The sequence below is a fragment of the Watersipora subatra genome, chromosome 4, assembly GCF_963576615.1.
Source record: "Watersipora subatra chromosome 4, tzWatSuba1.1, whole genome shotgun sequence".
NCBI classification, from domain to species: domain Eukaryota; kingdom Metazoa; phylum Bryozoa; class Gymnolaemata; order Cheilostomatida; family Watersiporidae; genus Watersipora; species Watersipora subatra.
Window position 1 is genome coordinate 59,884,631 of NC_088711.1, and position 576,716 is coordinate 60,461,346.

The 576,716-nt window shown below is 36.6% G+C and overlaps 20 protein-coding genes and 2 long non-coding RNA genes across 33 annotated transcripts; 11 read left to right on the forward strand and 11 right to left on the reverse strand.

Annotated features, from left to right (window-relative positions):
* Positions 1-47,808: 47,808 nt before the first annotated feature.
* Positions 47,809-48,102, reverse strand: LOC137394418 (octapeptide-repeat protein T2-like). Its single transcript, XM_068081134.1, has one exon. It carries the CDS (start codon positions 48,100-48,102, stop codon positions 47,809-47,811), a length of 294 nt encoding a protein of 97 aa, XP_067937235.1.
* A 1,164-nt stretch (positions 48,103-49,266) lies between these two features.
* LOC137392779 (uncharacterized) lies at positions 49,267-57,217 on the forward strand. Of its 2 annotated transcripts, none has more exons than XM_068079102.1 (7): positions 49,267-49,339; positions 52,664-52,875; positions 53,555-53,679; positions 53,864-54,037; positions 55,498-55,644; positions 55,887-55,934; positions 56,488-57,217. In XM_068079102.1, the coding sequence occupies exons 2-7, from the start codon at positions 52,708-52,710 to the stop codon at positions 56,525-56,527; spliced, it is 702 nt and encodes a 233-aa protein (XP_067935203.1). In that variant the 5' UTR covers positions 49,267-49,339; positions 52,664-52,707; the 3' UTR covers positions 56,528-57,217. The 2 variants fall into 2 exon arrangements, with proteins under 2 accessions (XP_067935203.1, XP_067935204.1); XM_068079103.1 differs by lacking the exon at positions 49,267-49,339 and adding an exon at positions 51,458-51,477.
* A 35,862-nt stretch (positions 57,218-93,079) lies between these two features.
* LOC137394419 (micronuclear linker histone polyprotein-like) lies at positions 93,080-99,303 on the reverse strand. Its single transcript, XM_068081136.1, has 3 exons — positions 99,114-99,303; positions 94,010-95,281; positions 93,080-93,225 (listed from the first exon to the last, which is right to left on the reverse strand). The coding sequence occupies exons 1-3, from the start codon at positions 99,301-99,303 to the stop codon at positions 93,080-93,082; spliced, it is 1,608 nt and encodes a 535-aa protein (XP_067937237.1).
* Positions 99,304-101,651: 2,348 nt separating this feature from the next.
* On the reverse strand, positions 101,652-107,910 carry LOC137394420 (uncharacterized). Its single transcript, XM_068081137.1, has 4 exons — positions 107,851-107,910; positions 106,280-106,502; positions 105,488-105,695; positions 101,652-101,952 (listed from the first exon to the last, which is right to left on the reverse strand). Exons 1-4 carry the CDS (start codon positions 107,908-107,910, stop codon positions 101,652-101,654), a joined length of 792 nt encoding a protein of 263 aa, XP_067937238.1.
* A 1,147-nt stretch (positions 107,911-109,057) lies between these two features.
* LOC137393535 (uncharacterized) lies at positions 109,058-128,507 on the reverse strand. 6 transcript variants are annotated; one of them, XM_068080125.1, is made up of 10 exons: positions 128,255-128,507; positions 126,139-126,264; positions 123,400-124,296; positions 119,862-119,995; positions 117,015-117,132; positions 116,473-116,543; positions 113,845-113,920; positions 111,692-111,754; positions 110,773-110,842; positions 109,058-109,495 (listed from the first exon to the last, which is right to left on the reverse strand). In XM_068080125.1, the coding sequence occupies exons 1-10, from the start codon at positions 128,366-128,368 to the stop codon at positions 109,413-109,415; spliced, it is 1,752 nt and encodes a 583-aa protein (XP_067936226.1). In that variant the 5' UTR covers positions 128,369-128,507; the 3' UTR covers positions 109,058-109,412. The 6 variants fall into 6 exon arrangements, with proteins under 6 accessions (XP_067936226.1, XP_067936223.1, XP_067936225.1 ...); XM_068080122.1 differs by lacking the exon at positions 110,773-110,842 and adding an exon at positions 111,125-111,194; XM_068080124.1 differs by lacking the exon at positions 113,845-113,920 and adding an exon at positions 114,059-114,134.
* A 19,099-nt stretch (positions 128,508-147,606) lies between these two features.
* Positions 147,607-172,845, forward strand: LOC137394421 (lamin-B2.L-like). Its single transcript, XM_068081138.1, has 21 exons — positions 147,607-147,635; positions 151,708-151,825; positions 153,262-153,538; positions 153,879-154,027; positions 154,654-154,814; positions 155,179-155,376; positions 156,314-156,425; positions 157,253-157,426; positions 158,143-158,268; positions 158,543-158,633; positions 159,317-159,446; positions 159,937-160,109; positions 160,771-160,914; positions 162,587-162,764; positions 163,175-163,250; positions 164,848-165,078; positions 165,973-166,109; positions 166,646-166,815; positions 167,755-167,873; positions 170,627-170,640; positions 172,050-172,845. Exons 1-21 carry the CDS (start codon positions 147,607-147,609, stop codon positions 172,087-172,089), a joined length of 2,847 nt encoding a protein of 948 aa, XP_067937239.1. The 3' UTR covers positions 172,090-172,845.
* A 300-nt stretch (positions 172,846-173,145) lies between these two features.
* On the reverse strand, positions 173,146-181,653 carry LOC137394725 (uncharacterized). The gene is made up of 5 exons (XM_068081488.1): positions 181,399-181,653; positions 180,804-180,889; positions 179,273-179,465; positions 176,646-176,819; positions 173,146-173,789 (listed from the first exon to the last, which is right to left on the reverse strand). Exons 1-5 carry the CDS (start codon positions 181,583-181,585, stop codon positions 173,638-173,640), a joined length of 792 nt encoding a protein of 263 aa, XP_067937589.1. The 5' UTR covers positions 181,586-181,653; the 3' UTR covers positions 173,146-173,637.
* Positions 181,654-187,786: 6,133 nt separating this feature from the next.
* LOC137394833 (uncharacterized) lies at positions 187,787-199,993 on the reverse strand. Of its 2 annotated transcripts, XR_010978383.1 has the most exons (5): positions 199,902-199,973; positions 193,728-193,821; positions 190,918-191,079; positions 190,489-190,589; positions 187,787-188,259 (listed from the first exon to the last, which is right to left on the reverse strand). It is a non-coding gene; the product is annotated as an uncharacterized lncRNA (long non-coding RNA). The 2 variants fall into 2 exon arrangements; XR_010978384.1 differs by lacking the exon at positions 193,728-193,821 and having other exon boundaries at positions 199,902-199,993.
* A 739-nt stretch (positions 199,994-200,732) lies between these two features.
* LOC137395016 (histone H1E-like) lies at positions 200,733-201,677 on the forward strand. Its single transcript, XM_068081800.1, has one exon. It carries the CDS (start codon positions 200,756-200,758, stop codon positions 201,347-201,349), a length of 594 nt encoding a protein of 197 aa, XP_067937901.1. The 5' UTR covers positions 200,733-200,755; the 3' UTR covers positions 201,350-201,677.
* A 116-nt stretch (positions 201,678-201,793) lies between these two features.
* Positions 201,794-229,014, reverse strand: LOC137395015 (uncharacterized). The gene is made up of 14 exons (XM_068081799.1): positions 228,915-229,014; positions 228,733-228,772; positions 228,270-228,416; positions 225,840-225,916; positions 221,112-221,223; positions 218,177-218,296; positions 214,712-214,820; positions 214,089-214,216; positions 212,921-213,202; positions 211,792-211,940; positions 205,356-205,532; positions 204,880-204,976; positions 203,957-204,093; positions 201,794-202,121 (listed from the first exon to the last, which is right to left on the reverse strand). Exons 2-14 carry the CDS (start codon positions 228,740-228,742, stop codon positions 201,954-201,956), a joined length of 1,713 nt encoding a protein of 570 aa, XP_067937900.1. The 5' UTR covers positions 228,743-228,772; positions 228,915-229,014; the 3' UTR covers positions 201,794-201,953.
* A 133-nt stretch (positions 229,015-229,147) lies between these two features.
* Positions 229,148-265,843, forward strand: LOC137393105 (uncharacterized). 3 transcript variants are annotated; one of them, XM_068079523.1, is made up of 24 exons: positions 229,148-229,166; positions 232,640-232,748; positions 235,443-235,559; positions 237,141-237,264; positions 240,368-240,469; positions 242,558-243,186; positions 243,368-243,403; positions 243,895-243,948; positions 244,376-244,480; positions 244,696-244,755; positions 245,055-245,082; positions 245,637-245,767; positions 246,721-246,828; positions 247,758-247,958; positions 253,888-253,977; positions 254,264-254,365; positions 254,804-254,965; positions 257,733-257,826; positions 259,742-259,918; positions 260,734-260,840; positions 261,577-261,816; positions 262,606-262,771; positions 264,149-264,205; positions 265,600-265,843. In XM_068079523.1, the coding sequence occupies exons 2-23, from the start codon at positions 232,653-232,655 to the stop codon at positions 264,184-264,186; spliced, it is 2,967 nt and encodes a 988-aa protein (XP_067935624.1). In that variant the 5' UTR covers positions 229,148-229,166; positions 232,640-232,652; the 3' UTR covers positions 264,187-264,205; positions 265,600-265,843. The 3 variants fall into 3 exon arrangements, with proteins under 3 accessions (XP_067935624.1, XP_067935623.1, XP_067935625.1); XM_068079522.1 differs by lacking the exon at positions 229,148-229,166 and adding an exon at positions 232,397-232,479; XM_068079524.1 differs by lacking the exon at positions 229,148-229,166 and adding an exon at positions 232,397-232,479 and having other exon boundaries at positions 243,895-243,939.
* Positions 265,844-266,079: 236 nt separating this feature from the next.
* Positions 266,080-278,651, forward strand: LOC137393106 (uncharacterized). Its single transcript, XR_010978273.1, has 4 exons — positions 266,080-266,720; positions 268,757-268,907; positions 273,880-274,041; positions 278,289-278,651. It is a non-coding gene; the product is annotated as an uncharacterized lncRNA (long non-coding RNA).
* A 2,027-nt stretch (positions 278,652-280,678) lies between these two features.
* LOC137394422 (streptococcal hemagglutinin-like) lies at positions 280,679-287,450 on the reverse strand. Its single transcript, XM_068081139.1, has 5 exons — positions 287,252-287,450; positions 284,444-286,509; positions 283,098-283,188; positions 282,431-282,599; positions 280,679-282,083 (listed from the first exon to the last, which is right to left on the reverse strand). Exons 1-5 carry the CDS (start codon positions 287,448-287,450, stop codon positions 280,679-280,681), a joined length of 3,930 nt encoding a protein of 1,309 aa, XP_067937240.1.
* A 461-nt stretch (positions 287,451-287,911) lies between these two features.
* LOC137393091 (protein disulfide-isomerase 2-like) lies at positions 287,912-302,096 on the reverse strand. 2 transcript variants are annotated; one of them, XM_068079498.1, is made up of 11 exons: positions 301,885-302,096; positions 301,054-301,251; positions 298,848-298,978; positions 298,507-298,749; positions 298,093-298,218; positions 297,626-297,736; positions 296,566-296,776; positions 293,266-293,444; positions 293,073-293,165; positions 291,874-291,897; positions 287,912-288,635 (listed from the first exon to the last, which is right to left on the reverse strand). In XM_068079498.1, the coding sequence occupies exons 1-11, from the start codon at positions 302,021-302,023 to the stop codon at positions 288,597-288,599; spliced, it is 1,494 nt and encodes a 497-aa protein (XP_067935599.1). In that variant the 5' UTR covers positions 302,024-302,096; the 3' UTR covers positions 287,912-288,596. The 2 variants fall into 2 exon arrangements, with proteins under 2 accessions (XP_067935599.1, XP_067935600.1); XM_068079499.1 differs by lacking the exon at positions 291,874-291,897 and having other exon boundaries at positions 301,885-302,095.
* Positions 302,097-304,925: 2,829 nt separating this feature from the next.
* On the reverse strand, positions 304,926-305,237 carry LOC137394423 (histone H4). Its single transcript, XM_068081140.1, has one exon. The coding sequence runs from the start codon at positions 305,235-305,237 to the stop codon at positions 304,926-304,928; it is 312 nt and encodes a 103-aa protein (XP_067937241.1).
* Positions 305,238-305,529: 292 nt separating this feature from the next.
* LOC137394424 (histone H3) lies at positions 305,530-305,940 on the forward strand. Its single transcript, XM_068081141.1, has one exon. The coding sequence runs from the start codon at positions 305,530-305,532 to the stop codon at positions 305,938-305,940; it is 411 nt and encodes a 136-aa protein (XP_067937242.1).
* A 702-nt stretch (positions 305,941-306,642) lies between these two features.
* On the reverse strand, positions 306,643-307,011 carry LOC137394425 (histone H2B, gonadal). Its single transcript, XM_068081143.1, has one exon. The coding sequence runs from the start codon at positions 307,009-307,011 to the stop codon at positions 306,643-306,645; it is 369 nt and encodes a 122-aa protein (XP_067937244.1).
* A 263-nt stretch (positions 307,012-307,274) lies between these two features.
* Positions 307,275-307,943, forward strand: LOC137392901 (histone H2A-like). Its single transcript, XM_068079260.1, has one exon. It carries the CDS (start codon positions 307,297-307,299, stop codon positions 307,669-307,671), a length of 375 nt encoding a protein of 124 aa, XP_067935361.1. The 5' UTR covers positions 307,275-307,296; the 3' UTR covers positions 307,672-307,943.
* A 5,476-nt stretch (positions 307,944-313,419) lies between these two features.
* Positions 313,420-370,213, forward strand: LOC137393379 (uncharacterized). Of its 2 annotated transcripts, none has more exons than XM_068079909.1 (22): positions 313,420-313,465; positions 315,996-316,103; positions 316,418-316,546; positions 317,004-317,144; positions 321,686-321,856; positions 325,674-325,754; positions 327,121-327,389; positions 330,251-330,476; positions 332,322-332,529; positions 336,463-336,546; positions 338,384-338,552; positions 339,349-339,412; positions 341,724-341,829; positions 344,664-344,770; positions 349,112-349,218; positions 353,426-353,574; positions 356,739-357,632; positions 359,083-359,122; positions 362,090-362,215; positions 365,071-365,364; positions 367,210-367,410; positions 369,730-370,213. In XM_068079909.1, the coding sequence occupies exons 3-22, from the start codon at positions 316,467-316,469 to the stop codon at positions 369,948-369,950; spliced, it is 3,738 nt and encodes a 1,245-aa protein (XP_067936010.1). In that variant the 5' UTR covers positions 313,420-313,465; positions 315,996-316,103; positions 316,418-316,466; the 3' UTR covers positions 369,951-370,213. The 2 variants fall into 2 exon arrangements, with proteins under 2 accessions (XP_067936010.1, XP_067936011.1); XM_068079910.1 differs by lacking the exon at positions 313,420-313,465 and adding an exon at positions 313,851-313,951.
* A 530-nt stretch (positions 370,214-370,743) lies between these two features.
* Positions 370,744-392,594, forward strand: LOC137392984 (cyclin-dependent kinase-like 4). The gene is made up of 11 exons (XM_068079362.1): positions 370,744-370,858; positions 375,901-376,087; positions 378,834-379,028; positions 381,019-381,149; positions 382,187-382,347; positions 384,979-385,118; positions 385,322-385,567; positions 389,336-389,520; positions 390,906-391,150; positions 391,601-391,674; positions 391,940-392,594. Exons 2-11 carry the CDS (start codon positions 375,920-375,922, stop codon positions 391,973-391,975), a joined length of 1,581 nt encoding a protein of 526 aa, XP_067935463.1. The 5' UTR covers positions 370,744-370,858; positions 375,901-375,919; the 3' UTR covers positions 391,976-392,594.
* Positions 392,595-516,062: 123,468 nt separating this feature from the next.
* On the forward strand, positions 516,063-517,901 carry LOC137394426 (uncharacterized). The gene has a single exon (XM_068081144.1). It carries the CDS (start codon positions 516,063-516,065, stop codon positions 517,899-517,901), a length of 1,839 nt encoding a protein of 612 aa, XP_067937245.1.
* A 28,094-nt stretch (positions 517,902-545,995) lies between these two features.
* Positions 545,996-547,861, forward strand: LOC137394427 (general transcription factor II-I repeat domain-containing protein 2A-like). Its single transcript, XM_068081145.1, has one exon. It carries the CDS (start codon positions 545,996-545,998, stop codon positions 547,859-547,861), a length of 1,866 nt encoding a protein of 621 aa, XP_067937246.1.
* Positions 547,862-576,716: the final 28,855 nt, after the last annotated feature.

Consider the following 576,716-nt stretch of genomic DNA (forward strand, 5'->3'; position numbering starts at 1 on the left):
ATAAATATGGAGACCAGACAGTGGATGAATATTCAAGAAGTGGGCGGCAGATGCTTTTAAAAGAAAGGGTTTTTGTTTTGGGTGAGCAACTTCTGAGGGACCTCATGAGCATGCATAGTGCGGATAAAGATTTGGTTATAGTCTTTTCTATGTGAAGGTTAAAGTCGAGTTTATTGTCTATAGTGACTCGGAGGTATTTAAAGTGATTGACATAAGTTAGTTGTTGGCCTTTTATGAGATATTTGTGAGAAAAGGGGCTTTTATGAAACCTAAAAAAAGAAGTTGTCTCACATTTTTGCGATGTTAAATTCCATCTGCCATTTATCGGCCCAGTCTATGAGCAAGTCAAGATCTACTTGAAGATTTGCACAGTCGCTGGCTGACTCAATCTGGGAATATAAGAGAGCATCATCAGCAAAAACTCTGAGTCTAGAGGTCTTGATAGCCACTGGCATATCATTTATAAAAATCAAAAATAGGAGGGGGCCTAAGGCAGATCCCTGGGGCACACCAGAGAAAACTGGACATGGTTTGGAATATGTTTCATTTATAAAAATGGTCTGTGTGCGATCCTTCAACCAATCCTCGATCCAGGCGATAATTGTTCTGTCTAGATTAGCTTGGGTAAGTTTGAATAGAAGTTTGCTGTGGGACACTTTGTCAAAGGCCTTTGAAAATCAAGGATAATGGCTTCAGTTTGGATTCCAGTATCAAATGATTCAATGAGTTCATGAGTTGTGAGGATTAGCTGACTTTCGCAGCTTTTCCTTGAATGAAAACCATGTTGGCAGTCATGGTTTTGTTCAAGTGGAGATATAATTATTTGGAAATGGACAACTCCCATCAAAAGTTTTTATTTTGTTTTATTGTTATTATTTATTCTGTCAATAAATAGTTTTTGTAATTTTAAATGAGTTTAAAAAATCAAGCCTACTTAGTTTAATGTGTATTTAGTTGTTTTTTGTAAATAAAAATAATAATTTAATAAATGTTTAATTAATAATAATATTTTTCTGTTTTGTAAATAGTTTGTAGCATTTTTGCTAGAATCATTTGGTAAGAAACTAATTAGTTCAGACCTAAAGTTCTCAAATTTACTGGTCCTTGTTTCTTGGCAATTTTTTTATACCGTTAAAAGGAATATTATCCCGCATTATCATCTTGAACTTAGTTTTTGGCGTCAAAACTTCTACTAATATAAAACATTCATTTAGTCACTCTGTGTTTTAAACTGGACTTGTATGTTGCTTGCAGCTATTTTGAGCTGTCCTGCAGCGTAAATGTTTTATTTTAAGGACGTTTATGTTATAGCGATTTTCGCAATACGAACGATAAACCTAATATGTTCCAAGGTATTGTCAAACTCACCCTTTTCACCCTTCAAAGAGAAAAGACTAAACCTAAGTTTTAATGATTGCACATTAAACGTGGTATTAACTTTTGGTATACAGAACTTTTCCATCTTCCTCACATCTTTCATCTGGTTTGGGGTTTTTGATTACGGTAAGTTCACATAAGTTGAGGGAAACGCAAAACTTCGAGATGAAATTAAATTAATAATTTTAGTTTTTTTTGGGCCAGTAAAGTTAATGCTGCAGAAAAAAAAGATACATGATATACAAAAATGATATATGTCTAAAGTATAGTAGAACAGAAATACACTTTCAATCATAAGAGCAGTTTCTGTCTGTCCATCAGTTTTTAGCAAGCAGGGTTAGAGGTCAGGATAAATAATTGATTATTTCAACAAGGTGGTAAGTGCTGTGAATCGTGGCATGCTTGACTGCTCTGCTGATTGTATGAGGTGGAATCACTTGTAGTACACTTTTTCCCCCAACAACCACCTGTGGCTGCACAGGGGCAGGTGGACCCAGCTTCTACTATAGTAAAGACTAAAATCTCAGTAGATCTGATTATATAGATTCCTTTTCTTTTTGCATTGGCCTCATCTATTAAAACTAATTACAATATATAGTTTTTTATTTAATATATTTTATATTTGATGAAATATTAATATATTTTGTATATTATAAAATATAATAACCTTTGTTATCTTTCAAGATAATAAAAGTTTCTTTGTCTTTTGGCATTAGCCTCATATAAAAAGACAGTAAAATCAATAGAGCTACCTAAACCTCCAAAACCAGAGTTGTCTGCTAACATTTAATAGTTACTGTTAATTTACTATTATTTTATTCAACTAGAAATTCCACTGTCATACAGTCCACGACCAAAATAATAATGGAAAAAAGAAAGGGTACTGTTGGTTGTTGAAAAAGTAGTTCTCAGCAGGAATTGACAGAGTATAATGTAAATGAGACTTGTTTGAGATGATATAAAATAAATTAGAGGGAGCACGACTTTAAAAAGGCGCAACAGAAATGTAACAGAAATAAATATTACTAAAATAAATAATTAACTATCTCAAACTTATGTTTTACAATAATAAAATAAATATTAATTCAAGCTGTAGACCTAAACTACTGTACGTAATTTAAATAACAACAGCAATAATGAAATATGTTTATTATATCTCTTATTATACTGAAATGCAATATTAAAAGTAAGTGGCAAGCTGCCGTGTAAAATACAATTTGAAAGTTGGTTGTTGGTTAAAATAAATATTAATTCAAGCTGTAGACCTAAACTACTGTAAGTAACTAAACTAACAACAGCAATAATGAAATATGTTTATTATATCTCTGAAATGCATTATTAAAAGTAAAATATATTGTAATATACAGTTTGAAAGTTGGTTGTGTTGAATGTAGAACGGCTTTGACAACGATATGTAACAGAAATAAATATTAATAAAATAAATATTTAACTATCTCAAACTTATGTTTTACCATATTAAAATATCAATTCAAGCAGTAGACCTAACCTACTGTACGTAATTTAACTAACAACAGCAATAATGAAATATGTTTATTAAATCTCTTATTATATTGAAATGCAATATTAAAAGTAAAATGGCAAGCTGCCGTGTAATACACAATTTGAAAGTTGGTTGTTGGGTAAAATAAATATTAATTCAAGCTGTAGACCTAAACTACTGTACGTAATTTAACTAACAACAGCAATAATGAAATATGTTTATTATTGCTCTGAAATGCAATATTACAAGTAAAATATATTGTAATATACAGTTTGAAAGTTGGTTGTGTTGAATGCAGAACAGTTTTAACAACGATATGTAACAGAAATAAATATTAATAGAATAAATATTCAACTATCTCAAACTTATGTTTTACAATAATAAAATAAATATTATTTCAAGCTGTAGGCGTCACCTACAATAAAGAAATATGTTTATTATATCTCTGAAATGCAATATTAAAAGTTAAACGACAAACTGATGTGTAATATACAGTTTGAAAGTTGGTTATGTTGTGATGAATGTAGAATGGTTTTGACAGCGATATGTAACGGAGAGCAACCATTGGAATTTATGCGCCAGGAAGTTTTATGCAAACTGGAGTGAAATAAAAAAATATTCTTGTGCCTCTTGTCATAAAAGGGCGTTGTAGTAACGTCCTACCTTGTGGATAAGATGTAAAGAAATCTGGCTGATGTTCTAGATAATTTGAAAAACCTTCGGCAATTGGACAAAAACGTAGGCTGATAAACTGTGTACTACATTTTCGTACCTGTAAATCGGTCTACGCCTCAAACAGTACACAGTAAACGGTTCTACTATCTGTCGCACGGTTTTATTGGCGTTTCGTAGGTCGGTCGAAACTATTAATAAACCAAGCTGTTCAAGCGTTTTGTGGTGATTTGTGGCAAGACTTTATCGTTCTATTCTCTGTCGCTCGGAGTTTCAATTTCCGGTCTTAACTTTTATTAAACGGAGCTTTTCAAGCGTTTTGTGACGATTTTCGTCCTGATAAATCTGTCTATTTATGTATAATCCAATCAGATGGGTTAGTTTTAGGAATTCTCGGTAACCTTTCAAAGGCTTGGTAACATATTTAAATAGGTTTATATGCATTTTGTATCATTATTATACTCAAACGACTTTACTGAAAAATAGTTAAATTTGTTGATAGGATTTCGTTGCAAGGGTTTGGTGACAGCCGTTATCGGATAATTTTTCGGGAGTTGTGTGCACATGTGCATTTATATCACTAGAAATTCCACTGTCATACAGCCCACGACCAAAGAGATGGCCAGAGATATTGGCAAAAAAATAAAGGGTACTGATGGTTGAGAAATGCAATATTAGCAATCAAATGGCTCTGCAGTGCAATAGGATAACTGCAATGGTAGCTGTAATGTACTGGGTGTGGGTGTTATTATATACAACAATAAGCAATAACGAATGGAAAAGATGTTTATATTTTCCCCCTGCAATAGGAGAAATGCAATATTGGCCAATATTAGAAGTAAAATGCACTGATATTCTTAGAATAATCAATTTTATTAATATAGTAATAATAGAAAACCAATACACAATTTTGTTTACATTTCAAAACGTCATAGGTAGCAATATCGAGAAGTTGTGGTATTTATATAGGTTTTTAGAAAATTTATTTAAAAAGTGTTTGGTCATGACAAACAACAACAATGAAAGAAAAATATTACACGTTTATATCTCTCCCTTGCAATCGGAGAAATGCAATGTTGGCCAATATTATAAGTAAAATGCACTGATATTATTAAAATAACCAATATTGTTAATATAGTAATACAGCAATAATAGAAAACCAATGAGCGTTCACGCGTCTCGAAGATTTCTGCAAACTGCAGCAAAATAAAAGCTGTTATAAAAGTGTTATAAAGCTGTAGGCCTAATTTACTGTAATGTATGTAATTCAACAACAATAAAGAAATATGTTTATTATAACTCTGAAATGCAAAATTAGAAGTAAAATGGCAAGCTACTGTGTACTATACACAGTTTGAAAGTTGGTTGCGTTGAATGTAGAATGGTTTTGATAAGCGATATTTAACAGAAAGCGTGTAGGAGCATCCACGCGTATAAAACTGTAGCAAAATAAGAAATGTTCTTGTCATGAAGGGGCGTTGTAGTTCGGCCCTAGCTTGTACATAGGTTGTGAAGAATTTCGGCTAACGTTTTAAATAATGAAACCTTCGGTGATTGGACAAAAAACATAGGCTGATAAACGGTGTACCACAATTTCGTACATGTAAATCGGTCTACGCCTCAAACGGTCTACGTTTATTACAAAAACCTTCGAATAAATTCGATTACAAGTAAACAGCACCATAGACTGGTGAAATGAGCACAGTTTTCTCGTGAAATACGCACTACTAAATAGTTCTGCAATCGGTCGCACGGCTTTATTGGCGTTTCAATTTTTGGTCTTAACTTTTATTAAACCGAGCTTTTCAAGCTTTTTGTGGCAATTTTCGTTCAAATTAATCTGTCTATTTGTGTATAATCCGATCAGATGGGTAAGTTTTAAGATATTATCGTAGGTTTACAAAGACTTGGTAACATATTTAAATAGGTTTAAATGTGTTTTGTATCGTTATTATACTTTAACGACTTTAAATTCCGATGCTTAAATTTTTTGATGAAATTTCTTGACGAGGGTTCGTCTCATTGTTGATGAATAATTTTCGTAAGATGTGTGCACATGCATTTATCATAAAAACTCCCACACCTCCGCTCGTGTGGTCGTGAGACTAGAAATTCCACTGTCATACAGCCCACGACCAAAGTGATATTGAAAAAAAGAAAGGGTACTGATGGTTGAGAAATGCAATATTAGCAGTCAAATAGGATAACTGCAATGGTAGCTGTAATGTGCTGGGTGTTATTACATACAGCAAATAGCAATAATGAAAGGAAAAGATTATACGTTTATCTCTTCTCCTGCAAAAAAAAGAAATGCAATATTGGCCAATATTAGAAGTAAAATGCACTGATATTATTAGAATAACCAATATTATTTATATAGTAATAATATAAAACCAATGCACAATTTTGTTTACATTTCAAAACGGCATAGCTAACAATATCACGAAGTTGCGATATTTATATAGATTTTCAGAAAATCTGTACTACGTCGTCATTGTCCTGTAGTCATCCAAACTTATAATTAATTATTGCAATAATCTCATTAGAACCGTTAGAAAGAATATCATCGTCATGCCTTTACTTACACTGCGTTAGATTTTTAGAAAGTCTGTCCTATGTAGTCATTGTTCTGTAGTCATCCAAACTTATAATTAATTATTGTAATAATCTCATAAGAAACGTTAAAAATATCATCGTCATTTGCTTTACTTATACTGCGTTGGACATCAGTTAGAATGGGTAAGTATTCAAATGTGTCGGCAAATGAAAATGAAAAAATTGAAATCGGCAAAAATGAAACGATTTCTGTACTCCTATGTTAATTGCCAAAACCTTCGGCAGTTCGACAATGCTATAGACTGGTGAAAAGTGCACGTTATTTTTTCGTGAACTGCGCAAGACTTCATCGTTCTATTATCTGTCCCTCGGCGTTTCAATTTTCGATCTTAACTTTTATTAAATCAAGCTTTTCAAGTGTTTTGTGGCGATTTTCGTTGAAATTAATCTGTTTATTTGTGTATAATCCGATCAGATGGGTAAGTTTTAAGATATTATCGAAGGTTTACAAAGACTTGGTAACATATTTAAATAGGTTTACATGTGTTTTGTAACGTTATTATACTTTAACGACTTTACATAACGATGCTTAAATTTGTTGATGAAATTTCTTGACGAGGGTTCGTCTCATTGTTGATGAATAATTTTCGTAAGTTGTGTGCACATGCATTTATTATAAAAACTCCCCCACTTCGCTCCGCTCGTTTGGTCGTGGGATAATTCTCCCAATCAATCGTTTCACTTTTGTTTGGTCGTGGGAATACTAACTAACAAATACATTGTATTTCTAACAAGATGTGAATATAGTAAAAGGTAATATAATGAATATACTGTGGTCTGCACAACAGTAGTGTCCTACCAAACATAATTTTTGTTTCTGCATGTATTTGGTGTATGTTTTGTTTCCCAAGGTTGATACTCCCCCTAAAAGGCCCATTAGGCCCTGCTTAAAATCATGTTTTAGTAGTTTTTTTCAGACCATGCTAGAACGATCAGATCTTAGTTTAGCTAGAACTAGCTGCATTACCCGTGTTCGGGAACAGATTTACATAAAGCAATAGTTTTATTGAGAGTTGTCCTTCATACTGTAAAACAACTCCAAATATGCAATCTACTGAAATCTTTGTACTGATTAGACTTGTCAGTGAATTTGCTAATAATAAAATTTACTAAGTGTTGCTGAATAATTTCTTTCAATGATTGGCCTTATTAGGTGTTCCCTCAAATACATAGGGGAGAAATATGCTATAGGCCTAGTGGACATTATTTTTATAGCTTCTGAATCATATTGGATGTTTAGCGGAGCATGCAACCCGGGTGCCCGTAGGGAACTCCCAGTGTTTAGGGAGTGTATCTAATATTGACCAACCAGGTGATTGGGGGTACAATGTCTGAGTGTGGACCTACCCAAGTGGGTGTTTCTTCCAGAGTATTAACCCTCGGGCTTTTTTATGCCACTTTTTCATAAATATATATTTATAGCACAGCAGACATTCATTCAACGTAAATAATTTGTTCTAGGAATATTTACATTGCAAGGATTTTACGTTATATGATTAGCAAAATACATGTAAATTGCCTAATCTTTTTCAAGATCTTTCCAAATTCACCACTTTGGCCACGCAAAAATAAAAAACTGGACTTAACTCTTCTTATATACCTTGTCATATGTTCCTAATCAATCTTACAGGTTTTTAGATCATGGTTGCAGTAAATTTTACAATAAGGTGATGGGGACATCTTTAGATCGATTTGCTCTGTTTGTTTATAAACAATCAATTTTATTTTGTGAAGTAAAACTAATAACAAATATTTTATACATATCCTATGCAATAAAGCCAAATAACAAAATAGTTTTACTTTAAAAACCGGTACTACCTGTTCTTTGTCTATCTGTATCCAGGGGTCAAGTTTTTATGTAATATTGTTAAATATACACGCACATGTTATCCGCAATTCATGTTATATGAGGTATATGCTATAAGAACGTCTACTTTATTTTGTAGATTATTGCTAAACCCCTTATAAATTTGCAGCTTTTTAGCATATTATTTGATAGCAGTAACTTTGTGGCGGCAAATTGATCTAACAACGAATCCATGCTTGTAACCCCTTTTCTATTGCAAATAAAAAGCTAGTCTTGGCTGCAAACTGTATTTATGCAAACGAGTTTTATGTAAAATTGTTAAATATACATGTAAATGTTAAAACAAATGTCTTCAGAATTTGAATTAAAAAAATGAAAGATAAAAATTTTCAAAACAGGATGCAAGCTATAGTATAATCACAGGTTAATTGCAAGCTCTAGAGATCAACCGATAGAGATATCACAACACCCTACCTAACTGTGCTGGCTCCTTTGACTATTGTAACAATATTTATTTTATTATTATTATTTTACTTTATTTATATTAATAATAGAAAGGAAGTGAAGCTAATTCAGCTAGCAATAGAAAAACCATTATAATTGGTTTCACATGAGAGTCAAATACTCTCTCTTTTTTCCTGTAGCCTTCTCTCAACCTAAAAGAAACCTGGCTAGTTAAGGGTGACCACTCTACAGTCTACTACCCCTACAAATTCTAGAACCATCTAGATTGTCTAGAACCTCCTAGATAACAGGACCAGCAGTCCAACTGAACATGACTAACTTTACTGGCTCTATATTTGGAATTATTTCCTTTACAAAGTGTAGTTGCCTGTAATGATAGGTTGCATGGGGTGGTGCTGGGTATGGGTATTTTTTGGCCAACAGGCTTAGACTCGTCTAATTTTCGTTCGGGTTTTTTGAGTATCAGGTAGCTAGTAGTGCTGGGCACAAGTATTTTTGTCTACGGGTTTTTCTGGTATCGAGTTTGTTGATACAGAATTTATGCCTACTGCTTACCGTAATAGTTTTTCGGCTAGATGGGACAACTCCATACAAATAATATATCATTTTTAATGGACACAAGCTATGAGCAAAAACTTGTAAAATATCCATGTAGCTAAAATGTGTGCTGTTTAATATATGCGGGTGCACTTTACTTTCAGGCTAATTTTGTTCTATATACTTAATTTGCAATTATTAGTGAAAAAAATAATTGTTTTATTTTATAACTACAAAGATTCTGATGGTATACGGCAAAACTTCAAACAGGCAATGGAGGGTAAGAATGTCCTAAAAACTACACTACTTTACACCATATTCAGTTGGGCAATTGACATTGACGAAATTATAATACCTGCACAGACACGATTGCAAAGTATTGAACTCAAAAAATTTTTACTATGTAAGATTAATGAAAAGTTAATTTATAGACAAAGCATGTGTTATGATTTTACTAACATTTTAAAAAAACATAAACCCCATAAAATTCTCAGCTATGGGATTCGTTTGACAGAGATGCCAGGTTTGTGGATAAAAAACATAGTTGATTAACTTTGGCAGGCTTTAGGCTATTTCGTCTGACTGTGATAATGTTCCCAGCGGTTGAAAACAGCCTTTCACTAGCTACACTCGAAGCTTGAATGCACAAATATTTCTTAGCAAGCTTTGCGAGACAAGGAAGTTTCATGCTGGCTCCACCAAGTCAAAGGGTCAGAGTCTTTTTCAGCCAATGTCGGTAGACTTGTATATAATGAAACTTATTTGCTAAGCTGGTCACCGCTGGCAGTAGTGATAGCCGGCGGATTAGTGAGAGCATTAAGATACACTCCCCAACTTTTGCGTTTTGCTGAAGAAGTACAGCTGGTGGTGGCAGACTCTAGTGTGATTGTTTCTCGTACATCTGGAGCCAGCTGTTTACAATCACGAAGCATAATATCTGTCACACTCTCATTGCGGGTAGCTTTGAATCTAAAATTTCCAAAAGAAACCTTCGCAACATGTTATATTACAATGCTGTGTTTTCTACTAATGATTGAGGTATCAGTGAAAAATGTTATTTTCATCCTGTAGAGTATTATACAGCATTGTTTCAAAAGCTTCGTACCTGCAGTTTAGCCTATGCTATGTATCTTGTAGCTATGTCACACTAAAATGCCAGTAGAAATTGTTCACATTGGATCTAAAAAGCTACATTTTGAAAGCAGCTGTCAATAATCAGCATTTTGCTGATGGTGCTTGTTGATGTACTCTAAGATGGAGGACTTGATCTGTCGGGTCAAGGCAACGTCACTCTCTTCCGGCACTAGAAGTTTATTAAACAGTATGACCGTCGGTTGAGCAAGTGATATTGTGACTGCGTCTTCACCTATAAGTAAAGCATTTAGCAGATGACTATCACAGTATGGCCTCAATATGGCTAACCTAAAAGACCACTTACTAATATATCTCCAATAACAGTATAGGGGAAAGAGTAAGCATAGTCATACCCTTTCCAACTCCACATCACTAAAAAGTTTCAATTTAATTTTTCTTGAAAGAATGGTTAAATGTTACTTTTGGCCACAAAATTTTGTTGTTTAAACATCTAATTTTTAATAAAAGGCCCTCCAAATTGTATAATGGCAGAGTATATGTTTAATTTACATTTGGTCATATGCATTATAATAATTTTTAAAACACATTTATAGTAGGTGCTTAAGATTGTAATGGCAATATTCATATTAACAGTACATGTTTACAAAACCCACCTGATAACATGTCAATAAAAGGCGCCTCATGTTCTAAAGCACTTCTAAGCCAAATCCTCTCCTGTTGGTATTAACTGGGTGTGCCTTTTATCGGCTGAACGCACTTCCCTCACAGCACACTGTTGCTCAAGAAAACGATTGATCATTACGAACTTTGAGCCCCATCTCGTAGGGCTTTCGTATAGCAAATGGTGTTTTGGCAGATGGAGTTCTCCTTGAGCCGCCTCTAGAAGACAACTCTTCTTATGCGAGTGAGCAAAGTGTGTCGCTACCTTTTGACAGCTTGAAATGGCTTTATCTACCTGAGGACTCATGTATTCGGGGCATCTAACGTTTGCGTTTTCGTGGAGTCATCCTCTCGCGAAAATAAGCTATCATATCGAACCAACGGAAATGCGAAATCAAATAGCTTTGTTCATTGGTATTCACAATAAAATCGTCATATTAGAAATGCAGGTAACCTTTGTGTGTGGTTGGGCTCATTGGGCAATTTCTGCTAAACTCGTTATAGCTAATACGCCAACTGAGCAGCGTGGCAAAGCAAATTAAGATAATAAGTTTTTTTGGAGATAACAAGTTCTTTTGGAAAAGCAGGCCTGTATTCTGTGATTGCAAATTGGGGCGGCTAATGTTAGGCAACTAGTTATGAGCATCTGGGGGTCGGGAGGAGTGGTATCAGCCCCCTAAACAGGTTTCTTTTGTGTAGGGCCTCAACCGGGCATATCACGTAAAGTTTTAAAAGATTTTATCAGAAAGTATAAACATTTGTTCTATTATTTGAGATTTGTTTGTTTTAAATGATATTGTAAGATCTCAGCAAAGAAGACCACCACAGTTGACCTGAATATGTCAGCCTTATTTGACATCTGTTATCTCATTACCCTAGGACACTTATGTATTCGCGGCATTTAAATTTCGCATTTTCGCGGCGACATCCTCTCGCGAAAATTTCATGAGCGAAACTAAACTATCATAACAAATGAGCGAAAACGCGAAATTGAATGGATTTGTTCATTGATATTCACAATAAAATCGTCATATTAGAAATGCAGGCAAGTTTCGTGTGTGGTTGGCTCATTGGGCATTTTTTGCTAAACTCATTATAGCTAATACACCGACTGAGCTGCATGGCAAAACAAATTAAGATAATAAGTTTTTTTGGAAAAGCCTAGAAAAATTAGGAAGATGATGATATTAGTTTAGTCATTGAATTTGTAACTGATGAGGATGACAGTCTGGTAGGGAAAGTCATAAAATTGAATAATAATTATTGTGGTGATGAATTTTATTACCAACCAAAAGCAATAACAACCCGGAGCCATGGCCACCGCGTGCTATAAATACTTGAATTCTAATATCGGTACCACATAGGTCACTGCGTCAGGGACCTTGACGTCATTGATAGTCCAGGAAACAAATAGCAGCAAGCGAACCAATTGCATTATTGATCTCGCCTGCACATTTTTACCTGCGGTTCACAAATAAAAACTACCGTACTTTTCGGACTATTAGCCGCTACTTTTTTCTGATGATTTGAGCCATGCAGCTAATCTGTGGCTTTTTCTTTCACCGTTAGGGCGCACTAACGGGAATCTCCAATTAGTGCGCTTCTAGCGGTGAAAGAAAATACAAAACAATGCCTCACGGTACTGTCCGTTAGGCACTAAGTTTAAAAGCGTAGGATAATACGAAACTGTGCCGTTCTGCACTGTTCCGTTTTAAACGGCAAAGTTGCTGCCACGTTAAAAAGCACAGCCCTTAGTTCTGCGGCCTATTCAAAAGTGCAGCTTATGTATTGTTTTATTATCGTTTATTGGAAAATAAAGCAGATGCAGCTTATATAGAGGTGCGTTTTATAGTTCGAAAAGTACGATAGTCTCAAATTGAAAATTATTTTGTACCAGTGAACTGGACCTGAGGAATCTAATGATGTTTGTTCCACTGCATTTATTTTTACATCACTATATTTTTGCACTCATCAGAGCTGCGAAATTAAGTTGCAGCAAAATATTACTCTGTATGCTACTCACGAAACTAAATACTAGCGAAATATAAGTGTCCTAGGGTATAATAACATCGCTGTAACATTCCAAGAACTACACTCATTTACACAAACTATGCATTGTTTACTGTTTTATTTATACTGACAGTCATTGCTGACACTAATTACGATGAACAATGTCTAAAGCCAAATATCTCATCCTGTCTCTGCCTTCAATCTTTATTCTTGATACATTTCATCATACTTAATGATATATTCTCCTGTGAACTTTGGTCGTGCCATCTGTGTCTAAAAACATACAATGTATATTTTGTCTAATGTTGTGCGTCACATATACATAGTTGTGTTTGGCAATGTTTATACTTTAACGTCAATCATGCTGTCACAGTTTTTGTATAAAAGAAACATTTTAGCTTTATATCAGCAGTTATTTTACAAGTGGTTGCTATGTACACACTGTATCTGACTCAAATATAATATCTCGCTTAATTCTTAGAGTGAATGCCTTGTTTCACGCCGAACCCATAAGTGTGAGGACAGCACCTCCTCACAATATGACTGCCAGGATGTTTTCAGATTAAAATAGGCTAAACTTGACCGCAGTTGAAAAGCTCAGGAAAAAAGACATCTTTTTTTCTTTTGAGCGTTTCAACAAAGATCACTTTTGCCGATTTCATTTTAAATTCATCCGAAGGTTTTTACGCTTTCGTTGGGCCATTGCCAAACGGATGTTTGGTAAAACCTGACATTTTGCAAACCTTTATAAAAGTCATTAACAAAAATATTTTGCTGATCATGATAATAATGATGCCCAAGAACTATCAAAAGTTAACGTTTATCTCTATGGCTTGGAATAAAGTGATATTCTACAGCGATAAAAACCGTTTCCGTAGCCATTGGGTAAATAACTGCTCGAGTTAATAATGTTGAGGTCGAGTTATCTAAAGCAGTTTATCATTGCGTGGGAACGGACCAAACAAATTCGTTGGTTCAAGTTAACCAAGTGTTCGTGATAAAATTTAACATTTTATCCGAAGACGAGTTCTCCGAGTTTGACTATACTTAGCCACCAAAAATTCCTAAAAAGTTGGGGCGGCTCGGCCGGCCGGCCAGCCGCCCCAGGGAATATTGGCCTGTAGAAAAGCTAAGACAAATGAGGAAGATGATGATGATATTAGTTTAGTCACTGAATTTGTAACTGATGAGGATGAGAGTCTGGTAAAGAAATTGAATAATAATTATGTAGCGATGAATTTTATTACCAACCAAAAACAATAACAACCTTTAGCCATGGCCACCGCGTGCTATAAATACTTGAGGTCTAATATTGGTGCCACATCAGTCACGGCGGCAAGGACCTAGACATCATTGATAATCCAAGAAACAAATATCAGCGAGCGATCAAGTTGCATTGTCGATCTCGCTCACACATTTTAGTCAGAGAGCGGGACAACCCTATCTGTCATAAAAATAATTTTTATTACTTTTCTCAACTTATGCAATATGATGCGTGCAAAAGATTTTCCAATATTTATGTATTGCCTGTTTGAGCGTTGCACTCTGTAATGTCGTTAGTTATATACTTTCTTGTTTAAATTACATACTCATCAAATGGCGGAGGCGTAATAAACAAGTCGATCACTATTGTCATTGTGACAAGGAATTTCACAGACTGTGATTGGGTAATTGAAATAAAACGTCATAGTCCGCCAGAAAGCTTAGTAATAGCGGCCCAAACTAGTAGCATGAGCTGCGTGCACTGCGTGCCTGAGCTACTAACCTCAGTTATTTAGTAGTTTTATCACCTCAACAAATAAAACGGTAACTGAACGTGTTGACCATTATAAGTTCAACCATTCGGAACCATTTACAACTATTGCTAGGTAAGCAGAACTAATTATTTTCATGATTAAACCGAAGACCTCGTTCATTCACCACGATAGCCATTATTTCATTGTCATTGAATATCAAGAACGATGTCCATATTAATATGATGATTCAATCACTATTGACTGATAATGAATTCTAAGCAACTAACAGATGTCATCACGGACCAGATTTTACATGTGATGGGGTTAAATATTCCATTGTATCTTGTTGTTTTGTTCGTGTGCATTTGATGATCCGGTCTCATTCGATGCTACATCTCCCTTATTATATAAAGGCACCAACAAAGTGTGAGCATAAAACAAAATGATAATATAAAGCGTATCTATTGATCTACTGAGTACCTGGTATAATAAAATGACTAATACAATAGTAAACCTACATCTATAAGTTGAAACGGTTTATCGGTTTACGGGTTCGAGTACTCCGACGAGAAGTTGTCATAACCTGTGGTCTGAGCAAGCTACATAAGCGCGGTCTACTCTCTGTAGGTTCAGGAGTATTAGATATGTGATTGTCAAGGATTCTGATTGTCAAGTAGAGGTATAACAGCGCGTCGGTTACGGCGAACTTCACTAGAGTCAGTGAGCACTTGAACAGAATTGTCAGAAAGTGTCTGGGTTACAATACCGGTTTGATCTAGATCACGTACGTATACGTTGTCAGATGGTACGACTTCTGGTAACTTGCAGGCGTTATGACGTTGGTCGTAGTTAGTCTTCATATTCTGTTTGTACGTGTGCTCTCGATCCGAGATGATATTGTAGTCGGGTACAGTCGGCGTTAGAGAAGACGGATCAACAGGCAAGTCTGTTCTAAGTCTTCTATTCCTCAGCAGTTCGGCGGGTGAGTATCCATTCTGTATGGGTGTGCTACGATACGCTAGTAGAGCTTGGTACGGGTCAGCAGATTTGTTAAGCAGGTTCTTGACAGTGCGTACAGAGCGCTCAGCAGCTCCATTGCTTTGTGGGTAATGTGGGGAGCTAGTCACACTTTGTTAGGAGTAATCTTTGGCGAATTCCTTAAATTCTTGACTAGAATATTGTGTCCCGTTGTCAGATACAACTATTTCGAGCGTGCCATGTCAAGCAAATATAGATTTGAGAGATGTTATGACAGATCTGCTGTTTAGGTCGGCTAGTTTGCTAATCTCTACATATCTCGAGAAGTAATCTGTGACAAGGATGTAGTTAGTTCGCTGCCAGTAGAATAAGTCTGTCGCTACACGTTGCCAAGGTCTGTTGGGCAGTGTACTGGGCTTCAACGGTTCACGGTACTACAACTGGTTTTTCTGGCAAGTTGCGCATGTCATTACCATTTCTGATACTTCAACTGAGATTCCAGGCCACCACACTGAGTGGCGGGCGCATTATCTACATTTCTGAATACCTAAATGTCCATTGTGTAAACGTGACAGTATATCGTGACATTCTGAGAGTGACTATACGCTTACCATGTAATAGTAAACCGTCAGTTAATGTTAAATCAGACTGGGTGCACCAGTATGGTTTCAAGTCGGTTTCTACATTGGAGAGCTACGACGGCCAAGCGTGATGTGTGTATTTGATAACTAATTGAAGTGTGGTATCCTCAAACTGTTTGCGTTTGAGTTCAACTAACTTTGGCTCAGGTAATGGTAAATAGTTAATGTCTGAAAAAGCACCGATTTCCACATTATTGGCCAACTCGATATCGTCCTGGCTCGGCTTGCCAGACGGTTGTTGTGAAAGTAGGTTGGCGATGCGACTGGTTTTACCAGGTATGTGTGACACAGTGAACGAGTATTTCATGGTTCGTAGTCTCTGGCGTTGGAAACGTATTGTCAGATCATTCACAGCCTTAGAGTTGAAGATTGGAACTAAAAGTTTGTGGTCAGTTTCTATTCTGACATCAGGGTGTCCCAGAATATACATTTCAAACTTTGTGCACGCTCAAGCTTTTCCTAATGCCTCTTTTTCGATTGGAGACCAATTCTTCTCAGTGTCAGTCAGCGATCGAGACTTGCATGCTACTAAGCAACGAGTGTTGTCCTTCTGAATCTGAAACATCACTTCTCCTAGTCCATCAGTTTAGCTAGGATAATCATATGTTAATTTAGCTAAAATGATCAGATGTCAGTATAACTAAGATGATCAGATCTCAGTTTAGCTAGGATGATCAGATGTTAGTATAGGTAGAATGATAAGATGTCAGTTTAGCTAAAATGTTCAGATGTCAGTTTAGCTAAAATTATCAGATGTCAATATAGCTAGAATGTTCAGATGTCAGTTTAGCTAGCATGATAAGATGTCAGGTTAGCTAGGATGATCGGAGTCAATTAAACTAGAATGATCAGATGCCAGGTTAGCTATAATGATGAGATTTCCGTTTAGCTGGAATGATCAGATGTCAGTTTAGCTAGAGTAATCAGATGTCAGTTTGGCTAAGATGATCAGATGTCAGTGTAGCTAGCATGATCAGATGTCAGTTTAGCTAGGAAGATCAGATGTCAGTTTAGCTAGCATGGTCAGATGTCAGCATAGCTAGGGTGATCAGATGTCAGTTTAGCTATCATGATCAGATGTCAGTTTAGCTAGGATGATCAGATGTCAGTTTAGCTAGAATGATAAGATGCCAGTTAAATTAGGATGATCAGATGTCAGATTAGATAAAATGATCAGATGTCAGTTTAGCTAGAAGGATCAGATGTCCGTTTAGCTAAGAAGATTAAATGTCAGTTTATCTAGATTGATCAGATGTCAGTTTAGCTAGCATGATCAGATGGCAGTTTGGCTAAAATGATCAGATGTCAGTTTAGCTAAGATGATCAGACGTCAGTTTAGCTAAGATGATCAGATCTCAGATTAGCTAGAATGATCAGATTTCAGGATAGCTAGGATGATCAGATGTCAGTTTAGCTAGGATGATCATATGTCGGTATAACTAAGAGGATCATATGTCAGTTTAGCTATGATGGTCAGATGTCAGTTTAGTTAGAATGATCAGATGTCAGTTTAAGTAGAATGATCAAATGTCAGTTTAGCTTGAATGATCAGATGTCAGCTTAGCTAGGATGATCAGATGTAAGTTTAGCTAAGATGATCAGAAGTCAGTATATTTAAGATGATCAGATATCAGTTAAACTAGTATGATCAGATGTCAGTTTAGCCAAAATGATCAGATGTCAGTTTAGCTAAGATGATCCGATGTCAGTTTAGCTAAAATGATCAGATGTCAGTATAGCTAGGATGATCAGATGTCAGTTTAGCAAGGATGATCAGATGTCAGTTTAGCTAGGATGATCACATGTCAGTAAAGCTAGGATGATCATATGTCAGTTTAGCTAGGATGATCATATGTCAGTTTAGCTAAGATTATCAGATATCAGTTAGCTTGGATGATCAGATGTCAGTATAGCTAGAATGATCAGATGTCAGTTAAGCTAGGATGATCAGAAGTCAGTATAGCTAAGATGATCAGATGTTAGTTAAGCTACGATGATCAGAAGTCAGTATAGCTAAGATGATCAGATGTCAGTTAAGCTAGGATGATCAGATGTCAGTTTAGCTAGCATATTCAGTTGGCAGCTTAACTAGCATGATCAGATGTTAGTATAGCTAGGATGATCAGACATCACATTAGCTAAAATGATCAGATGTCAGTTTAGCTAGAATGATCAGATCTCAGTTTAGCTAGGATGATCAGATGGCGGTTTAGCTAGCATGATAAGATGTAAGGTTAGCTAGGATGATCGGAGTCAGTTAAGCTAGGATGATCAGATGTCAGTTTAGCGGAAATGATCAGATGTCAGCTTAGCTAGAATGATCAAATGTCAGTTTAGCTAGCATGATCAGTTGTCAGTTTAGCTAAGATGATCAGATGTCAGTATAGCTAGGAAGATCATATGTCAGTTTAGCTAAGATAATCAGATGTCACTTTAGCTAGCATGATCAGATGTCAGTGTAGCTAGGATGATCAGATGTCAGTTTAGCTAGAATGATCAAATGTCAGTTTAGCTAGCATGGTCAGTTGTCAGTTTAGCTAAGATGATCAGATGTCAGTATAGCTAGGAAGATCATATGTCAGTTTAGCTAAGATAATCAGATGTCACTTTAGCTAGCATGATCAGATGTCAGTGTAGCTAGGATGATCAGATGTCAGTTTAGCTAGAATTATCAAATGTCAGTTTAGCTAGGATGATCAGACGTCACATTAGCTAAGATGATCAGATGTCAGTTTAGCTAGGATGATCAGATGTCAGTTTAGCTAGAATGATCAGATGTCAGTTTAGCTAGGATGATCAGATGTCAGTTTAGCTAGGATGATCAGATGTCAGTTTAGCTAGGATGATCAGATGTCAGTTCAAATAGCATGATCATATGTAAGGTTAGCTAGGATGATCGTAGTCAGTTAAACTAGGATGATCAGATGTCAGTTTAGCAGAAATGATCAGATGTCAGTTTAGCTAAAATGATCAAATGTCAGTTTAGCTAGCATGATCAGATGTCAGTTTAGCTAGGATGATCAGATGGGAGTATAGCTAGGATGATCAGATGTCAGTTTAGCTAGGATGATCAGATGTCAGTATAGCTAGGATGATCAGATGTCAGCGTAGCTAGGATGATCAGATGTCAGTTTAGCTAGGATGATCAAATGTCAGTTTTGCTTGAATGATCAGATGCCAGCTTAGCTAGGATGATCAGATATCAGTTTAGCTACAATGATCAGAAGTCATTATAGCTAAGATGATCAGATGTCAGTTAAACTAGTATGAACAGCTGTCAGTTTAGCTAAGATGATCAGAAATCAGTTTAGCTAGAATGATCAGATGTCAGTATTGCTAGAATGATCAGATATCAGTTTAGCTTGGATGACCAGATGTCAGTTTAGCTAGCAAGATCAGATCTCAGTTTAACTAGGATTATCAAATGTCAGTTTAGCTAACTAGCATGATCAGATGTCAGTTTAGCTAGGATGCTCAGATGTCAGTATAGCTAGGATGATCAGGTGTCAGATTAGCTAGCATGATCAGTTGGCAGTTTAGCTAGGATGATCAGATGTCAGTATAGCTAGGATGATCGGAGTCAGTTAAACTAGGATGATCAGATGTCAGTTTAGTTAAAATGCTCAGATTTCACTTTAGCTAAAATGATCAGATGTCAGTTTGGTTAAGATGATCAGATGTCAGTATAACTAGGATGATCAGATGTCAGTTTAGCTAGAGTGATCAGTTGTCAGTTTACGTAGAATGATCAAATGTCAGTTTAGCTAAAATGAACATATGTCAGTTTAGCTAAGATGATCAGAAATCAGTTTATCTAGAATAATCAGATGTCAGTATAGTTAGAATGATCAGATGTCAGTTTAGCTGGGATGATAAGATGTCAGTTTAGCTAGGATGATCAGATGTCAGTACAGCTAGGATGATCAGATGTCAGTTTAGCTAGGATGATCAGATGTCAGTTTAGCTAGGATGATCAGATATCAGTATAGCAAGGATGATCGGAGTCAGTTAAACTAGGATGATCAGATATCAGTTTAGCGAAAATGATCAGATGTCAGTTTAGCTAGAATAATCAAATGTCAGCTTAGCTAGCATGATCAGATGTCGGTTTAGCTAAAGTGATCAGATGTCAGTATAGCTAGGATGATCAGATATCAGTTATCTCTGTGATCCTTGATATCAAGAAGGTGCAGAGTCTAATATAATGTATCTCTGTGATAATTGATATCAAGAAAGTGCAGAGTCTAATATCATGTATTTTTGTTATAATGATATCAAGAAGGTGCAGAGTCTAATTACATGCATCTCTGTAAAAATTGATATCAAGAAGGTGCAGGGTCTAATGTCATGTATCTCCGTGATAATTGATATTAAAAAGTGCAGAGTCTAATATCATGTATCTCTGTGATAATTGATATCATTAAGGTGCAGAGTCTAATATCATGTATCTCTGTGGTAATTGATATCATTAAGGTGCAGAGTCTAATATCATGTATCTCTGTGATAATTGATATCAAGAAGGTGCAGAGTCTAATATCATGTATCTCTGTAATCATTGATATCAAAAAAGTGCAGAGTCTAATATCAAGTATCTCTGTGATAATTGATATCAAGAAGGTCAAGAGTCTGATATTATGTATTTCTTTGATAAATGATATCAAGTAGGTGCAGAGTCTAATATCATGTAACTCCGTGATAATTGATATCAAGAAGGATCAAAGTCTAATATCATGTATTTCTGTGATAATTGACATCAAGAAGGTGCAGAATCTAAAATCATGTGTCTTTGTGATAATTGTTATCAACAAGGTGCAGAGGCTAACATCATGCATCTCTGTGATAATTGATATCAAGGCGGTCAAGAGTCTAATATCATGTATTTCTTTGATAAATGATATCAAGTAGGAGCAGAGTCTAATATCATGTTTCTCTGTGGTAATTGTTATCGAGAAAGTGCAGAGTCTAATATCATGTATCTCTGTGATAATTGATATCAAGAAGGTGCAGAATCTAACATCATGTATTTCTGTTATAATTGTTATCACGAAGGTGCAGAGTCTAATATCACGTATCTCGTCCAAATTAATCTGTATATTTGTGTATAATCCGATCAGATGGGTTAGTTTTAGGAATTTGCGGTAACCTTTCTAAGGATTGGTAACATATTTAAATAGGTTTATATGCGTTTTGTGTCATTATTATACTTAAACAACTTAACTGAAAAATAGTTAAATTTGTTGATAAGATTTCGTTGCAAGGATTTGGTGACAGCCGTTAACAGATAGTTTTTCGGGAGTTGTGTGCACATATGCATTTATCATAAATCTCCCAATTGATTGCTTCACTCTTGTTTGGTCGTGAGAAAATGCACTGATATTATTAGAATAACCAATATTATTATTATAGTAATAATAGCAAACCAAAGCACAATTTTGTTTACATTTCAAAACCTCATAGCTAACAATATCACGAAGTTGTGATATTTCTATAGATTTTTAGAAAAGCTGTACTACGTAGTCATTGTTCTGTAGTCATCCAAACTTATAATTAATTATTGTAATAATCTCATAAGAACCGTTAAAAATATCATCCTCATTTCTTTTACTTATACTGCGTTGGACATCAGTTAGAATACGAAAGTACTCAAATGTGTCAGCAAATGAAATTGAAAATGAAAAAATTGAAATCGGCAAGAATGAAACGATTTCTGTACTCCTATGTTAATTGCCAAAACCTTCGGCAATTCGACAATGCTATAGACTGGTGAAAAGTGCACGTGTTTTTCGTAAAATGCGCAAGACTTTATCGTTCTATTCTCTGTCGGTCGGCGTTTCAGTTTCCCGTCTTAACTTTTATTAAACCAAGCTTTTCAAGCGTTTTGTGGCGATTTTTGTCCAAATTAATCTGTATATTTGTGTATAATCCGATCAGATGGGTTAAATTTAGGAATTTGCGGTAACCTTTCTAAGGATTGGTAACATATTTAAATAGGTTTATATGCGTTTTGTGTCATTATTATACTTAAACAACTTTACTGAAAAATAGTTAAATTTGTTGATAGGATTTCGTTGCAAGGGTTTGTCTCTGTGATAATTGATATCAAGAAGGTGCAGAGTCTAATATCATGTTTTTCGGTGTTAATTGTTATCGAGAAAGTGCAGAGTCTAATATCATGTATCTCTGTTATAATCGAGATCAAGAAGGTGCAGAGTCTAATTACATGCATCTTTGTGATAATTGATATCAAGAAGGTGCAGAGTCTAATATCATGTATCTCTGTGATAATTGATATCAACAAGGTGCAGAGTCTAATGTCATGTTTTTCTGTGATAATTGATATCATGAAGTGCAGAGTCTAATATCAGGTATCTCTGTGATAATTGATATCAAGAAGGCGCAGAGTCTAATATAATGTATCTTTGTGATAATTGATATCAAGAGACTGCAGAGTCTAATATCACGTATCTCTGCTAAAACCGATATAAACAAGGTGCAGAGTTTAATATGATTGATATCAACAAGGTGCAGAGTCTAATATCATGTATCTCTGCGATAATTGATATCAAGAAGCTGCAGAATCTAATATCATGTATCTCTTCGAAAAGTTATATAAACAAGGTGCAGAGTCTAAAATCATGTATCTTTGTGATAATTGATATCAACAAGGTGCTGAGCCTGACACCATGCATCTCTGTAATAATTGATATCAAGAAGGTCAAGGAAAAATTGTCTTTTTTGCTCGGGAATTGTGGTAGAAATAATACTCATTATGCAAGGTTCATAAAAACTAGTAAATCCACGACTATGAATTTTTACTTTTTAACTGGTTATAGTCATCACTTAATTACTATAGTTTCTACATCCCTACATACAATTTCTTCACTGTACGATGCCAACCCTGGAACAGATTCAAATCGTATCCTGAGCTTGCACTGTAAATATTTGTGCTACCAATAACTTTAAAGCTCATAGCAACAGTAGTAACTCTACTATATGTTGTGATTGTGCCTATAGGTGTAGGATATATTAAATATATTTGATTGGTAATATAGTTACCAGTTTTTAGAAAGTGTAATGACAATCTGACAATCAGGTAGTTTGTCTCCTATGACAAGCCACTTTAGCGTGATTGAAATTCTTCAGGTAATTTCACTGGACATAATACCTGATCAAATGATTTGCCTTTTTAATAATACAAACATGACAGATTATACTAAAGGTCGTATAAAATATAGAAAAAACTAAATTAATCAGCAGGACCTTTTGCCACTTGTCACTTGAAAGGTGCACTTGCTGATAACAGATTTGTAGTGACCAGTATGCTATAAGTCTTTCATTTTCTTAGTTTGTTTGAGTTGTGCTTGAGTTCAACAGGTATATCAGTTTAAGTTATGAAATCGAAAGGAAATTATTATATTATCATTTGAAAACTAAAGTGTCAATATAAAAGATAGTTTGACTTTAAATTTAAATTTTGAGAAACTTTACAAAATGTGACCAGCATGAGAAAGCACTTGATGTTGCAACTTGATACAAAATAGCAAAAACTCCTTAACTTCTGCCCTCATGTACTTGTAGTATGATAGACTTTGTAGCTAAAGAGCACAGCAACAGACTCGCTATAAATTACCAGTTTCCATATTTTGTTCAGACTATCATGTTGTTTACTGTTTATTGAAAGCAATTTTCCCTTCTCACTAATAAAGAGTTACTTTCAGCAAAGTAGCAACCAGTGTATTATAACTGAACCTGAGGTTATTTTTTGATTGAATTTGTATCCAATGATGCCTTGATTACAAGTATAACTAGCACAATTGTGGTACTCACTTGAATGTGGTATTAATACATGAACACAAAGTGTATTGTGGTACTGACATCACAATACACAGCTGATTGGGATATTTACTTCTTTTTTATTTAACTTATAATATGTAGGAAGTCTTAACTACATATGCGTGTAGAGGTTCAAAGGTTTACAGTTGAATAGTTAGTTTAAATAGAAATTCACAAATTGGCTAATTTTATTTTTAGAACTTTCATCTTCTAAATTAAAACCGCCGACTACAACTAGGCTCCACCAATTTAGTAAAGTAAGTAAAGTGTAAATACTAGCAGGTAAGTAAATAGATCAGAATAATAAGTACAATTTGAATTTACTAGACTAATGTCACTAAATGATAAAATGGAGATTATCCTTTTAGATTCACTTACATGGTCTATTTTTAGGTTGGCATCTTCATCTGTTTTTAAAATTTACTGCAGTTGCACTTTACTGTAAGAAAGTTTGAAAAGAAAATATCTGTAGCACTTTAGATTTGTCTTCTCTATTACTAGTTAAATAACACAACACAATATCAATGAGAGATGAAACGCAATAGACTAGATGGTCACCTGAAAAAATAAGTCTATGAAATGTTAGACAACACATTAATTATGACTCTTGCATCTAGTAGAATACACCAGTAACTATGTGAATGCCTGAAGTTGTACGGGTAATAAAAAAGTTTTTGCTCAGCAAATGACTCTTTAACCAACATATGCAACATTTACTTTTCTAACTTTAAATAAAGGTATTCTGCTTATGTCTGTGTACTGTGTTTATTTCTGTGTACTGTGTTTATTTCTGTGTACCATGCTTATTTCTGTGTACTGTGTTTATTTCTGTGTACTGTGTTTATTTCTGGGTACTGTGTATATTTCTGTGTACCATGCTTATTTCTGTGTACTGTGTTTATTTCTGTGTACCATGGTTATTTCTGTGTACCATGTTTATTTCTGTGTACCATGCTTATCCCTGTGTACTGTGTATATTTCTGTGTACCATGCTTATTTCTGTGTACTGTGTTTATTTCTGTGTACCATGCTTATTTCTGTGTACTGTGTTTATTTCTGTGTACTGTGTTTATTTCTGGGTACTGTGTATATTTCTGTGTACCATGCTTATTTCTGTGTACTAAGTTTATTTCTGTGTACCACGCTTATTTCTGTGTACTGTGTTTATTTCTGTGTACCACGCTTATTTCTGTATACTGTGTTTATTTCTGTGTACCATGGTTATTTCTGTGTATTGTGTTTATTTCTGTGTACCATGCTTATTCCTGTGTACTGTGTTTATTTCTGTGTACCATGCTTATTTCTGTGTACTGCGTTTATTTCTGTGTACCATGCTTATTTCTGTGTGCTGTGTTTATTTCTGTAAACACAGTACACAGTATTCATATCGTACCGGCTGCAGTGACTGCTACAGCTCTATATTGATTGCAATAGTCTGGTTGGCCATGGTAGTTTAAGCATTTTGCATCACATTTGAGCACACATTTTCTTCTGGGGTGACTTTACGCTTATTTGTGAAGCCATTAAAGATTAGCAGGTGTAACTGCAGGTGTGTCACCATCATGATTTTATCGTTAGGCAGTGTAGCCATTCGGTGTAAGAGTTAGCCTGCTTCTCTGCAAAGCTGGAGGTTTTGAGTACAAATCTAGTTTGAAGTAGGTTTTTCACTCTTGTAACTCTATCACTATAACTAAACACCCGAGTCACAGACAGATGACAGACAAGCACTATGATTTATATTTATATTGAATGAGTATGTGACATTTGTAATAGCATCATGGTAACTCTTATGTGTAACTCAATTAGTTCATTGCATTCATTGAATTAATGCAGCCATTAATGAACAAACCAAAATACAATAGCTACTAGCATTGTCATAAACATAGGCAATGCGTTATTAGTGCTTTTGTTTGGTATCATTTTTAGTGAACACTTTATAGAAACATTGTAAATAAAGCAAAAGAGATTTTATGGCTAAAAATACTTACAAATCTATTTTCTCATGTACTTAAATATAATAGCCAGCATTTTGCCATTAGGCTAACCATATGATTTTGCACTTTCAACTTGCAGTGATAACACACCATTTTAGATATATGTATATTGTCATTCTAGTATTGCTTGATTAAATGTGTTGTTAAAATCCGTGCCATTTTATTGTAAACAAGAATATGTTCTGAGCTGCTTATGGTTCATAAAAAGGCTGATATGTCTATAACAAAATGTTGTGATTCTGTTAGATGCTTTCACAACAGCCCAACATTATAAATAAACAGTAGAACATATCACATTATTTTCCTTCCATGCAAATAGTAAAATAACTTCCATAAGTAAAACTTTATTTTTAAGTAAAAACTCTTTTAAACATGTCAACGAAAACATTAGGCACATATGATAAGTATTTTAGCAGACCTTTTTTAAATTCTTTTATATTTAGTGCTGACAGCTAAAGAGGCAAGCCATGTGTTGGACCATTTCTGTGCCTGACAATCCAAATCAACATGTTTATGAATTATGATACAAACAGGGCTGGGGCTACTTGTAAAGTAAGTGGATTTCGCACTGCATTTCCACTTCCACTAGTGTAATGCATAGTGGAATGCATGTATGTTTGGCTAGTGGATAGTGTGAAATAGTGAAGTGCAAAGTTATATGAAAAGTGCATAGTGCAAAATAGTGATGAGCAAAATTACATAAAAAGTGAATAGCACAAAATAGTGAAATGCAAGTGGATTAACTTCAACCATAAAGTGCAAAGTATAAAGTGCAAGTGGATTTCATGCTTGGAAAAAGCGCAAAGTGTAAAATGCAAGTGTATGATTTTGTCCTAATCGTGGATAGTGCAAAGTGCAGGTGCACAAAGCTCCACCTAAAAGTGCATAGTGCAAGTGCGTAGTGCAAAACCATTGCTAGCAGTGCATTTTAGTGCAGTGCGTCCAAGATTTGCTAGTGGCCCCAGCCCTGGATACAAAACCCATGTGAGCATCTTGGCTTTAGTATCTAAAAGCTTCATAGCACAAGATCAATGGTCGCCTTTGTCAAGTTCCGTGTTGTGAGACACATCAGCAGTACAAAAATGAAAAGAAGTGTACTTTAAATAAATTAAGAAAGAAAATAAAACCAACTGTAAAGGTTTTCAAATTTTGTCAATCAACTGTAACTTTAAAACTTCATATCATGAGACAAAGGTTTTGTGTAGGACAACTAAATTAAAGATTTAAAGATAAACAAAACAACTGTAAAGGTTTTTAAACAACTGTAAGTTTAAAATTTCATAACTTGAAAGAAGTGTTTCCTAGAAATAAATTAGAGGGGAAAATAAAAATTTAAAGGCGTTTAAATGTAAAATCATTAACAAGTACTGGCTAAATATAGTCTATTTTACTACTATTACAATCAACAATCATTTGGTATACAGTTATGATTTCGGTTCGTTTCAGTGTTGGCATTCAAAAATATCGTAGGCTATAGACCTACATAGAGTGGTATAGACCTACATAGAGTGGTATAGACCTACATAGAGTGGTATAGACCTACATAGAGTGGTATAGACCTACATAGAGTGGTATAGAAACTCATAGTCATTATTCAATTATTCATCATTATTCAATAATGATGAATAATAATAATAATATTATTCTAATTAATCATCATTATTAAAAACTAAAAAAGCATCATCATTATAAAATCATTATCTTTACTAAAATACTATGTTAATCTTAGTAACTATAGGTACCTACAATGACTTTAGTGCCTTTTGTGTTCATGTTCTGAATGATAATATAACATTACAGTGTACTACGTGAAGAGTTCGTACCTTCAAGACAGACATGTAACATAAACACTGAATCTAACTTAAAATGAATTTAGTTTACTAAACAAATAATTGAAGAAAGTTTTAGCATAAATTTTATTAATCTGTTTGCGAATGGTTTTTATTAAAATGGATACTGGATATACTGAAAAACGGATACGGATAAATCGTTATGGCAAGTTCAGCAACGTATATCTTTTAATAACATACATTATATGATCACTACACAAGTTGCCAAGATTTAGGTTCGAGATAAATTATTACCATGGGGCGGAACAAATTTGCCCTAACGAAAAAAAGACGAAAAAGCAAGTGTTCAGTATACTAAGGTACCAAAATATTTCTTAACAGCGGCATCATAACGCGTGGGCACAGTGCTAAAATAATTATCGTGTTATAGGATACGTTATAGTGTATAGGAGAACATATAACATCTGTATGGCTGGTATGGCTCAGTGGTAGAGTGTCCGGATAAAAAATTTGTCGATACGAATTTGTTGAATTCATTGTGAGTTCAAATCCATTAGAATACAGAATTTCAATATCAAGATTTTAATAACTAATGGAATGCAGACATGCGACACACGACTTACTTTTAGAACTATATAGAAGTAGTTCTTTGTTAAGCTGTAGTCAACAGGGCATAGATTTATCATCGTACAAAAAGCTAATAGGATAATTTCAACTTTGATTCAAAATAGATAAAAGCAAGTAATTGTTCTTTTTACAAACTACATCAACTTTATTGAATGAGAAATCAAGAACTAGGTACAAACTACTTAATCGACTGACTGGTGTAAGAAAACAAAAAGAACTTCACCTCTAGAATGCTTTCATATATAAAAAGAAATGCATGCGATTTTTTTCTGTGCAGTTGTGTTATGATATTCAACAAAGAAGTTTCTAATGTGGTTTGCAATCGCATTATCATGAAATCATCAAACTATATGTTTGGGTATTAGACTTTGTTAAAGTTATTTCTTTCATCCAAAACCATATCTACTTACCTTATTGATAATTGACTTATTACTGATTATTGATTATGGATCTATAACTATACACGTTTGTAAGTTTCAAGAAATACCTTCCAGCAAGTGTCTCTAGTGTATGTTCTAATAAATTGGCAGAACACTATGGCGCAGTAAAGTGAGTAGTGATTAAGTGAATAAAGTCGGTAGTGTTTGTTCATGGTAATTGCTATACTCTCCTTGCCTGGTATCAAAGTAAACTCATAAAATAATCTTGCTCTGCCATAGATAAGAGTAATTTACTGGCTTTATCAAGGAATAAAAATATTTAGATTCACTAAGGTGGATAAGGGTTGCTCATAGCAACTATTATAGATCATTTATATAGCATTAGCTGTTTTGCTTATTTAACTACCTGTTCTTGTTGTCAATTCATTTACAGTCTAACATAATCTCACTCAGTCATAGCAAAAGGTAGGCTACAGGGTTTCATGTATAGAATAAACCTATGAAAGTGTTGAATCTCTTACTAATTAGAACTCATCAAATAAAGCATGTATAGTAGTACTAACTACTGATTAATAATGTCTTGTATCATACAGGCTTTTATTAGAGGGTGTTTTATTAGAGAAATAGCGTTAGACAGTGTACTAGTCTCTGTCATCTACCCTTTGCGTTGTTGGATAAAATTGAGATGCAATGTCGGGGTACCAACTCAATAACAAAGTCAAATATTTATAAGGCAAATCAGTTAGTATAGTCTAGTATCTTTTTTTTTATTTTATTTACAGCGGTCAAAGTGGTTAAAAGCGAATTAGACCGTTAGACAAAAAACTAGAAAAATCAAAAAAATGTAAACCTCAAACTAATCTTTTCACTATTTTGGGGAATTCACTCTGGTTTCAATGCCAGCTAGTTACTATCACTTCATTGTGTGGATTTAGAATATTGCATTTTGTTTTAATGGTCACATATCAATGACTCACTTTTTAGGATTAGCCACTCCTCTCAGTTCTATTTTGCTTGTACCACTAACCCCCCTCAAATTCATTTAACACTTTAGCCTAGTATTAAGTTAAGCCTCTGGCAGATACTGCACCAGGAAGAGCAGAGGTCTGTCTTTTTTTCTCCTTTTGAAATGCATAATTGCTCTAAAATTTTAATGCTTATATCTCTCTTTTCTAGCTTCCTCACTCTTCTTAGCATACTCATTAAATGAGGGTCATTCATTTCTTGTAGTGTCTGCACTTTGTTGGGTAGTTCAACACAAGAGTTCATACAAGAAAGTCGTCTCTGTGGCCTGTACATTTATATTTATGCACTTATCGAAATGAGCCGTTGGAATTGTCTGCTTTCCATTTTAATCAACCCTGTTAATAGAGTAGTCAATTACATTACAAGGAAAATCTAGGAATACAGGAAGTAATCATGTAACTGAGTTGTTCCAGAATTATTTGAACAAAAAACCATTTAGCCTGGAGCTATAGCACCCAGAATACAGGCCATATAAATAATATGGCCTGTATTCAGTATTGTATGAGTTATAAATAATAACTCACATGAATAATATGAAGTAGCATCTTTTTGTTTACCTAATTTTGCCGACCTGGTTTGAAATTAAAATGAGCTTTTTCCAAGCTCAATGTCATAAGCAAATGGATTGCTGGCCAGTTTATTAAAAACTTTTGTAGGTCTTTTCACAAATGACCAGTGAAATCAGAAATCATGTGAGGTGTTATATATTAAGTACCTACATATTTCATTGCCGAACAGAGCACATTCTTACAAAATGTAAGTGTTTTCAATGACATAATTTGACTGCCATCATAGCAATGACTTATAACAACATGTATTAGTTGTAGAAAGAACTACTAGCTTGAAAGATTTGTAGAAATACCTAATACCAATCTATTCCAGAACATACATATTTCATGTGGCTATAATTTTGCAGCTTTAGTATCATTGAAGAAAAACATGTGCTACATAAAGATTTTCAATTATGGAGTGATATGCATAAAATTTATAATGCATTATAATAAAATACAAATAAAAACATGCCGATACTGTAGCTAAATTGAGGAAACAAAGCCTATAGTATAGCTAAAGTAAGGAAACAAGGCCCATCTGTAGCTAAGGTAAGGAAACAAAGCATATACTGTAACTAAAGTGAGGGAACAAGGCCTATTATAATGTAGCTAAAGTAAGGAAGCAAGGCATATACTGTAGCTAAAGTGAGGGAACAAGGCCTAGACTGTAGCTAAAATGAGGGAACAAGACCTATTCTGCAGCTAAAGTGAGGGAACAGCTTCTTGTTGCCCCTATGTAGGCATGTTATGTGATGATACAATAATGTCAGATTCATATTTGAGTAGAGTAGATGGGTTGAAATACTTTTGCTAAAATTATGTCTTGACGCACATGGTTGTGCAGTTGTTTATATTGGAGCCAAATAAGACTAATTGCTTCCATTGATTGATTGAGTTTGTGCACCCAAGTTTTCACCTTGTCCTGTACTTCGGAACTCGTTGTTTGGCTTTAGCTAGTTCAGAACGCTTGACTATGGTTAAAACTGTTTGCCGATTTTGTGAGTTTGAAAAAGTTTAATGCAGCCGAGGCTTGCTTTGATTACTTGCAATGGTTGTCGATTGATTTACCAGAGAGTGACATGCGTCTGGAGGTCTGTTCAAGTTTGCATTACTTTCCCTCTGATATAAATCTCCATGACTGGCCCAATAGTCTATCGAAGCCATGCGTGAATGTTGTAAATGTTGGAAGTAGTGTTCATTTTCGTTTTGTCTATTAATTTGTCTCATCCAAAGCATGCTAGTACTTTCTGTATTACAAGCACTTTGTAATCTTGAAGTCGCACCGCTATAAATACCGGTTTGTTTACATACCTATATCACTATGAAAGTGTTTACCGCTTTGAGTAGTGGTTCTAATCCTATTTACAAACGTATAAATTTTACACCTAACGCTGGTTTACATGTGTCTGTTCATAACCCAAAGCTCATAAATCACACATTTGAAAAACCTGAAATTAAATACTTTACAAAAATGTATTACAAAGCAGGTGTCTATTAAAGTATTACTAAAATAAGTATTACTGCAGGAATTCATACTACAATAGAGATACTTAAAAAGTTATTCTGTTCATACTGCTCAAATACTTAGTTTCTTAAACAAAATATTTGAATTGAATTTTCACATCTTTTTAAAACATAAACAATAAACCATGAACATATCTAATAAAACAATAGAAAGATGGAAACACTGCTGACTGATGTAACTAATTCTCACCTGATGACTCCACAGTTTTAATAAACTTATAATCGGTAAATTAATAGTTTGTGTATTTTATGTTTTCTAATGAGCTTGTAACTGCTATATGATGCAATACAAAACACTAGGTTGCATGTGTTTCTGGCAGATATAATTTGTCAATTCATCTAAAATTTTGGAGTTATCTATACTTTGCATGAACAGCTAATAAAACTGTTCATTAGAAATAGCTGCACAAAAAGTATTCCAAATCAAATGTTAAGATGTTAATCACAATACTATTATGATATAATATTTTTTAGTTACTTCCAGTGTTTAAGAGATGCATCTGTTGACTGCTTTCTTTAAACACTGTGATTAGTGTTTTACAACCCTTTCTTATTGCGTACCACCAGTCACGTTTGTGTAATATTGCATACCATGTGGTTTCAAAATAATTTATTTTGTTCATTTTTCACTATACTATAACATTAATAGATAAACAAACAAATACAATTTAATGTGACAAATGCAACTGATTCTTCTACACAGGCTGGTCTATCCTTGACACAAACTTAATCACAGTGAATCGCTGATCATGTCCAGGCTCTGTTAGACAATTCTAGCATTTGGATGTGGTTGCCATTAAGACTGTGAACCCTGGTATTCATTTTCATGCAAAGAAAAAATCCAGTAGCTCAAAAATAGATTTTAAGGCTAGTGCAAGGTTAATGAAATCCATGATCAAACACAATTCTATGAGGTACTCTTTACACATTTGGAGTTGTTGCCATATGGTTACATGGAAGCAGATTGCAATAGAATAAACTCCGCCGACTGATAGCTTTATGTACCAATTATAAAGTCACCACAGTTTAGGAACCGCCACTATAAATTCTTAAAAAAATTAAGTTGTGTTTTATATAATCTATTATACAATTAATAATTAATTTTATCATAATTCTATGATAAATAAGCATGCTGCTTATTTATAATAAAACAAAACAAATTAAAATACGCAAGTTAATTATCAGACTCAAGTGCCAGATGCAAAAAGGAAATGTGGGGTAGACAAGTACAGTAGGATAGTACACATGTTTATCAGATGTGATCATTTTCCCAACAATAGCATAAATTAGCATGACAACAAAATCAATGCCGAGTTAGTTAACTCGGATGAAGGTGGTGATTATCATGCGGTGATATAGACATGCTCACAACAGACACATGGACCTCCTATATTAAACTATACAATAAAACTTGGTAGTATATTGTGATGTAGATGAACAAATAAATACCATTACACTCGTAAACGTATCCTACAGTTGTAGTAATGTTTTTGTTAACTATGTCAACACTATTTTTAAACAGTTTGACATAAGATAAAGTGGTTGTAAGTTATTTAAGTCATTTTAATAGTATAAATATGAGAGCTGCAGTATATTTACTGTAGTTATATGGTGTGTAGATGCTACTTTTTTATCCTGGACACAATATTATTAAAACATATTTCTTGGGTTAGAATATTTGCTTGATTACACAACTTGAAAGAGCTTGCCAATTTAAAAGTTATCTTTTCTTTTAGTAAAGTGAGACAACTCTGTTTATTGGTCATTAGCAACAATATCTTCTGTAATTACTAAGTTCGTAGTGAAAACTGCCAATAGCTAACTTATCAAGTAAAAGTCTGCTTTACAGAGGTTGTTCTCAAATGATTAACATTTAATTATTTACAGGCTGTGAGTGTGCTCAGATTTAATCATAGAGAAAACAGCTTCTAACTGTTATGCTTGTATAGCGAATACATAGCAGTATGAGGTTTACCTTTTGTTTAATTTTATTTGTCAACAGAGTGAGAATCTTTATGAGGAAGATAAAATGTTCTACCAGTATATATATAGAAATGCCATCTATCATTGGGTGATGTTGTATCAGAGCTTTCCATGTGACTAATAAACACGGTTAAATGTGAACTTACCGCATAACTTTTTGCATAATGAATATTTTTATATATGTTTTACTGTTTACTGTAAGAAAATATCGTTGTGTATTACAAAGATACAAGAAGTTTCATAGAAATATTTTCACCTTTATACAAACTGGTAGAAAGATCTAGAACATAAGAAAATACAAAATAAACTATTCATATTATTAGACACTTGCTATTAACTAGGTTAGAAAGTTGAAATATTTCAGCTCCTGAATATGAGTTCATTACATTTTGACAGTAGATAGAATGTAATATTACTTAATAACCGCTGATCCTTATTGGTGGGTACGTAAGCTCATCTTTTTCCTTATCAGCCACTCTGAAGTTAGGTGATTAAACCTCCGTTGTAGGTAAATAAAATAAATATATCAGTATATGAGCACTTATTTACCTGCTTGTCACAGTTATTGGATACTTTTTCTACTTTATGTTTAACATTCCGAGTACTAAAGTTATCAAATATTAGAAGGTTTAACAAACACTTCTGTCATATTAAAAATCTTATTTTGTAGTAAGAATGTTAATACTGTCCGTGCCACAATAAAAGAGAAATATCCCTGCTGTTGAAGTAATGCACATTCAAGTTAATTTATTTTTATGCAAATCAAAGTCTTTCATTACAAAAGAGCAATGACTATTGTTACAATTTTTGCAGAATTAAAAAAGATGAAAAGCAGTGTTCGTTTTGCTTACAATGTCTTTGGTATCATTTGGTGTGCTTACCAACACCTCCCATTTTTAGACTGATTACAGTGCCTAAGGCTAAGTATAACAAAAAAACAGGCAATTTTGCAATAACAAGTGTTCTTGCTGCAACTAGATTCTACTTTTCCTGGTCACAATCGTCAGGGTTTTTCATTACTTATAACAAAATAACAAAATTTCTATCATTTTTACATTTTTTATTAGGTATAGACTATTTAGGCAACTCTAATCAAATATTAATTAAAAACCAGAAAATCAACTCAAATCAATTATTGATTGGGACAGGAAAATCAATTATAATCAAATACTGATTGAAAAAAAGAATTTAGTGTATCAGTTTAACCTATGAGAGCAAAAGGAAAATATTATATTGTTAGTTTAAAACCTGAAGAGTATTTCAGAAAGGGTCAATATAATAAAAATTAGTCTGGCTCTAAGTTTAAGTCTTGTAAACTTAAAAAGATGCTCAGCATGAGCAAGCATTTGATATTACAAATTGGCACAAAATAGCAAAAAATCTTCAACTTCTGCCCTCATGTGCTTGTACCATGATAAACTTTGTAGCTAAAGAGCATAGTAAAAAGCTGGCTATAAATTACTAGTTTATATTATTTGTTCAGACTAGCTGATTGTGTTTACTGTTTATTGAAAGCAGTTTCACTTCTCACTAACAAGGAGATATTTTAAGCAAAGCAGCAACCACTGTATGGTAATGATATACTCATTTGAATGGGTTATTGATACACAAACACAATGCCTATTGCAGTACTGATACATTTACCTATCAGTACTGTTGCTCAGACTATCATTGTGTTTACTGCTTATTAAAAATGGTTTCACTTCAGACTAGCATTGTGTTTATTGGTTATTGAAAGTAGTTTCACTTCTCACTAACAAGGAGTTACTTTCAGCAAAGTAGCAACTAGGGTATGTTAACTGAATCGGTACACGCCATCAAGTGGTTATGTTTTGATTAACATTATATCCAGTATACCTTGATGACAATTATAGCAAGCAAGTTTGTGGTACTCACTTGAATGTGGTATTGATACACAAGCACAATGTGGATTGTGGTATTGGTACTACAATACACAGTTGATTGCGGTATTTACTTGCTTTTCTATAACATTTTTAATATTAAAGAAGTGTTAAAATAGCTAGATTTACTTTACAATGCACTCTATTCCTTAAAACAATATCATAATATATATGAATGTAGAGCTTGAAAGGTTTACCGTTGAATAATTAGTTTAAAGGGAAATTTATGCATCAACTAATTTTGTTTTTACAACTCTCATCGTGTCTTCTCAGAATGAAACCACCGACAACAACTAGGGTCTACAAGTTTAGTAAAGTAAGTTCAGTGTGCATGTATATACTAGCAGGTAAGTTAATAGAACAGTATAATGAGGTCAATTAGAATTTATTAGGCTAATGACACTATTTGATAAAATTAAACTTTCTTTTAAGATTTTCATACCTGGTACATTCTCAAGTTGGCATTTTCATCTGTTTTGAAAATATACTGCACGCACTTGCACGTTCTGCAAGAAAGTTCTAATATTTATAAATATACCTGTAGCACTGTGGATTTATCTTCTCTACTACTAATTAATACAACAGTATGAATGAAGGATGATGTGTATTAGACTAAATGGTCACCGGACAAAATAAGTCTGTGAAATTTTGGGTACGCATTAGTTATGATTCTTAAATATCATGATGTAGACCAGTAATTACATGGAGAGGTGGTACCTGCCATATAGTGTCACAGCTCTGTGTTAACTCATATTTGTAAAACAAACTGTATGCTCAATTAATGCAGGAATTAACGAGCAAGCAAAATATAGTAGCTACTAGTTTTGTCATAAACATAGGCAATGCCTTATTAGTGTTTTTATTTGGTAGCATTTTTCGTAAACAATATATAAAAACATTATGACTAAAGCAAAGCAAATTTCATTGCTAAAAAGCTATTGGAAAGCTCATTTTTTATGTTTAAACATAGAAAATCAACATTTCGCAATAAGACTAGTCACATGACCTTGAATTTTTAACTTTCAGTAATAACACACCCTTTCATATATCTGTATTTAATGGTTTCAGTATTACATAATTAAATTTGTTGTTAACAGTCGTCATTGTATTGTAATCAGGAATATCTCTTGAGCTGTTTCTGGTTTTAAAAAGGTTTTTGGGGTAGGCAGGTATGTCTATAATAAAACATCATTGTTCTGTTACGATACTTTTCAAGAAACACTGAACTTGGTCGCAACATTTTTCTTGAGCTTCCCACTAAAAAGACTTTGGATCAGCTTTCTACAGCTGATATGAATATGTCTACAGCTGATATGAAAATGTTCACAGCTGATATGAATATGTTTACAGCTGATATGATTATGTCTGCAGCTGATATGATTATGTACTGTATACAGCTTATATGAATATTTCTACAGCTGTTATGAATATGTCTATAGCTGATATGATTATGTCTACAGCTGATATGATTATGTCTACAGCTGATATGATTATGTCTACAGCTGATATGAATATGTCAACTAAAGCAACTATATAAGTTCTGTGACTGAACTTTTGGATAAGGAGAAAAGGTGAAGATAGACTAGGTAGGATAGAGGGGATCTTCTTAGGCTTGACTTCTGTCAACTACTAGTAACTGATGCTAACAAACTGATGAATATTACACTGTTTACTCATACCTTGGTAGCTGACTGAAACTTCTAGCTCTATATGTTATAACTTACTGGGCAAAATAAATCAGTGAGGTATTCATTTATTAGTTAGTAGTTAACTTGCTGAGGATGATAGTTTAGTATCTGTTTTCTGTTAAATAATGGACAAGACCACACCGTTGCTAAACATTCTGAAATCATTTCTAGTACTACTATAGGTCATGTTCAAACTCACGTTATAGTATAGTAGGAAATTGAATATTGGTCATCCTACACAAAATAATCATCCCGCAGCTCCTGCCACAGTACCTCCAGAAATTCCTGGTGCAAGCTTGGCTGAAGTGTGGGGTTCTGAGCATAGCAATGAGTAAATATCATGTTGGTGATATGTTCTTGTCCTGTTATTATCAGAGTCTGAATAGCCTTAGTCTAATCAAATGCATGAGCACTTTTGCTATGCGTTATAAAAATGTTTTTGCTATTCTGGCATGTATTTTAATTAAACCTTGAACATGGAGTCTGAAACATGTTTTGGTCCCAGTCAGAATCAGATCACAAATTCAAGTGGGCAGAAGGCCCAAAAGCTCTTATTATTACCTTCAGGGTACCGCAACCTCCAGAGCATGACAATGGGGACAACCAGCAACAGCAGTAAGTATATATAGTTGTAGTCAATTAATCAGCATCAGCATCTAGAAGTATTTTAAAGGTTTGTAAACTTTGATCCAAAAGATTTTGTTGTAACATAAATATTTCTGAAACTTCACATGCATGTTCAGCAAACATTTTAATTTTGACAGAAGGCTTATAAAGAAACTTACCATGGGTTTACCATCAAGTACTTTGACTTTAGATGAAATCAAAGTCTTAAAATATGGTCATAATCTGTTAGAATTTATTAAACTACAAAGTCTGACGAGTTTCAATTAAAGCTTCATTATTTTAAGACATTAATTATAGTAATGTAGTGATTTTGTGGATAAATAAAAAATGTTGGCTTGGTAAGACTGAAAGTTTTTTACATGTAGATGGTATGACATATTGTAAATCTCTAATAAACATAATAAATATTCATTTGACAAATAGTAAAACTCTTGAAGCAGTTTTGCCTTATTTTATCTGATAGTCTTTTGAGTAAATCTTGAAAGTATGCGTGACCTGTATATATGTGAGTTTGCTGACAATTTTAAAATATGCTTGTGTTTACCACTTGTTATGCACAACAACTATTAGGTATGTATTTACTTATTAGCTTAACATTCAAGTACGATTGATCATGTTAACAGTTCATAGGGCTATTAGAGTGTTAGACTCTAAAACACTGACTTAGTTTATGTTTGTGCTATTACTCTGTCGATTATTTGTTTTTACATGATTCTATGTTCATCTTGTTTGACCTTAACTTGATATGATTGTATTGAGTCATTCTGGTAATTTTGAAATTCTTTCAGAGAGGAAAAACTCTGTCCAAGTCGGTGCACAATACTTTAAATAAAGACAACTAAATCACTAATTTCAAGAATGATTAGAGACTGAGAGAGTATAGAAGACAGCAGAGAACATACAAATTTGATACATAGGCGTTAAGAGTTCTGGAGTGTTGACGAAAACGATTTGGCTGTCAGAATTTGTTTTATGTATTAGTTATTATTGTCATGTATTCTTTCTTCACTTTCTGTTAACACTTTACGAAAATATTTTCCATTAAATCTTTATTTCTCTGTATCTTCCAGTTTTTTGAGTCTAACTAACCAGATAACTAGGGCTTGAATGTTAATATTAATTGGTCACTTAAGGTGGTTATACGGTAGTTTTCTCTTTCTTTGTTAGTATTCAGCAATTCTTACCTGATGATTCTACAGTTTTGACAAACTTGTAATCTGTAGATTCTTCTTTTTTGGTATCTTATGATTTTCAATAAGTATTTAGCCACTATATAATGTAATGCATAGCACTCAATAACATGTTTCACTGGAAAATGTAATTTACACTGAACCTTTTCTGTTTACATAGATATTTGGAGTTATCTACACATAGCATGTATAAAAAGTAAAACAAACTAGGTATATTTATTCATTATTAATTATTGCAAAATAAAAAATTTTAGTCACATGTTGATGTGTATGCCATGAAAGCAAGATAATATAAAAGTTAATTGTTGTATTATATATTCAATATTTAAGAAATACATGTACATTTGTAGACTGCTTGATCAGTGTTCAACTTTTTCTTATTATGTAACACCAGTCTGTTTTATGTAATATCGCATATTAGCCGGATCTAAAAAAGCCATTTTGTTCAACAGCTGGTATTTTTATACCATAAAAATGAATAAACACAATTTAATGCAATAGATGCAACTGCTTTCTCTACAAAAGCTGGTCTATTCTTCACACAAATTTAATCACAGTGCATCTCAGATCATGTGCAGGCTCTATTACACAATGGTGGCTTTTGCATGCAATGATCATACAGGCTGATAACTTTCGCTTGCCTTTCTTTTCTAAAGGAAAAATTTAGTAGTTGACAAACTGATTTTACTCTAGAATTAGGTAAGTGAAATTCATGATCAGCCACCATCCATGGAAGGGCATTTCTTACAAAGCTAAAGTTGTTGTCACATGGTCACATGAAAGCACTTTGTAATAGAACGCTTCGCCAACTGATTTTTTGCATAATTATTTTTGTGTGATATATAAGTTCAATATAATATATTTTTGTATAAAAATTCTTTTTAATATAATACACTCTGCTGACTAATATTTATGTGTACCAATTTTAAAATTACCACAGTTTGAAAACCCCTACTGTAGATGCACAAAAAATAGAGTTGTAGAAAACTGCTCACAAAACTGCTAACACATGATTTCATTTTGTGTAGAAATACAGTTCAAATTGCTATATGATGACTCGCAATAAATCACTTGTATATCCCTTTTTTTGAAACAATATACCAGGTTCTGCTTGCCTCAGTCTCAGTACTAGTTTAAGTTAGTTGTACTGTTAGGGTTACAATTTCTCAGATTTTGCATTTCCAGATTGAATGGGTTTGAGAACACAATCAACTCTACGCTGCCAAACCTGGGTTGGTCGGCAGAGTTTTTGAAACTTGATGACTGGTGTCAGCAGGTTTACTCGTGATTTACTAATAATTCATGTTAGTTATACGGTTAACATTGCAAGTCTTCAGATTTTGCATGTCTACACTCTAATGGGTTTGAGAACACAACACACTCTACGCTGCTATACCCACTCTATGCTGCTATACCTGTGTAGGTAGGCAGAGCTTGTCAACTGCTGACTGGCTCATTGTTGATATCAACTAAAGTGCAACAGCACAAAATGTCTCACTCAGCCTGGTGATGAGTTCTGGATCTTTCAGACTTTTGGTATTTCTGTGATGGCTAGTGTACCACCGGTAAACCAAACATAGTTGTCATCTACCTTTGCATCAGTATTGAGAAAACTTTAACACTCTTTGTTAAACATCTGTGCAGCTATCAGGAGTACACCATTCTTAGATAATAACCATGCTCAGAATCATGCCCTCTCTAAAGAAACAGAACATAACTCTAACTATATAGAGAAGCGGTTTTCTTCAGTTTTAGTGTGATTTTTCTGGTTTCCACAATGAAGTAAATCCATCATTTTTGTAGCTTTATAAATTAATAGACTTACAGAAAAATACAGGTTGTGATTAAATTTGCAATCAGTATTTGCATTATTATAAATCAAAGAGCTTTTAATATTCAATTGTGGTAGCAATACTTGCAGCGCAATACTACAATTAAGCGTGTGTTTTAGGATTGCACACAGCCCAGCAATGAGAAAACTTGTGGACTGTGAACCCAACTGTAATGTAATACTTCTTTGATCTGAATAAGCCATAATAAATGCAAATGATTTTGCAATTTGTCTAAACTTGACAACAATAAACTTCATTTAGAGATTGTACTAAAACACTAATTGAGAAAGTTTATCTGTGCAGCACTTACACAATTTTTCCTTCTATCATTAATAACCAGCAGAATGTGTACAAAACTTAATGTGTGACAGTGAGAACTCTTATTGGTCAACTATAGAGATGTGGCTTTCCAAGGTTCTATATGAGGATTGCATAAATGATCTAAAAAATTGTCATCAATTTTTAGCTCTGGAGTTGTTGTAGAAGCAATACTTATTATTTGCGGTTCACAAAAACTAGCAAATGTAAGTCTATGACTTTTTAATTTTTAACTGCTTGTAGTCATCAGTATTTTTGTAAGAGAGGGTGAAACTTTCATGAATAAATGAGAGGGTGAAACTCTCATGAATAAATGAGAGGGTGCAACTCTCATGAATAAATGAGAGGGTGCAACTCTCATGAATAAATGAGAGGGTGCAACTCTCATGAATAAATGAGCGGGTGAAACTCTCATGAATGAATGAGCGGGTGAAACTCTCATAAATGAATGAGCGGGGGTGAAACTCTCATGAATGAATGAGCGGGTGAAACTCTCATGAATAAATGAGAGGGTGCAACTCTCATGAATAAATGAGAGGGTGCAACTCTCATGAATAAATGAGAGGGTGCAACTCTAATGAATAAATGAGAGGCTGAAACTCTCATGAATAAATGAGAGGGTGAAACTCTCATGAATAAATGAGAGGGTGCAACTCTCATGAATAAATGAGAGGGTGAAACTCTCATGAATAAATGAGAGGGTGCAACTCTCATGAATAAATGAGAGGGTGCAACTCTCATGAATAAATGAGAGGGTGAAACTCTCATGAATAAATGAGAGGGTGCAACTCTCATGAATAAATGAGAGGGTGAAACTCTCATGAATAAATGAGAGGATGCAACACTGATGGATGAAAGAGAGTTATAAAATGAAGTAAATATTTATGGTAACATTAACTTTAAAGTTCATGGTAACAGTAGTAACTCTATTATAGTTATGTTGTGGTTGTACCCAAAGACGTAGGAGATATTGAAGATATTGTATTTACAATAGAGTTAATAGCTCTTAAAAAGTGTAATTACAAGCTGCTCATTAAGCTAGTTTGTCTCTTACGGAAAGGCACTTTAGTATGATGGAAAATCTTCAGGTGATTTCATTTGACATTGTACTTGATCAAGTGATCTGCCTTGTTGAAAAGGTTTGACAAGGAATATAATAATAATGATAAAATAAATTTTAAAATATTTTTGGTTTTGCTTTAATTTTAAAACAAAATTCTCAGATTGAGCTAAATTTTATAGTTATTTGTGTTGTTTTTCTAAAAATGTTATTTTAATATTATAGAACACGACAACCATAGTAGTAGTAGTAGTAGTAGTAGTAGTAGTAGTAGTAGTAGTAGTAGTAGTAGTAGTAGTAGTAGTAGTAGCAGTAGCAGTAGCAGTAGCAGTAGCAGTAGCAGTAGCAGTAGCAGTAGTAGTAGTAGTAGAAGTGGTAGTAGTAGTAGTAGTAGTAGCAGTAGTAGTAGTAGTAGTAGTAGTAGTAGTAGTAGTAGTAGTAGTAGTAGTGGTAGTATAGTGGTTGTAGCATTGATAGTAGTAGTAGTAGCCTTAGTAGCAGTAGCAATAAACTAGCAAATAAACTCGACATGTTGCATTCTTGCAACATGTCGAGTTTATTGCTAGTTTTCCAGCTGTAGTGTTCAGATGGATAGTGTTCAGAGGCGTTTTAATTCCCTGACTTAGTTGTCAGCTAATATCAGTGAATGTCATTAGCTTAGGAATTATGCTTTGCTGCCATAAGGTCAGAGACTTGTCAGACAGCATACACATGTAAGAGTGTTTTCGGTTATGCAAACAAACACATAGTCAGCAGGCAGTTTGTTTCTAAAAGCAGCTAGTCTATTGGCAGCACAAAAGTTAATGAGGCTTTAAATTCTTTTAGCATTTTATTTCCTCTATAATATTATATAATAATTCGTTATTTATCATAACCACTATGACTAGTAGGTTTATTAATGCGTTTAACTATTTACGGAAAAGAGAGTGAGTCTGGAGGGTATTGCACTATACTATAAAAGGAGCTGGGTGACGTGTCAGCTTCTCAGCTAGACTTCTCTCCATATAAAACCAAGTGGGGAATAAAGACTTCAACAGTTGATTATTTTGTATATACATCAGTTACAACTAAGCAATAATTTTCTCTTTCACTTATTTTGGACAAATAAACTATAGTTTGCTAAAGTGAACAAAGTATCAGTACAACAGTGAAATATACCTCAAGATATAAAACTATAAATAAAATATTTTATTCACCTGTTTCTTGCCAGCCTACCTTAAAACTCAAAGGGTTCATTTATACCATCACAATTTGCTTTAAAATTCTTAAAAAAGTCAAATCTTCTTTGTATGAATCTTTTTTTGCTTCCGAGCCTCAATAAAACTAGTTTACTAGCATGCCGTCAGGAATGTTGTATGTTTGCAAGAGAAAACGACGATTTCGAGAGAGAAACAAATCTGAAAGTTCATCATGTAGCTACTATCCAATGAAGCACATTTCATAAGCTTTCTAGTCAATCACAAATGTTTCCATGCCTTCAGCATGGTTCGATGTATTGAAAACAGATGTTTTTTATTCAGTTAGTCAAATTTCATGTCTAGAATACATAATAGTGAATGCAGGGTTCACTCATTTACAAACAGATCATAGAAAAGACACACTGAAAACTTTGTTAAAAGTTTTTTACATATAGTCAACTAGTTACACTAAAAATTTAAGTATTGTACACCCGCTTTAGGTGATCAAATACCTATATAGTTATTGATCAGATCTATACAACCTTAGCCTGGTGTACAATGAAGATGAAATACTGATGCTGTATGCTCACATTAAGACATATAAAGGAGATGAGAAATCATGTACAAAGGCTAGAGAGTGAAGTGATGAGATGAGAAAGAAGCTTTTTACAGCAAGTAAGCACTACCAAGGTTCTTTTGCATAGTTTATAGTCTACTGTGTAACTGCTACAATCTACATTCATAGACCTAGAGATGATGGTAAACCTTTAAATAATATGAGGCAAGACATTGAGTTGATCAAAAACTTGTGCGTAGAAAGAGCGTTAGATTAAAAACTAGTTTTTAAGTTTAAAAAAGGTGATTACTTACAGCAATTAACTAAAAACTATTCATAACTTCAGTTAATAAAACTATAAAAAAGCACATTTTGAAGTGAGTGTAAGACAAAGTAAAGACATACATTTAACATACTTAAACACACACCTGTGTTTAAGTGTGTTAGATACAATCATGTAGATATCTAGCACAATTTTCAATACTACCGATTCTCTTCTTTATCAACTAGGAAGCTGCCATTATATTATTTTTGTCCCTAAACTTTGTTTTTTTATTTTGTGGTACGTTTATTTTAAACATTTTACGTTTTACAAAACTTTTAGAAAAAAAAACTAATCATATAGATTTTTAACTAAAAGGCGTGTTGTTTTTATGTAAAAATATAAAACTATTATGGACATGATTCATCAAGTTGAAGTTTCTTCTTGTAGAGGTCGATCAAAGCCACCCATCAATCAAAAAATGACAAGTTGTTTTGAGTTTTGGTGACAGCTGGCATTGTGTTGTGTATTAAATATAGATATTTACATCTGTGGTAGAATCTGTAAATGTAATCATTGTAGAGCAGATACTTATTGTTCATGCAGATGAATTTGAAGAGACAAAATTTATTCAACTATTCCCTAAACATTCATAATCTTTTTATCAGAACTGTTTAATATTTTATTAACCTGTTTCCGTGTTTTTCTTTACAATTATTTTACATTCACTCAAGAATATGATGGGTTTAGTAAAAGTGTTAATTAATAGCTCTTCAGCCTCATCACCAGTAGACTCTCTGTTTACATAACCTAAAATCTCATAATAAAAGTATACAACCATTCAATTTGCCATCGTTTTTAATTTACATTATAGTAGATTTAACATTTGAGGAAACTCTTTTTAAAGTTATACAAAGGTTTTCTGAACTCTGTTCATCATGTCAAACTTATTTGTATTTTAGGTTAAGGTAACTCCAACAACGTTCTGTTGTCAGACTTGTCTACTATAATATGAATAGAAAATAGTTTTGGAAACTTGCAATACAAGACAATAGTGTTTGGTTAGTATAGGGCTAGTGTGTGATAGTTACGCTTTCGACTAAGTGTTGTGAAGGTAGACAACTCCAACTACTTACTGAAGCTTGATATTACCATTTTCTTCACAGTTCCTTGAACCTGGTCAACTTTCATTTATAGCCTCTAATGTGAGCTAACCATCATTATGTTAGAATGAGTTTGGTATTTTCCAACTATTTACTAGCTATTATTTAGTTACTACTAACTATACATCCAACTAGTTATTACTAACAATTGTTCATGTAGTAATATTCTCAGTAAAAACTACGTAGAATCATAGTTTTTCCTAGTCTGTATATGTAAATGTAAAAGCAAAAACTTGCCAAAAGGTTAGTTTGGCAATCTTGCACATTTGACTTGCAGTTAATGCAATAATTTTTAAAAATTTGTTTGTTTGTTTCAGTATTGCATGATGTGTTGTTAACATCTATGTTTTTTTGTTGTAAACAAGAATACCTCTTGGGCTGCTTATGGTTTAAAAAAAAACTTGTTTTTTGTCATTGACTGATGTAGACAGTAACCCATTTAACTTCAGCTCCATCTGATAAAAATATAAAATTAATCCAACACTTCATTTTTCCTTCTAAAAACTTTAAATCAGCAGAAATAAAAATGCGAAAATTTTATACATTATTGTTATAAAATTTGAAAATTCAACAAAGAAAGCTAGCAAGCATTTCATATAGTGTTTGTGAGTTTTGAGCACTCCAAATCCGGGCTTTTTAATATTTTCATCTTCTAACAATGTTCAGTTGTTCTAAAAAACTTAATTAATGATAGACCGAAAGACAGTTCCTCTGGCTTAGCACGTCTTAAAATTAAAATAAAATATATGAGAATTGACCTGTTTCCCTTCAGTTAAGCAAAGTAGTCCAGTAGAGCAAATTATTTTTATTATCTCAGTAAAAAACACGCAATTGGTTTATTTTGTTAATTCAGAAACTCCTTTTGACCCGAAGCAGGAGCAGATAATTCTTTAATTATGTAGTTAAACATTCATGACTTAAAAATGATAAAATAGGTGACAGGTTAAAGTCAGAACATTGAAGGTGATTCACTGTAAACCCTGGTAGGTGTAGTCAACTCTCACTCTGAATCGCTCGTATTCAACAGCATTGTTAACTATTTCCTTTCTTTCAGTTCAATTTTGGGAGGTTAAAAATCACAAATTATGTTAATTGAAAACCTGGAATTTGGTTCAAAAGTAAACAGGGCAAACACCCAAAAAAAATACAACAGCAAAATAGACTGTGATGAAAGCAACAGGTGCATTAAAGTTAATCGCAAGCCGTTCAAAATTGGTGATACCTAAAAGCCATACAGCCTTTCGTTGCCATACAGCCGTTTAGTGGTTCAAAGGTTCAAATATATAATGTTCATCCGCCATCAAAGCCTTAACTACTCATGCTACTTAGTGAAACAGGTACATTCTATCAGCTGCTTTTATACAAACCTGGTTTAGTTACGAGTTCTTTAACTCTCAATAAAACAGACAAATTATCTGTTCTACTTTTACCACAAAGTACAAAAATATCTTCAACTATAATAAGTATAAATTTTATTAACAGTGAAAAACATTTGGCTATAAATAGAAGTTTTGCAAAGTTTTAAAAAGGCTGTTAAAAGGCTAAATTAATTATACTTTGAAAGTGATGATTATCATTTTACAATCATAGACTATTTGATTCATGTAAAAATCAGCAATTTTCTTGCTTAAATCTGATTACTGTAGAATAACTTTTGCTTTTAAAATTGATAAGGGTTATGTTACATGATTCAATCTACTCATGTTTCTTATAATGATAAAGAAAAACAGACAGCAAGCCCAAAAAAAAAGTTCTAATCTTATTTACAGAACATCTTCCAATAATTATTTATAAAGCTGTAAAAAGGCTGTTTTTTGGCAATCGAGATTCTTATGAGAAAAATTACTTAATGTAAAGTTTCTCTCTATTCATTATGTTCACCATATAATTGGATTAGAATAGTAGTATTTTCATATGTAAGTTCTTATTTTATGACATTTCACGTTTCATGACATTTAAGACTTGTGTTCTCATGACACTGGTTTGTGTCTTCCATCTTCTGAATCTTCATCAAATACCTCCAGAATGACCTTTTGATGATAGAGACAGGTTTCATGATGAACAGTGAGTAAGTGTAAAAATAATAAAACACCATTGACTCTCTCCACTCTCTCTCCCTCTTTCCCTCTCCCTCTCTCCTTCTCTCTCTTTCTCTCTCCCTCTCTCCCCCTCTCCCTCTCTTCCTCTCCCACTCTCCCTCTCTCCCTCTCTCCTCTTTCCCTCTCCTTCTCTACTTCTCTCCTTCTCCCTCTCTCCCTCTCTCCCTCTCTCTTTCCCTCTCTCCCTCTCTCCCTTTCTCTCTCTTTCTTCCTCTTGCTTCCTCTTGCTCCCTCTCTCTCTCCTCACTTTTTTTCTCTCCCTCTCTTTCCCTTTCCTCCTTTCTCCCTCCCTCCCTCTCTCTCCCTTTTTGTTCTTTCTCTCCATATTTATCTCTGTCTCTTTCCGTCTTTCTCTCCATCTTTCTGTTTTTCTTGTTTTGCTTTGGTCTTTTTCCATTTCTTTCTGCCTCTGTGTGCCCTTTCATGGCCTTTTCTGTTTCCCTGCCTTTCTGCTTGTCTGCTTTTCTGTTTTCTGATTCTCTGACGCTCCTTTGTCATTTGTTTCTGATCACTTGCTATTATGATACACTGCAACACTTGAGTAAGTATTTACCTATCAGGCTAACATTCAAGTAGTATTGATCATGTTAGCAGTTTATAGGATCATTAGAGTGTTAGACATTAAAACACTGACCTAATTTATGTTTGTGTTATTACTTTGTCTATTCCTTGTCTTTACGTAAATATATGTTCATCATGTTTGACCTTAACTTGATATTATTGTATTGAGTCATTCTGGTAATCTTGAAATTCTTTCAGAGACGAAAGAAATGTTTATGCAAGTATACAATACTATAAAATGTGACAATAAAGTCACTAATTTCAAAAATCATTACAGAGGCCGAGAAGTATGGAAAATAGCAGAGAGTATACGAGTTTGGTGCATAGAGCTTAAGACTTCTGAAATGTTGATGAAGGTAACTTTGCTATCAGGATTTTTTTCCATCTATTTGTTGTTATTATTGCCATGCATGCTTTTTTATTTGCTGTGAAGAATTTTGCAAAACAAACTCTCATGCAATCCTTTACTAATTTTTGCTTTCTTTATTTTAGCAATTTAAATTTTTTACACAGATTATTCGTTAGTTTATACAAATAACTTGACTAATGACAACATTTAGTAAATTTCTCTACCTCCCAGTTTCTCAACTAGAAATAAACAGATAATTAACTAAAAAGCATATATATATTGCTGATTGGTAATTTGAGGTAGTTATATGGTATTTTTATATTTATTTACTATTTCTGTAATTATGTATTATTTAGTCAGGTATTCATAGAGCTATTTTACTTATTAGAGCTGTTCATAGAGTTACTTCTAGAAGGCTATTATGTTTCACCAACTTTACCAACAACAACTGAGTTCACCAAGACAATATCTTCTAAGTTACTTGAAGTTTAAGTGAAACCACTTACAAAAGCGCTATTAAGAATGCTTTATATTTGCTAATGCAGTACAGCTGTCAAGGGAACACAATTCTAAAAATTCAGCATGTAGCTACCATCCAATGAGACACATTTCATAAGCGTTTTAGCCAATCACATAAGTTCCAAAATCGATAGCTTTCATTGCTAGACTACATTGTAATGCTTAAGTGGAAACAGAGCTCAGTCATCTACAAACTGGTCATAGTAAAGTGACACTGGAAACTGGAAACATTGGTAAGAAACTAATACATATAGTCAACTAGTTGCAATACAGCTGTAAATACTAGTGCTGTACACCCGGTTTTAGGTAATCAAATATGTAGTTATTGATCAGCTCTGTACCACCTTAGTCTGTTATACACTGAAGATGAAATACTGATGCTGCATACTCATATTCAGACATATAAAGAAAATGAAGAGTCATGTACTGAGGCTATAGAGTAGAGTGATGAGATGAGGAAGAAGCTTTTTACAGTTAATAAGCATTACCAAGGTCGTTTTGACTAATCTCACGACCAAACGAGCGGAGCGAGGTTTGAGAGTTTTTATGATAAATGCATGTGCACACAACTTACGAAAATTATTCATCAACAATGAGACGAACCCTTGTCTCGAAATTTCATCAACAAATTTAACCATCGTTTTGTAAAGTCGTTAAAGTATAATAACGATACAAAACACAAACAAACCTATTTAAATATGTTACCAAGTCTTTGTAAACCATTGTTATTATCTTAAAACTTACCCATCTGATCGGATTAAACACAAATAGACAGATTTATTTGAACGAAAATTGCCACAAAACGCTTGAAAATCTCGGTTTAATAAAAGTTAAGACCGAAAATTGAAACGCCAATAAAGCCGTGCGACAGATAGTAGAACTATTTAGCAGTGCGCATTTTACGAGAAAACCGTGCTCATTTCACCAGTCTATGGCATTGTTTACTTGTAATTCAATTTATTTGAAGGTTTCTGTAATAAACATAGACCGTTTGAGGCGTAGACCGATTTACAGGTACGAAATTGCGGTACACAGTTTATTAGCCTATGTTTTTGTCCAATCACCGAAGGTTTCATTATTTAAAACGTTAGCCGAAATTTTTTACAACTTATGTACAAACTAGGGCCGAACTACAATGCCCCTTCATGACAAAAACATTTTTTATTTTGCTGCAGTTTGCATAAAACTTTCAGACTCGTGAATGCTCATACTTGCTTTCTGCGAGTATACTTTCTTCGCATACTTGCTTTCAGACTGCTATCAAACCCATTCTACATTCAACGCAACCAACTTTCAAACTGTGTATAGTACACAGTAGCGTGCCATTTTACTTCTAATTTTGCATTTTAGAGTTATGATAAATATTATTTCTTATTGTTGTCGAACTACATACATTACAGTAGATTAGGCCTACAGCCTTATAACACTTTAATAACAGCTTTTATTTTGCTGCAGTTTGAAGAAATCTTCCAGACGCGTGAACGCTCATTGGTTTTCTATTATTACTGTATTACTATATTAACAATATTGGTTATTCTAATAATATCAGTGCATTTTACTTCTAATATTGGCCAATATTGCATTTCTCCTATTGCAGGGGAGAGATATAAACATATAATCTTTTCCTTTCATTATTGCTGTTTTTCATGACCAAACACTTTAAATAAATTTTCTAAAAATCTTTATAAATATCACAACTTCTCAATATTGTTAGCTATGACGTTTTGAAATGTAAACAAAATTGTACATTGGTTTTCTAGTATTACTATATTAATAATATTGATTATTCTAATAATATCAGTGCATTTTACTTATAATATTGGCCAATATTGCATTTTTCCTATTGCAGGGGGAAAAATATAAACATATAATCTTTTCCTTTCATTAATGCTGTTTGTTGTATATAATAACACTCAGACCCAGTACATTACAGCTACCATTGCAGTTATCCTGTCGCGCTGCATTGCCATTTGACTGCTAATATTGCATTTCTCAACCATCAGTACCCTTTCTTTTTTTCCAATATCACTTTGGTCGTGGGCTGTATGACAGTGGAATTTCTAGTTTATATTATAGGCCCACTGTGTAACTGCAACAGTTAAACAGTTACCATCTGCACCTATAAACTTAGAGATGGTCGCAAACTCTCATATAATGTGAGACATGGGAGTTGTATAATTCACAGACTTGTGTATGAAAAGAGCCGGGAATAAAAAGCTACAGAGTATAATTTAAAAGAATCACTTAGCTACAGCAATTACTCAAAAACTATTCATAACTTTAGATATGAAAACTCCAAAAGGCAAAGCCAGATGAAATGAGTGAAAGATGTAAAGACATACATTTAGTTACACTTAAACATACATCACAGGTATAGGGTATTTATCACAGTTTTTAGTACCACTCTCTGCTTTAACAACTAGGAAGCTGCTATTGTGTTATGTTTATCTATAAACTTTGTCTTGCATCTTGTGATACGTTCATTTTAAAAATTTAAAGTTTTACAAAAACTTTAGTCGAAGAAACTAATCATTTTTAAACTAAGATTTTTAACTAAAAGGCGTGTTGTTTTTATGCAAAAATATAAAACTATTACGGACATGATTCATCAAGTTGAAGTTTTTTCTTGTAAAGGTCGATCAAATCCATCCATCAATCAAAAAATGACAAGTTGTTTTGACTTTTGGTGGAAGCTGGCACTGTGTTTTATATTAATTATAGATATTTATATGTGTTGGTAGAATCTGTAAATGTAATTATTGTAGAGCAGACATTTATTGTTCATGCTGATGAATTTGATGGGACCAAAATTTTCAGCTATTCGCTAACCAGTCAGACTCTTCTTATCAAGTATATAATATTTTTTTAACCTGTTTCCAAGTTTTTGTTTACTTTCATTTTACACTCAGACAAGAAATGGTGAAGTTAGTGCAAGTGTTAATAGTTAATCCTTCAAACTCATTGGCAGTAGACTTTCTGTTTACATGACCTATAAACTGATAATAAAGTTATACAATCATTCAAGTTACCATGGTTTTAAGTTAACATTATAGTAGATTTTACATTGGGAGAAGCTCTTTTTAAGGTTATACGATCCTTTTATCAACTTTTTTTATTACGTCGAACACATTTGTTTTTAGGAAAAAGTAACTCCAATAATATTTTATTGCTTAGCTACAGTCTATCAAACAGTTGGCAGATCTTTCTAATATTTATTTAAAAGCAGACAGATTTGATAAAACACTTTCATCAAACTAAAAAAACTAGCATTTAATTTATCTTGCTCGTGTAGCAACTCATTTTGCTATAAAGCATTAATTACTTTTAGAAGCAGGTGAAGATAACTCTCTAATTGTGTATTTAAACATTCATGACCTAGAACTGGTAGTAGTAAGTGACAACTCAAAGTCAGAACATCAAATGTCTTTCACAAAAAATAATAGTAGGTGTAGATAACTCTCATTATGATCTATTTTCGTTCTGCATTATAGTTAACTAGTTCTTCGATTTTAGAAAATTCAAAACTATATCAGTTAAAAGCGAAAGTTTTGGTTTAGAAGCTAACATGCGAATGCCAGAAAAATAAAACGGAAACAGAAAAATGGGCGCCAGCATCAGCACCTATAAAGATAATAACAAGGATGATAGGGAAAGAGCTCCAAGCATTCCAAGCTATGTAAACTCTTATATACTTCCCTGTGAGAATGATGAAGATGTTGAGGAGATGCATTTCGGTGAAAGCGGAAGTCATCGAAATTTTTATGATGAGGTATCTCTTGGCTATATAAACCAGTTTACATTGTATGAATATTCTAAATATATCAGCTACTCTTATACAAACCTGTATATATTAGACTGAAGTCCTCCAAATCTCAGTAAAACAGACAAACTATATAGTCTACTTTTACCTTAAATACAAAAAACTAGCTTCAACTATTATCAGTATTAATTTCATTATCACTTAAAGTATTTTCTCTATAAATATAACTTTCACAGCAAGTCTAACAAAAGGTGACTAAAAAGCTAAGTTAACTTACTTCAAGGTTACAATTATTGTATTAAAATCATAAACTCTAATTTATATTTTAAAAATCTGTTTTTTTAGAAATCTGAAAGTTTGCGTTTCATGGTTAAATCAACTCATATTTTTTTATGATCAACAGACATCAATTTATTAAGGACCTTCTAATATTAATAACAGAACATCTACAACAGACTATTTATGAAGCCATAAAAAGGCAGTTATTTGATTTTTAATATTTTTATGCGTAAAAGGCAATTTAGGAATGTATAATAAATTCTCCATTTATTATACATTCTGTAGTAATAGAATAAAATATTAATACTTGTATGTATGCTGACATTCTCATTTCCTGACAAATAAAAGTTGTGTTTTCATAACACTTTGTTTTGCATTTAGTGTTTTCTGAATCGATTATATTTTTCAGCTGTATTGCAATGTATCTCCACCTTCTACTAAAAGCAGGAATTCAAATATACGTGCACCTGCACCACCTCATCACATACCTCCAATACGGCCTTCTGATGATGAAGACAGTTCTCTGGGAGAGCCGTAAGTCAGTGTGGAGACTAAAAAATTAAAAACTACATTCTAGAAAACAATTGTACAATTTGAGTTTTTTGTTTTATTGTTGTATTGATAGCTTGTTTATTTGATACTGGTGTACTCAGTTTGCTTTATTATCGTTTATTGATGAACTCTTTAAAAGTTTTAAAGTATATTCATATATTCACAGAGACTATTATGAATACTTTGAAGTGGTACAATCAAACTCAACAGTGCCTAGTAATGATCAGGAGAGATATAAAGCTGATGCTGCTATTGCTCCATTTGTGTCATCCACCACCTTCCTACCAACCCACCATAATAATGATGATGATATAGATGAGCCTCAGGTTCAGCAGGGAGCGTAAGATCATTTTATAACTAAATAAATATACAGTTTTTCAAAAATTAGCTTTTTCTCTCAAATACTTAATCAATTTATTTCTTATACATTAGATTGGTAAACTTGAAGTTTATTCAGTTTGCTACCATCTGCTGTTAAAACAACAAGCAGTCAGCACTGTTATATGAATCTGTTTAGTATTTCAAATTTCCTAACACTTTCTTTCAATATTTCTACTAAAATCTTCAGTAGTGAAAGTGACTTTAGTAACCCTCTATGCGATTAATGTCAGATATATTTGTTTTACTTATACCCTTGTACAATTCAACATCTGCGTCACAATTACGTGTTTTTATTTAATTTTTTGACCATTGTCTTTAAAAGATGCTCCTTTTAGAGATAATACAAAGGTACTTTTCAACCAAAGTTTTATCTTAGCAACATTGTATTTGAGTTTCCAGCTAAAACATTTTTGAATCAACTTTCTGCAGCTGATATGAATATGTCGACAGCTGATATGAATATGTCTACAGCCGATATGAATATGTCCACAACTGATATGAATATGTCTACAGCTAATATGAATAAGTCTACAGCTGACATAAATATGTCTACAGCTAATATGAGTATGTCTACAGCTGATATAAATATGTCTATAGCTAATATGAATATGTCTACAACTGATATGAATATGTCTGCAGCTGACATGAGTATGCCTGCAGCTGATATGAATATGTCTACAGCTGATATTAATATGTCTACAGCTGATATGAATATACGTTTACAGCTGATATGAATATTTCCACAACTGATATGGATATTTCTACAGCTGATGTGAATATGCCCGCTAAAGCAAAGATATAAGTTCTGTGGATGAATTTTCGAATAGAGAGAAAAAGTGAAATTAGACTCAGAGGGAGAGAGGAGGTCCTCTTGGACTAGACAGCTGTCTAATATTAGTAACTGTTATTAACAGAGTAATGAGTATTACCCTCATACATTGGTAGCTGACTGAAACATCTAGTTCTATAGTTTATACTCTGCTGAATGATATAAATCAGTGAGATATACATTTAGTAGCTAGTATCTACCTGCTGAGGATAATTTTTACAGATGAGACCAATATGTCAGCTGAAGAAAACATACTCTCTGTGGCAAAATTTTAAAATAAAGAAAGAAAAAGTGAAGTTAGGCTAAGAAGGAAAGAGGAGATCATCTTAGACTAGACAGCTGTCAACTATTAGTATCTGATGATAACAAATTGATGACTATTACACTGTTTACTCATACTTTGGTAGCTGACTGAAACTTCTAGCTCTATATTTTATAATCTGCTGAATGAAATAAACCAGTGAGATATTCATTCATCAGCTTGTAGTTACCTGCTGAGGATGATAGTTTGTCGATCTGCTTGTTTTTAAATGGTCGAACTAGTATCATTGTTACTGAACATTTTGAAAACATTTTTAGCAATATTGTAGGCCTCACTCGAGTCTACCTGATAGCAGTAAGGAATTGAATATTGGTCATCCTACACATAATAACTATCCTGCAGCTCCTGCCATAGTACCTCCAGAAGTGCCTGGTGAGAGAATAGCTGAAGAGCAGGATGTTGAGTATTACAATGTGTAAGTAAATATTTTGTTCTTTTGTTGGGATCTAAATGTCTAAATAAGTATGTAATAAAATGTGTGACCACTTCTCTTCCACATGCAAATATCTTTATTATATTCTGTCATGTATTTATATGAAACTTTAAATATAACTTTAAATATAATAAACACACATTAGACTTTGATTGTTGTTTTTTGAATCAGATCACAAAATAGAATGTTCAAAACATGAAATTTTTTATTATTCTTACTTTCAGGGTACCACAACCCCTCGAGCATGATAATGTAGATAACCTGCAACTACGGTAAGTACAACTTTAGGCACGTACTTTGTTTTTGTTTTATGAGTATGGTAAGTTAGTGCTTCTATTACTGAAAGCAGGCTGCTGCATCAGTATTACAAAAAACTGTAAAGTGCATGTAGATTGTATGACAAATATCTTCCAGAAGCTTTAGGAAGTCTTGCATTATTAACCTTAGGAAGCTTTGCCTTATTGGTGATTAACTAAAAATTTTGAGTAAATCTTAGAGAAGTGCATGTATACATGTACGCGCTTTAAAAACATGTAAGTTTATTAACAACTTTAAAATATGTTTGTGTTCACAACTTTCATACTCAATAGTGCACAACAACTATTAAGTATTAATTTACTTATTAGCTTAACATTCAAGTACTATTGATTATGTTAGCAGTTTATAGGATCATTAGAGTGTTAGACAGTAAAACACTGACCTAGTTTATGTTTGTGTTATTACTTTGTCTATTATTTGTCTTTACATAAATATATGTTCATCTTGTTTGACCTTACAATGATATGATTGTATTGAGTCATTCTGATAATGTTGAAATTCTTTCAGAGAGGAAAAGCTCTGTCCCTGTCGGTGCACAATACAGTAAGTGAAAACAATAAAATCACTAATTGCAATAAAGATTACAAAGACTGAGAGAGTATAGAAGAAAGCAGAGGCATACAAGTTTGGTATATAAAGTTTAACAGTTATGGCGTGTTAGTGAAAGTAACTTTGCTATCAGAACTTGTTACATCTATTTGCAATTACTAGTGTCATGAAATCTTTCTTCATTTGCTGTGAACACTGTGCAAAACAAACACTCATGCAAGCTTTGACTAATCTTAATTTTCTTAAATTTACAGTTCATTTGTAATCAGTTTTAACATTTTAATATCCTTTAGAGTAATTATATGGCACTTTTTCATTTAAGTGTTAATTTTGTGATTATGTATTTTTAGTTAAATATTAATAGAGCTAACAGTTTATTATTAATATTGTCTTGTCTGATATTCATTGATTCATTCATGTTCATAATTTGTCTGCACATGTAGAATTTTGGAGTTATCTACACATAACGTGTATAGCTAACAAAAATGTTCATTATAAAGCTGCACAAAAAGAATTCTAAACCGCATGTTAAAATGTTAATCACAAGATAATAAATTATGGAGGTAGGTAAAATTTTAAGCCTATTTTTAGCACTTTGAAAATGCATCTTCAGGCTATAAAATCAGTGTTCTCAACCTTTTCTTATTGCATACCATCAGTTTCTTTTATGTAATATCAATTATCATCTAATCCCAAAATAACTTATTTTGTTTATTTTACTATTAACATCAATAAATAAACAAATAAATACAATTTAATGTGACAGATGCAACTGTTTCTTCTGCACAGGCTGCTTTATCCTTGACACAAACATAATCACAGCATACCTGAGATCATGTGCAGGCTCTGGGAGAAAACTCTAGCTATTATTAAGTTGTAGCCATTAAAGCTGTGAGCCCTTGTATTCATTATTAAGTGAAAAAAAGTCCTGTAACTGACAAATAGCTTTTAGGGTTAGCATAGTGTTAGTGCAATCAATGACCTGGCAAAAATCTATGAAAAGGTATTTTTTGCATATTTGGAGTTGTTGCCACATGGTCACTTGAAAGCAGAATGCAATAGAATAAACTCTGCCGACTGATATCTTTATTTACCAGTTATAAAGTTACCATAGTTCAGGAACAGCTGCTGTAGATGATCAACAAAATAGAGTTGTATTTTATTATAGTCTATTTAACTTTAAAGGTTGACTTGCAACAGAATTCACATTACAGTTATTTGATATCAAAAGATTTACCATGTCTTACTCTGTTGTGTTGTAGGTGCAAAATATGTGGAAATGTGATTACAAGCTCTTAAAAGCTCAAAAACGAAAAGCCGCCGTAGATTGGAATCTTTTTATTTCTCTGGCGTAGTCATAACAGTTTGGTTATTGTCTTGTCACGTGATGCTCTCACGTGAATTGAAAGGTCAATAAAAAGCTCAATACAAAACTAATCGTAGCATTAGTTTATGACAAAAACTGGGTTTTACCAAAGACCCCATATCAAATATAAATGCTCGCTACTTTACAGCTTTGTTTCGGCATTATCTAATCGTCAGTCGTAATCTGATCATGTGACCCAATACTTCGCAAACAATTTTTGCAGCACTTTTTGATTATCACAGGTGACAAACAGGCTCATCTTGATTATCAGACAATGATATGTACTCATTCGAGGCAAGGTTAAAAAATTAAATGAATTTTTACGGTAAGTTATAAGATATCACTGCTAAAATTGACAGCATTACAATGATGATAAAACAGACGCGTAAGAACAATAGACACGGTTTTAGTGAGTGCGTGAAATATATTTGTGAAAATATTTCGACGAATAAGGTTGCATGAAAGTGTAAACAGAAACCATCTCCTACAAATACGTTACTTTTGAGCTGTTTTGGAAAGAGATTCCAAACTACGGCGGTCTCGTGTGGCTGCGATTAACTGTTCGTTCTTTAACTTTTAAGAGCTTGTAATCACATTTCCACATATTTTGCACCTACAACACAACAGAGTAAGACATGGTAAATCTTTTGATATCAAATAACTGTAATGTGAATTTTGTTGCAAGTCAACCTTTAACAATTAATTTTATTACATTTTTATCATCAACAAGCAAGCTGCTGATTTATAACAAAACAAATTAAAATATTAAAGTTATTTATTGGAGCCAAGTACAAGATACAAAAGGGAAATGTTTTAGTTTTAATCTTATGATAGCGGTATAACAGACAAGAAACAGTAGGAGAGTACACATGTTTATCAGATATGATCGGTTGTCCAACAACAGCATAAATTAGCATGATGACAAAATCCTTACAGAGTTAGTCAACATGGATGATGGTGGTGATTACCATGGGCTAATATTGGTAGTGTTAATAGAGTACACAACAGACATGTATACCTTCTATATTAAACCATACAATGAAACTTGGTAGTATATTGTTAAGTAGATGAGCATATAGATAATGTTACACTGGTACACTTATCTTACAGTTATATTAACTGTTGTTGTTGTTAACTATGTCAGGACTATTTTTAAATAATTTGACATTACATAAAATTATTGTAAGTTGTTTACAATATAAGTATAAGTAATGTAAGTATATTACTAAAACATATTTCGTGAGTTAGAATACGTTCTTGATAACGCAACTCGAAAGAGCTTGCTAATTTAGAAGTTATCTTATTTTTAGTAAGGTAATGCAACTCCGCTTATTTGTCACTAGCAACAATAACATCTGTAGTCACTAAATTGATAGTGATATTTGCCGATAAGAAACTTGTCAAATAAAGGTCTGCCTTACAGAGACTGTTCTAAAATGGTTAATATCTTATGATTTACAGGCTGTGAATGTGTTTGGATTTAATCATAGAGAAAACAGCTTCTAACTATTATGCTTGTATAGTGAATACGTAACATTATGACGTATCATTTTCGTTTAATTTTATTTGTCAACAGAGTGAGAACCTTTATGAAAAAAGACAAAATTATATACCAGTATATACATGGAAATACTACCTATCATTGAGTGATACTGTATCAGAGCATTCTACGCCACTAATAAACATGTTTAATTGTGAACTTACTGCACAACCTTTTATATAACCAATATTTCATATGTTTTAATGTTTACTATAAGAGATCATTTGGTATAACAAAAACTGAAAAGTTTTATACATTAGTTCTCATCTCTTTACAATTAAGTAAAATACCTAAAATGCCAGAAAATACAAAGTAAACTGCGGAATATCACGCACTTGCTATCAACTAGGTTAAAAGGTTGCAAGATTTCAGCTCCTGAGTATGAGTTCTTTACCTTTTGACAGTAGATAAGATTTAATATTACTCAATAACAGCTTATCCTTATTGGTGGGTAAGAAGAGTACTTTTTTGTCCTATTGATTTCTCTAAAGTTAAGTGATTGAAACTGTGCTGCAGGTAAATCCCATAGATATATCAATATGTCAACGCTTATTTACCCGCTGGTCACAGTTTTTGGATACTTTCTCTACTTTAGGCTTAACATGTCCAGTACTAAAGTTCTCAAATATTAGAAGGTTTAACAAACACTTCTGTCATATTAGAAACCTTCCTTTGTACTAAGAATATTAATACTGTCCGTGCCGCAATAAAAGAGAAATCTCTCTGCTGTTGAAGTAACACACATGCAGATTAATTTATATCTCTACAACTCAGAGCCCTTTGTTACAAGAGGGCCAGGACTACAGCTGTCACAAGCTTTGCAGAATTTGAAAAAATGAAAAGCGGTGTCTGTTTTTCTTTCAATGTCTGGGGTAGTTCTTGCAACACCTTAGTTTTATAATATCAGGTGGTGTGCTTATTAATATCTCTTTCTGTAAGACTACTAGGCTAAGGCTAAGTGTAATGAAAAAACATGCAATCTTGTAATAAGAATTGTTCTTAGTGCAATGAGCTTTTACTCTTCCTGCTCACTGCTATCAGAGCTTCTTCATTATTTACATGTATAATAAAATTGCAAAATTTATATCATTTCGGCCTTTTTATCAGGTCACGATTATTTAGGCTATCAACTTGAGTCAAATATTGATTGGAAACAAGAAAATCATTTCTAGTCAAATATAGATTGGGGACAAGAAGATCAGCTCTAATCAAATATTGCTGGAATACCAGAAAATAAATTCTAATCAAATAATGATTGGGGACTAAAAGAAAGTTGTCCTTGATGTATGTTTTTTGCAAAGACAAGAAGACAATGATGATTTGCTAAATGCACAGATGTAACGGTATGAGCAGAGGTTTTGCAAACATTTATAAGAAAATAGCTACAAAGGTTACTATAGGACAACTCATCAAGTGTCAAATTATTTACCCGTAATGAAAAGTACCACCGAAGACGAAGATATGTATTGTGTAACTCCCATGCTCATCTCAAGGGCAGGTGATGGTGATGTACAGTTAGATACAATGATGAACATCTGACAGAGTAATGTCTGACTAATGGAATGGCTTATACCAGCCGTGGCCAAATAGCGGATCTAAATCCGGATTCGGATCTTTGTAGCATTTTTGTGGATCTTCCATGTGGGCTGTCGAAAAAAATTTTGAAACATTTTTTTTTAAAATTTAGTTTGAAAAAAATTGGTGGAAACTTTTCTTAAAATTTTTGTAAATTCATTGTTTTCAGTAGTGAGTTTTGTTAAAAACAATCATAGAAAAGACTCACAAGTACTCATCTTCATGAACATTAAAAGTCTCTGTAAGTAGCAGGAAACCGAATTTTGATAATATTGTGAAATTAAAGCTCACTCATCATTTTTCTCACTGACATCAGACATATTTATTAAAGCACATTCATTCACTGATTTATCGCCAAATTACGTGTAATAATAAAAAAATTTAAATTGTATTTGAAGCCTTTTTTCAAGATGTACATAAACAATTGCATGTTTATGTATGGTGAAAACAATGCACTTCTTCAGCTTGTTGTGGATCTTTAATTTGTCAGATTTGACTGTAACGGATCATTTCCAAAATCATTTGGCCATCCCTGGCTTATACCTTTATCTGACAAAAGGAAAGTGTCATATTATATATGGACGTGGAACTGTAAATGCTTAAAGATGCATGATCAGTATGAAGAGAAATTCACAAACCAGCTTAGTTAAATAAGCTCAAAACTGTCAAAGTTAAATCACTGACTGCTACTAGACCCTTAGAAAGATTAGTCAGTGTATGTATTCTTTACCTTTACTTTTCTCGGCATAAAACTCTCACCGTAAATTATTCTGTTGCTCTCTCTGTTTTAAGTCTGCAAAAGTTTTTTAAATATGTATTGTTGCTCAATTTAAATTTCCTTATTTTCTTTCTTAGCAACTATTGTTTATACTCCAAGATAATATAATAGATATTTACTTTTTGTAATTTTCACTTTAGAAACTTTTGGAATTTTTATAACTTTCACTTCATGTTGGTAGTACGCGTGTCAACTAATAAACATAGATTGGTAAAATAGTAAACTTAATGTTTATATTACAAGTATGTCGTACATTCTATTAGCTTTTCAGCCATCAGTCATTTAAAACTACAATATATACATAAAATGCTTGTAATAAAGTTTTGTATTTTAGTAAGGCAGTGTGATGGTGGAAATGAGTTAGCTGAGAAATGAATTAAACTTGCAGCAATTCCAGGTTTTATTTGCTGCCATAAACAAATAAGATCTGAACACTTACATCTATTGAGTATTTTATTGTCAGCTATAGCAACTAAGAAATAAAAAATTGAAGTGCTTAGAATTCTTTGTTCACTGATTTGTTGTTGTGAGCAATTTCATTGATGTAATTGGTCAGTAGTGTGTTCCCACTAACTGGAAGAGATGGAATTAGCCTAATCTTTCATGAAATCATTATTTTTAAGGATGCTGCATGAAGCATGATATTTTAATTAAGGAGCATTTAAGACTGGCAGGTGCATATGTGCTCAATTATTTTGTAGCATAGTCAAATGGACTAGGAGTGTAGTGGTTAGCTCGTCTGTCTCAAAACTTGAGGTTCTGAGTTCAAATTCAGTGTGAAGCCAATTTATCATTTTCAGATTTTATGGCTATAACTGTACATACAAACAACAGACAACAAACAAACAGACACTGAGATTTATGTAGTTGGACAGCTATTTGTTCAGCAGTAGTTGACATGGCATAAATGAATCATTGTACACTAGACCAATGAAACAAATCCAAATTTGGTTCAGGGTAGGTCAAAAAGCAAGTGATGGTTTCTTTTTGCTAATTACACCAACTCTAAATGAAATATGAAACCACTCTAGTGGCTGTCCGGTTGTCATCAGACTAAGAACATTTCTTCCTCAAATGTTTTCATATCTAAAAAAATATGTTTCATTATGTTTTAGCATTCAAACTTAGGTAGACTGTACCATCTCATCAAAGCTCACATCTACTCACACTGTTGATAACTTCCCTGTTATTATGTCTGATTTTAATTTTTTTTTAATCAACCTTTAGTGGGTGTCTCCAATATACATTGCAACAAATTGACAAAATTCTATAGAGTAGTAATGCATGTATTGCTTGTTATCAAGTAATAAAAAATAGCGTCTGCTCATCGCAACCATTATAGTTCTATTGAGTAGTATTTGCCTCAATTCATTACATAATCTCACTCTACCATAATGGAAGTAATTTACTAAGTTCATCCAGTTATACAAAAAAATTGATGCAATAAGATGGATGTTTGCTCATCGCAACCATTATAGTTCCTTTGTGTAGTATTGGCGTCAATTCATAACATAATCTCACTCTATCATAGCAGAGGTAATTTACTGGGTTCATCCAGTTATACAAAAAGTTAGATATAATAAAGGGGATTTTTTCTCATCGTAACCGTTATAGTTCTTTTGTGTAGTATTGACGTCAATTCATAACATAATCTCACTCCATCATAGCAGAAGTAATTTGCTAAGTTCATACAGTTATACAAAAAATTAGATATAACAAAGTGGATTTTTTATTATAGTTCTTTTGTGTAGTATTGGCGTCAATTCATAACAAAATCTCACTCCATCATAGCAGAAGTAATTTACTAAGTTCATCCAGTTATACAAAAAATTAGATATAATAAAGTGGATTTTTTATTATAGTTCTTTTGTGTAGTATTGGCGTCAATTCATAACATAATCTCACTCTATCATAGCAGAGGTAATTTACTGGGTTCATCCAGTTATACAAAAAGTTAGATATAATAAAGTGGATTTTTTCTCATCGTAACCATTATAGTTCTTTTGTGTAGTATTGACGTCAATTCATGACATAATCTCACTCCATCATAGCAGAAGTAATTTACTAAGTTCATCCAGTTATACAAAAAGTTAGATATAATAAAGTGGATTTTTTCTCATCGTAACCATTATAGTTCTTTTGTGTAGTATTGACGTCAATTCATAACATAATCTCACTCCATCATAGCAGAAGTAATTTACTAAGTTCATCCAGTTATACAAAAAATTAGATATAACAAAGAGGATTTTTTATTATAGTTCTTTTGTGTAGTATTGGCGTCAATTCATAACATAATCTCACTCCATCATAGCAGAAGTAATTCACTAAGTTCATCCAGTTATACAAAAAATTAGATAAAATAAAGTGGATTTTTTTCTCATCGCAACCATTATAGTTCTATTGAGTAGTATTTGCCTCAATTCATTACATAATCTCACTCTACCATAATGGAAGTAATTTACTAAGTTCATCCAGTTATACAAAAAAATTGATGCAATAAGATGGATGTTTGCTCATCGCAACCATTATAGTTCCTTTGTGTAGTATTGGCGTCAATTCATAACATAATCTCACTCTATCATAGCAGAGGTAATTTACTGGGTTCATCCAGTTATACAAAAAGTTAGATATAATAAAGTGGATTTTTTCTCATCGTAACCATTATAGTTCTTTTGTGTAGTATTGACGTCAATTCATGACATAATCTCACTCCATCATAGCAGAAGTAATTTACTAAGTTCATCCAGTTATACAAAAAATTAGATATAATAAAGTGGATTTTTTCTCATCGCAACCATTATAGTTCTTTTGTGTAGTATTGACGTCAATTCATGACATAATCTCACTCCATCATAGCAGAAGTAATTTACTAAGTTCATCCAGTTATACAAAAAATTAGATATAATAAAGTGGATTTTTTCTCATCGCAACCATTATAGTTCTTTTGTGTAGTATTGACGTCAATTCATAACATAATCTCACTCTATTATAGCAAAAGTAACTTACTGGTTTCGTCCAGCTATACAAAAAAATTGATACAATAAGATGAATGTTTGCTCATTGCAACCATTATAGTTCCTTTGTGTAGTATTACTTTATTGCTTATTTAACTACCTGCTCTTGTTGTCAATTCATTTACAGTCAAGCTTACTCTCACTCAGCCACAGGAAAAGGTAGGCTACAGGGTTTCATGTATAGAGCAAACCTATGAAAGTGTTGAATTTCTTACTAATTAGAACTCATCAAATAAAGCTTGTATAGTAGTACTAACTACTGGTTTACATTGTCTTGCATCGTGCAGGCTTTTATTAGAGGATGTTTTATCAGAGAAATATCATTAGACAGTGTAATAGTCTCTGTCATTTACCTATTGTGTTCCATGTCAACCATACCGGATAAAATTGAAACGCAAAGCCTGTGCTCCAACATTGTAACAAAGTACAATATTTAAAAAGCAATATCAATTAGTATAGTCTAGTATCTTTCTTTTTAACATTTTCTTAAATTTGGATATTTTTGGTAATGTATTTTTACTGTTAATCACTGGCAGCTGTTTTCATTGCTAACTTGTTATCATAGAATAAATAATACTCTAATGTGACAATCAAATAAAGTAATGAACACAAGATGTCATTTAGCTATTTTTTGCATTTTCTCTCGAGGTTACAATACCAGCTAGTTGCAAAAACTTTGTATCATTGGTTTAAAACATAGTATTATGTTTTATTTGTGGTATTTAAAACCCTGCGTGTCTCATTTTTGAAAATTAGCCACGGTTCTCAGTTCCGGTTTACTTTAACTGAGAACAGTGGCTCAAACTCATTTAAGACTTTAGTCTAGTACCGTAAGTTAAAAATCTAATAGATGCTACACCAGGGAGCACATTGGATATTGTACCGTTGATTGCTACAGTCCAATGATAGAGTTTTAGCTTATCAAAAAAAGCTATTGATTCTTTAGCATGATCCAATGATTCAATACACATTCAACTGATCATTATAATGTACACATCTAACTGATCGTTATAATGTACACATCTAACTGATCGTTATAATGTATACATCCAGTTGATCATTATAATGTACACATCTAACTGATCGTTATAATGTACACATCTAACCGATCGTTATAATGTACACATCTAACTGATCGTTATAATGTATACATCCAACTGATCGTTATAATGTACACATCTAACTGATCGTTATAATGTATACATCCAACTGATCATTATAATGTACACATCTAACTGATCGTTATAATGTACACATCTAACTGATCGTTATAATGTATACATCTAACTGATCATTATAGTGTATACATCTAACTGATCATTATAATGTATACATCCAACTGATTATTGTAATGTATACATCCAACTGATCATTTTAGTATATACATCTAACTGAGCATTGTAATGTATACATCCAACTGATTATTGTAATGTACACATCTAACTGATCGTTATAATGTACACATCTAACTGATCGTTATAATGTATACATCCAACTGATCGTTATAATGTACACATCTAACTGATCGTTATAATGTATACATCCAACTGATCATTATAATGTACACATCTAACTGATCGTTATAATGTACACATCTAACTGATCGTTATAATGTATACATCTAACTGATCATTATAGTGTATACATCTAACTGATCATTATAATGTATACATCCAACTGATTATTGTAATGTATACATCCAACTGATCATTTTAGTATATACATCTAACTGAGCATTGTAATGTATACATCCAACTGATTATTGTAATGTATACATCTAACTGATCATTTTAATATATACATCCAAGTGATCATTGTAATGTATACATCAAACTGATCATTATAATGTATACATCTAACTGATCATTATAATGTATACATCCAACTGATCATTATAATGTATACATCCAACTGATTATTGTAATGTATACATCTAACTGATCATTTTAATGTATACATCTAACTGAGCATTGTAATGTATACATCCAACTGATTATTTTAATATATACATCCAAGTGATCATTGTAATGTATACATCAAACTGATCATTATAATGTATACATCTAACTGATCATTATAATGTATACATTTAACTGATCATTATAATGTATACATCTAACTGATCATTATAATGTATACATCTAACTGATCATTGTAATGTATACATCTAACTGATCATTGTAATGTATACATCGAACTGATCATTATAATGTATACATCTAACTGATCATTGTAATGTATACATCTAACTGATCATTATAAAGTATACATCTAACTGATCATTGTAATGTATACATCTAACTGATCATTATAATGTATACATCCAACTGATCATTATAATGTATACATCTAACTGATCATTATAATGTATACATCTAACTGATCATTATAATGTATACATCTAACTGATCATTATAATGTATACATTTAACTGATCATTATAATGTATACATCTAACTGATCATTATAATGTATACATCTAACTGATCATTGTAATGTATACATCGAACTGATCATTATAATGTATACATCTAACTGATCATTGTAATGTATACATCTAACTGATCATTATAAAGTATACATCTAACTGATCATTGTAATGTATACATCTAACTGATCATTATAATGTATACATCCAACTGATCATTATAATGTATACATCTAACTGATCATTATAATGTATACATCTAACTGATCATTATAATGTATACATCTAACTGATCATTATAATGTATACATTTAACTGATCATTATAATGTATACATCTAACTGATCATTATAATGTATACATCTAACTGATCATTGTAATGTATACATCTAACTGATCATTATAAAGTATACATCTAACTGATCATTATAATGTATACATCCAACTGATCATTATAATGTATACATCCAACTGATCATTATAATGTATACATCTAACTGTTCATTATAATGTATACATCTAACTGATCATTATAATGTATACATCTAACTGATCATTATAATGTATACATCTAACTGATCATTATAATGTATACATCTAACTGATCATTATAATGTATACATCTAACTGATCATTTTAAGGTATACATCCAACTGATCATTATAATGTATACATCTAACTGATCATTATAATGTATACATCTAACTGATCATTATAATGTATACATCTAACTGATCATTATAATGTATACATCTAACTGATCATTATGATGTATACATCTAACTGATCATTATAATGTATACATCTAACTGATCATTATAATGTATACATCTAACTGACCATTGTAATGTATACATCTAACTGATCATTATAATGTATACATCTAACTGATCATTATAATGTATACATTTAACTGATCATTATAATGTATACATCTAACTGATCATTATAATGTATACATCTAACTGATCATTATGATGTATACATCTAACTGATCATTATAATGTATACATCTAACTGATCATTATAATGTATACATCTAACTGACCATTATAATGTATACATCTAACTGATCATTATAATGTATACATCTAACTGATCATTATGATGTATACATCTAACTGATCATTATAATGTATACATCTAACTGATCATTATAATGTATACATCTAACTGATCATTATAATGTATACATCTAACTGATCATTATAATGTATACATCTAACTGATCATTATGATGTATACATCTAACTGATCATTATAATGTATACATCTAACTGATCATTATAATGTATACATCTAACTGACCATTGTAAGGTATACATCCAACTGATCATTATAGTGTATACATCTAACTGATCATTATAATGTATACATCCAACTGATCATTTTAAGGTATACATCTAACTGATCATCCTCTTTTCTTTATTTCTAAGTGCGCTGCTTGACACAGACCAAGACATTAGTCATCATCACTTATTTGTAAGAAGCTGACAATGCGATTTGTCGAACCTGACAGAGATGATGGTCCCGAATTTCCAGTAGATGTGTCCGAACCAAATCCATCAGAGCCACAAGAGCCTAATAATCCGCCTCCATCACAACCCAATTAAGATAAAAATGATGCCGTTTTACACAGTTACAAACTCATTTAAGTCTTGTGCTACTTTTTCTCGCTTTTTATTTTTTACTAATTGTGCTCATCACTAATATCAGTTCTTTTTTTAATTTACTACTAAATGTCTGGCATTTCATGAGTAGTAAATAATAAAAGGCCTTCAGAGAAAATTTATATTTAATCAACATATGTAACATTTATCATTCTAACTTTTAAATGAAGGTGTTTATTTATTACTGTCTACTGTGTACATACTGTGTACATACTGTGTACATACTGTGTACATACTGTGTACATACTGTGTACATACTGTGTACATACTGTGTACATACTGTGTACATACTGTGTACATACTGTGTACATACTGTGTACATACTGTGTACATACTGTGTACATACTGTGTACATACTGTGTACATACTGTGTACATACTGTGTACATACTGTGTACATACTGTGTACATACTGTGTACATACTGTGTACATACTGTGTACATACTGTGTACATACTGTGTACATACTGTGTACATACTGTGTACATACTGTGTACATACTGTGTACATACTGTGTACATACTGTGTACATACTGTGTACATACTGTGTACATACTGTGTACATACTGTGTACATACTGTGTACATACTGTGTACATACTGTGTACATACTGTGTACATACTGTGTACATACTGTGTACATACTGTGTACATACTGTGTACATACTGTGTACATACTGTGTACATACTGTGTACATACTGTGTACATACTGTGTACATACTGTGTACATACTGTGTACATACTGTGTACATACTGTGTACATACTGTGTACATACTGTGTACATACTGTGTACATACTGTGTACATACTGTGTACATACTGTGTACATACTGTGTACATACTGTGTACATACTGTGTACATACTGTGTACATACTGTGTACATACTGTGTACATACTGTGTACATACTGTGTACATACTGTGTACATACTGTGTACATACTGTGTACATACTGTGTACATACTGTGTACATACTGTGTACATACTGTGTACATACTGTGTACATACTGTGTACATACTGTGTACATACTGTGTACATACTGTGTACATACTGTGTACATACTGTGTACATACTGTGTACATACTGTGTACATACTGTGTACATACTGTGTACATACTGTGTACATACTGTGTACATACTGTGTACATACTGTGTACATACTGTGTACATACTGTGTACATACTGTGTACATACTGTGTACATACTGTGTACATACTGTGTACATACTGTGTACATACTGTGTACATACTGTGTACATACTGTGTACATACTGTGTACATACTGTGTACATACTGTGTACATACTGTGTACATACTGTGTACATACTGTGTACATACTGTGTACATACTGTGTACATACTGTGTACATACTGTGTACATACTGTGTACATACTGTGTACATACTGTGTACATACTGTGTACATACTGTGTACATACTGTGTACATACTGTGTACATACTGTGTACATACTGTGTACATACTGTGTACATACTGTGTACATACTGTGTACATACTGTGTACATACTGTGTACATACTGTGTACATACTGTGTACATACTGTGTACATACTGTGTACATACTGTGTACATACTGTGTACATACTGTGTACATACTGGACCGACTGCAGCACTTACTATACTGTATATAGATCTATACTGGTTGCAATAGTTTTGTTGGCCAAGTGAGTTTAAACATTTTTTTCACGCGTTGGCATGGATATTATAGCTAGCTGCAGTGGGGAGCGTGAAGCCATGAAAGATTTGCATGGGCAATAAGTTTGCAAACAAACCCGCGGACGAGCCGACGAACGGAATAGCGAACAAGTGGACTAGCAGACAAACATTGATATATCTATATACGTGTAGTTTTGTATATAAACTGCAGTATTAGCCTGTTGTCTGTCATCTGTTATTTGTCAGTCCAGTGATTGCTGTAAAGTTATAGCAACCAAAAGTCACCTTTGTACTGAATTTGAACTGACGACATTCAAATCACAAGTTCACTAGCAATTATGTGTAACAACAAGGCCAAGCCGTTTTTATCACACTTACCGCTCACACCATATACGATATATCTTTTTTGCGACTGCCCAGGCTAAATGTGCACTTTTTAATACTGCACATGATACATGGTAATGCTAAATTTTATTGCAAATCATAACCACTAAATCAGGCCTGATTCCCTGGTTGCAAGTTGGGGCTGCAAATGCTAGGCGACTAGTTATGAACACCTTGGAGTTTGGGGGGCGGTGTAAGCCCCCAACGAGGTTTAGGGCAGCGCCCCAAAGCTGTGGACCTTTTAAGCATCAACAACCCCTAAAGTATGCATAAATGCAATTAATTGTAAGTATCAAAATCTACATAAATATATTGTTAATGATTTATGGTAGGCAAAACTTTTTCTTAATTCAACGAACGATATGAAACTCATGACACTACAGATTTCTGTAAGGGACATTGACATAACAAGAGTTATTACTTTTTTATTGCAATAGCTCTTGTTCTGTCAATCTGTCCATGGCAGAAATTTTTCACAACTGATTATGTATCTATTTCAACCTCTTTATACATGTGTAGTATTAGAAGATTATTTAGACGAGCCTGCTCCATCGAGCTCCTCATCGATGTTTTGATCGCTTCAATGCAGAAAAGGATTTCTCCACTCACTGCAGTGGTGGCAGGCAAAACCAATCCGACATTAATGAGCCTCTCCACACCATCGCTAAAGCACTAGTAGGCTCTTCTTAGTACCCTAGGACACTTATATTTCACTAGTATTTAGTTTCGTGAGTAGCATACAGAGTAAAATTTCGCTGCAACTTAGTTTCGCAGCTCTGATGAGTGCGAAAATATAGTGATGTGAAAATAAATGCAGTGGAACAAACATCATTAGATTCCTCAGGTCCAGTTCACTGGTACGAAATATGTTTCAATTTGGGACTACAGTACTTTTCAGACTATAAAACGCACCTCTATATAAGCTGCATCAGCTTTATTTTCCAATAAACGATAATAAAACAATACATAAGCCGCACCTTTGAATAGGCCGCAGAACTAAGGACTATGCTTTTTAACGTGGCAGCAACTTTCCTGTTTAAAACGGAACAGTCGAGAGTGGCACCGTTTCGTATTATCCGACGCTTTTTAACTTAGTGCTTAACGGGACAGTACCGTGAGGCATTGTTTCGTATTTTCTTTCACCGCTAGAAGCGCACTAATTGGAGATTCCCGTTAGTGCGCCCTAGTGGTGAAAGAAAAAGCCACAGATTAGCTGCATGGCTCAAATCATCAGAAAAAAGTAGCGGCTAATAGTCCGAAAAGTACGGTAGTTTTTATTTGTGAACCACAGGTAGAAATGTGTAGGCGATATCAATAATGCAATTTGATAGCTTGCTGCCATTTGTTTCCTGGACTATCAATGACATCAAGGTCCCTGACGCAGTGACCTATGTGGTACCGATATTAGAATTCAAGTATTTATAACACGCGGTGGCCATGGCTCCAGGTTGTTATTGCTTCGGGTTGGTAATAAAATTCATCACCACAATAATTATTATTCAATTTTATGACTTTCCCTATTAGACTGTCATCCTCATCAGTTACAAATTCAATGACTAAACTAATATCATCATCTTCCTAATTTGTCTAGGCTTTTCCAAAAAAACTTATTATCTTAATTTGTTTGGCCATGCTGCTCAGTCGGTGTATTAGCTATAATGAGTTTAGCAAAAATTACCCAATGAGCCAACCACACACGAAACTTGCCTGCATTTCTAATATGACGATTTTATTGTGAATATCAATGAACAAAGCCATTTAATTTCGCGTTTCCGCTTGTTCGTTATGATAGTTTAGTTTCGCTCATGAAATTTTCGCGAGAGTATGCTGCCGCGAAAATGCGAAAGTTAGATGCCGCGAATACATAAGTGTCCTAGGGTAGTTGGAAATTCCAAGTGAATGAGCTTAGACTGCAATTCTTAGTATTCAGCCGCCAAAAATCACTAAAAGGTTGAGACGGTTCAGCAGCCCAGCCGCCGAAAATCACTAAAAAGTTGAGGCCGTTCAGCCGCTTAGCCGCCCCAGGGAATACGAGCCTAAAATACACTAAAGTTATTGTAGGTAATTATGCTTACTACAGTTAGCATATTATTTTGTTACTAATTTTTAATATATATACGTATATAAAACTTTAGAGATTTTACTAGAGGATGTTTGCATTAGATAATCACTATGGGTTTCTATACCACTTTATGTGACATTTTCCCTTTACAATGCCAACACTGAAATGACTTGAAATCATATAATCATACATATAATAATTCTCTTCTCATTGCAATCGTAATAAAACAGACTTTTTTTAGTCATTACTTGCTAATTATTTCACATTTACATTTAAACACCATCAGTGTTGTTTCATCTTTTCTTAATTTGGCGCAGCTGCAGGAAACACCTTTTTCATAAGATAAAATTAAAATGTTGCAATGGTTTGAAAAGGTTCGGAAACCTTGCAGTCGTTTTATGATTTTCTCAAATTGTTTGAACTGTACAAAAACCTTTTTCATGTTATGAAGTTTTAAAGTTAGAATGGTAACTGTTGTTATGTTTGAATAAAAAAACTGTATAGATTTCTTTCTTATTTAGACAATGCCATGCATTTACCTAATAAATTTATATATAGATTAACTTCAAGATAAACTGTTCAATTTTTTCAGCATGTTTGTTGTTAAACCAAGAGTTAGCTGCCAGTTGTAGCGTTAACTAGCTGTTTTTATTTAGCGGTAGGAGATAATGTAGTTGCCGTCGGCTAAACTTGTTCTCCAATGGATTTGAGTAAATAAAGCAAATAAAATAAAAAAATGTGAAAATGTGTAAATGAAAAAAATAAACATAAGAAATAAGATTGTGCGCAAGAATCATTGGAAAAATTGAATCAGGAAAAATTGTGCTATAATCGTGACACATGATGATCTCTCACACAATCATTATCTTCAAGCTTGCTAGCAAGCGTTGTACCGCGCAAAAACTTTTTCGTTACATATACCATACATATTATTATATATATATATATACACTCATAATTTACTATGCACAAATTGCTTGCTGTATAACCAAAATATGTTAGTCATATGCATAACCAAAATATGTTAATCATATATATAACCAGAACATGTTAAGTACCAGCTGTAAAAAATGCCTTTCAGCTGAATTTTTATTCAGTCGGTTAGTCTTTTGGTAATATTTTTAACACTATAAGCAAATTACTTAGTGCACATGATAAGGTTTCTCTGATGGCTTCAATATCAGGGGCTATTTTAATTTACAAGAGATTAACTAACTACTATAGGTATTTGGGTGCTGGATGCAACTTTCAACATGTGAGTCGCAGATATGTCTTCCTTTTGATGCAGCTCACAATTCTGGTTTAATGTGAGCTTTTGGTAATTACTAAGGGTACAGCAAAACCAGATATACAAAGTAAAGATATGGAGCCCTAACAATTATTATAGCAGTCTGCTGGCATTTTCTTTCATAATTGTTTTAAGTATGTTTTGTCAAAAGTAGTCTTTACATCCTCAAAACTTTTAAAGATAATTCATCTTTGCTATGAAAAGAGCTATATTCATCAGTCTGTCTGTTTGAAGCCATCTTAGGCTACAAAGAAAGGTTCCACTGCATAGGATTCAAACTCTGGTGCTTGAATTCCAAGCCCTCGCACACCGCTATTTGCAGCGTTCAACCAATTGTCCTCATCTAAAAATATTTGTGTGCATAGTTATTACACCTGAGGATTTTTCACAGCTCACGGTGCTGAAAACATACTACTAATTTCAATTATTCAATTTCAAATTACTAATTTCAAGAATGCCATTTAAATGTGAACTAAAATATTTTTGTTAACTTACATTTACAAAAATAGGACCAATTGTGTACTCATTGACGACTCAATAAAGTAGAATAGAGCAGATATTTAATGTAACTAAATATCTGATCAAAACATTTAAAATAATGTTTTTCAGACTTTTTGCTTTTTTTTTAGTTTTCATTTTAGGTCTCCTAACATAGATAAGTAAATAGATAGATACAGTATATATAAACATCAAACAGTTTGTTATCAATGGTTAATGCCAATAGTAGTGGGGTTATGGGCCAAACCGGGATTCTCCTAAATGACATTATAGATCACATGATGGATTATGGGCTAAACTGCAAAGTCCCCTAAATGGCTTTATAGACCATATGATGGGTTATAGGCAAAAGGGGACTTTTCTAAATAGCAATATAGAACTCTGATACATTAGAGATCGGACAAGTTCTTATGACCTTTGTGCTCGATGACCTTTGTATTTAATGACCTTTGTAAATTACCTTGGTATTCAATGACCTCTGTACGTGATGACCTTGGTACTCCATTTTATCCCTATTTTGAGGGTATTTAAAAATTAAAATTCATTTTTGATTATTAAAAACATTAAAAAGTTAATAGCAAAATTATAAAATAGGAATTATACAAGTACAAAGGTCATTAGCGACAATTAAGCCAACCCTCGCATACTACTTTAGCCAAATTTGAGATTAGACACAACTTACAAGCATGGATAGCAAGATAACAAGTGTAAGATAACACGGTGCCGAATTTAAAGCAAGCACTGAGCCGATATACAAACTAACTACATGTAAATCAAATCACTCCTTACACCATTGTACACCAGCCAACCCTTAACCAACTAAACATAATTCGTATATAGTCACAATTGGAAATGACAATAATAGCAAAGAATTAAGTTTTTATGCCGAAATACATAGCCAATTAAGGTACACCCAGTGAGAGATTCAAATATACAACGGCTTGCAACTTTGTATTGTGAGCTAATTATTAACTAAAAAATGATAAAGTTACTATCAATATTTGAATTTATATTAAAAATGTTTTTCTATTGTTCAAATTTATACAATTAAGGTGATAGAATTGCAGTTATTTGTTTTGTTGAAATAGCTCACTTTTGAGATAGCCTCTGTCCTGGCTTAGGAATCTCATTTCAATTTTTAAACTTTGTAAGTCACCTATTGCTGCTTGACCATATGCCTTATCTTGATGGCAGCCTTTAGAATCTTTCGGCACTGGGCTTTTACTTTTGCTAGTTGTCTTTGAAACTTGAAGACATCCAGAGAGTTTTCTTATATGGCCTCTTTTTGCAGAAACTCTGCTGTGCCTCGATACATGTCACCCATTGGAGGGGGACTAAACATTACCGCTAACCTTGTTATATTATTGTGTATGAGGAAAATAATAGATTCAGTGTTAGAACAGCTTTGTAGCATTTTATAAGCTGTAGGCTATCAGTTTAATGAGTAACCAATAAGTATTATCTTTTAAAGCTAAAATTTTTAATAAAAGTATTGCTTTCAATGTTCACTATTAGTCTAAACATAACAATGCTTTAAATAACTTGAATACGCAACTCTCTACATCATGTTTTACAAAATGTTACTAAATATATCTTCAGCTATGATCGCTAGTTGTTTTAAAATACATTTATTTTAGGCCAAAAATTTTATTCTGGTTATGACCAAAATGTTTTAACCGAAGATTTTTTTAATTTGAGAAACGCGTATGCTAAGTGATTACGGAATGAGAAACAACTACCTCGGTTGTTATAACTATCGAAAAAAATGGCGGCATCCGTGAAGAGCAGTGTAGTAGTGTGGTGTGTTGAGTTGATTAGTTTAGAGTGTTGTGATTAATATTTTTGTTACACACTCGTAAACCAATTATCTTAGTCACTTCAAATCTTTGGAGTAGAGCCACCCTCAGAATACGATTTTAATTAATTTCAGCGTTGGCATTGAATGAGGAAAAATTGTATGAAGGGGTATAGAAACCATAGTAATTACATAATGCAAACGTTCCCTGGTAAAAGCCATCAAAATTTTCTGTAATACTGCACATATTAAACATTAGTAGCAAGATAGTATGTTAACTTTAGTAACTTAGTTACTTACAGTAACTTTAGTATATTTAGTGTATTTATTGGTTAGGATCTGCAATAAAATGCAACAGTACAATGTGCTATGTGCAGTTACGTACCATAAAGAGTTCTTACCTTCAAGACAGACATACGTATGACATAATTTTTGAATTTGCCTTAAATAAGTTTAACTTGTTAAACACATCCTTAAAGGCAAGTTTTATTATGTATTTTCAACCATTTTATTGAATTTCAACATTTTATCACTAAAATTTTATCACCTATCAGTTTCTGGCTTCGTTTTCACTATAATTGTAGTTGACCTCAGTAAAACCTTTTTCAACCGAATTCGGCAAGAAATCCCGCACGAAGCTACTTTTGTAATGAAATGAATGTTTGTTAAAAATATGGAAAGTTGTCTTATCTCTAACGTTCAAGTAGATCGCAACTCTAACTTTACTACTAAATTTGGCAGAAATTATTATATACCACTTTTCATACGAGGAATGCCGAACTGTGAAAAATCAGTCATCGTATCTCTCAGGTGTTTTGAGAAAGTTTTCTGCAAAGGAATATTGGCATCTGTGTTATTTCAACGTATGTTATGAGCTTAGCAACTGCCAAATTTGAACTTGAGTGAAAATTTTGTTGAATCAGTATGGTGAGATAAGATTCTTATAGCAAGGTGGAAAAATCATGAGGTTCCACTTCATAAGGTGAAAAAATCGTATAACAGGGCAATGGTACCCCGAGGTAATATTTATACACGTGTATATATAAATATATATACAGCTATGTATTTATATCTTTAAATATATAAATATATATTTATATATGTATTATATATATAGTCTATATATATAAATATATATTTAGATTTCATATATAATTTATGAAGTAAATATATACGTTAACTAAAATTGATGTGTATTAAAAGTTTCTGTATAATAAGGATGAACCATAACAATGCAAAACGGACCAAAGACCTTGGGTCATATGTACATATGATAGAGATCAACCCAAAATTATTCATTCGAGTACTCATAATGTGCACTCCTTCTAAATAGAAGAGGGATCTCGTTCTATTGCTAGAACAATTGTAAATTATTTAAATTTGTCTACATACACTAGATTACAACATACATTTGCAATGGTATTTAAATATGATAAACTGAGATATTTTAAAACAAACATTGAGAGTACCTATTCATGCTCTTATTCAGTTTAAATTTGGCAAATCGGGAGCTACTTTTTATGAGCCCACACTGTAGAGGTTGATATTGTATTATTAAATAGGTCGTAGGGTGGCTCTAAAAGTGGAACAACAAACCCTGTTACCAAATTGGATTTTCAAAAAATTGTTTAGTAAGAGTTGAAAACTCGAATCAAATGTGTGCAACGATATCCAGTTTAGTCTGTTTTTATAACGCTATTAATCATTCAAGACAAAAAGACATAACTAAAAAAGGTAGAAACTTTCAAAATACAACAGCTCGTGAAACTTGTAAAGTGATAGGACACTAATGACTTATAAAAACTTGCACAAGTTAGTAAAATATTTTTAACTATTTTAAAATATTTAAACTGAAAGAAGCGTAGAATTGTAGATAATCTCCTCAAGGTCACTTGTTGTATGACACCTCCGAGTAATACTCCTGGAATAGGTGATTTAGGATTATATTTGCTCAAATTTGGTGAACATTATCACGCTGTTATAAATCCCAAAGACATAGAAAAGGTAATGGTACAGATTACTTTTACGCGTTCTGCAACATTTATATGAGCAAAAAAATTGCAATTGTTGCAATTCTAAATGCTCAAGATGCAAAACCGCTCTTCACAATTGTGGAGATAAATGTACGATACGCAACAAGTGATTATGCAATAGATGAGTTCCCAAGTGCGAAGAAGTACCTAATAAAAATATTACACAAAAATCGAATGCTGTGTGGTGTATGCGATGTTTCCTACCTCAAGGTAAATAAGCATAACTGCTTTCCTATCTCAAACTAGATAAGCATAACTGCTTTCATACCTCAAGGTAGATAAGCATAACTGCTTTCCTACCTCAAGGTAGGTAAGCATAACTGCTATATTACAAGGTTTCCGTGTTGTAAAGAAACTGTGTACAACGGTGACCCGTATTTTATTTAAAAAATTTTCTCTGAGAATGTCAGTCATAGACTACAAATGCTTCACCGACAACTACCTAAATCAATATGTACATGTATCTAAACGAAAGCAATTTCGTCATTGTCCATAAACAACGATACTGGTTCTGTAAACATTGATGCAGATGGTACAGTGTATCGAACGTTTTTTTCAACTACGAAATTTGTGATTGGTTGGTTAACATACCCGTTCAAACAACAGCTGTAGCTTTCAACGGAGGAAAATATGATTGCATATTTATCATCAACTACCTTTTATGAAGGGTATTATTCCTGACATTGTTTTAAAAAGTAGCGACATTAAACGACTCCAATATAAAAAGATTACTGTATTAGACAGCTATGCTCACATACCCGTAGCACTGAGAAAATTTACTAGTATATTTGGCATAGAAGAAACCAAACAAGATAGTTTTCTTCTAAAATTTATATCTCAATGCAACAAGGATTGTGTAGGAGGAATATCAAGCAAGTAATGGTTTTATGATGACGCTCCTGAATGTCGGAGTTGAGATGACAGTTTACTAAAAGTGGTATTGTAGTCATTCAAAAGGAAAATATTTGATTATTGTAAAAGTGAAGTAAGAGTGATGTACAAAAAGTGTGAAAAGTTTAAAAAACTATTTTTAAACTTTTTGGTTCAGATCCTTTCGCTTATGTTACCTGTGCCTCACACGGTCAAGCAATATACACTACGCTGTATTTGCCAAAAGTTCTATTCTAATATTGCAAGACAAATTTAATGAAGAGTACAAGTGTTATAAAAAAGAAAAACAATGAATTAAATTCATAGACTACTAAAATGGTGAGAATCACACCCAAATATAAAATACGAATACATGAGTAAATGGTTGTTATGGAAAAAATATATACATGTTTTACGAATGCTTTTGACATGGATGCAAATGATGTTTTGCAACTGGTACCAATAATGTTAACACAAAGTCATTTAATTACTTGTAAGCCTAAGCTCTGAACATTTTCAATGAACTAGGAAAAAGTACAATGTGGTACATATTCGGGAAAATGAGTTTAATAAACTCGCCAAACTAAACCAAGATAAACGAGTTCGATCTATCATTAAATTCTCACCATGCAATGTTTGATGGAAGGACTGAGACATTTACCTCTTATAAAAAAGCTAGAAACCTACATTATTATGACTTTGTCTGCTTGTATCCAATGATAAACAAGCACAATTACATTAGTATACATCAGGTAAATGCAACATGTTAAAAAATCTAACAATTGGTAAGCCCGACTGGTTTGGATTTCCTACTGTTACAGTCACTCCACCGAATGACCAAGAAATATCAATATTGCCAGCTAGAGGTGAAATATTCACATTTGTACTGTGACCAAAAAAGGTACATTGGTATGCAAGGAAATATTGTGCGTGCTAACAAGAGGGTTACAAAGTTTACAAAGTAATGGTAATGATGAAAATATAGTCAGTTTATTTAAAGGTCATTTAGATAATTTTGTGAATATTAAAATTGAAGGAGGTAAGCTATTAAAATCATGGAATGAGAGTACACGTAAATATGTCGATTATATTTTGGAAAAGTCAAAAATCAAAGCTGACCCTGACAAAATAATGCATAATGAAAGTCTAAGATATGTTACCAAGCTGCGTCGGAATTTTCTCTGGGGGAAGATTGGACAAAATTTGAATAGAGATGAGGTATCCTACGTTAATAGCAAATTAGAATATTTAAAGTATTTTGAAAAGATGAAACACAATGAAATACTAACTGAAAAGATAGTATATCTATGACGATTGTGGGAGATGAAAGGCCTACATTTAGGGTGTCCATGTGCGTATCAGCTTATCTAACGGCACATGCTAGGATTAGACTACATTAGCTGATAATGTCTATAAACGTGCAAGGTAAAAAATGTATTATTATGATAGGAATAGTGTCATATTTAGAGCTACTGTAGCTTCTGATTAAGCTCCAAATGAATTATCACCAGGAGAATATATTGAAACATTTTTGTCAGTTGGTGCAAAAGCGTGCGCCTATAAGACCAACACGGGTAATCAGACCATCAAATTAAAATGAATATTCCTGAGAAGCAGATCAGAACTCTATAAAAAGATGATTGCCATAATCAAAGAAGAGTTAAAAGATGTTAGAGTGTCAACTGGAGCTACATTCAGAGTCAGCAGTTTGTTCAAAATACGTACGGAACCAGCAAGCAAAACCATAACAAAAACTTTGAATAAAAGAGTTTTTTTTAAAGATGGTACATCATTGCCATTCGGTTATAAAAATATTAAATAATAAATGGTAATTTTTCTAATGTGTATGTATCTATTAACCTATAAAGAAGTAGCTTTAGGTGAACTCTGTTGGAGAGTTGCGAGTGGATGCCAGTTCATAATAAATAAACCAGCTTTAAAGTCACCTCACTGCTGATATTTTCTGTATATATAAATGACAGAAGCGATAAATAATTCATATTTTAGCCTTGAGGGATCAGCACCATTGAATCCACTCGTTTTTAGAAAAAAATGAAAGCCTTGAGGGATCAGCACCACTGGATTCACTCGTCTTTAGAAAAAATGATAGCGTTACGAAAAGATTTGCAAAATATAGTAAAAAATAGGTCTTTATATAAAAAATACACAGAGGCGATTAACGCTTGTGAAGGCTTGGCAATGATATATAGTGTTATTACTTTAGGAAGTTCCACACATTGTACAGTTTGGGGTTGCACAATGTTTGGTATATTAACGGCTATACCATTAGGCATTTTAAGAGCGGTATGCGCCGGTGGTACCATTTCCGATACAGTATCTAGAGAAAAAATGATCAAAACACTCCGCTATCGCACCGGGATCGAATTTAAGTACTTCGATTGCCAACCAGACATGCCACCATCTGCAGCACTCAGCCACCTTTTTGCATTTGAGAATAGTTGTTCACACAGTTACAACTGATGATCTCTAATGGCCCATCGGGCTGCCAGAGTTATTAGTACAGTAGATTATTGTTTTCAAAAATATCATATCACTGCGCACTAAATATATTCTTGTTCTTTGGCATTTGCAAAAAGAGTCAATTTGATCAATTGGGAACTCGTTTGCTGTGTTTATAAAATAAAATAAAGCTTGGTATTTGATGTAACTAAAGACCTGTTTCAAACATTTAAACCTTTTTGCATAACTTTTTCTCTTTCGTCTTTTTAATTCTGAAACTCCTTAAACATAATCTCTATTTGATCAATCAATAAATTTTATCCAATTCTGAATTTACTAACTGGTTGTCTTATTAGTACTTGAGAGATCATCGGGTGTAATAATTATCTGCATTGATTGGTTTTATTGATTGCAGTGATTGATTGGTACAGGCGTTTGCACATCAGTACATGAGTACATCAGCCCGCAAATCTGAATGGAGTGAGTTTGAATGCTGTGCGATGCAATCTTTTTTCCACAACATCCAACTTTGCTTTTAGACAGACAGACACAGCTCTCACGATAGCGTTAAGACACTATAACCTTAGCTCAAAGAAGTGCATATCATTCTCTGATAAACATGACAAGCCTGTTGGTCACCCGTGATAGTCAAAAAATGCTGCAGAAATTATTTGCGCTGTTTTGCAGGAAGTATGGGTCACATGATCAGATTACGACTAGACGATTAGACCAAGCCCAAAAAGAACTGTAAAGTAGCAAGCATTTATATTTGATACGGGCTTTTCTGTAGAACCCGAAGTGTTTGTGATAAACTAGTGCTACGAGACATTTTATATTGAGCCTTCTATTGGCTTTTCACTTCACATGAGAACATCATGTGTAAAAACAATAACCAAATGGATTGACCATGTCAGAGAAATACACTGATTCCAATCTACAGCAGTTTCATGATGGCGGCGATTAACGGTTCGTTTGTGAGCTTTTAAGAGCTTGTAATCGCATTTCCACATATTTTGCACCTACAACACAGCAGAGTAAGACATGGTGAATCTTTTGATACCAAATAACTGTAATGTGAATTTTGTTGCAAATCAAAATTCGATCAATGCAAATTAAAGTTCTTTAGAGCATCTAGTAGGTAATAAGCTAAGCTTGTAGTGAAAATAGTATTTTGTCTAAGCGCTTCAAGCCTGCATATTGTAACTGGTGTAATAAGTATTACCACAATTGTTCTCTTGTAAATCAATTTAGCCGCTTGCCTTAGTAGATAGAACATATGCCTAAAGACCTGGAGGTTCTGACTTAAGGTTCTGACTGAAGTTTTCTGCAAACTGGAGCAAAATAAAGAAATTTTCTTGTCGTAAAGGGGCATTGTAGTTCAACCCTAGCTTGTAGATAAGATGTAAAGAAATTTGGCTAATGTTCTAGATAATTTAATGAAACCTTTGGTAATTGGACAAAAAAACATAGGCTGATAAACTGTGTACAACATTTTCATACCTGTAAATCAATATTGAAATGTCATAATGTTACGATTTACTGAAGGTAAAACAATCGGTCTACGTTTATTACAGAAACCTTTGTCAATTGGACAATGCCATAGACTGGTGAAATGTGCATGTTTTTCTATTATCTGGTGCACGGCTTTATGAGCGTTTTGTGGGCTAGTTTTAATTTTGATTAAAAAGGCTTGTCAGGTTTTAATGGCGACTTTAGGCCAAATGAATCTTTCTAGTTATGTATCATCCGATCAGATGGGTACGTTTTAGGATATCGTCGAACATTTTTAAAGATTTAGTAATACATTTAAATAGGTGTACAGGTGTTTTGTATCATTATTATACTTAAACGACTACAAAGAAAAATGGTTAAATCTTTTGATGGGATTTCGGTACAAGGGTTCGGGCATGGTTGTTGGTGGATATTTTTCGGGAGTTGTGTGCACATATGCATTTGTCATAAAGCTCTCAAACACACTCGCTTCGCTCGTGTTTGGTCGTGGAAAAAACAAACGCCAAATGAAGTGAGTATAAGATGTTAAGTGAAGACATGTATGTAACTATACTTAAACACACATCACAGGTAGATAGTATCTATCACAACTTCTATTACTACCTATTCTCTTCCTTTAACAACTAGGAAGCTGCTAATATGTTATGTATATATCCATGAACTTTGTCTTTTATTTTGTGATAAACTTTTTGTAAGAATTCCGAGTTTTACAAAAACTTCAGTAGAACGAACTAACCATATAGGTTTTAACTAAAGTATGTTTTGTTTTCATGCAAAAATATAAAACTACTATGAACATGACTCAGTTTTTTGTAGCGGTCAATTAAAACCATCCATCAATCAAAAGTGACAAGTTGTTTTGAGTTTTGGTGACAGCTGGCATCGTGTTGTATATTAATTATAGATATTTATATCTGTGGTAGAATCTGTAAATGTAATCATTGTGGAGCAGATATTTGTGTTCATGCAGATGAATTTGATGGAACAAAACTTTTCAACTTTTTACTAAACAGTCAGACAGTTGTTATCAAAACTATGTAATATTTTATTAACCTGTTTCCATGTTTATATTTACATTTATTTCACATCTACTCAAGGTTATGGTGGAGTTAGTACAAGTGGTAATTAATAGCCTTTCAACCTTATCATCAGTGGAAACTTTATTTGCAAAACCTATAAACTCACAAAAAAGATATACTATCTCACAAGTTACAACAGTTTTCAATTAAAATTCTAGTAGAATTTGGGGAATTTCTTTTTAAGGTCATATGAAACTTTTCTCAACTCCGCTTATCCTGTCAAACTTATTGTTTTTTTTTAGGATAAGGTAACTCCAAAAATATTCTACCCCTTAGCTACAGTCTATCAAACATTTGGCAGATTTTCCTAATATTTATTTAAAAGCAGACAGATTTGATAAAACCCTTTCATCAAACTGGAAAAACTAGCATTTAATTTATCTTGCCCATGTAGCAACTCATTTTGCTATAAAGCATTAATTACTTTTAGAAGCAGGTGAAGATAACTCTTTAATTGTATGTTTAGACACAACTTGATAAGGGTTGCAGTAGGCGACAGGTTAGTATCAGAACATTTAATGTATTTCATTAAAAGTCATGGTAGGTGTAGATAACTCCTACTATGACTGACTTTCATTCAGCAGTATAGTGAACTATTTTTTTTATTTTCAGTTTTTCTTTTTTATGATAAGGCATTCTTTACACAGTCAAAGTTGTTGCCACATGATCACGTGAAAGCAGATTGCAAGAGAATATACTCCACCAATTAAAATCTTTGTGTATCAATTATAAAGTTACCACAGTCTAGGAATCGCTGCTGTAGATGCTCAACAAAATCGAGTTGCATTTTATTATAATCTATTACAATTGATAATTAATTTTGTTACAATTTTATCATAAATAATCTTGCTCCTTAATTATGTTAATACAAAACAAATTAAAATATTAAAATTAATTATCGAGGTTAGTTAACACGCCTGATGATGGTTATTATCATGTGCCGATATTGGTAGTCTTAATCAGTGCACAACAGACATGTATACCTCCTATATTAAACCTTAAAATGGAAATTGGCTGTGCATTGTTATGGATGTGGATGAGCAAATAAATACTATTACACTTATACTACAGTTTTACTAACTGTTGTTGTTAACTATGTCAACACTATTTTTCAATAGTTTGACATTACATAAAGTTATTAAATGTTATTTAAACCATTTTAAAAAGTATAAATATGACAATTGCAGGATATTTATTTGTGTGATGTGCTGATGCAACTTTTATCTTAAACACAATATTATGAAAACATATTTTTTGACGTAGAATATTTTCTTGATGACACAACTTTAAAGATCTTGCTAATTTAAAAGTTATCTTTTCTTTTAGTAAGGCGAAACAACTCTGTTTATTTGTCACTAGCAACAATAACATCTGTAGTTACTAAATTGATAGTAAAAATTGCCAATAACAAACTTATCAAGCAAATTTTGTTTTACAGAGGTTGCTCTCACCTGGTTAACACCTTATGATTTACAGACTGTGAATGTGCTTGAATTTAATCATAGAGTAAAACGGCTTCTAATTATTACGCTTGTATAGGAAGTATGTATAATTATGAAGCCTCATTTTTGTTTAATTTTATTTATCAACAGAGTGAAAACCCTAATGAGAAAAACAAAATGCTATACCAGTATATACAATGTACATATAAATACTGCCTATCATTGATTGATATCAGAGCATTCTATGCCTCTAATAAACATGGTTAATTGTGAACTTACTGCACAACCTTTTATATAACATATATTTCATATGTTTCAATATTTACTATAGAATGAGGTAAATGGGTATTACAAAAAACTGAAAAGTTTTATAAAATAATTCTCACTTCTTTACAATTAGGCCAAAAGACCTGGAATGTTAGAAAACACACAAATAAACTGTATGGATTATCAACTAAATTAATAGGTTGCGAAATTTCAGCTCCTGAATGTGAGTTCTTTACCTTTAGACAGTAGATAATATGTAATATTACTCAATAAAAGCTGATCCTTATTGGTGGGTGAGTAAGCTCATCTTTTTTCCTATTGGCCACTCTAAAGTTAGGTGATTGAAACTGTGTTGTAGATAAATCTCATAGTTATATCAGTATGAGAGCACTTATTTATTTGCTTGTCACAGTTATTAGTTACTTTTTTCCCTTTTGGTTTAACATTCCGAGCACTAAAGTTCTCAAACATTAGAAAGTTCAGCAAACACTTCTGTTATATTAAAAATCTTCCTTTTTATTAAGAATGATAATACTGTCCGTGCCACATCAAAAGAGAAATATTCCTGCTAATGATGTAACACGCATTCAGAGTAATTTATATTTCTACAACTCAGAGCCCTTTGTTACAAGAGCGCCAAAAATACTGTTACAAGTTTTGTAGAATTAAAAAAATGAAAATCATTGTCAGTTTTTTTATGTCTTGTGCAGTTCTTGCAGCAACTTAGTTCTATGATATCAACTGGTGTGTTTATCAATATCTCTTTCTTTGGGACTACTCCCAGTATCTAAGGCATGCATAATAAAAAGCTTGTAATCTTGCATTAAGAAATGTTCTTAGTGCAATTAGCTTTTACCTTTCTTGGTCACTGCCATCAGGAGTTTTTCATTACTTATTATAAAATAACAAAATTTCTCTTATTTCAGTTCTTTTTATTGGGTCAAGATTATTTAGGCTATCAACTCTAGTCAAATATTAATTGAGGACTAAAAGAAAGCTGTCCTTGGTGTATGCCTTTTTTCAAATACACAAGAAGACAGTAATGATTTGCTAAATGCACAGCTGTAACTGTATGAGCAGAGATTTTGTGGAAATTTGTAAGAAAATAGCTCCAAAGGTTACTATGGGACAACTCGACAAGTGTCAAATTATACACACATAATGAAAAGTATCCCTCCTAAGACAGAGTTTTGTATTGTGTAACTCCGGTGCTCATCTCAAAGGTAGGTGATGGTGATGTAGAGTCAGACACAATGATAAACATCTGACAGAGTAAAGTCTGACTAATGGAATGTTTTATAGCTTTAGCTGACAAAAGGAAGGGGTCATATTATACATGGGCGTAGAACTGTAAAGGTTTACAGGTGCATGATCAGTATGAAGAGAAATTCACACATCAGCCAAGTTCATCTTTAGAAACCTCATCACGTTTTCTCAAAACTTTCAAAGCAAAACTAGGCCCATAAAAAGATTAATCATTGTATCGTCTCTTTACTTTTACTTTTCTCGGTATAAAGCTCTCACTGTAAATTATTCTGTTACCCTCTCTGTAAATTCCAAGTCTGCAAGTTTTTTAAACATGTATTGTTGCACAATTTAAATTTTATCACTTTTTATTAGCAAGTATAGTTTATAGTTCAAAATGATATAATAGATTTTTACTTTTTGTAATTGTCACTTTAGGAACTTTTTTGAACTTTCTCTTCATGTTAGTATACGAGTGTAAACTATTGGACATAGACTGGTAAAATAGTAGACTTTATGTTTATATTGCGAGTATGTCGTATATTCTATTAGCTTTTCAGCCATTAGTCATCTATAACTACAGTATATAGATGAAATGCTTGTAATAAAGTTTTGTATTTTAGTAAGGCAGTGTGGTGGTGGAAATGAGTTAGCTGAGAAATGAAGTAAACTTGCAGCAATTCGAGGTTTTATTTGCTGTCAGTAACAAATAAGATCTGATCACTCACATCTATTGAGTATTTTATTGTCAACTCTAGTAACCAGGAGGTAGGAAATAAAAATGCTCAGGGTTCTTTGTTAGCTGGTTGGTTGAGTGGACAATTCTATTATGTAATTGGTCAGTGGTGTGCTCCCACTAATTGGATGTGATAACAATTAGCATGATCTTTCATGAGCTCATTATCTTTAAGCATGCTAGCTGAAGGGTGAAGCATGCTATTTGACTCAATTGGGATTAAAGATTGTAAGGTGTATAAGTATGTGCACAAGTATTTCTTAGTAAACGTAGATGGACATGTTATGGTTTGCTTGCTTGTCTGCAAAACTTAAGGTTTTGAGTTCAAATCCAATGTGAAGTCAGTTTTTTGTTTTTAGATTTTCGTTTTAACTGTGCATACGAACGACAGACAAACAGAGAACAAGCAGCCGCTGAGATTTATATAGACAGACAGTTATCTGTTAAACTGCAGTTGACAGCGCATGAAGTTATTTTTGTGCTACAAACCAACAAGACAAATCTAACCTTAGTTCAAAATAGATCAAAGAGGAAGTGATTGTTTTTTGTTACAACTTACATCAACTTTATAGAATATGAAAACACTTTATTGGCTATCTGGTTGTCATCAAACTAAGAACCTTTCCTCCGAGGCTGTTTTCATATCTAAAGAGATGTGCATGCTTCATTATTTGATGAATTGTAAAAATTTGCCAAAATAGCATAAAATGCTATTTATGCATTTGATAAAATGCTATAGGGTAGTAATGCTTGTATTGCTTGTTATCGAGTAATAAAAAGTAATGTTCACCCATCACAATCATTATAGTTTTTCTTTGTGTAGTGTTGACGTCAATTCATGACATAACCCAACTCTACCATAGCAGAGATAATTTACTGGGTTCATCCAGTTAGACAAAAAATTAGATACAATAAGGTAAATAGTTTTTGTTTCAAGTGACCATTATAGTTCTTTTGTGTAGTGTTGACGTCAATTCATGACATAACCCAACTCTACCATAGCAGAGATAATTTACTGGGTTCATCCAGTTAGACAAAAAATTAGATACAATAAGGTAAATAGTTTTTGTTTCAAGTGACCATTATAGTTCTTTTGTGTAGTGTTGACGTCAATTCATGACATAACCCAACTCTACCATAGCAGAGATAATTTACTGGGTTCATCCAGTTAGACAAAAAATTAGATACAATAAGGTAAATAGTTTTTGTTTCAAGTGACCATTATAGTTTTTTTGTGTAGTGTTGACGTCAATTCATAACATAATCTCTCTCTGAGCGAGTAACAATAATTTGCTTGGTTTAATACCCAGTATATTAAACAGCACAGTTTACCTTATAAAAACATTGCAATACAATAAGGTGGGGTTTGTTTATAGCAACAGTTATAGTTTCTTTGTATTATAGTATTAGCTGTTTGCTTATTTAACGGCCTGCTCTTGTTGTCAATTCATTTACAGTCTAGTATAATCTCACTCAGCCATAGCAAAAGGTAGGCCACAGGGTTTCATGCATAGAGGAAACCTATGGAAGTGTTGAATGTCTTACTAATCAGAACTCATCAAATAAAGCAGGTACGTACTACTAACCACTGATTAACAATGTCTTGCATCATGCATGCTTTTATTAGAGGCTGTTTTATCAGAGGAATAGTGTTAAACAGTGAGCTAGTCTCTGTAATCTACTTATTGTGTTTCATGTCAACCATATTGTATAAATCTGAAATGCATAGGCAGAATACCAGCCTTATAACAAAGTCCAATATTTATAAATCAATGTCAGTAACATGTAGTGCAGTCTAATATTTTTCTATTTAACATCTGCTTTGAGTTTACCTGCAATAATTCTGATACTGTATTTTCTACTGTTAATCACTAGTAGCTGTTCTTATTGTTAACTTGTTGTCATAGAGTAAATAATACTTTATTGTGGCAATCAAATAATGTACTGAACATTGCTAGTTTTGCATTTTATCTCCAGGTTACGATACCAGCTAGTTGCAAGCATTTTGTATCATTGCTTTAAAACATTGTATTATGTTTCATTTGTGATATTTCTAACCCTACATGTTTTATTTTTTATGTTTTGCCGCTGTTCTCAGCTCTAATGTACTTGTACGACCACCCACGCTCAAATTCATTTAGTTTTTTAGCCTGGTAATTTAAATCTTTGACGGATACTGCACTAGGAAAGCATCAAATGATACAATTATAGCCAATCACAAAAGGTCTTGATTCTTTAGCAATTTTTTCATCCCCAAAAATCATTTGAATTTAAACAAATAGAAGATCAGAGGTGTTCACCAATTGCGAAGGAGTTGTCAACTCCACATGGCTAAAATTCGCTTGATATTTAATGCTATGGCAGCACAAGTTAGTAAACAGCATCATGATACTTACCTCAATACACTTTGTAGTAGTGTAATCAGAAAATGATTAGAGCAACTTATTACTGTAATTATCAAATGCTTCATGTGGAGCTTTTACGGTGTACATCCAACTGATCATTATAATGTATACATCTAACTGATCATTATAATGTATACATCTAACTGATCATTATAATGTATACATCTAACTGATCATTATAATGTATACATCTAACTGATCATTATAATGTATACATCCAACTGATCATTATAATGTATACATCTAACTGATCATTATAATGTATACATCCAACTGATCATTGTAATGTATACATCTAACTGATAATTTTAATGTATACATCCAATGATCATTATAATGTATACATCCAACTGATCATTATAATGTACACATTCAACTGATCATTATAATGTATACATCTAACTGATCATTGTAATGTATACATCTAACTGATCATTATAATGTATACATCCAACTGATCATTGTAATGTATACATCTAACTGATAATTTTAATGTATACATCCAATGATCATTATAATGTATACATCCAACTGATCATTATAATGTACACATTCAACTGATCATTATAATGTATACATCTAACTGATCATTGTAATGTATACATCCAACTGAGCATTATGATGTATACATCTAACTGATCATTATACAATACACATCTAACTGATCATTATAATGTATACATCCAACTGATCATTTTAATGTATACATCCAACTGAGCATTATGATGTATACATCTAACTGATCATTATACAATACACATCTAACTGATCATTATAATGTATACATCCAACTGATCATTATACAATACACATCTAACTGATCATTATACAATACACATCTAACTGATCATTATACAATACACATCTAACTGATCATTATACAATACACATCTAACTGATCATTATACAATACACATTTAACTGATCATTATACAATACACATCTAACTGATCATTATCCAATACACATCTAACTGATCATTATACAATACACATCTAACTGATCATTATACAATACACATCTAACTGATCATTATACAATACACATCTAACTGATCGTTATACAATAGACATCTAACTGATCATTATAATGTATACATCTAACTGATCATTATATTGTATACATCTAACTGATCATTATGATGTATACATCTAACTGATCGTTATAATGTCTACATCTAACTGATCATTGTAATGTATACATCCAACTGATCATTATAATGTATACATCCAACTGATCATTATAATGTATACATCCAACTGATCATTTTAATGTATACATCTAACTGAGCATTATAATGTATACATCTAACTGATCATTATAATGTATACATCCAACTTATCATTATAATGTATACATCCAACTGGTCATTATAATGTATACATCCAACTGATCATTTTAATGTATACATCTAACTGATCATTATACAATACACATCTAACTGATCATTATACAATACACATCTAACTGATCATTATACAATAGACATCTAACTGATCATTATACAATACACATCTAACTGATCATTATACAATACACATCTAACTGATCATTATACAATACACATCTAACTGATCATTATACAATACACATCTAACTGATCATTATACAATACACATCTAACTGATCATTATACAATACACATCTAACTGATCATTATACAATACACATCTAACTGATCATTATACAATACACATCTAACTGATCATTATACAATACACATCTAACTGATCATTATACAATACACATCTAACTGATCATTATACAGTACACATCTAACTGATCATTATACAATACACATCTAACTGATCATTATACAATACACATCTAACTGATCATTATGATGTATACATCTAACTGATCATTGTAATGTATACATCTAACTGATCATTATGATGTATACATCTAACTGATCATTATATTGTATACATCTAACTGATCATTATGATGTATACATCTAACTGATCGTTATAATGTCTACATATAACTGATCATTGTAATGTATACATCCAACTGATCATTATAATGTATACATCCAACTGATCATTATAGTGTATACATCTAACTGATCGTTATAATGTATACATCCTCCTGATCATTATAATTTAGACATCCAACTCATCATTGTAATGTATACATCCAACTGATCATTATAATGTATACATCCAACTGATCATTATAATGTATACATCTATCTGATCATTTTGATGTATACATGCAAATGATCATTGTAATGTACACATCAAACCTATCATTATAATGTATACATCCACCTGATCATTATAGTGTATACATCTAACTGATCATTGTAATGTATACATCCTACTGATCATTATAATTTAGACATCTAACTGATCATTGTAATGTATATATCTAACTGATCATTCTCTTATCTTCATTTCTAAGTGTGCTGCTCGACACAGACCAAGACATTAGTCATCATCACTTATTTGTAAGAAGCTGACAATGCGATTTGTCGAACCTGACGATTCTGACGGAGATGGTTTCAATTCTCCAGTAGATGTGCCCGAACCAAATCCATCAGAGCCACAGGAGCCTGATAATCCGCCTCCACAACCTAATTAAGATAAAAATGATGTCGTTTTACACAGTTACAAACTCATTTAAGTCTTGTGCTACTTTTTCTTGCTTTTTATTTTTTACTAATTGCGCTCATCACTAATATCAGTTCTTTTTTTAATATACTACTAAATGTATGGCATTTCATGAGTAGTAAATAATAAAAGGCCTTCAGAGAAAATTTATATTTAATCAACATATGTAACATTTATCATTCTAACTCTTAAATGAAGGTGTTTATTTATTACTGTCTACTGTGTACATACTGGACCGACTGCAGCGCTTACAATACTGTATATAGATCTATACTGATTGCAATAGTTTTGTTGGCCAAGTGAGTTTAAACATTTTTTTCACGCGTTGGCATGGATATTATAGCTAGCTGCAGTGTAAAGCGTGAAGCCATAAATAAACCAATCTTAAACGGGTTTTTGGGCTCAAGGCTTCAGCTGACTGTACATTATAATTACCTTTTCATCAGCTTGGGAGTAAATGTTCACATGGAAGTAAATGTTCACATGGTAGTAAATGTTCAATTTGAACCTTGTATCATTTATTATTTACATCATTGGCTGTAAGATTTCAGTAGTATAACAGTCAGTTTAATCATACCAACACTTATAACTGTTTTAATACACAATTTTAAATACTCTAGTGTTCATGCCTTTGATGCGCAAACAGCAGCAATTTCAGTTCTGAATGTCAATTTGCAGGCAGTGGGACATTTGCAAGACTTGCTACATTTTGGTCATTCCAGAAAAGTTCTCTTATCTGTGGCTGACTTTGTTTTCTCTGGTCGTACGAATCAGAATTAGATTGCTGTGAGTTGGCTAAAGAGAACCGTTGGTTTTTTTTACTGTCACCTGATCCTTTTCGACCTCTTGATGATGATCTTCTGGATCTTCTGCGTTGAGGTTGAGAGCTAGTAGATAACCTATGTGGTTCTTGATATCTGCTTGACCTCCTTGAACTTGTTGATAATGACCTCTGGTGGTTCTTCGGCTGAACATCACTAAATCTTTTTGAAGTCCCACTAAATTTCTTCGAGCTCTGGGAAGGCCGGCGTTGTTGTTTTGGTTTTAAAATGCTGGACCTTTTACTGTTTTCTGAGTAAGTCTGTGGTTCTTGACATTCGTCAAGTGACCTTTGACCTTTTGACAATGACCTTTGTCGCTGCCGGTTCTCACTTGATTTTCTTGAACTTTTTGATTGTGATCTTTGTTGTCTCGGCTTAGAAGCACTAAACCTTTTCCCATTTTCTGAAGACAAGGATTGGGGCTGATGACAATCAACAAGTGTTCTTTGATTTCCTGACAATGATCTTTGTCGCTGTTGGTTCTCACTCAGTTTTCTTGAACCTGTTGAAAGTGATCTTTTCTGCTTTGGCAAAGAAGCACTATATCTTTTTGTATTTTCTGATGGCAACCCCTGTGGCGTATTACAATCACTCGATTTCCTCATTGACACCTTCTGCTGTGGAAAATCACCAGATTTCCTTGAACTTCTAGACATTGATCTTTGACCACTGGGTTTCCTTGAACTTCTAGACATTGATCTTTGACCACTAGGTTTCCTTGAACTTCTAGACATTGATCTTTGACCACTGGGTTTCCTTGAACTTGTTGACATTGATCTCTGGCCACTAGGTTTTCTTGAGCTTATTGACATTGTCCTTTCTTGCGATGGAGCACCACTAAATTTCCTGATAGATCCTGTCTTCTGTGACGGATAGCTCTGAGATGGATGTCTTGTGGATTGTGAGGTAAGGCGTCGTTGGGTTTTTATAGGCGGTATCCAACGCTTTGCAGTTGCTTGAGATGTACTGCACTCACATGCATCTGTGACTGTTTCAGGTTGTTTTTCGGCTTTTGTCAGCCATTTGTTATCATCTGCTAACTTGATGTCAGACCGATACTGTCCATATAGAACTTTGTTAACTGGCTCAGCTTCAATTGGCCATGAGTGAATGTTGGGTAGAATTGAGCTTTTAGTTCTGCTGTTAGCTGTTTTGAACATCTCCTCTTGTAATGTCAAACTCGCTCTTTGAAACTCAGCTGTAATAAAACATTACAATATTAAAAGCCAGAAAATTAACTTTTAACTGTTGTAAAGAATATTGTAACACCTTTTAACTTAGCATTTAGGAGTTGTTCTTTCTTGGAATTTTATTCTGAAATGTCCTTTGTTCAGAAATTTTTTACACATTTATTTAAAAGTATGTAGCCCTTTTACGTTCTGAATGTTGACTTTTTTTATAATAACTAATTACAGAATTTTAGAGCTGTTCTCAATTTTATTCGTAAAACTATTGTGGCGGACGCTAACTAACGGCCACCAACTAATTTTGGTCATTATATTCTCATAATATCCGCATATAATCACGTTTATATATTTTGCATTACTATTTGTATATTTTTCTGTTTTTATTATACGTTTATATTGCTAATAGTTTTTAACGCTTATAATTTGGCCATAACTAAGCCAACGTGTTAGCGATCACATTAATTATCTTTCTTATACGGTTTTCCGTTGGTTTCGTTATACGGTACGGGGGAAATTCATATATATCGAGAGCACTTTTGCTAGGAGAGCAGCGTAGTAGCCGCTACGCCACCAATGGGAATTTCTTCAAATAAAACAAACGAAACCATTCTCACTTCTTTTACATTTTATGCAGCAATTATTGCGATCTAGAGCGCGACTGAGTGAAGGTCAGCATAATCATCTACACTATTTTATTCATTTGCTTTAGTTTACAAAATTGGCTGCTCACTAAAAATTAAATCTAGGTAAACACAAATTTGTAAATTTAAACATTACAACATAAATTTAATGTAGAAAAAATATTGGTTAATACATATAACTGAATATTGGCCAACACAAGAGTATACAAGAGCACACAATTCATAATTTGTGGCTTATTGCTAAGCGCAAATGTTCAACAACTTCACTATGTTTTATATTTTCAAGATTTTAAAATTTTATAATTATCAAAAATATTTATTTCAAAATGTTATTGTTGGAAAACACAAAGAAAAACTAAATTTTGGCTAACCTTAATATTTACATTTTTTTCTTCCTATTTTTTGAATAAACTGTGAAAAGCCAGTCAAGTTGATGTATTCAGAGAAAACTTTCTACTAAATCATCGACTTTAAAAAGAATATCAAATTTTATTTGAGTAATCAGTGATTTAAACATTTCATTCAAAAATTTGTTATACTTCATCGATTAAAATAGACCAAAAAAAAGCTTGAAGTAACCTTAAAAACTCAGCAATAGTTATTAAAAGCTATCACTAGATTGGTTTGGTCGTATATAATATGTATGTAATATTTCATACGTAATTTGTCATATGTATGTCATATGTAATATGTCATATGTAATATGTCATATGTATGTAATATGTCATATGTAAAATGTCATATGTCATATGTATACCATTTTGCTAGTTTTTTAAAGCTTGACAAATTAACCTGTTAGTTCAAAGTTAATTGTGAACGCTTTTGTTTACTTAAATAGCTGATGTTTACGTATTTAGTTTTGTGGCGGGCAAAGTAGAAAGCATTTAAACAAATTCTTGCCAGTTAAAAAGAAGCCAGCCACACTGAAACTGTTTCTCGTTTAAAATAGTGGCAATATATAACTGTTTAATGTTTCTTGGTAACTCTTCTCATAGACAAAACTATTTGTTTCAACATAAATCATTAAATTATGGCAGTTTTAGGAAAAGTAGTTTTCTGATACTTTTACAAATAATAGTTCAAAAAGAGCACCTACATGTACATGTATGCAGCACTCAGATCAACGCTGCTCAATTTGAGTATTTTTAAAAAAGATTTATGCGACTGTCAATTATAAAAACATAAAATGTGTTTTCCATAGAAAGAAGTGATTATTTTTATAAAAGACTACTTGCTAAGCATATTTGACTAGCAGTAAACCCGGCTGTGGATGTTTAAAAGACTGGTTCCCAGGAACCAAATAGAGTTTTAAAACAATAAAATATGTTGGCAACCTGGCAGAAGGCAGGGAGAATAGGTGCATGAAGTTTGTACAAAAACACACAAGAACTGTGGGAAAACTTAACGTTTATACAAAAAACTAGATACACAAGGATAAAGAGTAGTTTATAGTAGGTAGATACAGCAAAGTAAGTTCTGGTATGCTGGATAGCTAATATGAATCTCCACGTATAATAAGATCAGTGTCTGACCGTCTGTCTGTTTGTCTGTCTGTCCATCTGTCTGTTCGTCTGTCTGTTTGTCTGACTGCAACCTCACTAATAGTTTTAGAAAGAAAGATTGCCTTGCAAAGTAATCAATTCCGGACACGTTGACATTTGGGACTTTCGCACCGTACAGCTTCCAAGAATAATTCTTCATATATCGATTCCTCATGACAATATCTCCCAGTGTACAAGACTAACATTCATACTAGTATTTTTAATTTTTATATGATGAGTAGAGAGTCAAACATATGTCTCTAAACTGGCGTCGCTGATGCAGTCAAACTCAGTCTTAATACTTAGTCTTAAGACTTAGTCAAAATCAAACTTTCATGCATTCAACAGAATCACTCTGATTGCTAATCAAAGTTCTTCATATTTCAATTTACCTTATATATTATTAGAATCAAACCTGCGAGCAAAATTTAAAATGTACAACTGTATAGAGTGGTACAAAAAGTTATACAGCTGTACAGGGTGGTACAAAAGGACATACACCTGTATAAAGCGGTACAAGAAGACATGCAACTCCATAGGGTGGTACAAGAGGACGCTCAACTGTATAGGGTGATACAAGATAACATACAACAGTATAGGGTGGTACAAGAAGACATACAAATGTATAGAGTGATACAAAAACATACAACTGTATAGGGTGGTACAAGAGGACACTCAATTGTATAGGGTGGTATAAGAGAACGTAACACTGTATAGAGTGGTACAAGAGAACATACAACTGTATAGGGTGGTACAAGAGGACACTCAATTGTATAGAGTGATACAAGAGAACATACAACTGTATAGGGTGGTACAAGAAAACATACAACTGTATAGGGTGATACAAAAACATACAACTGTATAGGGTGGTACAAGAGGACACTCAATTGTATAGAGTGATACAAGAGAACATACAACTGTATAGGGTGGTACAAGAGGACACTCAATTGTATAAAGTGATACAAGAGAACATACAGCTGTATAGAGTGGTACAAGAGGACACTCAATTGTATAGGGTGGTACAAAAGAACGTACAACTGTATAGGGTGGTACAAGAAGACATACAACTGTATAGAGTGGTACAAGAGAACATACAACTGTATAGGGTGGTACAAGAGGACATATAACTGTATAGAGTGGTACAAGAGAACATACAACTGTATAGGGAGATACAAGAAAACATACAGCTGTATAGAGTGGTACAAGAGGACACTCAATTGTATAGGATGGTACAAGAAGACATACAACTGTATAGAGTGGTACAAGAGAACATACAACTGTATAGGGTGGTACAAGAGGACATATAACTGTATAGAGTGGTACAAGAGAACATACAACTGTATAGGGTGGTACAAGAAGACATACAACTGTATAGGGTGATACAAGAGAACATACAGCTGTATAGAGTGGTACAAGAGGACACTCGATTGTATAGGATGGTACATGCGAGAGATTTTTTAAAGTCGCTTGCATCAGAATTAGTTGTGACCTGACATTTGACCAGACGAAACAAATTGAACTAATGTTTTGTCTTTGTGGCAGACAGCAAACCAGTAAGACGTTTGAATTAAAGTAATTGCTAAATATAAAACTAAACTGATGTCTATGTTTATGGAAAAGCTTGAAAAAGGTCAAAGAGTTTATGGTAAAGTCATCATCACCTCCTCTTTCATTCAAGCGTTTCTTATCAGCTTGCAGGCGTTGAAGTGCCATGTTGTACTGTTCAATGTCTTCATGCTGTGGACCTTTAGCCTTTAAGTGACTGTCAGCATTCTGGCCGCCAAATGATATTCTGGTTGGATACGCTCTGTACCGCTGCGGTGGTCTTTCACCCGAGGCTGAACACCCCATAATTAAACATATGATAGAAATAGTATTCGAAATGTCATAATGAAGTGCCCTTCTGGTACTTATGCATATTCTGATGATGTCATTGATGCTTCAGAAAGAATCCTGATAAACAACTTGTTATGTTAGCATTCATCTAGTAGGTTGAGATATTTTGTTGAGTTTGGTGTCTTTTTGAATCCTTTATTTCTTCCTAATTACTTTTAAATCATCAAGATAGCATTGTGACATTTATCAAAAAGTCATAAATTTATGATAGTGTGTAAGTGTACTCATTTCATTTAACATACTGGCATTGTAAATGCATGTGTTTATTAATAAAAAAATTATTTATTAGCAGCTAGTAAAAGTACCAGCTGCTGCTGAAGTTCATACTTTTACCCTTTAAATTTTTTTTTTTTCAGTGCTGCTGGACTCTCTAAAAAAACTCTCTTTTGAAAAACTATGATATGATTGTTTATGTACTTTAGTTCCTTTACATTGGAAATATATTCAGTTCTGATAGGTCTAATTTTAAAATCTTACAATAGTGGAGTGTAATTTTTTACCCTTGAAAAGGAACAAGCACTTCACAATTGAAATACTGGTATGCTTGATTATTTTACATTGAACGTGTTTTATGCTAAACTCTCTAAAGCATTGTGGACAAACTGCAAAAACAGACAAACAAACTTTGAAATTCTATTGCATTGCAGTGTGAAATCTGCAAAGCAAAAACTTTAAAGCTATTGTAAGCAAATCATTTTTCAATTGTACATGTACAATTGAAAAATGCACCCTGCACACTCGGTAATATTTTAATAGAAAGAGAAGCTTCGTATCAAACAATTTTTTTGCAGTCATTTTATTTTAATAATTGACGACTGTTTCTCTTGTAACCTTGAAATCCCATCAGGTCAATGTTTAGCAGATTGATTGATAAAAGGCAGTATAATCATAAACCATGTCGCAGGTCAATGGAAAATTACCTCTAAGTTTCAGCCATTTGGTTGTGAAAAAGGGTTTCCAAAACTATGGCTTTCCTGCAAAGCTAAGGCTTTTTAGCAAAGCTGATAGTTTTCTAGAAATTTGATGGTTTTTAAAAAGTTTTTGGCTTTTTAGCAAATTTATAGCCTTTCAGCAAAACAATAGTTTTTTTGTAAATCTATGATTTACTAGCAAAGTCACATCTTGCTAGCAAAGCTATGACATTCTCGCAAGGCTACAACTTCCTAACAAAGTTATGGCTGTTTAGAACAGCCAGAATATTTCAGAAAATCTTCAGCTTTTTAGCCAAGTTATAGCTTTATAGAACTGCTGTAGTTTTTAGGAAATATCTGACTCACTAGTTTAATATAGCCTTTTGACCAAGCTATAGCTTTGTTAAAATGCTATATCTAGTAGCCGTTTATACACCATGCTTTTTTATCCATGCAAAAGAAGCAGCCATGGTCTTAGAGCTTCTGACCTCTGACCCCTGAACAACAGCCCTGGTCTCATTGCTCAAAAATAGCCAATAATGGTGACAAGAAGGTCAGTTTACCTAAGTGCCTCTTGCTGCCAAACCTACCCATGCAGAGCGGCCTACAAGCTGATGGGCAATTGCCTAACTCAGGTTTAGTGAGAAATTGCATTAAAACTTCTTGATAATATTCAAATTTTTATTTAAATATTTTTTGTTCATGAACTTTAAATCAAACTTCTCAAGAATAAGTCTTTAAACTTTTATGAATGACCAACTGTGTTCTGTGAGGCTTTTGTAATATTCTGTACAGCTTCCCACCACTAAAAGTAGGGCTTTTATACATGTATAAAATTATTTGTACAATCGTTGGGGCTCTTGTTTCATGTTGTGAATACCGTGCTACTATTTTAATAAACTTATTAAGGAAGTGAACATAAAGTGACCAAGTCTAAGTATTGCTAAAGCATCCGTGCCTAATCGTGAGATTTTATTTTATTTTATGTTGAAATGCTAAATGAGAATTTGGTGGGTTCAACAATTAAATTAGAGCTTTACATGTATATTGAATCAAATACAAGGTAAATAAGTGTAGTTATAATTGTTAAATGCTAAAATAAGTAATAAATAAAATAAATAAATAATGCTATTTTATTAATTATTTGCTCAGAAGTTCTTCGTCTTGAATGTATAAAAGAATAACAAAATATTTTTTTGTTTTTAACCTTATTTTTGAGGCCAAAAATAAGGTTAAAATATAAAATTGAGCAACTAAGGTGGTATAACTAAAGTACTTCATCATCTAAATGGGCTGCAGTTAAACTGCACTATAATTGGGTTTCCAACATTTATTTTTCACAGAAACAAAAACAACTTTTGGCAATTTTTTTTCTGAATATTAAGACATGAGTCATCTCAGGTATTGGTGATACGCTCTCCTCTGTCTTTCTCGCATTTGCTGAAACTGCTGCAGACGTTTCTCACTAGATTGTCCTATTGCTGTTTCTCTTAACCTATCATGCAAATAGTTTGATGTTGCCGTGTTGCTTTTATCGCTTGGCTTCGGAGTTGTGTTCTCATCCAAAGCAAGTTGTGTTATAAATACATTTGGTGAGCTGATTTTGAGTTTCACTGATTTAGCGAGCTGCCGACGTGTTTTGGTCTTTGATGCCAGCAGCTGCTGCATAGACTCTTCCAATCTGCTCACCGGTCTGCAAGTACAATACACGAAAAATGTTATGTAAGTGGAGATAACTCCATGCTTTTAGGTCAAAAACTATTTTATTTTTACACAGCATTCTAATGTTATATACAGAGTGTTTGCTACTCCCTCTGAGTTAAAGATAAAACATTAAAGTCAACCAGGCCAAGTGTAAGTCAGTACATAGTAAATGTACTTTAGGAAATTAAAAGAACGACATCAGAAAAAAAGTTGCCTTCATCTAGACATATTCGATAACAGGTGTCCTGTATACATGTATATGGTGTAAGTTGCAGATTTTCTGTTAACGTTGGTTTCTATTTTGAGAAATTTAACCTTTTTATTCATACATTAGAAGCAGCCTTGACCTAGTGGTTTAGAACATCTGACCTCTGAACAACAATCTCAGGCTCATTTCTCAAAAATAGCCAATGGTGGTGACTAGAAGGCCAGTTCACTTAAGTTGCCTTTGCTGCCAAAGTTACAAATGCAGAGCGGTCTACAAGCTGATAGGCAATTGCTTAACTCGAGTTTAGTGAGAAATTACATTGAACAAAATTTTTTAATTCCTTAACTTGTCAAAGAATTGATTTGAAGTTTTCTGTTTGTAGAGAAAATAGATCTATAACTTTGCAAATGTTGACCACTCAAATACTCATTTGGCTCTTCTAATAAATGCAAGTTTTGTATTGACACGTTGTGCAAAGATTTCATAGAAAACTTGCAACAAATCAAAATGAAACTTTATTTGCACTAGTGTGTTTAAGGTTGTGCATTCTTTCCTAGGCAGTGTTTAATATATATTCATAACTTAGCGAGCTGTGTAACCAGCTGTATTCATAGACATGTTGGTTCAGCTGTATCCAAAGACATGTTGGTTCAACTGTATCCATAGACATGTTGGTTCAACTGTATCCATAGACATGTTGGTTCAACTGTATTCATAGACATTTTTGTTCAACTGTATCCATAGACATGTTGGTTCAACTGTATCCATAGACATGTTGGTTCAACTGTACCCATAGACATGTTGGTTCAACTGTATCTATATATAAGTTGGTTGAACTGTATCTATAGATATGTTGGTTACATGGCAGCTGAAGATTGGAAAGTTTAGTGAAGCTTTTGGGTTCCAAAAAGACAGGAAATTATGTAACTGAGTTTATAGAATTACTTTTGCTTTGGCACCCCATATTGACATCGACAGTTATGACCAGCGTCTAAATGCTCTTAACTCTGAGGAACTAACTGTGTTTTAGACATTTGTTGTTTAAAATACTCAAATCATATCTTTAATTAATCCATTACATTTCTAATTCCCCAAAAAACACTACACCTTATATCAAACACCAGCACCTTGCCAATTAACATTATAAAACAGAGTTGTGAAAAAATACCTTCTTTTCTATAACACCTTTTTAAGGAAAAAGACCTTTTTTTCAATACACATACCGTAATTTACTTTGCTACTTTTTTGTTTTATAGTCTAATTGCTTTAAATCACATTGACCAGAGTAAATAAAGTTAATATTTATTTATCCTAAAAGTTAGATAGTTAAAGAATGTCTAGTATTCAGTACTTGAATTGATTGTCACAATAGAGTATTATTTATTCCATGGTAATTTGTTGAAAGTATTAGAAAATAAGCAGCTAGTAATGTCCTATAATATTTAATTAAGCTTTATCAAAAGAAACAATACCAATAGCTGTAAAATTTAGCTCAATCAGAAAATATGGTTTTAAAATAAATGCGAAAACAAAATGACTTTAAAATATATTTTATATGACCATTGGTATAATCTTCCTCAAATTTCTATTCGCTAGACAGATTGTTTGATTAAGTATGATGTTCAGTGAAATCACCTGAAGAATTTCAACCCTTCTAAAGTGCCTTGTCATAGGGGACAAACTAGCTTGATGAGCAGCTTGTCATTACACTTTCCAAGAGCTGGAAACTTTATTATAAATAAAATATATTCAATATCTCCTACTTCTAGAAGCACAATCACAGTGTATAATAGAGTTACTATTGTTACTATAAACTTTAAAATAACTGTTACCACAAATATTCACTTAATTTTATAACTTTCATCCATTTATGAGAGTTGCACCCTCTCATTCATCATTCATTCATTTATGAGAGTTACACCATCTCATTCATCATTCATCCATTTATGAGAGTTACACCGTCTCATGAATGATCATAATTATCTAAATATATTAACTACCTACTATATCTATAGATAGTAACTACCAGCATATTCACATGGAGTAGTAGATAATACATCATGAATCTCAAGCATGAACGCTGCTAGCAATATCTGGCACAGCTTGTCATCACAGGAAATAGATCTTTTATATGAAGAACATTTGTATTATTAACAAATATTATGTATATTGGTTCTTCTGAAATGTTTTTGTTCATGAGTTTTAAGTACTCCATTCTCTTACTAGCTCAACCAAATGTAATTTCCTTTAGATCTTCAATTGTATAAATGGATATTTTGGTTGCAAAAAGAAAAGATTAAATATTACCTTCTGCTCCACAACAAAAATTGTATTTATGAGCTATTCTCTTTTTGAGAACAAAATAATGGCACAAAAAGTCGTGCTTAAACTTGCAAATAAGATTTTTTTTCAGTTTTCTCAAACTGTGTTATTAGAGCCTGTCATTGTTGAGTTTATTGCAATTACCCTTTGGGCAACATTATATGTCATGTAACAAGTTGATCTGAGGCTAATAGATCAATTGCTAGTCTAATTTGATTATTAGCAAATTGATGTTTCTGTTCAAAAAGTCATAAAAACCATCAAACATATCAGCGTAGAAAACCCCAATGTGCAGGTTTCGTGTATTCATCATAAAGCAGAGCTCAGTAATTACTCTAGACAAGCAGTGTTTTATCGATATACATGTAGGTAGAATGTATACAAGTTCTATTCTGTACTAAACCCGTATTCACCGTTATTAATCGTCATGTGTAATATATTGAAATAGCTTGGTAGAACAATATTTCACAATAAAAATGTACTTAAATGCTGTTAAACTCTCTAACTTGATATCTCAAACACTTGCACCATAGAATAACTAATTGAGAGGTGAATAAGTGACAAAAAGCTAAAATTTAGCGGTTTTATTATCTTTTGTTGCTCTAACTCAACAAATATAGAATATTTTGTATGATGCAATAGAGCATAATAGTAAATGTGTTAATGGGTTTCTAGTTATGTGCCATCACTTATTTGCTGATGTTTAACCGTGAGAAAGCTGTATTTCTGTGTCAAGGCTGTGTTTCAATCAACAACAAATAAATAATTTAACCCAAACATATAAACACTACCAGTGAGCTATGGCGCTCATTCCACAGTGTCCATCTTTGAGTGCCCTCATGTTTGTGTGTGCCCATCTTTGAATGTCCACCCCTGAGGGTACCCACTCTAAAAGGTGTCCACTGCCCTTTTTGAACTCCTTTTGGATTCACTTCCAAAGCTACAGTCTAGGTACATTAGTCTACATAGACATTTTCATTTAGGTAGTTCATACCTGTACAGGGTCCAACCTTTATCCAAATCGCACTGTTCATCTGATGTCAATGGAGGAGAATTTAATATGATGCTCCTAAATTGTTTACTTAAACCTTTAACATCGTAGTTCTGTTCCCATAAATTTCTTTTCCGCTTACTAATCACTTTGAACGCATCAACTTTGGGTAGAGGAGAATATATGGGAAGAGATTGTTTCTGCTTTATATCTAAAACAGTAGACCTTCAGCAAACGTTCTGTCTAAAACCAGACTGCAATGAAAGTTGAAACAATATTAATTTGTATCTTAGGCATATTTTTTCATTAGGCCTACATATACTATATATACAATATATATATATTATATATATTGTATATTGTATATATATTCATATATTACTTTATTGTCAGGTATTAATTCCTGTGTACGTTTAACTACTTTAATATACACTAATTGGCTGACGAGAATTTTTGTAATAAACTCCCTAGTATGTGATCCATAAAGTAAGTTGCTAGGACGTAGCTTTGTCATATTCCAACATCGGAAAGACAACTCTTTAAATATATGGCTTGTAGGTATTAATTACATCTCATTATATCGTACCTACATTGATTGACATATTTTTATTCTATTAAAGCATTAAAAAAACAATTCTTTATATTATCCCAAGAACTAACATTAGAAAGACGACTCCTAAAGATAAAAGCAATGACTGAGGCTTGTTTGCGGAGACTCACATACCGCATACAAACATTTCTATCTAAAGAATTTAATGGTGCAGCTGTAAGATTATTTTGTGTCAGCATTCTTACCTGTCATGTAATGGGGAGTAGTGCTGCCATCTTTGGTAGGATTCCTGAGAGATGCCGGTCGCTCAACAACTATCGTAGGGTTGAAGTTGTAGATGAGACCTTGCTTTTTAAATAACCTTTGTTGGTTGTCAGTTAAAGCAAGGTTTCTCCGTTCGTCAGCTTTAAATCGTTCAACTTGTATTTGTAAATGTCTGTCAGGTAGCTTATTCTCCTCTAGCAGAGTCTACAATCGATTATTAGTATTTCAAGAATTATTATCACTGCAATTAGTGTTCAGTTTATCTCATGATATACAGCTTCTATTTGTGTATAGTTGATGTAAATGTGTGCAATGGAGTTAAGTGAAAAATGGTTTTGTCACAACAGGAAGAAACAATTTCTATAAAGGCTGAAACTACAACTTATATATTCAATGTACAGGGCCATTACCAAATTTCTTGTTGATAACGTGATGTTAAGTCGCACTGATTATATCATAATTGCCAGTCTGTTAACTTATTTGTCAGTTCATGCTTTGAATACAGCAAAAAAATTAGAATGCTCAAGTTAATTTTATGTTTCAAGTACTCACAGCTGGAGAACTTTAGATCAGGCAGAAAGTTGTGAGAACAGAGCAGTCATAGTCAACGACCAAAACTTTGTAGAAGTTAATAAGCTATACAAACATACTTAGTAAGTACTGTAAGTATTACTTACAGTTTCATACCATAATAAATGTGTACACCAACCTGATAACTAGCAATTGGCAATCAGTTGACAAATAGCAATCGGCAATCAGTTGACAAATAGCAATTGGCAATCAGTTGACAACTAGCAATTGGCTAGTGAAAAGGATCAGTTTTCATAACAAGTAATAAATGAGTACACCAGCCTGATAACTAGCAATTGGCTATGATCAGTTGACAACTAGCAATTGGCTAGTGAAAATGATTAGTTTTCATAACAAGTAATAAATGAGTACACTAGCCTGATAATTAGCAATTGGCTACGATCAGTTGACAACTAGCAATTGGCTAGTGAAAATGATCAGTTTTCATAACAAGTAATAAATGAGTACACCAGCCTGATAACTAGCAATTGGCTATAAATGAGTACACCAGCCTGATAACTAGCAATTGGCTATGATCAGTTGACAACTAGCAATTGGCAATGATTGGTTGAAAACTAGCAATTGACAAGTGAAAACGATCAGTTGACAACTATTAACGAGCTATTAACAATAAATGACTAACAAAAACCCAACAGTTATTAAAAAACTAGCTTATGTTTACGTCATGTTAAATAACAGTCTTATTAGGGTCACAGCTCACATGTCAATAGTTTAACAACACAATTCATTAACGCGAAAGTTATTTATGGTTGATGCATAGGCTAGAGAAGGCAGTGATTGAAGTTTGGCCCCTTAAGAGTTTCGAAGCCAGTGATTATAACCAAAGCATATCTACAGAGCGCATATCATAGATTCACAGGCTATTCATAAAACTAAACCACTGCAGTCAGTCAAATGATTTCCAGTTTGTGGATTATATACCAACCTCGTAATCTATTTCACTCAGCTGCGTGTTACTTACCTTTGCTATCTTGCTGTTAAGGACATTTCTAGCAGTGTTCAGTGCATGCTGCCTTTCCATCTTGTGACATCGGCAGCATTGTTCAGAAGTCAATAGCGATATCTGTCTTAGCATAACAATTATAGACACTTATTGATATAGTCTTTTGTTATGAACAATCAAGGTGCTTAGAGTCTTAACTAGTCATAATCCTTGAATAACTCTGTCGCCTTAGTGGGATCAGTTTACCGATTGCACACATAAATGCTGCACCCTGTTTACTTAAGAAACGACATCTATTGTGTCATTTAAGATCTGCTTATTGTGTTTCAGCAAACACTTCAAAACAAATTACTCTTTCAACCGTCCTCGCTCTTGTCAGTGTTTAAATATTGAGAGTTGTCTTCCTACCAAAACTAAGCTATTCATCAGCATGGAGTTGCTCAGTATTAGGAATCATGAGTCCGTGCATATCAAACTATCTTAGCCTGTGGAGTGGCAATAACTGCAGAATTCTGTTCTATCAGTGATGGTTAATATTGTTGCTTTTCATAAGTGAAAATTTTTTAATTGTACATTTGAAAGCTGTCAAAAACCTGGTACTGAATGTTAACAACTTTCAAATAGTGAATTGTAACTAATAATGGTAAACTGGCAACTAGTGATTGGCAGCTAACAATCATCAACAGACAACTGGTAACAAGCAATGATCAACTAGCAACTGATAACTGGCAAGTAGCAATCACTAACAGGTAACTGATAATAAGCAATGATCAACTAGCAACTGATAACTGGCAACTAACAATCACTAATAGACAACTGGTAACTAATACCTGAGAACTGCATTACTCAGATATTTTTGTGGTTATATGAGTGATCGACTGCATATTTCAAAACTTTCAATAATATTTATTAAAAAGTGAAAAGTCATTAGACCACTTTAGATAAATTCAATGCTTACACACTATAACAGTGCGCACATTCATATGAACCTTCCCAACCTCGATTAGGTAGACCCCAAATGGTTATGATCAACTTACTAAACTGGAAGTACGGGGTTATCAGTATGAACCACATCGATTCTATTCTAGCACAGCTTGGGCTGAACTTCAATTCTTACCTAACTTAGCGCATGACTAAAATACAAGCACTTCTAGAAGTGTTTCTGACAACTCTGTGAAAATAAGGCAAATCCGAAATGTTCCACATGAAGATAAAGGCCACCAACTGTTTGTAGGAATAAAAATATATTTGTGTATACAAAATATTTAATAGGTAGTATTATGTAATGCATCATGATAGCACAACAAGGTTCACGCTTACTAGCAGCAAAAAGTCACGTTCAAATCTAACGAGACAGCAAAGGTTTTGTTTGGAAAGGTAAAAGCGACTACTAATCCAAAATTCAACAAAAGCCCAATATCACTGTCTGCAGGTAAAACATACTGACTGGTCTGTGGCTGTTGTTTCGTGTCAAAAATGAAATACCTACAATCAGTGTCTTTCAGGCTACAGGCTGTTAACGAGTGATAACATAGCCTGTAATTCCAAATCTATGGTTGTGGTGAAGGTTGGGGGTACGGTTACATTCCGCTGATGTCTGTAAGGGTAGACTCCAGTTCATCGGACAGGACCTTGTATTTCTCCTTGGCCTGCAGCAGCTCATCTAGAATAAAGCACCTCTGTTAGAGTTGAACTATTTTAATTGGAGCTACTAATTTGCTCTGGAATGACAGCCAACACTTCAACAAGAAGATCCTAAAACTAAAACTAAAATTCTAATACCAAACAGAAATAATCAGGTTTGATTATGCAATCTAAACCTCATTTCTGATATATTATAGACTTTTACAGTTTTATTTCTAATAAATTAATTTTATTCCCATTTCAAACTGAAAGTAATGTAATAAACACCAGAAAGTATCCATATGTCAAACAAAAGTAACTTAATGCCAGAATTACAAACAAAATTTTTAAAAAATCTTTAAAGAAAATTTTGGGTTTATCAAATTATTCATAACAAATTCACTCATCTACCAACCAGAACAACCAATAGTTAGTGGCACACAAAGCAGCGAGGGGTTAATGAGGCCATAAGCAGCAACTTTGCGAGCAATGACACTCATTGAAATGAAATCACAGCAGAAAACCACACCGAGGAAGATAATAATATTAACCGGTATTAACAGTAATGTTAACCGATAACATCCCAGCATGCATGGTAGTTCAAAATGATATGGCCTGAATTTTCTCCTGATCTCAAGCAAGAATGGTGAAACATGTGTAGGCAGGAGTTCGGCTTTAGTGAAACGCAAAAACAACTTAGAGGTTTTTGCCTGATTAGGATAATTGGGAGTTGTGTTACCATCTAATAGCATATTTTCATTCTCAATTGATTGAGACTTTCTTTCAAATTCTTTGGTTTTCAGATCAGCCTGCAGATAAATGTCTAACACGTGTGGCAGCAATTTCTCATGCAATATGAATACTGTCGTAAATTGACTGTACATTGTGAGTAAGAAAGTGCTGAGAATATAATCTCCGTTCAATCTCTCTAAGAGGACAGTGACAACTTTCACAGATTTAGAGAAACAAACAGGTGAGTAGTTGGAAATAGCAATAAAAAGAGGTGTAATCTATCATCTCACCCTTGCGATGCTGGTTATAGAACCATTATAAACTCACCAGATCAATGATGATTAAATATCTTATAAATTAATACTTTTAATATTAGTAATTAGGAGTTCGCTAAAAAATTCTCTACTTTTTTAGATTCAGTGTTCCCATAGCGAACAAGCGAGCTGTTACTTACGAAAGAAGAAAGGCTTAGACAAGACTAACAGAGAAAGATATAGAGCCAAGCAGATAACTATCAACTGCTACTAGTAAACCCAAAGGCGTGCGTGTTACGCTAATAGCTTCAAATCCTAGCAGCAAATTTACCATCCATTTTGTCATTCTCATTTTGCAACTTTTTCACTTCGCCCTCTGCGGTCTGTGCTCTATTTTCTGCCTAATTGAAAGCAGGAGAAATATGCGTGATTGAAGGGCAGGTGGAAATATTACCAGCCACCTGGGAACAGGAGAATCTACGGTGTGGTGTGCGGGTGTATAGCAGTCTCGAGACTACAAGGTTTTAGCACACTCGGCATCAGAAAGGAGAGAAAAAGGGAGTAGAGAAAATTACCACTACGGGGGAAAAAAGAACCAATCAGATGACGCTCATTCTCAGATGGCTTATGCTGCCGTGCGAGTGAGATCGCGCTGCACAGAGCATGGGATCACATCTAATTACCTTCGAGAGATTCATTCTCTTTCTGCATTTTGTTGGTTTGTCGTTCAAATTCAGAAGCCCTGTTTTCAGCCTAAAAGTGTCTAAGAGCATAAGCATGCGGGGGAAATAGTTAGTCATTTGTTTAAAAACCTTATGATTACAGTTAGTTTTATTGAATTGAAATTTTAACTGACCGACTAATTTTCCTATCATTACAATAAAAAATACCATAAATCGATATAGCTAACTTCGTCGTTGCAACTGGAATTGCAATCTCAGTAAGCAAGAGAGGACAACTCCTAGCTATTCATCAAAATGTTTTTCAACATGTTAACTAAAAAAATAAAGTGTGATGAAGTCACTAGTCGAAAGCAAATATTTTATGGTTGTCACCAAAGAATCAGTATGCTCAGATTACAGTAATGCTGCTGACTTACATTTTTCAGACAATTTTTAAGCGCACAGACAAAAGATTCAGTTTTTTGAACTTAATTTTAGTATAGTAATAACTGTGCATCTATTACGATTTTCTTGCAATGGTTTTCCAAGTAATAAAAAAGGTCAAGCAGGAATTAGAGCAATACGTACGTCTTTTAGCCGCTCGTTCAGATCCCGGATTGTCTCTTCATAAGCTTCCTCTCTCTGGGATGCCTGTTAAAATAGATGAATGATGCACGAAGTGGTAATCAATTTACGACCACTTAAATCTTGTTGGTTCTGAGTCATATTACAAACCCACACAGCTTGCACGTCATAGAGATAGACAATTTTCATTTTTAGTTTAGCAGATTTGCTTGAGTGACCAAAAAATTTGTGAATGAAACAGAAAATTTGGCTGATTTTATAGCCTCAGCAAAACTAGCTTACGATGCTATAAGTTGACAAGCACCAAACAATTTTATATTTAAAACACTTTCGCAACTTTTACCAAATGTCGACTTACAAAATACAAGTTGCAACAATGAAAGTGGTTGTGTAATTTGTTTATTTATAACATTTCATAAGTAGAAACCATAGCAACAGTTTTGTTTACTAAAATGTTCTTGGCCAAAATTTAACAGCAAACCAAAAAGAATTGTGTGCAATAATTTTCTCAACACCGTGCGTGACTTGGTTGGCTACAGTTTAAATTTATAAGAAAATGAATATTAAAGATAGCTTGACTACTACAATATGATGCCTTCCTTGGCTCATGCTTGCCATTTCTTAATATTTTAACTTTTCAGTCGTTGTTCACACTGATAAACAAAGATCCTCTTGATGATTTGACCTTCTTGTGGTCAAAAGATTATTCCTCAAAAAATGTTACTTCCCAGTATTTAAATTTTTTATTAAACTCAGTATACCACAACAGATATTTGTCTGTTTCAATAGTCTCCTATCTTATTTCAGACTCTGGATATTATAGAAACCTTATGCCAATTTTGAATAATAGACATTTTAAAAATTCCTGCTGGAGTGCAAAACAGCCCAAATACAGCTACAGAGTATATCTACTTAGAGAGTTGACACGTGATGGACAGGTTACATTTAGGTTCGCCTTAATGTAAATGAATGGTTATGCAAAGAGCAGACAATTTCAAACTGAAGGTCTGATGAGATGGCGAGCGCATGCTGGAAAGACAAAGCTAGGGTACAGGAGTGGGCTGGAATGAAAAGGGCATGCTGGGAATAATAAAAACATGCTCTAATACAGGGTAGACTTCTGTGAGCATTCGTATAACATCAATGTCAATAAGTCAGAACTTCACGTCAAACACAAACTACTGGAATGCGTTGTAGTATTAATTAGGAGATTTTTGCCATAGTTGCTCTCATAAACAACTGCTGCTACAGGCATCATGTTAACGATGCTAAGAATTGCCACAGATACAGGAATTTTTTAAACTACAAAATCACAAAATTAAGCTGTTGATTTACCGAAGTGTGAAACTGGAAGAAAGATGTATGGTTCACGATTAGCTACAACAGCAAAAGCTGTCTTTGTTTTAGTTCAAGGCAGTGTATAATTCTGAAGCAAGTACAACTGATGTCAGGATCCAAAAGTTAATGCATTTTACTAAATGAAAGCAGCACATGCTTTTAAACAAAAACTACGCATCTTATTAAACAGAAGTTATACATATTGATAAACAAAAGTCACACATTATATTAAACAAAACCTGCATTTTATTAAACTAAAACTCCGTATTTTCAAACTAACTTTTTTATTAGTTTGTGATCAATGACCTTTGACCTATTTACACCTTCAGCAAATATTTCAGACAGGGTTTTGAGTGAAATGATGAGTATTGACAAAAAAACACTTCAAAATACAGGAGTATTCTATAGAGAAGGCGGAGCAACCTAACCAAAAGTTTTTAAAAAATCATTCTTCCTTCTGTTGCTATTATACTGACTGGTTTGATATACTGTTAGCGGCCTAAATCATAAGCAGCCAATAGCAAGTTCACAAACACCAAAGCAACCAATAGCGCATCAACATGCACGAGAGCAACCAATAGTAAACCGATGCCCAAATGCAAATAGCAATTCAACCCACAAAGTGAAATTAATCAAGACTACCACAACATCATCTGAAAGCAACTATCCGTAGACTATGGCCCAATTTCGATGAATTTAGATATGCAGTGCCGCTATTAAAATGACAGCTCATCCAAATGACACGCTTGAGCGAATTTCTAGACTACGTCTTACATATAATAATGCACAGAAACCAACGCAAACCAATCTAGGACTACCTCAGATTCAGAAATCTCCAGCGATTTCATGTTATTTCCGACCACTTTTAGCTCTTCCTCTAGTTCGAGTATTTTACTGCAAACGGAGAAACAATTAGAAGCAAACAAAGGACAAGGCAACAAGATTAGCGGTTGGAGGGCTGGTTGGTAGGTTGCGATAGGGAACATTCTAGAAAGGTCATCCGCAGTTGCCGAAGCTCCACTGCATACTTACGGTCGCTTCATTAGCTTCGAGCGACTTTAGACCATTTCCTACAATCTTAAGCTCCTCCTCCAAATCACGAATTTTACTGCAATGAAACGTCTGCGGAGGTAGCATGAAAGTGTATGAAATAGGATGAGTGGGACAGTGTGAAAACAGAAAGTGAGTTCATTTGAAACATAATACAAAATATTCCAATGTTAAATTCAGATGCTCAATGGGGCATATTTGAGTAAGAGAAGATTACTCCCATATTTCAGAGCACTATGGGCTATCAACTTGGTAGGTGGCATGTCGTGTAACTTTTCATAAAACAGTAATCTTTGGCTTGTCACTAGCCCTGATTAGATAATCTCTATGGATAGAAGAAATAATTACTGTCATGTCAACATCCAGATTTCTAGCCCGGTTATAAGTGATAAAAAACACACACGGCATACTAACTACTCACCTTGTTCTCACTTATTTCTAAAGACCTAAGGCTATTCGTAACAACATGCAATTCCTCTTCCAATTCCTTTACTTTGCTGTAACAAAACACACTTGATGAGGAAACATGCAGAATGCAGCATGCACAACGTAAGGATAGAGAAACACATTTTTCACATGCCAAGGGTTGGCTACACAAAGTCGTTTTCTGGCAATTAAAACACAAATAAAAACTATGCTCGCATGTCGCATTGAATGAAAAAAATGGTTGACGTTTCACTGAATACAAGTGCGTTAGCAGATGAAGCGATCGTGAAAGCTATTTCAAACACCAGCTTTTGAGAAGTTTTATAATACAATAGATGAACAACCTTGGTAAGTACCTTTCGGATATTTTTCATAAAATTAAAGGTCATATTTTATGAGAACAGAAGGTGTGAGCGAGTTAAAAGTATCCTGAACAAGGTTGGTACTGACGCCATGTAAGCTGCTTTACAAACAAACACCCTAGGTTTTGCTATGCTGTACACATAAATACCCAGTGTCTTGCGTAGTAAACCCTTATTTATCAGCATGCTAAAATCGCACAAGATATTTCAACCACAACTGATTTCTGTAAAATATTTGTTTTAAAGGCCATGCAGAAGTTTAGCAAAGGGATAGCGATGAGCAACAAAGATGAACTTCTCCGCAATGGGACGCCCCTTGTCGATTAGGGATACACCGCTTGCCGACTAAAGGTACGCAGAGAGGCTATGAAAAGGGAATGGACTGATCTTTACTGCAAGCATTGCATATTTGTAACCCTACACCTCCGGTTTAATAACAGGTTTTATACATACAGATCTACCGGCTTCAAAAATTCCATGACAGGGGTCTGTCCTACTACATCCCCTCTAATGCCTCAAGCTAGAAATAATCACAGCTAATATTGCATGATATCCCCTTATAAGGCAATGACTAAGCAAATATTTGTTCACAACCTCTCCAAAGCCCTGCAAACTCTACTATCCAAACACGGGAGGAGTGAGTTGCGCTGGAATTAGTAACGAAGAACAGGCACTTGCTATTCTCAATAAACTAAGAATAGAGAGACTTTAGAACTTTGTGATTTTAAACAACCAATCATCTGTCTATAGTTTATTCCTGTGATAAACACTTCATAAAACTGAGATGATAACTCATAATCAAAATGAACAGTTAACAAAACACTACAAGTAACCTCTGAAATACGACGCTATTTTCATATATAAAAACTACCTCAGTCCAAGTTTATTTAAAACAGAGATTACCCTAGCCTGATGGCCATATAATACAGAGATTTAACATAGAACAAATCCAGGCAGACTAATTTAATAACTTTGATTAAAGACTGAGTACCCCTCCTCGCACTCTTTAACACGTAAATCCTTCAATCTACCTACTGTCTATTCTATTCATGGTTATTCTGGTATATGAGAATTTAACATTTCCAACTTATTTCCGCAATTGAACAATACAGCGCATGCTTGCAGTAGAACCAAGGCCTTCCCTATTACCCCACAGCCATTGTTACAAGTATTCAAAATCTCTCATGATTTTAAAGATAAACAGATAAGAAAGGCTAAAATGTATTTTCACGGAAAGATTCGCTAAGCCAGGTAGACAGCCCAGTAATGTAGAATCAGTGTGTAGTTAGAAAAATTCCACTGGAAAAATTGATGTGATTATAGACATTGGAAGCTAACAATTTGACAAACTGAAAAAGGTAGACAGTGAAACAACACAAAAGCAGTCTAAAAATAGGGGTGTTCATGCTTACTGCTCCGCTGTGTCAGCCCTTTCCTCACTACGTGTAGCCTCAGCCTCCGATATCACTAGCTTTCTACACGTCTGCAACACGGAGTGTGACAGTAACCCCCAAACAACACAAACAACCAAACAAGGGTCGGGCAGCATTCCAAACTAATAGCATGCGGGCACCGGGTACAAAGGCTATCCGGTATAGCCTCACTTACGATTCGGCAGCTTCTAGTCTAGCCTCAGCTCTTTCGAGGTCAACCTCTGTGATGGCTAGCTTACGAGCAGCCTGTCCAACAAAATAAAGTTTGTGAACTATGTGTTAGCTAAGACGGCAAATATAAGTTGACATCAAAGTACAATACATGATGGTGCTTGTTGATTACATGGGAGAGCTCATGGTAATAGCTACTTCACTGCAATCATTCGCATGCATCACTAACATCTAAGGCAAGTAAGAAACAAACACGAGGAGCAATAAAAGTAAGCAGCGCTGGAGGCAAAGGAGACGCTCTCCGACATTGGACGGAGCTAAGCCGTCAGTTCAACATCTTCTATTTGACAAATCGGCTTTTGTAAACAATGCCATACTACGATTAATTAGGTCGTCTTTCAATATCTACACACATAATCACACGGACAGGAGCTGCTTCGAGCATGCAAAGGTAGCAAACGAAAAATAATAAAGCATTCCAAACTAAAAACAAGTTGCGATTGACAAACAACGGGCTACAGACGAAGTGCATGCCACGCCCAGCACCTCGTCGTATTTCCTGTCAGCGTCCTCTGCTATCCACTTCGCTTCTTTTAGCTCTTCCTCTAGCTGTGATATTCGAGAGTCGTCTGTCATCGATCGGGTTTCTAGTACTTTTCGTCCACTAAAATGAGAGTTGCTTCAACTAGAATACTTATAAAACTATAAGCTCCAGCTGTCAAAAATTGCCACCTCGTAACATTCAGCCCCGGATATGCTACAAACATCTGCCAAAACCCAATCATTTTCGGAAAAAAGTCAGAACATAATAAGACCGCAAAAGCTTTTATACCAATAATGATACTCTCAATTGCAAAGTCAGGGGACTATTATTGTAATTTTGGTAAATTATCGATGAAAACACAAAGAACAGAGCAATATTTTCATAATTTGCTCACAAATCATTCACAAGCTTTACATTTTGTCTGTTACATCGGTGGCAATTTTTGGACGAGCCAAGCAGGCCTTGAGGCCGACAGTCCTACCTCATCAAACTTTCTCTCAGAATCATTGGCACCATCCTGTGAGTCTTTCAACATGTCTTCTAAAACAGTGATCCGCTCTTCGTTCTGGTTGTTAAGGTCTTGTAGCACCTTGCGGCCTCTGCGCCAAAGCAACCGTTATGAGCACACCCAGCATGCATCAGTCTACCAATTACCCAGCATGCACCAGTCTACCGACTACCCAGCATGCATCAGTCTACCGACTACCCAGCATGCATCAGTCTACCGACTACCCAGCATGCATCAGTCTATCGACTACCCAACAAGCACAAATCTACTGATTACCCAGCATGCACCAGTTTATAGACTACCCAGCATGCACCAGTCCACTCACTACAGTGGTATACTGATCACTGACTGCGTATTTATCCAACTATCAAATGCAGCCAACCGGCCATCTAGCATTCACCAGTCAATTCACCAGACTGATAAATTGAGCTGGTTACCAGCATGCAACACTCCGCCAGTTACCCAGCATGCAAGAGTTAGTTATCACCAACACCCAGCATGCACCAGCTCATCAGCTGTTCAATATATGGATGTTAACCTACCAAGTACTTCATTAAACCTAATTACGCCATAGAAATGTCATTAGTTGATTGCTATTCGCTAGGAGTACATAGACATACATGTAGATCACCATCCATACATCTTAAAACATTTGCCTTGTTCAGTAGTAGTCTGGATATGCAGAAAGCACATCAAATCACACTATCAAGGCATGATTATTCACTATTAAATGATAGATTTTATTTCATTTTTGTAAAGCAATTTTCTACTAAAGCTCTAAGTACACAAGCCATATAACTTGATGAATGAGCAAGAAGTTGATGCTAAAAATGGGTCTGTGAAGAGTTGTCATACTCACATGCAACGTTCTTGATAAATATATGGAATGTAATCAAGAAACAATGCCACTAATTAACAGTCAGTACTAGGCAAAATGATATTACCAAAATTAATATTTAGTACTTCAAAAATCTACTAAACAGCAGCTGGCATCCTCCAGAGAATTATTTTTATGATTTAGTTTCACCAGACTATAGTTAGCGTTTCGCACCTTTTTTCAATCATTTACTTGTAATGTAAAATGTATCTCAGACTGCATACACTCATATGACAAGCACTATTTTGTATTCTGTGACACCAAAATATCACATGTTTCAGCGTATGTCAACCATCACATGTTTCAATTTATGAACTTTCTGTCACTTTAACCTTCAATTTCCGATTCGAATTCCTCCGTAATACTCGGAGATTACCAACTTATAAAACACATTTATTTAACACATTTAGTAATTCTTGATTTCTGTCATTTCATTTGTTTTGTCTTTGGAAGGTAACTAAAACATCAGTTTGTTGACCATTACCACTGCCAATATAAAGTTATACAGACGTGTACATCCTTGAACAGGAGTACTAGGTACACATCAAATTCCATTGAGTTGATTTGTTCTAATGATTTTTATTAAGATTCCATTTATAAGCTGAATTTTGTACCTTCAGCCACAAAATTACAGAATAGTAGACAACAGGAATCAGTAAACAATTGTATTTGCTGCTCTTTTGAAAAAAACTGCGCGATGCAGGGATGAAGGTTATGATGCCAAAATCAGACTGTATTTTTATCCCTTTTAATAGTCTGCTAATAGCTCAACTGTGATGTAATAATGCATTAATCAATATGGCTGACTCAAGTCCGTTTCCTATTGCATTGTGGACTTATGTTTAGTACTCAGCACACTTGCACTGCCCGTAGAAGGCACAAGGATGGGTCAAGCAGAAGACCCTTTAAAACAAGTGCTTGAGTCTACACAATGCATCAAGAGGGTTAGTCGGGCAGGAGACAGAAGGCATAGGGATGGTGTAAAAGTTGAATAATATACATTATTATTACGCAGTGTATCGCTAAATAGAGCACCAAGTGAAAAGGAGTACTGTTGCTGCCTTTGGCTAGACAAACAGAGAGGCTCATTGCTTTCGTTATCAATAAAAGACTGCGCCTCAAAGCTAAACACGAGTGGGTCATACAGTTCAACACGATAGTCCAGCATGCAGCCCGGCATGGTATATATTGAGCAAGTTAACATCGGCCTCTGCCATTTACTTTCAAATAAAATAATAATAAATCTTCCAGGTTAAAATAAATATGAGAAGTACCAGTTAAATGGAATGTTTATCTCTACACGAAAATTATTTCTTCTTCCCTTCTGTGAGGGTCTAGTAGAATCGAGTTTCATGACGCAATGCTATGGCCGCTACGCGACGAATTGAACATCCTTAACTTACACGGAAGACAGCGGTGTACATCTCTCATAGCTCCAGAAGAGCCTATTACATGCTGACTTACCGTTCGCTCTCGTCGGCAGCCTGAGAGGCTTCCTCGAGCTTCGAGGACGCCGAGGAGAGACGCTCCTCGGTGTTCTCGAGCTTTTCTTCACAGAGCTGCAGACGCCTGTTTAGGCCTTGGATCTCTTCCTCATACTGAAACAAGAAAAAGGCGGTCGTGGAAGAGAAGTTACAGAGAACCCTGTGAGCTTGAAATAAAGATTTCACCGATCAGACCGTTCAAGTCATGTTTCCTAGTAACCTAATCCTTATATAACTATATTAAACTACAACAAGACTGGAAAGAAAGAAGGCAAGTTGGATTGAATCTAACGCGCTAGCATCTCCAAGACCTTTTTAAAAGTTCGATGGCAGCCAAGCAGACAATCTTAATTTAATTTTCTTTCACTTTACAAATTATTATAGCCATTAACTGGTTCACTTTACAGATTCCATTCTCCTGCTGTATTGGCATCTACACTGCTTCAGTGGTATATTGTAAATTCGGACGAGCCAAATTTGAGATAATTCTTATCATTTTACACTTCGTAAAACTGACTCATGTACATTCTACAACCCTAAGAGTTATGTAAAGACTTCAAGTCATGCGTTATCAGGGGTCATATTAACTCGAACTGAACTGAACAGAAAGCGCTGGAATGTGGCATGGCTGGCATCACTAGTACTATTGGACCACTTTAATACTATTAGACCACTTAGACATTTCAACTCATGCAGCTGTATTTGATTACAGCAATGCTCATTAAAATGAGACGAGTTTGTAAGATGCCTGAACGTGACACCTAGAATGTTTAAATGCATTACGTCGTGAAAACAACATATAGGGATGAAAGGATATTTGTCAAGCTTCAAATTAGCAATTCAAGTTATTTCAATTATGTAGTCAATCAACTTCATGAGTCAGTCTTGTCTATAGAATTGAGCTTCCACTATTCTATAAGACGCCGTCACGATGAATAGTGATAAGAGAGAGGATGGTATGGAGAAAGAGAATACAATAAGATAAATCATATGGCTAGATTACTATCTGAGTAGTGTAGTTGTCTCTCGATGCTTACAGCTTGTTGTACCGCTAACAATTACACATCTCCCAAAGCGTAGCAACATATTTATTATAGCGAAGGTCCCCAAGGGCCACAGTCCTGTTATTATATATTCCTGTTTACTCGCAAAGTTGAAACGCCTTCGTATTGCATATTCCAATCAGTCATACAATGAAATACGCGATATAAATCATAAGTCATTCACTCCCGCAGTATTCTTTTCAAAGGAAGGATGTAGGTCAGCGAATGCTGCCACCATGAGAATCCCTTTTAATCATGTATCAGCAGGCAGCGGCAGCATTTAAACAAACAGTACAAGCAGGAAACATCTGTCTGTGGCAAATGGCAGGCGACTAACATAGAAATCTAACAAATTCAATAGTCGGAGAGAAACTCGAAGGTAAATTACCAGACAGCATACCGTTGTTAATCAATGCATATGCACTAGTTTATCCTGCAGTCGAGTGATATCTTAGACATCTATATAATAATAATAATAATGTATTTCATGCAAAAATATATAGTTTTATGAATTTGATTTGAATCTATTGGATCCAAATGATATAGTAAAGTACAGTATTCCTTACCACAGAATAGATATACAGATATTATCTTCATTTATACCGGTCGAGGCCGTTTAAAGCAATCGGACCATTGGATGAAAACAAAAAATCGCGAAGTAAAGTAAATTATGTGTTTTGCAAGAAAAAGCTCTTTTTGCTTAGCTCTGTTCTATAATGTAAATTAGCAAGGTGTTGGTGCCTAATATAATGTGTAGTGTTTTGTCAGGCACATTTACGATACAATTTGAGTATTTTAAACAGCAAATATCCAATAACACAGTAACATAATAATAATAACATAATAACACGGTCTTCAACATTACGGGTATTTAGATGCTGGTCGTACATAACACCTAATATTATATTTAACAGGATAATAATACAAGAAGTGATTCATATTGTCTAACATTTTAACAAGTATAAAGAATAACGCTACGACTATCCTCAATTTAACAGACACACATTTAGCAGGAAAGCGACTAAACGACACCTGATTTTTCTCGCTGTGCAAAGTCTCACACTCTTTACACTTCTGATCGTACTCATCCTTTTTCGCTTCGAGTTCATCGCGAAGCGACTGCATTTTGGTCTTCAAAGACGTGAGAACAGCCCCTTTACCGTGTCCGTTCATCATGATTGCGGTTTAGCAAGTTTTACAAGCAGAAAGAAAAGAGGATCAGTCGAGCTACTGGTGCTGTTTATGAAACTGTCACCGCGTGTGCTGAGTTAATCATTCTGCTTTCTTTAGGTACTTGCAAATGTCCAGCTACTGTCCAATAAGCTTTCATCAATAATTTTGTCTCTCCAATAGTATTTGATATAATAGCTACGCTCAAACCTTTCAAAGCTTGTGATTAGCTTAAAATGAAACTACATTATTCTCAAAGCTTGATTCGCTAATCCAAAGTGAAAGCTCGTTTGAAGCCCGTTTATTGGCGCATGAAGTACAATCAGTTTAGCCCATTCCTCTTAAACTACCAATAATATGCTGATAGAATGTGCTTCTTATCAAAGCTTAAGCAGAGAGACATAAGCAGACCTTATTAGATGCCTGGTAAACTTGAAAAACTATTAGATGGATTTTACTGCATAACCGAACTTAAAAAATTTAAATTTCAAAAAGTACTGATCCAGCACTGCGCATCTTTAGTATGTCTTATTTTTTTAATTTTAAACTGTCTTGGCAGATTGTGCGAACATTACCAATTCACACTGATGCCAATAACTACATAATTTTTGACTGAAACGGCATTGAATTTTTTTTAAACTTGTATATTTATAAACAAATTTAGTTTTGTTTATAAATATACAAAACAAAAAACAACTACTAACTACAGATTTGTAATATTTCTGAATAATAACGTATAGCCCAAAAATGATACCTTAAGGCTACCAACCTTAGAGACAACAAACTATTCTAAATGTATAGAACAAGCCTATGAAAATAGAGCTGTTTTATTATTGTATAAAATAATCAATACCCTGCTACGGCGGATACGTACTACGAATATAGAAGGGAATATGAATTAAGATAGTCCAATAGAAACCAGCTGTTACAGGCTATATCAGCCTTCATTTACTAGTAGGAGGGTTTACTGACCTTTCACATGCACAGCGGGTAGGGCGGCACTCACACTCCAACAAACCAGATAGAAATCACACCCACTCAGCATTCCTGCATTCGGTCTCATGCGTTATTATTATTATTGCGTTTCAAAAACAAGTTACTTTTATTAGTGTTCAAAATTCAGCCAAAATCTAAAATACTTTTGCGTAGACTGTAAAGTAATGAGGGCTGTGACATGTGAGACAATGCCGTGAAAGAAGCCATGGAATTGTGGCACCTATGAAGTGAGAGAACAGTGGAAGTTGTTTTACCAATGCAGAAAATGCAAAGAGCAGACAACTGCTCGGATAAATAATTGATGCGTACCGTTCTGAGGGAGACCCTGATAATGTTCTGCAGCTCTGTGCTAATTATAGTATATTTTATCATAGTGTTAGAGTTCAGACCGAGGCCAATAGCGAATGCGGCTATACTTAGTCCCGATCGACGTTGGGGCCTCGGTTTATCCGCTTCTTTCTCATCATCGGTTCCATAATCCGAAAATATTGGGTCGTCATTATTGATAAGTTTGTCAAGTTCATCCATATCACCCGATTCTTCCGCAGCTCCCTCAGGTTCTGGCCGAGGTCTCCTCTTTTTGCGTCGTCGCTCCACTGGTTTTGCTATGACCGCGTGTGGCTTCTCTACAAAGCCAGAGTCCGAATATGAACTGCTCATACTGCCAGGAAGACTAGGGGACCTTTCCGCCGATGCCCTATCCGACCTCGGAGACCCTGCTCTCGAAGATTGTCGACCTTTTTCTTGCTTAATGTTATTAAGTCTTTGAGAGAGTTTGTGAACATTGATTTGCGGTCGTTGTTGTTGGCGATGGTTTGTCTGTCGTTGATCTCGATTGCCCTGACTTTTTGGCTTATTCGAATATTCCTTTCGCTTGGAAGATCTACTAGGGCTTTCTCTGTGATACGATTGGCCATCTCTGTAATACGATTGGCTATCCCTGTAATAAGTCTGGCCATCTTTGTGATATGATTGGTTGTCTCGATTATACGACTGGCTATCTCTGTAATATGATTGGCTATCTCTGTAATGTACCGGACTTTCCCTGCGATGTGATGGACTAGTCCTATGCTGTCTGGAATTATTCCATTGGCTAGAGTTTGACCTAGTATTGTCAGTCGTCTGCTTAGATTTGCCTATGACTAGATCGTCATCGTCATCAAGAACTACAATCAACATTTCTTCCTCCTCGTCCGAAGAAGCCGCCTGCAATTCAATACTCAGATGCATTGAGTGGCCAAGGCTGCTGTGCTACACTAGTGGAAATGAGCGACAGAACGTGGAAGAAGAAAGGCATGTTTAAAAAGCCCCAGCTACGAGCGTAAGTTAGCCCAGAACCTTGGCAAGCCTGAGAGAATTTACAGTTTCACATACCTGACTAGAGATAAAGGTTTTAGAGAGAAGGAAAGGTAAAGATTAAGGTTTTAGAGAGAAGGAAAGGTAAAGATGAAAGCAAGAGTGAATAAAAAGAGAACATAAAAAGTGTTATTTTTTAATTTTGTGTCTGAATAAATTGAAAGTTTTGAAAAAGTTGGTTTTTATATTGGCAATCAGAGATTAGCTGAGATGTGGCAATACTATCAGTGCTTCAAAGAGTGGATCACAAGCTACTTGGCCATTAAATAAAACTTTTCATAAAGTGAATAACTGGGAGATATTTCACTAGTAAATGAACTGTTGTAGAACTAAATTACAAAAGAAGATAACTCCTACTGATCTAATGGGGTGATTAAATGGTTTTAAAAGTAGTAGTATATGGCACAGGCTATGGGTGTTGCTAGGCAAAAAGAGCTGTAAAAAGAAGGAAAGAATAAGGAGTTGTTTCAGGAAAACTACACCATGTGCATTGGTGAGATTGAAAATCGCTAACTTTACTACTGTGAACTGAAGATATTTCTCACTTCTATCATAAGTTATTTTTCAGAAGAACTGATAAACTTTGTATAGCAGGTATTTGAATGCTAACCAAAGCTTTTTGTGAAATTCAAAAAAGATTAAAGATGCTCAGAGATGTTGGATTTTTGTCACAAAGGATGAAATTTTTTTGAGTAAGGAGAGATGGGAGTAGCGGCCGAGCAGGCAGATACAAAAGGCAGCCATGAATGAAGCATGCAAGAAGGGGTATCATGGAATAGTGCAATAAAATATATCATTAGTTAGTAGTGAGGGCAAAGCATATTACCGGCTCATATGCAGTAGCCCTCCACCGCAACATTGCAGGGTTCTTCAATATTACATTAGTTAGCCGAAGTGCGTGCTGTACATGAAACAGCTACGCTGCCGGTAGGCATAGCACTTGACTAGCATCAGCTCATTACATGCGGCCTGGCATCCTGTTAGTCAAGAAATGCATGATAATGCAATGAAATAATGCATGCAATCTTATTAGGGCTGCGACAGTCTCAGATCATCATGCACCCAAAGGCTGAGATGTTAAAAAACAAGTTACTTTAGTTAATAGATATATGAAGCTCGTCCCAGCCCTAAAAAGGGGACAAAGGGTTAAGAAATTATCTAATGAATGGGTAAAACAAATCATAAACAGCCAATTACTGTTCAGCCTAGCAGGGAGAATATAAACATCCTTTGACAAAAGAAGATAAGAGAGTGCAGGTAGATTAGCTCACCGCAGGCAATAAAAGAAAGGAACAGGTACTCAGACTAGACATGCAGCACAAGCAAATGGTAGTCCAGTGATTCACATGCTAACAAAAACTTCAAATAGACAACGAACTCCGAGTTATTTCACAATCAGTAATAACAAACCTGTTAATAATTTAGAAAAGGCAGTTGTAAGCAAGGATATGGCACTGCACTAGTACAGTAACTCTTTACAAAGACACAGGTATTACAAACTCTAACTAGATCAGTCCACTAGGTACTGCAACTAATTACACAAGGTCAACCTATTAAAAACCTTTTTCAAGTTATCTGAAAGCGATCATGGCATTGAGGGGCATGCGGTAGGAGTACAAGCCTCTCTTAGACAAAGTCTTAATTCAGCTCATGCAGGTAGAGATGTTGAAAGTAACAACCCAACTTTCCTACCTGGGTCTTGGATTTTTCTGCCTCGTCCAGGGAACTGGTAGCCTCCTGCAGGCCCTCCTGAACCTGGTCAAGGTCTGCCTCCATCTGCATTATTTTTTTCTGCAGGTTGTCCCTTTCCTCTTCCACCTGAATGGTAGATTCAATTTTAAATACCTTCGCTCCAACAATGCTATTTAGCTTGAATTCGTTTTGCAACTTCTATTGCGCCTTCTTTTGAATAAATCTAATTTATGACTGAGCATCACAACAGCCAATTTTGCTAGATAATTGCCTCCTCTTGACAAGATGATAAACAGTGGAATTCTATTATTTATAGAATGGCAAGAGTAGCTGACATAGACTTGCTAGGGCTATTCAGAAAATATACTTCAAAAGGGAGCGAAGATAAAGCTGTAAAACAGCATCATGAAAACTTAATACCACTCATAAGTTTAGCAGTTGTGTTCTCTATCCTTCGCAACACTATAATCTATTTATATGCTGACAAATTTGGCAGCCAGTAATTTGAGTTATAAACATCCAGACTTTTTGTAGCATTCAACATCAGTGGAGTTATCAACTCAATATTGACTAATAGCTACCGCAAGTTTTGACAACTCCTTAGTTATGAATGTTTTAGCATACAAATGCCAGCAAGGACATAGGTTTACCGACTGACCAGTTCTCAATAAGATAATGAAGTGTGCATCAACTTTAGCTAAGGACACGCATAAAACATCTATATTTAAAGATTCCATGTTCAATTTTGATTTAACCCGGTTTATGTTTCAGAACCAGACCGCACAGCACTGGGTATGGCCGTCTCTGGTATACCCTGAACCCCGCACAACCTGAATCTAAAATGCTTTGAATCTAGCAAGCCCTTAATCAACCACGACCTGCACCCAGTACGCCCTAAATCAAGGTTGTTTCCAACCCAGTACTCCCTGAATCAAGGTTGTTTTCAACCCAGTATCCCCTGAATCAAGGTAGTTTTCAACCCAGTACTCCTTAAATCAAGGTTGTTTTCAACCCAGTACGCCCTAACTTTAGTAAATCATGAAACAGTACCACACGGGCTCAATATTGTCCTGAATTTACTCAGATTTGAAAAGGGTACATTCAGAAGGCAAAGTGACCAAAACTCAGCATGCTTGTGACTAGCATCAACCATAAGGCATCAATACTATACAGCTAAACCAGAACTGAACAAGAAATGGCAGAGACTGGCTTAATTATCATAACAAGAAACCCAAGCCATTAGCACCGAAGGACATACATCTATATTGTCAAGATTTGAATTGGACTACAACAAAGTTGCCAGAGCGGCAGTATTGCAGGAATATTACCAGGTCTATCTGGGGCCCAGTCATAACCTGCGCTCCACTCAGAGCTCATTATGACCAACTAATGCAGTTAATTAATTAACACAAAACGCCACAGGAAACGTGTGGTTAGTGAATCACAAGGAAAATGGCAAAAGTAGGCCTAGAATAATATTAGCCCATGAAGCAGAGTGTGATAACTTCACTGGTTATGTATTCAAATCAAGAGTCATCAGTCAATTCATGACTCCATTTATCAATGGAATGTAGCAAAACTTCTGAATAAAGCTGACAAACTCATATTGTATATTTAGCAGCTGACTAATGGAGGACAACTTCTGAATGAAGCTGACAAACTCATACTGTATATTTAGTGGCTGACTAATGGAGGACAACTTCTGAATAAAGCTGACAAACTCATATTGTATATTTAGCGGCTGACTAATGGAGGACAGCTTCTGAATAAAGCTGACAAACTCATATTGTATATTTAGCGGCTGACTAATGGAGGACAACTTCTGAATAAAGCTGACAAACTCATACTGTATATTTAGCGGCTGACTAATGGAGGACAACTTCTGAATAAAGCTGACAAACTCATACTGTATATTTAGCTCAATATCACGAAGGACCTTGACCTAATCATTTCAAAATTTAGTAAAATATGATAATTTGGTTTGTGAAACGGGAGTTTCACCTGCCATTATCTCTAGAACCTTGCAAGCATACTTAATGAAATCAGACATTCCACCTATCTAGGCCTTCTTCTGATATTGAGGGCCAGATCTGCATAAATGAAATAGACATCTCACCTCACTCTTGCCCTCTTCTATGTCTTTGAGGGACTGCTCTAACGCCTCGGCACGCTCCAGGGCCGCATCCTTCTCGCACCTCATGGCCATCATTTTTTTCTTAATGGTGTCCATGGTGTCTGTGTGTAACTGTGGAAGATGAACGGAAAGAGACTTGAGCCAGATATAAACAATAACAAGTCCTTCGAAAGTTGCTCCCCTACGCACCAGGCTGCTTCTCACGCTCACACAGGACAGATAGTTACTGGTCAGCGATAGTTCTAGTCTGCACAAGCAGCAATGCTAGTAAAAGCAGCCAATCACGGCACAGCATAGGCAGCAAGCAGGGGTGGATGTAAGAATGTATTCATTCAAGTTGTTTTGTGATGGATGACCCCCCCCCCTTGTCAGTTTCTCAATGATCAGCGGGTAAGTTTAAGCAGAATCGACTGTACATACCACAATACTTTGTACCCACTTTGTTGGTCTACTGGTCGTGGAAATGTTTTTACACGTTCAGCTCAAACCCATCGGCTATATTACAATAATACATAATAACAGAGAGAGAATTAATTTCAAGAGGATTGGTTGTGAGCAGGCGTCTGTACCAGCCAGGGGTGCTAGATATCGCTACAGATTGTGACAGCCATAACAATAGAGATATAAAGGGACCAAAATGTAAAAACAGAAAACATAAGTATGTGGAAAAAAGATTATTAACAAAAACGTTCGATGAGATATTCTATTTTCTTTCAAAAAAATTTTTAATTATTTAGGTCTGCAACATTAAAAAAATAATTTTTAAGAAGCTAGGCAACGCATAGCTAATAGAAGATAACCTAGCAAAAACCAAGCGCTGGAGTTCAATCAGAAAAAATTCAAGCTTTATTCTCTCTCTATCCACCACTTTCAAAAAATCATATGGACCACAACTGCTGCGATACCAACATACCTGTCAGCATAAGGTAGGGCCTACTAAGGTGATTAGCCTTCCAAAAATGTCAGATGGATGCACCCTAAGATAATACAAGCAGTTCACAGACCAAATACTCATCAGTGTATGACACGTCACATAAACAACTAGAGGACAGTGCCAGCTATCAAAACATACACATTTGACAGAAAGCAAACAGTTGGTCAGAAGGGATGGCTCCTGAAAAGGCCCCAGAAGCGATGAGCAGAAGAGGGATAATTAGCGAAAGCGCACGGGATGCCATTTATGGATTGCATTGCAGGAGCGCTTGCTAAGCATCCAGTGAACTTTAACCTACTCTAACGTACACCGCCGTACGATGCACCCAGAATTTTCAGTGAACCTTCTCTAGAGGCGGAAAGTAACTGCAATTTCTGGCAAGATATTTTAAGCTACGGAGGAATGAAAGTTATGCCAAAATGAGTCAGCAACACTGCTTAGTAAACATTAAGAATGAGTATAGTTGTACAAGTCTAGTAATAGCATTGAAGCGCATTGTGCTAAATGGAGCATGTTTTTACATCCATTTACCACGAGCGATCGACTATAATCACACCCATTGAACTTACCGTCTCAAAGAATGGTCAGACACCACACTATAGCATATTAAAAAAGGGTACGTCAGAGACCAGTGATGATAGATCTATCATCACTGGGTTCTATGTATAGAAACATGCTTCTCTAGTACTTGAAAAAATTTTCTTCTCGCCGATCGAAGGCAAAACATGGCATAGCCTTTAAATTCTTAAAATGTTTCCCGACACTAATATTGGTTTTTGCTGTAGAATTAGGCTAAGTGCTACAACACATCCTTGACACTCAAATCGTTATGCCAATAATCGTTGTATAAGCTGTCAGCACACATCAAACAACATCAGCTAATAAAAATTCGGCACGTAGGCTATGCCCACTCACTCTCATCTGATTATTTTCTTAACAAAACATCACCTCATGGTAATTGTAAATGTCTTAGTAAAATTTAACGTACACCCCATTTTATGCCTCAACTCCGTTTATGAAAAATGACAGTAAAATCTACTTTGAATTTGGCTGATGTTCCTCAGTTAATGCAATCTAATTGCAGATATTAAATTCCACACACATGTAGATTAGCACATATTAGTATTATATTCTATATAATTGGCTAAGACAGTACTTCCACTAATTTTATTTCTTAAGAACCCTAGCAGGATATAATTAGCGTTCAACTGTGAAAAATATGCTGAAATATTAGAGTAATGAAACGTGTTGCGCAGGCTTAATAGGGTGAGAGGGGGAGAAGCTCAGCCAACAGAGAGGCAGTAACTAGGAGACTCATCCATTCATAATAGAAGAGTGGATGGGATGTTCTAAGGTGCTTTAAGATTTCCCATGAATACCCAAAGGAGTAAATGTGACAAAATGTTGAAAAAATATTTGTTGTGAAAGGGTACTATAGAAGTATTCATTTAGTTTTATGTGTATCTATAAACGAGGAGTTGTCCTCTACTTTCTGCTTTCAGTGTCATTTGACCGATATAGCAATCATTCTATTGATTCCCCTGAATGAATCCAATAACACATTTTAGCATACACTGAACTCATGTATTCAAATACAAGCGTTCAGTTGATGTAGCCTAAAAACATAGATGATTATAAGGATCTCACGGCATGTTTCAATGATGCATCGCAAACGTGTGCTTATCCACTGTGAACTCAGCTATGGTGTAAATCCTTGTGTACTTCAATAATCACCAAAACTACTGTAGTTATCTTAAAACAGTGATGGGTATGGGCGGGCAATTCCTCAAAAATCGATTATGATGTCTACTTAGCTTACTGCAAATACGCATTGTGTGCGTTTTTAAAAATATTTTTGCACATAAGATGTCTTTGGCATTGTGGTTAGAGATGTCTGAGCCCAGTATCGAAGAGCCTCTACAACCTGAGACTAATATAAGGATGGATATAATTCTCGGCCCCACTGGCAGCCTTTTTTGGAAATTCAACTCCAGCTTGCCGTTAACGGGTCAGGCATTCGCGAAAACCAGGCCACAACTACTCTCTCGATGTGTGATTAGAATGCGAACACACACGCGCACACGCACACACACACACACCAATCCCAAAGCATCTAAGGCAATTTGTAAGACCTAGATACAATTAAACCAACTTGTTTCCATGCTAGTATTTGATATTTTTTTCATAAAGTTGGTTAGAGGTATGGCTGACAAAAATAAGACATCAACACCTACTTCATTAGTTAATACAATCTTTGACATTCCCGTCGCCTCAGGGACCCAAAGAGATCGAAACATAGCAATTTACATAGAAAGTACATTGAGTATCATACTCATAGATGTAGTATGTACCAATACTAAACACAAAAGGCAAGACAGATAGATTCTCCTGATCCAACCAACCGGTCCTCACTAAAAGCTAACCCATCCAGATACGATTCCAATATTTTGTGGTGCATGGTTGATCTGTTTTGATTACAAAAAAATTCATAAATAATCCCAAACTGTAGTTACAGACGGCCACTCGAGCGGTCAGGTAGGCATATCTTAGCAAGGCATTTATCAGACGCTTGAGGAATAAATAACCTAGTTTGAGATGCTGTAGCAATTAACTCGAGGCAGCAGCATCCCATCATCATTAACAACTCAAACTCAACCACAGCCATATGATATTACTAGCGTATAATAGCTAACAGGCAATATTCTAGTATTTAGCCTACATTGCTCTGTTTGTAGACGAAATGTTAACCGATGAGAACAAAGATAATGTTTAATATTCACTATATGGTCAATCGGAGTGGGATAAACACTTATTGTGATTGCAATTCTAGGGTGAGAATCCTGCTTCTCTGAATCACTATTTCTCATTTGAAGGAAAAGAACTAAATTATATGATAAGAACACAAATTGGTAAAATGAAGGACCTACCTAAGCGCTGTTAAATTGAGTATCTTATAACATTTTGAAATTTTTCACTAGCAAACAATTTAAAGCCAAGCTTTTCAACGTAATTACACCAAAAATATATATATATGGGTTGAATATCGCACTAAAAGACAGTATGTAGTTTATGAGTGAGTCGTACTAAGTTAATTGGTCGGTTTCGGACATCTAATGGGAGTTGTGTATTCATGCTATATAATAATTTAATGTGGAGAAAACTCCAACTTTCTTTAAAAATTGTTCTTAGTTTGATGTTTTGAAACTCAATGACATTCATTTTTAAAAAATACACATTTGTAGCCACACTACCGTCATTTTAAAAAGTCTTATTTACTTTCAAAATGTTTTACCTTGGATAATAATGAAGTAATTAGCTATTAATTCTGTTCTCTCACAACAACTCCACAGTCCACTCGCAGTCACTCTTCTAAGACTATCACTCAAAGATCTTGTTTGTAGTAGGATTCCGTGACAGCTGTGAAGACACTAAAAATAATAAAGCCATTAATTACATACAAAACCAATATTTCATGTTTGCTGATACACTGACAGTGAGACGAGGTAAATCATCATGAAAATTCTATAACCATGAGTATTGTAAGTGACTCATTAATCGCTTAGTTAGTTTAAGTCAATTACTAGCCCACTTTTTGATCCAAAAAAGACTGATGGCTCTACTGATGTACTCTCGTATGCCACAAAGTAAAAAAGGGGATGCAAAGGTTTAAGCAAATCAGCATGCATTGGTTTTTCGAGCATGCAAAAACCCTGTTGAAGAAGTCCGTGACTAGATTGTTTCGAACTAGTATATTGTAAACTCACGTCGTAAGCCCTTATTACTTGACTGATGATTAACCGTATCACTGATTTGGCTCACTAAACAGGTGAACAAAGGCTTTGCAATGAGCCAGTACAAAATAAAAATTCTCTATTGAAATGAAAATGATGTTCCTGCTCTGCCAAACTAAAGCAGGCCATCAGCAAATCTTACTATCCGTCATACAATCAGTAAATTGCTATCAACTTTGAATGTATATTCATTTCTGTAAATTTAGCCTTAGATCATAAGCCATTTGTTCAAGCTATTCATTCGACTTGTGCACCAACCCCTCCCCTTTCCATGTCTGTATAATTGAGCTATGTATCAACGTCTTCTAAACTTGTGTGAGACTGTCAGACTCGTAAAGTTTTACCATAAAAAAAATAACACAAGAATCATTGTCGCTCCAATTGTTCAGACTTGTGTATCTCACATACCGCGAAACTTATCACAAAACTCCACATTCACGGATTAAAAAATAATCAATGCAATAAGCAAAATATTAAATGTCAAGGATGTATTGTAGGGTTCAAATTATAATTCCGTGAGATGAAAACTGACATGACCGCATAGATATTTATAATATGTTCCAGATTGAGATTTGACATCTGCAGTAAGTATATATAACTTTCTATTGTCCTTAGCAATCATCAACAAAATGTTTTTCGTTACAAGCCAAAAGAGAAAAATTAAACTTGAAAAAAGTAATCAGGAATTATTGAGTAGGGGTTTGTTGAAGTGATAAGGTAACATAACTCCATAAACAAATCTTTGATGCACTTTGTTCTAGGAACCGAGTGTGCCATTATTCAGTTGAATCCTTCTAAAGATGAACTTACACAAAATCTTAGTAGATTTTATCATAAAGTATCAGAATTTTTCTATAATTTGCGATTGTTTTTGATGTTTCAAGATTTTGATGTTTGAGGTGATCTGACTGCCGGAATGTTTCAAGATTAAAATCGACAAAATTTGATCGTGGTTAAAACACTCAGAAGTGAAAGTGTGATTAAAACGTATGTACACTAGTTGCAAAGAGACTGACAGTATAGAGACACGTAACATGGAAACTTGAACTCAATAACTGATAGCAACTATCGCAACGATAACAACTAGTGACGTTATTTCGCACGAATTTTCCTTTTAAGCGTGTCAATCGCGATGAAGTTTTGTTAATTTTAATCTTGAAACATCCTGGCAGTCAGATCACCTCAAACATGAAAAACGATAACAAGTGATAGAAAAATACTGATAATTGCTGATAAAATCTCCTAAAGTTTTGTGTGAGTTCATCTTTGAACTGTCAAAAGGAATCTTTGACATTCCGTCGCCTCAGAGACCAATAGTTATAGAAACATAGCAATTTACATACAGAGCACTTCGTGTATCATACTTATAGATGTTCCAATACTAAACACAAGAGCCAATACAGATAGTGATCCAATCCACCGGTCCTCACTAAAAGCTAACCCATCCAGATATTTTGCGTTGCATGGTTGACCTGTAACACTATAGATTGACCCTACAAAATATTACATATGTACAAAAAATTTAAAATCAAATGTAATTTGATTACAAATTTGATTACACATAATTGATCACAGAAAATTTTCGTAATCAATTGATTACAAAAAATTTCTTGAACTGAAATATTTCCAAGCATTTTCAAAATGAATCACTGATGTACCATAATCTCGCAAATCCGCAGTAATAGAAATAGAGCGATTTACATAGATATACTCTATCATGATGCTGTGCGTAGTAGTCATCAAGCTCTACCAGAGGTGAGCAAACACTGTGTTTTTATACTTGTAAGATTAGTCCTGGGTAGAATCCTTTCATGCATGGAAACACACACAGCTAGGTGGATTTAATACATTGAAAAAAATTTCCTAAGAAGTTGATGATTCAAAAAACTGTACCCTAAAAAGGAACCTCCAACGAGTCAAAATGGTAATATTTTACTGAGGTCATTCATATTAGTTAGTGTCAATGAAAATTAATTTAAAATAGTGGCTATTCATAACTGAAACGATAAAAACATGATTCTACAAAAATTTTCAATTTAGACAACTTGAAAATAGAGCCATTTTTATCATAACTCAAAAAACAAAAGGAGGAGGTCAACAACTGTGTAAAATGTGTTCACATCATAAACTTTACTCGGGTTTCAGCAAGGTGACTAATGAAAATTCATCAAATCTTTTACCTAAAATATTTTCTTACAGTTTGGGTACCTGCCGGCAATCACTACTTTGAGAGAGTTGGAAAAGAATAAAGAATACTCTATGCGTAGCGTCAGGTTATTGGTGTACTTAGTGCGAGTTCTTAAAGCTAGCTATTTATACGTAAAATAGACTTATCAAAAAAATTAGCTAAGAAAGAGCTGATGTTAAAAGCCAATTAAGATGAATATGGGATGATTCAAATAGAGATTGCTAATAAGGAATAATATATCCACGTTTGATCGGTGATGTTAAAAGCAGCTAGCCTGATTCGCATATGCCTATTCTCTGCTAGTAGAAAGACAACTCCAAATATTATGTAAATTTATTGAAATGCTACATACAGTACAGTTTTGCATACAGAATGATACAAATTATATTTAACGCATGCAAACCGTTTACACGCAACACTTCCTGCATATGTTAACAATAAAAAATGGACATTTGCCTTGTTGGTAATTTTGTGGTTTGTTTTCATTGATTACCAATCACCAGCAGTAAGTTCGGCAATGCCAGGGATTTCCTTCTTATTTAATCAGATAGCCTGCAGGTGGGTGTTTACCAGACTTGCTATCAGGAATCAGATGGAGTTTGAACAAAATATTTTCGTGATCTGCTAGAAGGCATAGAGCCTATGCATGTAAACTTTGAATGAAATTGGCTCAAAGAAGTGAAAACACTGAGTGTCTACGCAGACTAACACACATATACACACACGTATATACACACACACGCACACATGTGCAATGACCAAGCAGGGTTTATTAATATCGTGGATTAAAATGTTAGAAAAAATGCGAAAATAAATTGTCTACATTTATCAATTTCTGAATGCCATTTTTCATTTTTAAATTTACACATAAAACTAGCACGCATTTAGCATTTAATAAAGAATAACACCCAGTTCAGCATATCAGTACTTTGCTGAGTAACCCTTTTAACTACGACCTAATTGATAGGAAGTTGAACTAAAATATTATTAATGGCAGACCATGGGAGTTCAATGGGACACACATTCCTCAATTATTAAAGCTTTCTTGCTGCTGAAGATACAGAGTTTACTCAAATAATAAAATGTTAATATAGAGATAAACTACAAACAAGCAAAGAGTGGCTAAAACAGCTTGAATATGAATATTTAGATGTTTGAAAAGCAGACGATTCCTCAACATTTCAAAGAGATCTTGTTGTATCTAAATTTGAATGCGAGAGTTCATGCCTAGCTTTTAAATACCACCTACAGTTTAGAAAGTTGATTACACAGCAAATTATAGCTTTAAAGGACCATACTAGAGAGTATTAAATAAATACAGGCAAACTCGGATAACTCAAACTTCGCGGGACCGAGTGAAAGTGTTCAAATTATCAGAGCATTCAAGTTACCAGAGCACTGTCACAAGTGCATGTATTTATCAAGGCTATGAGATAGATTGTCAGTTTCAACTGTTAATACTATTACTTCAACCCGACTAATTTACGATGTAAAAGCCAGATATATTTGTAACGACTAGATTACTAGATCAATAATCGCTAAAAAGAGGTTTGTAATGTTATTTTACCCTAAAGAGCCGTGAAAAGAAGTGTAGGCTAAAAAGTGGACATAGTGAATAAACTCAGTGGTAGAGTAAGTGCTAAAGGTACATGGCATAATTTATTCTAGTTTCAACCAATTATAGTTTAAATTACTTTAATTTATATTTATATTTATTTTTATATTTTATTTTGAGTTTTTAGTATTTTGACATATACAGTCAAACATGGATAACTCGAACTTCACGGGACCGAGCAAAAGTGTTCAAATTATCAGAGCATTCAAGTTACCAGAGCACTGTCACAAGTGCATGTATTTACTTATTTATTAGTAGATACATGTACATATACAAACTATAAATAAATCAAAAGCACATATGGCTTGTTTCAAATTAAATGCTTCTAATGTAAAGTTTAAGAAAATTTCATCAGAAAGTATAGAGATTTTTCCATCACTTGAGATTTGTTTGTTGTTTTAAGTGATGCGACTGCCAAAATGTGTTTGATTAAAATAGGCAAAACATGATCGCTGTTGAAATGCTCAGAAGAAAAGACATCTTTTTCTTTTGAGTGTCTTAACCAAGATCAATTTTGCCAATTTTTCTTTAAGTTTATCCGAAGGTTACCTCACTTTTCCTTGCTTTCGAAGGGCCATCGCTAAGCGAATGTTTGGTAAAATTTGATTTTTTTGCAAACCTTTAGAAAAGTCGTTAACAAAAATATTTTGCCGATGATGGTAATAACGACGACGCCTAAGAACTACTAAAAGTTGAGGTCTATCTCTATGGATCGGAATAAAGTGATATTCTAAAGCAATAACAACCGTCTCGGTAGCCGTTAGGCAAAAACTGTTCGAGTTATCTAAAGCAATTTATCATTGCGTGAGAACTGACCAAACAAATCCGTTCGAGTTAACCATGTGTTGGAGCTATCCGAGGGCGAGTTATCAGAGTTTCACTGCATATGATTATCTTGGTCAAAAATAAATTTCAAATTGGGTGCAGCCACTAGAGCAACAAGGGACACTATTGAAATGAAAGGTTTTTGTACAAAATATTAATTCATAAATCATGTATTTTTGTAATATAATATTTGGTGAAATATGTATCTCCGAATACCACATGATTTGAGTATGCTTATATCTACAGATGTGTGGAAGTACCCAGTGAGATAGCTAGTGGATTTTACTAGATATTTCATGTATGATAGGGTTCATCTCTTCTGAATTCAATGGTTTATCCTTGAACCTTTACCATAATAAATATTTAGAAATAAAATACATTTATCAGATTACGTTGTATCTTAAAGTTTTAGAACAGAGACTATGACAAACACACGAGTAGTTTGCAAATGAACATACAAATAGAAGCTATAACTACAAGATCTATTATATTACAGGGTGTTCTAATCGTTGCGCCATGCCCAAGAGCTGGACATGTCCACCCTATACTGAAGAAACAAGTACTTAAACCCAAGAGGTCATGACCTCATAAGGAAAAGATAGGATAGTAGCCGAGTTCGATTAGTGTCTATGTCTGTGATGGACCAAACAAGGTTGGGAAGTCAGCAAGAATACCTTCGCTGTATATACCAAAATCAGTATGCAAAATAATACTTGAAGCCTTTCAAAACCTCCTTGTAATGAGATAAGACAACGACTAACCAATCAACAAATAGTTATATATGCAAAACTGGGTTCAACTTAGCCTGTCTTGACAAGCTGTTGTTTTTGCGTAGTTGTCTCCCCGTCGAGCGGCGAGCAACAACAGCTTGTCACAAGACGTACTGCACCTGATGCATCAGCTGCACTTATAAGGAGTTGTTCTCCTCCGTCTACGCGGCTCGGCTGCGATGCTATTCCGGTCGCTCCATTGGTAATCGTAACGGATTTCACGCAAAAATTTATGTAGAAAAATTAAGATAAGAACGTTTAACTGGCGACCCCTCTCTGCAGTAAACTTTATTAGAATTTGAGAACTTACGCAACCACAGCGACTAAACATGTCGTTATTTATGCGCTCAGTCAGTTTTATTTCTATTTTTCTATCAGTCAGTTTTATTTGTTCTTATGGATTTTATTTTGAGTTTATTTTATTCTTAAGTTCTACTAAAGTTTATCACAGAAACTGGTCTTTGGTTAAACGTTGCAATCTTGTTTTTTTTCTACATAAATTTTTGCGTGAAATCCGTTATGATTACCAATGGAGCGACCGACATAACATCGCGGCCAAGCCGCGTAGACGGAAGAGAACAACTCCCTATAAGTGCAGCTGATGCATCAGGTGCAGTACGTCTTGTGACAAGCTGTTGTTGCTCGCCGCTCGACGGGGGGACAACTACGCAAAAACAACAGCTTGTCAAGACAGGCTAGGGTCAACTCTCCCCATTAGCAAAGCTATAAATTGCCTTGACTGATGGTTGCTGCAATGCCATTTGTGTTTTTCATAGCTTTAGAGACCCAAAACAACATGTTCTGTTACATTTATGAATTAAAGATTCTTTTATACCTACAGTACAGAATTTTACTTGCTATGAAAAACTCCAATAAATAAAGGTCAAGTATTCCATGTAATTGGAGATTGACAGTGATGCAAATATTTGACTTTAGTTTAGCTGATAATGTAGGCGTTGCAGGCAATCACAAAAACCCCTAAAACCAGTTGAAAGATGAATGGTGAGCCACTGAGCCACGCGGCTGTCTATGGAACTTAACCACACTAAAATAGCAGTCATATGTTATAAACAGAGTTCACTGTACCACAAATATGCACCTTGGAAATAGTAGTTAGCGGACAGGACTCGTGTTAGCGCTTCATTTAACACTCGTGTTCACCTCTCAATCAATAAGCATCTATGAAGATCTATTGTTGGACCCCATTGATTTGCTAACAAAACTTTCACTTAAAGAATAGAGAAAGCATAATATTATTATGCTTTATTATTTATCTTGAGGTGTTGACTGGTGTTTTAAAAAAAGAATCAAGGAGATTGACCAACCAGAAGCTGAAATATAGCCAGCCAAACATAGGTCTACCTAAAAACGAATCGGAGGAAAAACCCCTCGAAAACCCCAAAAGTTGTGACGTATAAAATCGACTTATTGGATATGTGCCGGAGTTGCGCACCCTTACCTCCATTGCGTATACTGATTGTTTTAGGCTGTGAGATGCGAAACGCTTCTCGCGGTAGTAAATAATTTACAGACAAGCTTTGGTTTCTCAAAAAAATCAAGCAAACATTGTGTGGTTAAGGCAACTGCCCACAACCCCCTGCCATGATTTGTCAAAACAGAAGAGGATATTTTGATTATTGTGCCTCAAACTTCAACTCTATATGCACCGAAGATCGTCTGTTGAACAAACGGCGCGTGTATAGCCTATGCCGGTCTATAATTTACAATATCCGCTATTCGCAGTTTGTTTACCAGTCGAATAAGACACGCGGGTGTAAATCTTTGTTCCTTCTTCATCTTTGTACCTACTGCAGCATTTAGTTGATTTTTAGGATTATTGTCACTGTTAATTAAACTGTAAGTTCACTACAGCCATATTTTTGAAAAGAATAACTTGACCGTGCTGCTCTTGTCGTAAGAAAAGAAAACAACTTTTGATTTGATTCTTCTGTCTATGTTATCTATAATTGTTTTTTATGATTAATTAATATAATCATAATGCATATTATACAAAATAATAATATACCTTTGTATAGAATTAACGATGTAATTAATATAATTTGTTGAAAATTCCAAATGATAATCGCGATTGATGATTGATTGAAGAAAATACTATGCAGATACTTATGCTGAAGTTCATATCTTATCATTTAATATATTACTTACTGAACTGATCATAGATGCGTGTAATTATTTCATGCTAAAACTAATCTACATGTCAGAGGGACTGGTTCGGAATTTTTGGAGCAATGATTGTTAGGCCCAATTTGATTAGTCTATTCTTTCTACGATTAAACCAATTAAACCGTCGTGATTGTTATAGGAGCGCGCATTAGTTGGCTTGATTGACCAATGGCACACAAGTCGATTTCATACGTCATATTTTTATGCTAATATGAGGATTACCAAAACACTTATGTTTTTTGGTAGACCTATGTTTGGCTGGCTATATCTCAGCTTCTGGTTGGTCAATCTCCTTGATTCTTTTTTTAAAACACCATTCCACACCTCAAGATAAATAATAAAGCATAATAATATTATGCTTTCTCTATTCTTTAAGTATACAATGTCTGAACATTTTTGTATCACTTGGTAGAGTGAAAATGGGACCTTTTATCATTCGTGTTAACAAATGTCCTTGCTAAGCGCAAAGCTAATCAACGCATTCTATTGGCATGGGCAGTAGATATCAGACGCTTATAATCGATGCAGCACAACTGTCATAAGTACATGTGTTAGTTGCTAAGGAACGATCGACATAAATTAAACTATGAAAACTTTACTTCAACCTAATGTTATAAGAGCTAGATTACATTTAAAAAAAACTTTCTCACTTTTTTAAAACAATGTCGTCAACTTAAGTTCTTCAACAGACCAATTCAATACTCTATATCTTGTGATTATCAATTATAGTGCTGCCCTTTTCCTTTTCCACATTTTTTTAATGGAAAGATGGCTTCTTTAACCTAAAAACTAGGCTAAACACCAACAGATAACTATGATAGAATAACAGGTAACTATCACTATGTTTCCATGATGGAATTACAGGTAACCACAACCACAATACACAGCCTGGTAACAATTCTGAAGGGGTCAATACAGAGACCAACAGCACAGTACATGAATAGTTTCCTTTTAAAACAGAAGCCTTACCAACACAGAAGTGGCAGCAGATAGTCACGCTGCAAGTCAAAGTCAACACCTACTTTTGTGAGTAGGTTTTAATGCTTCACTGCGAATGTGTGTAACAGTACTTCACAGGACAAGTGATGCTCTGTAGGGAGGTTAAAAGGGAACAGAAGGAGGTCAAAAAGAAAGGTCAATCCATCAGAATGCACTAAGAAACAATCATGAAAATCCTGCTCAAGATCACTCGATGTTGTAATTCGCTAATTACTATTCCAGAACCAGTCTTCAGTCTATTCAATTTGTTTGCTGACAACAGATTAAGCTTGCGTAGCCATTGAGCTCTGACTGATTGCGTAAATCTGGCCAAGTTGAATACAAAAAAAGAGTGACACAGGCTCACTATGATCGTCTTACACGCGGTGAACCAAAAACTCAGACTTCACAGAGCCAGTTGGAACAATAAATTTACCAGAAACCTGACTTCAATGCCAATGGAAGACTGGTACAAGATTCATGACTCTTAGAGGCACAATATAATTATAAGCTAACCGTGAAGCTTTTTCCTTAAGTATTACAAAACTTGAAAAGCTACGATGTTAAGTCAGTAGTTTGAGAGCAGAATTGGCATGAACTAATAACATTTAAGCTCTGGGTGCTGATTTTAACTGAAAGAATAAAATTAGACAGTGAGTCAACAAAAGCTTTATCTTAGCTAAAGAAAGATGATCCAATGTTAAACTACCGAATACAGTGTAGTTTTCAAAAAAGCCGATATTTTCTATGCTTTAGCTCTCTTGTTTCGAAAGTGATATTTGTCTTTGAAGGTATTTTGTTAACTCCTTGACTTTGAGGCTACGAATTTATACTTGCAAACAGCTTGGGTTAAAAACTCAAACCAACAAACCTGATATGATTTGTTGAGGTAATAATATATCCCTAGTTTGTGCATCTAGTGTGGCTAAATATGATCAATACTACAAACATTTTAACTGCTCATCAAAACATTGTCAGTAGGCAATTTAGTATCTAAGTTGAAACTAATGACACTGTTAACTAGATTTTATTCGTGTGAAGAAGAGTGTGAGTTATGTTTACCATCGATCATTTTATTCAGCTGCTTGAAATGCAGAAAACACATAATTTAATATGTTATTTAGTAATCTTTCTTACAAATGATTGTTTAGTAATCTTTCTTACAATATGATGTTCAATCTATTGTACAATCCAAAGCAGCATACCATACAAACACAGTCAAACCTCTACTAACCATTGCCGTAACCTTCAAGACTTCCAATATATGAGCTAAAACTGGAGTATATGATTGACTCTATACCCAAGTATAATTCCCAGCATGTTAAGTTCTTAGTTTATCAAACTACGTATAATGTAGCTAAAGGTTGAGAGGTAGGGTTAAACAAAAAAGATAAAAACAGAAATATAAAAAAATGAGTTAAGTTACAGAGAAGTTTTCTAAGGTTATGATGGAGCAGGTTATGCCGTGTTTCAATAACTCCACATATACCTACGCACCGCCACTATACTTTATCATCAATACAAGACTTTTATTTGCCTGTTTTTAACAAAAAATAGAGAAACTAAAAAAACTTTTTTATTATTCAATACTTCATTAATTTAGATTTTCGAATATACATATATAATTGGATATACATGTATTGTATAACACGATGTCTATGTGTGTGGGTATGTAGTGTAAACTGCCAAACGGAAGCAAGGTATTATTTAGAAATCGGCGTGTAGGCTAGAGACCTTTTAGTGAAGGTTTTAGAAATAGTTTTCCAAAACTTCTAAGATATAAAATGCAAAGAATAATCTTTGTTAGCTGCATTTTGAATTTTTATGAATCCGCCTAGTAAGATTTGAAAATCAAATTCTGCTATTTTCAATGTTGCAATATAAGGTAATATATATATGAAATTTAATTCCTTTGTTAAATTTATCAGCTAAATTGCCATTTTTTATGAGCCTTCCTGATGTAATTTTCAGTTGTAACTAACATCTTTGGGTCAATTTGTTAAAAATCTACAAAACCATTTTGTAAAGTAAAAAAACTTATAATATGTGAAAGTGGATAAGATTGGCATGATAATTAAAAACACAATGTCGGACACATAAAATACAAAGAATCATATGCTTTGTTAATTATATTCATTCTATGTAAGGTGCGCTACATATCTATCACCATCTCTACCTGCACACTACCTATTTTATGTATCGCTAAGGCACGTCTGTCTTTGACGTGAAGACAAGCTGACGATAAAAACCTTTATATATTTATTATTACTTTATTAGTTCCATTTCTTAAACATTTATGTTTTTTAGCTTTGTACGTCTGTTTTAATGGAATACAACTCACTTATTAATACAAATATTTACTGTTAAGTTTTTAAGCAAGGAACCAATTAAACAGAATACGGGATATTATACAAATATTTGCTCTAATGTATAACGGTTTCGACATATGAAGCTAATTTTGTAACAGATTAACTTGGTATATATTTGATGCAACACACAACATTTTTTATATGCAAAGCATGTCATACAAAGAATTAAATTCGTATGAAGAAATTTGATTGGACTTAAGCAATTAAAAAATATACTTTCTCTATATGGGTAAAAATTATTCGGGTACCAAGTATTTGCTAAGGGTTTGAAGACTCCAGGTTTTCCTTCATCAAATGGCTCTTGGTTTATATGCCCTCAGTCTGTTTCTGTTACTCCTCTAAATTTGTATTCCATTCTGCTACTAAGGCTATATAAGTAGGCCTATTAATTTTGTGAATATATGTGATATATTTTTGGTTTTTTATTTTTGATAATTATTCCATTTTTGCTATGATATCTGCCGGCCAGTCAAGTATACAAGCTCATGTTCCCTTCGTTTCAATGCGATGCACAAAGTAACGGATTCAGCATTGCTGGGCAGAAATATGATGTAAACTGCATTCTAACTATGCATTTTTAAACAACAAACATATACCTTAACCAATTAATTCCACTTATGCTAAATTTTAGATGTCCTTTAAACAAACATATAAACTACAGAATGTGAAAAATAATCAAGTTATTCTAGAATAATAACTTTTCCTGTGTCACTAATTGGTTAGTGCAAGCTAGATCTAATGCGTTTTGGAATCCGGTAATTTGATCTAATAGCATTGTACTAATTTGCATACACTCATAACATTCAGAGCACTTGAGACCTCATTTGCTGTATTAAACTAGCACCAAATTTTATTCCCTAAATTTGAGTCTAGACTAAAATTAAGTCTTTTAGTTTGTTCTTAGTTTGCATATTGGAGCCCATTAAGTGCACCGTTGCTCGATCACAAAAAAACTTGGCTTACTGACTCGATTACTTTGATTAATAAAGGTATCAACAATCTCGATGTATACATAGTATTTTAATTCATCGTATTGGGTCAGTGCATCATTCATAAAGCCGGCGTATCTGCTTTACTGGTAGTCTTAATATTTTTACATATTTGCCTGTCCACAATGATAACTTTTTTTACACAATGTCCATTCAGGACATCCGTCCTGTGCTTCCTTTGAACATTGTTCCATAGTTCGCACAGTCTTCCAACCAATAGCGGGCCTGAAAGATTAGGCTCGAGCCTAGTACCGTCATCTCGTTTATTAAATATACTCACTCACCATAAAAAACAAAACTTAGATATGCAAGGAAAGTTTAGTTAAGTCGTCCATAAATGCGATACTCACAAAATTTAGGCAACTCGTTCTGTTGGCTTTCGATGTGGAGTTTACATTCAATCTCTTCTCTAGCGAGGTTGGCCGACCTTAGCTTTAGATTTTGGGCTGAGACGCCCCATCGGCAAACGTCAAGCTTTCTAATTTTTGATAACTGAACCATCTATCTCAGGCTAACACCAAATTGGCCGTACGCCTACGCGCTGTTGAGTTTGTCAGATCATATCAATAATTATTACAAAATAATAAAAATTTTAACATACAAAAAAATTTTTAATTAAGTTGTTTTTATTATAAATGATTTACGTAAAAATTTCATTTTTTCAATTTTAATAAAGCGCGACTGCGGATTTTGTTAACTCACCGATACCGTTTTCCTTAGCAACACGAGGATTACACTACAGCAAATACGTGAAGTGGCTGTTTAAAGGTATTGTCTTCCAATCCAATTATGGTGAATAGTTAATTGATTATCTGCAAAACAATTGTTGCATGTGTGAGGTGAGTATATTACACAAAAGCTCTTAATCATCGTTTAGCTCCAAATCTGCGGCATTGTTTTAGTATCCAATAAAAATCACACCTGCTTACCTACTTAAGGATTTTACCTTTTGGCATGTAAGACGAAGCTGTCGCAAGTTATGAAGAGTTGCGAGGTTGTTGGCCTATATTTGCAATATTGTTTATGTTTTTAAGTTCATGTAGTTTTTGGTACAAGCATTGCAATACATTTCATGTGTTCATCTCCAGCTATTTGTTTAAATAGGGAGAGATTGCAACACTTGCCTGCACTCTGATTTTAAAGAGTTCAGAAACACTTGCATGAAAATGTTTTTCAAAAAGCACATATGAGAGTGTATTATTATGTTTAGATTTTTGTAATATGTTTGGAGCTGAAAATCAGTATGCGACCAATCTATTATTGTGAATTTATGTGGGCCAACTCTTAGGACTGCTATGGATTTGATCAGAAAGCTGCTCCAATAAAGATTAGAGGAAATATTGACATATATTAGTAAATATTTGTTTGCAATTTGAGTCAGAACATTTGTTCTCCATAAGTTGTTTTTCATAGAGTGATGAGAGAGTTTATGTTTATCCTTGATTGAGAGAATTCTCTTCAGTTTGGAAATTCACTGATTTCTTATTTTCTCTTTAAGGGTACTGAGTTCAACTTCTGTGAACTCATCAGTTATGCTGTCTTAATTTGATGCTTATTTATCAAATCTGTCGTGTGATTTTAAACTTGCTCAGTTGTATTCTATTTCGGAATCTCAGCGTAGGTTGCAGGTTTTTTTTAATTAATTTGCTTGCAAGAACAATCAGCTCAAACTTTGTTTTTCTCAAATTTGTGTCATTAACAAAATGTGTAAGAAATTTATTGAAAATACTCATATGCCAAGTTACTGCATCTCTTGATCGCAACTCTGCAATGAAGCACTGCATTTGGCATGCAAGGTGGTTTGCTCATTTATTTCAGTTTGAGCGAGCAAACAGCTGGCTGATTAAAATTGAATCCTGGTTTTAGTTGGCCAACTCATGTACAACTCATATGCCAGACTTAGTCAAAACTAGCAGAGATTTTGTGGATGCCCAGGACTTTTTTTTTTCTAATCAGTCAGCCTACAGGTGGGCGTTTAGGAGGCTGGTTCTCAGGAACCAGACAGAGTTTTATAACCAAATAGTTTTAGCAACTTGGTGGAAGGCACGAAGCATTGGCATGAAAAGTTTGAGTGAAATCAGTCCAAAAAATGTAGAAATGCCGAGCGTTTATGCAGACTAACAGACAGACACAAACAATGACAAACTTGGGATTGATTCATATAAGTTTTTATTGCCGGTTATTTTAAGGCTTATGCTATTCATGCAGTACAGGTCATTAAAGTTGCATGAAAGACAATGACAATTACTGTATTGCAAGAAAAACACAACGCTAGGTCAAATTTTATCCTCATCGCACACAAATTTGACTATATTACAATGATTACACGAGATTGAGAAAGAAAGTTTAAGTTTTTTGGTCTACTACCATTACACACAATGTTAGACACCATCCCACATATGTATATGTATGCTATTCTTATAACACGAAAATGAGACTGGCAAGATGTGGCCTTGACCCCTACCATACGATTATAACATATCATTAAAAATTGATCTAAATGAATATATATAAACATCTAGTGTGGCATTTGAAGTTACCTCCTTTTATGTTACAATCTTTTTTGTTCTACGAGCTACTGCATCCATGGAAACATTGATCTTGTCATAGGCAGCTACTGCAGTCGTACCACAACAAAGTAACTCCTTCTGCTAGTTGTGTGTATCATTGTATGTATGAATTCCTTTTAAAATGGATAGTGAGAAAAGCAAGAGTGTCAGGTAATTGAACTTAATAAACTTATCATATTTTAAGATTGATCTGTCTTGAATTCTTATGTCTTGAAGTAGAATCTGTCTCTCACTTCTAATGCACTTTTCTGACTCATCATCAAGGCTCTCACCAGCGTGTTGCTTGTTGAATCTACACGTCTTCATATTCATCGCTAATTAAATGGTTTTTTAAACATTTCATAGTTGTGTAAAGAATTATCTAATGATGCCAACTTTAGTCGAGTATTGCCTGCCTTTGTTAGCAGAGCTGTTTAGATTTGTTGTTGAGAGTTTTTTCAGCTTTGAATAATTATCTTAAATATACCATTGGAGCTAATGAATGCAACATATATATACATGTATAAAAATTTGAGAAAGAATACTATTTAGCAAAAATGGTCCTCTTTATGATAAACATAGGATACTAAATTGGAAGATCATGCCGTGTCAGCAAATTCTAGGGTGTGATTTGTCAGTTTTATGGATTTCAATTGAATTTCAGTTTGTGAAATTCTACAGTTAAAATTGTCAGTTTTCACCAGAGTCTGTGAACTACAATCTGTTGGCTAGGTTGCTCAAGACAGTCCAGAGTGTTATTGCTCTTCCTACTTGCAAGGAATTGTTTACTTATGGTTTTTTTCTGTTGTGGGTTTCCTCTGAAGCCCAAGGCATGTAACAAAAGATGTAAGGCCTTAATTTGATGAGTATCAGCAATTATAATTTGGATTAGCATTTAGGCAGCTTCAGAAATACTCATAATGTTATGGCTATGAATAATTAGATTTCTAATCCAGTTGCATTCTGGGTTTTACAAGATAGAAAACAATAACACATCCATAGAGAGTTGCACCACATATGAAGTTTGTTTCATCTGCTTCCACACGGAGCACCAGGATACGGTGAATTGCCTGGTGTTGTTTATTTTTTGTAACTCAAAGCCAGCCGTGCCCAGCTTGCCTATGTTTTGCGACTCACATTATGAAGCTGCCTGATGTGGCTCTTATGCAGTTTATTGGAATGACAAAGTATAGTTATAATTTTAAAACAACTTTTAAAAGAGAGACGAGTTACCGTACTGTCACCTCAGAATATCAATCTCTTTTATATTCAATTTAAATCAGACAAACTTTTTACGCCCGTTCTTATATCTCAATTTATTCAACCCTCTTATGTTCACCCATTGTGCTGTCCTTCACTGAGCACCTTTGAGGCAGATACCTTTGAGTAAGATGAGTCAAAATTTAAGTGGAAATTAAAAGCTTTTCCGCTTACTCATGTGACGTTGTGAACAGTGTTGCAGCTCGGTCTTCTATTGAAAATATTCGCTTTTAGATTTTACATGTTTCTGTCTGCGTGATTTATCTAAATGTCAATGAAGGCGCCTGTATAAGAAAAGATTGGGGACACTGCTACTTTAAGCAATAATTCCCAAGTAACCTTTTTTGTCCAACACAATTAAAATTAGCATTTATTGAAAAAAATATTTAAAAAAAACTGCACGAGAGAGAGCACAACTCTGTGCTCGTTGAAATACCAGTCGGTTCAACAGCTGCTGACGGAGTTCATGAGTATTTTGAACAGCAACAGTTCTCTTCAGCAAAATTCAACCCATCTGCGGTCGGCTGTGAGCCAATCTTTAAATTCTCTAATCTTTACCCCACAGGGCCCTTTGTTGTAGCGTGCCACACGTTTGTTTGTTTTGGGCAGTAATTAGATGTGTAAGCCTGCTATAGCAGCACTGTACATAAGTGATAAGTAAGAATTGGTAGCTAGCAATTTTGGTTCCTCAGACAGATATTGATTGTTGACAGATTTGCACTCTTATAGTCTTTGTTATAACATTGCTGCCATAGAAACTTGCACCTTATCTATATATTTCTCAAAGTTGGTCGGCGTTGTGTATGTCCAGCTATAACTATTAAAATCTAGGAATAAAGAATCCGTATTGCAGAAGATTTGATCTCAAAATTTCCCATTCACCAGTCCACCACCCTACCAATTTAGCCACACGAGCTTGATAGACTCACCAAGCGATATATGACGCTATATGAGAGCAAATACGCTACGCTTTCGGTCACGACGCAAAGTCATGAAAAGCCGTAGCTCTTATTAGTAACCTTGATCAAATTATCCATTGGCAATGTGCCAGGCTAATAACAAGTGGCAAGCAACTTTCATTACCTTTCATTGTTTATAAGCTGATTTCTAATACCCGGGCAACGCCGGATAGCCCATCTAGATCTATAATATAGGAGACTTCTCACTTGTTGAAACTGATCTCAAGATATTTACTGACAGAATGTTATCAGGCTAAACAGTTTTCTCAAATTTTTTTCATCTGTTCAAGAGATTTAATTTGTGGTGTGTCATCCCTTGTTTTGCAATATTTAACTTCTTTTATTAAAAACTAGTTTGCTGGCAGTTCCGTGTGCAGCGAGATATGATCATCATGTGTAATCATTGTTTGCACAATTACTACAAGAAGCTCCATAGAGGCTCAGTGGTGCAATAGGTACAGCGTTTGGCTGTGAGATTCGGATGCCTTGGGTTCTAATCCTGTGCAGTTCAATATTTTTTAACGCTTTCAGTGTGGCTACAGAGTACAGACAGACATGGCTCTTATTATAGTAAATATTATGTGCTAATTATCAGCGTTAGTTCATCAGTCTGGATAATACAGTAATTAAAGGCCATTCTAATTGTACCAACAATAACTCTAGTAGCATAGTGTACTGTTACTACATTAAGTAGATGTTTATGTACCTGTAGTAGCCTTTGGAGCTTGTGGAGTTGTGTTCTTATGCATCGGCAGCTGTCTTATGAAGGCTGCTATGGGTCTTGATAATCCATTAGTATTTGTTGGTATCAGGTATTAGTATATCAGGTATTAGCTTATCTTTATATATAAAATAAAATCTTTACTATAATAAGAGCCGTGAAGCCTTTGGGAAAATACAAGCGAAAATACTAAAACACTAATAATATACGAAATAAAATATGAAAAGCGAAAATACTATTGGCCAGTTTGACGTTACGCGTTACGTCACACTGACCAATAGAATTTTCGAAAGTGCTGCATAAGTAAGTGCACAATTACTTGGTAGTATGGCAGGGATAACATAGTGTAGTGGTTTAGCATGCCTGTTTGCAGGCCTGGAGGTTCCGAGTTCAAATCCTGTGTTAAGCAGATTTTTCATTTCTAGATTTTAATCGCTATAACTGGACACACGAATTACAGACAGACAAACACTGAGCTTTAGATATACAGACTTTTGAATGTGTTAAGCTGCTAGTTGTCTAGAGTGCAGACCGTCAACCTTACAGATTAGTTTTATACATGGAGTTATGGATTCCATAGAAAGGCACCCAATCAATCCAATATCTACAAGACTTCTTATTTTGCTTGTTTCTCTTATACATTTCAACCTTTTTCTTTTCCCTTTTGCTCTATGACTCTATGTCAATAACTCTATGTACAAGTCATGTGATGCTGTAGAATGTTAGCTACTTTATTAACAACAAAACCAACCAAGGCCCTAAAAAACTCATGAGCATCTAAAACAGCAGCGTTGTGATGTCATCCTTATGTGCTGCATCAGCCCAAATTTCAATTGTTTTAGCAAGAGGGGTCATTTGAACTTCTTAAATCATTTTTAATTAGCGGTACAAAGTTTTATATAGTTTTATATTGAAGGGCCAAAGTTAAAATAGCATTCATCAACATACGGACTGCATGATCTTTTAACGCAAATGAAATCGTGTTCTCTCACCGAATTTACACAAGGACAAAGCTTAGCAATGGTTTAGAAGTTTTCATTCTGCAGGTTTTTAAGTCTTTCAATGATGTCTAACTGTAATACCAGCAGTGATACTTTGTTTGCTCACCTATTCATGCGGCCATTTTGAATTATCATGTTACACCTGGCGACCATATGATTATTATTGATTCCAATGACTTATAAAAATGTTTAAATAATCAATCTCGGTAGGTGTGAGTGAGGTATCGATTAATAATCATCAACTCTAATATTGCTGCTTTCATTGCTAGTTATTTCCATGCTCTTTGCTCTGCTGTCTCCAGATTCTCAGCCAAGCCGAGACGAGCAAGTAAAACTGCTGAAAAAGAGTCTTCGAAGATAAGCTCGTTAGAGGTAGAACATCCTTCTCTGGAATCTGATCACTCTTCATCTTCAGAACAGGTAAAGCTCTCATCTTTATTGATAAAGATTGGACCAAGTTTTTATTGATAAGACAACTTCAATTTTTGTCCACTCAGTTTCTCATATCTATCGAGTGTAATTTATTAATTCTCATAAAACTATCAATATGGCTCATAAATTTTTCTTGCATTGTTGATATAAAAATAATAATACTTTGTGATAGAAAACTAGGAGTGATTCTATCAATGTAGGTGCAGCTCTTCATTTCTTTCGCTTGTCATTACTCAACCATTTGGGGCTTTTAGCCTTATGATTGTGTAATACTTTAGTTCCTACCAAAGTTGGGGCATATGCTGGACGTATCGTTAAAGCTCACAGTGAGCACACACAAACCCTGATCAACTCGTTTCTTCTCAAATGCTTGGCAACATCAAACCGTTACTACATGTAGTTTGTATTAGATGCTCAAGCAGTTAACTCCAAAGTCTTATGTCCAATCTCAACTTTTCGTCTATATATGCTGAGTCCATTTCTGCTCATTTTCCTTTTTGAAAGAACTTTACACAGGTTGAACTTTTGTAACAGTTGTACTCACTATAGTTTACATTCATTGTCATCATCCTTTTTTCTTAAAAATGTGTCCGCCAACTGTCCAAATTCCCAGCAGCATCTTCACTCTCATAGATGTATCCTTACATCCTTACATCTTCATTCTCATAGATGTATCCTCACAACTATTTCATATTCATCATAAATTACAGCTACGCAGGTTCATCCAAACAACCAACCAGAATGTAAGGTTATTAAAAGCAGCTGCCAAACAGCCTACTACATTTTATAAAATGTAGTAGGCTAACTTTGGCAGCACATGTTGTTTTCTGCCCTTTGAGGTCAGCCGTTGTGCTTTTTTATTTACTGAAGTGCGTTTAAAATAGAGAATATGAATGGTTGTTTTTAAAACTAATAGACCTTTGCAGGCATTGAAGGAGCTGTCTCAACTGTAGGACAATACAGGAAGTGAAGAAAATGTCAAATAAAACTCACTTGAAAATGAAATTATTGATAAAAACTTTCAAGCTTTTGATGTTGTCTTACTATTTTTAAGAAATTTGTATATAAACTTTAATATTAATTTAATTTAATTAATAAATTTAATTACTAAATTTTTAAATTAATTTAATAATAATGAAATTTGTATAATTTTTAGTTTATTTAAACTCCTTTTTTATTTAATTTACTTTTTCCCAAGCTCAAATACTTTTTATAAAAAGAATGTAATAGTTGTTGCTTCTCAGTTATTAATTAGGTCATAGAAAAAGTTTTCTTATCATTATTATTATTGCCATCATCACTATTAGTTTAAAAACATTCTTCAAGCTGATTCAACTTCACATTCGTAAGACTACTTTATACATTGCATCATCATTTTACAAGTTCATAGCCTTGTGTTACTTATTGTATGTTCATCTGTTTAGAGATACGGTGAACCTGCCCCCTCTAACCACTTTAGTGCCGCTAGAACACACGAAAGGCTAGAGTCCTCTCCGGATAAGCCTAGTTCTCATGACAAGCACTTTGTCGAGGAATCACCAATCCCTCCGCACACAGGATTGGATAATTACTTCGTGGAAACAATAGTTAACCCCAATGAAAAAGTAAAACCGGTGCCCATCACAGACGAGATACTAAAACAGAGCCCGCCATCCCTTGATCAACTCATTAGACAACTAGAAATTGAGCACTTTGGAAAAGGTTAGCATGAAGTTGTCTTCTCATCACCATTGCTATTAGCAACAACCCAACAACCTTTTAATGGCAATTGAATATTGATTATAGTAGACTGGAACTTTATATAGAGCTGTATATTTTGTTTTAGTTCGATTTGCATAACAAAAAGGAACAAAATAACTGCTTTCACCGCGAGTAATCGTGTGATCATCAAAGAAGGCCTATTAACGTTTGCTGTTTGTCTTTTAAATAGACTCAATCAAGCATGATTTCTTGAAAAATGAATTTGAATTCTTAAATACATTGAGGCAGCAAACCGCTGCTGCCACTAAGCATTGCACCCTTAGTCTGGTTGCTTTGACAGAGCTAAACGAGATGAATATCGATGAAATGTTCTCACCGAGAAGCAATGGAGAGCTCAAGGAGCTCACAGAGAGACTTCACTCATATATAAAAAGGATGAGGGAGCTAAGAACCGGTGCACCTAACCTTGATGTACATAATTTCTTCAAGGTAAGACGCCATCAGTTACTATATAAATGTGAGTTATACTATGTTTCTAATATCATGTATACTGACAGTCAAGTGTGCTGTAAGAGATCGTGTGTAATAGCTATGCGCACAATTATTCTGAAATGCAGTAAAGTCCTGAGGGTGGTGCAGATCATAGCACACTTTACTACTAAACTGAATGTCCAAGTTTGAGTCATGTATGAAGCAATTTTTTTCTAAACCTCTAAGCATGGCTACGAACTGACAGACAGACGCTGTTCTTATCATAGTAAAGATCGTAGTAGTAGGAAAGAGCTTCGATAGCATTTGGATCTTTGCGCTTATCACCAAATATTTTGTTGTAGTTTATGTTGAAAGTTGGAGATAATCATTATTAACGACATACAGTATAACTCCGTCTGTTTTTCAAAATTATCAAAATGTTATTTTCAAATTATTATATTTCTTTATTAAGCAACTTATAGAATAACTTTGGTAAAAATATTTATTTTTTATTGACTTCAGATGTTTTTGTAAAAAAATATATTAAAAAGTTCAACACCGGTATATATGAGCAACTTCAGAGTTTTCAGCCTAGCTCCTGGGTCCGTCAACTGGTTCCAATAAGATATTCATTTGTATTGTAGTCTGTCGACAGCATGGAGCTCGAGATGAAAAACCTTAAAAGTATGTATGAAAGAGAGATGGCCAAGCTGCGACAGCAGCTAGATGACCTTTCTCGACAGAAAGGTCATCTCGAGTTACAGAACAGCAAACTCGAAGCAACCGCCTCTGATCTTCAGATAAGGTTAGTTTTTTAGATGAAATATAAGGTTTAAGTCTATTGTATTGAGTGTTGGATCTCTGCTACCATTGGGAAAAATTCCCTTAAACATATAACATAAACATATAAACAGCTATAAACATTACTCAATCTGTTAACGATCTGCATGCATACAGGTAATAGAGTTATCATACTGGTAATAGAGTTATCATTCAACTAGCTGATTCGCCTCCATTTCTATTTTTGTGTCATTTTACATTATGTTTTAGTAACTTTACTAGGTTGTGTGAATAATTTACTTTTGAAAATGAGAAAATATTTTCTAGTTCATATATTTTCATAAATATCTACAATAGCTGATGGTAGATTTATGTTCTATGTTCACTAGAATCTCTGCCGAGGCGGAGACCACGAGGAGGCTCAATGAGGACATGACGGTACTGCAAAGAACACTCCACCAAAAAGAGCAAGAGTACCAGACGTATGTTCAAAGCTCAATGGAAACCAAAACTTCATCAACCAGCGTTAATGAAACTAACAGGAAATTGGACCACACTTTGAGAGAAAATCTTGACCTGCAGCATAGGTCAGCAGTAATTTTCAACTTTAATCTCTCCTTAACTTTTGAAATCGGGTTCAGTTCAGAGCACTTTTATGTTTTAGCAAAGTTAACAAATAAGTAATACAAAATTTTTTGTGTAAAAAATAATTTCTGATTATATAATTATATGAAACAGTTTTAAGTTTTTGTATGTATTAGTAGTATCTGTCCAAACAGGTTAGACTGTTATGTTTAAGTGAACCAGCCATCTTAGCCATGTCTTTGAAAATAGTCAAAGTAATATACATTTTAACAGGTGCCATTTTATCAAAAATGCTATTTATTGAATTTCATGCCGTATTCGACATGTTATAAGCAAGCCTTTATTCATAACAAATGCAACCAAAACAATGAGTTTTTTTGTTCATTCTAAATGAACTAAATTTTATGGTAAAATAAATATAATTTGGAGGCAGGGTTATTGATTGATAAAGAAACTGTTACAAGCCGTTGCCAGCTCATGTTTCTTGTGTAAACAGGCAGTCAGTGTGTAGCCTAGGAGTGTTACTATTGACATATCAGGCTTATCTCTGTTGACTTTCAATACTGCACCTACCTTCACGAAGCATGCATTGAAACTTTACTAGACTCGCATGGCATCGTGTTGCGTACCCTAATGTAGCGTTTTAGAATCTAAGAGTTGTCTTACATTGACACTAAAAAGATAATAAAAAGCTGATTAGCTTAAATAGTTTATTATATATATATAAATAATATAATTATAATATATATAATATATTTATATATGTTATACATTAAATGTAATATAGAATATTACGTTATAGTATATATGTTTATGTATTGTATATATAATATACAAGCATAATGTATTATAGTAATATAATTATTATAGATTATTATACATGTAATGCTAGCTAATTAGCTAGCTTAATAAGATCTGGAGTTATCCTCTCTTCTGTAGGTATGAGGCTGAGCTGCTTCAGAGAAGGGAAAATGAAGAGAAGGTTCATCAGCTCCAGGAGCAGATAGAGTTTAGTGAAGAGCTGCACAAGCAGGAGCAGCTCAACCTGCAGGTACACTTTATTCTATTGTTTGTATGTTGTCATGGCGATGTGACCTAGTAATTTAATTGCATTTAAAAATGTTCCCAAAATGTGTAAATTTCAGCAGTACAGCTTTTAGATATAAATTCATGCTTATTAAGTTTTACAAAGCAAAAAGCTTGTTTTTTATTGCTAAGTTTTTTCTTCTATACCAACTATAGTCTTATTCTTATAAAAGTTTCACCCTTAGTTGTAATGGTGGGACAAACGCTTCTGAGAGATTTAGAATTGCAAGTGCGACTAGCTACCAACTTGAGATTGTTAGTAATTCCTCTTCAGTATTTTGAATCACACCGTTCTTGGAGCAGGCATAACTTTGTTCCATGTATTTTATTAGTTTCATTTAAGTGATTTGAATTAGATTTTGTGAGATTTTTGGCTGAAATGATAAGCCAATAATAGTAATGGCTGACCTAGTTAAACAATTGCATAGAGAAGAAAATAGTTTGCTGGTTTAGCGAACCTCTGGTTGTTTATCTCGCATTCTTTGAAGTTCTTTGTTGGTTTAAGTTTTCACTGTAAGTGCACTTGATTCAAATTATATTTCACACAGTTGATCCTTTTCCCTTCATAGATTTATCATCATCTCTTGGACTATCATTAGTTTAGACAAGATGGGAAAAAACTCTCTTTGAGATGAGCTGACAACTCCTGCATCATTCTCAAACTTGAATCTGTTTAAATATTTAATATCTTTGTTGCGGGTCTGGCAATGAAGTTGCGTAACTTTTACTACCTTAGGCTATCTTTAATTAAATATTTAAAAAGTATTTGTTCATGAATGCTCATTTACACAGGATCGGCTGGCAGCAGCAAATACTGCTATTCTTAGTCTGGAAGGAAAGGTTCGAGTCTTGCATAGGCCAGATCATGAGGTGCACATCAGTGAGATGTTGGCAAGTGTGAGAGATGCTGCCGAGAGAGAGCTGTACAAGTACAAGCAGGATGCCGAGGCCATGTTCTCTAAGAATGTTAGTAGTAATAACTGTGACATAATTCTCGTAGTTATATAACTTACACATTTAAAGATGAACTTTTTAGTGAATTTTTTCATGAAATTTTAGTAGATTTTATTATAAAGCATTACAATATTTCTATCATTTGTTATTGCCTTTGATGTTGGAAGTGATCTGATTGCCAGGATGTTTCAAAATTAGAATCAACAAAGCTTGATCACAGCAATGATATACAGCCCCAATTTGGGCTGTATATCATTGATCACAGTTGAAAGGCTCCGAAAACAAAATACATGCGAATTGACATCACCGGCTGCTATAGTTGATATTGGCTACTGCGTTCAAGTTGCAGCATTACACATCTCTATTTTTTGTCGCTTTGCAACTACAGGTGTCATAATTGCTCTCTTGTTTGATTTGAACATTTTAACCGCAATCAAGTTTCTTCTATTTTAATCTCAAAACATCCTGGAAGTGGGGTCACCTCAAACATCAAAAACAATTGCACATGGTTGAAAAGCAGCAAAGCACGTTGTATGCTTTTCCATTTAATATGTTAGACATAGTTCTGTTTCTGCTCAAACATCCAAACTACTCCTGAAACTAAAATCTCTAAATCATCAGCCTAGACTAAATCATGAAATCACTCAATCTAATTTACCCAAAATGCTTATTCATGTAAAATTCCTCGCTTGTCTAAAAGGCTTTGACAAGTACTCATATCGCGGCAGGTGACCATATTGAAGTCCCAGATGGACGCCGACAGAAAGGCATTTGAAGCAGTCTCTGATGAAAACAGGAAGTTACTTGGCGTCATTGAAGAGCTTAACACAAAAATAAGAAATCTTCAAGGAGAGGTATTTGGATAGCCTCCGAGCATACCTATTCTGTTAAACGCCTCTGATATGGTCTGGTGTCTTATGAAAGGTTACAGTCAGGCAGTTGTAGACTGATGAGTGTATTTAGTAGAGGGAAGAGTTTACTGTAGCCTGGGCATAGCTCTTTTGGGGAGTGGGAGAGAGCCCCACCCCCTAAGAGAGCCAGGCCCAGGCTAGGTTTACTGGGTCTTACTGTGTCTGTTCATAAAGACAGTTAGTAGGAAAGCTAGTAAAACGATGCCATGTGCTGCAGATCATCCATGTGGAGCATCTGAAGAGGTCAACAGAAGAGAACATAGTGATGGAGAGGGAGCGAGCCACAAGGCACATTCAGGCCATGGAAGGTAGGGTAGCCCTCAGAAAGCCGTAAACCTAGAGTGATAATTTTTATGGATCAACTCCACGATAATGTAAACCGTGGAGTAACACGCAACGATTTAATATTTATAGAGTAGCACACTTAGAGTCATGGCATTGGATTAGTTCAAGACAATGGAAACTATAGAGTTAGTGCCCTTAGATAAATGCCCTTGAAATTATTTTTATTTAGTGGTGAGGTAAAAATAATAACCAAAGATTAGTGCCCAAGGACTAGTTTCAATAGAGTTATTGTGTTTGTAAGAGTATTTTTGAAGCTGGAACAACAGAAAACATAAGTTCTTTATAAGCATATTAGCCTAAGTAGCATTTGTATACCAGCAACATTACACAAGTGAACAAAAGGATAGTATCTATTGTTTAATGGCTAAAGAACAGTGAAAATAATTTTGTAAGAATATTGAAAAATTTGCCAGATTAGTTAGCAAATTTAGTATGTTATTATGTAATCTATTATTACATATTATGTTACAATATATAATAATATATACCTTTGTATCAGTATATTATTTTAATATTTTATTAACCACACTTCGTTCTAGTGCTAACATTCACTGACTCACATAGTTCCAAGTAAGAGTATAATTAGAACGAAAATACCTGTAGGCACCTGCCACTAGTTTTGACACTTGTACGCATGTGTATACAGGAAAGCTGAAAGACTTGCAGGACATGCTGTTTGATAAGATGAAGGAGCTGAATGCAGCCAGAATACAAAACCTTCCACTCAAGACGGAGGTTGAGAGTCTTAGGGCTCTCATAGATGAAGAGGAGAAACGGTTGGTTTCTTCTTAAGAGTTATTCTTCCAATAAACATGTATGGGTAGACAACTCTCGATTTAATGTCCCAATTTTTTGTCTTGTATACATCAAAAAGTTAAATTGTTTAGCGCTTTTACATAACAAATACAGACTTTTTCTCATTATAACTAGTTTTGAAGTAAAAGTTTTTTACAAACACCCATGCAGCAAAAAAGATGCTTACTGCACGGTTTGCAAGGAGTTATCGCATTCTTAGTAATAAATAGTTGTTCATAGTTGTTTATTCTTTTTTCTTACTCAAATTCAGTTCTAGTAACAATATGTTATGCATTTAAAATATCAATGAATATACGTATGAATAAAAATAACTTAATTTATTAGCCAATAATCAATATAACTATATCCGATACTTGGAGTATAAAAGTGTTTTTTTCAATATAAAACAAATGCAAGTACCACAATCAAAAGTATATTTGCAGAAACCTTTTGCAAACATTGTTTTTATAGATTGGCATCAGAAATGAAGTTACCGCCGCTGTCGTATTCTCTCACTCGAGCACCTGAGGCAACTGTCAAATCCAAGGCTACATCACAAGTGGCAACTTCAACAACCGCAGCGAGTCTCATTCACTCCTCCCTCCCACCTCCTGTTGTAAGAGCCAGCACCATGGAACTGCCTGGTTAGTAAAACTTATTGTTATTTTGCGTTTGAGAAAATATGCTTTTCTTAGTTTTTCAATAAACATAGACAAATATTTTTCTACTACTTTGAAGTTATCTTCTCGTGTTTATTTAAGCTTGCACATTTTGTTCTATTGAACTGTGTCGATACTCGCTTCTTGTTTTTAGTCAACTGTTTCAAGATAAATGTCCACAAATACTAGAATTTCAGAAAATTTAGATTTTGTGAATTGTAGAACTGGTATGGCACAGGTTTAATGGAGAGCTAAAGTTTGTGTCTCGCATTGTTACTTCTTGTTAGGCATGGTCTAATAGGCATGGTCTCTTCGTTGCTACAGCTGTTAGCTGTCACGTTTTTAGTCATCAATGTGTGTTATTTATCCGACTTAGAGCTGTAGTATAGAGAAGACAACTTTTACATTTACCAAAGTTTGACAAACGTTTCGTCAGATAGATAGAGATAGAGTATATACAAGATCAAATACAAATGTAATAATATATAATATAATCAAATACAAGATAGAGTATCTTGTATTTGATTTACTGACAAAAAGTCAGCCATAATTAATTGAAAATTTGCAACTGCTGTAAAACAGGAAGAACTTGTGCAATTGTTTTTTTTTGCTCTAAAATTACATGAGATGTTTATATATCCCACAGGTGGTGGCTCTCTCTATACCTCGGGAGCAATTGGAAACTCCTACCAGACTTCTTCTGTTGAGACAGCGCAGGCAACGTCTTTTTCTCAACCTGATCCAACTGCTGCCAAGCCGGTTGGACCTGTTCGCACCAAGTCATCACAAAGTGAGCTACATTATTAATAGTAATTTTAGTGTTTTGCGGCAGCATGATGGGTATAATCATTTATGAGATGCTTAATATGGCTATACAATTGCAATATAATTGTCATGTGATAACATAGTATGACTTTTAAAGAGGCTAAGAACATTGTCTTACAGCCATTATCACCAATGATATATACTTTGCCAATTAACTTTAAATATTCACAACTTTTAAAAGTCATGTGTTATACAATTGGTAAGTGTATTTTATTAAACGGTTTTAAAAGTAAATTTGCTCACTTTATTGCATATTACAAACTAAAAGTTGTCTGCTCTATTAAGCCAAAAAAGAAATTACTATACATAGCGCAATCATCTATTAATGGTAGTACGTAATATGTACAAAACTGAGTTTCACTCAAATATGCTAAAAGAAGACAACTCCTATTAAATGATATACACGAATATGTCTGTAGTTTAATGACACTAAAGGAAATGTTTGAGGAGTTGGATAAGATTCCCTAACACTAAACTATATAGCTAAATCATCTGTCCAGAGCTTTCACATTTAATTGAAATATAAGAATGGAATAGAATAGATTCTGCCAAAAAACAAACATAATGTGACTTGCTATCTACAGGTAGAATAGACGCTGCCAAAGGTAATAGATGTACAAATTAGTCACACAGATTCAGTTGCACCAGCTCCTCGCCTTTACTTCACACTACGTTACATCTTATTGACTCTTAGTTCATTTGCTGCCGCTCCCTTCGCTTATTTTCTTGTTTCATATTCTCAACAGTAATCAATAATCAGTAATTGATTCAGTAATCAATAGCTCTAATAGGAAACAGCTATTTCATTTTTAGCGGTACTCAGTGTTTCTTCTGTGTATGGAAACAGCGAGTCAGTAGTTGCTTGTAGTGCACATTATCTATGATAGAGCAAAGCATAATCAAAGCAGAAATATAAAATGATATAATGGAGAACGTTGTCAAGTTTTGTTAGTTTTTTAAAAGTGTTTTCACGCTGTTTCTGAATATCGAGTTAAAATAATTTTGAAAACTTAGTTGTAATAGATAAACGTTTAGTCAATGTTTGTGTCTAGGTGATTCTGGAATAACCTAAAATTTAACTCCTGCAATGCGGACACGATTATTTGCAAGAAAATTTGTCTGAGGAAATAGCACATTTTAAAGGTTTGTTTTGCCTTTTTGAAAGATATCATTAATAATCCTATTAAAAATCACTGCTATTATTGGCAGTATAAACGCAATCACTGCTATTATTGGTTGTATGAAAATATTTTTTTCTATCTGCTTTTTGGTAAGTTTACTAAATCATGGAATGCTGAAATTAGACTAAGGCGATGTTTGATAATTTACATGAGGTGTTGTTATTATTGAGTAGTAAAGTTATTCATCTTTAATAGAATAGCAATCGAAAAACCTGTTATCATGAACTTCTAGAGCTTTGGAATATTTTTATAATCAAATTCTTTAGTTATGTGTCATAAATCTGTGACCTATTTCTGTAACCAAACTAGTAAAGATAATGCCGATAATTCAGAAACTTGAAAATGACAGTAGTTTTTTATGTATGGACGTTCTCACTAATTATATCTATTAAAGAGTAGACAACTTCATAAATCACAAAATATGAGGACTATAGTTCACTCTCACCCCCTCATCAGGTGGTCAGGAGACTTCCAACGCTGTCACTTCAGTAGTGGAGGAGAAGGTCACTGCAGAGACTGCTGCCACATATGGTCAGAGTTCAAGCAAAGATGCAAAGGTTGATCAAAAGACAGTCTTCTCATCTGGTAACATTGCTACTGTCACTGCACATGACTACAACCACTGCACAAACAGGTGAGATTTTTTTTTATAAATTATAAATCTTCACCTAAGATAATTTTCAAATTTCTGGGGTTAAACCTGTCTGAGGAGTCAGTAGAAATTAGCATTAAAAGCATTTGTTGATAAGCATTATTTTGTATTATATTTATAAGCAAGATACACAAAGAATGACTTGGGTAAAATAAGAACATGAAGTTTTTGATGTTTATTTAATAGAGTAAACAAGTTTATTTAATTATTCATTTAACAAAACTATTCACTTACTCATAGAAGTTTGTTTTCTGGTTGCTTTGGCGTATTAAGCTTTTTAGAAGCTTGTATTTTTGACCAAAATATTTCTTCATATTCTAGGCTATAGATGCATGTATCACTTATTAACATAAACAACCAAAGCCTGTGATTTACCCTAAAAATTGTTGCAGCTCAACTGGTGATATGAGGATACATGAAGTTCATCCAGAGGGAAAAAGCATTACTTTAGTGAACCTTGCTGATCAGGTAACTTGAAGTTGTCTTCTCTCGTTTAGCTGTGAACAAGCCACATCATCATTGCAAATGTCATTGCTACTGGTACCCTAACAGTCTAATTTTAATAGGCCGTGTGAGATTGGCAGGCCTGTCAATAAAGTAAAGGGAATAAGCATATGCACAACTATTCTATAATCCCGAAAGGTGAACAATTAGTGCAGGTGGTAGCATGCTGGTTGTTAAGCTGAGTGTTGCGAGTTCAAATCCTGCATGATGTAATTGTTTTTCATTTTTCATCCATGGCTTTGAACATACAGATGAACACCGCTTTCATTATAATAAAGATTTTTTTTTTTAAACAGTTAAGGATTAAATTGTTTCAATCTCTTAGGGTCAGCAAGATATTTCTCTTTTCATCCATTATTTTTCTATACACACTTCTTTAAACACTCTTGAACTTGTCAGCAAAGCTGATTTATGTCACAACTACTAGTATGGCAAGTTATGTCATGTATTTTGTATTGCTGTACTTCTCCTCAGTCTAAGTACTTTTAAATCTTCTTGTCTTCTTTACTCGACGTTCAGGAATTACCTGGAATAGCTGATAAATGTATTATTTTTTACCCTTTCTTTTCACTAGGAAAACTATTACCATTATTAATAGTAGCAGCATTATTACAGTAGGTCAGTAGCAGTAGAGGTAGTAGTAGTGCTAGTAGTAGTAGTGTTAGTAGTAGTACTAGTAGCAGTAGTGGTAGTAGTAGTGCTAGTAGCAGTAGTGGTAGGGGTAGTAGTAGTGCTAGTAGTAGTAGTGTTAGTAGTAATACTAGTAGCAGTAGTGGTAGTAGTAGTGGTAGTAGTAGTGCTAGTAGCGGTAGTAGTAGTGCTAGTAGCAGTAGTGGTAGTAGTAGTGGTAGTAGAGGTAGTAGTAGTGCTAGTAGTAGTGGTAGTAGTGGTAGTAGTAGTGCTAGTAGTATTGTTAGTAGTAGTGGCGGTAGTGGCGCTGGTAATAATAAGAGTTATGGATGTAGTTGCGGTTGTACTAATACAAGAGTTTTTGAATAACCTCTATACTGTTAAAAGAGATTTTCCATTCAACTCTGAAACCTTTTGAAACCACCTGTGGTGAGTTAACCTAGGTAGCCGGGTGTCAGAATGGTGCTGAAGGATGGATTGTAGACTTCTGGTTGCAAGGTTGGAGGTTCAAATCCCATTCGTGGTCATATCTGATTGTGAAGGTTGGCACTTCACATCTACATCTAACCAGTTAAGGCATTTACATATATACAAATATGTAAGAGATTTATAAAATCAATATGCACACATGCGTAAAAACAAAGCTGTATCATGCAACATATGATACAACAAAACTTTTCGAAGATTGTTGTTTTTATGAAACTATGGCGATCAGAATTCATCTATGTAGTTGTATGTTAGAAATAACTCTATGGTAATATTTACTCTCTTCTCTTATCAGATTTGCTCTGTACCTAAGCAATTTTTCTAACAGCAGTTCTGATATCTTAAGATATGCATATGGTTTAACAAAAGGGTTTGTTCAGAGAAGCTGCATTGAGATTCTCTTTAATCAGGCAATTTATGGACTCTGTATTTTCAATGGTTTCAGGGCCTTGACATTGGAGGCTATACGATTAAACAACAGGTTGGTGGGAACCCAGTGGCGGTGTTTAGATTCCCTCCTAAGACAACTATCGCTTCCAAGTCTTTTGTAACTGTCTTTTCTGGCTGTAATGACACCATCCTCCACCAGCCACCTACTCAGTTTGTCTGGACTGACCAGGAGAAATGGGGCACTGGACCTGAATGTACAACCATTCTGTGCAAAGCTAATGGGCAGGTGACTAGTTTACCGCTTAAGTTATCCTGAAGTGTACAATAAGAGATTTGATAATAAAATTAATTCATCTTATGGCGGTGTAATACATATAGTGAAGGCAAGTAACTCTATATCTGTGTGTCCATACACAGGTAACCACTTCACAAACTTGCAATCAGAAAAAGAAAGCGTTGAATATGAAGGGTTAATGTGTGTGACTGTAGCTCAGGGTAGAAGGAGTTACACAGAAAGGCTGAAATTTGAGGACAGCAATTATGGCGCTGATTTTCAATTTCATCAAACCAATCATGACATCTATACTTTAAGTCTAATAAAAATGGTTGAAAGTTGATCTACAGTATTCACATCTATAGAGGTGACATCTCCTCTCATGGCTCACGTGTCAGATTAGTAAAACCTTGTTTAATTAAACTTTAAATTTAACCAGTTTAATTAAACTGAACTACAAATGATTAGAATTGAAAACCTTTACCTGCATGAGCATCCCGGCAGCCTAGTGTGTTGTGAGAGATCGCCAGTTGTTATAACCATACATACAATTAGTGGTGTTAGTTTTGGTTTACCATGCTGAAAGTCATGAGTTCGAATTTCGTAAGACGAATCTCGACATTTTTTTTTCTAACACCAAATTGTGGCTTTGAACAGACAGACAGTCAGACACAGCTATTATTATAGTAAAGACCACATTCATGTTTTGCTTGTGTCCAATAGCTGAGGTAATTGTGAAGACCGATATAGACTTAACAGTGCATGGGATCAAATCCTCCGTCAGGCTTTTTTTTCGACATTTTTATAAAGCCATATGCCTATTGTCTATTAAAGGCTTTTTATGTGTTGGATATTTAGGCAGCAAGGTATAAATGTAGAACAGCTGCCATGTTTTGTATTCCATAGGCAATAGCGTGGACCACTGCTGCTCACAGATTTGGATCTGGAAAGGAGCGGAGTGGCAGCCCAACCAATTCAGCTGAACTCCCTATTTACACTAAAAATTCAAATGTACAGCCAGCTGATTCTCTTCTTCTTAAGAGGTAACTTTATCTTTTTTTACTTAAAAAGATTATTGTGTATGAATATCTTTTAAACAAGATTTTTTGACAGACTAACTAACTAGAGCTTGCTTTTTTGGCACTTAATTTTCATGAACGAGATAAAAAATAAACGAAATAGCAAACTTATGCAGTCTTAAAGTCAGGCATGTTCAAGTTTGTCAAGTTGTTCAAGTTTGTCAAGTTGTTCAAGTTTGTCATAAGTTTGTCAAGTTGTTCAAGTTTGTCAAGTTTGTCATGGGTGATACGAAAAAGATTAGCAATTACATGTATTTCATTATCAGTAGTTTTTATTATCTAATCAGCAATCACTGCTTCCTGCAAGTAGCATTTTAGGATGAAGGAATAGAGGTTAGCAAAGTTTTTGTCATATATGAATAATTGTAATATTTGACTTATTGATTGTTGAAAGTTTGCTGCTAATTAATATATTAAATATTTTAAAGAGATTCAAAGTATCTCAAACTTTAATTAAATTCCAAAACATTTCAGAATTGAATACATTTTGTATTTTACAGAGAGAAGGAAACTCTTCCATCTCTAGCTGCTCAGAAGCACCCTCATGGCTGCACTCACTGCGATGTGCATCCACAGTTCAATGAACACAGAGTAAAGGATCTTGGCAATGATAACAGCAGCAACCACAGACAGACGAGGAGTCAGACATGCGTCCCTGATAAAGTGCCAGGTGAGTGTAGGTGCTCGGGCTATATGCAGTAGCTTTTGGTAGTCGTTGATGGTTCTGGTCAGTTGATTGGTCACCACTTTTGTGCAAGCTTCAGATATCAATACTGCTATTACTAGAATTTCGGTGAAACTAAAAAATACAGCGACACCCAGCCCATGTTTAAAAAGCAAAACAAAAAAATTTAAAATCTATATTTATGTAGTTGATTAAGTTTTCTCTTCATTTTATAATCGACCTAAGATTAACAAAAAGGATAGCACCACTCTATTTTTAAAATAAGATTTTAGGCATTATATAAATTATAAAATAATATAAAAAATTGTTGTGTGAAAGGTATTATTGTGATTGCTGTTTGTATCTCAGGAAATATATAATGCTGTTCGAAGTGAGTTATTCATTTTGTAGTTGTCTTCTTGATACTGTATTAAGCTATATAAAAATAGGCAAACAACTCCCATTAACTTTTCACATTTTAAAACTGTTCAAGGATGGTGACAAAGGTGTTTTAGTTTTTGACGTTCTAAATTTATACTTGATAAAAACAAATATGGAGTTTGATTTAGTGTAATTAGAGTCTAACTTGAGTGTTATTAGCTGCTTTATGCGTCGTTGAACCTTTATTCAGATAAAGTGACTTGAGCTTATTTGAAATATTGGAGTTGTCTTGTTCGCTATATATGATACTTCGAAAGCATTAGTAGGATAACTCCAATAAACTGCACTAGTTTTAAGAATTGTGTTCAACTGAATTTATCACATTACGTGGAATAGTCTGCTAGTTTAAATTCAAACGATATTTTATTCAAAATATTTTAACTCTCCGAGTAGATGCTTAGTTCCTAAATAATTAATTGATTATTAAATAAAATAAAAGCAGGATGAACTTCTCAAGCATATATATATATGTTATAAATTTCATTTTTATTATATTGGTTTTAGGTCAGCCATATGCTGGAATGGCTGGTCAGAAAATGGGTAACACAACTATGAGACGGTACACACCTCTTAATGGAAAGGCTGGCAACATCAGGAAGAATGGGACCATCACCAACAGAGCGGTAAGTGAATTGAAAACAGATATTTATAGCTGGATTGTACATCAAACTAAAAAATAGATCAACTGCACTTACTGGTGTACTAAAGCTTCTTCAGACTTGTACTTCACTGCCAATTGCTATTATTTTGTTTGAGTTCAAACTTTTGATAATTTTAAGGGTTTATTGACAAGCTGCAATTTTAGTTTATGTTTAAAATGTTTGAACCAAAATAACTGAAAACTTTAGAGTTGTATTAGCAGTTGTATTAGCTCACTAGTCATTTTGGTGCAATAGAATAATAAAGGTTTAAAGCATGTTAGTTACTAATACGATACTCACATATTTTCTGTATTTAGAAAAGTTCTGCTCGAAGTCTTTTCACTCTATCTCCTCTAACTGATGAGAGGGTTAACAAAGAATCGGTAACTTAAATGTTTCCTTATTTGAATGTGATGTTTGTCAAAAATATTAGCTTTTATAAATTGTATAAATATTATCTGTGTAAATATCGTAAAATATTATTTTTAACATTGTCTGTTTATGCTTGTACACATGGCTAGCCCATGTATTACCCTTCACATTATTTGTCCTTGTTCTACGAACCCACAACCTTGCATGGAACCGTCCCATCAATATTCACAATTCCTCCATAACCCCTAGTGTAACAAAGTTACCCCTAATTAACTTATGCATGAGAATGTTGGTTTGTCATAAAACAAATAAAACATATATTATGTATTTAGTATGTTATATATTATCATATATTTATAATACAGTATATGTAGCATTATATACCATATATAATATATATATAATATATTATACATATAAAAATTTATTTAGTATGAAATGTTTTAAATCCTGTTAAAGGTTTACATTATTGTGTATACTAATTAATAACAATAATACCTAACAATCACAAGATTAAAAAAATTTATTTTCATTTAAATCTTGTCAGCCATCTGCTGGTTACCATAAAAGCTTTAGAATTCCTAAATAGTAAAAAGGTGTAATGTTGTAGATAACTTTATGATAATTAAAACAGACTGCCTCCGCAGGCCCCTAAACACTTGGTAAACATCGAATATGGGTTCAGACCATAATAATACTTTTGAAAATTGCCCTATAATGGTTGTACTATAACATTATACTGGGATGTCTTGCAATGAGATATTGTTGATTGTATGGATTTGCTATTATATATAGCGGCTAAAAGTGCGAATAAAGCATTATGTTGTTTATTTATGGACTATACAGCTGTTAGCTGAGGCGTGTTGTATGATTAGATTCATTATAAGTATGTTAATAGTTGTAATAAACTATATAAATATATTTTAACGCACCGTGTAGTTAATATTAGGCTTTTTAGATGTCATAAAATCATTGCATCGTATATCTACTAGTACCCTGACAGTCTGGTGTGTCACAAGAGACCATCAGGAGTGTTAATGAAGTACAGAGAATAAGTATGCGCACAATATTTCTATGTATATAAGTATATGCGCAGAAGCTATAAACACTGTAAAAGGGAATGTTTGGGAAAGTGGTAGTGCGTTAAGTGGTAAAGCAAAATGTCACAAGATCAAATTTTGTATAATGCACACTGTTTCTGCAATATACATCTAATTCATATGAATATAGCTTATTCAAATTAGATGCTAGGATAACTCAATCATAATTGGGTACCTTTTAAACGTCTTTACCATCTGCCTTAGTAACATCTAAACAGGCCAATAGGGCTCTACCATGCTATGGTGCTCTCCAAGTGTGTAGTTTTTTGGCTTGAAATAAACAAGTGGAGATAATACCAATTGAGTGGCTTTTCTAACTGGTTTACATCATATCTTTAGATATTTTTGCAAGCAGCAAACATGACACAGACATTGTTACATCCAATGACTGTAACCAGCATTGTTTCATATTTTCCTTTATTGTATAGAATGTTAATGTAGTATGTGTACTATATGATGTAAAATAATAATTATATTACTTATTAGAAAAACAGTAAGTTAGTATAAAAATAACAAAGATAAATACGTGATGCGCTAATTTCTGGTGTGAACAGGGTAAGATAAGACTTATGGATGTAAGGAATGCGCTACAAGGTCGTGTCACATGACCTTAGCGTGTGACACGACCTTGTAGCAAGGTCGTGTCAACTTCTACAAACGAAACATCTCAAATGCTTTATGAGGGTATAACTGAGAAAATGAAATTATTTTGATATGAAATTAAATGAAATCATTGTTTTTTGGAATAGAATTTTTGCCAATAAAGTAATAAATATATATATAGCACTTTGTAAAACCTTTCTATTCACGTTTATTTAATATACAATACTATATATATAATATTTGTTTGTATGAATAGAAAAAATGTTTTGTTTCTATAAAGATGTGTTTGTATTTTTTATAGAATGATTTTGAACCAAAAGGTGCTTTCGTTGATTATTCAATGTTTCTGTTACAACTAGCTAGCATTCATGGCTGCCGAGCATGTTACTTCCGAGACTTCGGCAGCATTATGGCAGATTATTTTTTTATACCTTGTCACTATAAACCTCTCAAAAATATAATTGATTCTCAGTGTTCTTGTCTACTGCCAAACAGCAAAGTTTAAATAATTAAACAAATTAATTAAATTAAATAATTAAATTAAATGAATTAAATTAATAAACAAATTAATTAATTAAATTAGAATAGAGTTAAAATCTCCGTGAGTTTGTAGCAACAGACTGACTCATAACTCTCTGTATTCTCTCTCTCTCTCTGCAGGATGGTAACATTAGGTTCGGAACCATATCCCCCTTTAACTCTCCGCACCAAAAAGAGTTTGCGAGATCACTTGAATGCAAGAGCACAGCACTGACTACCAGCGTTCACTTTAACTAGGTCACCACTAGACTTGTAAACTAAATTGTGATTTGTCAATTTGGTATGTAGTTTCACTTTACTAGTGTTATGTGATGTGTGCCAACTCTGTAGTCAACAATCTCTGTTGTATAGCCGTGAATTGGTTGGCTTCGATATTGTTTCTGGTTTGGCCGGACACGTCTGCACATCTTTTTTTTTTAAATTCATCGTTTTAATAATGAAAATTAATTAATTGTTTCTTATTGTCCCAAGGATCATGAATGCTAGAAATCTAGGCTAAGCTCCCACATAGGATGGTGGTTAGGGGTAGGCTATAGCTGGATCACAATTAAGGTCTAATTGATCTAAAATCAATAAAAAGTTTTGTCATAGATCGAAAACCTATAAAAAATTCTTTCCCTTGAACAATAATTATCATTATTTGGGTAATATGAAAAAGATTTGTAACCGACAAATATTTTACTCACTTGCAAATTATTTGGTAGTTTTTAAAGTAGTTTTTTGCAACCATTATTGACCTTAGCAACCATTATTTGCCTTAGCAAAGATTATTTGCCGTAGCAATAATCCCCAGAACCAAAAATATGACACTGATAAGATATGATTTGCTTATAGAATTCAGCTTGATTATGTTATGGTTGACAGTGCTGTGTTCTTGCTTACCCTTGCGCATGACGTTATGCACTCTGGATTACCTAATTTGCACAGTTTAGTTAGCCTCAGGTTTACTGATGTATGGTTTGCTTGGTTGTAGCAGTAGATGGTAGTCTTCTAATACGCTAATCTCAGTCTAGAAACATCTTTCATGCATTTTTATTTATCGTAAAAATACAAATATAAAGTTTTACATATATCCCTAATTATAAGTAATTCCAAAGAAATTACCTTTTTGGCAACTTTGGATGAAATATTTTGGAGGCTAGCACATATTTCACCACAAAAATTACTACCTTATTTTGAAGATTACACATTAACTTTCACTTCAATTATATAGAAAATTTGAACTTTCTATGCTTTTAAAGTTTTCCAGTTTCTAATTTAGTGTAACAATTTTTGATTTTTATCTAAATTATTATATAGTAGTATCTCTAAATGCTAATGGGAAGTACAAAAATATCTGCAGCTATAACTGTTTGATTCTATTTGTTCATCTGGTGGAGAAATTTCACAGTGACTACAAATAATAAAGAGCAAAAATAGACCACAGTAAAAAAAGAACATTTTTTAACAAATTGTTTTGATTTTTTCTCAAAAACGAAGTTTTACTGGTCAAAGAATTTAAGTATTAAGTGCTAAATTTGAATGTGTTTTCAATGTTTTACAGGAATTCTGTGCAACCTCGGAGACTCCCAACCCTTTCATGACTCCAAAGAACAGACACAAGTTTGGAGTCGAACAGGTTCAGTCCCAACATCACGTCGATTTCAAACCACCCATGCCTCGACCGCCGTTTTTCTCTTCTTGGTGAACTTCACCATGAATAATCATTGGTCGATACAAATTGATCAGCCAATCAGATTCCACGTGACTCAGCCATACATACCGACTTTATAGTAATTGAACATTCTCTTGCGTAGCGTAGTTTTTGTTTTCATGTTCGCGAGTGTCATACGTTTATACTTCCCTCTGCTCAAGCCTTTCATTCAAATTTTCTTTCTATTCTTCAAAGTGACAAGTTTTTGCTTCGCAGATTCTGTTCTCTCACAGTTAATAGATTTGTGCAGGCATCCTGTTTCCTGTTTGCTATGCAGTGCTGAAGCAAAGAGCTATCTTACTTGATGTGTAATTTTTATATGCAAATACCTTATTTTGTCCCACACTCTGATACTCGGTGTTCAAAGTTAAAGCCCGTTTCTTTAACCTGGTTTTTTTTCAAAGGTGGGACTGATCAACACCACCCGTAAACCATTCAGCGATTTCGCTTTTCTTTGGACACCGAAGATCATTGTGTTTTAGTGTGATTGCCGGCAGGCATATGCATAGTTGCTCAATACTATGGACTTCTTCTAATCTCTATACAGTAGATATGCAACCAGTGTACTCTTTGTCTTCGTTATACCTCTTAGCTGAGGCATGTTTGCACACAATCTATGGCCTTGTCCACTTGTTGGCAAGTGCCTTATAGCTAGTGGCTGTGTGACTATCACTAGCCAGAGAAAATATACAAGCTGATGCAGTCATCATTGTAGTTTTGCTCCAACATGTTGATGTTTATAGCTCTTATGGCACGAATAAAGGCCAATCTCCTGGTTACTTGCTGTCTGGAATATCTTGGAGCAGATCAATGCGCCAATTGTGTAACCGCTAACTGTTATCACACATAAACATGATAACATCTCAAGATTCTTTTCCAACAGCTACAATTCTGTTGAATCTATATCACTAAAGAATGCATCCAGGGAGAAATGACAGACATCTGATAAAGGCAATTCTTAAGTACGTTTATTGCGTAGTGATTATCAGAGTGGTTTGAAAGACATTAGCTGTAGAATGAGAGGAGAATATTGCGCTGTACAGTTGTCATGACTTGAAAAGACAGGCAGGTAGACAACTCATTATGGCAGGTGCTATCAGGTGCCCGAATATTAGTGGGCACATAATATCGAAAAAACAGAATATATAAAAGAAAGTAAGACGCTACTTACAGCCAAAATAAATAATCTGAAATATAAAATTATTTACAAAGCAACTAAATACACATTCCAATAATTTGGCAAGTTTTGTTGCAAGTTTAGGCTAAATGCAATGATAGCCCGCAACAATTCGTTTTACGACTGGTCCCACTATACAAAATAATATTTTTTGCACAAATAAATAGTGACCATTCAGCACCCGGCAGTGAGACTATTCTCATAAGCGTAGCCGCGCCCAATCTTCCTCAAGGAATTCACTTTATGCACCTTTGTCAGTTTTTATTGATTGGTTCGGAGCCGCCGATACAGTTGGTCCCATCTTTCCTCTCTTTCTTCAAAGATATTCGCCATGCGTCTGCAGCAGCCTTCAAACTCCTCAGCTTTGCGGTCCGTCTGCACGCATGAGTTGAAAGAATTGAGCATCTCCTGACCTATAAAACCAGATGGAAACACTTGAACAAAGACTATTCCACTAAATGAAAGAACATTGGCTACAAAGAACAATATCCGTGTAATTGTGGGGATTCTCACATAGGGTTGGTAGTCTATTGTTTCTATACACTGGCCATTTCTAAGCCTTTATAAACTGCAAGGCTTCCAGACATACACTCAGTCTGAATATGATGCTATAAGCGGTGTGCGCAAAGAAGGGGTTAAACTGGCGCAGGCTTGACATATAATTTATCGACAACAGGTTGACGTGTAATTGGACCAATTTGCGTCACTGCTGTCATTTTGGTTAACTATGTTAGCGACAGTTGTATTTTTGAGTTGCAAAATTCCGGATCGTAATAATTTGTTTAAGAAACTAAATTTAGGTAATCATGAGTTGGCCAATGAAATTGCACATTTATTTCTTATGTAGTGGTAATCCATAAGAATTAAATGTGCAATTTAATTGGCCAGCACATGATTACCTAGGAATTAATTTGAAAACAACGAGGTATGCGAGGAAGATCTTATGGCAATTTTTCAAAGGCATCAAGTTTTGTCCTTCATGTGAGAGGTGCTGCCAGATATGCGATTAAACCAGTCAACATTTTGATTCGATACAGGCAGTGACCTAAGTAGATGCTAACAACGTGATCAGCACTGGGTTTCGTTGGCTAAATCCATCAAAAATATAAACACTAGCTTGCTGTTAGAAAATAGCAGGTAGATTTCCCAAAAAATCTTTAATAAAAATAAGAAAGGTCATAGAAAATACTATTGAACACACAGCTAAATATGTCAATACGCACGGAGTGTATCGACACCAAAAGCACCATTAAAGAAAGATGAGCACGGATCATCACAACCTAGCTAAATATCAGGTCTAGAAAGCATTGATCTGTGTAATCACTTCTTCCCATTTAAGATATAACTAGCTGTCATGCATTTAGATTAATGGATTCCAGTAGCTCCCACGATAGAGATCATTATGTCAACTAGCCATATTATAGGCTTATAAATAACAATTTGCATGAAATATAGACAGCGCAAGGGTCTATAATATTGAAGAGCCGAGGTGCTATTTGAAACGATCTAACACCATGCCTTTTTTCATTAAATATGCACACAAGTGCAATTTAAACAATTTAAATTTGGTCCCGAAGATACACAAAAACATGACTTTAATTTTTTTAAAGTAATTTTTGCAAGTACAGTCATACTTCGACTTACGAGCTTAATGCGTTCCGAGACTGAGCTCGTATGTCAATTTACTCGCATGTTGGTGCAATTTATTTATATATAGAACAATTAAATATATATTAATTGGTTTCTATACTCTAAAAAATGCAAATAAAACACTCAAAATAAGATATTGTAACAGAAAAAACATGTTGGTTATTGTCCTAACTTACCACATGCTTTCAAAAAGCAACAAATAAAAAACAATGCAAGGAAATGTGATTAACTAAAATGTAAAATTAAATACATACAGTAGCAGCTAACGCTAGCATTTGCCAAGGAGGGAGATATAAGTGTTATTCTGCATTACAACAGTTGAATTTGATAAATTTGGATTTTATCAAAGTCTTAAAAAACAAACTTAACAGCAAACCTAAAAGCAAACTTTCATTTTTCGTAATTAAAATTTCTTCGGCGTTCATAGTTGGAAGTTTCTCGCTGGTTAGCTAATTTTTCCTTTGTTTTCGCTTTCACGACTAGCCGGTCGTTTTAAGATAAACCTATCTAAGGACGTTTGCCTTTGTCGCTCTTTCAACGTGTTGTGATTAGGACGAACACTGGTGTCGTCACAAAGGGTTAATGCACGACCACTAGCCAACTTGTCCGAAAGTCTATTTTTATAATTTTTACAGATAGCACCGGCCTTTTCACCTTTATTGAAACATCGTTTCAGTTACACTGTCACCGGCCAATTGTTTATCTTTTATCCAATGCCTGAGCAGTCTCCCCATCAGCGGTCGTGAAGATCGCTGCGTAGTTTAGAAACGCATTATGGTTAGTCCTTTTGCAAACTAAATGCCCTGAATATAACCCTTCGGTTTGATAATTGTAAATGTATTTCTGTCATATTGCTGAGCTAGATCAATCACGCATACACATTTTGCATATTTTACAATAATTTTCCGTTTAATATCAATTGTTATCATTTGCTTTTTCTTTCCATTATCTTTCATTTTACTGGCAAACTTTCGGTCTACGCACCGTACTTTTAATTCACATAATTCTGCACTGAAAATTATAAGACAGAAAACACGATACAAAAGTATAACCTGAGTAGTTGAAAAATACAGAGTGATGCTGTTCACATAAAACACCTCCGGCATATTTTGCAACTGACTCACGTGCTCGTATCTCAAACATTGCTCGTATGTTAGTGCTAAAACTTGCTTAAAAGCTGGCTCGTATCTCAAGTTTCTTGTATGTTAGAGCACTCGTAAGTTGAAGTATTACTGTAGTGCACTGAGCTCCACGTGTTTTCAACTCAACATCAACTTTACCAAAGGTTCACACATGAAATCACACTAACTATGAGAATTAAAAGAGGTTAACCTGCTACTTGTTGTCATTATAATAGGGTCTATCAGATCCGTGCAAATTCAGGTCAACGCCTTGTAATTGGTCTATTTGCTACTACGTATGCATCACGCCATACTAATGTTATGAAACAAAATCCGTGAAGACGACTCTCACAATGAAATACTATATATCAAAGAAAGGCTTATGGAAATCTAATTAATTAATCTGCTTGGCATTGTGGGTAGGAAATGGCAGGCTGGTTCAATGGGATTAGATCTATGGAATACTTGTGAAGGATGAACGATGTATATTCAACCAACCCGCTTCCGTCGCTTGACCATCTCTGAAATATGTCCCCGTCAGTCTGCGATTGTGAACTCTGTTGGCATTTCTGAAGAGAACTCTTGTCGCGTAGAAAGAGGCGTCACAGAGGAATCCTTTGTCACCTGCGAGCTGTCCGAGAAGGCAACATGACCAATGACTCCGCGGTATACCTACATTTTGTCACATAAAATAATTAGTCTAATATTCTATAGATATGACCTTGCTGTTCACCCTAATTATGTAGATATGGAGACTGTATTTGCTAGCCAACGACTTAGAGACACTGAGGTGTCATACTGCAGGTAACTTGGCGGTCTTCCAAATTTTAATAGTTCCAATTTTTTGTTTTTTAACAAGGCTGAAATTTTAGACCGTTTTGCAAAAAAGCAATAACATTGTAAAATTTATTTTCATAAATTGTTTATAGCTGGTGGCAGCATATATAAAATATTGTATTCAAATGACTGTACAGTTGCACCTCTACTTACGACTTCAACATATGAAGTTTCCAGTAACAAAAGTAAAATTTGAGCTAACGCGTAACACCCCACTCATAACACGCGTAACACCACACTCGTAACACGCGTAACACCACACTCATAACACTCGTAACACCACACTCGTAACACGCGTAACACCACACTCATAACACGCGTAAAACCACACTCGTAACACGCGTAACACCACACTCATAACACGCGTAACACCACACTCGTAACACGCGTAACACCACACTCGTAACACGCGCAAAACCACACTCGTAACACCACACTCGTAACACGCGTAACACCACACTCATAACACGCGTAACACCACACTCGTAACACGAGTAATTTTAAGCACACGATGTTCAAAGGTTTTTAAAACATTGCAGTTTTACAAGAAGTTAGTTAAAATTAACAATAGACCATAAAAATTTGAAAATAATACTTAATTCATATTTGATTAAGTTACTCAATGTATCTTTTATTATGTATTTTATTATTATCCACAGCTGAACTAGTGCATTGCAAATCTTACATTTCATTTTATATCTCAGAGGATATGAGAATAAAACCTTTTAATCAACCGATTTCATCAATTCAGATTTTTACATCTAATTTGGTTTTTTGTATATTTTTATTATGTGATCATTTTATTTTTCTGTGATTTACCTGAAGTGCTTATAAGTAGGTTTCCAAACTGCAAAACAAATATTACAAAATACGTCGTATTTTGCAGGAATAGGCAAAATAAATAACTGAATGAACTATTTTTATGCAGAAGTTAACTGCATATATGAGCAATACAATTCTTTTTTTTTTAAGTATATAAAATGAAAATCCATACACAAATGGTTAAGCAACCAGCGCCAAAGAAGCTTACGTCTTACAAAAAGTTTAACTTCTTTATTGAGTAAAGCCTTCATCTTTGCTAATACTAAAAGCTTTAGGATGTGTTTAGCGAGTAGCATAGACTAACTTTCAACTCTACAGATTTTTGAAAAATTTCGTTTTCTACTTTGAATTTCCATAAACCAGATGGAGGATTAGGCCGGTTTTCCAGTGTGAGAATTTAGCAAATTTTCTGACATTTGAGAAGACGTTACAAACTAATAAATGTTTAGTAGTTTTCCACAAGCGCTACGAGCTTCGTATGTGCAAAACGAGGTTCTAAGGCTAAAGCAGAAATAATCTAATTTGAAAATGTACTAAAGACAATGCGAGGTTATCTTCAACTAGGTTACTGTTGCTAGGAGGTATTCCCGTGACATAATACCACTGTTAGGATGTAAAACAGATTTGCAAATTTTAAAAACATGTCATAATACAAAATAGTTAACCTTTCTTTTAGAAGGTCAGAAAATCATAAATGGAAAAAACAGTTTTTTTAAGATTTAAAAAAAATTAAATTATAAAGACAGATAAAAAGCATGTAATTAAAGAGGACATTATTTTAGAAAATAAGTTGAACAAAGTGCAATTTGCTTAATATTCCCGGAGAAAATCCTGATTACAATTTCATTTCTGTCTTGTTTGAAGCAAGTGTGTATTGTGCATGATAAGTACCTTGCCGGCAGTAAATATTATTGAGATAAGCTCCGATGATAAAGCAGATTATGATGGGCAGAGGAGTTGCCATCACGCCATCACATTGTTCATTATTCGCATGACTGGCTCAAAAGCCTTTTAAGATGCTTATCATAGTAAATCACTGATGTCCACATCGGGAAGACGGTAATAAAAATGTAATTAACTTTTTAAACTTTCAAAAACATATAAAGTTGAACTATTAAGATAGCCTAAGAATCTTAATTTATGTCCGCATCTATCGGTTAGCCGTGTTTTCATATAATTATTAGCAAAGTTTGCTAAGTTCCCTGTCTTGGTTACCAACTTAAACAATCTTAGTCACCATGTAAAAATATTAAAACAAGAGAAGATATTTTTTCAATAAATCTGGATAAAGCTAGTGTTTGCCATTAAAAATGTACAGCAGTGTTTCGAGTTTTGACGAAACTGCATGCCGGCTTTATTTGCTCCCTTTGGAGGATAAAATGTCTGTAAGCTTCCACAGCGCAAATAATTGCTACAAGCCCTGAATATCTCAGAGATTGAGCAGTTAGAGAAGATAAGCTACACACCTTCTAGTTCGTCTTGAATGGTGCCGAAGTCAACATCTCGTGTCTGCCTTGTTCTGGGAGTTTCCAGGCTCGGTTCGACTTCGTCAGCCAGCACCTCAGCCTCCAACTCCTCTTCACTCTCCCGTGCCGTTGGACGATGGCCTTTGATGTAACTCCTCATCGAGTCTCGTACATCATCGGTGGAATTCCTGGTCTGTTGACATAACATGGCAGTATTAGAGGCTGGAGGATTGTTAATACGTAGACTTCATATTGTTAATGAATGCTACACTTCAAAAATAATAAGATACATGACCAAAATGATAATAACTGAACAATATTGACCAACTAATAGCTAAAGTTACGTTGTTGCTACATAAAAATTCATAAAGTATGAAGATAATATGAAAAATAAAACAATTTCAATTAAAACAGTTAACTTAATGAAAGCATTGTAAGGTGTAGTTATTTGGTGATGTCTTCTATTAAAGTTGTTCTGTTTACTCAGGCAAGATATGAGGAAATTATGAAGTCAAGTTTTAAACTGTTTTGCAGTTCAATTCATCATTTGTCATCTGTGCTAGTCACATGTTCCATGTACAAAGGTTAGACATAAATTATAAAAACCGAGATTTGAAATTTATTGCGAAACTGCTTGACTTGTTCAAGTCTGTAGCAAAAAATGTAAAAAGTCAAATGATGTTTTTCATTAAAAATCTAACTGCACCAGTAAACATAGCTCCTAGCGTCAACAGCCCTTGTGAAAATAGCAACACTGTCATGTGAACACAACTTCTAGAGTTAATCAGTTATGATATTCAGCTTACAAATAAACAATCATGTTTGAGCAAATTTTTTATGAACTTACGTTTTGTTTGGTTTGTTTTTTTTCTAGCGCAGAAGAAACACCAAATACTTAATTATATTTATAAATTATATAAGCACCCAAATAATTTAAAACTATGCAAAAAATCGGAGTAAAATCTTAAATTAAACGTAATAAAGTAGATTAATGGAGTAATATTCAGTGAAACATCATTGTTATCTTATCTTGGAGACAGGTGAACAGATGTGTCATGAAGAGCAATATTTAGGTTCATTGATGGGGCGAGTAATTTGAATTGACAATGTAGTTCAACTTTTTGAACTAGTTACAACCATTTTTAACTTTTACCAATTTTCTATGTTTACAAAGAATTAGAAAACTTACGTTTGAAGAAATATTTGATGTCATGTAGGCCTACTGGAAATGACCTTGCAATGACCTTGCGTGTGAAAAGAAACATTTGCCAAAATTTTATTTTGTAACTTGAAACATTCATATGGTTTGATTGTAATTTTTGTAACTTACACCGGTTTTTTTTGAGAAATGTGATGCAGAGAAGGAGAAGATAACTCTGTTGGTGACACAACAGTTAATTTCTAGCTACAAGTGTAGCTCATTTTATATGCAGTTAAGAAAAAGCAACAAAACTCCTACAAACTTGTAACAGAAGTTAACTTACAGTTATGTAATTATATGTTGTCAGTTCTGAGTGTGTAAGTAACTTACGGGAGTTGTTCCCCTTGATGCGCTGAAGCTGCCATCCGCATTCATTTCAGGAACCTCACCACTGATTGCAATCATTTGCAGGAATTCTGCAATAACATCAGATGCTTGTTATAAGTGCACTACAGCATCCATACAAAGAGCTAGTTGTTAGGTAACATCATCAATAATAAAATGCTTAAAAGTTTATAGAATGATTAACACCATTTTAAAATTTTCTAATTCATTTAGATTTAAGTTTGTTTACTCTTAATATTTGTGCTTAATAGTAAACCTCAATAGAAAATTATAATTTTATATATATTGTCAAACAGCAGTTTCCTAGTAGATGTTGATTTGTTGGCAAATATCCAAAAATATTAGACACCGGGTAAAGTTGATTCGATTTACAAAAATGTATTTATGCAAAACAGAAATTATTTGCAGTTTTGTTTATTACTTTATCTCTAGAGCTGCAAATTTGTTCTAAAATAATCATAATAATATCATATCGTAATGCCTCAGTTTAGTTTAAAAAGGTCTATTGGTGATTACATAGAATTTTATTTGCACTATAAAATGTACCAAAAAATTGCATAGTTAATTATTTTTCACTCACCGTCGAAAAGCCTTGGAGAGCGTCTTCCGTCGTAGCGATGCGAACGTCTGGAGCTGCTTCGTCGAGTTGGTCTGGCATCACTGACTGGTAGATCTTCTTGGCTGGCTGCATCGGATGACTCTGGTATCCAGCTTGCATGCACCGCAGCACATACCATCAGCACGCAGATCATATGTTTAATATGCATGGTTGCCGAGTGTTGTCTTGCAAGGACTTGATCTAAACTGCCGGTGGAAGTTTCTGCTCGTCTGGGAAACTGATTGCTTCACACTGCAAGCAGTCTGTAGTTTTATAGGCAATTAATCAGATATGGCCTGATCTTTCACGTCTCAACAATCATCCGATTGACCAATGGCCTTGCTGGGATCTAGGCCACTCCCCCTAATATGAGCTCACTTTAATCCTCTACACAAATTATTGCTATGAAGTTTGAATTATTGAAAGAACTCCTGCAAGAAGAAATCTGTGACAAATCCTCACCTCCTGATTCGTCAGCTATTGATACCAGCTTTTAGCTGGTATACCTGAGATATCCTACGCTTGCCAGTACTGCATGCCAGAAAGGCAGAAAACTGGAGCTCTTTCACATGTAAATGAAGACATATTTTAAAATATTCTTTTTCATTATCTCTATACAGCATTAGTGTTCCAACTGATCAACTATAATTTTAAAGACCTTTGTCTGAGTCCTAAAAACTATTTGTAATAAATACTGCTTTGGTAGCTTACCAAGAAACTATATGAATTTACATAATATAATTTGTTGCAAAAAATGAACAGAATGTATTTATTTTTTGACAGGCTGGCAACCTTTATTGAGTTTACATAGGGTTGCCATTGCATGACCATCTTTATTTTTTTGCGACTGAAACTCAAAACTACAACTTTAATTAACATTTTGTTGTACATCTACCTGCCGATCTAGAACTGGAGTGAAAACGTGTAGCAGGGCTTTGTGGTCATCTAAAACATCAAATTATACTAGGGCATACCTGGCATAACAGAAAATACCAAGAAATACCTGGCCAGGCTGCCTACAAATATATGCGAAGACTCTCTGGCTTAACAGGTATTATTATTCTATAACACCCTGGAAAACTTGACAATTGTGTTGGCTACCGATACAGTTTTCGTGTTACTACCCCTTCAGAATTTGAAATATATCCCTTCCTTTCCTTGACAAAACATTAGAGCTAATTGCAGTGCTGCACATTTAGACAAACATCTACGAGCTTGTCAAGACAGCCATCTGAGGCATGACAGCGGTTTTCCTTCATTCACCACGCATCGTATTTTCTTCTAGTTGTAACTTAAGCGTGTCAGCATTGAGCAACCGAGAATGCTTGACAGGAATGTCTCAAACAAAGTATTGAATTGCTTATTTTACTAGTCATTGTAGTAGCCATAACAAGAGGGAACGGTGTGACGCGGTCGTTGCTAACTGAACAAGCGCCTGCCTCTTGATGCGTAGAAACAAAAGCCGAGTTACCAAATCAGGTCACACTTAAAATTAATCAAAACTTGAATTACAACATAATTCAAAATCAGACCATATATAATATTGATTGGAGGCGGAAATATGGTGCCACACGGCATTAAAAGCCATGAGACATGCCATTGTAAAAGCATTATTGATTTATAAAAGAGACAGAGGACAATGCGCATTCTGTCTGTATTCGTATCTTCAAAGGAATTACTCGGCCCATATCACTGTTTACAAATAATACAACTAACCAGCCAATAAACCATGGGCTCATTGAATGAACTCATATCCTATATATAATAGAAAGTGTTGTTCTAAAAAATTCTGATTAGTAAATATCTCATGGCATTTCCTACCTTCAAAAAAAGTTCACATCGCTCGGCACCCAAAAGCTTAATTAATTATACATAATAGTTTACATATTTTATTTACTCATTGTCACCTGTTTACTCGTGTCAACTGGCAGGATGTAGCTATTGACTACTCGTGTCAACTGGTAGGACATATCTGTTGACAATTAGTCACTATCTGTGACTGACAACAACTTGGTCTTTCGGAACACTGCCATGGTAAGATGAGATGAAATTGTAATATTCGGCTGCTAGACACCTTCACTGATCATGGCCAAAAATAATCACGGTAGCGCTATGCCAAAGTTCAGAGCACAAATTGAGGAAACTCGAAAAAGAGTTTTTCATTTTGTTCTTTTTAATTTTATCGCTTATTAAAATAATTTTTCTTATAAAGTTTCTAATCATCTCGTTTATTACCTTGACTCAAATAGTTTTTAAGAATGTGTCAGATAAATCTATATGACAGAAGCCATGCAGAACAATTTGTCTTGATCTTCATTGGCACGATGCCCATCCATGGTAATTAGATCTATCAACCTTTTAGCGATCAAGTTTCTGTCATGTAAATTAAACTCATTATAAAAAATATAAATATATCACATTGAAGAGTTGGGCTGCTTCCTCCTCGTACATGTTAAACCAGAACGATGAGTTTTCATAGTAGGTAGCTGCAGGAAATTGAAAGCAGGTCGATAGGTTGAACGCGGTAGGAAACTCAAATTGAAAGCCTAATTCCTAGACTAGACCTAGACGTGTCAGTAGCCTTGACTAGACCTCCTGTCAGTAACATCTATATAAAACGCTGCTTTTTATAACACTGCTTTCCTTCTCAGATGGCACCAGTTAGACTAGCTCTGGCAGCCCTGAAATATAGCTATATAGAATAAGCTTATCAAGCGGACAACATTTATGGCTTGGGCTTTCAATGTATCGGCTGAAAAGTTTTGGAAATCAAGAACACATTTATCTATATTGAAGAGTGCGTTTCGAGCCATTATCTGTGTCAAGGAAGAAAATATTGTTACCGTATAAAAGCGAAAAATTAGTGTTGACAAATCCCAATTACACTTTATTAAAAATAATTCTACATACGATTAATTCTATGACTTACTCTATGGTTTACTTTTATATTTTCTTTATCAATGAATACCTCTGTGATTTGTAGCTGAATTTATAACCTAAAACACCAGGTGAAGTTTTTGACCGATGAGCTTCTTTTGAACTACTGGTGTTCATATACTTACCTATAAGATATTATATGTACTACTTACTATATAAAGTACATTGTTCTATTATATATTACATACTACATTAAAATATTAACAGAAACAAAGCTACACTACATTAACATGCGAGTTTGTTGACACAAAGGTTTCGGCGGAAGGCTTGTAAACCATTCAAAACACGCCCTGTAAAGCAGAAAATATTTTGACAAGTTCTTGAAGGTGAGCAGTCAGAAGTTAGGTTCAGTTCTTAACAAGTCAATCAAACTTATTAAGACTAACAGGAAGGGAGTTCCACTTTTCTATCACATACTATCAGTACTGTAGTAGCATTGACCGAAGACATGAATTACCTTTTGGAAATTATAACCATTTCCTTGTAACTAAGGATTAGCTTTGTGTGAGCAATCCCTAGGATAGGTGACAGGTGTAAGGGGAGGCTGTACCTGGTTTTAAGAGCATTGTTACACAAACGTTGGCTCTATGATATCTCGACTGGATGTATCTGAGTCCAGTGGCAAGGATACCTCTATGACTGGAGACATACTCAGTTGTAGAGAGCGATTTAGAGTTGGATGTCATTACTGACACCACCAGTGGCCTTTTTTGGAAATCAAACCCCAACCTGTTGTTTGCAGTACAGACATTCTCGACCACCAGTCAATTTTTGTAAATGCTTTCTTTGATAAACGTTAAAGGTTTTTAACATGAGCCAAATTTGATTAGTACAAATGATAAAGTGCTAAAAGAGCAAAAATGTAGCTAAAAGTTTGTAAAAACTTTTTTAGCATGTTAACTTCTGTTACCACATTCAAAAAAGTTACAAAAGGCCTATCAAATATGCGTGACAGAACTGTGAATATGTAGAGACTTTTACTTTGTACGACACTCGAATTTACGAAAGTTACAGCTCCGCACTAAATAGTGATGAGTGGTCCTGTTTAATTACCAATATCGAGCAGTCTACAAAGTTGGCTAAGTTTCAAGTTAACCCGTTTAGAGCAGAAAGCTTGTCACTCAATGCCAACATGTCGCTTTATCGCATCATTAAACTGCTAAAATAATATCATCAGTTTCAACGCACTTCCACATTTCTTGTAAAATCATATTTGTGTGTCTTTGCCCAATATTAACTACCTAAGTTATTAGCCCTTGTTAGAGGTCCTTTAGAGAGCCTATACGCCGTAGTTATTAGTCAAGTCTAACTCAACAGTTTTATAAGCCTTTAATTTAACTCCGAGAAGTCTGGCCTGACCATGTTAACCTTTCGCACAGGCTTATAAATTTGAGTGGTAGCCTGTGATCCTTACACTTGTTGCTTTATGTAAGCAATGGTTCTTTATTAATTAATGGCTGTTTTGGATCTAAAGGATAAGGAGACTAAGTAAACCAGGATTAACTCAAGTGTCATAAACATTAGATAATCCTCATCGAGGGCAAGTGTCAGCAAGTGTCTCGAGTGTCACGCCGCATTCATCTCATAATAATCCAAAAGTAATTCACACGCTCTTGTGCATTACTTAAAATATGTAATTTATAAATCCTCTATAAACGAGGTTAGGCAATAGAAATTTCATTAAAATGTAAAGATATAGAAAAGATTTTGCAATAGACTTGCCTAATTTCAAGTAAAAAATGTTATATTATACGTTTTCTGCAAACAAATGAACCATAGTTTAGACCAATAAACAACGCAATTGAAAGTCGCATCAATGTTGAGCTGAACAGCTAATAAGCAGGGAACATCAAACTTTTTTCTTCTGGATCATCTTTTATTTGTAATTTATTAAATTATTTTTTGTTCCGATAAATAGATCTCAAATTTAGCTTCTTTGTTTCTAAATAGCCATGCAGTCATGAACAACAGAAGAGGGTAAATCATTCTTTGAAAAGTTTATACCTATTGGAGTAAATAGCTGGACTTCCTTTATCCCAAACTACTTCCATGTTTAACAGCCTAGCTCAGCTTTAGTATGGTTGATTGCACATCATTGTTCAAAGGAAACAGTCACACCATTCATATTAATATTATCGCTCCATTATTAAATATTCTTCCACTCTCCTGGCATGTACTATGCCTTCTTGCTTTGACAAGCCATCTCGTTGACAACTATACACGAGTCCTATTAGAATTCATTTTATAAAACCACAAACAGTGCGTGCAAGAATGTGAGTAGATAGGAATGAGACCACAGAACCAACGAGTGCTCAGATTTGCATCTAGTACAAAGAACTAGGAGCCAATGAGCTAATCATCTGGTAAGAAATTAGCATAAGCGTTCTCTAGCAATGGTGAGATGGTGTTAATGTTTTTCTAGTTTGAATACCAGTATCAACCGTAGATGATGTTGAGTTGACATAGATGATGTACACATAGATGAGTTGGACAGGGTTTGTGTAGAAAATGGCAAAAGTGGCAATAATGTGAATTGCTGTTCAAATGTTGTGTTTGTCTTACAAGACATTCTTGAGATGCCTTGTAAGACAATTCTATTAATATCCATATGATTTACATGCTGTGTTTATTTTATCTTCATGTAAATGTGACATAGGTACAAAAGCAAATATATGTTATGTATCACATGTTCATCGCAGTCACTGCATACTTAACTTGGGGTATAGCATGAATGCTGCCATCTTAAAACAACCAAGTAAATGCTGTCATATCTGAGGTAAGTAGGGGCTTAATGCCGAGGAGCTAAATGTATCTTTAGATATTTGTCCTTTAAAATACTCAAATTGTATCTCCAATCTGCTTGACCATCCATTGCTTTCCTACTTCCAAGAAAAAATCACTGCACCTTATACAGACAGCAGCACCTTGCCAATTCACATTACAGAACGGCGTTATGCAATAAGAGCATTTTTTTAATACACATAATTTACTTTACTATTTTTGTTGTTGTTTGTCTCATGATATAATTTGCTTTAAACAGCATGGACTGGTGTAAATGAAGTTAGTATCTATCTATATCTGAAGGAGATATGCAGAATGATGTAGCTTGCTGCGCTAATCAGAACACGAGGCATATTAACGTGTAGAAATAACAAGCTAAAATATAGTTTTGTCGGAAACTTAGTCCTTGAAAATTGAGACACGCCACGTGCATTTCTATTGAATGCTGTAAGCAAATAGCTGATACACAGTCCTCACCTGAAGCAACAAGACACCGGCTAGCGATGCCAAGTCAGTCATTTAATAACGAGGCATTAGTTGTGTTACGTAACGATGCTACACAAAAAGTGGCATAAGACTTGTTTGCCTTGGTAAAGCCTAGCCATTATTTAAACAGCTTGACGTCAGATCTCGGCATAAAAAGCTTAGTAAATGTGTAGCTCCAAAGTTTATTGGCAGATAGAGAGCAAATAAATTAACAATAAACTCTGCAAACAACATGATCATGATTGTCTAGAAAAAAGCTGGTGTTTGAGAGATAATTGAGATTAGATAGAAGCTAACCTTTTGGACATTTGACCTTCGGTATTAGAAACCATTAAATACTAAACTAGCAAATAGACAGAAAACAGCAAAAAATACTCTTATAATAAAAACAGCAACAGAGAGAGAGATCCGAGAGCCTTAGCGACTCGACGTAAATAGATGATGGTGCTCATTACGAAGAGGAATACTCAGAAATCAATATAAATAACACACATAATACACTTGAAGAAATAGAAACAGCTAGTCTCCAGAATTGCTAGAAAACCAACAAAGTGAAAAATATAAAATGGAAGGTTCGAAGAAATGAAATTTGGCGACTGTCAATACAGATCATCCTCTAAACATCTGTTGGTTCTTGACCTAAAACAGTATTATTTAACAAAATAAGACAACTCTTGAATGACAAATACATCAACTCTTGCACGAAATGAAGCAATCAACTTCAAGTATCACATGTTGGACTGAAGATCCCACGAGTCAGCTCATATCAGCCTACACAGTCCTGTTTTTTTTATGGTCCTGGCCATCAGCTTAATTAAATGCAGGCACTGATGAAATGACCCATTAACGGCGAAAACATACAAAGAAGAGTTGTAAACGAAAGCTAACCCAAAAACCAGCTGTTATGATCTGTATTAGGCTTTGCTCAATTACCAAAACAGTCAAAAAGTATCAAAGCTAAGGAGATTATTTTAACATCCTATACCTTAGATACTCTTACAATGTAAGCAATCGGTTTCGGGAACGTTTATTTTATAGGAAATCTACGTTATATTTACAGTAAAATACATATAAATTGCCGAATCTATTCCAAGATTTCCCCAAACTCACCACTTTGATCCTTCACAAATATAAAAGACTAGACTTAATTTTTTTAAATTTAATGACTGTACCGTAACTGTAGTATTGGTTTATACACGTATAGACCACTTTTCACCTTTTTCTTATCACAATCACTCGGCTCATGGTCCATTGTGGTAATTTTACAATGAGTTATGGAGAATGCACACCTTTAATGTCAATTTACCTCGAGTTTTTCTTTCGTTCTAGACAGCAAGGTCTATTTTGCAAAAGTAAAACTGATTTATATGGCTAAAATAAAGTAAAACAAAATATAACTTTTACTATAATGAAAGTGATACCAATCTGTTGATCAGTCTATCCGTCGAGGAAGATAAAAGATAATTTTCAACGATACTCCAATTCGTGACATTTGAGTCGGCAAACGAACTATTATTATGAAACTACTATTATTACTAAACAGACTACACAGAATTATTGCACAGCTACTTATTATCAGAGCTTTATCCTGATATTCCGGACGCATCTGATGATTTCTGATGGCGAACTAGACTGCTAAGATACTGGTATATATAATCGAGATAACCCTTTTTTCTCACGCGCGGCAAGAGAGAAAACAATATTTGTAGGCTAACCATGAGATGCGTGTTATTCAAATCGAATTTCAAAACTCGCCTCGACTTTACACATCATGTTATATGACATTTTTTACATAGTATGAAACAAAAACTTTACATCAATTCTTTACTTTATGTGGAATTAACGTTATGGGAGGTATGGTATACCTTACAGTCTACTGTAGATGTAAGAATAGGGGAAGCCGAAAAGAATTCAAAGAAACAGAAGTTCTTGAGGCACAGCAACAATGTTGCTTTTGTTAAAAGTTATAAAAATTTGTTGAAATAATAATTAATAATTAGAACGTCATCGCTGAAACAAGACTACTGCTGCTGTCTCTCTAACAACAATTCCGCTTTCACAACAAGTTAAAAAGCTTATGTACACCATTTAATGAAAGTCAACACGTGTTTGAAGAAAACGAGCCATCATACCCTACTCAAACTATATGAGCAAGCATGTAATCTCTAGTATATATCTCAGTGTTTGTTCTGTCATTCGTGTGTTCAGTTACAGCGATTACAATCTAAAAAAATCGACCTGCACTGGATTTCAACTCATTACCTCTAGGTCTGCAGACAAGCATGCTAAACTTCCACCCCACGTTATCCTTGCCATACTATAGAATAATTGTTCATGTACTTAAGCATCGCTGCAAAAATACTATTGGCTAGGCCAGGTGTTACATGCAAAGTCATAACAGGCAAATTCGTTAAGCGCAACGCCAAGCTGGCTTCACGAAACATGATTCAGCCAACTAAAAACCGAACTGGACAGAGTTCATAACAAATATCAATAAAGCACTTAGCAGAACAAGCAAATTCATAGTAACATATCAATTTAAAAACAATGAAATGCTTTTATTGAACTACATGTATAGCCTTTTTTCTTTTCACAAACATGAGAATAAGAAATATCATAATTTTTATCACATAAACTTGGCCAAAATCAGTAAATATAAAAAATTCCACTATCAAAATAATAATACAGTATAGATGGTCTGTTTCAGTGAAACTGCAAGGCTTAAATATCGTTCAATACATTAAAAAAAATAACAACTCCTTTCATATGTTCCCGTTTTCCATTATTAACCCTCTAGACTAGTGGAAGGATGAAGTAGGAAAAATTCTTCAATTAATTGAAAAAGGCACGCAACAAATAAACACTGACCTTTTTATCATCCTGTCCTTCACATTTTATACCAAACACCACTGACTGCATTGCTGACATGCTATGCCACTGATCCACTCAAACCCAAGTCTTTAAATGCTCTACAAGTAATTAAGAAAATCCAAATAGATTAGTTAAGGCAACATAAAAAAAAGAATAAATCAGAGTAATGATATCAGCAGATGTTGCAGGGCACAGAAGATTTTATAAATTGCATAAAAACTGTTGCTACTTGGTGCCTGCTTGCATCGTTTGTTATGAGCAGACAACTCCCTGTCTTGTTTGCACACATGTGATATAGTGCAAGATTAGCGTAGAAAGGATTATAATAGTAGGAGAGCGTTAAATGCTGCTATGCTGTAGATGTTCTCTATAGTGAATTAGGATACTTCAGATACTATAGAACAATGAAAACAAAGAAAAACTTACACTCATGAAGAGAATGGAAAGGATGACTCCAGGATGCACAACAGGATATCATCATTATTCGCATGACAGATGATTTACACGCTGTATGACACAAATGCTCACAATCTTCTTTTGACCATTCAAAACTCCAACTAAGAACTTCACATTTTCTGCTGCAACTGCCTGTAAAAAGGAGAGACATACCGGTAAACTTTTTGTAGCAACTGCTAAACTAACCAAGCGCTGACATGTTCCAAAGTTCATGTTCAACTTGGAACATATAATGACTTGTATGTTCCAAGTTCCTCAAAATATTGCAGTTTTCTAAGTAAAAGAATAAAGAAACTGGTGACAAATAGCAAAAGTGAAAAATATGAAATGTGTAATGTATGCCAGTTCAAACTTAGTAGACTAAGAATTAGAGTAAGTCGGAAATCATAGACATATTGTACCTGTATCCCTGATTGTGCTATTGCTGAGGCTACACTTCTAAGGGAAAGTAACAATGGAACCTCGTTTAGTGATTATTACTTTATCAGTCCTGACTTTCCCATATAATTAAGAGTTTAACTCTCTATGTAGCCTTACTTAACTCAACAATTTAATGCCGTGTGGCATTATCTGCGGTACTTGCTAAAGACTTATTGTGGAGTTTTGGGTTGTACAACAAATGTCGATATATTCTTATAAGAATACTAGTGCACTTGGCAGTCACTGTGAGAGATTGTAATAAGTACTCAGCGTGTGCATAATTAACTCTTTAGCTACTAAATTAATTTATTAACCATGACATAATTACGTACGTGACATAATTACGTACGTGACATAATTACGTACGTGACATAATTACGTACGTGACATAATTACGTACGTGACATAATTACGTACTCGTAAAACCTAATACAGTGAAACATGGATAACTCGCCCTCGGATATAGCGAACACATGGTTAACTCGAATGGATTTGCCTGGTCCGTTCCCACGCAATGATAAATGGCTTTATATAACTCGACCTCGGCACCGTTAACTCGAACAGTTTTTTGCCGAATTCACAAATGGTTTCCGTTCAATTTATTTCGAAGGAGTTTCCACTAGTCGCGGAGTTGAGAGTACTCTGCTTTCTTAACGGAAGCGTTTTTAGTACGCGTATAGTGTACATATAATTTCCCCCGTACCGTATAATGGAACCGAAAAAGAAATTGTATAAAATGATTAATAGGGTCGCTAAGTTACGGCCAAGCTATAATCGTTGGAAGGTATTAGCGATAAAAATTTAATAAAGATAGACACAGCATGCAAAAAACATATTGCATATTGTAACAGTGATTATATGCGGATACATAAAGATAAAATGTCACAAATAGGCTCGTGGCTTGGCATCCGCTACAACAGACATCCGCTTTACGATGGCATCACGCAAGCAAAGAAAAGCGTAGAAACCTTCTGACAAACTTAAAGTACTCGAGGAAATCGAAGCAGGACAAAAGCTATCAGCATTATCAAAAAGAGAAAATCTTCCAAAAATTACAGTGTCAACATGGATTAAACAAAAAGAAAGAATAAGATCGTTATGTGACCAAAATTCATCAAAGCTAAGAGATCGTTCAACGTCGCACGATGATTTGGATGGTGTATTATTGACTTGGTTTAGACAAGTGCGTAGTGAAGGCGTACCTATCGATGGGCCAATTTTGTTAGAAAAGGCTAATAAGTTTTTAAGGACTATAATAACTGTTTAAAATTTATTTCTACAATAAGTCACTGTTGATCTTTGTCAAAAAATACCTTGTCACAGACTACACTCGATAAGTTTTTTAAATGAAACAACTGATCAGATGTAAAGCATGCTTTTTTGCATTGGTCATAAATGTTTACTTATGTCCAGTTTTAAAAATTATCAGAAAGAATAGATATTTTTCTATTGGGCTGAGATTTGTATGCAGTTTTAGGTGATGTGACTGACAAGACGTTTTAAGATTAAAATTGGCAAAATTGATCTCGAGTAAAACACTCAGAAGAAAAAATGTCTTCTGAGCGTTTTAACCGCGATAAGGTTTTGCCAATTTTAATCTGAAAAAGTTCTGGCAGTCACATCACCTAAAACAATACACAAATCTCAAGTGTATAAAAATATCTATATTTTCTGATAAATACTTTAAAACTCTACATCAGATGCCCTTTAACTTACAACAAACAACCTATACTTTAGTTTTATATATACATGTAGTTTGTATATGTATCTACTGATAAATACATTCACTTGTGGCTGTGCTCTGATAACTTGAACGCTCTGATAACTCAAACACTTTCGCTCGGTCCCGTGAAGTTTGAGTTATCCATGTTTCACTGTATTTGACAGGGGCGTATAAATCATCGTAATTTTTGAACTATACGATCTATAAAATATATTTGAATACCAAATTAATCATGAAATTTTACATTAGCCGATGCTATAGAGGATAACCACAAATGCGTTGCAGAATGAGATTGAAGACTTTTTCGGCCATTTTCGCAAAGACTATGAGCATGTCTGAGTCGAACGATTTATCAATATTATTACAGTTTGCGGCATTATTATTACTGATAAATTATGAATAATAACTTACAGCAGTGCTATTGTTAAATAACAATCACCCAAAGTCCATAGATCTACAATTAGTAACTGTAATGCGTCTAGCATGACTGGGCATTGCTAACAATAAAATGCAATAAAAACAAAAGATTTAGTAAAGCGAAACTAAGCTCAGGATCGGTAGATAATGTAGATAATTATTTCCTTTCGTTTAATTTTGTGGTGTCATGGTTAGAGTACTTTACTGTAAATCGGAGTACCTGAGTTCAAGTGCCGCGCGAGACAATTTTATTCCTAGCGCTCTTGGCATGTCTTTCAACAGACGGCCACTGCTCTTATTATAGTAAAGATTTACTACAAAAATAACGATTTTACAAAGCATATATTACAACAAATAGATATCGGTTTGATCGTATTACAGGTTGTTCTGTGTTTTGAATACACACTGTTAATAATCTGGGAAGTGTAACAGTTATACTATAAGAAATTGTGAAATAGAAACAATTTCAATGATGCAGCAGGTGATGTGCTCCAATGTTTATGCAAGTCACTTAAGAAATGAATGAACAATCCTACCGACACTGCCGAACTACAGCGACAAAAAACAGCCCCTTTTAGATGGCTGTTAGTCATGCAAAATGCCCGCTAAGCAAGAACTAGAAATAAGTGTGATATAAAACTAACGCAATAAGTGGATAAGCATGAAATATTTGTGTACTTGTAACACCAGGTAAAGCCACATTTAAAACCCAACCGAAAAGTTTTTTTTGAATGCATTTTAAAACCTGATTAATAAAAATCCAAACCGAAAATAATGAAATACAACTGGCAACTGTCTTAAGATAATAATTATGATGAAAAAACAAAATTTAGCAACTAAAATAGATAACACGTAATAGCTTTAACAATTGACATAATAAATGAAGTTGATGATATAATTGGAAAAGATTTTTGGCAAAGATATGTTAAGTAATAAGCAAGACGTGATTGCAGCGAAACCTGCTACATCTTTGCTAGCAAATAAATAAACTGTACTTTTATTACCAAGTTACTTCAAAAATTTGAAAAAATATTCAAAGAATTTGAAACACGTGGTGCCAACGTATTTCTTTTGTTGCCAAATTGCAAGTGCCAAATAGGTTTGTAATTGGAGGGGTTGTGAAAGTGACAGACTGACTCCAGCGAGAGGAAATACAAAATATCAAAAATTTGAGAAGCGAGTTGTGCCAACAGTTTTGACCAGCCTTCTCATTTGAGTTAGCGATATAAAAGTGGCTGAGCTGGAGGAAACATTTTATGACAGACAGCAAAACCATGACAAAATGTCTACAATACATAACTCAAAATGATTATAGTTCTTTGCAAAATCACAACTTTCACAAATAATTTTATTCGTTATAAAATATAGCAAATAGATAAATTACCTAACGCAAAAGGCGTGTCAACTTTGTCTTATACAGTCATACTTCAACTTACGAGCTTAATGCGTTCCGAGACTGAGCTCGTATGTCAATTTACTCGCATGTTGGTGCAATTTATTTATGTATAGAACAATTAAATATATATTGATTGGTTTCCATACTCTAAAATAAGCAAATAAAACACTCAAAACAAGATATTGTAACAAAAAGAACATGTTGGTTATTCTCCTTACGTACTACATGCTTTCAAAAAGCAACAAATAAAAAATGATGCAAGGAAATGTGATTAATTAACATGTAAAATTAAATACATACAATAGCAGTTAACACTCGCTTTTGCCAGGGAGGGAGATATAAGTTATCCTTCGTTACAACAGTTGACTTTGATAAATTTGGATTTTATCAAAGTGTTAAAAGACAAACTTAGAAGCAAACCTGAAAGCAAACTTTCATTTTCAACTAAACGTAATTAAAATTTCTTCGGCGTTCATAGTTTGAAGTTTCTTGCTGGTTAGCGAGAAATTTTTCCTTTTTTTCACTTTCACGACTAGCCGGCCGTTTTAAGATAAACCTATTTAAGGATGTTTGCCTTTGTCGCCCTTGCAACATGTTGCGATTAGGACGAACACAAGTGTCGTCACAAATGGTTAATGCACGACCACTAGCCAGCTTGTCCGAAGGTCTATTAAACAGTTTGGATAGATAGCGCCGGCCTTTTCACATAGCATCGTTTCAGTTACGCTGTCACCGGCCAATTGTTTGTCCAATGCCATCAGCGGTCGTGAAGATCGCTGCACCGTTTAGAAACTATGGTTAGTCCTTTTGCGAACTAAATGCCCTGAACATAATCCTTCTGTTTGATAATTATGAATGTATTTCTGTCATATTCCCTAGCTAGCTCAATCACGCATACACATTTCGCATATTTTTCAATATTTTTCCGTTTAATATCAATTGTTATTTGCTTTTTCTTTGTATTATCTTTCATTTTACTGGCAAACTTTCGGTCTACGCACAGTACGTTTAATTCACATAATTCTGCACAAAAAAACACGGTACAACAGTATAACCTGAGCAGTTGAAAAATACAGAGTGATGCTGTTCTCATAAAACACCTCCGGCATACTTGGCAACTGACTCAAGTGCTCGTAACTCAAACATGGCTCGTATGTTAGTGTTAAAACTTGCTTGAAAGCTGGCTCGTATCTCAAGTTTCTCGTACGTTGGAGCACTCGTAAGTTGAAGTATTACTGTAATATAAGTTGTGGACTAAAACTAGGCCATTCCATTTATATTCAGAGTATTCCAGCTTTTTGTAGGATAATAATTCAAAGTTTAATTATGTGCTAGATATATTGTCTGTAGCCAATAATACATATTTAATCTATTTTCAGTTTAGTTCAGTAGACGGGTGTGAAACATTGTTTAAATACGAATCACAAATACATAATAAAACGTGTTTGATCATACATAAAATATTCAAGTCTATGTATTTGCACTTGAAAATATAGATCAAGGGCAAACCAAACCAACAGTATTCAAAAACTAATAGAATCATAAGGTTCTATGTCCAATCGTATTGGAACATAGCCTACGTATCACTATCACCAAAGGTTATCACCATTATCCTAATGATGCTGCTGAAACCACTGCTGCTTACGGTAATTTGCTAGAGTTAGCATGTCAGTCTTGTAAGCTGTTAGCAAATATTATCTGGAAAGTGAAGTTAGGTGTATTAGTATATTTCAGTCAGTCTAAAATCTCGGTGCATTGCATGCTATTCAACGGTGCTGGTTTAAAGCTTTGCCAAGTTGCAGCAATTTTAGCTAGTGTGTTGAACATAGTAAATCGTTGCTTGAAGAGACGTACATATGGTACCACAATAGGTGTCAAAAGCTTATAAGGGCCAGTATCCCAGTTGTTGTTGATATGAAAATTAAGAATTATTTTTTATAAGGATTGATATCATTTTGCCAAATACACTGGGGAAACATTGAATATCGCACAATTTTGATTAGAGAAATTTACATAGTGTGAAAGTGGTCTGTAAATAGATATGATTCAGGGTTGGTACAAAAACCAAATCAAGATTTTTTCGTGAAAAAAATCATGATTTTTCATATTTTTTCATAAGTTTATAAAATCATTGTTTCTTGACAACTAATATTGCTTTGATGTGTGTAATAACTTTGTAAACACTCCTGTCATGAATTACCATGTGTGATGGAGATAATTGACTGCACATGTTGTACAATGTTACAGAAGGACCATTGAATTCAGGACGTATGAGTGAAATATTTATCTAGTGGAACACTTTAGAGGAGTAATTGTGAGGTAGCATTTGTAACTGGTACAGTTTTTTCAGTTACTACTCTGTTTAATAAATGACATCAAACTCTTTACCGCAATCAGCACAAATGCAAACATTGAAGAGTATTTTTCACCTTTGGTTTTGTTCAATCAAAAGAAAAAACCGGCACTAAAAAACTGGCAAATTGATATTTAAATTTTAGATGATGAACCACATTGATAACACTAAGGAAGAATGTGCCAAAATGTTTCATAGTGCATTTTTATGTGCAGCTGCTAGTAGCTCTACTCCACTAACTCACATGTAGTTTGCAAATTATAATTTTATATTGCTGTTGAATTTGAGAAATTCTCAAACTAAAATATGTAAGTCCCTAATACTGCAAAGTGGGTTCACCAACATTCTGATGTGCAATGCAATTCACAGACAATTTACATGAGCAAAATTTCTCCAAAAGATAAAATTTCACAAAAAATCATCAAAATCGGAAAAGATTCATATAAATAAATAAATTAGTTATAAAAAAATAACGATTTTTTAACTCTTCATTAATTTCTTTTTACTAGTCATGCATAATTTCTTTTACAATACATGTAAGCGTATGATGACGTGATGCCTGATGTTGGGTGTATATGTGTGTTGGATTCAAATAAGAGCTGATCAGAGTGAGCCACTATGACACATTATTAAATCCTGTGTCACACATAATAAGTGCTATTCATATTAAATATCATCATAATACAAACAACTATTTTTTTCAACACAGTTGATCCATTTACCCGAGCTATGGATGAACAAGTTTATTTTTTAACAACTTAAACAAAACAAAGAATTATTAAAGAAAGACCATATATAAAACACGTCTATGATACTCAAAATGTCACGTTACAATGCCTTAGTAAAAAACAGTCAGTAATATTTTCACTTTTTTAAAGTCTTTAGTGAAAAGTAGTTTAACAAAGTCAATTGGGATGTGAAATAAAAAAGTGAAATTTCTATAACAGATATGTAACCTTTGCAAGACAAAAAACTGAAGATAAAACAATCTAAAAAAATTAAATGCTTTAAAATTATTGTAGCGTTTGCTATTTTAATGCACACTTCTCAAAACAGAAAATAAATTTCACATTAATTTTTAAAATGCCACAAGCTTTATTTTGAATGATAGCTGACGATTGAATTATGTTCCTGTTTGGTGTTGCAAATTTGGTAGAAACTTCTTATTTTGTATTATTGCATGAAAGAAGATGAACATCACATGATCATGTATATGTAAGTAATTCTACAGCATTAGTTGGCAAACGTCCGAGCTTTGTTATCTACTGCAAACCAAACACCTTGCTTTAGGAAAAATATGAAGCAGCTCAAACCACATTCTAAGACTCTCATATGTCATTTCATCATTGTGATTATTCATATCTGTGGTGGAGTATTTATATCTAGTTTATACAATGTACAAACTTAATATAAATGGCCGTACACATTTATATAGCTTACAAGTTACAGCTTAGCGAAGTACCTATTCTAAATTCTAGGTAATATTGCAGTAGCTGAACTAAAAGCCGTTTACTTTTGGTTAAATTGTAGAGTTTTGTCTTTGTTTGCAATACCTTATAGAATCTAAAATTTAGTGCAGTTGTGAAATGCTTAAAAACGACATAACAGAGAATTTTTACCATAACTACCCAAGCGATCTACTACCAATTTATAGGCGTAATGCAGATATATGGAGTTTTTCAACAATAAACCTTCTAAGTGCTACTCAAAGATAAAATCTATGAGGTTAAATGTTACAGCATACTGATGCACTAGCTAAACACAAAATGATAGCGTACAGATACAAAAGCTAAAATCACCTTAAACAATGGCAGCTAAAACAGTACTGAAGCTGTAACAGAGTTACAGTTAGCCTTTTCTTTTCCAATGATAAACTTTACAAGCAAATCTTGAGTTGACTTAACACCAGTTGCATGCATATTTTGATAATTGCTAATTTTTAAGCAGCTTACTGATGTAGAACTTATCACAAGGAAGTCGTAGCTTAAAGCTCTGCGTGCTTACGACAGGTGTTAAGCTTCAGGAAGAAAACACATTAATAGAAACAACATGTTTTGGAAGCAGTGAATGCACCACCAGGTTAAATTAAAAGCTCCCAGTGTGCATGTGTGTGTAGTAATGCAGCTTAGATAAGCGATAGCTAATTTAACTAATAAATTGTCACACGCTTAGGACAAAAAGGAAAACAAGCACAACATGGACTAAGGCACCAGCTAAAGAAGTGAGGGCAACCGTGTGACAAGCTTTAGACAGCTTCTATTTCACTTTTCAGCAGTAATATCAAATTTCGTTAGCATAAAAACTAAATAAAATGAAGAGAACAAAAGAATACAGTTTCAACGCACAACAACTGACATTAGCTACTAGCGATTATTGTCAATACAAATTGATGAGCACTTTATCCAGGTTTTGCGAAACGGACTATGAGAAATGTTTTAAGCAAAAATTGACGACACAATATAGGAACAAAAACACATATAATATTATTGTACATTATTGCAGTATGATCATTTATCAATTCACATTTACTACATTCGAACGCTATGGAAGGTAAGAAATTATCACGGTAAAATAATCACAAGCATATTACTAGAAAACTGTTGAAATATTTAAGATTCTCAAAGCAAAATCACACACATTCTCACCAGCTTGTTAAAATAAAAAGCCAACTAATCGGCAAAATCAGGATTTTCAGACGTACTCCAGCAAAGCTGCTGAGCTGACAACCATGATATTAAGCTATTGTTATGCCAAAAGTGTCTTGATTGTGCCCTGATTGGCCGAATAATAATATTAATTTTTTTACATTGTAAACTACATAATTACTATAAAACAAAAACTAATACACACTTAAGACCTTAGCTTTACTATATGCAAAACTAGAAAGCCATAAGTTAGCCTAAAGACGAGATATTTGAGTTAAAACATTTTGCCTTCAAAACGCCGGAAATGAAAAATTTGAGAGAAAGACGACTAGCTGGTTTGGTAAGGAAATTTTGAATGTCTCGGAATACATTCGCTAGGCTTTGAGTAAATATAATGATTAAAGCAAAATATTCAAAACATATAATATTTACTAAAACTACAACAAAAACTAAAAAAAAAACCAGAAATATAACTAAAATTAATGTGGAAAGAGTAAATACAAAATTATCAATAACAAAATCTTCTCTTCAATCGCTGTAAAACTAATGAAAATGATCTTATTAAAATTACAAAAATTTGTTTATAGATAGAAAAATATGTTTTGTAAACACAAAAATTTAAATTTAAAATAACCAATACACCAATGTGCAGAATAATGCTATTATGTAAAAGCCATGCACACAAAATATAGCGATCGGCTCCTATGCATGGGCACAATTCGAAGTTTTTATATTTCGTCTCCAAGACGTCCGCTTTCATTATATAAATATAGCGGCACTTTTCAATCGTAATCATTCGCAAAAATAACTCCTCAGCTGTTAGAAGAAAATCTTCTCACTACAACTATATCAAGATGTCTGACGCACCAGCTGCTCCTTCACCAGTAAAGAAGGCTAAGAAGCCATCGAAGCCAAAAACTCCTGCTGCTCATCCACCAGTAGCTGAGATGGTAGTTGCTGCCATCAAAGCTCTGAAAGACCGCAAGGGTTCTTCTCTGCCAGCCATCAAAAAATACATGAGTGCCAACTACAAGGTAGATGTCGCTAAGCTGGCACCATTCATCAAGAAGTTCTTGCGATCTGCCGTTCAGTCTGGAAAGCTTGTTCAGGTCAAAGGCACTGGTGCTAGCGGCTCTTTCAAGCTGAGTGCATCAGCCAAAGCTGAAAAGCCAAAGAAGGCTGCCAAGTCTCCCAAGAAACCAGCTAAAAAGCCAGCTGCCAAGAAGCCTGCTGTCAAAAAGGCTGCAGCAAAGAAGTCTCCTGCTAAGGCTAAGAAGCCAGCAGCCAAGAAAGCAGCAAAAAAGCCAGCAGCTAAAAAACCCGCAGCAGCCAAGAAACCCGCAGCAGCCAAGAAGCCTGCAGCAAAAAAGCCTGCAGCCAAGAAGCCAGCTAAGAAGTCGCCTAAGAAAGCAGCAAAGAAGCCTGCTGCCAAGAAGGCCAAGGCATAAGTGCTTGGTTTTACACCTTGCATTTATCCCACCTCGGCCCTTTTCAGGGCCACCCATTCTATCAAGAGTTGTTCACGGTCATTATTTTTCATCTAGATGTGGACTTCTTCTAAACCGTAGTTATTGTCGTACCACTTTACCATGCAACCTAACTTGTAGATATAATAGTATTTGGAAGTGTGTACTACTTTTGAAGCAGCTCATGCTTTTATCTACCCGACTAATGGTCTGCTTATTAATGATCTTGAACCATTATCTGAGCGAATGCTTATTTGGTGCTAGACACGTAGTGTAAAAATCTTGTCACTAATCCTTCATATAGCTTGTCCAACATAATTGCGAGTCGCCAACTACTTCTTACAAACCGTTGTAAATCGATGATTGGTTCTAATTGAACATGGTTGTTTCAGGTATACAGCTATGCTAAATCACAAGATACTGGCATTCAATGTTGGTGATATTTTATTAGACTATAAACTAGGATGTTTTATATAAAAATAGTGAGGCCTTACAGTTGAATATAATATAGGAGCAGTAGTGTTGTTGGTAACAGGCTAAATCTGTTAATTGGTAACTATTTTTTGCCAAAGTCCAGTATTAGCTCTCAGATATTAGGCATTGAGCGAATAACAGTCTTCATATATGCCGCTGATGCGAGAGCAGCGTAAGGTAGCCATCTCTTTGCAGCATTTGATGTGCCATCAGCATAATCGACAATTCCGCGGATAATTGCGAAACTGTATTTCACATTCCCGATGATCGAGTCCAGTACCTATAAACAGTATTTTATGGTAACAGCTATATGTGAGGTGCATGACTATCTTATACATATGCATTATATATATTGAATATAATAATAAATATGACAATTGTTTGTGTGCATGCTCTGCCTAAATTAAGTCTCCAGGACTCGATAGGGATAGAATAGATCCTCGATAGAATAAATATGGAAGAACCCTATATATTCTTGATCAAAGGCAAGGTTTTAGGGCAACGATTTTTAGATTTGCATGGTAATACTCAGTGAAAAATTCATTCACTTTTTTGTCACCAAATTCTTTTATTATTTCAACATAGTTATTGTGGTTTCATATCACCAAATTTTCAAAAATTCAATAGCTTATGTAAAATGCATTGACTTCTACTTCCATTTCCAAAACCTTTGGTGAATTTTTGGATATTCACCTTTAAATTGAGCTGCAGTCGATACTCCTGCAACGCCAACAATCCTTTCCAAACAATTTACGGTATATGGACTGTACAAACAGTTAAATACATGTAAATTGCCTAATCTGTTCCAAGATCTTCCCAAACTCACCTCTTTGCTCAATCAAAAAGGAAAGAGACAAGACTTCACTCTAATGACTACCATAACTGTGGTACTATTGGTTTATAACAACAATGTTTCTCCTTTTTCTTATTACTTTACTCGTTTTATGGTCGATGATTGTGGTAATTTTTTAATATGTTAGGGGAACCTTCAATGTGGATTTACATCAAGTTTTTCTTTTATTCTAAATAACAAGGTCTAGTTTACACATAGAAAACAATTAAATACGTTTTATAAAGGTTGTTGTTTTATAAATAAATATGTTTTATTTTAAAGTAACAAGGTCTAGTTTACAAATAGAAAACAATTAAATATGTTTTATACAACTAAATTAAAATTGCGCAGTCGTCACATTTCACGTCATATGGCTTTAAAAGTTATATTTTATTTTTATATTAGAATTATTATATGAAATTTAGAATTTTTATACATAGTACGACATAAAAACTTGACGTAAAATATTTTAAATTATGTGAAGTTTATGCTGTAACGAGTCTGCATTTTGAGAAAGTAGCTTTGAAAGAAAGCTCGACCAGCAGAGATGGTTACAGTAGACCGCTCGACCAGCAGAGATGGTTACAGTAGACCGCTCGACCAGTAGAGATGGTGAATATGTAAATGAACAACATAATCACTTAGTTGTTTTATAAATATCTTCCTCCACCCTGGCAGCGAAATTTTTTTTTTAAACAGGTTTACATACGGCAGTAAAATCTTGGGTCCTGATTGGTTTTAATAATTGAGTTTTAGTAATCAAAACCTACATCATTACATTAGTCAAACATCATTACATTAGTCATTACAAAGTCAATAGTTATAAATAGAAAGGAACACAAAATTCTAAATAACGTAGTAAAACTTATGTTTTCATTCAAAAAGTGCTGTTAAAACGTAAGAGGCGCTCACTTAAAACTCATTAATTTAAGCTATTTTGAATAAAATTTTGGAATTTTGTGTTCCTCCCTAATTATAACTATTGACTTTTAATGTAATGATGTAGGTTTTGATTACTAAAACTCAATTACTAAAACCAATCAGAAGCCAAAATTTTACTGCCGTATGTAAACCTGTTTGGGAAAAAAAATTTCGCACCCTGGCAACGCTGAATACCTGCGCTAGTCCGATATATATGAGTCATATATCTAGCTTGGTGTGTTGAAAAAATGCTGACAGACTAAATGTCAATAACATAAAATAACTGCAGCCAGAAGCTTTGTTTCTTGGTTAGTTCCGGCGTGTACATGTTATGAACTCACTAGACCTAGGCTAACGCCTACCTGATCAAACTCTTTGTCAAAAGCCTGTATGCCGTGTTTATATGCAAACTCTTGTCTCGCTGTTGCACCTCGGATAACAGATCTCCCTGAGCCAACAGGGCCAAAGTGTATATTACTATCGGAGTCATTGTGTGCCCCTGCAAAATACATGTATGTGCTCAATCTGAACAGACTCGGGTCGCTAAATTTGTCTGGACTAAAACAGCTCTTTAATAGGACGGTGTGTTGATGGAAAATAAGGTTGGCGTAGAGGTTGGGTGTGAGTGTGAACAAGATGTGTTGAATGTGAAGAATTGTGGTAAGCATGGATGATAAGAGCCTTGTCTGTCCACGCTTGGTGGTTAGAAAATAACGCATTGCATTTAAACTCAGATATCCAGGACCACCTTGAAGCTTCATAGAATAATTGTGCACACAGTTATTACACATGATGATCTCTCACGCCGCACAGGACTTCCAGTTTACTGTTAATTAAGGGTGGGTGAAAAAGAAGGGCTTTTAGAGAAAACAAGTGAACAACTGATGGGACCAAATAGGATAAGAGGAGAGGGTAGATGCGAATGCCAATTAGTTTGCATTAAGGATGTCAATTATGAGATTAAACTGTATATCTAGGACCTGGAACTTGCATTAGAAATACTAATACGCTGAAGCACCTAATACTACATACGTATGTCTCAGTCAACATTGCAATTATTTGCAACAGAATCGGCCAGACATATTGTTAAGTAGACAAAAAAACTAAGGCGATGGTGTGGTAAGATCGCTATAAAGTGGAAACAGAAATCATTTTTGTATGGAAAGAAGACAACAAAATGATGGGTTGTTATGAGTAATTGACGGATGTGATCAAAGTGTAGAGGTACAAAAAGATGGAGCTGTGCCTAAGAAAAAAAGAGGGGTGTAACGTTTATCATAAATACCTTGTGGAGGCTGTGGATGTGCTACTTCCAATACGTTGTCATCTCCAAGGTGCATAAAAAGCTTGTCTGTATCTGGTGGCGGTCGCTCAAAGCTTGCCTAAATCATATATAAATCATATACAAGTATATTGTTGTCAGAGTTACAACTGAAACTGCAAGTAATACGAAAAAGTACATTTCAAGCGGAGCCATGAAAGGAGAGCATTTCCTAGTGTCTCACACGGAGCCATAAAAAATGCTGAGCTATCTCATTCTTTTTGCAAAATTTTTACATAAATTATTTACGTTTAGTTACGTTTATATAAAAATGATGGTTACATTATAGGGGCGTATCCTGTACCGACCAATGTCAACACCATTTGCTCCAGGTATCGGAGCCTTCTCTGGTGGTCTATTGTAACAAAGCAACCGGCAACAATCTACCCAATTATCAGCTAGTGCATGTATATACACAATCAAACTGGCAACGGACTCACCTCTTGCCCCCTGAGCGCTGCCTGGCCCTCATGAATGTACTCTACCCATGGTTTAGCGGCTGGATTAGCGTAGCAGTAGTCACGAATCTCGCCAACCCTTTCTTGAATGCAGGGATCTTTAGGAGCATATGTCTTCAATTGGTAACTGATCTCATGTGTTTTTCGATCCTCGACAAGCTGTAAGATTGAGAGTTACTTTGCCACCTCTTAATGAAATCAATAAAGGACGAGCTTGCAAAAGATGAGCTATTGATAGTTATTTCTGATTAACACTACAATATTTTAGCGGATTCACAATGGGATAAAATAATACCTGTTTGAGAAGATCGCAAATGCTGGAAGTTGTCAGCAATGGTTTAGTTTAGGTTTAACAAATTTATAGCATTTGAAGCAAATTTTAAGACAAAAACCATACTTTTTCTTAGAATGTAAGAAATCTTATAAGTATTTGATGATTAGGAACATTATATCTATATAATCTATTACATATACGTGTATTGTACTGTTATACAATGTTGTATTGTCTATGAACTGCCACACTTTTAATACATAACCCTTTCATTTGCGTCTATGTACAAATTCAGCTATCGGCCGACTTCCAGCCATTTTGCCGATATTACTTCACCACTTCATGATATTTTTTCAATTTGAAACTCCATCTAGAACGTTTGTTTTATCTGTGTAATCACAAAATTCTGAATCGGCTATAATGTCATCAACATAAGTAGTTATTTGTTTTCTAATTCGGACGCCCTTGATCAACTTACACAAAAATGTTCGTTTTTAAGTTGGAAATCCCCAAACAAAGATTAAAATATTAAACTTTAGGCTAATTTTATAGAGAAATCTTAAAACAACACTGTCACCACCATAAAAGTCCTAAAGACCGTTGGTTATGTTATCAACGAATAATAAAATTCAGTTACTAGCAATTGCTGGTGAAGTCGAAAAATGTATCTACGGCGGTCGACCATAGAAAACGTATAAATGAGTCTACTTCAGTGAAAGGGTTGAAAACGTTGGATTTGCCACTATTTGTGATAGTAAACATGTTCATTTCGTTTTGAGTTACTTTTAATTTTTTTCCAGCTACGAGTACTACAGAACTACAGAACTTGCACGGGTACTGCTACTGCGCTTTACCTACTAAATTTCTACATCGAAAAGGTTAGTATTGTTGTATGTTATTGCTATTTACTATGTTATCGCTATTACCGCTATTGCTATTTTAATTATCTGTACAATCACAAAATTCTGAATCGGCTATAATATTAACAACATAAGTAATTGTTTTCTAACTCGGTGGCGTTTTCAAAACTTGCACAAAAAATGGTTGTTTTTAACCACTTCGGGTACAATTGCATAATCCAATTTCGCGTTCAGGTACAATTAAATCATGATGCTCTACAGATTATGACATGGGTCAACAAAATGTCATTTTAACCATAGAAGCACTCACATTTTCACATAGAACACCTATACTTTTTGGAAAACAGAGAAAATACTTTATCTGATCGTATTATTTTTATTTCAAAAATTAAAAATAATAAACGTTGAAAGTAGCATGAAATAGCGGTTTTATTAAAATTCGTGTTCTACGAACACATTTGACTAATAAGGGTAGCATATAAATGTATAAAAGTATATATGATAACAAGCAATTAAATCATTATACTGTGTATAAAATGCAATCTACAGTCTCTTCCATAGCTGTAAACTTATCTTCGTCACCACTCCACTGGAAGCCTGCCATTTCTAGAGGTGGAACGAGACGTCTTGAGTATCGACCTGTCTCGTATCGGTCTCGTCTCGACTTAACTATTGCCAAACTCGAGACAGGAAATAGAACTAAAGCGCCTGCGCACGGTTGTTAAAACATGGCTTCTTGCGGTAGCAACAACTCCATATATTGTAATGGATTGCGGGCAGCTGCCTTTAAAGTTATACCCAGTCCGTTACTACCTGTTGCTATTGATTATGTTGGCCACTGAGTCTAATCATGTAGTCCGGACAACGGCCCTGTTATATTTTAGTTCGGTTCTGTGTCCTTAAAACAGATACCGGGTCGTATCTAATTACTCTTCGGATAATCCAATTTAATAAATTGGACAACTCTTGCGGGTAAAATGTCTGTATTTTATCGTATCGTGTCTAATCACCAACTGCCCTTCATAGAATTCGGGCCTCTTTTACGTATATACTATCAATTACGGGTAAAACTTGCCCGGACACGGAGAAACGAACAAAAGGCCGTGTCGACCATAGTCCGTGTTCGGTTAACAATGACGTTTTGTTAGCTCAATATAAGAATATACATGTGCTTGTATACAGTAGTTAATATAATTTCATGAGTACAATTTAAATATAATTGACATACTACAGTTAATACATAAACAAAATTTAACATTAATGAAACGATAAGAATGAAAGTGTTATCGTGTGTTCTTTTAGTTGCGGTATTTCTTTGTAGAGCGACGGCTATCGGTTTCATTACACATTACATTAAAAAGTAAGAACTATTCAATAGATGGTAAAAATATACCTGTACAAAGCAATATGTTTATAATAATTATGATCAATCAAGCTCAAAATTCTTAGAATATTTAACTTCGGTATTTTAGAGCTGTTTGTGTCACTTTTGTTTACAAAAACTACATGCATATCGCTATTAAAATGTTGTATTTAAATCGTTTACACCAGGTGAAAATTCAATTTAAAAATAGTTTTATTAATTTTATATATACCAAGTAGCTAGTACTTGTGTAGTGAAATCATCACCAAATGCTCATTATTTTACTGTCTCGTGTCTCGAGTCTTGAATTTTTACAAGACAGTGTCTCGAGTCTCGTCTCGAACTTAAAAAACCTGTCTCGTTCCACCTCTAGCCATTTCTATCGCTGAATTGAAGCTTATACGCATTCACTACTAGCTACTACACGTTGTTACTAACTGATCGCGATGTTGAAATTTGAACGCATATTACTCAAAATTCTTTCATTTGGCCATAGCTGTTTGACCAGTCCAATGTCTGCAAACATGTCTGAAGGTCATGCTTAGTTTGGTAGATATAGTGTAACTGTAAGCAGGCTCTAAATATAGATCGATGAGTAATGCAACTACGCAAAGCCTAAAACCGGCTGATGAACTTGAAAGGAATATACTCGAAGCCGCTATAGCGGCGCATGCACCCGAAGTGGTTATGTTGGAAATTCTCAAACAAAGATTTAAAATTAAATTTAGGCTAATTTTATAGAGAAATCTTTGGACAACACTGTCAATACAATAAAAGTCTTAAATATCGTTGGTTATGTTATCAACGAATAATAAAATTCAGTTGCTAGCAATTGCTGGGAAAGTCGCAAAAATGTGTTTACGGCGGTCGACCATAGAAAGCGCATGAATGAGTCTACTTCAGTGAAAGGGTTGAAAACGTTGGATTTGCCACTGTTTGTGATAGTAAACATGTTCATTTCCTTCCGCAGCTGAGTTACTTTTACTTTTTTCCAGCTACGAGTACTACAGCTACTACAGAACTTGCACGGGCCCTCCGAGCGTTGCGATAGGCAACGGTGAGAAGAAAGCGAGCAGTGTATATTACAAAAAAAGCACACCATCTCATTCAATTTTAAAAATGCTTGAAGCAGTGCAATGCCTTCCAAAAAGTCTACTGCCCAAACGCAAGAACAGATTGATTCCCGTAGAGAAAGAGACCGAATTCGCAAAGCAGCAGCTAGACGAGCAGAAGCCGCTGAACAAACGCAGGTACATCGAGAGCAGGCCAGAATAGATGCTGCGGCCACTAGAAGTGCAGAAACTACTGAACCGACCCAGCAGCGACTCAAACGGCTCAGAGCAGCCGCTACAGCGGCTAGACGTGCAGAAACCTCCGAGCAGATGCAGCGGCGACAAGAACATGATGCACTAGCTACAACAGCTGCTCGGTGAGCTGAATTTTGAGAGCAGATGAAATGGCGACAACAGCGATATGCACTAACTGCAGCTGCTGCTACCAGGCGCCGTGTATGGACAGAAAACTTCGCACTTGACTACAGTCCTGCAACACAGTATAGGGCCGAATTAACTCCTCAAACTACACAACGAATCAACTACACAAAACACTTTTCTCATGATACATTACCTATCATGTTTTCTCATGTTACCTATGTAGTTTGAATGTTAGAATGGCAAATGTTGTTATATATGTTAAATACAAATAGATTTTCTGTGCAAAGACTTCTTTATTACCCAGGTACAAGTACAGCTTATAGTGTAAAATGTTGAAAAAATACTTTACCGAAGTCGTTTTCTCGCCTTGGAGCGGATTAAAATTTACATTATTTTATTTGAATGGGAAAAATTGTTTCGGATCTCGAACAACTCGGTTTTCGAACTACCTTCTGGAACTGATTAGGTTTGAGAACTGAGGTTTCGCTATACGTTAGCAAAAGATATAGGTCACTGAAAGTTATGAAATTTTAAATTTACATTGGTTTGAAAACCTTTACAGTTGTTTTATTTTCTCTCTTAATTTATTTCAACTACACAAAACACTTCTTTCATGATATGTAGTTTGAAAGTTAGAATGGCAAATGTTGTTATATGTTAAATACAAATCAAATTTTTGTGCAAAGACTTTTTTACTACCCGGGCAACGCCGGGTAGCACAGCTAAGCTTGGGGCCGTGGCGTCACTCGGAGATGCGTGGGAGACCTTTTTTGTCCCGAGTACAGCGAGAGTCTCCAGGCACGGCTTTCCGGATGAAAGAGTTGGCGAGTGCGAGGCGATGGATTGCAAAGCGATTGAGTGCTAGGCGATTGGTTGCGAGTGCAAGGTGATTGATTGCGAGGCGAGTGGGAGGTGATTGCGAGGCGATTTATTGTGAGGCGATTGATTGCGAAGCGATTGATTGCGAGTGCAAGAACGCGATTGTCAACTGCTCGGCGGTTAAAGACTGGTCAGCCGAGGCGGGGGCTCAGCGGCAGAAGTGCGCGATCGTCAACTGCAAATATAGATGAGGGTGAACAGATGCATGAATCTAGACACATGAATCTAGAATATTTGGGTCGCGGTCACAGAAACCATGGTTAAGTCGCAAATCACGAAGTTGAGTTAGTCGACTTTAAAGTTCCACTAACTGAATTTATAATTTTGGTAAGGATTTTGATAACACATGCTTCTGGACTAATCAAAGAGTGATCTTTCTGAATCTGAAGTCAGTTTAGATAATAAATGTCTTAAAACCTCGGAAAAACCCCTTAAAACCGTTGCTATGCTAAACAGGAAGTACTGATAAATGGCGTCCGAAAAACGTAATCGTTTCTTTTTTGCCGATTTGAGGGATAATTCTGACATTTTGACACTTATAATGAGTACTTTGGTATTCCAACTGATGCCAAAAGCAGTGTAAGTAAAGGGAATGACCATGATATATTCTTAACCATTCATATAAGATTTTTACAATATTTAATTATAAGAATAATTATTCGATTTTATAAGATTTGATTATAAGAAAAATTATTCGAATTTGCAAGATCAAAGTATGAAGTGACCAATGATGTGCAATATGTTACTGCTATTATTATTTTTTAACATTTTGTTGATCATACTACGGTTGTGCTCAATATCGCAGCACTGCCAAGCCGTTTTTAATATCTGCAAAATTAGGTAATACATTTTCTTATAGATATACAGCCATTTCTATGACAACCAGCCAAAATCTGTTTAGATTTTTAAATTCAGCATAATTTTTTTGATACAAATACAGAAATCTAGATAAATATCACAACCTCTTAATATTGGTTGCTATGACGTTTTGAAATGCAAACAAAACTGTGCATCGGTTTTCGTTTCTCAGACTTTAACACCAGTTTTCTCGGAACTAGGTTTTCGCACTGATGGTAAACATGCATTCAGTTTATTGACCATAAAATCTGTTGTAATTAAGCTAGAATGAAATTTTTTTTGCAAAATAATTGTGAGAATTTTCTCCTTCTGTTAATGCAGATAACTCTAAATCTTATAATCCCGACTTAACCATGGTTTCTGTGATCATGACACATTTACTAGATTTTACACGCGTTTAGCTGTAAGACACATTGCAGATTTCCATTGTTCTCCACAACATTGACATGTATATGTGCATGCATTCTCTGATCAGGACAACAATTTTCAGTAGAACGCATATTTAGAGTTGTTTTACCGTATGAAAGACAACTCTCAATAAACCTTATGCTGCACGTGAATCTGTTCATATAGACGGGTAATGCAGCTAGTATGTATATATATATATATATATATATATATATATATATATACGCTAAGATATATATATATATAAGAGCTACGGAAAGATACAAAAAAGAGCTTTGCCGATGTTTCAGCCACAAAACAATCTTTGGTCATACCGAGCATGTATACCAGAGTCTATATTACAAACCTTTTCACAAAAAACGTAGATGTGTCCTTTGTCATTAGGAGTGGACATGACCACATCCCCGAGTCTGACATGCTTGTAGTAGTCTGTATAATGAGGAACACCTCCAGCCCCACCAACCATGAAGACATGTTCAATCTTGTCAAAAGTACCTGTCAATAAATGCCAAATTCACCTTACGCTAAAGGTAATGGTAAAGGACGCCCTTTTGTCATTCCGGCTAATCTCCGATTATGAAGAGCATAATCCATAATTAAAAAGTTTGGTACTGTGGCAGAGATTGCAATGTGCCGAACAAAGAGAAGGCAACAACCGTGCGATGAAAACAATCATGGTACACACATGTAAAAAACTGGAAACGCTTCAAAACCAGGAGAGGGTTACAATGATGTGGTTACAATACTCTGAAGAAAAGATAAATGCCAATTAAATCAGTGCTTTTAAAAATGATGAATTGAGTTTAACAGTGCAAAAAAAAGAACTATTTATTTATATTTTTCAAAGCAATTAAGTTAAAAAAGCATTGCAGTTGCCACAGAAATTTTAGTCTTATAAACATTATATATATATATTAATGCCTAATAAGAGGCTCGACCATAAGAGGCTCGACTATAAGAGGCTCGACTATATCCTCAAAACTGAGGTTAGCTGAAACGCCGAAAAGCTGAGTACTAACAATTCTAAAAGCTCCATAATTCATGTTGAGTCTTTATTACCTTTACTTATCTATCTATTTTTTTAGAAAATTATTTACTTCAGTAGTAAATATATATGTATGTAATTCACTAAATGTATGTCATTTTAATTAATGCAAATAAAATAGACTCCCCTCGAATGTCTCACTATAAATGAAGAAACAAGATTAATGTGATCTGAACTAACTGATACAGAAACAACTGAATATCTAAAATAGAGACAATATTACAAGTGACAGGGCTTTAATCTTTGCTGTTTAACTACGAACAAATTTTAAAACCTTCAAAGTAATACATGTATGGGAAAGCTTTCAAAAAGAACATTTGTGTTTACCAATAGAAAGCTAGCCGAAATAAAGCATTGCCCAATGCACATGCAATATTGCACTGTAAGCAAGTTACAGCTGTAAGCTGATAATTCGACGCAAAACACTCACCGAGCAGCCTCGTCGTGTTGTTACCAGCGGAGATCTGGGCTCCTCGACCCCTTCCGATCTGTGGAAGTTTGGTCGAAACGACCCTATGGTCACCGATATAGCCGAGGGTGTAAACGTGAGCATCGCCTACCGCCTGGAACTTTACATATGTTGTCTTTTCCTCCATCATAGCGTCTACAGCCAGCTTCTCGTAGTAATTGCTCGTGATGACAGCGATGGATGGTTGTTGCTTGTTGGACAGCGTTGGCATCTGCTGTATGACTATAGTTGGCTCCTCCTCAGCTGTTGCATAGTGTAATAAAATAACATCATGAGGGAAAGATAACTCCCAAACTCATGCAACCCTTCTACATGTATAATACCAACATCGTACATAATGTCCGTGAACCTATAAAGGGGCAAGTTTAGTAACAGCCCAATGGGGACTTCAATAAAGAAAATGAAAAAGAGATACCTAAATCATAACCCAACATATGATGGTGTGAAAAATAAACTGGATCTCTTTGTTCATTGAACAAATTTCTTAAACTTATTTGTAACTTGTTACCGTAGTTGCTAGTAGTAAGCAAACAAATTAACTCCCATCAATTACAAAATTTTGTATTATAACAAATTATATACTACTAAATTCAAAATTTTGTCAAGATACAGAATATTTCAGCATATAATGTGTAGAATACGTCCAAACCAAATTAGTCGCAGTTCCTCAAACTCATGTAATAAAAGTGATTGGCTTACATATTATATGGTTTCATGAGCTGATTTCTTGTTTCTAAAGGTAATATGTTGAAACAATATGACTTGAGATATGCAAATAAAATGGATGTAGTGTGATCATATCTGTAGAGATTGTTATCTTCAGCCATTAAAAAATAACATGTTAAGAATTCAGCCTAGATAATTATTCAAAAACATAAATTTACAAATTTGAAATAAGGACAAAATGAGGATTTCGTTAGGCTATAATTTATGCTTGTTGACTAAATACACAAAGAGTAACAATGTTGTAAATGAGAATTTTAGTTTCCCAGCAGAAGGGTCCGGTTTATATCTATCTGCATATCTAGGCTCATTTATCCTGAGATATTGTGTCGTGTAACATGTGTTCTGAGGTTAACAAACGGCAAGTTCATAGCGACCGCTTAACTCTCAGTTTAACCGTACTTACCCGTTGCTTCGTCCATCTGCACCCTCCTCGTCCAACCTCCCCTCTGGTCATCCATACGCTTGACCAGCCCTCTACTAGCGAGCTCCTCAAGGATCTGCTGCACTTCGGCTTCCGTTATTCCCATGATCCTATGCATAAGACATCCTTCTTCTGAACCAGTAAGCAGCCTGATAAATGTCTAAACCCGCCAACTCGTTAATAATTTAATATTTTGTCATAGTTTTCAGCCGATATAACTATTACGACAAAGATCCTCCCAAAATATATCTAGCGTAAAAAGTAATCTATTATACCTCCTAGCTGCTATGGATAAATATGATATCTTCGGAGATTTAGTAAGGCACTTCTAGGATTATTAAGGCACTAGGATTGTATAACTTCACAATACAGCACTAGCCGCACTACAAGATCATACCGAACAAGCTACAACATCCTAGTAAGTAGTCAACGACTTTTATAACCACCTTGATTAATTCTGTATCAAAATCAAAGAATTTTCCGCCAAAATCTTACAACATTACATTAATAACATCCAGTTGATAACATACATATCTGGTTAGTAACATACAAATTTAGTTAGTACCATACACCCTAGCTGGTAAGCGATGAAACTAGCTGCATACTTAGCTAGATCGTCAAGCTCCAATATGTTAGGATAGGCAGATTCTAACAAAAACAACACTTGATCTCTAAGTTTCTCCTCTCTGCTCCTCGAGTCTGTCTCCTGCAAACCTATAAATAAAAGGCTGGCTGCAACAACAACAATATCATAAGAACAGACGCGAAACACGTGGGAATAACTGTTTTTTATGGCTAATCATAATATCAAAACATGCAACCTAAAACAACTCTCGTTACAAAGAAGAGTACTCAACCGATAAGTGATGTAAGAATTGGCTGCTTATTGATACGCCGCTCATAAGGCATTATTGACTTGGTATCTAAAAATTGTGTCAATTAAATTCACAACTTTTGGAAAATTGAACACAAAAATTTCACCAATTTGGAACTGAAAAGAGAGAATAACTAATATTCTTCGGTTTCCTTCAAATTCTAAAAGCTCATGCCATCAAAAACAGGGGACATAAGGCAATCCAACTTTATTGAGACAACAAGAGAAAATATATTTGACCAATCCAAAAGTCCACTGTTTTACGCTTGCATTGGTCAAATTTAGCTCCTAGTTGTTGCATCATCAAATTTTATACAGCCTACACAAAAACAACTGGCATGTCAATTACAGATAATACAAATCTAAAGGTTTTATATATGTTCATCAGAGCCTTCAAAAATTCCAATTTCTAGTTTGTGAAACGGAAAACACAGTATTATGAAACAAGCTGTTAGGAAAGCTGCAGCTACTCTAGAAAGCTTCACCACACTTAGCAGCTATTGGCGACAGCTAATACTGCCCACTACATTCAACAAGCTCACACGTTGCACTCACACACAAACTAAAATCTTGCATACGCTATTAGCATAAAAACGCTTTTGACTATATGAGCCAGTTGTCAACAAATTACATCAACACACTGATATTTATCAGTTACTAAAACTCATGGCAAGGCTAGAGAGAATTTGCTATTATATGCATTATGCACCATGAGCTGAAAGCTCATTCAGATGAGAAAGACAGTAGCAAATAATATTACAATGATGAGAACAAAGCGAACAACGACTGAGGCCGGAATTATACCAATAGATGGCATGCCATCGATCTCATCCTGGGCTATGGACTCCTTCACCTGGTCAACTATATATAGTAAAATACCGCAATGAGAGTTGTGCGCCCATAAGAACTCCATATGATACTGCTAGGAAAGAGGATGTTAATAGAAAATTACAGTTAATAGGGATAATAATAGGGATCAGTTTTGATCTGGCTGTAACAGTTGGTAGCAGGACTGATAATAACACTGGTCAGCCCTTAGTTTGTTTGGTGATACAAAGAAGCTTGGGCTAATTACATGCTTACTCGTTCAGTTTAAACCATAACTGTCACGTACAACTTTTATCATATTTTCTAAGTAAATCAGACACGCTGATTCCGATTTTGTACTCAAAATAAAGATTGATTCACTAACCTTCAAAGTCATTAAGGCTTTTTTAAAGCATTTCAATATCCGTGTCGAAAACAACACAATTGGCATAACAAGCTCCGCCTATAAATATGTGATGAAACCTAGCTTTTTCGGGAACGAAAGTTAGGGATGTTTAGTCCGATTTAGAATAATAGAGATGGGTGTCTTAAAACCTATTTTTATCTAAATCCAGCCTGTAAAATAATCTCAGTCTTTTATGAAAAATATATAAACTATTTAAAATTGCTCGTAGCTTGTTACATGATGCTTAAATAGGCTGAACACCGAGAAAAATGAGCTCAAAAGGCGCGGTTTTATCACAGGCTAGCGTTGTTATCGTGCTGTTTTGAGCTCATTTTTAAATATGCAATGTTAAATAGCTTATCTACCTTTCAGAAAAGACTGAGATTATTTTTAAGGCTAAATTTATGGTAGATAATAATGGATTTTAAAACATCCATCTCTATTATTCTAAATTGGTCTAAACATCCCTAACTTCCATTCCTAAAAAGCCAGGTTATGCCACGTATTTATGGGTGGAGCTTGTTGTGCCGATCGTGTTGCTTTCGAGACCGATATTAAAACGCTGTAAAAAGCCTTCGTTACTCTAAAAGTTAGAAAACCAATCGTTATTTTGAGTACAAAATTGAAATCAATGTGTCTGATTTACCTGGTAACTACGATAAAAGTTGTACGTGACAGTTATGGTTTAACAATATGCAGGTTACATTGAGAAAGCATTGCTCTACTAGTGCTAGGGGCTGAATAGGCCTGCGTGTCCAGCAAGTACAGGACAGATAGCGGCATTAGCAAAAATACATTTTGTATATTACACTGTATCTTTGTATCTATATTCCACCTGTTTTGCCATGTTCAGGTGAAACTATTTGTTAACACCTGTTAACCATCTGTTGCTAAACGGACTCTGATGTAAAATCACAAAATTTCAGGTCGTTTGAAGCAACAGCTCTCTGTAATTGGCTAAAATGTATATGCATATTTGGTTACAACTCGACAAACAACCATTATTTGATCAGTCATTTGATAACACGCAAAAACAATTTTGAGAACATATTTTTATGAACTTTTTTAACAACGAAAACATCTATACATAATTAGGTGAGTGAGTAAAACCATTCCAATACTGTCAACCATATAAATGTTCTAATATGTGTAGATAGAAAACGAAATAAATTTTAACGTTAAAAAGAATTGCCTATCAAAGTTTAAGGCCCCTGACCAATGAATTTATGGCGTTACGAGTTTACATATAAAATAATAGCGCAAAAACTATTAGCTAAATTCAACTTGAAAGATAAAGCACAGTTTAGGCAGATGAAGGATTATCTTATCTTGCATCTCCTTTGATTGTTTCAAACGATATCACTCTTATGACTTGTTTATTAGATCCCATTAAATGCTTCTAGTATATGCATGAATATACCACTGAAATCTTCTGCACATACTACTAGCATAAGGTCTTTACTGCGAAAATATATCATGATTTGTCAAAGCATTCAGGAACTATTACTAGCATTGTGAAAACAATACTTTTTATACATTGTAAAATCACTGGTCTTGACCATGGTTGTTTTTCGAGCCGTAGCCAAATATGTACATTTTCCCAGTTACGTGTATAAGAAAAAACTAATGCTTCAAATGACCTGAAATGTGGTGATTCTATGAAAAAGACTATGCTTTATAACATGGTGTTAACTGTTAACATGGTGTTAACCGTATTTTACCTGAACATGGCCTAACAGTACCTTTAATAACCCAACTTAACAAATACAATCTTGAATATATTTTATCTACACATACAACTTGCAATTGAACTGTTAGACAAGCAACATGACACGAGTGCTGAAAGAGATGCGATCAAAGAATTGAACTGATTTACAAGAGGTTCATAGTGCGGTGAAGAGTTACAGTTTGAGAGGGAAACATGTGTGTCCGTAAATTAACTAGGTCAGTACATTGTACACAAAGCAGCATGCGTGTTCTTACCTTGTATAAGTTGTTCCTGGGTAGAGTCGAGGGGTGTCAGCTCCACATCAATCCTACTCAACAGGGCGAACTTGTCACTTTGTAGTTGCTTCATACAATTCTTTACAAAGTTGAGATAGTCTATAGAAAAGAGAGAATGTTATCAGAGGGTCCTTAAAACAGAGATGATTATTAGATTACAGTAATACCTTGAATTAACCGAGAACCTTGAGAACCGAGCTCGTATATCAAATCAGTCGTATCTGGAATCCATGTTTTTTATACAAAATAAATAAATATCACGCTCCGAAAAACACAAAAATGATATTACTATGAAAAAACGTATTTTTAATTGTTCTCATTCGCCACATATGCTCACGAGTTAACAAATACCTGTGATGGTTATGATCTGCAATAAACTAACATTATCATGCAATGCTATTGGCGGTGTGAAAGATTTGACGCCAGCACATTTGGTCCACTACACTTTTATCACATTGTAACATAAAAACTTTAAACTTTAATTTAAATGCAATCAGTTCACTCTGCACACACTTGAAAATACGTTTAACTCTTACATTAAACTCAATTCTAATTCTGTTTCACTTTAATTTCTTCTTCCGGTTTGACTATTTTTGATTTCACTCTTAGCCGGCCTTTTCAAATCTTTTACAATTCTTTTTGATCAAATGAGAAAGATCAAGCGATGCTGTTTTTGTAAGCGGTCTCTCGCATACTCGGCCACCTAGTGGCTGCATCGGGATCTTTCTTGTAATTCAAATTTGTCGCGTATCTCAAGGCAAAACTTTGCTTGGAGTTTTTCTTGCACTTCGGGGCATTCGTATCTCAAGACATTGCTGTATTAGCTAGTCTGTAAAGAAGAGGAAGTTATCACATAGTCTATAAAGGGATATTGGATAACTTATAGAGAGAGACAATTATTCGATAGTGTATAGAGTCGATTATAGTCTATAAACGGTGAGCGAGCTATCAGATACCCTGAAATAGGCTGGGAAACCTCACCAAGTTTTCTAGGTAAAGGAGAGCCAAGGTGCTTTTTATCAATGGCAAAACAAAGAAGCAGATGATAGGCAGTTGTATAAGACACAAACTCTCCAACTGACAACAGTTGCCATTGACTACCTCACTTTTAGGGCAGGTAACTCATTATGTAAAAAAGAGACATGTCTTCTTGAGCTTATATGATAAGCTACCAGCTACATGTACATGATGTGGCAACTGATGGCCATATGGCAGGCATTCACAGAGCAACCGCAGCATATAACTCAGATTGAACATAACAGATGCTGAAAGCAGGCACTATAGTAAATCAATAACTGGTGCTAAGCAAATAAGACTGGAAATAGCTAGCTCACTGCGCTAGTGTGCAGTTCATGTTGGTTGTGTGCATCTCCACTTTGCATACTTAGGGATTTCGAAGGCTGCATTATTTAGGTGTTACGAGTAGGTGTTCACAGCAAATGAATGCTGATGAGATGCATGCTTACATTTCACATTAGTAAAATTGAAAAACATTTATCATGGCGCTGAGATCAGACATGGAAAATATCTCTAAAAAGTTATTATTCTGACAGCGTTATCTAGGGCGTGTGAAGTGTTCAGTTTTTCTTATATTGGCCAGCTTTTTATGAAAAGTATTGCATATAAAAACGAATGAAAATGAACTTGTTTCATAGGCATTCATGGATCTAGTCTCACTGAAGACACAAAAGCAATACGAATTCCATGAAAGTTTTACTAAATCAAAGTTGAAGCTTAAACCATAACTGTCACGTACAACTTTTATCGTATTTCCTAGGTAAGTCAGACACGCTGATTCCGATTTTGTACTCAAAATAAAGATTAGTCTGCTAACTTTCAGAGTAATGAAGGCTTTTTTACAGCATTTTACTATCGGTCTCGAAAACAACACGAACGGCACAACAAGCTCCTGCCATAAATACGTGACGTAACCTAGCTTTTTAGGAACAGAAGTTACGTAGGGATGTTTAGACCGATTTAGAATAATTGAGATGGGTGTTTTAAAATCCATTAACATCTAAATTCAATCTTAAAAATAATCTCAGTCTTTTCTGAAAGGTAGATGAGCTATTTAACATTGCATATTTAAAAAAGGGTGATAACAACACCAGCTTGCGATAAAATCGCGCTTTTTGAGCTCATTTTTCTTGGCATCCGGCCTATTTAAACATCATAAAACAAGCTACGAGCAATTTTAAATAGTTTATATACCTTTCGTAAAAGACTGCGATTATTTTACAGGCTGGATTTAGATAACAATGGGTTTTAAGACACCCATCTCTATTCTTCTAAATCGGACTAAACATTCCTAACTTCCGTTCCCGAAAACCTAGGTTTCGTCACATATTTATGAGAGGAGCTTGTAATGCCGATTGTGTTGTTTTCGAAACAGATATTAAAACGCTTTAAAAAAGCTTAAACGACTTTGATGGTTAGTGGACCAATCTTTATTTTGAGCACAAAATCGGAATCAGCGTGGCTGATTTACCTAGGAAATACGATAAAAGTTGTACGTGACAGTTATGGTTTAATATATACTAATCCCTGGCGTTATTCAGGAATTGCTGTTTCATCCAAAACTTTAAGGAAAGGGGTAACCAATTATTTAGGCAAGGTTATTCATATACAATGTATGATTAAATGCATTTGAATAGCTATTACATCAACAACGACTTGAATTCACATAAAAAGATCTCTTCTTACCAAAATGCCTTTGCAAATCAAATCAATTTTCATCTCAATCTACCAGAGTAAATGATAAACGCTTGACTTCATAATTTTTTTCATGCCATTATAAGCTTGCATCTATTAATAGTCAAACTTGAATAATAATTTACTTAAGGGATAGAGAAAATGATACATAGTTTTGTGTTATAACAATACACTTTTTAAAGTTCCATAAAAGGTATCTCACCGCGGGGAAACTGGTCTGGCTGAACAAGTTCCCTGAAAAAGTCATAGGAGAGGGAAACTTTGTCAAGATAAGAAGCCCCTTGTTTGAACCAGAACTTCAGCTGTCTGCTCTCCTGCGAAAAAACAGTATGACTTCAAACAATCGACAGACAACATAAGCATGATATGCCGCTAGGGCATCAGCCAGTCGCAAGCTGCACACACGCGCTCTAGATTTTCAACAGATACCTTCTCAAAAAATTGTTTTACTAACAGTGGTGTGGGGCTTTAATAGTTAATACTGGGGAACGCGTTACCTAAATTTTATTCTCTATGATTATGGGCAGGTCTGGATATATCAAGGCTTTGAAAATGTCCAAAGTGTTTGACCAGATGATACATTAGCGCTTTATAAGTAAGTTCTACAGCCTCATCTTGTGCAATAGACTATTTTATATCAAAGTATTTTGGTAGGTACAGTAAATGTACTGAATTTATATAAAGTCTAGTTCTTTATGATCTACTTTTTATAACAACCCACCTTTGAATAATAATATTTCTATACCCAATTACCTTTACATATTTTATGCTTTGCATTAAACATCTCTGATTGCCAATAACATTTCTATAGTTTTTATTTGCAGGCCTGACTTGTTGCACTTAATATTTCTCAAATACAGCACTAGTTGTATTGCTACTAGTTGTATTGTCACTAGCGGTCAATGCAAAAATTTAATTTCAAAAGTGATCATCATTTTATTTGAAATATACCAGAAACCTTTGATTAACTGTTAAACTATTTTACTACTCGCATACATATAGTTCACCAAACATCACAGGCAAATATAATTACTGTGTAGCGATGTTCTTTGTAATGCAGTTGACCCACATACGCATCAAAAGACCTTGTAGCCTCATAAAACTCAGCTGCGTCCTCTCTTTAAAGGCCAACAATGTCAGCATATCCCAGATACCAAATTAGTTTACAATTATTCTCAGTGGCATCAGACCCGCTGTCACTCTCTAAGACTAGGATAAGAAACTCAGCTTATCTAAGAGGACAAATTACATACTCTTGTGTTAATTAAACCATAACTGTCACGAACAACTTTTATTGTATTTTCTAGGTAAATAAGACACGCTGATTCCGATTTTGTACTCAAAATAAAGATTAGTCCAGTAACCTTCAAAGTCATTTAGGCTTTTTTAAAGCGTTTCAATATCCGTTTCGAAAACAACACAATCGGCATTACAAGCTCCGCCCATAAATATGTGACGAAACCTAGCTTTTTCAGAAACGGAAGTTAGGAAAGTTTAGTCCGATTTAGAATAATAGAGATGGGTGTCTTACAACCCATTATTATCTAAATCCAGCCTGTAAAATAATTTCAGTTTTTTATGAAAGGGATATAAACTATTTAAAATTGCTTGCAGCTTGTTACATGACGTTTAAATGGGCTGGACGCCGAGAAAAATGAGCTCAAAAAGCGCGGTTTTATCATGAGCTAGCGTTGTTATCGCGCTTTTTAAATATGCAATGCTAAATAGCTTATCTACCTTTCAGAAAAGACTGATATTATTTTTAAAGCTGAATTTAGATATTAATGGATTTTAAAACACCCATCTCTATTATTCTAAATCGGTCTAAACATCTCTACGTAACTTCTGTTCCTAAAAAGCTAGGTTACGTCAATTATTTATGGGCGGAGCTTGTTATGCCGATCGTGTTGTTTTCGAGACCGATATTAAAACGCTATAAAAAATCCTTTATTACTCTGAAAGTTAGTGGCCTAATCTTTATTTTGATTACAAAATCGGAATCAGCATGTCTGATTTACCTAGTAAATACAATAAAAGTTGTTCGTGGCAGTTATGGTTTAAACTCTCATTGTTTTGACATGCTACTCCTAGAAATGCAAGAGCCAAATGTGATGAATAAAAGTGAAAACTAAAGCTCATATCAGTCATATTAAAGCTACAATATCAAATGCAAACTTGAGATGCAGTTGGTCTGGTTGGCCTTATGGGTATCCAAGGCCAACCTTCACACAACTATGGACAACTAGACTGCACTAATGCCAAAAGCCACCAGTAACATTGAGAGAACAAAGCTACAAACTACTTTCCTCAAGATTACCAAGTAACAGAAATCCCGCTGGCTATTGATAATTGCAAAAGCAAAAAAAACGTGCAAAAAATGTAGTGAATTTGCTAGAACATGGGTTATAATACATATTTTCAGCTATGGCATACAGTTTAACCAGTTCAACAACAACGTGAGGCCAATTGAGGAACCAGAAATTTGTTGTTACTGTTGGTGAACGACCTTGGCGGAAAGCAAAACAGTTTGAACGAGCGGTGAGATATGAAAACGGTTTCCATTAGAAATAAGAAATTGATGACAGCAGAAATAGCTTTGTAGACCTTTCTCACAAGATAACTGTTTCATTAGGTGTTCACACTTGCCGCAGTTCCCACCGTTCCCACTTGCCGCCGTTCCCACTTGCTGCCGTTCCCACTTGCCGCCGTTCCTACTTACCACATCTGATCCGCATTGAAAAATCTAACCAAAATATCACAATGTTTATTTGGCACATTCTACATCAATTGTATCCTTTAAAATCAATGCCGCAACTTTCAGCTCACAATATAGAAAAGCGTGTCAAGAGTTTCCTTGCATTTTGTTATTTTTCCTAGATTATAGCTTATATATTGCACCAGCCTACTACTGCTCCAGATACAACTAAAATTGAATGGCTGTACTGAAACCGTAAGCTAACCAATGTTGAACTGCTTGACAGGTTACTTTTAAGAACACACTTTTAACAAAAGCCGCGAAACAGTATCGCCATTCAATACGAACAGACATTTTGATCACTAATGAAAGACAACCTATCTGCCATCCTACAGATTATAGTTTGCGTGTCCATACAAGCAGAACAAGTGCTGTATGTAGAGCACTAGACATAAGTAGTTGACCAGTCATACTCGGCTCCTCATGCTTGGCTGGTTGTAAAAGGAGTCATAGCTAGTTCTTATCTCCTATTTGGTTAACTTAGAGTAAACAGACTTGAATCACGATGCGGCTAGTAGGTCTATCCAACAGGGCGGTGTCAAATGGTCTCGGCAGAGACAGTTTGACAAGACCGTAAAGATACCCGTATGATAGGATATTCATACCCATGATACCCAAGATACCCGACCTTCCCATGAACACAAATGTACTTTCTTAACGTAAGATTAACTCTGGTTCTGTAATATGTAATTTGGACACCAATAACAATATAAAATATTAAATATTAAAATAGCGAATTAAAAGAGATTAATTTTGTTTTATATATTCTATAAACCGGAATAGTAAAGTTTTTGAAATGCAACCCGAGAACTTGATCTACTGAACAACGTATCATCAATGCGTTGCTTTCTGTTGTCCAGGGCTTTTGAGGAACTTTATTTAAAATGGTCGAATATTCAACCATTTTAAATAAAGTTCCTCAAAAAGATTATCAAGAAAACAATATCAAGTTCCTGTATCGAATATCCCTATCCCGAAAACATTATCAGCATTACATGTGCTTTGTTATTCTTTGGACAGGCATTTCTAAGATATTAGTCATCAATATGAGTCATGGTATATGGTTGTGGCTGAAAAGTCAGCCATTTTTTGTTTCAACTTATTTAAATTTTACAAAAACCGCACATGAACAATGTTTAAATTTTAGCTGCCCAATTGTTTGATTTTCGATATACATCCTTAGAAGAGTCAGCAAGAAACAGACATAGTTTTCAGCACTTCAATGTCGTATCACATAAAGGGCAGAGTGAGAGCTACGTATCTATAATCGATTTTATAATTAAGTTTGAAAAATAATTATTAAGAAATTATCAAGTCGTTAAAATTTTCAATGGCAAACCTTCAATCATCCACATATATAGCTTACAATAAATGTGACTTTTAGACCAACTATACACTACCCATGAATGTCTGTAAAGTTGCACAAGCAACCCAACAGACATAACTGAGACATTTCAGGTTTCACAAATTGTAATGTAATGCATTTCACATCGTGGTATCGTTTGAGCGTGGCCTCATGCCTATTTAGACTTCTATACATAAAAACTTTAATCGTATTTCAATATACAAGAGAGAAGCGTTGCGGTATATCTGCCAAAACATTTATACAGCACGAGAAATATTTATCAGTGTTGAGGCAAGGATGAGCGACAAGAAAACTGATCAATTCTAACAACCAAAGTCTGTGTTTTGAGGAATGTATGGACAACCTCCAAACATTTTAACATTTGTAGAAATAGTATTACATGATAGGAGAAGGAATGGCTCGCCACTAGTGTACGAAGCTCAGTGTAATTCATAACAATGAGACATTGGGTCACCCAAACTTTCGCCATACCTACATATCACTATTCAGTCTAACAGTGTTTCTTCAGTTTGCGTTCACCTAAGTACACTCAAGATACGACTACTATATTTGAAATATGCAGCTGATGAACAGTTCTCAATCTAACTTGAGCCTTTGAATTTGGAATAAGGGATAGACATACTACTTACTAGAACATGGATTAAGATTTAATGATGGTAACACTAACATGAAGGAGCCACAAACTAAACAATCAAGGTAAGATAGATGCTAGATTCCTAAAGACTGACTAAAGAGCTTCAGGGGAAGGGATATATTTTGATTGCTTTAAAATAGTCATGATTAATATATCCTAGAGCTGTGTAACATACGGGCACTTTGTCACCAGTGACGGAGTTGATGAGCCAGCACTTGAACTCTAGCTGAAGTTGGGCCCGTTCCTCCGGCTCTACAAATATCGACTGGCTGTAAATGTCAACGCATGCATAAAATTGATAACACACCAATATGTTCCCTTTTTGTTTAAGTTTTGAGTACAGGAACTATTTTAACCTAATATGGTACAATGTTTTGAGATTTGCCATTTAGTATGAAATTAATAGTTTAACAGTATCTATGTATGCATCATGCGTGTTGTGTGGGCAACCATATCAGATTTTTTGTACATTTCAATTAAAAAAAAACTGTTTTGTGTTTGTGATAAATAGAAACCTTTATTTCAAGAATGCGCGTGGAAGACCACGGAATAAGCTCAAAATAAAACTATAAAAATTAAAGGCCCATGCGTTTTAGTATCGCTCACTCTGAAAATCATCAGGTGTGAGATAAATCTCCATTACATGATTATATTGTTTATCTGATGGGGAATACCTCTTTAAATTGTGGCAGTTTTCAAAACGCCTATTTTATATAGCCATTTTATGAAGCTCTAATATGATGGCAAAGCATGAACTAATTATTGATCCTTGATTAGATCTGATGATGGTTGCTGCGAGGCTAAATTTCTTGCTAAATCGGATCTATAGCTGCGAACAAGTTAGTAAAACTGACAACTGATAAATTTTTTTGATAACACATTTTAGTCGATTACGAAAAACTGAGGCCCGAAATCCAACACCTTTTGATAATACGGGCAGATTGTTTCACCTCATAATGGCTCAATACGACCTGTAAAAACAGTTTTAACTTTCATCTAAATTAAATAAACCTGCTATATTAAGCTATATAAATTAATTCTGAATAGTAATTAGATTTGGTTACAAAAACCTGAACTTAATAACATAAAAATATCAAAAATTCAGGAGCGCAATTTGACAATTTATGTATTCATCATCGTCATTCAATAAACCATAAATATTAATGCAATATATTTGATAGCTGATGTATGATTAAAGTGCTATATATCAGTAACATACAACAAAAAGTGAAACTAATGGGGGTTTACACTAGTTTCCTTAACTCATTCACTACAATAATCCCCTCTCTGGGGCTTACATACAATATAATTAAGACAGAAAGCCCCTCACATGGGCTTCTTACATTGTGTGGCTTGGTTCTCTTTATTGAAGCCACAGGAGAATGGATTCAGATTTTCCATGTTCAAATGTTTATTGGGGAGACTATCTTAGCTTATGTTCATGTAGAACTGACAGTAAATGATATTTATAAGTGATAGATAGCATTTATAATCTTGATTTGAAATATATAAAATGTGCACGATTCCCAACATAGTATGTCCGAGAAAAAGCTCAAAAACTCGCTCATAGAGAGTATAAGAATTTTATGGCATTTGTTCCAGACCTGCTTTGTGTGACCTGACAAAACAAAAAGCTAAAAAGTGCTATACTGTGGCCAGCACAAACCAGACCACTGAACTAGAAGAGGTGCAGCGAAAACGAAAACTTGTAGCGACACCGACCATGATATAGTAAATCTATTCACAGTTTTTACATAAGACTGAAATGACGTGAGACTGTGAAATGACGTGAGACTGTGAAATGGCGGAAGAGAGTTTTTGTGGGTTTTGGCAATGGTATAGGTGAATACAGACATTCTGTATGTGGCTGAGCCTCCCGGATGGAATGCCACCTCTGAACTTCAAACGTATTTAGATAGGTAAATTGTGCTTACATGCAATTGCAAATGGTGACCCAACAAGCGTAGAGCAAAAAGTGAAAGGCCATCTCCAAACCCATTTGTTGAAATCTAAATTTCTTTTTTATTGAACACATATAACAGGCCTATTATAAAGTTCTTGGTTTCAGTACTTAATAATCATGTTTTAGATTAGTAATTAGAGTGTTAGTTATGTATGTTAGTTGTATGCGTTATATAATATGACGATTGTCTAGGTCAAAGTAAACTCGGAATATACTGGTTGATTTTCAAAGTCAAAATTGCAATAGAGACGTTTGTCTTCGCTCAACTTTTGCAAGAGCCAAAGCACTGATTGAAAAATTGGATCACTAAAAATTTTAGTACGTTGGTCAGTTTTATTATTTCATTGTGAAAACTGAACATATAGTAAAAAGGTCATACAAAATTTTGTAAACAATTGTTTTGAATAGCTTGTGTTAATGCTGATTAATTACGTCCAATCTAAAAATTAATTATGTAGTGAATGAGTTAAGCAATCATATATCATTTAATTATATATGGTATATAACTAATTGAAAAGCTATTATGGCTATTATAGTAAACCGTTTCTATTATTTATTGAATTTGTAAATAAGTCAAAAGATGCTAGCGATAAAAGCATACTAATTCGGTGTTTCTTACTATATAATGAACAGAATATTTACCTGGGGTAGCTTTTTGTTCATTGATAATAAGACCACGATTTACTCCTTGACCTTCATGATACACCGGCGCATTTTTAACACTGCTAGCCCTGTCTATTCTCAACACCGTTGTGTTTCCTCGTTTAGATGGAGTGAGAATAACTTTGTCTGCAAAATGTCGATCTCAGTTCAAATATCAAAGCTAAGGATATCATGATACTATTCTGCATCTCACAGAAAGTCAATGTATCCACAGAAATACGTTCAACAGGTTACAATTTGTCTAAGCAAACCGTATTCAAGCATTTTTGGTTAAAAACTGCTGGAGTAAAAGGTACATGAATAAAATAAATTGCATGTAGTTAAAAAATGACAAAAAATATCGTTGAACTCTAAAGTTTAAAAGATGCAAGGTCTTTCAAACACACTCAAGCAGTAAAAACGTCGCAATAAAGTGATAACATCAATATCAACCAGATCTTACCTTGTGACATGGTTGAAGATTAACGGTCAATCCAGTAAACCTACATAAATGAGCAGAACAGAAAGATAAGTGCTATATTTATGTCTAGCATAAATAACAACACTAAAAAATTCTAGAAAAACTACAATAAAAACAAGGATGTTGAACATACAGGCAGTTTCCAATTTACGTTTATGTCTTACTGGTTTAGGTCCTCTCGTACGCTGGAGCGATACGCGAATGGGTAACTGGGACAGGAAGTAGATTGTTCAACCAATCAACTAATTCTAAATTTCAAAATTCCGTAGTTGGCGACCTATAGAAGAAAATAACCGCTACGTTTGGGCTTGCAAGGATCTCAGGTTGAATTATTAGTTTCGGTCTGCTGAATAGACGCCAATGACAAAGTAACGTAAGAAGGACGAGTCTGGGAGAAACTTACGCAGGCATAAAAAGTAAATAATGACATATCGATTAAGATGGTTTTTGCAAGACTATTTCTCTTACGGCATTTCGCAGTGTAATGTCGGAAAAGATAACTAGAGCTTAAAATTTTCCATCATTCTTCGTGTTATACATTTTTACATTTTTGAAAACATAAAAGCGGGTTTATATTATTTTTCTAACAAATTAAACTCGTGGTGCATCGCAGTTTGTACTACTACATTGTAAAACGAGCATTGTCAATGTCCCAAAGCATTGTCATGGGTGGATATAGAGAAATTATGTTAGACGTATCTAATCCGTATCCACACTCAACATAAGTGTTGAATTTACTTTGTTATTTTATTTTGACTATATTCAGTTTGTGCGTTTTTGCTTAGCTTATAAGAACTGAATTGATCATTGGGGGTTCAGGTACTAGTAAAGATGTTGTGCTATTGAAAGCAAAACTGATATGTACCAGTAAAAATGCTTATTTATTCCATAATTAAGACAATTAAAATACAATACACAACTAATAAAATTCTAAGCAATAATATTAATGTCAAAAGCCAATAAAAGTTACATCCTAACTCGAACGATCGTCATGTTTGTTGCTCGGTCTCGTAAGGCTGCGAGTCATGACAATCAAACGAGAGTCATGACAGTCTTAAGATATAGAGGCTCAGCAGTTGAAAATATTGAGATGGAAGAGGTTTAGCTGATGACGGAGAAAAAGTTCTTATAGTTGCAGAGAGTTAGCAATTGAGTGGAATTGTCTCAAGTACTTCTTGGTAATGATTGGGAAATGATGACAAACTCCAATGGTCTTGGTCATGTCTGGTAGAGGTCTGATAAGAAAACGTGGTTTCCATGTTTTTCTGGCATGTCAATTAATGTTTCTTTTCTCATGGATTACTTCCGCGGGAGGTTTCTAAGCTACTTGTAGATGAGTCTATGATGACTGTCTTTATTGCTGGCCCTCTGATGTACTAGGTGTCATGTTCATTGTAACTCTGCGTTCATCTCTGGTGTTTAGGCGTTTCTCCATCATGCTAATTGATTTTGCTAATGCCTCTGTACAACAATATAATAAAAAAAAGAAGTAAAAAAGGATTACCAATAAAGGGTATGAAATCTCCCAGCACGTAAAACATAACAAAATTGTACATCTTTTCACCATGCCAACATTCATAAATGGCTATCTTGAAATTGTGTATCTTTAATGTTTATAATGTAATGCTAAAATATAAAGTAATTATTCTATAATCACAAAACCAGTTATTTAATAGTTGCGCAGTTTCGTTATAAGCACAATAGTATTGCGCTTATAACGAAACTGTAAGCATTATAACGAAATAGTATTGCGCTTATAACGCTTTTTTACACAAATGCAATAGTATATGGATTTGTAACAAATAAAGCTAGGGTATGGCGTGTGATTCAGTGAAAGATCCGGATGTATGGCTATAAAATCCATATTAACATAACTCAACCAGGTTTATAAATATTTGATTACGCTTGACTGAAAAATTCATAAGCTAGCGCTAGCATACCCATATTAGTTTAGGCAATGCCATATTTAGCTCGGAGTCTTTATCATAGGTGATGAAACAAAAAAATTCAGCAGACACAAGAATAAGTTTCGTTTGGGTCTACAACAAACTTTGCTTGGCTTGATATACTTATTAAAACCAGAAGTTGATCGATGAATCTCTAAAAAGACAACCTTGTCTCAGCTCTTCTGTTTGTAACTTGCAATTCAAAGACTGTTGCCTTGCGATTAACTTAGCTTGAAAACTAATCTAAACTTTTGCATCGTACATTTGGTATTTTTCTCATAGTGTCAATGTGTTGTTAGAGTACTAAGCATTTCTGTTGGAACAGTTTTTAGCGAATCTATGCTGTTATTAATGTTCTCACGAATACTCAGGCACACACTGCTAAGTGATGGTTGCTCTATTGTCATCCGACTAGTACATCAGTTCTCAGCTGCAAAGTAGCAGTTACGTGATAATAAGTTAGCAGGCTAATAAATTTTATCAAAACGCAATATTGTGTGTACAACATCTTTTTAGTATTTTTCCATGACAATCTGACAATATTGGCACAATTAAATGAAGAAAATGAGAGTTGGTTATTACTAACTCCCACCAGCTGTCAATATCTTCATCTGCATCGATTTTTATCAGCCTTAGGCTTCATTGTATGTTGGCATAAATTCATTTGGTGCTAGTGAAAAGATTTTAAGGACTTTATCATTAAACGATGGTGCAGGATTTTTGCAGTCATACTTGAGAAAATTTTACTCCCCTATTCACACCCAACGGTTTGTAATATGCCATTCTTGTAGGTCTTGGTTTAACAAATTCAATTTAATGTGAAATTCCTAATAGTCATTATAAACACAGCTCAACATATTGCTGTTGATATGTTAAAATAAACATGTAGTAGGTACTAACATAAAATAGTAGCACATTGTTACAAAGAAAATTTTTGGCTTATCGAAGTTTAACCAAGATCTGCTGTTTGTTAAGTACCTGTGTCAAATCACTATAACTCGGCGCTAAGCTGAGTTTTAATGTTTTTAACCTACGCTTTAAGCCTCAGGTTTTTTGGTTTCGTTCAAACTGTATCTGCTCGTTTTGGGTTTATCTGCTCGTGAGCGGTTTTTCTATTACAAGTTAATCGGCTGTTAAAGATTTTCGTGGTGTAGTAATGTAACAAATGGCATACCTGAATTTTAGTAATCTTTTTGAATTTACGCTTAACACAAAAAGTTTTTCGTTGCTAATTACATCATAATTTGCAACCAAGTTTTTGGGATTTGAACGCAGTAAAAATATTTTGCTTTCCAATGCTAGTAAAAAATTTTCTTAATCTGTTAAACTGATTTTTTAATTTTTTTAGCAGTTTATTACTTGTCTGCACTGGAGTTCTTGTAATGTAGCGTTAACGTTCGCCAAGTAAATGCATACCACTGTAGAGTCCAAAATAAGTTGAGCCTCTGACTCAGGACAGACATTCAATATTATCAATAGTCATCTTAGTCATTTTATCCAACTAATGTAGCTGTCAGGTATAAAGGTTATTTAAGTTTATTTCAATAGATAATACACGAAATTAGTTACCTCTTTTACACTTTGTATTACATTAACAGCTTTCCATTATCATCAATGAAGTGATGCAAAGATGTTTATTTAGGATAGGATTATGTACACATAATTACTAAAGTTACATTTGCATTGTTATTGCGGACATTTTTCAGGCTTGAAAGTGAACCTAGACGAACTCTACTACTTTTTTGAAGTCTTTTAAATATCTGGAGGGTTTGAGTAAGGACTGGTAAGAAAGTCATTCAGGTATCCTGACATGTGCTATTATGTCTATATTATTTTACATTATAGCTATCATCTACATCCATGTTTATAATAAAATAAGTCAATTCAGCCTTTGCCTATCCCAAGCTTGAAATTCTTGCCATGATAGTTATTTCTGTTGGCAGTTGCGGTTAGGCTATGAGTGACTACAATTACTCACAATGGAATACACCAACCCCGTCAGCGGTTGCCCCTGCCATTCCAACCAACAGCACGGCGTATCATGCATACCCAGTGAGTTACCCATTGACTGGTTCCATATACTGTATTGCGATATCCTCTAGATAAACATGTTTTTGTTTTATAGTGTTTCCTATTTGTTAGTATACACTTTATAACCTTCAAAGTGTAGCCACAGTAATACAGGTACCTTCAGATCTGAGCCGCTAAGTTTCGAATTTTTCAGAATGCTCGTCCAAATTTTTTCTTAAAATTCAAGCTAAATTTTAAAACATGAACCTGGCGGTTAGTCCGTGAACAGGAGCTCTTTTGGCTCACAATTTTGGCCCCTCTAATATATTTTTTGATTGATTTGCGATTATTAATGGCCTTTGTTTATTGTGTCGTTGTTGAGCAAGTATTTTAGGCCCCTAAGAAGAGACTGAAGAAATGACTATTAATGATATTCTTAACAATGACATATACGACTATTTATGCCTGTTGCATTTTTGTAATATCTAAAAATCAGACATAGGCAAACCTTACTAGTGTATTCATTTGCCTTGAAGCTAAGAATGCAGTGTTAATTTTTTTTGTAATATTAATAGCTTACAAGACCGTGTTCTTTTAAGTTATCATATGATGTTATAATAATATGTAAGTTATAGTATGTAAGTATAATATGTAAGTTATAATATGTAAGTTATAATATGTAAGTTATAATATGTAAGTTATAATATGTAAGTTATAATATGTAAGTTATAATATGTAAGTTATAATATGTAAGTATAATATGTAAGTTATAATATGTAAGTTATAATATGTAAGCTATAATATGTAAGTTATAATATTTAAGTTATAATATGTAAGCTATAATATGTAAGTTATAATATGTAAGTATAATATGTAAGTTATAATATGTAAGTTATAATATGTAAGTTATAATATGTAAGTTATAATATGTAAGTTATAATATGTAAGCTATAATATGTAAGTTATAATATGTAAGTTATAATATGTAAGTTATAATATGTAAGTATAATATGTAAGTTATAATATGTAAGCTATAATATGTAAGTTATAATATGTAAGTTATAATATGTAAGTTATAATATGTAAGTTATAATATGCAAGTTATAATATGTAAGTTATAATATGTAAGTTATAATATGTAAGCTATAATATGTAAGTTATAATATGTAAGTTATAATATGCAAGTTATAATATGTAAGTTATAATATGTAAGTTATAATATGTAAGTTATAATATGCAAGTTATAATATGAAAAATAAGAAATAATTAATGTATATTTGATTAATAATTCATACGAGTTGTCCTCATTGGACAAATGACAATTTCCCTTGTAATTCCTGGTATCTGTAATCAGCTCCATTCGAGTTGTTTAAAAGGACCCCCAAATCGCTGTTAATATAAGGTGACTTATGAATCTATGTTGAATTTGCAGATATGAACAAGTATAGGATGTTTAAACCTTTTAGTTTTGTGTTACAGTAGCAGTTATTTTAAATGTGCCAAGATTTACCCAATCACAAAATTCTGTAAATATGCAATTGAGACGAACAAAATGTTGGTCAATACGGGACTCACACCCATGATATTCAGGTTATTAGACTAACACTCAGACTAACTGAGCTGATTGGCCAATTTCTGAAGCCTAAGAGTAATTGTGCCTTTGAGAGAATAAAACTTCCTCCGTGTAAAAAAACGTTTAACGTTTAACTTGATGTACCAACCACAATCAAGTTTTGTTCGTTTTAATCTTGAAACATTCGGGCAGTCAGATCACCTCAAACATCAAAAACAATCATAAATGATATAAAAATACAGATACTTTCATATAAAATCTACCAAATTTTGTTCAAGTTCATCTTTAAAGAAATAAACATGGTTGGGTGTGTTTTTTTTGAACTATTGTTTTCACAAATACAGTGAAACTCGGATAACTCGCCCTCGGATAGCTTGAACACATGGTTAACTCGAATGGATTTGTTTGGTCCATTCCCACGCAATGATAAATTGCTTTAGATAACACGACCTTAACTTCGTTAACTCAAACAGTTTTTTGCCCATCGCTACCGAGACGGTTGTTATCGCTTTAGAATATCGCTTTATTCTAAGCCATAGAGATAAACATCAACCTTTAGTAGTTCTTAGGCGTCAATATTACCACTATCGGCAAAATATTTTCGTTAACGACTTTTCTAAAGGTTTGCAAAAAATCAAATTTTACCAAACATCTGCTTTGGGATATCCCTTCGAAAGCAAGGAGAAGCGAGGTAACTTTCGGAGTAAAATTGGCCAAATTGGTTTTGTTAAAACGCTCAAAAAAGTCTTTTTTCTCTGAGCGTTTCAACCGCGATCAAGTTTTGCCTATTTTAATCTGAAAACGTTCTGGCGGTCAGATCACCTAAAACAAACCAACAAATCTCAAGTAGTAAGAAAATATTTATACTTTCTGATAAAAATTGTTAAAACATTACATGAGAGGCCCCTTAACTTGCAACAAGCAATCGATGCTTTTGATTTATATATAGTTTGTATATGTACTGATGAATACATGCACTTGTGAGAGTGCTCTCATAACTTGAATGCTCTGATAACTCGAATACTTTCTCTCGGTCTCGTGAAGTTCGACTTAGCCGAGTTTCACTGTATTTTGTTATATGTATAAAAACAGTTACATTGTTAAAAATCAATAAATTGTATTGAGAATTTGCTCTTCTTTCAAGTTAGTTTCTATTACTGCAGGGTTATGGGTCTGCAGCTTCTGCTGCCGCTACAACAGCTAGTTACGGTGCGTACCAGGCTGACACCGCCGCTGCCTCTACTTATCCATATCAATCTGCTGCTGACACACAATCACAGGTTTGTAGATGAGATATGATGCTGGTACAGAAATGGCATTCCAGACATGTACAAAATATCCATATTTGACCTTGCATCGTATCAAGTGTTTGTACATGACTTGATGAGGTAGATAGCGGTCTAAAGGGGTTTGTTGCACTCGGCTCTATTGCCAATGATTTTACAATGGCAATAATAATAATAATAATAATGTTTACTGCAATCAGAGTCGTGTCAGTCCGAAGTCGCAGGTAAAAGTTGGGAAAAAGATTGCATCATATGGGATTCAAACTCGTGACTTGTATCATGGTAGGCAGACATTAACAACTACGCCACTCAACTGTACACTGGTTACATAGAGTAGTTGTATGTATAGCTATTACACCTGAAGATATATTTAGGCACCCTAGAGTGCCAGGGTACTAGTAGTAATAATACATGCACCTCATTTTCATGTTAGTAGTAAGATTGACCAAGCATGAAGCTTAGATATTGAGGTAATGGATATGGAAATGTTGACTAGTTTATATTTGTTTTTTTGTGTGCAAATATCACGTTTTCTTATTATTTACTGCAATATTTAAAGCATCAAAGCAATAATACTTCAAACCGGAAGTTTCTTATCTTGCTCGTGGGTTCTTGATGAGTTCTAGTTGTGACTTTATTGGTTCGCCGAACAGCAGACCTCTAAACTACCAGTCAAAAACGTAATATCGGTATGCATGGAAATTATGGCTAGTAACTACGAAAACAAACAATTGTTTGCTCTTGTTAACCTTAGTAATGTATTGTGTTACATAAAACAATCATATACCGATAACCTTACAGTAGCAGCGTCATATATTGTATAAACAATCATATACTGCTGACATATCAATCTCTTTGAGATCTCTTACAGTAGTCGTGTCATAAATTGTATAAACAATCATATACCGCTACCTATCAATCTCTTTGGGATATCTTGCAGTAGCGGCGTCATATATTGCTGTAAAAGGCAACTAAAATTAGTATGATAATCATCAGCAATGCATCTCTGGTTGACCAAGTGGATGCAGTCAAATGTGCAGAAGCGAATTGCAGAGATTCTGCACTTTTCTTATGTTACCTAATAATACCTGTTGTGTCATGATAAGAACCTTTCTGTTAGCACGCATTGTGGCCCATCAATAGTTAGTTTTAATGAGTAACGCTAGTTCCATATTACCAATGGTCGTTCCTATGAAACTCTGTTAAACCGTGACAGAATTCCAATTTAATAACAGCCAGTATGAATTAGTGAGGCACATCCAAATTTGTGTTTTCTCAAGAAAATCGCCCAAAAGAATTGCAACTCCAAGTTACCCGCAAGTTACGTCATTATGAAAACAGTTTCAAGCCTAGCCAGTATAGCTAGTATAGCCAGTATAGCTAGTATAGCCAGTATAGTTAGTATAGCTAGTATAGCCAGTATAGCTAGCTAGCTTGATATCCAATCGTTAGCTGGTGTATTACCTGGTTATTAAGGTTCGCTGAATGCTTTTACAACTGTTTGACTGTATGAATCGAGACTATTCTGTGAAGTAAGTATATTCATCTAATGCTATTACTTACATATACTTACAGCCAAGCCAGCCATTGGATTCCAACCTGGCATATTACCAAATTATGAACACTGCTCCCTACGCAGGGAGCAGTGTACCACCAGCAACACCTGTTGCGGCAGTGGGCCCTACAGCACACGGATCCGGTAAGTACTCGGTACATCTTGGTAACTGAATCGTATCTTCTTTGTCAATTGTTATTGACACTTGTGGCATTACCAGTTTATGAATATGTTTTATAGCCCCGTTCGTAACTGGTTACATCCTTCTAGTGAGTTGCTGAATCTGAATAAGAGTCGTTGCGAGAGGTCGTTGCGAGAACTATGAAAAGTCTTTGCAATTCACTAACTCACTGGAAGGATTCTTTTATTTTACTCGTATTAGCTTTAGATTGGCACCTATTTGAATTTAAAAAACCCAAGCTTGACACAGGCAGAAACTTAAAATTTCTCACTTGTTCCTTTTTTTATTTAAAATTATCGCTACAGACATAGAAATGCCTTCTAAGCTTTTTAGGATAGGCAATACACGGGTATATTGCCTACAAGGATAGCCAATACATAGGCATATCGACTTCAAGGATAGGCAATACATGGGTATATCGACTACAAGGATAGCCAATACACAGGCATATCGACTACAAGGATAGGCAATACATGGGATATCGACTACAAGGATAGCCAATATATAAGCATATCGACTAGAAAGATAGGCAATACATGGGCATATTGACTACACGGATAGGCGATACACAGGCATATCGACTACAAGGACAGGCAACACATGGGCATATCGACTACAAGGATAGGCAATACATAGGCATATCGACTACAAGGATAGGCAATACATGGGCATATCGACTACAAAGGTAGGCAATACATGGGCATATCGACTACAAGGATAGGGAATACATAGGCATATCGACTACAAGGATAGGCAATACATAGGCATATCGACTACAAGGATAGGCAATACATAGGCATATCGACTACAAGGATAGGCAATACATAGGCATATCGACTACAAGGATAGGCAATACATGGGCATATCGACTACAAGGATAGGCAATACATAGGCATATCGACTACAAAGAATCACTTGCAGCATTTTTGCACCAAAGAGACTTTAAACAGCACTTCCCTGATTCCTATCAGTATCATGATTTGCTACTAGATTTGTCGTTGCGTCAGCATAGTTTACTGAACAAGTTTCTTAGATAGAGATTGTGACCAGTCCTATCAAAAGTGCATTATATCGACGTTTCTATTAGATAAGAGATTGTGACGAGTCCTACCAAAAGTGCATTATATCGACGGTTCTCTTTGGTAGAGATTGTGACGATTCCTATCACAAGTGCATTTTATCGACGTTTCTATTAGATAGAGATCTTCTTATCAGTCTTATCCTTACCAGTCTTATCAAAAGTGCATTATATCGACGTTTCTATTGACATTTTATTAAGTTTTGAAGGAAGTGAGGTGAAATTTTGTTCAGCTTTGGTTTGTAAATCTTTTGCGAACTCAAAGTGTGTTATCGTTAATATTAAAATGTTTGCCGTTTCCACATTAGAAAGTGAACTATGTTGATTACGTGTTCTGTAGCAGAGAAGCTAGAACAATAACCTTTAACAAATATGGCTGCCGGAATTCAGCTCACTAGCTGATGTTAGATTAGTAATACATACAGCCTGCACACAGCTTCATGATACTTACAAGTACATGTATGCGAGAAGCAACACTTGAGAGTTAATCACTATGTTTCCATGATGCGCAGTACTTCGGAGTTGCGCCCTCTCCGGATCATGGAAACGGCGTCTTTGCACTGAAATCACTGCGCACTGATCAGTGCGAGGCCAGGGCAAATTCGCAGCAAGGCAACGGCATTGCGCGGTGGCTGCGCATAGCTCTCTTGCTGTGGAGGCTGATTCATCGAGGGCCATGAACTAGTACAAAAGTTATCCCGCTATTGTTTTTTTCTATTTTTCCGATCTTCTTTCACTTAAATTTAATTATGATCTTCAACGACGAGGATGATGAGGTGATTACTTTCCTAGACTTTGTTATCGATGCCAACACTTTTTTAAAAATAGGTGGCAAATCCTAAAGTAATGTTTAAATAATATATTACATATTACTTAAAAATACTTAATAAAAATATATTACTTTGTAAAAATTGTGTTAAGGTTTGTAAAACCTTGTGAATGTGTATTGTAAATAAAAGTATAATGACAACAGAAGCATAAAAAGACTGCTTCTGATGTTCGGTATCCATGATCGATTCTATTTCTCCATCAGGCGATTTGATTTATACAATTTCTCTTTTCTGGCTAATTTGCTGAAAACCACTGCGCAGCATGTAAACGTACAATCCCCTCGACTTCGGAGGGGGCTGCATCGCAGTACTGTGCATCATGGAAACATAGTGAATATTATAATAACGTTGGATACTGCAATACTTCCTCTTTTGTGTTAGGCTTTTAATTGACAAATTGTTTTGTTGATCCGGTTCTGTACAGGATGGCTGAATGGTGAGTGAGCTGGTTGCTTAGAACTTCAGATCTGACACTAGCTTTATTTAAAGATGAACTTACGCAAAATTGTACGGGATTTTATCATAAAGTATCAGTATTTTTTTGTTATTTGCGATTGTTTTTAATGTTTGAGGTAATCTGACTGCCAGGATGTTTTAAGATTAAAATCGACAGATTTGATCACTGTTAAAATGCTGAGAAGGCGTCACTAGTTGCTATCATTGATATCGGATATCGCGTTCAAGCTGCAGCTTTATGCATCAGTATAATGTATCTCTTTACAGCTATAAGCGTCATAGTCACACTTTTGCTCGACCTGAAAGTTTTAAGGGCGATCAAGTTTTGTCGATTTTATTGTAACATCTTGGCAGTCAGATCATCAAAAGCTTTAAAAATAATCGCAAATAATAGACAAGTAATGATATTTTCTGATGAAGTCTACTAAAATTTGGTGTAAGGTCATCTTTAATTAAAGGCATGAGTAAGAATGCTACCAATTACTTGACTGACCTAGCTGAAGTTCCAAAGTTATGGTCAATTGTATTTTAAGTTGGCTGTATGCTGTTGTATTACTCTCTAGATCAGTTTTACATATTCGGCATTATCTAGTTATTCATTCTCTAATCTCTAGTCATTAGTTTTTATTTAAATTTGATTTTCTCGTTTATTATTATTTTATTGGGTGTATAGACTACAATATACTACTATATGCCTTACAGCAAGCCCTGTGCAGCCACCAGTATCATATGACACCCAGTACCCTCCATCAGCTATTGGCCAGCAGTCATTTAGCCAGATTCCAGACCCAGTGATTCCAAGGGGTGAGCTACTCAATGACATTAATTGTATTGGTAGCACTCCTTGCTTCTTCACAGACGCATTGGTACAGCCCTCCATTTTAACTGAGTCATACTGTTGCAACTTCTCATTTCACCAAAATCCTTCATCTATATAAATCTCATTGTTTGTGCGTCTGTTATTCTCTACTTTGGTGTGCCCAGCTATAGCTATTAAAATATTGGAATGAAGAATCCATATTGCAAAATCTCCTGTCCGCCAGGCAAACATCTTACCGATTAAGCTACGTGAGATTGATGGATTCATTGGGCAATGTATGTCGCCATGTGGGTAAAAATACGCATACCGCTCTCCGTTATTTATGCTTGCTCTCTTGGCTCTTATTAGTAAGTTAACTAGCTTGTTCAAATTAGCCATTGGCAATGTGCCAGGCCGCTACATTACCTGACACTGTTTTATAATACCCGTGCAATGCCGGACATTCCGCTAGTTGTAGAACTAAAGTAAACTATTTGGTTAAATCAAATGTCATTATGTAGGACAGTTATTAGGCAAGGTCATGGACATCAGCTAACTACAGTCAAACATGGATAACTCGAACTTCACGGGACCAAGCGAAAGTGTTCAAGTTATCAGAGCATTCAAGTTATCAGAGCACTGTCACAAGTCCATGTATTTATTTATTTATTAGAAGATACATGCACATATACAAACTATAATAGAAATCAAAAGCATAAATGGCTTGTTTCAAATTAAATGCTTCTAATGTAAAGTTTAAAACTTTTTTTATCAAAAAGTATAGGAGATTTTTCTATCACTTGAGATTGTTTTGTTGTTTGAGGTGATGTTATTGCCAGGACGTTTTTTAGATTAAAATTGGCAAAACTTGATCGTTGTTGAAATGCTCAGAAGAAAAGACATCTTTTTCTTCTGAGCGTTTTAACCGAGATCAATTTTGCCGATTTTTCTTGAAGTTTATGCGAAGGTCACCTCACTTTTCCATGCTTCCGAAAGGCGATCGCTAAGCGGATGTTTGGTAAAAATCAAAATTCACCAAACCTTCAGAAAAGTCGTTGACAAAAATATTTTGCCGACGGTGGTAATAACGACGCCAATGACTTACGAAAAGTTGAGGTTTACCTCTATGACTTGGAATAAAGTGATTTTCTAAAGCGATAACAACCGTCTCGGTAGCCATTGGGCAAAAAACTGTTCGAGTTAGCAGAGTTGAGGTCGAGTTATCTATAGCAATTTATCATTACGTGGGAACGGACCAAAGAAACCGTTTGAGTTAACCATGTGTTCGAGCTATCCGTGGGCGAGTTATCCATGTTTGACTGTATGTGTGTTTGTTCATACTTGGGTGTGTCCAGCTATAGCTATTAAAATGTTGGAATGAAATATCCGCTTTATGCTGGATTTGATCTCGGAATCTCCCGTTCACCAGGCATATCTCTTACCAATTAAGCTTCGCGACATGCATTAAATTCTAAGGCGATAGGAGCCGTTATGTCGGTTAAAATAGACATAGCATTCTGTGTCACGCATCGTGACTAGAGCTTGCACTCATGGCCCATATTAGTAAGTTTAGCAATACGAATAATAAATAGCCTTCTAAATTTAGTTTTTGGCAATGTGCCAGGCTAATGGCAAGTGGTAGGCAGCAACATTACCTGCCACTGTTTATAAGCTGTTTTTAACCCATCATTATTTGTACTTATTTAGGGAGAGTGTTACAGCTGGATATGTATAGATCCAACATTACTTATAACCATCTAGGGTTGGTGTTACATCTGCCCGTGTATAGATCCAACATTGCTTGTAACTATCTAGGGATGTTGTTACAGCTAGTCGCATCTAACATGAGATAAATGTATTTTATCCTGCACAATGACAGTACGTTTACACGTGCTTTTACATAATTTTCTAATGTATCGTATGTGATGAAGAAAGAATTGTGTGTGAATCTACTCAGGTGGATATCATTTGACATATTACTAATGACTCGACAAGGAAAATATAACATGGTTGTTTTGTGTTTATGCAAAACTATATTTTGGTCAGTATACAAATGGAAAAAATTGAAGCAACTGCAGGATTTTCTCTTGCAGGGCCGTTTGAAGCTGTGCATAGGTCCCAAAGACTATCATCAGAACAACCTTCTAACCCCAAAGTGGGGAGGGGTGGGGGTGGGCGTGGGCGTGGGCGTGGTCCAAGACAGAACCGAGGCCCCCGATCTCGGGACATGGGGCCCCCTGGGGGTATAGGATCGAGAGACTTGGGATCAAGAGATATGCACGTTAGAGATCATGGTTCACGAGGGATGAGGCCGAGAGGAATGGGCCCAAGAGATATTGGTTCAAGAGATATGGGCTCAGAAAGCCTTGGTCCAGGAGGCCCTCGCATTCGTGGACAGACGCCTCGAGCTCTACCTAATTCTCGGCAGTCATTTGGAGCAAGACCTGACTTTCAATCAAGAGGACCCAGGCCACTACTTGGTGATAATGAACCGCCAGATAACTGGAATGGCCCTCATGGCGGCTGGGATGAACCTCGAAAAAATTGGGAAGGCCCTCCAGACCGATGGGAGGCAAGACAGGTCCCACCTGATAGGTTTAATTCTAAGAAGAACCGGGATTCTCTACGAGGAGGCAAACAAGGAGGCGAGCGAGGTAGGCTAAGAGGAAAAGAGAGATTTGCCAAAAATGTTGGAAAACCACCTCCATTGATGGGTCCTGGGGTAAGCATTTCTTCATTTCTTGGAATTCATGTTTAATCCAATAACTACTAGGTAAATCAAAAATAATTCATGTTATAGAGTCCCGTATTCACAGAGCCAAACTGAAAAGTAGCTACTAACACTTGGCGTATAGGCGTTGAATATATCGTTTCACCATGTAAAATATTCTTATTTATTGCAGTTTGATAGAGAAAAAGGTGGTTGGCGAGATCGAAACGTAAGTTTCATGTTTTGATTACTCATGTTTAGTGTAGGGCTCCCGTATGCGGGTAAACTTGACATCCTCTGCTTTAGAACGAATAAACACATTCAAACCTTGGTTTGTGCCCTCCTTCTTCATAGTGATTGGGGTGTGCATTGTGATGCAAGAGTTCATTGTGATGCATGTGTTCATTGTGATGTGTGTGTACATTGTGATGCGTGTGTACATTGTGATGTGTATGTACATTGGGATGTGTGCGTGTGTACATTGTGATGTGTATGTACATTGTGATGTGTGTGTGTGTACGTTGTGATGTGTGTGTACATTGTGATGTGTATGTACATTGTGATGTGTGTATTGTACCTAATGACCATATTCTATAGCATATCATTCTAGTGCTCAGATCATCAAATGTTCAGTGATTACAAACATGTCAGTCATTATTACTCATTGATTACCCATAATACATAAGTATGAGTTTCTTTACCTCTCATACTTTGTTGTAGCGTAAAAGACCGAGAATGGATTCGACTTCAGAGAAGCATGCTAAGGTTAAACGCGTAAGCTTTATATCTTTAGTTTTCATTCACTCTTAAAGTGAACTGAGTTGAGAATGCTAAAGTTATTAGATCTGATATGCTGCCAGTCACGAGCGTCGTGAGAGATCGTCCTGTGTAATAGGTATGCACACAATTATTCTTAGATGTGGAAAGGTGGTCAAGTGGAGCAATGGTAGTGCACATGCCTTCGAATTTAGATATACGAGTTTGGTTACCTTGTGGTGTAACTTTTATCTGAGCACTATGTGTTCTAATAGTATTGGGTATTAATGGAGTCTGTTCGTAGATGTGGTGACATTCACTTTGATAGCGGTGTTGTTCGTGTAAAAGCTGATGGCGAAACCATCATAGAGATTAGTTACTGTTGCTCGCACTGGTCGCTGCTAGATGCGAGGTTCATAACTCCAGTTGTTTGATGTATTCATAGAGGCGTGTAGATGAAGACCTCAATGTGACCATATCGGCGAGAGATGGTGAGGACAAGGAAGGCTTCTACTGCACTGTCTGCAAAGTCACCATCAAGAAGGGCTATGTAAGATATCGTGTACTGTTTTTGTTCACAAGCACTGTACTGTGTTATTCTATAGCATGAGGTAATTCTAGATGCATGGGGTGGGCTTAGCTTAAGTGCTTAGGCTTTGGGATATTGATGTCCAACAAAAAGTATTTCTTTAGTAAGCTTGCTATGTAGTTTTTTCCCAATACTTCCTGCTGTCACAAACACTGTCTACCAATGATATTTTTTAGGAATTTCAACAGCACCTAAGAGGGAGAAGGCACAAGCAGAGGGTCGCTGATCAAAAGGAGGTAAGGCTCTCTTAATTTACTCTGCCTCAATCCTGATTTATATTTGCTATTAGCATTGTCTAGCTTAGAGGCTACAGGGTGTTTTTTTATATGTGGAGGTTCTTGCTTGGTTATTTTCTTCTTAAAGACTTATTCTAGTACAGCCATCGCCAAGTAAAAAAGAACTCGTGTGTGATACATAGAATCAGCTTTTTGCCCAAGATCATGTATGCTACTGCTGGACTGGGATGGCCCAGTGAGTGTCACCTCAGGTTGGACTTCACCTTAACTTATCACCTGCCGTTTCTGCTTGTTTTTAGGGCGGTAAAGCTGATGCAGATGTCTCAGGTAAGAACTAGACAGCAAGACTTGGATTATTAGAGTTGTCAGTCTTGTTGCAGTTTGATCTGTTTTCAGAACAGCTAAGAATAGTTCATTGTCATTTGAAATGCAAGGTAATTACAAATAGAATAGAGACACTATTGCTCATTAATGTTTGGTTTTACGAAATTCTATTTATTTAGCGTTAGCAAAACGGCTTAAGCTCGCAATGAATACTCTCCTCTCTTGGTGAGCAAGGAGTTGTCATCTCTTTGTTAAAATTGAACTTATGACTTTCTTTTATGTATACTATCAGAACCTTTCTAGAGTAGCACCATAAACAACAATGATAGACCAATGATAGACAGCTGAAATGGTATTATGCAAAAGCTATTTCTATTCCTTTATCATATTGTGAACATCAGAAATTGATTAGAATTGCTATTCTTGAGATAGTCACAGCCATGGGAAGCCTGAAAAGTTTTCGTGTGTATGCTAAAATGATCATAACAAAATGGCGCACAGATTCTGCTGTCTCTAGCTAGGCATTAAACAAAAATATTTGTTGGTCACCTTGATAGGCGCACAGGGTGCAATGCCGACTGACCGCAATGTGACATTTGATGCTACACTCACTATGATGCCTATAGATGACCCAGAAGCTATCCGATTCTATTGTGTCATATGCCGACTGGTTCTGCTCGAAGAGATAGTAAGTCATCTATTCATACTTTTGAAACTATCTGTTGCAGGAGACCTGAACACACGAGCACACACGTTTTGATGACGATGTGAAAGATTAAATAACAATATAGTAAATTAATGCAGTATGACATCTTTTACAATGACGATTCGAGAGTATGCTCAGCTTTTTGCATTCGTATTGTCCCTAAAATATACAAGCAGCTTAAACGTGCAAGGCTATTCTCTCGATTGGTGCAAAAAAATACTAATAAGCCAGAGTATTGCAAAAACATGAAACGTTACACACCTAATTTGTTCAATAGAACATCTTTTAAACATGAATAGAAAAAACTCTCTTTATTAACTGTGGACAAAAATGCTTGGCTAATGTTTGTATCCATGGATTTTGTAGTATTTTTCATCATATTTGTGCTCTTGTGTCTGGGCCTTTGCTAGGGTGTTTGACAGCCCTTCTGGTTGCTGTAAGCAAACATAGCGTATAACATTAAGTTTATGGATAAGTGTGAATTTTGTATTCTTTTTGCCTCATGCCGCTTATTGAACAGTTGCTACACTGAAGAGCTCAAGACAATGTCAAACCATGGACGTCCGATGAAGGTGAGCACAAAGAGTGGCATTAGGTAATAGCGATAGAATACTTATGCTGAAGGCCAGCAACAACTAGATGTACTATATTTAGTCATTATACTATCAGTTTAGCATTTTTCCTAGAGGTTTTATTTCCAACTCGATAAAAAACCTTCATTACTTTATTGACAGTATTAAGTAGTAGAAATGGTCTTTCTTTCATTGGAATACCGACTTGATTTTTTCTTTTTGACAATTTATCGAAACTTGTAGTTTTGTAGGATTGAAGATTTCTACTATGTCCATGTCCAGCTGTACGCTTAATTGTTAAGTCCGTTTCGTGCTGTTATGGTAAAACCATTTAGTCCATTCATTTGCCATTGCTGTTCGTAGAACAAGAAGGCCCACGATTGCACCCCGAGTCACCTGAAACGTATCAAGGAGATTGAAGACTTGAAAAAGTCAAAACAGGAGGATGAAGCTGTCTGCGTTAACTGTGTGGTGAGTTCTCCGCGCTTTTGCCTATAAGGTTTTTATAACAATGCTGGTTTTGGAAAAGGTCGTGTTGGTTTGCTAGAAGTTGGTTTGGCTCGTTGTATTTCCGTTAGCTTTTTAGTCAGCGTACGAACAGTACAGTGTTACTCCAACACTCGAGCTTGAAGCGTTCCAGAGTTTGTATATCAATCCTCTAGTATTAAAATATCAAGTCCAGTTTTCCTATATAAAATTACTAACTACAAATTAATCTGTTCCCACCCTCTGAAAAACCGACAGAAAAACGGGATATTATGATGGAAACACGTGTTTTTAATCTAACCACCCACGCTCAAAGTAATAAGTGCCTATCTTGTAGATATTTTCTGCAATAAAATGTAACATTTTTATGTACAGTACTCTATGGAGTTATTGCCTTTGAGAAAGACTGTAGTGGCTAATGGTGGTGAGAGAAATGGCAGCACGTTAAGTATGCTACACTTTTGTAACACTAACATAACATTAAATTCAACTTACATGAACTCAGCTTACTACGCAGAAATAAAAATAAGGTTTAATCTTACTTTGAAAGACTGAGTGATTGCACCCCGAGTCACCTGAAGCGTATCTGCATGTTCTCGTAAGCAGCTTCTTGTATACTTGGCCACTTAACGACCGGGTCAAGAACCATCTCGTATGCTCGTATTTAAAATTTGTCAATCGTGCCTCAAAGCAAAAGTTTGCTGGAACTTTTCCTTCCTCATACTTCAAATTTATTTTATGTTTGGACACTCATATGTCAAAGTATGGCATTAATAGGTTCCATATTCATCCTCACTATCGGTGTACATGCAAGTTACCAACTAACAGATTATTAAATGAAGAAGTTATTCGCTAGTTGTTGTCAACACTTTTCTGACACGAACTCGCTGCTGACGATAAAGTTGTGTCTGCAGGTTGTTTATAAGGAGACAGATGAAGATGATCACAAGGGTAGAGAGTCGCATAAGGAGTCTCTACACTGGCGAATGGCCTCGTGTGAAGTCTGCACTTGCAAGTTTAATGACACGGTTGAGCTTGAGAAACACTTCAACCTGCCGAGACACTTCAAGCAGTCACAGAAACTCATCGCCAATGGCTTGGAGCCTGACCAGATGGTATGTGGGGATGATTCTAAATTATTTGCTCTGCATGAAAACCTGGTTGGTTTTCACGCCGAGTAAATAAGGCTTTTGTTTGCTTGTTTCATAAGCAGTGTTTAGGCTATTGGCTAAGATTATATACAGACCTTCTCATATCGCTACATCTTCCACCGGCACTCGATTTCCTACATGATGATGAATGTCGTTCAAATGCATCAAATATATATTTCTGTTTCTAAGGTCAGTATTGGAACATTTTTATTCAAAATATTTTGATTTGATTAACTTTTATATTTTCAAGTAAATAATAAGTAAGATCAACCAATGTTTACTGTATATCTCAGTGTTTGTGTGCCTAGCTGTAGTTATTAAATACTTCGATTGAAAAGCTTGTATCCTCCAGGATTTGAACTCACGAAGATGGCAACTGCATGTTTGTACACCAGTCATCTGACCACAAGTCTACAAAAGCACTCACACTTTCATAGCTCTTACTACAAACTTTATATCCTTTTCCCAATTTCACACGCTGAATGACGTATTAATTGAGACATTGCGCTTAGGGGTTACGATGCCCCTGTTGTAAAATATTTTTTCGCTCAACTCTATAAAACACGATGCTTTCCATTCTTGCCATACAATATCAACAAAAATCATTCTTGAATTAAAAATTTGGTGATTTTTGTACTTACGATTTTTATTTGATTTTCTCAGTTTGTATTAATTGTATCATTACCAAATCATCTGTTTTGTAGTTTACATACTTGTTATTTATTTCACATCTACATTTATTTGCTTTCTTAATTTATTTCATCTGCTCAAAAGAATTTTTCCAGCTACACTACATTTTTCTTGATTCTGATGATAGCCCATTAATTTATAGGGATTTCTTGGCTCTTACCGTGCGTCCCACAATCATTGAATACGAACAAAATCTGCTTCTTTTCTTTTCTTTGACTCTCTTTTGCATTTATTTTTCTTTTAAAAGTTTTTTTGAAGTTATAATCATCACTTTTTTAATTTGTAATTTTCAAATGTGCCGTTTGAACTTCGAATGTGACTATCACGGCACAATTTCAAAATTCAATTTCCGGTTTTTCCAAAAGGCATTTGCTAGAAATTACAAAACTAAAAACTGCTCACAGGGAAACTCTCGAGTAGGATTTGCCTCTGCATTCTCTCTGTTCAGCCAGACAAAGTACCTTCGTGCCCTTTGCTGATGTGTTTAATCTTGATATCCTATTTTTACGTTTATATCTATATCGAGAAGAACCAGTATCATCGTATTTGATGGATAACTTTTGCTGCAACAGTAACATTTTTATACACAAACTTTTATGTAATAATTCTAATTGTTGTTATTTTTGTTGAACATATTCGCGATTTTTATTTGTTTTCTTAGTTTGTATTAATTGTATCAAATCATTTTCCGTTGTAATCATTGTAGCAAAATGGATTATCTAGCCATTACTTCCTAATTATTTCACATTCAAACAGTTTACAATTCATCGTTTTATTTTTTTCTGGAAATCAATGTTTTCATATAATTGATTTTAACTAAAAACACTTTACTCATGTTATCAAGTTTAAAAGTTAGAATGGTTAATGTGGTATAAACATTAACTAAAAATAAATTCTTTGTGAAAGACTTTTAGTACTCGAGCAGTCATCTAGTTAACTATATAGTTACAACAACAGATTCTTGTTAACAAAGCTTTTTTGTAAAACAGCTTTCTAAAACATGAAAGAGCTTTTTAATTTTTTAGCCTTTTTAAGTTCAATATTGAATTTCCAATAAAAAAAGAGCGCCATAGCGTCCAATTCGAGGCTTTACGGTATTTAAATACAATTTAATTCGTTCCCACCTTCTGAACCCCCAGAGGTTTAGAGGTTGCAAAAATATACAATTAATTTCATATCAGGCATTATAATGCTGGGATTTAGTTTCATATCATATCTAGCAACATTTTATATCATTTATATTATGTCTGGTGCGGCAGGCAGTTTTGCTACAGATATCCATACACTACAGCTAGTTGACATTTATCTGTAGTGGATTGGTTCACCGCAAGACGTTACATACATACAATACATATAGTCGAACCTTGACATGTTAACTCAACTCCATTTTGAGAGTGTCTTTGTATGTAAAAACCATCACATGTCGAAGCAAATATTTTTGTAAGAATACACAGTACTTTAAACAAACTTTATGGTATATATTTTGTTTAATTATATAAACCATTAAAACAAATACATTATATAAAATCTATTTAGAAACTCAATTAGATGTAAGAAACTAAACTAATAAAGTGATAATTGATAAAAAAGTTTTTATGGTCACATCGCCTTTGCTTAAAACAAGCGCATAAAAGTGTAACTTTAGTAACCGGCAGCGTTACTGTAGAAGTGGTGATAGAGATATGGAACTAGTCTAATTTAGCATGCATGGACTTCACAGGTATTTTTGTTTTTTATATTTTAACATTAAAATTTCAACTATTATATCCAGCCTTTCTGCTTCCATTCGGTTGATGTTTCCTTTTTCGCATCACTTCAGTTCTCTTCTTCACGGAAACTATGTAGACCAGTGCTGCCCAACGTCCGGCCCGCGGGCCGGATCCGGCCCATGAAGCCTTAGAATCCGGCCCGTGCGTCAGTCTTTAACTTATTCCTGTTATTAACGCAGAAGCTTACAACTGTTATTTTTCTTCGAAGATGATTGGCTACTAATCAATAGTTTTCAGTTTGAAGAATTCAGTAGCGTTAGGTCAAAAATTAGTGTCTTTGCTGACATTGAAAAATTGATAAAAAGTGAAGTATCACAGCGTGTACGATTGATTGATTCGATCGTCGAATCAAAAGCCTCAGGGCGCTCACCTCAGCTGGTTGAAGAAGGACTGCTGGGAAATTACCATAGATATTTCAATAGAAAACGCTGAACTTTTTACCGCTTATTGAAATATCTATGGTATTTTCCACCGAGGCGCGCACGCCTTATTGACTTTCCGCATCAATAAAACTGGCTTTTGAGGTGATTCAATTTCAAATATACTCCAGCACAACCTTTGATAAGGAAGCCTTCTTATACCGATGAGCAAATTACAGTAGTTTCTTTTTCACAATAAATTTCAAATTTTGTTCATCCATGGCGTCGGCTAGAAAAATCAGAAAAGTAGACAAGGAGAATCGCAGGTTTAACGAAGCATGGACAAATTTGTATTTCTTTGTGGAATCAAATGCAAAATGTCTTTGTCTGATCTGTGGTGAAACAGTCGCAGTTCTAAAAGCTGAAAATGTGAAACGGCATTACACATTAAAGCACGCTTCGACCCATAATCGTTATGAAGGAGATCAACGCAAGGAGAAAGCACTTTTACTTCAAAAGAATTTAGTCTCACAACAGAACATTTTTCGGAAAGTAGATGATGAATCGAAAAAGTACGCCAAAGTGAGTTTCGTCATTGCTGAAAAGATTGCACGCAACATGAAACCTTTTTCGGAAGGAGATTTTGTCAAAGAATGTATCACCTCGGCGATTGAAATTCTGTGCCCAGAGAAAGAGAAAGCTATAAAATGTGTTAGCTTGTCGCGTAATACAATAACCCGAAGGATTGAAGAACTGGCCAAAAATACGAAAATGCAGTTGAACGAACTTTGTAAAAACTTCGAAACTTACAGCATTGCCATCGACGAATCTACTGACATTACTGATACACCACAACTGGCGATTTTCGTGAGAGGTGTTGATTCAACTTTTAATATCACTGAAGAATTACTTGCTCTATGCCCCATGAAAGGAAATTGCACGGGTGCTGCTGTTTTCAAAGAAATCGACACTGCACTCGAAAAGGCGGGACTGACTTATGATCGTCTGGTGGGAATTGCTACCGATGGTGCACCGGCCATGATCGGCAAGGAGCAAGGCTTGCGTGGTTTCATCCAAAGAAAACTGGAATCCCTGAATGTGAGTAAAGACCAAATATTGTGGTACCATTGCATTATACATCAGGAATCACTTTGCTCCAAAATCTTTAAGTTTGATCACGTCATGGATAATGTCGTGAAAGCTGTCAACTTCATTAGGAGTCGTGCATTGAATCATCGACAGTTTCGAAATTTTCTCGATGAGATAAACGCCGAATTTTCTGGCATTCCTTACTTTACCGAGATCAGGTGGCTCAGCCGTGGACGTACTTTGAAACGCTTTTACGATATTCGAGAACATGTGGCAGCATTTCTTGAAGCAAAAGGAAATTTATGCATCAATTTTGATGACGACAAATGGATGAATGATTTTTCTTTTCTGGTGGACATTACAGACAAACTGAATGAGTTGAATGTGCGGTTACAAGGAAAAGAAAAACTCATCCATAATTTGTTTGGGGAGGTGACAGCTTTCCAAAAGAAACTGGATTTGTGGATTGCTCAAATTGCTGACAGCAATTATGCCCACTTTCCTTGCCTTCAGAAACAGTCGCACATTTCAACCATGAACCGGGAATTCTTTGTGAGTGAGTTAAAACGGATGCAGGAAGAATTTGCCAGGAGATTTAAGGATTTCCGTGCTTGTGAAGACCAGCTGAAATTTTTTTCAATGCCTTTTGACGTGGATCCTGCTGATGCCCCCGTTGAGCTTCAAATGGAATTGAATGAATTACAAAGTGATTTTGATGTCAAGAGTCAATTTTTAAATAGGAATCTGATGGACTTCTACAAATACGGTCTGCCTCACACTCAATTTCCAAATCTTACATGCTACGCAAAACGCTTTCTCGTTTTGTTCGGTTCGACATGGATGTGTGAATATCTCTTCAGTCGCATGCAATTAATAAAATCGAACAAAAGAAATTCTTTGAGTGACGCTCACCTCGAAGATGAACTCCGACTGGCCTTAACAAATATTCCGGCAGACATCGAAAAGCTTCTTGATGACTCGAAACAATTTCAAGTTTCTCACTGATATTTTCGTTCATTACCGGTTTACATCTAAAATGAAATTGTTTTATTATTGAAATACAAAGCCATTTGAACAATGTTTTTTTTAATCTTGATAAATTGTTGAATTTATTTTATAGAATTTAAGGCACTAAATCAAAATTTCTAATGATCATTTCGTATTCATGTAATATCTGGAGACTATAATCTTTTGATAGCAATAAAAGTAATAGAAATACATGTAGTATCATATGTAGGACCCCCTATGTTTAAATTGAGTTATGAATTATAATTGTATAAAGGGTAATTTCTATAAATAAAAAATACAATCAATATTTACAGTTCTGAATACTTTTCCAAACCATTTCAAATAGTTCTATTAAAGAATGTAAGACTAGAAATGTGAGTCCGGCCCACTGGCGTCATTTTTTTTTAAATCCGGCCCATGTTCGGAAAAGGTTGGGCAGCACTGATGTAGACTATCTTAAAAACACATCCGAAAATGTATGCTAGTGTTTCGCTATAATTTTTTGCTTCATATCTAAAAAATCATTGCCTTATTCCTCTATAAATTGAGGCTTGACGATGTTGTCTTAGAGGATTTGATGTGAGTACATCCATGGAAACTAGTTTGCTACTTTATGCTTTCTCTATGAAAAGATGATACCGACCGTATGTGCTTATTTTACCCGTAGTCACATCGCTTTTATTAATCAAAACATTAATATATTTCATGGTTTCCTAATTTTGTTGATGAGGAAGGCCTCAAGCTAAAGCTCACACTCCCCCGCTCCTTCCATGTCTTCTGAGGCTGTTTTATAGCTTTTCTAGTCCTATGACTAGTTAATAAAATAGAAATTAATGCCATATCTGTAGGTATCAGTTATAAGCATCATCTATATTCAGTTACTAGCAACTACCATAGTTGCTGTCATATCTATGCATTCCTATTACACTAGAGTTAGCGATGAGTAGTAAATTATTTAGCGTCCTTCTCTTCTTGCAGATAAAGTACTATGAGAATGTGCAGGCAGCGATATCAGAGAAGAGATTGTCTTTTTGTCTTATCTGTACAACAGCATGCGGCAGCGCGGATGTAAGCCCTCAACTTTCATTCGAAGATTTATTTCAGCCAACTGCAATTATAGTTCAACTGCACTCTGCCACTCAAGTTTTACTTGTTCTGTTTGTAGATATTTGTGAACACATGACATCTACCTTGGCTTACAACCCAGTGCTCCCAGTAAAATCCCAGAAAGCTTGATTACTGATTTGATCTGCTTGATCACTCATTTTCTCACCTTTAATGTCCCAATTTCAACCATTTTTTTCATACTCATAGTACTCGTTGTTTTTCCATTATTTTTCTATTATATTCACAGAATATGGAGATCCATAACATCGTGGCTGCCAAATACCATGAGAGGATGAATAAGGAGGCAGCAAAGGCAGGACCTAATCAATTCTACTGCTTTTGTTGCAATGTGAGTTACTTTAGCTAATGCTATTGTACTCGCACAGGATTTATAAAACTGATGTTTTTAAGATTTCGGATGTCATATTTCGGAAATTTTTCGTTTCATGTTGAGTGAAGTATTTTCCAATTTGATATATATTTTTTATTTACATGAGGTTTGATTATATAAACGTGACCAGGTCATATAGTTAATATTTGATGTCGATATGATAATTTTCTTATTTGTCAATTCCGTAAAAATCTGGTTGTTTAGTCTTTAGTAAACAAACCATCAGCAGTGTACCAATCTTGCTATTGTACCATTTTTACTCAGTACCTGTGATTTAACCGCGTTTTAATATTAGTTGTATGAAGATAATTAAAACCATTTAGTGGTTGAAGGATACAGTGAGAAGATAAAATGTTACGTTTACTCTGATATATATTTCTTGACATCTCATTGTAGAGGATAATCGAGGAGGCAGACAGACGAGCGCATGGGAAGAGTATGAAGCATAAAATGGCCAAAGAGGAATGCCGTAGCTGGAATTGTGAAGACTGTGATTTATCATTTGACCAGGAGCGTAAGCTTTACCCCCATCTTCAGTGCCGTGCTCATCAGAAACAGGTATGTGACTACATAGTATAAAGCATCTAAACGCTCCGTAATTGGTCGATGGAGTCCGTTGTCCGATTTTCAGTGTGGAGACAGCTCATTATGACAAGACTTTCTGATTATTCATATTGGAGAAGCTTTTCAACAGTTGCAGTGGCTTGTTTGTAGCGTTACTTCTTCTGTAACTGTTCACTGGTAACTGTAGTTACAGAATTCTTTTTAGGCAGCTATTTTATTTTTAGGCTGATAATTTAACATGAAAACAAATTTTTGTTTACATTTTAATCTTTTATTTTTTAGAAAATCGCTAAAAAGTAAGAGTCTCTGTTATAAATTATGAAATAATGTATTACCATTTCCCCATTATTTTACCTTCTATAGTGACTCGTACTGTCTAACTTACTTATGGTTGCACTACATACTGACTCGTACTGTCTAACTTATTTATGTTTGCACTACATACTGACTCGTACTGTCTAACTTATTTATGGTTGCACTACATACTGACTCGTACTGTTCACTCTAATATAATATGGTTGCACTACATACTGACTCGTACTGTTCACTCTAATATAATATGGTTGCACTACATACTGACTCGTACTGTCTAACTTATTTATGGTTGCACTACATACTGACTCGTACTGTCTAACTTACTTATGGTTGCACTACATACTGACTCGTACTGTCTAACTTACTTATGGTTGCACTACATACTGACTCGTACTGTCTAACTTAATTATGGTTGCACTACATACTGACTCATACTGTTCATTCTAACTTACTTATGGTTGCACTACATACTGACTCGTACTGTCTAACTTATTTATGGTTGCACTACATACTGACTCGTACTGTTCACTCTAACTTATGGTTGCACTACATACTGACTCGTACTGTTCACTCTAATTTACTTATGGTTGCACTACATACTGACTCGTACTGTCTAACTTATTTATGGTTGCACTACATACTGACTCATACTGTCTAACTTATTTATGGTTGCACTACATACTGACTCGTACTGTTCACTCTAATATAATATGGTTGCACTACATACTGACTCATACTGTTCACTCTAATATAATATGGTTGCACTACATACTGACTCGTACTGTTCACTCTAACATAATATGGTTGCACTACATACTGACTCGTACTGTTCACTCTAATATAATATGGTTGCACTACATACTGACTCGTAGGGTACACTCTAACTTACTATGGTTGCACTACATACTGACTCGTACTGTTCACTCTAACTTACTTATGGTTGCACTACATACTGACTCGTACTGTCTAACTTATTTATGGTTGCACTACATACTGACTCGTACTGTCTAACTTATTTATGGTTGCACTACATACTGACTCGTACTGTTCACTCTAATATAATATGGTTGCACTACATACTGACTCGTACTGTTCACTCTAATATAATATGGTTGCACTACATACTGACTCATACTGTTCACTCTAACATAATATGGTTGCACTACATACTGACTCGTACTGTTCACTCTAACTTACCCTAGGACACTTATATTTCGCTAGTATTTAGTTTCGTAAGTAGCGTACAGAGTAAAATTTCACTGCAACTTAATTTCGCAGCTCTGATGAGTGCGAAAATATAGTGATGTGAAAATAAATGCAGTAGAACAAACATAATTAGATCCCTCAGGTTCAGTTCACCCGGCAGGCCTGTATCCACTGGTTGCAAGTTGGGGCGGGTAATGTTAGGCAACTAGTTATGAACACCTGGGGGTGTTGAGGGGGCCGGTGTAAGCCCCCAATAGGTTTTTCTTATGTAGGGCCTCAGCCGGGCCTCTCGTGTGAAGTTTTAAAAAATTTTACTGGAAAGTTTCAACATTTTTCTATTTTTTGAGATTTGTTTTGTTTTAGGTGATGTGACTGACGAGACGTTTTTAAATTAAAATAGGCAAAACTTGACCGCAGTTAAAACGCTCAGAAAAAAGACATCTTTTTCTTTTGAGCGTTTTAACAAAGATCAGTTTTCACGATTTTATTTTAAGTTCATACGGAGGTTTCCACGCTTTCGATGGGACATAGCCAAGCGGGTGTTTGGTAAAACTTGATATTTTGCAAACCTTTATAAAGGTCGTTAACAAGAATATTTTGCCACTGATGATGACAATAATGACGCCTAAGAACTGCTAAAAGTTGATGTTTGTCTCTATGGCTTGGAATAAAGTGATATTCTACAGCAATAAAAACCGCCTCCATAGCCGTTGGGCAAATAACTTTTCTAATAAATGATGTTGAGGTCGAGTTATCTGAAGCAATTTATCATTGCGTGGGAACGGAGCAAACAAATCCGTTCGAGTTAACCTTGTGTTTGAGATGAAATGTTACATTTTATCCGAGGGCGAGTTATTCGAGTTCGACTGTACTTAGCCGTGGAAAGTTCCTAAAAAGTTAGGACGCCTCAGCCGGCTAGCCGCCCCAGGGAATACGGGCCTGGTTCACCGATAAGAAAAAAATTTCAATTTAGGACTAGTTTGTAATCGTGAACCGCAGGTAGAATGATGTGGGTGAGGTCGATAATGCAATTTGATTGCTTGCTGCCATTTGTTTCTTGAACTATCAATGAACAAAGCTATTTAATTTCGCGTTTTCGCTCGTTTGTTATGATAGTTTAGTTTCGCACATGAAATTTTCATGGGAGGATGACTCCGCGACAACGCAAAAGTTAGATGAGGCGAATACATAAGTGTCCTAGGGTACTCTGGTTACAATATATATTGACATGTCGCTGTAGGTGGAGAAGCGCAAGGCTCTTCAGCGGCACTCAGTCAACAAGTTCATCCTTGGATGGAAGGCAAAGCAAGCTGATGCTAATGGCCTTATTCTTGGTACGCACATTCCTCTGGTCAGAGGCCTTTTTATGTTACAGACGTTTCACTTTTTTGCAAAAAGGGGGCGACTCTGCCAGGCCAAAAATGCTTTGAAAGCTTGTCTTTGTTTGTTTGGTCCATCTCCAACTGTAAATGGCAATATTACTGTTTTAGCTTCTTTTACCTTATGAGGGGTTCTTAGCTTCAAAAGGCTCTGGATAAGCCGGTTAGTTGCTGTGAGATCAACTAGTAGGATGTTTTTACATCTAAATTCATGTACGTGGTTGGTGGGTTTTTCTAAAAGACATTAAATACAAGAGATGCAACTGCTTGGTTTTTAGTTTTTAGAAAAGGCTTGCTATCGAAATATGATTTACTAGGATAAGCATTTTGTGTCTCGACAGCTTTCATCTAGTCCGAGTTCTTATGATTCTCTTCAGCAACAGATTGATTCTGTTAATTCTATTGCAGTAAATAGCCTTATTTAATAGAATAACTTTAAGAGCAAATATTGTGTAAGTGTTTTAAATGCACATGTTTTTATTTTGAGACAATTTGAATGAAAATTGTCCACACTTCAAATTGTCCACATCATGAATTATTTTCATTTTTAAAGGTCTGCAAAATATATTTCGAACATTGCTGGTTACACGGGACAGGTGATTTTGTATGCTAATTATTTCACTCGTTCGCTATGCGGATCAACTACAGTCGTAAATCGAAAACTCCCAATGCAACGCTTTGCTGATTCAGAGCTTTTAATGACATAAAAGTATGACTAAGCACTAAATTACCATTAGTTAGTGACACTTAAGACTTATAACCTAAACAAATGTAATTATCATAAAACCTCTATTTGAACTCCACCTCTAATAGAATGCACCTCTAATAGAACACCACTATATTGAAGGGTTTAAAAATACCACACCACCCTCTAATTGAATGCCACCTCTATTTGACCGACATTTTCACATTTTTTGATCTTTATGCACCCATAAGAAAAAGCGATCAGTAAAAAAGTGTCCACAAAATAGTACCAAAATCACTGCACTGCATCAATAACAATGAATTATTTCGTCGCTGTCGGAACTGCCATGGTTTTAGTAACGGTGTACCTGAGAAGATCGATCATCAGAACTACAGTCTGATTAGAAGTCACTAAGGTGTAAATCCGTCCCATTATCTTCAGATTTGTCCATGAACGTGGTTCACTGCCTAAAGACCTCAAAACGTTTCGATAAACGTTGAGAATACTTTTCAGTAACAGCGTACGACGAAATAGCAGCCATTGTTACGGCATATCAAGTCCGTTTTCTAGCTCCAAAGTTTCTCGGCTCTTTCCTCAAAACTGTGAAAGCAACGCCATCGAAATAAGTAATCATCGTATCAGATAAAATGTTTTACTTAATGTAGTTTCTTGTTTGACCCGGTCTGATACTTTGATGCATATGAAAACTCGTACGGCAAACATGCTAAGGCCGACGGCATTAATATCACGATGCCCGAGGGTGAGTGTAAAATATAAGTAACATTAGCATTGCTTCACCCGTAAAAGGGTTAAATTCATTTTCCCAACGCTCTGAGCTTGTCGACAAATAGAGCACCACCATCTATTTGAATGTCACCTTTAATAGAATGCCACTATAGAGGAGAGGTTGAAAAGTACAGCACCATGGCACTCAAATAGAGATTATCCGGTATATAGATTTTACCTTAATTTTTATATTCAACTTAGTAGTGCTGGAAACATCCAAACTGACTCCTGAAGGTAGGAAGGCTGTATTGTGAAAAATTCTTTATCATAAAGTTTGAGGAGTTAGTCTTCGGGTGAAGGTAGAATATGGCACCGACCTCGCATGCGCTTACAATTATTAAGTATCCATATGTATGCTTATATGCCTCGAATTTAAGGCTAAATTGTGATGGATTTTAGCTCAACTGGCTAAGCTGTCGAAAAAGAGTCTGCTCGGTCATGACGTCAAGCAGCAGAAAATAGAAGAGGATGATGAAGCAGATGGAACAAATGTTGACCCATCCAAGGAGAAATCTGATGGTGAAGAGGAGGAACCCGTCACAGAGAAAGAATCTGCGACTGAAAAGGATCTGACAGGTAATGAAAGCGCTTGTCAAATCTTGCCATTCATAAGAATTAAAGGTTTGGTCACAGCATTTTTATCTACAAACTGCCATAAGAAACTACAGTAAAACCTCTAATTGAACCCCACCTCCAATTAACCGCCACTATAGAGGAAGATTTGAAAAGTAGAGCGCCATGGCATTCAATTAGAGGTTTTACTGTGTTTGCTGTTTTTTTAGCTGCACAAGTCTCAGTTTCAGTGTCTGCTTATTAGATTTCCATAATAATCTGAACGAGTGATAGAGTTTGTATTCTTTAATTGTAATGCCCAACATCTATTGCCCTACCTGTCTCCCTCTGTATGGCCCAAGCTGCTGCAAATCCCTTCTAATCGATGACTTTTTCAAAAATGACTGCGTCTGGCACCAATGAAGATCAACTATCAGTCATTCATGTGGTCCCAACATACAACATAATTGTACGGTTTTTGTCGGATGCTTCGTCTGACTGACCGGAAAGAGAATTTAGAGGCAATCCCTACTCGGGATAATACAAAAAACTGTTCACGTGAAAAGTTTTTAGTTTTTACAATTTACAATTTTACAATAGTAGTTTATCTTCCATTGATTTTCAATTGTGCACCATTTAAAAGATCAAAAGGCTTTGTTGTCTTCTTGCAACAATCTTTGTGAGAGAATCCATTTAGCTCGGGTTGTCGAGAATAATAAAAATATGTGACAAGCTATAATTCTGTTTGTGATTTATATCGTGGCAATGACCTCTGGTAAGGTAAGACATATGAGCCGAGTCTTTGTCTCAAATAACTTATTCTCAATTTATTGTTGCAGATATGGAAGTGATACCGATCTCTGGTCACTTCTGCACTGTGTGTAATGTCTTTTATCAATTTGATGCTGGACGAAGGAACATCTGTGTCCATGTTAAAAGGGCGAAGGTTAGAAGGCCTATATTTCCTCATTTTTCTGGCATTATGTTACTCATGTGATAATAATAAAGTTCCCACATTGGCATAAACAATAGGTGCTTGAGTCACCTTGTCCGTTGTAAATAGCGCTGTTCTGAATACCTGATTGCGCATTTGAATGCAGCTTCACTTAAAACCTGGTATGTTGTTATGTATTTCAGTGATCAGACGTACTTTTAATATATCACCTGAGGTCAGGTTTGTTTTACCTTTGAAAACAGATAGCTGTATTTCTGAAGACCAGGAAAGAAAAAGGTGTCAATACAAAACTGACAGTTCTTTTTGTGTTAAGGAGTAAGACTCATACCATTTCATGGCTCCATAGATCGTCATAACTCCTTATCCTTACCTTGTCCTTGGAAGCTTACTTTCCATGTAATATTCACTTATTTCTTAAGGTGATTTGGTTACATGACAAAGTGTAACAAAATGCCTTTATTTCAAAATTTATTTTGAAAATGATTAGCATTACTTCGCTTTTTCTATGCTAATAATTTTCATATGTGCAATTCATTGGCTTCAGAGGGTGATTAAGTTTTAGGATTGTGCGGCAGCTTATCTTGGTAATTGTGGATTGTGTTTACAAGAGAACCAAGAGATCTTGTTTTATGTGGTTTCATTTACTCTCGAAAATGATGCAATACTGTAGTTAGAGATGAGATGATTTGTGGTCCTGAATTATTCGTCTTTACATATACTTGATCAGGGTATCAAAGAGAAGCCACGCAAGACCGCTGTCGCATCTCTTGAGTCTGAAACGGGATCTAGAGAGCAGGCGTCGGGTGAAGACGTGAACTGCGCTGAACAGATCAAAGAAGAGGTGAAGCCTGCATCTGATGGGTCAGATTTGACTGAGCATGGGGAGGCTGAGGAAAGACCAGAAAATGCTGGCACTGAGATGACAGCTGTCGGAGATGCTGACGTAAAGGATGACGGGGCCACTATGGTCAGTGAATGATACTTCAGAAAAGTTGTTAACCGATAGGTTTACTTGACGACATCTAAAATACATTCACAGTGGGGGCCGACCACTGTTGAACTGCTGTTCTCATACCCTGGAGGTGTTTTTGATAAACGTTGCAATTTTAGTGTGTAATGTGCAAAATCATAACATAAAAAGATCGTGTGATTTTTTACACATTAGCCATGGCTTTGGTCCATGGTAAATGAGTCTCTGGGTCTGAGGCACCCACTCACTTCCAACAGCCAAAAATGACCAACCTTTGTGTGTTAGAAAGTCTAAATCCTAGCGGAATGCACCGAGTTATGGCAGAGTAAACTTGGCTAGTGGAGTTTGTACGAGTCGAGGGTGGCCCATGCATCTTTTTGCTACCTACCAGTCAGATGTGTCAAAGTTGGTTGATATTGTACTAAAGTTAAAACAGAGTCAAACAGAGATTTTCAAACATAAGTTTCTAAAAAGAAAGATACAAAGTTAGGTCAGCTCTTTCTGCCCAGTCTCTGTGAGACAATTGTACACACACATTTTTCAATTTGAAACAGACATTCCTTATCTCCCTATTGTGCTGAGGTTCTTCTGTGCATGTTCCTTAATAATATTTCTGGGGATGTCTTGAGGTAACCACTGATGTTTTAATGAATTCTGACACATTTGCTATGATTAGAGATATTAGTATGTATAGCTATTAATAAATGTCAAGGTGATTAAAAGTGTGTGCCTATGACTCAAGCTAGCCTGTGACCTTTTGTATTTTAGTAACATTGATTTTTATAGGAAACGGGAGAGGGGGAGGACACAGGAGTAAGAGAAGAAACTGTGGTTGAAAAACTGGAAACTATTGGCGAGAAAGAAAACAGTGATATTAGTGCCACAGATAAGGGTGATGTTGAGGTACCAGAGGCAGACCAAGCCAAAGCAGCATCCTCTGATGAGAAAACTGGTATGTTTCTAGGAACTTATGGCCATTGTCACTCCTTCTACAAAAGGGCCACGCAGTCAAATCTCGACATCTTAAGTTAATCCATTCTGATATTACCTTCATCTATCAAAACTGTTATATTTTGGATCAATTGCTACTTACCGGTATAAATATCGTGTTTTTTTAACCTTTTCGCAGACAAAGTGGCAAAAACAAAAGTGATGCAGCATAAGCCATGACATACAAAGTAGAACTGTACCTATATAATATGTATATATAATGTAATATATAATATGTGCCTTGTATGTCACAACTGTCTTACATCAGAACAAATGCTCCTATATTATAAAATACATTGTAATTTGTGTAGTTCTGGGAAAAGCCAAAAACAATTATAAATGTTTAAAATAATTACCAATATTTATTAATTAAAATGTAAAGTGCATCATATAATACTATGTAAAAGTAAATGTCAAAACCTAAATTATAGGTAAAAACTTAACTGATAAAAAAATAATTTGTACACCAGAAATAAACAATAACTTTTTATAAAAGCAAATAGATGATGCTTAAAAATAATATTTTCACTGAATAGCTTATTCATCGAATGACTTCATATTAAATGCGCGTAGTTTGGAAATAAAATTGATGATAAAAAATCTTTCTTAAATCCATATTTGATCATTTGAAAAACTCAAGATATTGTATTTACATTGTGAACAGGTTTGACTCAGCGAAAACAGAATACTTAGCACATGCGTTTGTATGACACGCTTTGAATGATAAGGTGTTAAAATTTTACTTTTCATGGAAACAAAGCAAAACTGTATTCAGCGAGATTCCTTGAATTTTATTCTGTTGTTAAATATATATCTTATGAGATTCTTTATATAATATATTGCATTTATATTGTATCATCAATAAAACCAAAAACAGTGTTACTGATTTTTTATTATTTTTCAAAACTTCTATATAACTTCTTGTAACCATTGTTCTTATTTTCGTTAAAATATTAGATGTCTGTGATGTTTAAAACAAGCTTTTGGCTTTTTGAACCAGTTGAAAAGGTAGGCATTTATTGACAATGCCATCTGTTACTCATAAAATAAATATTCAAAATGAATTTGAATATTTAATGATGAATTCTCATCATTTTCTGCTGAAACGTGGAAAAACACGCTGTTTAGAGTAGATTTATTTATTGTCCGTTTTTGCAGATTATGCAACATCAAGTTTTTCACTTGTTTTAAATTTTTTATGTTTTGTTTTATTTTGTTACAGACCCCACAATTCCTTTATTGTTTATTATTGCTCTATGATAACCAGCAAGTTTGCTCCTCTAGTTGAAGGTAAAAGAGTAACGATTAGTGGAACTGATTCTTGTCTCCCATATTGCAGGTGAAGGAGAAGGGGATGAGGAGATGGATAAGAACTAGCATCTATTCAACTTATTCAGTAAGTTAAACATTGTGATATTTTCCGTCTTAGTTCAACACACATGCAGTTAATGATCAATAATCAATAATTGTGCTCCAATATGAACACTGGCATCTTCCTATGCTTTGCTCATTGCTATCATCGATGAATATTTATTCTATGTTAGATATACAGTCGAACCTCAGCGCTTGACCATAATTTATTCTGATTTGGTGGTCAAACACTGGTTTGTTCGCAAACTAAAACCCATTTATCCGTAAGAAACAATGATAAGTATTTTAATCTGTTTTCATCCCTCAGAGAAATATATGAATATATTTAACAATATTATATAAGAGCTCATAGCAATGATTGATGTTTGCTACAGTTTGAATCAGTAACTGGCTTTTACTAGAGTTACGAGTCTCAATCTTTTGCACGACCAGTATAGATAACAACCTTGGTGTTATCAAATGGTATGCTACAAATCTGAAAATTTAAAAGTTGTATAATAATAGGGAATCTATCAAACATCACAAATATAAATAACACAACAAGGTATATTAAAAGACATTGTTTTATAATACATGCATAATCCAAAATAAAAACTTCAAAAAAATTATTTAGCACCTTTTGTTTGGCCTCAGCTCCTAGTTGGGATTTGTTTACGAATTTTGTACATCATACTCCGCTAATGTTTTCAGTCGAACAGACACTTACCAATTGGTCGAGAAGGGCTGTGAATGGGATCGGCTCAACTCGGCTTTATTCTTTTCAAGTGTTCCGCAGCTCGACTCAGCTAACTGGTGAATTTTTTTGGTTGATCACCGAATTGTTTGAGTGTGGAGGCGATCGAGCACCAAAGTTCCACTGTATTCAACGAATTGTGTTTGTAGTGTTTAGGAATAGCAAGAATTAGTTAAAACTCTAGGGAAAGGCCGGGCTTATAAACATTAAATCTAGGTAGCTCTCTTTCTATAAGGTGAAATCTGTTAGCGTGTGTTATCACTTAATACAGCATTATATGATGTATGCTTGTCGCCGGCACTGACCTACAAACGCTGACCTACAAACGCTGACCTACAAACATCACTAGAATAATTTACTCTGCGGTCTAAATATACACAGTTTTTTCCAACTTAACATCTTTGTTCTGTGCAGAGTGCCAGCTTGTAAACCATTAAAATTTTGTAGGACGAGACATGTGATCATGTAGATGATCAAAATCACTTCCAAATGTTGAATACTGCACTAAAATTATGTTTTTACGCAAAACCATTTCTGAATGCCATTGATAGAGAAAAAGGCAATTGCATGAATCGGTACTTGTACTTGTTAAACGTCTTCTGATATCATATTTGTACAAGTTTGCTTTATACCTTAATGTCAATATATTTGACGGTATACTTCAAGTCAAACGTCTTCTGTCTCAGGTCATGCTGGAAGCTAGATGAAGAATGCAAGCAAAGGTCTGAAGCAAACCGTATGGCAGAGGCCATCTATATCCGGTATACAACTCTTGTGCATTCATGTGCTCTATTATGGCATGATGCTCTGCATCAACTCTATTATTTACCTCTCCTTAGAGTAGTTTTCTCTTGTTATCTGGCTATACGCAGAACTTATTTCAGCTTTCTTCATGGTTTAATTAAAATAAAGCTTATACTATGTGTGCTCTATGGATTGGTGAAGTTACACGTTTTGAATCCAAGTTAGATTTCTTGGGTCATGCGCAGCTTACTGAGCATGCCACTCTGGCAGCAGCTGTAGTTGTTATCTTTGACCAACACCGACATGTGGCTGTTGCAAGTGTTGACAATATCAGGCAAGATAGAAGCGTATCTGATATCAGATACTTTCCTTCTGTATATGTTCATTTTAATAGCCGTATAGTCATCTACGGTTTTTATTGATGTAGGACTAACCTACTGTGAACTCTTCAATTGCCTCAGTCTCGTTTACAACGAGGACAGATTGTTATGGCATACTTTGCATGCTCGTGTACTTATTAGCTGGTGTTTGCTCACTTCCTCACACCGGGCCATTGCTAAATCACATCCAAGTTTACCAAACCATCTTATACTGTCATGGCGCGAGGCGGTTCAATCCCGTCTCGCTCTGCGTTGCTATGGAGGACACATTTACTAAAGTCAAGACCATCAAACCCTCACCACTACACTGGTTGGGGCGTCATGATACCACCCGGCTAACTCGCTGGTGGGCTGTTAATCAATCAACAACTAGTAAGCGAAGGCTGCTAGAAGATTGTTTTAAAGCGTCTCAGCCAAGGTAAACCTATCTATCTTACTATTGTATATAGTAGAGGCAAACCAGGGTCCGTGTTTGAATCACACCCCTCTTCATTATTTTATGTCTGCATCTTCTATATATCCACTTACATAGCTGCTCACATAACTGCGTGTAGTTTTGTGTGATGTCACTCTTCCAAATTAGAATGCATGCTGGCAAGGCGTAAATCTGTACTTGCTAATGTTGTAGGATGATGGATCGATACATTTGTGGATGTTTTGCCAGGCGGTTGTTACCACAACTAGTAAGTACCGCTGTTCATTTTATTATTGCATGTAAAGGTTTACCAACTTGGCCATGCATTTGCTAATTAGTGTCAGCTTTCGTATAACACGTGGTGTAGTCATGTCGCTTAGTTATGACAGTTGTAACGGATACTTGCGGTTTTTGGTCGAGTGAGTACCTTTGATTGAGGGAATGTTATAAAAGAGGTATGTGGTTATTTTGTGCCCCAATGCAGCCTTTATATGTTGTGTATTTAACTGGGTAGCAGTGTTTTCTAGCTATAGTGGCTTTCTGGTTGAAATAATTGGCCAATAACCGCGCGCGCGCGGTATCTGGTTACCTACACATGGATGCTTGCACTATTTTTAAACCCAATTACAGTCAAACATGGATAACTCGTCCACGGATAGCTCGAACACATGGTTAATTCGAACGGTTTCTTTGCTCCGTTCCCACGTAATGATAAATTGTTATAGATAACTCGAACTCAACACTGTTAATTCAAACTGTTTTTTTCCCAACGGCTACCGAAGCGGTTGTTATCGCTTTAGAAAATCACTTTATTCAAAGCCATAGAGGTAAACCTCATCTTTTCGTAACTCATAAGCGTTGTTATTACCACCATCGGCAAAATATTTTTGTCAACGACTTTTCTAAAGGTTTGGTCAAATTTGATTTATACTGCTATACGATGAATAGCACGGGCTTGCCGGGTCACGCGCGCAAGGATTTTCGCCACGCACATACAAAACAAAAACAGCATGTTGTTTTGTATGTGCGTGGTGAAAATCCTTGAGTGCGTGACCCGGCTAGCCCGTGACGAATAGTTTTCCGACGTTAATTCCATGTTGAATCAACGTCGGAATGTTGAATGTTTAAAACGTCTTAAAAATTGTTGTAATTAAACGTATACATTGTCTTAGCTAAAAAAACTATTCATCGTTTGACCTAAACACAGAATACGTGTGTACATTCAATAAGTATCCATTCAAAAAGCGTGAGTGATATACAATGTACCGTAAAACCTCGTAAAACTTTTAATTGAACTGCCTCGGAGTGTTGCTCTTAACGAATCCCAGGTAAAGTAAGGTAATCTTTGCATAAACTTCAAGAAAAATCGGCAAAATTGATCGTGGGTAAAACGCTCAAAAGAAAAAGATGTCTTTTCTTTTTGAGCATTTCAACAACGATCAAGTTTTGCCAATGTCAATCTAAAAAACGTCCTGGCAATAACATCACCTCAAACAACAAACCAATCTCAAGTGATAGAAAAATCTCTATACTTTTTGATAAAAACGTTTTAAACTTTACATTAGAAGCATTTAATTTGAAACAAGCCATTTGTGCTTTTGATTTATATTATAGTTTGCATATGTACATGTATCTACTAATAAATAAGTAAATACATGGACTTGTGACAGTGCTCTGATAACTTGAACGCTCTGATAATTCGAACACTTTTGCTCGGTCCCGTGAAGTTCGAGTTATCCATGTTTGACTGTATATTCTAAACCTAATAAGGTCATAATAATTATTTAGCAAATTTGTGTTGTCAAAATGACAAAACAAGAAACCTCATTGGATAGATATTATTTGTGCATCATTTTGCAAAAAATCAGAAGTTAAATAAATTTGAATCAATTTGTTGTATGGGCAATTTGCCACACCAGTAGATACAGAAACCTTCCCAAAATTACCAATAACTATCAACTTGCTCTAAAGAAGTGGCCATAGTTGAACATGCTAGAAGTATGTTGTAAGTACATGCTGTAAGTGGCTACTTCAAGTGCTACTGAGGCAACTTTCCTAAAGTTTTTTATTGACCGTTTATTATTCTCATAGAGGCTGATTGTGACAGTCCTTGCTCCATCAACTGTATTTCATGCATTTACTGAATATCGGCGTGAGGTTTGCTAAAATAAACTATGAAATGTAATCTAGCCTTATTTTTTACTCTCATCTACAACTGTTGATTTATAAATGGATGAGTTATTTTCTTTTAATTTGTTCTGTCAGTATTTTACTTTTCGCTCATCAGTTTTTATTATGTTTTAGATTTGAAGGGCAACTTTCAAAGCTCATTCTTCTTCAATGCATGGCGAGTGAAGTGGAAATCTGAAGTTATTCCCTCCCTAAACACTACTCAACATCTTTATATACTAGATGGCTAGTTAGCATGACACTCTGATTGGATGCGAAATCAATGGTAAGACGGCTGGCACAGGATTAAATGAGTGTTCCATTTCCAAAAACTCTTTATTTTGACGTATTTCTTTCTTACCAGCATATTTGATACATCGGCATCAGTTGTACTGATGAGAATTCTTCTGGTAGCATCTTGTGTGTTGTTGATCAACACATTTAGATATCATGCACCAGTTTGTTTACTCATGACAACTACTCATTCTGTAGGTGAATTGCACAAACATGCTCAAGTATACCGTTTCATGTTTATTCTTGTCAGATTTAGTAAAAAATGAGAAGAAATTGCTTAAAAATTGAGTAAATTTCTTCAATAGAAATATACTGATACTTTCTACATCTACTAATATTCAGTCTAAGTCTATCTTTAATAATGTCGGTGAGTTTAGTACCCTTGGATGACTAGCAGTGTTAGTATGTACCAGGTATTTGGGTACACTAGCAACAAAATTTGGGAGATTGCTGGTGTGTATGTCCATAGAATCTTCATTAGTTTAGCAAGTAATGATTCATAACTATCATGATATACTATCAGAGATATGTTTTTCAATGTATGAGGAAGTTAATAGTAGTAAATACCTGTATTGAGAATAAGTCTGTATGAAACAAATAACAAGTAAACAAAACGAGTACAGACAAAATACTTGGTTACACAGAGAAACACATGAAACACTAATAACATAATATATTAAGAGAAAAAAGCTTGAACTGTTGACCTTCCTCAGTATGTAGCTAGTCTGTCGCGCTTTTTAAATGAGGCTCAGTGCTGTGGCTGCAGCACTTATTATCGAGTCTCTTCTCCATAGTATTATTCTTTTTCAACATTTCCTGAAGAGTTTGAGTTATCCGGTTCGATCTGTCGTGCTCTACTACTAGTTTTTTCAATCGTCGCAGACTCTTCAAGTCGAGTGATTTCATTCGTCTCCTCGATCTTGTTATCTACCTGTTTTATGTCGCTGTTTGAGACTGTTTCAGTAGTAACAGTTTCATCTCCACTGCTGTTAATAATTTCCTGCTCACCTGTTTGTTTGATCAAATTGTTGACTTCATTCTCTTCAGCATTTGGAATATCCTTCTCATCAGCATTACTTGTTTCTTGTATTTCAGTTCTGCTAGTTTTTTCTTCATCTTTATTATTATTTTCAGCTTCATTGGCTTGGTTGACGTCTTCAGCATTGCTAGAGTCTAGCTCAACTTTTGCTAGTTCTGAATCACTTTTGTTTGTAGACTCTAATATCACGCTGCTTTTGACTGTATCTTCTATTGCTGAGTCATCACTCTTTTCATAACTTTCTCTACTGTAAGTGTCACTGACACTATCCATGTTAACAATATACCTGGTATTAGCCCCATTCCCATGGACTTTATCAGATTCATTGTCTTCATTGGCTCGGCTGCCATTACTGAAATCGTCTGTTTTTATTGATACAATTTCGATATTTTCACTGTTCTTCTCTGTCAAGCCATACTCCTTGTCATGAGATTTGCTACCCAAAGCTTCAGTATCACTGGCGTCTTCAGTATTTACAATATACCCCATATTGTCCCCTGTAGCGCTAAGATGTTCGGTTTCACTGTTTTCACTCCCTTGAATGACACTATCAGCACTACTAGCCTCCATTTCCAAAGTTGGGCCTTCAGTATTGCTTTTTTGTTCAGTTTCATCCGCAATACTGATTTCAGGTATCTCCGCCATTGTTGCCATTGGTGCATTAGTTTTATCACTAACAGTTTCAGCATCACTGATTACCTCAACTTTTACAGTATAACCTGTGTTATTTTCAATAGTACCCTTGTTTTCATTTGCACTGGTTTTGCCTGCTTGAGTCATGTCTTCAGCGTTACTGGCTTCCCTCTCAATTGTTGTTTCTAGATCCGTGTCTCTCTTGTCTAGAGATTCTTCGGCTAAAGAGCTTCCATTGATTTCTTCATTTACACACTTATCTTTGTTCATATTAATTTCTGTACTTAATGGTTTAGCATCATGGATTTCATTATTTGCGGAGATGCTCACATGTTCAGTCATTCTGGTGTCTTTGGCTTGGTAAAGGTTGTCTGTAATGTCGCTAGATTTATTTATCTCCATTGTTGCCACATCCGTAGAACTTTCGTCATTGACTTTCTCAACACTTTTTGGCTGTATTTCTATTGCTTTCTCACTTTGGTGTCTATAACCTTTTTCACTCAACATTCGAGCATCGTCGCCTTCATCACTGAGCATTGCGCTTGCAGAAGGAACTTTCCGCTCACTTCTCATGTTGTTAGTTTTAATGATCTCATTACTGGTTGACTCTACAATGTTGCTGCCATTAATTTCTACTGTTGGTGTGTTCACAGTTACTTTCCTGTTGGTATTTATTGGACTTGTCGTAAAGTCATCTTTGTTGCTCATCTCTGTAATGTCTTCAGCGTCGCTAAATTCATCAATTGGCATGGTCTTCTCTTCACCGGTTACATCCTTGCTTGTCAGACTAATATCTTCTGCAACACTGCTTTCGCTAATTTGGTTTATCGCTCTACTATCATTGATCTCTCCACTCTCGATCTCGCTTCGTTGCCCAATGTTGATAACTGGTAGCGAGGCTTTTTTCTGTTCCACTAGATTTTTTTCCTGACTAGATTTAGTATCTATAAAATTCATTTCGACTTCTGCACCGCCTCCTTCAGCTGACCTGAGTACGTCTTTTCTGGCACCCTCTTTGTTGGTTGCACTGCCTTCAGCGATATCTGAAACAGATTCCTCTTGATTTTGATTTAATGCACTGATACCATCACTCATGTCATTTTCACTGACGCTCTCTTCGTCAGTCTTTATGCTTAGGTTTTCAGTTTTGTAAAAATCAGTTTCTTTCTTTCTACCCTCTAAATTTACTTTGTTAGGTAGAGTCTCTCCTATTCTTTGCACAGTTTTTTGAGGAATTGTGTCAGCATTACTGTTGTTGTTAATCGATTCTGCTCTGCTGTTATCGAGGTCTTCGAGTACAACATCTTCGTTGACATTGCTTCTCGAGTTGCCATCTTGCACTAGACTGACATTGACCTTTGGTGCTGGGCTCGCGCTGCGTTGTTCCGCAGGACTCCTGCTGCGTTCGCCTCCTGGACTTCTACTGCGCTTTCTTCTCGGAGTCTCTTCACGATCTGACAATGGACTCCTTGAAGTTGCCCTTGGTACTTTTCCCTTTTCTTCTGGCCCTCTCAAGATCTACAATAGTATGCCCACCTGTTCAAAGCCCTGAGAAACAAGTGGTAATTTTCATTCTAAATGATTGCCCTTTAAATAATCTTGGCCCATTGTGGGTTGTTCGTCAACATTAAAGTGAGTTTCAAGTTTTGCATCATTTTTATGATTTGCAATTCTTATGCAGTGGTGTAGCTAAGATACAATTATAGACAGCTCTTGAATAGGCGGAAGTTTAGATTGCAGAGCTTATACAGTATTTGTGGTTGAGTTTCAATTTGATGAATTTTTAACTTATAAGGTAGTCAATTACCGTGATCGCTAGCGTAAATGTATACAGCCAAATCTCGACTTACTATTACTTCTATATACAATTTTTATGACCTGAAATAAAATCAGCGAAAAAATTGTTTTGATATGAGAAGTAATTTTTAACATACATCCAAGATGTTGTATGACATTACAGTGCTGTGAATAAAAATCGAAAGCTGATAAGAATTAAATGTGCGAATAATTTTTTAATAATAATTTAATTTTCATTTAAATAAAAAAATTGATTTGAGCTTCTATACTTGAGTTGTCTAAGGTGAACATTAGCTAGTCTCTAAGTTGAGTAAGTTCCGCTGTCTATGTCTATCATCATGTCTGCATCGGCCAGCCTACACCTACACATAGACATAAAGTAACATTAGAAATATATGTTTTACTTCATTTTTACTTTTATTATAAATATTTCTATAATAATGTTTTTATTGATTATTATTTCATTAATTCAGTTTTTACATATGATATAGGATATTACATATGGTTTTTATTTCTAGTTTTATATTAATTATATGTGCTTTAATGTTATATGTAATTAAGTGAAGCATTTATCATTATTTCATGCCTTCGGAATAAATTAGTCAAAATACAATGTATTAGCCATCTGAGACGAACATCTGAGCTGATTAACTTTATGTCAAAGTTTGCCTGTATAAGGTATTTTCTCTGAGATAATTTGACAATTTAGAAATTATAGTTATTCCAGCTTCATTTACTTGGGTGAAAATAAAGATTGTCAATCTACCAACTGTATTGCTAGAAGTACACTTGAATTATTAAATAAGTCATTGTTTTGTTTTACTTTTTCTCTCAACATAAAGAGCTGCCTGGGTTGTCAGTTAGCAAACTAATGACAGTCGTTTAATTGGCTGGCTACTGCTGCCAGATGTTTTGGGTATTTACTAGCCAACCTAGTTGATTTCCTGCTCAAACACTCTCAGTTGGCCGTTTAAGTAATTGGGCTTATCCAAGTTTGGATAGTCCTATAAACCAACAATTATAGTGTGATGCGGTGCGCAAATCGGTGCGCAAGGCGATGCGCAAATCAGCGTCCTTCTATGTTAGTATGTAATATGATGTCTCAGATGTGGTAATCATCAAGGATTAGTAGTGGTCATTTGACACGCTACTACCATATGTTAATGTGTAATTCCAACTTGTCAAAAAAATTTGAACTAAAGTTTTTTGGAGTTAATTCATAAGGAATCCAGGGGGTAAACATAAGTTATGAAGTACTAGCACGCTGGCACTTCCATGAGCCGTGGGAGATCATTATATGTAATAACTATGCGCACAATTATTCTCATTTGGAAAGGTGATCAAGTGGTAGAGCGCTTAGCTTTGAATCCCAAAATCTGAGTTGAATTCACATGCCAGGCAATCTTTTCTCCTATTTGCTTTTAACATGGCTTCAGAAAGACACGGCTCTTATTATAGTAAAGATTATATACTACCAGACTAACTGTGATTTCAGATGTTTAGTGTCGATGCATGCTGATGTAAGAGGTAATGGATGAGAGATACATACTGATACAGAGATGTCCCACACTTCATGTAACAGTCTGTTCTTGGTTACTAGAGGTTCATCCATTTTCACCTCGAGGAACGCGCCAGCTTGCACACCGAAGTTGTCCATGTTAGTCGCTAGCATGAATTTCTCATCTGTATTGTCTGTTTGAGTTGTGTTCACTGTCACAGTACTAGATTTTGCCTGTGAATCGAAGATGCTTGTGTGTAAAGATAGATGTAAGGGCTATATTAACGTGAGATTTATTAGCATGTACTACAATGATTGTAATTGGCCATTTTTAGAACATTGTAGCAAAGTGAGCGGGATGTAGCGAAGTTTACCCAGTATGAAGGAAATGTTTTCTAGACAAACAATCTGATCTGAAGTAATTTCACGAATAATAATAAATTTTTATTTCACGCGCACAGGTCTAGGACACTCGTAACTGCTGCTACAGTAGTGTGTAAAATAAACTTGATCCTTTTGTCGTAAAAATAAAATTCTGCTTTACAACTATGTTACTTCACAGTGACTTCATAGTCAATAGCCATAATATATATATATATATTAAATTCATCCTCATTTTGTCATGATTTCAAATATGTAAAGCAACTGTAGATACCACAACCACCACTGTTAGAAATCCATTTTCAGTCAAAAACAGTGACTGGTTGGTGTGGCGCCGGAATAGTAGCGAGTATATTTGTTTCTATTTATAGTGAGAGGGAAGTCTTCTTTATTATTTATTATCATTATTGTTTATTTGTATAACTCTATATGCTATATATATAGCATATAGAGTTATACATCTATATGCTATATATATAGCATATATATCTATATATGCTCTAGTATATTTACTAAGAATGGCTGTCTCTCGATAGCTATGTCACTGTGTCTGTCAATATTGTCAATTAGTGTATCATTATGTAGTAGGTTTATCACTTAATAACCGAGGTTTTTACTTTTTTTGTTACGAATGACTTCATGAAACGCGCTTCCTTAAAGGTGATAATAGACCTTATCCAAGCGTATAGAATTGTTGGCCGTGATCATAGTTTCATGAGTTGATTAGCTATAAACTGGGTGAATTCACTTTAACTCTTTCAAGCCAGGACCTAAGATAACTCAAAAATATGTTTATCTCTCTGATCCTACACTCATGTGAACTCAGGTTCGCAGTTTCGCTTTGTTTTTTCATACTTCCGGTTTACACAAGATTACGAATATTGGTGGCTTTGTGTGCTATAAGATTTCAGTAAAATTCCAAAGTTTCAAGTTGATAGGACTATTGGTTATTGAGCTATAGCAAAAATATCCATATAAACACTTCTATCCTAACGAGAAATGAAAAATGGCTGCCAGCAGAACACTAGTTCTTTTTGCACCTCTGGTTTAAGTACAATTATGAAAGTTTGATCACTTTGTGTGATCATACTTCTGTTTTGAGTATATTTCAAAAGTTCAGGTTGATTAGATTCTTAGTTCTGGAGATATTGCCAAAATACTGAAGGTACTGCTAACAGACTGAGAAATGAAATAATAAATGGCTGCCGTCAAAACATACTGATTGTAATTCTTCATAATGAAGATAAAAGCTAGGCAAATAGGCAAGCTAACTAAAAAGTCCAACTAAAAAGCTTCTCCTCAGCAAGAAGAGCGTTACACTAAACTATTGGCTTTTTTACTCTTTAAAATATACACATTTATCAGGCTCATTTTACACCAACCATTACGTTTTTTTTCGAATACTTCTAAAAACATCCAATCTTTGAAAGAGTGTGAAATTGCGAATTGTGATTTGCTGTATCTTCTTTTTTTTATTGAGGTTTACAAGCTTATCGCCTCAATGAGAAAGTCATTGAATCTATGTCATATTGCTGGTATTGAGGGGGTATCAGTGCTTACCATAGTAGCGTGTTCATACCGATCATGATATCTGGATGTCACAAAACCAGGTATTGGGAGGTCGATAATTTCATGCGCCGAAATGGGATCACATTGCACTATACCCAGAATCCTGCAGGGGTCGAAATCTGCCGTTGTCAGTCGGTGAATGCATTTCATGGAGGACTTCCGACCAAGTGATATGGGCTTGACTTGTGTGTCATTGCGTTCGCTCCCCTACGGTTACAAGAACAATTTCTATGTAGTCGGACAACCAAATGATAACCAGAAAATATATTTTTAATTAAATCATTTTGTATTATATTTTACTGCATTACCTTTACTTCAATATTATTTGGCACACCAAAAACCTTTCCGTGAGTTGCGTGTCGCTGAGAGGTCGAAAGTGCTGTCTTGGCTATAGTTACCACGCTAGAAAATGCTGTCGCTAGCATGAGGTAATCCTCTGTACAGGCCATCGTATCGGCAGCAGAGTGTAGTGGTATAAAATCCATTTTAACTCTTCCTTCTGTAACCGCAAATGGTACATGAACAAGAAGAATTTTTCTAAATGTTTGTACACCGTTATTTTTCAAGGAGGTTAGCAACATTCAAAACAACTTTCTGCTTAAAGATTAACACAAAATTACACAACATTTTTTTGTAGATTCTATCAAAAAGTATTGAAATTTTTTTATCATTTGCGATTGCTTTTGTTGTTTGAGGTGATCTGAAAGCCAGGATGTTTCAAGATTAAAATTAACAAAATGATCGCGGTTAAAACGCCCAGATCAAGCTGCAGACCGCTTATGACATACATCTACAGTTGCTAACGAGGAGCATAACGTTGCAACTTTAACACAATAGCTGATATCGACTATAGCAACCATAGCACCTAGTGATGTCATTCCCCACTTATTTTTTCTAAGCATTTTAACCTTGATCAAGTTTTGTTGATTTTAATCTTGGAACATCCTGGTAGTCAGATGACCTTAAACATCAAAAACCATCGGCCATCGCAAATGATAGAAAAATACTGATACTTTATGAAAAAATCTACTGATATTTTGTAAGTTTATCTTCAAGTCGTTTTAATTAGTCAAATCAGGAGAGTGGCACGCAAACTAGCAGTTTTTGTATGACATTCTAGCGTCTGAATTCAGATTCCATCAGTTTCGACTTGTAAATGTAGTAAAAACGTATTGAAGATTATTTTTGCTTTAGTATCTTAGCTAGCATGTTTCATGTTGCTTATTGTTCACTAGGCGAACTGGAAAAAATATATAATGTACAATTTTAACAATTTATATTTATAATTCATAAAGCAAAAGATATATCATAAAAATTATGACAATTTATTTATAATAATTCATAACGTAAAATATAAATGTACAATTTTTAACAATTTATATTTATAATAATTCATCACGTAAAATATATAATGTACAATTTATAACAATTTGTATTTATAATAATTCATAACATAAAATATATAAGGTACTAATTTGTAAGGCCAAATTTTTAGGACTACGTGGGGTGAAGAGTTGTGTATTAACTGATGTGGGTAGTAACTTCAATCTGAAACCTGCTTCGCGTATTAAAACCATCATATGTTAATCACTGACTCTTTTACGAAGACACTGCTATTCGTTCAATTCATTCATCAACCCAATATCCTGGGATATTTTCCCAATAAATACTGCAGATAATTACAAATAGCAATCAAATAAATGTATTATGGTCATAATTATGTATAAGGTATAATAATAAAAACGTAAACTCACCAAAAACTTTTTTTATCGTTATTTCGTCTCGGAGACAGGTTAAGAGAAAACTTAGTGATGGGAAGGTAGCGATCATGATAGAGATACGTACGGTAACTTACTCTACCTTTCACTCTCTAAAGTGAAAGGTAACTTTCACTTTATATTATACAGTGAAAAACTAACTTTGATTGTATATTTTTCACTTTCCACCTTCAACCAGGTCCTTTTCGCTTATAAAACTGCTACTTTTCTAGAAGTTTGGGAATTAATTCATGCATACCATCAAATGTATACTACAGTTTTTCTTAATATGTTAGAAGATTTTTGTATGTTGGAGACAATCGCAAGTAAAAGGTTTAATTTTATTATTTTAATTTTATTATTTTATTTTACAGTAGGTGGTCTTTAAAGCAGCCCATGATATTATTATCAAAGTTTTTACCTATGAAGTTACAACTGATGTGATTCAAGACAGCATTTGGTATCAAAGTGCCTTTGGTATCAAAGGTTTGTTTTTGTCGAAGCGCAATTAATTTCATTTAATCTCATTTCAAAGTTCTGCTTTGATATTTCACTAATAATCATCCATTCTTTTGCTTTGTTCATCAACCGTTTGACTATTTAAGAGTTTGGCGCGTAATGGACACCCGTATATCTACTAACTTTTAAGTTTTTCTCCGTCATAATCTCTCTTTAGTATATTCAGGTTGTTTTTGGCAGATGCGAGAGTACCGAAGGTATGGATGCCATCTCGAGTTATCAGCGACCTCATGTCTATCTGAATGAGACTCCAAATGGCTGCTCCCTGCCATGGATAGTCATCCTCACAGCTCATGGTGTCTTCCGCAGAAAACAGTTTTACAGAATCTAGATTAACTCCTGCTTCTACAAACGTTAAACGTATAACGTTAGTAGAAGCAGGAGTAATATAGTTAACTTTTTCGAGATTTTTACAGTTTGAACGTTTTTGTTTTTGAGGTTAGTCGGCATAGCTACAGGAGCAACTTCTTTTTGTAGCTGGCTATTAAAAACGAGCTAATGGGTGGCATAAATGCGTAACTGTTTGCATTACAATTATGCAATATTTAATATTTGGAGTTGTGGCATCATTAGCATGTAATAAAACGTTCAAATAAAGAATTGATATTAGCTTATTCTCGTTTGTTTAGGTTGTGTAAAGAGCAAGATAAAACTGCTTAAAACGATGCAAAATGAAACAATGCTAAATACAAGCATAAAAAATCTACTTGTGTTTTGTTTTATTGCTCTTTGTGTTCGTGCATCATGTAAAGTTCTAACAAGGAGCCACTTAACTTTTGTTTCTCAGCATGATTTATAATTGGCCGCGTGAACTCATAAGTAGTCAGCCATTTTTAATAATCTCGTCGAATTCAATTGCAACTAAAAAAAGTGATTTTTACTAGGCACTATCAAATTATTGGTTAACCTTATCACATCTCCTGGAGAGATAAATGTATATAGACCCATGTATACTGGGAAATTATGTTATGTAGAAGCTCTCTACCTATATGTATTATTGTGACGTAATTCAACGTATAAATCTTAAAGTGGTAGAATCAAGTTCCCTATTGTTGTTTTCAATATTAAAGAGAACATAACAACGGAGAAGTCTGCCCATTTAGAACAAAATGATTATGGATACGCTACTAATGTGTTATATTTTTAAGTATTATTTCAATAACAATTGCCATCTTCATTTATGGTGTTTCCACCCACTGTAACTGCCTTATATGTCAGCGCTCACTAGTCTTTGGCCAAATCAAAATTCTTTAGTTGTTAATTAACGAGCACTTTGTTAAGCTTGCTGAAATTTATCTCATGTTGTTATTGCGGTATTCGGAAGCATTTCAAACTGTAGCAAAACTTGTTAGTTATGTATTATTTTGGTAAATAAGCATGTTTAAATACGCCAAAAGAAAGTATTGATATTTTAATTTTTCCTATACAAGCTGACTAGCATTGAGCTTGGGTGATGCCTGGCGTTTCTTTCATTTTCCATGAGATAAACCACAAGTGGTTGTTCAGGAAGCTGGTTCTCAGGAACCAGATGTCTTTTTAAGACCAAAAGTTTTTAACGAACAGGCGGAAGGCATCGAGTATGTGACTGGGAAGTTTGGAAGAAATCAGCCAAAAATATAGAAACGCGTAGGGTTTTCGCAGATGCACAGACACACACACAATAACAAAGTGAGTTTATTAACATAGTTAAGAGCTATTATCGCACAAATGGCAATCAAAAGGAAACAAATCTGAATTTACTTTCACTATAACAATTGTCATTCATTTGAAAAATGGTCAATGTAAAAAACAATCATTAACATTCAGTGATTTTCTACTTTGCCAATGGCTTTTTTGGTTAACTTTCTTGTTTTACACTTTATTTTTGCAAACCTTTTAGTTCAAGTTCTGAGCTTCACGTTCAAGTTCTATTGTTTTTCAAGTTTTGCACTACCAAATCTTTCTACGGATAATCTGTCTACAAATAATCTTTCTACAGATAATCTTTCTACAGATAATCTTTCTACAGATAATCTTTCTACAGATAATATTTCTAGAGATAATCTTTCTACAGATAATCTTTCTACAGATAATCTTTCTGCAGATAATCTTTCTACAGATAAGCTTTCTACAGATAATGTTATAAGAAAAAATATCCATGTATTTACCTTGCAGAATTTGTTCACTTGATTTACATTTCTTGGGAACCTGAAATGTACATAATTTAATATTCACATATTATATACACGTGATAGGCTAATAATATATTTGTAACTTTAAACTTTTAAAGTGGGGAGGAGTCACGCCTAACATTGGCAGACATAAGAAACGAAAACAGACTCAGTTTACTCAACCTTAATGCATAAACTAAAACTAATAGTCTCTGTACTAAAGTGAAACAGGAAATGGCCATAGAGTGACCTGATTATATGCTTCAAGAATAAGTCAAGAAGCATTCTATTACAAAAGGTGAAGGTTTTGTTCTGTTTATTGTCTCTAGTATTGCTTTTTTAATGATATTAGAAGTCTAGTGCAGATGCAAGATTTTTGTGTTCATATCACCTCACCCAGCTTGCCAAAAGAATTATATGCTACTGACAACATACCGGTGCACACGAATCTGCCCCATCTCCCATATGCTGACTCTGTGAGAGGCAGGTACTAGGTGACCTTGACTGGGATTGTAATCCGATGGTTACTCGGTTTCCCATGTTACTAGTAATTTGAACGCTTGCCGTGTATTGATTCATATCTCTTTCAAGCTCCTCATCCATGTCAATACTTGGAGACCGAGTCTGGTCGCAAGCACTATGCTGAGGAGTTTCATCCAGTGAGAGATCCACAGTTACCTTGCTGGGTCTATTTGCTGATCTGGAACAACAGGATCTTGCTTCTTTTTGCACTTCCATGGACTGTCCACTTGCATGCATTTCGTCATTTAGCAGAATCTGTGGGCAAGTCTGTTCATTCTGTGTGATGCTAACATCTACGCTTACAGAGTTTGACTTACTTGATCGATTCATAGCTGAATTTGGAGTAAGAGCCTCATTTCTGATTGAAAAACTGAGACTACACTCTGACAAGTCCAAAGCTGGAGTTCGTGTTTCACATAACCTGTTGTCACCCACATCTCCTTGCTCATCAAATATGCTGATGCTTGGTTGAGGAGTCTGAGCTTGAAACTCTGCTCCAACACTGATTCTGCTGCCATGTGTCTGCGATGGACTCCGTTTAGCATCAAGCAGTCTCGGGTCAATGCTGACTGAGCTGCCCTGCTGCTTCTGAAAATGCTGCAAGCTAACTCGGCTGTCTCCGGTCTGTTGGGGCAAGGCAATGGTTGGGCTTGGGCTGGGGCTTCGGGATTGTCTTTTGGGATTTTTACATGGTTGTTTTAATCTTTGAGAACTGGAGCATTCCTTTGTCATTTTGTGTTGCGATTTGCTAGGTGAAAAACCATCACCAATAGGTGCATTCAGCAATGATTCTGGAATAGGCGAAGAGGCTCTTGTTACAAAATTAGTCACGAGATTTTGTGAAGGAATCACTTGTTCTCGTAGCCCTTGTGATGGTTTGCAGGCCTCTGCTAGTTCACAAGGTCCATCTCCCATTCTCATACTGAGAGAAATGCTTGTTGTGCGTTGGCTTGTATCCGGACATGGACTCGGGCTCCGTTTCCGTAGTTGACTGCTAGATGTGTTTCTTGGACTGGGTGTTGTGCGATTGTCTAAGACATTTTCAGAAAGTTTACGATCGATTTGATAAATTGATGAGCATACTGCTGGACTCGGGGTTTCTGGACATCTCTCAGAATTTTCCAGAGCGCTGTTGGTAAGTTGTAGAGAGTTGGTCTGCTGATCATTGAACGATGCAGTCGAGTTTGGTTCTACAACGGCTATCAGCATTGACTTACTCTTTCCCTTGGTTTTTTCTTGCTCACACGCTTGGTCAGTCAGTGCCCCAGAGATGATGACTGGCGAATCACCCTTCGCTGCGTAACTGAAACAATTTGGGAAGGTTTTTTAAATCAGGCATTGTTTATTCTAAAAAGGATATCGTTTTTGGTGTAGCTTGACTATTTGTGAGAATTATTTGTTGCCAGTCTCAGGTAAACCAGTTGCATGCACTATTATACTATGCATAATGTGCTATTGTATTTTCTGATAGTCAAAATCAGTTCTTACAGTTTGTATTCATGTCTAGTCTATTTTATGAATCTGCTTTAGCAGCTTAGCACAATTCTTTCTCCTCAAACACGGGATACTCATACTCGATATACACATGGCAATGTATTCATTCCATGTCATTTGCTAATGTAAATACCGGCACACGCTGTTTTGCCTCACCTGTCGGTAATTATGGAGACTGCGTGTATACGACCATCCACTTGTTCAGCAACCATGAAAAGACTGGCAAAAAACTGCACATCACTCATACATGCTGGTCCTAGGGACACCATGGCTCCAGCATAGCAACCTCGTCTTCGCATCGCTAGGTCATTGCCTCGCACACACACTAAAACATAGTAAAAATGCTTTCTATATGTGCATGTTGTAACAAATGTATTTCATGCTGACGCAATATGCTAATGCTATATAATGAGACAGCTTGCATTTACCATTTTTCAAATATTGAAATATAATTTCTAAAAGTTATTTGTGTTAATGTTGGTTAAGTTGTTGTATTTGGAGGAGAAAAATAAATGTTTCTATGAGGGATCTCAAGTTTTCTTTAAGGATACAATGTTAAAAAAACGTATCAGTTGTCAAATGTTTGAACAATATTTAAAGAATTTTTTTAGCAGTAAGTCGGTGTTTTATTTTTCTATTATGTAAGTTTTTGGATCTATGGCGAAAAAGATTTGCGTACATTTGTCTGTGATTACACTAGCTAGAGTGTTTTGACATAAATCTACATTACATGTCATACATGTATGTGTGTTCATGGATACACCTATTTAGTAGATAATAAATATAGAACAGTATGATTAACTTCAGCGTGACTAGCACTTACTTGATGTTGCTGACTGCATGTTAAAAGCTTGAAGGAAGTCTGGTGCATTGAGAGGAGAATAAGCTTCTTTAGGTGGTGGTGTTCGGAATAACTGTATGAAGGATCAAGAAGAAAATAAATAGGACTATTGCTAGGGTAATGACAAGTTTGCATCTAATCTATAGAAAAATGAAGGTATTTTGACCTTCACTATCATAAAGGTCAAAATTTAATTTTATTTTCATGTCATAAATTTCAATTTATGAGCTAGTAGATCTATTTCTATTTTAAAGGTTGACTTGCAACAAAATTCACATTACCGTTATTTGATATGAAAAGATTCACCATGTCTTACTCTGTTGTGTTGTAGGTGCAAAATATGTGTAAAAAGGTGATTACAAGCTCTTAAAAGCTCAAAAACAAACAGAAAATCGCAGCCACACGAGACCGCTGTAGTTTGGATTCCCTTTCCAAAATGGCTCAAATGTGATGTAGTTGTGAGAGATGGTTTCTGTTTACACTTTCTTGCAACTTTATTCGTCGAAATATTTTCACAAATATACTTCACGCATTCAATAAAACTATGTCTATTGTTCTTACGCGTCTGTTTTATCGTCATTGTAATGCTGTCACTTTTAGCACTGATATCTTATAACTTACCGTAAAAAATCGTTAAAATTTTTAACCTTAGCTCGAATGAGTACATATCTTTGTCTGATAATCATGACGAGCTTGTTGGTCACTTGTGATAATCGAAAAGTGCTGCAGATATTATTTGCGAAGTATTGGGTCACATGATCAGAGAATGACTTGACGATTGAATAATGCCGAAACAAAACTGTAAAGTAGCGAGCATCTATATTTGATACGGGGTCTTCGGTAAAACCCGAAGTGTTTGTCATAAACTAGTACTACAATAAGTTTTATATTGAGCTTTGTATTGGCCTTTCAATTCACGTGAGAACATACGTGACAAGACGACAACCAAATTTCGTGGCTATGTCATCGAAATAAAGAGATTCCAATCGACAGCCGCTTTTCGTTTTTGAGCTTTCAAGAGCTTGTAATCACATTTCCACATATTTGGCACTTACAACACAACAGAGTAAGACATGGTGAATCTTTTGATACCAAATAACTGTAATGTGAATTTTGTTGCCAGTCAATCATTAAGCTGATACCTTTCTCACAAGAGAAAACCACCTGCTTTGCTGTCTGTGATATAATAGTTTGTTATATAGTAATACTTTGATGGTAATACTTGTTATTTTGAAGCAACGTAATAGTATTTTTAGCAGAAAATCATTTAAGATTGAACTATTATATTTATAAATTATACCAGTTTATTTTGAGTGGGATCCTCTTACCTCCTGTGGGGAAGCCTGATTTGTGTTTGACCGCATAGAGTGAGGCATTATTCGTGAGCTTGCGGCACAATGACCTGTCTTTGATTTGACTGGCTGGACAATTACTCTCGATGTACAGGCTTCTAATTGTGATGGAGAGATCTGCTGATCAATGTTTGACTTGCTGGCTTGAAGTGTTTGTAGATTTGATGCTGAAACTCCAAGCTGTTTTGTTGATGGGCATCGACTCGCATTTGGCTTGCCAGCTTGGAGTATTTGTTGTTTAGAAGCACAAGTTTCAATTTGAGTGTTTGAAATTTGCTGACTCGCTTTCGATTTAATAGGCTGTAACATTTGTTGATTGGATGACATAGCTTCAATTTGTGACGTAGAAAGACATTGGTTCGTATTTGATCGCATAGTTTCAAGAATTTGTTGTTTGGATGCAGAAGATGCAATTTGGGAATTTGACATTCGTTGACTTGTCTTTGATTTAACAGGTTGAAGTATTTGCTGATTGCATGGTGAAGGTTCTACTTGGGTGGCTGACAGACACCGGTTCGCGCTTGATTTTGTTGTTTCCAGCACCTGTTGATTAGATGCAGTAGCAGCGATTTCATTAGTTGAAGTTCGTTGACTTGTTTTTGATTTAGTTGGCTGAAGCATTTGCTGATTGGATGGTGAATATTCTACATCGGTGGCTGATAAACACCGGTTTGTGTTTGAGTTGGTTGTTTCCAACATCTGTTGATTGGATGCGGGAGTAGCGATTTTAGTCGTTGAAATTCGTTGACTTGTTTTTGATTTAGCAGGCTGGATCATTTGCTGATTGGATGGTGATGAGTCTACTTGGGTGGCTGACAAACGCTGGTTCATGTTTGATTTGGTTGTTTTCAGCATGTGTTGATTGGATGCTTTGGTACAAATGTCAGTATTTGAAATTTGTTGACTTGTTTTTGATTTAGTTGGCTGAGGCATTTGCTGATTGGATGGTGAAGGTTCTACTTGGGTGGCTGACAGACACCGGTTTGTGTTTGATTTTATGGTTTTTAACACATGTTGATTAGATGAACTTTTAGTGATTTCAGTAGTTGAAATTCGTTGACTTGTTTTCGATTTAGCAGGATGAATCATTTGCTGATTGGATGGTAAAACCCCTACTTGTGTTGTAGAAAGTTGTTGGTTTATGTCTGACTTTGCGGTGTCAATCTTTTGTTGCTTGGACTGTGAAGTCGTGATTTCAGTGTTTGAAACCTGCTGACTTGATGGTGAAGCTTTTTCCTCTGTAGCAGATAGACATCGGCTTGTATTTGACTTTGTTGCCTCGAGCCCCTGTTGATCTAATACAATTGGTAACGTTTCGGTCAAATCTGCATCCTGCATTTCTGGCAATTCTTCAATGGCTTTAGGCAGGCTTTGTTGAACTTGTATGGATGGTAAACGGGAGGAACGGTGGTCTAAATTTGAACTAATAGATTCTCTCGAGACATTAGAAGCTGATTCAGCATTTTTGGAGCTTTTACAGGGTTGGATTATACTTTTTTCGGCAACTACTGAATGCCGGGGCGAATTTGAAAAACTAAATGTTCTCTGTTTTACATTACTTGAAGAATTACGAGGGGATTTTGGTTGTGCTGCTCTTTGTTTGCCAGAGGCAGAAGAAGCATTTGATTGTTTTTTAAAGGACTGTGATCTATTATCTCTTCGCATACTTTCTTGATTTGGAATGGAATTAGTCCTTTGGGAGGTTGTTGATAGCAGCCTTTGTTGGTGTGGGTTTAATGAAACCGATTGTTTTTTAGATGTTGTTAGACGTCGTTCCGGAGGAATAGCAGGTAGCTTGTTTTCTTGTTCAACTGCATCGCAGGTTGAGAGCCTTACTTCGGCTTTATACTCAGCTTTGTTACACCAATTTGCATCATTGGCTAATCGAATGTCTGAGCGAGGTCGGCCATACATGACCTTGTTGATAGCTTCAGGCTCCACAGGCCATGCGGAAAGGTTGGGTAAAATGGGACTATCGGGTCTAGCAGTTGCCGCCAGGAGGAGCTGTTCGCGAAGAATATTTTTAGCTTGTTGAAACTGTGCTGCAAGTGCAAAATATTTTTGTTACAAACAGCATAATTTAAACACTTCTCTTTGGATTAGAAATAAAAGTAGAAGGCTTAACTGAACAGCTCTGTTGCCATTTGGTTTTAGATTAGGTTCTCAAATGCTATAGAACAAAACAAGAAGTTAGTTTTTTAAATCCTTCTGAAATTTACCTTTTTTCTGTTTCTTGTTAATACAATGTGTTTTGATGCCACAATATTTTAATGAAAAGTTGAAAAAGGTTATTCAAGCATCCGTTTGCATAAAGTAATTCTAAAATAATTTAATGAACACACAATTTGTTGTGAGCTAGTCTACTAAACATATTATCAATGGCGGGCAAACAACCATAATTTTCAGGAATTTTTCAGTGCCTGTACCATTTGTCGTGACACACAAGCAGAGCTGGCCATTATTCTTGACATTACACTTGATATTCCAAAGTCACTAGCAACATTGCAGCTATTACAACCTTTATTTCAACTGCATGCCAGTATGACATTTGGCAAAATGTCAAATGTTGAAAATGGGAAATACAGACTAATATAGCAGATCATATTTAAAGATTTCCCTTATTAATTCTAAAACAGCTGAATGATGCTTTACTCAGCAAAAAAGTAAAGAATGTTCATATAATTGCCAGATATTTATGATCATTTAATACATGTAATTTAGGTACGTCACGATCTACAATAAAAGGCTGAAATCTACACAAGGTCTTTAAATTCTCAAACCTACCTGCTCTCTCACTTGCCCGCCGCTCATCGGCTCGCAGTTTTTGTTCAGCAATAATACTTCTTCTTTTACTATCTTCATAATGTTCTGCGCTGACTTTGAAATAATCGTCGACAGCTTTCTCTGCGTCATAGGATGCTCGTGGTGGGTAAGTGTTCTGTGTGATAGGCCTGTATGGCTCAGCTGATGGTGAACACCCCATGTTTATGTGGGATGCTTAGCACGAGCCAATATTGCCATTAACATGCCAGGATCAGCTCATATTTTGATGATGTCAGCGCTCTAGCAGGATTCATTAGTTTGCTACTGTTGAACCACATTGTCATAGGTGAAGGCTGCTAAGCCTCTGCTGTCAATTTTCATTTATCCATAAAGTTGGAATGGACATGACTCGATTCAACAGCAGGTAATTTAATAGGAGCGAAACTCCAATCATGCTCGAATTATAAAGTAAAATTCTAGATTCCTTCTACTCATGCAAAACTAACTTAGATAGTAAAATTATTTTACCGTACATCTATTTCTCTCCTGCAAGCTCACCTATTTAAGGATTGCCATGCGACATGTATTTTATCCCGCTATAAATGATGCCATGCAAGGGTGGCAAGCCTCTACTAGTTGCGGTCAATTTTTATTTGACTGCAATGTTAGAACCAACATGGCTTGATCTCACAGCAGATTGTATTCTAATAGTAAAGTAATATACAACCATTTTATTATTTGCGACAATAACACTGAAATTCCATTGTAAAATTATAAAGATTTATTCTTTTACTTCATTCAAAGCCAACAATGATAGTAAAATACTTTTACCATAGGCTCTCTTTATCGAATGAGCGCAACGCAATGGCTCTTTTATTCCGATGTACATTGTAAATTGTACATGATGCTGGGTAACGTGCTCACTAGTTTACTAGTTATTGGTAATGTTCAGATTGGCACAATTACAAACAATGTGAATAATCCTAGCTTTAATAATCCTTCCTTAGCCAACAACTGCTGCATGCCAGGAGCTTTACCGTGAATATAAAAGGGCAGTAAATCAAATTGATATATATTTACTTATTATAATGCGCTAACAACAATCTAGTAAACTTGAACAGAACGAATATGAGTTTAGTAAGTAGAGGATCAGCAGCTCATTTCTGAATAGTCAAGTAGATATGTTATATATGGAATGATGGGGGGGGGGCGCATGACAACCAAATGTACAATATTAATAAAATCATGGCAAAGCGACCTGCTCTAAGGTGTACCCTCGTCTACAAAAATGGATGAGGAGTTTGTTCCTCTTCAGAGCAATAAAATATCCACCCAATAAAAACTATTTCCGTCAGGTTCTATGGATTTAAAGTTCGTCATGATCATACTCTGCCTCTTCACCCTCCTGAAAGTACATCAAGAGGCAAATTATAAATATAAAAAAGTCTAGATATATCTCAACAAGTGAGAGAAAACAGCCATATTCTATACCAACTGGACAATTTGTACAGTCAACTCGGTTCCATAGTCACGTTATACAATTTATAAATCTGTTAAGAGCAGAGAACATGCTCTTTACATAGCAGAGGACATAGGAAAACTAGCTTGCCTATCATGGAAAGGTGAAAACAAGATGGTATGTAATGAGACATTGTAGTATGGACATATTCATTGCTAGACAGTCAAAGCAAATTACTCATTAGTTTACATAAACTAAACAATAGGTAATGGTTGGCTGGAGGGAGTGTTTCAATTAATTCACCTCAGATAGAAACTACCTTTTTATAAAATACAATTAACTCCCTGCGTTTTACACTCTATAAGTGCGTACTATAAAATATAGCAATTATTCAGCTGGGCCTGGTTCATATCATGGGCACCATATAAACACCAAACAGAGATCATCAGCTATGACCTTGACCTATAATTCACAGGCCACTCAGTTTTAGACTTGCTAAAGCTACATACATTTACATCGAGCATATGGCATGAACAGTATTGCTCAATATACATAAATTGTAGTTGTAAGACTTGATGGAAACATCTTGTGAATATTCTATATGCATATGATTGAATATTGTGAATATGATCAGCTTAATTGTTTAAGAACTATAAAATCCAGGAAAGACTACATTACTAAACTATATATATGATTTCTTTTAAATTCGCAACATTTCAACTCTGTCTACGCAGAAGCAATTCATTGTTATGAAAGTTCCCATCGGCTACGAGAAATGTGAAAGAGTGACCAACCATATATTTTTACTTGCATTATATGTCAGTTGTACGTTGATTAAAACACATTGTCTATGAGTCACAATTCAGTCTGTTTAATAACACTGGGTACAATCATAATAGTAAACCTACAACTTCACGTTATGATGATTTAATTGTTTGGTGACATTTTTGAAGATAGACGTTTTGAAAATTGCCATCGGTCAATGAGATATAGCCAGTCGTATAAACGATACGACCATTTATCTCAGACCTGACGATTTCCAAAGCGAGTGATACTGGAACTGAAACGCACTGGCCTTTTAATCCTATAATACGCTCATCCCGTAACCTTCTACACACACGAGCAATAATTAAATAGATGTTTGTAATTATCACGAACACCAAACAGTTTCTTATTAAGTTGAAATACACAAATAAGTATTAATAAAAATTTCACATTTTTTACACAATAATAATGTCACGAATAATCGTCTACAAGTAGACAATTCGCGAGATGTTGCCATTCTGACAACTGGTAATTTTTACAAATAATGAAGCTCTAGGTACACTAAGATTTACATCATTGTGCAAACGAGGGACAGAATGGGAAGGATGGAGTGGGAAGTACATATCGTCAACAAATAGTTGACTCTACAAATATTCCATAATTATAATTTACGCAAGAGTCAAGAATCTTGGAGCAAATATAAATTGGTTCAAAGCTATAGCTTTAGACCAACCAGGGGACACAACCCGATTCAAACCCAAGATTCAATAAGAATTGTCTTCCACGCTGGTCAAAAGCTATACTAAGAACCCATTCAAAGATCCTTCAACAAAATCCAATTAACTGATACTGTACTTAGGCAGCACAATACGGGTCACACACTTGTGGAAGGCTGAATGAGGAAGTCGAGTAAAGATTTGATTAATTAAACACAATGGAAGGGACTAATCATGGCTTCTCATAAGAAAACTGACTTTTCTACATAAACTATACACAAACAAATTTTAACAGGAATAAACAATAGGTATTCAATACTAGTTGTTGGCCATGTATCACTGACCTATTGATGGATTCAACTATAAAACACCACAAAGCTGCAGTTTATTTTTACATCCAGTAATTGACTTTTGGCTGAACTGATGAACACGTGGCAGCTAATTTGTTATACTACCTGCCCTCTGCCTCACTTATTGCTGCTCGAAGGCAAGTATGTGGCCAGCCCTTGATTGGAATATATGCACACAACCGATCTAACCTATACACCTCTTCGTTACTTTCAGGGAAAAGTAATTTTCCGTTTTTAAAACAAACTTACGAAACCGGTCATAAACTTTTAAAACTAAAATTAGCCTCATAAAATTACAATGTATTGGATGTTCCGACTTCACATCTAACATCTTTACAGTCTAGTGCGACAGTATGGTGCGACAGTATAGTGCGACAGTATGGTGTGACAGTATGATGTGACAGTATGGTGCAACAGTATGGTGCGACATTGTTTATAGTAATCTATCATTTACACATCTGGGAGGCACAAGGTCATGACATTTTACAACGCCAATGCTTAACTATCCTTATTGAAAGTACTGATTTCACTGTTAATAGATTGCATTTTCCTAATCCATTCATTTTAGAAAAATAAATACATTTGTTTGTAAGATGCTCTGTACAAAATATAATAAAAACAGTTTTGCGTAACATTTGCCACCATTTGGCTAAAAGCAGAAAAAATAATTGTCCAACAATCAGAAATTTAAACTTGATTAACCCTAGCAGCTGCACAAGGGGAAGCTAGTGGTAGAGGATAACACTCAAATTGAAAGTTAATAAAACTACGCTTATTTTTTAGAATTTTGTGCTTTCGTGCTATATGATTATTATAACAATAAAATATACCACAAGAGATCAATGTGGAATTTGTCTCATCAACCTCTTCGCTCTTCGATGAAATGCAAGCCATTTATATTTAACAAGATTCCAATACAACATTAAAGTCTGGCTACTTAACGTGACAAGTAAAAGAATGACGAGTTAACTAAAAGAATCATTTGTGGTGCGTGAAAGTTACAAATAACAAAAGTGTGAAGCGTACACATTGCACCTTTTTGTGCACACAAAGCTTGCATTGTTTGATTTACATGTAAGTGGCTGTAGGTCACTACTGACTTGTTATTGTGTTGTCCAACAGTCTGAACAATACAATTGGTATAACAATATACAGCTGATTGTTTATTTAACATGAGATTGTAAAGTAGTTGATTTTAGAAGCATTTACCCAGGTCAGCCAACAACTGATTAAACCTTTACCTTCTGAATACTATAGTATTATTTTTTAAACCAAACTGACCCAAGTGGTTTCAAATACTTATGCAAAGCACAGCTACCCTTTCCCAATAGTCGCGAAAGCATTGCATTTTACCTCTACTTCCATTAGGCTCTCCTCCTATAGAGAATAAGAGTTTCATAAAAGTACTGCATGGCCTGATGATAAACAGTAATTGGGAAAAATTTCGCACATCAACTTAACCGTTTCACTGCCATACGCGCGTTTATGCGAATTTCTCAGCGATTGCGAACTTGATCTTATTATTCGCTGACAACATAACCAACAATCTTTGGTACTTTCATGGTATTGACAGTATCCATCGTTTTTTTGTGACATCATTTTATCGTTGTCGGCCATCTTTATATACAATTTTATCGTTAAAAACACGAAGCTTTTGCAAAGAACTTTTGAAAACGATGCTTTTGTTTGCAATTTTTTTATTATAGTATCAAAACAACACCAAAAAGTAATATTAAATAAAAGAAACACGATCGTTTTCTACAAATATGGCGGCTTTTTCGTGAACGAGCGCATGTGCAAACGACTTGATGACGTAGAAAAAAAAGATCGATGGTATGAAAATTTCTTTATAAAATTGGCCTAAATTTGCGAAGCAATTTTAAATCTCTGTTTGGGAATTTCCAACTGAAAAACACATTTTTTTTCTGCCGTTCGAACTATTTAGTGCTATTATGGCTTTCGCAAGTACCTCATGAGTTAGAAAACAGAGAATTACTTATGTTGATTACATTATAGCCAATACCGCTGAAAGTGGCAGCAGTGACTTTGATGGTGGTGAAAGTAATAGTTTTGTAAGAAACAATGTAGAGGATCGTTTTAACTTTGTAGTGATCGTAGTTTCACATAGCTTTAACAATGCACAAAGCATAGATAAGTTGAATTTTTGCATAGCAGCATTTGTTAACATGTTGGCAAAATAAAACATAACAAAAATGTGCTAGATTGTTTGAAGTTGAAAAAATTGTATACATATCATGAAGCAGAATCGGCAATTTTCCGTAAAAGTGCTGGCAGTATGTCGATGCTAAATTTGTACATGGATGGCAGTGAAAGGGTTAACATGTTTGGCTCACAAGAACTGCAACAACTGAACAAAGTGGTTTAAAGGTGTTTTTACAGCTGAAGCCTGCCTATCACTCTTCACGAACTAAAAACAGAGGTTTGATCGCCCGAAACTATGACTATTATTAATGTCTAAAGATGCACTGTAAAAATATTTGTGTTAACATTGTCTATAACAGAGCAGTGAAGCTACGACAAGTTATACACACCTCCTCCTCTGTCTCCCCACGACCTATCACGCCACCAGATTCCAAAAACTGTGTAAATCCATCAAGTGTTCGGTCTCCATTGAAATCTATTTCCTAAAAGAGAAACGTTTTGAGTGTATAAACAACCTCCGAGACGCACAAAATGGTCGAAGGACCAGACAACCACTAATATAGAAAAACCGCATGCGCTTACTGGCTCATCCCCAGCTGGGAAATATTTGATAGTTGGAAAACTCTCGATATCCACTTCATCTACTTCATTAGCCGTCGCATCCATCTTGGCTATTATTATATTTTCATGGTTAGCATATTTCTCTCCAAGCTCATTCCAGATGGGCTCAATCTGTTTACAGTGTCCGCACCAAGGAGCATCTGTGAATTGATAGATAAAAACTTATTGAAACTGACAAGCAGAATAGTATAACTACCTACTAAGGATGCAAACAGATACACATATGACAGAAGACACAATGAATGATTTTATTTCTTATTCAGAGATCCAGAACAAATTTTGTTTCAAAAGAACAGCATTAACAGAGCTATGAACTGATATATCAAATATGCCATAAAAATCTTTTCAACAAACTGTCGCAAAAGTGCTTTTCATTGGAGATTTTGTTGCAGTATAGTAAAAACTCAGCAATCTGTGATTTCACATTGGTAAATTAAATCTGTAAAAAAATTTGAAGTTGAAAATTAAAAACATGGTAAAGTACGCCGAGAGTTTAGGCCTAATATAATTGAAGCATTTTGAAACACGCTCTTAGTGTTGTAATTATTTTATTTTAATTCCTTTAATTAACCTGTGACAAATTTCATTAAAAGTTGCAACAAAATTCCCACTAGAGTTATTTGATATCAAAAGATTCACCATGTCTTACTCTGCTGTGCTGTATGTGCAAAATATGTGAAAATGTGATTACGAGCTCTTAAAAGCTAAAAAACGAACAGTTAATCGCAGCCATCACAAAACCGCTGTAGATTGGAATCTCTTTTTAAAATGGCTCAAATGGGACGTAGTTGTACAAGATGGCTTCTGTTTACACTTTCACGCAACCTCATTCGTCGAAATATTTTCACAAATATACTTCACACATTCAATAAAACCATGTCTATTGTTTTTACGCGTCTATTATACCGTCATTGTAATGCTGTCACTTTGAGCACTGATTTCCTATAACCTACCGTGAAAATTTGTTTAATATTTTAACCTTAGCTCGAAGGAGTACATATAATTGTCGGATAAACATGACGAGCCTGTTGGTCACCTGTAATAAACGTGTCACATGATCAGATTACGACTAGACGATTAGACCAAGCCGAAACAAAACTGTAAAGCAGCGAGCATCTATATTTGATACGAGGTCTTCGGTGAAACCAGAAGTGTTTGTCAAAAACTAGTGCTACGAGAAGTTTTATATTGAGCTTTTTATTGGCCTTTCAGTTTACGTGAGGAGATCACGTGACAAAACAATAACCAAATGTTATGACAAGTCAGAGAAATAAACCGATTCCGATCTATGGCGGTTTCGTTATGGCTGCGATCAACTGTTCATTTTTGAGCTTTTAATCACATTTCCACATATTTTGCACCTACAACACAACAGAGTAAGACATGGTGAATCTTTTGATACCAAATAACTGTAATGTGAATTTTGTTGCAAGTCAACCTTTAAACAATTATTTTTATTGTACTAGTTGTTATTACCTATTATATTTTCTGTTACTTGACCTACTGTATTAGTGTGTATTAATTATTATATAACACTCCCAACTTTAAAATACGATTAAAAACATCAGTTAATGTTTTGTTGTGATTATAATTTAGGCGCATATAAAATATATAGAGAATTATATCACAAAATGACATGATGTAAAAGGTTACAATAGAGATTAGGTGATTTTGACTCGTGTTTCATTATCTGAAATCTAATCCTTTGCAAACAAAACGGGTTTACTTTGATTGTGTAGAGACTTGAGTTCTTGGTTATAATTAGGTTGCTGTCCTTAACCCTTTCCGCCCTAATCATGAAATACGCTCATAAAACAGACCAACAAAGCTTTTTTTCATATGTTGTCAGTTCTTACAATCTCCCGCATCAGAAAAATTTGAGCATCATTTTTTTCCGCAGTTCCATTATTATTTTAATAGTATATTCAACAACTTTATCACTTTACTACATTACTTTAAGTAAGTCCCAAGAACAATGCAATTATAAGATTTAGTTACAAATACGAGACTTATAATAAAGGCTGAGCAAGACATCAAATAATAATGATAGTCTCTACTATCTGACCGTGTATGACAGCTGTGATAGAAGTTTTTGCGAGTCAAGTAAACTTTGATAAAGGTTGATTTATATTCAAACAATTAACTGTTTGCTGTTAAAATTGGGCACATTGACAATAATTACTCAATAGCAGCGAAATACAATCGAAATTCGACCAACTATGTTTTACATAATCATCTCGACGTGTAGTTCATGGATCCTCATAATTTTTCAGTATTTATTTTAACAGATGCGCCTGCAACCTAAACTTATACCTTACCAAGTTAGGGTGGTTTTTACGCTTTTAGTGGCTAGTACTTTTTTAACCGCTCAGAAATTCAAAGCAACTATTTTATTTTGCCCATAAAATTTACTTTGATTTGTACATAGCTACATTATTTTAATATAGAAATGTAGCTTGGAATGTCTTCTTGAATAAAAACAGAATTAAAATAACATTAATAGAAAAGGAGATATGGACCATTCATTGAGTACCACTGAGTCAATCACTTAATAACCATCATAATAGTCTATCATTTCAACCTTAATAACTATAGTTACCTACAGTAACTCTAGTATATTTAATGATTATGATCTGCAATAAAATGTAACAATACAATGTATTATGTACATTAAGTACCGTAAGAAGTTCTTACCATCGAGACAGACGTATACAATAAACATTGAACATAACGTACATGAATTTAGCTTACTAAACACGTACTTGAAGCTAAGTTTCAGTATGTATTTTTACTGAACTTCAAATTTTTCATTGGCTAAAATTTTATCACTTATCTGTTTCCAGTTTCACTAACACATAATAATGTATGTCGTAACAATGAATTATGTGGAATGGAGAGAGATCGAGCGGTTGTATCTCTTTCATGTGTTGTGGAAGGATTTTTGGTGAACAGCATAATTGTTATTCTGACTTATTCAGCACACCAACTGCAAAATTTGAAACTCATGAGAAATTTTTGTTGATATCGTATGGAGAAAAAGATTTTGTATGAAAAGAGTGAAAAAACCAGGTGTTCTACATCGTGAAGCAAAAAAATGTACAGCAAGGTCATGATAACCCGATGGCACACCGTATTTAATTGGGCCTGTAAGGGTTAACATACTCTCACTAGCGTGCCAGCCGCCAGCTCTTGCTGCCCTGTCACCAACAGCAAAACAAAACACCTGATACCTCAAATCGCAAAACAATCAAATCCACGTACAGAATTCGACGAAGACATTCTTTGTAGGGTCTAGGGCGACCTTTTGAAAGTTCTTGCCAACGAGCACCTTTACAGGTTTACTATCCCAGTCTTCAGGGATCTCTTCACTCATCAGAAAAGGGTCGAGTTTGTCTTCAAGATAAGCTGTAACAAACTCTCCAATCTTCTCTTCAGACACGTCATCTGTGTCAGGCTTGTACTTGGCCATATCCTGTAGGAAAGTCACAGAGAAGATAATACATATACATGCAACTAATGGTGCATGAAAACAAAGCTCAGTTTTTTTATTTGGTTATTAGAACAGCGCAGCACACAGTTGCTATGTATTTTCTGCCAAAGATAGGCAATAGATACATAATAGATGAATATATGTATCAATGTTAGTGAACTAGATATGGACCATACAGAACAGCTGCTAAGACATGTCACTGAGAACCTGTCATTTAAATACTATAACTAACTATATGAATATAAATACTATAACTTACCACCAGATTTTAAAAAATGCACATCTGCGAGTTTCATAGAAATTCAAAATTTGAGAGAAATTTGGCATGAAGCACCCCAACAACAGTTTGGGAGTTGCCTACTCACACATACTTGGCTATAATTATCAAAATTGCAGCGTTATGCGCAACATGCACCATTGAATTTGCTGGAAAACTACAGGGCAACAATTTGAAACCTCAACTTCGCAGGCTTATAGGCGTTTAGAATTGCTCGATATCTTGGTTAAAACTGTCATGAAAAAACCTAATCTAAAACCACACATGAGCAAAAATACATTGTTTACTTTTGCCATTTCTCTGTATTTCTTCTCGCTAATAAACCAAATGCTATTTATTTCCTTTACAACTAGCAACCAAAAACTTGCAACAAGAACCACCGCTTCAAAATAAACAGCAGTTTCATGACAGCCAGAATCGCATATAACCTTCAGGCATGAAAGCTACGTGTGACAAAGTTAACCGCCTATATCGAAGCGCAAACAGTTGTCAGTTAACAGACTGAGTTGAGTGAGGAGTGAACCAGCACTCGGTGTTAATAGTGACGAACTTACATCATCTAGGTTGATGATTCTGTATGTCGGAGTATCCTCCATTTTCAGTCCAAAAAATTCTAAGATTTTACTATTGTCCTCCACATCAAGGTCAACAAACACGAACATAATCTAGAACAGATGAGAGGCAACAAGCTGCAGAAGCGCTTCAATAAGGATACATGGTGTCAACCATTAAATGACTAACACAGGCCGATGTTACGAGAACTGTCCATGTCCACCTGCCACGCAGAATTTCATAACAAAAGCATGATGAACTATGAAGGGCTCAAATGCAAAACCTTGGATGAAGAAAGTCATGTTTATTATCTACACATTCGCAATTCACTTTAACGGACCATTTAAGATGCAGTGAACACTAATGAATATCAGCAATGAACATATATTAAGGTTGTGACCTGGCAGACAGACTGGTAAAAAAGACGTGAAACGAGAGAGTGAGGTGAAATTGAACAGCCACCACTGACCTTTCCCTTATTAGGGCTAGCTATGTTAGCCATAGCCTTAGCAGTTGCTTCATGGACAGGAGATGATTTTTTCATGAACATCAGCAGGTGAGACTGGACATCCCCTCCAAATATCTGTTCTGCATTCTACAATAGAAAATTGAACAATTGCATAGCGTATACCTAAAACACACCAGCTGCAACTCTTCACCCAGGCAAACGTGTCACTGTTGGTAACCGCACTAAGCTATATACTACAAAAAATTAACCTTTAATAGTCGAATGGTGGTGAGAACATCAGATATTGTGTTAACATCAATCAAAAGCATGCAACCAAAGCAGGAGTGTTGACTAACGACAGAAAAATAGTCAGAACAACTCCTGCATGTATAAATGAGGTCAAATAATCTGACAAAGGTCATCAGCTCAACTCACATCATCATTAAAATAGACCACGAGAGGAAACCTGTGAGCTTCAACGAAGTCCATTACAGAATCAAAAGTGATCTCTTCTTCGAGCTCGGCTTTCCCCTCGTCAAACTGTTTATAGACGACAACCGAGTCCTTGTTTACTTCAGCCGAGTCAAAAAGAGTGCCTTCAGACGTTATAGCAAATTCAACACTGTCCACTGCGGCAGCCACATCTAGATAAGCCTTGGCAGCGGCAGTTGACTGGTCCTACAACAAGAGTAGATATCTCTGCATAGCCCCATGAATGCTAGAGAACTAATTTACTGTAAAAAATCGATAAATATAGCCCAAACTGCGCATCACACCTTAAAAAATCCAACAACAACAACATCAGATTTCTGAAGGTCATCAAGTTGCTCCTGAGTGGTCAGTGTTACAGCGGCAGGGCCCGTCTTTTTCTTCAGCCATGACACAATCTCAGAGGCAGTCCTTCCACCTATGATAAGTACATACACATGTAACTGCTATAAAATATGCAACAAAATATTGCTATACGGGGAAACTACTTCTATATTCCAACAATATCAACTTTACCCCGAATAAAAGAAGTAAAAACACTACAATGGTTGATGACATTTAAATTCAGTGCATAAAACAATGTCTGATCACTAGATATGTTTTATAGTTGTAACAAATGACTCAAGTCAAATCAATTAATTAAATTCCTGATTTCTTTGCATCATATACTGCGAAAAATCGAGTTAATTCGGTGCTTAAACGACAACACAATTCAATCATCAATTCTTTAGCTATATAATTTCAATGAATCAACTCAATTCATTTGCTTGTTGAGCCTTAATGGTCGACCTGCAACAAAATTCACATTACAATTATTGGGTATCAAAAGATTCACCATGTCTTACTCTGTTGTGTTGAAGGTGCCAAATATGTGGAAATGTGATTACAAGCTCTTAAAAGCTCAAAACGAAAAGCCGCTGTAGATTGGAATCTCTTGATTTCAATGACGTAGCCATGAAATTAGGTTATTGTCTTGTGACGTAATGTTCTCACGTGAATTGAAAGGCCAATAAAAAGCTCAATATAAAACTTATCGTAGCACTAGTTTTTGACAAACACTTCGGGCTTTATCGAAGACCCCGTATCAAATATAGATGCTCGCTACTTTACAGATTTGTTTCGGCATTATTCAATCGTCAAGTCGTAATCTGATCATGTGACCTAATACTTCACAAATAATTTTTGCAGCACTTTTTGATTATCACAGGTGACCAACAGGCTCGTCATGATTATCAGACAATGATATGTACTCCTTCAAGCTAAGGTTAAAAAGTTTAACGATTTTTTTACGATAAGTTATAAGATATCAGTGCTAAAAATGACAGCATTACGATGCCGATAAAACAGACGCGTAAGAACAATAGACACGGTTTTATTGAATGCGTGAAGTATATTTGTAAAAATATTTCGACAAATAAGGTTGCATGAAAGTGTAAACAGAAACCATCTACCACAGCTGTGTCACATTTGAGCCGTTTTGGAAAGCGAATCCAAACTACGACGGTCCTGTGTGGCTGCGATTAACTGTTCGTTTTGGAGCTTTCAACAGCTTGTTATTACATTCCCACATATTTTGCACCTACAACGCAACAGAGTAAGACATGGTGAATCTTTTGATACCAAATAACTGTAATGTGAATTTTGTTGCAAGTCAACCTTTAAGGCTTGTTCGAGCAAGGGCGTAAACTCAAGTGCCCATCTCTACTAATCACTGACTGTTTCCCTTCAGCCTCGGTTGCTAGAAACTCTGTCACCATGAGAGGGGTTGTCAAGGTATCAAAAGCATGCATCTAATCAAATGGCGAATACTTAAGTGCACACAAATGGTTTCTCGCATGGTTGCAACCGAACTATTAGATACACGTGTACCATACACATCTCCAGTATTGCTGATGTGGCAGATATCAAGGTACGTTGAGCACAGCCATCAATTTTCATATGATTCCTGGTTACATCAATGAGGTGTGCTTAGCTCATTGGTTGAAATTGTAAATCTATTAGCGCTTCAATTGACAATTTAAGGTAATCCGCAGATATATGGTTGATGCTGAAGAGGTTTAGATGCTTGCACGCACATAAATCACACTGCATTTGCAATTGATGCCAAACACCTTAAATAAGCCAAAACATTGCAAATGCTGAGCCATTAATAAACATAAGCGTGGCATATAAAATAGTTAAATATAGCATTAACTGTCTGTCTGCACACCTCATACAGCTGTTAACCTCATAAAGCTGTTATGAACAAGGAATTTTTGTTCAATTAAATTTGGTGCATTTTTGCACCTTTCATGAACAACCAATGTTTTATTTGTTAGCCTACTTATCAGGTGAATCGCCTTACAGCGAGTTCTCAAATCAGCATAATGCCTCGCTTATTAAAAAACCATTTCGTTTTTTCTCCTGAAATTAATTCTAGTTTATGTGGAGCTTAGAAAAAACTCGAGCTTAGCAAATATAAAAAGCACCGCGACCCTACAAACGAATGCTTACCTTTAAATTCCATTGCTTTCCCATTTCGAAAAAATTTCAATGTAGGATAACCCCTAACTTCATGAGTTTCTCCCAGCTCTGCTTCAACTGTTGCATCTACCTTGGCAAGCTTGATAGGAGGGTCAGATTCAGCCAACTGTTGTGCAGCCTTAGCATATTCTGGCGCCAGTGATTTGCAATGTCCACACCAAGGAGCATCTAGCAAAATTAAGAAGCACTCAGCTTGTTTGTAAAACAACATGTCTATATAGATAAAATGTTGCATACTGACTGGTTGAAATTTTAACAGGTACAAAGGTCAAAAGGCCCACTTGAAAAATTGTCAAAACTATGTTTTAATGCAAATGAGGGTTACAGAAAATATGAAATGAATTTACCACAAGCTTCCTGTGAGCAAAAATTATTCTTGCGTTTTATCATTATCTTCAGGTTACTTAGTCCTTCACATTCTCATGTGAAACATTTCATGTTTCATTTTCCCAGAAACATGAGATTGTTTTGTAATCACTCCAGTAGGAATATCCAGTAGGAAGCCTAATATCAATAGTTTGAATGTTTTAAGCTTGTGTAAAATTTTAGAGATCTAAAATTCCATGAAAATATTCTAACGAAAACCATGAAACAACGCATATCTGTAATTTTCCACCCCTTTAAAAATCAGCCATGGGCGATCCCTCAAACAACGTAACATGTTCTTTATCATTTTATGACATGACGTTATATCAACTCTCCACTGCACAATATAATGAAGTTAATTCATAACTAATAAACATGGTAAAATACCTAATTGAAACAACTAGGATGAAAAGTAACCGTAACCGAATTACTTACAAAACTCTACTAGCAAGAATTCATTTGCATCAACAACCTCTTGAAAATTGTCGGTGGTCAATACCAATACACCTTCTTCTATTTGAACCTCCGCAAAACCAACTGCAAAAATTGCAGTAAAAAATACTAGCAACTTCATTTCACTAAAATAACGTTTTCTCTGATACCGAGAAGGAAAAAAGAAACGTGGCAGAGCGTACCAGTGCCGAAGTACAGCTCCTCTTATAGGGTAATTTTTACGTAGACGGTTTCTCACCGTGAAATGAGGAACCAATCAGAGACCTAAAAATCACAGAAATATCATCAGAGACCGAAATATCCCTCGATCTATAATTTGAAAAAAATAAAAACTATGCTCGCTGTTTCTGACAAACGAGCTCGCTCTAAAACTTAAAACTATGTACATTCATTAACAAAATTTGGGGTTGGTACCCAATAGCTGCGTGTAAACATGTACCAACTCAAGGGATGGGTTGCTGCAGGTGAACAGAAGTATTTATCCTTATATAAAGGTTTGTTTGTATTTCCGTAGCTAATGTTTGATAAAAATGCTATCATTTTTATTGTAGATCATTTTTATCTGGGGATGTAATAAACAGTCTACTAACGTTTCGTAACATGACACAGATTATGACAAGGCTGAGGCCATGAAATGCTCTATATGTGTGTAGGATTAACTGATCAGGAACACTAGATAGAATGGAGAGTGCCATCCTTCTTTTAATGAGAATGATGAGAGATTTGCCAGACAGACACTGAGACACACCAGTTTTGGGGGAGAGGTCACATTCATCAGTAAGTCCTTGCCGAGTCTGTTAACCAATTTCTGTACAACCCAAATGTGGTTTAGTGATTCCATACTTGTTATATATGATAGCTTTATATATAGCCATTGCAGCCATGTCATTAGCATGATGCTGGACTCCATGTGGGTAAACGGAAAAAGAGTTGTTAGTTTATCGAACAAGTTTAACGATAAAATACAATATACATTGTGTAATTAGCACAATGTCTTGCTTAAGTTCCAGCATGCCATGTAGCATTTCTATGCTAGGCAATACCACTACAAATAATTGATCACGGCATACCAGCATGTTTTATCAAGTCTAAAGACTATTTCATTTTGCAGTACTCTTATAGCAAAGTTGGCTATAGTTTTATATAGCCAAGTTTTGTCAAGTAGCTACAAATGAAATCGCAAACTCATGTTTATTCTTTTATATTATTTCAAATGTTTTTTATCGATTCTAAGCACCCATGACTAACAATTTTGATTTTTGTTGCATGACCATCTGTCAGTGAATCTAGCCCCATTACCGGCAGATTCAATATCTGAGGCTAATAAAGTGACATGGATCTGAAAAGAAGGACAGGCTGAAAGAAAGATGGAAAAGTAGAATACTTGCATGGTCTACTAAACAATAGAACCCCGCTGGTTTGTTACGGAAATAAAGTCGGCTTTGGTACTACAGTGAATCTAAGAAAGAAATCTTTTGAAGAATCTTTTCTTTTTAGAAAAGTTTCAAGTTGGTTTTTGTGAAGTTATCTTCACCTAGCAATAAGACTTTGTATCTGTCAGCTTTCACTCTTAATGTTAAATCTCGATGTTAACTGTCCTTAAATTTCACCTTATTTGAGTGCTATAGCATGTTGTTTTTGTTAATTTTTTTACTCTATTGTTCTTGCATGTTTTATTTATATACATACTTGTGCAGACGACTGTGCCGTTATGTAAAATACTCATACATAACGATGGACTGGTGTTTAAAGCCTTTTTGTGAATGCGGGCATTATGTATGCAGCAGGGATATCCATAGCCTGTCTTGACAAACTGTTGTTTTTGCGGAGTTGTTCCCCCGTCATGCAAGCGAGCAACACAACGGCTTGTCACAAGACGTACTGCACCTGATGCATCAGCTGCACTTATAAGGAGTTGTTCTCTTCCGTATATGCGGCTTGCCTGCGATGTTATGGCGGTCGCTCCATTGGTATTCATAACGCGCAAAAATTTTATGTAGAAAAAATAAGATTATAACGTTTAACCATCGACCAGTCTCTGCGGTAAACTTTGGTAGAACTTGAGAACTTAGGCGGCAACAACAGCGACTAAACATGTCGTTATTTGTGCGCTCAGTCAGTTTTATTGCTATTTTTGCATCAGTCAATTTTATTTGTTCTTATAGATTTTATTTTCAATTTATTTTATTCTTAAATGCTAATAACGTTTACAACAGAGACTGGTCTTTGGTCAAACGTTGTAATCGTATTTTCTTCTACATAAATTCCATATGCCAAAATATATGCCAAGCCGCATATACGGAAGAGAACAACTCCCTTTCAGTGCAGCTGATGCATCAGGTGCAGTACGTCTTGTGATAAGCTGTTGTGTTGCTCGCCCGCTCGACGGGAGGACAACTCCGCAAAAGCAACAGTTTGTTAAGACAGGCTAGGATATCCAGAGCTCTTGAGAAGTTAACGGCTAAAGAGATCAACTTCAGTATGGCCTATAGAATAAACAACACGAACTTATAGTACATAGTTAACCATGATGAAAAGGACAAACGACAACATTGCAAAAAATGAATGTACATGTATGTAACGCACGTTAACCCGTTAGTGACCTAGCTTGTTAGCGAGCTAATCGCACGGTAACAGACCAGTTTCATTTGCATGAAACGGGCAATTCTAATAAAATGGTAACCGCGCAAATTCTGCTCAATCGCTATATCAGTGCAACATATACTAGTACTGTCGAGGAACCATGCACAGATCATCAATATTCGTTTACCACGTAGCTCCGGTAAAGCTAACAGCTGTTATTCAATGTTTTGCAGCAAGGCAACACCATGATCATGCTGGCAGTTAGCATTTAGAGCTAGTATGTGATTCGTGCAAGCTTTCCACAATACTTGGCCATCCATTGTTAGACATTTCAACTTTATAAAATTGGTAAAAAACTTTATAAAACTTTATAAATAAACAAGGAACAACTCTTGCTGATATGGTGGCCCTGAAAAGGGCCGTTGAGGGGGAAGTTCGGCTTAACCACCGAAACCATAGAGGGTACGCCCTTGTCTCTTTAGAGCGTACACGACGTCCATAGCAGTGACAGTTTTCCTTTTGGCATGCTCTGTGTAGGTTACAGCATCTCGGATTACGTTTTCAAGAAATACTTTCAGAACACCTCTAGTTTCTTCATAAATGAGGCCAGAAATTCTTTTAACACCACCTCGTCGGGCAAGACGTCGAATAGCTGGTTTGGTTATGCCTTGGATGTTATCACGCAAAACCTTTCTGTGTCTTTTGGCACCACCTTTTCCTAAACCTTTGCCTCCTTTACCTCGTCCAGACATGGTTGCAACGGGTATACTCGCAGTAGTACGATACCGAGCCTGACAGTAAACGCTATGTATATATATGCTCTTAGCAGAAGTATTAGAGCTGTAAATATTTAAGCGGGTGCCATAGACATTACAATAGCGGGCGCTCTAGTGATAATTTTTAATCGCGCATTCAAGCGGCGGTGTCAAAAGCGTTTTAGTTGTGGAAGTGTTGACATACAAATCACTCTGCCAATCACTCTTCGTTATTCAAAACACTTGGTATATAAACATTCTCAATACTCCCGCTTTTCATTCATCAAACATGGCACGTACAAAGCAGACCGCGCGTAAATCCACTGGAGGTAAAGCTCCTAGAAAGCAGTTGGCTACCAAAGCTGCAAGGAAAAGTGCACCTGCAACCGGTGGTGTGAAAAAGCCTCACAGGTATCGACCTGGCACCGTGGCTCTGCGTGAGATCAGGAGGTATCAGAAATCAACCGAGTTGTTGATCCGAAAGCTGCCTTTTCAAAGACTGGTTAGGGAAATTGCGCAAGATTTTAAGACAGATTTAAGGTTCCAAAGTTCTGCTGTGATGGCTTTGCAAGAATCTAGTGAAGCTTACTTGGTCGGACTCTTTGAAGACACCAATTTGTGTGCAATTCATGCCAAGAGAGTGACCATTATGCCCAAAGATATTCAATTGGCAAGGCGCATCAGAGGTGAACGTGCTTAAAATGCCACGCTGACCCCCACCACGGCCCTTTTCAGGGCCACCAACATCTATGAGAGTTGTTCAAACAATCTAGCAGTACTGGCAGTACTTATGTTGCTACAAACCTAGTAAATAAAAGCTCATTCTACTTATCATCTAAGCAACAGTGCAATGCGAGCATACTAAGGTGTATGCCTGATATGTAGCAAACTAAGTTGTAATTCCGTGCCTCTATGACTGATGTCTGCAGACTGATGTTCTGTGTACATGAGATGCTGAAGTACATGTAGTTATTTGTGGATTATTTTGTGGATATCTGATACATTGTGGTATATGGGCAGTATATTATTTATACAAATTAAATAATTTTATAAAATTATATTTATTCAATAATTATACAGACAAGATTCAGGCCCACACGCTTGTCCTGAAGTGTAGTAGTGTAGTTCAATACACTTCAATAGTGTAGCTTTAACCTTGACGAACAGGAGTAGACTATAGTCATTTGTCAGATCTATAAACTTGCAACTAAGCTGCATAAGCTTGGTTGGAGGCAACACATGCACAAAAAATCTAATGCACTCGGGGACACACATCAAACCATTGTATCAGATGACTACAGCAGTCAGCTGTACACAGAGATGAATGTCCTTGCTAAAGTGAACAACTCTTGCTAATGTGGTGGCCCTGAAGAGGGCCGTTTGGGTAGCACAATAGCTTGCTTTACTTAGAGCTAGTGTACTTGGTGACAGCCTTGGTGCCTTCAGACACAGCATGTTTGGCTAATTCTCCAGGAAGTATTAGCCTGACAGCTGTTTGAACTTCACGACTTGTGATTGTAGACCGCTTGTTGTAATGAGCGAGACGAGAAGCTTCAGCTGCAATTCTCTCAAAAACATCATTCACAAAGCTGTTCATGATGCTCATAGCTTTGCTGGAAACACCTGTGTCAGGATGAACTTGTTTCAACACTTTGTATATGTAGATGCCATAGCTCTCCTTCCTTCGTCGCTTGCGCTTTTTGTCGCCTGATCTGGCCGCTTTGGCCTTGCCGGCCTTTTTGGCTCCCTTACTACTAACTTTAGGTGGCATGGTTTAGGATTATAAAGCTGAGATGATTAAACAGCTTTACTACTTTTCTTATTTATACAAGTGAATATGTAAATTAGGTAGTTGTAGTTTGCGCATTTTATTGGACAATTACCAAGCGAGGCCTTTGGAAATTCGTAAGTTGAGCGATTCATAAGTTCATAATTTGTAGTTTTGGCGCAAATCAGCCTATTGGTCAGTTTGAACTACTAAATCTTCGTATATAAAATCTAACCGAGATATTATAAGTCATATTCGCTTGCTCAGTCAATTCAAGTCTATAGCAAAATGTCCGGAAGAGGTAAAGGCGGAAAGTCTAAAGGCAAGAGCAAAACTAGGTCTTCCAGAGCTGGCCTGCAGTTTCCAGTCGGCCGAATTCATAGGCTTCTAAGGAAAGGCAACTACGCTGAGCGAGTTGGAGCTGGTGCCCCAGTATACCTCGCAGCTGTGATGGAATATCTCGCTGCTGAGGTACTGGAATTGGCGGGCAATGCTGCTCGTGATAACAAAAAGACTAGAATTATTCCAAGACATCTCCAGCTTGCTATTCGCAATGATGAAGAGTTAAACAGGTTGATGAGTGGTGTTACCATCGCTCAAGGTGGTGTATTGCCTAACATCCAGGCCGTGCTTCTGCCAAGCAAGACCAAAAAGAGCGCCTAAATCATGGTATTTTGATCCCCCAACGGTCCTTTTGAGGACCACCAACTTGTATGAGAGTTGTTCTTATTTGTATCACCTTGTAGTATTTACGCCTTAGTTTCAGTCTATTGCATTCCCAGTGCTACTGAGCTCTCCAAGCTACTGTTATTAGTGTTCGTGGTGCTATCCTAATAACAAGTTGGGCTAACATTTTATATGACTACATCAGGTTTCGGCTTGCACACAAAACAGTTATACTTTTTCTTCTAATTACAATACAATTTAGAACTTGACTTTTCAGCAATTATTAGCCTAGCTACAAAGCAGTTATATTTATGTTAAATAAATGTTAGAACCTGACTTCAGCTATTATTAGCCCAGCTACAAAACAGTTATATTTCTATTAAATACATATTGGAACCTGACTTTTCAGCAAACATTAGCCTAGCTACAAAACAGTTATATTTCTATTAAATACATGTTAGAACCCAACTTTTTAGCAATTATTAGCCTGGCTACAAAATAGTTATCTTATTTCAACTTCATGGACTTGAACAGCAAGTATTAGCCTGGCTACATAAAAGTTTTATGACTTCATACAAACTAAAGCTTAGAGTTATGAGAAGGTATTATCATTGTATGTAAAAGTTATATATTATTTAGATTTAGATAACATCTCTCAACGAAATATAATATGTACCAAATAGAAAAACCGTTGAAAAAGTTGAATACACCAAGTTGAAAAATTGTATAAAGAAAAAGTACACACTGAGTACAGTGTACATTGGGAAGCATAACAGGAAAACATATCTTTAGTTATGCGTAATGGATTTTTTCATACCATAATTGTCATCTTCTGGAGTCAACTTCTTACACCCTGACTCGTAAGCTTCTAGTACCGCTGGACTCGGTCTAATAAGTTGCTGACTAATGACCTGATAGTCAGAGCTACTCTCTTTAAGATAATATAAAATGGTCTCATTTAACATCTGAATACACCATAACTAGTATGATGTGTTTTATAGCACTTCAGGTACATACTTAATTTTATAATACATAAGCTGAGCATCTAGTGAGACAGCAGAAAATTCCACAGGGTTTTCTGTAAGCTCCTTGCCATTCCAGTTGGTAGCTTCATGATCTTCAGTTGTTGTGAAAACACTTCACTGCTCCTTCTCCGGAGGATTCTTCCTTGGCTATTACACAAATAAATAGAAAACGTTACAGACTACTTCACAAAGTTTTGATCTAGTTAACCCTTTGCTTACGAAATCCGTAAAAGCCCGAAATACGAGCATTGTCTCAGCATACGGATCCCGAAATAATTCGGCCTTCGATAGACCTTTTTTAAAATATATTATTTATTAAAAAGCAGCATTAAAATTTAAAATTAGTAATTTGATCAATTTCCGTTGGCTTTGTAATACTGTTTTGAGGCTATAAATAATCCCTAATACGCATGTGCAAGCAATACACTTTGCAAAGATGTGATCTTTTATGGAAATCTATTCATCATGAATGCACGCGGTTGTTCAGGCTCTGCTAAAAAAGTTTGTTTAGAGGAAGACAACGACTGGTTTGGAAGTGAAGAAGAGGATATCAGGTCGGAAGAATGTGGGGAAGACCATGAAAGTGAAAAATAAGATCAACAGGGTGAATTGCGAAAGTGAGGATGACACGGCTGGCGATGAAACCGGGAGCATTTATGGTTTTCAAAGAGCCGACTTGAAACCAAAAGAATTACATTTTGCTGACAGCTTGGCAGGAGTAAGTTCGAATTTTTAAACAGGTAAGTATTTTTAAACAGGTAAGTATTTTTAATATTTAAAGCTTTTTATAACATCGGCCATTATAAATGTTATATTTAACGAAACGAATAAATATGGCCTCCAAAAACATTGCGATGCTTCGGAGCCTGTTGATGGTAAAGATATTTGGCGAGTTATTGGTTTAGTTTTGCATATAAGTATTCTCAAAAAGCCTACTCTGTTGTCTCGCTGGTCCACAATCCTTTATTATCTACGCTGATTTTTAATAAAATTGAAAATAGAAAGAAAAATAGAAGCAAGTTTGCTTTCTACTGTGCATTTTGCTGACAATTTTGAACAGCCTGCTAGCAATAAATTTTTCGAGTTATAAGATGTTTTTGCCACGATATGCGACCGGTTATATTCTGTTTTGCTGCTTGGTAAATTCATATCTATAGATGAAAGCTTGCTGGCTTGGAAAGGACGACTTGGACAACCAGTTTCTTTGCAAACTCTAGCAAACATATGACACCGTGCAGATGCTTATCATGAACCATTTTCACAGAGTTAGTGCTTCCAAAAAATGTATTTGTTATCGATGTTTTATGATAGAAAGGTGGCAACTTTGACACATCACGATTTTGATAGAAATATTCAGACGAATAAATTTGCAGAGACAATTTGCAGGGAATAAATGGCTGCATGTTGGGAAATTTCTAAGCTTTCAAATGCATATTCATTTATAGCTCTATTACAATTTGCATGTAAGTTATAGTGAAGTTTAGGCGACATTGTCAGGCCTCCATTTTTTGCTGGTCTTTCGGGTCATGCACTGAGAATTCTGAGTGGCGCTCCCGCAATGCATTAGAGCTCATAACTCCACTTTCAATGCTCTTTGACAACCAATTTCTTTTGCAAATTGTTGAGAACCTATGAATCCGTGCAAGTATTATTTATACAACATTGTCAATTACCTTTATCAATTAGGAAAATACAATTGAAAATGGCGTATAAAAAAAAATTAATAGCTTCAACAAATTGAGACTTTTGCTGGAAAGCATTTGCAAGCTATCTGCATAGAAAAAATATCAGCTTGTAGAGAAATTTCTCAGCTTTCCTGTGCATATTAATTTATGTAACTACCAGAATTGTGATTAAGTTACTGCAGTTTTTATGCAGTCATGTCGAAAGCTCAAATCGCCCTAGTAATTGCCTCCGTACGCTGGTATTTTCCCGGCCGTAAGCGCGCCATAGGCAAAGGGTTAAGAACATACATTAGATATATATAAAGCAGGTAATGTCTGTAGATACCAACACTATACCATTTAAAGATACACTGTATCGGAATAGTATTCTCATGCTCTAGATTGGTGAACACAGTAAAATAATTTTTATGTATTAACATGATACAAATATAAAACTTGTTAGTCTGTATGTGGCTTACATATTCAACCTACCTGCTTCAATAGAGAGCTTGATATCCGCCAATGCTCGACCATCTTCCTAACATAAATAAAGACAACTGGTTAAAAACGAAATTCAATGCAAAAATGTTAAAAATTTGTTAGTTCAGGTTGAGAAAATTAAACCAAATAAGTGAGGAAGTATCTTAACATATATTTACATACAAGACATACAGATGTGCTAAATCTGCTAGGAATAGTTATTGCTTCACATACCTTTATACTTGCCAATAATTCTTCATGGTATGTGGAAGGATTTAAAGACATATCACCATCTTTTCTATTTTCTAGTTCAAATGATTTAACATATCGTTGCACATGCTGAAAATAATAATAACAATATAAAAATAGAGATTCTTAGAATTATTCTTTAATAAGTTTATGACAAAACAATGTGCCGAATATCTAGATGGTTCAAGATTATTGCATAACCCCCTACAAGGAATCACACTAATTTTGCTGAAAAAACATTGTGGTTAACAGTGAAAATTGACAGAATAGGACTAGGTTCCCTAGTAATAGTTAATGTGTAGATAAATAATCCAACCAGACGTTTCCTACTGATAATTGTTGAAGTCTTGAGACCTCTACGAATGAGAGTGTCACTCACCTTGATAACATACAGTCCACAGCTTACACAATCTTTCTGTTGCATAGCCGCCATCTCACTATCTGTCACAGCATAATAAGCAAACCTCTCATCAACAGAAACAAGCTTCCTGAAAATATTGTTGCTAACAGTGAGTTTTTGGATTAAACCATTTATGCTAGAATGCAAAAGCAATAACTTGCTTTTTGTAAGATTTACCGACAAGCCAAGTGAAGTATTTCATGCTCACCTTTTTTCAATGGTCTGTTATCCTTTGTAAGAAAGAGAGTCCATTAAATGAATTTTCCTAAGTTTCCTATCTACCAGCTGCAAACAGAGTACCATATACAAATACAACTTGTATATAAAGCTATGCAAGCTAATGCAAGTTGCATGTTATAGATGCACGCAGAGCACGTATACCCATGCCTACAAAACAGTTATCTTATTCAAGTTACACGCTATATAAAAGATGTGCTGTTTTAAATTTTTAAAACAATTATAATAACTATGCACAGCCATGCAACACTAATTGTTCTCAAAATTAATATCTTGACATAGTATTTTAGTATAAAAGTGCAGCATAAGAATACTGACCATTAGGGAGTAGTGACTTCGCTCAGAAAAATGTCTTGGTACTATAAAAGTGTCAGCAGGCTGGTCTAACGCCTTAGTGAGACTATCATGGATTAGTAGAGCATGAAACTGAAAATATACATTTGATAAAGATAAAAAAAGTTAACAAATAATACAATATGGCAAGATCTTTTTTGTTTCGTTAAAACAAATCATCAACAAAGAAATACATTAACAAAATATATATTTTGTTGATGTAACAAAAATTATGATAAAATTAATCCCATGATGAACTTTTACCGCTGATTAAATGAAATAGAGATATTTTGACAGCATCACATCACATCAACTTTAGATCACAACCTCAAAAAGACATACCTTGATTGTTGATTTCGAGTTGGAAATCGCCAGTTTTATGCCAACATCTACCACCTAAAATAAGTAAAATAAAATCTAAAACTTAGTCCAATATTTTGAAGGAAAATTACAATTAGAAATTTAACAGACTGCAATACAAGACACTGTTGCAACACAAACTGTCATCAAAAACATAGTTGCTTATAAAACATCTGTCTAGGATCTATTTTTAGCAGCGTAACATTTTATGAAGAGCAGTAAACCTTTTTGGTATTTTTTCAATGTACTGTATTATGTTTTTATCACTCTATTATATATACCTTATATTTCTAGTATCTAGAATAAATCTAAGCATTTCCAGCACCAACAAAACACCAGTAACCATTCTTTAATGCCAGTAATCATTCTTAATTTTCAAGAAGAAGAGTTTTGACTGCAAGCATGCAGCACGATGCTAGTCCCACGATGCCGCTTGCTTTAGAAATGCCAAAAAGAAACAAATACTGCCCGCTAGAGCAGGACGTTTAACACTGATGTCAAAGGTGTCTGTTAAAAGCTATACACAACTATTTTCTTGCGTCCATAGTACTACTGATTACATATAATCGCTAACACAGCTACACAGTTTTCAAACCGAGTTAGGAACTGCTGGTTAGAAACTCACAAATCGTTTTCTTTTTTAGATCTGACCGCAAACATCATGCCAGACATTTTTCATTTGTTTCCACGGGTACTGTGTTGTCTACCCGTATTCATTTCGTAAGCGATTAAATATCTCCGCATTCAGATTATCTCCGTATTTCTCCGCGTCCAGATTCATTGTATGGCCATAAAATGCTGTGTTGTTATGCAATACTGGACATTTATTTAGGTGGCAACTACGCTCGCCTTTGCCATTACGTGCACGTAGGCCTGCTTGTAAATTCATGCGGCGAGTTTCTAACAGTCACTGTGGTTATACGGTTTGTCAACTCTGTTTTCGGGATTATTTTATCGCGATATTCTACCCATAGTTCGGCCATCCGTTTCGCCAACAGTTTTGCAGGAGGACCCAATGTCGAAGAACCGGACCGCTACATGCGGTAACGTTATCCGATTTTAGTTTGTCTAGTTGCACCTGAGTTGGCCCAGCCTTCAACGCTCTTATTCTACTTCTTTATTATTGGCTTAACAAAGCTATGATTTTTTGTAGTGAATCATACGTACTTTTTTTTATTCATTGTTTTTTTTTCACATTTTCAAATCGTAGTGTCACGCTGCGTTGTACCTTGTTCAAGGTGATTTTTTCACTGTGGGTAATGGCAGCAAAGATAAAATTGATTGTGTCAGTCTATCCTTTGGTGGTTTACTGCGCAACCTGGCTTAGCAGGTACATGAATATTTTAGCGCTTTCTGATCGAGATTCTTGGGAGCAGATATTTTAATGAATTCAGCTATGTGACGCGTTGTGATTATGGACGTATATAGATTTCATTACTCAGATGGGTTCCTATCAGCTCAAATAAGATTATAAACTTCTAGAACATCTTTAGATTTGGTGATGATAACTTTAGAAAAGAGCATAATTGGTTAGTAAGGTCGAGCGCATAAACTTTACGACGGTGTTTGATCGGACTTTACGAGTAGGTATGGCAAGAACGTCAATTTTTAATAAATACTACAAACTAAATAGATGCATAATATATACAACATATATATATATATATATATATATATATAACAAAAAATATATTTTTTGTTATATAATATTATAGCAAAAACATATATATTTTTGTTATATATACATTTTTGTTATATATATATAACAAAAAATACATGACAAAATTGAGTAATATCATGGCTGTGTTTCAGCTAGGTAGGCTAGAAAAGCAGTCAAGGACAACGTACGGCTGAAAGTTGGTAGTCACTTTAACTGGAATGATCCACTTAAAGTGACTACCAAGTCTACAGTCACATATAGATCTGCCCCTGAAGTAAGATTAAGGCAAGGCTTTAAAGAAAAATTATATGTGGTAATTCTTAGGAGTTGACTGTGACAAAAGGTTTCAAGATTTTGGTAAAGCGTATAAATTAGAATAGTAATAATTATTTGGTTTATTATTGATTTGGCTTCCAAATCTAAGGTGTGAGACCATAAAATAACAAAGTTACATCTCAAACAGTATCTCCTATTTATTGTTCACCATGACTGCGCCGGAGGACAAGAATGTTAAGGCATTACACACTGGCGAGGCTTGGTGTGACAGCCCTGGCTATAGGCGTGAAGGTGCGCATATATATGATGCTACTATAAGTAATGTTTCAGTGTGTCATGTATATTAAAAGCAGCAGATCAATGGTTAAGAAACTAGCGACTCTGAGTTTTTTTGGAAATATAGGCTAGTTGATAGAAATTTAAATGGAATTATAGTATTAAAACATATTGTCTATATAGCTGTTTAGACAATGTTCACCTGTCAATAGGAAGTCTCAGTTTACTTCGGAAAAATCGCATTATTTGCATGAGGGTTTGATCTAGAGATTGATCACAGAAGCACATTTCAAACATTGTCATCGTGGGGCTGTAGATATTGCCAGGTAATACCAATTGTGCACATTCCTGCACTCAAACACTGGGAAGGAAAATAAGAGTGTTGGACAATCGCAAACCTTTAAAATACTGCAACAATCAATCTAACTGAATGAATTCAATGACTGAATCAATTTAACTTGAAGTTGGATAAAAAAGCTAACCTAGTGCAAGGACTCAGGAGATAAAACAAGTGAGCATGAATATCCTCCAATTGATGAATCCTCATCTGTTCATACGACAATGTGTCAAATATTACTATTGGCTTTGGGTACTATAACTTACTAGATGTAATATAGAGACAAGTGGCATATTTTTTACTAGCTACCTGCAGTGACGAGATCTGATAAGCGAGATAGTCATTGACTATATAACTATATACTAATCTACGGCAGTTTCGTGATAGCGGCGATTAACCGTTCATTTTTGAGATTTTAAAGATCTTATAATCACATTTCCACATATTTTGCACCTACAACACAGCAGAGTAAAACATAGAAAATCTTTTGATACCGAATAACTGTAATGTGAATTTTGTTGCAAGTCAACCTCAAACTGATTGTAAAATTACTGCAATCATGGACCATAAGTATTAGACTCAATTTTATTTTCCTAAACTATTGACTTGGCTGATATTCATTTGGATGATTCAAAAGTGATTCCAGCAAGATTTAAATTTCATCCCGCAGCCAAGTTAACACCTGCCAAGTAGTGGTGAGATTACTTACCTTTCTTAACTCATTCAAGTTTATAATATGAGCTGTGAGAGGATTTGTTTAAAATTTGAGACATTAAGAGAAATGTTAATTAAATTTTTCAATACTTATTTTTCAGTACTTATCACTGAAATGATAAAGTGTAGTGTGTCCTTGTAAGTCGATAGTTGAACAAGTATTGCTTGCAGTGACTTGATTGAGTCCTCAAGTTATAATGCCAAATGGCTTGAACTTAGTTTGTATTGAGTTGGATTTGATTTGTATTTAGATAAAGTGTTGAATGGTTTGGTATGATTCGAGCTGAAACCGCATTTCTATTTTATTCAGTGGGAGATATGGCTTTAACTTTGTGAAACCATAAACTAGGACTGGTACTGCTTACACCCCTAAAGGTTACTTCTCTGAACCACTGCAAGCAATTTTTGTACGCACAAGGTAATAGAATACACCTTTACTCTTCCTATTTCATTTATTTTTCATTTTCACTGAAGTTTGTTCATACTTTTTCTCAAAGGCTGCCAGTGGTATTGTTATAGGCCTACTTCCTCACATTGGTTGTGTGGTAGCCTACACCATACACCCTTAATTGGTAGGAGTACCAGTTATATTGATGAAAGGTTTAACATAACAATCTACATACTTGCTGGAGTTTAACACCTGCAGATATAAAGTGTACTTTTTATAAGTATATCACATTTACAAGAATATTGATGGGCTGTACCGGAAAGTTCATCTCATGTTTCTTCCAGGAATTTAGCAATAGATACGATCGAAGGAATTTTGAGACTGCCCGCGACTATGGCTCATTCTAACCAGGATATGCGCTGCTCCGGCAATTCTCACGAGTCCAACATGTCTGTTGCGACTCTTCGTAAACCGTGAGTTACACACTTACATCTCTATCGTAATTTTTGTATGTACAGCAGGGTCGTATGTGTAGCTGCAGTAAAAGTGAAGTGAATTTATCTTTTACTACTTCAGTTTTATTGGTCTTTTAAGCAACTGTTCCATATTTATTTAATTACATAAAAAATTGACAGTTTGCAAGCTTTCAATTTCAAGCTTGTCCTGTTTGCCGCCTCTGTTCTTTAGAGTGAATTATGAGCCATATTTTTTAACAAAATTATAACTCGGTTGAGCGACAATCCAATGACTTGAATATCTATTGGGCAGACGATAATGTATATTTGTACTTTAACTACTATATTGTTTATGGGGTTGAAGTCCGTCATCTCTTCACTTTTTCCCATATCATAGAATGCCTCCTTATCGCATATCATAGAATGCCTCTTTCCTCACCGCAGACAGGAGTTTTTTAGCATTGTGTTTTAATAGGTTCAACTACACGCTGACACTATACGTCAAGTGCGTTCCTAAATACATGACTGAGGAGGCAGTTCGTAATCTCTTCCATCCGTATGGCAAAGTGGTCAATGTGAGACTGGATGTGAACGATGCGTTTCCAAAAAACAGAGCGTAAGGTCATCAATTTTCTTTCTTCCCATTTCTTTACGCACAAATAAGGACTGTATGTACTGGGTAATTAGGAGGTCCTTGTATGTACTGGGTAATTAGGAGGTCCTTGTATGTACTGGGTAGTTAGACGGTCCTTGTATGTACTGGGTAGTTAGACGGTCCTTGTATGTACTGGGTAATTAGGAGGTCCTTGTATGTACTGGGTAATTAGGAGGTCCTTGTATGTACTGGGTAGTTAGACGGTCCTTGTATGTACTGGGTAATTAGGAGGTCCTTGTATGTACTGGGTAATTAGGAGGTCCTTGTATGTACTGGGTAGTTAGACGGTCCTTGTATGTACTAGGTAATTAGGAGGTCCTTGTATGTACTGGGTAGTTAGACGGTCCTTGTATGTACTGGGTAGTTAGACGGTCCTTGTATGTACTGGGTAATTAGGAGGTCCTTGTATGTACTGGGTAATTAGGAGGTCCTTGTATGTACTGGGTAATTAGGAGGTCCTTGTATGTACTGGGTAGTTAGACGGTCCTTGTATGTACTGGGTAATTAGGAGGTCCTTGTATGTACTGGGTAATTAGGAGGTCCTTGTATGTACTGGGTGATTAGGAGGTCCTTGTATGTACTGGGTGATTAGGAGGTCCTTGTATGTACTGGGTAATTAGGAGGTCCTTGTATGTACTGGGTAATTAGGAGGTCCATGTATGTACTGGCTAATTAGGAGGTCCTTGTATGTACTGGGTAATTAGGAGGTCCTTGTATGTACTGGGTAATTAGGAGGTCCTTGTATGTACTGGGTAATTAGGAGGTCCTTGTATGTACTGGGTAATTAGGAGGCCCTTGTTTGTACTGGGTAATTAGGAGGCCCTTGTTTGTACTGGGTAATTAGGAGGCCCTTGTATGTACTGGGTAGTTAGACGGTCCTTGTATGTACTGGGTAATTAGGAGGTCCTTGTATGTACTGGGTAATTAGGAGGTCCTTGTATGTACTGGGTAGTTAGACGGTCCTTGTATGTACTGGGTAATTAGGAGGTCCTTGTATGTACTGGGTAATTAGGAGGTCCTTGTATGTACTGGGTGATTAGGAGGTCCTTGTATGTACTGGGTGATTAGGAGGTCCTTGTATGTACTGGGTAATTAGGAGGCCCTTGTTTGTACTGGGTAATTAGGAGGCCCTTGTTTGTACTGGGTAATTAGGAGGCCCTTGTATGTACTGGGTAGTTAGACGGTCCTTGTATGTACTGGGTAATTAGGAGGTCCTTGTATGTACTGGGTAATTAGGAGGTCCTTGTATGTACTGGGTAGTTAGACGGTCCTTGTATGTACTGGGTAATTAGGAGGTCCTTGTATGTACTGGGTAATTAGGAGGTCCTTGTATGTACTGGGTAGTTAGACGGTCCTTGTATGTACTAGGTAATTAGGAGGTCCTTGTATGTACTGGGTAGTTAGACGGTCCTTGTATGTACTGGGTAATTAGGAGGTCCTTGTATGTACTGGGTAATTAGGAGGTCCTTGTATGTACTGGGTGATTAGGAGGTCCTTGTATGTACTGGGTGATTAGGAGGTCCTTGTATGTACTGGGTAATTAGGAGGTCCTTGTATGTACTGGGTAATTAGGAGGTCCATGTATGTACTGGCTAATTAGGAGGTCCTTGTATGTACTGGGTAATTAGGAGGTCCTTGTATGTACTGGGTAATTAGGAGGTCCTTGTATGTACTGGGTAATTAGGAGGTCCTTGTATGTACTGGGTAATTAGGAGGCCCTTGTTTGTACTGGGTAATTAGGAGGCCCTTGTTTGTACTGGGTAATTAGGAGGCCCTTGTATGTACTGGGTAGTTAGACGGTCCTTGTATGTACTGGGTAATTAGGAGGTCCTTGTATGTACTGGGTAATTAGGAGGTCCTTGTTTTGTATTAAAGTCTGAGGAAAGGACATGATTTCTCTACTTGCACCAGCGATTCACCTGGTTAGTTTATCTCTAGTATTAGCAAATAGAATTCCTCTGAGAACAATATGTTAAAACTACAAAAAAACTAAAAATCATGAAGGGTAATGAACTATGATGAACAACGCCAACACGAAAGATTGAACAGTCCGCAGTGACTGAGATACAAAAGTGGTTTGCTATTGGCTAATTAACCCGTTCAATGTGCAATTACAATTGGTGCATTGCATGTAGTCATTAAAAGATGGGAGCTTGTTAACCAATAATAAAGTAGCATGAAATTGTTTACAATGGTACTCTTGGTTCCATATATCACCCCGGGATTTGTCTTTGAAGGAAATATGTAGACCCCTACTTCTAGCACAATGTTGACATCATGTAGAGGTGCAGGCTATCTGAATGCTTGTCATGTAGGCATTATTTTGGAGCTAGCAGATGTTTCAAGTGTTGATTATAATAAATATTATGATTATAATATTAGTGATTCAATGCAGAAGGGTTCGATACTTACCAATTGGTTGCTATTCGAGTCTATTGCCATTCTTTAGTCTCATAAAAAGTCTAATATTTAAAAAAGTTGTTTTAGTAATAAAATATATGGCAGAGTTTATGAATGTTTACAGCTAGCTTGAAACTGTATACGATGAAGTTGGCAGTATACACGCATTGCTCATGATGAGAGATGTCTGATAACATTTAGTTCATACATTTGTATCAGTTGGTGAAACTGAGATGTTAGTAGCTACAGCAGTAGTAATAAATTTGGGCCAATCTGAAATTTTCTGTCAACAGATATTATTCAAGCTATTACTTGCCATGGCGGCTGCTCGTGTACCTTTTCAAGGCTATTAAAATATTCAGGAATAAATAAATTATTTTCAAATTTTGGTCACCAACACAGTATCCCAACGGCGTCATCGGCAATTTTTTTTGTCACGTTATCCGAAAGCACCCTAAATAAAAGTACACTCATTTTGTTGCGACTGAGCTTACTCTTCAAACCCGCAGGATTAAAAAAATTTTTCGTGTGAGGTTAATTATGGTTGAGGAAAGGATCTAACAATATTTTGTGGAGTTCTAGACGCATCAAAGCATTTAATACTTTGACATATTGAATTAAATATTATGACTGGCTTTCAAGGCCTGTAAAATATGCAAAAGTACCAAAGAGTTAATATAGTATATCTCTCTATAGTTTCGTGATGGTAAAAAGTTGAAAAGATTTTTCATTTCACTTTTGATCCTTCAAACTGATAGCATCACTATAGAAATGCGATCGACTATTTTTCTGAAGCTTTAGGTAGAAGCTCAGTAAACAGATCACTAGCAGATATCACTAACAATTGTATACAGTGCGCCCTTGCCGTACGATTTTAATCTGTTCCAGGGTTGGCATGGTATTGCGAAACTGTCATATAGAGGGGCATAAAACCCATAGTATTTATATAATGCTAACATCCCATGGTAAAAATCCTCAAAATTTCATATAATTATTATATGTATTAAAAGTTGGTAACAAGAGAGTATATCAACTTTAGTAACTATAGTTACCTACAGTAACTTTAGTGTATTTAGTGGTTATTATCTGCAATAAAATGTAATAATACTATGTACAATGTCTATGTACGGTAGCAGCAATAGGTACCGTGGAGAGTTCTTACCTTGGGAACAGATGTATGACATAAATTTTAAATTTAACTCAAATGACTTTAGGTTACTAAACACACACTTGAAGCTGAGTTTTAGTAGATATTTTAAACTATTTTAATGAACTTCAATTTTTTCATCACTAAAATTCAATCACCTATTAGTTTCCGGCTTCATTTTTATTTTTAGCCTGTCATTAAAACCTTTTCAACCTAATTCGACAAGATAGTCTGAGCGAGGCTGTTTTCAAAAGTGGCCTCTAGCATACTTGGTCATTTAATGCCATCGAAAGAAAAAATGAAATTTTATTACTGTTGTATATTTATAGTGATGTGACTTGAGCTGGTATCTGTAGTTGGTAGAGCAGAGAGGAGGCAAAAAACGTATCAATGCTGATTATGCTAGTGCACACTTGAAAATAAATTTAATACGTAATGAAGTTGATTTTTGTTAGCAAGCTAAGGAAAGTTGTCTGTTCCTGACCCTTGTTCGAAAGATTCGCAACTCCAACTTTGCTACCTGTTTTAATGGGAAAATATTACTACTTTTCACACGAAAAATGCTGAACTCAGAGAAACCAATCATTGTATCTCTTTCAGGCGTTGTGAAAAGATTTTCGGCAAACAACATTGCGGTGTCTTTGTTATTTTGACGTATGTAATAAGCACACCAACTGCCAAATTTAAATTTAAATTTTGTTTCTTGACTTCATATGGCGACATAAAATTCGTATGGCGAGAACGAAAAACCATAGTTTTCCACTTCGCAAGGTAAACAAATCGTATAACAGGGACATGGTAACCTGAGGGTGCACTGTATTGCTATATGCAAAGTTACCAACTGCGGGAGTTATTCTTTCCTGCAAGTAATGACACTCGCTAGTTTTCTTTTGGAGCCTACACAGATCTATATTTTTAGTTATTGCCTGCAATTACATACATTCTACTCTTTCAGTCAAGTGGAGATGTCTAGCAAGGAAGAGTGTGATGCTGCATTGGCTGCCCTTGATAGATTTGAGGATGGACTCGGTGGGAGGATATTTGTGGAATACATGAGGGGGTATCAGCAAGGGTATAAGCAACACTACCAACAGTCGACTGGTCCCCAAGAGAGCTTATCACATCAGTAAGTAGCCACATGGCAGACCACTAGACATATACATTATACTTATAGTGATCACCTAACTTGTCTTCCTAGGTTAGCGTGTCTATGTCGGCTCTAACAGTGAAACTGATGGACTTGTGCTCGAGTCTATGAGATTCATTCCATTTCCATACCTTGTAAATAAGTCCTTCATAGGATTATATGAAACTATGCAAAAGGTCAAATGTTTTATTCTTTCAAGTAAGTTCTCCTTGTGTTTATGTTTATTTGCAATTTGGCTCCTTCAAGGATATGCTTAAAGGTTGATTTGCAACAAAATTCACATTACCGTTATTTGATATGAAAAGATTCACCATGTCTTACTCTGTTGTGTTGTAGGTGCAAAATACGTGGAAATGTGATTATGATCTCTTAAAAGCTCAAAAACGAAAAGCCGCTGTAGATTGGAATCTGTTTATTTCTCTGACGTAGTCATGAAATTTGGTTATCTTCTTGTCACTTGACGTTCTCACATAAATTAAAAAGCCGATAAAAAGCTCAATATAAAACTTATCGTAGCACTAGTTTATGACAAACACTTCGGGTTTTACCAAAAACCCCGTATCAAATATAGATGCTCGCTACTTTACAGTTTTGTTTCGGCTTGATCTAATCGTCAAGTCGTAATCTGATCATGTGACCCAATACTTCGCAAATAATTTTTGCAGCACTTTTCGATTATCACAGGTGACCAACAGGCTCGTCATGATTACCAGACAATAATATGTACTCCTTCGAGCTAAGTTTAAAAAATTAAACGAATTTTTACGGTAAGTTATAAGATATCATTGCTAAAAGTGACAGCATTACGATAAAAATAAAACAGACGTGTAAGAACAATAGACATGGTTTTATTGAATGTAGTTAAAGTGAAAGTATATTTGTGAAAATATTTCGACGAATGAGGTTGCATAAAAGTGTAAACAGAAACCATCTTGTAACAACTACGTCCCATTTGAGCTGTTTTGGAAAGAGAATCCAAACTACGGCAGTCTCGTGTGGCTGCGATTAACTGTTCGTTTTTTAGCTTTTAAGAGCTTGTAATCACATTTCCACATATTTTGTACCTACAACACAGCAGAGTAAGACAGGGTGAATCTTTTGATACCAAAAAACTGTAATGTGAATTTTGTTGCAAGTCAACCTTTAACGGATTTTATATGATTTTAAATTTTAAGCGCTCAAACTATACCCGATTTGCATCCATAAATGTTTGTTGTATTTGCTATAATTACCCTCAGTATCAATTTCATATTATAAACTTTGTTATCATAAACAACCAACTACTGAAATGCGAGATTTAAAGTATCCTCAAGATCCTAATCATCTTTGTTATAAATCTGTCGCAATAATTTACTGAAATCAGTTAAGACAATGACTATATACTGAGTTTCTTTTGCAACCACTCTTTTGAAAGGTGTGTTGTATGGAATGCACCGCCATGAATATCTTCTGGACATCATAAGAAATGTCCTTGTCAGCTCCAGTATGAGTGTAAATAACTTTGGCTCATAGCTCACCAACCTAAGTTTATGTTTTGTTGTCATAAACCGTACATCGATAATCTTATTTGTTACAATTGCTTGTAAAGCTATAGTTCGATTCACCAATTTTTGTGTACCTCATAACCGGTAGCTTTAATCTTTCAGTAAAATTTATTTCTACAAATTTTATAATATTATGGATTCTACAGATGGGGTCCGCTGTGCTAGTGGAATACTTGTTTATTGCCTGTCATTGTCCACAATGGATTATTGGCTGCAATCTTTGATATGGTTCGATGTTGCTAGCTAGCTCGGCTTGATATGCTGAGCTAGATCTGCATACATGTGTCTCTGCGTGCGCGTTTGTGTATCTGCACCTGTGTGCGTGCGTGCATGTTCTTGCGTGTATCTCTGTGTGTGTGTGCGTGTTATTGCGTGTATCTCTGTGTGTATGTGTGCGTGCGTGCGTGCGTGTGTGCGTGTTATTGCGTGTATCTGTGCGTGTGTGTGCGTGCGTGTGTATGTGTATCTGTGCGCGTGTGTCCGTGACATTGCCCAATGCACCATTCAATTCTTGATTACCTCAACATCTTTGAAATACATCCTTCATGTTTGACTGATAGTTGAGATGTTCACTAAATAGCTGTGTTGTCTGTTTTGAATGAACTCCTGGCAAGCAGAGAAGCTTGAGTAATTTCGCTGCTTACTTGCACATAACTAGACAGAATTTAAGTAAGATCAAGGTTTGGTTAACACTCTATCACCGCTATATCACCGTATGTCAGCATTCTCCTCTCAGCGTTCATCGTTGAATATGTGCACCTTGAACTTATAGCATCGACAAATCGACATGATAGTGTCGAGCAAGTTTGCAGCTGTCTAGTTTTCTCGATATTTTGCCGAGCATTGATCACAACCTGTACAATGTGAACCATTTCAGCAATAGTAATTCAGGGTCACGGATAGCGTGATTTATTTTTTTGCATTTACGATAGATGCTGCAAGACTAGTATTTGATTCAAGCACGCAAAAATGAAAAGGTGAGATATGGTGATATATAGCCTGTCTTGACAAAATGTTGTTTTTGCGAAGTTGTTCCCCCGTCGAGCAGGCGAGCAACACAACAGCTTGTCACCAGACGTACTGCACCTGATGCATCAGCTGCACTGAAAGAGAGTTGTTCCTTTCTGTATATGCGGCTTGGCTGCGATGTTATGGCGGTCGCTCCATTGGTAATCATAACGGATTTCGCGCAAAAATTTATGGAGAAAAAAATAAGATTACAACGTTTAACCAAATACCAGTCTTTGTTGTGAACGTTAGTAGATTTTAAGATTAAATTAAATTGAAGATAAAATCCATACGAACAAATAAAACTGACTGAGCGCACAAATAACGCCATGTTTAGTCGCTGTTGTTCCCTAAGTTCTACTAAAGTTTACCGCAGAGACTGGTCGCTGGTTAAACGTTATCTTGTTTTTTCAACATAAACTTTTGTGCGAAATTCGTTTTGATTACCATTGGAGCGACCGACATAACATCGCAACCAAGCCGCATAGACGGAAGAGAACAACTCCCTTTCAGTGCAGCTGATGCATCAGGTGTAGTACGTCTTGTGACAAGCTGTTGTGTTGCTCACCTGCTCGACGGGGGAACAACTCTGCAAAAACAACAGTTTGTCAAGACAGGCTAGGTGATATAGTGTAAGATATGGTGATATAGTGTGAGATATGGTGATATAGTGTGAGATATGGTGATATAGTGTAAGATATGGTGATATAGTTTGAGATATGGTGATATAGTGTGAGATATGGTGATACAGTGAGAGATACGGTGATACAGTGTGAGGTATGGTGATATAGGGTAAGATATGGTGATATAGTGTGAGATATGGTGATATAGTGTGAGATATGGTGATATAGTGTGAGATATGGTGATACAGTGTGAGATATGGTGATATAGTGTGAGATATGGTGATACAGTGTGAGATATGGTGATATAGTGTGAGATATGGTGATACAGTGTGAGATATGGTGATATAGTGTGAGATATGGTGATATAATGTGAGATATGGTGATATAATGTGAAATATGGTAATATAATGTGAGATATGGTGATATAGTGTGAGATATGGTGATATAATGTGAGATATGGTAATATAATGTGAGCTATGGTGATATAGTGTGAGGTATGGTGATATAGTGTGAGGTATGGTGATATAGTGTGAACCAGCCTTTAGTAGAAAAGCTAACCGAAAGTATGAAAGTCACTTTGGAACATCAGACTTACCTTATAACTTTATATTTTCATTCTAGCAATGTTCGTTCAAGTTATGATGTTGGGGCAGGCAGAGGGAGCACCCTACTTTCAGCAGCCAACGCTTCATCTCCAGTCAGGTATACATTAGCTATTATGAAATGTTTTGACTTGAATATGCATTTGCAATATCACTGTTTCTATAACATGGATGCTGCTGATTTGGAGTTGTGCATACATGGAGTTACCATGTGATAAGTTTTTCAATGTGCATTCCAAGTTTGCAGATTTATGTCGGCACTTTGCCAAAATAGATAATAATTTTTACGCCAGAGGTCATAATGGCGCATCCGGGACTGCTCAAATTGAAATAAGAACGGCTGAAGTGCTAAAAATGTTCAAAATGGATCAGCTTTCGCATCATTTCTTACACATCATTCACAAGCGCCGTTTCCATCTTTCGCGAGTAACACATTCGGTAAAAGTTTGTGAGTAAGAAAACTCATTTGACTTCGCTGTTTCCTTCTTGACAAACTTGCGGAGTAACCACCGCATTGAAACATAGTGTATAAGATGTACATATAACAAACAGGTATGCTGCACCTGCGTAAACGGTTCAAATTGTTGTGAGTTGTGACTGTGACCAAGAATGACTTCAATGCACATTTTTCTATATCTCTGGACGGCGTGAAACTTGCCAAAGCATTAAATCAATTTGATTTTATTGCTAATAAAAAGGGAAAAGGTGATGAAACCTGAAAAGTTTTTCAAAAGTAAATTGGAGGAATGTGTGTTTAATTTTTATTTGGAAAGATTCCGAAAGTTGTGTATATTCAATAAAACATTGGCATACAAGTTAGTCCATTCTAATGGTCGCTCTCCACGCCGAAGATGTCTTTTGTCAAAGCAAATATTCCTAGAAGACTTCGTATTTTATGTAATTCATTCAAGTGCCCAAAAACAATGATAAATGCTTGGAATAGCAACACTTAGTGCTGTCAGACAAATGTTCATGTTTATGTATGTAAAACTCCATAGATTGATTGTCTGTAAAACTTGAATCTACAGTAATAATCAATAAATGGTGAAAAATAGTTCAACTGTAGTCTTAGAGACGCGTGAACTTTAGTGTAGGTTCTGCGGTGCGTATGTTGGGTAATATTGAGCATTAGAAATATTCGATAAGTCATTGCTTGGCTCAATTGTAACTGCAGCAGATTATCAACTGGAAAGCATCTCTTTTAGCTCAAATCCTATGGGTTGTCCAGAAGGGGGCTTAGTTGTTAATCTATGAACAATCTTTTTGTGATTTGATAAAACTCACCAGATTGTGGTTGGTTATTGTGCTTCCTTATTGGCTGGCTATTGCGCCTGCCTCCTTACTGGTTGGTTATTTGTGACCTTATTGGTTGGTTATTGTGCATACCTCCTTATTTAGTTGCAACAACCTGCAACTTTTTACACGTTTACTGTGATTCATAGGTAAACCTGAACTTAATGTTCTAGAGCATCGCCCTCACACCACAGAGATCCTTTTCTTGCACATACTGGACAATTCACCCCATCAGGACGAGGGTCGGCCCGAGGAAGACCTTTTGGACCAGTGAGAGGGAGAGGCTACATGGGACGACCAATGCAACCCAGACATAGTGCGAGTTCAACATACAATGCTCACAATTTTTATCCACAACGCCCTCCACACCTACAAAGGATGCACCGCCCTCCACATCCACAGAACATGCAGCGCTTTCCACACCCACGTCATTACTATAGGGGTGGGTAAACATGCCTTGCCGAAGAGTTTAATGTCATACTACTCGGGTGATATAGTCTTGTACCCACGTCATTACTATAGGGGTGGGTAAACATGCCTTGCCGTAGAGTTTAATGTCATACTACTCGGGTGATATAGTCTTGTACCCACGTCATTACTATAGGGGTGGGTAAACATGCCTTGCCGTAGAGTTTAATGTCATACTACTCGGGTGATATAGTCTTGTACCCACGTCATTACTATAGGGGTGGGTAAACATGCCTTGCCGAAGAGTTTAATGTCATACTACTCGGGTGATATAGTCTTGTACCCACGTCATTACTATAGGGGTGGGTAAACATGCCTTGCCGAAGAGTTTAATGTCATACTACTCGGGTGATATAGTCTTGTACCCACGTCATTACTATAGGGGTGGGTAAACATGCCTTGCCGTAGAGTTTAATGTCATACTACTCGGGTGATATAGTCTTGTTTTGTTAGTTTAGAAATGTTAAAGGTGACATTTAAATTTTGTTGCAGTTCTTTTTGCTAGCGCTTGTCAGCAGTTTTTTTGGAGAAAGTGAAAAATTTAATTTTAGCCTTTTTGGCCAGTCAGCACCAAAACTTTCCCTCACTTTGAAATGATTGTTAAAAGCAAGATACGAATTTTTAAAAATTTCAAGAAGATTACTACATATACATGTTTATATTCTGTTTTACGCAAAAAGAAAGTCTGGATTTGCTTTCTCTCGTCTGTCTTTTGAATGATCGAAAATGCTCCCATCTTCGCATCTTTACTGCTGCCCATGCGATTGTTCACACAAATGTGTATAATCAATACTTGGATCTCTGGCATTTCATCCAACTGTTAACATAGTTACAAGTGTTAGGTTTCAAAGCTCTTGTTTTTATGATACTTGAGGAGATTGGTAAAAACAAAATTGAATATATTGCAAAACTTTACTGATTTCTACAATTATGTAATATTGATATAATATGGCTCAAGAATTAATCATTCAAAATAATTTTAGTATTATTATAATATATAACAATATAATACGGTATAATTTATTGCTTTGAATAATATTTTATCTACTTTAAACAAATCTTTTTCAAACAGTAAGACTGATGCAGCAGGTGCTGCTACACCGCAAATAATCGGTCCCAGGAACGTTTGCGTTATATGAACAGTAAAATACATGTTATTAGCCTAATCTATTTCAAGATCTTTCCAAACTCATCCCTTTGGCCATACAAATAGGAAAAACAAGACTTTACTTTTTAATTGATGTATTATTGACTTGCTGCAGTATTATTGGTTTGCGTCGACAACTTCTTTTTCTGATCAATTTCGCTGGTTTTATAGACCATGATTGCGATAATTTTTACAATAAGTTCGTAGGAACTGCACATCTTCAACGTTCATTTACTACAATATGAATAATTTTTTCTAAGCAGCCAAGTCTATTCTGCAAAGTAAAACTAATAACAAATATTTTACCCGTCTACAATAAAGCAAAGCATGCAAATATATTTATTATGCTACCTATGCTATTGTGCTACCTGTTCATCGTCTATCTGTATCCAAGGGTCAAGGTTAGTATAAAAGATAACTTTCAATGATACTCCAACTCGTGACAGACAGACCGGCGCTGTAACACTTGCACCAATTGATCGCCTTTAAGTATTTATGAGCGATTGCGCAGCTACCTATTCTCTGTTTTGTCGACACATCTGACGATATTTTACGACGAACTAGAATGTCACAGAAGTTATATATATAATAGATATAACGCTATACGCACATCGTTTTTTTTCTCTCCCAAGTGCGGCGATCTAGGTTATCATTCAAATCAAATATGACAACTTGATACTTTACATTATATGGAATTTTTACACAGTATGACGCCAAACTTCATATAAACTTTTTACATCATCTGGAATTTATATTATAGGAGTGTCTACCGTATATTGCCCGTGCCATACAGCTGTCAGCTAGCTGAGAATATCGTTGTTTTATGCAGAAATAATAGTAATAATCCACATTTGTGACAAACTTGCCTCACTACTAATCACTCCGGGTAAAACAAAATTCTCTTATTTGTAAGCATTATATGTAGTTTCCCCATCACACTCCTCGTTAGGATGACTCTTCGCCTTCTTACAATCACTGCGTTTCCATGCTTTGCATGGGTTCGGAGTTGTCCGCTGCCGACAAGTTTGCGCCCTAACATTTAAATGATTCAGAGCTGCACTCTAGATCGTTCCAAGGTTCGCTATGTATTCCTCAAAACAAAACTTGTTGAAGTAGACTCGCTTTCGAGTTACTATTCCTTTTTAATTCATGTGTAGTCAACTAGTTGCACTGAAAAGGTAATAATTTTGTCATCTTCGTACAAGTAGCCCATCATTGGCATGTAAATGGTAATATAAATACAAAAGTCTATGCGGTAACAGTAGTGAGTAGCATTAGCAAGTCTTCGTACCAGACACTCGCGTGGTTGTGTACTTTTATTACCTCCACTTGGGAGTGCTTAGCCAAGTAGTATCGGTTCAGATCCATCAGCAGGGAGTATTTCTATCACGTCGAAGTACTCTCATAGCAATTGCCTTCCCATAAATTTAGCCAAGCAGATTGTCATCAAATGCGGTTGGATTTTAGTGTTTCTATGATTTGGAGGGGAAGCAACTCCAAACCCATTCAAAGCATTAGAAAGCAATGAATGACTACTGTAACCTAGGCTGTTATGGTTTTCATATTCCAGGTTGGAGTTGTTCTCTGCCGAGTTAATTTTGTAAAATTAGGTTTATATTTTGGTCTCAATGAGTTACTAAAACAATGCAAGTGTTATAGGAAACACTGATAGCCTGTGGTATTTGTAGGCAGAGGTCAGGTCCCATATGCCCAACGTGCCAGTCAATCAAACACCCAACTTAGTCCGACATCTCACAAGTCGGATTCAGCTACCGAAGAAAATGCTGAACCGTGTCTTTATTGCAAGGCACCAACAGTTCTCCGATGCTTTGGCTGCAAAGTTGCGCCATATTGTTCTCGGAAGTGCCAAACAACTCATTGGACAGAATCTCACCGTCTCCACTGCGGCTCCATGTAAGTGTATAGAAAGTCTTGCATCTCAGGCTAGGATAAAATACTCAATAAGGAAAGGTGTGATATCTTTATTGAGTTCTACATCTTAGCCTGAGATGCTAAATTTTCTAATGTGACTATGTTGCTTTATTCCTGAGAATCCAGTCACCTTTTGTGCTGTTATTTTCATCTCCGGGCAAATCTCTACCTAAGGAATTTAGATTATTCCCGAACCTGCTTTGTATGTTAAAAATGTCTGTCGGATTTAATATTCACATAAGATTATGATTTAATTTATTTAGTTCATTTCATAACCTCAAAACCTCTGATCACTTCTTGATAAACTCTGCAGAATAAATGTATTATAGAAAGATGTAAAGAGAAGTGTACAAAATATATTAGGAAATAAAATATAAGGAAAAACAGTTTTCATTGTTACTAGTACCCCGACAGTCTGCTGTGTTGAGAGAGATTGTCAGGTGTAATAACTAACCGCACAAATATTCTGGAGCGTGGCAAAGCCTTCGAGTGGTTTGCCAAGCCGAAGGTCACGAGTTCGAATCCTGTTACAAATGATCTTTTTTCTAACCTTCAAGCGTGACTTCTTATTATAGAAAAGCTTTTATCCTTGAGGCAAGACAACATAAGTGTAGGTATTCGAATGTAGAGGTGCGTAGGTAGAGGAGGTATCAGAGAATATGTAGTACAAATTACTTTAATTTAGACTTCGTGGTTTAAACTAGCTCAGCTTAGATTTTGACACGGTGTTCTTAATTCACACTTTAAACTCTCCAGACTTATAAAACAGCTATGCCTCCAGAGGAACATCATATGCAACATATTACTTTCATATATAAAGCTAAATACTAGCTAGAATTATTTTTCATATCTTGGAAAATTTGTATGTTAGAATAATTTTCAGCAAAAATTAGACAGTGTTCTTACAGAGCTCAAAACATTCAATTTATGTGATACAGTGGACTCCCGCCATATGACATTACTTTGTTCCGGATTTGGCTTCGTAAGGCAAAAATGTCATTTAGAGGGGTATAGAAACCCATAGTAATTGTCTAATGCAAACACCTCTGGTAAAAGCATCTAAATTTTATATATGTACTGCACTTATTAGAAATTAGTAACAAAATAGTATAATAACCTGAGTAACTATAGTTACCTATAGTAACTTTACTGTATTTAGTGGTTATGATCTGCAATAAATTGTAACATTACTATGTACAGTACATGCCGTAGGGAGTACTTACCTTCAAGACAGACATTACATAAACTTTAAATTTAACCTAAATGAATGTAGCTTACTAAATATACACATGAAGCTAAGTTTTAGTATGTATTTTACTGAGCTTTAATTTTATCGTCTCAATTTTTATCACCTGTTTCCGGCTTCGTTTTCACTATAACTTATAACTAATAATGCTGAACTGAGAGTGATAGTACATCGTATCTCTTTTAGCCGTTGTGGAGCGATGTTGGCGACTAGAATATCGATATATTCCGACGTATGCAGCACACCGACCACCTAATTTGAATTTTGAAAAACATTTTTGTTGATGTCGTATGGCGGAAAAAATGCTGTAACGAGATGACAAAAAAGCATTATGTTCCATATCGTAAAGCGAAACAACCGTAAAACAGAGACACTGTTTTGACACAAGCGTTTTGTGTCAATGAACTCCCCAAACACACAAGAGGGTAGCAGTCGCAGATGTAATATATCTATCGATTGTCACAGCCCAAGATATGATCAAAATTAATTGTTATTACCAACCATAGCATCTGTTGGAAGATAAACCATCGGACAAGTTATGCGCCTAGCAGCTGATGAGCATTCTCACGCTATTCTTGTAGGAAGAAAACAACTAGCGAATCATCTTCTGCTATCGATCTCAGTCAGTTCTCCGTGTCCTTCAACCAAAGTGTTATTGAAACAATGAAGGAGATGCCCGCCGTTGTGGATTGTCTAAACAAACTCAAGTCAGAGAGAGATTCTGATGCAGAGTCTGTGTCAAGTGGGCGGAGTGAGGATCCTGGACTGCCATTTGATGAATTCCTTCAGGTCTGTTAATTAGTAGCCTAAGTTCCTTGATAGTTGGCTGCTTCAGTTCTAATACTAGTGATATTTTATTGTTTTTATCTAGCTACGCTCAATAAGTTGTGACCAATCAGTAACAGGAGATAATAAGTTCTGACCAATCAGTAACAGGAGATTAGATGATGCAGGTTCTGTTGCTTAGGTTTCTGTGTGGACAATCCGTTGAATAATTTTGCTTTGCTCACTGCAAGCAGAGGCTCTGTGTGTGTTTTGAGAGTATTCTTACACAAACAATGGCTCTGTGATCTTGTCTGGACATGTCCGAGTCCAATGGCACCTCTACAACTGGTTGACATGCCTAGTTGCAGAGAACAATTTAAAGGTTGACTTGAAACAAAATTCACATTACAGTTATTTGGCATCAGAAGGTTCACCATGTCTTACTCTGCTGTGTTGTAGGTTCAAAATACAGTGAAACTCGGATAATTCGCCCTCGGATAGCTCGAACTCATGGTTAACTCGAACAGATTTGTTTGGTCCGTTCCCACGCAATAATAAATGGCTTCAGATAACTCAACCTCAACTTTTTTAACTTTAGCTCGAAGGGGTGCATATCATCCTCTGATAAACATGAGGAGCCTGTTGGTCACTTGTGATGGTCGAAAAATGCTACAGAAATTGTTCGCATCTTTTGGCAAAAACATGGGTCACATGATCAGATTATGTCTAGATGATTTGACCAGGCTGAAATGAAACTGTAAAGTAGCGAGCATCTATATTTGATAAGGGCTTTCCGAAAGAACCCGAAGTGTTTGTCATAAACTAGTGCTACGAGGCGTTTTAATTTGAGCCTTTTATTGGCCTTTTATTTCACATAATAACATCACGTGTCAAAACAATAACCACGTCGAGTTGAGTACGTCATCAAAATAAAAAGATTCCAACTTGCGGCTGTTTTTTTAATTCTTCATTTTTGAGCTTTTAAGAGCTTGTAATCACATTTCCACATATTTTGAACCTACAACACAACAGAGTAAGACATGTTGAATCTTTTGATGCCAAGTTACTGTAATGTGAGTTTTGTTACAAGTCAACCTTGAAGGTTCGATGTCACGCTTGTCACGGTGGGCATGACATCAAACCTACGGGTTGGGATTCAGTCACCTTGTAGGGTAATTGAACCCAACCTGTATTTTGCAGGTCATATGGGTTAGACAACTTAGTTGTTTAAACCATGTCTAGAAACCACGATTGCTCGGTTTGAACAACTTTTTCTAAAATCTGAGTTAAACAGAACCTGGTGAATGAAATGAAGTAAACGATCAAGTTGGTTTAGCCAAAAGCGTGAGCTATAATAGAAACTGCATAGTGAGACCATTTGCATTTACGATTCGTCAAATCTTTATCTAGTGTTTCATGCTTGCGAATGATAGAAGCGCCACTTGCGAGTGATGCGCATTAAAATATCGTGTAGGCTATTCCATTCTAAAGGTTTTCACACCAGTCATTTTTATTTCGATTTGAGCTGTTGCGAATGCTGCTAATGTTCTAAATGGTGATTTTTTTGAATGGTGCAAAGAAAGCTGAAAGCTGGCAAGACTGTGTTGCTAATGATTGACCTATGGGGTCAATAATTAGCAACACAGTTTGCCTATTCCTTACAGTATTGAACAAAGCGCGGCCAGCGGCATTAAGCCTGGTTTCTATATGACAGTGCAAGGCGCGCAACAAGGCGCACGACGTCGTGTGTAGGCCAGCTGTGATATGGAAACGTCAACGCACGACGATCGCGCGACGTGTTTACGCGGATCGCAAGGATCCAACAAAATGGATCCCTGCGATTGGTGCGCGCGATGATGTATCCCACAATACACCGCTAGACCTTTTCAACTTATCCCACAATAAAAAACCGAGGGCTGTGTTCCGGAGAAATCTGTCCCCCGTACGAAAGAGTAAGCCTGGTTTTCATGACAGCGCAATTTCGCAACGGAGGGCTGTTTTTTCGAAGAAATATGTCTCTCCTACGAAAAATTAAGGAAATTATCCACCCTGTCCAATGCAAGCGTGGCGCCTACGCGCGATATGGAAACACCGCATCGCGGCCCAAGAAATGCATTGCGCACAATCACTGGGCCGCGCACGATCATTGCGCTGTCATATGGAAACCAGGCTTTAATCTTCATAACACAAATGTTCATTGAAACTCTTGTCTAATGGAAACGGTGTGTATATATAAAGTATATAAAGTTGATGCACTCAACCTGTGACGCAATATATGGGGTGTTGCATTACATAGTTGCATGGCAACAATTCTTTTACTTGTGCTGTATATAATTAGCTTGTGACATTACCGCTTATGGTTAAAGAATAGAGAAAGCATAATATTATTATGCTTTATTAGTTATCTTGAGGTGTTGACTGATGTTCTAAAAAAAGAATCAAGGAGATTGACCCCCTAGAAGCTGAGATATAGACAGCCAAACACAGGTCTACCTAATAAAAAATCAGAGGAAAACCCTTCGAAAATCCCGAAAACTATGACGTATAAAATCGACTTAATGGTCATGTGCCGGAGTTGCGCACCCTTACCGCCGTTACTTATAATGATTGTTTTGGCTACGAGATGTGAAACGCTTCTCGCGATAGTAAATAATTTACATACTAGCTCTGGTTTCTCAGGAAAATCATCCAAACATTGTGTGGTAAAGGCATTTGCCCACAACCCCTCGCCATGATTTTTTAAAGCAGAAGAGCAATTTTTGACTATTGTGCTTCAAATTTTAACTCGATCTCCACGGATATGCTCCGAAGATCATCTGTTCAACGAACGGCGCGTGTATAGTCTATATGCGATATCCGCGATTGCAGTTTGTTTAGAATACGAAATAGGAATGGGACTTTTTGTTCCTTCATCATTTTTCTACTGTGTATCTACTGCAGCATTCAGTTGATTTTCATGATTATCGTCACTATTAACAGACTGGAAGTTCACTACAGCCATAATCTTAAAAAGACTAACTTGACCGTGCTGCTCTTGCTACAAGAAAAGAAAACGATAACTTTTGCTTTGATTTTTCTATTGATCTATTATCTTATCTATGATTATTTTTTATGATTTATATAATATTCATAATGCATATTATACAAAATAATAATATAACTGCGTATAGAATAAATGATGTAACTAATATAATTTGTAGAAAATTCCAAATGATAACCGAGATTGATGATTGATTTAATTGATTCTATTTATTAGCTATAGTTAAAAAAATCTGAACAACGCTAAAGGTGAGTCTGAATAGGGAAGCTAAGTAGGAGAACAACAAAACTGAGCTGAACTAGCAAGAAAGCGAAATGTTGCGAAATAATAGATGCGTGTAATTATTTTATGCTAAAACTAATCTACACGTCAGAGGGACTGGTTCAGAATTCTAGGAGCGATGATTGTTAGGCCCAATTTGATTGTTCTATACTTCCAGGGATTAAACCAATTAAAACGCCGTGATTGTTATAGGAGAGCGCATTAGTTGGCTTAATTGACCAATGACACACAAGTCGATTTCATACGTCATATATTGATGATTACCAAAACACTTTTGTTTTTTGGTAGACCTGTGTTTGGCTGGCTATATCTCAGCTTCTGGTTGGTCAATCTCCTTGATTCTTTTTTTAGAACATCAGTCAACACCTCAAGATGAATAATAAAGCATAATAATATTATGCTTTCTCTATTCTTTAACTATCCAAGGTCAGCAATGACACGATGCCTTTTGATGTTCCTGATTGAAGGATTAAAGTAGAAATGTTAGTGGATGTTCGTTAATCTTCTTGTTCGTCATCCTCAGAGGAAAATTTGTTCAAAATTGAAAATTAAAACTGCTTCTGTATTAATGACAGCGGATAAGAAAAATCAGCTGCATCCTCAACTCAAGCATGTCTGCTCGCTGGTATTTCTAGGTTAAGCTCAACAACTTCGTCTCCCCCTCTCAGTTTTATATTCAGCGGGCTGATGAGCAGACAACTTCAAGTACACTACCAAGGGTATGTTTATCACCTATGTGTATCTGTTTCTGTGAGTTACGAGAATGCCTCAAACTATCATATACATGGAGGGCTCGTAGGCATGCCGACCAGCAGAACTCTAGCCATGTCTCAATCTGGAGACGTCTTACATGTCACGAGCCACTATTTAATTTAGGCCATATCGGTTCTTTGGTGACACAGAATATTCTTCCTGTAAAGCTCATACAATGGGGGTCAACTCCATTACAGTTTGCTGTAATATCTCAGCTTCACCACTTTTATTACATCTTTCGGTGGCTAGTAACTCTGAAGACAGTGGATATGTGTCATAATTGTGAACCCCGGCTGGTTGTGGTTAGAGTGCACCAGGACCATTTCAGAATATTTTTCTTCCCATACGGCGTGTTCAATGGCGTTGCCCATCTGGCCCCACTCATTCCATATACAGTGCACCTTCAGGATACGATTTTGGTCCGTTCCAGGGCTGGCATCGTATGGTGAAAAATCGTAAGCGTATAGAAACCATAGTAATTATATAATGCAAACACTACTTGGTAAAAATCGTCAAAATTTTATACAAGTGCTGTACATATTAAAAATCAGTAACCAAATAGTATGTCAACCTCAGTAACTATAGTTAACTACAGTAACTTTAGTGTATTTAGTGGTTATAATTGGTAATAAAAGGTAGCATTATTATTTACCAGTACATACCGTAAGGAGTTCTTACCTTCAAATAGACGTACGTATAACATAAACTTTGAATTCACCTCAAATAAGTTTAGCTTACCACACACACACACACACACACACACTCACACACAGCTAAGTTTTGGGTGTATTTTTAACTATTTTACTGAATTTCAACTTTTGTCACTAAAATTCTATCACTTATCGGTTTCTGTCTTCACTTTTACTCTAACCTTTAGCGGACCTTCTCGAAATATTTTTCAACCTAATTCGTCAAGAAGGCCCAAACAATGCTGTTTTTGTAATAAAATGGATTTTTGTGAGCAGGTTAAGAAAAGTTGTCTGACCCATGTTTGAAGGAATCGCAACTCCAACTTTGCTACTGGTTCTGGAGGAAATCTTGGTTTTACGCATGGGAATTGCTGAGCTGAGAGAAATTGGTCACCGTGTCTCTTTCAGACGTTGTAAAAATATTTTCGGCAAACAGCATTTCGGTATCTTTGTTTTTTGACATATGTAATAAGCAAACCGACTGTCAATTTGCCTCGCGCGAAAATTTTGTTGAATTCATATGGTGAAATAAAAATGGTATGGGGAGGTGAAAAAAACTCATCATGTTCCACTTTCTATGGTAAAAAATTGTATTCCGGTGTAATCGTATCCTGAGGGCACACGTAACAATAGTATTTCTTGACAATTCTAGTCACGTACCATAGTTGAAAGGACGGGCATAGTTTACAGCAGACTGGCACCTATTAAACTCACATAAACCCTCTTCAATCCATCTCAGTTGGTTTAAGCATTGCAGCAGCCCAACTACCAATAAAGGGTGTGAAGTCATAGCGATTTTTTTTTCAAAGAAAACTGTTTTCAAAGCATCCCTATTGGGTTAGATTCTGTGTTTTTTGCAGTCTTTGTTTAAAGTGACCCTAGTAAGTCAGGGACAACCAAATTGTGCATCATAACATGAGTTAGTTTTTAGCTCCACTTTAAAATGTGTAATGAGTGGTCATGTTACGGATTCCTAAATCCAGTCTAGGTATAATTTTGCAGCATTTTTGTCAATGCGAAACCCTTTCACAGATATATGAAATCCTATTATTCACAGCCCTCTTACCAAAGTGAGCAGCAGGTTATTCGTGATTTATGAATATTCTGCATACAGGTATGGGAATGCTGTCTACATGGCATAGTACCTGCTGACGGGGCTAGCAAGTGGAGTGATAAGGCTGTGAAAGTTTGTTCAGCAGCTGGCCTGGCTCTTGGTGGGCCGTGTAAAGTCCTCTGCTATAGCAAAAAGAACTCAGTCTATCAAACTAAGGTTATACTCGGAAGTGAGTATACAAGGTCTTCAAGCGTGTGTACCAATATTTCATTAAATAAGAATTTACACAAAATTTTAATTGATTTGATCACAAAGAATCAGTAATTTTCTATCATCTGCCATTGTTTTTCATGGTTGAGGTGATCTGAATGTTTCTAGATTAAAATCGACAAAACTTCATCGTGGTTTAAACGCTCAGTAGAAAATTCGTACAAAATGATGTCACTAGTTGTTATCGTTGTGATAGTTGGCCTACTGCGTTGAAGTATTCCATGTGTTCATTCTGCTGGTGTCTTTTTGCAACTATGATAGACGTCATAATGTTCACTTTTGCTTGATCTGAGAATTTTTGCTGCGATCAAGTTTTGTTGATTTTAATCTTGGAATACCGTAACATTCAGATCACCTCAAACATCAAAAACAATCACAAATGATAGAAAAATATGAATATTTTCTGATAAAATCTAAAATTTTGTGTAAGTTAATCTTTAAAGTCTCCAAGCTGGAATACACTGAAAATGCACATGTTAATATATATATATATATATATAATATATATTAATATGTATATATAATATATATATATTATACATAATATATATTATATATATTAATATGTATATATATTATATAATATATATTATATATAATATATATACAATATATATTATATATAATATATATTAATATGTATATATATAATATATATATTATATAATATATATTATATATAATATATATTATATATAATATATATATATATATATACATGTAAGTCTCACATAGATAGTTTGTTTATATTCTAGAAGATGTTGATTTGGCTGACTGCTTAGTGAATGAAGGGATAGCTCAAGTACCTGCCAACACCAAGTATGTATGCATTATTAACCTTGGCATGTGTTACCTGGGGGCACCTTGTGTCGCTGTCAGTTTCAGCTGGTTATCTTGTTTAGATTTTAGTAGAGAACTAGTCAAAGCAAGTCTTGTATTAGTTATCTCACGACTGAGGATACATCTCCGAGTATATATATATGAATGAATGCAACTGGAGTGTGCAATAGGTTATTACCAGAGAGAAATCTTATTGGACAATCAGCAATGATGAATATCATTCTTGCTGTTGATGTCCCCTATTAAAGGTGCACTTACACAAAAACAGGGTTGGTTTGATATACATCACTTGATATGTATCATCTATATATATATATTGCCGATAGATATGATATTTTTGGGTCAAAAAAGTTGATATTTTTATATTTTAAAAAAATATTCATTTTATCACCTTACTTTATCGCCTTTATTTCACCTTACAACTATTGCTAACAGTCTAGAAATGCTAAATAACACCTAAAATCATCAAATGCGTACTGTGTATTTATGATTTGCACTATTTTGTTTGCACTTTGCATTCATGTCATAATTTCCAATTCAATGTTTGATGAATATTTTTATATCTATAAATATTATTATTATACTTGACCTACAATAAACCAAGTGTTTGGTATTAAACATTGCTGACTGGTCCCATACAACCTATACAGTACGTCAATCACAATGTAAACACCATACAAGTTCAACCTAGCTTCAATTTTTTTTCAAAGATGTCATTTGTTTTATTAATGTCCAAAATATCAATAAATATTATGATATATATCAGCAATATGATATTTTAAAAGAGATTGATATTTTTGCCAACCGTGCTGACAAAAATTTAGTAGGTTTTGTCAGAAAGTTGCAGTATTTTTCAAACATTCGCGGTTGTTTATGATGTTCGAGGTGATCAGGCGGTTTCAAGATTAAAATCGATAAAACTTGATTGCGGTTAAAACACTCAGAAGAAAAACGCGTCTCTATTCTGTCAGTGTCTGCCCAAGTGCAACTATAGACGTCATAATTGTACATTCGCATGGATCTGAGCGTTTTAATCTTGAGTGATTTTCACAACTGATAGAAAAATACTGATACTTTCTAATAAAAGACTAAAATTTTGTGTAAGTTCATCGTTAACTTTAAGAAAATAGTATTTTTAATTTTATTTTTATGCGATTTCATTCCTAGCAGATAACCAATTAAATTATTATTAGCCATCGCTAGCAATATGTTAGCCATCGCTAGTAATATGTTAGCCATCGCTGGTAATATGTTAGCCATCGCTAGTAATATGTTAGCCATTGCTAGTAGTATATTAGCCATCGCTAGTAATATATTAGCTAATAAAGTTTAGGGTTTGGTCAGTTTTGAAGCTTCTGCAATGGTGGTTTCTCTCCAAACTGAATTTAAAAAACCACTCTGCTTTTTTACAGTAAAAGATGTTTGATCTGCAACAGCTGTAATTTGCTTGCTAAAGCTTTTTGTGGCTTTGTTTCTTATAGGCAGAAAGACGGAGGCCTCAGTATAGGTCTACTGAACAGTTATTTAGTTAATGTGTAGTCTATTGTTGCTAGTTTACGTCTCACTGTTTAGATAATAATCCTCTGCAAACATGTCACAGCCCCTCAAAGGGCCGACTTCCTTCAGTATATTTGTAAGTTTATAAGCGCTTTTAGCGGAATTGCTACGGATACGTTTTTGGCAGCCTCAGTAACACAGTTCGATGAGGCGTTTCTATTCTACAGCATACATATACAAAAAACACATAAAAATGGCATTGACCTTGATTTTTCAAGGCTATTACTGAGTTTTTATGAGCTTAAGTTTCATCGAAGAAATGACTATTCAGTGGCACATCACCAATCTTGAGTTTCCATGCTAAATGTTAGTTAGTGTTTAGTCCAAACATAGCCAGAGAATGAATTTCAAGAACACCCTCTCAAACTCAGTTTATTCTACTAGAAAAAAAAGATGTTATCATGAATTGTTTTAAATAAGTCCTGCACGATGTCATTTTTTGGCATTGTGTAGGTGTTTGTTGAAATACTGCTCGGGTAACGTTACGCTGGAAATAAAATGCTTTGCTGATGCGTTGGTCAACCAGCCTTTTGACAGGGTTGAGTGGGAAAACGCATAGACTTTTTTCTCTGGGTCAATGAACTGACATATCCTAAGCGCTCAAAACACTTCTATACTTGTTCTGCTGGTTTAACAAAAAGTTGACCATCATTCTCGTTGATGATCATAGATGCAACACGAAAATTAGTAGCTCAAGAACTGATGTTGTTGTCTGCTATCCACAACTTTACAGGCATGAGGTCAATGGAAGTCTGCATCGTAAGCTAGAGCCAGGCCAAGCTATTAATCTACGGATAGACATCTCTTCAATTAAGGGTGTCACTGACTTTTACGCACAGGTGGGTGACAGTACGCCCTTTTTCTTTTCTATATAGTGCTGCTTATCGCTTGCTTGAACGTGGTGAACCAATTTATTTGCTCATATATGACACTTTAAAGAATAGAGAAAGCATAATATTATTATGCTTTATTATTTATCTTGAGGTGTTGACTGATGTTCTAAAAAAAGAATCAAGGAAATTGACCAACCAGAAGCTGAGATATCGCCAGCCAAACACAGGTCTACCAAAAAACATAAGTGTTTTGGTAATCATCAATATATGACGTATGAAATCGACAGTGCCAATGGTCAATTAAGCCAACTAATGCGCTCTCCTATAACAATCACGCTCTCCTATAACAATCACGGCGTTTTAATTGGTTTAATCCCTGGAAGTATAGAACAATCAAATTGGGCCTAACAATCATTGCTCTGAGAATTCCGAACCAGTCCCTCTGACGTGTAGATTAGTTTTAGCATAAAATAATTACACGCATCTATTATTTCGCAACATTTCGCTATCTTGCGAGTTCAGCTCAGTTTTGTTGTTCTCCCACTTAGCTTCCCTATTCAGACTCATCTTTAGCGTTGTTCTGATTTTTTTAACTATAGCTAATAAATGGAATCAATTAAATTAATCTCCGTTATCATTTGGAATTTTCTACAAATTATATTAGTTACATCATTTATTCTATACACAGTTATATTATTATTTTGTATAATATGCATTATGATTATTATATTAATCATAAAAAATAATCATAGATAAGATAATAGATCAATAGAAAAATCAAAAGTTATCGTTTTCTTTTCTTACGGCAAGAGCAGCACGGTCAAGTTATTCTTTTTAAGATTATGGCTGTAGTGAACTTACAGTCTGTTAATAGTGATGATAATAATGAAAATCAACTGAATGCTGCAGTAGATACACAGTAGAAAAATGATGAATGAACAAAAAGTCACATTCTCATTTCTTATTCTAAACAAACTGCAAGTCACGGATGTCGCATATAGACTATACACGCGCCGTTCGTTGAACAGAGGATCTTCGGAGCATATCCGTGGAGATCGAGTTAAATTTTGAAGCACAATAGTCAAAATCTGCTCTTCTGTTTTGAAAAATCACGGCGAGGGGTTGTGGGCAAATGCCTTTACCACACATTGTTTGCTTGATTTTCCTGAGAAACCAGAGCTAGTATGTAAATTATTTACTATCGCGAGAAGCGTTTCACATCTCGTAGCCAAAACAATCATTATACGTAATGGCGGTAAGGGTGCGCAACTCCGGCACATGATCATTAAGTCGATTTCGTACATCACAGTTCTCGGGATTTTCGAAGGGTTTTCCTCTGATTCTTTATTAGGTAGACCTGTGTTTGGCTGTCTATATCTCAGCTTCCAGTGGGTCAATCTCCTTGATTCTTTTTTTAGAACATCAGTCAACACCTCAAGATAACTAATAAAGCATAATAATATTATGCTTTCTCTATTCTTTAAGCCTCATTCACACTATACCGCCGTATGTCGGTATCATCCTTTCGGCATTCATCGTCGATGATGCCCACCGATGACCAATAGCATTGATGAAGCGATGTGGATATGTCGGGAAAGTTTGCAGCTGTCACACTTTCCCGATATTTTGCCGAGCATCGACAACAGCCTGTACAATGTGAACCATTTCAGCGCAGATAGCGTGATTTATTCATTTCCATTTATGATAGTTGCTGCAGGACTAGTATCTGATTCGAGCACGCGAAAACAAAGAGGTTTCTTAGTGACAAACAAAAAAGGAAACGATATCTCTACAACACGGAGTCTTTGCTGATGCAAATGCGAATGAGTTTGGAATAGCGTGAACTTTGTTATCGATGATCACTGAAGTATTATGATATCACCGCGGAGGTACTGCGATATGGTGTGTAGCAGCCTTTAGTAGAGCTATCTAGTTTAATACTTAATACTCCTAGCCAATCACATGTTTATTATGCAACTATCCTAACCAATCACATGTTTATTACGCAACTATCGTAGCCAATCACATGTTTATTATGCAACTATTTTAGCCAATATGATAACTCTTACAAACTGTTTATCTCTTCCCATTTGCTCCGTTACTTTGTCCCAATCCTTATTCGCTAATCGTTAATTCTGTTTTCAGCCCTCAGTCATCGATGAAAATATAAAGGTTTTGACTATATATCACAAAGTTAATTCTGTTTTCAGCCCTCAGTCATCGATGAAAATATAAAGGTTTTGACTATATATCACAAAGTTATAATCACATGTTTATTATACAACTATCCTAGCCAATCACATGTTTATTATACAACTATCCTAGCCAATCACATGTTTATTATGCAACTATCCTAACCAATCACATGTTTATTATACAACTATCTTAGCCAATCACATGTTTATTACGCAACTATCGTAGCCAATCACATGTTTATTATGCAACTATTTTAGCCAATCACATGTTTATTACGCAACTATCATAGCCAATCACATGTTTATTATGCAACTATTTTAGCCAATATGATAACTCTTACAAACTGTTTATCTCTTCCCATTTGCTCCGTTACTTTGTCCCAATCCTTATTCGCTAATCGTTAATTCTGTTTTCAGCCCTCAGTCATCGATGAAAATATAAAGGTTTTGACTATATATCACAAAGTTATAACCATAGTACTGAACACTGAGCTATTCTGAATTAAATAAATGAAATTGCTATATTCTGGAGATTATATCTTATATTTTTGCCTCGCTGTCTCCATTGTTTTCATTGGCTGCTTGCTTTTTGTTTCTCAGTTGTCGTAATGTTATTGGATGGCCTTCAGTCATATGATTTGCCAGGTTGTCCACCAGACCTGTAGTGAGGAATTTCAGGAGTTTCCACAGATGCAAACAAGGCTAAACAGCTACGCAACACATATAGCTAATAAACCACCTGCTGACTATAGGTGAGTCAATAACCCACCTGCTGACTGTAGGTGAATCAATAAACCACCTGCTGACTGTAGGTGAGTCAATAAACCACCTGCTGACTGTAGGTGAGTCAATAAACCACCTGCTGACTGTAGGTGAGTCAATAAACCACCTGCCGACTGTAGGTGAGTCAATAAACCACCTGCTGACTGTAGGTGAGTCAATAAACCACCTGCTGACTGTAGGCAAGTCAATAAACCTGCTGGTTGTAGGTTGTCGTTTTTATGAGCCATTAGTTGTAATTTTCATCGTATGTTTATAGCATAAAGTAGTTCCAACATAACTCTAGGGGATCATAGGGCTTGCTTTCAGGTTCAAACGCATGAGATGTTGTTTTTTTAGATAAATGTCTATATCATGAAAAGAAGGACTTAGTCTATTTCCAATGTTATAGAATCCTCATCAGTTACCATTTTCTCGGAAATTGTTAAATTCTGATACACCTAGATTATGGTTTCTTTGATTTATATAAAACTAGCTGGATGCCCAACGTTGTCTGGGTACTAAAAATCTGCTTAGAAACAATGAGAAGTAATATAGTTGCCTGCCACTTGCTAATAGCCTGGCACATTGCCAATGGCTAATTTGAGGAAGCTTATTAGTAAGAGCTAACTACTTTCTCTCATGATTCAGCACGCATAAAATTACGCTACCGCTCTCCATGACGTTGCGCCATCACGTTGCATCATAATCAGGGCAGTATCCACCTGTTTGAAAATGGTACTGCGGGGAGAGTCCAAGAGGGGTACCGAGCGCCCTCTCGGTGGAGGGGGGGAGGGGGGTCCGGGGTTCACCCCCGGGAAAATTTTTAGTATAACTAGTCAAAATGGTGCAAATCTAGCACACTTGGCTCCTGATGGGGCGCATGTTCTAACAGCAAATTTGACATTATAATCCAGTTTTCTAAATATAAAACTGTTTATTGAGATTGTCTTTAACAACACTTATTAAAAATATAATGTGAATGAGAGCTGCTAAAGGGGTTGGCCACAGCTAGCATGAGGTAGAATTATCACTATAGGTACAATGCTGAATGATGTAGGAGACGAGTAGTCTCCTATGACATAATTTAATTAAATAATATTGTAGAGTTAAAAAACAAAATTAATAGAGCACCATGTTAAAAATAATGCACTTATACTATAGTCTATAATACTGAGCAAGTAGTGGTAGATTTAAGTTTGTGCGATGCATGTTACATGCATAGCTCAAACTTAAATTTATTTCTATGAACAAAATCTTTTGTACATAAGCATTCATTTACATATCTACTACTACAAAAAATACAACCATGTATAATTGTCTCTGTATGAAATGCTTGGAAGCATTCCTTTCGGTAGAGTCCAAAGCTATAACGTTGCCGTGCGAGCTACCATAACGATCGTTTTTCTCTGTATATTCCAAGTATAATAAAAGTCTAAAAGGTTTACATAACTTCTATCACCTGAATTATTTTTATTCTAATCACACCAAACATCACTTACGATCGGATGATCAAATAATATTTTATTTTACCGGTTTGAAAGTCGAGCCGATGTTGACTGGTATTTCCAGCTTTTACTCTTTTCCAAGGAGGCGCGATTTCTTTAGCACAAAGCAACGCCTTTCGGATAATCGTTTCATACTTTAACTTATCGACTAATATCTTGTTGATGATATTTAAAACTTACTAGCATTCATATCCTTTGTTTAATGTTACGAGACGGCAGCTTTATAAACGTCTACCGAAAGTGTAAATGCCGTTTCCCCACGCAACCGATAAACGACATTTTGGTCATTTCACCAGCCAAAGTGTTAAAATCAAGCAAAAATGATGTGAATTCCAGGATTTTGAGCCTCAAAAAAATGGTACTGCCGTGGCAGTAGCTGCAGTATAGGAGGATACAGCCCTGGTCGTAATCGAGAGCGGTAGTGTATTTGCACCCATATACCCTAGGACACTTATATTTCGCTAGTATTTAATTTCGTGAGTAGCATACAGAGCAAAATTTCGCTGCATTTTCGCAGCTCTGATGAGTGCGAAAAGATAGTGGTGTGAAAATAAATGCAGTGGAACAAACATCATTAGATTCCTCAGGTCTAGTTCACTGGTACGAAGTATTTTTCAATTTGGGACTACCGTACTTTTCGGACTATGAACCTCACCTCTATATAAGTTGCATCTGCTTTATTTTCCAAAAAACGATAATAAAACAATACATAAGCCGCACCTTTGTATAGGCCGCAGAACTAAGGACTGTGCTTTTTAACGTGGCAGCAACTTTGCCATTTAAAACGGAACAGTGCAGAACGGCACAGTTTCGTATTATCCGACGCTTTTTAACTTAGTGCCTAACCGGACAGTACCGTGAGGCATTGTTTCATATTTTCTTTCACCTGCACTAATTGGAGATTCCTGTTAGTGCGCCCTAGCGGTGAAAGAAAAAGCCACAGATTAGCCGCACCCTTATATAAGCCGCATGGCTCAAATCATCAGAAAAAAGTAGCAGCTAATAGTCCGAAAAGTACGGTAGTTTGTATTTGTGAACCGCAGGTAGAAATGTGTAGGCAAGATCAATAATGCAATTTGATTGCTTGCTGCCATTTGTTTCCTGGACTATCAATGACGTCAAGGTCCCTGCCGCAGTGACTGATGTGGCACCAATATTAGAATTCAAGTATTTATAGCACGCGGTGCCGCCGGTGGCCATGGCTCCGGGTTGTTATTGCTTTTGGCTGGTAATAAAATTCATCACCACGATAATTATTATTCAATTTTATGACTTTCCCTACCAGACTGTCATCCTCATCAGTTACAAATTCAATGACTAAACTAATATCATCATCTTTCTCATTTGTCTAGGCTTTTCCAAAAAACTTATTATCTTAATTTGTTTTGCCATGTTGCTCAGTCGTTGTATTAGCTATAATGAGTTTAGCAAAAATTGCCCAATGAGCCAACCACACGAAAATTGCCTGCATTTCTAATATGACGATTTTATTGTGAATATCAATGAACAAAGCCATTTAATTTCGCGTTTTCGCTTGTTCGTTATGATAGTTTAGTTTCGCTCATGAAATTTTCGCGAGAGGATGTTGCCGCGAAAATGCGAAAGTTAGATGTCGCGAATACATAAGTGTCCTAGGGTAACAACAAATATCTCCAAGCAAACCTATCAAGCTCGTGTAGCTTAATTGGGGATGTATCAGACTGGCGAATGGGAGGGCGAACAGAAAATTGATTTGTATTTAATATACAACAACATTTGCCATTCTAATTTTTAAACTGCATATCATGAGAAAAGTGTTTTCTGTAGTTGAAATAAATTGAGAGAGAAAATAAAATAACTGTAAAGATTTTCCAACTTTGTCAAACAACTGTAACTTTCAAACTTCATATCATGTTAAAAATGTTTTCTGATGGTCACATAAATTTAAAAGAAATAAAACAGTTATAAAAGGGTTTAAATGTAAATGTGAAATAATTAGCAAGTGATAGCTAAATTAAGTCTGTTTTGCTACGATTACAATAAAATATGACTCGGTAATAATACAATTATTGCGAACTGAGAAAACAAAATAAAAGTCCTTAATATTTTGTATTAATAATAACAATTCTTGCATATAAGTGTGTGTGTATAAAAAGGTTACTGTTCTACCAGAAGCTATCCATCAAAACTTTGAATACGGCAATACTGATACTTCTCGACACTGGTAGGCCTACTAATGTAGAAATGGGATATCAGACTGTCTTTGTCTGACCGAATGAAGAGAGAATGTAAAGGCTATTCCTACTCGAGATAATACAATTGTCCGTATGAAAAGTATTGACCTTCACTGCGATTTAGCATTTGAACCTTATGAAAAGCCGGAAATAAAAGTTCGCGAAAAAGCATCGTGTTTTATAGTTTATAGAATTCATGGAGTTTCAAATAATGCGTCATTTAGCATGTGCATACGGTATATGATAATGTCTTGATCAATAGAGCTCAGTGGTAGAGCTCGTTGTTAAAAAACTTGCGGGTGCAATCTACGTTAGTTCAAATTCATCAGGATGTGGAATTTAGTTCCAAGATTTTAATAGCTCTAGCTGGACATACCTAAAGACAGACAGAAGAACGACGACAAACTTTGAGAAAAATAAATGTAAAGATTGTAAAGATTTTCACAGTTAAAACCCAAAACCTGTTTTATAGTAACTTGAAAATTTATATCTTACTTCATACGCTCCTCTCTGACGCACAACCAGCAGTACTTTGCTGGATTCCATTGCGTTTCTTTATGTGCCTGACGTTGTTTTCGTAGGTATAGCTTGAAATCCTACGCATCTATTTTAGGGCTATTGAAGGAGACTATGTACTCGCTCCCTATGAGAATGTCTGGTACAGGGGTTTGATTACTGCAGCTAAAGAGCACATGGTTGTCGTCGCGTATATCGACTACGGTTAGTGGAGTGAACTCTTGCTTATTGTGGCTCTTAATGATGGACTTGCATAAAACTTTAGTAAATTTCATCAGAAATTATCGACATTTTTACATATTTTGCAATCGGTTTTGATGTTTGAGGCGATCTGACTGCCAGAAGTTTTCGAGATTAGAGTTGACAAAACTTGATGGCGGTTAAAACTCTCATAAAAAACATGCGAAATGACATCATTAGTTGCCATCGTTTCTATAGTTGATATTGTCTATGGCGTTCGAGTTCTAACTTTACGCGTCTCCATTTTGTTGGTCTCCTTGCAACACAACTATAGACATCATAATTGCACTTTCGCTTGACCTGAGCATATTAACAGCAATAAAGTTTTGTCGATTCCAATCTCGAAATATCCTTGCAGACAGATCACCTCAAACATCGAAACAATCACAAATTATAGAAAAATGGCGATAATTTCTGACGATATTAACTGAAATTTTGTGCAAGTTCATTTTCAAGGGATGTGCCACATGGGGATGTTACACACTTTTTATATGTTGATTTATGCTAAAACTAATTTTAGACTCACCTTTATCGGTTTGGCCTTCACGATGGTACATTGAGATGCCGTCAACTACACTTACTGTCTGTCCTCTACTTCATATAAGTATATAGAATACAAATTTGAAGACGGTAATGTTTTTATGCTTCTAATGCCACTAAAAATAAGATATTCTGTGTATGATGTTTTGTATAGCGTGTAAACGAGTTCAAGAATAGAAAACTAATAACTCAAGTAACAATAAATTATACAAAGTAATGAACTACTGCTATTGTGGTATAATGGTGTTCATACTCATAGACTGTGGTACTCAATAGACTCGGGTTCCTTAGCAAATCATATTCAAAAGATGAGATGAGTTAACAAAACACCCATAATCATCTTCATGTAAACTTGGTTTTTGGGGTGAATATTGGACAATCTTACACGTAAACATCGGTCTGCAAATCCTCGGGTGAATGAAGGTGATGAGGTAAATTTTTTAATTTTCCAGAGTAGATATCTTGTTTTTTAATTATGGCGACAATAGTTTGTGTTTGTTGTTGACTTCATGCTATCGCTTGTGTGCGAGCATACAGTATGATTATATCACTCGTGTGCGAGCATACAGTATGATTATAGCACTCGTGTGCAAGCATACAGTATGATTATAAATCTTCCATGAGGAAGTAACTCCGGCTTAAACTAGCGTTTCCGTTTTGTAATAATTTTCAAAAAATGCATAGGCATTTGCACCTTTTCATCATCTTTGTGGTATTTATGTTTTTTTGTTGGCATTCTTTTTTCCAATCATCACTTCAGCTGTATGGTGCATGAAAGCTTTTTTGCCGACGATAACCATGTTTTGATCACATAACCCTACAGGATGAAAATATTCGTTGGTCATAAAAATTCGCGATTTCGCGAACAGTCAATTCCGCGAATTATTAAATTCAGTGAATAATTAGTTCTATTTTTAATCACAAGAGAGAATAACTACTGCATCAAATTGAAAACTAGTCGCTAGCCTTGTTTTTAATGTAAATACTAAATGTAATTGAGTTCCAAAACATTTTTAAAATCATTGCCTGAGCTTTGAGCTAACACCATTGGCAATGCATCACATTTATTTACAAAATTATTCGAGGTTGTCACAAGATATGCAGAATGGCGTCATCGCGAAAATAGCCGCGAGGCAGAAGTACTAAACGAAGCCGAGTTCCAAAACTTCTTTAAAATCATCGCCAGGCTTCGAGCTTTATTGCCATTGCGTCAAACTTTACAAAATTATTCAAGGTTTTTACAAGTTATTCGGCATGGCTTCAGCATAGCAAAAAAGCTCTCATAGTCTTTCTACATTAGAATCAACTCCATCAATCTCTAATACCGAAGTCAAGGACGATCATGGTTCTGATCTGGACATTATGGTCTGTATTTGATTTGCAGTGCAGATACGTTTTTCCATAATCAACTGCATTAGTTAATTCTTTTGTTTAAAAACTGATCGCTTTCATCAAATACTTCAGCTATTGTTTTTGTACTTCCTCAACACTCGTTAATATTTTTTCTTTTTTGTGTTTACTGCAGATTGAGAATGAAACAACCTACTCCAATTACGAAAACTGGAGACAAGTAGTAATATTCATCAAGGCAGGAATATTGGCAGAGAGGCAACCAGTCAACTGTAGCAAACAGCTGTAGCAAATCGCTGTAGCAAACATGATTAAATTATATATTTTATTTCATGTATAGATATATTATAATTTATTACAAACTTGAGTGTACAAATAAAATATTTCAAATACAAATAAAATTTTACAAACGTTGAAAGGAGTAAATATAAACAGTTTAGTCCATATGGCGGTTGTCTAGCAATAAAATTAAACTGGTACTCTTGATATGTGAACACTAGCGGGTAATTGTGCTTTCTGACTAGTTATTTTACTAATAGCAGATCTGTCGCTGTCACTGTCTTGGGAAGGTGTTGAAGGCGATTCTCTCGCTACTACATGGCTGGTAAGGAAGTTATCATCAGAACTCTCCTCGTGGCTTACTATTGCAAAGTTCTGCCAGTTGGCCAAAGATCTGTGCTCGTAAAGGCGTTTTTGTTCCTTTTTAAAAACAGATATATTCTTCTCGTAAGTAGCTGCAGTCACTTCAACCTCAATTTCCAGACCTCCCTGAATGATTGGTGATCTTCTAAGAATGACATCTACCACCCTTGCAATTACAATCATTGTTCTTCGGTGTATGATGAAAAATCTCTCTCTCACACTGAAACAAATAATGAAGCAGTAGGGATGGAAAAAAATAGTATTGTGTTTTACTGAAGAACCAAAGTAAAATTCAACTAATTTAGTAAATGTAAAAAACTCATTACTTACCACAAGTTGTTGGCTTATCAAAGGCCTCCAAAGCGATGAATATTCGTGAAAACCTCTGGACGCAGCAAAAATTGTTAACATAGCAACGAATAGCATGATCGCCTCGCAGTTGTAAGCTAAATATAAACCGAAACACGCGGTGTGCTCATGCGTAGTAATAACTATTACTAGCCGCAATAGTTAACTTTTCCTAGAGAGCCGTAGTTTTCAGCCGCGAATAAATTCATCCGCGAATATGCATGAAAAGACAATTTTCGCGAAATATAACTCCGCGAGTAAATTCATCCTGTAGGGTAGATAGCAGGTGATATGGCATGCAAGTGCAGTGAGTGTTGTTATTGCGATTGCTGTCAACAGCATGTGCGGAAAAACACTCAGTGAGACACTTTCAGAATCTTGTGTCCTCATTTAGCTCAACCTTAAAGGTTGACTTGTAATAAAACTCACATTACAGATATTTGGTATCAAAAGATTCACCATGTCTTACTCTGTTGTGTTGTAGGTGCCAAATATGTGGAAATGTGATTACAAGCTCTTAAAAGCTCAAAAACGAAAAGCTGCCGAAGATTGGAATCTCTTTATTTTGATGACGTAGTCATGTAATTTGGTTACTGTCTTGTCACGTGATGTTCTCACGTGAATTGAAAGGCCAATAAAAAGCTCAATATAAAACTTATCGTAGCACTAGTTTATGACAAACACTTCGGGTTTTACCGAAGACCCCGTATCAAATATAGATCCTCGCTACTTTACAGTTTTGTTTCGGTTTGTTCTAATCGGCAAGTCGTAGTCTGATCATGTGACCCAATACTTCGCAAATAATTTCTGCAGCACTTTTCGATTATCACAAGTGACCAACAGGCTCGTCATAATTATCAGACAATGATATGTACTCCTTTAAGCTAAGGCTAAACAATTATACGAATTTTTACGGTAAATTATAGGATATCACTGCTAAAAGTGACAGCGTTACGATGATGATAAAAAGACGTGTAAGAACAATAGACATGGTTTTATGGAATGCGTGAAGTATATTAGTGAAAATAATTCGACGAATAAGGTTGCATGTGGCTGCGATTTTCTGTTCGTTTTTGAGCTTTTATGAGCTTGTAATCACCTTTCCACATATTTTGCACCTACAACACTACAGAGTAAGACATGGTGAATCTTTTCATATCAAATAACTGTAATGTGAATTTTGTTGCAAGTCAACCTTTAAGGCTGTAGTTCAAAATTCTTACCCCTTAGTCTTAGTAACTGCATCTCATTTCGTTGTTCATATTTGATAGCCAGACATTCGTTTTGACAGGAAATATTAGTACTGTCATTCACTCTGAGCTTGTACCCTTGCCAAGGCAGTTCACTTATCTCCCCGCACTTGCCGTACTATGTAAGGTCCATGGGCTAGATGAGCCGACAGATCCTCAGAAGCAGGAGGAGTGTGTAAAACTAATCAAGGTATTTCACACTGTTTTATTTCTTACCTACCGTAAAACCTTTATTTGCATGCCAAGGCGTTCTATTTTTCAACCCTTTTGTTATGATGGCGTTCAATTAGAGGTGACATTCAATAAAAGGGTGGCGTTCAATTTCTGAACAAGCTGCTAAGGATTTTGGGAAGTTCAAGTTCATTTAACGAATAAGGAACAATAACATAACATCCAACATACAATTCAAACACAAAATAACTTAACAAATTGCAAACGATAAAATAACAACCTACATACAATTATAATACAACAAAGTATTATCAAAGATATATAAAACAAAAGAACATGATGATTAGTGGTAAGTAATAAAATTTTTGCTGTTGAAAATCAAATGATACATCACTATTGCAACAGTCCTCGTTATTCTCTAGAATCTGCTCGTCAGCCGCGAATAGTTGAATGTCATTTTTATCGATAATGCCAGCGGTGGACCGTGCTTGCTGGAGACCTCCCGGTGCAGTCTTAATCGATTGTCTGTCCGAAACGATGAATCTTGTTATCCTCAGAGCCATCTAGAGCGTTGGTCAGTCCACATCCCTTGAATGATTTGACGATTAGCATCTTTGGATTCGTGCCTGCTCGACATGTCTGCCAAAGTCTATAGTTACAGTCTCGTAGTGCTCTGAGGAAGTTTAGCACGCAACTACATGATATGAGTGGTTTAATTGAATGCCAAGGCTTCAAATTAGTAGGCTCAATCTTCAGGCACCATGATCCAGGTGTGTTCATATACCTGTCTGAGGCGTGATCAATACAGTGCACCCTCAGGTTACGATTTTCATCCGTTCCAGGGTGGGCATCATATGGTAAAAAATTGTATGTCGGGTGTATAGAAACCATGGTAATCATATAATGTTACAATCTCCTGGCAAAAATCGTCAAAATTTTTTATAAGTGTTGTACATATTAAAATAAGTAATAAAATAGTATGTTAACTTTACTAACTATAGTTACTTACAGTAACTTTATTGTATTTAGTGTATTTATTGGTTATGATCTGCGTTAAAATGTAACATTACAATGTGCTATGTGCAGTTACATACCAAAGAGAGTTCTTACCTTCAAGACCGACATACATATAGAACAAATTTTGAATTCACCTTGAATAAGTTTAGCTTACTAAACACATACTTATAGCTAAGTTCTAGTATGTATTTTTATCTATTTTACTGATTTTCAGCTTTTTTATCACTTAAATTCTATTGCCTATTAGTTTCTGGTTTCCATTTTAATATAATTTTAGCGGGTCTCATTAAAACCTGTTTTCAACCTAATTCGGCAAGAAAGCCCGAACGATGCTGTTTTCGTAATGAGGTATCGTACTTTTCGGACTATTAGCCGCTACTTTTTTTGATGATTTGAGCCATGCGGCTAATCTGTGGCTTTTTCTTTCACCGCTAGGGCGCATTAACCAGAATCTCCAGTTAGTGCGCCTCTAGCGGTGAAAGAAAAAACAAAACAATGCTGGTTAATGCGGTTAATACGAAACAGTGCCGTTAGGCACTGTTCCGTTTTAAACAGCAAAGTTGCTGCCACATTAAAAAACACCACACCGAATCCTGCAGCCATTACAAAGGTGCGGCCTATGTATTGTTTTATTATCGGTTTTTGGAAAATAAAGCAGATGCGGCTTATATAGGGGTGCGGTTTATAGTCCAAAAAGTACGGTAGATTTTGTTAGCAGGTTAAGAGAAGTTGTCTGACCACTGAATCCATTTTGAAGGAAATCGCAACTCCAATTTTTCTACCAGTTTTAAAGGGAACATGTTACCGTTTTACACACCAGAATTGCTGAACTGAGAGAATTCTTTCAGGCGTTGTGAAAATATTTTCAGCGAACAGCATGCGGTGTCTTTGTTATTTTGACATATGTAATAAGCACACCAACTGCCAAATTTGAACTCGGGCGAAAATTTTGTTGATTTGTATGGTGAGGTGAAAAAATCGTCATGTTCAACTTCGTAAGTTGAAAAAATTGTATATCAGGGTAATCGTATTCTGAGGGTGTACTGTACGTTTAATATTGGCCCACAAAACTCGGAGTCTATCGAAATTGCACTGGTCTTCAGTACAATATGCCTACTTAGACACCTTTGATTACTAATTAGTGTGATGAATGTCAAAGTGCCGCTCAAATATAGGTGGCCTTCAAATGAAGGGTGGCATTCTATTTTTAACCCTTCTCTTATAGTGGTGTTCAAATAGAGGTCTTATGGTAATCAGTATTTTGCACAAGGTATTCCAGCTGACCACACTTCCACCAATCACATCACAGAATCTTTGAATATTCTGCCTTATCCCAAGCTTGCTCGCTCCTGGATTTATGTTACAGGTTTCAAAATTCTGCGTAAACTATGTCCAAAATATTTGTTTCCTGACACAAAGATACTACATCCACTGTCGTACATGTATGTTTCAGTTTATAAACTTTTTGTTACTATAACCTGCAATTTACTATCCCGACTCTTCCGCAATGCTATTAGATTACCAACTTTTAAAATGCGTTTCTTCAACTTGCTCAATAATTCCTGAGTTCTGTCTTCTCATTTTTCCTTTTTTTTTGGCTTGTAACGGAAAATATCATTTTGTTGATGATTCCTGATGCCAATATAAAGTTATATATGCGTACATATATACATACATATATACGTACATATATACATGCATATATACATACATATATACATGCATATGTACATACATGCATACATCAGAGTTGTCATCTGCTAGTGTCTCAATGTGGGTTTGATTGTGGTTTGTATAAATCACATTTATATTCTTTCCATTTTAATGAGTTTGTTTCATTTCAATCGATAACGACCTTATCATGTTGATATTTGATATGCTGAAAGTGGATGTTTACTATCAAACAGGATCAGGAGCTTTAGCCAATTAGTTAGAGTGTGACAAGTCTATTCATTTTTAGAAGTTAGGTATATGGATTCGTTGACCAGTGTTAATAGCTTGCTGGTTTTAACTTATATAGATATCAGAAAGAATGTTTTCTTTAGAGATTGGTAAGACTGCTTGATGAAAGTGTCCGCAGATGGTTGTTCTTATCCCAATCTGGTATGTATGATTTGTCTGCACATAATACCGCTCTTATAAACAATTATTCATGGTACATTGTAGGATCTCCTAAAAGATGCTAGCCACCTCTCAGCAACAGTCCGAACGGTTGATAAGAGTCATATCACTGTTGACCTCTTCAACCCTCACAAGGTCAATATGGCAGAGACTTTTCTACGTTTAGGTTGCATTCAGGAGTTGTCCTCCCAGTCAGCATTAGAAAAGCAAGTTGCTGGTAATCTCATAGCTTCTGCAGCTAATGATGTGATGCTAGAGAATGGCGATGGTTCGTTGTCATCAGTATCTCACGAAGATATGCCAGTACTTCAGCGAGTTGATGATGGGTTACAACCGCTCCAGTTAGCCAATGAGGACATGCCTCCACTTCAGCCAGCCAATGAGAATATTGTTTCACATAAATCGTTCAATGAAGACCTGCCACACTTACTGCCAGCGAATGAGGATCCAACTTTGCTTGAGCCAGATAATGAGGATATGCCACCCCTCGAGTCAATCAATGGTGACATGCCTGCACTGCAGCCTGTCAAGGAGGGCATGCCAGCACTGCAGCCAGCCAATGATGACATGCCAGCACTTCAGCCGGCCAATGATGACATGCCAGCGCTTCAGCCGGCCAATGATGACATGCCAGCGCTTCAGCCAGCCAATGATGACATGCCAGCACTTCAGCCAGCCAATGATGACATGCCAGCACTTCAGCCAGCCAATGATGACATGCCAGCACTGCAGCCAGCCAATGAGGATATGCCCTCACTGCAGTCAGCCAATGAGAATATGCCCTCACTACAGGCTTCTGATCTACCCTCAGATCAACTGATGGATGAGGACATGCCAGCACTTGAGTTGGTTAATGACAACAAGCTCCCATTACAATCTTCTTGTGATTTGATTGCAAATAGAGACAGCCCAACCCCACCGAACTCTAGCACCCGCAAGGTACTGTATGCTTTGTGCATCCAACAATGAATTTACAGTTGCATTCAAAGTTAGTATAATGGTAAACAAATTTTCATATGTAACCACCGTGAGAACTTTTTTTCTAATTATACCGTGTTTAACAGTTATAAGATATGACATTGATAAAACTGGCACACTCTTTTCACCTATGACATGTCATACTCGCTTCATGTGTGACATGTTATTTTCACTTCATGCATGACATGTCACACTCGCTTCATTTGTAACATGTCACACTCGCTTAATGTGTGACACGTTACACTCGCTTCATGTGTGACACGTTACACTCGCTTCATGTGTGACATGTCACACACGAAGCGAGTGTAACATGTCACTTCAACTTTACATTCACACGTTACTAGAATTTAACCTTGCCACTTGTTAGTTGAGTACAATTTTCGCAACTTTTACTTTTTATAGTTGGTGGTTAGTAAATGAACTATTAGTAAAAACTTGTATTGTTTGCTCAAATATTTTGTCACAGACCTCCATATATTGTTCCTGTATTTACACAGACCTCCATATATTGTACCTGTATTTACACAGACATCCATATATTGTACCTGTATTTGTCACAGACTTCCATATATTGTACCTGTATATGTCACAGACTTTTGTATATTGTTCCTGTATTTGTCACAGACCTCCATATTTTGTACCTGTATTTGTCACAGACCTCCATATATTGTACCTGTATTTGTCACAGACCTCCATATGTTGTACCTGTATTTGTCACAGACTTCCATATATTGTACCTGTATTTGTCACAGACTTCCATATATTGTACCTGTATTTGTCACAGACCTCCATATATTGTACCTGTATTTGTCACAGACTTCCATATATTGTACCTATATTTGTCACAGACTTCCATATATTGTACCTGTATTTGTCACAGACCTCCATATATTGTACCTATAATTGTCACAGACTTCCATATATTGTACCTGTATTTGTCACAGACTTCCATATATTGTACCTGTATTTGTCACAGACTTCCATATATTGTACCTGTATTTGTCACAGACTTCCATATATTGCACCTGTATTTACACTTGAGATCTGAAGAATAAAAGAATTCAGAGTCATACATTACTTTAAACTTTGTATGCTAAAAGTATGTTGCTATAATTTAAATTAATTTATTTTGCATTAATAAAGTAGATATATAGCTATGTCCAATTCAAATCATAAACTTTGGTATCGCAAAGAAAGGAACAGAATTGTAGCTATACTAGTGCCATAGTTTTGCTCATCACTGTACATTTAAGATCGTCTGCAACTTTTGGGTCTTGTCCTTCGGTGTTTATTGTGAAATACTGTATGCCTTTTCATTGGATATTTGTGCTGCTCATAATAGCTACTTGTTACTGCTTTATGTATCACATTTAGCTTGAGTACCTCGTTGTGAATGTTGTACTTCTTTTAGAGGGATCGGGGCCTTGCCAGGCAGAAAGAGACTTCTCCAGGTAGGACCGGTTGTCTATCAAATGTACTTTGTCACCATTCATTAAGCTTTGCAGTGGGTATGGATATAGCTGCCTCTTTTATAGCAAAACCATTTGATGATGTATTGAGCAGTTGGAGTAGGTGCTCTGTGGACTGTCAGCGATGACTTCATTTTATCTAGGGATGTAGTGGAAGCTTTCCCTAGTTACCCCCTGCATACATCCTGGCCCTTGCATTAACTAACAAGAGTAACTTTCTGTTTATATATGTCAAAAGATAAAATGTGAAAAGAGAGCTATAGGTCTGTACAGGTCAAGTTAAGCTGGTTCGGAGATGCTATAGTCAGATTATGTCTAGTTCATCTTTTTCTAGTGTCCCATACTTTTTAGCCAGTGTAAGTTTAACTTTATTTTCGTTGGTAAGTCATTAACAGAAGTGACGTTTTTCGTGACATATCCAGAAACAAAAAAGAAAACAAAAATCAGGAATTATTGAGTGAGTTGAACAGACATGTATAAAGGGTTGGTAATTTGGGTAATCTGTAATAATAGGTTGGCCATACGATATAAAGAAAAATGTCTCTCGTAATTAAAATTTGGCAGTTGATGTACTGATTATGACAAAATAACGAAAATGCCAATATGCCATTTGCCGAAATCTCTCCCAGAAGGCTTGAAAGAGATGTGATGCCCTCTTGCACCCTATCTCAGTTCAGCATTTTTCATTATAAAATAAAGTGAAACCTCAGTTTTCAAACATAATCCGTCTCATAAGGTTGGTTGAAAACCGAGTTGATTCAAAACAATTTTTCCCATTAGAATTAATGCATGTGAATTTTAATCCATTCCAATTTGAGAAAACAATTTCTAATATTTTACATCATAAGCTGTACTGTGTACCACATACTATATACATTTAAAGATGGGTAGATATAGATCGTGTTTCATTTGAATAAAAAATTTTCTATCGATGAGGATGAAAAAAGAAAACGAAAAGTAAACATTTTGTATGTTTTGATCTTAAAACATCGAAAACATTCAAGGTTAAGATGCAATACCAAAAATCGCAAAAATTGATAATGAAACAGCAACAAATCAGCTACATCAAAAATTGTGGGAAGAAGAAAATATAAATCGCAATGACACGTTTTCTTCACATCTTTAAAGAAGAATGAATTCTCCTCAAACAATTTGAGGTAACTCGACTGTAGGAGTTATCTCCCTAGCAAATCTCTTCCGAAACTTCGCAAATCTCTTCGGTTTTCTAAAGAAATTTCTGAAATTGGCTCATAACAACGTCGTTAAACGTATATTTGCTGTTTTTGGAGCTCTTCCGAATGTTTAATCTCAATGCGCATGCTCCAGTTTGGTCGAGAACCGAATTTATGTTCGAGATCTGAGACGAACAAATCTAAAATTTTTTGATGGAAAATTGAGTTGGTCGAGAACCGAAGCATTTGAGAACCGAGGTTCCAATGTATAGCAAAACCGAAAACAGATAAAGTATATAATTTTAGCCTATTAGGGAGCTGAAGTTTAATAAAATACATACTAAAACTTAGCTGTATGTGTTTAGTAAGCCAAATTCATTCAAGTTAAATTCAACATTTCTGTTATACGATTTTCTTGAAGGTAAGCACTCCCATGGTACATACTGCATGTAGTACATTGTAATATTACATTTTCACTAAAGTTACTTTGGGCGACTTTTGTTACCAAGGTTGATATATTATTTGGTTACGCATTTTTACTATGTACAGTTTGTGTATGAAATTTTGATGATTTTCATCAAGAGGTGTGTGCATTAGATAATAGCTATGGGTTTCTATACCACTCTAGACAGTATTTTCGCCTTACGATACCAACACTGAAACAAATTAAAATTGTATAATTGTATGCCAAATAATTTTTCATTGTAATCGTTACAAAACAATCTTTATTTAGCCATTACTTGCTAATTATTTCACATTTACATTTGAACACCTTTACAGCTGTTTCATTTTTTCTCTTAATTTATTTCAACTGCACAAAACACTTTTTTCTCATGATATGAAGTTTTAAAGTTGGAATGGTAACTGTTGTTATATGTTAAATCTCAATAAATTTTCTGTGCAAAGACTTTTTTATCAACGGGCAATGCCGAGCATTCAGCTAGTATATCATTATAAAAAGCATGAAAAGTATAAAAAGCAATGAGATTTTAATGTGCTTATAAGATTGATTGTGAACATAAATCCAAAAAACTATTTATTACTGGTGTAATATCTTGCAATAGTTCCAACATTTGTCAGAATCAGCTGTTAGCAAACGTGTCTGTCTCAATGTTTGCTAGGCCCTATTAGATTTGATAGTACAGTAGCAGTTGAGATAAATGCGCGCATCGTTACCCGAAAGATTTGTGTGTGATCAGATGTGATTGAGTGGGTGTGCCGATAAGTGATCCGGCATTTTCAGACTGTGATCTTAACTTGTTCTGACGTGTAGGCTTGAAAGGGTGACATTAATGACCTCTTACCATAGGAGGTCAGAGGAGTTGTGCTCTATTACCATAATATAGCTGTGAATAAGCCTCCATAATTGTTCAATGCTAAACTTACAAATACCAGCGCCACTGGTTCACTTTGTTTGGTAAAGTAAAGTAAACTTATCAATTACTAGTACGCTGACAGTCTTGTGTGCCATGAGAGATCGATCTTCATGTGTAATAATTATGTGCATAATTATTCCAATATGTTGGAAGGTGATCGAGTAGCGAAGGAGTTAGTATAATGGTCCACCAAGCCAAATGTCGTGAGTTCTATTCCTGTGTGATGCATTTCTTTTTCCTAACGTTTTAATCGTGGCTTTCAACTGACGGACACAGCTCATATTATGGTAAAGATAACAGTAAATTAAATTAATTTGGTATTCTAAGTGTAATTAGACGTTTTACATAGCTCGGAGTTACCTAGGTTTTTATCATCTAATAACTGTTTCTATTTGCTACAGCGCGTCATGTGATCTATGCCAAAGATATCCCCAACTTAACTCTACTTCCTGATGAGCAGACTCGTGTTCGAGTGGTGAATGCAAGTGACCTTCATTCATTGTACATCTCCTCACTTGACCAAGACAGTAAGTTGTCTCCTTTCTCTATTCTTCGAGTTTTTCACATAGTATAATAGTAAATACGCCTACAAGCAGTAAGTGCTTCTCTTGTGCGATTTAATTGGCCAGTTTTGCTGGCCAACAAAAAGCCTCTATTACATTATTCTATTGGTAGAAAGGATGCATGACACAAATGCATGCACTCCAAATTAATCTACGATCTTGGATATACATAGCATTTGTAGGGTGTGCGTGATATTCTTTAAAAGTGGCAGGACAGCGGCAGCCATCTTCATATGAACTAGTAAGAGTACAGTGATCCCTCTCTATATCGCGCTTCATCTTTTGCCGTTTTGCGGATTTTTTTTACAGTGCATTGTGCTCTGAATCCTGATTGACTCCGGGGCTTTACTGTTGTCTAAAAGTAAAATATTGATGCTGTATTGTATTGTTTTTTCATTTGTCCACAGTTTTCGTTTCTGTATACTTTCCCAAATTCACGTTTGCAAATTTCCTCTGTGACAAAATCTACAATGTCAAAGAAACGTTCTGCACCAACAAAGGGCCTCCGCACGCGCCAAAGAGGCCGAGGGAAATGCTAACTATTGCAAAAAAAGTTAAACATCTGGACGCGCTAAATTGGAAAAAAAGAAAGGGTACTGATGGTTGAGAAATGCAATATTAGCAGGCAAATGGCACTGCAGTGCAATAGGATAACTGCAATGGTAGCTGTAATGTACTGGGTGTGGGTGTTATTATACACAACAAACAGCAATAATGAAAGGAAAAGATTATATGTTTATATCACTCCCCCTGCAATAGGAGAAATGCAATATTGGCCAATATTAGAAGTAAAATGCACTGATATTATTAGAATAACCATTATTATTAATATAGTAATAATATAAAACCAATGCACAATTTTGTTTACATTTCAAAACGTCATAGCTAGCAATATCAAGAAGTTGTGATATTTATACAGATTTTTAGAAAATCTGTACTACGTAGTCATTGTTCTGTAGTCATCCAAACTTATAATTAAATATTGTAATAACCTCACAAAGATCGCTAGAAAAAAAATCATCGTCATTTCCTTTACTTACACTGCGTTGGACATCAGTTAGAATACCAAAGCACTCAAGAATGTCTAAAATGTCAGTTACTTTGAAATCGGCAAAAATGAAACATTCATGAAATGAAATGATTTCAGTACTCCTACATTAATTACAGAAACCTTCGGCAATTCAACAATGCTATAGACTGATGAAATGTGCGTGTTATTTGTGTGTGAAATGTGCACGACTTAATCATTCTATTCTCTGTCACTCGGCGTTTCAATTTCCGGTCTTAATTTTTATTAAACCAAGCTTGTCAAGCGTTTTGTGAAGAATTTCAGCCAAAATAATCTGTCTATTTGTGTATAATCTGTTCAGATGGGTAAGTTTTAAGATAATGCCAACTGTTTACAAAGACTTGGTAACATATTTAAATAGGCTTATATGTGTTTTGTATCGTTATTATACTTTAACGACTCTACAAAACGATGGTTAAATTTGTTGATGAGATTTCAAAACAAGGGTTCGTCTCATTGTGGATGAATAATTTTCGTAAGTTGTGTTCACATGCATTTATCATAAAAACTCTCAAACTTCGCTCCCATTCGTTGGGTCATGGGAAAATTATTCTTTTTTAAACAAACTTTGGGCCTTAAAACAGGGTTTCCTTTTATAGTACAGTATTGCACTGTGACCACCTCAGACATCAAAAACAATCGAAATGATAGAAAAATACTGATACTGTTCGATAAATCTAATAAAATGTTCTGTATGTTCATCTTTAAGTCTATTGACTTCACACTGTTATTACTAGGGAGATTGTAGCATTATTGCATTGACTTCACACTGTTATTACTAGGGAGATTGTAGCATTATTGCATTGACTTCACGCTGTTATTACTAGGGAGATTGTAGCATTATTGCATTGACTTCACACTGTTATTACTAGGGAGATTGTAGCATTATTGCATTGACTTCACGCTGTTATTACTAGGGAGATTGTAGCATTATTGCATTGACTTCACACTGTTATTACTAGGGAGATTGTAGCATTATTGCATTGACTTCACACTGTTATTACTAGGGAGATTGTAGCATTATTGCATTGACTTCACACTGTTATTACTAGGGAGATTGTAGCATTATTGCATTGACTTCACGCTGTTATTACTAGGGAGATTGTAGCATTATTGCATTGACTTCACGCTGTTATTACTAGGGAGATTGTAGCATTATTGCATTGACTTCACACTGTTATTACTAGGGAGATTGTAGCATTATTGCATTGACTTCACACTGTTATTACTAGGGAGATTGTAGCATTATTGCATTGACTTCATGCTGTTATTACTAGGGAGATTGTAGCCTTATTTCAATATTCACCAAGTCAGCGGTACCTGTGACTATCAGGTTGATAAATATTTTGTAGCAAAGCAAGTTTTAATAGTATACTGGTAATATGGTTAACCTATCTATTTTACCTGATACTTAAATATTGAAAATGGCTAATGGGCAAATGTAAAATGTCAAGCTTGCTACATTGTAATGTATTAATACGTACACAACTGGGAAAAGTTGTTGGGAATGCCTGTTGGGAACAAATAAAACCTTAGTTTCAGCTTTGATCGAAAGGAAAAAATGTTGCCTTTTGTAAATTGTAAAAACTTTTTTTACATTTAAAGTTGCTTTTTCTTTAGAGTTACGCAATGTGGAGGCCAATTTTTCTCACCATAGTTGACTGTCTCTGTGTATAACGCGCAGTTTGATGGGTTTTTTACCATCCAGAAAGTTTTCATATTCTCGTTTTTTTCAATTGTTTTGCTGCAGATTTGCATAACTTTGTCAACAACATGAAAGAAATCAAACAGCAGAGCCTTTCTAATCCTTCTCGACTCCCTCCTAAACTTCCCCTTATTGAGGGAGAAGCTCTCTTTGCCTTGGAACCAAAAGCTGGTGAATGGGATCGGGTGGAGGTGCTCAACTTCTGTCCCAATCAGCCACTGCTGAGAGTCAGGTCTATTGACTCGGGTACGACCTATGACGTTGACATTAAAAATGTGCGAGAGATGACGAAAGAGGCGGCACTGCTCGTGGCTAGCGCCGTGCGAGTGATTCTTTTGGGTGAGTTTTTGTGGGTTGTTTGCTTGTCTTATCAGCTCAGCGATTAGCAGCCTTGTTATTGGCCTATAATTCATGCTTTCTGGTTGTCTCCTCTCTCTCATTCCTACGTCTGTCCAGTTTCTGTGGAGTGTTTATCGCTAAGCTTTTAATTCAGTTTTTGTTTTTAGTTACACTCTTGATACGGAACTATTGTGTTATTCTAAATCAATGAGTATAAAACCATACTGTGGTATACAATGATGTACTACAATATATTATAATGTATTATAGTATTATGATATATTATATAAAATACTATAATGCTAAACGCTTTCTTTTAAACATGTTTCAAATTATCTGCCATAAACTTGTTATGAAAACTTGTTATGAAAACTATGATTGGTTTGATTGGCAGTTTTTTGTTTCATTTCGTTGTCATTCCATCGATGTAAATAGAAGTTATTTGCAGTTGTTTGTTTTAAAGACTAGCATAGCAAGCTTCCTATCCAGTCTGGACATGTCTAAACACCTCCATACGTGTCTGGGCATGTCTAAACATGTCCAGACATGTCTGGGCATGTCAAAACATATCCAGACATGTCTGAGCATATCTGGTTGTCTAAACCTGTCTGGGCATATCTAAACATGTCTAGACACATCTGAGCCTGTCTAAACATATCCAGACATGTCTGGGCATGTTGCTGTTAAACATAATATTCCATTTTTTGTTTATATTGCTTTTATATTTTAGTCCATTAGTTATATATACTTGAAGGTAAAACACATGCGTCAGTGTTATTAGTAGGTTTATTTTTGCCATTTTGATAAATGACATGACTTGGAAATTGCATTGAGTTGCTTTGAGTTGAAAATCAATGTTTTTTGACATTGGTGGTTGTCATTATCGAGGTTGTAGGTTAATTGAATTAGATCTGACTATTTAGTTACTATCAGTGGCTATGAGCTAAAGTTCCAGCTATGGCCAAATTGCAGATCCAGATCCGGATGTGGATCTTTGTAGTCTTTTTGTGGATCTTTCAAGATGGCTTTTTAAAAATATTTTTGATGTTTTTTTAAAAATTTAGTTTTAAAAAGATTTTTTAAAACTTTTCTTAGAATTTTCGTAAATGCATTGTTTTCAGCAGTGATATACAGCCCCCCTGGGGGCTGTATATCATTGTTTTCAGCAATGAATTTTGTGAAAAAACAATCATTGAGTACGACTTACAAATACTCCTCTTCATGAATTTTTAAGATGTGCTGTCAGTAGCAGGAAACCGTCTTTTGATAGTATTGTGAAATCAAAGTCCACTCCTCATTTTTCTCACTTATGTCAGACATATTTATTATAGCACATTCATTCACTGATTTGTAGTCACATTATGTACATAAACAAAGTTTTTTAACTCGTATGTGACGCTTTGTTGCAAGATGTACACAAATAGTTGCATGTTTATGTATGGTAAAAGGAAAAATGCAGATCTTCAGCTTGTTGTGTTTAATTTGTCAGATTTGGCTGTAGCAGATTATGGCCAAAATCATTTGGCCATCCCTGGTCAACCTAGACTATTAGCCTTCTGTAACTTCAATTATCGGCTACAGCGTTCATTGTAACACGTATGAGCAAACCTTCCTAAACATTGTTGAACAGCTCCTTTACTCATTTGCCTTTCGAGAGACGAATCTTTCTGTCATACATCGATGTATACTTTTGATATTCGAGATGCTCCCATGATTACATGGCTGGGAGTAGGCATTTGTATCCAGCACTTCAAATACATCATGGCGAGAACCGTTAAACTATGGTTTTGGGGAAAATATGACTACTGAATACGGCATATTAACTACCGTATTATCTGTGTCCAGGGGTAGAAGGGCCTCTGAGTGCAGAAGGAGCAACCGCCCTTTCATCTCTGCAGAATCAGCAAGTTCTCATTTGCTGTCGAAAGCTGAAAGGTCAGCAGCCTCTGTGCGATATGGAGACCGAAGACGGTCAGAATGTGAACAGAATGATAAGAACCTTCTGCAGTCCTGTGCCTGGCGCATCAAATGGACTCAACTCTCATGGTTCGTCCGTAGTATAATACACTCATAATTAGTACTGCCTACGTATGTTGGTAACTGGTACTGAGAACATCTTCACAACTTGTGGAGAATTTTTTGTCAAAAGATTGTCAGTGGCCAACATTGAACTTATATAATTTGGTCTGTTAAATCTTCTGCCTGTGTTTACCTCATTTCGATCTTGTGCAGCCTTCACTTTATGATAGGGAACATCACAAGTCACTTATTTTATCGCTCCGTCAGCGATATTTTATTGGCTCTGGCCTTTGCGTGAAGCTGAAAATTTTTTGGCTAACAGGCCTGTTTCGTATCTTGCACACATCGTGTCATGCGCTAAGAATTGGTCATCTGGGACAAATGTTGAAGCCTACTTTTCTGTTTGAAAGTGTCTTCAGCGAAATCAGAAATTTCCAGCCTGACCTAGAATTGCATAATGACTGCTAAACTTTATACTGAAACTAGGTGAATGCCTGGCGTTGCATGGGTAATAAAACAGCTTTTACCCGAATATTTAATATTGTTTAACATATACCGCATTTACTTACCATTCTAACTATTAAACTTCATATCATGAGAAAATTGTTTTGTGCATTGCAATAAAATTTAGAGAAAAAATAAAACACTTGTAACGGTGTTTAAATGTGAAATAGTTAGCAAGTACTGGCTAGACAGTCTGTTCTACTACAATGATTATAATGAAAAATTATTTGATACTCATATAGTAAATACAAACTGAGAAGAAAAAGTAAAAATCGTGAATATGTTGAATTAATAATAACAATGAGCACACATAAGTGTGTGTATAAAAAGGTTACTGTTGCAGTAATTTGACGATACATCTACTGGTGGTACGTATCGATACTGGTACAAACATAAAAATGAGATATCGGTTTCTAGTGTATAAAGTTTTTAGCGATTGCCCTTAGAAAGACCCAAAAATTAAAGTCGTGTAATGGTATATTTGAAATTGAAGGAGTAAAAATTAGGTAACTGTTTATAAGAAAAAAGTTTTTTAAAAAGATTTAAAAAAAAAAAGGTTTTTAAAAGAAATACAACCGCAAAAGGTAATATTAATTACCAATAAACAAAAGTAGTAGATACTTAGCTTGTAATCTGCAATCATAAGATAGATACGATAATTTAGAATAGTAACGATTGCTTACTGCAGTGGTTAGACGCACTTGTCTGTAGACTTGCAAAGTGAAGGTCTGGAGATCAAATCCAGTCTGAAGCGAAATTTCTGTTGTTAGATTTTAATCGCAATAGCTGGACATAAACACAAAACATGGGAGACTCTGAGATCTATATATATATTTCTCCAAGTCTGGGTCCGTGTTTGCCCAGCTACTATTAAATTCTTGCAATTAAGAATTCGTGTTGCAGAGGATTTGATCTCGGACTCTCCCGTTCACCAGCTGACATCTGACACTTTTTAACTCAGTGCCCAACGGAACAGTATACGGTTATTGTACCAGCATTGTTTCGTTTTTTCTTTCACCGCTAGAGGCTCACTAATCGGAGATTCCGGTCGGTGCGCCCTAGCTGTGAAAACAAAATAAACAGAATAGCCGCACCCTTATATAAGCTGCATGGCTCAAAACATCAGAAAAAAATAGTGGCTAGTAGTCCGAAAAGTACCGGTATCTTCAGTCTGGTTTGTGTTTTTTTCGTTGAGTTCTACAAGCGTAGATCTTAAATGATATTCAGTTTGAAAAGACTTGTGCAACTTTTAGTGCTTTCACAGTTGATAGAAAGCTATTAATAAGGTCTAGGATCAGGGTACCTGCTGGTGTATACATGACTAGACATCAGTGTTAAACAAATTGCATAAGCTACCATGAGAAGATAATTTCACAGTTTTGCTGTTCATTCTAATCACACAGCAATGCTAATAGCTTGTTTTTTAGTTTTTACAGGTAGTCTATTGCTTGTTATTAGTATGAAAGGGTAATTAGTCCATCTGAGTAGTTTGGAGTATGGGGAGTAGATTGTATTACCTTGCCAGGGAGGTGATAAACATCTTCCAGATAATCAAATACTAACATTTGTATGGTAAGAAATACTTGAGCACTTCTAGCAAATCCAGGGGAGAGGGAGAGAGGTAGATACAGACTGTAGCTTTTCCATATTGCCTCGCTTCATAGATTAGCTTTGTCATATCACAGGCGTCTTAATAGATTAGTTTTGTCATACCACAGGCTCCCGACGAAGAAATAAGATTATTTCTAATGTTAAACGTGTTACACGGTTATTTCTCAGGCTTTTTATTTTCAAAATATTTTAAGAAGCTCGTCTAGAGGTCAATTTAATCTCACTTTGCAGGCAGCAGCAGTGACGGCTCTCACACCATTACATCGCGACCTCCTTCCTCAACTATTGACACCCTTGCCGCAGGTGAAGGGCGCAGTGCTTTATTAGAGCAACAGATAGAGACATTTCGTTCAGAAATTCAGCTACTCAAAGGGGAAATAACCCTTCTTAGAGCGAACAAGAATACACCCAGGAAGAAAGCCGAGGCACAGGTTGAAGAGTTCACTTTATGATAATTGTACCCAAGTCATGGAGGTCAAGGACATTTGTCTAGTCAGAGCCGAGTTGTTATATTTTTGCTAGCCGATGACGTTACATTTCATACAGCAATTGTTTCTACTCTGCACTCCTAGCAGTGCGAGGGGATGCATGATACGCCCTTCTATTGCTTAAGGAAGATGCTAAAGTTTAAGAATTATCTGTATATCTTCACGATATGTACATTGTAAATGTTTCACTTTAATATGTCTCTTTTTGGCATTTGCTAAATCAAATACACCCGTGTCACAAAGATATCACTCGATTTGTGTGGCAGCAAAAAGATGAATCGAAAAAAAAACAAAATAATTTTTTATTTATTCTCAATGAACTTTATACCTTATATTTGACATCAAATTAGACTTATAAAATAAGTTCTGACTTTATTCTGCAGATTTGGGGAAATTACTTCCATTACACTTTTCTATGATTAGATTCAAAATTTACCTCAATATACAGTTTGTAGTCTCCTTTAATAGGTTGGTAGACAGAAAGTATATACCCGCAACTACAACTACTGCTATTTGTCTATGATGTGCGGAGCTACATTATAACATACATGTATTTACCCATTCATTAAAGTCTAAAAACAGAAAACTCCCTTATGTCTGGATCATTCTGATCAGCCATGTCAGGAATATGCCAAAGCTAATTTCAATCTTTAATTCGGAGTTGTCCACTTTTTCTCTTTTATTAGCTCCACCCACAAGCTGTAAGATTGTTCACTGATTGTGTCACGCTCCCTTTGACTCTGCAGTAACCTTTATTAAGAAGGCAAGAGTAGGTACTAATGCGCTGTTAAGATGTGCTGTCAGAGCTTTCCTTCCCAGCAGACAAACCGCTGTTTCTCTTAGCAGTAAAGATACTGACAGGTGTGCAACAGGTAATGTTACTTCTATGTTCATGCGCTTCTCATTGAGTTATTTGCAACACTTGAGTTGCTTGCTTGTCATTTTCACTGGGTTTTATTTTTAAATTAATTGTTTACAATATCAAATTAATGCCAACGTTATGTATAAATACCAACAAGCTCGGCTGACTGTTTGCAAGTGAACTGGCAAAAAACTTGAAAGATATATTGGCATAGAATTGAAAATGGTTTTTGGCACGTTTCTTTCTCTCTTTACTCAAGTTAAATTAGCAGAACTGCTGTTGCTGTCAGACCAGCTGTAATGGTATTGGGAAGCCTTATTAAAAGTTAATGCTGGACAAACATGCGATTATTAACATGTTTATATAAATAGATTTTGATTTGCTCTCGGTGATAAGGTGTCTCTCTGTTTGTGTACTTGCATGCATATACAACATGCACAGTATTCCAACATATTTGAAAAGTTGAAATATTAATAGATTGCCCCAACCATGAACCAAAGACAATCCTAGTAAGAAACTTGGCTAAATATTTTATTCTCTGTGAAATAAGAAGTATCTAATCTCAGTGACACCTGACCTTCCGAACCGTTTCATATAAGATTGATTTTAAGAGCTTGTTACTAACCTGCGCAAAATTGACCTTTGAAACAAAGGCTGACCTTTGAACTTACGGTCAATCCTGTAATAAAGAGCTGACAGCATTAAATTACTAATAAGATTATAAGTTCATCGCTGACCCTTAGCTAAGTCTAACCATTGGCCAGAAATGTATTAAAGATGAACTTTTACAATATTTTACTAAATCTTATCACAAAATATCAGTATTTTCTATCATTTGTGATGTTTTTGATGCTTGAGGTGATCTGACTGCCAGGATGTTTCAAGATTAAAGTTGATAAAACTTGATTACAGTTAAAATACTCAGATCATGTGATAGTGTGATTATGATGTGTGATTATTTAAGCATTGCAAGGATAAGCTTCTTCCAACTTGTAACAGTAAATGCTACTAGCTGTCGGCGTACATGTTAGCTGTGTAAAGACACGCAAGAAGCTAAGCGTCAAATCCTAATGGTTATTTTCAAGATTAAAATTGATATAACTTGATTACAGTTAAAATACTCAGATCATGTGATAGTGGGATTATGATGTGTGATTATTTAAGCATTGCAAGGATAAGCTTCTTCCAACTTGTAACAGTAAATGCTACTAGCTGTCGGCGCACATATTTGTTGTGTAAAGACATGCAAGAAGCTAAGCGTCAAATCCTAATGGTTACGTCTATGATATTGGGTTAAAATTTAAATCATTTCTCAAGGCGATTCACTTGGGCTAATAAAATATTATTGATTCTGTATTAAGAAGTTTACACAATGATGAAATCTGTGAAGAACAATGACTAGCATAAGCGGTCAATTGAAAAACAACTAGCCGGCTTGCATTCACTCGATTTTGTTAGTTGTGATAAGAAAATACCTTTTCGCTTTTTGAGTTACAGATGTAGAACCCGACTCTAGTTAAGTGTTGCTTTGACACCTAAAGCTAAATATGACAAATTCCTTTTTGTATTCGACCTCGGTAGCCAGGAAGCTTGCAGATCCCTTTTCAATTTGGCCGTGACAACTTAATGCGAATTATTGATCTGGCAGAGAGAGAAAGCTGTTTAATGCCCTTTCTGTCACCACCAGTAGCCTCCCTGAAATCAAACGCCAACTATACTCAGCTCTGACATATTCCACCGTAAGGCCTTTGGCAGGTTGCGTTTCAATAATAGAATAACATGCTTTTTAAACCGTCTCGGTTGTTAATCTTTAACCATATCCATTTGATATACGTACACTCTGTACTCATGCAGGTATCGTCTCTTAACTTCAATGTTAATAGCTTAACTTAATTATAAGTTTTAAGAGTATATTGACTTGTAAACAGTTCCAAGAACGTGCAAACATATTGAATGAAGGCAAGAGAATGTGTGACACATTTTTACTAAAGGTAGCAATGGTTTCAAGTTAAGCTTATATCTATATGTCAACTATTGTTTGCTGTTGTCGCGGTATGTTATTCTGTTCGGCAGCGTGAATAGAGCTGCTGGTATTGAAGGCTTTTATACTTCGTCATCCTCTGAGACTTGTAACACTCGACTATAGCTGAGACAGCGCAGAAAAGATATGACACTCGCGCCGTGTTACGTGAATGCTTTACGTTTGGGAAATATTTCTAAACAAAACATACATTTTATCAATATACCGTAAAACCTTTAAGTGAACCACATGGAGCTCTATTTTTCAACCCCTTCTTCTATAATAGCGGTCAATTGGAAATGGTACTCAAATAGGGACTGGCATTGTATTTTTCGATTGACAAAATATAAATTTTATCAATATAACCATCTTTCACTAATTTGGATAGAACACTCTATAAAAATTGAATATTTGAATTTCACAATCGCAAATACTAATTTGAAGCTTTCTTAAGAATTTTGTTACTGCTTCCAGGTACCCTGTACTGTTCAATAACACCCAACATCAGTAAGACTAGAGTCATGGAGTTATGTCTCTTAATGGTGCAATGAGGCTTAGACGTACTGGCTTATGTAACAACATTTGCTAGGTTATAATCAGTCAGTGTGTCACGCTAGACACGGTCTTATGGGCCATAAATGCAACATAATAGCTCCCTAAGTTGTTACTGTTTACTTAAGATTTAATAATTATTTTGCAAAGCGTGTCGAGAAGAAAGAATTGAATATTTCAATGAAAAGTCTTTGATTTCTTTATTGACTGTATAAGAGAGTAAGAATGGAGTTGCTGGGCTGTGATTGTATGTAGGGGGCTTTATTCATTGCTAATTGCCAAGTTATTACACAGAGTGTACATTGTCAGACATATAAGCCTCGAGTGCTTTGCATAAGAATATCTGTTACATAAATGACTATGTCTATGATTTGGAGCATATCTAGTGTTAGTCTAGTCATAACGATGACAGGTGTGTGCAGGTGATTACCTGGTCCTTTTCCTAGCAGTAAATCGCCCTTTTAAACAGCCAATTTTTCTGTTCATGAAAGGGAGTTATCTGAATGGGTGTTGGTAACATACAAAGATTTAACTTGCCCACACCTTGCATATACATGCACATATAGCTAGATATGTGCCAGATATTTGTGCCAATTATCAGCACAGATAACTGGCGAATGACAAGCTTTGTCGTCTCTAAATATTCATAGAGTTTGTATTGGGTATCTGTGTTGAATCTGTGCATTGTGTTGGTACTCCGAACAACTTCTAGTCACACTCCAAACAACCTCGCATTAGTAGCAACAGCTTTTTGTCTGACTTGAGGTTTAGCCTCTACAATTTAAACCAATAAGGAACATAGAAAAGGCTTACAGCCTTTCAAATTTGCTCGCAGCAACTCGCAATGTCAAGGATGTAACCAAGGCACCAGGATTAAGCTTCTTGCAAAGTCCAGTTTTATCATTTTTCAGTGAAGCGATTTTAACAAACTTTAAAATGAAATGAATAAAAATTCGTTTCAAAAATAGCAGTGATGTACGCTTGCTGCGCGAGCCAAGCTGCATCAGCAATAATTATCAGGCAATGAATTCTCAGGAATCAGGTGCTATAACAAGCTTGTGAAAGCTCTATTGATGTCTAATAAACATCTTTTGTGGTTTTTGCTCTTAAATTGATTTTCGAGCGACGAATTTGTGTTCGTGTCAAATCAACAAGCATGATCTAAACAGTTCTTTAACCTTCTGTAACCGATGCCGTCAACACAGCTAGACAGGTCGATCAAACAAACTTGAAAAATGTCTTATAGCAGCCGGCTGGCTGTAGATTCTACATACACTAGAGGCACATCATTTTGTATTCAATTAGAGTTCTATGGTCATATTTGGGTACCTTGATACATGAACCAGCACCATGTACAGGTCAGTAAGGAAGGGGAAGGAGAAACAGGAGGGGGAGAATAGTGCAAGGCAGGCGGAGAAAGGGTGAGGAGAGGATGTAGAGGAAGTGGAGAAGAGTGCAAGGACAGGCGGCAAGAGGAAGTTCTCTCTTCTGACTCACCCCGATACCTCAGCATTTTTGACTCGTACTTAGTTGCTGTGATTAGAAGAGCCAATCAGGGCCTAACTTAGTGTTTATAGCACAATTTTGCCTGCCAAGATTTCCTAACAACAGACTCAGAACCAAAGCTAACTTAGTTATAAAAATCTGATAACTTTCAGACACAACAATTTCATATACACATTCATGTGCAGTTCTTTACACGTCCCAACTTTCCTGTAGTATAAACACTGAGACATTCTTTGTGAAAACATGAATTTTTCTCTGCAGAAGTTAAGATGAAGAGGAAAATTGTGGTTATAGTAGCTACTCAAACCGTATAACAATAATTTAACCACTTATCCATGACAAATAGACCCAAGTCTAACTCTTGCAGGTCATAGTTAAGTGACTGATAAATGGATTTGCTCAAACACTTTCCTTACTAAAGCTTGCTAGGTTTTCTGTAAAGTGAATGAGGGATTGTATTCCATCTAACCGTCGATTGATGTTCTTTTGTTCAATTAGTTTTAAAATTCCCCGAGTCTTACCTCATGTTTTTTATCTCTTCTGTTTATTTCAAACAGCGCATTTAGTAACCCTTTTTAGATTCTAGTGTTGGTTCAGAGCAGACTCAATTTTCTTCTTTATTTACATACAATTTCGATAATATAGTCATACAAACAATTTCTCATTATATCTTCAGACTTGTACGCGTATAGAAATCTACTGTATCTCATATGTAAATTCCTAACAAGGCCTCAGAATTATGATAATGCATCATGAAATGCCGATAAGCATGACTAAGCATGATAATGCATGCAGTCCATTATAGTACATCCTTCTTTTTGCTTTCCCAAAGTCATATCTCCTTAATAATATTACCGTAATATTTATTACATATTTAATAGTATTCATATTTAATAGTATTCAACGTATTATAAAAATTTAGTATGTATTTACTTCTTAATATGCAAATACAAGCAAAGCCCTGTTGTTTGTAGGAATAGAGTGAGTTCTAAAATGGATAAGTATGAGATCCTAAAGCCGGTAGGAGAGGGCAGCTATGGGATGGTACTGAAGTGTCGTCACAAGGAGTCGCAGCAGCTGGTAGCTATAAAAAAGTTTCTTGATTCTGACGAAGATAGAATGGTGAAGAAGATTGCCATGAGAGAAGTTCGCATGCTGCGGGTACGTAGGTGTTGGGTGGTTGTCATTAACAGACCTGTAGCTTGTACGTACTGTAGGTGTTGGGTGGTTGTCATTAACAGACCTGTAGCTTGTACGTACTGTAGGTGTTGGGTGGTTGTCATTAACAGACCTGTAGCTTGTACGTACTGTAGGTGTTGGGTGGTTGTCATTAACAGACCTGTAGCTTGTACGTACTGTAGGTGTTGGGTGGTTGTCATTAACAGACCTGTAGCTTGTACGTACTGTAGGTGTTGGGTGGTTGTCATTAACAGACCTGTAGCTTGTACGTACTGTAGGTGTTAGGTGGTCTCAAGTTAATTAAACGCCATTGTTTACTTTAAGCTTCTGAAGTTCATTTTCTGCTTTTTTAAATTTTTACGCTATCGTGTCTGGCTCATCTGGCTCAATTTATTTCAAGTCGACTGTTAGTTCCTTAGAAACAAATTATTTCAATGCCGACCATCAAATTGCAGAATAATTTTGACCATTATACAGAAAGGCTTACTAAAAAACTGCAAAATCTAAGTGAACTCCAAAGCAATTAAACTCACGCAATCTTTTGACTAGGTTATGAGTGAGCATTCTCAATGGACCGTTGTCTTTATATGGAACAGCAACCATGTTTAAAAAACAGCATTTAGCTAGTAAGTATTAGTACATAGTACATAGTGATTCCTAAAGAAGGCTGGTGGGACATCGAAATTCTCGAAGCATTGACAAGTCTTACAGCCATTGTCACCCGATACAGCTCTACCTATATATAACTCCACATACAGTTAATTTACATCAGAGCCATGCAATGCTATTTCATGCATTTAAATTAAAACAAAACAAATTGCTTTTACTAGAATACCCTTTATATGAACAATACGAGGTCTAACGCGCGATACCCCACGTTGTTTACGCTTCTCTACAACCGTTTTGTGTGCAGTACAGCACTCACAGTAGGCTACCAACAGCTATTCTGGCACACTCGCTGACGATGTCAATCGGTGTCAGAGAGTTTACGCTGTTTAAACCAAGTACACAAATCTAAAGATATTTTGATCATAGACATCTAGGTGTGATCTGTGATAATAACACACTGAGGGTCTATCGCAGCTATACTTTAGTGCGTTGGAGGCAGGAAATTGGTGCTTTAGTTTACATCTAAGGGAGTCGGACAGCGATTTATAGCCAGTTATCGATAACTTTGTTTAGCATAATATAGACTTTAAATCGTCTAACACAAACCAGACTTAACTTCATGCTTCCATTATGAAAATAGCGTTAGAAACATACACCTTATGAATTGTTACGAGACACAACTATGCTGAACCATGCGATAAGAAGTTAAGAACTACAAGACTGTACTATTTACTCGTTCTAACTTATTCTGTAATTATGTACATTTTATTGGACAGCAGAAGACAGCTTTGTGCAGCCGTAATTTAATGTTCTGCTTATCGTTTTTTAAAAGCTAAAATATAAATGGATTTGAACTGATTAGCAAAAGCGTATTAGCAACATCTTATATAAAGATGTTGCTGCATGATAGCATTTAGTCGACAAGTATTGTAATAACTATAAATTTCTAAAACTAAATACTGTACGACTAACCAGAGGTCAAGTTGCCAACATCTAACAGCTCCGGTTTAGCAAACATAAAAGGACTGAGTAATTCCCAGAGGCATCGTTGCAACATGCCATTCACTTGTATCAACTCGCTATGGCTGTCAAGCACTTGTCAATACACCTAACAACCCATTCTCTGTTGCTGCAAACATAAATGTGGGGAGATCAAGGCAGCACGACTCACTGATTTGCTAGCCTCAAGGATGGAGAGTTTCCTTTTCTGAAAACTTGAAGGGCAGCCATATTACTTAATAATTACATGTGCTGACTTTTGTTGGTTTTTGCGGTGTTTTCGCACTCAATTCTCATTGCTGCTGCCATGCTTACTGTGAAACAAGAAGTATTTAATCTCAGTGACACCTGACCTCCCGAACCATTTCATTTCAGATTGATTTTAAGAGCTTGTGACTAACCTGCACAAAATTGACCTTTGAAACAAAGACTGACCTTTGAACTTACGGTCAATCCTGTAATAAAGAGCTGACAGCATTAAATTACTAATAAGATTATAAGTTCATCGCTGACCCTTAGCTAAGTTTAACCATTGGCCAGAAATACATTAAAGATGAATTTTTACAATATTTTGCTAAATCTTATCACAAAATATCAGTATTTTCTACCATTTATGATGTTTTTGATGTTTGAGGTGATCTAATTGCCAGGATGTTTCAAGATTAAAATTGATAAAACTTGATTGCAGTTAAAACGCTCAGATCATGTGAAAGTGCGATATTGATGTCTATAGTTGCAAAGAGACTGACAGAATAGAGACGCATATCGCTGCAACTTGAAAGCAACAGCCAATATCACCTATCACAGCGATAACAACTAGTATTGTCATTTTGCACGCGTTTTTCTCCTGAGCGTTTGAACCATGTAATCAAGTTTTGCCAATTTTATTCTTGAAACAACCTGGCAGTCTGATCCCTCAAACATCATCAACAACCGCAAATAATAAAAAAATTCTTACACATTTGCTGATAAAAGCTACAAATTCTTTTGTGTAAGATCCTCTTTTGTATCCCAGTTCTTCGTGATTGCTCTCGGTTCCTTATAGACTATCACAGTTCATATTAGGCATTTACCAACCTGTTCTCATACTTCATACAATGTAGTCCCCCCTCTGTTACAGTCACTGAGACACGAAAATCTTGTTAACCTCATAGAAGTCTTTAGGAAAAAGAAAAGACTTTATCTAGTATTCGAATTTGTTGACAACACAATCCTCGATGAGTTAGAAAAATACCCAAATGGCTTAGATGAAGGGTATGTGAGGAAGATACTATGGCAGTCCCTCAGAGGCACGGAATTTTGTCATTCACACGGGGTAAGTTTTGAAGTGGTCTGCCGGATGAGTTAAAACACGGTGAAATGTTTATTCGTCAACAGACAATGCCACTGATGTGTGAAAATGCTATCAATAGCATCAGCACTGGGTCCAACATGCTAGGGCTTGCTCAAAAACTTTTGTATTGCACATATCATTGACTAACTGCATACCTAATGAAGCCACTTTTTGCCTTTTTAAAAGCCATTCGAAATTAGAACCTAGCCTTTGCAGTGATACGTTATTGATATGGTATTGACACAATGCTTCTCTTGCGTATTCAAACTTTAAAACATTGTTATATACATACATATTACATACATGTGCAATAGAGAGTTTTTACTGTTGTTCCCCTAATTTTACATTGAACACAAATCAAGTGAGCAAAGACTATTATAAAATACATACACGAACCATGTTATAGGTGTGGTATTACTATCGGTCACTGGCACGGATTACCCATGTGTCTGACTTTGCTAGGTCAAGGCAAGATTAAACACAGCATTGCTAAGTCGTAGCCTTAGTACCTTAGTACCACTATGGTAATATTAGGGGCAAAGGAGACCGCTTACTCAATGATTGGGTGACTCAAATCATTGACAGTTGCAAAGAATTCAACATCATCATCTTTTATCACAGCGCTGATGATGTGAACTGCAGCAATAAGTTGCATTGTTACTGACAATTTATAAGTGTAAAGTTATGATAGATTTGCTCTATTATATGGAGCTATTTGATATATCTTAAAAGCATCTTGAAACTTACCATTGTTAGTAGCCAAGCACATATAGGCTCTCACTAATTTTATATCATATATACTAAGTTTTCTTGTTTACATGGAATATTTAAGATTAATTATTGGCAGGAAAGAAAGTTGATTTTGAAGTTTTTGACATTTTGGTACAACCCCTACCTGTTTACCAGATGGTAGTTGAAAATCATCTTATGACATCACACTTAGATGCACCTTCATATTTGTGTCTAGCCTGTGAGCATGCTAAGCTGCATAAGTTTTTAAAACTTTTAATTAGTAAAAAGTATCACTTTGAAGCTGAAGCTTGATGTCTCCTAATATCTATTCAAAGTCTCAACCTGCAAGACTTTCAAGTCGCAGTAATCAGCGACCAATGACAATACGACACATATAATATGGCTCTTGCATGCATTTTTAATAATAGCCGTAGCTTACTCGGTTTTTGTTTAACGTAAAGCATGGCATTAGATTTTATAAAGGGTGCAGTGATCTTATAGACAAAAAGATTGCGTTTTGTTGACAAAATTATTAAGAAGAAGCCATCTTCTACTGTTCTTACTGCTAACAGGTACTTTTAGCTTTGCCCTAGACATCTGAATAACAGAACTATTTTCCATGTGTTCTATTTAGTTATATCAGTTTTAATCTATCATATAGTATGCTAGTAGCAGAGGGTAGCTGTGACTTAGGGATCTAAAACACCTGATCTAACAACAACCGCTGGAGGTTCAAATCCCATAAAAGGCCATTGGTGTGGACAAAAAATGATATCCAACCTCATATTTCCTCTAAAATACAATCTTAAAGCTCTGCATGACTGGGAATGTTTCCAGGCGTCAAGATTTGTTACCACTGGCCTCAGACAAGTCCATCCAAGACCACTGAACCATTGTTTGTGCAACAGTGCTCTTAAAAGACGGCATTCGCTGACAGTAATCTGTGCAGACATCGTACTCGGTCTTCGAGGGGTTGTGTGCTCGCACATGCTAGTGCCCTTGATAATGATGAAGTGGACAGTCAATAGGTCTATGTAGATTGCTCTCAAGTCTCTGTGAGTCTTGAGAGTGTTTGAGAGTCTTGAGAGAAATAGTTAGTTTTACCTCATCGTAGTAAATGTCTATTATATGTTTTACTTAGAACTGAGTCTACAAGCGTTACGATTACAACTAGTTTGTTTTTAAGAAGGTTGATGAAATATATGCGTTTAGAATAGCAAGTGTCGCTTTTTTTTTACAGATTATACACAGAGACATAAAACCAGAAAATATTTTAATTAGCAAATCTGGTGTGGTCAAACTCTGCGATTTCGGATTCGCTCGACCTTTGTCATCAACAGGTGAAAACTACACGGACTATGTGGCTACAAGGTATATGATTACATGAAATGACGACTCTGTGTTAGTTATTCTTGTTTTTATCGCTCCGTTCTTTGTGTTCACATTCTAAGTCGTTTATGTTCAGGATAGGCAATAGTATGTATTTTTATACTCAGATTTAAAGACATACAGAGACATTTAAAGATAAAACAGCATAAGATATATATGCAGTATAAATTTCAATTGTAAAGTTGAAAAGCATAAAATTACTATGCTGATTAAACTTACTGCTTTTGTAAGGAGATCAAGGGTCAAGGCCAAGTTTGAAAAAATGCTCACCCTTGTACATAATATATTCTGGTGGGTGCCAGAGACTATTTTTATGGTTCGAGCCAAAACCGTAGTCTGAGAATGTCAGCTCTAGTATACAAACTACACAACTAAAATATTACCCAAACGTAAATGTACTGCTGTAGACAGACAGGTGGTTGATGAATAATACTAATCAGCTAATGTTAGTATTAATAATAAGAAAATATGTTATTGTAGCCAGAATATGCATTATTTAATAAGAGCAGTTCAACTTGAATAACCTGAAACTATCCCTTTTGTCATTTTTAACAAAACATTTTTAAAGTTATGCAAGTTTCTTTTGATGAGATGATAACCTAATGCTAACAAGTCTGCACAGACAGCAGTCACTAAGGCTACACCAACTCATAAACGCTTTCTGATAGTTCTCTCCTTAAGTAAATTTCCACAAAACTCTCTCACCTTCCCGTAAATGATCTCTTTTTAGACGTCATGTTAGTAGTATCTTCTGAGGTACTATAATGCCATTTAGGCTACTTTTTTTACTAAAGTATTTAATATTATACTTGATATATGTGAGTGCTAATTAGTACTCACAGACATTTTAACTAATTCGTAGTAACAATGCTACAGTAGACGGATCTCTTCCAAATCGTACGGTTTGAGTAAAACTTACAAGGCTTTTGCAATAGTTAACTACCATCCGTTTCAAATTTCACTGATGCTTGTCATACACTGTGTCAATTGAGCTCATCAGCAACTGACATGTGCCGCAGGTGGTACAGAGCTCCAGAACTGCTAGTAGGAGACACCAAATATGGAAAGGCTGTAGATATGTGGGCAATTGGGTGTCTCATAGCAGAACTGTTGACTGGGGACCCCATCTTTCCTGGCGACTCTGATATGGACCAGCTTCATCAGATCATCAAATGTTTGGGTACGTTTATTGGGATTTTAATGTGGACCTTTGTTACTGTTGCACCACGGCCCAATCGCAAGTGAGCCAGAGTTACATGATCCACAGAGCTTGTCATGTAGGAAAAAAAAATTTTTTCGAGGACAAATGGTACGCTGGCCATCTTACTTGTTCCTAAATAGATGCTAGTCAGTGTCTCCTCATAACAAATGGAAAGTTGTTCTGTTCTGCTTTAGTTTGCAATACAGTTTAGTAGAGGACCAAGTGACAGCTGTTTGTAATCATAAAAGTAACGATAATGCATAATTTAGATAGAAGACAAGTTGAGGGATATCGACCCGCAACACTTAGTTTTTATGAGAACTGTTTTAGGCCAATCACAACGCGATAATCAAAAAATTAGTGATAGCTCATGTTGAATTAAGATTTTTCCGTTGCCGAGCGGTCTGTTACTATCTCTGCCTCAGCTAAATAGCAGCCATGTGCTCGTTGTTGTAAAAAGGTTAGAAGCAGCTATGATCTGCAATTGTCATGATGCTGAGTTCGATTTTAGCAAAAAGTTGATGTCAAAAAGAGAATTTAATATTTACTTCTACTACTAGGTTACTTCTACTACTAGGTTACTTCTACTACTAGGTTACTAACTACTACTAGGTTACTTCTACTACTAGGTTACTTCTACTACTAGGTTACTTCTACTACTAGGTTACTAACTACTACTAGGTTACTTCTACTACTAGGTTACTTCTACTACTAGGATACTTCTACTACTAGGTTACTAACTACTACTAGGTTACTTCTACTACTAGGTTACTTCTACTACAAGGTTACTTCTACTACTAGGTTACTAACTACTACTAGGTTACTTCTACTACTAGGTTACTTCTACTACAAGGTTACTTCTACTACTAGGTTACTTCTACTACTAGGTTACTAACTACTACTAGGTTACTTCTACTACTAGGTTACTTCTACTACTAGGTTACTAACACTGAATGTTGCCAGTCTACCTTTTTCTAAATAATATTCAACTACCACAAACGGTTTAAATAACAACAAAATAAACAATTTTTTTGCAAAGACTAGCTGCAAAGTGACTTTCTCTTTATGATGATGCTTCAGGGCTATCAAATATCTGAGTCACTATGTCATGTCTTGGGAATGTTTAAACAATCTTCTACAGAACACTGTTATTTTTCATGTTTTTAAATGAGCATTAGTTTATCGCAGCAGAAATACTATTATTTCTGGCAATGTTTAAATATGTATAAATAGAATTAGCCAAGCTGGTGTACTACACACTTCGGTTTCTGTATTGAGTTAAGCATTACTCGATATGACTTCTTTAAATACTTTCCCAAGTACTTCGCAGAAACATAGACAAAAAACATCAAATGTAATTTGAGATCTTCACTCAAAGATGTCAAATATTGTATACATTCATATTAGACAGCTATGAGAAAGACACTAAAAACATATTTCAACTTGTAGTCAAAAGTCATACAAGTGATGCATAATTCAACACATCGGTGGAAGCATGACTCTGGCATCATCCATAATATAGTAACTTCTATCATAGATGATGTTCTGACATCATCCATGATGAAAATTATCCAGTGCGTAGCTGTCACCTGACAAGTCATTCGCGGAGAAGATAAAGAGCAGCGTGTCGTCTATCTGATCTACAAGGACACAATAATGTTTTAAATGTTTGAACAGTCTCCGGATTCCCTAATTGCTTAATCAATGAAGCCTAGTGTATTTGATGCGTCGCCTAACTACCATATTTTACTGAAGAGCAATTGATAAGGGAGTCGTGTACACATGTCAGATATAAATGGAACTATAAATAGATCTAATCTGCTCATTCCTCAGTTCTTTAATTCTCTACACACCTTCTAAGTAAGGCCTGTACAATACAATGATCATTGGTAAAGCTTGCTGTAAACACTTTGTCAAAAACAGCCTGTCATAATCTATCATCATGACTTCCTTCCTCGTGCAACCAGAATAGAAATCACACCAATCAAGTTATAGGAGGAAGGTGAACAGCTCTTTTACCCAGCAGTAACTTGTGTTTGAAATAAGTAACCTGAAGTTGATTTTAAAGCATAATTGCCACGGGATTTACCCATTTCTCCAAAAGCAATTTGAAGATAACCAATAATTGATAGTAATCAGTAACAATAAGAATGATTGTAAAACGCCCAATGATAATATGGATTTGGAATTTAAGCATATCCAATCCACGGTAAGTTATTGGTAATTATCAAAATCGCAAACACCATAACCTACAGTTTTTTGCGCTTGCATACAAAATCTTTTTAATGGGGAATCAGCGATTGTAAAATTACTCACATAGTCACCAAAGAAAATGAAGGCACTGAGAACTAATTATTAGAAGAAAGGGAAGGTTATCTTAGAAAACTTAGTTCGCCGGTTCAGACACTTACGATGAACTATTTAGGTGGTTTCAGCGCATCTGAAGTATCTACTAAAGCATGAATGGGTTGCCATAAATATGCAAGCGCTTCTGACTCTAGAGAGATCCAGCAAGGCCAGATCGAACACTGGTAGACTTCTCTCAGTAAATGCGATCACTATAATACAAACGCTAATCTGGTGATCTACTGCTGTCACTTCTTCTTACAGGCAATTTAAAAGCACGGTACAAAGAGATATTTATGAGAAATCCAGCATTTGCAGGAACCAAGTTCCCAGAGGTTGGAAAGGTGGAGCCATTGGAAAAGAAATTTAGACGATGTTCTTCAATGCTTATGGAGATCTTAAAGGTTTGCAACAGTTTATCACTTGCTTAAAGCCTATGTTTCAAAAAATTTATAAGAAATTGTCCTCATACTCATTGCCAATTATTATGCTCATCTAACTATTGAAGTGAGGATGACTCCAATATTGAAGCCAGCTGGTTGTTCGTTTCCCTTTGGATAGATAGATCACAACTTACTTTTGTTAAATGGGGTTTTCCTTTTAACAGAAATGTCTTGCATTAGACGCTGATGAGCGACCGACATGCGCTGATTTGCTAAAACATGACTTCTTCACTCGTGATGGTTTCTCGCAAAGATTTATACAAGAATTAAAAGTGAAGGTCGCAAAGGAAAATGAAAAGAAGCCCCTCAATAACAAGACAAGTGCAAAAAGTGAACAGTCATCTGCTGACAGCAGCGGGCGGGCTAGTAAAAAGAAGATGAAGGCAGAGGCTCTCAAAGTTACCAAAAAGGTAAAGAATGTAAATGTGACAATATATCAATATAATATAATCATAAGAATGAATGTAAAGATAAATGTATTTGAATAAATTTTGGATATACATACGGCTTGCTATGCAATTGAGAGTGCAAACCACAAATTATAAGATAACTAGCAAAATTTACAAGATCAGATCTAGATGAGCTGACAGACTACAGACACCAACACCTGTAGTTGTATGTTATACAAATCATATTTTACCACGACAACGAGCGCTTCAGTTTTGGAAAGTTGCTGATGCTCCAATAGTTGGTTGATAGCCTAAGGTTGTAGTTTTATAAAAGGGAGGCGTTCAACTCTGTTCCTTCTTATGCTAGCTTTATCATGCCACCCTTCATTCATTTCATTCTTAATTCTACTTTATGAAGTCGGTAGTTGACACTAGACAACATTAGGAGAGACTTTAGAATCATGAACCTCATATGTAAAACAATAAATTACAATTGTACTTAGGCTTTGGTAGGTGAGAGTTATCCAATGGGATGAGATCTAAATATTTATCCCTGTCAATTGATCTATAGCCGCATACAATCGATTTTTAGCGATTGAGAATTGATAATTTCTTTGATTCTCTTTACCAGCATTTCCAGCATTAAATATATCATCAACTAGTGAGGTAAATAGATGTTAATTTTTTAATCAGTAATCGTCCATTACCAGAAGCTGTTTCGCATTGATCTTCAAAGTTTAACATGAGAAACTGCAAGATGAGCATTATAAACAATTTGTGTAAACATTTTAATCACATTAAAACTTATAATAACACGTTATGGAAAGAATTGAATCAAAAACTTTTGTGCAGTACACAGGCATCTGCCCTGGCTTGTTTACATGGTAAAATCGCTCCTGGGCATTTTAGACAATTGTCTCAGCATAAATCAAAGCAAAAGCGTTATTTGTAGACCAAGTTCTTGATTCGGCGGATAAAGTACTAGGAATAATAGCTCTACTTGCAGTTAGATTACTGTAAGACTCCAAATACCTCATATACATATAGCATGCATATCTTTACTCATGTATATACATGTATATCTTAGTGCAAAAGTGTGTAACATGTTTACGAATCTAAATGAGCTTCGTGATACAACAACCATGTGAACAACAACCATTTGCTGGTCTCCGTCTGAGACCTATAAACAGCGTTATAACCCTTGTGTTACTCGCGCACAGCTTGTCATACACTAAAGGGCATTGTGTCCGCTAGGATATGCATCTATTGACAGCATTGAACTACAGGTTGATTTGGCGTGTTTGCTGACCGTATGAAAACTTAAAGGTGTTATATGTAAGCAGTTTAGCAGGGAGGTTTGTGCAGAGGGGTTGTTTTAAAATAAAAAGGATTGTTCATATTACAAAGCATTAAAACAAAGCCTTAGTTGTTAATGGTAACATTTGGTAGGGGTGGCTTGGGCTAGTGTTTCCAGTTTTTGTATCTCAAAGGATAATAAATATATAAAAGAGTTGATGCAGATCTTTGCCTGACAAGTTTACTTTAAACTCAGTGCAAGAGTAAATGTTTGAAAAATCATTTGTCGACACAAAATTGCGGAATCTTTAGTTAACAGCAATCTGAGTGTACGATTACGATAGTTTAGACATTGACGTCATAGCTGGTTAGCCGTGGAAATGCCACGTCTCCAATTGATAACATATTACCGAGAGACTAACTTTCACCCTCTGGAAACTCACTTCAAAAAGTAGCTATGGTTACTTAATCACAACAATTCCACTTCTCCATTCTTTACTTTGTTGGTGACTCTCATATATTCGGAGTTTTCCTTTTCTAGATGTATTAAAAGACAACTCCAAAATTGTATATTAATTACCGTAAAACCTCTAATTGAACGCCATGGCGCTTTATTTTTCAACCCTTCTTCTATAGTGGCGGTCAATTGGAGGCAGCAGTCAAATTGAGCAGGGTTTCCCAACCTTTTTCAGCCTAAGTACCCCATGGGAGCCATATGGCAAAAAATGTACCCTTTTGGAAAACACAGTTCAATCAAGGGTATTATTGGTTCAACTTCAGTAATATGGCAGGTGTGCATTATTAAAATGTGTCACTTAAACAGGTAAAGAAATGTGGTATGGTATGAAATTGCTATTTATTTAAATAACTAGAAATTCCCCTGTCATACAGCCCACGACCAAAGGGATAATGGAAAAAAGAAAGGGTACTGCTGGTTGAGAAATGCAATATTAGTAATCAAGTGGCACTGCAGTGCAATAGGAGAACTGCAATGGTAGTTGCAATGGTAGCAGTAATGTACTGAGTGTTATTATGTACAACAAACAGCAATAATTAAATGAAAATATTATATGTTTATATCTCTCCCCTGCAATAGGAGAAATGCAATATTAGAAGTAAAATAGCAAGCTGCTGTGTAGTATGCCCAGTTTGAAAGTTGGTTGTGTTGGATGTGGAATAGTTTTGACAGCGATCTGTAACAGAAAGCAAACATTAGCATTCACGTGTGTCTGGAGGTTTTCTGCAAACTGGAGCAAAATAAAGAAATGTTCTTGTCATAAAGGGGCATTGTAGTTCGGCCCTAGCTTGCACATAAGGTGTAAAGAAATTTGGCTAATATTCTAGATAATTTAATGAAACCTTCGGTAATTGGACAAAAAAACATAGGCTGATAAACCGTGTACCACATTTTCGTACCTGTAAATCGGTCTACGCCTCAAATGGTCTACGTTTATTACATAACCTTCGGCAATTGGGCAATGACATAGACTGGTGAAATGTGCACGTTTTTCTCATGAAATGCGCATGGCTTTATAATTCTACTATCTGTCGCACGGCTTTATGGGCAATTTGTTGGCCGGTCTTAATTTTGATTAAAAAGGCTTGTCAGGTTTTAATGGCGATTTTAGGCCAAATTAGTATTTCTAATTATGTATAATCCGATCAGATGGGTAAGTTTTAGGATCTTGTCGACACTTTTCAAAAACTTGGTAACATATTTAAATAGGTTTATAAGTGTTTTGTATCATTATTATACTTAAACGACTCTAAAGAAAAATGGTTAAATCTTTTGATGTGATTTGGGTACAAGGGTTTGGGTATGGCCGTTGAGGGATACTTTTCGAGAGTTGTGTGCACATATGCATCTATCATAAAGCTCCCAAACACTCGCTTTGCTCATGTTTGGTCATGGGATAAGCATTGTACCATTCATGCCTAAGTCTGTCTGAATGAAAAAAATAATAGGCTTTAAAATAATACCAATAATAGCTCTATAGCAGTTGTTTCAGCAAAATTGTTAATAATTAAAGCCAAACCAACTAAAGATTTATTAAGCTTGTAACTTGTATTGTACCCCCTAGATTTCTAAAATGTACCCCAGGTTGGGCACCCCTGAAATAGAGGCTGGCGGTGTATTTTTCAAACGGCTTGTCAGATTTTTCAGAAAATAAATTTAGCCCTATTACGGGCGAAGCGAGAGTCGCCTATATTTTGCTCTTTTTTTTCGGTGGAGCGATATTAAACTTTTTGGATGCAATAAATCTGCTAACTTACCTCTAACTTGTCAAAAGTCTCTTAATAAATGTGGATCGAAAAATATCTCTATCTCACTTTTACGCGTTGCAATGCAACGCATAAACGTTTGCTACATGTCTACATTGTGACGCAAAATTTTATTATTTGCGAAGTTACCCGGTTAGAATTTTGTATGAGTGTGTGACTTGGAGAAAATAAAGGTTTCTTCAATGTTAAGCTGTGGTTTATTGTTTGCAGTCGAGTGCCGAAGATAAAGAAAAGCCAATCAAGGTAGCAACAAATGGTGCTAAGAAAGGGCCGGCGAGTCCTGGAAAGTTGACAAAGAAATCGGATAAGTCACCTCCGAGTACAGGAGGTCATGAACTCACAGCTACCGGAGGACACATGCCACCAATAAATGGGTACAGTCTGTCACCGACAAAGTAAGTTGGCTCCATAGACTGGAGGTCATGCTGCTAAAACAACAGAATGACCTCCAGTTACAGTAATCTATTCATACCTGTACCTCGGGGGACGCACCACTTCCTATTAGCTAGACTTTTGCAGACGAACCTACAGTATATCCGGTCAATAAATATAGATGACAATACAAGAGACACCTGAGACACATGCAAGAAGCTTTTATAAATAACAACAAACTTACTCCACAAGATTATAGCATCAACAGTAATGGAGCTAACTAGCTTTGCTGATAAACTAAAATGTACATCTGGATTCTATTGACCAGCCAAAGACCCACATTCTTTTACTGCAGTTTGCAGTTAATTCTCGGCAATCGATGCCACTTTTAAGCTCATTGCACTTTTATGTTTCAACAAACTGACATGTATAGTCTTGTATAGACTTTACATGTCTATACAAGACTATACACAATATATAAAAGCGCATGAGCGATTCCTCGAAGATCGACTATATAACATCTGTCCAACTCACTCAATAATTCCTGATTTGTTTTTCAATTTCCTCTCTCTTCTGTCTGTTACTAAAACATAACTTTGTTGATGATTACCGATGCCAATAAAAGTTATACATTGTTAGACATGTATGTCTACATATATGTAGACATACTGTAAAACCTCTAATTGACTGCCATGGTGCTCTATTTTTTAACCCTTCTTCTATAGTGGCGGTTAATTGGAGGCGGCCTCCAAATAGAGGCTGGCGGTGTATTTTTTAAATGGCTCGTCAGAATTTTGGGAAGATAAATTTAGCCCTATTACGGGTGAAGCAAATGTCTTTTACCTATATTTTGCTTTTTTTTCTGGTAGAGCGATATTAAACCTTTTGGATGCAACAAATCTGCTAACTTACCTCCAACTTGTCAAAGATATCTTATCTTAATAAATATTCATCGAAAAACCAAGAATATCTCTACCGGGCATATCTATTGCTTGCAATTGTCCTGCGATGATATTATAGCCTGTTTCCTTTTTTTGCAATTTGTTGGCATTTTCAATTTTGGTTTTATTTTAAATTTGAAGACATATTTTTAATTTGTATGTAACAATGTTGCATAAAAACTCAATGCGCTCATTGATATTTTTGCTACAGTTTGCAGACAAAAATAACTTTTTATGTGCAACACCAGTAGAGTTATTAGCATCGATTCATTGTAAGCCGTGTTGAGATAGCTGCAAAGATACTATTAAATAACATGCTATAAATTTGCTTCATAAGTTATATAATGATAATCAATCAAATGATACAAATATATATTCATGAACAAGTGACATAAACAAGCTATACTTATATTACACGTGATGAAAAAAGTTGTCAATTGTCAAACCAATTAATTCACTGTTTTTAGGCCTGCAGAAAAAGGTAATGCCAAAAAAGCCCTACATCCAGTAACATTAGGTATCAGAGGTCGTTCAGACAGTAACAATAGCGGTGACAGTATAGATTTGGGAATTAGACCTGAAAAACCTACTATACACGAGAGGACAACTCCCACTAGAACGAAGCCTTTAATCAACAAAAATGAGAATGTTAGGGGGAGTATGGATGGTGGCCTTGTTTCTCTTCCTGAACTTTCTATTGGTGCTCACGATCGTAAGTATGAGTTGCTTGTGATTTGTTGCAAGACTTTTATCTCATGTCTAATAACACAGAATGAGTGAGAGCTAAATTTAGTGGAACTACTACCATATTAATTATCCAATGTATCAATTGACATGTATTTTTGTGACAGATAAAGGACATAAGCGATATTGATTAGTTTCGTTTGGAGTTATCTTTATCTCGTTTTTAAAAAAAAGGGGACAACTCTGAAATGTGAAATACTAAAATTTAAAATTCGGGTTTATGTAGCCAGGTTATGTACAATTGATGTAAAATTTAATGAGATCAAATCAGTGTAGTATATCAAAGCTGCAGATGTATGAAATAGAACTGAAAACTGCATGTAAGTCTACATTACCACTTATATAATTTTAGCCTCCATGTATTTGTCTCAACACACAACTACATGTCTTGTTTCTAGAAACCTTTGTTCTACTGTAGATACTTCCAAGCTACACGCTAGGAATGGCAAATCAGATGTAACTATAACTAATCTTTTTGAATCACCTAGAAATGTGAGTATAATTATGGGCTACAGCGCTATTTGCACTTTACATATCCATAAATTACTTCTTCACTGGTTGCTAGGCACCTTCATACAACTAGCTATTCCTTCAAGGAACTATTAAACTACAAAGTAGACTATATCAACATTTATAAAAGCTTTCGCTAGTGCCAGAAAGAGAGTGCTTACAGCTCAACCTAGTACCATTTCTTCTTTGAGTTATTTTATTCATTCACAATGTTAAAACTCATGATATTATTGTGCCATGCTTTTAGGAGCCTCTGTCTCCTGGCAGTCTACCATTTGTCTAAAGGCTCTAAAAGCATTCCAACTCCTTTACAAAGAATGGTACAACAATTCCCGCAAGTGCTTTATGGAATACCGGCTAGAAAGACTCCTAACCAATTCAACTAGACCTTTTTAAAAGCAAATTGTTCTGCAATGAGTTCTTTAGTATTTTCACTCTAAATATTTATTAAGAATAATACATAAATGTTTGTTAACAGATTTCTCTCAAAGACATGCAGTTATCGAGGAAATATGTATAATATCTTTAAATAGCACCAAGTTATTTATTTACATATCTTTGTGAGATTTGTTTAACTTTTTATAGCGTTATACAAATTCAGTTTTTATATTTATGAGTTTAGAAAGAACAAATTTATAAAGGCTCATATCACAGCAGAGTCAAGCTTTTAATAAAATATTTTATCATTGCTCATGTATATAATTTTATTACTATGGTAAGCAAACTTTTTACAATTTCAGCTACAGAATTACAGAACAGCTTGCACCGAATATCCATAAATCTCATTGCTTATTTGTTATATACATTTATTGATTTATTGATTTTGTGCAAATCATGCTACAGTTTATTCATCTCTCTACCATCTTTAAATATTTCTGATTTTACAGAATATTTACATAAATATAATATACCCTCGGCGTACAACTGACCAGCAATATTCATGACTTGAAACGCTTGCAGTACTTTGCTTTTGCTAAATAAAAGGATTGGAGTTATCTTCTTTTTTTGGATGGATGAAATATTTGAGATATACGTAGTTGAGTGCTAAGAGTTTTTATTTACAATCTGTAGGCTTTACCGAGTTGACACGTGACACAGAGCTTCCTGTTAATTAAGTCAGCTTCGATACGATTGCTTTGAAAAAGCTGGTTTTAGCTGGAATAATAGCAGATATGTGGATACCTCCAAAAACTTAAAAAATAATTGAATAGCACTTTGAAAGCTGACCAATAGTGTTTTTCAATAACAATTCATGAGCTTTTTCTATCAAAATTGCAAATAAGAAAGCTTAAACAATAGCTAGATGATAAGAGTACAAAGCGTAAGTTGGCGTTATCTACCATATATGAATTTGGTAAGATAATTCTCCAATACCTCAAAGGTACCGCACAGCTTTTTAAGCTAATTACTCTTTCATTATCATGAACTTGGTAGCTTTGAGAAATGTTCATTTACAAAGTTCAAAAACATGAACAAGGTAAGGCTCAAAGCATACAGTGATTGCTACAGTGTATGCTCAAAAGCATACTTTCAGAGTAATGAGATAAAAGGATCAGTCACAGCCCTAAAATAAGGTGTGAACTATAATAACTGCACAATAAAGGCTTCAGATGAAGTATCACTACAAGTGAGCAACTCTTCATTCTTTAGTAATTATGCGGAGAAGAAATGATGTGCTTGGCTAAAACTTTCAAAATCAGACTTCAAATAATAATTGTGATGAAAGATAGAAAAATGACCACACATGAATTATAGACATTGTAGTATTTGATGACAATAGAATCAATATATTGCAAGAGAAATAAAAAAGCTTTATAAACTATCTACGACAGTAGTACCTGTGGTGGTAAGAGCAATGGAAGCTGTAACCAAACTGGAAGAAAACTTGGACATGCTAGACATCAAAAAAGAGGTAAATAAAATGCAGTTATCAGCCCTACTTCGATCCGCGACTATACTGAGAAAGATGCTAAACATTTTAGATTCTGACCAGACACCAATAAAAACCATATAAAAAGCTGAAAAATTACCAACACTAATAACATGAATATATGACAATATCAATAATAACTATAATAGTGCAAATTATAGGGCAAGGATTTTGTGAGATTTTGTGAGATACGGTAATACGATGAAGCTTGTAATTGTTGTTAAAAGACAAGATACTGCAGTGAAAGATAAGCTTAAAGCGAATACATAGCTGATTGATTTATCTGTACCTGGAGAAGAAACAACAGGGAGGGAACATTTCTTTCCAAGAGGGATATTTTTCTCTTTCCTTGTTTTTCTTTCATGTATCAGGAAAGAAAAAACAAGGAAAGCGAAAATGTTCCGGTATATATCAACAGTTAGCATTGGGACTGAGCAAAATGTGGAGGAAATCATCTGTCAGGGTGATACTGAATGTGATTGGGGCCCTTGGCAGGGATGAGAGTTTGGAGGAGAAGTTGACCCTGCGTATAATGATATCCTCAAAGTACAGATTGCTGCACTACTTGGTGATTAAGAGAAAAATGTGGGATCTCTCAGGTTAGTTGTCTTAGCCCTGGGGTTTAAAAAGTGAAACCAGGGTTTCCAAAGTGCAACTAATGGCCCCATAGAGGGCCACAATAGACATTTGGCATCACAGGACTTGCTCATACAATTAATTTAGAGTAGTAGTTGTCTGTTCGTGCACGTGTAGGTCTCCAAATCACTCAATGAAATTTTTAGAGCTGTGTGATTTCACATGGTTAAATTGTCACATTAATGGCTTTTTTCTTGATACAGGATAAAATAACAAGTAAAAATAAGGAAGAACCAAGATCTATCCATACAGGTAAACCGAATCTGAAAAAGGGAATTTGGGATGTGGGAATCGTGCCGATAGTGATTAGAGCTCTAGTTGCATTTTCAATGACAGAAAGAAGAAGGAGGGGAAAACTTCAGTGTCAACTAGCAACAGCTGAAAACATCTGACAGACTTCCCACTAGGAGTCGATGAATATCATAAAAAAGTTTTTTGGCATAATCTGAAGAACTCAGACTTATAGAAGTGCTATTACCAGCTCACACTGACAAGTTTTTTGCAATAATGTTAGCAGTGGCAGCAATGCAAATTTTAGTGTTAACACCAATGCTGTCTCTGATTCTCATGCTGAGACCATTATTAATATTTATGTGCTGCCAATGCTGATGCGGTTATTGACACTAATGCTGAAAGTTATGGTATAACTAATGCTAAGGGAATTTCCAAAGCTACTACTAAAGCTAGGACTAATGCTGATACTAGTACTAATATTAGCGACAAACCAAATTCTTTGGCATTATAGCCACAATGATAGCTTTGAGGCCCTTAACTAGATCATAGGCTCTCCAAACACCCACCCTTGGTTGTGATGCAACCCATAATAATAGCTATACAAGGATAGGAAGATAATTTATTACAATCATGTTAACAATTCAGTGAAGTAATGCTATCAATGCAAAGTATTCCAGAGTGCAAATACATATATTTAGCTGATGCTCCTTTACACACCGGCAAGCATCAATGGCCAAAGCCGACGACAAAGCCATCATTTCTAGTATGCGAATTATTCCTGTTGCAGAGCACTGCATAGAAGGGAACTGTTTTCGACGGTTTGAACTATGCAACGTGAATTTAACAGACGAAGCAAACTTGGACAGCACGAAGAAAGCTCTAGAATATGCCCTCCATTTTAACTCTGAGAAGCAGCAGCTTGATATTCAAGGTTTGGATGGTAGCCAGGAGACGGTAATCAACGCTATGGGTGGATTTAGTGACATGCGTGATATTACCACAATTCAGTGCGCCTTCAAGCGGAGCGATATCGCTAAAATTCGACAGCTTCCTTCAGATGTCATCAAAGTAACTTACCTCCAAGATAATTTACAAAATATGTTTGCATCAAGCGATGAAGATGCATTCATTGTCAGGTTGGCCCAGAGTGAGCAAGTGATTGGCAAGATAGCTCCTCGTAAAGAAGATTTCATAGATTCGATGACGTTGGAAATATTCACAGTGTTGAATGACTGCCAGCAGTTTATTCTCCTCACCCTTGTTTTAAAGCTTGCTTCGTGTGTCTTTCAAAAAATTATGTTAGAGAGTCCCGTACCTACAGCAATTCTGAGCTGGATAAAAGCTGCTGAAACCTCGATACCGAAGACAACTGATGGCACTCTAGAGTATACACTTCAACAAATGACTTTTGCAAGGTTCATTTTGAATGAGTTTTCTAGTCCGAAAAAAATGACTCTCAACTTACTCAGTAGAAGTAATAGGATTATTTTCACATTTGAAATCGACCATGTTTATGACAATGACACTTACGTGGACATTGTCCTACATGTCAATGACAATTATGGTGTGTCTGTGTTCACAGCTGATGGACTGAGAACACAGAAGAAGCTTACTGTGTGGAATGACCGGGCAGAAGAGTACATCGGGGGCGTCAACCCACTCTCTCGACACTACCACACCTTTCCAGAAGGGAAATTAGTTTCAGTTGTAGATAAAAATGATGACACTATTATGGTAATACAACACTCAAAGAATACTCGTAAAAAGACTCCAAAAACTGGCGCGAAACTTGCCTGCGAGTTTGTATGCTACCACGGCACAGACACTAAAACTAATATAGCTGAAGTATATTATGAAGGAGAGACTTCTGTTGTCAAGTTTGTCACAAGTTCTCTTCCGACCAAGTGGAAAACTTTAATTTTAGTTTACTCAGCGAAAATGCTCACTCGCTATTATCTTAGCCGTTTCAAACAACAAATATGCATCCCTCATTTAGGATATATTAGTAACCAGTGAGATGGAAATTTCTTCTTTCAGATAAAATTATCAGTAGGAGTCTATAATTGCTATTGACAGACACTATTAAAAAAATTGAAACGCAATAAAGAATGTGAACGTAGAAAAATGTCCTTATCTGTGAACATAATGTGTTGGCTCACTCTGGCCCATGTTGATCACTCGTTCCAAAGTTATAGCTTTAAAGTTCAGTGATGATACTAGCCCTATTGAGATCTAGGTCATATGACCTTATTAAATGTTTTGCTGGTATGGTAGGCTACCTTTAGAACAACCATGTTAAGTGAAGTCAGTTGTTCACAGAACCGGCTGAGTGTTATGCACATGTTTGCTGCATAATTTAATAATGTTCTATGCCTTATTTAACATGACTAGTTTGCTTATATATTGACCAATCAAACTCTTCCTGGCTATAATTGGACCAATAAATTCTGCCTGTCTATAAATTTTCCAATAAAGTGGCGTTTAGCTACAAATTGACCAATTATAAAGTTCTTTAATCAAAACAACCTTTAATGGATTTTGCTTCTATTTTCTTGTTTTAAAGTTCGAAAAAAGCAAAAAAGCATCGTGTTTCATAGAGTTAGTAGAATTTAATCGCAAAATTTTAATTTCGAGAGAATCTATTGTTGATATTCTTTGCCGAAAACAAACTAGCCCTAATACAGGGAGACCAAAAAAGCATCGCGTTTCATAGAGCTAAAAGAGTTCATAATAAAGCTGTAATTAAAACGTCATTTTAGTGTGTAAACGGAAAACGATGTATACGCTAAGTATAAAAAGTGAGCGATTGTATGAGCTTTCATTGTCTCGTGGTGCAAGTGTTGAATTGTCAATCCGCGATATTCGTGACTTCAAATCCAGCATTTTGTGGAATTTTAAAACCAAAATTTTAATATCTATAGCTGGATATACCAAAAACAGAAAACAGACATACTTTGAGAACTATATATATATTATATATATATATTTTATATATTCCCAAGACCAAACACAAGCAAAGCGATTGCTTTGAGAGCTTTATTATAAGTGCATATGCGCACACAACTCCCAAAAAATTATCCGTCAACGTTCGTTACTAAACCCTTGTACCAGAATCCTTGATCCCATCAAAAAATTAAACTATTTTTGTGTAAAGCCGTTTAAGTATAATAATGATACAAAATACATTTAAAAATATTTAAATGTGTTACCAAGTCTTTGAAAGTTGACACAATATCCTAAAACTAACTCATCTGATCGGATTATACATAAATAGACATTAATTTGGCCTAAAATAGCAATAAAAACTTGCCAAGCCTTTTTTAATCAAAATTAAGACCGGCCAACAAAACACTGATAAGGCCGTGCAACAGCGAGTAAAACCATTAAATCGTGCGCATTTCACAAAAAACCGTGCACATTTCACCAGTCTATGGCATTGTCCAATTGCCGAAGGTTTCTGTAATTAACGTAGAAGTACTAAAAAGTAATCATTTATTTTTTGCCAATTTTACCGGACTCTGACATGTTGGACACTTATAATGAGTACTTTAGTGTTCCAGCTGATGTCCAAAGCAGTGAAAGTAAAGGAAAAGACGATGATATTTTTAATTTTAAATTTAAGTTTTTAATTTTAGTTCTTATAAAAATATTACAATATTTAATTGTAAGAATAATTATTCACTTTTATATGACTAGACATTCCACTGCCATACAACCCACGACCAAAGTGATATTGGAAAAAGAAAGGGTACTGATGGTTGAGAAATGCAATATTAGCAGTCAAATAGGATAACTGCAATGGTAGCTGTAATGTATTAGGTGTGGGTGTTATTATATACAACAAATAGCAATAATGAAAGGAAAAGATTATATGTTTATATCTCTCCTGCAAAAAGAGAAATGCAATATTGGCCAATATTAGAAGTAAATGCACTGATATTATTAGAATAACCAATATTATTTATATAGTATTAATATAAAACCAAAGCACAATTTTTTTTACATTTCAAAATGGCATAGCTAACAATATCACGAAGTTGTGATATTTATATAGATTTTTAGAAAATCTGTACTACGTAGTCATTGTTCTTTGGTCATCCAAACTTATAATTAATTATTGTAATAATCTCATAAGAAACGTTAAAAAAATATCATCGTCATCTGCTTTACTGACACTGCGTTAGACATCGGTTAGAATGCGAAAGTATTCAAATATGTCGGCAAATGAAATTGAAAATGAAAAAATTGAAATCGGCAAAAATGAAACGATTTCTGTACTCCTATGTTAATTGCCGAAACCTTCGGCAATTCGACAATGCTATAGACTGGTGAAAAGTGCACGTTTTATTTTCGTGAAACGCACAAGACTGTATCGTTCTATTCTCTGTCGCCCGTCGTTTCAATTTCCGGTCTTAACTTTTATTAATTTGAGCTTTTTAAGCATTTTGTGGCGACTTTCGTCCAAAAGAATCTGCCCATTTGTGTAGAATCCGATCAGATGGGTTAGTTTTAGGAATTTGCGATAACCTTTCAAAGGTTTGGTAACATATTTAAATAGGTTTATATGCGTTTTGTACTTAAACGACTTTACTGAAAAATAGTTAAATTTGTTGATAGGATTTCTTTGCAAAGGTTTGATGACGGCCGTTAACGGATAATTTTTCGGGAGTTGTGTGCACATGTGCATTAATCATAATTCTCCCAATCAATCGTTTTACTCTTGTTTGGTCGTGGGATAAGAAGAATCATTCGAATTTACAAGATCGACGTATATAGTGACCGATGGTGTGCAATATGTTACTGTTATTATTTTTCTAAAGATTTTGTTGATGATACTGCCAAGCCGTTTTTAATATCTACAAAATTAAGTAATAGGCCTACATTTTCTTATAGATATACATCTATTTCTATGACAACCAGCTAAAATATGTTCAGATTTTTAAATTTAGCATAATTCTTTTAGATATAAATATAGAAATCTAGATAAATATCACAACTTCTTAATATTAGTTGCTATGACGAATGATATACAGCCTCCCAAACCTGTGTATATTACACAGCAGCTTGCCATTTACTTCTAATATTGAATTTCTCCTATTGCAGGAGAGATATAAACATATAATCTTTTCCTTTCATTAATGCTGTTTGTTGTACATCATAACACCCAGCACATTACAACTACCATTCCAGCTACCATTGCAGTTCTCCTATTGTACTGCAGTGACATTTGACTGCAAATATTGTAAAGGCCTGGCCCCGGTAGCTGAGCCAGCTTTAGTGTACTAACAGGCAGGTGCAGCCTTAACTCTGGGCCTCCCCTTTGCGTGGCCTGCCTGACACACTTGATGGTCAGATCAGTCCGTGGCTGTTGCCCAACCTTAGGCTCACTTGGAACCCCAATACAGCCTGCTCTCTGAGTCCCTATCGTTGGCTAATCTAGGTCCCAGAATAGCTCACTCTAGGGCCTGATCTCTATGCTATTGCATCTCCGATCAGGCCCAGTCGTAGTGTAGCCTAACCCCTAGCCTTCCTTAGGTATCTCTCAGGCAGTTCTTATCCGGATTCAGACCAGTTCTGGTTGAATGGTCCTGTCTAAGCCACCCAGGCAGGCATAAACGTAATCAGTTTGTGTGAGTAAAGTTTAGTCTATTTATTATGTATAAGCACGAATGCGTATACAATAGCATAAAGCTCTCAAAAACCTCACCGAGGTGACTTGTGCCCCCTCCTTATATACTGGCATTCTCCGCCCACTTCTACTCTTGCCCATGAAAGGAGTGTAACGACTCTTGCATAACAATATACAGTTTAGTTAAGGCATGCATGCGTGACCGGTTTGGATACAAAACGTTACATATTAAAGACATATAAGGAAGGCGGATATAAGGTTATAATAGTTGGACACAGATATCTAACGATGGCATAAATAAGTATAATTGTCCAGTCCTCCACACTCTCCCCCCCCAATTGTTTAGCCCGAGGTTAACAATTAAAGTCGGTGGTGCCGAAGGGCTCTTATTCGCACTGGCGGGCGCGGCTCCTTAGGCGTTGTACTTCTTGCTGACTTTCTCGGGCTAGCCGGCTGTACCGTTGGTACTCCTCCTCTTATTCGGCGCGGAGGAAGTAGCTCTCTCGTCTGTCATTGCGGCTGTTATCTCTACGGGGCTCCACACTTCTGTTGACTGGAATATGGATTTTCGTGTCCGAGTCCGTCTCGATCCCCTCCTTGTCAGCGGCGCTAGCATACACTTCTAGTGCCGGCTCAGCTTCTTCGGTTTTCTTTGGATTCCCTTCTAGGGCCGGAGTAAGTGGGGAGCTTCCCTTTTGTCGTGCGCTCACTCGTCCGGCCTTGTTCAGGATCGTATATCCTCGAAGGAATGGTCCGCCCGGGTCCTCCTTGTCTCCCGTCGCCTGACAGTTATTTATCCTGAGTGTCAGGTTAGGGAAGCCTGCCCTTTTTATCTGAGTGAGTTGTGGGTCAGGGCTTCCCGCCTTTTCCGGTTGAGTAGGCCTCATCATTTTCTAGCCTGCCTTGCTGTTTGCGACCCCCCGTCCCATCCTTCACATGCAAACAGGTGCCGAAAGGGAGGTAGTTCTCCCGTCCGATGTACTGGCAAAAATCCGAGAAGGACTCCTGGTCCACCTGGTACACCACGCAAGGGTAGTCCTCTGGGTTCCTTCCCTTTCATTGGTGTTTATAGATGGTGAAGAAAGAAGAGGAGCTCTTCTGACATTGACACCAAAAACGCCAGTAATGCTGTTGGGTGTGCCACCTAACCACCCGGCTTTTCTTATTTTAGAAGCTGCAGATGCGGCATTCTTCCTTCTCCCGGTCTTTAGCGGCCTCCATTTTCTGATGTGATGCGGGAGTATACCAGATATCCCTGGCCACTCTCTCTATGGTGTCTCTTGCCAAGCGTTTCCGCTTGGCCGGAACTGGCTTCAACACAATGGAGCGGTCTTTTGTCGGTATTAGCTTGTCCATATTTTTATCACTTTTCTCTATCCTGGTGTTGGATGAGGGTTCTCGACAGTGCCTATCCTTGGTCTCTAGTGGAGGCTTACCCGAGGGTAATGCCGCTCCACTCCCGACCCGAGAACTCTGGCCCGTGGTATCAGGTTTACCTTTGTTTAGGTTACACCTACCCTAGGGCAGCCTGCTCTCCTGTGTTATTTCCTCCGATTTTTTAGGAGTCAGGCTTCGTGACTGTCCCTTTTTGTTTTGCTCGGTGGGCATCCGTATAACTTGTACGTTGGTCGTACTGCCTTCTTCTGGTTGTATCCCTTTATACGCAATGGGTGCTACGTTCCTACCTGGTTTCGTGTTTTTAGAAGATGGGCCTGATCTATTTCCTTGGCCTGATCTCTCGTGTGTGGTCAATGTCCCTGTCTCTTCTAGTATACCGTCTAACTCAGCTAGTAATTGCTGTAGCTCTTTGTCTTCCGTAGTATCGTGGTTTAAGTTTTTCTTATCCATGTAAACTTGGTTGAGAGAGCTTTTGACTGGCTGAAGCAGTTGATTATTTCAAAGTAGGTTACGGAAAGACTGTCCAGGAGCAGCGCTAAATTTGAATTATGGCAATGGCGGCCAGTTTCCGGTGGAATATAATCCTTGATCCCGGTCTACTCTATCGCCGGTGATTCTCTGGGCAGATCGTTCCCTGCCGGACCATTTCTCTTCTTCCGATATTTCCACGGCCTCCTCGATCTTCGTCCCTTCTCCCAAAACTTCTGGCTTTTCTTTTACCGTCCTTGCAGGTTGGTCTTTAGTGGTTAATACTTCTTCTAATTCTGCCATCGATTTCTTCAGGGTTCGATATTGCGTTCTTCCTTCCTTATCGAGGCTAAGGTTTCCTTCTTCGAGCAGCCTCTCTATCTCCCCGACCATGGTTCTTACTGTTTCATATTTTTCTCTGGCCACTACATAGCCCCTAGTATCTTCAGAGGGTAGTGGATTGTTTAGGTTTCCACCCTCAGGGTTAACCTGGTGGCATACTGCCTGTCTGTATCGTATGGGTGGTCCTGTCGTCCTGCTGGGCCTCCCGTCTCTCCTCATTTTGACGGGCCTCTCTGTCCTGGATAGCTCTGGTTCTACCCGAGTCTGTCCCCCAACCGAAGCTGGTCTAGAGTCATTAGGGGTGACTGAGCCACCAGCTTGGGTGCTCTGAGGATTTGGGGTTCTTGTGCCGACGTCCCACCCACTTCTTCCCCCATTGAGCCTGGCCTGGTAGGCTCAACTGGGGTTATGGGGACGGACTCGGGTTCTGGGTCGTCCCGCTCTGCTTCTAAGGCAACCGGCAGGTTGGTGGCATCATCGTGCTCTCTCGTAGTGCCGTGGTCCACTGGAATAGAACCTCCTCCTTCTGACAGGGCCTCAAGAAATCGTCTCCGGAACATATCCTTGTGAGCTGTGGTGGGAAGAAGGTCCATTTCTCCTTGTCGTATGGGTGGTCGGGGAGGGGGTTCTCTTCTGTTGAACTCTAGGATGGGCAGCAGCTCCATCAGCTTTTCCCTCCTCCCCTTCTTTTTCCCGCTAGCATCCCACATGTTGGGTCATCTAGCACGTTCCCTGGTGGCCAGGGCCCTACCATCCGCCTCCGGGCACACAAAGTATGGTTTTAGGCATTCCTCGCTCTGCACGGACACTTGGCCCTGCCTTTCTACCTGGTAAGTATTGTTGGCATGACATCTGGTGATCGTATAGGGCCCTACATGCTTGGGTTGCAATTTAGGGTTCTCCCCGCATCTCCGCCTTTTGTTCACCAGTAATACCAGGTCCCCAATTTCAAACAGTAGTGGCTCTTCGTCATCCTCGATCCGGACCTTCATTTGACGTTCACGAATGATCTTGTAGGTCTCTTCCAGCAGATTTGCCAACTCCAAGACATAGGGCTGCATGGTCTGACTGTCCGCTGTAATTAGTTCCTAGAGCTGGTCGGGTAGTTGGAGTTCCCTACCCATCATCATAAAATTGGCGGTCTCGCCCGTGGCTGAATGGGGAGTGCCTCGGAAAGCCCTCATGATTTGGGGCAATAGCAGGTCCCATTTGGTCGGCCCTCTGCGTAGAAGTAGGGTTCCCCAGGGTTATTCCCCTGAGGGTGTTACGGGGTGGTTCGCGTCTTGTAGATGTTCCATAATCCACACAACTCGCTCATGAGTTTGGATTCGAACTGGGCCCCTTGGTCAAAATGCAACTTCTCGGGTAGGCCAAAATACCAGAAAACCTTTTCATTTACGGTCGTAGCTCTCACCGGGGCAGTTGCATCCGGGATTGCTAGGGCATCTTGCCATCTGGAAAAATGGTCACTAATTACCAGGATCCATTTATTTCCCTTTTCAGTCTCCGGCATTGGTTTCACCAGGTCAACAGCCAACTTCTGCCAAGGTCATCCGGCATATAACCAGTGCCTACCTTTTTCTGCGTGGTTTCCACCGGCTTTTGCCACTTGGCAGACCTCACAGGTTTTGATGAGTCGTCGCACATCCGCGTTCAACCCCGGCCAGTACCAGTTTTGTAGTAACCTTTTCGCTGTCTTGTGCACCCCCGCATGAGTCAATCGATGCGTCTCCCAAGTTACCCGGTTCCGGTCAGCCTTGGGGCATATGGTACACCACCTAGCATGACCGTTTACAGATAGCCTGATCTCTAGTATCTTGTTCACCGACAGTCTCATCGCCTCTCGTCTTCTATACGGGATTTGGAGTTTGCGGCTCCCCAGGGTCAATTCCTCCTCTGACAGATCCTGGTCGTTCTGTTCCGTTCAGTACATTTTTGCCACCAATGGTTGCCTTCCATCTGGCTCTGTGCCAGCTGTCGGAAGTTTCTCTCGCCGGGTAGCATGATGGCTGCTACTGTGTCAGACTCCCCCTTCAGTACGGTTTGTTTGCTCAAACCCCCATCTCTTCCTTCTATCCTTGTGCACTGCCGACAGTCATCCGAACAGGTTGTCGGCTCAGTTCATCGGCGTTTTCGTGTTTGACTCCTGGCCGGTGTTCCAACTGATACGTAAACTCCGATAGGATCTCCAGCCATCGGGCCACCTGAGCCGATGGCTCCCTTCTTTGGCACAGCCATCTCAGGGAGGCATGGTCCGTACGGAGTATGAAATGCTGTCCGTACAGATAAGGCCGGAAATGCTAGACTGCTTTCACCACCGCCAGGAGTTCTTTGTGGGTCACGCAAAAATTATGTTCTGCTAGGCTAAGTGTTTTGCTGTAGTAAGCCACTACCGTCTCCCTACCATTCTGGTTCTAAGACAAGACTGCTCCTACCCCCACATTGCTGGCGTCGGTGTCCAGAATATATTTGCTCTTATGATCGGGACACCCTAACACGGGTGCCGTGATTAGGCCCCGCCGGAGTGACTCGAACGCCGCTTGTTCTACTCCACCCCACTGCCATAGTTTCCCCTTTCCTGTCAAGACAGTGAGTGTTTGGCGTTAGTGGCGTAGTCCTTCAGATATTGTCTATAATATCCCGTGGTTCCCAGGAAGGCCTGTAGTTCCTTTACATTTTGGGAAACTCCCCATTCTGCCACTGCCTTAATCTTATTCGGGTCCGTGGAGACTCCGTCCGGGCTCACCACATAGCCAAGGTATCTCACCTTCTCCTGGAGGAGCTCAGACTTAGAGGGTTTTAGCTTCAGCCTGGCAGTTGCCAGTCTTTGAAAGTCTTCCTCCAGGCGGACCAGATGAGTCTCGAAGTCGGGGGCGATGACTATAATGTCATCCAGGTAGAGCAGGAGAGTTTTCCAGTGGAGTCCCTGCAGCACCGACTCCATCAATCTCTAGAAAGTGGCAGAGGCTGTTGTCAAGCCAAACGGCAGCACCCTCCACTTCTACAGTCCACTCCGTGTTGCGAATGCAGACCTTTCGTGGGCCTCCTGATCCAAGGGCACTTGCCAGTACCCACTGGTCAGGTCTAGTGTGCTAAAAAATCGACTTCCTGCCAGGGCATCTGGGCTCTCGTTGATCCTTGGAATCGGGTAGGCGTCCTGTTGGGTTATGGCATTCAGCTGCCTATAGTCAACGCAGAACCTCCATCCGCCATCCTTTTTCCTTACCATGACAACCGGAGAACTCCACGCCCCATTGGCAGACTCAATCAGGCCCTTCTCTAATAACTCGTTCACCTGCCTGTCTGCCTCTGCCACCTTGAGGGGTTCCAACCTGTGAGGAGGTTGTCTAATAGGTCTGGCTCCTTCTATCAGCGGTATGCTATGCTCCACCAGATTAGTTCGCCCTACATCACCATCGTATTTACTGAATATGGTCTGGTATTTGATCAGCAGGGCGGCTAATTTCTGTCTTTCCTGGTTGTGCGATCAGCCTCGGATGGCCTGATCGTATAGTTCGACCAGATGTTCAAGAACTGCTCTCTCAGCTTGCACGGCTGAACACCCTACTCCGATTGCCTCGGCATTAGAGCGTTCCCGTTCCGACCAGAGCTCGGCCTGCACATCTTCCTCCTTGATGGCGGTGTACGAGCCTATCACGTGTTCGGCTGCCAGCTTTATAGAGTGATTACCTGGGTTTAGGCATTGTACGGCCACATCACCCTGGTCCCCGGGTTGATTCAGGCTACATGCCACGAGAAGGTGTGAGTCGGAGCCCTCTATTATACCCACTGGCATGTAATTTCTGGCCGAGATTCTTTCTGCCACCCTTACCTCTGGCAATGGTGGAATGGTGACCTTCTTCCAGGTATGTACTTTAGACACCATCAGCCACCGTATTTTTCCGTGCAGGTGAGCTTTCTGTCTCCAAGAAAGATGACCGGTTGGCCGAATTCCATGTTGCATCGTTGAGAAATCAGGAAGGGCATTCCCAGAATGGCATCCTCGCTGATCTGACTCACAATGAAACTCTCCTCAATCGGTACTTTGCGGATCCTCCCTGCTAGCCGGATTAGCCCGTAGAACTGGAGCTTGCTCCCGTCCACCATGAGTCCGTACCGGTCATTCTTCTCTAGCTGCGCTTTCACCCTCTGAGGCATCCTGTCAAATACTTTTTTAGACAACAGGTTAGTGTTACAGCCGGTGTCTATGAGGAAAAGCAGGTCTTGTCTCTCCACCTTCCCCGGCAGGAAGTAGCTTAAATTATGGAGTTTTTCCAAGGCCCCAATCCTTGTTAGCTCCCCCACTCCGATGGTGTCATTATACGCCCCTTCGGAACCTCATTTTCATGGACGACCCTGAGGCCTGTCCGATAGTGGACTCTTAATGAGCTGGTCTGCCAGGCTTTCCTCGGGAGTAGCTGGCATTGTGCTCTCCCCGTACCGGCCTGTCGGACCCGACACCGGACTCAGGCGTTGGCCTGGGTCTCCATCCCATAGAGGGCTGACTTGGTTCGGCCCTCGTCCCTCCTCTAACACAGATCCCTGGGGAGGGTAGGCTCGATCTAAGCCCTCCCCATTTCTGGATCTGCAACACCCTGGTCTCTGGAGGTGTTCCACCATTGCTGGTTTCTCTTTTGCTCCCGAACCGAAGGGTACAGATCTCTGGAGAGCCTCAGCTCCTGATGAGCTGGCTCTCGCTTCCGATCTGCCCTGTCCAAATCTCCGGAAAGGATCAGCGCCTGATGGACCTTCTCCTCCCCGACCTAGGTTGTTCTTGTTTCTGGAAGTGCTCAATCGAGGCTAAATTCTCCCTCTTTCCCGATCTGCGCTTAGGTCTCCCGAGAGCTCCAGCCGACGCCGAATCTGCTCTCTGACCGGATCCTCCCAGCCCAGGTCTTTTGGAGTGGTTCATTCTGGTCGCACTTCCCTCTAGACTTCCGACATTTTTTGACGTCTCTTGTAGTCTAACTCGCTTTTGGATTCGGTGGATATATTGCCTTTGGGCCTGTCTGGCCGCCTGTGGCGACTCCCGAGGATCCACCTCTTTTTCTCCTTCTCCGTCAAGACCCTCTAAGCTCTGGTACGAGTTATAGGTGTGAACCATCCCCACCGGAGGTATCCGGGCAAGAGCCACCGAGTTTGCGGGGTGGTGCCAGCCTTCTGGGTCCACCTCTGCTTTCCTTCGGCCTGCCCACTCAGTTTTTTGTAGTTATGAATTCTTGGTGCCCTATTGCAACCAGTAGGTTGCCCTACTGCTGCGGGCGATAGGCGTTTTCCTGGTTTGGTATCTGGGCGACCTGCCACCAGTCTGTCTCCTGGGGGAGTTCCTCCTTCAGTGACTTGCCTGATTGCACTCCCAGCACTTGACCACACCTCTTTCCCGTGTCACCTGCTGTGGAAGGGCCCGTGGCTGATCGATTTGTGTTTTCAGGTCAGCCACCTCTCTCTCTCTTTAGGTCTCTCATAGTTGTCAGTAGTGCTCCTAGCGGGTCAGGGGTAGTCCGGGCAACTATGGCCTGCTCCCCAAGAGCCTGTTCCTCTTTGGCCTGCTCAAATCCTTCTGGCTGAACTGCCCTTATTCCGGATCTCATCGGGTGGTTCTGCCTGGTGATCATATCGGGCCGTATCTGCAGATACTCGTTTCCCGCTCTCACGGCTGTCTCTAGGTTGGGGGTGGGTACTGCCAATAGGTGTCTTTGTAGGTATATGTTCCCTAACGACCCGCAAAAATTGTCCACTGCCATCTCCTCTTTCATGCGATCAGATAGCTCCTTGAACGCAATACTCGTGAGTTTTTCTATTTGAGTGGCATGCTCAAATAGAGTAGTGTGATGTTCTTTCCTCAGGCCCTGTAGCTCAGTTCTCGCTTCCTTGGGGGTCATGCCAAACCTTGATTGGAGGTTGCTAAATACCGCCTGCAGCGTCTGTCCATGTTCACATTCCTTGGCCTGCTCTCTCAGCCTTCCTCGAATGTGTAGTAGGGCGGATCTGGCTCCCCAGTCATTCGCGATAGCCACATCATTGAACTGCTTGATAAAGGCCTCCAGATCACCATTCCCATCGTATTCGGGAGCCTTGAATGTCTCTCTGGGTACCGGGGGTCCCTGATTTCTCTGCACCTCTTGGTTAACAATCATTCTCTCCAACAATTTTGTCAGTCGCTCTAGACCATCTAGTCCTTCCCTTTGGGGGACTCCCAAAGGATGATTGTGCCTTGTTAGTCCTCTTGGTGGGTTTATTCGATCCCACTGCTGCCACCAGTGTAAAGGCCTTGCCCCGGTAGCTGTGCCAGCCTTACTATCCTAACAAGCCGGTGCAGCCTGAACTCTGGGTCTTCCCCCTGTCGGGCCTGCCTGACACATCGGGTGGCCCGATCAGGCTGTGGCTGTTGCCCAATCTCAGGCTTGTTCGGAACCCTAATACAGCCTGCTCTCTGAGTCCCTATTGTTGGCTAGTCTAGGTCCGGGGTGAGCTTACCGTAGGGCCTGATCTCCAATGCTATTGCATCTCCGATCAGGTCCAGTCGCAGCGTAGCCCAACCCCTAGCCTTCCTTAGGTATCTCTCAGGCAGTTCTTATCCGCAGTCAGAACAGTTCTGGTTGAATGGTCCTCTCTAAGCCACCCAGGCAGGCATGAACGTGATCAGTTCGTGTGAGTAAAGTTTAGTCTATTTATTATATATATATATATATATATATATATATATATATATATATATATATATATATATATATAATCATGAACACATGTACAACAACAGCATCAACTTCGCAACTATCCCCAACGAGGTGGCTTGCGCTTCCTCCTTATATACTGGTCTTTCTCCGCCCACTTACATAACAATTACATAACAACACATAATTGAGTTACGGCAGGCCTGTGTAGCAGGCCTAGATAGAAAGTGTTACATAACAAGATATATGAGGAATGCGTATATAGGGTTATAATAACTGAACACAGATATCTAAAGATAAAAGCATAAATAGTATATTTGTCCAGTCCTCCACAATATGTAGTTTGAAAATCACAGCAGGTTTCTAAAGTTTGCAAACCTTTACAGTTGTTATATTTTTCTCTTAATTTATTTAAACTGCACAAAACAACTTTCTCATAATATGAATTTTGAAAGTTAGAATGGTAAATGTTGTTGTATGTTGAACAAAAATAAATTTTTTGTACAAAGGCTTTTATTACTTGGGCAATGCCTGAGTAATAAAAGTAATAATTCCTATCTATGACTGTTTTGTGATGGCTGCGATCAACTGTTCGTTTTTGAGCTTTTACGAGCTTTTAATCACATTTCCACATATTTTGCACCTACAACACAGCAGAGTAAGACATGGTGAATCTTTTAATACCAAATAGCTGTAATGTGAATTTTGTTGCAAGTCAACTTTAAGGAATTTGAGCAACTTACTATGGTGGCTTTTCGTTTTTCAGCTTTTAAGAGCTTGTAATCACATTTCCATATGTTTTGCACCTACAACACAACAGAGTAAGACATAGTGAATCTTTTGATATCAAACAACTGTAATGTGAACTTTGTTGCAAGTCAACCTTTAAACTTGGTGAGATCAAATCAGTGCGACGTATCAATACTACAGACGTATGAAATACAGGCCTGTATTCCCTGGTTGCAAGTTGGGGCGGCTAATGTTAGGCGACTGGTTATGAGCATCTGGGGATTTGGAGGGGCGGTGTAAGCCCCCCCAACAGGTTTCTTTCATGTAAAGCCTCAACCGGGCATCTCATGTAAAGTTTTAAAAATTTTATCGGAAAGTATAAACATTTTTTCTATTAATTGAGATTTGCTTGTTTTAGGTGATGTGACTGCCAGGACGTTTTCAGATTAAAATAGGCTAAACTTGACCGCAGTTAAAACGCTAAAAAATACATCTTTTTCTTTTGAGCATTTCAACAAAGATCAATTTTGCCGATTTTATTCTAAGGTCATCCGAAGGTTTCTATGCTTTCGTTGGGCCATTGCCAAGCGGATGTTTGTTAAAACTTGACACTTTGCAAACCTTTATAAAGATCGTTAACAAGAATATTTTGCCAATGATGATAATAATGACGCCCAAGAACTATTAACAATTGATGTTTATCTCTATGGCTTGGAATAAAATGATATTCTACAGCGATAAAAATCGTTTCCATAGCCGTTAGGCAAATAACTGTTTGAGTTAATGATGTTGAGGTCCGAGTTATTTGAGTTTGACTGTACTTAGCCGTCAAAAATTCCTAAAAAGTTGGGGCGGCTCAGCCGGCCAGCCGCTCCAGGGAATACGGGCCTGATGAAATAGACTTGAGAACTGCATGTAACTCTACATTACCAACTATATATTTTTAGCCTCTATGTATTTGTCTCAACACACAACCACATGCCTTGTTTCTAGAAACCTTTGTTCTAGTGTAAATGCATCCAAGCTACACGCTAAGAATGGAAAATTAGATGTAACTATAACTAATCTTTTTGAATCACCCAAAAATGTGAGTACAATTATGGGCTACATTTAACATTATAGCCACAATGATAGCTTTGTGGTCTTTGACTAGATCATAGACTCTCCACACACCCACCCTTGGTTGTGATACAACCCATAATAATAGCTATACAAGGATAGGAAGATAATTTCATTACAACCATGTTAACAATTCAGTGAAGTAATGCTATCAATGCAAAGTATTCTAGAGTGCAAATACATATATTTAGCTGATGCTCCTTTACACACCGGCAAGCATCAATGGCTGACAGCAAAACCATCATTTCGAGCATGCGAATTATTCCTGTTGCTGAGCACTGCATGAAAGGGAACTGTTTTCGACGGTTTGAACTATGCAACATGAATTTAACCGGTAAAGCAACGTTGGCCGGCACAAAAAGAGCTCTAGAATATGCCCTCCATTTTAACCCTGAGAAGCAGCAGCTTGATATTCAAGGTTTAGATGGTAGCCAGGAGACGATAATCAACGCTACAGGTGGATTTAGTGACATGCGTGATATTACCACGGTTCAATGCGCCTTCACCCAGAGTGATATTGCTAAAATTCGACAACTTTCATCAGATGTCATCAAAGTAACTTACCTCCAAGATAATTTACAAAATATGTTTGTATCAAGCGACAAAGATGCATTCATTGTCAGGTCGGCCCAGACTAAGCAAGTGATTGGCAAGATAGCTCCTCGTAAAGAAGATTTCATAGATTCGATGACTTTGGAAATATTCACAGTGTTGAATGACTGCCAGCAGTTTATTCTCCTCACCCTTGTTTTAAAGCTTGCTTCGTGTGTCTTTCAAAAAATTATGTTAGAGAGTCCCGTACCTACAGCAATTCTGAGCTGGATAAAAGCTGCTGAAACCTCGATACCGAAGACAACTGATGGCACTCTAGAGTATACACTTCAACAAATGACTTTTGCAAGGTTCATTTTGAATGAGTTTTCTCGTCCGGGAAAAATGACTCTCAACTTACTCAGCAGAAGTAATAGGATTATTTTTACCTTCGAAGTCGACCATGTTTGTGACAACGACACTTATGTGGACACTGTCTTGCATGTCAATGACAATTACGGTGTGGCCGTGTTCACGGCTGATGGACTGAGACCACAGAAGAAGCTAACCGTGTGGAATGACCGGACAAATGAATACATCGGAGGAGTCAATGTACTCTCTCGACACTATCACGCTTTTCCGCAAGGAAAATTGGTTTCAGTTGTGGATGAAAATGATAACACTATTATGGTAATACAACACTCAAAGAATACCCTTAAAAAGACTCCAAAAACTGGCGTCAAACTTGCCTGCGAGTTTGTAGTCTACCACGGCACAGACACCAAAACTAATATAGCTGAAGTATATTACGAAGGAGAGACTTCTGTTGTCAAGTTTGTCACAAGTTCTCTTCCGACCAAGTGGAAAACTTTAATTTTAGTTTACTCAGCGAAAATGATCACTCGCTATTATCAAAGCCGATTCGATCAACAAATATGCATCCCTCATTTAGGATATATCAGTAACCCTTGAGCTGGACATTTCTACTTTTAGATAAAATTATCAGTACAAGGAGTCTACTGCTATTGATAGACACTATTAAGAAATTAAAACACAATAAAGAATGTTAACGCAGACAAATGTGCTTATCTGTGAACATAATGTGTCGGCTCACTCTGACCTGTGTTTATCACTTGTTCCAAAGTTAAAGCATTACAAGTCAGTGATGACACTAGCCCTATATTGAGATCTACAAACTATGAGGTCCTATGAACTTATTAAATGTTTTGTTGTTAGGGTAGAATACCTTAAGAACTACCATGTTAAGTGAAGTTGTTCACTGAACCGGCTGAGTGTTATGTACATGTTTGTTGCATAATTTAAGATGTTCTACGCCTTATTTATAATGAATAGTTTGCTTATATATTGACCAATCAAGTTCTACCTGTCTATAAACAGACAGATAAATTTTGCTTATCCATAAGTTTGCCATTAAAGATGCTATAGGATAACTTAACCAATCAAGTTCTTGGTTTTGCTCTACCCCTCAGTTGAGGTGCCGACAGAAGGGTTACTGAGGGCAATGATATACAGCCCCAATTTGGGCTGTATATCATTGCTGAGGGTCTCCCTGTCTACTGAGTTAGGGCTAGACCAGGTCATGACCTCGATTGCCTCGACTGCCTCCTCTAGCTAGGCCCTCGCAATTGGTCACCACAGTTTTTAAATTTTCTAGCTTACGTGTTAGCTACTATGACATACATCTAAATGGTTTATGGATGCAACTGCAAAGCCTATTCCAGCACTAAATGGCTGTATGAAGTATTATATACTGGTGCCCAAATACCAATATTTTACTGTTGCTAGAAGATTGTACAGCACAATTTTACTGAATTGTTGAGCAGAGCACTGATTAATAATAATTGATTATAGAACAATGAGCGCACACAATTATTTCTCATGAAGAAAAATTTGTGGATAGTGAGCATAACTCCAAAATATGTTGATTGTTTCTAGTATTGATGGTAAAGTATCCAGTTGTAAATGTACATGTAAACGATCCAATCGGATGGACTAACTGGTTCAAAGTAAAATGAGTATACAGATGAGATGCAGGTGCAGCATCAGAATGTACAGCACAACTTTAATAATGTTAACTTTAATAATGTTAACTAAAAATATCACCAGTTGATAACCTTGCGAATGGCTGAGAGTGAAGAAACCCCTAATTAAAGAATAGTGGACTAAACATTGAGGTAACGCACAAGACCAGGGCCTTATTAGAGCCCTTCTTAAATGTAAGTCATCATCAAAAGATTCACTCTGACTCTGGTTTTACTTAGATAAAATAGAATAAGGAGATGATATAATCACGACGCCACAAAGATTCACTCTGAAAAACTAGATTAAATAGCAGTAGGTCAAGCTGGGGCGTACAATTCTGTATTTGGTAGTTGACTTCAGCAGTCTCCGAGATGTTCAAAGACAAATTTATCAAACTCACTGTCTACAGTTGATGGTGACTCAAGATGGAGTGTACTATCATCTAGGGATGAGCAATTAATCACTGTGCCATGTACCATTTCAGCAACCTTCGCACCTTTAACACATATTATTCCCATTTCATTAGATCCGCTGGAAGTCTCAAATGCAAGATCAGCATACTTCAGAAGCAGCTTAGGCTTGATTGGGCTGCCGTGTTTTAAACTATAAAGTGATGATATCTTTTAACAAAGAGCAATAAAAACTAATGCTGCTAAAACTTTACAATTTTTCCAATGAAGCTAAATCTATAGTTTTTATGAGTTTTACAAAACTAAGGCATAGGTTCTGATCAGGACAAAAGAGCATAAAAAATGATCTTGTCAGCTCGGAGTCAGCTGTAGCTATTTTACAGTTTGATCATGCCTGACATAGATATGAACTGGTTCTCTCCAAACACATGAAGATAAAACTTTTTGCAAAAGTCTGGTGGAGGAGTCTCTTACTCAGTTGTCCTCAGAGAACTTGTGCTGAAATATCCAAAGACTAAAGTTAGAGGCACAGCTCTCCCTTTAGATAAAAAGTTTCACAAGGTACTATAGGCAACGGTTGAACAATCTTCATACTTTATTCAGTCCGGGCAACATTGATCAATGTTTTTACCATTTACTCAGTTTTGTATCAAGTAAGGATGTAGATATACTCCTCATAACACTAGTTATGATAAGCATCTTGATGCAAGTGTAAGAGTATATGTGCTTCCTGTTTAATGGTAGCAGTATTCGTCAATCCACCTGCATAAGTAGGCATATAGACCACTCACAAAATCAGCAAGGTGTTTACACTGAACCATTCTTGAGCATGTTAAGAGGAGTTTAAATCAAATGTGAATGCATATGATGCTTCCAGGGTGATGTGACTCCAATCATTGGTACCATACCAGTATACTACAAACTAACATGCAAAAGGATATAAAATTGCCCTTAAAAGGACTTATCATAGTCAAAGCAATTGAAAAAACCATGCATCAAATGACTCTACAGGATTGATGGACATACCAGCAGTCTCAGTTTTGGCTTCATGAAGATCAGCTTCACGAATAGTTGATTTATGTGAGTAGTGCCACACTTTATTGCTACAAATCATGCATATACAATCAAGTGTAGAGAAATGAGCAGCAAAACTTGATCTTCTGATGTTCTTTGGTGGCTCATCCTGACAAGGTGTAACATGATTAGCAGGTTTCCGACACCCTTCATGTGGTAAAATAAATGTCAGGGTAACAATAATGACCAAATAAATAACTAAAGTCACTATCACTTAGTAATTTAAGACCAATAAACTGGAGTGAATACACACATACTTTGTCCATTTGATGAACAAGGGCAAGACTAATGATTATTTACTGGCCAGATTTGAATATAGTTCCTTTTTAAAATGGAAAAAGGACTTTGATAAGGAGCCACCGCTACAGTTTTGTACAGATTACTATTTCTACATTTCCTTCCTTTTAAAAATAATTATTAGTTATGTAACTAAATCACAAAATAGTTATTTTTGCAATAGTTATAAATCACATTATCTCACCTTGAATGTCTGACTGACCGGTTAAGTATCTCAGGTCTAGAAAAATACTCACATCGTTGTGTTTTTCTTAGTGAGCTCAATCCTGCTTTTGTTAGTCCGCCTCGAATAGCCTGTTAAGGCATTAAGCATAGCCTCAGATTCTGTTGTTTTGCTTGCTCCGCTCGACAGGGGACAACTCTGCAAAAACAACAGTTTTTCAAAACAGGCTAGGGCCGAACTGTATGAATAATGAAGGGCCTGATGAAATTGACAACTTTGTCAATATTTTGTCCAATCCTGACAACTCGGAGTGAGAAAGGCTAGGAGGGGAAGAAGATAATTCCGAGCTGTTTCCAAAACAGTTAGATTACATTGATGATGTAGTTGAACTCTTTTTCAGGGATGTAGATGATGAGGTTTGTTCATATGTTATCCGACCTCTGCATACGTAGTTAATCATGACTGATATATTTGACACTCCTCATTTCCCCAGACAGTGTCGAGTATGGCGGTAAGTCTAATTCAATGTTTAGATTAAGTAGCAGAAGTTTCACAAAGAAATAGATAACTAAAATCTCCACAATAAAGTGACTCACATTTCTTGGCGGAGTTCATGAATAGGGATGACCAACTATTGTTGATTAGGAACTCAGGGTAAATGGACTTACATTCAGTGACCTTGTCTTTGAGCGACGATCTATTTTTAATAAGTAAAAAAAACTAAAGATCACTTAAATTTTGTTATTCTCAAAGCTAAATTAAAAATCAGAATTTTGACTTTTTGAACTAAAAAGTCTAATTTTGACTTGAAAAGCCTAATTTTGACCTAAAAAACTTGATTGCGAAATTTAGCTCTATTACGGGCATAGACTTTGAGAGTTTATTGAAAGTTTCATGATAAATGCATGTGCTCACAACTCACAAAAATTATTCATCAACAACGTCGCAAACCCTTGTATCAAAATCTCATCAACAAATTTAACCATTTTTCAATGGAGCCGTTTAAGTATAATAACGATACAAAACACATAAAAAGCTATTTGAATATGTTACCAAGTCTTTGTAAATTGTTGACAATATCTTAAAACTTACCCATCTGATCGGATTATACACAAATAGACAGATTAATTTGGCCAAAATTCATTATTAAAACTTGCCAAACCTTATTTTTATCAAATTTAGGACCGGTAAACGAAACACCGAGCAACAGAGCATAGAACCATTATGCTGCGCGCATTTCACAAAAAAATAACGTGCACATTTCACCAGTCTATAGCCTTGTCGAATTGCCGAAGGTTTCTGTAATCAACGTAGAAGTACTGAAATATAATCGTTTCTTTTTAGCCGATATCAAAGTAACTGACATTTTGAACACTTTCGAGTACTTTGGTATTCTAACTGATGTCCAAAGCAGTAAAAGTAAAGAAAATGACGATGGTATTTTTTTCTAACAATTCTTATGAGATTATTACAATAACTAATTATAAGTTTGGATGACTATTTTACAGGATTGGATTCAATTTCCGCTAAGCTTGTTAAAATGTGCGCACCCTACCTTACATTACCCTTAACCTATATAATAAACATGACAATTAACACTGACGCTGTTCCTACTGACATGAAAATTGCAAAGGTTCTACCGTTGTTTAAAAAAGGATCAAAAATGGTGTCTAGCAATTATAGACCTATATCAGTTCTACCAGTTTTTTCAAAAGTTTTGAGAAAGTCGTGAAAGCTCAGGTGCAGAATCATTTGGAAAAACACAGCATTATAACCAAACATCAATATGGGTTTCAAAAAGGGAGAGGCACACATAAGGCTCTAATAGAATTTTCAAATCAGTATTTTTTGCTTTAAATGGAAAAAACATTGTCCTAGGTATTTTTATCGACTTATCGAAGGTTTCATAAATCACTCCATTTTGCTTCAAAAGCTCACAACTTATAATTTTTCATGTAGCACTGTCAAACTACTTAAAAGTTACCTTTCTGATAGAACTCAGTCAGTATATTTAAATAAATCTACTCTATCAGAATCACAACAAATTGAATGTGGGGCTCCACAAGATTCTATCCTTGGCCCTATATTGTTCCTTCTCTATATAAATGATTTAATTTATTATTCGAAACCCTTTTCTACTATTTTGTTTGCTGATGATACGAATCTGTTTTTTACTGACAAGAAATTAAATGATAATATCCACGAAATCAATTCAGCTTTAGATAGAGTTTAAAATTGGTGCACTGCAAATCAACTAACTCTTGACATTGAGAAAACAAATTTTATAATAATCAAAAATCATCAAAATAATTTCGAAATTAGCCAAAATATAAGTATCAACGGTAAGCCATTAAATAATGTTACAAATGTTAAATTCTTAGGAGTAGTTATTGACAACTCATTGAACTGGTCTTCTCATTTTGATTATTTGAGAAGTCAACTGCATAAAAATTTGGGTATAATTTTCAATTCCTCAGAAATGTTTCCAACTGACATTTTAATATTGCTTTATAACAGTTTAATAAACAGTAAACTAATTTATTGTTTAGAAGCATGGGGCAATGTTGCAGAGTTTCATTTAAATAAAATACTCCTGATTCAAAAGCGTCTAATGCGAATAATATTCCATAAAAAATTCAAAGACCACACAGTTGATCTGTTCAAAAAGGCTAATGTTCTTCCAATTAAAGAGTTAGACAAACTTCGTTTAGGTATTCTCGCTCATTCATCATTCTACTCTGACACTCTCGTTCAACAACACTCTTATGCTACTTGTTATTATTCTTATGCCTTACCTTACCCTAAGTCTACATCTACAGCTAGACATCGACAGGTAACTTACTAGTTGTCCAGTATTTGGAATGACTTACCAATATCGATCAGGTACATTGAAAATTCAAATAGTTTTATGATTACTTTAAAGAGGCATCTACGTGACACTAACAACATCGATGATGGGCAATATGTTCCTGTTATTATTTTTTCTAAATAGTTTTGTTAAATAGATTTTCTAAAAATCTATATAAATATCACAACTTCTTGATATTGTTAGCTATGACGTTAGTGTGGCTATTGAAATGTAATAGTCACACTAACAACATCGATGATGGTCAATATGTTCCTGTTATTATTTTTTCTAAATAGTTTTGTTAAATAGATTTTCTAAAAATCTATATAAATATCACAACTTATTGATATTGTTAGCTATGATGTTTTGAAATGTAAACAAAATCGTGCATTGGTTTTCTATTATTACTGCATTACTATATTAATAATATTGGTTATTCTAATAATATCAGTGCATTTTACTTCTAATATTGCATTTCTCTTATTGCAGGGAAAGAGATATAAACATATAATCTTTTCCTTTCATTATTGCTGTTTGTTGTACATAATAACACCCCCACCCAGTACATTACAGCTACCATTGCAGTTATCCTATTGCACTGCACTGCCATTTGACTGCTAATATTGCATTTTCCAACCATCAGTACCCTTTCTTATTACTATATTAATACCTAGCTGCATTACCCGCTTACAGGAACATATTCACGTGCAGCATAAGGTTTATTGAGAGTTATCTTTCATACTGTAAAACAACTCCAAATATGCAGTTTATTGAAATTGTTGCCCTGGTTAATTATTATGTAAATTGTCCACTGAAACTGTTGCCCTGAATATACACATATACATGTTAATAATGTTGGAGAAAACAATGGAAATCTGCAATGTGTTTTATAGCTAGATGCGTGTAAAATCTAATAAATATTCTAGATTTATGTGTCTAGATTCCTGCATCCGCTCATACCAGTCTATATTTGCAGTTGACAATCGCGCACTTCTGCCGCCGAGCCCCCTCCTTGGCTGACCAGTCTTTACCCGCCGAGCAGTTGACTACCGCGCTCTTGCACTTGCAATCAATCGCTTTGCACTCGCCTCGCAATCACCAGCCTCGCAATTAATCACCTCGCAATCAATTGCCCCGCACTCAATCGCCTCGCACTCGCCTCGCACTCGCCTCGCACTCGCCTCGCACTCGCCTCGCACTCGCCTCGCACTCGCCTCGCACTCGCCTCGCACTCGCCTCGCACTCGCCTCGCACTCGCCTCGCACTCGCCTCGCACTCGCCTCGCACTCGCCTCGCACTCGCCTCGCACTCGCCTCGCACTCGCCTCGCACTCGCCTCGCACTCGCCTCGCACTCGCCTCGCACTCGCCTCGCACTCGCCTCGCACTCGCCTCGCACTCGCCTCGCACTCGCCTCGCACTCGCCTCGCACTCGCCTCGCACTCGCCTCGCACTCGCCTCGCACTCGCCTCGCACTCGCCTCGCACTCGCCTCGCACTCGCCTCGCACTCGCCTCGCACTCGCCTCGCCTCGCCTCGCCTCGCCTCGCCTCGCCTCGCCTCGCCTCGCCTCGCCTCGCCTCGCCTCGCCTCGCCTCGCCTCGCCTCGCCTCGCCTCGCCTCGCCTCGCCTCGCCTCGCCTCGCACTCGCCTCGCACTCGCCTCGCACTCGCCTCGCACTCGCCTCGCACTCGCCTCGCACTCGCCTCGCACTCGCCTCGCACTCGCCTCGCACTCGCCTCGCACTCGCCTCGCACTCGCCTCGCCTCGCCTCGCCTCGCCTCGCCTCGCCTCGCCTCGCCTCGCCTCGCCTCGCCTCGCCTCGCCTCGCCTCGCCTCGCCTCGCCTCGCCTCGCCTCGCCTCGCCTCGCCTCGCCTCGCCTCGCCTCGCACTCACCTCGCACTCGCCTCGCACTCGCCTCGCACTCGCCTCGCACTCGCCTCGCACTCGCCTTGCAATCAATCGCCTCGCACTCGCAACCAATCACCTCGCACTCGCAATCATTCACCTCACAATTAATATCCTAGCACTCAATCGCTTTGCAATCAATCGTCTCGCACTCGCCAACTCATTTATCCAGAAAGCCGCGCCTGAATACTCTCGCTGCACTTGTGGCGAAAAAGGTCTCCTGCGCACCCCCGAGTGACGCCACGGTCCCAAACCGCTAGCTGAATTACCAGTCCATGGGAACAGATTCATGTACAACAAAAGGTTTATCGAGAGTTGTCTTTCATACCGTAAAACAACTCAAAATATGCAGTTTACTGAAGTTTTTTGCCCTAATCACACTATGCATACACATATGCAATCATATATGTCAAAAATGTTGGGGAGAACAATGAAAATCTGCAATACGTTTTATAGCTAGTCTACAATGCATCAGTCTCAAACCACTCAAATCGGAGTTGCCCTATTTGTGTAGAGAGAACTGATAATGAAATTGACATTGCTGGGCAAACTGAAGTACTTCAAACTGGCAGTATTGAAAAGTTTTGCATCTTTTAAAAAATTATACAAAATATTTCGCTATCGCCAGCATTTATTGAATGGAGACTTCTACATGCTTAAAACACTAATCATAGCTCACCATTTTTTTGTCTATAGCCTGTGTTTTTACATGGTATATACAAACAGTAATGAGGCTGTGTCAATAAAATTTATATGTATAAAAGCACAGACAGTATGATGTCAAGGCAGATACAGCATTAGTACCTTGCAATAATAAAACATAGCGCCAACATGATAGCCTTTGTATGAGATACAATAAAGAAAACAGATACAATAATGAAAACAAATGCATAAAAATATATATATATTGAAAAGTATGTTAGAAAATGCTGCATACGGTATAGCAGAACATGAAGAACATATCATGACATAACAATGACACAATGTTACTTCAACGCAACACTTGCGGATAGACAGCATTTTTTGTTTTTCTGTCGGGTGTATGAACAAACAGTTTTTGGCTTGTGCCTACTTTTGAGCAGGTGACATACAGCTGGTCATGGTTAAAGCAGGGTGACAGTAAGTCGATAACAGCTGCTCTCTTTTCACCACCGCCTATTGCAACCCTCGGAGTGCTCGTGCAAGTTCTGTAGTAGCTGTAGTTCTGTGTAGTCACAGCTGGAAAAAAAGTAAAAGTAACTCAGCTGCAAAAGGAAATGAACATGCTACTATCACAAACAGTGTCAAATCCAACGTTTTTAACCCTTTCACTGAATTAGACTCATTTATGCGTTTTCTATGGTCGACCGCGTAGACGCATTTTTACGATGTTACCAGCAATTGCTAGTAACTAAATTTTATTATTCGTTCATAACATAACCAACGGTCTTTAGGACTTTTATAGTAGTGACAGTGTTGTTCTAAGATTTCTCTATAAAATTAGCCTAAAGTTTAATTTTAAATCTTTGTTTGAGAATTTCCAACTTAAAAACGAAGATTCTCTGTGCAAGTTCATTAAACGCATCCAAGTTAGAAAACAGATAACTACTTATGTTGATGACATTATAGCCGATTCAGATTTTTGATATCACTCAGATAATTGAAACAGCAATAGCAGCACTGACTCTGATGGTGGTGGAAGTAATGGTTTGTAAGAATAAGGAACATTGTAAAGGATCAATTTAGCTTTGTAGCTTCACATCGCTTTATCAATGCACAAAGTATGGATACAATGAATTTTTGCATAGGAGGGCTTGTTAACATGTTGGCAAAAGAAAATATATAACCAAAACAATTGTTCTAGATGGAGTTTGAAATTGAAAAAAATATTGTATACATATGAAGCAATATCGGCAAAATAGCTGGCAGTAGGCCGATGGCTAAATTTGTACGTGAACGCAAGTGAAAGGGTTGTGTATTGAAAGTGTGGCAATTTGTAAACAATAAAACATTGAATAAGACGCGCCTACCTTTTTGATGTGGAAATTTAGTAGGTAATAACCGCGTTTTTTCCAGTAGCCGCAGGAAACAAATGTTTACGTGACCTTCTCAGTACACGTTGGCAGTAAATATTAATTGCATGTAAATAACTACTCATTAATTTATTTTATTTAATGAGTTGTACATTTGTATAGTTGTATAGACACCTTTGTATGGGCAGCAGAACCCAGGACGGTGCTTTTTAACACAGCAACAACTTTGCTGTTTAAAACAGAACAGTGCCGTTAGGCACTGTAAATAGGCGTGCTAACCAGATATTTCGGTTAATGCGCCCTAGTGCTGAAAGAAAAACAACAGAATCGCTGCACCTTTATACATGTATAAGCCCCTTGGCTAAAATTGTCAGACAAAAATAGTGGCTAATAGTTCAAAGTTATGATATTTACTACATAGTCATATTAATTCAGTTGGCTTCGTACTACTGTATGGAAAAAGAAAGACCGCTTTAAAATTTATTTACTGTTACTACTCATATCAATGCAGTTCAATTCTTACGATCAAAATTCGTACAACAAAAAAGGGAAGACAGCTCTATAAGGCTGACACACAGGGCTACATACATACACAGATACACAGACCTGCAGATACACAGATACACAGATACGCAGATATACAGATGCGCAGATACGCAGATACACAGATACACAGACCACAATTGTTGTTTATATAGTAGATATTGGTTATTCTAATAATATCAGTGCATTTTACTTCTAATATTGCATTTCTCCTATTGCAGGGGGAGAGATATAAAAATATAATCTTTTCCTTTCATTATTGCTGTTTGTTTTACATAAGAAAACCCACACCCAGTACATTACAGCTACCATTGCAGTTATACTATTGCACTTCAGGGCCATTTGACTGCTAATATTGCATTTCTCAACCATCAGTACCCTTTCTTTTTTCCAATATCACTTTGGTCGTGAGCTGTATGACGGGGGAATTTCTAGTCTTTCAAATGATACATATCTACTATTTAAACGGCAATCTTTGTGTGTGTGTCTTTGTCCACTTTATAGAGGGGTCTTTCCTTTTGCGATTCGGTCATACGAAGCCAACTGAATTAATATGAGTTGTGAATAAATCAATAAAATTTACTACTCATTAAATAAATTGTTGAGTAGTAAATTTATTTAGTAAAAGAGTAGTAAATTAATATTTACTGCCAATGGAAGGTCACACGAACGTTTGTCTTTTCCTGCCACCATTCCAAAAATTTCACAGGTATTACTACCGCTACAAGTTCTCTAACTTAGTGTACTACTATGACACATTCCTTCAAATAAAATGTTATAGTCGAGCATTAAAATTGCTATCTTTGTTATCAAAAGCATCAAGTTTCTGTTAAAAGACTGTGGAGGTAGCATTTTCTCCATTTTCTTGGATGAATGATACTATATCTATTTTCACCTGCATGATTCTAGCTTGAGTAGGGCTACAGTTTGTTTTGCGTTTTAATGGTTTAGAGGTGATCAAACAATAGCAAAATAAGTCCTATATTAAAATTTAGCTACACAAATTAATTTTGTTGTGGCACTCATTAGTTTTAACTTGAAGAGGCGCTCTTTACCAATGTGTTACTAAACTTACTCTTCAGGCAAGCATTAACTGCACCACATATTTTGGCTGCACTGGCACTAGAAACCGACCAGTCAAATTGCATCTATTCATTAAGCCCTAATAACTCCTAAATATTAATCAAATTTGAATTTCTTATTCTAAGTTTTGTTATGAAAAAAGCAAACTCTTTTCAAGTTTCAACTCTGAGACCAGCGATTCGGTCGTGATACCATCGTTTTTGTTTTACAGCATCACCCTGTTTGCACATGTGCTAGCGCGTGAAAAAGCCGCCATATTTGTAGAAACGATCTTCGTTCTCTTGATTAATAGTATTTTTTGGTGTTGTTTTGATACTAAAATAAAATATTTGCAAACAAAAGCATTGTTTGCAATAATTAATCACAGAAGCTTCGTGTTTTTAACAATAAAAGTTGTCCATAAAGATGGCGAACAAAGATAGAATGACATATAGAATGAAGGATACTTCTAATTTTGAAAGCTATAGCATGGCTCTCCCGCATCTACCTGTAAATATATTATAGCATGACATTCCTTTGCATGTTTCTGTGAGCAGCACATGTTCATCTTAAAACTAGTTGATGTCTAACCAATGCTTCTGTTATTGTATTCAGATGCAGACAACAGCACACATAATCCAATGACCACACTGTTTTCAAAGGTCACTGAAGCATATGGAGCCATACAACAAAGGATGCATCTATTATCACTCCTGTTCAGTCTACAACACTGTACCATGCTACCTTATTGCCTCCAGTAGAGGGATCTACGGATAAAGTTAGGTTACATTAGGTAATCTGGACAGTTTTACCAATTAAAACGCTCACCTCTTCTAACGGTATTGAAGCAGTACAATGCCTCCCAAAAAGCCTGCTGCCAAAATGCATGAAAATATTGATTCCCGTAGAGGGAGAGAAAGAGAGAGAGAAAGAGAGACCGAATTCGCAAAGCAGCTAGACAAGCAGAGACTGCTGAGAAAACACGGCTATGGCTACGACAAAACAGAATAGCTACTGCAGCTGCTACAAGAGCAAAAACTGCAGAGCCAACACAGCTACGCCTACAACAAAACAGAATAGCGGCTGCTAGAAGAGCAAAAACTGCAGAGCCAACACAGCTACGCCTACGACAAAACAGAATAGCTACTGCAGCTGCTAGAAGAGCAAAAACTGCAGAGCCGACTCAGCAGCGACTCAAATGGCTCAGAGCAGCTGCTACAGCTGCCAGACATGCAGAAACCACTGAACAGATGCAGCGGTGCCAAAAACATGATGCACTAGCTACAGCAGCTGCTCGGTGAGCTGAATTTCCAAAGTGGATGCAACGGAAACAACAGAAAGATGCACTAACTACAGCAGCTTCCACAACCTACCAGGCGACATGCGTCGACAGAAAACTTCGCACTTGAGTATAATCCTGCAACAAAGGGCCGAATTTTTTTGTGGAACGAATGTCTAAAAAATTCTCCAGATTTAATGCCTTATGTTGGAAAGACGAGAATCCATATAGCTAGTTTAAATAGTAGATTTTACTGATAATAAACTTTATTAACACAACCACCTTACTTGTATATACCATGTCAAAACACAGGCTATAGACAAACAACTGGTGAGTCATGATTAGTGTTTTTAAGCATGTATAAGTCTCCATTCAATAAATAGCTCAGCAGTGCAATAGCAAGATATGTTGTAGAATTTCTTACAATATGTAAAAAAATTTCAATACTGCCAGTTTGAAAAACTTCAGTTTGCCTAGCAATGTCAACTTCATTATCAGTTCTATGTACAAAAATAGGACAACTCCAATTTGAGTGGTTTGAGACTAATGCATTGTAGACTAGCTGTAAAACACATTGCTGGTTTCAATTTTTCTCTCCAACATTATTGACATGTATGACTGGATATGGGTATGCAGTCTGATCAGCACAAAAATTTCAGTAGATTGCATATTTGGAGTTGTTTTACAGTATGAAAGACAACTCTCAATAAACCTATTGCTTTACGTGAATCGTTTCCCAAAAACAAGTAATGCAGCCAGTATATATATATATATATACAAACAAGTGTGATAAACAAATCAATAAGTGTTACATGCAGAAACAAAAAATTAACGTTTTTGATACAAAAATATTTTCATCGTTTGCTCGAATAGCTGCCTTCTGTTTGTTGCTTTCGATGGAACAAACCGCATCTAGTTGTCCAGTACCTTTCACAATATCTTCTGACTTCAATTCTTCTTTTGCACCGCTGAACTATTCGATATTAGCGTCTAAACATTTTTAGCATAGCTTTCACGCCCTGCATTTAGCACGAACACAAAGCTTAAAAGTTTGCTTAGTAAGCGTAACCTATGGTCCAAAACTTGGGAGCTGGTTTTTATACACATGTTTTTTGAAGTACAGTCAAACATGAATAACTCGCCGTTGGATAGCTCAAACACATGGTTAACTCGAACGGTTTCTTTGGTCCGTTCCCACGTAATGATAAATTGCTTTAGATAACTCGACCTCAACTCTGTTAACTCGAACAGTTTTTTGCCCAACGGCTACCGAGACGGTTGTTATCGCTTTAGAAAATCACTTTATTATAAGTAATAGAGGTAAACGTCAACTTTTCGTAATTCATAGGCGTTGATTTTACCACCATTGGCAAAATATTTTTGTCAACGACTTTTCTAAAGGTATGGTGAAATTTTATTCTTACCAAACATCCGCTTAGCGATCGCCTTTCGGAAGCATGGAAAAGTGAGGTGACCTTCGCATGAACTTCAAAAAAAATCGGCAAAATTGATCTTGGTTAAAACGGTCAAAGAAAAAAGGATGTCTTTTCTTCTGAGCATTTCAACAACGATTAAGTTTTGCCAATTTTAATCTAAAAAAAGTCCTGGCAATAACATCACCTCAAACAACAGACCAATCTTCAAGTGATAAAAAAATCTCCTATACTTTTTGACAAAAAAAGTTTTAAACTTCACATTAGAAGCATTTAATTTGAAACAAGCCATTTATGCTTTTGTTTTATAATATAGCTTGTATATGTACATGTATCTACTAATAAATAAATACATGGACTTGTGACAGTGACCTGATAACTTGAACGCTCTGATAACTCAAACACTTTTGCTCGGTCCCATGAAGTTTGACTTATCCATGTTTGACTGTACTAGGACCATGTTAAACAAGAAAGTATTAGCCTGAGACAGTTAGTAAATATTTCTATGACATTGCTTTCAAAGTTCCACATACCATAGTAAATTTAAACCATTTGTTTATATGTACATGTATTTTAAAGTAGAGCGACCTCGTTAAACAAGGAACCACTATTAGCATGGGACAGTAATTATAATATTTTTATAGCATTGTTTGAAAGTTCATCTACCATTGTAAATTTAGGCTGTTTTTTATATGTAGGCTTCATCAAAGTAAAAAGACGGCGTTAAACAGGGGACTACTACTAGCCTGAGACCATTATTGATTATTCCTATGGTGTCGCTTTCAAAGTTTTAAAGGTTGACTTGCAACAAAATTCACATTACAGTTATTTGGTATCAAAAGATTCACCATGTCTTAATCTGCTGTGTTATAGGCACAAAATATGTGGAAATGCGATTACAAGCTCTTAAAAGCTCAAAAAGCGAGCAGTTAATCGCCGCCATCACGAGACGGTCGGAGATTAGAATCCGTCTCCAAAGCGTCTCAAACTGAAGAAAATGGCTTCTTTTTACAGTTTCATGCAACCTCATTCGTCGAAATATTTTCATAAATATACTTCACACATTCGAAAAAACCATGTCTATTGTCCTTATGCGTCTATTTTATCATATTTGTAAAGCTGTCACTCGAGCACTGATATCTCAAAACTTACCGTAAATATTTGTTTAATTGTGTAACCTTCGCTCGAAAGAGTGCATATCATCCTCTGATGAACATGAAGAGCCTGTTGGTCACCTGCAATAGTAAAAAAATGCTGCAATAACTGATAATTTAATTAATTAATTAAATTAACTGTTTTTTAGCTTTCAAGTGTTTGTAATCACATTTCAACATATTGTTGAGGAATGTAATCCACCGAGAGCTAAGCCTAGGGCTGAGCTAAGCCGAGCCGGGTTGTGCTCAGTCAGGCAGAATAACGAGGTCAGAGTTTAGCCAAGCCAAGCCAAGCCAAAACCGAGCCAGAGCCGTGCCAAGTCAAGACCGAGCCGGGCCTAGCCGTGCCGTGCCGGGTCCAGCCAAGTAGAACTGAGGCGGAGCTTACTAGCTATATAAGCTCGAACATTTGTGTAGAAGAGCAGAGCTGTTCTGGGCCAGTTCATCAGCTGTTACTTGAGCATTATTGTACAACTTATGAACTAAGCAGAAATATATGTATAAACTCATGCACCGAGTCTTGTACTAGTAGAGGAAAAGTGAAGGTCGCACAAAGTGCTGACTCGGTACCCAACCGACTAGTCGAGGCACTAGAATGGGTACTACTGGTTCCAAGGGCTCAGGAACCGGCCCCACATTTTAGGACTCCTCAGTACACTGGAAAGGGAGATGTAGAGTACTTCATTACTCGCTGCATAGAGGTAGCCGACACCAACCAGTGAATGGAAGGAGCAACCCTATTGCACCTCCAGAAAGCACTGGGCAAACAGGCTGAGGACTGCAGACGGGCCGAGGACCAGGAGGCCATTTTCAATGCCCTCCGGCAAGATTCGGGCTATCCGCCAGGCAGGCGCTAAGCCAGTTCAACGCCCTTAAGAGAGAGGAAAAAAATGACACTTCAGGAGCGTGCTATGGGGGTCGAGAGGTTGGTACGCATTGCATACGGGGACCTGCCAACTCGACATCGAAATAGTATGGCAATGGAGACCTTCTGCAGCTCACTAAAGGACACTGCCCTGCAGCGACATCTGTTGGCCGTACATACGCCCACCCTGACTGATGCTGTGCAGGCCGGAAATGACTACCTCCAGATCCAAGGAGGCGAGTGTAAATCCACTGGACCTTTGGTGCAAACCCTGGAGGGAGGAACCTCTGACCAGTTGATCCTGGCCAAAACCGATGTTATAGGAGGACTAGCCTGGCTGGTCCAAACTCTCACAGACAAGGTAAAATGGCTCCAAGAGCAGGTTCACACTTCAACCGAGAGGAGGAGCCAGCCAGCTACCCTTTGTTAGGAATGTGGGAAACCGGGGCACGTACGTAAGAAGTGCCCTTGCTACGCCAAACCGGCTTCGGGAAACGAAGAACAGCCACAGCAGTAGCTCTGACTACTGGCTGTATCAAGGCCAAATAACCCCGAAAACACAATAAGACTACAGAGGATTCAGTGACAGCCGACGGTTGGTCTCAACCAGCAAGGACTGGGCCAAGGAAACTTTGTGCACAGGAAAAGCCTGTGGAGACACGAAACTTCTACCAGTCTTTGAGTGGGACCAATCTGGACATTCTCACTGTCCCGGATACTGCCTACGCCTCTCCGTGCAAACAGCAGGGACATAGCCCATAACGACGGAGGGGGAACCCCAAATCCCCTCCACCCCAAACAGTGAGAACCACCCATACTGGACCATATGGTTGGAAAGCTGCCTTAAAGGCGGCAGGACCGATCCCTTCTGTGCCTTGGGGATGGCAATCACAGAAGCCCCGGATCTACACTGGACGTAGGACGGCCCGAGGGACCGACCCCGCCCCACCACAGAAAGTAGGGCTCCCAGGCCTCCCTAAAAATGTCTTGGAAGACACCACTAGGGCGCAAGCCCTCAGCTGACCTCACTCTACCAGCTATTTACTCCCAAAAAAAGTGGAGGAGCGGCCCATCCAGTTTCTTTTAAACAGAGGATGCTACACAAACCCGATCAATAAGCAAGTCTGACCAATTTTCAGGAGCCGTACGAGAGCAACTTGAGGATAAGCCCTTCTATGGGATAATCTGTCTGGCCACCCGCGTGAAAGATGTAAAGACAGAGGGAGTTTTTGTGGTTAACCGTCTGAGCGAAGATGCGATACTCAGAATGCCATTCTTCATGGCCCAACAGTGCTTTCTCGAATTTGAGCAACCGGTGGTATGAGTGGATGACAGACAGCTAGTTTGCACAGATCGACATGGGTGGCTACTACAGAGCAAGGTACAGGTAATAATGGGGGTAGTGATTCCCACCCGGACAGAGAAGGCAATGCACTGTCGCATCACCATGCAAAATTACTGCTCCATGGAACTGATTAAAGGATTTCTCGAGGGACCTCTAATAGCAAGTAACTTGAATCAGCCGAGACTCAGGGGGCAGGTCATCACCCGCTGCATGAATTCTTTGGAGCGGCCATTGACTTTCCTGTCCGGAGCCACTATCGGCTCTTACACGAGAGTTGAGACCCCGCAGGTTGAAGAGGACGATTTCTTACTGTGTGACGCCAGTCCGACTTCAATCAATGGAGTGCCGGCTCACCTTGAGGAATTGTTTCAGGCGGCCTGGCTGAACTGTGAGGGGATGGGTCAAACGGCGAGGTTGGCTTCCCTGTTGAGTTGATATGCCACTGTGTTCAGTATGGGTGACGACCACCGAGTATGGGGAAGGACCACCGAGGTGTAACATTCCATTCCGCTTAAGGAGGGCACTCGGCCAATCCGGCAACCCCCCTCACAGACTTAGAACGGAGAACGAGGCCGAAAGGCAGGTCCAGGATCTGCTCAAGCGGGGGCTTACCAAGCCAGCCAGAGGAGGTTGGAGCTCCCCCATGGTGTTGGTCCGGAAGAAGGACAGGCAGTGGCGCTTCTGCATCGACTACCGGCGTCTAAACGCCGTCACCAAGCAGGACGCTTACCCTCTACCCAAGAACAATGACAGCCCGGACGCCCTGTCCGGCAGCCATTATTTTAGCATGCTCGACCTGGTGAGGGGGTACTGGCAGGTACCCCCGAATGAAAAGACGCAGAAAAAATCGTCCTTCTCGACACGGCCCAGACTACGGAAGTGGAAGGTGTTGCGTTTTGGACTGACATCCGCCCTCGCCACATTCTAAAGACTCATGGAACGCATTCCACAAGGCCTCCATTAAAGAACGCTGCTACTATATCTGGATGATATTATAGTCATCGCCGCGGACTTCGATACGCATCTGCATCTGCTGGAAGAGGTCTTCCACAGACTCCACAAGGCCGGACTGATGTTAAAGCTGTCCAAGTGCAAACTATTGCAACCCCAAGTCCGCTACCTAGGCCATATAGTAAGCCAGGACAGAGTCTCTACAGACCCTGACAAAATGAAGGCAATCACGGAGTGGTCGAGCCCGCGCGGAGTAAAAGAACTACAAAGATTCATCGGGACGGTCGGCTACTACTGACAATATATCCCAGAGTTCGCCACTACACGCATCCCTTGCACCGACTGATTGCAAAAGGAGAGTCCTGGACATAAACGGTAGGAGAACCGATTGCCTTCAACGCACTGAAGAATAGTATCAGCACCGCCCCGATCTTGGGCTACTCGGATCCTCAGAGGCAGTACATCCTGGCCGCAGACGCCAGCGGATGAAGAGTGGGGCCATGCTGTTCCAATTACAAAAGGGCTACGAGAGAGTTATTGTCTACTACAGCAAGACCCTCACCCCCTCAGAGCGTAATTACTCCGTCACCCGACAGAAGCTGCTTGCGGTGGTAAAGGCAGTGAAACACTTTTGGCTATATTTGTATGGCCAGGAGTTCCTCTTACAGATGGACCACGCCTCACTCCGGTGGCTATGCAGGAGGAAGGAACCCCTGAACCAGGTAGCCCGGTAAGTAGAGATCCTGGCTGAGTTCCGCTACGTCCTGGAGCATTGGTCAGGGACTCGCCACGGGAACGCACATGGGTTGAGCAGGCAAACCTGCGAGCACTGCCGGCAATGCGTGAGCATTGAGCAGAAAGACGGGCACCCCTCACAATAGGAGTTGGCAAGGGAACAAGGACCGTTAGCAGTGTGGGTACCGACCAGTTGCCTGGATGGGACTCTCGCTGTCGACAGGGCAGGATTGACCCTGGGCAACGCTGCATAACGTGGAGGGCCGGCCGGCAACTCGCACGGGACTCCCGCCTCAACAGTGGCTGGATTGAACCTGGGTGCCAGAGGTTCCTCCGAGGGGCTACTTGCCTCACCAGGGATAACAGGACCAAAGGGCGAGCTGGCAAAGACACAGGCCACCAAACAAGGACCAGTGGCCATCATGTATTGTGCCATTGCCACAAGAAAAGAGGTGCAAGCGGAACACCTGGAAGTCGGGAGCAGCGAGCTGGATATCCTGCATCACATGCGAGGCTCTCTGCGTATACGACAGGATGGCGTGTTCGTGGCCCCGCAGGGCCATGTGTACTAAAAGTATCGGGTGGCGTGGCTGCGCAGGGCTACGCCAGATGGCGCGACATCTGCCCCTCAGCCATGCGGAAGACCACGGTGTTGCAAACACATGCCCTGGCTCACTCTGGGATGGGTAGAATGATAAGCCGACTCTAGCTGACTTGGTACTGGCACGAACTGACAGCCACAGTCAGACGGCTCATCAAGAGTTGTGATATGTGCCAGGCTGCAAAGCATGGAGGGACAAAGGCGACCGGAGGGAAAAGAAGGCTTTACTCCGGGCGACCCTGGCAGATATTGGCCGTGGACCTGGTGAGGCTATTTCTGGTCACGCCAAAGGGAAAACAAGTGGTGCTGGTCCTCACTGACCACTCCACCCGATGGCAGGAAGCACTGGCACTACCTGACGCCATAGCCCCGGTGGTCGCAAACGCACTGGATGAGCAAGTCTTCTGCTACCTGGGGTTACCCGAGCTGATCTACACAAATCAGGGGGTGCAGTTTGAGAGTCAACTGATGACCGACCTGTGCCAACTCTGGAACGTGGGGAAAACCCATACGACTCCTTATTACCCACAGACAACGGAACCGTTGAACGGAACAATCGGAGACTCGGAGACTCCTTGACGGCACTACTCCTGGCCTGGAAACAAAACGAGTGGGACCTGCTGCTTCCTCAACTGATGAGGGCATACCAAGGCACCCCAACTCTGCAACCGGAGAGACAGCCAACATGTTGATGTTGGGACGGGAGCTGAGGTTGCCAGACCAGCTGGAAAGCCACCCGCCACTGACCGAATTCTTTCCTGCCCACAAGCATGCCCTCAAGGTGCAGCAGAGACTGAAGATGGTGCATGAAGCGCTGCGAAAAAGTCAGATGGAGGTGAGACAGGAGGACTGGCAGAAGCCACAGCTGTACGCCCCAGGCGACTGGGTATGGCTCACAAATTAACGCCGGAGACGGGGAGAAAATCCCAAGCTGCAGGCAAAGTTTGTGGGACTATACCAGGTCTTGAAGCCCTGGGGAAACCACACATATCTGGTGGAACGACAAGACCAGTCTTTCATTCAGAGCGAAGGAAGGCTGAAACCTTATCATGCTTGCCCAGAAAGGTTTGGGCAAGCCATGGCCACCCTAGAGCCTAGGAGAAGTCCTAACATGAAAGAAGCACGACTCAGCAGGCCGGAGAGGAGGCTGGAGGAGGTCAAAATAGACCCTGTACCCATAATGCCCCCCTCAGCTGAGAAAAGTTGCTGCTAGAGGCTGCAGAAAAACGAGGGCAGGAGATAACTCCGGGAGAAAATTCGGCTGCAATGAAGGAAGGAGAAAGCCAAAGATGCCCTCCGAGTTTCGAGGGAATCAATCCGGCCACCCGGTAAAAAGTTCCGGGAGAACCTGAAGCAAACCTAGTGGAGACCGCAGAGACTACAAAACCAGATCCTATCAACCCCACAATCTAATCAACTTTGGTCCGGCACAATTCGAGGCTGGCCTGGATCACCAGGAAGCCGGAACGATACGGAGATGGGGTATGCTACTCCATGGGATTGTCAGAAAACGGGCTGGATGTCGAACAGGAAGTCAGCAAAATGGTCCTCACAGACGCAACCAAAGTTTTCCTTTTATAACACTCATTTTCCCTGGACGAGGTTAGAGCACTCAAGAAGATGGACAGAGAAGGTAACACCTCACTACAGGATTTAGTGACTTCAGTCACAACTAGCTTGAAAGAAGCTGAGGAAGCACTGGGTGCACCGTAGCCGGTAGGTGTGGCAGCACACAAGGGAGATCTGGAGTGGGAGGAGGCGACTGACGAGGCCAGCACAAGCTGCCCCGGAGAAGCTGTCTCCGAAGCAGATGACTAGGACCTGAACAGAACTCTGACAGGAGAGAAGGAGGTCTGCCGAGTGGCAACCATAAGCTCTCCCCGAAGGTCTAGATTGGAGACTGTGGTCACCAATGGAGGGGAGAGTGTTGTGGAATGCAATCTATCAAGATCTGAGCCTAGGGCTGAGCTAAGTCGAGCTGGGCTGTGCTCAGTCAGGCAAAATAATGAGGTCAGAGTTTAGCTAAGTCAAGCCAGAGCTGTGCCGAGTCAAGACCGAGCCTAGCCGAGCCGACCTGAGTCCAGCCAAGTAGAACGGAGGCGGAGCTTACTAGCTATATAAGCTCGAAAATTTGTGTAAGAAGAGGAGAGCCGTTCTGGGCTTGTTCATTGCCTGTTACTTGAGCGTTTTTGTACAACTTATGAACTAAGCAGAAATACATGTATAAACTCATGCACCGAGTCTTGTACTAGTAGAGGAAAAGTGAAGGTCTCACAAAACCTTTACAATATTTTGCAACTACAACACAGCGGAGTAAGACGTGGTGAATTTTTTTGATACCAAATAACTGTAATGTGAATTTTGCTGCAAGTAAACTTCTAACGAAAAAAGAAACAAAAGGTTTTGGTATTGGACGACAAGAGAATTAACTGTTATTATTAAAAATTATACACGATTCGCTATTAATGTATTTTTTAGACAGTTTTCTACTGATCAGTTGAAATTATGTGCTCATAAAAATCAAATAATATCAAAGTGGTGCTCAAATGCAGGTGGCGTTCACTTGGAGAGTATTGGTCTATTTTTCAACCTTTCTCTCAGGGTGGCGGTCAATTAAAGGCGGCGTTCAAATACAGGTGGCATTCAATTAGAGGTTTTACGGTATCTCTCCCTTGGAGAAGAGATTGAAAAATGCTTGGTTGTAAGAACAACTGTAATTCCAGTAGTCATTGGGGCACTGGGTGCAATAACACTGACGCATAAAATGTGGCTTGCCCAGATACCGACAGCAATCAACTCAAGTGAGTTGCCGAAAAGTGCGCTATTGAGAACAGCTAAGATTTTGAGGTGAGTGCTCAAACTCCCACGTCTCTGGTAGGAGACCCGAGTTAGAGCAGAAATTACCACCCATATGGGTTAATCGGGGTGAGGAAAAAAAAATATATATTTTGAATTTTGGTCTAATAACTTGTGGGCAAAAATCTATCACACTATTAACTGTTTTTTATTTTAAACTACAGTAGTTCCTTGCTACTTAGCAGCTCACCTGATGCAGATTCTGTAGTTTGAGGTTCCGGTTTCATATGAAATGATTCACTATGTCTTACTCTGCTGTGTTGTAGTGCAAAATATGTGGGAATACAATTACAAGCTTTTAAAAACTTAAAAACGAAAAGCCGCCATAGTTTGGAATCTCTTTATTTTTCTGACGTGGTGTCTTTTTAAAAAAAGACATGGTGAATCTTTTCATATTAAATAACTGTAATGTGAATCTTATTGCAAGTCAACCTGTAAGAATGTTCATTAAAAAAGAGTAAAAATTTAATTACAAAAAATATTAAAAAGCTTAAAATGCATGAATCTCATTAATTACAAATGTGTTAATTCCTTCTCACAACAACCCATTTAATCACTATGCCCGTACTAAGGAGGTGCATAATCTGCCTTAAAATATTCGGACTGAAGTTGAAATATAAACTACAAGTAATTCAAGATAACTTCAATTTACTCACTTACTATATAAAAAATAAATATGATATGCTTAGAGATTAGTTTGGGTGTTCTGGTGTCAAAACATTGGCTCATGCGCCTACTTTAAAAAACTTGCTTTTTTGTGAATTTTCACTTTTGTGCTGGAGCATCGGTTTCCATCAACCGTGAAAAGCGAGGAATTACTGTAATTCCTCGCTACTTCGCTGCTCAACTTACACGATTTCAGTATTTGGCAAGTCTAGTACTTTGCAGATAAAATTGTTTGTCAAAAAGATTAATCGCTAAAACGTTAAAAAACTTTAAATACATAAATTTAATATTTAAATACATAACTTTAATATACATACATAAAATTCATGAATTTCATAAATTATAAATGTGTGACTTCCTTCTCACAACGAACCCAGTTAATTGGTTATTGTTCCAGCAGAAGCTGGAGCAGTAACCAATTAACTGGGTTCATATGCCTGTGCTACTTTAGTGCATTCTCTGCCTTAAAGTACTGGAGCTGATGTTGAGATATAAACTGAAAGTCACTCAAGATAACTTCAATTTACTTACATATATAGGAAATAAATACAATGTGTTTAGAAAGCAGTTTAAGTGTTCTGATGTTGAAACTTTGGCTCATAATTTAAAACATTTGTTTATTTTTCGCGGATTTTCACTTATTGTGCGGTGACATCGGTCACAATTAACCTCGAACAGTGAGGAATTACTGTATTTACAACAGTTTTTAATTTACAACATTGCAACTAATAAATTAATATTTGAAGCCGTGAAGTCATGCAGTCAGCAGATTCTGTATTCTGTCATATATCCTCCTCGGAATGACCATGTGTTTTCAAGGAGTTGTCTGCTATTACTGTAGGAGGTAGCAACGAGCTTACTTTACAATTACAAAACTTCATGAGCATTTCTTGTTCAGCAGTCACGTAGGATGTAGGTTGTGTTAAAAATAGGGTTTAATTCTGCTTGCTAGCAATTGTCTTCTTATCTTACAGATGCTATGGATCTGGACTAAGATATACACCATGACTTGCCCTTAGAACACGGTTTGCTCAATGGAAAGTTTATTCGAACTGTAACTTTCCTAGTTTTCCAATTGATGCACTTTATATTGTTTATGAAACTTTTTCATATTGGATAAATACCAAGTAATAGCGATGATCTGATGTAGGTTGTATATGATGCTTTATTTGTGATATCAGTTAAGCTCTATTAATGTTTTGAAGCTGGTCAATAACACATATTGGCAGATTTTGTTGCTTGAATTTCCTTTCAAGATGCCGTCTCTATTTACTTATGACATTTTGATGGTTTGTGATCATTTTGACAACATATCACTATATATGGTGACATGTCATTGCGTATGGTGACATATCATTACATGTGGTGACATGTCATTACGTATGGTGACATATCATTACATGTGGTGACATATGTCATTACATATGGCGACTTATCATTACATATGGTAACATATCATTACATATGCTGACATATCATTACATATGGTGACATATCATTACAAATGGTGACATATCATTACATATGGTGACATATTGTTACATATGGTGATATATGACTACTGTAACAAGAGGTTTTGAAGCATTGCACAGCCCTCACAATAGCACTGCGTATGTCATGTTCAGGCTATTTTATTAGTGATATTAGTTTATTTTTTACTCTTTGATTCAACTTATTGACTACCTGGAGTTTTTATTTCTATTATTGTAGAAATGTTCATGATTATTATATTTTAGTTTGTGACGTTGCGATTGTACTGTCAATACCTATTGTGCTAGGCATCAATTGACCCTTTCTTCTTGTATGTTTTAGACTATAATGAGATAATAAATCAAAATGGGCAGATATAAAAAACCTCATCGTTGCAATAGGAAAAATATACACATCTACATCCCTACTTCTTGGCCTTGATAAAAGTGATAATACTTCTTGATATTTTCTGATTATCGCAGTGAAAGTTTGCTTTGTGAGATTCATTTAAGTTCCAAATTTCACTCATCAGATCTTATAGTTATGAATAAACATTTTAGACAGCCAGAAAATTAACTTTCTAAAACATATTGGGATAGCTACAGAGAAACGAGGAACCTCCACATTTCCAGCAATATTTCAAGCCAGTCTTGAGTAGATACTTCTGATGCATTTTACAGACAAAAGAGGTCCAGAAAAGCAGTCAATATGAAGTTATGATATATACATATATATCAGACATTATTTAGTGGACAAATAGCTATTCATAGCAAATAATTTGTTATATAATTGTAGCTAAACAGACTTTATTTAGCCATTACTTGCTAATTATTTCACATTTACGTTTTAACACCTTTACAGCTGTTTTATATTTTTTCAAAATTATTCGAACCACACTAAATACTTTTCCCACAACCAAACACGAGCGAAGCAATTGTTTGAGAGATTTATGATAAATGCATGTGCACACAATTCATGAAACTTATTCATCAACACTGTCGCAAACCCTTGTGCCGAATACTCATTAACAAATTTAACCATTTTTCAATGGAGTCGTTTAAGTATAATAACGATACAAAACACATATAAACCTATTTAAATATATTACCACGTCTTTGAAAATTGCCGACAATATCTTAAAACTTACCAATCTGATTGGATTATACACAAAGAGACAGATGGATTTGGCCGAAATTCGCAATAAAAAACTTGACAAGCTTATTTAATCAAAATTAAGACCGGCCAATGAGACGCCAATAAAGCCGTGCGGCAGATAGTAGAACTATTAAGAAGGGCGCATTTCACGAGAAAAACGTGCTCATTGCACCAGTCTATAGCATTGTCTAATTGCCGAAGGTTTCTAATATTTGTTCGTCCTAATATCTTGCAAAAATATTTAATTATAAGAATAAATAATTGATTTTATAAAATTATCATAAGGTTAATTATTTGAATTTATTTGTTCAAAGGTTGCTGTAATAAACGTAGACCGTTTGAAGCGTAGACCAATTTACAGGTGCGAAATTGTGGGACACAGTCTATTAGCCATGTTTTTTCCAAATTACCGAAGGTTTCATTAAATTATTTAAAAGGTTAGCCAAAATTCTTCATATCTTATGTACAAACTAGGACCAAACTACAATGCCATTTTATGACAGAAACACGTTTTTATTTTGCTCTACTTTGCAGAAAACTTCCAGACGTGTGAACGCTCATACTTGCTTTTTGCTAGATCGCTATCAAAACCACTTTACATTCAACACAACCAACTTTCAAACTGTGTATATTACACAGCAGCTTGCCATATTTTACTTCTAATATTGCATTTCAGAGATATAATAAACATACATGTATTTCCTTAATGCTGTTGTTAAATTACATACATCACAGTAGGTTAAGCCTACAGCTTTAATTAATATTCATTTTATTGTTGTAAAACATAGGTTTGAGATTGTAGTAGATGAATTCTTTACAACCTTTTGTTTTGCATAATTGACTTTTTGAATTTAATTTCAAAATAACTTGACAACTACCAAGGACATACAACTTCCCAGAACACCGCGTCGTGGCCGATGCATTGGCCGTTCATGTGTCTCTCAATTATTACAGCTCGATAGGAGGATAAATAGAAGGTCCTCACAGCAACCATCAACATCAAATGTTAATGTTCAACAACACGCTACTCAAATTAATAACAACAACTCATCAGATTCAGAGAATTTTTTAGTAGATGTTGTAGGCGATGTAAATGACATGGACTTGGCAGCCCCTTTGTTTCCAGATGATGATCGTGATTTTATGGACATCATTGACCATGAAAATATTGCACAAAACAGTATTGCTCCTTTCAATGCTGCCCCCCTTCATCACATTCCTCATTTTCAATCTTTAGATTGTCCTGATTTTTAAGAACTGCGTAACAACTTTCTAGGCAGACTTGACAACAACATATTGCAGCTCACGTGTACTGGATGTAATGAGAAACATTTCATTACATACAATGCTCAAATACAACTATGTCATATGTGCCAACAAGTTCCCCTTTCAAATTTCTAGATTACTAGAACTTCCTTTTTGAAGTTGTGCTCCCTCAAATTAATTTTATATCATCTCAAACAACTCTTATTTACACTATACTCTGTCAATTCCTGCTGACAACTACTTTTTCAACAACCAGCACTACCCTCTCTTTTTCCATTATCACTCATTCCATTATCAGGTCATGGGCTGTATGACAGGGGAATTTCTATAATTTATTATAGCACTTTTATGTCTGTTTCATTTCTGTTACAAAACTATTAAAACTGTCCATTAATAAGGCTTTCATCACCATATTCTACCATCTTGTGTGTTATAGAAGTGAAGTCATTTCATGTGTATAAATAATTTAAAACAGCAAAAAAACTATCCTAAGTATTTTATTACAATTGGTCATATTAAGTGATAGCTACCACCCTTTCCATTCATAATTATTTATAACTGAAGAATAAGCAATAGTTTATGCGTAATTGATTTGTTAAAATGCATGGAACTCAATGCACAGACTTTATATTAAACCGCTTTATATTTGAAACCAGCTATATTTGATATTCATTTAAGTTTCACTGATTCATCGTTAATGAAATGTGGTTTATGAATCAATGTTAAATTCTCAGAAATGGTAAAGCACTGTATGGATGCCTTTTATTTTTGTGTTAATAGTAAAAACAAACATTCAGATAACTGGCAGATGTTGTATTTGACCTTAACACAGCCTCTCACCACTTGCCCTGACTCGCATCAGAGTAGCTATTTAGGTTTATAAAGCTGTATATTCTACATCTGATTAGGATGATCCTAGTTAGTAATTGTAAAACTATGGATAGTCAGTTATGTATTAGTTCTGTGTAGTCAGATGTGTTCTCTTGTCTATACTGATGTCTCTATGGAGAGGATGATGTTTGTTTTGCCTTCATGATAGCAAGTGATATTTTTTTATATATTGAGGTATGTGTACCCTCACTTATAGATTTGTATACTAAACTATTGTTATGGTGAATTCTAGCAACATCAACATATCGTAGTGAGTGTACTTTCATTGTCCAGCCTTTAGCTTTTAGTGCTTTCTTCTTATATAATCTCGCTTTTCTGTAGTCACTCCATGAGTTGTGTGCTGAGCTGATGTGTAGGTAGCAGGTAGCAACACGCTTATGGTTTGTGTCCTTTCATAACATGGGCTAAATGATTTATTGTAATATTCCAATGCTTTTCTGTAGTCACCCAGTGAGTAGTGGGCCACCCCAATATTACAATAGCTATTAGCAATATCGGTATGGTTGGTATTCTCTCCATACACGGCCTTGTTTATGACTAAGGCTTCTTTGAAATATTCTAATGCTTTTCTTTTCTCACCTAGGAAATAATGTGCTAAGCCAGTTTTATTGTAGCTAACAGCAATATTAGGATGGTTGTCGTTCTCTCCATATACGGTCTTTTGCATGCTTACTGCATTTTCGTAATATTCTATTGCTTTTCGATGGTCACCCAGTGCGTTGCATGCTGAGCCAATGTTACCATAGCAAGTAGCAATATCGGCATGGTTGGTGTTCTCTCCATACACAGCCTTTTGCATGGCTAGTGTTTTTTTGTGAAACTTTAATGATTTTCTGTAGTCTCCAAGGGAGTCATGTGCTAATCCAATGTTACTGCAGCAAACAGCAATGTCGCTATGGTTGGTGTTCTCTCCATACACAGCTTTTAGCATGTCTAGCGCTTCTTCGTGATATGCTAATGCTTTTCTGTAGTCACCCAGTGAGTTCTGTGTTAATCCGCTGTTACTGTAGCTAGCAGCAATATCACGATGGTTGGTGTTCTCTCCATACACAGCTTTGAACATGACTAATGCCATTTCGCTATATTCTAATGCTTGTCTGTAGTTACCCAGTGACTGGTGTGTTGAACCAATGTTAGCATAGCTAACAGCAATATTAGTATGGTTGGTGTTCTTTCCATACACAGCCTTTTCCATGACTAATGCTTTTTTGTAATATTCTAATGCTTTCCCGTAGTCACCCAGTGACTTGTGTGCTACGCCAATCTTACCATAGCTACTAGCGATTTCGATATGGTTGATGTTATTTCCATACACAGCTTTTAGTATGACTAGCGCCTTATCGTAATATTCTAATGCTTTTCTGTAGTAACCGAGTGAGTCCTGTGTTGACCCAATGTTGCGGTAGCTAACAGCAATATGGGTATGGTTGGCACTCTCTCCATAAATGGATTTTTGCATGACTAACGCTTTTTCGTGATATTCTAATGCTTTTCTGTAGTAACCCAATGAGTCGTGTGCTGATCCAATGTTGCGGTAGCTAACAGCAATATCGGTATGGTTGGCCCTCTCTCCATAAATGGACTTTTGCATGACTAACGCTTTTTGGTAAAATTCTAATGCTTTTTTGTAATCACCCAGTGACTTGTGTGCTGAACCAATGTTATCATAGCTAATAGCAATATCGGTATGATTGGTGTTCTTTCCATACACGGTCTTTCGCATAACTAGTGCTTTTTCGTAATATTCCAAAGCTCTTCTTTTCTGACCCAGTGACTGGTGTGCTGAGCCAATGTTACGATAGCTAAGAGCAATTTCAGGATGGTTGGCATTCTCTCCATACACAGCCTTTGCCATGACTAGTGCTTTTTTGTAATATTCCAATGCTTTTCTGTAGTCACCCAGTGACTCGTATGCTGAGCCAATGTTAATGTAGGTAACAGCAATATCTGAATGGCTGGTGTTCTCTCTAAACACGGCCTTTTGCATGACTAGTGCCTTTTCATGACATTCTAATGCTTTTCTGCACTGGCCCAGTGAGTGGTGTGCTGAGCCAATGTTAATATAGCTAACAGCAATTTTGGGATGGTTGGTGTTCTCTCCATACACGCCCTTTAGTATGACTAGTGCTTCTTCACAATATTTCAATGCTTTTTTGTAGTCACCCAGTGAGTTATATGCTAAGCCAATGGTACCGTAGATAACAGCAATATCTGCATTGCTAGTGTTTTCTCCAAACACAGCCTTTCGCATGACTAGTGCTTCTTGGTAATGTGCTAAGGCTTTCCTGTAGTTACCAAGTGCATGGTTCGCAGATCCAACTTTATAGTAGCTAATGGCAATGTTGATATGGTTGGTGTTCTCTCCATACACAGCTTTGAACATGACTAATGCCATTTCGCTATATTCTAATGCTTGTCTGTAGTTCCCCAGTGACTGGTGTGTTATACCAATGCAACTATAGAAACTTGCAGTATCTGTGTGGTTAGTTTTCTCTCCATACATAGTTTGATTCATTTTCAGTCCTTCAGTAAAACAGTTCATTGCTTTCTCATGTTCATTCAATTCTAGATATACTAAACCGATATTACAATATGCAATGCTCTTGTCCCTGTGATCGCGTTCAGATTTCTTTTCTTTATTCAGATCCTTGCTTTCTGGTCCACTTTTACCCTTCATCATATCTGACAGGCATTCATCCTCCTTTACCTGTAGACACAGATGTAACTATCAGTCATCTATATACTAAAAAATGATAATTATTTGTTTATTATTTGTAATATAATTGTTTTATTGATAAAAGATGCAGAAGAGATATGCTAAGTTTATATTGATTCCTACCACTCTGATATAACCTGTCAGGAGTTTAGATAAGTAAGTTGGTAGGTAAGTATAAAATCAAAGTTCTCAAACATACCAAGTAAGTCTATAGCAACCAAGTACATACAGGCTATAATATAGTTGTGAATTCTCTATAAACTTGTCACATTTTCAATGAAAGCAATGGAGTATTACAATAGTAGATAGTAATCTTGTCTTTTAATTATAATAGTGATCAAAGTTTTTCCAAAGTTTGTGCTAAAATTTTAAGCAAGTCCTGCATCAAATGTTTGAATCATGCTGTATGCACAGTATGATAATTTTTTTGAGCAAACCATTAGTTTAGCATAGAGATTTTGGTAAAAAAATTATTGCAATGGAAAATTCAATTCAAAATGGAATTCAAAATATAATGTAATAATCATTGTGGTTTTTGATTGTAAATATTGTCAAAATAAATCAACTCTACATGGGCTTTAAAATAAGGCACTTTTTCTCAAATTACAAATTTTATATATCTAACAACTATTTGGCATTAATGATCCACACCCATCTTTAGAGTTTGATAAGTAAACTACAGGGGGAACAAAGTTGATGACAATCAATGTTAGAAGTTTGCTCCTTAATGCAACCACAAGTATTTATAGCTGTTGCTTCAGTTAGTTTTAAACTTGCACCTTATAGTTTTAGATAGGTTAAAGTATGATGATTCAAAAAGGTATATAATTTGCATTTTCAGGTTAAAAGATACATACTAGCTAATATATATTACCATATACTGTACTTTCTATCTTAAAAGTATTAAAAACCTACTTCTTGGAGTAAGTACTGAGCAGCTTTGTAATCTCCTATCTCTTTACTGCAGTGTGCAGCTAGAAGTGCCCAAAGACTATGTCGATCATTTCCCTTGAGGAAGTGTTTAAAATATTCTATCGCTAGTTCATAGTTTTCAGTGTAGTACAGAAGATACGCGCATAACTCGATGCGTTTTGTTTCAGAAAGGTCGTTTTGTGAATTTGGTTGAGGTGGTAATGGTTTGCTCTTAAGCAATTTGCAACACGAGGAGCAGCTGGTCGAGTCGATTGGTTTGCCGAGTGCTTGGCTTATCTCTCCTTTGGCATCAGAATATTGACCTGTAAAGTAGAGAACTTCTGCCTTTACCCAGAAATCATTTTTCGGGACACTGATATCTTCAAGCATTGAAGATATTTCAAATCGCTCTTTATATTCAAATGGATCAGTTCGCTTGGGCATCTTTGAGTTGACGAACTCCTTGATAGGAATGAGTAAGCAGCCCATAAGCACTACCAAGTGTGCTGGAACAGCGTAAGATAACTCCTGGCCACTTTGATGATATTTGTCAATCTGTACAGAGTCAGTTTGTGACTTCATTTTGAGATAAGCTGAAGTTCGTATGTATATAGCAAGAGCTAGGAGAATATTTAGGCATTGATGAATATCTGGTGACAGAAGGTCTTGCTGTCGAAGCTCTGAATAGATATCCCATGAATGACAACAACTGAGTCCAATACACATCTTCATGTTGTTAGCAAGAAGTGTTGGATATCTGAATATTTCTTCCTTCACTTGGACATTCAGATTAGCTGGTGGTTGAAACTCGGCAAACTCGGGCAAAAAATCATATTTACCCATGTCTTTCACAAATGATTCTAAGCGTTTCATTTTGACAGACTGCTTTTCCATTGCACATTCTTCATATGATGCTCTTTCAGTAGTAAACTGTGTGTAGAGCTGGCTGGTACCTTTTGCTTCTTCACTAGAAAGTATAGCTATGGTAGAAGAAAGTATGTCAGATTTATCTGCTAATTTACCAATTGGCTTTTCTGCTTCTGTTTTGTAAAGTTCCATGAGCTGTTCTATCGTTAGTGTTAGACTCAAACCTCCCTCCTTACCATTGCCTGTTGGGATGTTACCAGAGTTTGTAGTGATTCCATCTATTCTGTATCCAGTGACAGCCTTCTTAGCTAGCTTACTTAACTCACTGTTTGTCTTCAATTCATCAATATCAAAGGACTTCAGAGGACTCTCACCTAGATTCCCTATTCTGAAGTAGCTGTCTACTGCTAGCTTTTCAAAGTAATCTGATTCCTTCTCCACAATGATGGCATATTCTAGATCAGAGTAAGGAGTTGCATCCCCCTTTGCTATAGAACCCAATCCAATGATAGCAAACTTACACGGAGCTTCTTCATCCTTCTTCTTCAGCACATCAATGCTTGCTTGGAGAATTTTTTTAGATACTTTCACAAGTCTCTCACTGCAAGTTTCACTTGATAAAAATATTTTCTGGCTAAAATCCTCTGCTCTTTTAAGATTTTCTTCACCAAATATGTCAACATTGTTCAAATCAATCATGAGGCCATCAAGAGTACCAAAGTCTTTCTTAGTATCTTCTCTGTACTTCTCTAGAAGAGCCTTATGGTTACTGATCATCTGCTGATGTTCATCATAGCTGAGAGGATGGTTTCCTTTGTACCAACTTTCTTCTATTTCATAGACTAGTCTGCGTCTGTTGTCAGTTGGATTAAGAGTCACACTGTAGTTAGCTAGACCATGTGCCTGTAAAGCGGTATTTTAGAAGCTATAAATTGATGTTAGAAATAATAGCTCATGAAAGCTAAATAAAGATAAGATATGGAAGATTTTTAGAAAAAGTAAGTTTAGCATCAGCTTAAAAAAGGCATAAATTGTAGTTTACTAATTACTAATTTCAGAAAAAAGAAGATAGTTTTATGGGGACTTATCTTGCACACAGTTTTCCACATCGATGCGTTAGCCCAGTTTTTTCCTTGTGTGCGTCAGTTGCTCAATATTAGTAAGAAAGAATGATGGGTCTGTTTTAAAGTACAAATTGTATTTCTTGGGTCACTTTTAGCAAGAAAAGAAGGAGAGGTAAGAGAAAGAGGAGATGAAAAGAAAAGAAGAGGTGTGGCTAGAGAAAGAATAGATGCGACAGAGAAGAGGGGAAAAAAAGAGGAGAAGTGATGGAGGAAAAATGACAGGAGAGAAAAGAAGCAGGAGAAAAGAAAAGTGAGACAAAAAAGAACAGATGAGAGAGCAAATGAATGAGAAAAACGAGTAAGAGAAGTTAGAAATAGGTATAAAATGCTAAGAAATATATTTACAAGGTAATATGTTGAGAGCAAATACCTGCAGGTAATGTCTCCAAGTACAGGAGTCCTCAGCTCTCTTTTTGTACTCTATAGCTAATATGTCAAGCTGGTTTAATTCATCATCTTCCATCATTTATTTTTCAGGTTCTTCTGCAATATTCTCTCAATCTTCTGCAAGATCGAAAGCATTATGACAACCATATTGAATGTTGACAGAACAAAAACGTTTTTATGTTGTTTCTGCCATAATGTAAAAAACTAAGCTGAGAATGTGTTCAGGTGATTTACCCATAAGTATCACAGACTTTTTACCCTTTAAAATGCCTGCTTTTTTACTCACACATATCGGTACTCCAATATTTTATTTTCTCTGGATGAAAATAAATTTCAAGAAATGAAAGCCTTTGCAACCCATTTGAAAGTCATTTATAATTTACTCTGCAATGTTTTAGCAAACTGCTAAAGACAACCAGAAATTATATTTTTATTTTTTTATTTGCTATTACAAACTTTGGTTTTTGTGTGAAATTACAAATGTACATGTATTTTGATGTAGCAAACCATATAAACAAGTAAACGTGAGCGGATATCATGAAATTTATTTGCTTGTTCTGATTTAGTGTATCGGTGTGTATGTCTAAACTTGCAATCACCTGGTTATTGTGCATGGAATAGTTTAAATCAGCAAAGACATTCAGTTGAACAGAGAATACTCTTATTTTAGACCAATTTCTATCAGACAGATTAAACATCATATACTTATATTCAGTGTATACTTTCATACATGTCAAAGTATCAAATCGTGTTAAACAAATAACTACATTGAGTAAAACTATATCGGCTAGACACAGTTAGTAACTATTTTGATGGTAGCGCTTCCAAAGTTTTAAAAAAATGTAAAGCTTTGGAGTTAGACAACGAACTTTGGTATATCATATCAATGATAGCTCAAAACAATGGCGGCGGTTACGTCATTCTGTGTTCTTGAAGGATATTTTCATTATTCATCTAAACATTTCAAAGTTTTTCAGTTAGATTGTAATCTAAATTATTGACAAATTTGAACACAATCGGATTGAGGCCTCTGCGGTTTCAAATCAGAATGTAGTTCTGATGATTGCGACGATTGATCTTCTGAAGTACACCGTTAATAAAGTTTGTGCAAACATTACAGCAACAAGGAAAGATTTAAATGTTATTGATGTAACTGAGTCATTATTAATAGCTTTTTGTAGACAATTCTACTGATCACTGTCTATTATGGGCTCGTCAAGATCAAAGAATGTCAAAGGAACAGTCGAATAAATGTGGCGTTCAATTAATGGGTGCTTGGTATTTTTCAACCCTTTTCGTTTGGTGGTGTTCTATTAGAGATGGCGTTCAAATAGAGGTTTTGGCAGTAATTTATCTAGGAATGGTGCAATGTAAAAAGACTCCCTCAATTTTCTACCGTAAATGTAACCTTTTGTCAAGGTACTGGTGTGATTGTGCAATACATAATAAAGCCAATGATAAGAATAAGCAGCACCCACACTAATGATAATTGTATTGTCAGCCTGTCTTGGAGACAAAAATGGTTTTGCTCAGCAACTTTGGTTTTTCCCTGACAGTTCTGGAGGCACTTTGATGCTCTTTGAGGAGTTGTCTGCTCTTGCAAAGGCAAACGCTCTTGCATGGAATGATTAGTAATAGATTTGTTTAAGGGCAGGGCTCCTCTTGCTTGCACCACCGTCCAACTTTTTGCTGTCAAAGTCCTCTGCCTCTGGCAAGCTCGGCTTCTTCTATAAAAAATCAGAAACCCTTTTACATCAGAATGCAATCATGGAGAGTGCTCATTAAAATCTTGTATCTTCAGAACAGGTTATTTCTTTTTACACACCTTCTGTTAAACAATTCTTTAGTGAGACAGAGTATAACAGGTAACTGTTCAAACAGAGTGTACTTTACTTGCTAGTAAGGGTTTTTCACATGCATCAGGGCTCTGCTCAACTTTGTGCTAAACATGATGTGATTTATCTTCTGCAAGAATTAAGCTTGAGCTTTGTAGTAACTAGTTGGGCTTTTGTGAAAATTCTACTATTTTGCTCTAGTGAACTAAATATAAGGAAGCTAGTAGGTACGCTTATAAGTCTCTCAAACACTTACTCCTATTCAATATTTCTCTATGAAGTATGAATTAAATTCGACTTTGTATTGTCCCTCGCAACAAATTGTTCTTTATGGTGTTTTATTGCATGTTTTATGTAGTTCTTTGAGTAAAAGCCTGGAAATGCAAGCTCAATCTTCTCAATGGCATCTTTTTTGTGTTGCAAAAATCTAACCTTACGACAGCAAACTTGAAATCTTACGACAGCAAAATTGTACTTAAGGTTTTGGGTTTCGCTTTGGCTAATAAAGTGCAGCCTGATTGAAAATGCAAGACTATTATGTTAGTCCAATAGTTCATAGTCATTAAGTCCAATAGCCTACAAACAGTTTCCATACTGTTCCAATCAACTAGTAAACCAAAGTACAGGAAAAGGCATAAAACTTTACACACTTTTTCAACTTTACACACAATTCATCCAATGAAAATATTCTTTACAAAACAGACAGAAAAAAAGCTTGGTGTGTTAACCGCACATGGTGATGGTGGGCAATGGCTTGAAGCCATGAATTTTATAATAATTTTTCCTGTGCTTCAGGGTGATTTTTAGACCTTTGACGCTGTATTTTTATGCTGGAGGGTTGCTTGCCAGCAAGTGGCAGGCAACTCTCATTGTTTATAAGTTGATCTTTAATACCATTTTTCATTGGCAATGTGCCAGGCTAATAGCAAGTTGTAGGCAACTCTTATCACTTCTCATTGTTTACAAGCTGATTTTTAACAACCAGCAATGCATGGAGGCACAGCTAGTTTATTATATATATATATATATATATATATATATATATATATATATATATATATATATATATATATATATATATATATATATATATGTATACATATACCAGTACCCTGACAGTCCACTGACTGTATAATGTTGTATATTACATCTATTATATATGTATATATACTAGTACCCTGACAATCCACTGAATGTATAATGTTGTATATCACATCTATTATACATGTATTTATACTAGTACCCTGACAGTCCACTGAATGTATAATGTTGTATATTACATCTATGATACATGTATATATACTAGTACCTTGACAGTCCACTGACTGTACATTGTTGTATATTACATATTTTATATATATTCTAGTACCCTGACAGTCCACTGACTGTATATTGTTATATGTTATATATATACTAGTACACTGACAGCCAGGTGTGCCACAAGAGATCACTGGATGTGTCAGTAAAGTACAGAGATTAAGCATGCACACAATAATTCTGCTATCATGCAAGGTGAGTGATTAGCTTAGCCGGGTGGCAGAGCTGAATGTCTCGAGTTCTAATTGAGTATTATTAATTTTTTTATTAGTATTATTAATTTTACCTTAGTATTTCCAAGCTTTTATTCTAAGCCTTCAAAGTTTCTAGAAAACTATTAATTAAAACAGCATCAAATACATGATAAACAGATTTTTTCTTTGTTTTCAAAGATTTGGAGCTTTGAGGTAACCGCAGAAACAATGGTGTAGACACACCGAGCCTGTTAGAGTGTTCATATTTTTATGAATAGAAACAGTTTTAGAGTAAGCCTCTTGTTGCTGAAAATCAAAACCTCTGTAGTTTGAACTATTTTAATTTTTATTACCAAAGTTTTAATCAGTATGTCCTTAAAAACCAATGGTTTATCGGCAGCAATTGTTGATTTTTCGGTCTTTAAAAGTGCCTTTGATATTTTGCAAATGTCTAAAGAACTAATAGTCCAACTTGAAACTCTGAAGTTATACTAAAGGATAATATAGCACAAAGTGATTAAAGCAATTAAAAAATTTGTTGTCCTCCATAAACTAGAAGGATGAAATCATGAAAAAGACTAATATTCCGTCAGCAGTCATTTTTAATACTTCCATTGGTTAAAAATGCCCTCGGTATTTTGGCAGTATTTTAAGAACTGATAATCTTCTTGACCTGAAACTTGAAAAGTTGTATACAAGACTAAAAACACTAATTTGATAACCTTACCTAAGTCGAAAGTACAAAAATAAAGCGAAACTACGAGACTGAGTTTACTCAGGTGTAAAATCAAGGAAGCTAATATTTCCCTGAACTAACTTTATCCCAGGTTTTAAAGTATTAATGAGCTGTTAGCTGAGGAAGGCCTAATTGTTGACTAAGTTACATCATTGTGACATTATATGAAGCTGTCATTTTGATGTTTTAAAAATGGTTAAAATCGACTGGTTAGATCCAGTCTAGTAAATTAAGAACAGAAACAACAAATACTTTTCCTCTCTTCAAGTCTACAAATAAAATATTTTACAAATCATTTGAAACAGAATGAAACCATGAAAATTTGAAGATATTAGATTTGCTATGAGATAGTTAAACATTTCATACCTAAAACTGCTGACAAGAAGATACTCTGCAGCTCTTTTTAAATACTTCTCAAAACTGCTAGATTCTCGACTAATTATTTTGAGATCGTCAGAATTAAGTTTATAGCTAACAGAAGACCCATATTGACCATAAATGCATATAGTTAGAAAATGATGTTGTAAAATAGTTTTTATTTTTGATGGTGTGTAGGTGAGGTTGTTTGTACCCTTGCTTTGCTGTGTAATCATTGCTCTCTTTATATTTTACTTCTATTCCCACAACAACAGAATATAACATCTAGCGTCCACAGAGCTATGCAATTATGGAACACAATGACTCCATAACATTAAGTGCCTAGCAACTTCTATTTCATTGTACTGACTTGTTAGCATATCTACTCAAATTTCAGCCATGAATGGCTTGGCGTATCACTGACCACTGCATATACGCTGGTTAACTCCATAGCATTAATTTCTAACAACTGTTTTACTTGTCAACATAAATCGTAACCTCTACATTGTAAAATTATAGTGTGATTAGCTGAGTGTTGGCTGGAATCAATTCATGAAATGGCTTAGGAATGTAGCTGGTGCACTACCAAGGGCTCACATCTAAGGCCTATTAAGCATGTTTTAGTTTATTTGATTTTCGTAGAAAAGGAAACCCACACCAAAGCTGGTATTAACTCTCGCTTACGTTTCAGCTGTGCATCACCAGCGGTGTTACAAGAAATCTTTGTGAAATGGCCAAATAATAAATCCTTGATGGTACTAGTAGTTATGGCAATTTCTTTCATGTCAACCGCTATTCAATTTCAAGCAAACAGTTTGAAGCTTTTTCATCAAAAGGTATTGGGCATTGATTTGCTTTCAACAATTTGGAAAGTACTGTTTGGGCACTGTTTTTTTCAACAATTTAAATTTTTGATTGGTGCAAAAAATGGTGTGGCTCAGCAACTTGCTAAAGAGGGCACATACAAAAGTAGCAACTATTGCTTAATATATCAACTCAGCTATAACCCAGAAGATATGGAAGCTTGATGAGAGTTATGTCTAGAATATTGTAAAGGCCTGGCCACGGTAGCTGAGCCAGCTTTACTGTACTAACAGGCAGGTGCAGCCTGAACTCTGGGCCTTCCCCCTGTCGGGCTTGCCTGACACACTTGGTGGTCAGATCAGGCCGTGGCTGTTGCCTAACCTCAGGCCCGCTCGGAACCCTAATACAGCCTGCTCTCTGAGTCCCTATCGTTGGCTAGTCTAGGTCCCAGGCTAGCTCACTGTAGGGCCTGATCTCTTATGCTATTGCATCTCCGATCAGGTCCAGTCGTAGCGTAGCCCAACCCCTAGCCTTCCTTAGGTATCTCTCAGGCAGTTCTTATCCGGAGTCAGACCAGTTCTGGTTGAATGGTCTTGTCTAAGCCACCCAGGCAGGCATGAACGTAATCAGTTTGTGTGAGTAAAGTTTAGTCTATTTATCTACTATATAAACGGCAATCGTTGTCTGTGTATCTGTGTGATTGATTGATTGTCCGCCTTATAGAGTACCGTACTTTCCGACTATTACCAGCTACTAGGTATCTAGGGCGCGTTAACGGGAATCGACGGTTAATACACGCACTATACATAACCTACCTATTCATCGGTTTTACACAAAATCACGTCACCTTTGGTTAGCGCGTGCCTCTTTAGGCGCCCAACGACACTGGCGCGTTTGAAACAGTAAATTTGCTGCCGTGTTATAAAGCACCGTCCTGAGTTCGGCTGCCTATACAGCTATACAAATGTACTAATCATTAAATAAAATAAGTTAATGAGTAGTAATTTACATGCGATTAATTTTTACTGCCAACGTGTACCGAGAAGGTCACGCGAACGTTGATTTCTTGCGGTCACGGGAAAACGCAGTTCTCACCCACTATATTTCTACATAACAAAAGGTAGGTATTTCTTAATCAATGTTGTATTGTATATGAATTGCCACACTTCCACTACATAACCCTTTCACTCGCGTTCGTGTACAAATTTAGCTATCGGCCTACTGCCAGCCATTTTGCCGATATTGCTTAATATGTATACATTATTTTTTCAATTTCAATCTCGATCTAGAACGTTTGTTTTGGTTATATACTTCATTTTGCCAACATGTTAACAAGCACTGTTATACAAAAAATTCGTTGTGTCTATAATTTGTGCATATTAATTATCTGTGTAATCACAAAAATTTGATATGGCTATAATTTCATCAACATAAGTAGTTATTTGTTTTTCAACTCGGACGCATTTAATGAACTCGCACAAAAAATCTTCGTTTTTAAGTTGGAAATTCTCAAACGGAGATTTAAAGTTAAATTTCAGGCTAATTTTATAGAGAAATCTTTGGACAACACTGTCACTACTATAAAAGTCTTAAAGATCGTTGGTTATGTTATCAACGAATAATAAAATTCAGTTGCTAGCAATTGCTGGGAAAGTCGCAAATATTGCGTCTGCGGCGGTCGACCATAGAAAACGCATAAATGAGTCTACTTCGATGAAAGGGTTAAAACATTGGATTTGCCACTGTTTGTGATTGTAAACATGTTCATTTCCTTCCGCAGTTGAGTTACTTTTACTTATTTTCCAGCTACGAGTACTACAGCTAATACAGAACTTGCACGGGTACTGCTACTGCGCTTTACCTACTAAATTTCTACATCAAAAAGGTTAGTATTGTTGTATGTTATTGCTATTTACTATGTTAATGCTATTGCTATTTTAATTATATGTGTAACCACACAAATCTGAATCGTTTATGTCATCAACATAAGTAATTGTTTTTAAACTCAGTGGCATTTTCAAAACTTACACAAAAATGGTTGTTTTTAACCACTTCGGGTACAATTGCATAATCCAATTTCGCGTTCAGGCACAATTAAATCATCATGCTCTACAGATTATGACATGGGTCAACAAAAGTCATTTTAACCGTAGAAGCACTCACATTTTTACATAGAACACCTATAATTTTTGGAAAGCAGAGAAAATTCTGTATCTGATCGTATTATCTTTATTTCAAAAATTAAAACTAATAAATATTGAAAGTAGCATGAAATAGCGGTTTTATTAAACTCGTGTTCTACGAACATATTTGACTAATAAGGGTAGCACGAAAATGTATAAAAGTATATATAATAACAAACAATTAAAACATTATACTGTGTGTACAATGTAATCTACAGTCTCTTCCATAGCTGTTAACTTATCTTCGTCACCACTCTACTGGAAGTCTGCCATTTCTATCGCTGAATCGAAGCCTATACGCATCAACTACTAACTACTACGCGTTGTTACTAACTGATCGAGATGTTGAACTTTTAACTGTTGAACTTTGATCGCAAATTACTCGAAATTCTTTCATTTGACCATAGCTGTTTGACCAGTCTAATGTCTGCAAACATGTCTGAAGGTCATGCTTAGCTTTGTAGATATAGTGCAACTGTAAGCAGGCTCTAAATATAGATGGATGAGTAATGCAACTACGCAAAGCCCAAAAACTGGCTGATGAACTTGAGAAGAATATACTCGAAGCCGTTATAGTGGTGCATGCACCTGAAGGGGTTAAGTTGGAAATTCTCAAACAAAGATTTAAAATTAAATTTTAGGCTAAGTTTATAGAGAAATCTTTGGACAACACTGTCACTTCATACAACTCTTAAAAATCGTTGGTTATGTTATCAACGAATAATAAAATTCAGTTACTAGCAATTGCTGGGAAAGTCGCAAAAATGTGTCTATGGCAGTCGACCATAGAAAACGCATGAATGAGTCTACTTCAGTGAAAAGGTTGAAAACGTTGGATTTGCCACTGTTGGTAATAATAAACATGTTCATTTCCTTCCGCAGCCGAGTTACTTTTACTTTTTTTTCAGCTACAAGTACTACAGAACTACAGCTACTACAGAACCTGCATGGGCACCTCGAGTCTGGCGATAGGCGACGGTGAGAAGAAAGCGAGCAGCGTATCTTACAAAAAAGCACACCATCTCATTCAATTTTAGAAATGCTTGAAGCAGTACAATGCCTTCCAAAAAACCTACTGAACAAACGCAATAACAGATTGATTTCCGTAGAGAAAGAGATCGAATTCGCAAAGCAGCAGCAAGACGAGCAGAAACTGCAGAGCAAACAGCTATGCCCACAACGAAATGGAACTGCTACTGCAGCTGCTAGAGGAACAGAAACCGCCGAACAAACACAGGTACATCGAGAGCGAGCCAGAATAGATGATGCAGCCGCTAGAAGTGCAGAGACTACTGAACCGACCCCATCAGCAACTCAAACGGCTCAGAGCAGAAGCTACATCGGCCAGACGTGCAGAAACCTCCAAGCAGATGCAGCGGCGACAAGAACATGATGCACTAGCTACAACAGCTGCTCGGCGAGCTGAATTTTCAGAGCAGATGAAACGGCGACAACAGCGAGATGCACTTACTACAGCAGCTGCTACCAGGCGCCGTGTATGGACAGAAAACTTTGCACTTGACTACAGTCCTGCAACACAGTATAGGGTTGAATTTTTTTATGGGACGTATGTCCAAAAATGCTCCAGATGTAATGCTTTACGTTGGAAAGGCGAGAGGCCATATATGTAGTTTATATAGTAGATTTTATTGATAATAAATTTTATCAACAACCGCATTACCGCTGCACAGTTTGTATATACCATGTCAAAACACAGGCAATAGATGAAGAACTGGTGAGCCGTGATTAGTGTTTCAAGCATGCAGAAGTCTCAATTCAATAAATGCTGGCGATAGCTAAGCAGTGCAATAGCAAAATATTTTCTAGAATTTCTTAAAATATGTAAAACTTCAATACTGCCAGTTTGAAGAATGTCAGTTTGGCTAGCAATGTCAATTTCATTATCAGTTCTGTGTACAAAAAAATAGGACAATTCCGATTTGAGTGGTTCGAGACTGATGCATTGTAGACTAGCTGTAAAACACATTGCATATTTCCATTGGTCTCTCCAACATTATTGACATGTACAACTGCATGTGTATGCAGTCAGATCAGCACAAAAATTTCAGTAGATTGCATATTTGGAGTTGTTTTACAGTATGAAAGACAACTCTCAATAAACATTTGCTTTACGTAAATCTGTTTCCGAACACGGGTAATGCAGCTAGTTATATATATATATATATATATATATATATATATATATATATATATATATATATATATATATAACTGCTGCATTATAACTGGGGCTCTGCACTTCTGCTGGCTGGAATATGGATTTTGGTGTTCGAGACCGTCTCTATCCCTTTCTTGTCAGCGGCGCTAGCATATACTTCTAGTATCGACTCAACTTCTTTGGTTTTTTCCGGATCTTCTTCTGGAGACGGAGCGGGTTGGGAGCCTCCCTCTTGTCACGCGCTCACTCGTCTGGCCTTTTTCGGGATCGTATATTCTTGAAGAAATGATCTGCCCGGTCTCTCCTTGTCTCCCATCGCCTGACAATTATCTATCCTGATTGTCAGGTTAGAGAGGCCTGCCCTTTTGGTCTGGGTGATTTTCGGGTCAGGGTTTCCCGCCTTTTCCGGCTGTGTAGGCCTCTTCCTCTTTTGGCCTACCATCCTGTTCGCGACCCACCCCTTCCCATCCTTCACGGGCAGACAGGTGCCAAAGGGGGGGGGGGTAGTATAGTACTCCCACCCAAAATCCGGGAAGGACTCCTGGTCTACCTGGTATACCACGCACGGTTGGCTCTCTGGATCCTTTTCCTTCCGCTGGTGTTTGTAAATGGTGAAGAAGGAAGAGGAGCTCTTCTGACATTGACACCAAAAAGTGCCAGTTGTGCTGTCAGATGTGTCACCTAACCACTCGGCTCTTTTTATTTTAGAAGCCGCAGAGGCGGCATTCTCCCTTCTCTTGGTCTTCAGTGGTCCTCCATTTCCTGTTGTGATGCGGGAGTGTACCAGATATCTCTAGCCACTCCGTCTATGATATCCCTTGTCGAGCTTTTCCGTTTTGCCGGAACTGGCTTTGACTCGATAGGGTGATCTTTTAACTTGTCCATATTTCTATTATCTTTTCCTATCCTGATGTTGAACAGAGGATCTCGACTGCGCTCATCCTTGGTCTCTAGTGGTGGCTTACTCGGTGGTACTGCCGCTCAACTCCCGACCCGAGAGCTCTGGCCCGTGGTCTCAGGTGTACCTTTGTTTAGGTTACACTTACCCTGGGGCACCCCGCTCTCTCGTGTCATTTCCTCTTGTAGTCCCTTTGGCTGTATTATTTCCTCCGAGTTTTCGGAGTCAGGCTTCGTGATTGCACCTTTCCGTTTTTTTTGGTAGGTATCCGTATAACCCGTATGTTGGTTGTACTGCCTTCGCTTGGTTGTATCCCTTTATACGCAATGGGTACTACCTTCCTACCTGGCCTCATATTGCTAGAAGATGGGGCTGATCTGTCTCCTTGGCCTGATCTATCGTGCGTAGTTGATATCTCCGTCTCTTCTAATACACCGTCTAATTCGGCTAATAATTGCTGTAGCTCTTCGTCTTCCGTTGTCTCGTGGTTTGCGTTTTTCTTACCCATGTAAGCGTGGTTGAGATAGTTTCGGACTGGCTGAAGCAGTTGATTATCTTGGAGTAGGTTACGAATGGACTGTCCAGGAGCAGTGCTAAGTTTGAATGGTGGTAATGACGGCCAGTTTCCGGTGGAATCTACTCCTTGACCCTGGTCAATTCTATCGCCAGCATTTTTCGGGCCGGATCGTTCTTGGCCGGAAAATTTCTCTACTTCCATCTCCACGGCCTTCTCGATCTTTGCCACCTCTTCCAAGACTTCTCGTTTTTTTTCTACTGCCATTGCGGGTTGGTCTTTAGCGGCTAGGACTTTTTCTAATTCTGTCATCAATTCCTTCAAAGTTTGGTATTGCATTTTTCCTTCCTGGTCGAGGCTAATGCTTCCTCCTCTGAGCAGCCTCTCTATCTCTCATACCCGGGTTCTTAGCATTTCATATCTCTCTCTGGCCGCTATGTCGTCCCCAGCCTCTTCAGAGGGTAGTGGATTGTCTCGGTTTCTACTCTCGGGGTCAACCCGATGGCATACTGCCTGCCCCGTATCGTATGGGTGGTCCTGTCGTCCTGCTGGGCCTCCCGTCTCTCCTCATTTCGACGGGCTTCTCTGTCCTGGATAACTCTGGTTCCACCCGAGTCTCTCCTCCGGCCCGAACCGGTCTAGAATCAGCGGGTGGTGCCTGATCCACTAGCTCGGGTACTCTGAAGACTTGGGGTCTTTGTGTCGACGCCCTATCCACTTCCTCCCCCATCGAGCCTGGCCTGGGAGGCTCAACTGGGGCTATTGCGTCGGACTCGGGTTCCGGGTCATCCCACTTTACTTCTGGAGAAGTTGTCTGGTCGGTGGCGTCGTAGTGCTTTCCCCTAGTGCCGTGGTCCACTGGGACAGAACCCTCTCTCTCCGCCAGGGCCTCCAGAAATTGTCTTCGGAGCATATCCCTGTTAGTTGTGGTGGGGAGAAGGTCCATGTCTCCTTGCCATATGGGTGGTCGGGGAGAGGGTTCTCTTCTGCTGAGCTTTAGGGTGGGCAGCAGCTTCATCAGTTCTCTCCTCCTCTTCCTTCCTTTTCCCGGTAGCACCCCGTATGTTGGGTCGTCTAGCAGGTTCTCGGGTGGCCGGGGCACTACCATCCTCTTCTGGGCATGCAAAGTACGGCTTCAGGCGTTCCTCGTTCTGCACGGACACTTGTCCCTGCCTTTCTACTTGGTAGGTATTATTGGCATGACATCTGGTGATCGTGTATGGCCCTACATACTTGGGTTGCAACTTAGGGTTCTTCCCCTTCTTCCCCTTTTGTTCACCAGTAATACCAGGTCCCCTACCTCAAACAGGAGCAACTCCTCGTCATCCTCCATTCGGACCTTCATTTGTCGTTCGCGAAGGATCTCGTAAGTCTCTTTCCGCCAATTGGCCAATTCCAAAACGTAGGGCTGTACGGCCTGACTGCCTGCTGTAACTGGTTCTGAGAGCTGGTCGGGCAGTCGGAGATCTCTACCCATCACCATGAAATTGGCGGTCTCTCCCGTGGTGGAATGGGGCGTGCCCCGGAAGCCCCTCATGATTTGGGGTAATAACAGGTCCTATTTGGTCGGCCCCCTGCCTAGAAGTAGGGCTTTCAAAGAGTCTCTTGGACTCCTATTGTTTCTCTCCACAATACCATTCCCCTAAGGGTGGTACGGGGTGGTCCGCGTCTTGTTGACGTTCCATAACCTACACAACTCGCTCATGAGTTTGGATTCAAACGGGGCCCCTTGGTCAGAATGCAACTCCTCGGGTAGGCCAAAATAGCAGAACACCCTTTCATCTAGGGTCGTGGCTACTACCGGGGCAGTTGCATCCGGAATTGCTAGGGCATCTTGCCATCTGGAAAAATGGTCACTAATTACCAGGATCCACTTATTTTCCTTGTCAGTCTCTGGCATCGGTCCCACCAGGTCAACCGCCAACTTCTGTCAAAATCGTCTGGCATATAACCGGTGCCTACTTTTTGCCGCATGGTTTCCCCCGGCTTTCGCTACCTGGCAGACCTAACAGGTTTTGAGGAGTCGTCGCACATCCGCGTTCAACCCCGGCCAGTACCAGTTTAGTAATAACCTTTTCACCGTCTTGTGCACCCCCACATGAGCCAATTGATGTGTCTCTCAGGTTACTCGGTTTCGGTCAGCCTTGGGGCATATGATACACCACCTAACATGACCGTTTGCAGATAGCCTGACCTCTAGTATCTTGTTCACCGAAAATCTCATCGCCTCCCGTCTTCTATACAGGATTCGAAGCTCGCGGCTCCCCAAGGTCAATTCCTCTTCCGCCCAGTACATTTTTGCCACCGCTTGTTGGCCTTCCATCTGGCTCTGTGCCAGCTGTCGGAAGTTTCTCTCGCTGGGTAATTTGACGGCTGCTACTGTATCGGACGCTCCCTTCAGTATGGCTTGTTTGCTGGGACCCCCATCTCTTTCCTCTATCCTTGTGCACTGCCAACAGTCCTCCGGACAGGCTTGCCGGCTCAGTCCGTCGGCGTTTCTGTGTTTGACCCCCTGCCGGTGTTCCAATGGATACGTAAATTCCGAGAGGATCTCCAGCTATCTGGCCACCTGAGCCGACGGCTCCCTTCATTGGCACAACCATCTCAGGGAGGCATGGTCCGTACGGAGTACGAAATGTTGCCTGTACAGGTAAGGCCAGAAGTGTTTGACGGCTTTTACCACCGCCAGGAGTTCTTTGCGAGTCACGCAATTATTTTTTCCGCTGGGCTAAGTGTTTTGCTGTAGTAGGCTACTACCGTCTCTCTACCATTCTGGTTCTGAGACAAAACAGCTCCCACCCCCCCCATTGCTGGTGTCGGTGTCCAGAATGTATTTGTTCTTAGAATCGAGACATCCTTACACGGGTGCCGTGATTAGGCCACGCCGGAGTGTATCGAACGCTGATTGTTCTACTCCGCTCCACTGCCATGGTTTCCCCTTTCCTGTCAAGACAGTGAGTGGCTTGGCATTAGTGGCGTAGTCCTTCAGATATTGTTATAATATCCTGTGATTCCCAAGAAGGCCTGTAGTTCCTTTACATTTTGGGGAACTCGCTCTTCCGCCACTGCCTTAACCTTATCCGGGTCCGTGGACACTCCTTCTGGGCTCACTACATTGCCGAGGTATCTCACCTTCTCCTGGAGGAGCTCGCACTTAGAGGGTTTTAGCTTCAGCCTGGCAGTTGCCAGTCTCTGAAAGACTTCCTCCAAGCGGGCCAGGTGAGTCTCGAAGTCGGGGGCGATGACTATAATGTCATCCAGTTAGAGCAGGAGAGTTTCCCAGTGGAGTCCCTGAAGGTCCGACTCCATCAATCTCTGGAAAGTAGCGAAGGCCGACGTCAGTCCGAACGGCAGCTCCCTCCACTTCCACAGTCCGCTCCGCGTTGCAAATACGGACCTTTCTTGGGCCTCCTGATCCAAGGAAACTTGCCAGTACCCACTGGTCAGGTCTAGTGTGCTAAAAAATTGACTTCCTGCCAGGGCATCCATACTCTCATCGATTCTTGGAATCGGGTAGGCGTCCTGTTGGGTTATGGCATTCAGTTGCCTGTAGTCGATGCAGAACCTTTATCCGCCATCCTTTTTCTGTACCATGACCACCAGAGAACTCCATGCCCCATTGGCAGGCTCAATCAGGCCCTTCTCTAATAATTTGGTCACCTGTCTGTCTGCCTCTGCCTCCTTGAGGAGTTCCAACCTGTGAGGAGGTTGTCTAATGGGTCTGGCTCCTTCTATCGGCGGTATGCTATGTTCTATCAGATTAGTTCACCCTACGTCACCATCGTATTTGCTGAATACGTTCTGGTACTTGGCCAACAGGATGGCTAGTTTCTGTCTCTCCTGGTCGTGCGAAAAACCTCGGGCGGCTTGATCGTATAGTTCGACCAGATGCTCAAGGACTGCTCTCCAGGCATGCACGGCCGCACACCCTACTCCGTTTACCTCGGTACTGGAGTGTTCCCGTGCCGACCAGAGCTCGGTCTGCACATCTTCCTCCCTGATGGCGGTGTACGAGCCTATAACGTGTCCGGCCGCCAGCTCTATGGGGTGATTACCCGGGTTTAGGCATTGTATGGCCACATCACCCTAGTCTCCGGGTTGATTTAGGCTACGTGCCACGGGAAGGTGCGGGTCGGAGCCCTCTATTATATCCACTGGTACATAATTTCTGGCCGATATTCTCCCCGCCACCCTTACTTCTGACAATGGTGGACTGGTGACCTTTTTCCATGTATGTACTTTAGACACCATTAGCCTGCCATACTTGTCTGTGCAGGTGAGCTTTCTGTCTCCAATGGAGATGACTGGTTGGTTAAATTCCATGTTCCATCGGTGTGAGATCAGGAAGGGCAGTCCCAGAATGGCATGCTCGCTGATCTGACTCACAATAAAACTCTCCTCAATCGGTACGTCGCGGATTCTCCCTGCTAGTCGGATTAGACCTTAGAACTGAAGCTTGCTCCCGTCCGCCATGAGTCCGTACCGGTCATTCTCCTCCAGCTGTGCTTTCACCTTCTCCGACATCCTATCAAATACTTTTTTGGACAACAGGTTAGTGTTACAGCCGGTGTCTATAAGGAAAAGCAGGTCTTGTCTCTCCACCTTCCCCGGCAGGAAGTAGCTTGACATATGGGGTTTTTCCAAAGCTTCAATCCTTGATAGCTCCCCCACTCCGGTGGCGTCGTTATACGCCCCTTCGGAACCTCTTTTTCGTGGACGACTCCGAGGCTTTTCCAGTGGTGGACTCTCTTTGAGCTGGTCCGCCAGACTTTCCTCGGGAGTAGCTGGCATTGTGCTCTCCCCGTACTGGCCTGTCGGACCCGACACCGGACTCAGGCGTTGGCCTGGGTCTCCATTCCGGAAGAGGCTGACTTGGTTCGGCTCTGCTCTCTGTCCCGACCCTCGCGGCCCAGATCTCTTAGAGTGGTTCATTTTGGTCGCACTTCCCTCTAGACTTCCGACATTTTTCGACGTCTCTTGTGGTCTAGCCCACCTTTGAATTTGATGGATATATTGCCTTTGGGCCTGTCTGGCTGCCTGTGGCGACTTCTGAGGATCCACTTCCTTTTCTCCTTCTTCTCTGTCTAGACCCTCTAGGCTCTGGTACGGGTTATAGGTGTGAACCATCCCCACTGGAGGCGTCCGGGTGGGAGCCACCGAGTTTGCGGGGTAGTGCCAGCTTTCTGGGTCCACCTCCGCTTTCCTTCGGCCTCCCCCCTCAGTTTTCTGTGGTTATGAACTCTTGGTGCCCTATTTCAACCAGTAGGTTGCCCTACTGCTGCGGACGGTAGGCGTTTTCCTGGTTCAGTATTTAGGCGGCACTGCCACCGGTCTGTCTCCTGGGGCAGTTCCTTCTCCAGTGACCTGCCTGATTGCACTCCCAGCACTTGACCACACCAATTTCCCGTGTCACCTGCTGTGGAAGGGCCCATGGCTGATCGATTGGTTTTTTCAGGTCAGCCACCTCTCTTAAGGTTTCTCATAGTTGTCAGTAGTGCCCCTAGCGGGTCAGGGGTAGTCCGGGCCACTATGGCCTATTCCCCGAGAGCCTGCTCCTCTTCGGCCTGCTCAAATCCTTCTACCCTAGGACACTTAAGTATTCGCGGCATCTAACTTTCGCGTTTTCGCGGAGTCATCATCACGCGAAAAATTCATGCGCGAAACTAAACTATCATAACGAACTAGCGAAAATTCGAAATTAAATAGCTATGTTCTACGCAGGCCTGTATTCACTGGTTGCAAGTTGGGGGGCTAATGTTAGACGACTAGTTATGAACATCTGGGGTGTGGAGAAGGGGGGGGGGGTGCTGTAAGCTCCCAACAGGTTTCTCTTATGTAGGGCCTCAGCCGGGCCTCTCACGTGAAGTTTTAAAAAATTTTATTGGCAAGTATCAACATTTTTCTATTTTTTGAGATTTGCTTTGTTTTAGCTGATGTGACTGACAAAACGTTTTAAAATTAAAACAGGCAAAACTTGTATGCAGTTAAAAAGCTCAGAAAGAAGACATCTTTTTTTAAGCGTTTTAACAAAGATCATTTTTGCCGATTTTATTTCAAGTTCATTAAGTAGGATATGGGCAAGCAGATGTTTGCTAAAACTTGATATTTTGCAAACCTTTATAAAAGTCGTTAACAAGAATATTTTGCCGCTGATGAAGATAATAATGACGCCTAAGAACTACTAAAAGTTGATGTTTGTATCTATGGCTTCGAATAAAGTGATATTCTACAGCGATAAAAACCTTTCTATAGCCGTTGGACTATGAAATTCCTAAAAAGTTGGGGCGTCTTAGCCGGCCATCTGTCCAAGGGAATACGGCCCTGTAGTTCATTGATATCCACAACAAAATCGTGATATTAGAAATGCAGATAATTTTGTGTGTGATGGAGCTCATTGGGAAATTTCTAGTAAATTCGTTAATACACCGAATGAGCAGCATGGCAAAGCAAATTAAGATAACAAGTTTTTTTGGAAAAGCCAAGACAAACGAAGAAGATGATGATATCAGTTTAGTCACCGAATTTGTAACTGATGAGGATGAAAGTCTGGTAGGTGAAGTCATACAATTAAATAATACTTATTGTAGTGATGAATTTTACTGCCAACCAAAAACGATAACAACCCTCACCAGGTCTAACCATGTTATACAGTTCTGGTTGTGATGTTGGTTGTTATCTATTTTCTTTTTTATGAGACATGTACTGTATTTGATTTTTTTTAAATTTGAAATATTGTGAACTCAAAACGTGCCATGGCCATCGCGTGCTATGAATACTTGAGATCTAATATTGGTACCATATCGGTCACGACGGAAAGGACCGAGACGTCATTGATAGTCCAAGAAACAAATGGCAGCAAGCGATCACGTTGAATTATCGATTTCTGCCATACATTTATACCTGCGGGTTACAAATACAAACTAGTCGCAAATATAACAACTTTTTTTACTAGACGACCGGACCTGAGGAATCTAATTTGTTTGTTCCACTGTATTTATTTTCACATCACTATATTTTCGCACTCATCAGAGCTGCGAAATTAAGTTGCAGCGAAATTTTACTCTGTGTGCTACTCACGAAACTAAATACTAGCGAAATATAAGTGTCCTAGGGTATCTGAACTGCCATTATTCCGGATCTCATCGGGTGGTTTTGCCTAGTAGTCATATCAAGCCGTATCTGCAGATACTCGTTTCCCGCTCTCACGGCTGTCTTTAGTTTGGGGTGGGTACTGCCAATAGGTGTATTTGTAGGTATATGTCCCCTAACAACCCGCAGAAAGTTTCCACCGCCATCTCCTCTTTCATGCAATCAGATAACTCCTCGATCGCAATACTCGTGAGTTTTTCTATTCGAGTGGCATGCTCAAATAGAGTAGTGTTATGCTTTTCCCTCAGGCCCTGTAGCTCAGTTCTCGCTTCCTTGGGTGTCATGCCAAACCTTGCTCAGCGGTTGCTAAATACCGCCTGCGACGTCTGTCCATGTCCACATTCCTTGGCCTGCTCTTTCAGCTTTCCTCGAATGTGTAGTAGGGCGGATCTGGCTCCCCAGTCATTCGCGATAGCCACATCATTGAACTGCTTGATAAAGGCCTCCACATCACCGTTCCCATCGTATTCGGAAGCCTTGAATGTCTCTCAGGTTACTGGGAGTCCCTGATTCCTCTGCACCTCTTGGTTAACAATCATTCTCTCCAACGCATTTATCAGTCGCTCTAGACCATCTAGTCCTTCTCATTGGGGGACTCTCGGTCGTTCTGCGCTGCGAGTGTGTCTGGCCATGATTGTGCCTTGTTAGTCCTCTTTGTGAGTTTATTGTATTCCACCGCTGCCACCAGTGTAAAGGTCTGTCCCCGGTAGCTGAGCTAGCTTTACTGTACTAACAGGCAGATGCAGCCTGAACTCTGGGCCTTCCCCCTGTCAGGCCTGCCTGACACACTTGGTCAGATCAGGCCATGGCTGTTGCCCAACTTCAGGTCCGCTCGGAACCCTAATACAGCCTGCTCTCTGAGTCCCTATTGTTGGCTAGTCTAGGTCCCGGTCTAGCTCACTGTAGGGCCTGATCTCTTATGCTATTGCATCTCCGATCAGGTCCAGTCGTAGCATAGCCCAACCCCTAGCCTTCCTTAGGTATCTCTCAGGCAGTTCTTATTCGGAGTCAGACCAGTTCTGGTTGAATTGTCCTGCCTAAGCCACCCAGGCAGGCATGAACGTAATCAGTTCATGTGAGTGAAGTTCCATCTATTTATTATATAATGTATATATAATCATGAGCAAATGTACAACAGCATCAAGTTCGCAATTATCCCAACGAGTTGGCTTGCGCATCCTCCTTATATACTGGCCTTTCTCTGCCCACTTCTAGTCTTGCCCATAAAAGGAGTGTAATGACTTTTACATAACAATACACGACCTAGTTATGGCAGGCCTGCGTTGGCAGGCCTAGATATAAAATGTTACATAACAAAGGTATGAGGAATGCGTATGTAAGGTTATAACAGTTGAACGCAGATGTCTAAAGATGGCATAAATGATATATTTGTCCAGTCCTCCACAATATGACATGTTTTATCTGAATCGTAGGGGAGATAAGTGACAACAGTTGAAAATTCTATGCTTCTATAATCAACATTGTTTTTGTTTTTTTTATTATAGAATTAATTTATTTTTATTTTGTTTTGTATAGATGGACTTACCAGGATCTAAAATAAACCTAGAGTAAAGCAAGAAATATTTCAGCTCAGCAACACATTTGTCATATAAAACACATTTAGATCATGGAGCCAGACTTTATATTAAAGCTGACCAACAAGTGTATAGTCATGACTCATGCTGATTGCTGCTGAGTTGCTGGCATTATGAACAGTTCCATGCTTGTTCATTTTAGCAACTATTAAAAAAATAGGGAAGTGAATGTGCAATGGCAGTATCAGCTGAAACCTGTACTGACTTCACTCATTTCGTTTTAGCTCTGTAATGCCTGGTTCAGGCTGATGTCATATGTATGGCATGCGAGATGCTGTGCCCTCATACAACCGCACTGGACAATGTTCTTATGGAGTGTGCACAGGATCTAGTCGAGCCCTTTAGCGGTTTCATAGCTATCACGTTTCACATGAATCACATACCTGCATAAGCTCAAGTGCATAAGCGACATTCCTCTATTAAAAGTGGCACTCACATATATGTGGCACTGAAATAAAGGTTTTATGGTAAGCTGTGAAAGAAAACATTGAGAAAAGTTCTGATAAAAGAGGAAACAGCATCAAATAATTGTGAAAAAGTTAGCACACGGACATGGAAGTATTATATTTATAGCATTATTATTATCTGTCTCTATCGTGTATTATTATAAAACTATTAACCTAAAACACTCTACCTACCCTTAGAGACAGAGAGAGATTCCTGAGTCACAAGTTGATAATATAGGAATAGCAGCTAGTAAACACACATCTATGTATAAATTACTATCAATAAGATGGCTGATTACAAGACTCCTTCCAATCTTTTTCACATTTTAAGCTCACCTAATTCTAGCTGTCACTAATGAATATCTATTTATCTATTTATAGTAGTATTATTATTATCTGTTTCTATATTATAGTATTATTACTAATGTTATTGTTATTATTATTATCTGTCTCTATAATCATATCTGTCTCTATATCATCATATAACTTATCCCTAAAACACTCTAACTACCTTTAGAGACAGAGAAGGATTTCTGAGTAAGAAGTTGATGATACATGAATAGCCACTAGTAGACTCACAATCTACTATATAAACGGCAATCGTTGTCTATCTATCTATCTGTGTATCTGTCTGTCTGCTTTATAGAGTACCGTACTTTTCAGACTATTAGCCGCTACTTTTATATAAGGGTGTGTCTATTATGTGGTTTTTTCACCGCTAGGGCGCATTAACGAGAATCTCCGGTTAGTACATGCCTCTATTATAATACGTAACCTGCTATTCATCGTAGGGATGGATGATAAATACTGATATGCTAATAGTATTAGTTGTCTTCTCGATATATTGAGTTACCGATAACTCCCAAATATGAGCAGTATAATCGTCGTACGAATTTCGGTCGTACTAAGCGAACTGAATTAATATGTGTAGTAACGGTAAATAAATTATAGAGCGGTCTTTCTTTTTCCTTTCGGTCGAACGAAGCCAACCGAATTAATATGAGTACTAATTATCGTAATTTCGTAATATCGTAATTTCGTAATATGGACTATTAGCCGCTACTTTTCTCTGACGATTTGAGCCAAACGGCTTATATAAAGGTGTGGCGATTCTGTTGTTTTTCTTTCACCGCTCGGGCGCATTAACCGAAATCCCCGGTTAGCACGCCTTTTAAACGGCAAATTTTCTGCCGTGTTAAAAAGCACCTTTCCTGAGTTCTGCGGCCTATACAAAGGTGTCTATACAGCTATACAAATGTACTATTAGTTAAATAAAATAAATTAACGAGTAGTTATTTACATGCAATTAATATTTACTGCCAACGTGTACCGAGAAGGTCACGTAAACGTTTGTTTCTTGGAGCCACTGGAAAAACGCATTTCTCACCTACTAAATTTCCACATCAAAAAGGTAAGTGTTTCTTATACGATGTTGTATTGTCTATGAATTGCCACATCTCCACTACTTAATAACGTTGGATTTGCCGCTGTTCGTGATAGTGGGTCATGTTCATTTCCTTCAGCAGCCGAGTTACTAATTTTTTCCAGCTACGAGTAAGCCTACTGTAACTTACTATTACAGAACTTTCACGAGTACTCCGAGGGTTGCGATACGCTATTGTGAAAAGAAAGAGAGCAGCTGCTATCGACTTACTGTCACCCTGCATCAGCCATGACCAACTATACGTCGCCTGCTCAAAAGTAGGCACACACCGAAAACTGTTTCTTCATACGCCCGACAGAAAAACCGAAAATGTTGTCTATCCGCAAGTGTTGCGTTGAACTAAGGGAGAGAGAAAGGGAGAGAAAGGGAGAGAAAGGGAGAGAGAGGGAGAGCGAGGAAGAGAGGGGGGGAGAGAGAGAGAGGGGAGAGACGGAAAAAGGGAGAGAGAGAGGGAGAGAGAGGGGAGAGACGGAGAGAGAGGGACAGAGAGGGAGGGAAAGAGGGGGAGAGGGAGAGAGAGAGGGGGAAAAGGGAGGGAGAGAGAGAGAGGGGGAGAGAGGGGAGAGAGGGGGAGAGAGGGGAGAGAGGGAGAGGGGGGGGGGGGAGAGGGAGAGAGAGAGAGGGAGAGAGAGAAGGAGAGAGAGAGGGAGAGCGAGGAGGAGAGGGGGGAGAGAGAGAGGGAGAGAGAGGGAGAGAAAGAGGGGAGGGAGAGGGAGAGAGGGAGAGAGGGAGAGGGGAGAGACGGAGAGAGGGAGAGAGGGGAAAGAGGGAGAGATGGAGAGAGGGAGATGTAACTGCATATTTGGAGTTGTTTTACAGTATGAAAGCCAACTCTCAATAAACCTTATGCTGCACGTGAATCTGTTACTGTAGGCGGGTAATGCAGCTAGTTATGTATAAATTGCTATCAATGAGATGGCTGATTACAAGACTCCTTCCAATCTCTTTCACTTTTTAAGCTCACCTGTTTCAACAGGCGTCATTTTTCTTGTTCAAATTCACACTGACTCTGAAATTGACTCTGAACAAAAGCTTTTCAAATTGAGCAATGGTGACTCAGTGATTCACTTTATTTCATTCAGAACTGATTTCACTTTATTGTATATAATTTATATTGATGTCATTCAGTCCATTGAAATAATTTTAAGCCTTAAACACTGCAGATGAAATTTTCGTTCAATGTGATGATGTAGAGCTCACTGTATTCTGAGTGAATTGATACACCACTTTATATTGGGTTACAGCCTTTTTCAGCTATAATACAATATTTCAGGTGTCATTGAGGACCTTTTTTAGTCAAAAGTAAAGTGACGGGATGTCAAATTTTTGTATTGACTGTATTGACGATCGCCATGCACATTGTGGTGTTCTCCTATTAGAAGTAGCATTCAGATATACTCCAAAGCCTCTACTTGGATGCCACTTTTATTTGAGTGCCACCTCTATTTGACCGCTACTATGAAAGGAGGGTAGAAAAATAGAGCACCACCCTCTATTTGAATGCCACCTCTATTTGAATGCCACTTTGACAATCTTTGATCTTTATGAACCCATAGTATCAAGTGATCAGTTGAAAAGTGTCCAGAAAATTCACATTAATAATTAATCGTTTACTTCAATAACAACCTCAATTGACTAGTTCAACAGTGCAGAAATAAACTCAGACCAGAAGACATCATTGGACAACCAGAATATGTTTGTTCTGTCAAAAGCAGCAATCGAAACGCAGCTATCCGAGCAAACGATGCAAATCTTTTAGTTATAAATGTTAATTTTTTTCTCTGCATATTACAAATTTAGTTCGTTTATGTCACTTGTTCATAAATATATATTCGTAGCATGCAATAGATTATTGTTATATAATTTAGAATTTTGCAGATTTTTAGCATGTTATTTGATAGCATCATTTTGGTAATCTAATCTTCCAATGGATCGACGCTCATAACTCCACTTCTATTGCACATAAAAAGCTATTTATAGCTGCAAACTCTAAAAAACATATCAATGAGTGCAATGAGCTTTAATGCAACGTTGTTAAATATAGTTATGAAATAAAAGTATGTTTTCAAATTCAGAATGAAATGAAAATTGAGAGCTCCAAAAAAATGCAAAGCAGGACACAGGCTATAATATCATCACAGATTATTTGCAAGCAATAAATATCATATAGTAGATAAAGTATACTTTTCAGCTTTTCAATGCATATTTATTAAAGGATCTTTGACTAGTTGGAGGTAAGTTAGCTTATTTATTGCATCCAAAAGGTTTAATACCTCTCCACCGGAAGGAGATAGCAAAACATACTTGTAGTTGACATTTGCTTCGCTCTTAATAGGGCTAAATTATTTTTCCCAAATTCTGATGAGCCATTTGAAAAATACAATGCCAGATTCTACTTGATTGCCACCTCTAATTGATTGCCACTATAGCAAAAGGGTTAAAAAATCATGCTCCGTGGCGGTCAATTAGAGTTTATGTGGTAGAAGCGCTTGAATAAAGGTTTTACAGTAAGCCGTGTGTAGAAAGCATTAGGAAAAGGTGCTTAGAAAGAGGAGGTTACATCAAATAATTGTAAGAAAGTTGACACATGGAGGTAATATATTTATAGTATTATTATTATCAGTCTCTATAGTATATTATTATAGAACTTATTCCTAAAACACTCTACCTACCTTTAGAGACAGAGAAGGATTCTTGAGTCACAAGTTGATGATATAGGAATAGCAGCTAGTAGACACACATCTATGTATAAATTACTATCATTGAGACTGCTGATTACAAGACTCCTTCTAATCTCTTTCACGTTTCAAGCTCCACTGTTTCTAGCTGTCACTAATGAATGTCCATAATCCATTCTCATTTACTTGTTGTTCAAAGGCAATCGTTACTAAGGGGGAACGAACGCTCTACAAACATAAAAAACAATGGCTTGTATACACTGCTTTAGTTAGACTCAATGTTTTCACAAATTGAATTACAGCCTTTGCACGCTATAGTAAAATATGTCTGACATCATTAAAGACCTTTTTAGTCAAACGTAAAAGTGATGGGATAGAAAGCTAGCAAAAATCTTTATATTGACTTAACTGCAAGCTGTAATACACCTGAATCTCATTATCATCAGACTAGATATAGATCAACCATTTGCCCTAATATACAAAAAATCTACTAAACTGTAGCCATTGATAGTGAACTTTCCTACCAGCTTCTTTAAAAATGTCACCTGTTTCCAGTACTCTAATTGTTTCCATATTTCCTTAGAATTCTACAGTTTTACTTCAATTCTTTGATATTATTTTTTATATTATCATATCATCTACCTTTTTATGTTATTATACATCTGTCTGTCACTAAACACACACACAGTTTACAATGATTAGTTGAACAGCAACTTTTGTGCTCATAAATAATGGTAAAATTTGACCAACAATTTAATAAGCAAACGCATTTCTGAACAACCAACTCTGCTAAATTTAAATGTTTAATATTTTTGATAATAAATCAAAATTGACAGATATCAAAAACTACATCGTTGCAATAGGAAAAGTCTACACATCTACATCCCTAAATTTTGGCCCTGATAAATGCGATATCTAGATTTACTTGCTAGATCACAGTGAAAGTTTGCATCGTGTAATTCATTTATGTGCCAACGTCACTCGTCAGATGTCATATCATCAATAGCTTACTAAGACATTGGGATGGCTAGAGAGGAGGAAACTCCCACTTTTGAGTCAATATTTTGAGCCAATTCTGAACAAACACTTCTGATGCATTTTAACCTGTTTTACAGATAAAAGAGGTTCAGAAAAGCAGTCAATTATAAGATATATCATACATTATTTAGCGGATAATATTATCTCTGGGTTCCTTTCCATAAATTGCCTGGAAGATAAAAACAGAAAAAAGTAATGATAAAAAAAAGTGACAATGTCTTTGTCTTCTAAAACATAAATCTTATAATAATAATCACTTTCTGAAATTTGACTGGAATTTGATATCATGCCTGTCATACGAATCAACCATTATGGAAGATATTTTCCAGTTTTCTTCATCATTTTGATCTTTGCTTTCAACAATTGCCTACCATAAACTTTGTGATTTATACTCACATGAATTTTCCTTTTCCATGGTGTCAAAGCTTGGACAAATGAAAATATTATATATACTAGAAATTCCACTGTCATACAGCCCACGACCAAAGAGATGGCCAGAGATATTGGCAAAAAAATAAAGGGTACTAATGGTTGAGAAATGCAATATTAGCAATCAAATGGCTCTGCAGTGCAATAGGATAACTTCAATGGTAGCTGTAATGTACTGGGTGTGGGTGTTATTATATACAACAATAAGCAATAATGAATGGAAAAGATGTTTATATTTTCCCCCTGCAACAGGAGAAATGCAATATTGGCCAATATTAGAAGTAAAATGCACTGATATTCTTAGAATAATCAATTTTATTAATATAGTAATAATAGAAAACCAATACACAATTTTGTTTACATTTCAAAACGTCATAGGTAGCAATATCAAGAAGTTGTGGTATTTATATAGGTTTTTAGAAAATTTATTTAAAAAGTGTTTGGTCATGACAAACAACAACAATGAAAGGAAAATATTACGTTTATATCTCTCTCTTGCAATAGGAGAAATGCAATGTTGGCCAATATTATAAGTAAAATGCACTGATATTATTAAAATAACCAATATTGTTAATATAGTAATACAGCAATAATAGAAAACCTATGAGCGTTAATGCGTCTCGAAGATTTCTGCAAACTGCAGCAAAATAAAAGCTGTTATAAAAGTGTTATAAAGCTGTAGGCCTAATTTACTGTAATGTATGTAATTCAACAACGATAAAGAAATATGTTTATTATAACTCTGAAATGCAAAATTAGAAGTAAAATGGCAAGCTACTGCGTACTATACACAGTTTGAAAATTGGTTGCGTTGAATGGTTTTGATAAAGCGATCTTTAACAGAAAGCGGGTAGGAGCATTCGCTCGTATAAAAATGTAGCAAAATAAAAAATGTTCTCGTCATGAAGGGGCGTTGTAGTTTGGCCCTAGCTTGTACGTAAGTTGTAAAGAACTTCGGCTAACATTTTAAATAATGAAACCTTCGGTGATTGGACAAAAAACATAGGCTGATAAACGGTGTACCACAATTTCGTACCCGTAAATCGGTCTACGCCTCAAACGGTCTACGTTTATTACAAAAACCTTCGAATAAATTCGATTACAAGTAAACAGTACCATAGACTGGTAAAATGAACACGGTTTTCTAGTGAAATACGAACTACTAAATAGTTCTACAATCGGTCGCACGGCTTTATTGGCGTTTCAATTTTCGGTCTTAACTTTTATTAAACCGAGCTTTTCAAGCTTTTTGTGGCGATTTTCGTTCAAATAAATCTGTCTATTTGTGTATAATCCGATCAGATGGATAAGTTTAAAAATAATACCGACAATTTACAAAGACTTGGTAACATATTTAATTAGGTTTAAATGTGTTTTGTATCGTTATTATACTTTTACGACTTTACATTCCGATGCTTAAATTTGTTGATGAAATTTCTAGCCAAGGGTTCGTCTCATTGTTGATGAATAATTTTCGTAAGTTGTGTGCACATGCATTTATCATAAAAACTCGCACACATCGCTCCGCTTGTTTGCTCGTGGGATGAGTTGAATCATATAAAGCTTGAATCCTGTGCATACTGGCCTGGCTATCGGGTTTGCAGCAAACCAAATCAAGTCGCAAGTGCTCTGTATTGACTGCTCGAGCTATGAGCACATTGTTTTTGTTCATACACCCCCCATTTATATCCCGCATGGCATTAAGGATGTGATTGCGTCAAATTTTAGTTGATTTTAACAGAAAGCATTTTTTGGTCTATCAGTTAATATGTTGTTTGTTGTGTTAGGCAATCTCATTGTCAAGATATTTGAAGATAAAAATCGAAAAAAATTGATCGCGGTAAAAACGCTCAGGCCAAAAAACATGCCCAGACTTGCTCAAAATGATGTAACGAGTGATACAGCCTGTTTCTATCTCTTGTATTCTCATCGGCTATTGCGATAAAAGTACAGTCCTACGTGATTCTATTGGCATATATTTTACTAGCTGCATTACCCGCCTACAGTAACAGATTCAAGTGCAGCATAAGGTTTATTGAGAGTTGGCTTTCATACTGTAAAACAACTCCAAATATGCAGTTACATCTCCCTCTCTCCATCTCTCCCTCTTTCCCCTCTCTCCCTCTCTCCGTCTCTCCCCTCTCCCTCTCTCCCTCTCCCTCCCCTCTTTCTCTCCCTCTCTCTCCCTCTCTCTCCCTCTCTCTCTCCCCCCTCTCCTCCTCGCTCTCCCTCTCTCTCCCCTTCTCTCCCTCTCTCTCTCTCCCTCTCCCCCCTCTCCCTCTCTCCCCTCTCTCCCCCTCTCCCTCTCTCCCTCCCTCTTCCCCCTCTCCCTCTCTCTCTCCCTCTCCCCCTCTTTCCCTCCCTCTCTGTCCCTTTCTCTCCGTCTCTCTCCTCTCTCTCCCTCTCTCTCTCCCTCTTTCTGTCTCTCCCCTCTCTCTCCCTCTCTCCCCTCTCTCTCTCCCTCTCTCTTCCTCTCTCTCCCTCTCTCTCTCCCCCCTCTCCTCCTCGCTCTCCCTCTCTCTCCCCCTTCTCTCTCTCCCTCTCCCCCTCTCTCTCTCCCCCCTCTCCTCCTCGCTCTCCCTCTCTCTCCCCCTTTCTCTCCCTTTCTCTCCCTTTCTCTCTCCCTTAGTTCAACGCAACACTTGCGGATAGACAACATTTTCGGTTTTTCTGTCGGGCGTATGAAGAAACAGTTTTCGGCGTGTGCCTACTTTTGAGCAGGCGATGTATAGCTGGTCATGGCTGATGCAGGGTGACAGTAAGTCGATAGCAGCTGCTCTCTTTCTTTTCACAATAGCGTATCGCAACCCTCGGAGTACTCGTGAAAGTTCTGTAATAGTAAGTTACAGTAGGCTTACTCGTAGCTGGAAAAAATTAGTAACTCGGCTGCTGAAGGAAATGAACATGACCCACTATCACGAACAGCGGCAAATCCAACGTTATTAAGTAGTGGAGATGTGGCAATTCATAGACAATACAACATTGTATAAGAAACACTTACCTTTTTGATGTGGAAATTTAGTAGGCGAGAAATGCGTTTTTCCAGTGGCTCCAAGAAACAAACGTTTACGTGACCTTCTCAGTACACGTTGGCAGTAAATATTATTTGCATGTAAATAACTACTCGTTAATTTATTTTATTTAACTAATAGTACATTTGTATAGCTGTATAAACACCTTTGTATAGGCCGCAGAACTCAGGAAAGGTGCTTTTTAACACGGCAGAAAATTTGCCGTTTAAAAAGCGTGCTAACCGGGGATTTCGGTCAATGCGCCCGAGCGGTGAAAGAAAAACAACAGAATCGCCACACCTTTATATAAGCCGTTTGGCTCAAATCGTCAGAGAAAAGTAGCGGCTAATAGTCCATATTACGAAATTACGATATTACGAAATTACGATAATTAGTACTCATATTAATTCGGTTGGCTTTGTTCGACCGAATGGAAAAAGAAAGACCGCTCTATAATTTATTTACCGTTACTACACATATTAATTCAGTTCGCTTCGTACGACCGAAATTTGTACGACGATTATACTGCTCATATTTGGGAGTTATCGGTAACTCAATATATCGAGAAGACAACTCATACTATTAGCATATCAGTACAGTCAAACATGGATAACTCGAACTTCAAGGGACCGAGCAAAAGTGTTCGAATTATCAGAGCGTTCAAGTTATGAGAGCACTGTCACAAGTCCATGTATTTACTTATTTATTAGTAGATACATGTACATATACAAACTATAATATAAATCAAAAGCACAAACGGCTTGTTTCAAATTAAATGTTTCTAATGTAAAGTTTAAAACGTTTTCATGAAAAAGTATAGAGATTTTTCTATCACTTGAGATTGGTTTGTTGTTTGAGGTGATGTAATTGCCAGGACGTTTTTTTAGATTGACATTGGAAAAACTTGATCGTTGTTGAAATGCTCAAAAGAAAAGACATCTTTTTCTTTTGAGCGTTTTACCCACGATCAATTTTGCCAATTTTTCTTGAAGTTTATGCAACTTCAAGAAAAAGTTACCAAAGAAAAATCCCTTACTTTACCTGGGATTCGTTAAGAGCAACACTCCGAGGCAGTTCAATTAAAAGTTTTACGAGGTTAAACGGTACATTGTATATCACTCACGCTTTTTGAATGGATACTTATTGAATGTACACACGTATTCTGTGTTTAGGTCAAACGATGAATAGTTTTTTTTAGCTAAGACACGTATACGTTTAATAAAAACAATTTTTAAGACGTTTTAAACATTCAACATTCCGACGTTGATTCAACACGGAATCAACGTCGGAAAACTATTCGTCACGGGCTAGCCGGGTCACGCGCTCAAGGATTTTCGCCACGCACATACAAAACAACATGCTGTTTTTGTTTTGTATGTGCGTGGCGAAAATCCTTGCGCGCGTGACCCGGCAAGCCCATGCTATTAATCGTATAGCAGTATAAATCAAATTTGACCAAACCTTTAGAAAAGTCGTTGACAAAATTATTTTGCCGATGGTGGTAATAACAACGCTTATGAATTACGAAAAGATGAGGTTTACCTCTATGGCTTTGAATAAAGTGATTTTCTAAAGCGATAACAACCGTTTCGGTAGCCGTTGGGCAAAAAACAGTTCGAATTAACAGTGTTGAGTTCGAGTTATCTATAGAAATTTATCATTACGTGGGAACGGACCAAAGAAACCGTTCGAATTAACCATGTTTTCGAGCTATCCGTGGCCGAGTTATCCATGTTTGACTGTATTTATCGTCCATCCCTACGATGAATAATAGGTTACGTATTATAATAGAGGCGTGTACTAACCGGAAATTCCCGTTAATGCGCCCTAGCGGTCAAAAAAACCACAGAATAGACACGCCCTTATATAAAAGTAGCGGCTAATAGTCCGAAAAGTACGGTACTCTATAAAGCGGACAGACAGATAGATAGACAGACAGATAGACAGACAACGATTGCCGTTTATATAGTAGATTTTGTATTTGCTTATGTTGGCTAGAATAAAAGTTTAATTCCAGCCACAGATACATTATTACGAATGTCTCAAACGCCTAAAATAAGGGAAACTATAAACTTGTCATATTAGCCACTTGTCACTCTAAATGCTGTGCAAACATCTGAGAACCAAAATCAAAGTTAATAATACATTTACCTCCATTGTCCTATCTTTCTCTGCAGCATTATGCTGCTTACGCCTGTCAACTTTAACCATAACTCGTCTGCCCTAATCTTTAATCACCTGATGCTCAGAAAACTTTGAGTCACCTGAACTGAAAATTGTTACAATTCTGTTGTTTGTCAATAAAACGTGTCGGTCCAGTAATTCAATAAATTAACGATGCCAACTAAATCAGTAAATTAAATATCGATGTCGATGCACGCAGTTACTAGAATCTACTACTAGTCAATGCGCGTAACTAACTAGTAATAGAGTAATCTCCCTAACAACGAGAATCTTCATAATCAAAGACAACCCGTTTTACAAACGATAATATATAATATGACTTATATAAAAATTTTGTGCTGATGATTGGCTAATGAAGAGATTTTATATTTATCGCTTGTGGACTCTTTGCATATGTATCACTCATTACCTCACGAATAAAGCACCTGCTGGAATCTGAGCTTTTTGAAAGATGGCCTCATTTAAACGCTTATATCTCTGGACAGGATTAGTCTATAAAAACAAGAGTGGCATCAAATTGTAGCTGATGTTTTAGCCTATTGCTGCTTTTATTTCATTAAATTTAACTTTTTTACACAATCACATATTTAACACTTAGAAATTATCAGTGATACTAAAATCATTTTAAATTACCAGATGTAACCTTGACCGCTTTATACACAGGTTTTGCATAAGGTGATTTACATAATATATTATTCAATATAAGTATTATTAGGGCTAAATAAACAAACGCTACCTAAAAATACTACTTTATTATATATAATAGGAGAGTAACACAGCAACCAGAAAAAATTAATTATTTCACATAATAAATATAAGTTATCGCAATGAAAATAAGGGGTGTGTTAAACAGAGAGAGGTGAATGTGCATCTCACGTCCTTAACATAGCAAGTAAAAACTATAGAAACAAAAGTTCTACGTATTGATATAATAGAGAAATAGGTGGATTAGCAGGATGTCAGAGTAAGCTCTGTTGCATGGCGCATTGGAGGGGTTTATATAATATAGAATCACAGATATTGGAATTGAGCCAACAATAGAAATAGAAAAACACAAAAGAAAACAATGACTTTGCAAATGATATCTTTTCTAGATGGGCTTATGATTTGATACATAGACGGACAACAAATTTGGCTAAACAACATATATACAATATTAATTGTTTTTAATCATATTACACATTGTACAATATCTACAGTTTAAACACCAAATATAAAACATTATAATTTACTGATGAAACAGTCCCTGCTGGATTAGCGTGATAGAAAGTGGATTATAACACTAACGTCATGCATGTTGTCTTAATCTATTGGGGAGTGTTAACTGTCACAACCAGCGGGTTTGTTGTAGACTGCATCTATTTGGGTGCTCATTGTCATAAGCGTGTCAGTTATGTTTCATGTCTATTTGAGGGTGTTCATTGCCATACCAAATGGGTCAATATCCACCTTACACCTTTAGAGACGTATATATCATGCCCACTCGACCGGAATATACTCCTCCTTGAACATTGAGTTGACGGAGGCCGCAAAAACCGCTTGGCTCGCCATTCTAATTTGATCATTGTTCTCTATCAGCTACAAATTAGTCACTGTATATTTACAGCTTTACTAAAATTAATTAGTAACTTTGACTGAATATCAATGTCCATAGAAGTACTGGCCCATAGCCTATGACCAAGCGTAGTAAAATTATGTATACAGTAAACCATCTCTGCATTTTCAGTACAAAATCTCTGTTTAAACAAGAAGGGTGACAGCTGCTAATAATACTCTACTATTGATCTCTGTTTAAACATGAAGGGTGACAGGTGCTGGTAATACTCTACTATTGATCTCTGTTTAAACATGAAGGGTGAGAGGTGCTGATAATACTCTACTATTGATCTCTGTTTAAACATGAAGGGTGACAGGTGCTAATAATACTCTACTATTGATCTCTGGTTAAACATGAAGGGTGACAGGTGCTAATAATACTCTACTATTGATCTCTGTTTAAACAAGAAGGGTGACAGGTGCTGATTTTACTGTACTATTGATCTCTGTTTAAACATGAAGAGTAACAGGTGATGATAATACTCTACTATTGATCTCTGTTTAAACATGAAGGGTGACAGGTGCTGAGAATACTCTACCATTGATCTCTGTTTAAACATGAAGGGTGACAGGTGCTGATTTTACTCTACTATTGATCTCTGTTTGAACATGAAGGGTGACAGGTGCTGATAATACTCTACTAATGATCTCTGTTTGAACATGAAGGGTGACAGGTGCTGATTTTACTCTACTATTGATCTCTGTTTAAACATGAAGGGTGACATATGATGATAATACTCTACTATTGATCTCTGTTTGAACATGAAGGGTGACAGGTGCTGATAATACTCTACTATTGATCTCTGTTTAAACATGAAGGGTGACAGGTGCTGATTTTACTCTACTATTGATCTCTGTGTAAACATGAAGAGTGACAGGTGATGATAATACTCTACTATTGATCTCTGTTTAAACATGAAGGGTGCCAGGTGCTGATAATACTCTACTATTGATCTCTGTTTAAACATGAAGGGTGACAGGTGCTGATAATACTCTACTATTGATCTATATTTAAACATGAAGGGCGACAGGTGCTGATAATACTCTACTATTGATCTCTGTTTAAACATGAAGAGTGACAGGTGCTGATAATACTCTACTATTGATATCTGTTTAAACATGAAGGTGACAGGTGCTGATAATACTCTACTATTGATCTCTGTTTAAACATGAAGGGTGACAGGTGCTGATAATACTCTACTATTGATATCTGTTTAAACATGAAGGTGACAGGTGCTGATAATACTCTACTATTGATCTCTGTTTAAACATGAAGGGTGACAGGTGCTGATAATACTCTACTATTGATATCTGTTTAAACATGAAGGGTGACATGGGCTGATAATACTCTACTATTGATCTCTGTTTAAACATGAAGGTGACAGGTGCTGATAATACTCTACTATTGATCTCTGTTTAAACATGAAGGTGACAGGTGCTGATAATACTCTACTATTGATCTCTGTTTAAACATGAAGTGTGACAGGTGCTGATAATACTCTATTATTGATCTCTGTTTAAACATGAAGGGTGACAGGTGCTGATAACACTCTACTATTGATCTCTGTTTAAACATGAAGGTGACAGGTGCTGATAACACTCTACTATTGATATCTGTTTAAACATGAAGGGTGACAGGTGCTGATAATACTCTACTATTGATCTCTGTTTAAACATGAAGAGTGACAGGTGCTGATAATACTCTACTATTGATATCTGTTTAAACATGAAGGTGACAGGTGCTGATAATACTCTACTATTGATCTCTGTTTAAACATGAAGGTGCCAGGTGCTGATAATACTCTACTATTGATCTCTGCTTAAACATGAAGGTGACAGGTGCTGATAACACTCTACTATTGATATCTGTTTAAACATGAAGGTGACAGGTGCTGATAATACTCTACTATTGATCTCTGTTTAAACATGAAGGGTGACAGGTGCTGATAATACTCTACTATTGATATCTGTTTAAACATGAAGGGTGACATGGGCTGATAATACTCTACTATTGATCTCTGTTTAAACATGAAGGTGACAGGTGCTGATAATACTCTACTATTGATCTCTGTTTAAACATGAAGGGTGACAGGTGCTGATAATACTCTACTATTGATATCTGTTTAAACATGAAGGGTGACAGATGCTGATAATACTCTACTATTGATCTCTGTTTAAACATGAAGGTGACAGGTGCTGATAATACTCTACTATTGATCTCTGTTTAAACATGAAGAGTGACAGGTGCTGATAATACTCTACTATTGATATCTGTTTAAACATGAAGGTGACAGGTGCTGATAATACTCTACTATTGATCTCTGTTTAAACATGAAGGTGCCAGGTGCTGATAATACTCTACTATTGATCTCTGCTTAAACATGAAGGTGACAGGTGCTGATAACACTCTACTATTGATATCTGTTTAAACATGAAGGTGACAGGTGCTGATAATACTCTACTATTGATCTCTGTTTAAACATGAAGGGTGACAGGTGCTGATAATACTCTACTATTGATATCTGTTTAAACATGAAGGGTGACATGGGCTGATAATACTCTACTATTGATCTCTGTTTAAACATGAAGGTGACAGGTGCTGATAATACTCTACTATTGATCTCTGTTTAAACATGAAGGGTGACAGGTGCTGATAATACTCTACTATTGATATCTGTTTAAACATGAAGGGTGACAGATGCTGATAATACTCTACTATTGATCTATGTTTAAACATGAAGGTGACAGGTGCTGATAATACTCTACTATTGATCTCTGTTTAAACATGAAGTGTGACAGGTGCTGATAATACTCTATTATTGATATCTGTTTAAACATGAAGGTGCCAGGTGCTAATAATACTCTACTATTGATCTCTGTTTAAACATGAAGGTGCCAGGTGCTGATAATACTCTACTATTGATCTCTGCTTAAACATGAAGGTGACAGGTGCTGATAACACTCTACTATTGATCTCTGTTTAAACATGAAGGGTGACAGGTGCTGATGATACTCTACTATTGATCTCTGCTTAAACATGAAGGGTGACGGGTGCTGATTATACTCTACTATTGATCTCTGTTTAAACATGAAGGGTGACAGATGCTGATAATACTCTACTATTGATCTCTGTTTAAACATGAAGGGTGACAGGTGCTGATAATACTCTACTATTGATCTCTGTTTAAACATGAAGGGTGACAGGTGCTGATAATACTCTACTATTGATCTCTGTTTAAACATGAAGGGTGACAGGTGCTGATAATACTCTACTATTGATCTCTGTTTAAACATGAAGGGTGACAGGTGCTGATAATACTCTACTATTGATCTCTGTTTAAACATGAAGGGTGACAGGTGCTGATAATACTGTACTATTGATCTCTGTTTAAACATGAAGGGTGAAAGGTGCTGATAATACTCTACTATTGATCTCTGTTTAAACATGAAGGTGACAGGTGCTGATAATACTCTACTATTGATCTCTGTTTAAACATGAAGGGTGACAGGTGCTGATAATACTCTACTATTGATCTCTGTTTAAACATGAAGGGTGACATGTGCTGATAATACTGTACTATTGATCTCTGTTTAAACATGAAGGGTGAAAGGTGCTGATAATACTCTACTATTGATCTCTGTTTAAACATGAAGGTGACAGGTGCTGATAATACTCTACTATTGATCTCTGTTTAAACATGAAGGGTGACAGGTGCTGATAATACTGTACTATTGATCTCTGTTTAAACATGAAGGGTGACAGGTGCTGATAATACTCTACTATTGATCTCTGTTTAAACATGAAGGGTGACAGGTGCTGATAATACTGTACTATTGATCTCTGTTTAAACATGAAGGGTGAAAGGTGCTGATAATACTCTACTATTGATCTCTGTTTAAACATGAAGGTGACAGGTGCTGATAATACTCTACTATTGATCTCTGTTTAAACATGAAGGGTGACAGGTGCTGATAATACTCTACTATTGATCTCTGTATAAACATGAAGGGTGAAAGGTGCTGATAATACTCTACTATTGATCTCTGTTTAAACATGAAGGTGACAGGTGCTGATAATACTCTACTATTGATCTCTGTTTAAACATGAAGGGTGACAGGTGCTGATAATACTCTACTATTGATCTCTGTTTAAACATGAAGGGTGACATGTGCTGATAATACTGTACTATTGATCTCTGTTTAAACATGAAGGGTGAAAGGTGCTGATAATACTCTACTATTGATCTCTGTTTAAACATGAAGGGTGACAGGTGCTGATAATACTCTACTATTGATCTCTGTATAAACATGAAGGGTGAAAGGTGCTGATAATACTCTACTATTGATCTCTGTTTAAACATGAAGGTGACAGGTGCTGATAATACTCTACTATTGATCTCTGTTTAAACATGAAGGGTGACAGGTGCTGATAATACTCTACTATTGATCTCTGTTTAAACATGAAGGGTGACATGTGCTGATAATACTGTACTATTGATCTCTGTTTAAACATGAAGGGTGAAAGGTGCTGATAATACTCTACTATTGATCTCTGTTTAAACATGAAGGTGACAGGTGCTGATAATACTCTACTATTGATCTCTGTTTAAACATGAAGGGTGACAGGTGCTGATAATACTGTACTATTGATCTCTGTTTAAACATGAAGGGTGACAGGTGCTGATAATACTCTACTATTGATCTCTGTTTAAACATGAAGGGTGACAGGTGCTGATAATACTGTACTATTGATCTCTGTTTAAACATGAAGGGTGAAAGGTGCTGATAATACTCTACTATTGATCTCTGTTTAAACATGAAGGTGACAGGTGCTGATAATACTCTACTATTGATCTCTGTTTAAACATGAAGGGTGACAGGTGCTGATAATACTGTACTATTGATCTCTGTTTAAACATGAAGGGTGAAAGGTGCTGATAATACTCTACTATTGATCTCTGTTTAAACATGAAGGGTGACAGGTGCTGATAATACTCTACTATTGATCTCCGTTTAAACATGAAGGTGACAGGTGCTGATAATACTCTACTATTGATCTCTGTTTAAACATGAAGGTGACAGGTGCTGATAATACTGTACTATTGATCTCTGTTTAAACATGAAGGGTGACAGGTGCTGATAATACTCTACTATTGATCTCTGTTTAAACATGAAGGGTGACAGGTGCTGATAATACTGTACTATTGATCTCTGTTTAAACATGAAGGGTGAAAGGTGCTGATAATACTCTACTATTGATCTCTGTTTAAACATGAAGGTGACAGGTGCTGATAATACTCTACTATTGATCTCTGTTTAAACATGAAGGTGACAGGTGCTGATAATACTCTACTATTGATCTCTGTTTAAACATGAAGGTGACAGGTGCTGATAATACTCTACTATTGATCTCTGTTTAAACATGAAGGGTGACAGGTGCTGATAATACTGTACTATTGATCTCTGTTTAAACATGAAGGGTGAAAGGTGCTGATAATACTCTACTATTGATCTCTGTTTAAACATGAAGGTGACAGGTGCTGATAATACTCTACTATTGATCTCTGTTTAAACATGAAGGGTGACAGGTGCTGATAATACTCTACTATTGATCTCTGTTTAAACATGAAGGTGACAGGTGCTGATAATACTCTACTATTGATCTCTGTTTAAACATGAAGGGTGACAGGTGCTGATAATACTCTACTATTGATCTCCGTTTAAACATGAAGGTGAAAGGTGCTGATAATACTCTACTATTGATATCTGTTTAAACATGAAGGGTGACAGCTGCTGATAATACTCTACTATTGATCTCTGCTTAAAAATGAAGGTGACAGGTGCTGATAATACTCTACTATTGATCTCTGTTTAAACATGAAGGGTGAGAGGTGCTGATAATACTCTACTATTGATCTCTGTTTAAACATGAAGGGTGACGGGTGCTGATTATACTCTACTATTGATCTCTGTTTAAACATGAAGGTGACAGGTGCTGATAATACTCTACTATTGATATCTGTTTAAACATGAAGGGTGACAGCTGCTGATAATACTCTACTATTGATCTCTGCTTAAAAATGAAGGTGACAGGTGCTGATAATACTCTACTATTGATCTCTGTTTAAACATGAAGGGTGAGAGGTGCTGATAATACTCTACTATTGATCTCTGTTTAAACATGAAGGTGACAGGTGCTGATGATACTCTACTATTGATCTCTGTTTAAACATGAAGGGTGACAGATGCTGATAATACTCTACTATTGATCTCTGTTTTAACATGAAGGGTGACAGGTGCTGATAATACTCTACTATTGATCTCTGTTTAAACATGAAGGGTGACAGGTGCTGATAATACTGTACTATTGATCTCTGTTTAAACATGAAGGGTGAAAGGTGCTGATAATACTCTACTATTGATCTCTGTTTAAACATGAAGGTGACAGGTGCTGATAATACTCTACTATTGATCTCTGTTTAAACATGAAGGTGACAGGTGCTGATAATACTCTACTATTGATCTCTGTTTAAACATGAAGGTGACAGGTGCTGATAATACTCTACTATTGATCTCTGTTTAAACATGAAGGGTGACAGGTGCTGATAATACTGTACTATTGATCTCTGTTTAAACATGAAGGGTGAAAGGTGCTGATAATACTCTACTATTGATCTCTGTTTAAACATGAAGGTGACAGGTGCTAATAATACTCTACTATTGATCTCTGTTTAAACATGAAGGTGCCAGGTGCTGATAATACTCTACTATTGATATCTGTTTAAACATGAAGGGTGACAGGTGCTGATGATACTCTACTATTGATCTCTGTTTAAACATGAAGGGTGACAGGTGCTGATAATACTCTACTATTGATCTCTGTTTAAACATGACAGGTGAAAGGTGCTGATAATACTCTACTATTGATCTCTGTTTAAACATGAAGGTGCCAGGTGCTGATAATACTCTACTATTGATATCTGTTTAAACATGAAGGGTGACAGGTGCTGATGATACTCTACTATTGATCTCTGCTTAAACATGAAGGGTGACGGGTGCTGATTATACTCTACTATTGATCTCTGTTTAAACATGAAGGTGCCAGGTGCTGATAATACTCTACTATTGATATCTGTTTAAACATGAAGGGTGACAGGTGCTGATGATACTCTACTATTGATCTCTGCTTAAACATGAAGGGTGACGGGTGCTGATAATACTCTACTATTGATCTCTGTTTAAACATGAAGGTGCCAGGTGCTGATAATACTCTACTATTGATATCTGTTTAAACATGAAGGGTGACAGGTGCTGATGATACTCTACTATTGATCTCTGTTTAAACATGAAGGGTGACAGGTGCTGATAATACTCTACTATTGATCTCTGTTTAAACATGAAGGGTGACAGGTGCTGATGATACTCTACTATTGATCTCTGCTTAAACATGAAGGGTGACGGGTGCTGATTATACTCTACTATTGATCTCTGTTTAAACATGAAGGGTGACAGGTGCTAATAATACTCTACTATTGATCTCTGTTTAAACATGAAGGGTGACAGGTGCTGATAATACTCTACTATTGATCTCTGTTTAAACATGAAGGGTGACAGGTGATGATAATACTGTACTATTGATCTCTGTTTAAACATGAATGGTGACAGATGCTGATAATACTCTACTATTGTTCTCTGTTTAAACATGAAGTGTGACAGATGCTAATAATACTCTACTATTGATCTCTGTTTAAACATGAAAGGTGACAGGTGGTGATAATACTCTACTATTGATCTCTGTTTAAACATGAAGGGTGACGGGTGCTGATAATACTGTACTATTGATCTCTGTTTAAACATGACAGGTGACAGGTGCTGATAATACTCTACTATTGATCTCTGTTTAAACATGAAGGTGACAGGTGCTGATAATACTCTACTGTTGATCTCTGTTTAAACATGAAGGGTGACAGGTGCTAAAAATACTCTACTATTGATCTCTGTTTAACCATGAAAGGTGACAGGTGGTGATAATACTCTACTATTGATCTCTGTTTAAACATGAAGGGTGACGGGTGCTGATAATACTGTACTATTGATCTCTGTTTAAACATGACAGGTGACAGGTGCTGATAATACTCTACTGTTGATCTCTGTTTAAACATGAAGGGTGACAGGTGCTAAAAATACTCTACTATTGATCTCTGTTTAACCATGAAAGGTGACAGGTGGTGATAATACTCTACTATTGATCTCTGTTTAAACATGAAGGGTGACGGGTGCTGATAATACTCTACTATTGATCTCTGTTTAAACATGAAGGTGACAGGTGCTGATAATACTCTACTGTTGATCTCTGTTTAAACATGAAGGGTGACAGGTGCTAAAAATACTCTACTATTGATCTCTGTTTAACCATGAAAGGTGACAGGTGGTGATAATACTCTACTATTGATCTCTGTTTAAACATGAAGGGTGACAGCTGCTAATAATACTCTACTATTGATCTCTGTTTAAACATGAAGGGTGACAGGTGCTGATAATACTCTACTATTGATCTCTGTTTAAACATGAAGGTGACAGGTGCTGATAATACTCTACTGTTGATCTCTGTTTAAACATGAAGGGTGACAGGTGCTGATAATACTCTACTATTGATATCTGTTTAAACATAAAGGGCTACAGGTGCTGATAATACTCTACTATTGATCTCTGTTTAAACATGAAGGGTGACAGGTGCTGATAATACTCTACTATTGATCTCTGTTTAAACATGAAGGTGAGAGGTGCTGATAATACTCTACTATTGATCTCTGTTTAAACATGAAGTGTGACAGGTGCTGATAATACTCTACTATTGATCTCTGTTTAAACATGAAGGGTGACAGGTGCTGATAATACTGTACTATTGATCTCTGTTTAAACATGAAGGGCGACAGGTGCTGATAATACTCTACTATTGATCTCTGTTTAAACATGAAGGTGACAGGTGCTGATGATACTCTACTATTGATCTCTGTTTAAACATGAAGGGCGACAGGTGCTGATAATACTCTACTATTGATCTCTGTTTAAACATGAAGGTGACAGGTGCTGATAATACTCTACTATTGATCTCTGTTTAAACATGAAGGGTGACAGGTGCTGATAATACTGTACTATTGATCTCTGTTTAAACATGAAGGGTGACAAGTGCTGATAATACTCTACTATTGATCTCTGTTTAAACATGAAGGTGACAGGTGCTGATAATACTCTACTATTAATCTCTGTTTGAACATGAAGGGTGACAGATGCTGATAATACTCTACTATTGATCTCTGTTTAAACATGACAGGTGAGAGGTGCTGATAATACTCTACTATTGATCTCTGTTTAAACATGAAGTGTGACAGGTGCTGATAATACTCTACTATTGATCTCTGTTTAAACATGAAGGGTGACAGGTGCTGATAATACTGTACTATTGATCTCTGTTTAAACATGAAGGGTGACAGGTGTTGATAATACTCTACTATTGATCTCCGTTTAAACATGAAGGGTGACAGGTGCTGATTATACTCTACTATTGATCTCTGTTTAAACATGAAGGTGACAGGTGCTGATAATACTCTACTATTGATATCTGTTTAAACATGAAGGGTGACAAGTGCTGATAATACTCTACTATTGATCTCTGTTTAAACATGAAGGTGACAGGTGCTGATAATACTCTACTATTGATCTCTGTTTAAACATGAAGGGTGACAGGTGCTGATAATACTCTACTATTGATCTCTGTTTAAACATGAAGGTGAGAGGTGCTGATAATACTCTACTATTGATCTCTGTTTAAAAATGAAGGTGACAGGTGCTGATAATACTCTACTATTGATCTCTGTTTAAACATGAAGGGTGACAGGTGCTGATAACACTCTACTATTGATCTCTGTTTAAAAATGAAGGTGACAGGTGCTGATAATACTCTACTATTGATCTCTGTTTAAACATGAAGGGTGACAGGTGCTGATAATACTCTACTATTGATCTCTGTTTAAACATGAAGGTGAGAGGTGCTGATAATACTCTACTATTGATCTCTGTTTAAACATGAAGGGTGACAGGTGCTGATAACACTCTACTATTGATCTCTGTTTAAAAATGAAGGTGACAGGTGCTGATAATACTCTACTATTGATCTCTGTTTAAACATGAAGGGTGACAGGTGCTGATAATACTCTACTATTGATCTCTGTTTAAAAATGAAGGTGACAGGTGCTGATAATACTCTACTATTGATCTCTGTTTAAACATGAAGGGTGACAGGTGCTGATAATACTCTACTATTGATCTCTGTTTAAACATGAAGGTGAGAGGTGCTGATAATACTCTACTATTGATCTCTGTTTAAAAATGAAGGTGACAGGTGCTGATAATACTCTACTATTGATCTCTGTTTAAACATGAAGGGTGACAGGTGCTGATAATACTCTACTATTGATCTCTGTTTAAACATGAAGGTGAGAGGTGCTGATAATACTCTACTATTGATCTCTGTTTAAACATGAAGGGTGACAGGTGCTGATAATACTCTACTATTGATCTCTGTTTAAACATGAAGGGTGACAGGTGCTGATAATACTGTACTATTGATCTCTGTTTTAACATGAAGGGCGACAGGTGCTGATAATACTCTACTATTGATCTCTGTTTAAACATGAAGGTGACAGGTGCTGATAATACTGTACTATTGATCTCTGTTTAAACATGAAGGTGACAGGTGCTGATAATACTCTACTATTGATCTCTGTTTAAACATGAAGGGTGACAGGTGCTGATGATACTCTACTATTAATCTCTGTTTGAACATGAAGGGTGACAGGTGCTGATAATACTCTACTATTGATCTCTGTTTAAGCATGAAGAGTGACAGGTGCTGATAATACTCTACTATTGATCTCTGTTTAAACATGAAGAGTGACAGGTGCTGATATACTCAACTGTTGATCTCTGTTTAAACATGAAAGGTGACAGGTTCTAATATAACTCTACTATTGATCTCTGTTTAAACGTGAAGGGTGACAGGTGACAATAATACTCTACTATTGATCTCTGTTTAAACATGAAGGGCGACAGGTGCTGATAATACTCTACTATTGATCTCTGTTTAAACATGAAGGTGACAGGTGCTGATGATACTCTACTATTAATCTCTGTTTGAACATGAAGGGTGACAGGTGCTGATAATACTCTACTATTGATCTCTGTTTAAACATGAAGGTGAGAGGTGCTGATAATACTCTACTATTGATCTCTGTTTAAACATGAAGGGTGACAGGTGCTGATAATACTCTACTATTGATCTCTGTTTAAACATGAAGGGTGACAGGTGCTGATAATACTGTACTATTGATCTCTGTTTAAACATGAAGGGTGACAGGTGCTGATAATATTCTACTATTGATTTCTGTTTAAACATGAAGGGCGACAGGTGCTGATAATACTCTACTATTGATCTCTGTTTAAACATGAAGGGTGACAGGTGCTGATAATACTCTACTATTGATCTCTGTTTAAACATGAAGGGTGACAGGTGCTGATAATACTCTACTATTGATATCTGTTTAAACATGAAGGTGACAGGTGCTGATAATACTCTACTATTGATCTCTGTTTAAACATGAAGGGTGACAGGTGCTGATAATACTCTACTATTGATCTCTGTTTAAACAAGAAGGGAGACAGGTGCTGATAATATTCTACTATTGATATCTGTTTAAACATGAAGGTGACAGGTGCTGATAATACTCTACTATTGATCTCTGTTTAAACATGAAGGGTGTCAGGTGCTGATAATACTCTACTATTGATCTCTATTTAAACATGAAGGGTGACAGATGCTGATAATATTCTACTATTGATCTCTGTTTAAACATGAATGGTGACAGGTGCTGATAATACTCTACTATTGATCTCTGTTTAAACATGAAGGGTGACAGGTGCTGATAATACTCTACTATTGATCTCTGTTTAAACTTGAAGGATGACAGGTGCTGATAATACTCTACTATTGATCTCTGTTTAAACATGAAGGGTGACAGATGCTGATAATATTCTACTATTGATCTCTGTTTAAACATGAAGGATGTCAGGTGCTGATAATACTCTACTATTGATCTCTGTTTAAACATGAAGGGAGACAGGTGCTGATAATACTCTACTATTGATCTCTGTTTAAACATGAAGGGTGCCAGGTGCTGATAATACTCTACTATTGATCTCTGTTTAAACATGAAGGGAGACAGGTGCTGATAATACTCTACTATTGATCTCTGTTTAAACATGAAGGGTGACAGATGCTGATAATATTCTACTATTGATCTCTGTTTAAACATGAAGGGTGACAGGTGCTGATAATACTCTACTATTGATCTCTGTTTAAACATGAAGGATGTCAGGTGCTGATAATACTCTACTATTGATCTCTGTTTAAACATGAAGGGAGACAGGTACTGATAATACTCTACTATTGATCTCTGTTTAAACATGAAGGGTGACAGGTGCTGATAATACTCTACTATTGATCTCTGTTTAAGCTTGAAGGGTGACAGGTACTGATAATACTCTACTATTGATCTCTGTTTAAACATGAAGGGTGCCAGGTGCTGATAATACTCTACTATTGATCTCTGTTTAAACATGAAGGGAGACAGGTGCTGATAATACTCTACTATTGATCTCTGTTTAAACATGAAGGGTGACAGGTGCTGATAATACTCTACTATTGATCTCTGTTTAAGCTTGAAGGGTGACAGGTACTGATAATACTCTACTATTGATCTCTGTTTAAACATGAAGGGTGCCAGGTGCTGATAATACTCTACTATTGATCTCTGTTTAAACATGAAGGGTGCCAGGTGCTGATAATACTCTACTATTGATCTCTGTTTAAACATGAAGGGTGACAGGTGCTGATAATACTCTACTATTGATCTCTGTTTAAACATGAAGGATGTCAGGTGCTGATAATACTCTACTATTGATCTCTGTTTAAACATGAAGGGAGACAGGTGCTGATAATACTCTACTATTGATCTCTGTTTAAACATGAAGGGTGACAGCTGCTGATAATACTCTACTATTGATCTCTGTTTAAACATGAAGGGTGACAGGTGCTAATAATACTCTACTATTGATCTCTGTTTAAGCATGAAGGATGACAGGTGCTGATAATACTCTACTATTGATCTCTATTTAAACGTGAAGGGAGACAGGTGCTGATAATACTCTACTATTGATCTCTGTTTAAACATGAAGGGTGCCAGGTGCTGATAATACTCTACTATTGATCTCTGTTTAAGCATGAAGGATGACAGGTGCTGATAATACTCTACTATTGATCTCTATTTAAACGTGAAGGGAGACAGGTGCTGATAATACTCTACTATTGATATCTGTTTAAACGTGAAGGGAGACAGGTGCTGATAATACTCTACTATTGATCTCTGTTTAAACATGAAGGGTGACAGCTGCTGATAATACTCTACTATTGATCTCTGTTTAAACATGAAGGGTGACAGGTGCTAATAATACTCTACTATTGATCTCTGTTTAAACATGAAGGGTGCCAGGTGCTAATAATACTCTACTATTGATCTCTGTTTAAGCATGAAGGATGACAGGTGCTGATAATACTCTACTATTGATCTCTATTTAAACGTGAAGGGAGACAGGTGCTGATAATACTCTACTATTGATATCTGTTTAAACATGAAGGGTGACAGATGCTGATAATATTCTACTATTGATCTCTGTTTAAACATGAAGGATGACAGGTGCTGATAATACTCTACTATTGATCTCTGTTTAAGCATGAAGGATGTCAGGTGCTGATAATACTCTACTATTGATCTCTGTTTAAACATGAAGGGAGACAGGTGCTGATAATACTCTACTATTGATCTCTGTTTAAACATGAAGGGTGACAGGTGCTAATAATACTCTACTATTGATCTCTGTTTAAACATGAAGGGTGACAGGTGCTGATAATACTATACTATTGACCTCTGTTTAAACGTGAAGGGAGACAGGTGCTGATAATACTCTACTATTGATATCTGTTTAAACATGAAGGGTGACAGATGCTGATAATATTCTACTATTGATCTCTGTTTAAACATGAAGGGTGCCAGGTGCTGATAATACTCTACTATTGATCTCTGTTTAAACATGAAGGGTGACAGGTGCTGATAATACTCTACTATTGATCTCTGTTTAAGCATGAAGAGTGACCGGTGCTGATAATACTCTACTATTGATCTCTGTTTAAGCATGAAGAGTGACCGGTGCTGATAATACTCTACTATTGATCTCTGTTTAAACATGAAGGGTGACAGGTGCTGATAATACTATACTATTGACCTCTGTTTAAACGTGAAGGGAGACAGGTGCTGATAATACTCTACTATTGATATCTGTTTAAACATGAAGGGTGACAGATGCTGATAATATTCTACTATTGATCTCTGTTTAAACATGAAGGGTGCCAGGTGCTGATAATACTCTACTATTGATCTCTGTTTAAACATGAAGGGTGACAGGTGCTGATAATACTCTACTATTGATCTCTGTTGAACAAGAAGGGAGACAGGTGCTGATAATACTCTACTATTGATCTCTGTTTAAACATGAAGGGTGACAGGTGCTGATAATACTCTACTATTGATCTCTGTTTAAGCATGAAGAGTGACCGGTGCTGATAATACTCTACTATTGATCTCTGTTTAAACATGAAGGATGACAGGTGCTGATAATACTCTACTATTGATCTCTGTTTAAGCATGAAGGATGTCAGGTGCTGATAATACTCTACTATTGATCTCTGTTTAAACATGAAGGGTGACAGATGCTGATAATATTCTACTATTGATCTCTGTTTAAACATGAAGGGTGACAGGTGCTGATAATATTCTACTATTGATCTCTGTTTAAACATGAAGGGTGACAGGTGCTGATAATACTCAACTATTGATCTCTGTTTAAGCTTGAAGGGTGACAGGTACTGATAATACTCTACTATTGATCTCTGTTTAAACATGAAGGGTGCCAGGTGCTGATAATACTCTACTATTGATCTCTGTTTAAACATGAAGGGTGACAGGTGCTGATAATACTCTACTATTGATCTCTGTTTAAACATGAAGGATGTCAGGTGCTGATAATACTCTACTATTGATCTCTGTTTAAACATGAAGGGAGACAGGTACTGATAATACTCTACTATTGATCTCTGTTTAAACATGAAGGGTGACAGCTGCTGATAATACTCTACTATTGATCTCTGTTTAAACATGAAGGGTGACAGGTGCTAATAATACTCTACTATTGATCTCTGTTTAAACATGAAGGGTGCCAGGTGCTAATAATACTCTACTATTGATCTCTGTTTAAGCATGAAGGATGACAGGTGCTGATAATACTCTACTATTGATCTCTATTTAAACGTGAAGGGAGACAGGTGCTGATAATACTCTACTATTGATCTCTGTTTAAACATGAAGGGTGCCAGGTGCTGATAATACTCTACTATTGATCTTTGTATAAACATGAAGGATGACAGGTGCTAATAATACTCTACTATTGATATCTGTTTAAACATAAAGGGTGACAGGTGCTGATAATGCTCTACTATTGATCTCTGTTTAAACATGAAGAGTGACAGGTGCTGATAATACTCTACTATTGATCTCTGTTTAAACATGAAGGGTGACAGGTGCTGATAATCCTCTACTATTGATCTCTGTTTAAACATGAAGGGTGACAGGTGCTGATAATCCTCTACTATTGGTCTCTGTTTAAACATGAAGGGTGACAGGTGCTGATAATACTCTACTATTGATCTCTGTTTAAACATAAAGGGTGACAGGTGCTGATAATGCTCTACTATTGATCTCTGTTTAAACATGAAGAGTGACAGGTGCTGATAATACTCTACTATTGATCTCTGTTTAAGCTTGAAGAGTGAGAGGTGCTGATAATCCTCTACTATTGATCTCTGGTTAAACATGAAGAGTGACAGGTGCTGATAATACTTTACTATTGATCTCTGTTTAAGCATGAAGGGTGACAGGTGCTGATAATACTTTACTATTGATCTCTGTTTCAACATGAAGAGTGACAGGTGCTGATAATACTTTACTATTGATCTCTGTTTAAGCATGAAGGGTGCCAGGTGCTGATAATACTCTACTATTGATCTCTGTTTAAGCTTGAAGAGTGAGAGGTGCTGATAATCCTCTACTATTGATCTCTGTTTAAACATGAAGAGTGACAGGTGCTGATAATACTCTACTATTGATCTCTGTTGAACATGAAGGGTGACAGGTGCTGATAATACTCTACTATTGATCTCTGTTTAAACATGAAGAGTGACAGGTGCTGATAATCCTCTACTATTGATCTCTGTTTAAACATGAAGGATGACAGGTGCTGATAAAACTCTACTATTGATCTCTGTTTAAACATGAAGGGAGACAGGTGCTGATAATACTCTACTATTGATCTCTGTTTAAACATGAAGGGTGCCAGGTGCTGATAATACTCTACTATTGATCTTTGTATAAACATGAAGGATGACAGGTGCTAATAATACTCTACTATTGATATCTGTTTAAACATAAAGGGTGACAGGTGCTGATAATGCTCTACTATTGATCTCTGTTTAAACATGAAGAGTGACAGGTGCTGATAATACTCTACTATTGATCTCTGTTTAAACATGAAGGGTGACAGGTGCTAATAATACTCTACTATTGATCTCTGTTTAAACATGAAGGGTGACAGGTGCTGATAATACTTTACTATTGATCTCTGTTTAAGCATGAAGGGTGACAGGTGCTGATAATACTTTACTATTGATCTCTGTTTCAACATGAAGAGTGACAGGTGCTGATAATACTTTACTATTGATCTCTGTTTAAGCATGAAGGGTGCCAGGTGCTGATAATACTCTACTATTGATCTCTGTTTAAGCTTGAAGGGTGACAGGTGCTGATAATACTCTACTATTGATCTCTGTTTAAACATGAAGGGTGACAGGTACTGATAATACTCTACTATTGGTCTCTGTTTAAACATGAAGGGTGCCAGGTGCTGATAATACTCTACTATTGATCTCTGTTTAAACATGAAGGGTGACAGGTGCTGATAATACTTTACTATTGATCTCTGTTTAAACATGAAGAGTGACAGGTGCTGATAATACTCTACTATTGATCTCTGTTGAACATGAAGGTGACAGGTGCTAATAATACTCTACTATTGATCTCTGTTTAAACATGAAGGGTGACAGGTGCTGATAATACTCTACTATTGATCTCTGTTTAAACATGAAGAGTGAGAGGTGCTGATAATACTCTACTATTGATCTCTGTTTAAACGTGAAGGGTGACAGGTGCTAATAATACTCTACTATTGATCTCTGTTTAAACATGAAGGGTGACAGGTGCTGATAATACTCTACTATTGATCTCTATTTAAACATGAAGGGTGACAGGTGCTGATAATACTCTACTATTGATCTCTGTTTAAACGTGAAGGGTGACAGGTGCTGATAATACTCTACTATTGATCTCTATTTAAACATGAAGGGTGCCAGGTGCTAATAATACTCTACTATTGATCTCTGTTTAAACATGAAGAGTGAGAGGTGCTGATAATACTCTACTATTGATCTCTGTTTAAACATGAAGGGTGACAGGTGCTGATAATACTTTACTATTGATCTCTGTTTAAACATGAAGAGTGACAGGTGCTGATAATACTCTACTATTGATCTCTGTTGAACATGAAGGGTGACAGGTGCTGATAATACTCTACTATTGATCTCTGTTTAAACATGAAGGGTGACAGGTGCTGATAATACTCTACTATTGATCTCTGTTTAAACATGAAGGGTGCCAGGTGCTGATAATACTCTACTATTGATCTCTGTTTAAACATGAAGGTGACAGGTGCTGATAATCCTCTACTATTGATCTCTGTTTAAACATGAAGAGTGAGAGGTGCTGATAATACTCTACTATTGATCTCTGTTTAAACGTGAAGGGTGACAGGTGCTGATAATACTCTACTATTGATCTCTGTTTAAACTTGAAGGGAGACAGGTGCTGATAATACTCTACTATTGATCTCTGTTTAAGCATGAAGAGTGACAGGTGCTGATAATACTCTACTATTGATCTCTGTTTAAACATGAAGGGTGACAGGTGCTGATAATCCTCTACTATTGATCTCTGTTGAACATGAAGGGTGACAGGTGCTGATAATACTCTACTATTGATCTCTGTTTAAACTTGAAGGGAGACAGGTGCTGATAATACTCTACTATTGATCTCTGTTTAAGCATGAAGAGTGACAGGTGCTGATAATACTCTACTATTGATCTCTGTTTAAACATGAAGGGTGACAGGTGCTGATAATCCTCTACTATTGATCTCTGTTGAACATGAAGGGTGACAGGTGCTGATAATACTCTACTATTGATCTCTGTTTAAACTTGAAGGGAGACAGGTGCTGATAATACTCTACTATTGATCTCTGTTTAAGCATGAAGAGTGACAGGTGCTGATAATACTCTACTATTGATCTTTGTATAAACATGAAGGGTGACAGGTGCTGATAATCCTCTACTATTGATCTCTGTTGAACATGAAGGGTGACAGGTGCTGATAATACTCTACTATTGATCTCTGTTTAAACATGAAGGGAGACAGGTGCTGATAATACTCTACTATTGATCTCTGTTTAAACATGAAGGGTGACAGGTGCTGATAATACTCTACTATTGATCTCTGTTTAAACATGAAGGATGCCAGGTGCTGATAATACTCTACTGTTGATCTCTGTTTAAACATGAAGGGAGACAGGTGCTGATAATACTCTACTATTGATCTCTGTTTAAGCATGAAGAGTGACAGGTGCTGATAATACTCTACTATTGATCTTTGTATAAACATGAAGGGTGACAGGTGCTGATAATCCTCTACTATTGATCTCTGTTGAACATGAAGGGTGACAGGTGCTGATAATACTCTACTATTGATCTCTGTTTAAACATGAAGGGAGACAGGTGCTGATAATACTCTACTATTGATCTCTGTTTAAGCATGAAGGTGACAGGTGCTGATAATACTCTACTATTGATCTCTGTTTAAGCTTGAAGAGTGAGAGGTGCTGATAATCCTCTACTATTGATCTCTGTTTAAGCATGAAGAGTGACAGGTGCTGATAATCCTCTACTATTGATCTCTGTTTGAACATGAAGGGTGCCAGGTGCTGATAATACTCTACTATTGATCTTTGTATAAACATGAAGGGTGCCAGGTACTGATAATACTCTACTATTGATCTCTGTATAAACATGAAGGGTGACAGGTGCTGATAATACTTTACTATTGATCTCTGTTTAAGCATGAAGGGTGACAGGTGCTGATAATACTTTACTATTGATCTCTGTTTCAACATGAAGAGTGACAGGTGCTGATAATACTTTACTATTGATCTCTGTTTAAGCATGAAGGGTGCCAGGTGCTGATAATACTCTACTATTGATCTCTGTTTAAGCTTGAAGAGTGAGAGGTGCTGATAATCCTCTACTATTGATCTCTGTTTAAACATGAAGAGTGACAGGTGCTGATAATACTCTACTATTGATCTCTGTTTAAACATGAAGGGTGACAGGTGCTGATAATACTCTACTATTGATCTCTGTTTAAGCTTGAAGGGAGACAGGTGCTGATAATACTCTACTATTGATCTCTGTTTAAACATGAAGGGTGACCGGTGCTGATAATACTCTACTATTGATCTCTGTTTAAACATGAAGGGTGACAGGTGCTGATAATATTCTACTATTGATCTCTGTTTAAACATGAAGGGTGACCGGTGCTGATAATACTCTACTATTGATCTCTGTTTAAACATGAAGGGTGACCGGTGCTGATAATACTCTACTATTGATCTCTGTTTAAACATGAAGGGTGACCGGTGCTGATAATACTCTACTATTGATCTCTGTTTAAACATGAAGGATGACAGGTGCTGATAATACTCTACTATTGATCTCTGTTTAAACATGAAGGGTGACCGGTGCTGATAATACTCTACTATTGATCTCTGTTTAAACATGAAGGGTGACAGGTGCTGATAATACTCTACTATTGATCTCTATTTAAACATGAAGGGTGACCGGTGCTGATAATACTCTACTATTGATCTCTGTTTAAACATGAAGAGTGACAGGTGCTGATAATACTCTACTATTGATCTCTGTTTAAACATGAAGGATGACAGGTACTGATAATACTCTACTATTGATCTCTGTTTAAACATGAAGGGTGACAGGTGCTGATAATACTCTACTATTGATCTCTGTTTAAACATGAAGGGCGACAGGTGCTGATAATACTCTACTATTGATCTCTGTTTAAGCTTGAAGGGAGAAAGGTGCTGATAATACTCTACTATTGATCTCTGTTTAAACATGAAGGATGACAGGTGCTGATAATCCTCTACTATTGATCTCTGTTTAAACATGAAGGGTGACAGGTGCTGATAATACTCTACTATTGATCTTTGTATAAACATGAAGGGTGCCAGGTGCTGATAATACTCTACTATTGATCTCTGTTTAAGCTTGAAGAGTGAGAGGTGCTGATAATCCTCTACTATTGATCTCTGTTTAAACATGAAGAGTGACAGGTGCTGATAATACTGTACTATTGATCTCTGTTGAACATGAAGGGTGACAGGTGCTGATAATACTCTACTATTGATCTCTGTTTAAGCTTGAAGGGAGAAAGGTGCTGATAATACTCTACTATTGATCTCTGTTTAAGCATGAAGAGTGACAGGTGCTAATAATACTCTACTATTGATCTCTGTTTAAGCTTGAAGGGAGAAAGGTGCTGATAATACTCTACTATTGATCTCTGTTTAAACATGAAGAGTGACAGGTGCTGATAATACTGTACTATTGATCTCTGTTGAACATGAAGGGTGACAGGTGCTGATAATACTCTACTATTGATCTCTGTTTAAGCTTGAAGGGAGAAAGGTGCTGATAATACTCTACTATTGATCTCTGTTTAAACATGAAGGGCGACAGGTGCTGATAATACTCTACTATTGATCTCTGTTTGAACATGAAGGATGCCAGGTGCTGATAATCCTCTACTATTGATCTCTGTTTAAGCATGAAGAGTGACAGGTGCTGATAATACTCTACTATTGATCTCTGTTTAAACATGAAGGGTGACAGGTGCTGATAATACTCTACTATTGATCTCTGTTTAAACATGAAGAGTGACAGGTGCTAATAATACTCTACTATTGATCTCTGTTTAAACATGAAGGGTGACCGGTGCTGATAATACTCTACTATTGATCTCTGTTTAAACATGAAGGGTGACAGGTGCTGATAATACTCTACTATTGATCTCTGTTTAAACATGAAGGGTGACATGGGCTGATAATACTCTACTATTGATCTCTGTTTAAACATGAAGGGTGACAGGTGCTGATAATACTCTACTATTGATCTCTATTTAAACATGAATGGTGACAGGTGCTGATAATACTCTACTATTGATCTCTGTTTAAACAAGAAGGGAGACAGGTGCTGATAATACTCTACTATTGGTCTCTGTTTAAGCTTGAAGGATGACCGGTGCTGATAATACTCTACTATTGATCTCTGTTTAAACATGAAGGGTGCCAGGTGCTGATAATACTCTACTATTGATCTCTATTTAAACGTGAAGGGTGACAGGTGCTGATAATACTCTACTATTGATCTCTGTTTAAACATGAAGGGTGCCAGGTGCTGATAATACTCTACTATTGATCTCTGTTTAAACATGAAGGGTGACAGGTGCTGATAATACTCTACTATTGATATCTGTTTAAACATGAAGGGTGACATGGGCTGATAATACTCTACTATTGATCTCTGTTTAAACATGAAGGGTGACAGGTGCTGATAATACTCTACTATTGATCTCTATTTAAACATGAATGGTGACAGGTGCTGATAATACTCTACTATTGATCTCTGTTTAAACAAGAAGGGAGACAGGTGCTGATAATACTCTACTATTGGTCTCTGTTTAAACATGAAGAGTGACAGGTGCTGATAATACTCTACTATTGATCTCTGTTGAACATGAAGGGTGACAGGTGCTGATAATACTCTACTATTGATCTCTGTTTAAACATGAAGGGTGACATGGGCTGAAAATACTCTACTATTGATCTCTGTTTAAACATGAAGAGTGACCAGTGCTGATAATACTCTACTATTGATCTCTGTTTAAACAAGAAGGGAGACAGGTGCTGATAATACTCTACTATTGGTCTCTGTTTAAACATGAAGGGTGACATGGGCTGATAATACTTTACTATTGATCTCTGTTTAAACATGAAGGGTGACAGGTGCTGATAATACTCTACTATTGATCTCTGTTTAAACATGAAGGGTGACAGGTACTGATAATACTCTACTATTGATCTCTATTTAAACATGAAGGGAGACAGGTGCTGATAATACTCTACTATTGATATCTGTTTAAACATGAAGGGTGACAGGTGCTGATAATACTCTACTATTGATCTCTGTTTAAACATGAAGGGTGACAGGTGCTGATAATACTCTACTATTGATCTCTGTTTAAACATGAAGGGTGACAGGTGCTGATAATACTCTACTATTGATCTCTGTTTAAACATGAAGGGTGACCGGTGCTGATAATACTCTACTATTGATCTCTGTTTAAACATGAAGGGTGACAGGTGCTGATAATACTCTACTATTGATATCTGTTTAAACATGAAGGGTGACATGGGCTGATAATACTCTACTATTGATCTCTGTTTAAACGTGAAAGAAGACAGGTGCTGATAATACTCTACTATTGATCTCTGTTTAAGAATGAAGGGTGACAGGTGCTGATAATACTCTACTATTGATCTCTGTTTAAGAATGAAGGGTGACAGATGCTGATAATACTCTACTATTGATCTCTGTATAAACATGAAGAGTGACCGGTGCTGATAATACTCTACTATTGATCTCTGTTTAAACATGAAGGGTGACCGGTGCTGATAATACTCTACTATTGATCTCTGTTTAAACATGAAGGGTGACAGGTGCTGATAATACTCTACTATTGATATCTGTTTAAACATGAAGGGTGACATGGGCTGATAATACTCTACTATTGATCTCTGTTTAAACATGAAGGGTGACAGGTGCTGATAATACTCTACTATTGATCTCTATTTAAACATGAATGGTGACAGGTGCTGATAATACTCTACTATTGATCTCTGTTTAAACAAGAAGGGAGACAGGTGCTGATAATACTCTACTATTGGTCTCTGTTTAAACATGAAGGGTGACATGGGCTGATAATACTCTACTATTGATCTCTGTTTAAACATGAAGGGTGACAGGTGCTGATAATACTCTACTATTGATCTCTATTTAAACATGAATGGTGACAGGTGCTGATAATACTCTACTATTGATATCTGTTTAAACATGAAGGGTGACATGGGCTGATAATACTCTACTATTGATCTCTGTTTAAACATGAAGGGTGACAGGTGCTGATAATACTCTACTATTGATCTCTATTTAAACATGAATGGTGACAGGTGCTGATAATACTCTACTATTGATCTCTGTTTAAACAAGAAGGGAGACAGGTGCTGATAATACTCTACTATTGGTCTCTGTTTAAACATGAAGGGTGACATGGGCTGATAATACTCTACTATTGATCTCTGTTTAAACATGAAGGGTGACAGATGCTGATAATACTCTACTATTGATCTCTGTTTAAACATGAAGGGTGACAGGTGCTGATAATACTCTACTATTGATCTCTGTTTAAACATGAAGGGTGACAGGTGCTGATAATACTCTACTATTGATCTCTGTTTAAACATGAAGGGTGACAGGTGCTGATAATACTCTACTATTGATATCTGTTTAAACATGAAGGGTGACATGGGCTGATAATACTCTACTATTGATCTCTGTTTAAACATGAAGGGTGACAGGTGCTGATAATACTCTACTATTGATCTCTATTTAAACATGAATGGTGACAGGTGCTGATAATACTCTACTATTGATCTCTGTTTAAACAAGAAGGGAGACAGGTGCTGATAATACTCTACTATTGGTCTCTGTTTAAACATGAAGGGTGACATGGGCTGATAATAGTCTACTATTGATCTCTGTTTAAACATGAAGGGTGACAGGTGCTGATAATACTCTACTATTGATCTCTATTTAAACATGAATGGTGACAGGTGCTGATAATACTCTACTATTGATCTCTGTTTAAACATGAAGGGTGACAGGTGCTGATAATACTCTACTATTGATCTCTGTTTAAACATGAAGGGTGACAGGTGCTGATAATACTCTACTATTGATCTCTATTTAAACATGAATGGTGACAGGTGCTGATAATACTCTACTATTGATCTCTGTTTAAACAAGAAGGGAGACAGGTGCTGATAATACTCTACTATTGGTCTCTGTTTAAACATGAAGGGCGACAGGTGCTGATAATACTCTACTATTGATCTCTGTTTGAACATGAAGGGCGACAGGTGCTGATAATACTCTACTATTGATCTCTGTTTGAACATGAAGGGTGACAGGTGCTGATAATACTCTACTATTGATCTCTGTTTGAACATGAAGGGTGACAGGTGCTGATAATACTCTACTATTGATCTCTGTTTGAACATGAAGGGTGACAGGTGCTGATAATACTCTACTATTGATCTCTGTTTGAACATGAAGGGTGACAGGTGCTGATAATACTCTACTATTGATCTCTGTTTAAACATGAAGGGTGACAGGTGCTGATAATACTCTACTATTGATCTCTATTTAAACATGAATGGTGACAGCTGCTAATAATATTCTACTATTGATTTCTGTTTAAACGTGAAGGGTGACAGGTGCTGATAATACTCTACTATTGATCTCTGTTTAAACATGAAGGGCGACAGGTGCTGATAATACTCTACTATTGATCTCTGTTTGAACATGAAGGGTGACAGGTGCTGATAATACTCTACTATTGATCTCTGTTTAAACATGAAGGGTGACAGGTGCTGATAATACTCTACTATTGATCTCTATTTAAACATGAAGGATGACAGGTGCTGATAATACTCTACTATTGATCTCTGTTTAAACATGAAGGGCGACAGGTGCTGATAATACTCTACTATTGATCTCTGTTTGAACATGAAGGGTGACAGGTGCTGATAATACTCTACTATTGATCTCTGTTTGAACATGAAGGGTGACAGGTGCTGATAATACTCTACTATTGATCTCTGTTTAAACATGAAGGGTGACAGGTGCTGATAATACTCTACTATTGATCTCTATTTAAACATGAATGGTGACAGCTGCTAATAATATTCTACTATTGATTTCTGTTTAAACGTGAAGGGTGACAGGTGCTGATAATACTCTACTATTGATCTCTGTTTAAACGTGAAGGGTGACAGATGCTAATAATACTCTACTATTGATCTCTGTTTAAACATGAAGGGTGACGGGTGCTGATAATACTCTACTATTGATCTCTGTTGAACATGAAGGGTGACAGGTGCTAATAATACTCTACTATTGATCTCTATTTAAACATGAAGGGTGACAGGTGTTGATAATACTCTACTATTGATCTCTGTTTAAACATGAAGGGTGACAGCCGCTAATAATATTCTACTATTGATCTCTGTTTAAGCATGAAGAGTGACAGGTGCTGATAATACTCTACTATTGATCTCTGTTTAAACAAGAAGGGAGACATGGGCTGATAATACTCTACTATTGATCTCTGTTTAAACTTGAAGGGTGACAGGTGCTGATAATACTCTACTATTGATCTCTGTTTAAACATGAAGAGTGACAGGTGCTGATAATACTCTACTATTGATCTCTATTTAAACATGAAGAGTGACAGGTGCTGATAATACTCTACTATTGATCTCTGTTTAAACATGAAGGATGCCAGGTGCTGATAATACTCTACTATTGATCTCTATTTAAACAAGAAGGGAGACATGGGCTGATAATACTCTACTATTGATCTCTGTTTAAACATGAAGGATGCCAGGTGCTGATAATACTCTACTATTGATCTCTGTTTAAACATGAAGGATGACAGGTGCTGATAATACTCTACTATTGATTTCTGTTTAAACATGAAGGGCGACCAGTGCTGATAATACTCTACTATTGATCTCTGTTTAAACATGAAGGGTGACAGGTGCTAATAATACTCTACTATTGATCTTTGTATAAACATGAAGGGTGACAGGTGCTAATAATACTCTACTATTGATCTCTGTTTAAGCTTGAAGGGAGACAGGTGCTGATAATACTCTACTATTGATCTCTGTTTAAGCATGAAGGATGACAGGTGCTGATAATACTCTACTATTGATCTCTGTTTAAACAAGAAGGGAGACAGGTGCTGATAATACTCTACTATTGATCTCTGTTTAAACATGAAGGGTGACAGGTGCTGATAATACTCTACTATTGATCTCTGTTTAAACATGAAGGGTGACAGGTGCTGATAATCCTCTACTATTGATCTCTGTTTAAACAAGAAGGGTGACAGGTGCTGATAATACTCTACTATTGATCTCTGTTTAAACATGAAGGGTGACAGGTACTGATAATACTCTACTATTGATCTCTGTTTAAACATGAAGGATGACAGGTGCTGATAATACTCTACTATTGATCTCTGTTTAAACAAGAAGGGTGACAGGTGCTGATAATACTCTACTATTGATCTCTGTTTAAACATGAAGGGTGACAGGTACTGATAATACTCTACTATTGATCTCTGTTTAAACATGAAGGATGACAGGTGCTGATAATACTCTACTATTGATCTCTGTTTAAACAAGAAGGGTGACAGGTGCTGATAATACTCTACTATTGATCTCTGTTTAAACATGAAGGGTGACAGGTGCTGATAATACTCTACTATTGATCTCTGTTTAAACATGAAGGGTGACAGGTGCTGATAATACTCTACTATTGATCTCTGTTTAAACATGAAGGGTGACAGGTGCTAATAATACTCTACTATTGATCTTTGTATAAACATGAAGGGAGACAGGTGCTGATAATACTCTACTATTGATCTCTATTTAAGCATGAAGGATGACAGGTGCTGATAATACTCTACTATTGATCTCTATTTAAACATGAAGGGTGACAGGTGCTGATAATACTCTACTATTGATCTCTGTTTAAGCATGAAGGGTGACAGGTGCTGATAATACTCTACTATTGATCTCCGTTTAAACATGAAGGGTGACAGGTGCTAATAATACTCTACTATTGATCTTTGTATAAACATGAAGGGAGACAGGTGCTGATAATACTCTACTATTGATCTCTATTTAAGCATGAAGGATGACAGGTGCTGATAATACTCTACTATTGATCTCTGTTTAAACATGAAGAGTGACAGGTGCTGATAATACTCTACTATTGATCTCTGTTTAAACATGAAGGGTGACAGGTGCTGATAATACTCTACTATTGATCTCCGTTTAAACAAGAAGGGAGACATGGGCTGATAATACTCTACTATTGATCTCTGTTTAAACTTGAAGGGTGACAGGTGCTGATAATACTCTACTATTGATCTCTGTTTAAACATGAAGGGTGACAGGTGCTAATAATACTCTACTATTGATCTTTGTATAAACATGAAGGGAGACAGGTGCTGATAATACTCTACTATTGATCTCTATTTAAGCATGAAGGATGACAGGTGCTGATAATACTCTACTATTGATCTCTATTTAAACATGAAGGGTGACAGGTGCTGATAATACTCTACTATTGATCTCTGTTTAAGCATGAAGGGTGACAGGTGCTGATAATACTCTACTATTGATCTCCGTTTAAACATGAAGGGTGACAGGTGCTAATAATACTCTACTATTGATCTCTATTTAAACATGAAGGGTGACTGGTGCTGATAATACTCTACTATTGATCTCTGTATAAACATGAAGGGAGACAGCTGCTAATAATATTCTACTATTGATTTCTGTTTAAACGTGAAGGGTGACAGGTGCTGATAATACTCTACTATTGATCTCTGTTTAAACGTGAAGGGTGACAGATGCTAATAATACTCTACTATTGATCTCTGTTTAAACATGAAGGGTGACGGGTGCTGATAATACTCTACTATTGATCTCTGTTGAACATGAAGGGTGACAGGTGCTAATAATACTCTACTATTGATCTCTATTTAAACATGAAGGGTGACAGGTGTTGATAATACTCTACTATTGATCTCTGTTTAAACATGAAGGGTGACAGCCGCTAATAATATTCTACTATTGATCTCTGTTTAAGCATGAAGAGTGACAGGTGCTGATAATACTCTACTATTGATCTCTGTTTAAACAAGAAGGGAGACATGGGCTGATAATACTCTACTATTGATCTCTGTTTAAACTTGAAGGGTGACAGGTGCTGATAATACTCTACTATTGATCTCTGTTTAAACATGAAGAGTGACAGGTGCTGATAATACTCTACTATTGATCTCTATTTAAACAAGAAGGGAGACATGGGCTGATAATACTCTACTATTGATCTCTGTTTAAACTTGAAGGGTGACAGGTGCTGATAATACTCTACTATTGATCTCTGTTTAAACATGAAGGATGCCAGGTGCTGATAATACTCTACTATTGATCTCTATTTAAACAAGAAGGGAGACATGGGCTGATAATACTCTACTATTGATCTCTGTTTAAACATGAAGGATGCCAGGTGCTGATAATACTCTACTATTGATCTCTGTTTAAACATGAAGGATGACAGGTGCTGATAATACTCTACTATTGATTTCTGTTTAAACATGAAGGGCGACCAGTGCTGATAATACTCTACTATTGATCTCTGTTTAAACATGAAGGGTGCCAGGTGCTAATAATACTCTACTATTGATCTTTGTATAAACATGAAGGGTGACAGGTGCTAATAATACTCTACTATTGATCTCTGTTTAAGCTTGAAGGGAGACAGGTGCTGATAATACTCTACTATTGATCTCTGTTTAAGCATGAAGGATGACAGGTGCTGATAATACTCTACTATTGATCTCTGTTTAAACAAGAAGGGAGACAGGTGCTGATAATACTCTACTATTGATCTCTGTTTAAACATGAAGGGTGACAGGTGCTGATAATCCTCTACTATTGATCTCTGTTTAAACATGAAGGGTGACAGGTGCTGATAATCCTCTACTATTGATCTCTGTTTAAACAAGAAGGGTGACAGGTGCTGATAATACTCTACTATTGATCTCTGTTTAAACATGAAGGGTGACAGGTACTGATAATACTCTACTATTGATCTCTGTTTAAACATGAAGGATGACAGGTGCTGATAATACTCTACTATTGATCTCTGTTTAAACAAGAAGGGTGACAGGTGCTGATAATCCTCTACTATTGATCTCTGTTTAAACAAGAAGGGTGACAGGTGCTGATAATACTCTACTATTGATCTCTGTTTAAACATGAAGGGTGACAGGTACTGATAATACTCTACTATTGATCTCTGTTTAAACATGAAGGATGACAGGTGCTGATAATACTCTACTATTGATCTCTGTTTAAACATGAAGGATGACAGGTGCTGATAATACTCTACTATTGATCTCTGTTTAAACAAGAAGGGTGACAGGTGCTGATAATACTCTACTATTGATCTCTGTTTAAACATGAAGGGTGACAGGTGCTGATAATACTCTACTATTGATCTCTGTTTAAACATGAAGGGTGACAGGTGCTGATAATACTCTACTATTGATCTCTGTTTAAACATGAAGGGTGCCAGGTGCTGATAATACTCTACTATTGATCTCTGTTTAAACATGAAGGGTGACAGGTGCTGATAATCCTCTACTATTGATCTCTGTTTAAACATGAAGGGTGACAGGTGCTGATAATCCTCTACTATTGATCTCTGTTTAAACAAGAAGGGTGACAGGTGCTGATAATACTCTACTATTGATCTCTGTTTAAACATGAAGGGTGACAGGTACTGATAATACTCTACTATTGATCTCTGTTTAAACATGAAGGATGACAGGTGCTGATAATACTCTACTATTGATCTCTGTTTAAACAAGAAGGGTGACAGGTGCTGATAATACTCTACTATTGATCTCTGTTTAAACATGAAGGGTGCCAGGTGCTGATAATACTCTACTATTGATCTCTATTTAAACATGAAGGGTGACAGGTGCTGATAATACTCTACTATTGATCTCTGTTTAAACATGAAGGGTGACAGGTGCTGATAATACTCTACTATTGATCTCTGTTTAAACATGAAGAGTGACAGGTGCTAATAATACTCTACTGTTGATCTCTGTTTGAACATGAAGGGTGCCAGATGCTGATAATACTCTACTATTGATCTCTATTTAAACATGAAGGGTGACAGGTGCTGATAATACTCTACTATTGATCTCTGTTTAAACATGAAGGGTGACAGGTGCTGATAATACTCTACTATTGATCTCTGTTTAAACATGAAGGGTGCCAGGTGCTGATAATACTCTACTATTGATCTCTATTTAAACATGAAGGGTGACAGGTGCTGATAATACTCTACTATTGATCTCTGTTTAAACATGAAGAGTGACAGGTGCTGATAATACTCTACTATTGATCTCTGTTTAAACGTGAAGGGTGACAGGTGCTGATAATACTCTACTATTGATCTCTGTTTAAACATGAAGGATGACAGGTGCTGATAATACTCTACTATTGATCTCTGTTTAAACATGAAGGGTGACAGGTGCTAATAATACTCTACTATTGATCTTTGTATAAACATGAAGGGAGACAGGTGCTGATAATACTCTACTATTGATCTCTATTTAAGCATGAAGGATGACAGGTGCTGATAATACTCTACTATTGATCTCTATTTAAACATGAAGGGTGACAGGTGCTGATAATACTCTACTATTGATCTCTGTTTAAGCATGAAGGGTGACAGGTGCTGATAATACTCTACTATTGATCTCCGTTTAAACATGAAGGGTGACAGGTGCTAATAATACTCTACTATTGATCTTTGTATAAACATGAAGGGAGACAGGTGCTGATAATACTCTACTATTGATCTCTATTTAAGCATGAAGGATGACAGGTGCTGATAATACTCTACTATTGATCTCTGTTTAAACATGAAGAGTGACAGGTGCTGATAATACTCTACTATTGATCTCTGTTTAAACATGAAGGGTGACAGGTGCTGATAATACTCTACTATTGATCTCCGTTTAAACATGAAGGGTGACAGGTGCTGATAATACTCTACTATTGATCTCTATTTAAGCATGAAGGATGACAGGTGCTGATAATACTCTACTATTGATCTCTATTTAAGCATGAAGGATGCCAGGTGCTGATAATACTCTACTATTGATCTCCGTTTAAACATGAAGGGTGACAGGTGCTAATAATACTTTACTATTGATCTCTGTTTAAACATGAAGGGTGCCAGGTGCTGATAATACTCTACTATTGATCTCTATTTAAACATGAAGGGTGACAGGTGCTGATAATACTCTACTATTGATCTCCGTTTAAACATGAAGGGTGACAGGTGCTAATAATACTCTACTATTGATCTTTGTATAAACATGAAGGGAGACAGGTGCTGATAATACTCTACTATTGATCTCTATTTAAGCATGAAGGGAGACAGGTGCTGATAATACTCTACTATTGATCTCTATTTAAGCATGAAGGGTGACAGGTGCTGATAATACTCTACTATTGATCTCTGTTTAAACATGAAGAGTGACAGGTGCTGATAATACTCTAGTATTGATCTCTGTTTAAGCATGAAGGGTGACAGGTGCTGATAATACTCTACTATTGATCTCTGTTTAAACATGAAGGGTGACAGGTGCTGATAATCCTCTACTATTGATCTCTGTTTAAACATGAAGGGTGACAGGTGCTGATAATACTCTACTATTGATCTCTGTTTAAACATGAAGGGTGACGGGTGCTGATAATACTCTACTATTGATCTCTGTTTAAACATGAAGGATGACAGGTGCTAATAATACTCTACTATTGATCTCTGTTGAACATGAAGGGTGACAGGTGCTGATAATACTCTACTATTGATCTCTGTTTAAACATGAAGGGTGACAGGTGCTGATAATCCTCTACTATTGATCTCTGTTTAAACTTGAAGGGTGACAGGTGCTAATAATACTCTACTATTGATTTCTGTTTAAACTTGAAGGGAGACAGGTGCTAATAATACTCTACTATTGATCTCTATTTAAACATGAAGGGTGACCGGTGCTGATAATACTCTACTATTGTTTTCTGTTTGAACATGAAGGGTGACAGGTGCTGATAATACTCTACTATCGATCTCTGTTTAAACATGAAGGGTGACAGCCGCTAATAATACTCTACTATTGATCTCTGTTTAAACATGAAGGGTGACAGGTGCTGATAATACTCTACTATTGATATCTGTTTAAACATGAAGGGTGACAGGTGCTGATAATACTCTACTATTGATCTCTGTTTAAACATGAAGGTGACAGGTGCTAATAATACTCTACTATTGATCTCTGTTTAAACATGAAGGGTGACAGGTGCTGATAACACTTCACTATATCAAAATACATTAAATGTTATCAATGCTGATATGTTGCCCTAACAAACTGAAGCTATGAAGACCATCTTTGATTTAGTGACGACTCTAACAGGAAGGACTATGGTATATAGGTTAGAGCACCACATATACAACACGTTGGCTGAAATTTGTGTATCAGTAGGATGCCACAAAAAAACACCCAGTCCTTATATAAATGTTTATGCTATCAGTTCAGCGAACACACATTCCTAGCTACCCGTACATGTAGGAAAATAACCATATAAGAAACTTGAAGTTATTTTCTCACTGATCGGTAAAAGTAGATAACTCATCAATACATACATTGACAGCGATAGGTGTATGGGATGTTACTGCAGCTACCTTGTGCTCTACCAGGTAAAACATGTACTTGTCATAAAGTAGGTGTATGAGATGAAAGGAACCAAAGGATGCAGCACTGCGTAACACCAGGTCTCGAATCATCATGGAACTGTTACAAAACAAGCAAACAATTGCGTTGGGAAAATAATCAGCCAATGGCCTGGTAGAATCAGTGAGAAGAACCAATAACAATGTAGAACTAATAAAATGATCTAATAAAAAAAGTACCTGTAGAAAGACTTTGATAAACATGAGGAGTCTGTTAGTCACCTGTGATAATTGAAAAATTCTGCAGAAACCGTTCGCCCCATTTGGCAGGAAGTATGGTTCACAAGATCTTATTACGACTAAATGATTAGACCAGGCTGAAGCGAGACTGTAAAGTGGCAAGCATCTATATTTGATAAGGGCTTTCTGGTCTAACCCAAAATTTTTGTTATAAATTAGTGCTACAAAACATTTTATATTGAGCTTTTTATTTGAGTTGCCCTAATTTTAATATCGGAATCGGTATCGGTGCCTATATAGGTGTTAAGTATTGAAATTGGTATAGGCCGATATTTGCCTAAAAATTATAAACTTTGGATACCTTTTACAGCTCAACTACTTAGCAGAAAACCATATTATAGTCTGCTACACTAATAAAAAATCATCAGCTGCAAGTTCCTTACTTTTACCTAATGAATTCCGGGCCTGTCACACAATCTACTTCATGTCTATAGCCTGATAAACATCCACACAGCTGAGTAATCTTTTTTCTTTAGTCAGGACGTAATCACAAAGTGCAGTATTTCTCAATTACATCGGTATGATTTCTTGCAGCCAATTAAGAACAAGAGAACAATGTTGTGGTAAACAAGAATGCGGTGTAAAATTTCTATTTACTAGCATTACAAAAGTAGTTTGACCAGTCGATGCATAAAGTTATCAAACTCTCTCTTGATCCTGACGATATGATGTATCGTTTGTATCGCATAAAATAATCTCAGTGGCTTATCAGTATTTAGCCTGTTCTCCACCATCTGTAGCAAGTGAGTTCTTCTTTAGTACGACTGGCTACATCGATAGCGATAGAAAATAAAGACGTCTCATTGAAACATCAACAGAAACGTCAACAGAAACATTTATTTGCTCTAAACTTGTACAGGCGCAGAAGTTTGTTCAGCAGTAGAAGAGAGACTTCATTATCACAGAGAAAGCTGTACCACTAACAGTAATTACCATTATTAATTACAGATTACAAAAAATATGGACTGTTTTGTTACTAGATGCATGGTATGTCAGTATGTGAATATATATATATACATGCATATCTTTTTTCCATAAATACAAACAAATAAGTACATCAATTTTTTGCATTATATTTATGTTTGCATAATAGAATTAACAATTATCTATGCAACACAAAGGATCTGAATAGGTATCAGTAGTATATAAAGTAGCTGATCTAGACCAGAATTTTCACCCTGGCATTTTTTGTCTAAAAATCTAGACTTTTAGAATTTAAAGTTTTCAAAATCCTTGGGATTTTGAAAAAATGGAGAATATTAAAAATTCAAAAATAAAATGGAAAAGAGAGTTAGAAACAGGCACGGCTGTCACCTAGGTGACACGCGACTGCAGGACCTTTCGGTGCTGGTCACGCTTGCTTTTTGCACCTATTTATTATACGCTTTTCTTTAAGCCTACATCAATTCATTTGACTAACGTTTAAAGCTTTGTAATAATAAATAAAATGGAAAAGAGAGTTAGAAAGCGGGCACCACCTGAGGCAGTGTCTGACATTAGAAACCTCTACGGAGAGGGGAATACGAGCTGGCTTCGACAGGATGCCAAGCAAAGCGGTATTAAAGGATACAGCAAAATGAGCAAAGCGGAGCTAGCGTATCGTGCGGGCGATCGATCCAAAGTGATTAGTAAAACTAGTAAGGGTATACCAATAGTGGTAGACGGTACTTACAAAAAGCCACACCCGGATGATGCCCTCCGCAATGTGAGAAACCTGTATGGAGACTCTACCTCCAGTCAGATGAGGAAGGAGGCGAAGCGTATGGGGTTTGGGAATACAGCGAAGCTGAGAAAAGCCGAGTTAAAGGATATTGTCGATGGCAAGAAACGTCTTACAGTGGATGACTTGAGTATGAAAGATCTAAAATCTTTAGCTCGAGCCAGAGATATAACAGTTGGGCCACGTGTGAAAAAAGCGGACTTGGTGGACGCATTGAAAGGTGTTGACAGAGCGCCACGGGTGGAGATAAGAACCACTTTTGTAGATGAGGTCACCAACAAATCTACTATAGATGTATCCAGTTATCAATCAGCCAACATAGACTTTGTATGGAATCACGCCAAACCCGTCATTATAGGTAGGATTAATGATGTATTTAACCGAACTAAAAAACTTCGCGTAAGTGCTGAAGTTGCATTCTCCCATCTGGAGCGTGGTACTATAATCACTCAATTCTGGGGTACCCCTAGAGAAGGCGCCGTACTAATCCTAGCATCAACCAATCTGGATGAAGAATTAAACAGACAGCTAGCGAATATAATCAGAAAAATTGATGAATTTACGAACAACGGTTCGGGGTGGATTTTGGAGCGAGTATCTAGATTTTATTTGGAAATTTCTCGGTGGAAACCTCTAAGAGGTGGAACGTACAAACCAACCCCTAAAGCTTTAGCGAACAAAAATGCCGTCATAAACGTCAACAATGGAGGTGCCAAAACAATGGCAGAGATAAACGGATTGCAAAATCTATGGACATTGCTTTTACTACCAAAACCAAGAAATCAGCGTTAGTTAAAAAAGTAAAAGATATAAATCCGGAAGCGGTAGATGACAACAAGTGCTTTTTGTGGGCGGTGCTATCATGCTTACATCCACCGAATGACCATGCTGACAGGCTATCAAAGTACATCCCGTATAAAAATGCCCTAAAAACTAAAATGTTAAAGTATCCGGTGACGGTTGCGGAAGATCAGATACAAAGGTTTGCTAACAAAAACAAACTTGTGATTAATGTGTTTGAGTGGATCGAATCTAAGGGAGAAGGCGGCGAGAGCAGGAGCGAGTTGGAGATTGTCCACACGGATAACCGGTTGTATACTGAGGAGGCGGAAGGTCTCCCCGAGGTTAACCTGCTTCTCTGCAAGGATCATTACATGTGGATCAAGAGTATGTCAGCGTTAATGAGGAAGCAAACGTATATGACCGGTGGTCGTAGCAACTATACCTGCCTACGATGTCTCCACCACTCAACGTGCGAGAGAACATTTAAGGACTACATCAAAGGGTGCCTAGCCACTCACGATGGTACTTGCGTCATCAAGATGCCTAAACCTGGCTCGCTCATGAAGTTTAAGAACATTAAAAATATGGAAAAGGTGCCTTACACTGTCTATGCGGACTTTGAGTCTATTATAGACAAAAATACCAAAGTCCATACAGCGTGTGGCTACGGCGTAAACCTGGTGAACAGCTTAGAAAAGTCATTGAGGTTTGAGACTTACAGGGGTGAGGATTGCATGGAGAGATTCTTTGCAGAGCTGGATAGAATAGAAGAGTTGATAGATAGCATTCCAATCGCAAAAATAATAATCTCTCCGGAGCAAGAGCGAGAATTTAAAACTGCGACAGAGTGCTACATGTGTGGGCGCGAGGCTATAGAAGAAGAAGATTGGCTAGTTAGAGATCATGATCATGTCTCTGGGTCGTACAGAGGCCCCGCGCACAATAGCTGCAATCTCAAGCACAACAGACAAAAAAGATTAACGTGATATTTCACAACCTCAAGGGGTATGACTCTCATTTAATTGTCAAGGCTTACGAGGGCAACAAGGGCATCGATGTTATAGCGAACACGGATGAAAAGTACATGTCAATGAGAATAAATCGCTTTAAGTTTATCGACAGCATGCAACACCTCAACAGTTCACTGGCCGAACTGGTGGAAGGACTAGACGATCTCTCACACTTGAAACAGGAGTTTCCGGAACACTATGGCTTGTTGGCGAGAAAGGGCGTGTATCCGTACGAGTATATGGATTCTCATGAGCGATTTGAAGAAAAGCAACTTCCAAAGATTATACACTTTAGCTCATTGCTAGACAATCATGCGGGCTTGCAGCCAGGTGACTACCTGCATGCTCAAAAAGTGTGGAGAGAGCTCGGATGTAGAAATTTGGGTGACTACCATGACCTATATCTAAAGAGCGATGCGCTACTCTTGACGGATGTCTTTGAGAGTTATAGAGAAATAGCCATGGAGAATTATGGCCTCGATCCATGCCATTACATCTCTGCACCCTCATTGTCATTGGATGCTTGCTTAAAAATAACGAAGCAAGAACTGGAGCTCATCACCGATGTAGATATGTATAATTTCTTTGAGAGAGGCATAAGAGGTGGCATGTCTACCTGCGGCGGTTTGCGGTATGCCAAGGCAAACAATCCATATGTAAAGGACTACGATCCGAGTAAGCCAACTACCTACATTATGTACTTGGATGCCAACAGTCTGTACCCTTCGACAATGTTGAAAAAACTACCGACTGGTGGTTTTGAGTGGATAGAAGATGGCAAACTGCCCGATGTTAGCGAGGATGAAGGGTATGTCGCGGAAGTGGATTTTGAGTATCCAACCGAGTTGCATGATGAGCACAACGACTATCCATTCGCACCCGAGTCAACAAAACCCGATCAATGGTCGGAATATATGCGATCCGTTGGTGATGTGAAGCTCGGAGAGCCTTGCTATGCAAAAGTGCCCAAGCTAGTGCCCAATCTTAGAGATAAGTGCAATTACGTTGTACATCACAAAACTCTAGAGTATTATATCAAAAAAGGTCTGTGTGTGACCAAAGTGCACCGCGCTCTCAAGTTTAAAGAGAGCGCTTGGATGGAATGCTACATACAACTCAATAATCAACTTCGAAAGGAGGCTAAGACAGATTTTGGTAAAGCTTTTTTCAAGCTTATGATGAATGCGCTATTTGGCAAGATGATGGAGGATGTTCGCAAACGGATCGAGGTTGAACTGACTACTAACACGAAACGCCGACAGAAGCTCATCAACAGACCACGGTTCAAGTGTAAGAAAGAGTTTAATGATGAACTGTCAGCCGTGTCAATGAAGAAAACGACGGTAACATTAAACAAGCCAATCTATGTTGGTCAAGCCATCTTGGATCTATCAAAGATGCACATGTACGATTTCTTTTATGATGTCATCAGAAAGCAGTATCCCAATGCCCGAATGATGTACACTGACACGGACAGTCTTGTGCTCCTGATCGAGACTGAAGATTTTTATAAAGAGATGCCACTACACCTGTACGACACGAGCAATTACCCAAAAGATCACTGGTGCTACAGTGACAAAAACAAAAAGGTGCCAGGCCTCATGAAAGATGAGGGTGGTAAGGTGATATCAGAGTTTGTGGCTTTGCGAGCCAAGTCATACTGCGTAGAGGGTGAGGGTTGGGAACTGACAAAATGCAAAGGAGTGAAAAAGTGTATAACCGAAAACCTAAAGTTTGATACCTACAAAAAATGCCTGGATAGTGGAGTTCCGGCTCCGAATGCCACCATGACGACACTCCAGTCCAAACTACACGAGATAAAAAATTGGACTTTTAGCAAAAAGACTCTGTCGGCCTTTGACGACAAACGCTATTACCTAGATTCAATAAATAGCTTGGCACACGGACATTACAGAATAAATGACATTAACAATGCCGCACTTCTTGAATAGGAAAGCAAAAGAAAGTTTAGATGAGTTGAGTCAAAGATGGATCATTGCGATGGAGTTGTTTGATCTCGTCCGACCCCCTGTGTATGATGAATATAAAGAGTCTACTGAGAGATATACACTTCGAGGTAGACCCTTACCTAGGTATGAGAATATGCGTGTCAAGGTACCTGAACTCAAAAAGCTGGCCAAGGCACAAGGTATACCCAGGTACAAAACGATGAAAAAGGCGGCTCTACAAGCCGCATTGTCATAATTTTATACGGTCGTATAAAATTACATCATGGAATAAGCTATACCCGCGATGACTATAGTGCCGCCAATTAACAATTTATTTCCTTCGTGAACGTTGCCTTCGGGCGGTGACAATTCTGTTGATGGCTTTACAGAAGGGGCAGGTTTTGGTGAAAATAATTCTGTAGGAAATATAGATGGCTTTACAGAAGGAGTTGATTTTAGTGTCGGTGCTGGAGGCTGCTTTAGTGGTGCAGGTTTGGGTTTAGGTGGCTGTTGTAGTGGCACAGGTTTTGGTGCAGGTTGCGCAGGTTTTGGCTGTTGCGCGGGTTTGGGTTTTGGTGAAGGCTTTAGCGGTGTGGGTTTTGGTTTCGGTGGTGGAGGTTTTATTCCTACGCTATCAAACGCTTGGGCTATTTTTATTTTATCGTTAAATCCTTTTACGCTTTGCCCTAAAGCGTTCAAGTTCAAGTCTGACGGTATCATGTACAGACCTTTGGCTATAACATAATTTGTTTGCCCGCGAGTTTTAGTGAGGGCGTCCTCAAAGTTTGATATAGAATCTTGGAGAAATTGCTTTTTCATGATCAAGTCATTGACCAGAACTAAAAATTCTTGTTGAGACTCGAGGGAGGAACCCGCTTGTCTAGCTTGCACCTGAGCTCCCAGTAAACAGTAGACATAAGCTCTAATACTATCATTAAGTCTAACTATTCCGGGGGATGTGAATGACTTACTATGATTGGGCACTACCCTTTTGTAGTCAAATGGGTCTTGAGTTACCGAAACCATTTTAGTACCCGCACTCGAATTCCACTCCGGAAACTGGTAATAAGTACCCCAACCATTGGCACCACTCCGATGCACATCCATATCCGTCTTATCTTTACTGCTTGATGGATATTTTGGATACGGTTTGTGATGCCTGCCTAGATCAGCCATCTGTTTTTCTAAAGAACCTACTTTACTACCACCGTCTTGTATGATAAATCCGAGACCTCTGGCTGGTTGATCAATCTCAGGAATATCTTTAGCGGTTACTCTAAACTCATTGAGCAATTTGCAGTACTCGGTTTTGTTGTAAGGATTGTTGTACGGATCAAAATCTCGATCACCGGGATTTCTAATCTCCATTTGCGCCAACATCTTTTTAGTTTGGTACATAACGTGAAAGTTTAAAATAGCTTTTGTAAGAGGTAGACCTCGTGTCAGCTGATCTTTACTCACACCGCACAAAGCAGTCGCGCAGTATAAGGCAAATTTATATTGCTGAAAATAATATAACATGGGGTCATCATACCATCGATTGACATCATCAAAGCTTTTAACCACTACCGGTGCTGGTGAGATATCGACAAACTTTTTGACAAAGCTATACGATATTTTGTTATGTTCGTCTATCGCTACGACGACAGTTAAGTTGTAAAAATCTATGGGATAACCGCTAAATAGTTGTCCAGTCATTTATTAATAAATGACCTCTTTGACAATAAACAAAACCGGTCGCATTGAGCTCGATCGATCCGTGAAGGCAACCGGTATTAGCCTTAAGACAATTACGTTATATTTATCTTTTTACAATTTGACCGAGGTGACCAGTTACACGTACAGCGGTAGAACGACTACTATTCAGCCGGGGTATTACACGTACGAGCAGCTCCTTTCCAAATTACCAGGCTCATTTAAAGTTCATCAAAACACTTTAAAGGTTAGTACTGACGCGACGATTACGGGTGGACTAGCCAAACTGATAGAGAATGAATATTTATATCTGACCCCATTGTGTTTGTATTTATACATCGATGGAATAGACACGTCTAAAAATTTATGGAACGGTAAACGATCAAATCTCCTTTCAATTATTCCCATAGGCAGAACTGATGTGGGAGAAATAATACAACACCATCCTACTAATAATTACAAATCCATGCTCATTGGCGAGCTCAACAGCTTAAACGTGTCAATCTCGGATGAACGAGGTAATGCCTATCTTGGCAAGTTTGTTGCTGAGATTGAGTTGTCGTATAATAAATGTATGGCAGATCAAAATTAAAATCCGTGACTGTGCATCAAGTCAGGCTAAAGCAGATAAGTGTTTCTGATAAAAAAGCCTTGTTTCAACTAGTTATTCCTCGAGGTGGAAATATCAAAGATATTATTCTCTACTGGCCATACTCATCCGATGTGAGGTTAGATGTACAATTTTTTAATGACAAATCCGAAATTGTTACATATTCCGGGGTGTTAACTAATAAACTACACGCGATCAATCTTCAGGTAGACGGAATTGTGACCTGTATCGTATCCAGAAATGATATAAAAGAGCTTATAGTATTTTATGAGATATAATAAATGGCTAGTATCGCGATTATGGTAGTGGGAGCCGTCGTAAACTCTTTAGCGTTCGCCGGTGGAAATTATCTTTTTTCAAAGATTGATAAAAATGGAGCTCAGGAAGAAGCCAAGAGACATAATGCGGCGTTAGAAAAGCTAAACGCTGAACAAGCGGATTACAACATCAAACGAGCCAAAAACCAAGATTGGCTAAACGAGCAAAATGCTCGAAAGCAGGAGGCTACCGATGAAATATACTCGGTAAATTCAGCCTTTGATACTTATGAAAAGCTCTACGGTGAAAAGCCTACACTACCTCACCCTGATTTAAAAGCGCCTTCTTTAGATTACACCCCTAGCTCTGAAAAAAAAAAATGAGCGAGTTTTTGTAGGCGCTGCCACGGCTGCGGGTGTAGGAGGTTTTGCGCTAATCCAATAAGGTAACAATTTTTGTAATCTTTGTAACAATCTTCGCAAACCTAAACAACAATTTTTGTAACAATCTTTGTAACAATCTTTTATGGCGTCATAAAAGATTTATCTGTGCTTATTTATTTCATACGCTAACAAAGTTAATGCCGCGGCGATGATTATCCACAAGTTGCTTTCGAGATAATCTACAGCATTTTCCATCATGTGCCAAAATGCTTGTACTGCACCGGAAGTGTTTAGATATCTGTCATGAAAGTACGCGGCCAAGTCTTCCAGATTTTTCTTGATAATTTTGCCAATATTTGATAATATCCTTCGGATCGGTAGATTTAGGAATAAGATCTTTTACCGCATCAGATCCCAACGCATTCGCTACCGCTTCGAATATGGCCGTTAAAATTCCTCCAGCGGCTAACCCACCACCAATGCCTAAAATTAGGTTGCGCTGCTTTCGCATCTTTGCTGTATTATCCGAAAGGTCTCCTTTTAGATCACTGATTAAACCGTTTTGCGCATCCAACTCTTCTTTTAGTTGTTGCAACTTTGCGAGTTCATTAGGAGATTTGACCTCTTTAGCATTGAGTTGTTGTATCTGCTCTGTCAGGTTCGCAGCTTTTGACACAGCCACTGATATTTGTCCTTCTATAGTTTGAAATCTCTGATCAATAGCTACTAACTCTCGTTCCGGTAACCTTCCCCCTATATCACTCATTTCAAATTCTTCGCGATAATTAAACTCTGATGTTTTTCTGTTACTTTTGAGCCGATCTATGAAATTTTTTGCTCGGTCTTTCACCGTGTCTCCCTGTTTAGATAGCCATGACTTGAAGTCAGTCAAATTGCCTTGATCTGCATCCACTTCTTCATCCACCGGAGCGATGGTTCTAGCATTGACTTTTTCTACTCTTTTCGTGTATTCGTCTTTGTTCAAGCCAAAAAGTCCTTGATATTCCGCGGTTGGGATCTTTGGATTCTTGACAAAAAGCTCAGGGTTACGCACATAAGTCAACATTTGCGAGCCTTTGCTCGTTTTTACAGTGAGGCCACCGTCATCCATCGGAACAAACTTGGAATGATCTATACCAGAGTATATATCCAGCTTGGATAGTTTTACACTGATTGTATTTTGCATGTGCGTGTCTACACCCGGCGTGTTAACGGGAGGATTAGGTACACTATCTATAGAAGAGGCGAGATAGCTATCAATTTCTTCTCGCGTAAGAAACCTTTTACTAACAAAGTCATCATAAGTACCTCCGCGCCGCCAGTATTCGTCATAAATATTTATAGCCGCATTTATTCCATCAACATCTCGGGGTTTTACGACTTCAACAATAGCCGAAAACAATCGTTTATCTACAACCCTACCTTTCCCCTTTTTTAAAATTATTTCATCAATGCTGGGCAACTCAGCTTGAGCGAGCCAATTATTCGCCTTGGATATCGCATCATTTTGTTCATGAATGCGCGGCTCGGTAAATGATGATGCGGGCTCGATAAATGATGTTTCTCCCGGGATTTCATCGACATCGGGGTTAAAGTCTTTACCTTCCAATTCCATATTTATTTATTATAATAAATGTATACAGGAGAATTAAACCATAACCTGTCCGCGAGAGACAGGCAGGGTCTAAAAGAGCACAAGATGCGCGCGCGAGTCGTGCACAATCCATCTACAGCGAGTCCTAGCGATGAGCTAGTAATTAAAATGCCCCAGCTAACGCCCAATACAGTTCTTTACCCCAAATCGCTTAATCTAACCTACAATTTCAAACTAGCCAGCGATGGAACTGAAGCGGACATTCCCGATCACCTTACATCGGCGATCGTAGAAAAGTTTAAGATGACCATAAATGGTCAAACTATATCCGACATATCCAACTACGCTCATCTAGCGATATATAGAGAGTTTTGGCATTCGAAGCAAAAGTATACTTACGATCTTACGCATAGAGGTATTCAGTCTACAGCGACTAAAAAGAAACGACATTCAATAAACGGCGCGGCTGAAGACATTCTCGCAAAGATTCACGGTGAGAGATATTCTTTTCACCTAGGATCATTTTTGACTTACGCCGCCTTTACTCCGCAGGCGATCCAAAACAATGTAGAGTTTCATATCAAATTCGCCGCGGGTAAGTATACGCTGACCAACCTCTGCTTAGAATATGACTACATTTTAGAACCCAGTTTGGCTGAAGGTATTAAACAAAAATATTCTAATCATAGTCACATTATCAACGATTACAAATCTCACACGACCAAGGATATACAAAAAGAAGAGTCCGAGTTTGAAATAAACATAAACGCGAGCTATGAAAGTCTTCGAGCAATCGTGGTGTTTTTCAAGAAGGATAACTCTGTTGACACTGCATTTTGGAATCCGATGCTAAAAGATGTCGGACTAGATATAGACGACGCAACAAACCAGCAATTTACATCAAATTACTTAGCTCCCTACTCGTATGAGAACGCGGTCAAGTACTTTGGTGATGGAGGAGAAGCGTTCATCAACCAAGAAAAATTTTACACGGACAAGTTTTGTTTAATTATAGATATGAGGACTTTAAATGATGAAAGATCGAGTGGGACGGGTCGACAGATCAAAGACTATGTCAAGCTTAAGCTATCAAAAGATGTAACGCAAGACGATGACAAAGCGTTTGTATTTCTAGTGACTGACAAACGAGTATCTTTTGTAAATAACCAACTGAGTAATATTGAACAATAAATGGACAATTTACTTCCAAAGCATCCGCACAACGCAATCATTTGCGGATGAACAAACTCGGGTAAGACTTATCACGCGCTAAGTGTAATTGAAAGGTATTACCTTCATGCTTTTGATCACATTTTTATCATCTGCCCCACATTCCATGACAACAAGACTTACAATCGTCCTTGGCTGAATAGGTGCACAGTTTTGTGCAACGGTAACTTGGTTGACAACCTAGAAAGCCTGATCAAGTGACACTCCAAAGGCGGCCAACTGTCGGGTAAAAAGTCGCTCATCATCATTGACGACTGCAGCGCGGAAAAGGACCTCAACAAACACCGCACATCACTCAGCAAGATCGCTTTTAGCGGGCGCCATGCCAACCTAACCACTTGGTTCATAACGCAGCGCTACGTTTCGGCTCCCAAAGATTTTAGAGAAAATATTCATTGGGTCTTGGTAACCAAAAACGCTTGTAAAAAGTCTTTTGAGACTCTTACCAGCGAGAATGACATTATCCCGTCAGAGCGCCACGTTGAAATAAAGGCTGGACTAGTAAATACTTTTATGCTGTTTGTCAACACTGACCTCGGACAGTATTTGATCCTTAGCAAATGATTGAACAAATATTCTACGCGACGGGTTCACTCTGCTTTTCTCTCGGGAGCTTTGTAATCATCAAGTGCTACCTGACATGGAAACGGTTGTATAATAAAATGGAACCGACAATTTCACTACCGGAGCAGGCTGAGGAGACATCAGTACATGATGCCAACTATCGAACAAGGCTGGTAAAGGCACGCGTCAAGACGGAAGAAGACCTTGCCAAAATGTCAGAGCAGGAAGTTAAAAAGTTATATCTCAAACACGAGCAGAGCATCATTGACAACGTTGCCGGTAACGTATCCAAGGTGTTCGCCAAACTCTGGACAAAATCTGTGTCTAGAGCCGTGTCTGTAGATGAGGTGGAACTGGAAGCTGAACTAAACAAAGACGTCTTTGTCGAGGCATTCCTCAAAGAATATTTCCCGCCATTCTACTACGACTATGGAATGTATTTGGCCCTTTTCTCAGTACTGCTCACTACTGCCAACCACATCGACTACAAGTGGGTAGGAAATTCTCTAGAAATAAATGACAACGGTCAAGAAAAACCCCAAGAGGATGACGCCGATGCAGACTCCTCTAGAACCTCTGAGCGACATTAGCGATGAGCTCTCCGCGATAACCCAGGAAACTGAACATCCCAAAGAAACTGAACACGCGTGGACAACCGTCGGTCTCGCTATAGCTCTACTGTTGATAGGTTGGCAATGGTACACAAAGCCACTAACACTAACGTCTACACCAACTCCCACACCAAAGCCTACACCAACTCCCACTGAGCCAAAGCCTACACCAACTCCCGCCGTAAAAGCGAGAATATTCTAGTATAATAAATGGCGCAGATGAACAACACTCTCAATGATATTGGTAACGCGCTGTACCAAAGCGCTTTGTTAGCTACAGGGTTAGTAGTCACTAGAAAAGCGGTTAAAGAACTGGGTTTCAAGGACAGATCCGTCGAAATGAAGGTCAAGAGTCTTGGCATGTTGTCCGCAGAAATTGCAATGGCTAGCTTTGTTCTGAAGAAACTACAGGACGCCGGACTGCCCGCAAACGTATTTAAATAAAAATTTTATACTCGCGAGTATAAAATTTTGCGAGGTTTACTGTGCAGCTTCTTTTGCGCCAGGCATACGCTGAAGCAGCTGCTGAGTTAGCTCTTCTTTAGCCTCCGCTCTTATTTTGTCAACGTCAAAAGACTCGAGCTCGCGACGTACGGCATTGTATTCATTCACAATGTCCTCAAACTCCGTGTCATTAATAAAGTTATCATCCAGCACGCGTGAGATCTTTTTGTTTAGCACAAATATGCCAGTGCACAGAATGGCGTGCTTCTTGGCATGCTTGACCTTTTTCTTGGCGCAGTGCTTCGCTATGGGTGTCAGTACCGCAGCCATCAGACCTGACGCAACACCTAGACCCGTTAGTACCACACCAATGGGCAGCCCTACTATAGTAAGGGATGTAGCGATACCAGTCGGCTGTCGGCAGTTTGGGATATATTTTTTCCGTCATTTATTGTATATCTAATCCCTCTGTATCGGGTGGTACAACTTGCAGCTGCTCTGCAGTAAACGTTTGGTCATCAATGCCTTGGAGCGTGTACACGGATGGTTGATTCTCAGCTGAACAAATCTCATCTATGGTGTATACGTTTACCGACCAAATGGCATCAGTGGCTCTGTACCGCGTGTCATTGTGCTCTTCTCCGGGTTTGTACAAATACCGCACCAATGAGTCTATCGGCAAGTCTTCAGTGACCTCATCATACTCGGGTTGTGTTACACTGTCATGTTTTATAGCATCCACCGGTTTCATATTTATCATACTAGTTTCTTCATCATTTATCGCAGCCACTACACCTGGCAACCTTTTTACCCACTCTCGGTTGGTCTTGTCAGTTTTAATTTCCTCAGCGTACTGGTGAGCGAACAACCTTTCAGACAACGTTCTATTAAAACGCTCTACAAACACTACCTTTTTCTTATTAAGGCTTCTAGATATTTTTATGCCTTTCTCGTTAATCAGTTCTGTGAAAGTTCCCATAAACTCACGCCCCTTGTCAGACATTATTTCTTTTGGATATTCCAGTAGTGACCTATTATATATACATCTAATAGCCTCAACCGTATCAGCCGCTGTTTTCTTTTTTAGTGGCTCCGCCTCTTTGTACCTAGAAGCGATGTCCACCACTGTCAGCGCGTACCTGTACCCCTTGTCAACGGGAAGACTCAACAAATCAATCTGGTGAGTATGGTTAGGCTTATTTTGGGTGTAATGCGGAAAATTCACACCCTTGGGCTTTGGTTTATAAATTTGATAGACCGGCCGTCGGTCAAGCCAGTGCTGGATCTGGCTTTGCTTTAACTCGGGAATTTTTGTACGCAATTTCTTCGCGGCAGTCTTACCACGCTGATAGCCAGACGGCGAATAATATAGTTTCTTTAGCTTGTCCATTTATTTTATGTCAACGGATTTTAAAATTGGTTGACGGATTTTATTTATTTATGTCGACGGATTTTAAAATTGGTTGACGGATTTTATTTATTTATGTCAACGGATTTTATTGTATGTCGACGAAATTTTGAATGATTAAGGGTTAAACATTTTGTATAATAAATGGAAAGGAGAAATAGACAACAACAAATAGAGCAGAAAGCAAGAGAATTGGCTATAGAAGGCTATCAGGGTATGAGCAACAATGAGCTAGGAAAAGCAATACAGCGAGCTCACTGTGAAGGTCAAGCGAGAAAGTTTGAAATAGAAGGCTATCAGCAAATGGATAAAAAAGAGCTAAGAAATGCTACAAAAAAAGCTAAGAAAAAAGCTAGAAAAGCAAGAAGATTGCGAGCACAGTTTGAGAGTGATATGGAAGAATTGAATTTACAAGACTACCAACAAATGAGCATTGATGATATAAGAAATATTTACATAAGAGCATGGCGTGATTATTGGCAGTATGATGGAAAATATGCACTAAGACCTGTGATATTATCTCATCCAAGCTTGCGAGTGTACTGTCAACAGCAAGCACAGAGACTAAACATACTAGACTATCACAATATAAGCAATGAAACTCTAGGAAGTGTTATATCGCCAGCACTGCTTCAAGAAGAACGAGAAAGAGGAAGAGCACAGAGTATTGTAATTGATATGAGTTTCTGGCTTGCATACCGTAATTTTTTAGATGCCATAACTTACCGTGTACGGAATGAGCGTGCAATAGAACCTATAGTACTTACCTCTGCAGAAGCAAAAGATCCATGCTCTATATGCTTAGCTGATATTTCAAAAGCGGTGGGTACACTTTGCAAGCATATATTTCATAAAGAATGCATAGAGGAATGGGCTAAAAACTCAAGCATATGTCCAATGTGTAGACAATCATTGCATTAGTTTTTATATGCAAGAATTGTCAGTCGCACTGGTTTTGCATGCATGCAAAACATCTAAGCGCATAAGAAATCAATCACCCTTTCTTTATTCATCGTAACCGAATCTTTACTAAACTCTAACCCATTAAATTTCATACCATCCAGCTTATGAAATGAAGCGAGTAGCTCCTCCTTACTCATATTTTCATTATCCGGCAACATATTCACCCATAATTCTTTGTCAAAAACAAACCCTTCAAGTTCATTACATAGAACCTCTGCTTCCTCCTTACTCTATTTATTTGACCATATAATGCATTCATCAACTCTGAATCACTCATGTTCTGGTAGCCTTCTATTCCACATTCTTGAGCTCTTTGTTTTATTCTAGCTGAAAATAACGCCATTTCCAACTCTGTATCACTCATGTTCTGGTAGCCTTCGATTTCAAATTTCTGCGCTTCCTGCTAAGAGCGCGTTCTATCTACCTTTTTTGTGAAAGCTCCTCTGTAAGGTGGAGAATTCATAATAAGTTTCATTGTATTACCTTCCTTGGGGAAAATTGCGATACTCGTATTCTTGTCCATTTATTATATAAAACCTTTAAGCCTGTTGGTTTTAAAAATGACTGAGGCTTAAAGAAAAGCGTATAATAAATAGGTGCAAAAAGCAAGCGTGACCAGCACCGAAAGGTCCTGCAGTGGCGTGTCACCTAGGTGACAGCCGTGCCTGTTTCTAACTCTCTTTTCCATTTTATTTTTGAATTTTTAATATTCTCCATTTTTTCAAAATCCCAAGGATTTTGAAAACTTTAAATTCTAAAAGTCTAGATTTTTAGACAAAAACTGCCAGGGTGAAAATTCTGGTCTAGATCAGCTACTTTATATACTACTGGTATCTGAATCGGATTATTTTTCAGTAAGAATTGGTATATCGGATCGGTATCTGAATCGGCTGGTGAAATTAGAATAGGTGGCATCTCTACCTTTTATTGGTCCTTTATTTCACGTGATAAAATCGCGTCTCCAAACGTGTAAAGGGATTCCAATCTACGGCATTTCCATGATGGCTGCGATTAACTGTTCATTTTTGAGCTTTTAAGAGCTTGTAATCACATTTCCACATATTTTGCACCTGCAACACAGCAGAGTAAGACATGATGAACTTTTTGATACCAAATAACTGTCAGGAATTTTATTGCAAGTCAACCTTTAACTGCTGTATAGTGGATGGAGAACACCATAATTGATGCAATCAAATAAGCTCTTGTGGTGTTGGTTGATGTACATCTAATATAATAATAATTAATCAAACCATGATTGTGTTACTGTTGCTTGACAGCTCTCAAACATAAGTAATTCTCATTTGCTAACGCAAGTTAAAGTCTTAGATATGCTCACCTAACCACACGTTAGCAATGTAAAAAATTTAAAATGATTGTACTTATTTGTATCACTGTACACAAATCTGATGAGAAGTTTCAGAACACAAGAAATGAATTTCAAGCAGCCTAGTTATAAAATGTTTTTAATTAAGTCCTGGCATCAACATACGGAAGTGAGTAGTTTGAGTCACACATAGCCAGCAAGACAATTGATTTTTGCCTCTTGTGATCATGATACTCCTAGCCAGCGTGCCGAAGCTCGATCATCATGACATGTTTGTCGTCGAGGGCACCAATGACATTTGAGAAATTTCATCTCTGCTCCAAATCAGTGGAGGTGTTGAATCATTCTTGCACACTAGATGGAGGTTTGAAAAAGTTATCTTTTAAACACTTATAGAATGCCGTCAAAGTTTCGAAAATTATTTGTGATAAGCTAGCAACTGAGATGTATCATTCATAATGCAGCTGAGTTAAACTAGCGCCGGTAGCTAAATATTTCAGTGAACATTACCATCAACCTTTCTTTTGCAGTTATCGCTTCTCTATAGTGGGTATGTAGTTTTTTTATTCGTAGCTCCACTTTCGTCAAAACCAAGCAAAAACTTTTTTTGAATAATCAGAAGTAATTTTGAAACGTGTCAACCCGGTTATATGGTAGCTTGTCATCGCCAGTAGCATTAATTAGCTTTGGCACAGTTGAGTGAAAAGCGCTGTAGTATTGTTGCGTTTGGATTTTCAGTGGTTAAATGTAGACTTGAAAAGTTGCGGTTTTGCTCATTATTTATTTTGAAAACTTGCGCCCAGAATTACCACCGATGTCAAGACCAAAACCATGTACACAACATAAGCAAGGAAAAACAACACTTAGAATAAAGTCAGCCTAGTTTCATTACATCTCTCCTTCTTGCATTTGAAACATACAACAAAAGCAAGTTAAACTGTGTAAGGCAAAAATCAGAAATAGAATATGGAATGAAAATGATCATCCGTAGGATTTGTCTCAGTACAAAAAGTACATCATAGGACATATATGTCATAATTATCCAGAAGCTGTTTGGTAGTTTTTACAACATATCATGGCTTGCGATCACATCCCCGCCTACTGTTAATGTTCAGAGACTGTATATCTTGCCCCTTTTTTGACATTCACTGGTTTACACTCTAGTTTAGCTGGTGTGATTACCTGAGTATTTGAGGGGCTGTCATTGGAATGAGAGCTGATCTGTTTTGACGTATTGTGTTGTCCGCTTCGTTGGTTATAGTGTAGGAACAAAGAGCTACTTGTCATAAGACTACTCCTGTGGCCTTCTGACTCCGGATGTACACCTGTTGACCGGGTTTCACCTCAAGCAGGTCTATAATACAATGACGTTTATTGTAATGCTCCGCAGCATACTTGCGTTTGTCCTTCTCACGGCTTCAAATTTCTTGCTGATTGGCAAGATAACGCATGAGGTGATCCATAAGAATAGGTATACGAGTTCTGAGACATCGGCTCATCAAAAGCTGTGTGGGAAAGGACCCATTATTTAAATAGATTGATCAATAATTCAGCAGAGCTTTGGAGAGGTCTCCTGTCGTAATTATGAGGCATTTCATTTATGCAAACTGCACATTCAGCCTTTTCCTTAGCCCGTGAATAGTGGGGTGATGAGGTAATGAGTGTAAAACTGTTGTCTCTTGCATATTTCTCAAAACATTTTGAAGAAAACTGAGGGCTGTTGTCTGATACTATATTGTCGAGAAAGCCACCTGTTGCAAAAATCTTGTTTAAGATGGCTACTTGGTTAGCTGACATGTGGTTCTTAATGGTTTTACGAACATCAATCTAACAATTGTAGTAGTCTACAATCAGAAGGTAGACGTCCCCGTCTAATTGAAACCGATCCATACCGAGTCTTTCTCATGGATGATTAGAAAAGGAACTGGGTGCCCGTGTCTCTCTTAGAGTAGGGAGAACTTTTTGGCAGATGTTGCATTGACAAGCTACAGCTTCTATGTCTTCACTCATACCTGGCCACCATATATTTCCTCTTGCTCTGCATCTTGCAATGCCCTGATGGTCCTCATGTACAAGATTGAGCATCTCTAGCTAAAGAATACCAGGTATCACAAGTCTCCCATCAGAAAGCAGCACTTCCCTATCTACAGTCAAATGGCCCTGATGATCAAAATAAGGTGTAGGAATGTTCACTTTTGTAGGCTGGCCAACCTTTCTTTTACCTTTCGCAAGATTGGGTCATTATTCTAAGTGTTATGTATGCCATTCACAGAAGAGTGCTCTGATATGAACACCTTATCGAAGTATTCCACTTTATCAATGAACTACACGTCGCTAACAGTTGTCAGCGCTCTATTGGTTCTTGATAGATAGTCTGCTGCATGGTGTTTTGGCCCTGGAACATAAGTAACTGTGGAAGAGTACTTCATCAGTTGAAGAAAAAATTGGAGAACTTGTGCCGGCATGTCAGCAAGATTCTTCTAATTGAGCAGCCTAACTAGAGGCTTGTGTTCTACTTCTACAGAGAACATTAGCCCGTGTAAGTACTAATTAAATCTTTCACATCCACACACTACTGCCAGTGTCTTTTTCTTGATGACTGCATCTCTCCTTTCAGCCTTTGTTAAGGATCTTGAATCAAAGCTGACTGGATGACGAGTATCATCAGTTTGAATCTGAAACAAGGCAATCCTTAATGGCTGTTACAGGCATTCGTGACGCGTACTGTCTGAAGTTGTGGATCATATGGAGCAAGAACTTGGTCAGAAGCCAATATTCCTTTCAGTCTTGTGAATGCACCCTGCAGGGTCACATCACAGACACACTTTCAGTTCTCTCAGAGTAACTGGCAAATCAGTGCCATGAGCTCCGCCAAGTTGGAGATGAACTTCAATAACTGATTCAATATACCGTTTAGGCGTGGGTTCAGAGAATTTCGAAATGGTCTTGGTATTCTCAGTGACAGGGTGTATGCCATTATCATTTATGGTATGTCCAAGAAATTTGACCGATGTCTGTCTGAATAGACACTTTTATTGAGAGTCATGCCTGAGTAAGTGATACGATCAAGAACCTTCTTGAAACGGTCATCGTGGATCTCCCCAGTAGCAGCATGGATCAAAATATCATTCATGTGAATTATTAATCTCTCAAGATCACTTAGTCGTTCATTCATAAATTGCTAAAAGACTTAGTGTGGCTGAAATCCCAAATAGCAGTCTGTTGAATGCATACCTGTCAGACGGTGTAAGGAAAGTGGTTCAGCAATTGAAAGTGTTTTGTGATGGTAATTTGATGATACCCTGAATTGGCATCAAGTCGAGGAAAAATCTCATTCTGTCCAAGTTTAGCCAAGCCATCATCAACACAAGCAGTTGGATAAATCTCTCACCTAACTGATTGATTCGAGTGGGACAGACTCACACATATTCGCACAGATTTATCTGGTTTTGGCGCTGACACCATTCCACTACACCATTCAATGGTTTCTTATACCGGGAGTATAATGCCCATCTTTACTATCCCCTGGAGTTTATCTTTAACCTTCTGTAGCAGAGGTTGTGGGAAAAGCGGGTGGTGTATATACACATTTCGTAAGAGTAGTCCTTGACAAACCCCAGACATCGAATACTATAGAGTATTGCTGATATATTGTCTCTATGTTGTTCTCCACCTGGTAAACATCTCATGTTAGCAGCCCAAAGTTTTTGCAGGCCTCCCTGTTTAGTAAGTTAGTGTTCTGGTTAGCTATCTCATATATAGTCTCATATATATATGTCACTCAGTCTGTGATATTTAATAGATATCATTCATGCATGACATTACACTCTCCAATACGGTGTAGGTGTGAGATTTTAAAAATATCGTTCACTTTACACGAATCTTTCTCATATTCTAGGCTTTTCTCAATAATTTTAACTGCTTCAATGCTTACTCAATGTTTTAGCACAGCAACTTGGTATTCATTTGGCCGCTTGTCTAGCTCAGTGAATTTATAAAAAACTTTCTGCTTGACACAAATTATCTGTAACTTTCTTCCTTGTCTTGCAGTAAATTAATTGTAGCAGGCATGACAGGTTGGTATATTGTTGACGGGTTGCAGGTTGACTCTAAGCTTACAGGAACAGTTTGGTCAGCTTCTATATCTTCAGTATTTGAGTTAAATGACAGTCTCTCTGGTTCACCTGAGATCACTGGTCATGGGAATCACCAAACCAACGCGCTGCTAACATGCAGTATTATTGCGCTTGGCTCTTCAGTGACTAAAGGTAGACATGAAGAGTTGCGGTTTTGCTCGCCATTTATTTTATTAAATTGCGCCCAGAATGACCACCAATGTCAAGGCCAAAACCACGTAACACAACATAAGCAAGGAAAGATAACACTTAGAGCAAGGCCAGTCTAGTTCCATTACGAGCGCCATGTATGGTACGTGATCCAGTAACTGGACCGACCCATGGTTTTCCCTTTCTAAAATCTTTTTACAAATAAACGGAACATGCAGTAGTAGAATCATGTAAAAAGCCGGTTTGGATCACAAGTTGAAGAAATATTTTCCAGAATAATAAGCAGTGTTTTTCTAATGGTTGGTTTAACCGAGTGCAGTGGCAATTAATCAAATTACGTGAATTAAAACATAGATAAAAAAGTTGTTATCTTTGATATTTAAAGTATGAATAGCATAAACAATAGACTATATATCCAAATGAAAATATGCATTTGTTGTTATATCTGCTATCAGCTATGTACTGCAGATAGATATGAAAAGAATAACAAGTCACAGTACCATTGCATGTTTCATAACAGATTCTCATGGATATAGCATCTAAAAATTCCGGAGATGAGATGACCACCCTTACAAGCCAATTCCCAGATTCAAGCTATTCATTATGATATTATGACATTGAGAATTTGGCATAAGGAAATCTCAGATAATTGCCAAAGGTTTGTAGTCATAGCACAGACTATGAAAACTTGTGTAATGAGATATCAATATCCATATCTGGTACCAATCTACACCAGACCTAATATTATGATTAGAGATTACACATGTTGCAACCTCTGCTAACGAAAAGCAACAAGAAGTAGCCAAAAAACCCCAAAAAACTACGATACTCCCAATCAGAGCCCTGAAACATATACATGTAGTTTCACTCCTGGACACTAAAACTAAGCTTGAATCAATATGAAAAGAGTGAGTATTCACTCGTAATCTTCACTTTTCAGCACAGTTCTATCATGGCAAACCGATGTATCAGCAGATTAAGTGGAAGAGTCAAGAGAACTAGAGGGTGAATATATTTTAATTTTCTAGACATTACTTTATGTTCTTACTAGCTGTGCTACCCGGCGTTGCCCAAGTAATAACAAGTCTTAGATCAGAAAATTGATTTGTAATTAACATATAACATCATTTGCCATTCTAACTTTTAAACTACATACCATGAGAAATTCTTTTGGTGTAATTGAAATAAATTAGGAGAAAAAATAAAAACAACTGTGAAGGTTATCAAACTTTGTCAAACAACTTTTAAACTTCATATCATGAGAAAAATGCTTAGTGCAGGTCAAATAAGTAAAGAAAAATAAAACGACTATAAAAAGGTTTAGGTGTAAATGTGAAATAATTAGCCAGTAATAGCTAAATTAAGTTGGTTTTGCTACAATTTCAATAAAAGATGATTCAGTATTGATACAACTAATACGAACTAAAGAAAACAAATAAAAATCCTGAATAGTTAGAACTAATAATACTAATTCATGCATAGAAGTGTGTGTGTATAAAAAAGGTTACTTCTTCACCAGAAGCTATCGATCAAAACTTTGAATATGGAGACACTTTTATTCTTCGGAGACTCTTACCGCGGAGACATTATAATTGTCTGCACAAGAAGATTTGGCCTTGACCCCAGATATAATAATGGAACCTTACAAAAATTTTTTTTTAAAGGTTGACTTGCAAAAAAATCCACATTACAGTTATTTGATATCAAAAGATTTACCATGTTTTACTCTGCTGTGTTGAAAGTGTAAAATATGTCGAAATGTGATTACAACCTCTTAAAAGCTCAAACAAAAACAGTTAATTGCAGTCATCACAAAAACGCCGTAGATTGTTGTCTTTGTCTTCATTGTTTATCCATTCGCAAAATACCACCATTAAATGCAATTATTTATGATTAATGCCCAAAAGAATTGGTTGTTCATTATCTGAATGAAATAAGCTTAGACCTTGAGCATGTTGCTTAGTTGATCATTGAATGTACTGGAGCAAAGTGCCTAGTGGATCATCGATCGCCTAAGAGTTCATGGAATGTACTGGAGCATAGTGCCTAGTTGATAATGCTTCCCTTAAGAGTTCATGGAATGCCTACTAAACCTTTTAACATTTTCATCAGTTTCATGTTTCCTTTTTTCTCACAAAGGTGGATCTTCAAATGAATCAACTTCAGATAGAGTTGTGGATGTTTAAGTACATTTCATCTAAGAATGTTCATCAGGCTAAAAGATGTGTGCTGAGACTAATCCCTGACCCATGTCTTTCCCCGGAAGGCCTGTAACTACCCTATGTCTATCTCTGAACATAGTGTACAAAGTTATTGGTAAAATTTTGTATGTGAACGATTGGGGGTAATTTGTTGATATACCTGGGCTAGCACGCACTTTTGTCATTTTGTATGTTATAGAAGTGAAGTCAATTCATGGTTATAATTCAAAGTAAAACAGAGAGGAAAATTCGGAGTATTCTATTGTAATTGATCATAATGAATGATAGTTATCATTTTCTCCATTCATAACTATTTATAATTGATGAATAAGGAAGAATTTATTTGTTAAAATGCATGGGACTCATTGGACAGACTTTCTATTAAACTGCCTTATGTTTGAAATCAGCTTTATTTAAGATTCATTTAAGTTTCACTGATTCATCGTTAATGAAAGGTGATTTATGCAACAAAGTTAAATTTTCGGAGATGATAAAGGGAAGTTTGGATGTTAAAGCCTTTTATTATTGTGTTCACACTAAAAAAAAGCACTGTAATAACTGGGTGATGTTATATTTGACCTTAACACAGCTATTACCAGTGTTTCTGACTCCCATCAGACTCACTATTTAGGTTTATAAAGCAGGATAATCTACATCTGAGTAGTATGATCCTAGTTAGTGAATGTTAAACTATGACTAGTTGTTTGCATAATAAAATTAATAAGTATCTATGCAACACAAAGGATTTGAATAGGTATCTGAATCGGATTATTTTTCAATAAGAATTGGTATATCGGATCGGTATCGGAATCGGCTAGTGAAATTAGAATCGTTGGCATCTCTACCTTTTATTGGTCCTTTATTTCACATGATAACATCATGTGTCCAAATGTGTACAGGGGTTCTAATCTACGGCATTTCTATGATGGCTGCGAATAACTGTTCATTTTTGAGCTTTTAAGAGCTTGTTATCACATTTCCACATATTTTGCACCTGCAACACAGCAGAGTAAGACATGATGAAGTTATATAGTAGTTCTGTGTAGTTAGTTGGGTTCTCTTGTTTACATTGCTATTGCTATGGAAATGATGATGTTTATCTTGTCTTCATGATAGCAAGCGAGCTTTTCTTATATGTTGAGGCACGTGTACACTTACCTATGAATCTATTTACTAAACTAATGTTATTGTAATTTTTAGCAAAATCGAAATGGTTGGTGTCTTTTCAGTCCACAGCCTTTTGTATGGCTAGTGTTTTCTTGCAATATTCTATTACTCGGTTTTGGTCACTCAGATAACCGTATGCAGAAGCGATGGCCTCGTAGCTCTTCAGGATAATTCTATACTGGGAATTCTTTTTATATACAGCCTTTTTAATGTCTAGTCCTTGTTTGTAATTTTGTAACGCATGCATGTACAGCTTTACAAACCCTCTGATGCCTCGGTAAGACTTTGTGTAGATAATATTCTTAGTGTTTGCATAAATATAGTTGTTGAGTCTTTGATACATACCCAAAAATTGTCATCATAGAGCTGTGTGCAATATTTATTAGGGTAATAACCACAGATATACAAACAAAGCTACAGTCAAAATAAAGTGTCGCAGAAATATAACATATACACTGCATGTTACTGCAAAACTGAGAGAAGCATCCAAAGGAAAAGTGTAATTTCTATAACAACTAACACTAGATTAGATTTAATCCAATTATATTGACACAAAGTATAGGAGAATAATACATATTCACATCTGAGTAGAATGATCTATATCTGAGTAGGGTGATCCTAGTTAGTAAATCTTAAGCTATGAATAATCAGTCATATATTAGTTCTGTGTTATCAGTTGTGTTCTCTTGTTTATATTGATATTTCTATGGAGATGATGATGTTTGTCTTGCCTTCGTGAGAGCAAGTAATTTTTTCTTATACATGTATTTTGAGGTATGTCTACCCTTACCAATAGATTTGTGCACTAATGTTATTGTTAACTCTAACATCGTCAAAACGGTGAGTGTACATTCAGTATCCAGCCTTTGACATGTCTAATGCTTGCTTCTTGTATTTTCTCGTTTCTCTGTAGTGACCCAGTGAGTCGAGTGCTGACCTGATATGTATTTAGCAGGCAGCAACATGTTTATGATTAGTGTTTTCTCCATACACAGCCTTTTATAAGGCTGAATGTTTTTTCGTAATATTCTAATGCTTTTCTGTAGTCACCCAGTGAGTTGTGTGCTGACCCAATCTTACCATAGGTAGTAGCAGTATGCTTTGCGTTTTCTCCATACACTGCCTTTTCGATAATTAGTGCTTTTTCATAATATTTTAATGCTTTTCTGTTCTCACCCAGTGAGTCAAGTACTGATCCAATGTTACTGTAGCTAACAGCAATATCAGGATGGTTGGCGTTCTTTCCATACACAACCTTTTGCATGTCTAGTGCTTTTTCGTAATATTCTAACGCTTTTTGGTAGTCACCCAGTGAGTGGTGTGCTGACCCAATGTTACCATAGGTAGTAGCAATATCGGTATGGTTGGTGTTCTCTCCATACACAGCCTTTAGCATGACTAGTGCCTTTTTGTAATACTTTAATGCTTTTCTGTAGTCACCGAGGGCATTACATGCTGAGCCAAGGTTACCATAGTTAGTAGCGATGTCAGCATGGTTCGTTTTTTCTCCATAAACAGCATTCTTGATGACTAATGCATCTTCGTAATATTTTAATGCTTTTTTGTAATCATTCAGGGAGATATGTGCTGACCCAATGTTGCTGTAGCTAACAGCAATATCCGGATGGTTGGTGTTCTCTCCATACACAGCCTTTAGCACAACTAGCGTTTTTTTGTAATATTTTAATGCTTGTATGTAGTTGCCAAGTAAGTTGTGTGCTGACCCAATGTTGTTGTAGCTAACAGCAATATCAGAATGGTTGGTGTTCTCTCCATACACTGCCTTTTGGATGTCTAGTGCTTTTTCGTAATGTTCTAAGGCTTTTTGGTATTCACCCAGTGAGTTGTGTGCTGACCCAATCTTACCATAGCTAGCAGCAATATTGGAATGATTGGTGTTCTCTCCATACACAACCTTTTGCATTCCTAGGGCGTCTTTGTGATATTCTAATGCTTTTTTGTAGTCTCCCAGTGAGTTGTGTGCTGATCCAATGTTATTGTAGGTAGTTGCAATATCTGTATGGTTGGTGTTTTCTCCATACACAGCCTTTAGCGTAATTAGTGCTTTTTTGTAATATTCTAATGCGCTTTTGTACTCACCCAGTGAGTTGTGTGCTGAGCCAATGTTATTGTAGGTAGTAGCAATATCTGTATGGTTGGTGTTTCTTCCATACACCGCCTCTAATATGACCAATGCCTTTTTGTTATGTTCTAATGCTTTGCTGTAGTCACCCAGTAACTGGTGTGCTGAACCAATGCTAACATAGCTAACAGCAATATCGGTATGGTTGGTGTTCTCTCCATACACAGCCTTTTTCATGACTAATGCTTTTTCGTAATATTGTAATGATTTTCTGTAGTCACCCATTGAGTTGTGGACAGCGCCTATTTTACCATAGCTAGTAGCAATATCGGTATGGTTGGTGTTCTCTCCATACACTGCCTTTCGTATGACTAGTGCTTTTTCATAATATTTGAAAGCTTTCTCGTTCTGACCCAGTGACTGGTATGCTGAGCCAATGTTACCATAGCTTGCAGCAATACTGGGATGGTTGGTTTTGTCTCCATACACAGCCTTTTGCATTACTAAAGCTTCTTCGTGATATTGTAATGCTTTTCTGTAGTCACCCAGTGAGTTGTGTGCTGACCCAATGCTACCATAAGTAGTAGCAATATCGGTATGGTTGGTGTTCTCTCCATACACAGCCTTTTGCATTACTAAAACCTCTTCGTGATATTGTAATGCTTTTCTGTAGTCACCCAGGGAGTTGTGTGCTGAGCCAATGTTATTGTAGGTGGTAGCAATGTCTGTATGGTTGGTATTTTCTGCATACACAGCCTTTTGCATGATTAGTGCTTTTTTGTAATATTCTAAAGCTTTTTTGTAGTCACCCAGTGAGTCGTGTGCTGATCCGATTTTACCATAGTTAACAGCAATATTGGTATGGTTGGTGTTCTTCCCATACACAGCATTTAGCATGACTAATGATTTTTCGTAATATTCTAATGCTTTTCTGTAGTCACCCAGTGACTTGTGAGCTAATCCAATGTTACTGTAGCTAAGGGCAATGTCGGTATGGTTGGTCCTCTTTCCATACACAGCCTTTCGCATGACTAATGCTTTTGTGTAATATTCTAACGCTTTTTTGTAGTCACCCAGTGAGTTGTTGGCTAAGCCAATGTTACTGTAGGTAGCAGCAATAATGGTATGGTTGGTGTTCTTTCCATAAACAGATTTTAACATGGCCAATGCCTTTTCGCTATACTCTAATGCTTGTCTGTAGTCACCCAGTAATTGGTGTGTTGAACCAATGTTAACATAGAAAATTGCAATATCCGTGTTGTCGGTTTTGTTTCCATACATACTTTGATCCATTTTCAGTCCTTCAGTAAAACACTTCATTGCTTTCTTGAGTTCACATAATTCCAGATATACTGAGCCGATATTGTTATATGCGGTGCTCTTATCCCTGTGATTGCTTTCAGATTCCTTTTCCTTATTCAGGTCCTTGCTTTTAGGTCCACTTTCACCTTTCATCATATTTGACAGGCATTCATCTTCCTTTACCTGTAGACACAGATGTAACTATCAGTCATCTTTATACCACATCATTATTTCTTACTGATGGACAGATGCAGAAAAGACTTGTTAAGTTTATATTGATACCTACCACTCTAAAATATTTTGTTAGAGGCTTAGATAGGTAAGTTGGCAAGTAAGTGTATAATCAGAGTTCTCAAACATACCTAGTAAGTTTACAGCAATCAAGTACATACAGGTTATAATACAGTTATTTATTCCCTATCAACTTGTCACAGATTTAGTAGAAGTAACAGAGTATTACAAAAGTTTAGACTTTTAATTATAGTAAAGAACAAAATATTTTCAAAGTTTTGGTTAGCACTTTAAACAAATTCTGCATCAATTGTTTTCAATCATGTATGCACACAGATAATTTTTTTGAGAAAACCATTAGTTTACCATAGCGACTTTAGTAAAAGAACTATTACAATGGAGAATTCTATTCAAAATGCAATTCAAAGTATAATATAATAATAACTATGTGGTTTTCAATTGTAAATATTGTCAAAATAACCCAACTCTACATAGGCATAAGAATAAGGCACTTTTTCTCAAATTTCAAATTTTATGTGTCTGATAATTATATGGCATTAATTATTCAGAATTCATTTTTTGAGCTTAATAACAAAACTACAAAGATACCAAAGTAGGTGACAAGTCAATGTTGGATGTTTGCTCCTTAATATAAACATAATTATCTGTATCTGTTTTCTCATTTAGTCTTAAACATGCATCTGATGGTTCTAATTAGGTTAAACAATGGTAATTTAGATGGGTATACAGTATGCATTGCTATGGACCACATTAAAGTTAACAAAAGTAAACCACTGATCAAAAATGGTGACAAGTCGATGTTAGATGTTTGCTCCTTAATATAAACAATTATCAGTAGCTGTTTTCTCAGTTAGCTTTAAATTTGCATCTGGTAGTTCTATTCAAGTTTAAAAATAGAGATTTAGTTGGGTATAAAATTTGCATTTTCGAGTTAAATAATACATACTAGCTAATGTCTATTACCATATACTGTACTATCTATCTTAAGGGTATTAAAGACATACTTCTTTGAGTAGTTGCTGAGCAGCTTTGTAATCTCCTATCTCTTTACTGCAGTGAGCAGCTAGAAGTGCCCAAAGACTATGTCGATCATCTCTATTAAGGAAATGTTTAAAATATTCTAATGCTAGTTTATAGCTCTTGGTGTAGTACAGAAGATACGCGCATAACTCGACGCGTTTTGTTTCAGAAAGTTTGTTTTGTAAATTTGGTTGAGGTGATAATGATTTGCTCTTTAGTAATTCACAACACGACGAATAGCTGATCGGATCGCTTGGTTTGCCGAGTGCTTTGCTTATCTCTCTTTTGGAATCAGAATATTGACCTGTAAAGTAGAGGACTTCTGCCTTTACCCAGAAATCATTTTCAGGGACGGTAATATCTTCAAGTATTGAAGATATTTCAAGTCGCTCTTTGTCTTCAAATGAATCAGCTGGCTTAGGCATCTTGGAGTTGACAAACTCCTTGATAGGAATGAGTAAGCAGCCCATTAGCACTACCAAGTGTGCTGGAACAGCGTAAGATAACTCCTGATCACCTTGATAATACTTGTCAATCTGTATGGAGTCAGTCTGTGATTTCATCTTGAGATAAGCTGAAGTTCGTATGTATATAGAGAGAGCGAGGATAATATTCAGGTACCGATGAGTGTCTGGTGACAGAAAGCTTTGATGTCGAAGCTCTGAATAGATATCCCATGAATGACAACAACTGAGTCCTAGACACATCTTCATATTGTTTGCGAGAAGAGTTGGATATCTGAATATCTCTTCTTTCACCTTGACATTCAGATTAGCTGGTGGTTTAAACTTGGCAAACTTGGGCAAAAAATCATATTTATCCATGTCTTTCACAAATGATTCTAAGCGTTTTATTTTGACAGATTTCTTTTTCTTTGCACACTCTTCATATGATGCTCTTTTAGCAGTAAACTGTGTGTAGAGCTGACTGGTATCTTCTGCTTCTTCACTAGAATGTAAAACTATGGTAGAAGAGAGCATGTCAGATTTATCTGCTAAATCATCAATTGGCTTTTCTGCTTCTGTTTTGTAGAGTTCCATGAGCTGTTCTAGTGTTAGTATCAGACTGAGACCACCCTCTTTACCATTACCTGTTGGGATGTTACCAGAGTTGGTAGTGATTCCATCTATTCTGCAGCCAGTGACAGCCTTCTTGGCCAGCTTGCGTAACTCACAGTTTGTCTTCAACTCGTCAATATCAAAGGACTTCAGAGGACTTTCACCTAGATTGCCTATTCTGAAGTAGCTGTCTACTGCTAGTTTTTCAAAGTAACCTGATTCTTTCTCCACGATAATAGCATATTCTAGATCAGAATAAGGAGTTGCATCCCCCTTTGCTATAGAACCCAATCCAATGATAGCAAACTTACACGGAGCTTCTTCATCTTTTTTCTTCAGCACATCAATGCTTGATTGGAGAATTTTTTTAGATACTTTCGCGAGTCTTTCACTGCAGGTTTTGCTCGCTGAAAACACTTTTTGAGTAAAAACTTCTGCATTATTAAGATTTTCTTCACTGAATATGTCATCATCGCTCACAGCTTTTCCTAAAGCGTCAAGAGTACCAAAGTCTTTCTTACTATCTTCTCTGTACTTCGCAAGAAGTGCCTTATGGTTACTGATCATCTGCTGATGTTGGTCATAGCTGAGAGGATGGTTTCCTTTGTACCAACTTTCTTCTATGTCATAGACTAGTCTGCGTCTGTTGTCAGTTGGATTAAGAGTCACACAGTAGTTAGCCAAGCCATGTGCCTGTAAAGTAGTATTTTAGAAACTATAATTTTTAAGTTTGAGCTAGTAGCTTATGCAAGCTACATACAGATTAAATATGGAAGATAATTTTAGAAGATCATTTTTTTCATTTTGCATCATTTCATTTTTTCATCAGCTTGAAAAAAGCATGAATTACATTTTGCTAATTGCTAGTATCAAAAAAGGAGTTGGTTCTGCAGGAAAGTTTTTTGCTCACAGTTTTTCCACAATGATGTGCTAGACCAGTTTTCTTATTTTCAATACTGGTAAGAAAAATTTCTGAGACTGTGTTAAAGTACAAATTGTATCCCTTGGGCTACTCTTAGTAAGAAAATAGGAGAGGTAAGGTCAAAAGAAGATGAGAAGGAAAGGAGAGGTTAGAGAAGTAGTAAGTGAGATAGCAAGGAGTCACAAAAGAGGAGAGGTGATAGAGGAGAGATGACAGGAGAGGGATGAGACAGAAGAAAAAAAGTGAGAAAAAAGCATAGATGAGAGAGAAACAGGAAGAGAGGAGAAGAACAAGAGAAAAGTAAAAAAATGTATAATATCCTAGAAAATGTATTTTCAAAGTGATATGTTTTGAGCAAATACCTGCAGGAAATGTCTCCAAATATGAGAGTTCTCAGCTCTCTCTTTGTACTCTCTAGCTAATGTGTCTAGCTGGTTCAATTCATCATCTGCCATCATTTATTCCTAAAATTTATCTGCAATATTTAATGCTGTAACGCAACCATATTGAATGTTGGTGAAACAAAAAGGTTTATATGTTGTTTCTGCCATTATTTAGAAAAAAAACTAAACTAACAATGCGCTCAGGTGAGGCACTTATAAGTACCAATTATTCTCTCCACTTTGGAATGTCTGTTTTGTTACTCATACACATATCATACTCTAATATTTCATCAAAGTTCTATGGTTGAGCTAAACTTATTAATAACATTTGTGGTGTGGCTCTATGATAATCTGCGAGATTGACTATAAGTTCATGTCACTGTTTTACTGATTTTGTAGAGATAATGAATTATCTTAGTTAGTTTCTATATTGTCATATACAGGTACGACATCATTAGGCATAGGCAATGATTGTCAAACAAAAAAAAGGCTGTTCATGAAATGAAAGCCCCTACAATTTATTTGAATGTCATATATAATATGCTCTAGATAGGGATGTTTGAACCTTTTTGCAAAAAGGGCCAGATTTGGTAAGATGAAAATGTGTGAGGGCCAAAGATTCAGCCTGATCACCATTAAAAATTAACCATTAACATTAAATACAAATGGACTTTTTGGACTTTTTGAATCACAAATGTCATACTTTTACTTTTGCATTTTCCATTGAGTTTTTAATAAAATCACAAACCACAAACAATGAAGAAACCTATCAAGGATATCTAAGTTCATGTGGAACACTACATGTTATTCACAAATAGATACTCACTATAAACAAAATCCACAACTGAGATACAGCATATTCGAACTGTGATTTTGACCATCACAAAAGAATACATTACCCGTGATCCTAAAATTAATTCAACTCAAAAGACTTGACAAATATCTTGACTGCATTAATGTGAAGGGCGATACTGGGATCTTGACTGCAGTATGTAGTTTAGGTCTGGCCCAAGTTCAGTGGTTTTGATGCGGAAGACATCACGAAGGTGAGAGTCACTCAGTCTTTTCCTCATGCGATTCTTGTTAATGTTCATAACGGAAAATGTCTTCTCACACAGGTATGTAGAGCCAAACAAGCTCAGTAATTTCTTAGCAAATGTCCGAATCTCTTGAAACCTATATTTATCCAGCTGGCGGTAAAAATTGTCACCTGTTGGTGCCGGCTGCAAAGCTCAGTGTCACACTGGAGCTCAATAAGCTCTAGCTGCAGGTGCTCTGGAACGTCATCAGGGTCCACGAAGAAAGGAAAGGAAAAAAGCGTGATCTCATTTTCAATAGCTGCAAAGTTTTGAAAGCGCTGCTGAAATTTTTCAACCAGGCATGAGATGTCTGCTGCATTCTTTGTCATTTGCGCGCTGATATTGTTCTGCCAAAAACTGGTCTTAATTTCCTGCAGCAATGAGAAATGTCCGGTGGTAGGCTGCACCAGTGACAAGTGCCTTTGAAAAAGTAGCAGCTTGGTCCAAAAGGCTCTGATGTGTGAATACAATTGACTTACCAATGCATTTTGCCCTTGAAGGCTTGTGTTCAGCGCATTCAGATGTCGCATTATGTCAGCTAAAATTCCAAATCGGCCAACCAAACAGGATCATTTAGTTGTGGCATGGGTTGTCCCTTTTTTGTCGAAAATTGTTCAATTTCTTTCTTGAGAGAGAAAAAGCGCTGCAGTGCAGACCTCTGACTGAGCAACCTTACTTTACTGTGATACAAAACATCTCTGTATTCAGCCTGGATGTCTATAAGAAACTTTGAAAACTGACGGTGGCACAGCGCTTTGAAATGAATATAATTAATAGCCTTCATTACAGGTTTCATAACATTATCATACTTTACATCAGGGGTGCCCAACCAGTCGATCGCGATCTACCAGTCGATCTTCAAGTGCTTGGCAGTCGATCGCGGGATGATTTTAGGATAACATATAATTACAACATAAAATAATAATTATTCACTAACTAGCAGCAACTACTATTGCTGCACAGCACTTTACTAAACTACTGCACTAAAAAAGTAGTTTTAATAATAACATTATTTACCTATTATCGTTGTTTATGTATAGTCGTGTTTGATTGTGTATTTCAAGACCAACAAAAATACACGTGAACGCCATTCATAAGTTCCCAGCACAGGACCGCAGAAAAAGCCGATAGGTCCGCACTCGATACAAAACCGTGTATAGTTCTTCATGCACCCAAAATAACTTTTGTTAAAATGTTATGCAGCTTTCTGCTAGCAGTCGATCTCGTTTTTTCTTTTTGAATAAAAACATAAACCCATAAATGAGTGTTAAGACAAATCTGAAACGACAAAAAACCTATCACTTCCACAAGGAATGGGAAGAGGATTATTTCTTTGTCATTTCCAACTCTAAATGCATGTGCCTCATCTGCCAAGCCATCATCTCGCTTCCTAAGAAGGGTAACCTCGAAAGGCATTTCACAACCATGCATAAAAGGTACGAGAATGATTTTCCTGCCCAAAGTGAATTAAGGAAAATAAAATTAAAGGAATTGAAATCGCAACTAGCTGCACAGCAGTCTATTTTTACCAGGCCAAATACGAGAGGCAAAGCAGCTAAGATAGCATCATATCGAGTTTGCCAAGTTCTTGCCAAGCATAAGAAACCATTTCAAGATGGAGCAATGGTCAAGGAAGCATTTATGGAAGCTGCTGATTCATTGTTTGTGGATTTTAAAAACAAAGATGAAATCATGTCCGCAATCAAAGACGTTCAGTTATCGAGAAGTACGATGACAAGGCGATGTGAGGAAATAGAGAAGAACGTCACAGCCCAGTTGCAGAGAGATATTGCCATGTGTGAGTGTTTTTCACTTCAGTTTGATGAGTCAACAGACTCTGTGGATGTGGCACAGTTGTGCCTTTTCATAAGAATGATGTTCGATAACATGACTGCAAAAGAGGAGCTGCTTTGCATCTTGCCTCTTAAAGGACATACACGAGGTGAAGACATATTTCAAGCATTCATGGAGTTCGTTAACAAAATCCAACTGCCGCTAGGTAAGCTTGTTTCCATTACAACCGATGGGGCACCCGCTATGGTGGGCTGTAGTAATGGGTTTATAGCTCATTGCAAACAGAATGACACTTTTCTAGACTTTATTCATTATCATTGCATCATCCACCAGCAGGCTTTATGTGGGAAAATATTAAACATGCAGGAGGTGATGGATATTGTCATGAAGATTGTTTGTTCAGTTCGAGCAAGGAGCCTACAGAGGAGACTTTTCCACGCTCATATGGAAGAGGCTGACGCAGAACACACAGATCTGCTGCTTCATACAGATGTGAGGTGGTTGAGCAGAGGTAGATTTTTGGAAAGATTCAGAGAGCTATTGCCTGATGTAAAAGAGTTTCTCAAACAATCTAAACATGCGGAATATGCACAGCTTGAAAATGAACAGTGGCTCATGGATTTGGCTTTCCTTACTGACATTACTGCTCTTCTGAATGAGCTGAATTTAGAGCTGCAGGGAAAAAACAAAAATGTAATTAACATGATCAGCTCTGTGAACGCATTTAAACGCAAGTTACAGCTGATCTCAACCAAGCTTGAACGCCAGGACTTGCGTTACTTTCAACACATGAACTCCGAACTTGCGCGTCAGGGCAAAACCTCTGCAGAACTCAATAGTGCACATTACATTCAGCAGGTGCAAAGCATTTCATCAGAGTTTGACAAGCGCTTCAATGACTTTGCATCAGTTGAGCCTGTTGCCACATATATGTGTTTCCCATTTGCCACAGACATAGATGTGGAGGACATTGCCTTCAAAATGGGAGCACTCTTTCAGCTGGATACAACTGCATTGGAAAATGAAATAGTCTCCCTTCAAAATGACATAGAGATGAAATCCAGGGCAACCACTGAGAGGGAAAAATTGTGGGGATTGTTGTTAGAGGAGAAGTATCCAAACATAAGAAGATGTGCTTTTAATTTATCAGCCTGCTTTGGATCAACCTACCTGTGTGAATCTGCATTTTCTTACATGAAGATAATAAAATCAAAATACAGATCCACCATGACAGATGACCACCTACTGGCGTGTATGAGGCTTGCAACAACCTGCTACTACCCTGACTATAAGAAACTAGCTGCATCCTCCCAGTGCCAGGTTTCTCACTAAGGTAGAGAATGAATGTTTTTCCTTTAAAATTATGTTACTTACTGGATCACTGCATTATATAAGCATATATGTGGAACTTAATAAAGGTGATAGGCTCACCACTACAGGCTCAAGTTTGTTTTTAATTTTTTGTTTCGGGGCTTCGCTAGACTAGTCGATCTTTGAAGGCAGGCAAATATAAAAGTAGATCACATGTCTAAAAAGGTTGAGCACCGCTGCTTTACATATTTGGCACAGAGAACGTCTTGAATAATACAATTTATTTAACAATTTTTGATACAATTAGAAAACAGATTTTTGGACTTTTAGTAGCCTGACACGCCGATTTGTTATTCCAACTTCCTAGCACCTGCTATTTTACTGCATAGCATACATGTTATCTGCTTATTTGTACTTACTCGCTTACCGCCTCGGAGGTTTTTCACTGCCCAATCGTTTGAGATCTACGAATATGACGATTGGCTGACTGATTAGGCAAACATATACATATATAAGCATGCTTGAATCAGAAACAATTCGAATCCCATATTCCACACATGCTTTCAGTATCACTCTGCAATTGCATTACTTTTTATGTTTTCAGATTTGCGCAATTAGCATTAACTCTTGACTTGATTAGCCTTTATTTAGTTTCGATTTTCTGAAAGTGAAAACTTTTATTTTTAATAAATACCATATTTTAAAGTTTACAAACCAGTCTAATTCTTGTCATTAAATTTTCATCTAAAATACAGTCCTCTGAACTTGCAAATCATAAACCAACTACTTGAACCACCAATCCAGTGCTTATGGTTAATACTCCTGAAACAGAGGATCATTACAATGGTCCCGCAAAGCAGATAGTTGGCAGAAAATTTCTATTTTAATAACAAAAGTTTTTCTTTACAATTGTATTAATAATCATGTTTGCTTCTACAACTGAAAATATTTTAAATAGTTTGGAAACATTTAAACAAGAAACCAATAAAAGATTTAAGGAATTGGAATAAAAGTTGTTTATCCAGCAAGAGCGAAGCATAAATAAAATACGCGAGGAAGTCAGTGAAACCCTAAAACGACTTGAGAAGAATTTTAGAGATATGGTTACTTGGTTAAGCAACACTGTACAAAAAAGTTCAATCAGCATCAACAACAAGCTGAGGCTACTCGCAGATTCTGATGCCAAAACAACTCTCAGCATAACTCCGACCTTAAAGGTTGACTTGCAACAAAATTCACATTAAAGCTATTTAATATGAAAAGATTCACCATGTCTTACTCTGCTGTGTTGTAGGTGCAAAATATGTGGAAAGGTGATTACAAGCTCTTAAAAGTTAAAAAACGAACAGAAAATCGCTGCCCCACGAGACCGCCGTAGTTTGGATTCCCTGTCCAAAATGGCTCAAATGTGATGTAGTTTTGAGAGATGGTTTCTGTTTACATTTTCATGCAATCTTATTCGTCGAAATATTTTCACAAATATACTTCTCGCATTCAATAAAACTATGTCTATTGTTCTTATGCGTCAGTTTTATCGTCATCGTGATGCTGTCACTTTTAGCAGTGATATCTTATAACTTACTGTAAAAATTCATTCAACCTTTTAACCTTACCTCGAAGGAGTACATTTTATTGTCTGATAATCATGACGAGCCTGTTGGTCACCTATGATAATTGAAAAATACTGCAAAAATTATTTGCAAAGTATTGGGCCACATGATCAGATTACGACTTGCCAATTAGACCAGGCCGAAACAAAACCGTAAAGTAGCGAGCATCTATATTTGATACGGGGTCTTCGGTAAAACCCGAAGTGTTTGTCATAAACTAGTACTACGATAGGTTTTATATTGAGCTTTGTATTGACCTTTCAATTCACGTAAGAACATACGTGACAAGACGATAACCAAATTTCGTGGTTATGTCATCGAAATAAAGAGATTCCATTCTACGGCGGCTTTTCGTATTTGAGCTTTTAAGAGCTTGTAATCACATTTCCACATATTTGGCACTTACAGCACAACAGAGTAAGACATGGTGAATCGTTTGATACCAAATAACGGTAATGTGAATTTTGTTGCAAGTCAACCTTTAAGGAATTTATCCAATAAAGCAGACGATGCAGACGGTAAGTCAATTATTTCTGAAAAATCTTTTATTTCGAATCCAAAAGACTGGCTAAAATTCTCATTAAAATGTTTCAATAGTGATTTCACTGAATTGACATGGCCAGAATTTCTGTGAAAATTTGAAACAAGTTGTGTTTTCAATTCAGTGCCAAATAGCAGCAAAACGGCTGTGCTAAGATTTTACCTACAGGGTATTCCTAAGACATACTATGACAAGATCATTACCGATGATAAGTCGATAGAGTTCAGTGGACTGTGCAAAAAACTTAGGACTAAACTAGGTGCTAGTCGCAAAGCTTCGCTGGAGGTATCGGTAACTCACCAAAGACCGGGTGAGCCCATTAAAGACTATTACCGGAGGTTTCGGCAGGTAGTGGCCAATAGTGGAGCGCACTTTTCCGACCTATTCGTATCATTACATTTTAAGCTAAATTTGTGTGATAGCATAAGCGAAAATATGCTCACAGTTTCCGAAAGTTCAATAGAAAAAATAGTGAAAATGGCATGTTCTGTAGAGACTGGTCAACAAGCCATTAATAGACTAAGTAGTGGCAAAAAGAAAGCTGCCGAAGCTATAAGGTTTGACATACCACCGCAAAACCGAAATTTTGAGAGGTCTAAAAAGGGGTTCAAAAGTCAAAATAACCCTATGACAAAACAAACAGCGTGAAGACATTGCTATGCTTGTAGTTCATATGAAAATCTGCAAAAATTTTGTTTGGCATCACGTCGTACAGGTGCTGCAACACGGTCACCTTATAATGCTGCCCAGCATGAGCCGCAAAAACCATTTGTTCACAACTACAAACCACCGGATCATTTTCCCATTTTTAACAATGGTTGGCAAGATTCAAACCATTACTATGACTTTCCAATGTATTCGCCACCACACTACCCACAGCAACAAAAGGAGCCGACCCCTTACCACGACCGCCAAGCATACCCTACTCAGACTACACCACCTGCCAGACGACCCCGAACCACAGTATGGCTCTAGACAATTGTGCAATATTTGATTGCAATACCTTTGTTGAAGTAGTTGATTTTTCTGAGGAAGAAAGTAGCGACAACTCTGATGATTTGTGCATTTACTCATTCGACATACTCCGTGACATTGAGTCAGCTGAGATTGACAGTACTTGTGCCCAGATAAACTCAAAGAATGCAATCACACTGACTAACCCCATAAGCAATAAATCACCTATTGTTTATAGGCCTAGAGCATTTCCTAGATTTTACAACCAAACTACTGATGCCAAACACTACTCACAATTTTGTTATTGTTTATGTCATGTGGCGTAGCAAGTGGTCAGAAACCTATGCAATGCAGAGCTGATCCCTCTATAGCCCGATTTAAAATTCTTGAAAACCTTGTTTGCATACTTCATGATGTTGGCGCTATACACCAACCATACGAGCTGAACCTTGACTTGCAAAAAAAAATTTAGTACATTATCACACCAGCACTTTCCACTGCAAAATTGTAAAAACGGTGTTTGTGACATATGCCAATTTTGTTGGCGAAAGCAACACCAAGACAACTAACTATGAATCTCAGTGGGTTGATCACGACGTGCGTCATGCAATGATAACTTCAAAAACTAGCCCTTACAGAGAATTGAGTATGACTGATGATGTTTTTCATACTGAAAATATTGCTGATTTGGAGTTTCACACGGGATTTCATTGCTGCAAGGATTATTCATTTGATACAACAAATGCATATTTATCTGAAACAACTGTATTAAAGAGACACAGCGAGTCCCTGATGGAACACCCAGCCAGTGTGGTATCTCATTGTGTGTATGAACGAAGCGCCTGTAATTTAAAAGATGGCTAATTTCTGATATGGGTAGCTGATAAACGGAAAGGTTGCAAATATGTGTATCAGCGTAGATACAACGCAAAATTTCAAGCTGACACATGACTGTCAGATGATGGCGAATTAGCTTTGACCTTCTCTAAAAATCAATTACTGGAGGTACCAGCCGAATGTGGTCAGGATATTCAAATGTCTGACAAATGTATAGCGGTCAATCGAAATAGTAAAAAAAGACGTGACGCTGATTCTGACAAAACTGACGGATTTGTAGCTGAATCCGAGCTTAACACGCGATTGCAGGCATTACAGCTATACATAAAGGAAAATATCGGCACCATACTTAGCTCATCCTTGAAATCAACATGCCAGTACATAAAAACTTTTACTAAATTGTTGACTGCAACTCTCACTAGGGAACCCACACTAGCAACTAGATATTTGACTGAGCATCAGTATATACACGCTAAACTCACTGGAAATAGCATCACTGTTTACCCTTGTGAACCAGTTATGAGTTACCATGTGCTTGCCTCGGATAAATGTACTGAAGAATTCCCATTTCAATTATTCTAGGTAATTAAAACTTGACTCTTTTTATGTACACCCTGACTAATATCCTATACAATAAACAACACATTGATGAATGCGCATTAAAGGTAGAGTTTTCAGTTGTTCTCGAAGGCGAGCCCTATTTCTATCACCATAGCAATGCAACGCTAATGTCAATAGTAGATACAGACTCTATAAATTTGGTTTCACTAAATTTTTCTAATACAGCTTTCCCTTTGAGCATAATTCATGAGCTAGTTTTATATGACTTCTAAGAATATGGAAGGAGCTACAGTTTGAATGATTTGGGAGGTAAAACAGAAAAACGGGCGCAAATTTTGAAACATTTAGCTATTTCCTCGGGTTCCAACCTTCTACCCAAAAAGCAGGCTAATTTGGCTGCGGAAAATATTGTCAATCAAGGAACCTTTGCATTTCTGAAAAATTGGACTTCCTTGGACTTGAAACAGTTATGGATTTTTCTGTGTTGCCTCTACAATACTTTTGCACTGATTTGGAAATGCATCATCCTTTGCGCACGATTTAGACACTGTTCTGCCGACTCAAAAGGTGTTGTAGGTAAGTATATGCGGAGAGAGAAAGCCGAATCAAGCTCAGACATTAAAAACACTAATATATCGGTTTCTCTAAATCAAAAAGTGTCTGAAAATATAGTGGATGAGAGTGTAATAGTTCCAGTAGAAAGTGAAAATTCTAAGACAGAGCAGATGTTGGTGACGCAAAACACACCAGCACAAATCACATTTCTTGCTACCACGTTACCTTTTTACCCACTAAGAACTAGGCGTGTTAGTTGTAAACGAGTTGTGCAGAAGCCAATTAGAGCCCCCACAATACATGATATAGCCGTGCTGCCCGCTGATCTTTTGCACAAGTCACTATCGATGATATGCATAAATGGAACAAAGATCAATGCTTTGATAGACAGTGGCGCTCAGATCAGCACGATGAGTCATGAGCTCTGTAAACAATTAACCTTGGATAAAACGTTGAATTGAGCTCTAGATCAGTTAGATCCGTGGCCGGCCATGCGGTAAAAGGCATAAGCCAGGCATACGCTAAACTACGGTTTAAAGACGGAATTAAAACCATCGGGCCATTTTTAGTTCTAAGTGACTGCCCATATGCATTAATTATTAGAATTGTCAGCTTGAGTAAATTTGGATATATTGGCCTAGATTATAGCGCAGGAAACCTACGGCTTAGATTCAACAGAAAACTATATCAGCTGCATTTGCCACACAGGATTATGATCTTGGAGAAATTAAAGGCTTGTCGAGCAGAGTCTGTGACACAGGCTCATCAACACCCATTAAAACGCTCCTTATTGATTACCAGTTTTTCAACGCGAACCCTTAGACTCTGAGATCACTAAAATACTTAAAGCCGGGCTGATTGAGCCAGGAAATCAATCGACCTGGGCATCACCTGTACTGCTGGTGAAAAAGAAAGATAGAGAATTGCGTCTCTGCATGGACTATCAGGGGGTAAACGCTAATACAAAAAAGCTTTGCCACCTCTTGCCACACCAAGACTCAGTATGGGAAATGTTGATCGGTCAGGGACTTTACACCACAATCGATCTCCATAAAGCTTGTTGGCAGTTGGAGCTGGATTCTGAGGAGGACCGTGACCGATCTGCATTTGTCACATATAACAATTTGTAGAGATATACGTGTCTACCATTCGGTATGCCAAACTCGCCTAGCGTATTCTAATGTGCAATATTTGTTATTCTAGGTAACTTGCTATGGATACATTTTCAATGCTTTTTAGAAAATATGCTGATTTTCTCTCCACCTAACTATGATGAACACGTAAAATGAGCAGGAAATGTACTAGATAGATTTATTCAATATGGAGTAAAGATAAATCCTACAAAGTCAGTATGGGCACGATCTAAAGTTCAATATTTAGGTTATGTGTGTAACACCAAAGGTAGCGAGCCTGCATCAAACTTGGTTGATCGAATTCAGCGTTTTCCATCGCCGCACAACTTGCAGACACTACGCAGAGCTTTGCGTATGAGAAATTTTTACAGAGCATTTATACATGATTACTCAAGGCACGCTAAGCCCTTGCTAAACCTGCTGAAGAAAGACTCACCTTTTCAGTGGTCAGACAATTGTGAAAAAGCTTTTCAGTTTTTAAACACTAAATTGGCTGTTTTCCCATACTACGTTTTCCTGACTTCAAGTTACCATTGTTTCTACATTCCGATAGTTCAGGGCTTTTGTTGTGTGCTCAACTATGCCAATATCACGAAGAGAAAATGTACCCAGTGGCTTTCTACAGTAGCTCATTAACGGACACTGAACAAAAATACAGCACTTTTGAGCAAGAAGGATTAGCCATCATTGCCTCCTGCAACCATTTCAGACACTTAATTTTAGATCATGAAACAACCGTAGTTATGTGATGGTTGTGCGCGGCGTAATTAATTTACCATCAATCTTCGAATCGAATAATTGAACTGTCAGGTTGTAGCAAAACTTTATTGTATTATAATCTTGACTTAGTAATCTGGTAATATGTGCATCTCAAGCACTTCATATTCTGCACAGGCGAGATTCTAAAGATGCCACTTTTATATATATCATATATAAAAACCATTGGAATCCCAGAATCGTATTGCTACAATAACAATTAATTAAATAGGAAAACATTTATGTTTTTAAAGGTTGCAAAACACAAAGACACTGAATGACTCAGGAGAATGTCAATGACAAGCCAGAACCAACATGTCAGATAACAGATTCGATGACAACTGTATGAAGAGGAAAATATTGCTGACTTTTTAGCTGGCTCCATAAACATCAAGCCACGTAATTATTGTTCCACTGGCAAAAATATCTTTATACGATCAATTAGATAGTGACAGTCTAACCAAATGTCTTGGATGTATCAGTGGTGTGGTGAAAACCAACCGGATCTCGTAATTGACTCTAAGCTTTTGTATAAACTAAATGAATGTCGTAAGATAGAAAATAGAGTGTTATTAAATTGCATTTGACCTCTATCTTACAGTCACTGATCATGCCTCTTTGCAATGGCTAATGACGGCAAACCACAAAAAACTCGAAATTAGCAAAATATTCACTAAAACTGCAGGAATATATTCTCAAAATAGTGTACAAACCTGGTAAAGCGCATGTAGTACCAGATGCTCTGTCTAGAGTTACTACATCCGGCGATGAATTTGTAGGAGCTACCACACTTTATTTCAATGCATCTACCAGTGCTCTACTACAATTTAAGAACAATCAGTCAAGCAACTCTTTCCTCTTTGCTATCATAAACTTGATTGATTATGATGTACGGCCACAAAACCTCAACCCCAACCAACATAAACACTTACAAATGCACAAAAATCATTACTCGGTGCATGATAACACCCTTTATTTTGAGCCAGAAAACTGTGCAAAGCCCTTCTTGTGTGTTATTTACCCCTCTTGTGTTATGATACCCCTGTTTATTTTTTAAAGCCAATTGATTGTGGAAGACCTTTGTGGAGAGTGAGTGCTACAAAGAGACTGCAACTATTGCAAAATCGCTTATCGCTGCTTTAATCTTACCATTTGGAATTCCTAGCATATTCTTAACATATAATGGAATAGAATTTGCGAATTCTTTAATAAGTGAAGTAATGAAAATGCTTAACATTGAGAAGCACTAGTGCACGCCATACCATTCTGCTGGTAATGGTCTAATCGAGTGTTGGTTTCAAACCTATAGCTTGTTGATTTCAGCAATGATAAATCATAAGCAGACAGACTGGGACAAACTCACCCCTTTTGTGGTACATAGCTACAATAACAGGACTCATACGAGCACTGGTTTTAGCCCGACATACCTCAATTTTAGACAGGAAATCATAATTCCATTTGATTTGTGCATGCCAGTAGCAATGCCGAGATTGTATAGCAAAAATAAAAATGTGGCAGAATTGACACGAGAGTTTTTGTCAGCTGCCTGTCGTTTGACGAGTGAAAATATTGAAACGGCCCAACACACTTACAAGTTTTATCATGATTTAAATGTCAAGGGATATGAATACAAAATAGGCGACACTGTGTACACATGGGTTCCACGGACCGAACATGACCAAGTCAAGAAATTTACAGGGTGCTTAATTGGCCCATATATTATAACCAGCCCAGGGTTGAATGCTTATGTTAAATTTATGGATACCCATGACGGCCCCATAGGCATCGAATTCATGGCGCATCTGGAATGACTAAAGAAAACTAGATCGTCCCTAGAACATTTCACACCTGCCGAGTATGTGTCCAGAAAGCGGCCAACCACAGTAGTTCAGGCACCAGCTATCGACAAACCCGTACACTCTGTAGGCCATAGTTACAACCTGCGCCCTGGCAAGTAGATGCTTTAGTTGCCAATGGTAAGCAGTAGAAGTAAGACTTAACAATTGTATTTTTTCAACTTCAGAAATATGTTTTGATATAGGTATTATAGTATCTATTGAGTATTTTATTTGACTTTCTATATTTTATTTGCGTAGTACCACAATTTTGGCTAGTATATAATTTTGTTTATATTCTCATTTTAGCTATTCTGGTTGATTTTCTAAATTTTATTTGTGTAGTATCACAATTTTGCTTAGTATACAATTTTTAATATAATCCCACTTTAGCTATTTTGATACTTATCAGAAATTTTCTCTTATGATACGCAAGCTGGTTCTCTAAAAAGCAAAATTTCTTTTGCTGATTTTGGTACTCTCCCTGTTAAAGCATTTCGTAACCATGCTTTGAGTTTTAGCGTAAACATGATGTTATTACTCAAGCCGTGACACAACACATACTTCCTATATGACAACGGAGTCCACCTAACTGAGCTAGCAGGTAGCCAGAATACCAGTCCTATCCGGAGTTTACCAGGGGTTGTGATGTTTCTATAAGCAACCCGTAAATCAGGTACTTTACCCTGTACTTGGTGATGGCCAACTCTCCTGGTGAAAATTTAATGACAATGTCAAGAGACCTATTGAGCTGCAGCTGCACTGATTACCTTTTGCATATAAAAGGAACAATAACTGTTGTGCTGGTGCTAGAATGATTTATGTTTAGTAAACTACACACACACACACACACATCTTTGGATGAGTTGCCTTCCTACATTTGCCCTCTCTCAACTAGACTATGGAAGATACAGCTATCAACACTATTTCTACGACAATTAGGAGGATTGACACTGGTCATAACTACATTCATTTACCTAGTGAGTTTCTATGTATATTTACTTTACTTAAGAAAGCCGTCACAATAATAGCTAACACTAACTAGACATCTGCACAGAAGATTGCAATTGAAGGGAGGAAACATTAAATTTAACTTTATATTTAACTTATGAAATATAAAAAAAATTATTGAGTCTATATTGAACTATATTTTATTGAGTCGCGAAAATGTGGATTATAAAGTTTACTTTTATAAGGTCAATTATAACATTATATTAATTAGTTGCATACTTTCTGCTGATTCACTGTTATTGTAGCTCCGTCTGGGCACAGCACCATTATTGTAAAGAAAGAACAAATCTGACGTGTCAATTACCAATAGTCCAGAAACTACCAATAGTCCAGATACTACCACCCTAAACCTCAACTACCAAGAACGAACAATGATTCTTATACAATTATTTTTTTATCCTACTATGGAAGCCAGACTACACTGACATCACCACACGGAATGTGTACCACAAATTATTATACTCTGTCTGTATATTCATATATACCTTTTTTATTCTTTACTATTCTGGGACAGAATGGGTCTCCAAGCTATATGTAGAGTTAGAGACTTATTGACTGTGGAGGTGTGAAGTGTTCAGCATTTTTAATCTTTAGTTACAGAGCCCATCAATACCGTGTCATTGGGAAACCAAGGCACTCATAATGTGATTCCACTTTTACATTAACGTTCATGAATCCTGTCGTAAGAGTATTATACACCTCTTGCGGAACCACTCATCCCCTTTTATATAATCATTTTTGACATAATTAGGAAACAGTATTCTGGACTCTTGGTAGTCTGACATGCCGATTTTTTATTCTAACTTCCTAGCACCTGCTATTTTACTGCATAGCATACATGTTATCTGCTTATTTGTACTTACTCGCTTACCGCCTCGGAGGTTTTTCACTGTCCAATCGTCTGAGATCTACGGATATGACGATTAGCTGACTGATTAGGCAAACATATATAAGCATGCGGGAATCAGAAACAATTCTAGTTCCATACTTTACTCATGTTTGCAGTATCACTCTGCTCTTGTATTGCTTTTTTCTATTTTTAGACTTGCGCAATTAGCATCAACTCTTGACTTGATTAGCCTTTATTTAGTTTTGTTTTTCTGCTATTGTAAGTTTGCATTTTTAACAAATACATGTATCATGTTTGAAAGTTTACCAGCTAAAACAAACCAGTCTAATTCTTGATATTAAATCTACACCTAAAATACAGTCCTCTAAATTTGCAAATCATAAACCAACTACTTGAACCACCAATCCAGCACTTATAGTTAACAGTTCTAAAACTGAGGATCATTACACCTACCAACAAATGAGTTGGGTAGATTTTTTTGCGATATGGTCCTAATAAAATTTGTTATTATAACGAAGGAAGTAGATACAGGTTAGATAAAAATATTTGAAAACAGTTACAAATGGAAGCAAAATTTTCGATCTAACATCCTGTGCAAGAAATAATTTGATTGATTTAAGCTGCTACTTAGAAACAGCTTTTGTAAACAGAGCCGTGTGAATGCCAGACTTTTGGCTGTTAGGGTTCAAAGGGTCATACTGGTCAACAGGGTTACACTGTGGTCAACACTCAACAGTGTGCTGGGCCGAGTAATAATGATTTAATGATAGAGGCCATGGGCCAGTAGAAATTTGACCATGGGCCACAACTGGCCTGGGGGCCGGACTTTGGACATGTCTGTTCTAGATAAAAAGCTGCTGTTTTTAGAGGTGGAATGAGACAGGTTTAAGTTCGAGACGAGACTCGAGACACTGTCTTGTAAAAATTCGAGATTTGAGACATGAGACAGTAAAATAATGAGCATCTGGTGATGATTTTACTACACAAGTACTAGCATACGTGATATATATAAAATTGATAACCTCTTTTTAAATTGAATTTTCAACTGGTGTAAACGATTTAAATACAACATTTTAATAGTGATATGCATGTAGGTTTTGTAAACAAAAGTGACACAGACAGCTCTAAAATACCGAAGTTATATATTTCTAAGAGTTTTGAGCTTGATTGATAATAATTATTACAAACATATTGCTTTGTACATGTATATTTTTACCATCTATTGAATAGGTCTTACTTTTTAATGTAATGTGTAATGAAACCGATAGCCGTCGCCCTACAAAGAAATACCGCTACTAAAAGAACACACGATAACACTTTCATTCTTAGCATTTCATTAATGTTAAGCTTTGTTTGTGTAATTACTGTAGTATGTGAATTATATTTAAATTGTACTAATGAAATTATATGAATTACTGTATACATGTACATGCATAATCTTATATTGAACTAACAATAACGTCATTGTTAACCGATCAAGGACTATGGTCAACACGGCCTTTCGCTCGTTTCTCCGTGCCCGGGCAAGTTTTACCCGCAATTGGTAGTATATAAAAAAGGCCCGAATTTTATCAAGGGCAGTTGGTGTTTAGACCCGATACAATAAAATACAGATATTTTATCCGCATTAGTCTTATTTAACATATTGGATTATCCGGAGTGTAATTGGATACGAACCGGTGTCCGTTTTAAGGACACAGAACCAAACTACAATATATTAACAGGGCTGTTGTCCGGACTACATGATTAGAGTTGGTGGCCAACATAATCAATAGCAACAGGTTGTAGCGGACCGGGTATAACTTTAAAGGCAGTTGTCTGCAATCCATTACAATATATGGAGTTGTTGCTACCGCAAGAAACCATGTTTTAACAACTGTGCGCAGTCACTTTAGTTCTATTTCCTGTCTCGAGTTTAGCAGTAGTTAAGTCGAGACGAGACCGATACGAGACGAGACAGGTCGATAATCGAGGCGTATCGTGTCTCGTTCCACCTCTAGCTGTTTTAGCAACCTGCTGCTGACAGCAGAGAATTTTTTTGTTCTATTTATCAATACAAACCTCTGTTTGTGCCTAAATTCAAAATGTATTCTCATATTGCAACTTATAGAAACAAGTAAATGTGATAACAGAAATTTTTGTTGTTGGTCTCATTCAGTGTATCAGTATATATATCTGATTTTGCATTCACTTGTTTATTATGGGATGGTCCAAATCAGCAGTGACATTCAACTGAACAGAGAATGGTTTCATGTTAGATCAACTTCAATCAAACAGAGTATATGCCATATATGTATATTCAGTGTTCAATTTTATATATGTATCTGACAGAGTTGAACAAATAACTACTTTGAATAAAAAGGATATCAGCCGAATACAGTTGTTAACTATTTTGATGGTACCTCTTCCAGAGTTTAAAAAAGTAAAGGTTTTGGAGTTAGAAAACTGACTTTGGTATCTCATAACAATAGCAGCCATTACGTCGTACTGCATTCCTGAAGCATATTCTCATCATTCATCAAAACGCTTCAAAGTTTTTAGGTAAGATTTTAAACCACATTATGAACAAATTTGAACACAGTTGATCAGATTTAGACCTTTGTGGCTTCAAATCAGAATGTAGTTCTGATGATTGTGGCAATCGTTCTTTTCAGGTAGACTGGCACTGAAATTATGGCAAACACTACAGCAGCAATGAAAGATTTAATCGTTATGATGTAACCGAGTGATTATTAGTACCATTTTGTGGCCACTTCTACTGAGCACTTTTTATTATTGGCTCGTCAAGATCAAAGAATGTCAAATATAGATGGTGTTCAATTAATGAGTGGTTTCCTTTGATGGTGTTCTATTAGAGGTGGTGTTTAAATAGAGGTTTTACAGTAATTCATCTAGGAATAATGCAATGTAAAAGAACTACCTCAATTTTGTTATCATAAAAGTAACAGTTTTCAAGTTACTGATGTGATTGCGCAATACATCAGAAAGTCGATGATAAGAACAAGCAGCACCCATGCTAATGATAATTGTAGCTACCAGATTGTCTTGGAGACAAAAATGGTTTTGCTCAATACCTCTGACTTTTTCCTGTTAGTCTTGGAGGCACTTTGATGCTCTTTGCGGAGATTTCTGTTTCCGCGAGTGCAAATGCTTTTGCATAGAATGATTAGAAATAAAGTTGTTTAAGGGAAGAGCTCTTCTCGCTTACATCGCTGTCCAACTTTTTACTGTCAATGTTCTTTGCCTCTGCAAAGCTTGGTTCCCTTTATAGTAAACAGAAAACCTTTTATAGTAGCAAGCAACCAAAGAGAATGCTCATAAAGATCTGGTATCTTATCTTCTGCATGATTTGAGCTTGAGCTCTGTAGCTAGTTGGGCTTCTGTGAGAATGCTACTATCTCACTTTAGTGAACTAAATATAAGGAATCTGATAGGTATGTTTGTCAGTCTCTCAAACATTTACTCCTATTCAGTGTTTCTCTGCTGTATGAATTAAGTTGTGATTTGTTTTGTCTTTCACATCAAATTCTTTTGTACAGTATTTTATTGCATGTTTGAGGTAAATCTTAGAGTAAAACCCAGAAAATGCAAGCTAAATCTTCTCAATGTCAATTTTGGGGTGTTGCGAAAAACTGATCTTACGACAGCGAATTGTATTTAAGGATTTTGCAGTCCGCTTTAGCTAGTAGAATGCTGCCTGATTGAAAATGCAAGTCTGTTATTTGTCCAGTAACATACAAACAGTTTCCCTACTGTACCAATCAACTAGTAAATCAAAGTACAGGAAAAGTACTTAACTTTACACACCTCATCAACTTTACACGTAATTGGCCCAATAAAAATATTTTTCAAAACTCAAACAAACATAAAGCTCAGTGTGTTAACCGCACATGATGATGGACGATGGTTTGTAGCCACGAACTATGCAATACTTTTTGTTGTGTTTTAGGCTGGTGCTCAGGCATTTAGCACTGTATTTTCAAGATTTCTTAGTTACGATGTTTATTATTGACTTTGAAGGTGTCAGAGTAAATTACCATCTTACATGTATACACCGTAAAACCTCTAGTTGAATGTCACTTCTATTTGACCGTCATTTTTATTTGACCGCCACTATGAGAAAAAGATTGAAAAATACAGTGCCACTTTCCATTTGCACGCCACCTCCATTTAGCAGCCACTTTGACTATCCTCGATTTTTATGGACCATTAATATCAAGTGATCAGTAGAAATGTGTCCACAAAATCTTATTAATAGTGAATTGTTTACATTAATAACGATCAATTCTCTCGTTGTCCAACTTCAAATTTTTTGCTTTTCTGGTAAAACTTTGAACAAAACATCATAGAAAAATTAATAACTGTCTCAGGCTAATAAAAGTCCTTTGTTTAACGCAGTCTTGATACTTCGAAATACATATATAAAAACGGTTCAAGTCTATAATGGTAAATTAACATTGAAAGCATGACCACGAAATTAAGCGATAACTGTTTCAGACTAGTAGTAGTTCCTTGTTTAACGCGGTCATGATACCTCGAAATACAGTGTATATACAACCAGTTTACAATTTTTGGACCAAAGGTTACGTTTAGCGAGTAAAGCTTTTTTGCTTTGCGTTTCTGCTAAAAGCAATGCGTCAAAGTTTTGCTCTTCCATAAACTGTTTGGACGCGAATATCGCTAAAATAGTCTACTGACTGTATATTGCTGTATATTAAATCTATTATATATATACTAGTAACCTGACAGTGCACTGACTGTATATTGTAGTATATTACATATATTATATATATACTAGTACCCTGACAGTCCATTGACTGTATATTGTTGTATATTACATCAATTATATATACTAGTACCCTAACAGTCCTCTCACTGTATATTGTTGTATATTACATCCATAATATATATACTAGTACCCTGACAGTCCACTGACTGTATATTTTTGTATATTACATCTATTATATATATTGTAACGGCCTGACTCCGATAGTTAAGTCAGCTTTACCACACTAACAGGTGGACGTAACCTAAACTCAGGGCACACCTTATCTAAGGCCTGCCTAACACGCCCGAAGGGTCCGGCCAGTCTTTGAAAATTAACCAGAAGTCAGGCTTACTCCGAAATCAATTTAGCCTGCCTTCTGTGTCTCTGTAGTTGACTAGTCTGAAAGTCCACTAGCAGCTCGCTTTAGGGCCTGATATCTTATGCCATTGCATACCCGATCAGGTCTAGTTAAAGCGTAGACCAATCTTTAGCTCCCCCCAAATCCAGCTTGGCAGTTTTGTTTGACGTTGGATCGAAGCCTGCTTTTTACAACCTCTTTACAGCCACCCAGGCCGGCGTCAACACAATCTGTCCTTTTGAGTAGAGTTATTCTGTTTATTACTATAGTCTTGAGTACATGCGTATCACAACATAGAATTATATCAAGCGCGCCAGTGCAACTGGCTTATATAGCGGCATTGCTCCGCCCACTATTCTACTTAAGCCCATAAAAGGAATGTACACAGATTACATAAGTGTATGCATGCATGTTTGATGAAAGGGTATATAAAGATTACGTAATGCAGGCAAGTTTAGACAGGCTACCCTGCTATTCTATGAGAGTCTGTCATTGATACATATATATGCGGCAAACAATGAGTATACAATATCTTAGCCTTCCACATTCTCCCCCCTTCCAATCGTTTAGACCAGGAGTAAAACAATTAAGTCCAAGTATGGCTAATTCGCATTACTAGTACCGGCAAGCATGGGCTTTCAGGCGCTGGACTTCTCATTGGCATTCCCGGGCCAGCCGACCATATTACTGGTAGTGACTCTCATCTCGCTCAGCACTGCGGATGTATTCTTCTCGCTTGCGTTGCCTGTCAGTATTATTTTTTTTACAGGACTCCGTACCCTCACTGGCTGGAGTGTAGACCTCTGAGTCGGAGTCCGGATAAATCCCCGCCGTATCTTCTGCACTGATGTAAACCTCTAATGCCGGGCCATCTGGTCCTTTTACTTCCAACTGGTTGCCAGCGTCTTCCGGGGTTCTCAGAGAACGCGCTCCCCGATTGGCAGATACAGCGTGCTCTGCTCCTTGGCGTACCCTCTGATCCAGTTTCAGGATCGTATATCCTTGCAGGAGCAATCTGTCTGGTATCTTTTCTATTTCCATCACTTGGCAGTTGTTTATCTGGATTCTTAGGTTAGGGAGGGCTGTCTTCTTCTCCTTGGTGGTTTCCTAGCCAGAGCACACTGCCTTCTCCTAATTCTTCCCATTTCATATACTTGCAGAAGTCCGGAAACATCTTCTGATCCACTTGATACACGATACAAAGATGAAGATCTGTGTTCCCCGCCTTCTTCTGCCGCTTGTATATTGTGAAGAACAAGGAGGAGTTCCTCTGGCATCTGCACCAGAAACGCCAGTAGTGCTGCCAGATATGCCGTCTGGCTACTCGGCTCTCTTTGTTCTGGAATCCGCAGAGACGGCATTCTCCCTTTTTCCGGTCTTCGGCGGCCTCCATTTTCTCGTAGGATGTGGCGATGTACCAGACATCCCTGGCTATCCCATCCGCTTTTTCTCTCACTGCCTGCTTCCTTTTGGTGGAAATCGGTTGCATCACGACTGAGCAGGTCTTCATTCGCTCGTCTATGTCATCGGTATCCGCTATTGGTTTAGTCTTCAGTAGAAGCCCTAGGTGGTACACACCTCCAGTCTCTATTGGAGGTTTACCCATGGGTAATACACCCCCACTCTCGACCTGAGAACTCTGGCCTGTGGGATCAGGCATGCCTTTGCTTAGGCCAACCTTACCCTGGGGCACCCTGTTCTCTTTTCCTGCTCCGTCCAGTGATCCTTTTTGCTTCACTACTTTATTCGGTTTCCTGAAAGCCTGGTCTAGCGAGGACTCTTTTTTACTGTGCGCTTTCTTCTTGGTCGTCTGGCTACCCATCTCTTTGGAGATCAGGCCTTGATTGGATTCTCTGAGTATGTTATCGGCCAGGGGTATCTTTCCGTGAGTTTGGGATGGCCTTCTATTGCCTTGGGTTCTTGTGGTCTGGCTGGGGTTTCGGCCTCGGGGTCGACCTGATGACATATCGCCTGTCCATACCTTATGGGTGGTTCAGCCTTTCTGCTGGGTCTTTCGTCCCACCTTACTTCAATATGTCCTTCTGTTTTTGTCAGTTCTGGGCTCGTCTGTATCTCTGCTCCAGCCTGAGCCGGTCTAGAGTTAGGTCGTGACAGATATATTGGCTCGGCCGCTCCTGGTGTCTGTGCCTCGCTCACCGGTGTACCCCCTGCCTCTTCCCCTCTTGAGCCTGGCCTGGGGGGCTCAGCTAGAAGTCTAGGGCATGGCTCGAGATCAGGTCCATCAGGCTCCGTGCTGGTGACGCTTGGCTGGTCCGCAACGTCTTCGGTTTTTCCCGTAGAGCCGTTTTCCACTAGGGCAAGTCTTCCTTCTTTAGACAATGTCTTCAAGATTCATCTTCTGAATGTGCCAGTGTCCACTTCTCGAAGAGAACACTTATCTTCCCTTGTTGTATGGGTGGTAGTGGAGGGAACTCCCTTCTGGTGAACTCTTAGGTGGACAGGAATTCTACCAGCTCCTCCCGTCCCCTTCCTCTTTTCCCAGTGGCACCTCTCATGTTTGGTCTCCTGGAGGGTTCCTTGGTAGCCAGAGCCCTCCAATCAGCTTCCGGGCATGCGAAGTAAGGCTTCAGATGTTCCTCGTTTTGCACTGACACCTGGCCCTGCCTTTCCACTTGATAGGTGTTGTTGGTATTGCATTTGGTGACTGTATACGGTCCCACATGCTTATGTTGTAGCTTGGGGTTTTCACCTCGCTTATGCCTTTTGTTTACCAGTAACACCAAGTCTCCCACCTTAAACAGTGAGGGTTCCTGTCATCCTTAACCCGGACTTTTATTTGCCGTTCCTGGAGAATTTCATAGGTCTGCACCAACCTACTGACTAGCCTCAGCACATAGGGTTGCACCGCCTGACTATCTGTTGCAATCGGTTCTGAGAGCTGGTCTGGTAGCCCAAGTTCTTTGCTCATCATCATATAATTGGCCATCTCGCTCGTGGCTGAGTGGGGGTGCCTTCAAAGGCCCTCATTACCTGGGGCAATAGTAAGTCCCATTCTGTAGGTCCTCTGCACAGGAGCAGTGCTCTTAAGGAATCTCCTAGGCTCCTATTATTCCTCTCTACAATGCCATTCCCCTGGGGATGATATGGGGTTGTCCGCGTTTTGTCTATGTTCCACAGGCTACACAGCTCACTCATGAGTTGGGGCTCAAATTATGCCCCCTGATCGGAGTGTAGTTCCTCTGGCAGACCAAAGTAGCCAAAGATCCTTTCTTCCAGGGCCGTTGCCACTACCGGGGCGGTTGTATCTGGAACTGCCAAGGCGCCCTGCCACCTGGAAAAATGGTCGCTGATCATCAGTATCCATTTATGTTTTCTTTTTGTCTCTGGCATTGGTCCCACCGGGTCAACTGTCAGTTTTTGCCAGGGCCATCCAACGTATAACCGGTGCCTTCTTTTCGCAACTTGGCAGATCTCGCATGTTTTGATGACCCGTCTCACGTCCGCATTCAACCCCGGCCAGTACCAGTTTAGTAACAACCTCTTCACCTTTAGTACTTTCGCATGGGCTAGTCTATGCATTCCCCAGATTACCCCGTTTCTTTCTGTTTTGGAGTATATGGTACACCATCTAATATTACAAATTGCTGATAGCCCGATCTCCAGTACACCGTTCACCGCCAGCTTCATTGCCTCCCGTCTCTTGTGTAAGATCCTGAGTTCACTGCTCTCCAGGGTTAACTCTTCATCTGACAAGTCCTGGTCATTCTGCACCACCCAATACATTCTAGCCACCGCTTGTGTACCTTCCACTTGACTCTGTACTAATTGTCGAAAGTTACAATCCTCAGGTAGCCTAATGGTCGCTACTGTGTCGGATTCCCCTTCCAATAACGTTTGTTTGCTAGGCCCCCCATCTCATTCATTTATTCTTGTACATTGTCGACAGTGCTTTGGGCAGGCCTGTCTACTCTGTCCATCAGCATTTCCTTGTTTAATCCCTGGCTGGTGCTCTAGTTGGTATGTAAATTCCGACAAAACTTCTAACCATTGAGCCATTTGAGCCGATGGCTCCCTTCTTCGGCACAGCCATCTCAGGGATGCATAGTCTGCGAAGCACGAACTGCTGCCCGTACAAGTAAGAACAGAAATGTTTGACTTCCTTCACCACAGCCAGGAGTTCCCTGCGTGTCATGCAATAGTTCTGCTCCGCTGGACTAAGCCTTTTACTGTAGTAGGCCACCACCATTTCCCCACCTTTTTGGTTCTGAGACAGGACAGCTCCCAATCCCACATTGTTGGCATCGATGTCCAGAATGTATTTACTTTTGGGATCGGGGTACCCCAATATGGGCGCAGTGATCAAGCCTTGACGGAAGGTCTTGAACACTTCTTGTTCCACTTCGCCCCACTTTCATCGTTTTCCTTTTCCGGTTAGAAGAATGATTGGTTTGGCGCCGGTGACGTAGTCTTTTAGGTATTGTCTGTAATACCCTGTGGTCCCCGGAAAAGCCTGTAGTTCTTTGACATTCTGGGGGATTTGCCATTCTGCCACCGCCTTCACTTTACCTTGGTCCGTGAACACCCCTTCTGGGCTCACTACATGACCAAGGTATCTCACTTTCTCCCGGAGGATCTCGCATTTAGAGGGTTTCAATTTCAGCCGAGCGGCTGTTAGCCTCTGAAAGACTTCCTCCAAACATGCCAGGTGAGTCTCAAAGTCGGGGGCTATGACTAGGATGTCATCTAAATACAGTAGGAGGGTTTTCTAATGGAGCAGTTGTAGCACAGACTCTATCAGTCTCTGGAAAGTGACAGGGCCGAAGTGAAGCTGAAGGGCAGCACCCTCCAATTTCATAGTCCGCTTCTCGTTGCGAAGGCAGATTTCCCTGCGCCTCTTGATCCAATGGCACCTGCCAGTACCCACTAGTCAGATTCAGCGTGCTGAAGAGCCGACTTTCCGCGAGGGCATCCAGGCTCTCGCCGATCTTCAAAATTGGGTAGGTATCTTGTTGGGGTATGGCATTCAGCTGTCTATAGTCGACGCAGAATCTCCATCCGCCATCGTACTTCCTTACCATGAGGACTGGAGAACTCCACGCTCCATTGGCAAGCTTGATCAGGCCCTTTTCTAGTAGTTCTTTTACCTGCTTGTCTGCTTCTGCCTCTTTGAGGCCCCAACCTGTGAAGAGGTTGTCTAACCGGTTTGACTCACTCTATCAGTGGTATGCTATGTTCCACCAGATCAGTCCATCTCATGTCACCATCGTATTTGCTAAACACATTCTGGTATTTGGTCAACAGGCCCGCCAAACTCTGCTTCTCCTGGTCATGCAGGCAACATTGGACGGCCTGATCGTACAATTCAACCAGATGTTCTGGAACTGCTTCCCCTGCTTGTTTAGCTGCGCATTCAATCTGTGGCTCCTTGGTGCCATTGCATTCTTGTCCTAACCAGAGCTCTGTCTGCACATCTTTTTCCTCGATGGCTGTGTATGAGCCTATGACGTGCCTGGCAACCAGCTCTATGGGGTAGATTTTTTGGATTTAAACATCATACGGTGACATCGACCTTGCCTCCGGGTTGATTCAGGTATGAGTGGGTCTTCTATCATACCCACGGGTCCAAATTTCTTAGCCGAGATTCTCTCCGCCACTCTTATTTCCGACAAGGGTGGAATAGGGACCTTCTTCCAAGTATGTACTTTAGACACCATCAGTCTACAATAGTTGTCTGTGCAAGTAAGTTTTCTATCTCCTAGGAAAATGACTGGTTGGCCAAATTTAATGTTGCAGTTGTGAGAGATCAGAAAGGGCATTCCCAGAATGGCACCCTTGCTGATCTGGCTTACAATAAAACTCTTTTCAATAGGCACATCTCTGATCCTCCCTGATAGCCTCATCAGTCTATAAAACTGGAGCTTGTTACCATCCACCATAAGCCCATACCGGTCATTCTCTTCTAGTTGTACCCTCACCCTCTCCGGCATCCTGTCAAACACCATGTCCTGATACGCTCCTTTTTCCCGGAAAGGGCCAACTTTGCTCGGCACTTCTTTCCCTTCTGGCACAGATCCCCTGGAAGGTTCAGCTTTGTTTAAACCCTCCTCTCTCCTGGACTTGTAAAATCCTGGTCTCTGGAGATGCTCAGCTATTGCTGGATCCTCTTTCAATCCCGATCTGGACGAAACATATCTTTTAAGAGCCTCAGCTTTCGCCGAGTCGGTTCTCGTTTCCGATCTGCCCTGTCCCAATCTTTTGAAAAGATCAACTCCTGCTGGGCCTTCTTTCTCCGACCTAGGTTGTCTAGGTTTCTTGAAGTGCTCAATCGGTGCTGAATGCTCCCTCCATCCCGATCTGTACTGCTCAGGTTTCTCGAAAGCTTCAGCGAGAACTGAATCTGCCCTCTGTTCCGACCGTCACTGCCCAAATCTCTCGGGGTGATCAGCTCTGGTCAAGCGTTCTTTCCTCCCTGATCTAATTTTCCCATAGGGCCTGACCTCAGTCAAGCCCTCTCCCAGATTACTGTTGGGCTCCATTTTTTCTTCTCTACGTCTCTTCACTTTCTTTTCTCCAACTTGTGGTCTCCCCTGCCCTCCGGAAAATTCCTCCGGATTGCAGGCATGTCCGGGGAATGCTCGTCATCCGGCCTGCTTCTGGATCTGGTGAAGGTATTGTCTCTGAGCCTGCTTGGTCGCCTGTGGTAAATTCCGAGGGCTCATCTCACTTTCCTTCTTCCTCACCTCCAGATCCCATAAACTTTGGTAAGGGTTGTAGACAGGAACCGTTTTTACCAGGGTCATATGGGCAGGCGCAGCCAATCTAGACGGATGTTGCCAGCCTTTTGGGTCAACCTCCGACTTCCTTCGGCCTGTTCTTCTGGTTCTTTTGTGCTTTTGAAGTCCTAGTGCCCTTTTGCAGCCAGTTGGCAGACCTACTGCTGCGGGCGGTAGGCATTTCCCTGGTTCTGCATTCGGGGTGCGCTACTACTCGTCTGTCTTCTTGGACAACTTCTTTTCCAGTGGCCTGCCTTGTTGCACTCCCAGCATATAGCCACATTATTTTTCTTGGCCACGTTCTTTGGAAAAGGACGTAGCTGATTGATTTGAAGCTTCAGGTTAGCCACCTCTTTTGTTAGATCAGTTATAGTTGTCAACAACATCTCCATAGTATCGGGTGTAGTCCGGGCCACTATGGCCTGCTCTTCGAGGGCCTGTTTTTCCTCAGCCTGATTGGGTTCATCTGACTGAACTGTGCTTATGTCAGACCTAAGCGGGTGAGCCTGACTAGAGCCATATTGGGTCATATCTGTAGATACTTGTTCCCAGCCTTCACAGCTGCTTCTAGGGGGGAAGGGTTGGCACCACTAGCAGGTGTTTCTGTCAGTAGACGTTTCCGCAGAAGGTGTCCACAGCCATCTCTTCTTCCATGCGGTATGATAATTCCTCAAACGCGACACCGGTGAGTTTTTCTATTTGAGTGGCGGGCTCAAACAGAGTAATGTGCTGCTCCTTCCTCAGGCTCTGTAGTTTGTTTCTAGCTTTCTTGGGCGTAATGCCAAACCTAGCCCAGTGGTTGTTAAATACAGCCTGTAAGGTCTGTCCATGCCCACACTCCTTAGCCTTCTCTCTCAGTCTTTTCCGGATGTGTAGTAGCGCTGATTTGACTCTCCAGTCATTCGCAATGGCTACATCGTTAAATTACCTGATGAAAGCCTCTACATCACCGCTCCCAACGTATTTTGGAGCCTTGAACGTCTCACTGGGTACAGGTGGTTCATGGTTTTTCTGCGTTTTCTGGTTCACAAATATCGTTTCAAGCACATTCGTCAGTCGCTCTAGACTCCCTAGTCCCTCTATTTAGGGAACTCCAAGTCCTTCTGCATTACTAGCGCATCTGGCCATAGTTGTCTCTCGTCAGCCCCTGTTAGTTATCCTGTTGTGGGTTTAGATCAATCCCACTGCTGCCACCAGTGAAAAGGTTTGACTCTGGTAGCTGAGTCAGCTTTACCACACTAACAGGTGGACGTAACCTAAACTTTGGGTGCACCTTATCTGGGGCCTGCCTGACACACCCGAAGAGTCAGGCCAGTCCTTGACAAGTACCCAGCAGTCAGGCTTACTCCGAAACCAATTTAGCCTGCCTTCTGTGTCTCTGTGGTTGATTAGTCTAGGTCCACTAGCAGCTCGCTTTAGGGCCTGATCTCTTATGCCATTGCATACCCCCCCAGATACACCCTGACAGTTCCGGCTGATGTTGGATCGAAGCTTGCTTTCTATAACCTTTAAGCCATCCAGGCAAGCGTCAACACAATCAGTCTTTTTGAGTAGAGTTATTCTGTTTATTACTATAGTCTTGAGTATATGCGTATCACAACATAGAATTATATCAAGCGCGCCAGTGCAACTGGCTTATATAGCGGCATTGCTTCGCCCACTATTCTACTTATGCTCATAAAAGGAATGTACACGAATTACATAAGTGTATGCATGTATATTTGATAAAAGGGCATATAAAGATTACATAATGCAGGCAATTTTGGGCAGGCTATCCTGCTATTCTATGAGAGTCTATAATTGATACATATATATATATATATATATATATATATATATATATATATATATATATATGTGGCAAACAATGAGTATACAATATCTTAGTCTTCCATAATATACTAGTACCCTGACAGTCCACTGACTGTATATTGTTGTATATTACATCTATTATATATATACTAGTACCATGACAGTCCATTGACTGTATATTGTTGTTTATTACATCTATTGTATTTATACTAGTACCCTAGCAGTCAACTGACTGTATATTGTTGTATATTACATCTATTATATATTAGTACCCTGACAGTCCACTGACTGTTGTTGTATTTTACATCTATTATATATATACTAGTAGCCTGGCAGTCCACTGACTGTTTGTTGTTGTATATTACATCTATTATATATATACACTACTACCCTGGCAGTCCACTGACTGTAAATTGTTGTATATTACATCTATTATATATATATATATATATATATTAGTACCCAGACAGTTCACTGACTGTATATTGGGGGTCCTCCCATGTTTTGTGATGATTCTGACGACCCGACAACAGGGATATTTAAAAAGTGACAGACGAGATGACCATTTATCAATGGAGGTGACGAGGAGACGATGATTGTGTAAGTAGGATTACTAAAGGTACGGCGACACGTAACGATTTTTTCATTGGTTCTGAGTTCTGACCGAAATCAGGAAAAATGCAGTTAATCGGTCGAAATTCACAAAATTATTTGAGCTGTACATGCCCACCGAGTTAGCCTGTCTTGACAAAGTGTTGTTTTTGCGGAGTTGTCTTCCGTCGAGCGGGCGAGCAACACAACAGCTTGTCACAAGACGTAATGCACCAGATGCATCAGCTGCACTAAGAAGGAGTTGTTCTCTTCCGTCTACGCGGCTTGGCTGCAATGTTATGGCGGTTGCTTCATTGGTAATCATAACGGATTTCGCGCAAAAACTTATGTAGAAAAAAAAAGATTACAATGTTTAACCAAAGACCAATCTTTGTTGTAAATGTTAGTAAAATTTAAGAATAAAATAAATTGAAAATAAAATCTATAAGAACAGATAAAACTGACTGATATAAAAATAGAAACAAAACCGACTGAGCGCACAAATAACGACATGTTTAGTCGCTGTTGTTGCCTAAGTTCTACTAAATTTTACCGCAGAGACTGGTCGCCGGTTAAACGTTATAATAGCATTTTTTCTACCTAAATTTTTGCGCGAAATTCGATATGATTACCAATGGAGCGACCAACATGACATCGCAACCAAGCCGCATAGACGGAAGAGAACAACTCCCTATAAGAGCAGCTGATGCATCAGGTGCAGTACGTTTTGTGACACAGTGTATCTTATAGCAAATCGCCGGGTCTAGGCGTAGTAAATTTTTCCTTTAGCTGGGCGTATTGTGCTTCACTTGTTATTACGCCTGGTCTAGACGTTAATTGAACAGCGAATAAACACGTAGCTTTCAGCAAGTTATTCACCCTATTGGTTTATTATTAGTTAGAGTACTTATTTAATGTACCTATTCTCATTGGTTCGATCAATAGCTCTTCATCACTATCTTTGGATCTACACAACAATTACCTGTTATGGTAACTTTTGTTTCCGATATAAAATTTGTTGAAGAGGATAATTATATTCATAGTGTCGCTATTACAAAGACACAATTTATATTTGCATGCCGCTATAGCTACACGGACACGAAGTTACAAAACCGTACCACCGATTCTTTATTTACCAAGGTAATCGATATACAACTTATTGGTTATGTTTTTCTAGCGCTACAATTTATCCTAAATAATTTTATAATATATGTGCCCACGGCATTTTAGTTATTTATTCTCGTGCACGATACGCTGTGTGACAAGCTGTTGTGTTGCTCGCCCGCTCGACGGGGGAACAACTCTGCAAAAACAACAGTTCGTCAAGACAGGCTACCACCGAGTTCATCGTCGAAACGCTTTTAACAGATTACTACTGTAAACAAATCAGGGCCGTATCCCCCTATACTGCAGTTACTGCCATGGCAGTACCATTTTTTGAGGCTCAAAATCACGGAATTCACGTCATTTTTGCTTGATTTTAACACTTTGGCTGGGGAAATGGCCAAAATGTCGTTTGTCGGTTGTGTGGGGAATTAAATTGTTGGAATTAAATTCCACAATTTAATTCTAATTTAATTTAATTTAATTGAAAATAAAAATTCCGCATCCTGATGAATTTGAACTAACGTAGATTGCGCCCGCAAGTTTTTTAACCACGAGCTCAACCACTGAGCTCTATTGATCAAGACATTATAATATACCATATATCGTATGCACATGCTAAATGACGTATTATTTGAAACTCTATGAATTCTATAAACTATAAAACACGATGCTTTTTCGCGAACTTTTATTTCCGGCTTTTCATGAGGTTCAAATGCTAAATCGCAGTGAAGGTCAATACATTTCATACGGACAATTGTATTATCTCGAGTAGGAATAGCCTCTACATTCTCTCTTCATTTGGTCAGACAAAAACAGTCTGATATCCCATTTCTACATTTGTACCAGTGTTGAGAAGTATCTGTATTGTCGTATTCAAAGTTTTGATGGATAGCTTCTGGTAGAACAGTAAACTTTCTATACACAAACACTTACATGCAAGAGTTGTTATTATTAATTCAAAATATTAAGGACTTTTATTTTGTTTTCTCAGTTCGCATTAATTGTATTATTACCGAATCATCTTTTATTGTAATCGTAGCAAAACAGACTTAATTTAGCTATCACTTGCTAATTATTTCACGTTTACATTTGAACCCTTTTATAACTGTTTTATTTCTTTTAAATTTATGTGACCATCAGAAAACATTTTTAACATGATATGAAGATTGAAAGTTACAGTTGTTTGACAAAGTTGGAAAATCTTTACAGATGTTTTTATTTTCTCTCTCAATTTATTTCAACTACAGAAAACACTTTTCTCATGATATGCAGTTTAAAAATTAGAATGGCAAATGTTGTTGTATATTAAATACAAATCAGTTCACCCTCCCATTCGCCAGTCCGATACATCCCCAATTAAGCCACACGAGCTTGATAGGTTTGCTTGGAGATGTTTGTCGTTATACGGGTGCAAATACACTACCGCTCTCCATTACGACCGGGGCCGTATCCTTCTATACTGCAGCTACTGTCATGGCAGTACCATTTGTTGAGGCTCAAAATCCTGGAATTCACGTCATTTTTGCTTGATTTTAACACTTTGGCTGGGGAAATGACCAAAATGTCGTTTATCGGTTGCGTGGGGAAACGGCATTTACACTTTCGGTAGACGTTTATAAAGCTGCTGTCTCGTAACGTTAAACAAAGGATATGAATGCTAGTAAGTTTTATATATCATCAACAAGATATTAGTCGATAAATTAAGATATGAAACGATTATAAGAAAGGCGTTGCTTTGTGCTAATGAAATCACGCCTCCTTGGAAAAGAATAAAGGTATAAACACACTAGGCGATATTTAGAGCGATATCGCGCTGCGTGGCGCTAATCTGCGCTAGAATTCACCCAGCGTGGTCATGCAGAGCAATAACGTTAAAAGCTGGAAATACCAGTCCACATCGCCTCGACTTTCAAAACGATAAAATAAAATATTATTTGATTCTCCAAGTGTAAGTGATTTTTTGACGTGATTAGAATAACAATAATTCAGATGATGGAGGTGATGTAAACTCTTTAGACTTTTATAATACTTGGAATATGCAGAGAAAAACGATCGTTGTGGTAGCTCGCACGGCAGCGTTATAGCATTGGACTCTAGCAAAAGGAGTGCTTCCAAGCATTTCATACAGAGAAAATTGTACATGGTTGTATTGTTTTGTAGTAGTAGATATGTAAATGAATGCTTATGTACAAAAGATTTTGTTCATAGAAATAAATTAAGTTTGAGCTATGCATGTAACATGCATAGCTCAAATTTAAATCTTTTACTACTTGCTCAGTATTATAGACTATAGTAAAAGTACATTATTTTTAACATGGTGCTCTGTTAATTTTACTTTTTTAGCACTACTATATTGTTTAATTAAATTATTTCATAGGAGACTACTCATCTCCTACACCATTCAGCATTGTACCCGGTGATAATTCTAGCTCATGCTAGCTGTGGCCAACCCCTTTAGCAGCTCCCATTCACATTATACTTTTAATAAGCGTTGTTAAAGACAATCTCAATAAACAGTTTTATATTTAGAAAACTGGATTATAATGTCAAATTTTCTGTTAGAACATGTGCCCCATCAGGAGCCAAGTGTGCTAGATTTGCACCATTTTGACTAGTTATACTAAAAATTTTCCCGGGGAGAACCGGGAGAAGTTGCGCTATTCTTGATGAGCGAGCACGACTTTAGCAAAATAATTTTAAAATTTATGTAGTCCGAGAACATAATGCGACACGCAAGAAGTATATCACAGAAATTCACAATAGTAAATACGATGCAACCGATTTGATTTCGCTAAAGATGGCAACATTTTCTACCACAAAACTTTTGCTGCTAAAAAGGAAATACAATTAAAAATAAACAATT

What these genes read in the sequence shown, in the direction of transcription:
- LOC137394418 (XM_068081134.1), bottom strand. Translation starts at nt 48,102, where the DNA reads ATGAAAGGGCACACAGAGGCAGAAAGAAATGGAAAAAGACCAAAGCAA.
- LOC137392779 (XM_068079102.1), top strand. Translation starts at nt 52,708, where the DNA reads ATGGGCGCCAGCATCAGCACCTATAAAGATAATAACAAGGATGATAGG. An exon ending in ATCGAAATTTTTATGATGAG is followed by an intron (nt 52,876 to 53,554) that starts GTATCTCTTGGC and finishes TATATTTTTCAG; the next exon opens with CTGTATTGCAATGTATCTCC. An exon ending in GACAGTTCTCTGGGAGAGCC is followed by an intron (nt 53,680 to 53,863) that starts GTAAGTCAGTGT and finishes ATATATTCACAG; the next exon opens with AGACTATTATGAATACTTTG.
- LOC137394419 (XM_068081136.1), bottom strand. Translation starts at nt 99,303, where the DNA reads ATGGGGTGTTCAGCCTCGGGTGAAAGACCACCGCAGCGGTACAGAGCG. An exon ending in ACGCTTGAATGAAAGAGGAG is followed by an intron (nt 95,282 to 99,113) that starts GTGATGATGACT and finishes GTTTTATTACAG; the next exon opens with CTGAGTTTCAAAGAGCGAGT. An exon ending in GTACGACCAGAGAAAACAAA is followed by an intron (nt 93,226 to 94,009) that starts GTCAGCCACAGA and finishes TATCTTAATTAG; the next exon opens with GTTGTGGAGGCGGATTATCA.
- LOC137394420 (XM_068081137.1), bottom strand. Translation starts at nt 107,910, where the DNA reads ATGGAAAGGCAGCATGCACTGAACACTGCTAGAAATGTCCTTAACAGC. An exon ending in TTAACAGCAAGATAGCAAAG is followed by an intron (nt 106,503 to 107,850) that starts GTAAGTAACACG and finishes AATCGATTGTAG; the next exon opens with ACTCTGCTAGAGGAGAATAA. An exon ending in AAAGGTTGGACCCTGTACAG is followed by an intron (nt 101,953 to 105,487) that starts GTATGAACTACC and finishes TTGTACTTGCAG; the next exon opens with ACCGGTGAGCAGATTGGAAG.
- LOC137393535 (XM_068080125.1), bottom strand. Translation starts at nt 128,368, where the DNA reads ATGGACACCATTAAGAAAAAAATGATGGCCATGAGGTGCGAGAAGGAT. An exon ending in TCAGGGTCTCCCTCAGAACG is followed by an intron (nt 119,996 to 123,399) that starts GTACGCATCAAT and finishes TTCTTGTTTCAG; the next exon opens with TATGAGGAAGAGATCCAAGG. An exon ending in AGACTAGAAGCTGCCGAATC is followed by an intron (nt 113,921 to 116,472) that starts GTAAGTGAGGCT and finishes CTCCGTTTGCAG; the next exon opens with TAAAATACTCGAACTAGAGG.
- LOC137394421 (XM_068081138.1), top strand. Translation starts at nt 147,607, where the DNA reads ATGGATAGTGAGAAAAGCAAGAGTGTCAG. An exon ending in ATGTACATAATTTCTTCAAG is followed by an intron (nt 154,028 to 154,653) that starts GTAAGACGCCAT and finishes TTTGTATTGTAG; the next exon opens with TCTGTCGACAGCATGGAGCT. An exon ending in CGTCCCTGATAAAGTGCCAG is followed by an intron (nt 166,816 to 167,754) that starts GTGAGTGTAGGT and finishes TATTGGTTTTAG; the next exon opens with GTCAGCCATATGCTGGAATG.
- LOC137394725 (XM_068081488.1), bottom strand. Translation starts at nt 181,585, where the DNA reads ATGCATATTAAACATATGATCTGCGTGCTGATGGTATGTGCTGCGGTG. An exon ending in CTCTCCAAGGCTTTTCGACG is followed by an intron (nt 180,890 to 181,398) that starts GTGAGTGAAAAA and finishes ATGTTATTGCAG; the next exon opens with AATTCCTGCAAATGATTGCA. An exon ending in TGGTCAAGCGACGGAAGCGG is followed by an intron (nt 173,790 to 176,645) that starts GTTGGTTGAATA and finishes CTGGTTTTATAG; the next exon opens with GTCAGGAGATGCTCAATTCT.
- LOC137395016 (XM_068081800.1), top strand. Translation starts at nt 200,756, where the DNA reads ATGTCTGACGCACCAGCTGCTCCTTCACCAGTAAAGAAGGCTAAGAAG.
- LOC137395015 (XM_068081799.1), bottom strand. An exon ending in CCAGGAACAACTTATACAAG is followed by an intron (nt 214,821 to 218,176) that starts GTAAGAACACGC and finishes TTTTATTTATAG; the next exon opens with GTTTGCAGGAGACAGACTCG. An exon ending in GAGCTTGACGATCTAGCTAA is followed by an intron (nt 214,217 to 214,711) that starts GTATGCAGCTAG and finishes TCTTATGCATAG; the next exon opens with GATCATGGGAATAACGGAAG.
- LOC137393105 (XM_068079523.1), top strand. Translation starts at nt 232,653, where the DNA reads ATGAGTGACTACAATTACTCACAATGGAATACACCAACCCCGTCAGCG. An exon ending in TCACCATCAAGAAGGGCTAT is followed by an intron (nt 244,481 to 244,695) that starts GTAAGATATCGT and finishes GATATTTTTTAG; the next exon opens with GAATTTCAACAGCACCTAAG. An exon ending in ATCCTCTGATGAGAAAACTG is followed by an intron (nt 262,772 to 264,148) that starts GTATGTTTCTAG and finishes CCCATATTGCAG; the next exon opens with GTGAAGGAGAAGGGGATGAG.
- LOC137394422 (XM_068081139.1), bottom strand. Translation starts at nt 287,450, where the DNA reads ATGGGGTGTTCACCATCAGCTGAGCCATACAGGCCTATCACACAGAAC. An exon ending in GCGGGCAAGTGAGAGAGCAG is followed by an intron (nt 286,510 to 287,251) that starts GTAGGTTTGAGA and finishes TTGCACTTGCAG; the next exon opens with CACAGTTTCAACAAGCTAAA. An exon ending in GTCTCCATAATTACCGACAG is followed by an intron (nt 282,084 to 282,430) that starts GTGAGGCAAAAC and finishes AAATTGTTTCAG; the next exon opens with TTACGCAGCGAAGGGTGATT.
- LOC137393091 (XM_068079498.1), bottom strand. Translation starts at nt 302,023, where the DNA reads ATGAAGTTGCTAGTATTTTTTACTGCAATTTTTGCAGTTGGTTTTGCG. An exon ending in ATTCTTGCTAGTAGAGTTTT is followed by an intron (nt 301,252 to 301,884) that starts GTAAGTAATTCG and finishes TAATTTTGCTAG; the next exon opens with ATGCTCCTTGGTGTGGACAT. An exon ending in GTGGGGAGACAGAGGAGGAG is followed by an intron (nt 291,898 to 293,072) that starts GTGTGTATAACT and finishes TATTCTCTATAG; the next exon opens with GAGGAGAGCCTAATGGAAGT.
- LOC137394423 (XM_068081140.1), bottom strand. Translation starts at nt 305,237, where the DNA reads ATGTCTGGACGAGGTAAAGGAGGCAAAGGTTTAGGAAAAGGTGGTGCC.
- LOC137394424 (XM_068081141.1), top strand. Translation starts at nt 305,530, where the DNA reads ATGGCACGTACAAAGCAGACCGCGCGTAAATCCACTGGAGGTAAAGCT.
- LOC137394425 (XM_068081143.1), bottom strand. Translation starts at nt 307,011, where the DNA reads ATGCCACCTAAAGTTAGTAGTAAGGGAGCCAAAAAGGCCGGCAAGGCC.
- LOC137392901 (XM_068079260.1), top strand. Translation starts at nt 307,297, where the DNA reads ATGTCCGGAAGAGGTAAAGGCGGAAAGTCTAAAGGCAAGAGCAAAACT.
- LOC137393379 (XM_068079909.1), top strand. Translation starts at nt 316,467, where the DNA reads ATGGCTCATTCTAACCAGGATATGCGCTGCTCCGGCAATTCTCACGAG. An exon ending in GCAGAAAGAGACTTCTCCAG is followed by an intron (nt 359,123 to 362,089) that starts GTAGGACCGGTT and finishes TATTTGCTACAG; the next exon opens with CGCGTCATGTGATCTATGCC. An exon ending in AAATGGACTCAACTCTCATG is followed by an intron (nt 367,411 to 369,729) that starts GTTCGTCCGTAG and finishes CTCACTTTGCAG; the next exon opens with GCAGCAGCAGTGACGGCTCT.
- LOC137392984 (XM_068079362.1), top strand. Translation starts at nt 375,920, where the DNA reads ATGGATAAGTATGAGATCCTAAAGCCGGTAGGAGAGGGCAGCTATGGG. An exon ending in GAGAAGTTCGCATGCTGCGG is followed by an intron (nt 376,088 to 378,833) that starts GTACGTAGGTGT and finishes CCTCTGTTACAG; the next exon opens with TCACTGAGACACGAAAATCT. An exon ending in TCAGATCATCAAATGTTTGG is followed by an intron (nt 382,348 to 384,978) that starts GTACGTTTATTG and finishes TTCTTCTTACAG; the next exon opens with GCAATTTAAAAGCACGGTAC.
- LOC137394426 (XM_068081144.1), top strand. Translation starts at nt 516,063, where the DNA reads ATGCAACACCTCAACAGTTCACTGGCCGAACTGGTGGAAGGACTAGAC.
- LOC137394427 (XM_068081145.1), top strand. Translation starts at nt 545,996, where the DNA reads ATGAGTGTTAAGACAAATCTGAAACGACAAAAAACCTATCACTTCCAC.